The 576,716-nt window shown below is 39.9% G+C and overlaps 5 protein-coding genes, 1 long non-coding RNA gene and 1 pseudogene across 27 annotated transcripts in view; 4 read left to right on the top strand and 3 right to left on the bottom strand.

The window, feature by feature from the left end:
• Positions 1-3,077: 3,077 nt before the first annotated feature.
• On the top strand, positions 3,078-117,433 carry TUBGCP5 (tubulin gamma complex component 5). Of its 3 annotated transcripts, none has more exons than XM_064570064.1 (23): positions 3,078-3,306; positions 5,652-5,705; positions 5,825-5,933; positions 21,623-21,716; positions 22,112-22,191; positions 22,599-22,734; positions 65,116-65,230; positions 65,993-66,082; positions 71,169-71,262; positions 71,751-71,997; positions 80,508-80,710; positions 81,989-82,104; positions 84,070-84,338; positions 85,284-85,479; positions 86,103-86,291; positions 93,267-93,449; positions 105,012-105,096; positions 105,204-105,324; positions 105,810-105,988; positions 107,254-107,379; positions 107,996-108,084; positions 116,002-116,102; positions 117,047-117,433. In XM_064570064.1, exons 1-23 carry the CDS (start codon positions 3,161-3,163, stop codon positions 117,091-117,093), a joined length of 3,069 nt encoding a protein of 1,022 aa, XP_064426134.1. In that variant the 5' UTR covers positions 3,078-3,160; the 3' UTR covers positions 117,094-117,433. The 3 variants fall into 3 exon arrangements, with proteins under 3 accessions (XP_064426134.1, XP_064426133.1, XP_064426135.1); XM_064570063.1 differs by having other exon boundaries at positions 3,113-3,306; positions 65,113-65,230; XM_064570065.1 differs by lacking the exon at positions 3,078-3,306 and adding an exon at positions 3,333-3,623 and having other exon boundaries at positions 65,113-65,230.
• A 30,515-nt stretch (positions 117,434-147,948) lies between these two features.
• LOC123862290 (glyceraldehyde-3-phosphate dehydrogenase-like) lies at positions 147,949-159,442 on the bottom strand (annotated as a pseudogene).
• On the top strand, positions 159,210-294,755 carry CYFIP1 (cytoplasmic FMR1 interacting protein 1). 5 transcript variants are annotated; one of them, XM_064570050.1, is made up of 33 exons: positions 159,273-159,365; positions 186,316-186,515; positions 187,104-187,148; positions 208,715-208,837; positions 208,913-209,002; positions 210,413-210,490; positions 210,754-210,855; positions 211,748-211,929; positions 214,948-215,044; positions 215,146-215,274; positions 216,445-216,549; positions 219,011-219,102; positions 220,692-220,809; positions 224,138-224,260; positions 225,066-225,191; positions 231,144-231,310; positions 232,569-232,716; positions 233,966-234,119; positions 235,149-235,305; positions 236,751-236,847; positions 238,440-238,516; positions 238,624-238,732; positions 240,109-240,228; positions 242,542-242,741; positions 248,587-248,674; positions 263,216-263,359; positions 266,361-266,451; positions 267,510-267,640; positions 275,474-275,546; positions 276,081-276,175; positions 291,003-291,241; positions 291,717-291,864; positions 293,948-294,755. In XM_064570050.1, the coding sequence occupies exons 4-33, from the start codon at positions 208,721-208,723 to the stop codon at positions 294,110-294,112; spliced, it is 3,762 nt and encodes a 1,253-aa protein (XP_064426120.1). In that variant the 5' UTR covers positions 159,273-159,365; positions 186,316-186,515; positions 187,104-187,148; positions 208,715-208,720; the 3' UTR covers positions 294,113-294,755. The 5 variants fall into 5 exon arrangements, with proteins under 5 accessions (XP_064426121.1, XP_064426118.1, XP_064426122.1 ...); XM_064570049.1 differs by lacking the exon at positions 186,316-186,515 and having other exon boundaries at positions 159,262-159,365; XM_064570051.1 differs by lacking the exons at positions 186,316-186,515; positions 187,104-187,148 and having other exon boundaries at positions 159,210-159,365; positions 219,014-219,102.
• Positions 294,756-296,146: 1,391 nt separating this feature from the next.
• On the bottom strand, positions 296,147-328,987 carry NIPA2 (NIPA magnesium transporter 2). 9 transcript variants are annotated; one of them, XM_064570053.1, is made up of 7 exons: positions 328,699-328,987; positions 327,615-327,743; positions 316,702-316,933; positions 315,194-315,250; positions 309,902-309,992; positions 308,577-308,737; positions 296,147-297,641 (listed from the first exon to the last, which is right to left on the bottom strand). In XM_064570053.1, exons 3-7 carry the CDS (start codon positions 316,838-316,840, stop codon positions 297,010-297,012), a joined length of 1,080 nt encoding a protein of 359 aa, XP_064426123.1. In that variant the 5' UTR covers positions 316,841-316,933; positions 327,615-327,743; positions 328,699-328,987; the 3' UTR covers positions 296,147-297,009. The 9 variants fall into 9 exon arrangements, with proteins under 9 accessions (XP_064426123.1, XP_064426125.1, XP_064426126.1 ...); XM_064570055.1 differs by having other exon boundaries at positions 327,677-327,743; XM_064570056.1 differs by having other exon boundaries at positions 328,752-328,987.
• A 6,129-nt stretch (positions 328,988-335,116) lies between these two features.
• Positions 335,117-412,373, bottom strand: NIPA1 (NIPA magnesium transporter 1). Its single transcript, XM_045899582.3, has 5 exons — positions 412,197-412,373; positions 370,203-370,250; positions 369,104-369,194; positions 343,269-343,429; positions 335,117-340,838 (listed from the first exon to the last, which is right to left on the bottom strand). Exons 1-5 carry the CDS (start codon positions 412,357-412,359, stop codon positions 340,327-340,329), a joined length of 975 nt encoding a protein of 324 aa, XP_045755538.1. The 5' UTR covers positions 412,360-412,373; the 3' UTR covers positions 335,117-340,326.
• Positions 412,374-447,475: 35,102 nt separating this feature from the next.
• HERC2 (HECT and RLD domain containing E3 ubiquitin protein ligase 2) overlaps positions 447,476-576,716 on the top strand; it is a 259,145-nt gene continuing 129,904 nt past the window's right edge. For 4 of the 8 annotated variants that reach the window (XR_010404924.1, XR_010404925.1, XM_064570044.1 and 1 more), the window contains exons 1-35: positions 447,476-447,608; positions 448,237-448,339; positions 460,390-460,504; positions 495,998-496,135; positions 506,883-507,102; positions 510,544-510,644; positions 511,123-511,279; positions 512,874-512,984; positions 513,675-513,846; positions 515,855-516,028; positions 517,500-517,688; positions 518,356-518,507; positions 520,595-520,752; positions 520,842-520,955; positions 529,755-530,006; positions 535,795-535,988; positions 541,300-541,500; positions 545,592-545,820; positions 545,927-546,051; positions 551,345-551,523; positions 557,890-558,074; positions 559,278-559,433; positions 560,128-560,313; positions 565,932-566,102; positions 566,488-566,591; positions 567,607-567,757; positions 570,356-570,570; positions 571,050-571,182; positions 571,283-571,410; positions 571,499-571,694; positions 573,987-574,120; positions 574,677-574,850; positions 574,929-575,065; positions 575,183-575,334; positions 576,104-576,295. Coding sequence is in view for 6 of the 8 variants with exons in the window: in XM_064570044.1 (XP_064426114.1) it covers positions 448,268-448,339; positions 460,390-460,504; positions 495,998-496,135; positions 506,883-507,102; positions 510,544-510,644; positions 511,123-511,279; positions 512,874-512,984; positions 513,675-513,846; positions 515,855-516,028; positions 517,500-517,688; positions 518,356-518,507; positions 520,595-520,752; positions 520,842-520,955; positions 529,755-530,006; positions 535,795-535,988; positions 541,300-541,500; positions 545,592-545,820; positions 545,927-546,051; positions 551,345-551,523; positions 557,890-558,074; positions 559,278-559,433; positions 560,128-560,313; positions 565,932-566,102; positions 566,488-566,591; positions 567,607-567,757; positions 570,356-570,570; positions 571,050-571,182; positions 571,283-571,410; positions 571,499-571,694; positions 573,987-574,120; positions 574,677-574,850; positions 574,929-575,065; positions 575,183-575,334; positions 576,104-576,295 (5,467 nt within the window). In the remaining 2 variants the exon portion in view is untranslated. The other 4 variants (XM_064570045.1, XM_064570043.1, XM_064570047.1 and 1 more) reach the window with 4 other exon arrangements.
• On the top strand, positions 450,822-454,645 carry LOC135361540 (uncharacterized). The gene is made up of 2 exons (XR_010404923.1): positions 450,822-451,933; positions 453,739-454,645. It is a non-coding gene; the product is annotated as an uncharacterized LOC135361540 (long non-coding RNA).

The following is a 576,716-nucleotide window of genomic DNA, read 5'->3' as shown; positions in this document are numbered from 1 at the left end:
AGCTGGGCCATAGGCACCCACTTAAGTTCTCTCTGGCCAGCTTGGATCAATCCCTGTTTGCAAGGGGCATCTGGCAACCATGGCCAGGACCAAGATGCCCTGCTGTGGCCCCCATGTCAGTCACAGGCTGAAGTCCACCTCAAGAGAGGGACATAGAAAAAGTTTCTGGTGGTACAACCTAGACCTCATGAGGCACCCTCTCTGGGCAGCCCTTACTGGCCCAGCCAGTGCCCACATCCTCCAGAGAGGGATAATCAGAGGCCATCCAATGACCACATAGGACCAGGGTGATCCTCAGTGCCCTCTCAGGCTTCCCTGGCAGGCTGTTTCCATCTCAGCCACTGGAAGTGGGTTGAGAAACATTTTTGGGAGGCACCTCTTTACTTTACAGGTACTAGCTCAAGCAGCTTTACAGGTTAACAGGGAGGCCCAAGAGGTCACTCTAGTTCTAGTGTGATCCCACTTGGGAGACTAGAAGCTGAAAGCACATTCTGAAAATGTTTATGCCTCCCTCCAAAGGGGGCAATCACCAGGGCAGGCCTGGGGGTCTTAGAAGGGTACCATGGGCCTGGCTGTGGCCCTGCCTGGGAACTGTTCTTTGGAGTTACCCCCAAAACATTTCTAAGTTTCTCTCTGGCATGGAAAACCCTGGGAAGGCCACCAAGTGCTTGAGAAGGAGCTTTGATGGGTCCTGGTATTAGGAGCTCTACCCAAAAAGTTTCTAACTCCCCCTCCAAAGACCAGGACCAGCCCGCTTAGTACAGGCAGGCCTGGGGAGTACACTCTGCTGGCCACAAGTCCCATATGAGTCCTGACCATTGGCTCTGTCTCCGCAAAACATTTCCAATTTCTTTTCCAGAGGTAGGCACTGCCTCAGGCTGGCTATGGATGAAGAGAAGGGCATTGCATCTCCTCCAAATTTTTAAGTCCCCTTCAGAAGCCAGTACAGACTTGAGTAGGCATGCAGGTCTGTAATAAGAATCCCCAGACTGGCATAGTCCCATGTGTGGCACATTTGACAGAAACACACTTTAAATATTTCTAAGACCCTTCAAGGAAGTGTATGGGGGGAGTACTGGGACAGGGTGGACAAGTAGGGTGAGGATGGCATTTTGGGCCAGGCTGCAGTCATGCATGGAGCCCAGCCTTTGCATGCACTTCCAGAAAATGTATCTAAGTGCCATTCTGGAGGACAGCTCTGATCCAGGTCAGCAAGGGACAAGTGGCAGTGTGCCTGGCTTGTTTGCTGTCCTATCTTCATATGTACTTCCCAAAAATGTTTCCATGTCCACTACATTAGGGGTGACCAGCAAGGGCCAGCCTTAGAGGTCTACAGAAGGTATCTAGAGCCCTGTGGTATTTTGAATGGGGCTCAGTCATCCGGGGCACCTCTGAAAAATTTTTCCAACTCCCTTTCCAGAAAGGAGACATTGGCCCAGGACAACCAGAAAAGCCCAGGAGAGGGGCTCGGTCTTTAAGAGGTCCAAGTCAGGGGCACCTGGGTGGCTCAGTCGTTAAGCGTCTGCCTTTGGCTCAGGTCACGATCCCAGGGTCCTGGGATCGAGCCCCACATCGGGCTCCCTGCTCCGCGGGAAGTCTGCTTCTCCCACTCCCACTCCCCCTGCTTGTGTTCCCTCTCTCGCTGTGTCTCTGTCAAGTAAATAAATAAAGTCTTAAAAAAAAAAAAAAAAAGAGGTCCAAGTCACTGGGAGCAACCTGTGTAAAGTTTTCTAAGGCTCCCTCCAAGAGCCAAGACCGTCTGGACAAGGAAATGGAGGCACATGCAAGTGTGTGTGCATACTTTGATTTTTAGAGATGTACGGTAAGCAATTGGATTATAGATTTGTGGTGCTAAGAAAAATGCAAACTTCTTACACAGATGTGAGAGTTATAAATATAGAGATGATAGGTGAAACTGGAGTAGAAAAGATTCCCCAAGAAGAGTAAAAATCCCCTTCCATAGAACCATTTCTAATACTAAGATTCTCTCCTTGTGAGATTTGTGCAGTCACCGCAGTTTATGTTTCAGGTAGTTGCTATGGTGTCTGAATGGCCCCTCCCAAATTTATATGTTGAAATCTTAATGACCAATGTTTTAGCAGGTTGGGCCTTTGGGAGGTGATCAGGTCATAAGGATGGAGCCCTCATGAATGGGATTAGTGCCCTTATAAAAGAGGCCCCAGTGAGCTCCCTTGCCCCCTTCACCACGTTGAGGACACAACCATAAGTCAGCTCCAGGAAGAGGGCCCTCACCAACCCCATGCTGGCACACTCATCTTGAATTCCAGCCTCCAGAACTGTGAGAAATAAATTTCTGTTGTTTGTAAGCACCTAGCTTGTGGTATTTTGTTTCAATAGCCTAAATGGACTGACAGTGGTGTATCAGCTATCTATTACTACAGTAATGCAATGTAATAAACGACATAAAAACCCAGCAGATCATTAAAAGAAAAAATAGAGGTGTATGTAACAGGTTTCTGGAATGCTTATACACAATATTGAACAGGAAGTCAGTTCAAAGGTACAGTTTTAATTAAGAAAAACAAAGACAATACTCCATCTTCGATCAACAAGGATTATAAAATCGCCTTTGGCTGCTCCCAATCACAGTGAAGCAGCGCTCAGCCTATCTGCCTCTGCCAGACGAGCCTCTTTGCTGACACCTGCTGTAGTGTGGACCATGTAGTGTGACCTGAGTAGACAAAGTGAAACTGAGAGCTCATTAGAGATCACCCTAGAAGGAGAAACTAAAGCTGGGATAAAAATGGACAACTAACTGGTCATGGTACCTGAAAAGGCAGGTGCAAATAGGTACACTGAATGAAAACTAACTGGCTGTTCTCAAAATATCATGTTAAACCACCAACCAAGGTTAGCCAGAGATTATTATTATTAATTATATTATTGTTGTTGTTGTTGTTATTAATAATCTAACGCTTAATTCTTTGAAGACGCTCCTAAACGTAGGGAGCTGAGGCTGGAAAACGCAGCCCAGCCGGAACCTCCTACAAGGACCAGCACAGACACTCAACGCAGCAGAAGCGCGAACTCTCGCGACAGCGTCCTGAGCCTCTCGGAGGCGCAAAGCCTCGGGAGCGTGAACTCTCGCGAGAGCGGACACAACTTCGCGGAGGCGCGTTGCCTTGGGAGTTTCCGCAGAATGTCTCGGCCGACGCTGCCTTGGGGCCACCTGGACCCGCAGCAGGAGCGTGACGTTCGCGAGCTCGTTCGCCATGTGGCGGGCCTTCAGGACGAGGCGGACCCCAACTTCCAGCTCGCCTTGCACTTTGTTTGGTCCAACTTCAGGTGTGGGGCGCGGCTTTCTGGCCGAAGCTAGGGACAGGAAGGGGTCAAGCGGTATCCGGGGCGCGCGGCCGGGTTTCCCCACCCCTAGCAAAGATCTCGCGCGCCCTGCTGCTCCTGCAGCAGCTTGGTGACCTAATGCCCCCTGGATCCCTGTCGCGTGTAACACACGCATACTGAAATAGTGGGTTGTGGGTTGTTGAGGGTCGGCCTTATTCTTAGAAGCGCGCTTCTAGAAAACGGGTCTGTGTCTGTTCTGTTCCTTGTCCCACCCACTGCGCTTAGCACGGTACGCTGCAGATCATTTTTTGAATGGATAGGTAAGTGAAGTTTTAGAGCAGAATAATGGTCACACTCAACACTGTATTCTTACTGATTCCCTATCTCTTCTCGGGCCACTCCAGATTTCTCTTAGCTTGGTTTTTTTTTTTAATTTTTCCAAAACACACAGCATAATACACTGGATAACTTATATGTTGTTTACTGTTTGTCTCCTCCAACCCTATCTCCAGCTAGAATCCACGAGGTTAGGGTTCTTGGTCTGTTTTGTTCGTTTCTTATCCCAACACCTAGAACAGTTCCTGGCACATAGTCCTCAGCCACCCAATAATACAACTTCTAATACAATTTCTCATGTCATTTTTCAAGATTTATCTGGTTTAGATACTTAGGTGAAGTCAGAGCTTTTATTTTTATTTATGGAAGATGTAAATTAGACAGTACTGTCATGATCATTATCTGTAATGGAATTATTACTAAGAGAATGTTCATCAATATTAATATTCTGCCTATTTAATTTCAGTAGAAATCTTCTTTTTTAATAAAGATTTTATTTATTTGTCAGAGAGAGAAAGCACAAGCAGGGAGAGTGGCAGGCAGAGGGAGAAGCAGGCTTCCCCCTGAGCATGGAGCACAATGACGGACTTCATCCCAGAACCCTGGGATCATGACCTGAGCCGAAGGCAGGTGCTTAACTAACTGAGCCACCCAAGCGTCACTTCAGTAGAAATCTTGAATAGTAAACAGTTTCTCAGTATCTGTAATCTTGAATATCAGCCTTAACAATCATACATACAGCGACTACTTGGCTTATAATGAGAACAGTGAGTCTAAAAGCTCACCAAGTTTCTGAAATAATAAACTCAGTTCTTAAGTGTAATATAAATATAACTGTCTGAATAGGTCATATAAGATGGAAATTTAAGTGCTGTATCCCAAATAATTTCTCAATGGCATTAAGTAGATGGACATCATTATAGACTTGGGAGAGACATTAGAATTTATTAGCTCCTTTTACACATTGAGAAACTAAATGATAAAGAGAACTAAATGATAATAGGTTAAAGTAGTGTTCTACTCAGCCATTTACTGGATAGAATTAGATATATTATTTAGTAGTGTAAATTACTTCTTTTAAAAGATTGTTGTCTCTGATACTAAAAAAATGGAAAACAAGAGTTGGTTGAGCTATACTACAATTTTATAATGCTTTACTCCATCAGAAAAATGAACTATTCATGTTTGCTTTTTTTAAAATTGTGGCCATGTTCTAGGCCCTAGAAATTCAGATAAGTGAGGTATAGCTACTATCCTAAAGGGAGACAGACAAAGTTAATTACATATGATGTAGAATAGGAGTTTTTAACCTGAGAGCCTAAAGATAGAATTCAGGTGTTATGAATTTGGACAAGAAAAAAATTACATTAACCTCTAACTAAAAAGTAGCATTTTCTTAAATTATGAATGAAAGCAACAAGCAATATTGGTTTACCTATGACTGTGTCAAAGGTAGAAATCACATAGTTCACATCATAAAGCTGTGGCAGATGTTTCTAAATATTTTTTACTGTTACTTTAATGATAGTTATGGATCCACTGCTAGAACTTGTTATTTAATGCTTAAAAATAAATACGTCTCTTACTATATCAGCAAACTTTAAAAAATACTTCACACCTATATTTCAGTATACTTGGTTTTCTTTGTATCTTATTTTATGATTTAAAAACATTATTTTGAGAAGGGATCCCTAAACTTCACTGGGCTTCACTATGGCATAAAAAGATTAGGAACCCCTGCTATAGAATGTGCAATGCTGGACTTAGTTGCAGGGCATTATGGGAAGATGAAGAAATCAGAGGACAAAGGCTAAGGATGACCTGTGCTTGAGCAGTCTCCAAGACCACTGAGTGGCTGTTTGCCTGGATGGTAGAGGTGATATGAGGAGAAAGTGCACTCCTGGGAATATTATTGCTGAATATAGGGTATCCATAGGGATATGGAGGGCTCTGTGAATAGTCCACTTAGCTATATGACAAGATTCGTAAAAGAATTGCATTTTATCTTTTAGATTTCATCGTTTCTTGGATGTTAACAGCCACAAAGTAGAAAAGACAATAGAAGGGTAAGTTAGTTTTATATATATGTATGTATGTATATATTCAGAAATATATGTATTTACTTGTAGATCTTTTTATTAATGTAAGTTTATAACTATCAGCTTATTTTTTAAATATATTTTAGAATTTATGAAAAATTCATCATTCATTCTGATCTCAGCAAAGCTGCTAGTTGGAAGAGATTAACTGAAGAATTTCTAAATGCATCACTTCTGAGCATAAAGGAAATAAAGGTATGCATTATATTGTGACATCTCCTGAGTATTTTACTGTTTTCAATCTATTATCATCAACTTTTTTCTGTTACTATTTAAACATTCATTCTATTTTATAATTATCTGCTAATTGGAGCAGAACCTTCTGGAAATTGACTTAAACATTGTCATCAAACCCAGTGTGCCTCAAGCTTATGATCAATGAAAAAGCATGTTCTTGTTTAATTGTCTTCTTAGCCGAACCTACTGTGGAAATTGAGATTAGAGATTGGCACAAATAATAGCACTGTCTGGCTATCTTAAAACTTTTTAATGGCTTTTCAGCACTTGCTAATAATAACTACTTATGCAATGCTAACCAAATGCCATGTACTATCCTAAGCACATTCATACTCAGTTGTGGGTCTCTAAGATTACCCCTAGACTTGAAGATTCACTAGAAGGATTCACAGAACTTTAAAACACTGCTATCCTCACTTTTAGGTTTATTATAGTAAAAGGATACGATTATAAAATGAACAAAGGGAAAAGATACATAGGATAAAGTTTAGAAGAAACCAGGTATAAGCTTCCAGGTGTGCCTTCCCAGTGGAGTTGTATGAGGATGCACTTAATTCTCCCAGTGATAATGTATGACAACATGTGCAAAGTGTTGCAAACCAAAGAAGTTCACCTGAGGCTTGGTGTCTAGCATTTTGGTTGGGGGTCAGTCACATGGATGTGCAGTGTCATGTGGCTGACCATAGCTCTTCAGTCTCCAACCTCTCAGAGGTCAAACCAAGGACCTCAGGCATAAGCAAATGCATTCACTGTAAGTCACATTGTTAGCATAAGCTAACTAGTCAAACTGATACTGCATGGCCCAAAGCCTCTGGCATACAGAAACACTCTTCTCAGCAGGATATTCCAAGGGCTCAGAGGTTATCTCAGGAACTAGTCAAGCGCCAGTCCTAAAGACCTTTGAGATGTTCAGAGTTTGGGCAACTCAGGCTTCCTGAGTAAACCCTTTATTGTGCACATATATTAACTCATCCACACAATAAACACTGTGAGGTATTGTATAATTGTTAGGCTTTCCTTTTGTCTACACTGTGGGAAGTGGTAAGGAAGAGCACTTACTATCAATAAACTGTCAATTTAAGGAAAGAAAGGCTATAAAAATATTTCTGGAAGAGAGCTGCGTAGAGCTCTGAATCCATGCCATAATGATTAGAAACACACGTCTGTGTATTATTCCTGTAAGGACCATTTAGAAAGAGAAGGAGGTAAATCTTTTTTAGATCTTTTCTTGATTTATTTTATATAGCTTCTTGGATAGACTTTAGACTTTAGAATTTAATAATTTAGACCCTATGACACCATAATACTAATTTTTAAAAAAATGGCAGGGCACCTGGGTGGCTCAGTCGATTAAGCATCCAACTCTTGATCTCAGCTCAGGTTTTGATCTCAGGGTCATGGGTTCAAGCCCCGCATTGGGCTCCACACTGGCGTGGATTTTTTTAAGATTTTATTTGTTTGAGAAAGAGAGACAGAGCACAAGCTGGGTTAGTGGAAGGGGGAGAGGGACAGGCAGACTGGGATCATGACCCGAGCTGAAGTCAAATGCTTAACCGACTGAGCCACCCAGACACCTCTGGGCTTGGAGCCTTCCTTAAAAAACAAACAAACAAAAAAAACTCCTGTAGCTACTCTGGAAAACAGTGTGGGGGTTCCTAAAAAAAGTTAAAAATAGAATTACCCTATGACCCAGCGCTACTATGTATTTATCCAGAGGATACAAACTGATTTGAAGGGGCATATGCACCCCAATGTTTATAGCAGCAATGTCCACAATACCCAAACTATGGAAAGAGCCCAGATGTCCATTGCTAGATAGATGGATAAAGAAAATGTGGTATATATGCAATGGAATATTACTCAGTCGTCAAAAAAATGAAATCTTGCCATTTGTAACAACGTGGATGGAACTAGAGGGTGCTATGCTAAACGAAATGTCAGTAAAAGACAAATACCATATGATTTCACTCATGTGGAATTTAAGAAACAAAACAGATGAACGTAGGGGAAGAGAAGGAAAAATAAAGTAAGATAAAAACAGAGAGGGAGACAAACCATAAGAAACTCTTAATTATAGGGAACAAACTGAGGGTTGCTGGAGGGGAGCTTGGTGGGGGAATGGGGTAATTGGGTGATGGGCATTAAGGAGGGCACTTGATGTAAGGAGCACTGGGTGTTATATGCAACTGATGATTCACTAAATTCTACCCCTGAAATTAATAGTATACTATATATTAACTTAATTGAATTTAAATAAAAAAATACATAAAAATAAATAATAATAATGGCAAGCATTTTTTTTGTATTTTATTTTATTTTTTTATTTTTTAAGTTTTATTATGTTATGTTAGTCACCATATGATACATCATCAGTTTTTGATGTGGTGATCCACGATCCATTGTTTTCATATAATACCCGGTGCTCCATGCAGTATGTGCCCTTCTTAATACCCATCACTGAGCTAACCAATGCCCCCTCCTCTCTCCCCTCTAAAACCTTATTTGTTTCTCAGAGTCCATAGTCTCTCATGGTTCATCTCTCCCTCCAATTTCCGCCCCCTTCATTTTTCCCTTCCTTCTCCTAATGTCCTCCATGCTATTCCTTATGTTCCACAAATAAGTGAAACCATATGCTAATTGACTTTCTCTGCTTGACTTATTCACTTAGCATAATCTCCTCCAGTCCCATCCATGTGGATGTAAAAGTTGGGTATTCATCCTTTCTGATGGCTGAGTAATATTCCATTGTAGATACGGACCACATCTTCTTTATCCATTCATCTGTTGAAGGGCATCTCGGCTCTTTCCACAGTTTGGCTATTGTGGACATTGCTGCTATGAACATTGGGGTGCATATGGCCCTTCTTTTCACTGCATCTGTGTCTTTGGGGTAAATACCCAGGAGTGCAATTGCTGAGTCATAGGGTAGCTCTATTTTTAAACTTTTGAGGCACCTCCACACTGTTTTCCAAAGTGGCTGTACCAACTTGCATTCCCACCAACAGTGTAAGAGGGTTCCCCTTTCTCCACAACCTCTCCAACATTTGCTGTTTCTTTCCCTGTCCATTTTTGCCATTCTAACTGGTGTAAGATGGTATCTCAATGTGCTTTTGATTTGAATTTCCCTGATGGCTAATGATGATGAACATTTTTTCATGTGTCTGTTAGCCATTTGTATGTCTTCTTCAGAGAAGTGTCTTTTCATATCTTCTGCAATAGCAAGCATTTTTAGAGCACTTGATGCATGTGAGGCTCTCTTAGTCCCATAAAGACTATATTCAGTAGGTATTATTCCTATACTCATTTTGGCAAGGCATGCCTTAATCTCGGTCTCATTTGTACCAATGAAAATACTTGTGTTATACAGAATAATTAAATGAAAGAAACCGTGAGTGTCACTTCTGATTCCTCCTTTGACCTTTTCATTGCCATCCCTGGTCATTTTTCTGTACATTCCCTGAACACAGGGGAACCACATTCCCTTGCTCTACTGTGGCACATCTTATATCCTATATTTTGCTACTCTTCCCCTTCTCTCCTGCCTGAGAAATCTCATCTTTTAATATTAAATTGGAGTGTGGTTTATATAGGTACTGTGTATTTCAGTTGTTTATTATGTTTGTTATTGTTTATTTCCTGATGATGAACATTTTTTCATGTGTCAGCCATTTGTATGTCTTCTTCAGAGAAGTATCTTTTCATATCTTCTGCCCATTTTTTGACTTGATTATTTGTTTTTTGGGTGTTGAGTTTGAGAAGTTCTTTATAGATCTTGGATACCAGCCCTTTATCTGTAGTGTCATTTGCAAATATCTTCTCCCATTCTGTGGGTTGCCTCTTTGTTTTGTTGACTGTTTCCTTTGCTGTGCAGAAGCTTTTTATCTTGATGAAGTCCCAAAAGTTCATGTTTGCTTTTGTTTCACTAGCTTTTGGAGATGTATCTTGAAAGAAGTTGCTGTGGCCGATGTCAAAGAGGTTACCGCCTATGGTCTCCTCTAGGATTTTGATGGATTCCTGTCCCACATTGAGGTCTTTCATCTATTTTGAGTTTATCTTTGTGTATGGTGTTAGAGAATGGTCAAGTTTCATTCTTTTGCATGTGGCTGTCCAGTTTTCCCAGCACCATTTATTGAAGAGACTGTCTTTTTTTCCATTGCATGTTTTTCCTTCTTTGTCGAAGATTATTTGACCATAGAGTTGAGGGTCCATATCTGGGTTCTCTATTCTGTTCCATTGGTCTATAAGACTGTTTTTGTGCCAGTACCATGCTGTCTTGGTGATCACAGCTTTGTAATATAGTTTGAAATCGGGCAACGTGACGCCCCCAGCTTTGTTTTTCTTTTTCAACATTTCCTTGGTGATTCGGGGTCTTTTCTGATTCCATACAAATTTTAGGATTGTTTGTTCCAGCACTTTGAGGGAAAAATGTCATTGGAATTTTGATCGGGATGGCATTGAAGGTATAGATTGCTCTGGGTAGAATAGACATTTTAACAATGTTTATTCTTCCGATCCATGAGCATTGAGTATTTTTCCATCTTTTTGTGTCTTCTTCAATTTCTTTCATCAGCGTTCTGTAGTTCCTAGAGTATAGATCCTTTACCTCTTTGGTTAGGTTTATTCCGAGGTATCTTATGGTTTTTGGTGCTATCGTGAATGGAATCATTTCTCTAATTTCTCTTTCTACAGGTGCGTTGTTAGTGTATAAGAAAGCAACTGATTTCTGTGCATTGATTTTGTATCCTGCTACATTACTGAATTGCTGTATGAGTTCTAGTGATTTGGGTTTTCCACATAAAGTATCACGTCATCTGCGAAAAGAGTTTGACTTCTTCTTTGCCAATTCGAATACCTTTTATTTCTTTTTGTTGTCTGATTGCTGTTGCTAGGACTTCTAGTACTATGTTGAACAATAGTGGCGAGAGTGGGCATCCTTGACGTGTTCCTGATCTTAAGGGAAAGGCTCTCAGCTTTTCCCCATTGAGGATGATATTCGTTGTGGGTTTTTCAGAGATGGATTTTATGAACTTGAGGAATGTTCCCTCTATCCCTATACTCTGGAGAGTTTTAATCAGGAAAGGATGCTGTATTTTGTCAAATGCTTTTTCTGCATCAATTGAGAGAACCATATGGTTCTTGTCTCTCCTCTTATTAATGTGTTCTATCACATTGATTGATTTGAGAATGTTGAACCACCCTTGCACCCGGGGGATAAATCCCACTTGGTCGTGGTGGATGATCCTTTTAATGTATTGTTGGATCCTATTAGCTAGGATTTTGTTGTGGATTTTGGAATCCATATTCATCAGGGATATCGGTCTGAAATTCTCCTTTTTGATGGGGTCTTTGCCTGGTTTGGGGATTAAGGTAATGCTGGCCTCATGAAATGAGTTTGCAAGTTTTCCTTCTTTTTCTGTTTTTTGAAACAGCTTCAGTAGAATAGGTATTATTTCTTTTTTGAATGTTTGGTAGAATTCCCCAGGGAATCCATCAAACCCTGGACTCTTATTTTTTGGGAGGTTTTTGATCACTGCTTCAATCTCGTTACTGGTTATTGGCCTATTCAGGTTGTCAGTTTCTTCCTGTTTCAGTCTTGGGAGTTTATAGGTTCCAGGAAGGCCTCCATTTCATCCAGATGGCTCAGCTTATTGGCCTATAGTTGTTGATAATAATTTCTAGTAATTGTTTCTATTTCCTTGGTGTTAGTCATCATCTCTCCCCTTTCATTCATAATTTTATTAATTTGGATCCTTTCTCTTTTCTTTTGGATAAGTCTGGCCAGTGGTTTATCGATCTTATTCTTTCAAAGAACCAGCTTCTAGTTTTCGTTGATCTGATCTACTGTGTTTCTGGTTTCTAATTCATTGATCTCTGCTCTAATCTTAATTATTTCTCTTCTAATGCGTGGCTTAGGCATCATTTGTTGCTTTTTCTCTAGTTCTTTAAGATGTAGAGTTAGTTGGTGAATTCGGGATTTTTCTGTTTTTTTGAGTGAGGCTTGGATGGCTATGTATTTCCCCCTTAGGAATGCCTTTGCAGTATCCCATAGGTTTTGGACGTTGTGTTTTGGTTCTCATTGGTTTCCATGAATTGTTTAAGTTCTTCTTTGATTTCCTGGTTGACCCAAACATTCTTTTCTGCAGTATTTCTTTTCTAAAGATTTTATTTATTTATTTGACAGAGACACAGCGAGAGAGTGAACATAAGCAGGGGGAGTGGGAGAGGGAGAAGCAGGCTTCCCGCTGAGCAGAGAGCCCAATGTGGTGCTCGATCCCAGGACCCTGGGATCATGACCTGAGCCGAAGGCAGACACTTAACGACTGAGCCACCCAGGCGCCCCTGACCCAGACATTTTTGAGCAGAGTGGTCTTTAGCTTCCAAGTGTTTGAATTTCTGCCAAATTTCTTCTTCTGATTGAGTTCCAGTTTTAAAACATTGTGGTCTGAGAATATGCAGGGAATAATCTCAGTCTTTTGGTATCGGTTGAGACCTGATCTGTGACCCAGTATGTGGTCTATTTTGGAGAAAGTTCCATGTGTGCTCAAGAAGAATGAGTATTCTGTTGTTTTAGGGCGGAATGTTCTGTATATATCTGTGAGGTCCATCTGGTCCAGTGTGTCATTCAAAGCTCTTGTTTCCTTGTTGATTTTCTGCTTAGATGATCTGTCCATTGCTGAGAGTGGAGTATTGAGGTCTCCTACAATTAACATATTGTTACCAATATGACTATTTTGGTTAATAGTTGGCTTATATAGTTGGTTGCTCCCATGTTGGGGGCATTTATGTTTACAATTGTTAGATCTTCTTGTTGGATAGACCCTTTAAGAATGATATAGTGTCCTGGGGCGTCTGGGTGGCTCAGTCGTTAATCGTCTGCCTTCGGCTCAGGTCATGATCCCAGGGTCCTGGGATCGAGTCCCACATTGGGCTCCCTGCTCCACGGGAGGCCTGCTTCTCCCTCTCCCACTCCCCCTGCTTGTGTTCCCTCTCTCGCTATCTCTCTCCCTGTCAAATAAATAAATAAAATCTTTAAAAAAAAAAAAAAGAATGATATAGTGTCCTTCTGTGTCTCTAACTACAGTCTTTATTTTAAAATCTAATTTGTCTGATATAAGAATTGCTACCCCAGCTTTCTTTTGAGGTCCACTGGCATGGAAGATGGATCTCCATCCCTTCACTTTCAGTCTGGATGTATCTTAGGTTCAAAGTGAGTCTCTTGTAGACAGTGTATGGGTAGGTCCTGTCTTTTTATTCAGTCTGCAACCCTGTGATGTTTTATGGGAGCATTTAGGCCATTCACGTTGAGAGTGATTATTAAAAGATATGAATTAATTGTCATGTTGCCTGTGAAGACCTTGTTTTTATAGATTGTCCTTGTAAATTTCTGTTTGTATATCACTCTTGGGGTCTTTCTCCTTTTAAGGAACCCCCCTTAATGTTTCTGCAGGGCCAGCTTAGTGGTCACATATTCTTTCAGTTTCTGCCAGTCTTGGAAGCTCTGCATCTCTCTATCCATTCTAAATGACAGCCTGCCGGATAAAGTATTCCTGGCTGCATGTTCTTCTCGTTTAGTATCCTGAATATGTCTTGCAAGTCCTCTCTGGCTTGCCAGGTCTCTGTGGATAGGTCTGACATTATTCTGATGTTCCTCCCTCTGTACGTAAGGAATCTCTTCCCCCTAATTGCCCTTAAGATGGTTTCCTTGGTTCTAAGATTTGCAAGTTTTACTATTTCATGCCGGGGTGTTGGCCTATTTCCTTCATCTTGGGAGGGGTCCTCTCTGCCTCTAGGACACGAATGTTTGTTTCATTTCCCAGATTAGGGAAGTTCTCAGCTACGATTTGCTCAAATACAACTTCTAGTCCTCTCTCTCTCTCTCCACTCCCTCCAGGATTCCAATAATTCTGACATTGGAACGCTTCATGGTGTCACTTATTTCTCTGATTCCATTTTCATGGATTCTGAGTTGTTTTTCCCTGGCCTCCTCTTTTCCCTTTTTATCTATTAAATTGTCTTCCAGGTCCCTGATTTGTTTTTCTGCCTCACTTACCCTAGCTGTTAGATTATCTAGATTGGATTGGATCTCATTGATAGCATTTTTTTTTTTAAAGATTTTATTTATTTATTTGAGAGAGAGAGACTGAGAGAGAGAGCACATGAGAGGGGGGAGGGTCAGAGGGAGAAGCAGACTCCCTGCCGAGCAGGGAGCCTGATGCGGGACTCGATCCCAGGACTCCAGGATCATGACCTGAGCCGAAGACAGTTGCCCAACCAACTGAGCCACCCAGGCGCCCTCATTGATAGCATTTTTAAGTTCTGCCAATTCAGCTTTCATTTCTGCCCTTAGAGACTCTATGTTGCCATTAATTGATTTCTCCATTCTAGCTATTGTCTTCACAATTGCTAGCCTGAATTCCATCTCCGACATCTTGGTTATATCTGCATCCATTTGTAAATCTGCAGCATAAGTCATAATCTCTGAGTCTCTCCTGTTTTGGGGGTTCCTCCTCCTAGTCATTCTGTTGATGGGTGGTTGAAGGAATGTATAGAGTCCAAATTACCACAACCCAAGCAAGATGCACCTGTTTTCTAGGGACCTTAGGTTGCTGGCCTCTTGTTTTCCCAGCCTGTCTTCTGGAGGAGGGGCCTGCTGCGCTGTTACTCAGCCAACCCTGTTTGGGCAGAGTTGCCCTGCCCCGTTGTGGCGGGGAATGGGCTCAGGGGGAACTGGTTTTTTGGGGCCCTGTTCTCTGGCGACTTTCCCTGGTGGCCCACCGTGTCTCTTCTGAGAGTCAGAGCAGAAGAGACTGTTTCCAACCCTCTGCCTCAGAGCAGAGAGATCCCAGTCTATTCTTCAATGAGCACTCCAGGCCACACTATGTCCGTTCCTGTCTGTGCTGCCATAAACTGCAGTGTCATGGGTTGTGTGCCCCTCGCAGTGCTCCTAGTCCTGCCTCCGGGGGTGGGGGGGCACATCTCTGCCCTTTGTGCTTCTAAAACCGCCAGCACGCGCAACCCCGCCACTCTGGTTTCCATCTAAAGTCCTTTCCCCACCGCTCCCAGTCTGCGAACCTGTGCCCTGTCCCCAGTACGGGAGGCTGTCACTCACTGGCAGTGTAGGATCCCCATGGCCAGGCTCCCTCCCGCTGCCGTTTATCCTCTGATACCTGTCAGCAGAACCCCAGCTCCCTGCTTTGTACCTCGAAACCAACCACCTGCGATCTTCTGTTTATAGAGATCCAGATCTATCTTCTTACATCTCAGGCTGATTTCGTGGGTGGTCAGAGTGTTCTGGTAGATATTCAGCTCAAATCTGGAGACCAGTTGGAATAGGGTCCCCTACTCCTCTGCCATCTTTTCCTAAATCAACTTGCTATTAACATTCTTGTAGAACCTGTGTGTGAACGTAATTCTTCACTCTTTTTTGGACAGATTTCTAGGAGTGTAATTGCTGGTTTATATGGTAAGCTTAGGTTCAACCTTTTGAAAAACTGCCAAATTATTTCCCAAAGTGGCTATATCATTTTATATTCCCCCAAGCAATATATAAGGGTTCCAGTTTCTCTACATCCTTGCCAACACTTGTTTTTGATCTATCTTTTATATTATAGACATCCTAGAGAATATGTGGTAAAACATCATTTTGGTTTTGATTTACATTTCCCTAATGACTAAAGATGTTGAGCATTTTTTCATGTGCTTTTTAGCCATTTATATGTTTTCAGTGATGTCTTTTAAAGTCTTTTCCCATTTTGAAATTGGACTGCTTGTTTTCTTACTGAGTCATTAGAGTTGTTTATTTCTCATACAAGTACTTTATCAGAAGAATGATTTACAAATATTTTCTTCCAGTCTCCAGCCTGTCTTTTCATTTCCATAGTGGTGTTTTTTTAAAGTTAAAAAGTTTTTCATTTTAATGAAGTTCATTTATCTATTTCTTTCTTTTATGACTTGTGCTTTTGGGGTCATATCTTAAGAACTCTTTGCCTAATCCAAAGCTAAAAGACTTTTTTCCTGTCTTTTCTTCTAGCAGTTTAAGCACTTGCATTTCAATCTGTGTTTTATTATGAGTTAATTGTTGTAAATGTTATGAGGAAAGGATCTAAATTAAATTTTTTTTTACCTTCAGCTATTCAATTTTCCCATCACCATTTGTTGAAAAAACTATTCTTTACCTATTGAATTGTCTTGGCAACTTTGTCAAAAACAAATTGGACATAAATATAAGGATTTATTTCTGGACTCTGAATTGTGTCACTAATTTATATGCCTATTCTTACACAAATACCACACTGCATTTATTGTAGCTTTACAGTGAGTTTTAGAATCAGGTAATATAAGTACTGCAACTTTTTTCAAAACCGTTTTGTGTATTCTAGACCCTTTGAATTTCCATGCACATTTTAGGATTAGCTAAATTTCTATAAAAAGCCTTGTCAGATTTTGTCAGGGATTGCATTGAATAAGTAGATCACTTGGGAAGTATTGCTCTCATCGTTTGAATTGTATCCCCAGAAAAGATATGTTCTCAAGTCCTATTTCCTGATATCTGTGAATATGACCTTATTATAGGGTCTTTGACAATGTAAGCAAGTTGAAATGAAGTCAAACTGGCTAATCCAGTGATTGGTATCCTTATAAGACAATAGAAATTTGAACAGAGATACACACAGGGTGAACATGCTATAATGGAGGCAGAGATTGGAGCCATGCATCTGCAAATCAAGGAACCCTTAGGATTTGTGGCAACCACAGAAGCTGGAAGAGGCAAGGAAGGATTCTTCCCTCAAGCTTTCAAATTGAGCATGTCCATGCTGACGGCTTGATCTCAGACTTCTAGCCCCAAGAACTGAAAAAGAATAAATTCCTTTTGTTTTAAGCCATGCAGTTTGTAGAATTTTGTTATGGTGGCCCAAGGAAACTACTACACAGTCTTACCAATATTAAATCTAAATATTAAATAATTAAATCCGTGAGTGTGAACTCTCATTTATTTAGATTATCTTTATTTTTCTCAGCAATTTTATTTTTCCAGGTACAGATATTTCATTTCTAATATTTACTCCTAAATATTTTATTCTATTTGGTGCTATTATGAACGGAATTGTCTTCTTAATTTCATTTGCAGTTTGCTTTTTGCTAACATTTAAAAATATAATTCACTTTTATGTTGATTTTTGTGTAGTTAGCCTTGATAAAGTCATTTATTCTAGTAATTTTCTTCTGGATTCCTTAGTATTTTCTACACTGAGGGTCATGTTATCTCCAAAGATAGTTTGACTTCTTCCTTTCCAGTGTGAAGTGTTTTTGTGCTTTTTGCACTGGCCAGAAGCTTCAATACAGTGCTGAACAGGAGAGTGGACATTTTTTCCTTGTTCCTAGTCTTAGAGGAAAAGCTTCAGTTTTAACTCTTAATTTTGATATTAATTATAGATTTTTCATAGATGCCCTTTATCAGTTTGAAGATGTTCTCTTTTATTCCTAGTCTGTTGAGAGTTTTTATCATGATTAAGTGTTGGATATTGTCAAATCTCTTTCTGTACCTTTGCAATAATCATGGGTTTTTTGTTTTGTATTCTCTGAGGTCTTAACTTGAGCTGCCATTATAAAATACCACAGACTGGGTAGCTTAAAAATACAAATTTATTTTCTCATGGTAGTGGAGTCTGGGAGGACTAAGATTAAGGTGCTGGCTGATTCAGTTGCTGGTTATGACTCTGTCTGGCTCATAGATGGCCACCTTCTCTCTGTGTCTTCACATGGCAGAGCTCTCTGGTATCTCTTCTTATCCCATTGGACCAGGGCTTCACCCTTATGAATTAATAACCTCCTGAAAGCCCCATCTGCAAATACCATCACACTGGGGGTTAGAGTTTCAATACAGGAATTTGAGAGGAACACAAACTTTTAGTTCATAACATATGATATTAAGTCAGCTTTGGGTGTTAATCTAATTTGTGTGTGGACTGAGAAGTACATTCATACTTAAGGCCATTTTCAAGACTGTCCTGGCTTATATTTTGTGTTGGTTGCATGAACTCATGTTCCATCAGCCAAGGATGTATGGCTGGTTTGGGTCCACTCCAGTCCAGCCTAGTCAACCCAAGACATATGGAGAGCTGAAGCAAGCCGTGTGTGGCTGTCGTGCCTCCAGGAATTCCTGATAAACCCTCAACTGTACTGCTTGCTGTCCTGCTGCTCAACACACACAGGACTGCAACCACTGACTCCCCACTTCACTTGCCACTGCATTTGCTGCTTTAACTGACAGCTCTTTGAGTCAAGTGAGACTCTTCCATCAACAGAAGCAAAGCTGCTAGTTTTCTGGTTGAACTACAACTGTGCTAAAGCTAGAAGGAGGAGGAAAATAGCTCTGGGCAATTATGCCACAAACTCACACAGTTCCACCCTGAGATCATTTTCATTAGTAAATGCTTCTCACCGTTTGTATGCCCTTGCTCCATTGAGAGCACTGAAATGGTTGTCTGGCAATTTTGTCCAGCTTTTAGTTACTTTTAGGGGAGAGGCTTTGAAGACCACTTCTTCCATCATGCCAGAAGTGTATCTCTAACCACACTATCTATTATAAATAGTTAGGGATTTATATTATCCATGGGAGTTACTCAGTAAATGACAGTTCACTATTTCCAGGCTCTGAATGATATTTGGCAAAAGAGATTTGGGGTGGTTATTCTTGGAAAAATAAGCAAAGACTGACATATTTATAAAACCCCACTGGAACTATGAATTCTAGTTCTTTGTAGCTTTGAGTTTCAAAGAATGTGAAAGTGGAGTATAAGTTAATCCTTAAATATCCTTTGAGACTCAAGACCACCTCTGATATAATGTACAGCACATGGGATTGCTTCTTTCACATATATATATGTGTGTTCATTGACTTTCTGCAGAGTAACAGGGACCATGCAGGGCCTCAGAAGACAGAGACTAGGGGCATGTGGCTGATGGGTAGCTAGAGTCCAACTCTTTACCTTTATCTCTTATGTAAAGAGATGGCATAAAAAACAAATTAACTTGTATTTTTTTTTTATTTAAAAGATTTTATTTATTTATTTGACAAAGAGAGAGTTAGTGAGAGCAGGAACACAAGCAAGGGAGTGGGAGAGGGAGAAGCAGGCTTCCCGCCGAGCAGGGAGCCTGATGCGGGGCTCGATCCCAGACCCTGGGAGCATGACCTGAGCCGAAGGCAGACGCCCAACGACTGAGCCACCCAGGTGCCCCAAGTTAACTTATATTTTTAAAGTTAAGTAAAATAGTTCATATCTTCTAAATGTAAGTGCCAGAGTCCTAATTCTAAGCAGTCTTCTTTTTCTTTACTACAATTAGTAATTTTGGTGAAAGCATGATATATAGCTGGTTGATAGGCTATGTTTTGACCATTAGTGCTAATTTGTAGTTCAGTGATAACCCAATTAATGAGTTTTCTCAGGGTCAAGCTCCTTTATAGATGTTACTCAAAAATAAACAGTGTATAGGAGTAGGGAAATGGCATCATTCAGGTCCTCCTCCCATGACCAAGAGTTGCTTTTGTGCATCCCTACACTGCTACAGGGCAATAGTTCTAATCCTTGGCAAAGTAGGGAGGTTTGCAAGGGTGCAGTATGTGCCCTTTCCCTGTACACACTTCCTTCCTCTGTCATTGGTAATTTTCACCTTATTCAGGTGCACAAAATAAAAAAAAAAATCTGATGCTAGCAATTCTTACTAAATAATAGATATAGTGGGAGGTGTTTAAGTACTTATATTTTAGACTTTTTATTCCACTTTTCTCTGTGGATTAAAAATTCTTTTCTTTGTTAAAGGAATTTCAGGCATTTCTAAGCAGGTAAGAAATTATCAGAGAAAGGGCAGCTCCTTAAAGTCTTATTAGTGATATATTTCCTGAACATTCCTAGGAAAGTTTAGCAAGTGTTTACTGTGTCCCTGGCATCATACTAGGTGGTAGGAATACAGAATAAACAATACATGATCATCACTGCCCAGATTTTTAATAGTATTTAATTATAATTATGATAAACATTGTGAAGACATATATAAGGTACTACAGATGGTCCCTGACTTACAGTGGTACAAAAGCAATTCATATTCAGTGGAAATTCAGATTTTGGACTTTGATCTTTCCTCAGGTTAGTGATATGCAGTATGATACTCTCTGGGTGACGCTGGTAGCAAGCCACAGCTCCCAGTCAGCCAGGTGTTCATGAGGGTAAACAATCAGTACACTTACAGCCATTTTGTACCTGGACAACCATTCTGTTTTTCACCTTCAGTACAGTATTCAATAAATTGCATGAGATATTCAGCACTTTAATATTAAATAGGCTTTGCCTTAGATGATTTTACCCAACTATAGGCTAATATGGGTGTTCTGAGCATGTTTAACATAGGGTAGGCCAGGGGTGCCTGGCTGGCTCAGTCGGTAGAGCATGGGACTTTTGATCTTGGGGTCCTGAGTCCTTATGTTGGGTGTAGAGATTACTTAAAAAAAAAAAAAAAAAAACAAAACAGGGTAAGCCAAACTATGATGTTCAGTAGGTTAGGTGTATTAAATGCATTTTTGAGTTACAATATTTTCAACTTACAATGGCTTTCTTGGGATGTAACCCCCTTGTAAGTTGTGGAAGACTTGTATAGAACATACAATAGGAAGAACTCACCTGGTTTTTAGGCATTAGAGACTTACCTTCCTTGAATTTAACCCATCTCTTCTTTCCAGTATAGTTTATGACTTGAGCCCATTTGGGGTATTTTTATTTTTTGGTAACTTTTAAACATTTTTTTTTTTTTTTAAGATTTTATTTTTATTTTTTTATTTTAGAGATAGCGCAAGTAGGGGGAGGAGCAGAGCAAGAGGGACAAGCAGACTCTGCAGCGAGTGCGGAGCCAGACACCGGTCCCAATCCCACGACACTGAGATCATGACCTGAGCCGAAATCAAGAATCGGATGCTTAACCAACTAAGCCACCCAGGCACCCCAAATATGGTTTTTTAAATATAATTTGTTTTTTTGTTTTTTTTTTTAACTTAAAGAAAGTTGAAGAATAGTAAGTGAACTCCAGTGTATCCTTTGCTCAGGTTCACTAATCAGTGTTTTTTAATCTGGAATAGTTCCTCAGGCTTTCTTTTTCTTGACCTTGACATTTTTTTTTTAAGATTTTATATATTTATTTGACAGAGACACAGAGAGGGAACACAAGCAGGGGGAGTGGGAGAGGGAGAAGCAGGCTTCCCGCTGAGCAGAGAGCCCGATGCTGGGCTTGATCCCAGGACCCTGGGATCATTACCTGAGCCGAAGGCAGACGCTTATGACTGAGCCACCCAGGCACCCCTTAACCTTGACATTTTTTAAGAGCACAGGCCAGTTATTTGGTAGCTTGTCCTCAGTTTTGGTATTTCTGACAATTCCTCATTATGATTCAGGTAACGCGTTTTTGGCATGTTCCTTACACGTACACATTTGAACTCTAAAAAAGGTTTAGAGATTAGGATTTACTTAGATATAATTCATGTTTTCTCAAACTAGAAAAAATATTGGGGACATAACTGACATGGGGTTATCTTTTCTTAAACTAGTTTTGAAAGCTCTCACCAACCTCAGTGATTCATATCTTCATTTTTTGTTTTAAAGACAGATGCACATTATTCCATACTGTCACTTCTTCTGTGTCTATCTGATTCTCCTTCAAACAGCAATTATGTGGAAACACCAAGAGATGAAGTGGGTACGTTGCCAAATGTTTAATATATAACAAAAGTGAAATTGGTTTTATTGCTTAATTATCAGACATTTTATAAAAAGTTGTAAAAATCTATGAAACTAAAATATTTCTGTTGCTTTGGATACAATTGCAATTACAAATCATTTAAAATTTAAGTTCTGACTTTAAGTTAAACTACTTTCAATTATATAAAGAGAAAAAATCACTTTTGAAGATAAGTTAAATTTTAAAATGTATTAGAATATCAATTTATTGAGTGTTTCAGTATTTTTGAACTTTGTCATTTCCTGAGTGCCTTTTATTTTGAGTTTTGTTAGACTTTTTTCCTACAGTTTTGGGGTTTTTTTCCCCCCACATATTTTTGATAAAGCTGTTGAAATTCTTCTGTTATATTTTAGAAAAGAAAGATGATTTTGACTGGGGAAAATACTTGATGGAAGGTGAAGAAATTGACCTTGGTCCAAATGTAAACACACCAGTAAGTAGCAATAGTTTTGCTATTGAACATATAAATATATGCCAAGTGATACATTATTTTTGTGGTTCCTTTCACCCTAGAGCAATTTAACTAAAACAGGAATACTCTTCACTAAATTAGAGTAGTTTATTATTAAAGGTTTATTAAGATTTTGCACTGAATCAATAGTACTAGGAAGTTGAATGGAATGAATGTAAGTATCCTTTAGGGAGTAGCCTTTCATCTTGGGGGTTTTGCCACCAAAAATAATTCCAGGCTATCATAGTAACTTTCAAGACATTTAGAAAAAAGTGCCATTAGGTGTAGTTTTTGCTTTTTTTTTTTTGAAATTTTCTTAATCATTTCATCTAAATAGCTCCAGTCACCATACACTCTTAAGGATAAGATGTATTTCCCTTTTTAATCAGAACTGGTCTGAAGACAGTGAAGATGAAGATGATCAACAGCCCTTAAGTAGAGAAGACTCTGGGATTCAAGTGGACAGGACACCGTTAGAAGAACAAGATCAAAACAGAAAACTGGGGCCTCGTGTCAGCTGGAAAGGTACTGTGTATTCTCAGATGCATCATTTTCTTGTAGTAGGACAGGCACGTTTTGGGAATCAGTTCTATATTACTGGTAAGCTCTGCCATCTTCATAAATCTTTTTAAACCATTAGTAGATCTGTAGTGTCTAAGAAGTAGCACTACAAAATTAATGTTGAAAAGAGATTTATAGTGAAATTCTGTGTTTTGTTTTGTTTTTATAGTTCTGAGAACTTTACTAGTCCTAAATATTTCAATTTGTTTTTTATTGGAGAAGGGTTGACTTTGCCTAAATTAGTAACAAAATAAAAGGAGAAAAGATCTGTATAATTTAATTTTAAATTGGAATGTTTGAATTTTAGTGAAGAACTGTGAATGGGTACTCTAGAAAGAACTGGAAGCAACCTCAGAGATTAGATTATCTAATCCTACTCCTCATTTTGTAGGTAAGGAAACAAAGTCCTGGTTACATTGGCTTTTCTGTGGTCACGTAGCTGTGACACTAACCCCAGAAGATGCGATATGTAACCAGACCCTATTCACTGTACTTGAACCTTGCTAAATGGACAAAGTATTTAAAGCTGATTTAGCATCCTAATGATTTTCTGGCTTATTTTTTCTTTCCTTTTCTTTTTAATTTTTGTGTCAGACCTTTAGGGCAGAGTGTGGTCATTACTAGTACATGCAGGAACTTTTAATTTGATTTATATCATCTGTTCTGCTATTTCTGATTCTCACTCCCCATTCCTTTTCTCTGCCAGACCAGTTCTAGGCACCTGTTGTAATGTATTTGAGACCTGTGTTCTCACACAGGTCAAGTTCTTATAAAATACATTCTATTGGTTGGTGTATTCTGTTTTAAAGTTATGTACTGGTATTATTCCATGTGCAGACTTTGTTCTATTCCTCTTTCATTTATCTCTGTTTTAAATCTGTCTCTGTCAACTCTGTGTACATCTCTTCTGTTACCTCTAACTTCTGTATAGGTTTCTGCGGTTTGCAGTACCACATTTAAATTACCACTTTCCTGTGGACAGTCCCTGAGCTGCTTTTGCCCCCTCTACCTAGTGCCATGCCCATTATGGACCTGGCCCACAGTCTCCTCTCTACTTGATAAGATCCACCCCTCTGATTTGGGTTGCTTTTGTTTTAATTTGCATTTGTCTGGCTGTTCAGGATAAGTGCTTGTGACTGCTCAGGTCCTTTAGTCTTGCCCCTTCTGTAAAGTACCCATTGATAACCTCTGCTTGTTTTCTTTTGGGTTTCATGATTTCCTTCCCAATGCTATCCTTCAGAGTTCCTTGTATGTCTAGATATTAATTCCTAGGTTTTAGACATTGCAGTTATCATCTAGTCACCTTACTATTAACATTTTTCATGAGATATTTCAAACAGAATCTGTGATTTTTTTCTACTATTTTGTTGTACTCAGACCTGTAAATTTTTTCATGATATGGTTAGCATTTGGGTCTTGATATTTTTCTCTACAAAAACATTCCCTTGTATTTTCCTTCTGTTTGCTTTTTTATAGCTTATGTTTAGGTCTTTAGTGACCACCAGGTCCACTTTATATATGAACTGAGGTTAAAGGGTGTAACTTACCTTTCTCCAATGTCATGAGCCGGTTTTCCCAGAAGCATCTAGTAAATAACCCATTCTATCCACATTGTTCTGTGATTCTACCATTATTATATATCAAGTTTTCATATATACATATATTTATTTCTGAACATTGTGTTCTCTCCCTTCAGTGTAAGTTGCTGAGGAACAATGTTTTTGTTTATATGGCTTTATAATATATCTCAACACACAGAAGGCAAGTTTCCCCATCACCTCCTTTATACCTTTTCAAAACTGGTTTAGCAGCATTATCAACAATAGCCAAACTATGGAGAGAGCCCAAACGTCCAATAAGGAAGATGTGGTAAGCAAGAGACGTAAGATGGTGGAGGAGTAGGAGATCCTAGTTTCCCTCAGGGGATTTTGGTCCCTTAAAATCAGCTAGATGGTTATCAAATCATTCTGAAAACCTGCAAAATAAACCAGAGATCTGAGAAAAGAATTGCTACAATTCTACAAATAGAAAAGTGATCGCTTTTTCCAAGATAGGAGGTGTGGAGACATGAATCTGAGGCATTATATCCCAAGATAAACCACGGGGGCAGAGAGCCTCCATAAGCGGGGAACTGGAAGTCTTATAAGTAGCGGAGCACAAAATTGGAACTTTTAGAAGTTTGCCTGAAAGGCGCTCAGGAGATGAAGCAGGGTAGAATCCCAGGTGAGACAGCACGGTCTTAGGATCCCCAGGGTCACAAAAAGAACAGGGGTGTCTGAGTGTGGCAGAGTTCCCAGGCATTAGAGCAAGGAAGCAGCTTACAAACAGTGAGTCCAGGCGCTGGCTTTCTGCTCGGTGTTGGCATAAACCGCAAACTGCTGTGCAGTTGTGCGACCGTTCTCTGATCAGGGGCCCCAGCAAGAGGCAGAACCCCAGGGAGACCCTCCTCCCTCCCCCTACCAGGAGGAGTGGTATGAGTGCATGCCACAAGAGTCCATAAGTTTGGAAACTCGAATCAGGGTCATGTGCCTGAGATAAAAATGTTGGTCACAGGCTGGGTGAACACAGAGTTCACATGGAAGCCAAGGAGACAAGAGTGACCACTTTTCTTTGACGGCTCACTGAAGAGTGGGAGGCATGAACTTTCAGCTCTGGGTCTAGAGATTGGGGCAATACCATTTTCATCCCCCACATCATTGCAGAATGCCTTTAAGAAGCAAAACAGCACTACATAATGCAATCCGGACCTGGATACACTGAGCCCGGCCCCCTGGCAAGGGCGGTGCAATTCCACCCAGACAAAGACACCAGGGCATCTGCAACAGGCCCCTCTCCCAGAAGACCAGCAGGAATTTCTGGTGAATACCAAGTTTACCGATACTACACTTATGGTTTATATATGTATTTTTCATTTTTGGCTTCCTTTCATTGTATTCAACTAAATTTTTGTGTGTATGTATATATAAGTTTTTCTTCTCTATTTTGGGATCTAGTTTCTTCTACCAAACAGACCAAAATACACCCAGGATCTAGTTTAGTATTCTGCTCAACTTCTTGTCTGATTTTATTCCCATTTTTTTCCCTTTTCTTTTTGTTTTCTATTCTCTTCTGATTAGTGTATATTTTTCTGGCATCATTCCTTAGCCCTTTTTTTTCTTGTGTCTTTTTTAATTTTCATTTTTACACTTACGGTTTATAAGTATTTTTTTCATTTTTGGCTTCCTTTCATTGTATTCAACTACATTTTTGTATATATATGTTTTTCTTTCCCATTTTGGGATCTAGTTTCTTCTACCAAACAGACCAAAATACACCCAGGATCTAGTTTAATATTCTGTTCAACTTCTTGTCTCATTTTATTCCCATTTTTTTCCTTTTCTTTTCTTTTTGGTTTCTATTCTCTACTGATTTGTATACTGTGTATTTTTCTGGTATCATTGTTGCTGTTTTTGTATTTTCCCTCTCTTTATGCTTCTCTGGACATAATGACAAAACGGAAGAACTCATTCCAAAAAAGACGACAAGAGGCAGTTACTCACTCCAGTTATTTAATCAACATGGATATAAGTAAGATGTCAGAACTAGAATTCAAAACAACGAATATAAAAATACCACCTGGGTTTGAAAGCATAGAAGACAGTAGAGAATCCCTTACTGGAGAAATGAAAGAACTAAAATCTAATAAGGTTGAAATCAAAAAGGCTATTACTGAGATGCAATAAAAAAATGGAGGCTCTAACTGCTAGGATTAACGAAGCAGAAGAGGGAGACAGTGATATAGAAGACAAAATGATGGAGAATAAGGAAGCTGAGAAAGAGATAACTACTGGATCACGAGGGGAGGATTCAAGATATCAGCAATACCATAAAGCAAAACAATATTAGAATAATTGGGATCCCAGAGGAAGAGGAGGTGGGGAGGCAGAAGGTTCATCTGAAAAATTATAGCTGAGAAATTCCCGAATCTGGGGAAGGAAATAGGCGTTCAAGTCCAGGAAGCACAGAGAACCACCTTCAAAATCAATGACCTTGACATAATAGTGAAGTTTACAAATTTCAGAAATAAAGAGAAAATCCTGAAAGCGACTCAGGACAAGAGGTTCGTAATCTACAAGGGTAGAAACATAAGGCTGGCAGCAAACCTGGCCACAGAGACCTGACAGAGCAGAAAGGACTGGCATGATAAATTCAGCATGCTATGCAAAAAATATGCAGCCAAGAATACTTGATCCAGCAAAGCTGTCATTCAGAATAGAAGGAGAGAGAAAAAGCTTCCAGAACAAACAGAAACAAAAAGAATTTGTGATCACTAAACGAGCCCTGCAAGAAATACTTAAAGGGATCCTATAAGCATAAAGAGAGCCCAAAAGTAACAAAGACCAGAAAAGAACAGACACTATACAGAAACATTGACATTACAGGTAATACAATGGCACTAAATTCATATTTTTCAACAATTACTCTAAATGTAAATGGACTAAATGCTCCAGTCAAAAGACTCAGGGTAATAGAGTGGATTAAAAAAAAAAAGACCCATCAATATGCTATCTACAAGAGACTCATTTTAGACCCAATGACACCTCCAGATTGAAAGTGAGGGGGTGGAAAACCATTTACCATGCTAATGGAAATCAAAGGAAAGCTGGAGTAGCAATCCTTATATCAGACAAATTAGATTTTTTTTCTTTTTTTTTTATTCTTAGGTTAATCCCCATACATTACATCATTAGTTTCAGATGAAGTGTTCGATGATTCATTGTTTGTGCATAACACCCATGCTCCATGCAGAATGTGCCCTCCTCAATACCCACCACCAGGCTAACCCATCCTCCCACCCCGCTCCCCTCTAGAACCCTCAGTTTGTTTTTCAGAGTCTACCGCTCCAATTTCCCCCGCTTCATTCTTCCGCTCCCAATACCTTCTTCTTTTTTTTTTCTTCACATATATTGCATTATTTGTTTCAGAGGTACAGATCTGAGATTCAACAGTCTTGCACAATTCACAGCGCTTATCAGAGCCCATACCCTCCCCAGTGTCTATCACCCAGTCACCCCATCCCTCCCACCCCACCCCCCACTCCAGCAACCCTCAGTTTGTTTCCTGCAATTAAGAATTCCTCATATCAGTGAGATCATATGATACATGTCTTTCTCTGTTTGACTTATTTCACTCAACATAATATCCTCCAGTTCCATCCACGTCGTTGCAAATGGCAAGATCTCATTCCTTTTGATGGCTGCATAATATTCCATTGTATATATATACCACCTCTTCTTTATCCATTCATCTGTCGATGGACATCTTGGCTCTTTCCACAGTTTGGCTATTGTGGACATTGCTGCTATAAACATCGGGGTGCACGTACCCTTTCGGATCCCTACTTTTGTATCTTTGGGGTAAATACCCAGTAGTGCAATTGCTTGATCATATGGTAGCTCTATTTTCAACTTTTTGAGGAACCTCCATACTGTTTACCAGAGTGGCTGCACCAGCTTGCATTACCACCAACAGTGTAGGAGGGTTCCCCTTTCTCCGCATCCCCGCCAACATCTGTCATTTCCTGACTTGTTAATTTTAGCCATTCTGACTGGTGTGAGGTGCTATCTCATTGAGGTTTTTTTTTTTTAAAGATTTTATTTATTTATTTGAGACAGAGAGAATGAGAGACAGAGAGAATGAAAGAGAGCATGAGAGGGAGGAGGGTCAGAGGGAGAAGCAGACTCCCCGCCGAGCAGGGAGCCCGATGCGGGACTCGATCCCGGGACTCCAGGATCATGACCTGAGCCGAAGGCAGTCGCTTAACCAACTGAGCCACCCAGGCGCCCCTCATTGAGGTTTTGATTTGGATTTCCCTGATGCCGAGCGATATTGAGCACTGTTTCATGTGTCTGTTGGCCATTTGGATGTCTTCTTTGGAAAAATGTCTGTTCATGTCTTCTGCCCATTTCTTGATTGGATTCTTTGTTCTTTGGGTGTTGAGTTTGATGAGTTCTTTATAGATTTTGGATACTAGCCCTTTATCTGATATGTCATTTGCAAATATCTTCTCCCATTCTGTCAGTTGTCTTTTGGTTTTGTTTACTGTTTCCTTGGCTTTGCAAAAGCTTTTTATCTTGATGAAGTCCCAGTAGTTCATTTTTGCCCTTGCTTCCCTTGCCTTTGGCGATGTTTCTAGGAAGAAGTTGCTTCAGCTGAGGTCAAAGAGGTTGCTGCCTGTGTTCTCCTTTAGGATTTTGATGGACTCCTGTCTCACATTGAGGTCTTTCAACCATTTGGAGTCTATTTTTGTGTGTGGTGTAAGGAAATGGTCCAGTTTCATTCTTCTGCATGTGGCTATCCAATTTTCCCAGCACCATTTGTTGAAGAGACTGTCTTTGTTCCATTGGACATTCTTTCCTGCTTTGTCAAAGATTAGTTGACCATAGAGTTGAGGGTCCATTTCTGGGCTCTCTATTCTGTTCCATTGATCTATGTGTCTGTTTTTGTGTCAGTACCATGCTGTCTTGATGATGACAGCTTTGTAATAGACCTGGAAGTCTGGAATTGCGATGCCGCCACCGTTGCCCTTCTTTTTCAACATTCCTCTGGCTATGCGGAGTCTTTTCTGGTTCCATACAAATTTTAGGATTATTTGTTCCATTTCTTTGAAAAAAGTGGATGGTATTTTGATGGGTATGGCATTGAATGTGTAGATTGCTCTAGGTAGCATTGACATCTTCACAATATTTGTTCTTTCAATCCATGAGCATGGAACGTTTTTCCATTTCTTTGTGTCTTCCTCAATTTCTTTCATGAGTATTTTATAGTTTTCTGAGTACAGATCCTTTGTCTCTTTGGTTAGATTTATTCCTAGGAATCTTATGGTTTTGGGTGCAATTGTAAATAGGACCGACTCCTTAATTTCTCTTTCTTCTGTCTTGTTGTTGGTGTATAGGAATGCCACTGACTTCTGTGCATTGATTTTATATCCTGCCACTTGACTGAATTCCTGTAGGAGTTCTAGCAGTTTTGGGGTGGAGTCTTTTGGGTTTTCCACATAAAGTATCATATCATCTGCAAAGAGTGAGAGTTTGACTTCTTCTTTGCCAGTTTGGATGCCTTTGATTTCTTTTTGTTGTCTGATTGCTGTGGCTAGGACTTCCAATACTATGTTGAATAGCAGTGGTGATAGTGGACATCCCTGCCGCGTTCCTGACCTTAGGGGGAAAGCTCTCAGTTTTTCCCTATTGAGAATGATATTCGCTGTAGGTTTTTCATAGATGGTTTTTATGATATTGAGGTATGTACCCTCTATCCCTATACTCTGAAGAGTTTTGATCAAGAAAGGATGCTGTACTTTGTCAAAAGCTTTTTCTGCATCTATTGAGAGGATCATATGATTCTTGTTCTTTCTTTTGTTAATGGATTGTATCACATTGATTGATTTGTGGATGTTGAACCAACCTTGCAGCCCAGGGATAAATCCCACTTGGTCGTGGTGAATAATCCTTTTAATGTACTGCTGGATCCTATTGGCTAGTATTTTGGTGAGAATTTTTGCATCCATGTTCATCAGGGACATTGGTCTGTAATACTCCTTTTTGATGGGGTCTTTGTCTGGTTTTGGGATCAAGGTAATGGTGGCCTCATAAAATGAGTTTGGAAGTTTTCCTTCCATTTCTATTTTTTGGAACAGTTTCAGAAGAATAGGTATTAATTCTTCTTGACATGTTTGGTAGAATTCCCCTGGGAAGCCATCTGGCCCTGGGCCTTTGTTTGTTGGGAGATTTTTGATGACTGCTTCAATTTCCTTAGTGGTTATAGGTCTGTTCAGGTTTTCTATTTCTTCCTGGTTCCGTTTTGGTAGTTGATACATCTCTAAGAATGCATCCATTTCTTCCAGGTTATCTAATTTGCTGGCATAGAGTTGCTCATAATATGTTCTTATAATTGTTTGTATTTCTTTGGTGTTGGTTGTGATCTCTCCTCTTTCATTCATGATTTTGTTGATTTGGGTCATTTCTCTTCTCTTTTTGATAAGTCTGGCCAGGGGTTTATCAATCTTATTAATTCTTTCAACGAACCAATTCCTAGTTTCGTTGATCTGTTCTACTGTTCTTTTGGTTTCTATTTCATTGATTTCTGCTCTGATCTTTATTACTTCTCTTCTCCTGCTGGGTTTAGGCTTTATTTGCTGTTCTTTCTCCAGCTCCTTTAGGTGTAGGGTTAGGTTGTATACTTGAGACCTTTCTTGTTTCTTGAGAAAGGCTTGTATTGCTATCTACTTTCCTCTTAGGACTGCCTTTGCTGCATCCCAAAGATTTTGAATACTTGTGTTTTCATTTTCATTGGTTTCCATGTATTTTTTTAATTGTTCTTTAATTTCCTGGTTGACCCATTCATTCTTCAGTACGATGCTCTTTAGCCTGCATGTATTTGAGTTCTTTCTGACTTTCCTCTTGTGATTGAGTTCTAGTTTCGAAGCATTGTGGTCTGAAAATAGGCAGGGAATGATCCCAATCTTTTGGTACCGGTTGAGACCTGATTTATGACCTAGGATGTGATCTATTCTGGAGAATGTTCCATGGGCACGAGAGAAGAATTTGTATTCCGTTGCTTTAGGGTGGAATGTTCTGAATATGTCTGTGAAGTCCATTTGGTCCAGTGTGTCATTTAAAGTCTTTATTTCCTTGTTGATCTTTTGCTTAGACGATCTGTCCATTTCAGTGAGGGGGGTGTTAAAGTCCCCCACTATTATTGTATTGTTGTCGATGTGTTTCTTTGCTTTTGTTATTAATTGCCTTATATAATTGGCTGCTCCCATGTTAGGGGCATAGATATTTACAATTGTTAGATCTTCTTGTTGGATAGATCCTTTAAGTAGGATATAATGTCCTTCCTCATCTCTTATTACAGTCTTTGGTTTAAAATCTAATTTGTCTGATAGAAGGATTGCCACCCCAGCTTTCTTTTGGTGTCCATTAGCATGGTAAATGGTTTTCCACCCCCTCACTTTCAATCTGGGGGTGTCTTTGGGTCTAAAATGAGTCTCTCGGAGACAGCATATCGATGGGTCTTGTTTTTTAAACCAGTCTGATAGCCTGTGTCTTTTGATTGGGGCATTTAGGCCATTTACATTCAGGGTAACTATTAAAAGATAGGAATTTAGTGCCATTGTATTGCCTGTAAGGTGACTGTTACCATATATTGTCTGTGTTCCTTTCTGGTCTATGTTGCTTTTAGACTCTCTCTTTGCTTAGAGGACCCCTTTCAAGATTTCCTGTAGGGCTGGTTTTGTGTTTGCAAATTCCTTTAGTTTTTGTTTGTCCTGGAAGCTTTTTATCTCTCCTTCAATTTTCAATAACAGCCTAGCTGGATACAGTATTCTTGGCTGCATAGTTTTCTCATGTAGTGCTATGAATATATCCTGCCAGTCCTTCCTGGCCTGCCAGGTCTCTGTGGATAGGTCTGTTGCCAATCTAATGTTTCTACCCTTGTAGGTTGCATATCTCTTCTCCCGAGCTGCTTTCAGGATTTTCTCTTTGTCTCTGAGACTCATAAGTTTTACTATTAGATGTCGGGGTGTTGACCTATTTTTATTGATTATTGAGAGGGGTTCTCTGTGCTTCCTGGATTTTGATGCCTGTTTCCTTCCCCAAATTAGGGAAGTTCTTTGCTATAATTTGCTCCATTATACCTTCTGCCCCTCTCCCTCTTTCTTCTTCTGAGATCCCAATTAGTCTAATGTTGTTTCGTCTTATGGTATCGCTTATCTCTCGAATTCTGCCCTCGTGATCCAGTAGTTGTTTACCTCTCTTTTTCTCAGCTTCTTTATTTTCCATCATTTGGTCTTCTATATTACTGATTCTCTCTTCTGCTTCATTTATTCTAGCAGTTAGCGCCCCCATTTTTTATTGCACCTCATTAATAGCCTTTTTGATTTCTACTTGGTTGGATATTAGTTCTTTTACTTCTCCAGAAAGGGTTTCTCTAATAACTTCCATATTTTTTTCAAGCTCAGCTAGTATCTTCAAAGTGATGATTCGGAACTCTAGATCTGACATCGTACTAATGTCCGTATTGAGTAGGTCCCTGGCAGTCGGTACTACGTCTTGTTCTTTTTGTTGAGGTGATTTTTTCCGTCTTGTCATTTTGTGCAGAGGAGAATAGATTAATGAGAGAACAAAATGCTAGCAGAGTAACAATGTCCCCAGAAAATATACTCTAAACAAATCAGAAAAGACCTGAAGCAGTGGAAAAAGAAATGGAAAGAGAGAAAAAAAGAAAAAGAAGAAAAAGATAAAGATAAAAACAAACAAAAACAAACAAAACAACAACAACAACAAAAAACCAGAATGTGATCAAATATGATCAGGATGGTATATAGATCAGTGCCACACACTAGATTTGGGGTGTATTTTGGTCTTTTAGAAGAAAATGCCTCCCAAAATTTTAAAGAAAGAAAAACTTATATATGTACAAAAATAAGGGTTGATATGATGAAGGGATGGAATATGACTGTAAAGATGGAAATTATAAAAAATTTTATAAAAGGAATTGATAAGAAGTTGTTTGAAAAAGGTAAGAAGAGGATTTGAAAAAAGAAAAAAAAAAGGGAGAGAATGTGATCAGGCAGGGGAATAGAAAACACCATATACTAGAGATTTAGGGTATATTTTAATCTGTTAGAAGAAACTATCTCAAAATTTTAAAGAGAGAACAACTTATATATATATATGCCAAAAATACAGGTAACTACTATGAAGGGACAGAATATGACTCTAAAAATGAAAAATAAAAATGTGTTTTTAAAAAAAGGGATTGATAAGATGTTGGTTGAAAAAGGGAAAAAGAGGGGCGCCTCAGGGGCTCAGTTGGTTAAGCGACTGCCTTCGGCTCAGGTCATGATCCTGGAGTCCCGGGATTGAGTCCCGCGTCGGGCTCCCTGCTCGGCCGGGAGTCTGCTTCTCCCTCGGACCCTCCCCCCTCTCATGTGCTCTCTTTCTCATTCTCTCTCTCTCAAATAAATAAATAAAATCTTTAAAAAAAGAAAAAAAGTTAAAAAAAATTAACTTTGAACGACTAAAGAATCATGGTAAAAAAGCCATGTATTCCATGTGCAGTATTCCCCTAGCGCTGGAGTTCTGCCGTCCTCATTGATCAGTAAACTTGGTCTTGGCTGGCTGTCTCGCTGATCTTCTGAGGAGGGACCTGTTACCATGGTTTCCAAAAGTGTCTGCCGGAGGCGGAATTGCCCCGCCCTTGCCCCCTCCCCGCTAAGTAATCTGCTCGGGTTTGCTCTCCGGGGCTTTTGTTCCCTGCGAGCTTTCCGTATAGCTTTGGAGGCGGAGAGTGAAAATGGCGGCCTCCCAATCTCCGCCCCAGAGGAGCTGAGAACTCGGCCCCGCTCCTCAGTGAGCCCCCAGAGAAAAGCCATCAGTCACTCCTGTCTCCCCGGTCTCCGGCCACACTCCGTGCTCACCCGGCCTGTGACCGCGCGTTTCTATCTCTGGCACCCAATCCCGGGTAGAGTCTCCAAACCCAGCAGATCCCTGCAGTGCACTCCCGTGTGGCTCCTCCCGGGGGAGGAAGGTGAGTCTTCCTGGATCTGCTGCTTGTTGGGTCCCTGCTGGAGGAGCAGTGGCCTGACTGTGCTGCGGATCGGGGTTTATGGCAACCCCGAGCTGAGAGCCTGCGCCTGGGCTCCACCTCTGCAGCCGGCTTCCCTGCTCCGTTATCTGGGAGCTCTGCCACACTCAGGCACCCCCGGTCTTTCTGTGACCCCGAGGGTACTGAGACCACACTGTCCCGGAGGGCTCCACCCCCCGCTTAGCCACTAGAGTGACGTCCCTCGGCGGAGCAGACTTTTTAAAGTTCCGATTTTGTGCTCCGCGGCTCTGTCACTTGCCAGAAGCAGCCGACGGAGGCCCCTCCCCACCGTCTATCCTCCCGAATATCGCCTCGGATTCACTTCTCCGCATGTCCTACCTTCCAGAAAGTGGTCGCTTTTCTGATGAGAGAGTTGTTGCTCTTCTTTTCTTCGATCTCCTGTTGAGTTTGTAGGTGCCCAGAATGGTTTGATCCCTATCCAGCTGAATTCCTGAGAGGAGACGAAATCCAGGTCTCCTACTCCTCTGCCATCTTGCTCCACCTCCTACTAGATTTTTTTTTAATAAAGATTTTATTTATTTATTTATCTGAGAGAATGAGAGACAGAGCATGAGAGGGAAGAGTGTCAGAGGGAGAAGCAGACCCCCCGCCGAGCAGGGAGCCCGATGCGGGACTCGATCCCACGACTCCAGGATCATGACCTGAGCCGAAGGCAGTCTCCCAACCAACTGAGCCACCCAGGCGCCCCAGACAAATTAGATTTTAAATCAAAGAATGTAATAAGAGATGAAGAGGGACAGTGTATCATAATTAAAGGGTCTATCCAATAAGAAGATCTAACAATTGTAAATGTTTATGCTCCTAACATGGGAGCAGCCAATTATATAAACAAATTAGTAACAAAACTAAAGAAACTCATTGAAAATAGTACAGTAATAGGGGACTTTAACACTCCATTCACAGCAAAGGACAGATCATCTAAGCAGAGATCAACAAGGAAACAAGGGCTTTTAATGACACACTGGACCAGATGGACTTCACAGATCTATTCAGAGCATTTCATCCTAAAGTAACAGAATACACATTTTTCTTGAGTGCATATAGGACTTTCTCCTATAACAGGATCACAAATTATGTCTCAGCTGGTACCAAAATATTGGAATTATTCCCTGTATATTTTCAAGCCACTATGCTTTAAAACTTGAATCACAAGGGAAAATTTGGAAGGAACACAAATACATGGAAGTTAAAGAGCATCCTACTGAGGAATGAATGGGTCAACCAGGAAATTAAAGAAGAATTTAAAAATTCATGGAAGCAAATGAAAATGAAAACACGACAGTTCAGAACCTTTGGGATGCAGCAAAGATGGTCCTAAGAGGGAAGTATATAACAATGCAAACCTTTGTTAAGAAATAAGAGAAGTCTCAAATACAGAACCTAATGTTATACCTAAAGTAACTGGAGAAAGTGCAGCAAATAAAGCCTTAATCCAGCAGGAGAAGTAATAAAGATTAGAACAGAAATCAATAATATAGAAAAGAAAAACCCAATATAATAGATCAACAAAACTAGGAGCTGGTTCTTTGAAGGAATTAATATGATCAATAAGTCCCTAGCCAGACTTATCAAAAAGAAAAAGGACCCAAATAAATCATAAATGAAAAAGGAGAGATCAAAACCAACACTGAAAAAAACAAACTGAAAAAAAGAAATAATTATAAGAGAATATTATGAGCAACTATATGGCTACAAATCAGGCAATCTGGAAGAAATGGATGCATTCCTAGAAACATATAAACTACCAAAACCAAAACAGGAAGAAATAGAAAACCTGGACAGACGCATAACCAGCAAAGAACTTGAAGCAGTAATCAAAAATCTCCCAACAAGCAAGAGTCCAGGTCCAGGGGCCTCCCAACAATATTCTACCAATCATTTAAAGAAAGATTAATACCTATTCTAATGGAACAGTTTGAAAAAATAGAAATGGAAGGAAAACTTCCACACTCACTGTATAAGGCCAGCATTACCTTTTCTTTTTTAAGATTTTATTTATTTGAGAGAGAGAGTGTGTGAGAGAGAGCGCGCATGAGCACGGTGAGGAGCAGAGGGAGAGGGAGAAGCAGACTCCCCACTGAGCAGGGAGCCTGATGCGGGGCTCAATCTCGGGACTTTGGGATCATGACATGAGCCAAAGGCAGATGCTTAACGAACTGAGCCACCCAGGTGCCCCAGCATTACCTTGATCCCAAAATCAAAGACCCCACGAAAAAGAATTACAGACCAAATCTCTGATGAAGATGGATGCAAAAATTCTCACCAAGATACTAGCTAGTAGGATCCAACAATACATTAAAAGAATTATTCACCAGGACCAAGTGGAATTTATTCCTGGGCTGCAAGAGTGGTTCAACATCCACAAATCAAGCAGTGTGGTACATCACGTTAATAAAAGAAAGGAGAAGAACCATATGATCCTCTCAATTGATGCAGAAAAAGCATTTGACAAAATACAGCATCTGTTCTTGATAAAAACTGTTCAGTGTAGGGATAGAGGGAACACACCTCAATATCATAAAAGCCATCTACAAAAAGCCCACAGTGGATATCATCCTGAAGGGGGAAAAACAGAACTTTTCCCCTAAGGTCAGGAACACGACAGGGATATCCACTCTCACCATTGTTGTTCAACATAGTACTAGAAGTCCTAGCCTCAGCAGTCAGACAACAAAAAGAAATAAAAGGCATCCAAATCAGCAAAAAAGATGTCAAAGTCTCACACTTCACAGATGACATGACACTCTATGTTTAAAACCCAAAAGACTCCACCCAAAAATTGCTAGCTCTCGTACAGGATTTCAGCCATGTGGCAGGATATAAAATCAATACACAGAAATCAGTTGCATTTCTATACACCAACAATGAAGCAGCAGAAAAAGAAATCAAGGAATCTATCCCATTTACAATTGCACCCAAACCCATAAAATACATAAGAATAAACCTGACCAAAGAGGTAAAGTATCTGTACTCTGAAAACCATAGAACACTTATGAAAGAAATTGAGGAAGACACAAAGAAATGGAATTCTTTCCATGCTCATGGATTGGAAGAACAAACATTGTTGAAATGTCTATGCTACCCAGAGCAATCTACACATTCAGTGCAATCCCTTTAGAAATACCATCAAGGGGCACCTGGGTGGCTCAGTCATTAAGCATCTGCCTTTGACTCGGGTCACGGTCATCAACATTTTTCACAGAACTGGAACAGACAACCCTAAAATTTGTATGGACCCAGAAAAGACCCCGAATAGCCAGAGGAAAGGTGTAAAAGCAAACCAAACTGGTGGCATCACAATTCCAGACCTCAAGCTATATTACAAAGATGTAATCATCAAGACAGTATAGTACTGGCACCAAAACAAACACATAGATCAGTGGAACAGAATAGAGAACCCAGAAATGGACCCTCAACTCTAAGGTCAACTAATCTTCCACAAGTCAGGAAAGAATATCCAGTGGAAAACGGACAGTCTCTTCAACAAATGATACTGGGAAAACTGGAGAGCCATGTGTAGAAGAATGAAACTGGACCACTGTCTTACACCATACACAAAAATAAACTCAAAATGGGTGAAAGACCATTCCTGTGAGACAGGAATGCATCAGAATCCTAGAGGAGAACACAGGCAGCTCTTGACCTTGGCCACAAGAACGTTTTGCTAGACACGTCTTCAAGGGCAAGAGAAACAACAACAATAACAAAAGGAACTATTGGTAGTTCATCAAGAGAAAAAGCTTTGCACAGCAAAGGAAATAGTCAACCAAACCAAAGACAGCCTACAAAATGGAAGAAGATATTTGCAAATGTTTTATCAGATAACAGGCTGGTATCCAATATCTATAAAAAACTTCTCAAACTGATCATCCAAAAAACAAATAATCCAGTCAAGAAATGGGAAGAAGACATGAACAGACATTCTCCAAGGAAGACATACAAATGGCCAACAGACACATGAAAAAGTGCTCCACATCACTTGGCATCAGGGAAATACCAATCAAAACCACAATGAGATACCATCTCACATAGTCAGAATGGCTAAAATGAACAAGTCAGGAAACAGCAAATGTTGACGAGGTTGCAGAGAAAGGGGAACCCTCTTCCACTGCCTGTGGGAATGCAAGCTGATATAGCCACTCTGGAAAACAGTATGGAGGTTTCTCAAAAAGTTAAAAATAAAGCTACCCTAGGACCCAGCAATTGCACTACTGAGTATTTACCCAAAGGATATAAACGTAGTGATCTGAAGGGGCACCTGCACCCCAATGTTCTGGCAGCAATGTACACAATAGCCAGATGGAAAGAGCCCAGGTGTCCATCGACAAATGAATGGGTAAAGAAGATGTGGTATATATACACACACACACAATGGAATACTATTCAGCTATCAAAAAAATGAAATCTTACCATTTGCAATGATGTGGATGGAACTAGAGGGTGTTATGCTAAGGGAAATAAGGCCATCAGAGAAAGACAATCACATGATTTCACTCATATGTGGAATTTAAGATACAAAACAGGATCATAGGGAAAGGGAGGAAAAAATAAAATAAGATGAAATCATAGAGGGAAACAAACCATAAGACACTCTTAGCTAAAGGAAGCAAATTCAGGGTTGCTGGAGGCGAAGTGGGTGGAGGGATGTGGTAACTGGGTGATGAGCATTAAGGAGGGCATGCGATGTAATGAACCTGGGTGTTATATGCAATTGATGAATCACTAAATTCTACCTCTGAAACTAATAATGTACTCTGTTAATTAATTGAATTTTAAAAAGATGTGGCATGCATATATACACACACACGTACACATAATGGAATATTATTTAACCATCAAAAATGAAATCTTACCATTTGCAATAACATGGATGGAGCTAGAGTGTATTATGCTAAGTGAAATAAATCAGAGAAAGACAAATACCATATGATCTCATTCATATGTGGAACTTAAAGAAAACAGATGGACATATGGGAAGGGGGAAAAGAAAAAGGAGAGAGGTAAGCAAGCCATTAGAGACTTTTTTTTTTATGTTCAGTTAGCCAACATATCATTACTTTTTGATGTAGTGTCCAACAATTCATTAGTTGTGTATAACACCTATAAGAGACTCTTTTTTTTTTTTTCCTATAAGAGACTCTTAACAGAGAACAATGTGAAGTTTGATGGAGGGAGGTGGGTAGGGGATGAGCTAGATGGGTGATGGGTATTAAGGAGGGCACTTCTTATGATGAGCACTGGGTGTTTCTTTTCGGTGATGATTCACTGAATTCTAATCCAGAAACCAATATTGCACTGTATGGTAACTATCAAAGTTTAAATTAAAAGAAAGGAAAAAAAATTTGTATACCATTAAATATGCTGATCTACACCTATATTTAAATAATTTAAACATATTGAAACCAAAAAATTGACTTAGCTATTTGTGAACTTTTATTCTTCCATAGACCTTATAGAAGCAGTATAAGTTCTTTTTAAAAATCCAGCTGGAATTTATTGGGATTGCATTGAATTTATATATTTAGCTTGGGGAGATTTGACATTTTTACTATGAAAATATCTACATTCTAATTTTTCATTTTAATAGATTTTGAAATTCTTTTTATAAAGATCATAAGTACTTGTTAATTAATTTTGATAATATGTTTATAATTTTTACTGTGAATGATACCTTTTTTGTTTTATTGCTGGTGTACAAGAACACTGTTAGTTTTTGTAAATTGCTCTTATATATTGCTCTTAGCATTCTTACTAAACTTACATATTAACTATAATAGTTTGTTGATTCCATGGGGCTTTTTTTCCCTCTTTTTTGAGACTGAAGAAAGGAAAGCTGAAGTTTTAAAGGTGTATTTAGAATTTTAAAAAATTCTATTTTCCTCACTGCCCCCCCCCCCCCCAGATTTTAACTGATTATTGGACAGATTAACATGATGCTAATTTTATACTATTTGGGATTGGAAATAAGTTTTTTCATCCTGGGGACAAGTGAAAGTCACATGCTGTTTTTTGAACTGTGATGTTTCATGTATTCATCTATTCATTTAACCAAATTCATTGAGCTCTTGCTGTTCATTAGATGTTGTTGGGCTAAAGATATAAAAACAAAGCATTATTTCTATGAAGAACTCACAGTCTAATGTGGGAAACTATACTGTTAACAGATAAATTGTGATTCAGTGTGGTAAGTGCTATAAATAAAGTGTAATGCTTTAGAGAACCTAAAGGATAGAACAGCTTTATCTGAGAGAGGCAGGAAAGGTTGACTAGAATCAGAACAACTTAGAAGAATTTATATTTGTGGTCTTAAAAGTAATTATTTCTAAAATTTTATTATGCATAAGAAGCTATCTGGAGAAACTGTTTAAAAATACTGATTATAGGGCACTTAACTCAGGGAGTCTGACTTTTAGTAGGTTCAGTTATAAGGCATCTGTATGTTAAATTAGCATTCCAGGGGATTCTGAAATGAGTCATAGATCACACTTTGGAAAACATTGAGATAGATGTTTATGAACATGAATCCTAGTTGAGATCCCAGAACTATTAGATCATTTAACTAAATGATTTTAGATATATTTGAAAGAGGTGTGGTTCTCAAAAGAGTATTTTGATATGTTTATAGCTCTTTACTACTTTTGGCTGAACTCTGTTCTTAAAACTGATTCACATTTAATGCCTGTATATTAAATTTTGGACTCATTTAAAATTTATTATTTGTAGAAGTATCTTAAAAGTTACTGGTTTTTCAGATGAATATAGGGGAAGGGAACGAAAAATAAAATAAGACAAAATCACAGAGGGAGACAAACCATAATTATGAGACTCTTTAACTATAGGAAACAAACAGGATTGCTGGAGGGGAGGTTGGTGAGGGGATGGTGTAAGTGAATGATGGGCATTAAGAAAGGCACTTGATGTAATCATGAGCTTTGGGTGTTTTATGCAACTGATGAGTCACTAAATTCTACCTCTGAAACTAAGAGTACACTATATGTTATTTAATTCATTTTAAATTAGAAAAATAAAGTCACTTTTTTTGGTAATATTTAAATATATTTTGCACCAAAATTCAGTTTCACAGAAAGCCAACAAAATGCAAAGTGATATTTTAAAGAATGAGTTTGGATAGATAATTATTTGCCTCATAGGAGCTGATGAAAATCATTAACAAAAGTTTTTAAACATGTTTACCAACATGTGAAAATGTCAGTAAGCAAATAAATGTAAACAAAAATGCAGTTTTGAATTGCCAAGATTTTTGAAGCACGCAAACCACAAATTAGGTGTTGCCTTGTTCTTCATTTAGTCTTTTTTATTTTCTTTTGATTTTTTTTTTAGTTGAAGTATAGTTGACACAATATTATATTGGTTTCAGGTGTACAGCTAGTGACTTGACATTGTATACATTACAAAATGCTCACCACCAGTAAGTGTAGTTACCATCTGTCACCATACAAAGTTATTACAATATTATTGACTATATTCTCTGTGCTGTAGTCTTCATCCCTGTAACTTATATTATCACTGGAAGTTTGTACCTCTAAATCCCTTCCACTTGTTTTACTTATCCCCCATCCCTCTCCCCTCGGCAACCACCAGTTCTCTGTATTTATGAGTCTATTTCTGTTTTTTGTTTGTTTTGTTTTTTAGATTCCACATATAAGTGAAATCATGATATGTCTTTTTCTATTGACTTACTTCATTTAGCATAAGGTGGACCTAGAGGTCCATCATTGTTGTCATGAATAGTAAGATTTCATTATCTTTTATTGCAGAGTAATAGTTTATTCTCTATATATACCATGTCTTTTTTATCCATTTATCTATTGACGGTCACTTAGCTTGCTTCCATATCTTGGCTGTTGTAAATAACGCTGCAATAAAAAATAGAGGTGTGTATATTTTTTCAAATCAGTGTTTTCATTTTTGGGGGGGCGGTAAATACCCAGAACTGTCTGTGTCGTCTTTAATTTTCTGAGGAAATTCCATACTGTTTTCTACACTACAATTTACATTCCTACTACCTGTGCACAGGGGTTCCCTTTTCCATAGCCTCATCAAAACCTCTTGTTACTTGTTATTGTTACTTGTTATTTCTTGTCTTTTTGATACTAGCTATTCTGCATAGTAAGATTATATCTCATTGTGGTATTGATTTACATTTGTGTGATTTGATTTACATTTGCATTTGATTTACATTTCCTTGATAGTAATGCTCAGCATCTTTTCATGCGTCTGCCATCTGTACTCCTTCTTTGGAGAAATGTCTATTCAGGACCTCTGCCCATTTTTTGATTTGTTAACCCCCATTATTTGGGCATTTTTGGTGTTGGGTTGTATAAGCTCTTTATATATTTTTGGATATTAACCCCTTATTGATTGAATATATCATTTGCACATATCTTCTCCTATTTTGAAGGTTTCCCTTTTATTTTGTTGATGGTTTCCTTCTCTGCAAAAGCTTTTTATTTTGATTTAGTCCCAATAATTTATTTTTTATTTTGTTTCCTTTGCCTTAGGACACATATCTAGAAAATATTACTAAGGCTGATGTCTAAGAGATTACTGCCTATGTTTTGTTTTTGTTTTTGTTTTTGTTTTGTTTTTAGGAGTTTTGTAGTTTCAAGTCTTCCATTAGATCTTTAGTCCATTTTTGGTTTATCTTTGTGATAGTGGTCCAGTTTCATTATTTTGCATGTAGCTGCCCAGGCTTTCCAACTTCATGTCTTTTCCCCATTGTATATTCTTCCCTCCTTTGTCATGGATTAATTGAGCATATAAGCCTGGATTTATTCCTGGTCACTCAGTTCTATTCCATTGATCTATGTGTCTGTTTTTGTGTCGGTACTGTACTGTTTTTGATTATTGTTAACTTTGTAGTATAGTTTGAAATCTGAGATTGTGATACCTCCAGTTTTGTTCTTCTTTCTCAAGGTTACTTTGGCTATTGGGGAATTCTGTGGTTCTATACAAACTTTAGGATTGTTCTAGTTCTATGAAAAATACTCTTGGTATTTTGATGGGGATTGCATTGACTTGGTAGACTGCTTTGGGTAGTATGGACATTTTAACAATATTTTTCCAGGGATGCCTGGTGGCTCAGTCAGTTAAGCTTCTGCCTTCGGCTCAGGTCATGATCCCAGGGTCCTGGGATCAAGTCCCACATCGGGCTTCTTGCTCAACAGTGAGCCTGCTTCTCCCTCTGCCTGCCACTCCCCCTGCTTGTGTGCTCTCTCTCTGACAAATAAATAAATAAAATTAAAAAAACAAAAAAACAAAAAACCACAATATTCTTCCAATCCATGAGCAGGGTATATGTTTCTATTTGTTTCATCTTCAGTTTCTTTCATCAGTATTTTACAGTTTTCAGACTACAGGTGTTTCAATTCATTGGTTAGTTTTATTCCTAAGTATTATTTTTGGCGCAATCATAAATGGGATTGTTTTCTTAATTTTTTTCTCTATAAAACACAACAGTTTTCCTTATATTAATTCTGTAACCTGTAATGTTACTGAATTAATTTGTTCTTTTTTTAATCTTTTTTTAATTTAAATTCAAATAGCCAAGGTATAGACATCATTGGCTTTTGATATACTGTTCAGTGACTCATCAGTATAACACCCAGTGCTCCTCACATCATCTGCCCTCCTTAATGCCCATCACCAAGTTACCACATCCCCCCACCCACCTTCCTTTCTGCAACCCTCCGTTTGATTCCTGGAGTCAAAAGTCTCAAATGGTTTGTCTCCCTCTCTGATTTCTTCCCAGTCAGTTTCCTCCCCACTCCAGTTGTCCCCTGCATTAGTCCTTATGTTCCCCCATATGAGTGAAATTATATGATAATTGTGTTTCTCTGATTAACTTATTTTATTTAGCATACTATCCTCCGGTTCCATACATTTCAATGTAAATGGTAGATAATCATCCTTTTTGATGGCTGAGTAATATTCCATTGTATATATGAACCACATCTTCTTTATTGATTCATCTGTTGAAGAACATCTTGGCTCCTTCCACACTTTGGTTATTGTGGACATTGCTGTTATGAACATTGGGGTGCATGTGCTCCTTCTTTTCACTACATCTCTGTCTTTGGGGTAAATACTTAGTAGTGCAATTTCTGGGTCATAGGGTAGTTCTGTTTTTAACATCCTGAGGAACCTCCATACTGTTTTCCAGAGTGGCTGTACCAGTTTGCATTCCCACCAACAGTGTAAGAGGGTTCCCCTTTCTCCACAACCTCTCCAACATTTGTTGTTTCTTGTCTTGTTAATTTTTGCCATTCTGACTGGTGTAAGGTGGTATCTCATTGTGGTTTGGGTTTGTATTTCTCCGATGCCAAGTGATTTTTTCATGTGTCTGTTGGCTCTTTGGAGAAGTATCTGTTCATGTCTTCTGCCCATTTCTTGACTGGATTATTTGTTTTGGGGGTGCTGAGTTTGAGAAGTTCTTTATAGTTCTTGGATACCAGTGCTTTATCTGTAATGTCATTTGTAAATATCTTCTCCCATTCTATGGGTTGCCTTTTAGTTTTGTTGATTTTTTCCTTTGCTGTGCAGAAGCTTTTTATCTTGATGAAGTCCCAGTAGTTCATTTTTGCCCTTGCTTCCCTTGCCTTTAGAGACGTGTCTTGCAAAAAGTTGCTTTGTCCAAGGTCGAAAAGGTTGCTCCCTGTGTTCTCCTCTAGGATTTTGATGGATTCCTGTCTCACATTTAGATCTTTCATCCATTTTGAGTTTGTCTCTGTGTATGTTGTAAGAGAATGGTCCAGTTTCATTCTACATGTGGCTGTCCAGTTTTCCCAGCACCATTTATTGAGGAGACTCTTTTTTCCATTGGCTATTCTTTCCTGATTTGTTGAAGGTTAGTTGACCATAGAGTTGAGGGTCTATTTCCGGGCTCTTTATTCTGTTCCATTGATCTGTGCTTCTGTTTTGTACCAGTACCATGCTGTCTTAAGGATCACAGTTTTGTAATCTAGCTTGAGGTCAGGCATTGTGATTCCCCCAGGTTTGGTTTCTTTTTCAACATTCCCCTGGCAATTAGGGGTCTTTTCTGGTTCCATACAAATTTTAGGATTATTTGTTCCAGCTCTGTGAAAAATGTCCATGGTATTTTGATAGGGTTTGCATTGAAAGTGTAGATTTCTCTAGGCAGCATAGACATTTTCACAATGTTTATTCTTCCAATCCATGAGCATGGAATGCTTTTCAATCTCTGTGTCTTCCTGGATTTCTCTCATAAGTGTTCTGTAGTTTTTAGAGTACAGATCCTTTACCTCTTTGGTTAGGTTTATTCCCATGTATCTTAATGGGTTTTGGTGCAATTGTAAATGGGATAGATTCCTTAATTTCTCTTTCTTCAGTCACATTGTTAGTGTATAAAAATGCAACTAATTTCTGTGCATTGATTTTGTATCCTGCCATGTTGCTGAATTGCTGTATGAGTTCTAGCAATTTTGGGGTGGAGTCTTTAGGGGTTTCCACATGTCATCTGCAAAGAGAGAGAGTTTGATTTCTTTTTTGCTAATTTGAATGCCTTTTATTTATTTTTGTTGTCTGATTGCTGTTGCTAGGACTTCTAGTACTATGTTGAACAACAGTGGTGAGGGTGGGCATCCCTGTCATGTTCCTAACCTTAAAGGAAAAGGTCTCAGTTTTTCCCCATTGAGAATGATATTCACTGTGGGCTTTTCATAGATGGCTTTTATGATATTGAGATATTTTGCTTCTATCCCTACACTATGGAGAGTTTTATTCAAGAAAGGATGCTGTGTTTTGTTGAATGCTTTCACTGATCAATTGAGAGGATCATATGGTTCTTGTCCTTTCTTTTATTAATGTGATGTATCGTGTTGATTGATTTCCAAATGTTGAACCACCCTTAAAGCCCAGGAATAAATTCCACTTGGTCGTGGTGGATGATCCTTTTAATGTACTGTTGGATCCTGTTGGCTAGTATCTTGGTGAGAATTTTGGCATCCATATTCATTAGGGATATTGGTCTGTAATTCTCTTTTTGATGGGGTCTTTGGTTTTGGGATCAAAGTAATGCTGGCCTCATAGAACAAGTTTGGAAGTTTTCCTTCCATTTCTATTTTTTGAAACAGCTTCAGACGAATAGGTATTATTTCTTCTTTAAAAGTTTGGTAGAATTCCCCTGGGAAGCCATGTGGCCCTGGAATCTTGTTTTTTGAGGTTTTTGATTACTGCTTCAATTTCCTTGCTGGTTATTGGTCTGTTCAGATTGTCTATTTCTTCCTGTTTCAGTCTTGGGAGTTTTTAAGTTTCCAGGAATGCATCCATTTCCTCCAGATTGCTTAATTTGTTGGCATATACTTACTGATAAGTTTCTAACAATTGGGGTGCCTGGGTGGCTCAGTTGTTAAGCGTCTGCCTTCAGCTCAGGTCATGATCCCAGGGTCCTGGGATTGAGCCCCGCATCGGGCTCCCTGCTCCGCGGGAAGCCTGCTTCTCCCTCTCCCACTCCCTCTCCCTGCTTGTGTTCCCTCTCTCGCTGTGTCTCTCTCTGTCAAATAAATAAATAAAATCTTTAAAAAAAAAAATTTCTAACAATTGTTTCTATTTCCTTGGTGTTGGTCATGAACTCTCCTCTTTCAATCATGATTTTATTAATTTGGGTCCTTTCTCTTTTCTTTTGTATAAGTCTGACCAGAGGTTTATTGATCTTATTAATTCTTTCAAAGAACCAGCTTCTAGTTTCTTTGATCTGGTCTGTTTCGTTGATTTCTGCCCTAATCATTATTATTTCTCTTCTCTTACTTGGTTTAGGCTTTATTTGTTTTTCTTTCTCCAGGTCCTTTAGGTGTAAGGTGAACTTGTGCATCTGGGATTTTTCTGATTTTATGAGAGAGACTTGGATGGCTATGTACTTCCCTCTTAGGCCTCCTTTTGCAGTATCCCATAGGTTTTGAACTGATGAGTTTTCATTCTCATTAATTTCAGTGAATTGTTTAAGTTCTTCTTTAATTTCTGGTTGACCCGTTCATTCTTTAGCAGGATGCTCTTTAGCCTCCAGGTGTTTGAGTTCCTTCTAAATTTCTTCTTGTGATTGAGTTCCAGTTTCAAAGCATTGTGGTTTGAAAATATGCATGGGATAATCTCAGTCTTTTCGTATTGGTTGAGACCTGATTTTTGACTCAGTATGTGGTCTTTTCTGTAGAAAATTCCATGTGCACTTTAGAAGAATGTGTATTCTGTTGTTTTAGGATGGAATGTTCTGTATATGTGCATGAAGTCCTATCTGGTCCAGTATGTCATTCAGAGCTCTTGTTTCTTTGTTGATTTTCTGCTTAGATGATCTGTCCAATGCTCTGGGTGGGGTGTTGAAGTCCCCTAGTATTAACATATTATTATTGATATGTTTCTTTACTTTGGTTATTAATTGGTTTATATAATTGGTTGCTCCCACATTGGGGACATAGATATTTACAGTTGTTAGATCTTCTTGTTGGATAGACCCTTTAATTATGACATGGTGTCCCTCTACATCTCTTACTAAAGTCTTTGGTTTGAAAATTTGTCTGATAATGAGGATTACTACTTTAAGGTCCATTGGTGAGGTAAATGGTTCTCCAACCCCTCACTTTCCATCTGAAGGTGTCTTTAGGTTCAAAATGTGTCTCTTGTAGATATATATGGATGGGTCCTGCTTTTTGTCCAGTCTGATACTCTGTCTTTTTCTTGGAGCATTCCGTCCATTTACATTTAGACTAACTATTGAATGATATGTATTTAGTGCCATTGTATTGCCTGTAAGATCCCTGTTTCTGTAGATTGTCTTTGATACTTTCTCGTCTCTGTTACTCTTGGGGTCTCTTTGCTTACGCTATCCCCCTTAATATTTCTTGCAGGGCCGGCCTGGTGGTCACATATTCTTTCAGTTTCTCTCTGTCCTGGGAACTCTTTATCTCTCCTTCCATTATGAATGATAGTCTTGTTGGATAAAGTATTCTTGGCTGCTATTTTTTCTCATTTAGTACCCTGAATATTATCTTGCCAGCCCTTCCTGGCTTGCCAGGTCTCTGTGGACAGGTCTGATGTTATTCTGATGTTCCTCCCTCCATACATAAGAAATCTCTTCCCCCTAGCTGCTCTCAGGGTAGTTTTCCTGGCTCTAAGATTTGCAAGCTTCACTAATACATGTCAATGTTGATCTATTTTTATTGATTTTGGGAGGAGTCCTTTCTGCCTCTTAGATGTGAATGCTTGTTTCCTTCCCCAGATTAGGGAAGTTCTCAACCATGATTTGCTCAAATATACCTTCTAGGCCTCTCTCTCCACCCCGTCTTGGATCCCAATGATCTTGATACTGGTTTTTTTCAATGTATCATTAAATTCTCTAAGTCTCTCTTCATGTGCTATGAGTTTTCGCTCTTTTCTTCAGTTTCCTTCCTTTCCATCAGCCTGTCTTCTAGATCACTTATTCTCTCTTCTGCCTCACTTACCCTATCTTTTAGAGCATCCAATTTAGACTGCATCTCATTGATAGCATTTTAAAATTTGGCCTGATTTAATATCTCATTTCTGCCCTTAGGGAGTATGTATTGTCATGTGTACTTTTTTTCAAGTCTAGCTATTAGCTTTATAATTGCTATCCTGAATTTTGTCTCCGACATCTTGCTTATATCCATATTCATTAGTTCTGTGGCAGAGGATACTGTCTCTGGTTCTTTTCTTTGTTGAGAGTTCCTCCTCCTAGTCATTCTGTCAAGGGATGGTTAAGTGAATGAACAGTGTCCAGAATATCAACCACGACCCAAAATGCACCCTAGAAAAAATTCGAAGTGGTCGGAAGCTACCACAGATACACAAAGCCAAGATGATCCAAAACAATAAAAAAAGGTTGGGGAGAGACTGTAATCTCTCAGGGTGGACAAAGCAGGGTGATCTACCTGTTCTTAATTGATTTTTGGTCTGTGTGTTAAAAGACACTATATTCCAAGATTGCAAAGAAATCAGAATTTATATATATATATCAAGATAGAATTGAATAGAGTGAAGAATGGACCAGTATGGGGCATAAATTTATAAAACATAGATGTGGGGGGAAAAGTTAAAAAGCGTCTTAAAAATATAGGTTGGGAAGTAAGAATCTATTTGAAACGGGAAGAGGGTAGAAAAGGGAAAAAGATAAAGAAGGAAAAGAAAAACTAAAAAGAAATATAAAATTTTAGCCTCAAGTATAAATGAGTTGTGAGGGAACACTTGGAGCTCAGTATATTATTTTCTCTTGGCACTGGAGTTTTACAGTCCTGTGGGAAATAAGCTTGCCATTCACCTGTTCCTTCAGTCTGTCTTCTGGGGGAGGGGCCTGTTGCTCGTCTTCTCTGAGTCTTTGCCTGGGTGGAGTTGCCCCACCCCATGTCAAAGGGATGGGCTTAATGTGAGCTGCCTGTCTGTGTGGTTTTAGTTCCCTGGTGGCTTTCCGCGCCTCTTTCTAGAGTCAGAGCAGATATGGCCGTGCAGGAATCTCTGGCCCAGAGCTGCAAGGTCACGGTCACCTTTCTTCAATAAATCCTCCAGGTCAAACCGTGTCTATTTCTGTGTGTACCAAACTCCACAGACTCGAGCTATTCGCACCCACTACAACTCTCCCAGGGGAGTTCCAGGGAACCATGAGCATCTGTGTGCTTTGTGCCTTTGCAGTTGTGAGCGGCCTTGGGTTTGTGCATGCACTCTCTTTAGCAGCTCCCAGGTCACAGCTGGATGCCGCCCCAGTGTCCTTTCAGGGGCCACACCACCCTTAGAGCTGTTGCCCTGTTGTGGGCACAAGCCATTTCATAGCTCTCCTGGGATATTAAACAGCCCATACCTTCTAGTCCTTTTCAGGGTCCTCAGGCAGAAAGCAGTCTCCCTACTGGCCCGGCTCACAGTTTATGGTGACAGGAGCTGAGAGTCCCTTCTGGGCTCACTGACCATAACCAGTCTCCCTGCTCCACTGCTTGGGCACTCTATCGGTTCAGGCTCCCCCATTCTCAGTCTCCTGGGATCCTGAGACCACAGTGATCCACCTAGAATTCTGCCCTATTCATCCCCTGTGCCCTTTTCAGAAAGGGATGTCACTGGAGCAGATTTACAATTTTGTGCTCTGGTGTTAAATCACTTTCCGGTGGCCAGCTTTTGGAGGCTCCCTCCCTCCTCCGTTTATCTTCTGATATTTCCCCCAGAAGATTCAAGGTTCTGTACCTCCTACCTTGCAAAAAGTGGTTTTTCTGCTTGTAGAGATCCAGATAAGTTGTCTTACATCACAGGTTGAATTCATACGTGTTCAGAATGGTTTGATAGATATTCAGCTAAATTTGAGGGGCCAGATGAAACAAGGTTGGTCCCCTACTCTGCTGCCGTCTTGCCCCTCCATTTATGAGTTCTAATAGTTTTTTTTTGGTGAAGCCTTTAGGGTTTTCCCTATATAGTATCATATCATCTGCAAATAGTGACAGTTTTACTTCTTCCTCACCAATTTGGATGCTTTTAGTTCTTTCTCTTCTGGTTGCTATGGCTAGGACTTCCAGTATTATGTTGAATAAAAGTGGTAAGTCTTGTTCATATCTTAGAGGAAAAGCTTTCAGCTTTTCACCTTTGAGTGGGATGTTATTTGTGAGTTTTTTATATCCAGCCTTTATTATGTTGAGGTATGTTCCGTCTACATCCACTTTATGGAGAATTTTTATCATGAATGGACGTTGAATTTTGTAAAATGCTTTTTCTGCTTTTACTGAGATGATCATATGATTTTTATCCTTCATTTTGTTAATGTGGTGTATCATGTTGATTGATTTGCAAATATGTATCCTTCTTTGCATTTCCAAGAAAAAATGTACTTGATCATGGTGGATGATCCTCGTAATGTGTGTTGAATTTAGCTTGCTAATATTTTGTTGAGGATTTTTGCATCTGTGTTCATCAGAGGATGTTGGCCTGTAATTTTTCTTTGTGGTGTCTTTATCTTGTTTGGTATCAGGGTAATACTGGCCTCATGGAATGAATTTGGAATCATTCTTTTTTTTTTTTTTTCTATTTTGAAATACTTTGAGAAGAATAGTCATTCACTCTTCTTCAAATGTTTGGTAAAATTTACCTGGGAAGTTGTCTGGTACTAGATCTCTGTTTATTGGGAGTTTCTGTATTACTGATTCAATTTTGTTTCTAATAATTAGTCCATTCAGATTTTCTATTTCTTCCTTATTCACTGTTGGAGAACTGTATGTTTCTAGGAATTAATCCATTTGTTCTAGGTTGTCCAATTGGTTGGCATATAGTTTTTCATAATAGTCTCTTATAATCCTTTGTATTTCTGTGATTTTGGTTGTAACTTCTCTTTCATTTCTGATTTTATTAATTTGAATCCTCCCCCACCCCACCTTTTTTTTTTTTTTTTTAATGATGATTCTGGCTGAGGGTTTATCAATTTTTTTTATCTTTTCAAAAACCAGCTCCTAATTTCATTGATCTTTTCTGTTTTTTAGTCTCTATTTCACTTATTTCTGTTGTAATTTTTATTCTACTAACTTTGGGTTTTGTTCTTTTTTTTTTTTTTTTAGTTTTTTTAAATATAAGGCTAGATTGCTTATTTGAGATTTCTCTTTTTTCTTTAGGAAAGCCTGTACCATTATAAACTTCCCTCATAGAACTACTACTTTTATGACATCCCAAAGATTTTGAACTCTTATGTTTCCATTTTCTTTGTCTGCATGTATTTTTTAATTTTCTCCTTGATCTCTTCATTGACCCATTGGTTGTTTAATTGTATGTTGTTTAGCCTGCACATGTTTGCGGGTTTTTTCCAGTTGTTTTCTTATCATTAATTTGTGGTTTCATACCATTGTGCTCAGACAAGATACTTGATGTGATTTCCATCTTAAATTTATTGAGACTTGTTTTGTGTCCTAACATGTGATCTATCCTGGAGAATGTTCCATGTACCCTCAAGAAGAAAGTATATTCTGCTGATTTGGGATGAAATGTTCTATATGCATCTATTAAGTTCATCTGATATGTTGTGTGGTTCAAAGCCAGTTTCCATATTGATTTTCTGTCTGAACGATCTATCCATTGATGTAAATGTGGTGTTAAAGTCCCCTACTATTATTGTATTATTGTCAATTTCTCCCTTTATATCTGTTAATATTTGCTTTATATATTTAGATGCATCAATATGTGTAATTGTTAAATCCTCTTGTTGGATTGATCCCTTTATCATTACATCATGCTCTTTGTCTCTTATTACAGAATTTGTTTAAAAAGTCTGTTTTCTCTCATGTATGTATTGCTGCCCCAGATTTTTTTTTTTCTCTTTTCTTTTTTGTCTTACATTTGCGTGGAGTATCTTTTTCATCCTCTCATTTTCAGTAGTCTGTATGTGTCTTAGGATCTGAAGTGAATCTCTTGTAGGCAGCATGTAGATGGGTCTTGTCTTTTTTATCCACTCAGTCATCCTGTGTCCTTTGATTGGAGTATTGATTCCATTTACATTTGAAGTAATTATTGACAGGTATATACAAAATAATATTGCCATTTTGTTAATTGTTTTGTTTGTTTTTGTGGTTCTTTCCTATTCCTTTCCTCTCTTGCTGTCTTCCCTCATGATTGATGACTTTCTTCAGTTTTATGAAACTTGGATTCTTTTCTCTTTTTTGTGTGTGTATATCTTTTATATTTTTTTGGTTTTTAGTTACCATGAGGTTCATATAATATAGGGGCACCTGGGTGGCTCAGTTGGTTAAGCGGCTGCCTTCGGCTCAGGTCATGATCCCAGGATCCTGGGATCAAGCCCTTCATCAGGCTCCTTGCTCCACAGGAAACCTGCTTTTCCCTCTTCCACTCCCCCTTCTTGTGTTCCCTCTCTCGCTGTGTCTTTCTCTGTCAAATAAGTAAATCTTAAAAAAAAACAACAAACTTCATAATATAGGCCAGTTTAGTGATGATGAACTACTTTAACTTTTGTTTTGGAAAATACCTCTCCATCAATTCTGAATGATAATCTTGCTGGGTATAGTTTTTTTGGTTGTAGGTTTTTTTCTTTCAGCACTTGGAACATATATATCATGATACTGTCTTCTTACCTGCCAAGTTTCTGCTGAAGAGTCAGCCGATAGTCTTGTGGGGTTTCCCTTGTACAAAACTAGTTGTTTTTCTCTTGTTGCTTTTAAGAGCCTCTCTTTATCTTTAATTTTTGATGTTTTACTTGTTATATGGCTTGGTGTGGACCTCCTTGGGTTCACGTTTTGTTTTGGGTTCTCTGTGCTTCCTGGACCTGGATGTCCATTTCCTTCCCCAGGTTTGGAAAGTTTTCAACTATTATTTTTTCAAGTTTTTTTGCCCCTTTCCCTCTCTCTTCTCCTTCTGGGATTACTATAATGTAAATGTTAGTATGCTTATTGTCTCAGAGGTACTTTAACCTAATCTTGGTGGGCTTTTTCTTAATTCTTTTTTTTTCCTTTTTGCTGTTCAGCTTGGATACTTTGCAGTATTCTGTATTCTAGATAGCTGCTCCATTCTTATACATCCTCTAATCTGCTCCTGAGTCCTTCTAGTATGTATTTCACTTCAGTTATTGTATTTTTCAACTCTGATTGGCTCTTTTTTATATTGTCTGTCTCTTTGTTGAAGTTCTGAGTTCCTCCACTCTTCTCTCAAGTCCAGTGAAGATCTTTATGATTATTACTTTAAACTCTTTATCAGCTACATTGTATATCTCCGTTTCACTTAGTTCTTTAGTCTTGTTCTCTCATTTATTTTTTTAAAGATTTATTTATTTTAGAGAGTGAGAGAATGGGAAGGGGCAGAGGGAGAAGGAGAGAAGTAGACTCCGCACTGAGCATGGAGCCTGATGCAGGGCTCGAATCTCATGACCTGAGGCAAAATCAAGAGTTGGACGTTTAACTAACTGGACCACCCACAGGGCCCTTGTTCTTTCATTTAGAGCATATTTCTCTGTTTCCTCATTCTGTTTTACTTTCTGTGTTTCTGTGAATTAGATGGAATAGCTAAATCTCCCAGTCTTAAAGGTATGGCCATGTATAGGAATATCCCCTGCATAGACTGTATGCCTGGCAACTTAGGCTGGCTGGCTGGAGCTGTAGCCGGTACAGGCTGGGGGTGTGGGGGCACTCTGCATCGGGGCACCCTGACGGACAGGTCGAACAGCCACAAACTGGGCTGCTCCATGTAGTGGGTGCCGTGTCAGAAAAGCTGGTGCTGGAGCAGGCACTGGCCAGGGTGTCCCCGGGGTGCTCCACATCAGGGCCATTTTGGCAAGAGGGCTAGAGCTGTAGTTAATGCAGGCTAGAGTTGTACTATTACTTACCACACTGGGATAGCGTTATTGGGAGACTAGAGCTGGAATGGGTACAGGCAGAGGTACCACCTTCGGTATGCAGCTGGAGTTGGTGTGGGCTAGGCGCACAGGTCACCAAGGCAACAGGCCACCTGGAGCACCCAGACTCTGCTCCCCTCTGTATATCAAGATGGAGAAAGAACATAAACAATGATGTTCACCAGCACCTCTGATCTGGAGAGAGTTCTAGCTATTATGTTTGCTGGACACTCTAGGGTAGTAAAAGGGTTTCCACCACTTCTAGTCTAGTAGCCCTTTAATCTGTAGCTTTTTTCTGTGACCTAGGGTGGGCATATCTTCTACTGGTCCCTCAGTACTATCTCTCCCCACTGCATTTCACAGCATCGGGGGTCAGATTCCTCTCATTACTATGTTTCTGTCCCTCCTACCCTCTCTCTGTGGTCCCGCTATCTTTTATTGTGCAGAAGCTGTTCAATCAGCCCTGTTCTTTAGGAGGAATTACTCCATTTATAGGTATACATTTGGTGTGTTTGTGGGAGGAGGGGAGTTCAGAGTCTTCCTACACCGCCGTCTTGGGCACCTCTCCCATTAGTTTTTTTATATAGATGATCATTACCGTCTACAAACAGCTTTGTCTCCTGTCAATTCTTTTATCTTGTATTTTCTTTGTGACACTTTAATGGTGTCTGTTCTAGCCAGGCCTCTAGTCTGCAGAGGAAGCATCAGCAGTGAGAGCAGTTTTCCTAGAGTAGGTCTCAGTCTAAGAGGGTTGCACCTGAAATTCCTCCATTGAGTGTGATGGGTTTTGGTATAGGTTCTGGGTATGTGGCCTTTATCAAAGTAGGACAGTTTCCTTCTATTCCTGTTTTTCTAGGAGTCTTTAATCATAAATATTGAACTGTATCAAATGTTCTTCTTTATCTGTGAGATAATCCTATATATAATTTTTCTCTTTTGTTCTATTTCTACATAGATAGATTTTGTGATAGTGAATCGTCCTTGAATTCCTGAGCTAAATTCCCATAATGATTCTTTTATTTTTTACATTTTTTTAAATAAGCTCTATGCCCAATGTGGGGCTCAGTTGAACTCAAGACCCTGAGATCAAGAGTCACATGATCCACCAACTGAGCCCTAGGTGCACCTGGGTTAGCTATTTTTTAATTTAGGATTTTTCATTTTTATTCTTTGATGAACTTTTTATATGTCTTTCATCTGGTTTTAGAAGCAAGATTATATTAGCCTTATAATCTGAATAAGAGATTCTAATTCTTTAAAGCTTAGTACCAGTCCTGAGGGTTTGGGGTTTCTTGAGAACATCTTTGGTTACCATTTCAATTTTTTTCATGATTATTAAACTATTTGAATATACTGTTTGTGTCTTCTTATTCATGAGGTCATTTAATTTTTTTATTTATTTTTTATTTAAAAAAATTTTTTTAAATTTTATTATGTTATGTTAGTCACCATACAATACATCATTCGTTTTTGATGTGGTGATCCACGATCCATTGTTTTCATATAACACCCAGTGCTCCATGCAGTACGTCCCCTCCTTAATACCCATCACTGGGCTAATCAATCCCCCCTCCCCTCTCCCCTCTAAAACTCTGTTTGTCATTTAAAATGGAGTAATTTTTTTTCTTTATACCCAATGATATTTAATTAAATTTTGTATGTACATTTCTATACATATATTCTAAAGAGCCTTTTTCTTGAATTTTTCTTTTTTTATTTAAATTTTGTTACTTAACATACAGTGCAATATTGGTTTCTGGAGTAGAATTCAGTGATTCATCACTTTTATACATCAGCCAGTGCTCATCACAAGTGCTCTCTTTAATACCCATCCCCCATCTAGCCCATCCCCCAGCCATCTCACTCCATCAACCCTGTTTGTCTCTGTCGTTAAGAGTCTCTTACGACTTGTTTTCCTCTCCTTTTTTTTCCTTTTCTCCCTTCACATATGTTCATCTGTTTTCTGCCTTAAATCCCACATATGAGTGAGATCATATGGTATTTGTCTTTCTCTGACTTACTTAACTTAGCATAATACACACCAGCTCCATCCACCTGTTGCTAATGGCAAGATTTCATTCTTTTTTATTTATTATGTTATGTTAATCACCATACATTACATCATAAGTTTTTGATGTAGTGTTCCATGATTCATTGTTTGCGTATAACACCCAGTGCTCTATTCAGTACATGCCCTCTTTAATGCCCAACACCAGGCTAACAAGATTTCATTCTTTTTGATGGCTGAATAATATTCTGTTGTTCATATATACCATATCTTCTTTATCCATCAATTAATTAACATTTGGGTTCTCTCCATAGTTTGGCTATTGTTGATAATGTGTCGTATCCCCTTTGAATCTGTATTTTTCTATACCTTGGGTAAATACCTAGTAGTGCAATTGCTACATCATAGGGTAGTTCTATTTTTAACTTTTCTTTTTCTTATTCTTTTTCTTTTTCTTTTATATACATTGCATTTTATTTTTTTAATTATGTTATGTTAATCACCATACATCATTAGTTTTTGATGTAGTGTTCCATGAATCACTGTTTGCGTATAACACCCCGTGCTCCATGCAGAACGTGCCCTATTTAATACCCATCACCAGGATAACCCATCCCCCCAACCCCCTCTCCTCTAGAACCCTCACTTTGATATTCAGAGTCCATAGTCTCTCATGGTTCGTCTCCCCCTCCGAATTCCCCCCCTTCATTCTTCCCCTCCTGCTATCTTCTTTTTTTTTTTTTTTTTAACATATAATGTCTTATTTGTTTCAGAGGTACAGGTCTGTGATTCAACAGCCTTACACAATTCACAGTGCTCACCATAACCCATACCCTCCCCAGTGTTTATCACCCAGCCACCCCATCCCTCCTACCCCCCACCACTCCAGTAACCCTCCATTTCTTTTCTGAGATTAAGAACTCTTCATATCAGTGAGGTCATATGATACATGTCTTTCTCTGATTGACTTATTTCGCTCAGCATAATACCCTCCAGTTCCATCCACATCATTGCAAATGGCAAGATTGCATTCCTTTTGATGGCTGAATAATATTCCATTGTATATATATACCACATCTTATTCACTCATCTGTAGATGGACATCTTGGCTCTTTCCATAGTTTGGCTATTGTGGACATTGCTGCTATAAACATTGGGGTGCACGTACCCCTTCGGATACCTACATTTGTATCTGTGGGGTAAATACCCAGTAGTGTAATTGCTAGGTTGTAGCGTAGCTCTATTTTCAACTTTTTGAGGAACCTCCATACTGTTTTCCAGAGTGGCTGCACCAACTTACATTCCCACCAATAGTGTAGGAGGGTTCCCCTTTCTCCACATCCCCGCCAACATCTGTTGTTTCCTGACTTGTTAATTTTAGCCATTCTGACTGGTGTGAGGTGGTATCTCTTTGAGGTTTCGATTTCGATTTCCCTGATGCTGAGCGATGTTGAGCACTTTTTCATGTGTCGGCCATTTGGATGTCTTCTTTGGAAAAATTTCTGTTCATGTCTTCTGCCCATTTCTTGATTGGATCTTTTGTTCTTTGGGCGTTGAGTTTAATAAGGTCTTTATAGATTTTGGATACTGGCCCTTTATCTGGTATGTCATTTGCAAACACCTTATCCCATTCTCTCGGTTGTCTTTTGGTTTTGATGACTGTTTCTTTTGCTGTGCAAAAGATTTTTATCTTGATGAAGTCGCAATAGTTCATTTTTGCTCTTGCTTCCCTTGCCTTTGGTGATGTTTCTAGGAAGAAGTTGCTTTGACTGAGGTCGAAGAGGTTGCTGCCCGTGTTCTCCTTTAGGATTTAGATGGACTCCTGTCTCACATTGAGGTCTTTCAACCATTTTGAGTCTAGTTTTGTATGTGGTGTAAGGAAATGGTCCCGTTTCATTCTTCTGCATGTGGCTATCCAATTTTCCCAACACCATTTATTGAAGAGACTGTCTTTTTTCCACTGGACATTCTTTCCTGCTCTGTGAAAGATTAGTTGACCATAGAGTTGAGGGTCCATTTCTGGGCTCTCTATTCTGTTCCATTGATCTATGTGTCTGTTTTTGTGCAAGTACCATATAGTCTTGATGATGACAGCTTTGTAATATAGCTTGAAGTCCGGAATTGTGATACCGCCAGCTTTGCTTTTCTTTCTCGACATTCCTCTGGCTATTCAGGGTCTTTTCTGGTTGCATACAAATTTTAGGATTATTTGTTCCATTTCTTTGAAAAAAGTGGATGGTATTTTGATGGGGATTGCATTGACTGTGGAGATTGTTCTAGGTAGCATTGACATCTTCACAATATTTGTTCCTCCAGTCCATGAGCATGGAATGTTTTTCCATTTCCTTGTATCTTCCTCAGTTTCTTTCTGAGTATTTTATAGTTTTCTGAGTACAGATCCTTTGCCTCTTTGGTTAGATTTGGTTAGATTTATCCCTAGGTATCTTATGGTTTTGGGTGCAGTTGTAAATGGGATTGACTCCTTAATTTCTCTTTCTTCTGTCTTATTGTTGGTGTATAGGAATGCCACTGATTTCTGTGCATTGATTTTATATCCTGCCACTTGACTGAATTCCTGTATGAGTTCTAGTAGTTTTGGGGTGGAGTCTTTTGAGTTTTCCACATGGAGTATCATATCATCTGCAAACACTGAGAGTTTGACTTCTTTGCCAATTTGGATGCCTTTTATTTCCTTTTGTTGTCTGATTGCTGTGGCTAGGACTTCTAATACTATGTTGAATAGCAGTGGTGATAGTGGACATCCCTGCTGTGTTCCTGACCTTAGGGGGAAAGCTCTCAGTGTTTTCCCCATTGAGAATGATACTTGCTGTGGGTTTTTCATAGATGGCTTTCATGATATTGAGGTATGTAGCCTCTATGCCTATACTCTGAAGAGTTTTGATCAAGAAAGGATGCTGTACTTTGTCAAATGCTTTTTCTGCATCTGTTGAGAGGATCATATGGTTCTTGTTCTTTCTTTTATTAATGTAGTGTATCACATTGATTGATTGGCGGATGTTGAACCAACCTTGCAGCCCAGGGATAATCCCACTTGGTTGTGGTGAATAATCCTTTTAATGTACTGTTGGATCCTACTGGCTAGTATTTTGGTGAGAATTTTTGCATCCGTGTTCATCAAGGATATTGGTCTATAATTCCTTTTGCTGGAGTCTTTGTCTGGTTTTGGGATCAAGGTAATTGTGGCCCCGTGAAACAAGTTTGGAAGTTTTCCTTCCATTTCTATTTTTGGAAGAGTTTCAGAAGAATAGGTATTAATTGTCCTTGAAATGTTTGCTAGAATTCCCCTGGGAAGCCCTCTGGCCCTGGGGTTTTGTTTGTTGGGAGATTTTTGATTACTGCTTCAGTTTCCTTGCTGGTTATAGGTCTATTCAGGTTTTCTGTTTCGTCCTGGTTCAGTTTTCGTAGTTGATACATCTCTAGGAGTGCATCCATTTCTTCCAGATTATCTAATTTGCTGGCATATGGGTTTTCATAATATGTTCTTATAATTGTATTTCTTTGGTGTTGGTTGTGATCTCTCCTCTTTCAATCATGATTTTATTTATTTGGGTCATTTCTCTTTTCTTTTTGATAAGTCTGACCACTGGTTTATCAATCTTGTTAATTCTTTCAAAGAACCAGCCCCTAGTTTCATTGATCTGTTCTACTGTTCTTTTAGTTTCGATTTCATTGATTTCTGCTCTGATCTTTATTATTTCTCTTCTCCTGCTGGGTTTAGGCTTTATTTGCTGTTCTTTCTCCAGCTCCTTTAGGTGTAGGGTTAGGTTGTGTATTTGAGACCTTTCTTGTTTCTTGAGAAGGGGTTGTAGTGCTATATACTTTCCTCTTAGGACTGCCTTTGCTGTATCCCAAAGATTTTGAACAGTTGTGTTTTTGTTTTCATTTGTTTCCATGAATTTTTAAATTCTTCTTTAATTTCCTGGTTGACCCATTCATTCTTTAGTACGATGTTCTTTAGCCTCCATGTATTTGAGTTCTTTCCAACTTTCCTCTTGTGATTGAGTTTCAAAGCACTATGGTCTGAAAATATGCAGGGAATGATCCCAGTCTTTTGGTACCGGTTGAGACCTGATTTGTGACCCAGGATGTGATCTATTCTGGAGAATGTTCCCTGGGCACTAGAGAAGAATGTGTATTCCATTGCTTTGGGATGGAATGTTCTGATTATATCTGTGACGTACATTTGGTCCAGTGTGTCATTTAAATTCTTTACTTCCTTGTTGATCTTTTTTTTTTTTTTTTAAGATTTAATTTATTTATTTGACAGAGACACAGCGAGAGAGGGAACACAAACAGGGAGAGTGGGAGAGAGAGAAGCAGGCCTCCCGCAGAGCAGGGAGTCCAATGCGGGGCTCGATCCCAGGACCCTGAGATCATGACCAGAACCAAAGGCAGACACTTAACCACTGAGCCACCCAAGCGCCCCTGTTGATCTTTTTCTTAGATGATCTGTCCATTTCAGTGAGGGAGGTGTTCCCTGCTATTATAGTATTGTTGTCAATGTGTTCCTTTGCTTTTGTTATTAATTGGCTTATATAATTGGCTATTCCCATGTTAGGGGCATAGATATTTACAATTGTTAAATCTTCTTGTTGGATAGACCCTTTAAGTAGGATATAGTGTCCATCCTCATCTCTTATTATAGTCTTTGGTTTAAAATCTAATTTGTCTGATAGAAGGATTGCCACCCCAGCTTTCTTTTGGTGTCCATTAGCGTGGAAAATGGTTTTCCACCCCCTCACTTTCAATCTGGGGGTATCTTTGGGTCTGAAATGAGTCTTTTGCAGACAGCATATCGATGGGTCTTCCTTTTTTATCCAATCTGATACCCTGTGTCTTTTGATTGGGGCATTTAGTCCATTTACATTTAGGATAACTATGAATTTAGTGCCATTATATTGCCTGTAAGGTGACTGTTACTGTATATTGTCTGTGTTCCTTTCTGGTCCTTGTTACTTTTAGGCTCTCTCTTTGCTTAGAGGACCCCTTTCAATATTTCTTGTATGGCTGGTTTTGTGATTGCAGATTTCTTTAGTTTTTGTTTGTTCTGAAAGCTTTTTATCTCTCCTTCTATTTTCATTGACAGCCTAGCTGGATATAGTATTCTTGGCTCCATATTTTTCTCATTTAGTGCTCTGAATATATAATACCAGTCCTTTCTGGCCTGCCAGGTGTCTGTGGATAGGTCTTTTGCCAATCTAATGTTTCTGCCATTGAAGATTACAGATCTCTTCTCCTGAGCTGCTTTCAGGATTTTCTCTTTGTCTCTGAGACTCGTAAGTTGTAGTATTGGATGTCGGGGTGTTGACCTATTTTTATTGATTTTGAGAGGGGTTCTCTGTGCCTCTTGGAATTTGATGCTTGTTTCCTTTGCCAAATTAGGGAAGTTCTCTGCTATAATTTGCTCCAATATACCTTCTACCCCTCTCTCTCTTTCTTTTTCTTCTGGGATCCCAATTATTCTAATGTTGTTTCATCTTATGGTATCGCTTATTTCTTGAATTCTGCCCTTGTGATCCAGTAGTTTTTAATCTCTCTTTTTCTCAGCTTCTATATTTTCCATCATTTGGTCTTCTATATCACTGATTCTCTCTTCTGCCTCATTTATCCTAGCAGTTAGAGCCTCCATTTTTTTTTTTTTTATGATTTTATTTATTTATTTGACAGATAGAGAGCACAAGTAGGCAGAGTGGCAGGCAGAGGGAGAGGGAGAAGCAGGCTCTCCACTGAGCAGGGAGCCGGACGTGGGGCTCGATCCCAGGACCCTAGGATCATGACCTGAGCCAAAGGCAGCCACTTAACTGACTGAACCACCCAGGCACCCCTAGAGCTTCCATTTTTTATTTCATCTCATTAATAGCCTTTTTGATCTCGACTTGGTTAGATTTTAATTCTCTTATTTCTCCAGAAAGGGTTTCTCTAATAACTTCCATGCGTTTTTCAAGCCCAGCTAGTATCTTTAAAATCATCATTCTGAACTCTAGTTCTGACATCGTATTAATGTCCTTATTGAGTAGGTACCTGGCAGTCGGTACTGCTCTTTGTTCTTTTTGTTGAAGTGATTTTTTCCATCTTGTCATTTTCTCCAGTGGAGAATAGATGAATGAGAGAACAAAATGCTAACAGGGTAACAATGTCCCCAGAAAATATACTCTAAACAAATCAGAAAAGACCTGAAGGTGGGGCAAAAGAAAGGGAAAGAAAGAAAAAAAAAAAGAAAAAGATAAAAACAAAAACAGAACAAAACAAAACAAAACAATATGATCAAATATGATCAGGCTGGTGCATAGATCAGTGCCACACACTAGGTTTTGGGTGTATTTTGGTCTGTTCGAAGAAAGTGCCTCTCAAAATTTTAAAGAAAGAAAAACTTACATATGTACAAAAATAAGGGTTGATTTGATGAAAGGATGGAATATGACTGTAATGGTGAAAATTATAAAAGACTTTATAAAAGGAATAGATAAGTTGGTTGAAAAATGAAAGAAGAGAATTTAAAAAGAAAAAAGGGAGAGAATGTGATCAGGCAGGAGACTAGAACAAAGCCATTCACTAGAGATTTAGGGTATATTTTGGTCTTAGTAGAAACTGTATCCAAAATTTTAAAGAGAGAACAACTTATATATATATATATATACCAAAAATAAGGTTTACTACTATGAACAGATAGAATATGACTCTAAAAATGAAAAATGAATAAGATTTTTTTTAAAGGATTGATAAAGATGTTGGTTGAAAGAGGGAAAAAGAAAAATTCAAAAAGAATGAAATTAAAATAAAAATTAACTTTGAAAGACTAAAGAATCATGGGAAAAAAGCCGTGAATTCTATGTGCAGTATTCCCCTAGTGCTGGAGTTCTGCCGTTCTCATTGATGGGTAAACTTGGTCTTGGCTGGCTATTCTCGCTGATCTGCTGGGGGAGGGGCCTGTTGCCATGGTTCCCAAATGTCTTTGCTGGGGCCTGAATTGCCCCGCCCTTGCCGGTCAGGGCTAAGTAATCTGCTTGGGTTTGCTCTCGGGAGGTTTTGTTCCCTGCAAACTTTCCCTACAGCTTTGGAGGATGAGAGTGAAAATGGTGGCCTCCCAATCTCCGCCCCGGAGGAGCCGACAACTCGGGGCCCCACTCCTCAGTGAGACCCCAGAGAAAAGCAGTCAGTCATTCCCGTGTCTCCAGTCTCCGGCCGCACTCCGTGCTCACCCGGCCTGAGACCCGAGTGTTTCTATCTCTGGCACCCGACCCCGTGTGGAGTCTCCAATCCCAGCAGAGTCCTCTCTGCGCTTCCTTGCTGCTCCTCCTGGCGTCTCCCTGGATCTGCCACTTGTTGGGTCCCTGCTGGAGGAGCAGTGTCTCAACTATGCCTTGGATCATGGTTTATGGCAACCCTGAGCTGAGAGCCGGGGCCTTGGCTCTGTCTTTGCAGCCGGCTTCCCCTGCTCCGATACCTGGGAGCTTTGCTGCACTCAGGCACCCCCAGTCTTCCTGTGACCCTGAGGTCCTGAGACCACACTGTCCCAGCGAGGTTCCACCCCCCGCTTAGCTACTGGAGCAACGTCCCTCAGCAGAGCTGAATTCTAAAAGTTCCGATTTTGTACTCTGCCGCTCTATCACTTGCCAGAAGTGGCTGACGGAAGCCCTCCCGCCCCCGGCCCGCCGTCTATCCCTCAGAACATCACCTCAGATTCACTTCTCCGCACGCCCTACCTTCCAGAAAGTGGTCACTTTTCTGTTCAGAGAGTTGTTGCTATTCTTTTTTTCGATGTCTTGTTGAGTTCCTAGGTGTTCAGAATGGTTTGATCCCTATCCAGCTGAATTCCTGGGACCAGATGGAATCCAGGTCTCCTACTCCTCCACCGTCTTGCTCTGGTACCCCCTATTTTTAACTTTTTGAGGAACCTCCAAACTGTTCAGAGTGGCTGCACCAGCTTGCATTTCCACCAACAGTGCAAGAGGGTTCCCCATTCTCTGTTTCCTTGCCAACACCTGTTGTTTCTTCTTGTGTTGTTAATTTTACCCCTTTCTGATAGGTGTAAGGTGGTATCTCATTGTGGTTTTGATTTGTACTTTCCTGATGATGATGATGTTGGGTATCTTTTCATGTGTCTGTTAGCCACCTGGGTGTCTTGTTGGAAACATGTCTATTCATGTCTTCTGCCCAATTCTTAACTGTATTACTTGTTTTATGGGTGTTGAGTTTGGTAAGTTAAAGATCCTTTTTCAATTGACTATTTGAATGGAGTCATAAATCCAGAATTGTGGCATAGTTGCTCAAGTGTTTTTTTTTTTTAACTCTCATAATTTAAACTTTTTAAATATCATTCCAGTAGATGAGACAGATGGCCGAAGCTGGCTGGAACAGCATGTGGTTCATCAGTACTGGACAACCAGATCCTCAAGGTTTCCTCATAGTTTACATTTGCACTCCAATTTAGCTGCTTTCTGGTAAGAAGCTAAGTTTTTCATTTAATGTGTTAATAGAAGAAACTTTGATATCTTAATATTTGCTTTTCATTTATGACTTAAGTCAAATACTTTCCTGAAATTTAAGATTTTTTCTAGCAATTCTAATTTAATACATTTTTCAGTTACTTAATTATTTTAAAAATGAGATTATTATTTAATTATAGTCTATTTTTTGATATGTTACTTTCAAAGCTAATGGATTGGTATGAATTAGGTCATGTATTTGATTTGTTTTAATGCACCTACTAAAAAATACAATTACTAGTTTTCTAAAATAATACATAGTTTTAAACACTTGGCTAAGTCAGCAATGAATATAGTAATTGGAATTGTTCTGGGGTGCCTGGGTGGCTCAGTTGGTTAAGCATCTGCCTTTAGCTCAGGTCATGGCTCCAGGATCCTGGGATTCAGCCCCACCTGGGCTCCCTGCTCAGCGGGAAGCCTAATTCTCCCTCTTCCCCCACCTCACCACCCCCTGTTCATGTTTTCTCTCCCTGTCTCTCTCTCTCAAATAAATAAATAAAATCTTTTTTAAAAAATTGGAATTGTTCTGAAAGTACTTCTCTGAGAGTATTACAGTTGACATGTAGAAATGAGTATGGGAGGGCATTTAAAACATGTTAATATATTTGCTTACTGATTACTGGTTTAATTACCACTAAATGCATATATTTTTTAATGCATGTAATTTTACTTCATGAGAAACCTTTTCATTGACATTTGATGTTTGCTGTCTAATAGGGACCAACACTTGTATAGCAGTGACCCATTATATGTTCCAGATGACAGAGTTTTTGTTACTGAGACACAGGTTATTCGGGAAACCTTATGGTAAGTCCTATTAAGCTAATTAATAGTGTAGAAGACTTTGTTACTGAGAAGCAAAATTTTGGTTTTTGAAGGAAAAATATTCATGGTTTCTTCACATGCATACTAGAAAATAGGCCATTAGGTTTAACCCAAAACCGTTTCTAATGGGCACCTAAACATAAATTGGGGGACTAAGAAAACCCAAACTTCAACGTCGATTGTGAAGGTTGTGAGAATTTGATATGTTTACTTCTTTTCCATTTTAAGTCATGTGTATGCTATTTAATTAGATTATACCATTATTTTTTAATTTCTGAGTTCAAAGAAAGGCTTCTAGTATGCTAGGCAGAGTATGTCCTATACCAGAGTGTATATCCAGGCCCTATATCTGGAAACCAGGAATCTACGAATTTAGGTTGTGAAAAAGAAAGAGAATTTAGATTGTGTTCATACAAAAATGAAAATGAGAAATGCAACATGTAGTGCTGGTACTACTAAAATTTCCAGGTTCTGGGCCTCTCTGCCACAAAGGATAATATTGACAATTTTCTTTCTTTCTTTTTTTTTTTAATACTTCCACAACTTTTTTTTTAATTCAATTAGCCAACATATAGTACATACTTAGTTTCAGATGTAGTGTTCAATAATTCACCAGCTGCTGTTTTTTCTCCAGCTTCTTTAGATTTAAGGTTAGCTTATATATTTGAGATATTTCTAATTTTTTGAGAAAGGTTACAATGTCCTCTTAGGACCACCTTTGCTGTATCCCAAAAGTTTTGAACTGTTGTTTTCATTTTCATTTGTTTTTATGAATTTTATGAATTTTTTACATTGTTCTTTAATTTCCTGGCTGACCCGTTCATTCCTTAGTAGGATGCTCTTCAGGTGTTTGCGTTCCTTCCAAATTTCTGCGTGTAATTGAGTTCAGGGTTAAGGCATTGTGGTCTGAAAATACTCAGGGAATAATCCCAAACTTTTGGTATTGGTTGAGACCTGATTTGTGATCCTGTATGTGATCTAGTCTGGAGAATGTTTCATGTGCACTGGAGGAGAATGCATTTTTTGTTGCTTTAGGATGGAATGTTCTGAATATCTCTGTGAAGTCCATCTGGTCCAGTGTGTCATTCAAAGCCCTTGTTTCCTTGTTGATCTCTGCTTAGATGATCTGTCCATTGCTGTAAATGGGGTGTTAAAGTCCCCTGCTATTATTGTGTTATTATTAATGTGTTTCTTTAATTTGGTTATCAGTTGGTTTATATTATTGGCTACTCCCAAGTTAGGAGCATAAATATTTATAATTGTTAGATCTTCTTGTTGAAAAGACCCTTTAAGTATGATATAGTATCCCTCTTTATCCCATACTACAGTCTTTGGTTTAAAGTCTAATTCGTCTGATATAAGGATTGCTACCCCAGCTTTCTTTTGATGCCCATTAACATGGTAAATGGTTCTCCGCCCCGTCACTCTCAATCTGGAGGTCTCTTTAGGTCTAAAATGAGTCTGTTGTTGACAGCATATGGATGGGCCTTGTTTTTTTATCCAATCTGATACCCTGGGTCTTTTGATTAGAGCATTTAGTCCATTTACATTCAGAGTAATTATTGAAAGATGTGTATTTAGTGCCACTGTATTACCTGTAAAGTCCCTGTTTCTTTAGATTGTCTGTTTCTTTCTGGTCTTTGTTACTTTTGGGCTCTCTCTTTGCTTACAGGATCACCCTTAATATTTCTTGCACAGCTGGTTTAGTGGTTTCATAATCTTTCAGTTTCTGTCTGTCGTGGAAGCTCTTTATTATCTCCTTCCATTCTCAATGACAGCCTTCCTGGATAAAGTATTCTTGGCTGTATATTTTTCTCATTTAGCACACTGAATATATCATGCCATTCCTTTTTTGGCCTGCCAGATCTCTGTGGATAGGTCTTTTGCCAGCCTCATGTTTATACCATTGTATGTTAAGAACCTCTTGTCTTGAGCTGCTTTCAGGATTTGCTCTTTCTCTCTGAAATTTGCAAGCTTCTGTATTACATGTTGGCGTGTTAATCTGTTTTTGTTGATTTTGGGAGGGGTCCTCTCTCTCTTGGACTTGAAATGCCTGTTTCTGTCCTCAGAGTAGGAAAGTTCTCACCTGTGATTTCTTCAAATATACCTTCTGTCCCTCTCTTTATTTCTTTTCCCTCAGGGACTCCAGTAATTCTTTTTTGTTGTTTTTTGTTTTTTACCCCTAAAACATCATTTATTGAGTACAAACTGCTGACATATTATTAGCTAAGGGTTTTACAGGCTTTATAAATGTCGTGAAAAAAATAAGAAAAAGTAAAACATTTATTTTTTTTATTATGTTATGTTAGTCACCATACAGTACTTCATTAGTTTCTGATTAGTGTTCCATGATTCATGGAACATATAGCACCCAGTGCTCATTGCAACACGTGCCCTCCTTAATACCCATCACCAGGCTCACCCATCCCCCCACCCCTCTCCCCTCTAAAACCCTCAGATTGTTTCCCGGAGTCCATAGTCTCTCATGGTTTGCCTCCCCCTCTGATCTCCCCCACTTCAGTTTGCCCTTCCTTCCCCTAATGTCTTCCATGCTATTTCATATGTTCCACATTTGGGGACTCCAATAATTCTAATATTGTTTCATTTTATAGCATTGCTGGTTTCTCGATGCCTCCCATCATGGTCCATTAGTTGTTTTTCCTCTTTTCCTTGGCTTCCTTCCTTTCTGTCAACTTGTCTTTTATATCACTTAGCCTTTCTTCTGCCTCATTTACCCTAGCTGTTAGAGCATCCAATTTAGATTGCATTGCAGTTAGAGCATTTTTCAATTCGGACTGCTTAGATTTCATTTCTGCACTAAGAGATTCGCTAGTGTCTTTTTTATGCTATTTTCAAGCCTCGCTAGTAACTTTATAATTGTTATCCTGAATTCCAGCTCTGATATCTTACTTATATCCATATTGATTAGATCTGTAGCAGAGTATTACTTCTAGTTCGTTCTTTTGTTGTGAATTCCCCCGTCTAGTCATTTTGCCCAGAGAAGAATGGATGAATGAATGAATGAACAAAATAAAAAATACCAACCTCAACCCAAGCAAAATACACACTAGACAAATCCCAGGAGGTCAGAAGTCAAAACAGAAGAGAAAAAGAAGGAAAGAGAAAAAAACAGGGCGGAGGAAGAAAGAATATAATCTCCCAGGGTGGACAAGACAGGGTAATCCACTTGGTCCTGAATGTATTTTGGTCTGTGTGTTAGAAGACACTAGATCCCAAAATTGTAAAGAGAATTGTAAAGTTCTTTCTTACAGAGACAACTTATATACATACAAAAATAGAAATGAATACAGTGAGTGGAAGCCAAAATTGAAGAATATATCTAAAAAATATAAATGTAAAAAATGAAAGTTTAAAAAGGCTTAGAAACAAAGAGTTGATAAAATAAGAAACTAGTTGAAGAGGGAAAAAAGAAAAAACAAAATGGAAAATTCTAAACTGAAAGATAAACGAATCATGAGAAAAAACCTCAAATTCTGTATACTATTTTCCCCTACCACTGGAGTTTTACAGTCCTCTTTCATTCATAAACTTGCTTTTCACCTCTTCTTCCAGCTAGTCCTCTGGGGGAGGGGCCTGCTGTACTGATTGTCAGGTATCTTTGCCTGGGCAGAGTTGCATTGCCCCCTTGCCAGAGGGCTGGGCTCAGTGTAAGCTGTTTCTCTGTGGCTTTTGTTCCCAGCAGGCTTTTCATTCCTCTTTAGAGGATGCAAATAAAAATGGCCACACCTCCATCTCCAGCCCCAGAGCTGAAAGATCTCACTGTGTCCCAAACTCTGCAGACTCCTGCTGTGCATACCCACACTGATCTTCCCCGGGAAAGGGAGAGGGTTGCCAGGTCACTGTCCTTTGCAAGGCCCCCACATGGAGAGCAGTCATGAGATCAGGCAGTGGTTCACAGTTTATGGCGAACTGAGCTGAGAGCCCCCTCCCGGGCTCGCTGACTGTAACCGGTTTCCCAGCTCCAATGCTTGGGAACTCTGCCAGCTCAGGTACCCCCATTCTTTCTGTCACCCTGGGGATATTGAGCCCATACTGTCCCACCTACGATTCTGCCCTGCTTCACCACAGCACCTTTCAGGCAGGGACATCTCTCACTGGAGCAGATTTCTAAAAGTTCTGCTTTTTTGCCCTCGGGGGCTATATCACTTTCCAGTAGCCAGCTTTTGGAGGCTCCCTTCCCTGCCGTTTATCTCCCGATAAATCCCCTCAGTTTCACTTCTCCATACTCCTACCTTGCAAAAAGTGGTCGCTTTTTTATTTGTAGAATTCTGGCACTTCTTTTCTTACATCTCAGGTTGAATTCATAGGTGTTTAGAATGATTCTATAGTTATCTAGCTTAATTCAAGGGACCAGATGAAATGAGGTCCCCTCCTCTTCCATCATCTTGCCTCTCCTAGGATTGACATTTTTAAAAATGGAAAGATCTGCTTGGGCCATCACACAGGTGAAGAAATGCTTTGACAAGACTATTTTGACTTCTCTCTAAGATGATATTGAAATATCTTGAGTCTTAAGGTAATCCATTAAAAAGATTGATGCCTTCTGTTTTCTAATTATCTGACGTCTTTGCCCCAACCCCCAGTTCTGAATCTTTCATTAAAATTTCTTAAGCATTGTTTGCAATGAAAAGGATGGAGCTAAGAGTATATTATGCTAAGTAAATAAGTCAGTCAGAGAAAGACAAATACCATATAATTTCATTCATATGTGGAATTTGGGAAACAACAGATGAATGTGTGGGAAGGGAGAAAAAAAGAGAAGGGGGGGAAGGCAAACCATAAGTGACTCATAACTGTAGAGAACAAACAGGGTTGATGGAGGGAGATGGGTGGGGTATAGGCTAATAAGAAAGGCAGTTCTTAATGATGAGCACTGGGTATTGTATGTAAGTAATGAATCACTAAATTCTCCTGAAACCAATATTATACTATATGTTAACTATCTAGAATTTAAATAAAAATATGTAAGAAAAGAATTTTTTAAACATTAGTGTAATGAATATTTTTGTAGACTTAAAGTACATTCATCTTTTTTATTTCATTTCAGGTTACTTTCGGGGGTAAAAAAACTCTTTATATTTCAGTTGATAGATGGGAAGGTAACTGTGAGAAACAGTATTATAGTAACTCATTTGACACATGTAAGTTATTTGTACTTATTGTAGTTAATATTAAATAATAGGATTTATGTAAACTGTGGTTCTGTAACTTTAACACATTTTGCAATATTAAAATTATTAAATATACTTAAGATCCAAAAGGTAAAATTAAATTCTGCATCTTTGCAGTGCTAGAGAATTCTTTAATATTTTTGTTATATTTACATTTAGTTTCAGTTTGTATTTTCTGCTTTTTAATTCTGTCAATTCTGTATTAGGAAGCTGTGTACTATAAATTTTTTGCTTGTAGTACATTTATTTACCTTATATGTGGTTTTAAAAAGTAGAAGCCACAATTCTATATTCTGTAGAAATTAATGCTTACATTGTTTACTTTGAGTATAAAACTTTGTTTTATTTTTCTTATATTAAGCATACTATTTAAAACAGTCATAAATATTTTCGTGAAGGAATATGTATTTGAATGTTCCTAGAAGACTTCAAATGTTTGTGGTTTGCTTCTTTTATAGAGCTGTTTACGATCAGTGCTAGAACAAATAGCAGCATATGGCCAGGTTGTGTTTCGACTCCAGGAGTTCATCGATGAAGTTATGGGGCACAGCTCCGAAGGCATGTTACCTGGAAATGGTTCTCTTCCTAAGAAGTTGACTGAAGCTCCCTTTAGGACATACCAGGCTTTCATGTGGGCCCTATACAAATACTTTATTAGTTTCAAAAAGGAACTTACTGACATTGAGAAGTACATCATCAATAATGGTATTTAAATCTCCTTTCCTTTTACTCATAACACACATAAGTCATATTTTGAATGCCATCTACATTATTAATTGATACAATGTTTATAAATAACATGAAAAATAAGTAATATGCATGATCATTTTAAGTCATTTTAAATTTGTATTTTAAACCATTCATTCTCGGGCGCTTGGGTGGCTCAGTTGGTTAGGCGACTGCCTTCGGCTCAGGTCATGATCCTGGAGTCCCGAGATCGAGTCCCGCATCAGGCTCCCTGCTCGGCAGGGAGTCTGCTTCTCCCTTTGACCCTCCGCCTCTCATGCTCTCTCTCTCTCTCTCATTCTTTCTCTCAAATAAATAAAATCTTAAAAAAAAACAAAAAAAAAACATTCATTCTCCAAAAATCCAAATTGTACAGAAAGTTTACAGTGAAAATTATTCTTCCTGTGCTAGTTCTCCAGCCAAGTACTCTCAGTTCCTCTCCCCAGAGGCAACCAAATCATAAGTTTCTTTTGCATCCTTCCAGAAATAACTTAAACATATGCAAGCAATGCATATTCATATATACATACCTAGAAGTCTGTTTACTTCTCCAAATTATTTTCTAACTTAAATTTTGAGGATTATACCATACAAAAATGTAGAGCTTCCTCCTTCTTTTTTACAAATAGAATATTTAATTCTGTGAATATATCATAGACCAATTCTCTTTGGATGAACATTTAAGTTGTTTCTGATCTTCAATTGCCAACAGTGATATAGTGTACACATGTGCAGCAAGTTATAGCATAAATTCTTTTTTTGTCAATATATATTTTTTTATTTTTTAATTTTTAAAATTTTTTTATTATGTTATGTTAGTCACTGTACAGTACTGCATTAGTTTTTGATGTAGTGTTCCATGATTCATTATTTGCGTATAACACCCAGTGCTCCATGCAGTACGTGCCCTCCTTAATACTCATCACCTGGCTAACCCATCCCCCAACCCCCTCCCCCTAAAACCCTCAGTTTGTTTCTCGGAGTCCATAGTCTCTCATGGTGTGTCTCTCCTGCTGATGCCCTCCTTCAATTTTCCCTTCCTTCTCCTAATGTCCTCCATGCTATTCCTTATATTGCACATACAGGTGAAACCATATGATAATCGACTTTCTCTGCTTGACTTATTTTGCTTAGCATAATCCCCTCCAATTCAATCCATGTCGATGCACATGATGAATATTTATCCTTTCTGATGGCTGAGTAATATTCCATTCTATATATGTACCACATCTTCTTTATCCATTCGTCTGTGGAAGGGCATCTCGGCTCTTTCCACAGTTTGGCTATTCTGGACATTGCTGCTATGAACATTGGGGTGCACGTGCCCCTTCTTTTCACAATATCTGTATCTTTGGGGTAAAAACCCATTAGTGCAATTGCTGAGTCATAGGGTAGCCCTCTTTTTAAATTTTTAAGGAACCTCCATACTGTTTTCCAAAGTGGCTGTACCAGCTTGGATTCCCACCAACAGTGCAAGAGAGTTCCCCTTTCTCCACATCCTCTCCAACATTTCTTGTTTCCTACCTTGTTAATTTTGTCATTCTAACTGGTGTAAGGTGGTATCTCAGTGTGGTTTTGATTTGAATTTCCCTGATGGCTAATGATGTTGAACCTTTTTTCATGTGTCTGTTAGCCATTTGTATGTCTTCTTTGGACAAGTGTCTGTTCATGCCTTCTGCCCATTTTTTGATATGATTATTTTTTTGGGTGTTGAGTTTGAGAAGTTCTTTATAGATCTTGGATACCAGCCCTTTATCTATAGTGTCATTTGCAAATATCTTCTCCCATTCCATGGGAGTAACATTAAGGGTAACCTCTTAGTGTTCTTGACTGTTTCCTTTGCTGTGTAGAAGCTTTTTATCGTGATGAAGTCCCAAAAGTTCATTTTCAATTTTGTTTCCCTTGCCTTTGGAAACGTGTCTTGAAAGAAGTTGCTGTGCCCGATGTCGAAAAGGATACTGCTATGTTCTCCTCTAGGATTTTGATGGATTCCTGTCTCACGTTGAGGTCTTTCATCCATTTACAGTTTATCTTTGTGTATGGTCTAAGAGAATGGTCGGGCTTCATTCTTTTGTATGTAATGGTCCCATTTTCCCAGCACCATTTATTGAAGAGACTGTCTTTTTTCCATTGGGTATTTTTTCTTCCTTTATTGAAGATTAGTTAACCGTGACCATAGAGTTGAGGGTCCATATCTGGAGTCTCTATTCTGTTCCGTTGATCTCTATGTTTTTTGCCAGTACCATGCCGACTTGGTGATCACAGCTTTGTAATATACCTTGAAATCAAGCAACTTGATGCCCCCAGCTTTGGTTTTCTTTTTAAACATTTCCTTGGCAACTCAGGCTCTTTTCTGGTTCCATACAAATGTTAGAATTGTTTCTTCTAGCTCCTTGAAAAATGCCATTGGTATTTTCATTGCAATGGCATTGAAGGTACAGATTGCTCTAGACAGACTACACATTTTTAAAAAAATTTATTCACTTGAGACACAGAAATAGAGAGCCTGAACAGGGGGAGAAGCAGAGGGAGTGGGAGAAGCACACTCCCCGCTGAGCAGTGAGCCCGATGCAGGGCTGGATCCCAGGACCCTAGGATCATGACCTGAGCCGAAGTCAGACACTTAACCATCTGAGCTACCCAGGCACCCCCAGAATACACATTTTAACAATGTTTATTCTTCCGATCCATGAGCATGGAATGCTTTTCTATCTTTTTCTGTCTTCTTTAATTTCTTTCATAAGTGTTCTGTAGTTTCTAGAGTATAGATCTTTTACCTCTTTGGTTAGGTTTATTCCTAGGTATCTTATGGTTTTCGGTGCTATTGTAAATGGAATCGATTCTTTAATATTTCTTTCTGCAGTTACATTGTCAGTGTAGAGGAAAGCAACTGATTTCTGTGCATTGATTTTGTATCCTACCACATTACTGAATTGCTATATGAATTCTAGTATTTGGGGGTGGAGTCTTTTGGATTTTCCATATTAAGTATCATGTCATCTGTGAAGAGAGAGAGTTTGACTTCTTCTTTGCCAATTTGAATACCTTTTATTTCTTTTTGTGGTCTGATTGCTGTTGCTAGGTCTTCCAGTACTATGTTGAACAACAGTGGCCATAGGCATCCTTGTCATGTTCCTGATCTTAAGGGAAAGGCTCTCAGCTTTTCCCCATTGAGGATGATATTCGCTGTGGGCTTTTCGTAGATGGATTTTATGACCTTGAGGAATGTTCCCTCTATCCCTATACTCTGAAGAGTTTTAATCAGGAAAGGATGCTGTATTTTGTCAAATGCTTTTTCTGCATCAATTGAGAGGACCATGTGGTTCTTGTCTCTTCTCTTATTAATGTGTTCTGTCACATTGATTGATTTGAGAATGTTGAACCACCCTTGCATCCCAGGGATAAATCCCACCTGGTCGTGATGGATAATCCTTTTAATGTACTGTTGATCCTATTGGCTACGATCTTGTTGAGAATTTTGGCATCCAAATTCATCAGGAATATTGGCCTGTAATTCTCCTTTTAGATGAGGTCTTTGCCTGATTTGGGGATCAAGGTAATGCTGGCCTCATAGAATGAGTTTGGAAGTTTTCCTTCTGTTTCTATTTTTTGAAGCAGCTTCAGTAGAATATGTGTTATCTCTTCTTTAAATGTTTAGTAGAATTCCCCTGGGAATCTATCAGGCCCTGGACTCTTGTTTTTTGGGAGGTTTTTTGATCACTGCTTCAATTTTGTCACTGGTTATTGGCCTATTCAGGTTGTCAATTTCTTCCTGTTTCAGTCTTGGCAGTTTATAGGTTTCCAGGAAGGTATCCATTTCTTCCAGGTTGCTTAATTTATTGCCATGCAGTTGTTGATAATAATTGTTTCTATTTCCTTGGTGTTAGTCGTGATCTCTCCCCCTTCATTCATAATTTTATTAATTTGGGTCATTTTCCTTTCCTTTTGGATAAGTCTGGCCAGTGATTTATCGACTCATTAATTCTTTCATAGAACCAGCTTCTAGCTTCGTTGATCTGATCTACTGTATTTCTGGTTTCTAATTCATTGATCTCTGCTCTGATCTTAATTATTTCTCTTCTCCTGCTTGGCTTAGGCTTTATTTATTGTTCTTTCTCCAGCTCTTTAAGGTGTAAAGTTAATTTGTGTATTCAGGATTTTTCAATTTTTTTGAGTGAGGCTTGGATGGCTATGTATTTCCCCCTTAGGACTGCCTCTGCAGTATGCCATAGGGTTTCGACCGATGTCTTTTCGTTCTCACTGGTTTCCATGAATTGTTTGAGTTCTTCAGTGTCCTGGTTGATCCAATCATTCTTAAGCCAGATGGTCTTTAGTTCCAAGTGTTTGAATTTCTTCCAAATTTTTTCTTGTGATTGAATTCCAGTTTCAAAGCATTTGTGGTCTGAGAATATGCAGGGGGTAATCTCAGTCCTTTGGTATCAGTTGAGACTTGATTTGTGAGCCAGTATGTGGTCTATTCTGGAGCAAGTTCCATGTGTGCTCAAGAAGAATGAGTATTCTGTTGTTTTAGGGTGGAATGTTCTGTAAATATCTATGAGGTCCATCTGGTCCAATGTATCATTCAAAGCTCTTGTTTCCTTCTTGATTTTCTGCTTAGATGATCTGTCCATTGCTGAGAGAGTATTGAAGTGTCCTACAATTAATGTATTGTTATAATATGACTCTTTATTTTGGTTAATATATATAATATATATAATATTTTGGCTTCTATAGTTGGCTGCTCCCATGTTGGGGGTGTAGATATTTACAATTGTTAGATCTTCTTGTTGGATAGACCCTTTAAGAATGATATAGTGTCCTTCTGTGTCTCTAATTACAGACTTTAGTTTAAAATCTAATTTGTCTGATACGAGAATTGTTACCCCAGCTTTCTTTTGAGGTCTGTTGGCATGAAAAATGGTTCTCTGTCCCCTCACTTTCAGTCTGGATGTATCTTTAGGTTCAAAATGAGTCTCTTGTAGACAGCATATGGATGGGTCATGTCTTTTTATCCAATCTGCAACCCTGTGCCATTTCACGGGAGCATTTAGGGCATTCATGTTGAGAGTGATTATTGAAAGATAGGATTTTATTGTCATCATGTCGTCTGTTAAGACCTTATTGCTATAGATTGTCTCTGTAAATATCTGGTCTGTATTAGTCTTGGCGTCTTTCTTCTTTTATAGAACCCTCCTTAATATTTCTTGCAGGGCCCGCTTGGTGGTCACATATTCTTTCAGTTTCTGCTGGTCTTGGAAGCTCCTTGTCTCTCCAGCCATTCTGAATGACAGCCTGCTGGAGAAAGTATCCTTGGCTGCATGTACTTCTTGATTAGTACCCTGAATATGTCTTGCCAGCCCTTTCTGGCTTGCCAGGTCTCTGTGGACAAGTCTGACGTTACTCTGACATTACACTGATGTTCCTCCCTCTGTATGTAAGAAATCTCTTTCCCCTAGCCGCTTTCAAGATTGTTTCCTTGGATCTAAGATTTGCAAATTGTACAAGTATATGTCGGGCAGTCGTTCTATTCTCATTGATCTTGGGAGGGGTCCTCTCTGCCTCTTGGACACGAATGCTTGTTTCCTTCCCCAGATTAGGGAAATTCTCATCTATGATTTGCTCAAATATATTTTCTAGACCTCTATCTCTCCACCGCCTCAGGGAGCCCAATAATTCTGACATGGAGCGTTTCATTGTGTCATTAATCTCTCTCAGTCTGATCTCTTGGACTTAAACTGTTTTTCCCATGCCTCCTCGGTTTCCTTCTTTTCTGTCATCTTATCCTCTAGCCCACTAATTCATTCTTCTGCCTCGTTTACCCTGGCAGTCAGAGTATCCAGTTTAGACTGCATTTCATTCATAGCATTTTTAAGTTCGGCCTGATTAGGGCGCCTGGGTGGCTCAGTTGGTTAAGCGACTGCCTTCGGCTCAGGTCATGATCCTGGAGTCCCGGGATCGAGTCCCGCATCGGGCTCCGTTTGGCAGGGAGTCTGCTTCTCCCTCTCCCACTCCCCATTTGTGTTCCCTCTCTCGCTGTGTCTTTCTCTGTCAAATAAATAAATAATATCTTAAAAAAAAAAAAAAGTTCGGCCTGATTAGATCTCATTTCTGCACTTAGAGATTCTATATTGTTGCTAATATTTTTCTTAAGCCTAGATATTGACTTCATAATTGTTACTCTGAAGTCAATTTCTGACATCTTGTTTATATCCATATCCATTAGTTCTGTGACAGCGGCCTATAGTCTCTGATCCTTTTCTTCTTTAGGGGTTCCTCCTCTTAGTCATTCTGTTGGGGGCTGGTTGAGGGAATGTATAGAGTCCAAAGTATTAACCATGACCCAAGCAAGATGCACCTGTTTTATAGGGACCTTAGGGTTGTCATCCTCTTGTTCTTCCAGGCTGTCTTCTGGTGGAGGGGCTTGCCGCACTGTTACTCAGACAACCCTGCTTAGGCAGAGTTGCGCTGCCCCCTGTTGGGGGGTAGAAGGGGCCTCAGTGAAAACTGGTTTTGGGGGGATGTTGTTCTCTGGCAGCTTTTCCTGTAGGCTTTCCATGTCTCTTCCAAGAGTCAGAGCAGAAGTGACCACATCCAAACCTCTGTCTAAGAACAGAGAAATCGCAGTCTGACCTTCACTGAGCTCTGCAGGCCACACTGTCTCCGTTTCTGTCTGCACTGCTAAAAACCACAGCCTCTCCAGTTGTGCACCCCACAGCGACACTCCCAGCAGTGGAACCCAGAGCCGGCCTGTTTCTGCCCTTTTTGCTTCTAAAACTTAGGGCCACTGGGGCGCCTGGGTGGCTCAGTCGTTAAACATCTGCCTTCGGCTCAGGTCATGAACTCAGGGTCCTGGGACCGAGCCCCATATTGGGCTCCCTGCTCAGCGGGAAGCCTGCTTCTCCTTTTCCCACTTCCCCTGCTTGTGTTCCTGCTCTCGCTGTGTCTTTCTCTGTCAAATAAATAAAATCTCTAAATAAATAAATAAATAAAACTTCGGGCCACCCCCAGTCCACGTGCAAGCACCCGCAGCTCCTGGATCCTGTATGGGGGCTGCACTAAAGTCCTTTCCCCACCTCTATCAGTCTCCCAAGTCTGTGCCTTGTCCCCAGTGCAGGACGCTTTTGTGCTCGGGTGTTATATCATATTCCCGGCACCAGCTTATGGCGGCTCCCTCCCCCTTCTGTTTATCTTCCGATATCTGCACACAGAATCACAGCTCCCAGCTTCTTACCTCTAGACCGTGGGAGATATTTGTTTGTAGAGATCTAGATTTATATTCTTACATCTCAGGCTGATTTCGTGGGTGGTCAGAATGGTTTGGTAGGTATCCAGCTAAATTCAGGGGACGGTTTGATAAAGGGTGCCCTACCTCTCGCCATCTTTTCCCATCCCTATAGCATAAATTCTTAATGGAATTCCTAGGTTAAAGAGTATGTGATGTCATGTGTGACTTTCATAAATATTGCTACATGGTTCTCCATAGAGAATAGTTGCCAGCAATGTATATGAATACCTGTTTCCTCACACTCTTGCCAACAGTGTGTTATCAACAGTGTGTTATCAAACAGGTATAAAATGGTAACCAGTGTCAGCTTCTGCCTGCCCACTACTTTCATTTTCAACTACTACAAAAAAACAGTACCCAGAAGTCCCGGGTTCCCATCACCCAACTTCCCCCAATAATTCCCACCTTAACATAATTATATTATGTTATCCAAACTAGGAAATTGACATTGGCACAATACATTAATTGATCTGCAGACCTGACATGAGTTTCACCAGTTTTGCAGGTACCTGCTATTTTATGGGGAGAGGAGTAATATCTTCGTGTATAGTTACACTTTATCACATGTGTATATTTGTATATTCACTTCCATCTTCAGGATACAGAGTTCTGCCATCCCCATGAAAAAACTTGTTCTTGCTCCCCTTTGTAGTAACCACCCCCTCACTAATAGAGTAGCCCACTGAAGTCTGTTTTTTATTTGCCGGGTGTAGTTTTAATTTGTTTTCTTTTATAATTGAGGTCAAGTATCTCTATATGTTTAAGAATCACTTTTATTTCCTTTCCCCTTAACTGTCAGTTCTTTTATACATTATTTGTTTTTTGAGCTGTTTTTTCTTTCTTTAGGGAAATTAGCTCCTTATGATAGGAGATTAAAATCCACCACCCTTGGGCGCCTGGGTGGCTCAGTCGTTAAGCGTCTGCCTTCGGCTCAGGTCGTGATCCCGGGGTCCTGGGATCGAGCCCCGCATCGGGCTCCTTGCTCCGTGGGAAGCCTGCTTCTCCCTCTCGCGCTCCCCCTGCTTGTGTTCCCTCTCTCGCTGTGTCTCTCTCTGTCAAATAAATAAAATCTTTAAAAAAAAAAAAAAAAACCCACCACCCTCCAGTTTGCCATGTCTTTCCATAAGTGACTTAGCATTTATATCACATTCTCAATGCAGATATTCTTCCTTGCTAATGACTTTGATTTCTTAATATTTTGCAGACACTACGATAACTCTTGCCATAGTGGTGGACAAGTTGTCACCTCGACTGGCTCAGCTCAAAGTTCTGCATAAAGTATTTAGTACTGGAGTAGCAGAAGTTCCACCTGACACTCGAAATGTCGTTCGGGCATCTCACCTACTCAACACACTGTACAAGGCCATTCTTGAATACGACAATGTTGGAGAAGCCTCTGAGCAGACGGTATGTAAGACCTTTGTCCTAAGTTGTATGACTCCATTCTGTTCAGCCAAAGGAGTGGTAGATAGCCTGTTATAGCTCTTTGTAAAAATAGTGCTTAAATCACACTATGTCCGACAGCTGTTCAGTGTTTTTAAATTAGCTTCTAAATTCAAGGCTACAGGAAACTGGCTTCTTGGCTTTAATCACAGAGATCATGGGGAGGATGCAGCAAGGACAAAGCAAAACATAAAAGCAAGATGTGAAAAATACCTAGCTGACTTCTATAGATATTTGCAGTAACTCTTTTTTCAATAAAAATACAAATCTATTATATAAGGTATCTAGAGTAGTCAAATTCATAGAAACAGAAAATAGAATGGTGCTGCCAGAGACTGGGAAAAGGAGAAAAGGGAAGAAGTTTAATAGGTACGGTTTCAGTTTCGCAGCATAATGCCAGAGATCTGTTTTCACAACAATATAAATATACTTAACACTACTGAATTGTACACTTAAAAATGCTTATTGTTAAAAATGCTTTTGTTTTACTTTTTTTTTTGCCACAATTTAAAAAAGTAACAAGAGACTAGAATCTAGAGACTAGAATCTAGAAAGCTGCATATTTGTTTGGATACACATTTTGGGTGTGTTCCCTAGTTTGTTGATGTAACTTTGTTTTCTCACCATTTTGGTACTGCATTTCAGTATAAAACAGGTTGATTTCTTTCAGCTATGCAGTTTTTTTCCTACTGGGAACTATAGAATGAAATCATTTCCTCATTCTTAATGGACATTTTGCTAATAGCATGCTTTAGATAGGATAGCTGAACCTCAGTTTCAACTATCCAGCTTAGAACTCTTGTCCCTCTTTAACTTTCACTCTCAAGAGAGTCCTTGTATGGACTACAGACAATGTGGTCATCTCATATTTAGGTGAGTTTTCATAAGGATTTTATAGAGTATGTTTTGGGTTTTTAATTTTTTTTGTCAAAAAACAGAAATCCGATCATTTTTTAAAAGGTGTTTCAGAGGGGCGCCTGGGTGGCTCAGTTGGTTAAACATCTCACTTGATTTTGGCTCATGTCATAACCTCAGGGTTGTGAGACCAAGCCCCCCTGTCAGGCTCCATATGCATGGCGCCCTGCTTAATACTCTCTCTCTCTGTACCCCCTGCCTCGTGCACATGCTCTCTCTCTCTCTCTCTTAAAAAAAAAAAAAAAAAGTTTATCAGAAATGTTTAAACCTCATTTTATCCAGAGACAAGGGAGTTCCGAGAATTGACTATGCACACTCTGTCCTCAGGTCTCGCTGCTGTTCTCTCTCTGGGTGGAAACAGTGCGACCCTACCTGCAGATTGTGGATGAGTGGATCGTGCATGGGCACCTCTGTGACTGCGCTAGGGAGTTCATCATCCAGAGGTTGGGTCCCACACACATATTGGGAAATATGGGGCGCTGCTTGTACCTCTTTTCTCTCACAGGAAAATCATGTACTTTTGTTGGTTCAGGTGATACTGAGGGAGACCAGTGTAAGTGACAAAGCTGTGTTTTTACCGTAAACAAGTTATTTTGCATTTTTATAGGGGATATCAGGTACCAAAAAAATATGTTCCAAATTTTATTATGTCAGTTTACAGCTTTTCCTAGCAAATTCTGTTTTTTAAATGGTAGTGTGTTTATGTTTGGCTGGTACTATAAAAGGCACATTGCTTCCCATAAAATGAATTTAGGTGATATCAAATGGCTTCAACTAATTCCCATTATAAATTATCAATAGGATGAAAGATATGAAAATATTATAGAATATTCCTCTAGGGGCGCCTGGGTGGCTCAGTCATTAAGCGTCTGCCTTCGGCTCAGGTCATGATCCCAGGGTCATAGGATCAAGTCCCGCATCGGGCTCCCTGCTCGGCGGGAGGCCTGCTTCTCCCTCTCCCACTCCCCCTGCTTGTGTTCCCTCTCTCTCGCTGTGTCTCTGTCAAATAAATAAATAAAATCTTAAAAAAAAAAAAAAATTCCTCTAATATATTTATTTCTCCAAATTAGCTAGGTTTTTTTTTATTAATGTTCTTAGTATAATATTTAATAAAACAATTAGGGAAAATCATAATTCACTTATTATGATTTCCCCTTCAGTTAACTGATTTTTCTGAACAGAATCATATAAACTGCAACGTAGAACTCTCTTAACTTGGTTTTAAATTATGCAGTCTGTTTAGATGTATGGTTTTTCTGGATAGCTATCCATTTAACTCATCAGAAAGGAGAACATTAAGTCCTTATAGCTCTGAAAAGGTAACCCTGTTTACACAGTGCTCATATTAATTAGCAGGCCTTCTCTAACTTAATCATGTCTGTCGTTATATTGTTTTTCAATGATCTTGCATGATAATTTTTGTGAAAATGGGATTCTGGTTATTCTTAAAGGGTGATGAGTGAGGGGCGCCTTGGTGGCTCAGTCATTAAGCATCTGCCTTCGGCTCAGGTCATGATCCCAGGGTCCTGGGATCGAGCCCCGCATCAGGCTCCACAGGGAGCCTGCTTCTCCCTCTCACGCTCCCCCTGCTTGTGTTCCCTCTCTTGCTGTGTCTCTCTCTGTCAAATAAATAAATAAAATCTTAAAAAAAAAAAAGTGATGAGTGACCATTGTTTCATTGTTAAAAGCAGTTCAGTTAAGAATTTATGTGGAGGGACGCCTGGATGGCTCAGTTGGTTAAGCGTCTGCCTTCGGCTCAGGTCATGATCCCAGGGTCCTGGGATTGAGTCCCGAGTCTGGCTCTCTGCTCAGCAGGGAGACTGCTTCTCCCTCTGCCTGCTGCTCCCCCTGCTTGTGCTTGCTCTCTCTCTGACAAATAAATGAAATCTTAAAAAAAAAAAACTATGTTGAGCGCCACCTGGGTGGCTCAGTCTGTCAAGTGTCCAACTCTTGATTTCAGCTCAGGTCTTGATCTCGGGAACTTGAGTTCAAGCCCCATGTTGGGCTGGACATACTGGATGTGGAGCCTACATTAAAAAAAAATAATCTATATAGAAAAGAAGATGCAGAAGTCTGGAGATTACTTTTATAGGAAATGGCAAATAGGTAAATTTTTATTCTACCTCTAAAGAGAATCAAAGTAATCATATTTTGTTTAATTCCAATTCGAAACTTCCTACTTAGTTAAATTTTACCTGTGCCATTCAGAGTATTTATCCACTTTTCTGTGTTAAACTGAAGTCAAATAAAACCTCTGCCCCATTTTGCCTGAAGATTGCTTCATTTTACTAATAATTGATATTACTGTGTTTTGGAATGTCTGGACAACATGCCTAAGCTAGAACAGATATATATATTGTTCTTACGGTAGAAAAGTTGAAATTTAAAATTCTTTTGAATCTCTATAGAAACAAAAATGTTCCAGCAAATCACAGAGACTTTTGGTATGCAACTTATACACTATACAGCGTATCGGAAAAGACAGAAAATGAAGAAAAAATGAGTGATAATGCTAGTGCAAGTTCTGGCAGTGACCAGGGGCCCTCCAGCAGGCAGCATACCATGGTGTCCTTCCTCAAACCTGTCCTTAAGCAGATAATTATGGCTGGCAAGTCAATGCAGCTGCTGAAGAACCTGCAGTGTGTGGAGAGCACCACATCCCAGGACACAGCCAGAGGTAGCAGGTTCCTTCTTCATGTATCCTTCAGCATTCAGGCAACTGTTCTCTCTTTACTCTTGTCATCCTGAGATAGATAGTAATTATTTTGTAGTTTGAAAATTATCAAAGCCTTTTATTTTTGTGGAAATTATCACCTTGATCAAATTACTGCTCCTGATTGAAAAGATTGTCCTCACTGGAAACTTTTAGCACTGTGTTTCAAAGGTAGTGATAGCAGTGATAATAAGTTCCACATGCTTTTTCCTTTGTCTTGATTCCTTAGAACTAGTCCTTTAAAAAATAATTTCCTGGCATTTCTTAATGCAGTGCAGCATTTAGCTGTTGAGGACCATAAATATAAACCCTGGTAGATAGGAATTTGTTAGTTTAGCAATTCAGACTTGATCATAGACTTTGAGAAAATCTTGATATGATTTATGGCCTTTTTTGATAAAATTTAAGTAATATACTTCAAGTTTTATCAACTGACTAAAAAGACTTGAAAGGTATATATGTGACCTTAATTATTTGTTTGTAAATCACCTTAATGTTACATTACTTTGTGTTATTGTATTTAAATAATACTTTCACTTTGCGGAATATTTCCTTTTTGACTGAATAATAAAATGTAATGAGCTTCCAGGGCCACTATCAGAAGTGTTTTCCCCAGTGAAATGTGGTATCCACTATGGTGATAACTTTTAAGCATCCTGCTTACGGTATTACTCTGTTCAGAAAAAATTAGCTTATACTTTGAATGTTTATGAACTTGACAGTTGTCTAACTGGATATAAAATTATTTAATTGTACTGTACTATAGAAGTAAAGAAACAGGGATAGACTCTCATAGGCCAAAGGAAAAATACCAGGCTATATTAAGATAAAACTACTTAATATTTCTTGATGTTACTTACTATTATTTACCAGAACATAGTTTACTGTACATATTTCTTTATGTTTCAGATGCAGAAAGAAAAAGCTTGTATACCCTGTTTCTGGAATCTGTGCAGTCACGTCTTCGACATGGAGATCCCACTGCACAGGTCCTCACTGAGCAGCAGGTGACCAAAGAGAACCTAATTAAGATGCAGTCCATTGCTGAAAGGCATCTTGAACTGGATGATGTTCATGATCCACTCCTGGCAATTAACTTTGCAAGGTGATACATACCTGCAAGATTTTGGATGATTGAAATAGCAGAATCTGTGCAGTTACTATTTAGTAACCGTTTATTTTTGCCAGGTAGGGCTTTCCACCCTTAAAAATAAAAACCTTTGTAGTTTATCCTTTCTAATGAATGCAAGAAGACATTGCGTTCGATTTGGCCTCCTTGTTTGTTAAAGCCCACAGACTTTCATGTGCTCTATATCCATTGGGAGTTGCCGTTACTCATACAGAAGATATTTCTGAAAGCCTGGGTCATGTGCAGGCATCAGTACATACACACACACACGTGCACGCGCACACACACGCACCCTGCTTAAACTGCATCTTGGCCCTTAGGCACTATGAAGTAAGTCATTAATACCCACACAGCACCATTTGTCTAATGGCCATTATTCACTGCCTGAGGCCCAGTGGCTAAAAAGATCTACTCAGTACTTGACCCTTAAGGCAGAAGTGGCTGAAAAACTTTCATTGAAGGGTATTTTGGGGGGAAGTTTCTCTCTGTAATAGGTGGTAATTTTAAGACTAAATGTAAAAATGGGACTCTGGAGTTTTGATTAAGGGAATTCTATTGACAGCAGTTCATAAAAAGAGACTCACATTTTTATCTTAAAGGTTGTATTTGGAACAGAGTGACTTTCATGAGAAGTTTGCTGGTGGAGATATATGTGTGGATAGATCATCAGAATCTGTGACCTGCCAGACTTTTGAGTTAACACTGAGATCTTGCCTCTATCTTCATATTGATAAGCAATATCTAGAGTGCTGTGGAAACCTCATGCGAACTCTAAAAAAAGATTACAGGTATAAGGGAGTAGTTTAGTTTTGGAAGTACTCAGTAGTTTATTATACGTGAAGAAGAGTTCAAATTATCTTAAACTTGTATTTCAAGTTAATTATTATTTTTTTAATTTTATTATGTTAGTCACCATACAATACATCATCAGTTTTTGATGTGGTGATCCAGCACATTGTTTTCGTATAACACCCAGTGCTCCATGCAGTACGTGCCCTCCTTAATACCCATCACTGGGCTAACCAATCCCTCCTCCCCCCCACCCTCTAAAACCCTGTTTATCAGAGTCCATAGTCTCTCATGGTTCATCTCTCCCTCTGATTCCCCTCCCCCATTTTTCCCTTCCTTCTCTTAGTGTCCTCCATGCTATTCCTTATGTTCCACAAATAAGTGAAACCATATGCTAATTGACTTTCTCTGCTTGACTTATTTCACTTAGCATAATCTCCTCCAGTCCCATCCATGTGGATGTAAAAGTTGGGTATTCATCCTTTCTGATGGCTGAGTAATATTCCATTGTATATGTGGACCACATCTTCTTTATCCATTCATCTGTTGAAGGGCGTCTCGGCTCTTTCCACAGTTTGGCTATTGTGGACATTGCTGCTATGAACATTGGGGTGCATATGACCCTTCTTTTCACTACATCTGTGTCTTTGGGGTAAATGCCCAGGAGTGCAATTGCTGGGTCATAGGGTAGCTCTATTTTTAAATTTTTGAGGCACCTCCACATTATTTTACAAAGTGGCTGACCCAACTTGCATTCCCACCAACAGTGTAAGAGGGTTCCCCTATCTCCACAACCTCTCCAACATTTGTTGTTTCTTGTCTTGTCCATTTTTGCCATTCTAACTGGTGTAAGGTGGTATTTCAATGTGGTTTTAATATGAATTTCCCTGATGGCTAATGATGATGAACATTTTTTCATGTGTCTGCTAGCCATTTGTATGTCTTCTTCAGAGAAGTGTCTTTTCATATCTTCTGCCCACTTTTTGACTTCATTGTTTTTTGGGTTTTGAGTGTGAGAAGTTCTTTATAGATCTTGGATACCAGCCCTTTATCTGTAGTGTCATTTGCAAATATCTTCTCCCATTCTATGGGTTGCCTCTTTGTTTTGTTGACTGTTTCCTTTGCTGTGCAGAAGCTTTTTATCTTGATGAAGTCCCAAAAGTTCATTTTTGCTTTTGTTTCACTAGCTTTTGGAGGTGTATCTTGAAAGAAGTTGCTGTGGCCGATGTCAAAGAGGTTACTACCTATCTCTAAGATTTTGATGGATTCCTCACATTGAGGTCTTTCATCCATTTTGAGTTTATCTTTGTGAATGGTGTTAGAGAATGGTCGAGTTTCATTCTTCTGCATGGGGCTGTCCAATTTTCCCAACACCATTTATTGAAGAGACTGTCTTTTTTTCCATTGCATGTTTTCTCCTGCTTTGTCGAAGATTATTTGACCGTAGAGTTGAGGGTCCATATCTGGGTTCTCTATTCTGTTCCGTTGGTCTATATGTCCATTTTGTGCCAGTACCATGCTGTCTTGGTGATCACAGCTTTGTAATATAGCTTGAAATCGGGAAACGTGACGCCCCCAGCTTTGTTTTTCTTTTTCAACATTTCCTTGGCGATTCGGAGTCTTTTCTGATTCCATACAAATTTTGGGATTGTTTGTTCCAGCACTTTGAGGGAAAAATGTTATTGAAATTTTGATCAGGATAGCATTGAAGGTATAGATTGCTCTGGGTAGCATAGACATTTTAACAATGTTTATTCTTCCGATCCATGAGCATCGAGTATTTTTCCATCTTTTTGTGTCTTCTTCAATTTCTTTCATGAGTGTTTTGTACTTCCTAGAGTATAGATCCTTTACCTCTTTGGTTAGGTTTATTCCGAGATATCTTATGGTTTTTGGTGCTATTGTGAATGGAATCGTTTCTCTAATTTCTCTTTCTACAGGTGCGTTGTTAGTGTATAAGAAAGCAACTGATTTCTGTGCATTGATTTTGTATCCTGCCACATCACTGAATTGCTGTATGAGTTCTAGTGATTTGGGGGTGGAGTCTTTTGGGTTTTCCACATAAAGTATCATGTCATCTGCGAAAAGCGAGAGTTTGACTACTTCTTTGCCAATTTGAATACCTTTTATTTCTTTTTGTTGTCTGATTGCTGTTGCTAGGACTTCTAGTACTATGTTGAACAATAGTGGCGAGAGTTCCTGATCTTAAGGGAAAGGCTCTCAGCATTTCCCCATTGAGGATGATACTCGCTGTGGGTTTTTCATAGATGGATTTTTATGAACTTGAGGAATATTCCCTCTATCCCTATACTCGAGAGTTTTAATCGGCAAAGGATGCTGTATTTTGTCAAATGCTTTTTCTGCATCAACTGAGAGGACCATATGGTTCATCTCCCTCCTCTTATTAATGTGTTCTATCACATTGATTGATATGCGAATGTCGAACCACCCTTGCATCCGGGGGAGAAATCCCACTTGGTCGTGGTGGATGATCCTTTTAATGTATTGTTGGATCCTATTAGCTAGGATTTTGTTGAGGATTTTGCAATCCATATTTATCAGGGATATCAGTCTGAAATTCTCCTTTTTGATGGGGTCCTTGCCTGGTTTGGGGATTAAGGTAATGCTGGCCTCATAGAATGAGTTTGGAGGTTTTCCTTCTGTTTCTATTTTTTGAAACAGCTTCAGTAGAATAGGTATTATTTCTAATTTGAATAATTGGTAGAATTCCCCAGGGAATCCATCAGACCCTGGACTCTTGTTTTTTGGGAGGTTTTTGATCACTGCTTCAATTTCATTACTGGTTATTGGCCTATTCAGGTTGTCAATTTCTTCCTGTTTCAGTCTTGGCAGCTTATAGGTTTCCAGGAAGGCCTCCATTTCAGCCAGATGCTCGGTTTATTGGCATATAGTGGTTGATAATAATTTCTAATAATTGTTTCTCTTTCCTTGGTGTTAGTCATGATCTCTCCCCTTTCATTCATAATTTTATTAATTTGGATCCTTTCTTTTTTCTTTTGGATAAGTCTGGCCAGTGGTTTATCGATCTTACTAATTCTTTAAAAGAACCAATTTCTAGTTTCGTTGATCTGATCTACTGTTTCTGGTTTCTAATTCATGATCTCTGCTTTAATTTTAATTATTTCTCTTCTAATGTGTGGCGTAGGCATCGTTTGTTGCTTTTTCTCGAGTTCTTTAAGGTGTAGAGTTGGTGAATTCGGGATTTTTTGTTTTTTTGAGTGAGGCTTGGATGGCTATGTATTTCCTCTTTAGGACCGCCTTTGCAGTATCCCATAGGTTTTGGACAGATGTGTTTTGTTCTCATTGATTTCCATGAATTGTTTAAGTTCTTTGATTTCCTAGTTGACCCAAACATTCTTAAGCAGAGTGGTCTTTAGCTTCCAAACGTTTGAATTTCTGCCAAATTTTTTCTTGTGATTGAGTTCCAGTTTTAAAGCATTGTGGTCTGAGAATATGCAGGGGGTAATCTCAGTCTTTTGGTATCAGTTGAGACCTGATTTGTGACCCAGGGTGCTTAAGAAGAATGAGTATTCTGTTGTTTTAGGGTGGAATGTTCTGTAAATATCTTGAGGTCCATCTGGTCCAGTGTGTCATTCAAAGCTCTTGTTTCCTTGATTTTCTGCTTAGATGATCTGTCCATTGCTGAGAGTGGTGTATGAGGTCTCCTACAATTAATATATTGTTATCGATATGACTCTTTATTTTGGTTAACAGTTGGATTATATTGATGGCTGTCTCCGTTTTGGGGGCATAGATATTTACAATTGTTAGATCTTCTTGTTGGATAGACCCTTTAAGAATGATATAGTGTCCTTCTGTGTCTCTGTCTACAGTCTTTAGTTTGAAATCTAATTTGTCTCATATAAGAAGTGCTACCCAGCTTTCTTTTAAGGTCCACTGGCATGGAAGATGGATCTCCATCCCTTCACTTTCACTTTCACTTCACTTTCTGGATGTATCCTTAGGTTCAAAATGAGTCTCTTGTAGGCAGCATATAGATGGGTCCTGTCTTTTTATCCAATCTGCAACCCTGTGCCATTTTATGGGAGCATTTAGGCCATTCACGTTGAGAGTGATTATTGAAAGATGTGAATTAATTGTCATCATGTTGCCTGTGAAGACGTTGTTTTTATAGATTGTCCCTATAAATTTCTGTTGTATACCACTCTTGGGGTCTTTCTCCTTTTCTAGAACCCCCCTTAATATGTCTTACAGGGCCAGCTTAGTGGTCACATATTCTTCCAGTTTCTGCTGGTTGTCTCCAGTTTCTGCTGGTTATGGAAGCAGTTCATCTCTCCATCCATTCTAAATGAAAGCCTTGCCGGATAAAGTATTCTTGGCTGCATGTTCTTCTCATTTAGTACCCTGAATATATCTTGCCAGCCCTTTCTGGCTTGCCAGGTCTCTGTGGATAGGTCTGACGTTATTCTGATGTTCCTCCCTCGGTACGTAAGGAATCTCTTCCCCCTAACTGCCCTTAAGATGGTTTCCTTGGTTCTAAGATTTGCAAGTTTTACTATTACATGCTGGGGTGTTGGCTTGTTTCCCTTGATCTTGGGAGGGGTCCTCTCTGCCTCTAGGACATGAATGTTTGTTTCATTCCCCAGATTAGGGAAGTTCTCAGCTACAATTTGCTCAAATACATCTTCTAGTCCTTTCTCTCTCTCCACTCCCTCCGGGATTCCAATTATTCTGACATTGGAACGCTTCATGGGTCACTTATTTCTCTGATTCTATTTTCATGGATTCTGAGTTGTTTTTCCCTCGCCGCCTCTTTTCCTTTTTTATCTAATATATTGTCTTCCAGGTCGCTTATTCGTTCTTCTGCCTCAGTTACCCTAGCTGTTAGAGTATCTAGATTGGATTGGATCTCATTGATAGCATTTTTAAGTTCTGCCAATTCAGCTTTCATTTCTGCCTTTAGAGACTCTATGTTGCCATTAATTGATTTCTTCATTCTAGCCATTGTCTTCACAGTTGCTAGCCTGAATTCCATCTCCGACATCTTGGTTATATCTGCATCCATTTGTAAATCTGCAGCATAAGTCATAATCTCTGAGTCTTTTCTATTTTGGGGTTCCTCTTCCTAGTCATTCTGTTAATGGGTGTTTGAGGGAATGTATCGAGTCCAAGTTCTTGTCAAGAACCCAAGCATGATGCACCTGTTTTCTTGGGACCTTAGGGTTGCTGGCCTCTTGTTTTCCCAGCCTGTCTTCTGGGGGAGAGGCCTGCTGCGCTGTTACTCAGCCAACCCTGTTTGGGCGGAGTTGCCCTGCCCCCCGGTGGCGGAGGATGGGCTCAGCAGGAATCAGTTTTTGGGGCTTTTGTTCTCTGGCGGCTTTCCCTGGCAGCTTTCCATGTCTCTTCCTCAAGTCAGAGCAGAAGAGCCCATTTCCAACCCTCTGCCTCAGAGCAGAGAGATCGAAGTCTGTTCTTCAGTGAGCTCTGCAGGCCACACTGTCTCCGTTTCTGTCAATGCTACTATAAACTGCAGCGTTCTGGGTTGTGCGCCCCTTCACAACGCCCCCAGTTCCGCCTCCAGGTGGGCACATCTCTGCCCTTTGTGCTTCTAAACCCACCAGCCGCTCCCATTTCGCCCACGTGACCCCGCTGCTCTGGGTTTCTGCCCCGGGGGCTGCCCTAAAGTCCTTTCCCCGCTCCTACTGGTCTGCAAGTCTGTGCCCCGTCCCCAGCGATCGAGAGGCTGTTGCTCACCGGCGGTGTAGGATCCCCATGGCCAGGCACCCTTCCGCTGCTGTTTGTCCTCCGATATCTGGCTGCGGAACCACGGCTCCCTACTTCTTACCTTGAAACCAACTGCCTACAATCTTCTGTTTGTAGAGATCCAGATCTTCTTACATCTCAGGCTGGTTTCCTGGGTGCTCAGAGTGGTCTGGTAGATATCCAGCTCAATTCCGGGGACCAGTTGAAATAGGGTCCCCTACTCCGCCATCTTCCCTAGTCCCCCAAGTTAATGATTATTTTTAACAGAGTAGGAAATGGGTATTTGGTAAAGTTTTCTTTTGAGAGAATCAACTAACTATCAATGTTTCACAGTATTATATTGCAAAATTTAATCCTTTGTATCTGAGACTCTGTCCTGAAAGAAATACAGAAAAAGCTTGTTGTACAAAAATACCCATCAGAGGGCACCTGGGTGGCTCAGTTGGTTAAGCGACTGCCTTCGGCTCAGGTCATGATCCTGGAGTCCCTGGATCGAGTCCCGCATCGGGCTCCCTGCTCGGCGGGGAGTCTGCTTCTCTCTCTGGCCTTCCTCCTTCTCATGCTCTCTGTCTCTCATTCTCTCTCTCAAATAAATAAATAAATAAATCTTAAAAAAAAAAAAAATACCCATCAGAAAGTTTGCTGTCAGAGGGAAGAACATGAAATTACTTAGTAATGGATGACTGATTCTTTAAATAATGGCATATCCATGTCATGTATAAATTTTAAAAAGTTCATACAAATTATGTTTATCCAGAGTTTTAAATAACATAAAATGTTCTTAAAGCTTAAATAGCAGGATATATATATATATATATATGGTGCGAACTATTTTTTTTTTTTTTGATGCACAGAAAAAAAGATGGGAAAGAAATACCCCAAATAGTAACAGTAGAAATTCACTATGAATAGCAGGATTTGGACTAACTAGTTTGTTACACTTTGACTTTTCCCATCTTTTACAATGTTATAGAAAAGTAATTTATTTCTTTCTATTAAAGGCAACCATATACTATTTTTGTTATTTTAAAAGTCTTTAAAAGTTGTTAATGTTCCTGTTTTTTAGTAATTATCTTAAAAGTCCTTAAAAGTTGTTAATGTTCCTGCTTTTTAGTAAACGTACAACGTAAACCTATTTCAAAATTAGTAGTGTACAAAAACTGTTACCGATCCAGAATTCTGTCTCATGAGTTTAAGATATTTCTGTCGCTTATTTTCTCTCCATTTAGGTTGGTTGAGTACTTGCAGGCCATGAGAAATTTTTTCTTAATGGAAGGTGGAGATACCATGTACGACTTCTATACATCAATTTTTGATAAAATAAGAGAAAAGGAAACCTGGCAGAATGTGTCTTTTCTTAATGTCCAGCTTCAAGAAGCAGTAGGACAACGTTATCCTGAAGATAGTTCACGGTAAAATATAAGAGGCACCTTTTTATTTTAAAATAATATAAAATAATCCATACGCAACAACTCTTCTATGAATTTTTACATATATTATTTAATTCTCACACTAACCCCATGAGTTATAATAATATTATTTTTCATATTAGAACACGGAGGCAGGAAATAACTGACTTGCCCACTAAGCAAGAGGAGATGATGAGATGGGGCCATATAGGCTGTGGGGGTTTCATGGCCTCCTTCACAGGACTGGAATCAGTGCTAGCCACTGGGTGTGGCACCTCTCTGCTCCACTGGCCTTGCCCTCCAGCCAGCTATGCTGGTCTCCTTACATAGGAGTCTTAGGCGATGTTCTGAGACAGAGCAAAAACCTCAGGGCCTGCTGAGGCCTGAGCTCCAGGCTTCACAGACCTTCACTTCCACTACATGCTGTTGGTCATACCGAGTCACAGGTCAGCCCAGGCTCAGGGGTGGGAAATAGATTCCACCACTTAATGGACAGAGTTGCATCTTTTCAAACTGTTATATCATCCCTGGTGGTCTACTGGTTAGGGTTTGGCTCTCTCAAGCTGTTATGTCAGCTTATCCCCAGCTGTGGAGCTAATCAACCTTGTCTCCGTCAGTCTGCCTGCTGAACATTCAACTCACCCAGGTCTGTGGTTTGGTACTACCAAATCTTTGTGAAGCAGAGACTCATCTTCTACACTGCTTGGCAATCCTTTTATCCTGTTCTGTATCCCTGCTTGGCTCTCTTACTTGGCTCCTTTTCTCGGCTCCCTCAGTGGTCCTTCAAAAATGGTAGTCATAATGTGGGATAAAAGATGGCAGAGGAGTAGGGGACCCAATTTCAACCAGTCCCCTGAATTGAGCTGGATATCTACCAGACCATTCTGAACACCCATGAAATCAGCCTGAGATGTAAGAAGATATATCTGGATCCCTACAAACAGAATATCTCTGGCAGTTGGTCTCAAGGTATGAAGTGGGGAGCCGTGATTCTGCGGGCAGATACCAGAAGATAAACGGAAGGGGGAGGGAGCTGCCATAGCACTGGAGCCAGGAAGGTGTAATAACACGGGCGCAAAAGCCTCCCATGCTGGGGAGACCGGTAGCAGTGGGGAAGGGACTTTAGGGCAGACCCACAGACTGAAACCTGGAGCTTCCGGGGAGCGTGTGCGAACCGGGGGAGGCTGGCGATTTTAGCAGCACAAAGGCAGAGACGTGCCTGGACCTGGAAGCGAGGACCGGGAGTGCTGCAGTGGGGCGTACAACCCAGAACGATGCAGTTTTTTAGCAGCACAGACAGAAACAGAGACGGTGTGGGCTGGAGAGATCAGTGAAGGTCAGACTGTGATCTCTCTGTTCTGAGACAGAAGTCTGTATACGGTTACTTGTGCTCTGACTCTCGGGGGGAGATGCAGAAAGCCACCAGAGAACAATAACCCCCAAAACCTGGTTTTCACTGAGCACATTCCTCCTCCCCCACAGGGGGCAGGGCAACTCTGCCCAACCAGGGTTGCCTGAAGAACAGTGCGGCAAGCCCCTCCCCCAGAAGACAGGCCAGAAAAACAAGAGGACAACAACCCTAAGGTCCCTATAAAACAGGTGCATCTTCCTTGGGTTGTGGTCAATAATGTGGACTCTACATTTCCTCAACTACCCCCCAACAAAATGACTAAGAGGAGGAACCCCCAATGAAGAAAAGGATTAGAGACTAGGCCTCTGACACAGAACTAATGGATATAACCAAGATGTCAGAAATTGACTGTAGAGCAACAATTATGAAGGCAGTATCTAGGCTTCAGAAAAATATTAACAACAATATAGAATCTCTTAAGTGCAGAAATGAAATCTAATCAGACCGAACTTAAAAATGTTACGAATGAAATGCAGTCTAAACTGGATACTCTGACACCAGGGTAAATGAGGCAGAAGAATGAATTAGTGGGCTAGAGGATAAGACGATAAAAAAGAAGGAAACCCAGGAGGCATGGGGAAAACAAAACCCATGGAACCAGAGAGATTAGAGACTCAATGAAACGTTCCAATATCAGAATTATTGGGATCCTTGAGGCGGTGGACACAGAGGTCTTAGAAGGTATATTTGAGCAAATCATAGATGAGAGTTTCCCTAATCTGGAAGGAAACAAGCATTCGTGTCCAAGAGGCAGAGAGGACCCCTCCCAAGATCAATGAGAACAGAACCAACTGCCCAACATATACTTGTACAATTTACAAATCTTAGATCCAAGGAAACAATCTTGAAAGCGGCTAGGGGAAAGAGATTTCTTACGTACAGAGGGAGGAACATCAGTGTAACGTCAGAGTAACGTCAGACCTGTCCACAGAGACCTGGCAAGCCAGAAAGGGCTGGCAAGACATATTCAGGGTACTAATCAAGAAGTACATGCAGCCAAGGATACTTTCTCCAGCAGGCTGTCATTCAGAATGGCTGGAGAGACAAGGAGCTTCCAAGACCAGCAGAAACTGAAAGAATATGTGACCACCAAGCGGGCCCTGCAAGAAATATTAAGGAGGGTTCTATAAAAGAAGAAAGACGCCAAGACTAATACAGACCAGAAATTTACAGAGACAAGGCGCCTGGGTGGCTCAGTTGGTTGAGCGACTGCCTTCGGCTCAGGTCATGATCCTGGAGTCCCGGGATCGAGTCCCGCATCGGGCTCCCTGCTCGGCAGGGAGTCTGCTTCTCCCTCTTCCACTCCCCGTTTGTGTTCCCTCTCTCGCTGTGTCTTTCTCTGTCAAATAAATAAATAAAATCTTTAAAAAAAAAAAAAAGAAATTTACAGAGACAATCTATAGAAACAAGGTCTTAACAGACGACATGATGACAATAAAATCCTATCTTTCAATAATCACTCTCAACATGAATGCCCTAAATGCTCCCGTGAAATGGCACAGGGTTGCAGATTGGATAAAAAGACATGACCCATCCATATGCTGTCTACAAGAGACTCATTTTGAACCTAAAGATACATCCAGACTGAAAGTGAGGGGACAGAGAACCATTTTTCATGCCAACAGACCTCAAAAGAAAGCTGGGGTAACAATTCTCGTATCAGACAAATTAGATTTTAAACTAAAGTCTGTAATTAGAGACACAGAAGGACACTATATCATTCTTAAAGGGTCTATCCAACAAGAAGATCTAACAATTGTAAATATCTACACCCCCAACATGGGAGCAGCCAACTATAGAAGCCAAAATATTATGTATATTATATATATTAACCAAAATAAAGAGTCATATTATAACAATACATTAATTGTAGGACACTTCAATACTCTCTCAGCAATGGACAGATCATCTAAGCAGAAAATCAAGAAGGAAACAAGAGCTTTGAATGATACATTGGACCAGATGGACCTCATAGATATTTACAGAACATTCCACCCTAAAACAACAGAATACTCATTCTTCTTGAGCACACATGGAACTTGCTCCAGAATAGACCACATACTGGCTCACAAATCAAGTCTCAACTGATACCAAAGGACTGAGATTACCCCCTGCATATTCTCAGACCACAAATGCTTTGAAACTGGAATTCAATCACAAGAAAAAATTTGGAAGAAATTCAAACACTTGGAACTAAAGACCATCTGGCTTAAGAATGATTGGATCAACCAGGACACTGAAGAACTCAAACAATTCATGGAAACCAATGAGAACGAAAAGACATCGGTCGAAACCCTGTGGCATACTGCAGAGGCAGTCCTAAGGGGGAAATACATAGCCATCCAAGCCTCACTCAAAAAAATTGAAAAATCCTGAATACACAAATTAACTTTACACCTTAAAGAGCTGGAGAAAGAACAATAAATAAAGCCTAAGCCAAGCAGGAGAAGAGAAATAGTTAAGATCAGAGCAGAGATCAATGAATTAGAAACCAGAAATACAGTAGATCAGATCAACGAAGCTAGAAGCTGGTTCTATGAAAGAATTAATGAGTCGATAAATCACTGGCCAGACTTATCCAAAAGGAAAGGAAAATGACCCAAATTAATAAAATTATGAATGAAGGGGGAGAGATCACGACTAACACCAAGGAAATAGAAACAATTATTATCAACAACTGCATGGCAATAAATTAAGCAACCTGGAAGAAATGGATATCTTCCTGGAAACCTATAAACTGCCAAGACTGAAACAGGAAGAAATTGACAACCTGAATAGGCCAATAACCAGTGACAAAATTGAAGCAGTGATCAAAAAACCTCCCAAAAAACAAGAGTCCAGGGCCTGATAGATTCCCAGGGGAATTCTACTAAACATTTAAAGAAGAGATAACACATATTCTACTGAAGCTGCTTCAAAAAATAGAAACAGAAGGAAAACTTCCAAACTCATTCTATGAGGCCAGCATTACCTTGATCCCCAAATCAGGCAAAGACCTCCTCTAAAAGGAGAATTACAGGCCAATATCCCTGATGAATTTGGATGCCAAAATTCTCAACAAGATCGTAGCCAATAGGATCAACAGTACATTAAAAGGATCATCCACCACGACCAAGTGGGATTTATCCCCGGGATGCAAGGGTGGTTCAACATTCGCAAATCAATCAATGTGATAGAACACATTAATAAGAGGAGGGAGAAGAACCATATGGTCCTCTCAATTGATGCAGAAAAAGCATTTGACAAAATACAGCATCCTTTCCTGATTAAAACTCTTCAGAGTATAGGGATAGAGGGAACATTCCTCAAGGTCATAAAATCCATCTACGAAAAGCCCACAGCGAATATCATCCTCAATGGGGAAAAGCTGAGAGCCTTTCCCTTAAGATCAGGAACATGACAAGGATGCCTATGGCCACTGTTGTTCAACATAGTACTGGAAGACCTAGCAACAGCAATCAGACCACAAAAAGAAATAAAAGGTATTCAAATTGGCAAAGAAGAAGTCAAACTCTCTCTCTTCACAGATGACATGATACTTAATATGGAAAATCCAAAAGACTCCACCCCCAAATACTAGAATTCATATAGCAATTCAGTAATGTGGTAGGATACAAAATCAATGCACAGAAATCAGTTGCTTTCCTCTACACTGACAATGTAACTGCAGAAAGAAATATTAAAGAATCGATTCCATTTACAATAGCACCGAAAACCATAAGATACCTAGGAATAAACCTAACCAAAGAGGTAAAAGATCTATACTCTAGAAACTACAGAACACTTATGAAAGAAATTAAAGAAGACAGAAAAAGATAGAAAAGCATTCCATGCTCATGGATCGGAAGAATAAACATTGTTAAAATGTGTATTCTGTCGAGAGCGATCTATACTTTCAACACCATCGCGATCAAAATACCAATGGCATTTTTCAAAGTGCTGGAACAAACAATCCTAAAATTTGTATGGAACCAGAAAAGCCCGAATCATCAAGGAAATGTTGAAAAAGAAAAATAAAGCTGGGGGCATCACGTTGCCCGATTTCAAGCTATATTACAAAGCTGTGATCACCACGACAGCATGGTACTGGCACAAAAACAGACACATAGGCCAGCGGAACAGAATAGAGACTCCAGATATGGACCATCAACTCTATGATCAACTAATCTTCAACAAAGTAGGAAAAAATATGCAATGGAAAAAAGACAGTCTCTTCAATAAATGGTGCTGGGGAAATTAGCTGTATACAGAAGAATGAAACTAGACCATTCTCTTTCACCATACACAAAGATAAACTCAAAATGGATGAAAGACCTCAGTGTGAGACAGGAATCCATCAAAATCCTAGAGGAGAACATAGGTAGTAACCTTTTCGACATCGGTCATAGCAATTCTTTCAAGACATCTCCAAAGGCAAGGGAAACAAAAACAAAACAACTTTTGGGACTTCAAGGTAAAAATCTTCTTCACGGCAAAGGAAACAGCCAACAAAAGTAAGAGGCAACACGCAGAATTGAAGAAGATATTTGCAAATGACACTACAGATAAAAGGCTGGTATCCAAGATCTATAAAGAACTTCTCAAGCTCAACACCCAAAAAACAAGTCAAAAAATGGACAGAAGACATGAACAGACACTTCTCCAAAGAAGACATACAAATGGCTAACAGACACATGAAAAAAAATGTTCAACATCATCAGCCATCAGGGAAATTCATATCAAAACCACATTGAGATACCACATTACACCAGTTAGAATGGCAAAAATGGACAAGGCAAGAAACAATAAATGTTGGAGAGGTTGTAGAGAAAAGGGAACCCTCTTACACTGTTAGTGGGAATGAAAGTTGGTACACCCACTTTGGAAAACAGTGTGTAGGTTCCTCAAAAAGTTAAAGATAGAGCTACCCTATGACCCAGCAATTACACTACTTGGTATTTACCCCAAAGACACAGATGTAGTGAAAAGAAGGGCCATATGCACCCCAATGTCCATAGCAGCAATCTCCACAATATCCAAACTGGAAGGAGCCCAGATGCCCTTCTACAGACGAATGGATAAAGAAGAGGTGGTCCATATATACAACAGAATATTACTCAGCCATCAGAAAGGATGAATACCCAACATTTGCATCAACATGGATAGGACTGGAGGAGATTATGCTAAGTGAAATAAGCCAAAGAAAGAAAGACAATTATATGGTTTCATTTATTTGTGGAACATGAGGAATAGCATGGAGGACATTAGGAGAAGGAAGGGAAAAATGAAAGGGAGGAAATCGGAGTGGGAGACAAACTATGAGAGACTATGGACTCTGAGAAACAAACTGAGGGTTTTAGCGGGGGAAAGGAGTGGGGGGATGGGTTATCCCAGTGATGGGTATTAAGGAGGGCAGATATTGCAATGAGCACTGGGTATTATTCGAAAACTGAATCATGGAACACTGCATCAACAACTAATGATGTAGTGTATGGTGACTGACATAACATAACTAACAAATCTTTAAAAAAAAATAGTAGTCATAATAATGAACATGATATGCCAGACAAAGCATTCTTTTCCTCACAGCCATGCCAGGTTACCAAGCTACTACTTAGTAGATTATTTTAATTCCTTTGATTTTTATGTCATTCTTTTTTATTACCTTTAATTCCTCCATAAAAACAGAATTTTTATCAATTATGTGATTAGTAAAAGCAGAATAACAGCTGGGTTCTTTCCATAAGAAGAAATTGGTGCCTAGCAACCCCAGGAGGGAGCCAGGGAAAGTTGTTTATCACCACCAGCAGAAATTCATGAATTTGTTATATTTAATGTCACGGTCTATTACGATTTTTCTTTTTTTTATTGCTCAGACTCGCATTTTTACCCAGAGGGTACCACTTCATATGACCCTAGTAATCTCAGAGAGTGTCCTTACTCTCAGGACTACTCAGATGTACAGGCTTGTCCTGTGCACCTCCTGCTTTAGGCTTGTGCACCTTTCCCAGGAGCGCTGGTCCCATGTATTTGGTGACTTAAAAAGCCCTTTATCTGCGTGCCAGAGTATTCATCAGTATTGGATTGTCAGTACTTCTGGGCTTTCTCAGTGGACAGAGAAATGAAATATGTAGGAAGAATAAATCAGAATTTCATATTGATATTTCTAATTTATATTAAAGATTAGTTTTCACTTCTTTGATTTTCCTTTGTATTTCTTCTCTTGAGTACTTATTAACAGACTGACATGACTAATGGTTTTTTTATTCTATAATAAATAGTAGTTCCAGGGGCGCCTGGGTGGCTCAGTTGGTTAAGCGGCTGCCTTCGGCTCAGGTCATGATCCTGGAATCCTGGGATCGAGCCCCATGTTGGGCTCCCTGCTCAGCGGGGAGTCTGCTTCTCCCTCTCCCTCTGCCTGCTTCTCTGCCTACTTGTGCTATCTATCTGTCAAATAAATAAATAAAATCTTTAATAAATAAATAAATAAATAGTAGTTCCAAAGTGACAATAATAGCAACAAGCCCAGAGAGTTTAAATTACTGTTTGTGATTGTTTTCTCTTCCTATACTATCAAATCATCAGAATACTCTATTTCAAAGTCACTTGGAATAATCCTCAATGTGATTATGCCACCAACTTAATATAGGGTCAAGTTCATTTTTTTTAGTTTTCTACTTTTAGGAACTGCTTTTTTTTTCTTGATTCAAGTTTGTTTCTTAATTATATAAACAGCTGTATATTTCTTAAGTTAAAATCAATGGTACAGTGGTACTTCTAGGGAGATCTGTCTTCTGTTCCTGCTCCCTTTCCTTTAGGCAACCGTTGCATGTTGTACAAAAGGTAGCATGCATTGCCTACTCTGGCATTTGGTTTATTTTTCTTATGTTACTAATGTATCTCACACCCACTCCATTTATACGCTAGAGAGCTGGTCCTTACTCCTTTACAGTTGACTGGCTTTCCACTGTATTCTTTCAATCAGTTGTCCTGTTGGTGGGCATTTGGGTTTCTGTTCTTCTGCCATGCATATCTGCAATGACTAACTAGTCTTGTACCTCTCACTTCATATTTTTGCCAGTGTAATTTTGGAATATATTCCTATAATGGGATTGCTGGGTAAAAAGGTAAATGTATGTCTAATTCTGCTAGCTGTTCCCAAATTTCTCTTCATATGGCCTGTATTCTTTCTTTTTTTAAAAGATTTTATTTATTTATTTGAGACAGAATGAGATAGAGCATGAGAGGGAGGAGGGTCAGAGGGAGAAGCAGACTCCTTGCCGAGCAGGGAGCCCGATGCGGGACTCGATCCCGGGACTCCAGGATCATGACCTGAGCTGAAGGCAGTCGCTTAACCGACTGAGCCACCCAGGCACCTGCCTGTATTCTTTCTGATTCCCACCAGCAATGTGTAGAGTGGCTTTCTCCACAGCCTCACCAATGGAATATGTTGTCAGACTTTTGGAATTTTGCCAGTCTGATGAGAAACAGTATCTCAGTATAGTTTTCATTTACATTTTTCTAATTATGAGTGATCTTTATCATCTTTCCATATGTTTATTTTTGAAATTTTTTATTGTGAACTATCCATATATTTTGCCACCATTTCTGTTAGTATCAGGTTATTGGTCTCTTATTCTCCATTTTTAGAAGCTATTTATATTATATACATTTCCCAATTCGACATTTGTTTTTTCATTCTGCTTATGGTATAATTTTTTGTTTTGTCATGTAGATTTTTTTAGTTTTACAATTTATCAATCTTTTACTACTTTTAGATTTTGAGTTAAGAAAGTTTTACTTTTTCCCAGCTTACAAAGAAATTCACCCATCTTTTATCCTAATACTTGAATAGGTATTTTTACATTTAGATATTGATCTATTTGGAACTTATCCAGCTAAAAAAGAAATAGATCTAGTTTTATCTTTTTCCAAATGACTAATTGGTTTCCATCACTTCTTTAAAAAAACAATCCATCTTTCCTGCATTTATTTGACATACCCCTTTATCATTAAGTTTTCATATGTACTTGAGTATCTTTCTAGATTTTCCATTCTATTTCCCTGTTCTGTTTATTCATGTGCTAGTAACATCCTGTTTTAATAATAGGGCTTTCCTGGCTATTCTTGTTTATTTGTCCAAATGTACTTTATTGTCAACTTGTCTAGCTCCACCAAAACAAAAACTTTGATGGTATTTTTATTGAGATTGCATTCTATTCATAGATTAATTCAGGAGAAATGAGCCACCCCCAGGGACCCCTTCTGCTGTGACTTCCATATGTTCTAAGCAGCTCTCTGCCTCCTCAGGCTTTCTGAGTCTGGCCCTCGAGTCTCCCTCTCAATTCCAGCATCAGTGCCAGTGCTGCTCCCCTGCCCTGACCATTATCCCTGCCTTAACAACCCTCCCATATCCCTGCTACTCTTTTTGTAATCTCTCTGTGGGCCTCTTGCTTCCCACCTGCCTTTGGCACAGCTTCTCGCTCTACTGCCTCAGTCAGCACTCCTGCCTCGGACAGTTCCAGTCCCTGTTAATGGCTTCAGTGACCTGTAGATCAGTACCTTTAGCCTAGGTGCCTACATAGCCAGCAGCTTGTAACTACACTCAAATGTCATGTATCCAAAACTGAGCTCATTGTCTCATCCCAAACAATCTTTTGTCTCTTCTAGTTGAGCACCATTGTTCATCCTGGCACCCAAAGGCAGTGTGGCTCATCCTAGATTCCTTCCTCTGTCCTAGCTCCTACACCTCCCTGGTTGTTCAGTTCCGCCTCCTAGATAACGTTTCCCCTTACCTCTCAGTGCTCACCCAAGAGCTCCTCTCTGACACCTCCTGACTGTCTCTGTGTCTCAGCTTCACTCCCTTCCATTGGACCCCGACAGGGCCACCAGAGTGACTACAGTGATATCAGCAACTCCCTCCACCAGTTGTGTTCAGGCTCCTCATAACAGATGGGCTGAGCTCCTTCTCATGAGAGGGCAAGTTTTACTACCTGGTTCATTTCCCAGCCTCAATTCTAGTACGTGTACACATACAGACGCATAATGTTCTCTCTCCTACCACACTTTCCATTTCAGGAATTTGGAATATTTCTGGTTTGCTGAAGAGCTGTACTCTCCCTGCTTCATAGCTTCCTCCAGTTAGGTGCTCTTCCATTTGCATGGCCTGGCAGTGGTCTGCTCTCCTACAAAGTCCTGCTTGGCCTGGATTAGTGCAGCACCTTGTGTCTGCTCTGGGATTTTCTCTGGGCTATGAGCCCCTAGACGGGGAGAAGTGATTGACTTTCTTTCACCTGCTTGGCATGATGACTGACAAATAAGGTATTCAGTAAGTGCCTGCTAAGTATTCAGTGGATGCACATAATTTACAGGCTAAAAAAAAATTCTGACTAATGCCTGTGACATGGAATGAATTGGCTAATTTATAAGTCACACACTGCTTTCCATCTCTGGTTGTAAGGCTGCCTCCCCACCTCTGTGTTACACTTAAACCTTACATGGTCTGCATCCTGGTTTCATCACTTGATGCCTCTGTGATTGTGGGAGAGTTACATCATTTCCCAGTCCACTGACAGGACTACTCTGAGGGTTAAATGAGTAAGGGCAGTTAAGTGTCCATGTGGTGCCTGGTGCAAGAACATTCCCATGCACATTTGTTGCTTTTTTCTATTGAGAGTCACATTCAAACCAGTGTTAAGAAAGAGTGGGTGAAGCAGTGTGTATACACCTTTGCTTTAGAAGCAGACCCCACTGCTATTGATGGACTTGCACACACACTCTCCAGGGCAAAGAGAGCAGTCTCCCTCCACTGCCCTCAGCAGAGGGTCTATCTTCTGAGCCTGTTGCCTGAATTTTATCAGAATTAAGCAGCCAGCCTATTACCATTATATCTTCTTCCCTGGCTTCTACTTTTTTTCTAACTTACTACATATAAGTGTCTCTTTTCTTTCATAGCTAAACCCATTATTTAAAAATTTTACCCTCTTACTTGTAAAACCAAATTCCTATTCTGGAATATATGCTACAAAACCTTTATCGAAATATTTGCATTCCCTTTATGAAATATGTCTTCCTTAAAATATGATGTAAATGTTAAAATGCTAATGGTTTTTTAAAGAGTATTTTTATTTGAGCATAGTATTTTCACAAACTAAAACTGAAATTTCTTTATCTAGTCTGTCTATATCTTATGAAAATGTTGACACAACCAAGAAGAAACTCCCTGTTCATATCTTAGATGGTCTGACCCTGAGCTATAAGGTATGTGCTGATACATTTTTTAAGAACATTGTTTTCTATTAAAATTACGACATGCAAGTAATACGTAGGTTACTTTCTACTCTAATTTTCTATTTTTGTTTTCATAGATCCCATGGCCTGTGGATATTGTTATAAGTTTGGAATGTCAAAAAATTTATAATCAGGTGTTCCTTCTCTTACTGCAAATAAAGTGGGCAAAATATAGTCTGGATGTTTTACTATTTGGTGGTAAGATTTGTTTTCAACAGATAAATTATAATTGAATTTTAGCCCTGAACTAAAGAAGTGGCTGATCTTTGGTCATTTTTATGTATACACAAGTGGCCAAATAACAAGTATTTATAGCAAAAGTTTTACAGTTGTCAAAATTAACTTCCCTGAATGAAATACCAGGGAATTGTACTGCAGTCAGTCTGAAATATAACAGCTTGATGAGGAATTTAGCCAGAATAAATATTCTTAAATTATGCAAAAAAAAAAATTTCATGACAAAGTATTTGGACTTGGCATTTATGTTTTAATGGTGGTGATAAGGGGAACTTTTCACCGCTTTACCTTCCAGAGACACTGAAGGCAGGGTCCCTAATGTGCCTCCTGTAGAGTGACCTTTGCAGGTTGATAACCACATCAGAAGTCCCACCCCTGTACAGTGGCACGGGTGGGATTTGAGTAGATGTTCTTCCCACCGACTCTGCTCTTTCAATCTTATACAGAACTAGCTAATACTGCTGGAAAACCACAACTCAGAGAAGGACTTTTATGTGAACAAGACACAACTGCTCAGTTTGGACCGCAAAAGGAACCAATAAGACAGCAGATTCATCGTATGTTCCTCTTGAGAGTAAAGCTCATGCACTTTGTGAACAGCTTACACAACTACATCATGACCAGGGTTTGTGTCTGGATTACTTCTGATATATTTATAAGAGCCCACAAAATACTTGTAGACTATAAATGTGAAAATAGCACATATAAAATATTTGATCATAAATATTGGCAGTGGGGGGAAATGTTTTTTTAAACATGCCAGAGCACGTGTATCCAGAGACTCCTGTCCCTCCTGTCCAGCAGCCTCTTGGGATGGGCGTACCCAGAGCTCCTCTTCTGGAATTGCCTTCAGAACTTGCAGTATAGACTTTTAAACTTTATCAGTGGTGACAGATCTGTCCCTGGAAAATGGCTTCAAATTTTCATAACAGCCAAAAATCTGCCAGGCTAGTGTGATGTGTAAGGAGGAAGATGCAGCCAGATTATATATTTTTTCTTAGAAACAAGAAGCAACTCATTATGAAGTAAATGAAACTGCTTTTCTTACACATCTTAAAACCAGATCTAGAGGAAGTCTGGAAGAGGAGTTCAGATATTTGAACAATAGCAGTATTCTTGGAAGACAGTACTCATTTGGGATTTAAAATGGTTGCTTTAAAAAAAAAAACTCATTTGTATACAAGTTCTAAAACTCATTTTATTTGGAAGAAGTGAGCCTTTAAAGCCTGTGTTTTAGACATGATGCATATGGCAGTCACAACTTTTTTGTGACTCAGGTAAATTAAATAAAAGTGTTGGTGTCAGTATCCAAACATAGTTACAGAGCCTGTATTCTGTCTGTGGCTTTAATCTCCAGGTCAGTTTTGTGAAAGAAGCCATATGGCAGAGGTGCTTTCTGCTTACAATGCATTGGCTTTCAGAGGCAGCCTTAAACCCTTAATTATTAAGAGTAAATGGTAGGAAGTTAAGTTTTTGCTTGTTTCTTGTTTTCTAGTTAAAGTATGTCTATGCTCCTTTTAAAGAAAGATCATTATAAAAACATTGGAACTTATAAAAACGTATAAGTTCAATTTACCTGGTAATTAAAAAAAAAAAAACAATGCATTTTGTATGTGATTTGATGTACTTGCCCCTCCCCATCAGGAACAGTCTGTTGGTCCAAAGTAAGGCATTCATTTACTGTGCAAATGGATTTCCTAAAGAACTGGTCCCACCATTATTCTAGGATAAGAATGTCAGCCTTTAAAGCAGGTACTTTGTAAATTTTACAGATGTAATTACTGAAGAAAGAATTTGAGAGGAGTAGAAGAGGTTGGTAAAAAGTTTTGTGTCTAGCATTCAAGTCCTCAAAGAAGTCTGCTGATTAAACTTTTCATCTTTCTCTTCAAGATTCTTCACAGTACAGGGCTGGAGTTCCAACATCAAGTCGAGGAAGCCAAAGATTTAGATCAGTTGATTAAGATTCATTACAGATACTTGTCAACCATCCATGATCGATGTTTGCTGAGAGAAAAGGTATGTGAGATGTCATCTGCAGATTTGGCCACTGAAGCAGGAGTGAAGCTGGCCAAGGGAGGTTGTTTCTCTACTTCTAGATTTTATACTTACTAAGCAAAATATTCTATAGGGAATGACCAAATCAAATAAAGTTACAAATTTGTGCCATATTACTAGAAATTATATCTAAGAGAAATAGATGAGAACTATATTATGATCGTCTGCACCCTGTACTGCACTGGGATTCAATTGGAAAATTATGTCTGCAGTTGTGGAATAATAGTGCTTTAGTCAGGAAGTGCATCCAGCTTAGAATATATGGGATTAAGTCGATTTACAGCCATTGGATTACTTCCTCCCTTTTGTTGGTGAATTCAAATAACCATCCTTGGAAATGGTGACTTGCTCTGTTGGTCAGACTTTGCTGCTAATACTCCCTATATCACAGTGCATTAGATGGGTGGCCTGATTCCAAGTGCCCTTATTCACAGCCTAGCACCTTTCCATATATATTGAAGGCTGTCATTGCATTGATGAACTTTTTTGTGACTCAGGTAGATTAAATAAAAGTGTTGGTGTCAGTGTCCAAACATAGTTACAGAGCCTGTATTCTGTCTGTGGCTTTAATCTCCAGGTCAGTTTTGTGAAAGAAGCCATCATGAAGGTATTGAATTTGGCTCTCATGTTTGCAGATGGTTGGCAAGCAGGTCTGGGGGCATGGCAGTAAGTATGTAGCTTGTGGAACCTCTGCATTGTGACCATTTCAGCTTCCCTTTTAAAACTGGCTTTATGAATGACTACTTTTCTGTGAGGGCTCACTGAAGAGTGGGGGGCACAAACTTTCAGCTCTGGGCTAGAGAGTGGGGCGCCGCCATTTTCATCCTCCCCCCCCCATCCCCCCATTGGTACTGAAAGCCATCAGGGAGCAAAACAGCACCACAAAGTGGAATCCAGAGCCACTAACACTGAGCTTAGCCCCCTAACAAGGAAGGTGCAATTTCACCACCACAAGGGCACCAGACACTCAGCGCAACAGGCCCCTCCCCCAGAAGACCAGCAGGAACAACCAACGAGCACCAAATTTACCTATCATACAGAACTGCAAAACTTTGGCTCTTGGGGAAAACAGTATATAGCATTTGCGGTTGTTTTATTATTCTTTGGTCTTTCAGTTTTATTTTTTCTCTATCTTTTCAATTTTTTAAAATTTTTATATATATATATTATATATATATTTGCTTTCTATTCGTTGTATATTTTATATACTTTATTTTATATGTATGTATATACATACACACATATGTTTTCCTTTCTTTCCTATTTTGAAATCTAGTTTCTTTTAACAAGCAGAGCAAAATAAACCCAGAATCTAGTATTTTGTTTCGTTCAGTTCATTGTGGTTTGATTTTTTTATTTTGTCTTGATTTTGTTTTCTTCTGGTTTGTTTTGTTATTTTTTTCTGCTGTTCCTGTTGGTATTGTTGTCTTTTCTCTTTTTTCTATTCTTTTCTGGACATAATGACCAGATGGAGAAATTCACCATGAAAGAAAGAACAGGGGGTAGCACTCAATGCCAGGGATTTAAATATGGATACAACTAAGATGTCTGAACTAGAATTTAAAGTGATTATAAAGATACTGCCTGGGCTTGAAAAAACCACAGAAGACACTACAAAATCCCTTACTGGAGAAATAAAAACTAAAATCTAATCAGGACAAAATAAAAAATGATATTACTGAGTTGCAGTCAAAAATGGAGGCTCTAACGAGGATGAATGAGGCAGGGGAGAGAGTCAGTGATATAGGAGACAAAATGATGGAAAATAAGCTGAAAAGAGAGAAAGACAACTACTGGATCACAAAGGAAGACTGCAAGAAATTAGCGATTCCATAAAGCAAAATAATATCTGGATAATAGGGGTCCCAGAAAATGAAGAGAGAGAGGAGAAGATTTATTTGAACAAATTATAGATGAGAACTTCCCTAATCTGGGGAAGGAAACAAACATTCAAATCCAGAAGCACAGAGAGCCCCACCCTCAAAATCAATAAAAATAGGTCAACCCCTCGACATATAATAGTGAAGCCTGCAAATTTCAGAAATAGAGAATCCTGAAAGCCACTCAGGACAAGAGGTCCTGAACCTCCAAGGGTAGAAACATAAGGCTGGCAGCAAACCTGGCCACAGAGACCTGGCAGTCCAGAAAGGACTGGCATGATATATTGAAGGTGCTAAATGGGAAAAATATGCTGCCAAGAATACTTTATCCAGCAAGTCTGTCATTCAGAATAGAAGGAAAAATAAAGAGTTTCCAGGAAAACAAAAACCAAAGGAATTTTTGAACCAGCCCTGCAAGAAATATTAAAGGGAATCCTTTGAGCAAAGAGAGAGCCCAAAAGTAATGAAGACCAAAAAGTAACAGGCAATCTACAGGAACAGTGACTTTACAAGTAATACAATGACACTAAATTCATATCTTTCAATAATTACTCTGAATGTAAATGGGCTAAATGCTCCAATCAAAAGACAGAAGATATCAGAATGTATTAAGAAAAAAAAAAAAAGACCCATCAATATGCTACTTAAAAGACACTGATTTTAGATCCAGCAACACCTACAGATTGAAAGTGAGGGGGTGGAGAACCATTTATCATGCTAATGGGCATCAAAAAAAGCCAGAGTAGTCATCCCTAGACAAACTAGATTTTAAATCCAAGACTGTAATAAGAGATTAAGAAGGACACTATATCATAATTAAAGGGTCTATCCAACAGGAAGATGGAACAGTTGTAAATATTTATGCCCCTAACATGGGAGCAGCCAAACATATAAACCAATTAATAACAAAATTAAAGAAACACATTGATAATAATATAATAGTACCCCACTCATAGCAATGGGCAGATCATCTAAGCAGAAGATCAACAAGGAAACAAGGACTTTGAAAGACATAATGGACCAATGGACTTCACAGATATATTCAGAGCATTTCATCCTAAAGCAACAGAATACACATTCATCTCAGGTACACATGGAACATTCTCCAGAATAGATCACATACTGGGTCACAAATCAGGTCTCAGCTGGTACCAAAATATAGATTATGCCATGCCTATTTCAGACCACAATGCTTTAAAACTGGAATTCAATCACAAAAGAAAATTTGGAAGGAACACAAACACTTGGAGGTTAAAAGCATCCTACTAAGGAATGAATGGGTCAACCAGGAAATTAAAGAATTTAAAAAACACGTGGAAGGGAATGAAAATGAAAATATGACAGTTCAAAACCCTTGAGATACAGCAAAGCTGATTATAAGAGGGAAGTATATAGCAAGAAGTATATAGCAATACAAGCCTTCCTTGGGAAGCAAGGAAAGTCTCAAATACAGAACTTAACCTTAAACCTAAAAGAGCTGGGAAAAGAACAGCAAATAAAGCCTAAATCCAGCAGGAGATGAGAAATAATAAAGATTAGAGCAGAAATCAATGACCTAGGGAAAAAAAAAAAAAAGAACAGATAATGAAACTAGTAGCTGGTGCTTTGAAATAATTAATAAGATCAATAAACCCCTAGTCAGATTATCAAAAAGAAAAGAGAAAGGACCCAAACAATAAAATCATGAATGAAAGAGGAGAAATCAGAACCAACACCGAAAAAATAGAAACAATTATAAGAGAATATTATGAACAACTATATGGCAACAAATTGGGCCATCTGAAAGAAATGGGTGCATTCCCAGAAACTTGTAAACTACCAAAACTAAAACAGGAAAAATAGAAAACCTGAACAGACCCATAAACAGCAAAGAAATTGAAGCAGTAATCAAAAATCTCCCAACAAACAAGAGTCTGGGGCCAGATGGCCTCCCAGCAGAATTCTACCAAACATTTAAAGAATTAATACCTGTTCTTCTGAAGCTGTTTGAAAGAAATAGAAATAGAAGGAAAACTTCCAAACTCACTCTATGAGGTCAGCATTACCTTGATCCCAAAACCAAAGACCCCACCAAAAACGAGAATTACAGACCAAATCTCTGATGATGATGGATGCAAAACTTCTCACCAAGATACTAGCTAATAGGATCCAACAATACATTAAAAAGATTATTCACCAGGACAAAGTGGGATTTATTCCTGGGCTGCAGGGGTTGTTCAACATCGCAAATCAATCAAGGTGATAGACCACAATAATAAAAGAAAGGACAAGAACCATATGATCCTCTCAATTGATGCAGAAAAAGCATTTGACAAAGTACAACATCCTTTTTTGATAAAACCCCCCAAAAAGTAGGGATAGAGGAGATGGAACATTTCTCAACATACAAAGGACCCATCAAATATCATCCTCAAGGGGGAAAAACTGAGAGCTTTTCCCCTAGGGTCAGGAACACGACAGGGATGTCCATTCTCACCACTCTTCAACATAATACTAGAAATCCTAGCAACAGCAATCAGACAACAAAAAGAAATAAAAAGCATCCAGTCAGCAAAGAAGTCAAACTTTAATTCATTACAGATGACATGATAATCTATGTTGAAAACCTGAAAGACTCCACCCAGAAACCACTAGGACTCATACAGGAATTCAGCAAAGTGGCAGGATATGAAATCAATGTACAGAAGTCAGTTGCATTTCTATACACCAACAATGAGACAGAAGAAAGAGAAATCAAGGAATCCATCCCATTTACAATAGCACCAAAACCATCAGATACCTAGGAATAAACCTAACCAAAGAGGTAAAGGATCTGTACTCTGAAAACTATAGAACACTTATGAAAGAAATGGAAAAACATTCCATGCTCATGGGTTGGAAGGACAAATTTTGTTAAAATTTCTGTGCTACCCAGAGCAATCTACACATTCAGTGCAATCCCTATCAAAATACCACCAGCATTTTTCACAGAGCTGGAACAAACAGTCCTAAAATTCGTATGGAACCTAGGAAAGACTCTGAGTAGCCAAAGGAATGTTGAAAAAGAAAGCCAAAGCTGGAGGCATCACAATTCCGGACTCCACACTGTATTACAGACTGTAATCATCAAGACAGTATGGTACTTGCACAAAAACAGACAAATAGATCAATGGAACAGAACAGAGAACCCAGAAATGTACCCTCAACTGTATGGTCAACTAATCATCAACAAAGCAGGAAAGACTATCCAATGGGAAAAAGACAGTCTCTTCAACAAATGGTGTTGGGAGTATTGGACAGCCACATGCAGAAGAATGAAACTGGACCACTTTCTTACACCATACACAAAAATAAACTCAAAATGGATGAAAGACCTAAATGTGAGACAGGAATCCATTAAAATCCTAGAGGAGAACACAGGCAGCAACCTCTTTGCCCTCAGCCACAGCAACTTCTTGCAAAACACGTCTCCAAAGGCAAGGAAAACAAAAGTAAAAATGAACTATTGGGACTTCATCAAAATACAAAGCTTCTGCACAGCAAAGGAAACAGTCGACAAAACTAAAGGCAGCCTATGGAATGGGAGAAGATATTCACAAATGACATCAGATAAAGAGCTAGTATCCAAACTCTATAAAGAACTTATCAGGACGCCTGGGTGACTGTCAGTTAAGCATCTGCCTTCAGCTCAGATCATGATCCCAGGGTCCTGGGATGGAGTCCCACATCAGGCTCCTTGCTCAGCAGGGAGCCTGCTTCTCCCTCTGCCTGATCCCCCTGCTTGTGCTCTCTCTCTCTTTCCTGACAAATAAATAAAATCTTATTTAAAAAAAAAAGAACTTATCAAACTCAACACCCAAAAAACAATCCAGTCAAGAAATGGGCAGAAGACATGAACAGCCTTTCTCCAAAGAAGACATACAAATCGCCAACAGACAGAGGAAAAAATGCTCAACATCACTCAGCATCAGGGAACTACAAATTAAAACCACAATGAGATACCACCTCACGCCAGGCAGAATGGCTAAAATTAACAACTCAGGAAAGAACAGATACTGGCAAGAATGTGGAGAAAGGGGAACACTCTTACATTGTTGGTGGGAGTGCAAACCGGTGCAGACACTGGAAAACAGTATGGAGGTTCCTCAAAACGTTAAAATAGAGCTACTCTATGACCCAGCAATTGCACCACTACATATTTATCCATAGGGTACAAACATAGTGATTCAAAGGGGCACATGCACCCCAGTGTTTATGGCAGCAGTGTCCACAATAGCCAAAATATGGAAATAGCCCAGATGGCCAATGACATGAATGAGTAAAGAAGATGTGGCATATGTATGTATGTGTTTACACACACGCACACACACACACAGTGGTATATTACTCAGCCATCAAAAAGAATGAAATCTTGCCATTTGCAATGACATGTGGATGGAACTAGAGGGGATTATGCTAAGTGAAATAAGTCAGTCAAAGAAAGACAAATACCATATGATTTCACTCACATGTGGAATTTAAGAAACAAAACAGATGAACATAGGGGAAGGGAAGGAAAATCAAATAAGAGGAAAACAGAGAGGGAGGCAACCCATAAGAAACTCTTAACTATAGGGAACAAACTGAGGGTTGCTGGAGGGGAGGTGGGTTTAGGGATGGGGTAACTGGGTGATGGGCATTAAGGAAAGCACTTGAAGGAGAGCAGTGAGTGTTATATGCAATTGAAGAATTACCAGTTCTACCACAGAAACTAATAATACAGGATATGTTAATTAAATTCAATTTAAATTTAAAAAAATTTTTAACTGGCTTTATTCTCAAAACCCTTTTTTGTAAAGTATATTCTGGGAGCCTTTTTGCATCTTGGCAATATATTACATATCACTTATATTAAGGGAAGAGTTAAAATTTTTCACTTTAATAGGCAGCATTAAAAGTGTGCCATTCTTTTATGAGTTGTAAAACAAGAAGAAATACCTGAAAATTTTAATTGGAACAAGTAAATATTCTTAGATTGCGTTCATGTTTACTTGTATAGGTTTTGTTAATTATGAACACTTTCAAACATACACACAAGTAGAACTGCATAACAAACTCTTGGTGCCCACCCCTATTCATAACTTGCTGAATTATTTTAAGGCAAATTCTGGATGTCTCAGTAGACTGTTGTCCAGAATCATGTAGAAAGACAGATGCTGTGAAGTCAGAGGACAGTTTTGGAGCCAGGAGCTTGCTCTTCATATCTAGAATACCATCCTGTACTGTTAACCTGAAGGTACAGTTTAGTAGTTTGATCTTGTCTTGTTCATAAAATTAATGTAATGCTAATGCCTCTGTTACTTCCCTAAAATAAAAGTGCAAGTCTGATTGACCAGACTGTTAGAATAATAGCTTGTACTTGTCAGTAAGGAGGTGAGAATTCATGATAGTGCTAATCAAAATTAGAATCTTAATCTATGGCTGTATCAGAATACTCTGAATGAAGATACTAAGTGTAGTTTAGAATTCTTAATGGCAGTATGAAAATAAAAGTCTTACTTGCTTTGTTAGGGCTGTCTCAAAGTATGTAAAGCACATTTTTCTTTCAATATCACTGTGAGGTGGAGGAGAAAATAATAACACTGCTGCATATGCTTGCCTAAAATTGAGTTGTTTCAGTTTCTTCAACAAGTAAATTGTGAGAAAAATAACAGGGAGTGAGGAGGACTTCAGAAGCATTATCAGCCATTATAATTTATGGAATTTAATTGATCCTGAATCAGACTTACAGCAGAAGAGTGAAAATTTTCAAAAGCAACATGAATTTTGAACACTGCTTATTTGATAATATTAAAAAATCACTGTTAAATATTTTCAAGCAAATAGTGTTGTGGCTATGTTTTAAAAGGAGTCTTTATCTTTAATATATACACACTGAAATATTTATGACAGAAGGGCTATGATGTCTCAAATTAGCTTCTAAATATGGTGGGGCTGGGCTGTGCACAGGGCCTCATGGCTGTAGATGACTGCTGAAGCTGGATGTGGGTGTGTGAGGGTCCTCTGTGCTCTCTCCTATGTATGTTCCATATTGCCCATAATAAAGTTTTTATTTTTTTAGGATTTTATTTATATATAACTTATTTTATTTAAATTCAATTAGGTAACATATAGTGTATCATTTGTTTTAGATGTAGAGTTCAATAATTCATCAGTTGCATACAACACCCAGTGCTCATTACACAAGTGCCCTCCTTAATGCCCATCACCCAGTTACCCCATCCCCCCACCCATCTCCCCTCCAGCAACCCTCAATTTGTTCCCTATAGTTAAGAGTCTCTTACAATTTGTCTCCCTCTCTGATTTCTTCTTATTTGATTTTTCCCTCTCATTTCTTAATAATTTTAAAATGTAAGGTTTTATATCTTTAATGTATTCTTTGTTTCAAAAAGAAGATATACAAATAAAAAATACAGAAATATGTAGTGGAAAAGGGAACATCCCCAGTCATCCCAGCTTTGGAACTCAGTATCATCCAAAAAGAGCAGTTTTATATCCTAATGACTTTTTCCCTCAAATATTTGGAAAGCTTGTATTTTAAAGTGGGGCAGGAAATTTTATATTTCATAATCTTTAGACTTAGGACATTAAACTGAAGTACATTTGAAATTACTCCAAATATATTTTGTAGCCTACCCATTAACCCTTTATATACTTATTAATTGAAATGTACTTTCTTTCCTAGAATGGAATCTATAGAGAAAATGGAGTCTGATTTTAAAAACTGCCATATGTTTCTTGTAACCGTTTTAAACAAAGCTGTCTGCAGAGGATCCTTTCCCCATTGTGAGTATACCATGTTAAATTATTACAGCTTTTATATTTTCTTGTAGCTAAGTCTACTGTTACTGTTTTGGTACTAATCTCATGAAGAATTAGAATTTTTCACCATTTCAAACCTAGAAAATCCTTCAGCAGTTGTGCCATACTTTGACTTGCTTTTTCAGAATTACAATGTGGTGAGTGAATATCAGATGTAAAACACTGAGACTAAAGATACTGCTTTTTAGTATATGATTTGTTACACCAGTGGATTTCTAGAACTATTATTAAATAAAGCAGATGGCAGAATAGATCTCAGTCATTCTTCACTATTCTTCACTATTATGTGTAGCTTTTGTAAAAGATAAGCATTATTTGGGGGGTTATTTATTTATTTATTTATTTATGCAATTTCAAAAACTCCTGTACCCCTGTACATGTGTAACAGTTCAAAATACCATGTGAGGCAGACAGGTCTGTGGATTGAGTCACAGGGAGAAGATTTTTTTTAAGTGTGCAGGGTTAATCTCTTCCCTTTTTCTGCATATTCTAATTGTGATGTACTAATTAAGAATATCTGAACATTTTAAAAAACACTATGTTAGAAATGTGTTAGAGGAAACATTGACTTATTTGTCCATTTTTGCATTGGATGATTGTTATGCGAATAGGATCCATTCATAGGTTAGAACATAGCATTTTGTTACGAACTGACTCCAGATTCTAAGACATAGGGGACAGCTGTGATTTGTTCAGTGAAATGCCAGATGTTTTGTTTTCAACATTAATCTGAAATACAAAATAAATCCTACTTTTTCAATTTGTATTTAATCAATTATCATTTTTATTTACATTTAAAATAATTAAAAATTGGAAAGTCATTAAATACTTTCAGTTCTGAAATAATTGAAGCCTTATTTTCAAATATTTAAACCTATTTTTTAACCTTATTTTTATTCTTTCCACAGTGGAATCCCTCGCACTGTCACTCATGGCTGGCATGGAACAAAGTTAAATATCTTTAATGTAGTAAATACCCAAGATTTGATCTTTATACATAAATAATTCCACCACATGCAGCTGAGAAACCAGAATCTCTATTTTGGTTCATTTTAAAAACTGTTGTCTACTATCTAGACAAGTACATTTGTAGGTGTTTTCTTTGATATTATTGGATAGTATATAAGGTTATGTATATAAAATTATATCAATAAAGCAAAATGTATATAAGCTGTTTATGCTTATATTTCCTACTGTAAGATACATTTATGGTATTGATACCTTTAAATGTGACATGTCATTTTTGGAAATGCAGTTAGTGGTATTAAAAAGAAAGCATTTTAAATTCTAGTCTCCTTTGCTTGATCATAGAAACTTTTATATAGTTTTTCATTGTTTCTGTTTTTATTTTTTTAGGTCTTATTTAAATGCAAGTAGGTTAACATACACTGTATTATTAATTTCAGGGGTAGAATTTAGTGATTCATCACTTGCATATAACACCCACTGCTCTACTTCAAGTGCTTTCCTTAATGCCCATCACCCAGTTACCCCATCCCTAAACCCACCTCCCCTCCAGCAACCCTCAGTTTGTTCCCTATAGTTAAGAGTTTCTTATGGGTTGCCTCCCTCTCTGTTTTCCTCTTATTTGATTTTCCTTCCCTTCCCCTATGTTCATCTGTTTTGTTTCTTAAATTCCACATGTGAGTGAAATCATATGGTATTTGTCTTTCTTTGACTGACTTATTTCACTTAGCATAATCCCCTCTAGTTCCATCCACATGTCATTGCAAATGGCAAGATTTCATTCTTTTTGATGGCTGAGTAATATACCACTGTGTGTGTGTGTGTGTGTACACACATACATACATACACCACATCTTTACTCATTCATGTCATTGGCCATCTGGGCTATTTCCATATTGTGGCTATTGTGGACATTGCTACCATAAACATTGGGGTGCATGTGCCCCTTCGAATCACTGTGTTTGTACCCTTTGGATAAATACATAGTGGTGCAATTGCTGGGTCATAGAGTAGCTCTATTTTAACTTTTTGAGGAATCTCCATACTGTTTTCCAGTGTCTGCACCGGTTTGCACTCCCAACAACAATGTAAGAGTATTCCCCTTTCTGCACATCCTTGCCAACATTTGTTCTTTCCTGAGTTGTGATTTTTAGGCATTCTAACCAGCTCTTAGTTTCATTGATCTGTTCTACTGGTTTTTGTTGTTGTATATATATATTTTAAAGACTTTATTTGGGGCGCCTGGGTGGCTCAGTTGGTTAAGCGACTGCCTTCGGCTCAGGTCATGATCCTGGAGTCCCGGGATTGAGTCCCGCATCGGGCTCCCTGCTCGGCAGGGAGTCTGCTTCTCCCTCTGACCCTCCTCCCTCTCATGCTCTCTGTCTTTCATTCTCTCTCAAATAAATAAATAAAATCTTAAAAAAAAAAAAAGACTTTATTTATTTGACAGACACAGCGAGAGAGGGAACACAAGCAGGGGGAGTGGGAGAGGGAGAAGCAGACTTCCTGCGGAGCAGGGAGCCCAATGTCGGGCTCGATCCCAGGACCCTGAGATCATGACCTGAGTCAAAGGCAGATGCTTAATGACTGAGCCACCTTTTTTTTTTAGGATTTTATTTTATTTATTTTTTAACATTTATTTATATATTTATTTGAGAGAACACAGTGGGGAGGGGCAGAGAGAGAGGGAGAGAGAGTCTTAAGCAGACTCCTCACTGAGCACAAAGCCCAATGCAGGGCTCAACCTCAAGATCCTGAGATCACGACCTTAACTTAAACCAAGAGTCAGACGCTTAACTGTGTCACCCAGGTGCCCTTATGTATAATTTATTTCTGCTTTATATTATTTTTCTTCTCCTGGCTTTAGGCTTTATTTGCTGTTCCTTTTCTAGCTCCTGAAGGTGTATGGTTAGGTAGTGTTTGAGACTGTTCTTGTTTCTTGAGGTGGGCATGTATTACAATATATTTACCTCTTAGGGCCACCTTTGCTGCATCCCAGAAGTTTTGGACTGTCGTGTTTTCATTCTCATTTGCTTCCATGTATTTTTTTATTTCTTCTTTAATTTCCTAGTTTACCCATTCATTCATTAGTAAGTTCTTTAATCTTCATACATTTGTGGTCTTTCCAAATTTTTTCTTGTGGTTGACTTCAAGTTTCATAATGTTGTGAACTGAAAATATGCATGGTATAATCTTGATTTTTTTATACTTATGGAGTCTTGATTTGTGACCCAGTATGTGATCTATTCTGGAGAATGTTCCATGTGCACTTGAAAAGAATGTGTTTTCCTCTGCTTTAGGATGAAATGTTCTGAATATATCTATTAAGTCCATCTGGTCCAGTGTGTCACTGAAAGCCATTGTTTCCTTGTTGATTTTCTAGATGATATGTCTATTGGTATTAGTGGGGTGTTAAAATCCTCTACTATTTCTGTATTATTATCAATGAGTTTCTTTATGTTTGTTATTAATTGATTTATATATTTGGGAGCACCCAAGTTGGAGCATAAATATTTATAATTATTAGATCTTCTTGTTGGATAGACCCCTTAATTATACTATAGTGCCCTTCTTCATCTCTTATTACAGTCTTTGGTTTAAAATGTAGTCTGTCTGTTATAAGTATGGCTACTCTGGCTTTCTTTTTTTTTTTTTTTAAAGATTTTATTTCTTTCTTAGAGAGCGAGCGAGAGGGAAACAGCACGAGAGGGGAGAGGGTCAGAGGGAGAAGCAGGCTCCCCACTGAGCCGGGAGCCCGATGTGGGACTCGATCCCAGGACCCTGGGATCATGACCTGAGCCAAAGGCAGATGCTTAACCATCTGAGCCACCCAGGCGCCCTACTCTGGCTTTCTTTTGATGGCCATTAGCATGATAAATAGTTCTCCAACCCCTCACTTTCAATGTGCAGGTGTCTTTAGGTCTAAAATGAATCTCTTATAGGCAGCATATAGATGGGTCTTGTTTTTTATTCATTCTGATACTCTATATCTTTTGTTTGGAGCATTTAGCCCATTTTACATTCGGAGTGATTATTGAAAGATACAACTTCAGTGCTGATGGGCAGGGGTGGGAGGGGGGCAGTGGGAGGAATGGTGTTGCCCCGCTCTCTCGACCCCTGAGCAGTGAGTTCGCACCTGCCACTCTTCAGGAAGCTCTCACAAAAGATCAAACAGTCACCTCTCTTGTGTCCCCAGCTTCTGTCAGATCCCTGCCTTCACCCTGCCTGCATCCAAGCTGTCCGCCTGCTAGGTGGTACAGTACTCCTGGGTTTTTCTCAAACATGGGGCTGGGTTTCAAAACTCCAAATTTTAGACATCCCTGAGGGGCAGACCCATGCTGATCCTCTGGGGGAGGGTTTCCCCACGCTTTTGCCATTTGCTGATTTGTCCCAGAAATCAGTTGAATGATAGCTCAGCAGTTTGGAGTTTATGGTAAAGGTCAGCAAAAAGACAGCACCATGGCTTGCTGTCCTTAGCTGGTGTCTTTGTTCCTATGCAAGGGAACAGGGCAACTCAGTGGTGCCCATGAGGTCTTTTGTCCCTGGAGCCGTTGTGCCCCCTCTCCCAAATGTGCTCCAAGCAGGGGAATTGTTTCTCCCTATGTGACCAAGGGGATCATGAGACCACACTGCCTGCTCCTATGCTTCCACCCTCCTTTCCCACCAGAACACCACCAAGCCCACCAGGAACAACCCTGGTGATGGCACGGACCTCCAAAACTTCAGACTTTGTCCTCCACTGCTTATCAATGCTTGCTGTAGTCAACCCCTTTCCTTTTCCCAGGCAATGGTTTTGGGAAGAGTTTTTCTTGTGCAGTATCCTGCAGGCTGATTCACTGTGTGTGTGTGTGTGTCTCTCTCTCTCCACTCTCCATTATCAGGGTTCCCTCCCCATTAAAGCAGCCTCAGTTCTTTTCTCCCCCAAATCAACTCTCCACAGCTCCTACCTTCCATGATGTGGTCGGTTTTGCTTCCTCTTGTGCAGTTTTGCTCTCTCAATCCTCAGATCAATTTCTTAGGTGTTCAAAATGATTTGATACTTATCTAGTTGTGTTCAAGGGATGAGGCAAGCTTAGGGGCCACCCCACTCCTCCACCATCGTAACTCCTCTCTGCAAAGGGGTTTTTAAATTGACTTTTCTTTTAATTTGACATCTGGCTAAAATAAAGGAAATATACAAAGGATAGGGCTTCAGATAATCAAATTGCCATTTAGGATGTATTATAATGAACATGGACATTCCTGTGTCTGATGGTGAAAATGACAAGATATAATTAATTTATTGAAGATAAATATGCCCTTCTTGTTTATGATGTATTTGTTTCTTATTTGTCCTCTTCACTGCACTATGAGATCCTTGGGAACAGGCCTGTATCTGACCATGTTATGGTCAGCATCTGTCATGGGTCAAGGTGTACAGGAAGTGTGCAGTGTTTGTTGAATGAGTGAATACCTAGCACAATGAAAAATGGGTTATCTGTGTCATGAACCTGTACATCCTCATATAAACCAGAATCAGAGCTACATGTTGTATTCTAGCATATGCAAAGAAATGCAATTATGCTCTTATTTTTGTTTGTTTGCTTTTACAAATCAGGTCAGATTCTTTGCATTGAATTAGGACACTATATTCAACTTCATTTTGAATTAAGTTTTCCATTTACTGGATTGTAAATTGACTTTCTCTTTTTATTTTTTTATTTTTTAAACTTTTATTTTTAAGTAATCTGTACACCAAACATGGGGCTCAAACTTAACCCCAAGATCAAGAGTCACATGCTCTACCAACTGAGCCAGACAGGTATCTCTACTTTCTATTTTTAAAGTCAAGTTTATTAAGGTAACACTTGGAGTAAAAGTTAATCTTTTTAGATATGCAGTTCTATGAATCCTAATGTAACCACTACTCCTGTCAAAATAGAGAACAGTTTTATCATCTCCAGAAGTGTCACATACCCCTTTGTGTGAGTCTCCTCCCTTGAGCCCCAGCCCCTGGCAACAACTTAATCTGTTCTCTGTCCTATGATGTTGTCTTTTCCAGAATATCATAAAAAAGAAGTCATATATTATGTAGCCATTTGAGGATGTATTGACCTAACACTGTTTTTGAGATTCATCCACATTGTTAACAACTTTATGTCTTCTCATTGCTGAATAGTAGTTTGTTGTATGAATTGACGCCATTTATTCGTAGACCAAATGATGGACATGTGGATGATCTCTTGCTTTGATCCTTATGAATGGAGCTGCTATAAACATTTGTGTACAGGTTTTTGTGTGAACATAATTTTATTCTTCTTGGGTAAATGCCTGGGGCTGGGATTGCTAGAACATGATAAGTATATGTTTAATATCATAGAAAAACTTTCACCAAAGTGGTTATACCATTCTATATTCCCACCAGCAGCATATGAAAATTCCAGTTGTGCTACATCCATGTCAGATCTTGATATAATCAGTTTCTTGTTTTGCCACATTAATAGGTATGTAAATGGTATGCAATTGGGCTTAATTTTTAAAATATTTTTTTTAGTAATCTTTACACCCAGGGTGGAGCTTGAACTCACAACCCTGAGATTAAGAGTTGGGGGGGTAGATGTCAGAGGAGTAGGGGACCCTATTCCAACCGGTGCCCGGAATTGAGCTGGATATCTACCAGACCAGTCTGAACACCGACAAAATCAGCCTGAGATGTAAGAAGATAGATCTGGATCTCTACAGACTATCACAGGCAGTTGGTTTCAAGGTACAAAGCGGGGAACCATGATTCCACGGGCAGATATCAGCGGATAAATGGAAGGGGGAGGGAGCCTGGCCATTGGGATCCTACACCGCTGGACAGAAACCTGGAGTGGCAGACTGCGCGTGCGAACTTGGGGCAGCTGACGGTTTTAGAAGCACAAAGTGCAGAGATGTGCCCCGACCTGGAGGTGAGGACTGGGAGCGCTGCTGAGGGACACACAACCCACGATGCTGCAGTTTATAGCAGCACAGACAGAAACGGAGATAGTGTGTCCTGGAGAGCTCACTGAAGAACAGACTGCGATCTCTCTGCTCTGGGACAGAGGGTTAGAAATGGTCTCTTCTGCTCTCTCAGATGAGACACAGAAAGCCACCAGGGAAAGCCGCCAGAGAACAAAAGCCCCAAAAAACTGGTTTTCACTGAGCCCATCCCCCCCGCCCCACGGAAGGCAGGAAAACTCTACCTAAATAGGATTGCCTGAGTAACAGAGTGGCAGGCCCCTCACCCAGAATACAGGCTGGGAAAACAAGAGGCCAGCAACCCTTAAGGCCCCTATAAAACAGGGGCATCTTGCTCGGGATGTGGTCAATAATTTGGACTCTATACGTTCCCTTAACCACCCCTCAACAGAATGACTATGAGGAGGAACCCCCAAAATAGGAAAGACTCAGGGACTATGACTTATGCTACAGATTTACAAATGGATTCAGATATAACCAAGATGTCAGAGATGGAATTCAGGCTAGCAATTGTGAAGACAATAGCTAGAATGGAGAAATCAATGGCAATATAGAGTCTCTAAGGGCAGAAATGAAAGCTGAATTGACAGAATTTAAAAATGCTATCAGTGAGATCCAATCTAATCTAGATAATCTAACACCTAGGATAAGTGAGGCAGAAGAATGAATTAGTGACCTAGAACACCAATTAATACACAAAAAGGGAAAAGAGGCCAGGGAAGAACAACTCAGAATCCATGAAAATAGAATCAGAGAAATAAATGACATCATGAAACGTTCCAATGTCAGAATTATTGGAATCACTGAGGGGGTGGAGAGAGAGGAGTAGAAGATATATTGAGCAAATTGTAGCTGAGAACTTCCCTAATCTGGGGAATGAAACACATTCACGTCCTAGAGGCAGAGAGAACCCCTCCCAAGATCAAGGAAAACAGGCCAACACCCTGGCATGTAATAGTAAAACTCGCAAATCTTAGAACTAAGGAAACCATCTTAAGGGCAGTTAGGGGGAAGAGACTCCTTACGTACAGAGGGAGGAACATCAGAATAACGTCAGACCTATCCACAGAGACCTGGCAAGCCAGAAAGGGCTGGCAAGACATATTCAGGGTACTAAATGAGAAGAACATGCAGCCAAAAATACTTTATCCGGCAAGGCTTTCATTTAGAATGAATGGAGAGATGCAGAGCTTCCAAGACCGGCAGAAACTGAAAGAATATGTGACCACTAAGCTAACCCTACAAGAAATATTAAGGGGGGTGTTCTATAAAAGGAGAAAGACCCAAGAGTGATATAGAAATGGACAATCTGTAAAAACGTCTTCACAGGCAACATGATGACAATTAATTCATATCTTTCAATAATCATTCTCAATGTGAATAGCCTAAATTCTCCCATAAAATGGCACAGTGTTGCAGATTGGATAAAAAGACAGGACCCATCCATATGCTGTCTACAAGAGACTCATTTTGAACCTAGAGATACATTCAGACTAAAAGTGAAGTGAGGGACATCCATCTTCCATGCCAACAGACCTCAAAAGAAAGCTGGGGTAGCAATTCTTATATCAGAAAACTAGATTTTAAACTAAAGACTGTAGTTAGAGACACAGAAAGTCACTATATCATTCTTAAAGGGACTATCCAACAGGAGATTTAACAATTGTAAATATCTACACCCCCAACATGGGAGCAGCCATCTACAACTGTTAACCAAAATAAAGAGTCATATTAATAACGATATGTTAATTGTAGGAGATCTCAATACTCCACTCTCAGCAATAGACAGATCATTTAAGCAGAAAATCAATAAAGAAATGAGCGTTGAATGACACACTGGACCAGATGGACCTCATAGATATTTACAGAACATTCCACCCTAAAACAACAGAATATTCATTCTTCTCGAGTGCACACGGAACGTTCTCCAGAATAGACCACATACTGGGTCACAAATCAGGTCTCAACCGATAACAAATGATTAAAATTATTGCCTGCATATTCTCAGACCATAATGCTTTGAAACTGGAACTCAATAACAAGAAAAAATTTGGAAGAAATTCAAACACTTGGAAACTAAAGACCACTCTGCTCAAGAATGTTTGGGTCAACCAGGAAATAAAAGAAGAACTTAAACAATTCATGGATAGCAATGAGAATGAAAACATATCGGTCCAAAATCTATGGGATACTACAAAGGCTGTCCTAAGGGGGGAAAACATAGCCATCCAAGCCTCACTCAAAAAAAATAGAAAATTCCCGAATTTACCAACTAACTTTACACCTTAATGAACTGGAGTAAAAAAACAAATGATGCCGGGGGCGCCTGGGTGGCTCAGTCGTTAAGCGTCTACCTTCAGCTCAGGTCATGATCCCAGGGTCCTGGGTTCAAGCCCCACATCAGGCTCCCTGCTTCATGGGAAGCCTGCTTCTTCTCCCACTCCCCCTAGTTGTCCCTCTCTCACTGTGTCTTTCTCTGTCAAATAAATAAATAAAATCTTAAAAAAAAAAAAAAAGATGCCTAAGCTATGCATTAGAAGAGAAGTAATTAAGATTAGAGCAGAGATCAATGAATTAGAAACCAGAAACACAGTAGATCAGATCAACAAAACTAGAAGCTGATTCTTCGAAAGAATTAATAAGATCGGGGCGCCTGGGTGGCTCAGTTGGTTAAGCGACTGCCTTCGGCTCAGGTCATGATCCTGGAGTCCCTGGATCGAGTCCCGCATCGGGCTCCCTGCTCGGCAAGGAGTCTGCTTCTCCCTCTCCCACTCCCCGTTTGTGTTCCCTCTCTTGCTGTGTCTTTCTCTGCCAAATAAATAAATAAAATCTTAAAAAAAAAAAAAGAATAAGATCAATAAACCACTGGCCAGACTTATCCAAAAGAAAAGAGAAAGGATGCAAATTAACAGAATTATGAATGAAAGGGGGGAGATGATGACTAACACCAAAGAAATAGAAACAATTATTAGAAATTATTATCAAAAACTATATGCCAATAAACTGAGCAACCTGGATGAAATGGGTGCCTTCCTGGAAACTTATAAACTCCCAAGACTGAAACAGGAAGAAACTGATGAATAAGCCAATAACTAGTAACAAGATTGAAGCAGTGATCAAACACCTCCCAAAAAACGAGTCCAGGGCCTGATGGATTCCCTGGGGAATTCTACCAAACATTCAAAGAAGAAATAATACCTATTCTACTGAAGCTGTTTCAAAAAATAGAAACAGAAGATAAGCTTCCAGACTGATTCTATGAGGCCAGCATTACCTTAATCCCCAAACCAGGCAAAGACCCCATCAAAAAGGAGAATTTCAGACCAATATCCCTGATAAATATGGATTGCAAAATCCTCAACAAATCCTAGCTAATAGGATCCAACAATATATTAAGAGGATCATCCACCAGAACCAAGTGGGATTTATCCCTGGGATGCAAGAGTGGTTAAACATTTGCCAATCACTCAATGTCATAGAACACATTAAGAGGAGAGAGAAGAATCATATGGTCCTCTCAATTGATGCAGAAAAAGCATTTGACAAAATACAGCATCCTTTCCTGATTAAAACTCTCCAGAGTATAGGGATAGAGGGAACATTCCTCAAGATCATAAAATCCATCTATGAAAAATGCACAGCAGGGCGCCTGGGTGGCTCAGTCGTTAGGCGTCTGCCTTTGGCTCAGGTCATGATCCCAGGGTCCTGGGATCGAGTCCCACATCGGGCTCCCTGCTCAGCGGGAAACCTGCTTCTCCCTCTCCCACTCCCCCTGCTTGCGTTCCTGCTCTCACCGTCTCTCTCTCTGTCAAATAAATAAAATCTTTAAAAAAAAAAAAGAAAAGAAAAAGAAAAACGCACAGCAAATATCATGCTCAATGGGGAAAAGCTGAGAGCCTTTCCCTTAAGATCAGAAACACATCAAGGATGCCCACTCTCGCCACTAATGTTCAAATAGTACTAGAAGTCCTAGCAACAGCAATCAGACAACAAAAAGAAATAAAAGGTATTCAAATTGGCAAAGAAGAAGTCAAACTCTCTCTCTAGGCAGATAACATGATACTTTATGCAGAAAACCCAAAAGACTCCACCCCAAAATTACTAGAACTCATACAGCAATTCAATAATATGGCAGGATACAAAATCAATGCACAGAAATCAGTTGCTTTCTTATACACTAACAATGCACCTGTAGAAAGAGAAATTAGAGAAACAATTCCATTTACAATAGCACCGAAAACCATAAGATACCTCGGAATAAACCTAACCAAAGAGGTAAAGGATCTATACTCTAGGAACTACAGAACACTCATGAAAGAAATTGAAGAAGACACAAAAAGATGGGAAAACATTCCATGCTCATGGATCGGAAGAATAAACATTGTTAAAATGTCTATGCTACCCAGAGCAATCTATACCTTCAATGTCATCCCGATCAGAGTTCCAATGACATTTTTCAAAGTGCTGGAACTAACAATCCTAAAATTTCTATGGAATCAGAAAAGACCCCGAATCACCAAGGAAATGTTGAAAAATAAAAATAAAGCTAAGGGAATCATGTTGCCCGATTTCAAGCTGTATTACAAAGCAGTGATCACTAAGACAGCATGGTACTGGCACAAAAACAGACATATCCACCAACGAAACAGAATAGAGAGCCCAGATATGGACCCTGAACTCTACGATCAAATAATCTTCGACAAAGCAGGAAAAAATATGCAATGGAAAAAGAATGTCTCTTCAATAATTGGTGCTGGGAAAATTGGACAGTTATATACAGAAGAATGAGACTCGACCATTCTCTAACACCATGCACAAAGATAAACTCAAAATGGATGAAAGACCTCAATGTGAGACAGGAATCCATCGAAATCCCAGTGGAGAACACAGGCAGTCGCCGCTTCAACATCGGCCACAGCAACTTCTTTTAATATACATCTCCAAAGGCAAGGGAAACAAAAGCAAACATGAACTTTTGGGACTTCATCAAGATAAAAAGCTCCTCCACAGCAAAGGAAACAGACAACAAAACAAAGAGGCAACCCACAGAATGGGAGAAAATATTTGCAAATGACACTACAGATAAGGGCTGGTATGCAAGATCTATAAAGAACTTCTCACACTCAACACCCAAAAAACAAATAATCAAGTCAAAAAATGGGCAGAAGACATGGACACTTCTCCAAAGAAGACATACAAATGACTAACAGACACATGAAAAAATATTCATCATCATTAGTCACAGGGAAATTCAAATCAAAACCACACTGAGATAGCACCTTACACCAGTTAGAATGGCAAAAATGGACAGGGAAAGAAACAACAAATGTTGGAGAGGTTGTGGAGAAAGGGGAACCCTCTTACACTGTTGGTGGGAATGCAAGTTGGTACAGCCACTTTGGAAAACAGTGTGGAGGTTCCTCAAAAAATTAAAAATACAGCTACCCCATGACACAGCAATTGCACTCCTGGGTATTTACCCCAAAGACACAGATATAGTGATAAGAAGGGCAATATGCACCCCCATGTTCATAGCGGCAACGTCCGCAATAGCCAAGCTGTGGAAAGAGCCGAGACGCCCTTCAAAACCTGAATGGATAAAGAAGAGGTGGTCCATATATACAATGGAATATTACTCAGCCATCAGAAAGGATGAATACCTAACTTTTACATCAACATGGATGGGACTGGAGGAGATTATGTTAAGTGAAATAAGTCAAGCAGAGAAAGTCAATTATCATATGGTTTCACTTATTTGTGGAACATAAAGAACAGCATGGAGGTCATTGGGAGAGGGAATGGAAAAATGAAATGGGGGAATTGGAGGGGGAGACGAACCATGAGAGACTATGGACTATGGACTCCAAGAAACATACTGAGAGTTTTGGAGGAAAGGGGGGTGGCCATTTGGATGTCTTCTTTGGAAAAATGTCTGTTCATGTCTTCTGCCCATTTCTTGATTGGATCATTTGTTCTTTGGGTGTTTAGTTTGATAAGTTCTTTATAGATTTTGGATCCTAGCCCTTTATCTGATGTGTCATTTGCAAATATCTTCTCCCATTCTGTCGGTTGTCTTTTGGTTTTGTTGACTGTTTCCTTTGCTGTGCAAAAGCTTTTTATCTTAATGAAGTCCCAATAGTTAATTTTTGCCCTTGCTTCCCTTGCCTTTGGCGATGTTTCTAGGAAGAAGTTGCTGCGGCTGAGGTCGAAGAGGTTGCTGCCTGTGTTCTCAAGGATTTTGATGGACTCCTGTCTCACATTTAGGTCTTCATCCATTTTGAGTCTATTTTAGTGTGTGGTGTAAGGAAAATTGTCCAGTTTCATTCTTCTGCATGTGGCTATCCAATTTTCCCAACACCATTTATTGAAGAGACTGTCTTTTTTTCATTGAATATTCTTTCCTGCCTTGTCGAAGATTAGTTGACCATAGAGCTGAAGGTCCATTTCTGAGCTCTCTATTCTGTTCCATTGATCTATGTGTCTGTTTTTGTGCCAGTACAATACATTCTTGATGCTTTGTAATAGAGCTTGAAGTCTGGAATTGTTATGCCCCTGGCTTTGATTTTCTTTTTCAACAATCCACTGGTAATTTGGGGTCTTTTCTGGTCCTATACAAATTTTAGGGTTATTTGATCCCTTTCTGTGAACAAAGTTGATGGTATTTTGATAGGGATTGCATTGAATGTGTAGATAGTTCTAGGTAGCACAGACATTTTTTTTTATTATTACTTTTTTTATTCTTATGTTAATCCCCATACATTACATCATTAGTTCTAGATGAAGTGTTCCATGATTCATTGTTTGTGCATAACACCCAGTGCTCCATGCAGAAAGTGCCCTCCTCAATACCCACCACCAGGCCAACCCATCCTCCCATTCCCCTCCCCTCTAGAACCCTCAGTTTGTTTTTCAGAGTCCATCGTCTCTCATGGTTCGTCCAACCCTCCGATTTCCCCCGCTTCATTCCTCCCCTCCCGCGACCTTCTTCTTCTTCTTCTTCTTTTTTTTCTTAACATATATTGCATTATTTGTCTCAGAGGTACAGATCTGAGATTCAACAGTCTTGCACAATTCACGGCGCTTACCAGAGCACATACCATCCCCAGTGTCTATCACCCAGGCACCCCATCCCTCCCACCCCACCCCCCACTCCAACAACACTCAGTTTGTTTCCTGCGATTAAGAATTCCTCATATCAGTGAGATCATATGATACATGTCTTTCTCTGTTTGACTTATTTCACTCAACATAATACCCTCCAGTTCCATCCACGTCGTTGCAAATGGCAAGATCTCATTCCTTTTGATGGCTGCATAATATTCCATTGTATATATATACCACCTCTTCTTTATCCAGTCATCTGTCGATGGACATCTTGGCTCTTTCCATAGTTTGGCTATTGTGGACATTGCTGCTATAAAAATCGGGATACACGTACCCTTTCGGATCCCTACTTTTGTATCTTTGGGGTAAATACCCAGTAGTGCAATTGCTGGATCGTATGGTAGCTCTATTTTCAACTTTTTGAGGAACCTCCATACAGTTTTCCAGAGTGGCTGCACCAGCTTGCATTCCCACCAACAGTGTAGGAGGGTTCCCCTTTCTCTGCATCCCCGCCAACATCTGTCGTTTCCTGACTTGTTAATTTTAGCCATTCTGACTGGTGTGAGGTGGTATCTCATTGAGGTTTTGATTTGGATTTTCCTGATGCCGAGCGATATTGAGCACTTTTTCATGTGTCTGTTGGCCATTTGGATGTCTTCTTTGGAAAAATGTCTGTTCATGTCTTCTGCCCATTTCTTGATTGGATTATTTGTTCTTTGGGTGTTGAGTTTGATGAGTTCTTTATAGATTTTGGATACTAGCCCTTTATCTGATATGTCATTTGCAAATATCTTCTCCCATTCTGTCGGTTGTCTTTTGGTTTTGTTGACTGTTTCCTTTGCTTTGCAAAAGCTTTTTATCTTGATGAGGTCCCAATAGTTCATTTTTGCCCTTGCTTCCCTTGCCTTTGGCGATGTTTCTAGGAAGAAGTTGCTTCGACTGAGGTCAAAGAGGTTGCTGCCTGTGTTCTCCTTTAGGATTTAGATGGACTCCTGTCTCACATTGAGGTCTTTCAACCATTTGGAGTCTATTTTTGTGTGTGGTGTAAGGAAATGGTCCAGTTTCATTCTTCTGCATGTGGCTATCCAATTTTCCCAATACCATTTGTTGAAGAGACTGTCTTTGTTCCATTGGACATTCTTTCCTGCTTTGTCGAAGATTAGTTTACCATAGAGTTGAGGGTCCATTTCTGGGCTCTCTATTCTGTTCCATTGATCTATGTGTCTGTTTTTGTGCCAGTACCATGCTGTCTTGATGATGACAGCTTTGTAATAGAGCTGGAAGTCCGGAATTGTGATGCCGCCGGCTTTGCTTTTCTTTTTCAACGTTCCTCTGGCTATGCAGGGTCTTTTCTGGTTCCATACAAATTTTAGGATTATTTGTTCCATTTCTTTGAAAAAAGTGGATGGTATTTTGACGGGGATTGCATTGAATGTGTAGATTGCTCTAGGTAGCATTGACATCTTCACAATATTCGTTCTTCCAATCCATGAGCATGGAATGTTTTTCCATTTCTTTGTGTCTTCCTCAATTTCTTTCATGAGTATTTTATAGTTTTCTGAGTACAGATCCTTTGTCTCTTTGGTTAGATTTCTTCCTAGGTATCTTATGGTTTTGGGTGCAATTGTAAATGGAATCGATTCCTTAATTTCTCTTTCTTCTGTCTTGTTGTTGCTGTATATAAATGCCACTGATTTCCCTGCATTGATTTTATATCCTGCCACGTTACTGAATTCCTGTGTGAGTTCTAGCAGTTTTGGGGTGGAGTCTTTTGGGTTTTCCACATAAAGTATCATCTGCAAAGAGTGAGAGTTTGACTTCTTCTTTGTTGATTTGGATGCCTTTGATTTTTTTTTGTTGTCTGATTGCTGTGGCTAGAACATCTAATACTATGTTGAATAGCAATGATGACAGTGGACATCCCTGCCATGTTCCTGTCCTTAGGGGGAAAGCTCTCAGTTTTTCCCCATTGAGAATGATATTCGCTGTGGGTTTTTCTTAGATGGCTTTTATGATATTGAGGTATGTACCCTCTATCCCTACACTCTGGAGAGTTTTGATCAAGAAACGATGCTGTACTTTGTCAAATGCTTTTTCTGCATCTATTGAGAGGATCATATGGTTCTTGTCCTTTCTTTTATTAATGTAGTGTATCATACTGATTGATTTGTGGATATTGAATCAAGCTTACAGCCCAGGGATAAATCCCACTTGGTCGTGGTGAATAATCCTTTTAATGTACTGTTGGATCCTATTGGCTGGTATTTTGGTGAGAATTTTTGCATCCATGTTCATCAGGGATATCGGTCTATAATTCTCCTTTTTGGTGGGATCATTGTCTGGCTTGGGGGTCAAGGTAATGCTGGCCTCATAAAATGAGTTTGGACATTTTCCTTCCATTTCTATTTTTTGGAACAGTTTCAGAAGAATAGTTATTAATTCTTCTTGACATGTTTGGTAGAATTACCCTGGGAAGCCTTCTGGCCCTGGGCTCTTGTTTATTGGGAGATTTTTGATTTCTGCTTCAATTTCCTTACTGGTTATGGGTCTGCTTAGGTTTTCTTTTTCTTCCTGGTTCAGTTTTGGTGTTTATACATATCTAGAAATGCATCCATTTCTTCCAGATTGTCAAATTTGCTGGCAAATCGTTGCTTATAATATGTTCTTATAATTGTTTGTACATCTTTGGTGTTGATTGTGATCTCTCCTCTTTCATTCAAGATTTTATTTATTTGGGTCCTTTCTCTTTTCTTTTTAATAAGTCTGGCCAGACGTTTATCAATCTTATTAATTCTTTCAAAGAACGAGTTCCTAGTTTCATTGATCTGGAATGAATCAGATCTTTTGGTTTCTATTTCATTGATTTCTGCTCTGATCTTTATTATTTGTCTTTTCCTGCTGGGCTTAGGCTTTATTTGCTGTTCTTTCTCCAGCTCCTTTGGGTGTAGGGTTAGGTTGTGTATTTGAGACCTTTCTCGTTTCTCAAGAAAGCCTATCAGATAAAGGGCTAAAGCTATCAGATAAAGGGCTAAAGCTATCAGATAAAGGGCTAGTATCCAAAATCTATAAAGAACTCATCAAACTCAACACCCAAAAACAAAGAATCCGATCAAGAAATGGGCAGAAGACATGAACAGACATTTTTCCAAAGAAGACATCCAAATGGCCAACAGACACCTGAAAAAGTGCTCAACATCGCTTGGCATCAGGGAAATCCAAATCAAAACCTCAATGAGATACCACCTCACACCAGTCAGAATGGCTAAAATTAACAAGTCAGGAAACGACAGATGTTGGCAGGGATGTGGAGAAAGGGCACCCTCCTACACTGTTGGTGGGAATGCAAGCTGGTGCAACCACTCTGGAAAACTGTATGGAGGTTCCTCAAAAAGTTGAAAATAGAGCTACCATACGACCTGGCAATTGCACTACTGGGTATTTACCTCAAAGATACAAATGTAGGGATCCGAAGGGGTATGTGCACCCCAATGTTTTTAGCAGCATTGTCCACAATAGCCAAACTATGGAAAGAGGCAAGATGTCCATCGACAGATGAATGGTGTGGTATATATATACAATGGAATATTATTCAGCCATCAAAAGGAATAAAATCTTGCCATTTGCAATGAAGTGGATGGAACTGGAGGGTATTATGCTGAGCGAAATTAAGTCAATCAGAGAAAGACATGTATCCTATGATCTCACTGATATGAGAAATTCTTAATCTCAGGAAACAAACTGAGGGTTCCTTGAGTGGTGGGGGGTGGGAGGGGTGCAGTGGCTGGGTGATGGACATTGGGGAGGGTATGTGCTATGGTGAGCACTGTGAATTGTGCAAGACTGTTGAATCTCAGACCTGTACCTCTGAAACAAATAATACGTTATATATTTTTTAAAAGAAGAAGAAGATAGCAGGAAGGGAGAAATGAAGGGGGAGAAAATCAGAGGGAGAGGGGAACCATGAGAGACTATGGACTCTGAGAAACAAAATGAGGGTTTTAGAGGGTAAGGGGGCGGAGGGATGGTTTAGACCGGTGATGGGTATTAAGGAGGTCACGTAATGCATGGAGCACTGGGTGTTATATGAAAACAGTGAATCGTGGATCACTACATGAAGAACTAATGATGTATGGTGACTAACATATCATAAATAAAATGAAATAAAATAATATAATATGAAACAGAAGAAGAAAAAGAAGAATGAGTCCTCATTTTATGGCTTCAGCAACTGGATGAAGAGTGGCACCCTTCCATGATATTGTGATAAAGGTGGTTGAGCAGATATGTAGCTTGGGAGGCAGAGGTGAAAACAGTTTTAAAGAATGTTTGAGTTGAGTGCCTGCAAGAGATAAACATACAAGAGTCAGTTTGACAGGGGTCTGGCCAAGGGAAATAGAAGGAAAGGATGCAGAAATTTGTCATAGAACCATTGCAACAAGGAAAATATTTTCTGGATAGAGATTGTCTTTTTCCAAAGTTTTCCACAATAAACACACCTTATCTGCCATTATGGTCTTACACATAGCATTCTTTCTGATCAAGGAACTCGCTTAACAAATAAAATGGGGTGGCCTGGGTGGCTCAGTCATTAAGCGTCTGCCTTCGGCTCAGGTCATGATCCCAGGGTCTTGGGATCAAGCCCCGCATCGGGCTCCCTGCTCTGCGTGAAGCCTGCTTCTCCCTCTCCCATTCCCCCTGCTTGTGTTCCATCTCTTGCTGTGTCTCTCTCTGTCAAATAAATAAATAAAATATTTTTAAAAAAGAACAAATAAAATGTACCAATGAGCCCATGCTCATGTGTTTAACTCGTTCTATCATCATCCTGGAGCAGCTGCCTTGATAGAATTTGCTTAGATTATTTTTAATTCCTTTCATCAACATTTTATAGTTTTCAGTATACAAGTCTTTAACCTCCTTGGTTACATTTACTCCTATGAATTTTATTTTTCTTGATGCTATTGTGAATGGAATTGTTTTCTTCATTTCCTTCCCAGATTGTTCATTGAAAGTATATACAATTGCAATTAATTTTTAGATACTGATCTTGTATCTTGCAACCTTGCTAAACTCATTTACTAGTTCTCTTAGTTTTGTTAGTGGACTCTTTAAGATTTTCTACACACAGAATTATAGTGATAGTTTTTACTTTTTCCTTTCTGATACGGATACTTTTCATTTTTTTTCTAATTGCCCTAGGTAGAGTTTAAGTACAATGTTGAGTAGAAGTGATCTTACAGAGAGAGTATCCAGTCGGTGTGTGGGATGTCCATAGATGCCTTTCATCATATTGAGGAAGTTCACTTCTATTCATAGTTTATTAAATGTTTTTATCATGAAACATTATTGGGTTTGATCAAATGCTTTTTCTGTATCATTGAGTTGATTGTGTGATTTTTCTTATTAATCTATTGATAATGATGTTAATTGATTTTTGTATGTTTAAATAACTGCATTCCTAGGATAAATTCCACTGTACATATGGTACACATATGTACACATTATGGTGTACAATTTGTTTTCTATTTTGTTGGATTCCATTTGCTAGTATTTTGTTGAGGATGTTTACGTGATTTTTAAAAATTATGATCAAGGGGATGCCTGGGTGGCTCAGTTGGTTGTGCATCAGCTTTCAGCTCATGTCATGATCCCGGGGTCCTGTGATTGAGTCCCTCATTGGGCTCCTTGCTCAGCAGGGAGCCTGCTTCTCCCTCTCCCTGCCATTTTCCCTGCTCGTGCTCTCTTTCTCTCTCTGATGAATAAATAAATAAAACCTTTTTAGAGGGGGGGAAAGTTGGCGGAGGTGTAGGGGACCGTATTTCAACTGGTTCCCGGAATTGAGCTGGATATCTACCAGACAACTCTGAGCACCCATGAAACCACCTTAGATGTAAGAAGATCTGGATCTCTACAAACAGAATATCACAGGCGGTTGGTTTTGAGGTACAAAGCAGAGAGCCATGATTCTGTGGGCAGATATCAGAGGATAAATGGCAACGGGAGGGTGCCTGGCCCTGGGGATCCTACACCGCTGGTGAGTGACAGCCTCGCATGCTACAGACGGGCATAGACTCGCAGACCAGTAGCGGCAGGAAAAGGACTTTAGGGCAGCCCCCGGGCTGGAAACCCAGAGCGGCAGGGTTGCGCCTGCGAACTGCAGCCCCCTGGACGGAAACCCAGAGCGGTGGGGTTGTGCGCACACGAACTCGGAGCGGCTGGCAGTTTTAAAGGACAAAGGGCAGAGACGTGCCTGACTTGGAAGCAGAACTTGGAGCGCTGTGGAGGGGCACACAACCCAGGACACTGCAGTTTATAGCAGCACGGACAGAAACAGAGACAGTGTGGCCTGGAGAGCTCACTGAAGAACAGACTGCAATCTCTCTGCTCTGAGGCAGAGGGTTGGAAATGGTCTCTTCTGCTCTGACTCGCAGAAGAGATGCAGAAAGCCGCCAGGGAAAGGTGCCGGAGAACAAATCCCCAAAAACTGATTCCCACTGAGCACATCCCCGCCACAGAGGCGCAGGTCAACTCCGCCCAAACAGGGTTGCCTGAGTAACAGCGTGGCAGGCCCCTCCCCCAGAAGACAGGCTGGGAAAACAAGAGGCCAGCAACCCTTAGGTCCCAAGAAAACATGTGCATCTTGCTTGGGTTCTGGTCAATAATTTGGACTCTATACATTCCCTGAAACACCCATCAACAGAATGACTAGGAGGAGTAGCCCCCAAAACAGAAAAGACTCAGAGATTATGACTTATGCTGCAGATTTACAAATGGATGCAGATATAACCAAGATGTCGGAGATGGAATTCAGGCTAGCAATTGTGAAGACAATGGCTAGAATGGAGAAATCAATTAATGGCAACATAGAGTCTCTAAGGGCAGAAATAAAAGGTGAATTGGCAGAACTTAAAAATGCTATCAATGAGATCTGATCCAATCTAGATAATCTAACAACTAGGGTAACTGAGACAGAGGAGAGAATAAGCGACCTGGAAGACAATATAATAGATAAAAAGGGGAAAGAGGAGGCCAGGGAAAAACAACTCAGAATCCATGAAAATAGAATCAGAGAAATAAGTGACACCATGAAGCGTTCCAATGTCAGAATAATTGGAATCCTGGAGGGAGTGGAGGGAGAGAGGACTAGAAGATGTATTTGAGCAAATTGTAGCTGAGAACTTCCCTAATCTGGGGAATGAAACAAACATTCACGTCCTAGAGGCAGAGAGAACCCCTCCCAAGATCAAGGAAAACAGGCCAACACCCTGGCATGTAATACTAAAACTTGCAAATCTTAGAACCAAGGAAACCATCTTAAGGGCAGTTAGAGGGAAGAAATTCCTTACATACAGAGGGAGGAACATCAGAATAACGTCAGACCTATCCACAGAGACCTGGCAAGCCAGAAAGGGCTGGCAAGACATATTCAGGGTACTAAAGCCAAGAATACTTTATCCAGCAAGGCTTTCATTTAGAATGGGTGGAGAGATTCAGAGCTTCCACGACTGGCAGAAGCTGAAAGAATATGTGACCACTAAGCCGGCCCTGCAAGAAATATTAAGGGGCGTTCTATAAAAGGAGAAAGACCCCAAGGGTGATTTACAACAGAAGTTTACAGGGACAATCTATAAAAACAACGTCTTCACAGGCAACATGACAATTAATTCATATCTTTCAATAATCACTCTCAACATGAATGGCCTAAATGCTCCCATAAAATGGCACAGGGTTGCAGATTGGATAAAAAGAAGGGACCCATCCATACGCTGTCTACAAGAGACTCATTTTGAACCTAAAGATACATCCAGACTGAAAGTAAGGGATGGAGATCCATGTTCCATGCCAGTGGACCTCAAAAGAAAGCTGGGGTAGCAATTCTTATATCAGACAAATTAGATTTTAAACTAAAGTCTGTAATAAGAGACACAGAAGGACACTATATCATTCTTAAAGGGTCTATCAAACAAGAAAATCTAACAATTGTAAATATCTATGCCCCCAACATGGGAGCAGCCATCTATATAAGCCAACTGTTAACCAAAATAAAGAGTCATATTGATAACAATTCGTTAATTGTAGGAGACCTCAATACTCCACTCTCAGCAGTGGACAGATCATCTAAGCAGAAAATCAACAAGGAAACAAGAGCTTTGAATGATACATTGGCCCAGATGGACCCCATAGATATTTACAGAACATTCCACCCTAAAACAACAGAATGCTCATTCTTCTCAAGCACACATGGAACCTTCTCCAGAATAGACCATATACTGGGTCACAAATCAGGTCTCAACCGATACCAAAAGATTGAGATAATTCCCTGCATATTCTCAGACCACAATGCTTTAAAACTGGAACTCAATCACAAGAAAAAAATTGGGCAGAAATTCAAACACTTGGAAGCTAAAGACCACCCTGCTCAAGAATGTTTGGGGCAACCAGGAAGTCAAAGAAGAACTTAAACAAGTCATGGAAATCAATGAGAATGAAAACACAACGGTCCAAAACCTATGGGATACTGCAAAGGCGGTCCTAAGGGGGAAATACATAGCCATCCAAGCCTGACTCAAAAAAATAGAAAAATCCCGAATTCACCAACTAACTCTACACCTTAAAGAACTAGAGAAAAAGCAACAAACGACACCTAAGCCACCCATTAGAAGAGATATAATTAAAATTAGAGCAGAAATCAATGAATTAGAAACTAGAAACACAGTAGATCAGATCAACAAAATGAGAAGTTGGTTCTTTGAAAGAATTAATAAGATTCATAAACCACTGGCCAGACTTATCCAAAAGAAAGGAGAAAGGTCCCAAATTAATAAAATTATGAATGAAGGGGGAGAGATCACGACTAACACCAAGGAAATAGAAACAATTATTAGAAATTATTATCAACAACTATATGTCAATAAACTGAGCATCTGGATGAAATGGAGGCCTTCCTCAAACCTATAAGCTGCCAAGACTGAAACAGGAAGAAATTGACAACCTGAATAGGCCAATAACCAATAACGAGATTGAAGCAATGATCAAAAACCTCCCAAAAAACAAGAGTCCAGGGCCTGATGGATTCCCTGGGGAATTCTACCAAACATTCAAAGAAGAAATAATACCTATTCTACTGAAGCTGTTTCAAAAAATAGAAACAGAAGGAAAACTTCCAAACTCATTCTGAGGCCAGCATTACCTCAATCCCCAAACCAGGCAAAGACCCCATCAAAAAGGAGAATTTCAGACCGATATCCCTGATGAATATGGATTCCAAAATCCTCAACAAAATCCTAGCTAATAGGATCCAACAATACATTAAAAGGATCATCCACCAGAACCCGGGGATTTCTCCCCGGGACGCAAGGGTGGTTCAACATTCACAAATCAATTAATGTGATAGAACACATTAATAAGAGGAGGGAGAAGAACCATATGGTCCTCTCAATTGATGCAGAAAAAGCATTTGACAAAATACAGCATCCTTTCCTGATTAAAACTCTCCAGAGTATAGGGATAGAGGGAACATTCCTCAAGTTCATAAAATCCATCTATGAAAAACCAACAGCGAATATCATCCTCAATGGGGAAAAGCTGAGAGCCTTTCCCTTAAGATCAGAAACACGTCAAGGGTGTCCACTATCACCACTGTTGTTCAACATAGTACTAGAAGTCCTAGCAACAGCAATCAGACAACAAAATATATAAAAGGTATTCAAATTGGCAAAGAAGTAGTCAAACTCTCGCTTTTCACAGATGACACGATACTTTATGTGGAAAACCCAAAAGACTCCACCCCCAAATCACTAGAACTCATACAGCAATTCAGTGATGTGGCAGGATACAAAATCAATGTACAGAAATCAGTTGCTTTCTTATACACTAACAACGCAACTGTAGAAAGAGAAATTAGAGAAACGATTCCATTCACAATAGCACCAAAAACCATAAGATACCTCAGAATAAACCCAACCAAAGAGGTAAAGGATCTATACTCTAGGAACTACAAAACACTCATGAAAGAAATTGAAGAAGACACAAAAAGATGGAAAAATATTCGATGCTCATGGATCGGAAGAATAAACATTGTTAAAATGTCTATGCTACCCAGAGCGATCTATACCTTCAATGCCATCCTGATCAAAATTCCAATGACATTTTTCAAAGTGCTGGAACAAACAATCCTAAAATTTCTATGGAATCAGAAAAGACCCCGAATCACCAAGGAAATGTTGAAAAAGAAAAACAAAGCTGGGGGTATCACGTTGCCCAATTTCAAGCTATAATACAAGGCTGTGATCACCAAGACAGCATGGTACTGCACAAAAACAGACATATAGACCAATGGAATAGAATAGAGAACCCAGATATGGACCCTCAACTCTATGGTCAAATAATCTTTGACAAAGCAGGAAAAAACATGCAATGGAAAAAGACAGTCTCTTCAATAAATTGTGCTGGGAAAATTGGAGAGAACATAGGCATTAACCTCTGTGAAATCTCCCATGGCAACTTCTTTCAAGATACATCTCCAAAAGCTAGTGAAACAAAAGCAAAAATGAACTTTTGGGACGTCATCAAGATAAAAAGCTTCTGCACAGCAAAGGAAACAGTCAACAAAACAAAGAAGCAACCCACAGAATGGGAGAAGATATTTGCAAATGACACTACAGATGGTATCCAAAATCTGTAAAGAACTTCTCACACTCAACACCCAAAAAACAAATAATCAAGTCAAAAAGTGGGCAGAAGAGATGAAAAGACACTTCTCTGAAGAAGACATACAAATGGCTAACAGACACATGAAAAAATGTTCATCATCATTAGCCATCAGGGAAATCCAAATCAAAACCACACTGAGATAGCACCTTACACCAGTTAGAATGGCAAAAATGGACAGGGAAAGAAACAACAAATGTTGGAGAGGTTGTGGAGAAAGGGGAACCCTCTTACACTGTTGGTGGGAATGCAAGTTGGTACCCAACTTTTACATCAACATGGATGGGACTGGAGGAGATTATGCTAAGTGAAATAAGTCAAGCAGAGAAAGTCAATTAGCATATGGTTTCACTTATTTGTGGAACATAAGGAATAACATGGAGAACATTAGGAGAAGGAAGGGAAAAATGGGCGCGGGGAATTGGAGGGAGAGATGAACCATGAGAGACTATGGACCTGAGAAACAAACAGGGTTTTAGAGGGGAGGGGGGAAGGGGAATTGGTTAGCCCAGTGATGGGTATTAAGGAGGGCACGTACTGCATGGAGCACTGGGTGTTATACGAAAACAATGGATCATGGATCACTACATCAAAAACTAATGATGTATTGTATGGTGACTAACATAACATAATAAAATTTAAAAAAAACAACAACCTTTTTTTTAAAAAAAAATTATGATCAGCCTTCATCCACATAGTATGTGTCAGAATTTCATTTCAAGACCGAATATTATTTGATGGTATGTATATACCACATTTTGTTTATCCATTCATCTGTCAATGGATAGTTGGGTTATTTCCACCTTTTGACTATAGTGAATAAAGCTAATACAAACATGGTTTTACAAATATCCCTTTGAGACCCTGTTTTCAATTGATTTGCATATATACCCAGAAGTGAAATTGCTAGATCATATGGTGATTCTATGTTTCATTTTTTGAGGAGCCAGCATACTGTTTTTATAGCATCTGCACCATTTTACATTCCCACCTGTGATGCACAAGGATTCATATTTTTCCACATCCCAACAACAGTGGTTACTTTCTGTTTTTTTTTTTTCCCCCCTGGGGGGAGGGAGGGTGGTTATTTTGTTCCTAGCAGACATCCTAATGGGGCGGAGGTATAATTTCATTGTTGTTTTGATTTGCATTTCCCTAATGATTAGTGATGTTGAGCATCTTTTCCTGTGCTTATTAGGTCTTTGCATATCTTCTTTGGAGAATATTTATTCAAGTCCTTTGCCCATTCTTCAATTCAGCTTGTTTTTAGTTTTTTTATTTAAATTCATTTAGTTTAATTAACATACACTGTATTATTAGTTTCAGAGGTATAATTTAGTGATTCATCAGGTGCATATAACACCCAGTGCTCATTACTTCAAGTGCCCACCTTAATGCCCATCACCCAGTTACTCCATCCCCACATCCATCTCCCCTCCAGCAACCCTCAGTATGTTCCCTATAGTTAAGAGTCTATTATGGATTGTTACCCTCTCTGTTTCATCTTATTTTATTTTTCCTTCCCTTTCCCTGTGTTTATCTATTTTGTTTCCTACATTCCACATATGATCACTGAAAAAGAAAGAATAGGAGGTAGTACTCTCTGCCAGGGATTTAATCAAATGGATTAATGTCTGAACTGGAATTTAAAACAATGATTATAAAGATACTAACTGGGCTTGAAAAAAACATAGAAGACACTAGAGAATCCCTTCCTATAGAAAGAAAAGAACTAAAATCTAATCAGGCTGAAATTAAAACTGATATTACTGAGATACAGTAGAGAGAGTCAGTGATATAGAAGATAAAATGATGGAAAATAAAAAACTGAAAAGAAGAGAGAAAAACAACTACTGGATCACAAAGGGAGACTTCAAGAAATCAGTGATTCCATAAAGCAAGATAATATCCAGATAATAGGAGTCCCAGAAAATGAAGAGAGATGGGGGCAGAAAGTTTATTTGAACAAATTATAGATGAGAACTTCCCTAATCTGGGGAAGGAAACAAGCCTTCAAATCCAGGAAGCAGAGAGAACACCCACCCCTCAAAATCAATAAAAATAGGTCAACCCCTCAACATATAATAGTGAAGCTTGCAAGTTTCAGAAATAAAGAGAAAATCCTGAAGGAAGCTGGGGTCAAGAGGTCCTTAACCTACAAGGATAGACACATAGGGCTGGTGGCAGACCTGTCCACAGAGACCTCGCAGGCCAGAAAGGACTGGAATGATATATTCAATGTACTAAATGAGAAAAATATGCTGCCAAGAATACTTTACCCAGCAAGGCTACCATTCAGACTAGAAGCAGAGATAAAGAGTTTCCAGGAGAAACAAAAACCAAAGGAATTTGTGAACACTAAACCAGCCCTGCAAGAAATAGTAAAGGGAGTCCTTTGAGTGAAGAGAGAGCCCAAAAGAAACATAGACCAGAAAGGAACAGAGACAATCTACAGGAACAGTGACTTTACAGGAAATACAACAGCCCTAAATTCATATCTTTCAATAATTACTCTGAATATAAATGGGCTAAATGCTCCAATCAAAAGATAAAGGTATCAGAATGTATTTTTAAAAAGGCCCATAAATATGCTGTTTAGAAGAGACTTATTTTAGACCCAAAGACACCTCCAGATTGAAAGAGAACTATTTATCATGCTAATGGACATCAAAAGAAGGTGGAATAGCAATCCTTATCTCATATAAATTAGATTTTAAACCAAAGACTGTAATAAGAGATGAAGAAGGGCACTATATCATAATAAAGGGGTCTATCCAACAAGAAGATCTAACAATTGTAAATATTTATGTTCCTAAATTGGGAGCAGCCAATTATATAAACCATAACCAAATTAAAGAAACACACTGATAATAATACAATCATAGGGAAATTTAACAGCTCACTCACAGCAATGGACAGATCATCTAAGCAGAAGATCAACAAGGAAAGAAGGGCTTTGAATAACACAATGGACCAGATGGATGTAACAGTCATATTTAGAGCATTTCATCCTAAAGCAACAGAATACACATTCTTCTCAAGTGCACATGGAATATCCTCCAGAATAGATAACATATTGGGCCACAAATCAGGTCTTCGCCAGTACCAAAAGATTGCAATTATGCCATGCATATTTAAACTACAACACTTTAGAACTTGAACTCAATTACAAGAGAAAATTTGGAAGGAACACAAATACATGGAGGTTAAAGAGCATCCTACTAAGGAATGAATGGGTCAACCAGGAAATTAAAGAAGAATTTAAAAAATAAATGAAAATGAAAACATGACAGTTCAGAACATTTGGGGTGCAGCAATGGTGGTCCATAAGAGGGAAGTACATAACAATATAGGCCTTTCCCAAAAAAACAAGAAATATCTCAAATACACAGTCTAACCTTACATCTAAAGGAGGTGGAAAAAGAATAACAAAGCCAAAATCCAGCAAGAGAAGGCAAATAATAAAGATTAGACCAGAAACCAATGACATGGAAATAAAAAAAAACAACAACAACAGTGGAACAGATCACTGAAAGTAGGAGATCGTTCTTTGAAAGAATTAATGAGACTGATAAACCCCTAGCCAGACTTATCAAAAAGAAAAGAGAAAGTACCCAAATCAATAAAATCATGAATGAAAAACGAGAGATCAGAGCCAAAACCAAAGAAACACAAACAATTATAAGAGAATACTATGAGCAATTATATTGGCAACAAATTAGGTAATCTGGAAGAAATGGATGCATTCCTAGAAACATATAAATTACCAAAACTGACACAGGAAGAAATAGAAAACCTGAACAGACCCATAATAAGCAAAGAAATTGAATAAGTACTCAAAAATCTCCCAACAAACAAGAATCCAGGGACAGATGGCCTCCCAGCAGAATTATAATGAACATTTAAAGAAGAATTAATACCTATTCTTGTGAAACTCTTTCAAAAAATAGAAATGGAAGGAAAACTTCCAAACTCATTCTATGAAGCCAGCATTACCTTGATCCCCAAACCAAAAAGCCTCACCAAAAATGAGAATTATAGACCAAATCTCTGATGAAGATGGATACAAAAATTCTCACCAAGATACTAGCTAATAACATCCAACAGTACCTTAAAAAGATTATTCTCCACGACCAAGTGGGATTTATTCCTATGCTGCAAGGGAGGTTCAACATTCACAAATCAATGTGATACACCACATTAATAAAAGAAAGGACAAGAAACATGCAGAAAAAACATTTGACAAAATACAGCATCTGTTATTAATAAAAACCCTCTGTTGTGTAGGGATAGAAGGAACATACCTCAATACCATAAAATCCATATAAAAAAAATCCACAGTGAATATCATCCTCAAGGGGGAAAAACTGAGAGCTTTTCCCCTAAGGTAAGGAACACGACAGGTATGTCTACTCTCACCACTGGTGTTCAACATAGTACTGGAAGTCCTAGCCTCAGCAATCAGACAACAAAAAGAAACAAAAGGCATCCAATCAGCAAAGAAGTCAGACTTTCACTCTTTGCAGATGACATGATACTCTATGTAGAAAACCCAGAAGGCTCCACCCCAAAATTGCTAGAACCAATACAGGAATTCAGCAAAGTGGCAGGATATAAAATCAACACACAGAAGTCTGTTGCATTTCTATACACCAACAATGAAGCATCAGAAAAAGAAATCAAGGAATCGATCCCATTTGAAATTACACCAAAAACAATGATATCTAGGAATAAACCTAACTAAAGAGATAAAAGATCCATACTCTGAAAACTATAGAACACTTATGAAAGAAATGGAGGAATACACAAATAAATGGTAAAAAAAACATTCCATGATCATGGATTGGAAGAACAAACATTGTTAAAATGTCTATACTACCCAAAGCAATCTATACATTTAATGCAATCCCTATCAAAATACCACCAGCATTTTTCACAGAGCTGGAACAAACAATCCTAAAATTTGTATGGAACCAGAAAAGACTCCAAATAGCCAAAGGAATGTTGAAAAAGAAAACCAAAGCTGGAGGCATCACAATTCTGGACTTCAAGCTGTATTACAAAGCTGTAGTCATCAAGACTGTCTAATACTGGCATAAAAACTGACACATAGATCAATGGAACAGAACAGAGAACCCAGAAATGGAAGCTCAACTATATGGTCAACTAATCTTTGACAAAGCAAGAAAGAATATCCAATGGAAAAAAAAGAGTTTCTTAAACAAATGGTGTTGGGAAAATTGGACAGCCACAGGCAGAAGAATGAAACTGGACCACTTTCTTATACCACACACAAAAATAGACTCAAAAGATGAAAAACCTAAATGTGAGACAGGAATCCATCAAAATTCTCAAGGAGAACACAGGCAGTAACCTCTCTGACCTTGGCTACAGTAACTTCTTTCTAGACATATCTCCAAAGGCAGGAGAAACAAAAGCAAAAATGAATGGGACTTCATCAAAATAAAAAGCTTTTGCACAGCAAAGGAAACAGCCAACAAAACTAAAAGGCAACCTACGGAATGTGAGAATATATTTGCAAATGTCTTGTCAGAAAAAGGGCTAGTATCCAAAATATATAAAGAACTTATCAACCTCAACAAACCAAAAAAACAAAAAAATCCAGTCAAGAAATGTGCAGAAGATATGAAAACACATTTCTCCAAAGAAGACATACAAATGGCTAACAGACACATGAAGAATGTTCAACATCACTCAGCATCAGGGAAATACAAATCAAAACCACAATGAGATACCACCTCACACCAGTCAGAATGGCTAAAATAAAAAACTCAGGAAAGAACAGACATTGGCGAGAATGTGGAGAAAGGGGAATCCCCTTATACTGTTGGTGGGATGAAACTGGTACAGCCACTCTGGAAAACAGTATGGAGGTTCCTCATAACATTAAAAATTGAGCTACCCTATGACCCAGCAATTGCACTACTAGGTATTTATCCAAAGGGTACAAATATAGTGATTCAAAGGGGCACATGCACCCCAATATTTACAGCCACAATGTCCACAATAGCCAAAATATGGAAAGAGCCCAGATGTCCATTGACAGATGACTAGATGTGGTATATATATAAACTGAATATTACTTAGCCATCAAAAGAATGAAATCTTGCCAGTTGAAATAATGTGGATGGAACTAGAGCGTATTATGCTAAGTGAAATACATCAGTCAGAGAAAGACTGATATCAGATGATTTCACTCATATGTGGAATTTAAGAAACAAAACAGATGAACATAGGGGAAGGGAAGGAAAAGTAAAATAAGATAAAAACAGAGAAGGAGGCAAATCATAGGAGACTCTTGTTTAAGAGGACAAACTGGGTTGCTGGAAGGGAGGTGGGTGGGGGAATGGGCTAAATGGGTGCTGGGTTTTAAGGAGGGCATATTTTGGGGTGAGCACTGGGTGTTATATGTGGGTGATGGATCGCTAGATTCTACTCCTGAAATGGGAACTGCATCTTATAAGTTTTGGTATGATGTGTTTTCATTTTCATTTGCTTCAAGATATTTTCTAATTTCTCTTTTTTAAGAAGATCCATTTATTTATTTTAGAGAGAGAGAGAGTACGAGTGGGAGGGGCAGAGGGAGAGGGAGAGAGAATCTCAAACAGACTGATTTCATGACCTGAGCTGAAACCAAGAGTTGGATGCCCAACCAACTGTACCACCCAAGTGCCCCTCTAATTTCTCTTCTGATTTCTTCTTTAACTCATTGGTATTTGAGTGTATTTTTTATTTTCATATATTTGTGGATTTTTCCATTTTCTTTCTGCTATTTTTTTTCAGGGGGAGGGCTCGGTACAGTATACTTTATATTGATGGTACATGACAAGGTAGGGCTCCCCAAACCCCTCCCCTTCTTCAAGGGGTCTGAGATGGAAACTGTGTAGGGCTCGGGAGATTCTCAATGTGTTGGGGGATGAGTTTAGGCCAGGATTCCCAGCAGCTGAGGGTCTCTCTCTTCCTCTTGCTCTCGGTAGGGCAGGTGGTCCAGGGGGCTCTTACTCCTTAGAGGCCATGTGAACCATAAGGCCTACCACCCATTTGCTGTAGCCAAATTCATTGTCATACCAGGAAATGAGCTTGACACAGTGGTCACTGAGAGCAATGCCAGCCCAGGCATTGAAAGTGGAAGAGTGGATGTCACTGTTGAAGTCGCAGGAGATACCCTGGTCTTCAGCGTAGCCCAGGATGCCCTTGATGCTTGCTTCACCACCTTCTTGATGTCATATTTGACAGCTTTTTCCAGGCAGCAGGTCAGATCCATGACTGACACATTGGGAGTGGGGACACAGAAGGCCATGCCATTAAGCTTCCCATTCAGTTCAGGAATGACCTTGCCTATAGCCTTGGCAGTGCCAGTAGAAGCAGGGATGATTTTCTGTACAGGCCCTCAGACATCATGCCACAGCTTCCCAGAGGGTCCATCCATGGTCTTCTGGGTGGTAGTGATGGCATGGACTGTGGTCATGAGTCCCTCCATGATACCAAAGTTGTCATGAATGACCTTGGCCAGAAGGGCCAAATAGTTGGTGGTGCAGGAGGCATTGTGGACAATCTTGAAGAAGTTGTCATACTTATGGTTCACATCCATCACAAACATGGGGACATCAGCAGAAGGGGCAGAGATGATGACCCTTTTGGCCCTACCCTTCAAGTGAGCCCCAGCCTTCTCCATGGTGATGAAGACCCCAGTGGACTCCACCACATAGTCAGCACCAGCATCACCCCATCTGACATTGGCAGGATCTCACTCCTGGAAGATGGAGATGGGCTTTCCTTGACAATAAGTTTTCTATTCTCAGTCTTTTTTTTTTTTTTTTTTCTATTCTCAGTCTTGACCATGCTATTGAATTTGCAGTGGGTGGAGTCATACTGGAACATGAAGACCATGTAGTTGAGGTCAATGAAGGGATCATCAATGGTGACAATATATCCACTTTGCCAGACTTAAAAGCAGCCCTGGTGAACAGGTGTCCAATACGGCCAGATCAGTTTACTTCAACCTTCACCATAATGTGTCAGGGACATGGCTGGCACTGCATCAGAAGATGCCACTATGTGTTGAACAGGGAGGAGCAGAGAGCTCCTTCTGCTGTTGATTTCTAGTTTCATTATAATCAAAAAAGATGTTTTGTATGATTGCAATTTTTAAAAATTTCTGAAGACTTGTTTTGTAGCCTAACATATGGTCTATTCTGGAGAATGTTCCCTATGCACTTAAGAAAAATGTGTATTCTGCTCTTGTTGATTAGTGTTCTGTATATGTCTTTTAGGTTGGATTGATAAAAAAAAAACTTACTACAAAGCTATAGAGATCATAATATACAGTATCATAACAATGTAGTACTGGCATAAAGACAGACATATAGACCAATGAAATAGAATAGAAAGCTCATAAAGAAACCCTCATATAAATGGTCAAATGATTTTTGACCAAATAAGAAAAGAGAATACTTGAACAATATGTCCTTAACATATTAATAATCATTTTTAAAAATCCTATTCTGATAATTCCAACATTCCTGCCATATCTGAGTCTGGTTCTTTTGCTTGCTCTATCTCTTTAAACTGTGTTTTTTGCCTGTGAGTATGCTTGTAATTTTTGTTGAAACACATATATGATGCTACTGGCGTTGCTGGCAGGCTGGCTCCAGGGACCCAGAGGGAGTCTTGCAGGACCAGCCAGGAGGGCTGCGCTTATGGAAATCAAACAGAGCCAGCAGGAGGTGAAAGCAGAGTTTATTGAAGATGTAGAGGGAGTGCAGATACAAACAGAGTGTCTGGGAGACTCAGAAAGGAAAGGAGAGAGTCTCGTCTTTGGAAGGGTTTTTACTGAGGACAGTGGTCTGGTGTCCATGTCCTCTCAGGCATCCAGGAACCAGTTAGAACAAAGATGAGGGCCCAGGTGTTATTCTTTGGAGCCAGGGGTCTTGGCGATGAGATGTCTAGCTCTGGTGATCTGGAATACACATATGATCGCTTTATCCAGTCATTCTCATCTGGTCCTTCCTTAGGTGTTATCTGTTCTAGAGAAATCATTAACTCCTTGTCCAGGACGTATGCTATTTGCATTACAAGGCATATGTCAAGTTGGGTGGAGGTACAGGTCCTAGCAAGAATTGAAGCAGGAAAAGGAGAAAAAGCAGACTTTTATGGAGCCCTTCAGTTTCTCTTTTTTTTTTTTTTAAAGATTTTATTTATTTGACAGAGAGAGACATAGCGAAAGAAGGAACACAAGCAGAGGGAGTGGGGGAGGGAGAAGCAGGCTTCCTGCTGAGCAGGGAGCCTGATGTGGGACCCGATCCCAGGACCCTGGGATCATGACCTGAGCCGAAAGCAGACGCTCAACGACTGAGCCACCCAGGCGCCCTCAGTTTCTCTATCTTACTGGGTAAGAGGATCTGTGGTAAATAGACCTTTATCGGTATGGCATTAAGATGTAGGGGGAGGGTAAACATTCCATAGTTCATAAAATTATGATTAGTTCTCAGTTTTCTAGTGAGGCAGTGCCCTTGGGCTGTGAACTTCACAAGTGTTTCTCAGTTTTCCCCCTCCTTTAGGCAGGACAAGATGGCTAGAGAGGCTGGCATTGAGTATTTCCCTTCATGCAGGTTGGTTATGCTTTGATAAAACCCAGATGAGTTAGGGTTTGTTGAAATAGTTCTTCTAAGGGCAGACTTTGTTAAGAACATGATGCTCTGGCATATTTCAAAATGGTTCTTTTTTCCCTCTCCCTGCTGGAAGCACAAGGCGATTTTTCTCCATTCTTTACTGTGAGAACCTGGTAAAGCTTCAGGAGATAAAAATCACAAAATAGTGGGCACACCCTCTAAGACAGGGTCCCTCCTGGGGTTTTTCCATCTTAGGCTTGTTTACACTGAGCATCCAGCAATTCATAGGTTTCAGCTTAGGTTTCCCTACCCTGATACTGGTTGCTCCAGAGGCTTCTGCTCATGGGTTTCTCTATGGTAAGTTCTGATTCTTTGTATCCACCTGTCTTATCTCTCTGATTTATAAGTTAGCAGTTTGCCCTGTGACCTTACTTCTTTAGTGGATTTCAGAAGAGTTGTTGATTTTCAGTTCCTTTAGCTTTTTACTTGTTAGGACAGAGTGACAACTTTCATGCTCCAGATATGCTAGACCAGAAACTGGATTTCTAGAATTTCTATCTTTGTTGATATTCTCATTTTGTTCATATATCAACATATCAAAATATGTTCATATTTTGTTTTCCTGATTTCCTTTATTTCTCTATATGTGTTCTAATTTAGCTAATTGAATATATTTAAGGCAGTTGTTTCAAAGTCTTTGTCAAGTAAGTCTGAAATCTGGTTCTTTAGGGTGAGTTTCTGGAGATCTATTTTGTTCCTTTGAATGGGTCATGTTTTCCCTGCTTCTTTGTATGTCTTGTGATATTCTGTTGAAAACTGGACATTTGAAAAAAAAACAGGTACCTCTTCCAGTCTTTGCAGACTGATTCCATGCAGGGGAAGACATTCACTAATCATTGCAGAGTGAATGCTTAAGGTCTTTTTTTTTTTTTTTTGGTCATGTATCGTTCTTGGGCCTGTGTGTATGCTTTTTTTTTTTTTCTTTTCTAATTCCCTGTATACATAGCTACTTTTTTAAAACTTTTTTATTGTTATGTTAATCACCATACATTACATCATTAGTTTTTGATGTAGTGTTCCATGATTCATTGTTTGTGCATAACACCCACTGCTCCGTGCAGAATGTGCCCTCCTCAATACCCATCACCCAGGCTAACCCATGCTCCCACCCCCTCCCCTCTAGAACCTTCAGTTTGTTTTTCAGAGTCCATCGTCTCTCATGGTTCAGCTCCCCCTCCAATTTCCCCCCCTTCATTCTTCCCCTCCTACTATCTTCTTCTTCTTTTATTTTCTTAACATATATTGCATTATTTGTTTCAGAGGTACAGATCTGTGATTCAACAGTCTTGCACAATTCACAGTGCTCACTATTACATAGTTGCTTTTTTTTTTTTTTAAAGAGGCTGTTTGTTTTTTTTTTAAAGATTTTATTTATTTATTTGAGACGGAGAGAATGAGAGACAGAGAGCATGAGAGGGAGGAGGGTCAGAGGGAGAAGCAGACTCCCTGCCGAGCAGGGAGCCCGATGTGGGACTCGATCCAGGGACTCCAGGATCATGACCTGAGCCGAAGGCAGTCGCTTAACCAACTGAGCCACCCAGGCGCCCACATAGTTGCTTTTTAAAAGTCTTATTTCCCTAAAAGTCTCATCCTGCTTCTTCTCAGGGCCCTAGATGTTCTGTTGTACTCCTCTGCCCATAATTAATCTTGTGTCCCCAGGTACCCATAAGTCTGAAATCCCCTGCAGCTCTCCACCATGCTCTGGCATCCACCACTGCTTTCATCAGCCTCCAACCTGATATCCAAACTAATCCACCTTTCCTGTCACCACTATGAACCAGGCAAGACAAAAACCAGTCCCCCCATAACCCCCAGACAAGTCAGAACCAATTGCAGACAACTCCCACTTTTTTCCTTTCACCCAAAGGGAGGGACCAGAAATTGAGCGGCTTCCTCCTAAATCTATGCCAGGGAGGGAGTAGGCAAGGGTGATCAAAAATGCCATGAAATTTTTGTTTGGAATGTTTTGAGTGCAATTTTTTCTTGATTGTGTATTTGTTTGTTGCTACAGATTCTTTATTGTTTTTTTTAGAGAGAGAAGGAGTGCAGAGAGATAGTGGGGGAAGGGGCAGAAGGAGAGGGAGAGAGAGAGAATGTTAAGCAGACTCTGAGCCCAGTGTAGAGCCCACGGTGGAGCTGAATCTCATAACCCTGAGATCATTACCTGGGCAGAAATCAAGATTCAGATGCTTAACTGACTGGGCCACCCAGGCAACCCACCCCTTTTTAAAGTAGGCTCCATATTCAGTGTGGAGCCCAAAAGGGACTTGAATTTACTCACGACCCTGAGATCAAGGCCTGAACTGAGATCAAGAGTCAGACACTTAACCTATGGAGCCACCCAGGTGCCCCATGTTGCTGTGGGTTCTTAACTGGTTTATAGAATACTCGCAAAGCTACTTTGGTCAATATGGTGTTTACTTGGTGTTTCTGTGGGAGAACAAGGGCCTAAGGTTTCCTACTCTGCCACCTTGCTCACACCAACAATATATTATCTTTTCTACATGGTAAATTATGTAATAATTTTGAGATTCATCCATTTTGTGATAAAACTTGGATCAGTCATCCTTTCCTTTTTATTAATTAGAAATACTCCATTGTCTGAATATAGCACAATTTGTTTATCCATTTTTCCTAGTTATGCACTTTGAGTTGTATCTAGTTTTTGCTATTATGAATAAAGGTCATAAGAATGTTCATGTACAAGTCTTTGTGTAGCGGTAAATTTTAGAGACCTGTCTAGCAAGAAGTTGCTGCAGCCGAGGTCAAAGAGGTTGCTGCCTGTGTTCTCTTCTAGGATTTTGATGGATTCCTGTCTCACATTTAGGTTTTTCATCTTTTGAGTCTATTATTGTGTATGGTGGAAGAAAATGGTCCAGTTTCATTCTTCCGCATGTGGCTGTCCTATTTTCCCATGAGGCTGTCCTATTTTCCCAACACCATTTGTTGAAGAGACTGTCTTTTTTCCATTGGATATTCTTTCCTGCTTTGTTGAAGATTAGTTGACCATAGTGTTGAGGGCCCATTTCTGGGTTCTCTATTCTGTTCCATTGATCTATGTGTCTGTTTTTGCGCCAGTACCATATTGTCTTGATGATTACAGCTTTGTATTAGAGCTTTTTAAAAAAATTTTATTTTATTATGTTATGTTAATCACCATACAGTACATCATTAGTTGTTGATGTAGTGTTCCATGACTCATTGTTTGCATATAACACCCAGTGCTCCATGCAATACATGCCCTCCTTATTACCCATCACCGGGCTAACCCATCCCCCCACCCCCCCATCCCCTCTAAAACCCTGTTTGTTTCTCAGAGTCCATAGTCTCTCATGGTTTGTCTCCCGCTCCGATTCCCCCCCCTTCATTTTTCCCTTCCTTCTCCTAATGTCCCCCATGCTATTCCTTATGTTCCACAAATAAATGAAACCATATGATAATTGACTTTCTCTGCTTGACTTATTTCACTTAGCATAATCTCCTCCAGTCCCATCTATGTTGATGCAAAAGTTGGGTATTCATCCTTTTGATGGCTGAGTAAAACTCCATTGTATATATGGACTGCATCTTCTTTATCCACTCATCTGTTGAAGGGCATCTCAGCTCTTTCCACAGTTTGGCTATTGTGGACATTGCTGCTATGAACATTGGGGTGCATATGGCCCTTCTTTTCACTACATCTGTGTCTTTGGGGTAAATACCCAGTAGTGCAATTGCTGAGTCATAGGGTAGCTCTATTTTTAATTTCTTGTGGAACCACCACACTGTTTTCCAAAATGGCTGTACCAACTTGCATTCCCACCAACAGCGTAAGAGGGTTCCCCTTTCTCCACAATCTCTCCAACATTTGTTGTTTCCTGTCTTGTCAACTTTTGCCATTCTAACTGGTGTAAGGTGATATCTCAATGTGGTTTTGATTTGAATTTCCCTGATGGCTAATGATGATGAACATTTTTTCACGTGTCTGTTAGCCATTTGTATGTCTTCTTTGGAGAAGCGTCTGTTCATGTCTTCTGCCCATTTCTTGACTAACACTGTCTTTTGATGAGAAGTTTTACAATTTTGATCAAATCAATTTATCATTTTTTTAAAAAAAAATAATGGGCGCCTGGGTGGCTCAGTTGGTTAAGTGACTGCCTTCGGCTCAGGTCATGATCCTGGAGTCCTGGGATCATGTCCCACATCGGGCTCCTGGCTCAGCGGGGAGCCTGCTTCTCCCTCTGACCCTCTCCCCTCTCATGCTGTTTCTCTGTCTCTCTCTCTTTCTCTCAAATAAATAAATAAATATAATCTTTAAAAAAAAATAAAAAAATATTGACTGAAGAGGTTAGTACTTTTTCCGTTTTAAGAAGTTTTTGCTACATCTACTCTAAGATTATGAAATTATTCTTTTATGTTTTCTTCTGGAAGCTTTGTATCTTGGGGTTTCACATTTAGGTCATGATCCATATTGAGTTAATTTTTATAGATGGTGTGTGCAAGGAGAAGCGTCAGGTTTTTTCCACATGGTTATGCAGTTATTTAGCACCATTTTTTAAAAAGACTCCTTTCTATTTCTCCTTTCATTGAATTACTTTGGCACCTTTATGGAGTATCAACTGACCATGCAGGAGTGCTTGTCTTAGTCCATTTGGGCTGCTATAACAGAATACGTAGACTAGGTGGCTTATAAACAACAGAATTTTATTTCACAAAGTTCTGAAGCCTGGGAAGCCCAAGATCAAGGGGATGGCAGATATGGTGTCTGGTAATAGCCTACTTCCTGGCTCATAGACCTGTAATCCCACATAGTGGAAGAGATGAAGGAACTCTTTGGGATCTCTTTTCTAAGGACATGAATCGCATTCATGAAGGCTCCACCCTCATGACCTAATCACTTTTCAAAGGCCCCACCTCCAAAACCAACATAAGTTTCAGCATATGAATTTTGAGGGGCATCTGGCTGGCTCAGTTGGTAGAACATGCAACTCTTGATCTCAGCATTTTGAGTTCGAACCCCACATTGGGTGTAGAAGTTACTTAAAAATTAAAAAAAATATGAATTTGGGGGGACACAATATTCAGTCTATAGCAGGGCTTATTTCTCACTACTCTTTTTCACTAATCTATTTGTACATCCTTATGCCAGACTACACTTTTAATTACTGTGGTTTTATAGAACTGGTATTATTTCTTCCTTGAATGTTTTGTAGAATTCACCAGTGAAGCTAAACAGACTTGGAAATTTTCTTTGAGGGAAGGCTTTAAATTACAGATTCAGTTATTTTCTTCTACCAATATGGAACTATTCAGATTTTCTTTCTTTTTTTACTTTTGTCAGTTTTGGAAAGTCATGTTTCCAAGAAATTTATGTTTCTTCTGAATTGTTAAATTTATTGCCATGAAGTTTTTCATACAATTCTTTAACATCCTTTTATTTGATAAGAAACCATTGGTGTCTCCCTTTTATTTTTTAAGTTGGTAATTTATGTTTTTCTAAAATCAATTTTGCTAGGCTATAACAACTCTATTAATTTTTTTTTTTAAAGTAAGCTCTATGCCCAATGTGGGGCTTGAACCTGTGACCAGACGATTAAGAGTTGCACACTCCACTGACTCAGGTAGCCAAGCTCCCCTCTATAACTTTTTTTAAAGGGCAGCTTTTTTGTTAGGTCATCTGTTTTCTAGTTCATTGACTCTGCCCTTAATTTTATTATTTCTTTCACTCTTATTTTCTTTGGATTTCATTTGCTTTTTTTCCCTAACGTTTTTGAGGTAGAAGTTTAGATAACTGATTTTCAACCTTTCTTGTTTTATAATATATGCATTTCATATATAAACTTTCCCTCTGAGCATTCATTTAGCTGCATCTTGCAAATTTTGATTTTTTAAAATTATTAATTCAACATATTTAAAATTTTCCATTGTGATTTCTTCTTTGATCAAAGGGTTATTTACAGGTGCATATTTTATTTTCTAATATTTGATCATTTACAAAGTTATGCTTTTATTATTGCTTTCTAGTTTAATTCCATGGTGGTCAGAGAAGGTACTATATGATTTCAACCCTTTGAAATCTGTTGAGATCTGTTTTACTTCCTAGCATATGGTATGTTTTGTGAATGTTATGTACGTATCTGAAAACTTTAATTCTTCCCGGTAATACCTTGAGGGTTCAGTATAAAGGTTTTGAACATCTTTTATCAGATACAATGTATTCTGTATTTTGTTTTATGAGGGTACTATTTAGGTCAAATAGATTAAGTGCTTTTTATTTTATTTATTTTTTAAAATATTTATTTAAGTAATTTCTACCCCAAATGTGGGGCTCAAACTCATGACCCCAAGATCAAGAGTCCCATGTTCTTTCAACTGAGCCAGCTAGGCACTCCAGTTAATTGCTTTTTAAGTTTTTCTGTATCATTACTTATTTTTGTGTCTGCCTGTTCTATCAATTACTAAGATTAGGATCTCTAATTATGACTTGTGTACTTCTTCTTTTCTCTTTTTCCCAAGTATTCCACAGCTTATTTGGTGTATACATAGTTAAAAAATTTTTTTCTTAGTGGGTTGATCTGCTTATCTTTATCAAATGTCCCTTTTTCTTTCTTTTCTTTCTTTTTTTTTAAAGATTGATTTATTTGAGAGAGAGAGAGTGCAGGTGGGGAGGTGCAGAGGGAGAGTCTTTTAAGCAAGCTGCTCACTGAGTGCAGAGCCCAATGCAGGGCCACCGCCAAGCCAAGGTGGGGGGACTGGAGGGGGAGCCCTGGGTGGGGGGCTCAATCTCACAACCCTGAGAACAGGACCTTAGCTGAAACCAAGAGTGCAACGCTTAACCTACTGCACCACCCAGGTGCCCCTGTCCCTTTTTATTCCTGGTGACACTTTGTCTTGAAGTATTTGATATTAGTATAGTCACTCCAACTTTCTTATGATTATTATGTAAATGGTATATTGTTTTCCATCTTTTTAATGTCAATCTCTTTGTGTCCTTATAAAGCATCTTTTATTTTTTTAAAGATTTTATTTATTTATATGAGAGAATAAGAGCATGACAAGCAGGGGCAGGGGCAGATGGAGATGGAGAGGGAGAAGCAGACCCCCGCTGAGCAGGGAGTCCGACTGAGGCTCCATCCCAGGACCTGGGGATCACCACCTGAGCTGAAGGCAGATGCTTAACCACTTAACCGACTGAACCACCCAGGTGCCCCTAAAGTATGCCTCTTTAAAATAGCATATATTTGGGATTTGTTTTATTCAATGTGACAATTTATCTTTAATTGGAGTGTTACATTTACATTTAATGTAATTGCTAATATGGTTGGATTTAAGCCCTAACAGCTTGCTATTTGTTACTGCTTATCCTATGTGCTTTTGTTTCTTTGCTGCCTTCTTTGGATTGAGTATATCTCAGCATTCTATTTTATTTCCTCTCGTGGATTTTTAGCTATGGCTCTTATTTTTTATTGTTTTAGGAATTACAATATTTTTAAAATATCACAATACACCTTGAATTTGTATTCTATCACTTCACCTACAGTGTAAAACAAAACAAAACAAAACAAAAACCTTTGGAATCTAACTTTGAGACTCAGTCCTGGGCAGAGAGAAACAGTAATCTGAGTGAAAATGTGTGGACTGGGAACCAGAAAGTCACTCAAAACGCATGTTTTGTAGGAATATCAGGGACTTGCAGGAACTTCTTAAAAAATGTTCTCTGAATATTTAGACAACTGGTAGATTCTGTTCTGGTCAGGATCCATTTGCTGTGACTTTTTGCATTATCCAGAGGACAGATGGGAGTAAGCAAACCTCTTGTGGTTTTCATAGTCTAGTGGCCAGATTAGAATACTTGATGCCCATCATTATTGTTCTCCATTAGAACCAAAATGGGTTAAGGGGAAGTGGGTAGGTGGGGGTCAGTGCGGAGTTTAGGGCAATTTTTCTCCTAAGCATGCTTGTGACAAGCTCAGTCCATTCACTGTTTTCATGTAATTTGTCACTTAACTGGCCTCTCTCAAGATTGTTTTCGGGGACTTGTTCAAATTAAGTTTTCTTCTGTTAGCCATTCCCACAAGTCTGCACGCGGATTTGTCCCCGGCTCAGAGGGAGAAGAGGTTGTACAGAAGTGATCACTGCAGGGGCCCGTCGAAGTGTGTAGCTGCCGCACCCAGTACCCCACCGCCTGCCACGCTCTGGCATGCGCAGCGCAGGTGTGCGCACCTCCTACCTGGCAGCGGAGCCCGTTCGGCGCGCGCTGGGTGCCTCCCCCCACCCCACCCCAAGCCTCTTCGGCAGCCCATCCATCCACAGCCCTGATCCCATGTATCCCCGGAGCAGTGTGCGGATCCCCGCCCCTTTTCCTCCACGGGCCGGGCGGCTCCCACCGGGGGAGTTCCAGAGCAGTGTTCCCCAGCGGTCCCACGCAGAGCTGAGATCACCGGAGCCGGCAGGTGGCCTTCGGAGATCTCCCTAGGAAGCACCTTAGGCGGCCAGAGGAGAGCGCGGACAGGGCCTCTCTGTCGCCTCCTTACAGCGTGCGCTGCCCGGCAGGAGCCGCGGGGAGGTGGAGGGTGCCCGGCGCAAAGGAAGGAGCAGCCAGGGCCGCGGCCCGAGCGCAGAGGGAGGAGCGCCGGGAGGAAGAGGCCGAGCCGGGAGAGCCCCCGCCCCGGGAGGAAGGGGAGGAGGCCGGGTGTTTCCTGGCGCATTCCCGGCCCGCCCGAGTGACTCACTCAGCCAGGAAACTCCCAGGGCCCGCGTGGGACCCCCGGAGCTGCCGCCGCCGTCGTCGACCCAGGTGAGGAAGGCTGCTGCCCCCGGCCAGCCTTGCAAGCCCTGTGGGGTCCGGGCGGCCCTCGGAACCGAGTCGGGCATTGCGGCAGCGGGGCCGCACCCTGGCCTCGCGGGCGTCTAGGACTTGGTTCTCCGCGGCGCGGCCTCCCCGGCGGCGCGGCCTCCCGGGATCGCCCCGGCCCCCGCACGCCAGTTTCCGTGCCTCCGAAACCTCAGCACCAGCGCATCCCGGTCTGTGCGCCCTTGGACACCCTCACATTCCCTGCCCCAAAGCCCTCCGGCCCCTGACCTTCGACCCCGCGCCCCCGGCCCCTGCGCCGGCGTCCGGGATCCCTAGCCCCCGGCACGTGGCAGAGCTCCAGTGGGGAGGGTATATTGGTGTTTTGTAGTTATTGTTGGAAAGTAAGGCGCAGGCAGCCTGGACTAGTACCGTGCGACTAAACCCGAACCAGTTTTTACTTGCTTTGTGCCCCTCTCTGAGGGAAGGAGGGAGACTCTGGCCAAGCGAAACCATTTTGCAGATTCTTGGACAGGAGTTTTGGGCTTTGTTAACGCGCCGGATTAAGTGGGCAGAGCTGTTCCGCACAGCCATACTGAATTGTGTATTTTAAGCCTGAAATGCGTGCGTTTAGTTTGCAGCATGTTGTGGGTGCGAGAAAAATGGTGAGAGTAATTTGGAAATGGGGTTTAAGTAGTGTTTTTTAAGCTGGGAGAGGCGTCCAGACCATGTCCACTCTAGTGTTATGTCTGAAGAGTACAGATAGCAATTGCTTATTAAACCCAGTGTTAGATGATCTGCGCTTCTGTGGGCAACTGAGACTTTGGAGTGCTTCTTTTCTAGTAGTAGAGAGGGTGCTGTGTGCCACACTGGGCAGTTTTTGCCGCTTCGTGAGCCCAGGGGAATTTCTTGGCCTTTTTCTAATATTATTCCTTAAATGATTCGTGATTAAAGCGGCAGTGATACCCGGTGCTGTGTATCAGATTGGTGTGCTTGACACTCCGTCACCAACTCGGAGTAGCTTGGTGATTGTGCCAGAAAATCCTCTCCAGTTCAGTAGCCCGAGGCTGCATTTCTGTGCCTGGACCATTAAAGGGTCCCACCTCTGCTGTCCCTTATCCCTGAATGTCGTAGTGGTTTTCCGTGTGAAGTGTAGATGTGCAGGCACAGAGCTGAAAAGAAATCACTATTATTTAAATGTGGACCACGGCAAGTCTGCATTTGTAGGAATTCAGTAGGAATGTGGTGCTAATGTTTGATTCCCTGCTGCCTTCTTCCTCCGCAGCATCATCTCCGTGCCAGAGGCAAACAGAATTGTGGTGGAAAACATTTCCTGTGTTAACACATATGTTTGTGTGCTGATAGGTCGCCCAAAGAAAAATTTTCTGTTGTTTTATTTTTTTGTATGTGTGTTTATTTGGATTTATTTTTAAACTTGCATATAGTAAAGTTTGCTTTTTGGTGTATGGTTATGAGTTTTGACAAATGCATGGTCATAGGACTCCCATCACAATCAAGATACAGAACAGTTCTGTCACCCACCAGATTCCTTCAGCTGTCTCTTTGTAGGCAACCCCTCCCCCGTTCACAACTCTTGGCAACACCTGAGTTCTCCATTCCTGCATTTTGCTTTTTCCAGAATATGTGGCCTTTGAGTGTGGCTTAGTTCACTTAGCGTGATGCATTTGAGATTAATCTATTTTCTGGTTTGTCCCTGAGGGGTAAAGACATAAAGTTTTGAAAAGTACACATGTAGGATACAACCTCAGAGATTAAAATAATATATTTCTTTAAAGATTTGTCCATTTATTTGAGAGAGAGCACATGAGAGAGCAGTGTATGAGTGGGGGGCGAGGGGCAGAGAGAAAGAATCTCAAGCCTACTCCCCACTCAACCCTGAGCCCCTGGTTGGCTGGATCCCGCCACCGGAGATCACCACCAGAGGGGAAACCAACTGAACCACCCAGGTGCCCCTCAAATAATATTTTTAAGTCATGAGAAAAATTATAAAACGCCCACTTATTTAAAAATAGAAAAGTACAGAACTATATACATTAAACGTGAAATTCCCTCAGTGCTTCTGTGGTACTGTATAGCCTTTTCTTTTTTCTTTTTTTTTTTTTTTTTTAAGATTTTATTTATTTATTCGAGACAGAGAGAATGAGAGACAGAGAGCATGAGAGGGAGGAGGGTCAGAGGGAGAAGCAGACTCCCCGCTGAGCAGGGAATCCGATGCGGGACTCAATCCAGGGACCCTGGGATCATGACCTGAGCCGAAGGCAGTCGTGTATAGCCTTTTCTGTGCATACATGTAGTTTCTGTTTTTTTGTGTTCTTTTGGTAACATAATGAGATTATATATTGCATATATCATCATACCTTTCCACTTAATGACTTTGGTTCATTTAAAGATCTTGGAGATCCTTACATGTTGGCATATACAGTATATAAACACAGATTTTCCTTCATTCTTTTTTTTTAAACATTTTATTTATTTTTTTGAGAGAGAGAGAGTGAGAGAGCTTGCGTATGCATGAACAGGGGGAGGGGCACAGGGAGAGGGAGAAGCAGATTCCCTGATGAGTAGGGGTCCCAGGACCCCAAGATCATGACCTGAGCCAAAGGCAGATGCTTAACCGACTGAGCCACCCAGGCGCCCCTCCTTCATTCTTTTTAATGTCTGTATAGTGTTCCATGGTATGGGTGGATTATAATTTGTTTAATCAGCCTCTTGTTAATTGATACTGTTCTTTCACATTTGTCACCACCACAGTCAGTGCTTTTGTTTATATCTTTGTGCACATACTCAAGCTTACCATTCTGGGACTGAGTTTGGGTTAAAATAATAGCTAACATTTCTTGAATACCTGTGCTCCAGCATTGTTCTAAGCCAGGGTTATTTCTCCTGTAAAGGTCCAGATAGAGAATATTTATGCCTTTTGGGGCCATATGGTCTTTATCACAACTACATCTTTCTACTGTTGTAACATCAAAGCAGCATAGACAATATGTGATGAGAGTGTGGCTGTGTTTTAATAAAACTTTAGTTACAGAAATAGGCAGTGTTGCTAACTCATATTCTGCGTTCTTTACATACTAATTATTCTCACAACTGTCAAAGGTAGGTGCAGTTATTGGATGAGGAAATTGACAAAGAGAAATGAAGTATGTATCCAAGATTATATGCCTGGTAAATAGTAGAGCCAGACTTTGAATCCAGTCATCTTACTCACATACTTCAGGTTAAAAATTAGAAGGAATCTGCCCAAAATACCTTGCCCCAAATGTTAGATCCTAGGACCTCACCCTCACACACTTACTGAATCACCTGTGATTCTTTTATGGAACGTGCTTGCTCATGCACCACTCCAGGAGCACTTGGCTCCCCACTCCCCAGTTGTCCCTCTCACTCTGTGATGTGTTCTGGCTTTTGATTTGTGTTTCACTAGCACCACCTTATAGAGAGGTCAGCTCAGTGCCTGGATGACAGAGACTTAAGCAGGTGAGATAAAGTTGGGTCTTGGTAAGTCTGCTGCTTTGATTGTTGATGTCTGTTTGCTCCAACATGATTATCTGAGGCCAAGTGGGCACATTGCTTGGCCTGCCTTGACTCATTTTCCTTCTTTGGTGACATGGGAAACGTACCTCTTAGATTTTCATGAAGAGCAAATGAGAATATAGGAAAATACTGTAGAAGTGACAGTTACCATTAGTGCTATGTTTTCTGAAGTTTTTATATTAGAAAAATGTATTTTATAAAGGTGACGTTTTAAGTAACTAACCTGTTTAAGCTACTTTTATTGTTTTTGCTACTAAAATTTAGCCAGCTCTTAGCAGTCATGGGATAATATGGATTAATTACATCTACATAATTTAAGAACTTTATTTTAGCCAGTTCAATAAGGACAGAAAAAGAAATAAAAGGCATGCAAGTTGGCAGGGAAAATGAAACTGTCTCTTATTTGCAGATGTGATAATCTATATAGAAAATTCAAGGCATCTATGAAAATGCTATTAGGACTAGTAAGTGAGATTAGCAAGGTCACAAAATACAAAATCAACACACATCAGTCACTCTGTATACTAGCAATGTATGATTAGAGAGTGAAGTTTTAAAATATCATTTTCAGTAGCTTCAAAAAAATCAAATACTTAGATACAAATCTAAAAACACAGGATCTATGTCCTGAAAACGACAAAATGCTGATGAATGAAAACAAATGAGTGAAAAAAATGTAAATAAATGGAGAAGCATGCTATGGTCTGGGGTTGGAACATTCAACATAGTAACGGTGTCAGTTCTCTCCAAGTTGATCTATATATTTAACACAATTCCAGTCAAATATCTCAGCAAAAAAATATTTTAAACAGCTTTATTGAGGTATAATGTACATAATTAACCTACTTTAATCATACAGTGATTTATAGTAGATTTACAGGGTTGTACAGCCATCACCATAATCCAGCTTTAGAACAGTAAGATTCCACATGACTGAATAGGTAATCCCCATTTCTAACCCTACTCTAGCTAATCACTAATTTATTTATTTATTTTCTGTCTTTGGTAGAGTTGCCTTTTCTGACAATTTAACATAAAGGAAAGTATACAATTTGTAGTCTTTATGTGTGGCTTCTTTCACTTAAAATGCCGTTTTTGGAGTTCATTTCTGTTGTAGCATGTATCAGTATTTCATTTCTTTTTGGTATATTGTATTCCATTGTATGGATATATCACCTTTTGTTTATCCATTTGCCAGATGATGAACTATTGGTTGTTTTCATTTTTTGCCTGTTATGAATAATGCTGTTGTAAAGACTCATGTGCAAGTCTTTATATGGGTATATGTTTTATTTTCTTTTAGGTAGAAACCTAACAGTGTTATTGCTGTGTCGTAAGAAAATTTCTGTTTAATTAAAAACAAATTTTTTAAAGATTTCTGTATTTACTTCAGAGAAAGAGGGAGCACACGAGTGGGGGGAGGGGCAGAGGGAGAGAGAGAATCTCAAGCAGACCCCTCGCTGAGTGTGGAGACCGATGCTGGGCTCGATCTCATGACCCATGAGATCATGACCTGAGCTGAAATCAAGAGTTGGACGCTCAACCGACTGAGCCACCCAGGTCCCCTATGTTTAATTTTTTTAAAGAAACCTCCACAGGATGTATAAATAAGAGACAAACTGATTTTAAACTTTATATGAAGGGGGAAATAAACTAGAATAGCTTTAAAAATGTTTAAAAACAAAAATAAATTGGAGGAATCACCCTACCTGATTTTATTTTACTAAGGAAAATGTTAAATAACCTAACATTTACCATATTAACCATTTCAAGTGTACAGTTTAGGAGAATTAAATACATTAAATTGTTGTGCAACCATCACCACTATTCATCTCCGGAATTTTTCATCATCCCAAACTGAAATTCTGTGCCCATTAAACAAAATGTCCACATTCGTATATTTCCCCAGCACCTGGCAACCACCGTTCTACTTTCTATGAACTTGACTATTTCAGATACCTATATAAGTACAGTTGTACAATATATGTCCTTTTGTTTCTGGCTTATTTCATTTAGTATGTCTACAAGGTCATCCATTTGTATCATGTATCAAAACTTAATTCCTTTTAAGGTTGAATAATATTCAATTGTATGTATATACCATATTTTCTTTGTCCATTCATCTGTTGATGGACATTTGGGTTGTTCCCACCTTTTATTATTGTAGAATGCTACTATGAACATGGGTGTACAGATACCTCTTTCAGATCCTGTTTTCAATTCTTTTGGGTATATACCCAGAAGTGGAATTGCTGGATCATATGGTAATTCAATGTTAGTTTTTGGGGTTTTTTTTTTAGGAATTGCCATACTGTTTTCCACAGCAGCTGCACCAGCATTCCCAGCAGTGTACAGGGGTTCCAGTTTCTTCACGTCCTTACCAACACTTTTTTCTGGTTTTTTGGTTTTGATAATAGCCATCCTAATGGGTGTGAAATGGTATCTCATTCTGGTTTTGATTTGCATTTTCCTAATGATTAGAAATGTTGAGCATCTTTGCCTATACTTATTTGTCATTCATATATCTTTGGATAAAGGTCTGCTCAAGTCCTTTGTACATTTTTTAATCATGTTGTTTGTCTTTTTGCTGTTGAGTCCTAGGAATTCTTTATATATTTTAAATATCAGTCTCCCATCAAATATATGATTTGTGGATATTTTCTCCCATTCTGCAAGTTGTCTTTTCACTCATTGACACCATCCTTGGGTGGGTGTGCTAGTTTTTAATTTTCATGTCTAGTTTATTTTTTTCTTTGTTGCCAGTGTTTTGGTGACATATCTAAGAAATTGTTGCCAAATCCAGTGTCATAAGCTTTTCCTACATATTTCCTTCCAAGAGTTTTACAGTTTTAGCTCTTTTGTTTAGCTTGTTTATTTGAGTTAACTTTTGTAGATAGTGTAAGGTAATGGCCCAGTTTAATTCTTTTGCATGCAAATATCCAGTTTTCCCAGCACCATTTGTTAAAAAGACTGTCCTTTTCCCATGCAATGGTCTTGACACCCTTGTTGAAAATCACTGACTATATATGCAAGGGTTTATTTCTGGGCTGTCTATTCTGTCATCAGTCAGTGTGTCAGTCTTTATGCCAGTACCACATTTGACTTCAGTAAGTACCTCCAACTTTGTTGATGTTTTTCAAGATTCTTTTGGCTATTCTGGGTACTTTGCAGTTCCATATTAATTTTGGGGCATGATTTTCTGTTTTTGCAAAAAATACTGTTGGAATTTTGAAAGACATTACATCAAATCTGTAGATGGCTTTAGGCTATGTTGTCATCTTAACAATATTAGGTCTTCCAGTCCAGGGACATGAAATATATTTATTTGTGTCTTCAATTACTTTCAGCAGTGTTTTGTATTTTTAGTGTACAAATCTTTCACCTCTTGGTTAAATCTATGATTAAATATATTTTTCTTTCCTGTTTTAAATTTTATTTTAATTCTGGTATAGTTGGCATCCAGTGTAGTTAGCATACAGTGTTATATTAGTTTTAGGTGTACAATATAGTGATTCAACAATTCTATACATTACTCACTGCTCATCAAGGTAAGTGTACTCTTAATCCCCTTCATCTGTTTCACCCATCCCTCCACCCACCTCTCCTCTGGTAACCATCAGTTTGTTGTCTATAGTTAAGAGTCTGTTTTTTGGTTTGTCTCATTTTTTCTTTCTTAATTTATTTTGTTCCTTAAATTCCACACATGAGTGAAATCATATGCTATTTGTCTTTCTCTGGCTGACATATTTTAGTTAGCATTATAGATCCATCCATGTTGTTGTAAATGGCAAGATTTCATTCTTTTTTTTTTATGGCTGAATAATACTGCATTGTGTATATATATATCTCATCTTCTTTATTCATCTATTGATGAACGCTTGAGTCACTTTCATAATTTGACTATTGAAAATAATGCTGCAATAAATGTAGGGGTGGGTGCGTATATCTTTTCAAAGTAGTGTTTTACTATTCTTTGGGTAAATACCCAGTAGTGAGATTACTGGATCATAGGGTAATTCTATTTTTAACTTGTTGAGGAGCCTCTTTATTGCTTTCCAGATTGGCTGCACCAGTTTGCATGCCTGGCAACAGTGCACAAGGGTTCTTTTTTCTCCACATTCTTAACAACACTTGTTTCTTGTGTTTTTGATTTTAGCCATTCTGACAGGTGTGAGGTGATATCTCATTGTAGTTTTGATTTGCATTTGATTTTCCCAGATGTTGAGTGATGTGTCTGTTGGCCATCTGTACGTCTTCTCTAGAGAAATGTCTGTTCATATCTTCTGATCACCTCTTAATTGAATCATTTGTTTTTTGGGTGTTGAGTTGTATCGGTTCTTTACATATTTGGAATACTAACCCTTTATCAGATATGTCTTTTGCAAATAACTTCTCCCATTCCATAGGTTGCCTTTTAGTTTTGTTCATTGTTACCTTTGCTATGCAGAAGCTTTTTATTTTAATGTAGTTCCAATAGTTTATTTTTGCTTTTATTGCTGTGTCCAATGTCAGAGAAATTACTGCCTGTGCTCTCATCTAGGATTTTGATGGTTTCATGTCTCACATTTGGGTCTTTAATCCACTTTTTTTTTTTTAAAGATTGATTGATTGATTGATTTGTCAGAGAGAGAGAGGGAGAGAGAGCATGAACAGGGGGAGTGGCAGGCAGAGGGAGAAGCAGACTCCCCACTGAGCAAGGAGCCTAATGCAGGACTCGGTCCCAAGACTCTGGGATCATGACCTGAGCTGAAGGCAGATGCTTAACTGACTGAGCCACCCAGGCGTCCTGGTCTTTAATCCATTTTGAGTTTGTTTTTGTGTATGGTACAAGAAAGTGGTCCAGTTTCATTCTTTTGCATGTAGCTAACCAGTTTTCCCCATATTATTTGTTGAAGAGACTGTCTTTTTTCCATTGCATATTCTTTCCTGCTTTGTCGAAAATTCGTTGACCATATAGTTGTGAGTTTACTTCTAGGTTGTCTATTCTGTTCCACTGATCTGTGTGTCTGTATTTGTGCCAGTACCGTACTGTTTTGGTTACTACAGCTTTGTAATATAATGTGAAGACTGGAATAATACTTCCAGTTTTGCTTTTCTTTTTCAAAATTGCTTTGGCTATTTGGTGACTTTTGTGGTCCTGTATAAATTTAAGGTTGTTCTAGTTCTGTGAAAAATGCTGTTGGTGTGTGGATAGGGATTGCATTAAATCTGTCCATTGTTTTGGGTAGTATAGACATTGTAACAATATTTATTCTTCTAATCCATGAGCATGGACTGTCTTTCTATTTCTTTGTGTCATCTTCATTTCTTTCATCAGTGTTTTATAGTTTTTGGAGTACAGGTCTTTTACCTCCTGGGTTAGGTTAATTCTCAGATATCTTATTAATTTTGGTGTAAGTGTAAATGGGATTTTTAAAATTTTCTCTTTCTGCTGTTTCATTATTAGTTGTATAAATGAAACATTTCTGCACATTGATTTTTGTATCCTGGGATTTTACTGAATTTGTTTATGAGTTCTAGTATTTTTTTGATGGAGTCTTCCAATTCTCTATATATAGTATCATATCATCTGCAAATAGTGGAAGTTTTACTGCTTCCTTACCAGTTTGGATGCCTTTTATTTCATTTTGTTGTCTGATTGCTGTGACTAGGACTTCTAGTATTATGTTGGAAAAAAGTGGTGAGAGTGGACATCTTTGTCTTTTTCCTGATCTGGGAAAAGCTCTGTTTTTTCCCATTGAGTATGATGTTCACTGTGGGTTTTTCACAGGCCTTTATTATAAGGCCTTTATTAAGTTGAGATATGTTCCCTCTAACTCTAGGTTTGTTGAGTTTTTATCATGAATGGATGTTGTATTTTGTCAAATGCTTTTTCTGCATTTGTTGAAAGCATTATATGGCTTTTATCCTTTCTCTTATTGATATGATATATCACACTGATTGATTTGCAGATATTGAGCCACCCTTGCCTCCTGGCAAAAATCCTACTTGATCATGGTGAATGATTATTTTTAATGCATAGTTGGTTGATTTGCTAGTATTTTGTTGATGATTTTTATTTTTATTTATTATTTTGGTTTCTGGAGTAGAATTCAGTGATTCATCACTCACATACAACACCCATTGCTCATCACAAGTGCCCTCTTTAATACCCATCACCCATCTAGTTTACCCCACACCCTCCTCTCTCCATCAACCCTCAGTTTGTTCTCTATTGTTAAGAGTCTCTTACGGTTTGTTTCCCTTTCTCCTTTTTTCTTTTCCCCTTCCCATATGTTCATCTGTTTTCTGCCTTAAATTCCACATATGAGTGATCATATGGTATTTGTCTTTCTCTGACTTATTTCACTTAGCATAATATAATCTAGCTCCATCCACATTGTTGCAAATGGCAAGATTTCATTTTTCTTGATGGCTTAATAATATTCCATTGCATATATATTACACCATATCTTCTTTGTCCATTCATCAGTTGATGGACATTTGGGCTCTCTCCATAGTTTGGTTATTGTTGATAATGTTGCTGTAAACATCTGGGTGCATGTACCCCTTTGAATCTGTATTTTTATATCCTTTTGGTAAGTATGTGGTGGTGCAAGTTTTTTATAGGTTTTGGATACTAACCTTTTATCAGATATGTTGTTTGCAGGGGCGCCAGGGTAGCTCAATTGGTTGAGTGTGGATCTTTCATAAATGGCCTTTATGATGTTGAGATATGTTCCATCTATACCTACTTTGTTGAGGGTTCTGATCCAGAAAGGCTGCTGTATTTTGTCAAATGCTTTTTCTGCATTTATTGAGAAGATCATATGGTTCTTATCCTTTCTTTTATTAATGTGGTGTATCACATAGATTGATTTGCAAATATTGAACCAGGCTTACAGCCCAGGAATAAGTCCCACCTGAGTGTGGTGAATAATTCTTCTAAGGTCCTGTTGCATTCTATTTGCTAGTATTTTATTGAGAATTTTTGCATCCAGGTTCATCAGGGATATTGACCTGTAATTCTCCTATTTAGTGAGGTCTTTGCCTTGTTTTGGAATCATTGTAATGCTGGCTTCATAGAATGAGTTTGAAAGTTTTCCTTCCATTTCTATTTTTTACAACTGTTTGAGAAGAATGGGTATTAACTCTTCTTTCAATGTATGGTAGAATTCCCCTAGGAAGCCATCTGGCCCAGGACTTTTGTTTGTTGGGAGATTTTTTATTATTGACTCGATTTCTTTGCTGGTTATGGGTCTGTTCAAATTTTCTATTTCTTCCTGTTTCGGTTTTCATAGTTTGTAAGGTTCTAGGAATTTGTCCATTTCTTTCAGGTTGCCTAGTTTGTTGGCATATAATTTTTCATCATATTCTCTTGTAGTTGTTTGTATTTCTGTGGTGTTGGTTGTGACCTCTTTTCTTTCATTCATGATTTTATCTATTCAGGTCTTTTTTCTTTTTGATAAGTCTGGCCAGGGGTTTATCAATTTTATTAATTCTTTTTAAGAACCACCTCTTAATTTCATTACTCTGTTCTACTGGGGTTTTTTTTTTTTTTTGTTCCTACATCATTTACTTCTGCTCTAATTTTTATTATTTCCTTTCTTCTCCTGGCCTTAGGCTTTATTTGATGTTCTTGTTCTAGCTCCGTTAGGTGTAAGGTAAGGTTGTGTTTGAGACTTACCTCGCTTCTTGAGGTGGGCCTGTATTGCAACTACTTCCCTCTTAAGATTGCCTTTGCTGCATCCCAAAGGTTTTGGACTGTCATGTTTTCATTTTCATTTGCTTCCATGGACTTCTTAATTTCTTCTTAAATTTCCTGTTAACTCATTTGTTCTTCAGGAGATGTTCTTTAACCTTGTGGTTGACTTCAAGTTTCATTGCACTGTGGTCTGATAATATGCTTTCATGATCTGTCTTTTTGTACTGGTCGAGTCCTGATTTATGACCAAGTATGTGGTCAGTTCTGGAGAGTGTTCCATGTGTATTCTGCTCCTTTAGGATGAAATTTTCTGAATATTTCTGTTAAGTCCATCTGGTCCAATGCATCATTCAGAGTCTTCATTTGCTTATTGATCTTCTGCTTAAGTGATCTGTCCATTGCTCTAAGTGGACGTTAAAGTCCCCTACTATCATATTATCAATGAGGTGTTTTTTTTTTTAAGTTTTATTTACTTATTAGAGAGAGAGAAAGAGAGCAGGAAGAGGGGCAGAGGGAGGAGAGAAATCCTCAAGCAGAATCCCTGCTGAGCGCAGAACCAGATGTGTGGCTTGATCCCAGGACTCTGAGGAGATGACCCTTTGAGTCGAAATAAAGAGTCAGTTGCTTAACCAGCTGAACCACCCAGGTGCCCCATCAATGAGTTTCTTTATGTTTGTTATTAATTGATTTATATATTTGGGTGTTCCCAAGTTGGGGGTATAAATATTTACAATTGTTAGATCTTCTTGATGGATAGACCCCTTAATTATGATATAATGTCCTTCATCTCTCGTTACAGTTGTTTGTTTAAATCCTAGTTTTTCTCATTTAAGTATGGCTACTCTGGCTTTCTTTTGACATCCATTAGCATGACAGATGCTTCTCCATTCCTTCACTTTCAGTGTGAAGGTGTCTTTCTGTCTAAAATGAGTCTCTTGAGGCAGCATGTAGATGGATCTTTTTTATCCATTCTGATATCCTATCTCGTTTGATTGGAGCATTTCATCCATTTATATTCAGAGTGATTTTTGAAAGATGTGAATTTAGTGCCATTGTGTTACCTGTAGAGTTGGTGTTTCTGCTCATGTTCTCTGGTCCTTTCTAGTCTTTGTTGCTTTTGGGTTTTTCTCCACTCAAGGAGTCCCTGTTAAAATTTCTTCCAGGGCTGATTTTGTGGTCATGAACTCCTCTAGTTTTTGCTGGGAAACTCTTTATCTCTCCTATTCTGAATGACAGCCTTTGGATAAAGAAATCTTGGCTGCATATTTTTTCCATTCAGCACTTTGAATATTTCCTGCCATTTTTCTCTGACTTGCCATGTTTCTGTGGTCAGATATGCTGTAAGTCTGATCTGTCTTCCCTTGTAGGTTAAGGACTTTTTTACCCTTGTTTCTGCTAGGATTCTTTCCTTGTCTGTGTATTTTGTGAATTTGACTAGTATATACCTTAGCGATGGTTGGCTTTTGTTGAATATAATGGGAGTTCTCTGTGCTTCTTGGATTTTGATGTCTGTGTCCTTCCCCAGGTTAGGGAAGTTTTCAGCTATTTTTCTCTCTCCATTTTCTGGGACTCTATGATATGAATATTATTATGTTTGTTGTTGTTGTTTAGTTTTTTTTTAAGATTTTATTTATTTGAGAGAGAATGAGCGTGCACATAACAGAGCACAAGTGAGGGGAGGGGCAAAGAGAGGGGGAGAAATAGGCTCCCTGCTGAGCAGGGTTGGGGGGCTTGATCCCAGGGTCCTGGGATCATGACCTGAGCCAAAGGCAGATGCTTAACCAACTGAGCCACCCAGGCACCCCAAGGTGGTTGCTTTTCTACATGTAGACTTGCAGTTTTGTTTTCTCAGACCTCTGAATAATTTATTGGGTTTTCAGAATGATTTGATAACAATCTACCTGTGTTCGAGGGACAAGACACACTTAGGGCCCCCCTACTCCTCCAACACTTAACTCTTGATCTGTTGAGGATTTTTGCATCTGTGTTCCAGAGAAATTGTCCTGTAGGGTTTTTTTTTTAGTGGTGTCTTTATCTGCTTTTGGTATCTGCTTTTGGTATCAGGGTAATGCTGGCCTCATGGAATGAATTTGGAAGTTTTCCTTCCTCTTTTGTGTTTTGGAATAGTTTGAGAAGAATAGGTATTAAGTCTTTAAATATTTGGTAGAATTCGCCTGTGAAGCTATCTGTTCCTGGACTTCTCTTTGTTGGTTTTTTGATTACTGATTCAGTTTCATTGCTGGTAATCAGTCTGTTCAAATTTTCTGTTTTTCCTGCTTCAGTTTTGGAAATTATATGTTTCTAGGAATTTATCCATTTCTTCTCAGTTGTCCAGTTTGTTAACATAGTTTTTCATAATATTCTCTTAAAATCATTTGTATTTCCGTGGTGTCAGTTTATTTCTCCTCTTTAATTTGTGATTTTGTTTATTTGAGTCCTCTCTCTGCCTTCCCCCACCCCCCACACCTTTGTTTTTTAATGAGTCTTGCTGGAAGTTTATCAGTTTTATTGATCTTTTCAAAGAACCAGCTCCTGGTTTCATTGATTGTTCTGTTGTGGCTATTTTTGTTTGTTTATCATTTATATTTATTCTAATCTTACTATTTCCTTCTTTCTGCTGGTTTGGGGTTTTGTTTATTGTTCTTTTTCTAGCTCTTCTAGATGTAAGGGCAGGTTATTTGAGATTTTTCTTGCTTCTTGAGGCAGGCCTGTATTGCTATAAACTTCCCTCTTAGAACTGCTTTTGCAGCATCCCTAAGATTTTGGATTGTTGTATTTTCATTTTTATTTGTCTGCAGGTATTTTTTTATTTCCTCTTTGATTTCCTGGTTGACCCATTCGTTGTTTAGTAGCATGTTATTTAACCTCCATATATTTTTGCTCTCCAGATTTTTCTTGTGGTTGATTTCTAATTTTATAGCATTGTGGTCAGAAAAGATGCATGGTATGACTTCAGTCTTTTTGAATTTGTTGAGATTTGTTTTGTGGTGTCATGTGATCTGTTCTGGAGAATGTTCTGTGTGTACTTGAAAAGAATGTGTTTTAGGATGGAATATTCTGAATATATCTGTTAAATCTATTTAGTCCAGAGTGTCAGTCAAAGCCACTGTTTCCTTGTTGATTTTCTGTGTGGATGATCTGTCCATTGATGTAAGCGGGGCATTAAAGTCCCCTACTATTGTTGTATTACTCTTGATTAGTTTATGTTTGTTATTGTTTTATGTATTTGGGTGCTCCCAAGTTGGGGGCATAAATATTACAATTGTTGGATTGTCCCCCTTGTTATTATATAGTGTCCTTCTTCGTCTCTTGTTACAGTCTTTGTGTTTTTTTTTTTTTTTTAAGATTTTATTTATTTGAGAGAAGAGAGCATGAGAGGGGAAGAGGGTCAGAGGGAGAAGCAGACTCCCCACTGAGTGGGGAGCCCGGTGTGGGACTCGATCCTGGGACTCCAGGATCACGACCTGAGCCGAAGGCAGTCGCTTAACCAACTGAGCCACCCAGGCGCCCTACAGTCTTTGTTTTAAAGTCTGTTTTGTGCCATATAAGTGTTGATAATCTGGTTTTCTTTTCACTTTCATTTGTGTGATAAATGCTTTTCCATCTCTTCCCTTTCAGTCTGTATATGTCTTTAGGTTTGAAATGAGTCTCTTGTTGGAACCATATAAATGGGTGTTGCTTTTTTATCCATTCTGTCACTCTTTATCTTTTGATTGAAGCCTTAGTCCATTTACAAAGTAATTATTGATAAGTATGTGTTTATTGCCATTTTGTTACTTGTTTTACACTTGTTTTTGTAGTTCTCTGTTCTTTTCTTCTCTTGCTCTCTTCTTTCATGGTTTGCTGGCTTTCTTTAGCATATACTTAGATTTCTTTCTCTTTATTTTTTACATATCACTTGTTTTTGATTTGTGGTTATCATTAGGTTTATATATGACATCTTAGGCATATGTTAAGTTGATGGTTACTTAAGTTTGAACCCATTCTTTACTCCTCTCCCCCCAACATTTTTATGTATATGGTATCATACTTTATATCCTTTTGTGAATCCCTTACCATCAGTATCATTGTATATATGTATTTAATTTTACTGCCTTTATACTTCCTACTTTTCTTACTCCTACTTATGGTCTTTCCTTTCCACTCAAGAGAGAGTCCCCTTGAACATTTCTTGTAAGGTTGGTTTAGTGGTGATGAATTTCTTTATATTTTGTTTGTCTAGGAAACTATGTCTTCTGTCTTGCAGGATAGAGTGTTCTTGGTTGCAGGTTTTTTCTTTCAGCATTTCAAAACATCATGCTACTCTCTTCTGGCCTGCAATGTTTCTCCTAAAAAATCCACTGATAGCCCTATGGGGTTTTCCTTGTATGTAACTGTCTCCTTTTCTTTTGCTGCATTAAATTTTTTACTTTATCACTACTTTTTGCCATTTTAATTACTGTGTCTGCCTGTGGATCTTCTTGAGTGGTTTTGTTGGTGGCTGTCTGTGCCTCCTGGATGTAGATTTCTGTTTTCTTCACCAGATTTAGGAAGTTTTCAGTATTATTACTTAAAATAAATTTTCTGTTTTGTTTTCTCTTTCTTTTCCTTCTTGGATCCCTATAATGAGAATGTTACTGTGCTTGATGATGTTGCTGAGTTTCCTTAGTCTCTTCTCATTTTTTTATTATTATTTCTCTCTCCGGTTCAGCCTGATTGCAGTTCGTTACTGTGCCCTACAGGTCACTGATCCATTGTTCTGTTTCCTCTAGTCTACTGTTTGTTTCCTCTAGTGTATTTTTAATTTCATTTATTGAGTTCTTCATCTCTGATTGGTTCTTTTTTATGTTTTCTCTTTTTTACAGGTCTCCTTGAAGTCCTCCATGTTTTTCTCAAGTCCACTGAGTATCTTTTCTTTTATTATTATTTTTTTAAGTCCAGTATCTTTATGATCATTACTTTTTAATTCTCTGTAAGGCATATTACTTATCTCTGTTTTGTTTTGGTCTCTTGCCATGATTTTTCTGTTCCTTCATTTGGGACATATTCCTTTGTCTTGTCATTTAGTTGAACTTTCTGTGTCTGTTTCTATGTCTTAGGAAAGCTATATTTCCTGCTCCTGAAAATAATGGCCTTATGAAAAAGAGGTCTTGAAGTGCCTTACAGTGCAATGTCTCCTGTTCACCAGAACCTGGCATTTCAGGAATGTCTTCTATGTGTATTGTGTTTGCCCTATTGTTGTGGCTGAACTGCATTTGCCTTCAGTCCAGTCATGTGCTGTGGCTCTCTTTGCCTGTTGTGGTCAAGTTTTGGTCCTTTTGTTGTTAGTGGGTTAGTCTGGGGCTGTCTTGATCTTGAGATGAGTCAGATCAGGCATTTGCCAAAACTGTAGAAACACTGAACTGAAGGGTGCTTTCCTTGTGTCATCCCCTGAGGATCTTTCATTGTGGGTGGGGCCTGCAGTCAGACCAAATGTCTACCCCCAGCTCACTGCTGGGCTGTTGTCCGACTGGTGTGTGTGGTTATCTTACCCTCTCCCTGGGCAGAGTCATTTTGAAGTGGTGCTGGTCTATATTGGGACTGCTTGTGTACTGCCAGGCTTGTGGCACCTCTTTGGGTGAGCCAAGGGTGAATTGGATGGGGCAGTCCCCAGGAGAATGCAGATGTGGGGCTCCACGGTGCCTGCAAAGTCCGAGCTGGCTCACTGCAGGACCTGCTGCTGCCTGGGAAAACTGCCTAGGCTGGCTAATTTGGTGGGGGTGTGCATGGGGGTGAGGTGTGCTGTAAGCAAGCTAGGTGTAGAGTGTTGGTGCTGCACTGGTTCCTGAAGGTGTCCTTATATCTGTGCTGGGGAGTTGGGGGGTGTAGGGAATGGCACCTACCAGTTCTTTTTTTCCTGGAAAAGTCTCCCAAAGATCCCTGTCCCTCCAGCATATGCTCCAAATTAGTAAACAAATCTCCTTCCTATATACCCCAGGCATTGCAAAATGTTGCTTCTATGCTGTATCTCAGTGGGACTGTTTGTTGTGCTGTCTCTTGAAGGCTGAGGACTAGTTTCCTATCGCCCTCAGGCTCTCAGAGCTGAGCTTCCTGGTTTTTAAAGTTCCTGGTATTAAGCCCCACTGATTGTAAGAACTTGTGAAGTTAGGCCCCTCTGGTTTTCAAAGCTAAATGTTATGGGGATTCGTCTACCCTGTGCTGGTGCATTGTATGGGGGTCTGCTGCTTTCACCTTTCTATGCTCATAGTGTATACCTCCCTCTGGAGGACAGTCCCGTGGGTCCATTTGGCTCTCGACCATTTCTCTGCTCTTTCTACCTTTTCTGTGGCCTCTTCTCTACATTTAGCTGTGGAGAGTCTGTCTGCCAGCCTTCAGATCATTTGCTGGGTTATTCACATTGATGTGGATGTTATCTAGTTGTATCCACTGGATGAGGTAAACTTAGGATCCTCCTACTCCACCATCTTCCCCAGAAGTCCCTTTTAAAATTTTGATGCTATTGTAAATGGAATGTTTTCTTTCTTCTTTCCTTCTTTCTTTCTCTCTCTCTCTCTCTCTTTCTCTCTTTCTTTAGGTTTTATTTATCTGAGAGCGAGCGAGCATGTGTGTGAGAGATCAAGCAAGAGTAGGGGGGAGGAGCAGAGAAGAGGGAGAAGCAGACTACCTGTTGAGCAGGGAGCCCAACCCAGGGTTTGATCCCAGTACCCTGGGATCATGACCTGAGCCGAAGGCAGATGCCCAGCTGAGCCACCCAGGCACCCCTACAATGTTTTCTTAATACATTTTTTGGTTGTTCAGCTGATTTTTATGTGTTGCTTTTGTATCTTGCAATTTTGCTGAACTCATTTATTAGCTCTAATGTTATTTTTTGTGGAATCTCTAGGATGTTGTGCATATAAGATTATATTCTCTGCAGTTTCATGTATTATACAGCTGCGTTGTTAGATGCCTGTGTGTTTATAATTGTTAAATCTTGCTGAGAGATTGGAGCTTTTATCATGTTTTTAGTATTGATTTTTGTCATCAAGTCTATTTTGTCTCATTTTATCTAGTATTAGTAAAGCTACTTTTGCCCACTTTTGGTTTCTCCTTCCATGGTGTATCTTTTTCCATGCATTTAGCTTCACCCTGTTTTTAACTTTGGTCTCTCATAGCATACAATTGGTTCATTTTTAAAAATTCATGGTGTCAATGTCTGCCTTTGGGTTGTCTAGTCCATTTACATTTAGTGTAAATACGTTTATATCTGTCGTTTTGGTATTTGTCTTCCTTATATCTTATATCTGGAGAACCTTTGGCCACAAGTGGGGTCCTTAAGCACAGAAACTCTGCAGGAGCTAGTGGGGAACCTGGGCCATGAGAGGGGTGTAAACATGTAAGCTCTGGCCTAATTTTAGGTTATCTAATAGGATTTCAGAACATTCCAGGGATAAGATTTGCATTTGTATAAATTTTCTGCATTGAAGGCCTCTTAGAACATGGTCTCAAGGAAATAGGGATGTGTTTTTTATCTCTGTTGGTTTGAGCCTGGTGTGCATTTGTGCTGTTCAGCAGAAGCTCATTAAGCATTCATTTAACTGGTTGCTCTCTGCACCCAACTATATCATGACTGCCTCCTCTCTGTGCATGGCTGTGGGGATAGAAATGATGGATCTTAAACGTGGCTTTCATAATTTTTCGTTGTGAATAAGACCAGATGGACAGTGATAACTACTATGATCTAGAAACCAGCATATTTATGATTTGTATTTATATCTCAGATACTCACTCCACTAGCCAAACTTGTTAGATCCAGTTCTTCACTCTCACTTGGGTATGTTTTACTCCACAGTGGAAAAGAACCAATGCTTAGAGAGTACTGAGTTCCCTTGTAGATCCTGATTTTATAGCCAGAATTTTGTGCCCAGAGCTAGTATGATAATTCTTTGTGCCCATGTTGTCTTGGCCAGGACAGTGGGGATGGGCGTTTATTCATCCTAGAAGATAATCTTCAGAAGAAGGAACACCTTGCTCTGAAGAACCTTGTAGCCACAAGTCAGAAGTACTGATGAAGATTTGCATTGTATTTATTTTTATTTTTTATTTAATTTTTTATTGTTATGTTAATCACCATATATTACATCATTAGTTTTCGATGTAGTGTTCCATGATTCATTGTTTGTGCATAACACCCAGTGCTCCATGCAGAACGTGCCCTCTTTAATACCCATCACCAGGCTAACCCATCCTCCCACCCCCCTCCCCTCTAAACCTTCAGTTTGTTTTTCAGAGTCCGTCGTCTCTCATGGTTCGTCTCCTGTTCCGATTTCCCCCCTTCATTCTTCCCCTCCTGTTCTCTTCTTTCTTTTTTTTTTCTTAACATATATTGCGTTATTTGTTTCAGAGGTACAGATCTGTGATTCAACAGTCTTGCACAATTCACAGCACTCACCATAGCACATACCCTCCCCAATGTCTATCACCCAGCCACCCCATCCCTCCCACCCCCCCCCCACTCCAGGAACCCTCAGTTTATTTCCTGAGATTAAGAATTCCTCATATCAGTGAGGTCATATGATACATGTCTTTCTCTCTTTGACTTATTTCGCTCAGCATAACACCCTCCAGTTCCATCCATGTCATTGCAAATGGCGAATACCTATTCCTAGGTATCTTATGGTTTTGGGTGCAATTGTAAATGGGATCGACTCCTTCATTTCTCTTTCTTCTGTCTTGTTGTTGGTGTATAGGAATGCGACTGATTTCTGTGCATTGATTTTATATCCTGCCACTTCCTTTTGATGGCTGCATAATATTCCATTGTATATATATACCACCTCTTCTTTGTCCATTCATCTGTCGATGGACATCTTGGCTCTTTCCACAGTTTGGCTATTGTGGACATTGCTGCTATAAACATCGGGGAGCATGTACCCTTTCGGATCCAACATTTGTATCTTTGGGGTAAATACCCAGTAGTGCAATTGCTGGATCGTATGGTAGCTCTATTTTCAACTTTTTGAGGAACCTCCATACTGTTTTCCAGAGTGGTTGCACCAGCTTGCATTCCCACCAACAGTGTAGGAGGGTTCCCTTTCTCCACATCCCTGCCAACATCTGTCGTTTCCTGACTTGTTAATTTTAGCCATTCTGGCTGGTGTGAGGTGGTATCTCATTGAGGTTTTGATTTGGATTTCCCTGATGCCGAGTGATGTTGAGCACTTTTTCATGTGTTTTTTGGCCATTTGGATGTCTTCTTTGGAAAAATGTCTGTTCATGTGGTCTGCCCATTTTTTGATTGGATTATTTGTTCTTTGGGTGTTGAGTTTGATAAGTTCTTTATAGATTTTGGATACTAGCCCTTTATCTGATATGTCATTTGCAAATATCTTCTCCCATTCTGTTGGTGTCTTTTTTTTTTTTTAAAGATTTTATTTATTTATTTGACAGAGAGAGAGAGATAGCGACAGAGGGAACACAAGCAGGGGGAGTGGGAGAGGGACAAGCAGGCCTCCCGCAGAGCAGGGAGCCTGATGTGGGACTCGATCCCAGGACCCTGGGATCATGACCTGAGCCGAAGGCAGACGCTCAACGACTGAGCCACCCAGGCGCCCTGTCTTTTGGTTTTGTTGACTGTTTCTTTTGCTGTGCAAAGGATTTTTATCTTGATGAAGTCCCAATAGTTCATTTCTGCCCTTGCTTCCCTTGCCTTTGGCAGTGTTTCTAGGAAGAAGTTGCTGTGGCTGAGGTCGAAGAGGTTGCTGCCTGTGTTCTCCTCTAGGATTTTGATGGACTCCTGTCTCACATTGAGGTCTTTCAGCCATTTTGAGTCCATTTTTCTGTGTGGTGTAAGGAAATGGTTCAGTTTCATTCTTCTGCATGTGGCTGTCCAATTTTCCCAACACCATTTATTGAAGATACTTTTTTCCATTGGACATTGTTTCCTGCTTTGTCGAAGACTAGTTGATCATAGAGTTGAGGGTCCATTTCTGGGCTCTCTATTCTGTTCCATTGATCCATGTGTCTGTTTTTGTGCTGGTACCATACTGTCTTGATGATGACAATTTGTAATAGAGCTGGAAGTCTGGAATTGTGATGCCGCCAGCTTTGGTTTTCTTTTCCAACATTCCTCTGGCTATTCGGGTCTTTTCTGGTTCCATACAAATTTTAGGATTATTTGTTCCATTTCTTTGAAAAAAGTGGATGGCATTTTGATGGGGATTGCATTGAATGTGTAGATTGCTCTAGGTAGCATTGACATCTTCACAATATTTGTTCTTCCAATCCATGAGCATGGAACGTTTTTCCATTTCTTTGTGTCTTCCTCAATTTCTTTCATGAGTATTTTATAGTTTTCTGAATAAAGATCCTTTGCCTCTTTGGTTAGATTTACTCCTAGGTATCTTATGGTTTTGGGTGCAATTGTAAATGGGATCGACTCCTTCATTTCTCTTTCTTCTGTCTTGTTGTTGGTGTATAGGAATGCGACTGATTTCTGTGCATTGATTTTATATCCTGCCACTTGACTGAATTCCTGTGTGAGTTCTAGCAGTTTTGGGGTGGAGTCTTTTGGGTTTTCCACATAAAGTATCATATCATCTGCAAAGAGTGAGAGTTTGACTTCTTCTTTGCTGATTGGATGCCTTTGATTTCTTTTTGTTGTCTGATTGCTGTGGCTAGGACTTCTAATACTATGTTGAATAGCAGTGGTGATAGTGGACATCCCTGCCGCGTTCCTGACCTTAGGGGGAAAGCTCTCAGTTTTGCCCATTGAGAATGATATTTGCTGTGGGTTTTTCATAGATGGCTTTTATGATATTGAGGTATGTACTCTCTATCCTTACACTGTGAAGAGTTTTAGCCAAGAAAGGATGCTGTACTTTGTCAAATGTTTTTTCTGCATCTATTGAGAGGATCATATGATTCTTGTTCTTTCTTTTGTTAATGTATTGTATCACGTTAATTGATTTGTGGATATTGAACCAAGTTTACAGCCCAGGGATAAATCCCACTTGGTCGTGGTGAATAATCCTTTTAACGTACTGTTGGATCCTATTCGCTAGTATTTTGGTGAGAATTTTTGCATCCATGTTCATCAAGAATATCGGTCTGTAATTCTCCTTTTGGATGGGGTCTTTGGTTTGGGGATCGAGGTAATGGTGGCCTCATAAAACGAGTTTAGAAGTTCTCCTTCCATTTCTATTTTTTGGAACAGTTTCAGAAGAATAGGTATTAATTCTTCTTGACATGTTTGGTAGAGTTCCCCTGGGAAGCTATTTGGCCTTGGGCTTTTGTTTGTTGGGAGATTTTTGATGACTGCTTCAGTTTCCTTAGTGGTTATAGGTCTGTTCAGGTTTTCTATTTCTTCCTGGTTCAGTTTTGGTAGTTGATATATCTCTAGGAATGCATCCATTTCTTCCAGATTATCTAATTTGCTGGCATAGTGTTGCTCATAGTATGTTCTTACAATTGTTTGTATTTCTTTGGTGTTGGTTGTGATCTCTCCTCTTTCATTCATGATTTTGTTGATTTGGGTCATTTCTCTTCTCTTTTTGTTAAGTCTGGCCAGGGGTTTATCTGTCTTGTTAATTCTTTCAAAGAACCAGCTCCTAGTTTCATTGCTCTGTTCTACTGTTCTTTTGGTTTCTATTTCATTGATTTCTGCTCTGATCTTTATGATTTGTCTTCTCCTGCTGGGTTTAGGCTTTATTTGTTGTTTTTTCTCTAGCTCCTTTAGGTGGAGGGTTAGGTTGTGTATTTGAGACCTTTCTTGTTTCTTGAGAAAGGCTTGTATTGCTATATACTTTCCTCTTAGGACTGTCTTTGCTGCATCCCAAAGATTTTGAACAGTTGTGTTTTCATTTTCATTGGTTTCCATGAATTTTTTAAATTCTTCTTTAATTTCCTGGTTGACCCATTCATTCTTTAGTAGGATGGTCTTTGGCCTCCATGTATTTGAGTTCTTTCCAATTTCCCTCTTGTGATTGAGTTCTAGTTTCAAAGCATTGTGGTCTGAAAATAGGCAGGGAATGATCCCAGTCTTTTGGTACCGGTTGATACCTGATTTGGGACCTAGGATGTGATCAGTTCTGGAGAATGTTCCATGGGCACTAGAGAAGAATGAGTATTTTGTTGCTTTGGGATGAAATGTTCTGAGTATGTTTGTGAAGTCCATTTGGTCCAGTGTGTCATTTAAAGTCTTTATTTCCTTGTTGATCTTTTTCTTAGATGATCTGTCCATTTCAGTGAGGGGGGTGTTAAAGTCCCCCACTATTATTGTATTGTTGTCAATGTGTTTCTTTGCTTTTATCATTAATTGCCTGATATAATTGGCCGCTCCCATGTTAGGGGCATAGATATTTACAATTGTTAGATCTTCTTGTTGGATAGATCCTTTAAGTAGGATATAGTGTCCTTCCTCATCTCTTATTACAGTCTTTGGTTTAAAATCTGATTTGTCTGATAGAAGGATTGCCACCCCAGCTTTCTTTTGATGTCCATTAGCATAGAAAATGGTTTTCCACCCCCTCACTTTCAATCTGGGGGTGTCTTTGGGTCTAAAATGAGTCTCTTGCAGACAGCATATGGATGGGTCTTGTTTTTTAATCCAATCTGATAGCCTGTGTCTTTTGATTGGGGCATTTAGGCCATTTACATTCAGGGTAACTATTGAAAGATAGGAATTTAGTGCCATTTTATTGCCTGTAAGGTGACTGTTACTGTATATTGTCTGTGTTCCTTTCTGGTCTATGTTGTTTTTAGGCTCTCTCTTTGCTTAGAGGATCCCTTTCAATATTTCTTGTAGGGGTGGTTTTGTGTTTGCAAATTCCTTTAGTTTTTCTTTGTCCTGGAAGATTTTTATCTCTCCTTCTATTTTCATTGACAGCCTAGGTGGATATAGTATTCTTGGCTGCATATTTTTCTCGTTTAGTGCTCTGAATATATCCTGCCAGTCCTTTCTGGCCTGCCAGGTCTCTGTGGATAGGTCTGTTGCCAATCTAATGTTTCTACCCTTGTAGGTTACATATCTCTTCTCCCGAAATGCTTTCAGGATTTTCTCTTTGTCTCTGAGACTTGTAAGTTTTACTGTTAGATGTCGGGGTGTTGACCTATTTTTATTGATTTTGAGAGGGGTTCTCTGTGCCTCCTGGATTTTGATACCTGTTTCCTTCCCCCAATTTTTTTTTTTTTTAAGATTTTATTTTTATTTGACAGAGAGAGACACAGCAAGAGAGGGAACAGAAGCAGGGGGAGTGGGAGAGGGAGAAGCAGGCTCCCCGCAAAGCAGGGAGCCCAATGCGGGACTCGATCCCAGGACTCTGGGATCATGACCTGAGCTGAAGGCAGTCGCTTAACCAACTGAGCCACCCAGGTGCCCCTCCTTCCCCAAATTAAGGAAGTTCTCTACTATAATTTGCTCCAATATACCTTCTGCCCCTCTCTCTCTTTCCTCTTCTTCTGGGATCCCAATTATTCTAATGTTGTTTTGTCTTATGGTATCGCTTATCTCTCGAATTCTGCCCTTGTGATCCAGTAGTTGTTTATCTCTCTTTTTCTAAGCTTTATTTTCCATCATTTGGTCTTCTATAGCACTGATTCTCTCTTCTGCCTCATTTATCCTAGCAGTTAGCGCCCCCATTTTTGAATGCACCTCATTAATAGCCTTTTTGATTCCGACTTGGTTCGATTTTAGTTCTTTTATTTCTCCAGAAAGGGTTTCTCTAATGTTTTCCATGCTTTTTTCAAGCCCATCTAGTATCTTTAAAGTCATGATTCTGAACTCTAGATCCGACATTGTACTAATGTCCGTATTGAATAGGTCCCTTGCATTCAGTACTACCTCTTGTTCTTTTTGTTGAGGTGATTTTTTCCATCTTGTCATTTTGGCCAGAGGAGAATAGGTGAATGAGAGAACAAAATGCTAACAGGGTAACAACGTCCCCAGAAAATATACTCTAAACAAATCAGAAAAGACCTGAAGCTGGGGGAAAAGAAAGGGACAGAAAGAAAAAAGAAAAAGATAAAAACAAACAAAAACAGAACAAAACAAAAAAAACCAGAATGTGATCAAATATGATCAGGCTGGTGCATAGATCAGTGCCACATACTAGATTTTGGGTGTATTTTGGTCTGTTAGAAGAAAGTGCCTCCCAAAATTTTAAAGAAAGAAAAACGTACATATGTACAAAAATAAGGGTTGATATGATGAAGGGATGGAATATGACTGTAAAGATGAAAATTATAAAAAATTTTATAAAAGGAATTGATAAGAAGTTGTTTGAGAAAAGAAAGAAGAGGATTTAAAAAAAAAAAGGAGAGAATGTGATCAGGCAGGAGACTAGAACAAAGCCATACACTAGAGATTTAGGGTATATTTTAATCTGTTAGAAGAAACTATCTCAAAATTTTAAAGAGGGAACAACTTATATATATGCCAAAAATACGGGTAACTACTATGAAGGGATAGAATATGACCCTAAAAATGAAAAATAAAAATGTTTTTTAAAAAAGGGATTGATAAGATGTTGGTTGAAAAAGGGAAAAAAAGAAAAATTAAAAAAAGAAAAAAACACAGTTAAAAAAAACAACAACTTTGAAAGACTAAAGAATCCTGGTAAAAAAGCCATGGATTCTACGTGCATTATTCCCCTAGCGCGGGAGTTCAGCCGTCTCCTTGATGGGTAAACTTGGTCTTGGCTGTCTGTTCTCACTGATCTTCTAGGGGAGGGGCCTGTTGCCGTGGTTCCCAAATGTCTTTGCCGGAGGCGGAATTGCCCCGCCCTTGCCTGGTCCCGGCTAAGTGCTCTGCTCAGGTTTGCTCTTGGGAGCTTTTGTTCCCTGTGAGCTTTCCATACAGCTTTGGAGGACAAGAGTGAAAATGGTGGCTTCCCAGTCTCGACACTGGAGGAGCCGAGAACTCGGGGCCCCGCTCCTCAGTGATCTGCCAGAGAAAAGCAGTCAGTCATTCCCATCTCCCTGGTGTCCGGCTGCACTCCATGCTCACCTGGCCTGTGACTGAGCGATTCTATCTCTGGCACCCCACTGGATGTGGAGTTTCCAAACCCAGCAGATCCCTGCAGTGCGCTCCTGCACTGCTCCTCCCGGGAGAGGAAGGGGAGTCTCCCCGGATCTGCCACTTGCTGGGTCCCTGCTGGAGGAGCAGTGGCCCGACTGTGCCCCGGATCACGGTTTATGACAACCCCGAGCTGAAAGCTCGCATCTGGGTGCTGCCTCTGCAGCCGGCCTCCCAGCTCCAATACCTGGGAGCTCTGCCATACTCAGGCACCCCCAGTCTTTCTGTGACCCCGAGGGTCCTGAGACCACACTGTCCCGCGAGGGATCCACCCCTGCTTAGCCACTGGAGCGACGTCCCTTAGCGGAGTCGACTTCTAAAACTTCCGATTTTGTGCTCCATGGCTCTATCACTTGCCAGAAGCGGCTGACGGAGGCCCCTCCCCTGCAGTCTATCTTCCGAATATCGCCTCGGATTCACTTCTCTGCACATCCTCCCTTCCAGAAAGTGGTCGTTTTTCTGTTCAGAGAGTTGCTGCTTTTCTTTTCTTCGATCTCCCGTTGAGTTTGTAGGTGTTCAGAATGGTTTGATCCCTATCCAGCTGAATTCCTGAGAGCAGACAAAATCGAGGTCTCCTACTCCTCCGCCATCTTGCTCCGCCCCCTGCATTGTTTTTAAATCCCTGACCTACTCAAGATATTTATTTTAAATAATTTTCTTTTTTTCCCACAAATCCTGCCTAGAAGGACCAGTCTTCATAAAACCAATGACCTCTAAAACCACCTGGACTCTTGATACCTTGGGGCAAGCTGTCCCCAGAGATCACTGAATAACTTATGTGTGCTAAATCAAGCAAACTTATGCATGAGCATGATAATTTCACACTCTGGAAAGTCAGCCTTGCTGCTGCTCTGGAGACCACACTGATAATGATTTTGTACACGTGAGTTGTATTTTTTTTCTTTGTTTTGATGGACATGGGGATTAGTCAGGATTCTCCAGAGAGACAGAACCTATAGAATGTGTGTGTGTTTGTGTGTGTGTGTATATATATAGAGAGAGAGAGGGAGACACGAATTTATCTTAAGGAGTTGTCTCACAGGATGTGGAGTCTCGCAAGTCTGATTTTACAGTAGGCAGGCTGGAGATGCAGGGAAGAGTTGATGTGGTAGCTTGAGTCCAAAGGCAGGCTGGAGGCAGAATTCCTTCCTCTTTGGAGCACCTCAGTCTTCTTATGTTTTCTTTTATGGCTATCAACTGATTAGATGATGCTGACCAACAGTATGGTGGGTAATCTGCTTTACTCAAAGTCTGCTGATTTAAATGCTAATCATATCTAAAAAATAGCTATATAGCAACATCTAGACTGGCATTTGACAAAAACGGAGTAATACCATAGCATAGCCAAGTTATCACATAAAGTTAACTATCATATTTTTTATTTAATTAATTATATTTAACTTTTAATTTAATTTTTAAAGACTAATTTTCATTTAATTTTTCTTTTGTGTTTTAATAATTTGCCTCTTAGATAATTGCCTCTTCCAGATAAGATTGGCTGAGTGCATACTGCAAGGTAAGCCCATGCAAAGGGTGGACATGGTGGGGTGGCGAGGTCCTTGCCCTCTGAAACTGCCAGCTGAGTAAATGGAGAATCAACACTCCCCCACTGCCCTCCACCAGGAAAAGGGAACACATCCTTTCACATATGTCACTGGCAGACCATGCACACGAGATATGGGAAGCTGTAACCTTCTCCACGTCCATATACAGCACACCCCACACCAGAAATGAACAGAGTAGGGTGAGCCCACTTGGGGATGCATCTGCCAGAATAGCCAAGGACTGGGACAGCTGCCACAGGGGATGTGACTTCCTGTCTCGCACTTCTGTGTGACCCTGTGCTGGGTTTGCTATGTATCATTTATATTCCAGTCACACATTTTGGGCCTACCCCATAGGTTGTGTGGAATTAGTTGTGATTCTGGAAGGGCTTTTGAGAAGCTTTTGGATCTCTCTGTTGTCCAGATTCTGCCACAGGGTCAAGGCAGGAAGGGAGATGTGCTGTATTGTCTGATCTCTAGGTATGACTCAGCCTCGGGGCCCCCCACAGACTGGGGGTAGGGGTAGCCCTGGGCCCTGTGGCCATGCATGCCTTTCCTGCAGACTCTTAAGTGTGAAAGTCTCAAGTTCCCTCTCAATCCTCCCTTTTTACATAGGTCATGTGCATTCCTTCATAGTTAGCCAAGATGATGTATTTGAGAGTGTGCTTAGAAGTCTGTGTGCCTCAAGAGCTTGATTTCATTTAGAGTAATTGGAGAGCATGGCCCCACTAGGCAGCCCTGCCAGTTCTCCTAGAAGCTCTTGTTATCACGTATTAGCCACAGGAGGGCACATGAATGCTGAAAGCCAAGTCACCTCTTCCAAGTTCCTTAGCTGGCCGGCTCACCCGAGATCTGTCCAGGCCATCCATCTTCACACTCTTGCATAGCTCTCCAAGCTTAAGAACTGGTTGGTTCCCGATGATTGTAGCCCCGTGCTGGTTCACAGCCTCTGCCTATTCAGCTGGCAGTTCCCATGAAGGAGTGATGGGGTAGTGCTGTCTCATCCCATAATTCTTTTTTTTTTTTTTGAAGATTTTATTTATTTATTTGAGAGAGAGAATGAGAGAGAGAGAGCATGAGAGGGGGGAGGGTCAGAGGGAGAAGCAGACTCCCTGCCGAGCAGGGAGCCCGATGCAGGACTCAGTCCCGGGACTCCAGGATCATGACCTGAGCCGAAGGCAGTCGCTCAACCAACTGCGCCACCCAGGCACCCTCTCATCCCATAATTCTACCCATAGGCCAAGTCGATGCTTCTAAGTTCCTCATGTTGCTTGAAAACTGAGTTTAAATAAATTATACACACTTACTCAGTATTTCTCCTTTCATCTTTTATCTGCTTTATTAGCTTCTGGAAAAAAAAAAAAAGGTGATTTTGGCAAGCACAGCATTTCACATCCCTGTCATTTTCATTTGCTTGCTCCATCCCTAAAGTGACTCCGAGCATGAGCTCCAGTTGGTGGTTTATAAATATAAGCGGTGTCTATGTCCGAGTTTGGTGGGTAAAGCATAAACTGTGTGCAGTTGATAATAGATAATAGTTTGCAAAGGATGTGACTAAGATGTAGGAGACAGTGTTGTGTGTGCTTGTTGGTTGTGGTGGCCTTTTGCTGGCTGTTTTAGAACTTCCCATGCCTGTAACTTGTAGTGAGGCCAGTTGTTAACTGTAGAGGGTGCGTGGGGCTGCCTGATTTCCCAGGACACCTGATTTCTTCCCATCTCGAGTATCTTTGCAGGAATGAAACCTTGCCAAAGGATTTGTGTGTTAGTCCTTTAGGGCTCTGTAACAAAGTACTACAGATTGGGTGTCTTAAACAACAGAAATTTATTTCTTCATAGTTATGGAGGCTGGAAGTCTAAGATCAAGGTGTCAGCAAGGGTGGTTTATCTTGACAAAGCCTCTCCTTGGCTTGTAGATGATCATCTTCCCTTTATCCTCACATGGCCTTTTCCCTATGTCTGTGTCCTCATCTCTTTTTATAAGGACACTAGCCATATTGCCTTAGGGCCACACTATGACCTCATTTTACCTTAATTAGTCCTGTAAAGATCCACTTTACATGGGGTCTAAGGTACTGGGGATTAGGGCTTCAACATATGGATTTGGGGTGGGGGGAACATTTCAGCCCATAGCAGTTCATTTAGTTAAAACTCAGTGTTAGCAGTGACACTCCTCAATTCCCTGGGCCAGGCCCTCAGTGATGGGGCACCTGTGAGCCCTCAGAGCTGTGGGCTCCCACTGCTCCTTGAGGACACAGGGCAAGAGAGAGGGCTGGGGCCAGGTGAGTAGCTCTTAGAGAGGCTTAATTCCTTGTCCTTGTTAGGTAAAAACACAGTTGTTCACTGTTTTCTTACATCATTTCAAAGGATTATATGGTACACCCCATATGGGAGACCAGTGTCCTGAAACAGTTTCTCAAAGTGTGGGCCAGAGACTCTTAGCGGTGGGGCTCTAGAAACGCAGGTGTCCAGAGCCACCGTACCTCTAAAGAATCGGAGTGAGGTTGGAGATTTGGCATTTGTGCACAGCCTCCCTGGTGATTTTCTACAGTGTTTAGTCAAGGCCAGCTCATACCCCAGCTCCCTGGGGACCCTTGGGGCATTGGGTGGGAGGAGCCCACTCAGGATTTTATGGTTTTCTGAACAAAGTATTCACCTTATGAGCTTTTTAGCAGCCTGAAAATGGCTGTTTGCAAAAACTCTTACCTCTGAAAGACTTTTAAATTACCACAGGAAAAAAAAGATGTGGACAATTAAAACTAAGCTGGAAGGAACTTAAAAGTTTTAAATAGGTGGGAGTGATTGCCAGGCTATCTGCCTGGCCTGAGGACCCTTTGTGTCTGCAGGCAAAGCCCCTAGCTGCTGCCTTATGACCCACAGGGACGAGGGATTTGAAATCTCATATATATGTGTATTAAACTGTTCATTGCTGGCAATTTCAAAATGTACAGAGACACAGAAAATAGTGTTATGAACCCTCAAGAGTAATCTCCATTTGTCTCTGACACCTCCACACATGTACTGTTCTTTTTTTTTTAAAAGATTTTATTTATTTATTTATTTATTTATTTATTTATTTATTTGACAGAGAGAGAGAACACAAGTAGGCAGAGAGGGCAGGCAGAGGGGGAGGGAGAAGCAGGCCTCCCACTGAGCAGGGAGCCCGATGCAGGACTCGATCCCAGGGCCCTGGGATCATGACCTGAGCCGAAGGCAGAGGCTTAATGACTGAGCCACCCAGGCGCCCCCACACATGTACTGTTCTGAAGCAAATCCCAGATGCGGCATTTGCTCTCATTCACAAGTGCTTCAGTACGTATTCCAGGAGGTAGAGTTCTTTTTAAGCACATAAATGGTGTTGGAGTTTTGCTCACTTCTGGGTCAGAAGTGGAAATGGTTTTGCACTTTCAAGATCTTTCACTATTTTCTATAAGCTGTTTTCTTTCAGATCTAAATATCTGGGAAGTATAAAATTATTAAGTAATTGAAGCTCAAAATTTGGAGTGCTATATATTTTTTAAACAAAGTCCAGCACTTTGCAGTGGTCTGAAGCATTTTGATTAAAGTACTAAAATGATCAATCCTGGGGACTGACTTGCCTGGAAGAGACCTTTAAAAAAAAAAAAAAAAGATTTTATTTATTTGAGAGAGCACGCGTGAGAGAGAGAGAGAGTGCGCGCGTGCACCAGCAGGGGGGAGGGGCAGACTGAGGAGAAGCAGACTCCCCACTGAGCAGGGAGCCTGGTGCAGGACTCGATCCCAGGACCCCAGGATCATGACCTGAGCCAAAGGCAGACACTTAACCGACTGAGCCACCCTGGCGCCCTGGAAGAGCCTTTTTAAAGGTCTGCCTGAGGATGTGTGGCTTTCCAGGCCCAGTTGTCCTGGGGTCTATTGGAAGCTTTCTTCTAGGAGTGTAGGACCCTGGGCAAAACCTTTCTCTTTGCAAACACAGGGATTTCCAAGACAGGTTCTGTGGTTGGAAGGATGCATTTTACTCTGAAGTGGATGCAGGTGTGTAAACCTGCTATGGGTTAGGTCATAGCAGTGAGGAGCTATGGAAACACCTCCATTCAAGCACTTATGACAGATCTGTTTTGAACATTTTTAATTCCTTTTTCCTTATGTTCATGAAAAGTTTTTGGGGGGAGTATTCCATTTTTACCCTTTTAAAATAATTTAAAATGTATAAAACATTGTAAAAATTAAAATACAAAGAACATGCACGGAGAAAACTTTTTTTTTAAGATTTTATTTTTTTGAGAGCGAGAGAGAGAGCAAGAAAGAGCATGAGCAGGGGGGAGGATCAGAGAGAGAGGGAGGATAGACTCCCCGCTGAGCAGGGAGCCTGATGTGGGACTCAGTCCCAGGACCTTCCCTGGGATCATGACCTGAGCTGAAGGTGGATGCTTAATCAACTGAGCCACCCAGGTGCCCCCAGAGAAAACTTTTTTCCACCATTTGAGGCCCTTTACCCTGAAACACATCAGTGTATATTTCCTAAGCATAATGATATTCTCTTGTATACTCACAGGACAATTACCAACTTCTGGCCCTTTTATAGGAAGTTTGCTGACCCCTGCCCCAGAGAATTCATTACACATGTATTAATGTGCAAGAATTTTTCTCATAGTTCATGATAACAGAGGCCCTATAACCAGCCTCAGGAGACTATGCGCATAGCTTCTGGTCTGTTTGTTCAGTGGAATAGTATACACCTGTCAAAACACTTCAGAGCAACGATTGTGGATGCATCTTAGTGATATAATAGCAGTGAAAAAAGTCGGACAATTATATTTAGCATGATATACCTTTTATAATGATTAAATTTATTTTTGTAATTTTTAAAAGATTTATTTATTTGAGAGAGAGAGAGAGGTGTGGAGGAGGAGGGGCTGAGAGAGAATCTTAAGTACACAGGGCTTGATCTCATGAACCTGAGCTGAAATCAAGAGTCAGAGGCTTAACTGACTGAGCCACTCAGGCGCCCCTATAATGATTAGATTTAAAAAGTGCCTTTTAAGAATATATATAGATGAGGGGCGGCTGGGTGGCTCAGTCGTTAAGCGTCTGCCTTTGGCTCAGGTCATGGTCCCTGGGTCCTGGGATCGAGTCCCACATCGGCCTCCCTGCTCCGCAGAGAGCCTGCTTCTCCCTCTCCTGCTCCCCCTGCTTGTGTTCCCTCTCTCACTGTGTCTGTCTCTGTCAAATAAATAAATAAAATTTAAAAAAAAAGAATATGTATAGATGAGATGCCACTTGTATAAAAGAAAGTGGGGAATTGATTCCTCCATAGTGTCTGCATGAATCACATGCAGGTCCCCAGCTTTTGTTGTGGATGGTGGTTCACCTGTGGTCATGGCATTGTTAACATAACTAAGTTGAAAGCAGGTCAGGCTCTAAGAATTATTGTGTATACTATGGACTCTGAGAGACAAACAGGGTTTTAGAGGGGAGGGGGGAGGGGGTATTGGTTAGCCCGGTGATGGGTATTAAGGAGGGCACGTACTGCATGGAGCACTGGGTGTTATAAGAAAATAATGGATTGTGGATCACCACATCAAAAACCAATGATATATTGTATGGTGACTAACATAACAATAAAATTAAAAATAAAAATAAATAAATAAATAAAAACAAAAAAAGAATTATTGTGTATTTGAGGTCCAATAAAAAACTGCTACCATTAATAAAAGTTTACTGAACTTTCTGTGGATCTGAACATTACTTTCAAGTTAGTGCTTGGGGATTAACTATTACCTCAAAACTTTTCTCAGATGGGCAGTTTTTGACTTATGGTAGTGGGTCAGCAGTTTGCTGAGATGGGGGCCATGGATTAGAAACTACTTCTTTCTTTGGGCTGGGCTGGCAGAGTTCTTCTGGGTAAATTTAGAAGTGAAAGGGGAAATTCCAATGGGAAAAGGCTGAAAAAGGTCAATAAGATAAACATTTAAAACGAAGTTTCAAAGGAAAATGTGGCATAGAAAGAAAGGCAAGTAGCCTGACCTGGGAAAAATGTTTGCAGCAACTTTCACACTGCTTTAGTCTTTAATTAGTGCTATAGTGAGTGCCTTATACATTGATAAGGAAAATGCCAACATTTTGGAGGACGAAATAAGAGGAAAACAAATCAAACTGGCAAGTCACACAAGGAGGAAGAAAAAACCCAACGGTTACTCTATTGGAATGTATTCAGCCTTAATAACAATAACAGATATGCATATTAAAAGAACATTTAGATATGGTTCCACTTACTGAATTGTAAAAATGAAAATGATCTCTGGATGCTGTGCTGAGGCTCCAGTCTGTTGTCTGTGGGACCCTGTGGGAGGGCATCTCACCTGAATCTACCTGCAGCTTTTTTGTAATTGAGATATAGTTGACATGCAACATTATATGTACAACGTAATGATTTGTTACATACATATACTGCAAAATGATCACCACAATAAGTCTAGGCAATATCCGTCACTTCACATAGTTACAGAATATTTTTTCCTGTGATGAGAACTTTTAAGGTCTACTCTCTTAGGAACCTTCAAATATGCAATACATTATTAACTATAGTTACCATGCTGGTGATTTATTTATTTTATAACTGGAAGTTTGTACCTTTTGACCACCTTTACCTGTGTCATGCATCCCCTAGTCCCTGTTTCTGGCAACTACCAATCTGTTGTGCTATATCTTTGAACTTGTTCTTTTGTTTGCTTTTTTAGATTCTGCACATAAGTGAGATTGTACGGTATTTGTCTTTCTCTGGTTTATTTCGCTCAGCATAATGCCCTCAAGATCCATCCATGTTGTTGAAAATGACAGGATTTCCTTCTTTTTTATGGCTGAATAACATTCCATCGTATATATGTACCACATCTTCATTCATCTGTCAGTGGACACTAAGGTGGCTTCTATGTCTTGGCTATTATGAATGGTGCTGCAGTGAAGATGGGCTGCATATATCTTTTTGAGTCAGTGATTTTTTTTTAATTTTTAATTTTTTAAATTTTTAAAAAATTTTTTAAAGATTTTATTTATTTATTTGAGACAGAGAGAATGAGAGAGACAGAGAGCACATGAGAGGGGGGAGGGTCAGAGGGAGAAGCAGGCTCCCTGCCGAGCAGGGAGCCCGATGCGGGACTCGATGCAGGGACTCCAGGATCATGACCTGAGCCAAAGGCAGTCACTTAACCAACTGAGCCACCCAGGCGCCTGAGTCAGTGATTTTGTTTCCTTTGTTTCCTTCCACTCAGAAGTGGGATTCTTGGATCATCACTTGCAGCATTGGATGTGGATGCTTTGCGAGGAAAATCATCTGAAAACATGTTGACTTTTCTGCCTAGACAATGGTTAACATGAAGGGTCCGAATCCTTGGCAAGCATTTACGAGGCTGTACTGTACATGAGGATAAGACTGCCATCCAGCATGGAGGGTTCTTGGTGATGCAACCTGGGCAGGAAGTATCTAGGTCCACATTTACGGGGACTGAGCTTGAGACAGGCTAGGAGGACAGGCCTCTTCTGGTGCACTCCTGGGGGCCAAAGGCTAGTGTGTTTCCTTCCTAAGTTTCTTCAGTTTCTGGGCAGTGCAGGCGTTTCAGTGATGGTAGAGAAAAAATGCATGAACTCGGTGAAAGAACTGCTCTCTGCTTTTGTCCCATTGAGACTCAGAGCCAGTTGATGGCTTCACTAGCCTGGACAGATTTCCTGCAGTTCTGGAGAGGGCTAGGAGGTAGCCAGCTGTAAGAATCAGGATTTTGGTTTCCAGAAAGCTAGATCTCCTCCTCTGAGTTCCCTCCCAGCTTACAGAGTTGGCATCTCTGTGGGAAAGCCTCCTGCCTATCCCAGGACCCCTTGGGATAACTGCTCCATGGTAACAGTGGGGTCACAGGGCACGGAGAGAGACAGCAGGATGATGTGGATACTTTCAGCCTGAGTGGCTTGAACAGCAATATCCTTGGTAGAAATTGGGGAGTGGAGTGTAGGTAAGGTGGTAGCCAAGGTCAGGGTCTTGACCTCAGGCTAGATGCCATTGAGGAGCTCAGAGGGTACCAGGTGGAGTCTGGCCCAGGGCCACTGCAAGTCTGAAGCCCCTAGAGGTGTGCTTCTGGAGTGGGAGGAGGTTGGGCTGCTACCGGGCTACTCCAGAACCACTGGGGAGCTTTTCAGAATCTGTGCCCAGCTGCACCCAGACACCTAGATGGGGATGTGGGAGGCCAGGGTCCTTGCTGGATCAGGGGAAGGACAAGGAGAGAAGAAAGGGCACATTCAAGTGGTGTGGGGTGCCTGGTGAAGGTTGACCCTGCAACTTCTGTGCCTTTTGGTCATAGTCCTGTGGCTTTCTCTGCCCTCGGAGGAGAACTTAGGAAGCTGGCCTAGCACTTGCAGGTAAGGCCAGGGAGAAGCAGGCCTCACGGGTTTGATCCTCATGAGATATGTTCCTGAGGTGCCCACAGGATCTGGCCCTTCAGAGCATGTCACATGATAAGGGGGGGTGAGTCAGGAATTGAGAAGGCTGAGAACACCCAGCCACAATGATGAACAGTGGTATTCCTCACCAAGCGCTTAACACGGTGCCCAGAGGTCATTGTGATGCTTGGGTCCTGGATGTGGCCCCCGCCCCGAGCACCAGAGACTGCCACAGTGGGGTATATTCTACTAGAAAAGGTATACTCAGCTGGACATATTCTTGTCTTCCTTTGGCGTCTCTTAAACATGCACTGGATTCTTTGTGAAAGATGAAGGACCACCACATTCACATGAGGAAACATCCAGTAATTAATTGGTAGACCATGCTGTCTCTCTGGATCCCAAACCATGGAGGAAAACAACCACCCCGCCATGGAGAGTCTGCCCAATCTGCGTATCTGTCAGACGGCACTATATCAGGTTCTCTGGTGCTCACCTGTGTGCCTGCATTTGGCCGGGGGCCATTTTTAGCATTTCCATTTTCCCAAGGGACTCACATGGGGCCATGAGAGTGGGAGAGCACGGTACAGGCGTGTCAGGCTGGGCCTGGGTGTTAGGGAACTGAGGAAGGGCAGCTGCGGGCTGTGAGGAGGGCCCTTGACTTTACCTCAGGGATTAAGACTTTACTCTGGAATACTGGGCCCATTCTGCCTTTTATTGATTGATTATTTTAGCATCAGAGTAGTTTCTTCATATGAATCCCAGGAGGCGTACCATTATATAAAATAGCTAAAAGCAGGGGTGCTTTCCTTTGGTTTCACAGAACATGGTTTGAAAGCCACAGCTGTAGGTAGCACTGACCAGTGCAGATGTGAGCAGGAGAATAACATGAGCAGAGTCATACTTTGTACAGTTAGAAGAAGTGAAAAAGGAGAGTGGCAGACATGCATGCAGCTTTGGAGTGCTCCAGACTAGAGGGGCTTCTCCAACAGAGTGGGACAGTAGCAGGGAATTGCAGAGGGGGCGAGGGGGCGAGGGGGTGAGGGGGCGAGGGGGCGAGGGTGCTCTGGAGGCTGACAGACAGCTCTTGTCTTGGGGAGACCCCATGGGACTGGAGAGCATGTTCTGGAGGGAGGAGCCCAGAGATACAAGATTCCCAAGCGGACTCCATCTCAGACTTCACCTTATTGTGATTTTCAAGCAAGCCTGATTTTGTTTCTGTCAATGCAGCAGTTCTTTTGAGGTGATTGTGAAAGAGACTAGTGCTGCTTTTGAGAATGAATTTGAAGTTTTTGTGCATTAAAACAGTTGAGTTTCTTCAGCACTCAAGCTCGGCTAGAAAATGATGTTTGGTTTTTCATTAGGAGCTTTTTGCCTGGTGATCACAGCAGCCCCGTCCCCACCCTTCCATCTCCCCCCTTAATCTGGAGAAATAAGTTGGAGTCCATGCTAGTTGGTGATACAGAAAAGCACATTGTTTTATTTTTAATTTTTTTTCTTTCCAAGTTTTTATTTAAATTCCAGTTAACATACTGTGTAAATTTCATTTCAGGTGTACAATTTAGTGATTCAGCGCTTATACACATCACCTGGTGCTCATCAAAAGTGCCCTCCTTAATCCCCATCACCTATTTAACCCATCCCCCCTCCCACCTCCCTTCTAGCAACCCTGTTTGTTCTTTTTAGTTAAGAGACTGTTTCTTGGTTTTCCTCTCTCCCCCTCACCCTGCCCCCATGTGTGTTTGTTTCATTTCCTAAATTCCACATATGAATGAAATCATATGGTATTTGTCTTTCTCTGACTGACTTATTTCACTTAGCATAATACCCTCTAGCTCCATCCACATGTCGTTGCAAATGGCAAGATTTCATTCTTTTTCATGGCTGAATAATATTCCTGTGTGTGTGTGTGTGTGCGCGTGCGCACGCCCATGTGTATACACACACACACACTTCTTTATCCATTCATCAGCCAGTGGACATTTGGACTCTTTCCATAATTTGGCTATTGTAGACGATGCTGCTGTAAACATAGGGATGCACATATCCCTTCAAATTAGTATTTTTGTATCCTTTGGGTAAATACCTAGTAAGGCACATTGTTTTAAAATGTGGGAGAGAAAGGCAAGGTTCAATAAAGTATGCTTCTCTTCCTCACATGATTTATTTTACATGTGAACAGATTGCACAAAAATGTTGGACATTTCTACTTTTCTGGGAACTACCTTTATTTGCATATAGAAGAGGAAGAAAATCAGTGTTCATCTTACACATGTTAGCAGAATCATTTCATAGTTTCTTGTTTGGTTATATTGTGGAGTTTGATGAGCAGAATACTTTGCAATTTCTAAAATAAAAGTTTAGAAATACTGAGAAGACTCCTCTTGGTCATGTTGACTCAGGGTGGAATCACATGCACAGCACTCTCACTGTGGGTGCCCCAGGCAGGATGCTTGAATGGGCACCAGAGTGATCAGTTCTGCATTTTCCTGCCTGTGGTTTCACCGTGTTTTGTAATCTCGGTGTTGAGCTGCCCTGACAGTTTCTATTTTAAACAAAGATTATTCGTTTCAGTGCCTGTGCAGAGCTCCCACTTGTTGGCTCTTGGATAGGATGCACCTTCACTTGGCTTGCGTCTGACGCTGGGCCACACTCCTTGCAGATGCCCCCAGAGGGAGGCTCTGGGTCACAGTCTGTGCTGGACTCTGACCCCATATGTGCATGGTGCTAGTGCTGCCCCCACCTCAGCTCACCCCCGAGTCCCCAGCTTCTGGCCTCTGAGGTGGTGTCCCAGTGCCTTGTTCCTTCCTTGGTGCATCCAGGGCTCGCTATTGCCACACATGCCACGGCCTGCCCCTCAGGGCTTTGGGGTCAATTTTTAGTCCTGTTTGTGAACTGGGTTAGCTGCCGTCGTATCTTACTGATTGTGAGACCCAACCCAGTCTGGTTCCTGGCCCTTGGAAACTTAATATTTATTAATAGGCATGTACCTAGTGTAACAGTTTTAATCTCATTTTTGTTTTTGTGGACAGTAATTTATCTAGGTAAGACTTTGCCTTGGTAAATGTTACAGATCTGTGGAACTTGTGCTGAGTTCCTCTGTGAGTATGTGAGACCTACTGGAGTGAAATGTTTGATTTGCTAAGGATTTAAGGAAGCTGTATTAGAAACAGAAGTAACCAGAATCAGTTTGCTTACTGTTTATGTTCTGAGCTGTTTCTCTTAGTGTTTTTAAGCCATCCTTCTAAATGAGTCACCTCCTCAAGCTGATGTCCATCGTCTCTAGGTTCAACCTTTATTGGCATTTATTCCCTTTTGCTCTTCATTTTTATTCTTTTACCCTGGTAGGTGAATGTCCTTCTTCCAAATACATGCAAATGATTTCACCCAAAAGTGTTTTCAAATGTTTTTTGTTTCCAGAACAGTGCTAGGGGAATGGTGATAGAACAGAAATACAGCTCTATGGTGATAGAAGTTTATTCTCTCATTTCCTAAAACATAAGGCCCCCCTCCGTGGCTGCTTCCTAACACCTGCACTCACCCTTGTAAAACTCTCTTCACTGACCTCTTCGTTTGCCTCTGGTTATCCAAGGGGACACGGTGCCTGGCAATGGGGTGGGTGATTCTGTCCCTGCCCTCGTCGTGGGGCCTCTGAGCCTTGCTCTGCTCATCTGTCAAGGTGTGATGGCCCCACATTGAGGGCGGCTGAGGGGACTTGTTGAGAAGATGTCAGGGTGAATCTGAAGCCAAGGGGCAGACATTGCCAGGTGAGGGAGAAAGGAGGTCAGCAGCTGTGGGGCCTTCAGCATGTCGGGTGGGCACTGCCTTTCCCGCGGGCAGCTGTGAGGCCCTGAAGCCCTGTGTTGGGAACCCCAGCCTCCTGTCTACATGTGGCTGCTTGACCCCCACCTAGGGTCCCCTGATGGTCACCTGTGGTGGCCACCTGAGGTGCATGGGGCATTAACCTTGGGCTCTAGCTCCAGGTGGGAGATGAAAAGGAAGGGATGACCCTGGTTTGTTCTGCTCAGGAGCTGCACTGTCAGCATTGTCGAGGCTGTGTGCGGGGGACTTATGCATCCCAGGGTGGTGGTCTGTGTCACAGTGGGAGAGGGGAGTCTGCAGTTAGATACCTCTTATGGAGGCAAATGCCAGCAAGATTTTGAAGACCCTGCCCTGCACAGACCTGAGCCTCCATTCTGCGTGAGTCTGTTCCTGATAGTGAGCCCCCTGTGGTTGCTTGACTCCCACCTGACATCCCTGTGTCCTGGGAGTGCCTCACCTAAGGGTAGGGAGTATGGGGCATGGGAGGAGGAAGTAGCCTAGCTGGGGTCTCACTGGGCTGAGAGTGTTCTAGCATGTCACAGCACAGCCTTCCCTCCCCTGCTCCCTTCTCTCCAGTTCAAGCTCATGGGCATGTGGTCCACATGCTAAGGTCATGCCATGGACACAGCCTGAGTGAAAGAATAAGCTGGGGAGGTGGGGCACACAGCATAGTGGGCAGGGTTCCCTAGTTCCAACCGCTGACCAGCTCTCACCCACCCGTGATGAAAATGCTGAGTAGCTATCCAGAGCATAGGTATCGCCTGAGCCAAGGGGATCCCTGTGAGTGATTCAGGGGATTCGAACAGTCACTGGAAGAACAACAAAGTACGTTCAATATGTCCTTTGAAATCTTTATTTTAAAAGTTGTTAGATTTACAAAATCAGTTAGTTATTGGTTTGTTAAAATGGCAGTTTTATAATTTGACAAGCTGTAGAGCTTGGAGACAAACTTGAGGGCTGGGAACTACTGCCAATAGAGAGTCAATGGGGAAAAGCCTGACTTGACATTGTTTGATGATGTAAACCAAGGAGAGTGCCTTATTTGCAGTCAGTTTACTGCGAGGGGGTGTGGAGGCTCACACATCAGAAGTGCCTATGCTAGCTCTTTGAGAATGAGGTTCAAGCGGTCCACTGGCCTTTGTTTTACTCCTAGCCATCTGCTTTTTCTGCACTGAGTGTGTATTGTTTCATGATCAAAAAATATCAGCACATGGTGGATTTTAGCAGCCAGTCGGTGCAAAGGCTTAGGGACCCTGTCAGGGCAATTCTCGACTCATTCTTAGTTCTGTGTTGGTTTGCTTGGGCTGCCAGAACAAATACCACAGACCAGGTGGCTTAAGCAACAGAAATGTATTGTCTCATAGTTAATGGAGGCTGAAAGTTTGAGATCAAAGTGTCGGCAGGGTTGGTTCCTTCCTAGGTCTCTCTCCTAGGCTTGCGGATGGCTGCTTTCTCTCTCTGTTCCCACATGCTCTTCCCTTTGTGCTTGTGGTCACAAGCCATCCTGCCGTGACCAGGCCCCAACTGGTGTACGTCTCTGTACATGTTCATGTGAGCTGAATTGGTGAAGCCAGAAATGTGATGGAGTTGTTAAACTGTGAATTCCCACCTGGCAGCACTGGCAGGGTTGAGCACCGTTCCGAATAAGTCATTTCATCATGCTTTTGGGCATTGGCATTGTGGAAGCTGGTTAGGAAGTCTTGTCACTCTTTCAGGTGCATTGGAGGCTCTGCCCCACGGGTCATGCGGTGGCTAGGAAGACGAGGGGCCCTTGTCTTGGGGATGCAACACAGGCTTTGTGGGGGCTGGAAGCAGCGTGGGCAGTGAGCAGGAAAGGGGACCAGCGGCCATGAGGCAGATGTCATCCTGGGAGGAAACCCCAGTGGGCCTGAGGGGACGAGGCAGGAAGGGGTAAGTTTCTGTGGCAAGTGTGGCCAGAGTGGTTGTAGTGAGCATGGACTTCGATTCTAGAGCGGTGGTGGAAGTTAGAGATGGAGAAAAGTAAATGGATTTAAAAGAGATCTTGGAGGTAGAATTGTGAGGTGTCAAAGAACAAGTCAGGACAGAGACTTTGGAGACTTGGACCCAGAGCTGACTATTCCCAACTTTCCTTCATGTGGTTGAGGCAGAGGCCATGCAGAAACGCATTTGTGGAAGATGCACAGGATGGAGAGACATGGGAGTGTTTGTGGGGCCCTGGGATTGTGTGTTTGTGTGTGTGTGCGCGTGTTGATAGCAGCTGCAGGGCTCCACATGGCAGTGTTTGTTGGGGAATGTTTATGACTGAAAGAGATGAAATATGAAAATGTGACAAATGGGAAAGAACAGCAGTGACCTACAGCAGGCCCTTGGCCAGTGGTCCACAGAAAGCTAAAAAGGTGCTGCAGAAAAATGTTCAATAACCTGAACATTATTATGGAAGTTGGAAGAAAAACGCAGCTTATAAAACAGTTTGTATCATATTATCTTCTTTCTGTGAGGGATGGGGAGATTATGGGTTTTTTTTTTCCTTTTCTGTATTTTCGGATTTATGTGCAATAAATATTGCTATTTTTTTTTGCTCTTGATTTTTTAAAATTGTAACATCAAATTCACCATTTTGACCATTTTTAAGTGTACAGTTCAGTGGCATTGAGTGCAAAAACTGATTTTTTCAGTCAGTTGTGCAACCATCGCCACTGTCCTCTCCAGAATTTCTCTCATCTTCCCAAACGGGAACTTTCTACCTATTAAGCACTAATTCCCCATTTCCAACCCCCGGCAACCACCATTCTACTTTATCTCTGTGATTTTGACTACTCTGGGTACCTAACGTAAGTGGAATCACACGTTATTTGTCCTTTAGTGACTGGTTTATTTCACTCGGCATGATGTCCTCAAGGTTCATCCATGTTGTAGCCTGTGTGAAAATTTCCTTCCTTATTAATTATATCTCATTGTGTGTATACCAGACAGATTTTGTTATTTTTATATGAGAAAAGTGTCCTTAAATACTGATTGGGATTAAGTCGAGCATTTTTGTTTTTCCTTGGATGTGACTTAAGTGTGTCACTGACCCTGTCTGTGAGCCTCCTGCACTGCCTCTTCCCCCACTGAGGGTGGCCTCTTGTGGGCAGAGGAGGGGAAAGAGGAAGGGTCCTATGGGTGTTGGGCAGGAGGCCGAGGTGATTGGTCACATGGGCAGTGTGGCTGCCCCAGGTGGTTGGCCTGACCCGTTTTCTCATTGACCAATTGCACGGGTGGTGTGAGGGTATGGAAGGACTGCAGGAGCCCCCAGGCCTCTCCTGGCACAGCGTGGTTTCTGGCCATGCGAAGGGCCAGAAGCGGGACTCAGGGCTGGATATATAGGAGGCATGTCGTTTGGTAGCCTGCTGCCTCAGAAGCCATCACTGGGACTCCCCACGCTGGATCTGCTGGGCAGTGGCCAGGGCGAAGACCAGCCCTTGCTACTCAGTGCTTTGCTATCCTGGGCGTCTTCTTTCATAAGTACGTGGAACAGGAAGTCCTGATGATAGAAGGAAGTTGATGATGGAAATTTTTAAAAGGCCATTTTCCTTGTCTACAAAAGGACCAGATATTTTGAAAAATTATCTGCTACATTTTAAATTTATAGTTAGAAACATACAGAGTGGATCTGTTGTTGAGAGTTTTGTGTAAATGCCGGTTAGGCCCACTAGGTCCCGGTATTCAGTCCACTGTGTTCTGGCTGATTTCCTGTCAAGGACAGAATTGTTGCTGTCACCGGTGCACTTACGGATTTACTTCTCCTTTCAGTCCTGTTGATGTTGGCTTGGTGTAGTCTGAAGCTCCCTCTTATTAGATGCATCCCCATTGAGCATTGTTCTGTCTCCTTGGTGAATGACCTTCTGTCATTACGCAGTCCACCTCGTTATCCCTGGTAGTTTTCTTGCTCTGAAGTTTACTACTCACATGGCCATTCCAGCTTCCTTTGAACTTCTGCTTGCACAGTTTATCTTTTCCCCTTTTACTTTCAACATAAGTCATTATATTTGAGGTGAGTTTCTTGCTGCTGGCATATAGTTAAGTCAGGATTTTTTCATCCTTTCTGACAATCTCTAGCTTTTAGTGTGTTTAGACTTTTTTTTTTTTTAAGTTTCCTCTTCTTCTGGGATCCCAATTATTCTAATATGGGTTCACTTTATGGTATCACTTATCTCTTGAATTCTCCACTCATGATCCAGGTAGTTGCTTATCTCTTTTTCTCAGCTTTTTTATTCTCCATCATTTTGTATTCTATATCGAATTCTCTCTTCTGCCTCATTTATCCTAGCAGCTAGAGCCTCCATTTTTTATTGCACCTCATTAATAGACTTTCTGATTTCGACTTGATTAGATTTTAGTTCTTTTATTTCTCCAGAAAGGGATTCTCTAGTGTCTTCTCTGCTTTTTTCAATTTTTTTAATTGGTTGCTCTAGGGAGAGTATAAAGCACACGCTTAACTTTTCGGTTTACTTCAAATCAGTATTTCACTAGTTCAAGTGGAATATAGAAATCTTACAGCATGTAGGTCCTTTTGCCTCTCCTCTAATGCCAGCTAGTGTCTTTATAATCGTCATTCTGAACTCTAGTTCCGACATCATACTTAATGTCCATACTGATTAGGTTCCTGGCAGTCTTTGCCTCTTGTTCTCTTTTTTGAAGTGAGTTTTTCCGTCTTGTCATTCTTGCAGAAAAGTGTTTGCTTTTCTATTTGTAGAATTGCAGCAATTCTTTTCTTCCAGTTGAGCTCACAGGTGTTCAGAATGATTTGTTAGCTATCTAGCTGAATTCCTGCGACCAGGCAAAACTAAGGTCTCCTACTCCTCTGCCATCTTGGACTATCTTTTTTTTAAAGTTTTATTTATTTCTCTCTTTAGAGAGAGAGAGTGAGCAGGGGGAAGGGCAGAGAGAGAAGGAGAGAGAATCTCAAGCAGACTCCCTGCAGAGCGTGGAGCCTGATCCCACTGAGGCACTCAGGTGCCCCTGTTTAGACTGTTTATGATCAATGTAATTACTGATATGTTTGGATATCACACACACACACACACACACTTTTTTTTTTTTTGTCTTATAAAAAGTAGAAATTTATTTCTCACAGTTCTGGAGGCTTAGAAGTCTGAGATCAGGGTGTTAGGGTCCCAGCATCGTCTTGTCTGGTGAGGGTCTGTAATATTCTGCTTTTTAATAAGAAATATGTATTTGGTCTTTATCTGTTTCTTTTTTTTTTTTTTAAGATTTATTTATTTGACAGAGAGACACAGCGAGACAGGGAACACAAGCAGGGGGAGTGGGAGAGGGAGAAGCAGTCTTCCCACGGAGCAGGGAGCCCGATGCGGGGCTCAATCCTAGGACCCTGGGACCACGACCTGAGCCGAAGGCAGTTGCTTAACGACTGAGCTACCCAGGTGCCCCAGTCTTTATCTGTTTCTGACAGAGCTCCTAAAACCCTTAGTTTCTTAAGTGGTAAGGAGGATATTGATATTCATAACAAACCCCTTTCAACCACACCTGAGTTTATGGTTAATGAGGTGGCTTTTGGAAAGCCCCTTAAGAAGGGGACTGGTTGTCAGGATGTGATTAGAGGGTTGGAACTTTCAATCCCACCTTCCTGACCTTGGAGGTTAAATCCTTTGCCAATGGCCAGTGATTTAATCAGTCATTCATGCTCATGTAAGGAAGCCCACAAGGATAGGGTTCAGAGAATTTCTGGATTGATGAAATATGTGGACATTTGGGAAGAGTGTAGAGCACTCAGAGAGGGCATAGAAGTTCATCACCCTTTCCCCATAATTTGCCTTACACCTGTCTTCCATCTGGCTTTTCCTGAGTTATATCATTTATAATAAACTGGTAATCTAGTAAGTAGAACATTTTCCTGAGTTCTGTGAGCCACTCTGGCAAGTTAATTGAACCCAAGGAGGGGGTCGTGGGAACCTCTGATTTATGGCTGGTTGGTCAGAAGCACAGGTGACTGGGCTTTTGATTGGTATCTGAAGTGGAGAAGGGGGCAGCAGCCTTGTAGGACTGAGTCCTTAACTTGTGGGATCTGATGCTATCTGCAGGTAGATAGTGGCAGAATTAAGCTGAATTGTAGGACACCCAGTTGGCATTCAAGAATTACTTGGTGGTGTGGGGAAAAAAGCCACACATTGGAATTGGTCACAGAATCAGAGGACCCTTTTCTAGGTTGTAGACACCAACTTCTCATTATGTCCTTAAGTAGCAGAAAGAGGATCCCTATTTTTTTCATTGCTCTGCTTCCTTTTCCTGCCTTCTATTAGGTTGTCTGAACATTTTTAGTATTCTATTTTAATTTATTATATATGATCTTTTCATAAGTTATATTGCTTTTCATAGTTTTTTTAATTGGTTGCTCTAGGCGTTATAAAGCACACGCTTAACTTTTCAGTTTACTTCAAATCAGTATTTCACTAGTTCAAGTGGAATATAGAAATCTTACAGTGTGTAGGTCCCTTTGCCTCCCCCTAAGGTTCTCTTACATATTACATTTATAGTCAGCAATACCCTATTAAACAGTGTTTTAATTTTTGCTTTCAACCCCTAAACGTTGGTTTTTTTTTTTTAAGATTTTATTTATTTGACAGAGAGAGACACAGTGAGAGAGGGAACACAAGCAGGGGGAGTGGGAGAAGGAGAAGCAGGCTTCCTGCGGAGCAGGGAGCCTGATGCGGGGCTCGATCCCAGGACCCTGGCGTCATGACCTGAGCCGAAGGCGTATGCTTAACGACTGAGCCACCCAGGCGCCCCAACCCCTAAACATTGTTTAAAGAGCTGTGGAGGAAATAGTCTATTCTCTTTGCTCCCTGTTTAACCTTTGGATTGCTTTTGCTTTGTTCTGTGTCCCAAGTCCTTCTGATTATTACTTCCCTTTATCTAAAAGAACTTTGATTAGCCTGTTGTCTATGAGTACTCTTTGTTTTCCTTCATCTGAGAATATTCCTAATTCACCATCATTCCTGAAAGATATTTCACTTGATGTGGGATTCTGTGTTGACACTTCTTTCAGACTTAAAAAGTGTCATTCTACTTTCTCAGGTCTCCTTGGTTTGTGAGGAGAAGTCCACAGGCATTCAGATTGTTGTTCTGTAGGTAATAAAGCATATTTTCTCCATTTCCAAGATATTTTTCTTTTTTTCTTTACAAGTTAATTTTTTAAAAAAATTTTTGAGTATAGTTGACACACAATGTTACACTGGTTTCAGGTGTACAACTTAGTGATTTGACAAGTTTTTACATTATGCTATGTTCACCGCAAGTATAGCTACCATCTGTCTTGATGTCTTAACAATATCATTGACTATTCCTAATGCTGTGCCTTGTATTCCTGTGACTTACTCATTCAAGATGTTTTTTTTTTTTTTTCTTTGCTTTAGTTTATAACAGTTTGACTATGGTGTGTCTCATATGGATTTCTTTAGGTTTATCCTATTTGGGATCCATTAAGCTTCTTGAATTCATACATGAGAGTTCTGCCAAATGTAGGAGGTTTTTGGCCATTCTTTTTACCCAGTTTCTGCACCCCTTGCACTCTCATGACCATTTCTCTTGTACCAAAGATCCCGTGAGTCTCCTCATTTTTTTCCAACCTTTTTTCTGTTGTTCAGATTAGATAATTTCTATCATTCTGTCTTCAAGTTCACTGAATCTTTCCTTTGCTCTCGAGCTCATGTAGGGAGTTTTAAAAATTTTAGTATGGTATTTTTTAGTTTTAAAATTTCTAGAATTTTTATTTGGTTCCTTATATGGTATCTTTTTTTTCCCTGGCTTTCAATATTTTTCTTTCAGTTTGGGAGTGTTATCATTGTTTGTTAGAGCATTTTCATAGTCATTGCTTTAACTCTAGTACATAATTGTAATGTCTGTGTTCTTTCATTGTCAGTATCTGTTAATCTTTTCCTATAGGAGTTAAGACATTCCTGGTTCTTTGTGTGCTGAGTAGTTTGGGCTGCAGCTGGACATTTTGGATATTATGAAATGGGACTCTGGGTCTTAAGTCCTAGGAAAATGCTGATTTTTTATTTTAGCAGGCAAACCACCTGGTTCAATTTAGGCTGTGGTTCTGACCTGCCTTCTCTGGGATATGATTCAGTGTCATTTCTGTTCTCAGAGCCTCCATAGTGCCATTTGGATCTGTCCCATGAGAGCCGCCTGTGGCCATCTGGGAGCTGGCTGTGGTCTCGGATTGGGGTGTGAAAGGATCAGATTCATACACATACAGCTTGGGGTTGGGCTCAAAGTTCATGAGTGACTTTATGAGCTTTCTCTTCTGAGATTCTTCCTCTCCACACTGTCCCTGGGGCTTTCTGGTGCCCTGGGGTTCCCTTTTGGGTTCTCCAGCCAGTAGCTGGGGGTAACTTGCTCCACCATGCACTTCTACACCCACACCTTGTCTGGCACCCAGTGTTGGGAGGAGCAACCGGGTGCTTCTCCCATTTAGTGTTCTCGCCAGCCTGCCTGCTGCTCTTTCCTTCTCATAGTACGTGTAGCTGCCCCCCGGAGTCCCTTCTGGGTGAGAGCTGCCCCCCGTCCTGTCTGGGGTCAGAGCTTTTTGGTATGTTGCTCTGGGGCCGGAGCTGCTACTCCGTGTATCCCATCCAGGGTCAGAGCAGCATTCAGCAGGAGGCTGGTGTGTGCTGCGTCCTCTCCCCTGGAGCTGGCACAGATGTGTTTAGGTAACACCCACCTCCATTTTTGTGCTTCCCTGTGCTGGCCTCGGAGTTTGTGCTTTCAGTCCCTGTTTCATGTTGGCCCTTGGCCCTCATGTTAGTAGTCCCTACAGGCTGTCCCTGGAGGAAGGGCTCTGACCTTTTCCATCTCTATCGTTAGTGTGTAACCTTGCTTAGAGGAGCCATGTGGGAAGTGTCTGTATGCAGGGAAGTACTGTTGCCCCCTTGGAGGCTGTGCTGGCTTCCTTGGGGCAGACATAGTGTTGAAGAGGACATTCCCTCCTCTGGTCCCATGAGGGGGGTTGTTGGACCCTCCCAGAGAGCCTGCTAGGGACGATGGCTCCAAGGTAGGAAGGGTGACAGGAAGCCAACAGTGTGTGTGGGTGGTCCATGTACCCTACACTGTGACACTCCTGGAGGCCAGGAGAGGCTACATCATGACTCCTTTGCCAGCAAGCCCTAGGAGAGATGCCAGATGCTAGGGATTGGCCATGATCACCTCAGCCATCCCCACTGCCCTCAAGAGAGGGGTCAGGCGAGTGGGGGTCTGATTTCCCCACTTTGGAATGATTGTCAGAGTATCTCCACCCTTCCTCACAGCACAGGTGGCTTTTGTTTTGTTCTAGGCCAAGATGGCGGCCCAGGTGACGCTGGAGGATGCACTGTCCAATGTGGACCTCCTGGAAGAGCTGCCTCTGCCTGACCAGCAGCCCTGCATTGAGCCCCCACCATCCTCACTGCTCTATCAGGTTTGTGCTGGGCGGCAGTGGGGTGCCCTGCCTAAAATGCTGACCTCCACATGATGGTTTTTCTCTTCCTTTCAGCCAAATTTCAACACTAACTTTGAAGACAGAAATGCATTTGTTACCGGTATTGCAAGATATATTGAACAAGCGACTGTCCATTCTAGCATGGTAATTCCTTCTGCAAGTTTTTGTTTTCCTTGGGGGACTAGTACCTATGGTGGCAAATGTACGCTTTTTTGGTGTTATCCTGATACAATATGTAGTAAGGAAAAAGAGAGGAAAGTGGATGAAAATGCCTTATGTTTTTAGAGAAGGCTTTGTTTTTCTTATTATAAAAATAATACACATTCTTTCTGAAAATTGAGCACCTATGGCCCAGAGAAAACCTTTGTCAGCATTTGAACGGAGTCCATTCTCTCTCATTATTTATACCTGGACTCATGCACACAGTTATACACTCAAATGTGATTCAGATTGCGTGAATGAATTGCATTGTTATTAGATATTTTAATGATTTCACAAACTTTTCATATGTCATTAAAATGTGCCAGAGAAAGTAATTTTTAATAGCTGTCTAGTTCCATTTTGTAAACTTCCCTCAATTTAATTATTTTTGCATGTTTATTTAGTTTCCCTTTTTTCTTTGTAATAAAAAATACAGTGATGACTATCATTCCAAACACATCATTATTCCCATTGGCTAGATTTGTAGAAGTGAAGTTACTGGATCAAAAGTTGCAAACATTTTAAAGCATCTTTTTTTTTTTTTTAAGATTTTATTTATTTATTTGAGAGAGAGAATGAGATAGAGAGAGAGAGCATGAGGGAGAGGGTCAGAGGGAGAAGCAGACTCCCTGCCGAGCAGGGAGCCCGATGTGGGACTCGATCCCGGGACTCCAGGATCATGACCTGAGCTGAAGGCAGTCGCTTAACCAACTGAGCCACCCAGGCGCCCCATTTTAAAGCATCTTAAGAACATGATGAAATTGTAGTTGACATTTTTAGAACATCTCTGCACTTTCTACCATTTTTACCAAAGAAAACAATGTGAAAGGAGTAGGCACTAAAGCAGTTTAAAAATGACGGCAGTCTCTTTGCATGGATGCTCTCTCTGGATTTTAAGTACTGCAGAAATACTTCCAGCTTTTCCTCCCCTGTGCTAGGGGTGACAGCTGCCTCAGTCTTACGAGCCCAGAGGCTCTCTGTAGCTTGGTGGTAAGGCCTTGAAGGACCCTGTGTGCATCTGCCCTGTACTGGCCCCTGTTCCCAGCTTCGGGTCTGCACTGCCAGCAGGTTGTTGAGGGGTGAGTGGAGTGAGGCATAGTGAGTGGCTGTGGCAGGTGCCCTGGGCCGTGCTGGCTCCTGTGCAGCCAGCAGAAGCCATGGCAGTGTTTCAGGCGGTCATTATGGCCGCAGTGCTGCATCACCAGCTGTCTCGTGGCATACAGGTCTTGGTACTTGTCTGTCCCTCGAAGTGAGAGTCAGGATAGTCATGCCTCTGGATTTTAGCGACATGGCGTCTCCTTTTTTATGATTGTTTTCCTGCTTGCCTTTGATCTGCCCTGTGTACCCTTGCAGAATGAAATGCTGGAGGAGGGCCAAGAGTATGCGGTCATGCTGTACACCTGGAGGAGCTGCTCTCGGGCCATCCCACAGGTGTCCCCATCCCAGCCAGGCCTCATTCCATCCCTGCTGGCTGTGCCCCCCTAACCCCCCAAACAGACAACACTCCTACCCTTCTGGTTCCCCTACATCTCCCCCAGACCACACCCCCACTCCACCAGCCCTGCCCCCCTCCCCCACCCCACCTCACCCTACCCCACAGCTGGCTGGGACTACCAGCTCTGCCCCAACAACGCCCTGCCCTCTCACTTCTAGCTAACTTGAAGCCTCTTTATGTCATACTTGTTTATTCCTAGGTGAAATGTAACGAGCAGCCTAATAGAGTGGAAATTTATGAGAAAACCGTAGAGGTCCTGGAGCCTGAGGTCACAAAACTGATGAATTTTATGTACTTCCAGGTAAAACAGTGAAATAATCCTAGGAGTTTAATGTAGAGGAGTAGGAATCTGGCCCACTCTCACCTATCACCATGACTTACTAAACAAAGTGCATGGGAATTAAAGCAACCATAACAGCTTCTGAGACAAAAAGGAACAAAGCCTTTGTCAGTCTAAAGCTTTACTGGCCCTTCCAGAATAAATACCTCTTTTGTGTTTCACTTCTCTTGTCTCTTTGAGAGTGAATTTGTATTTCCTCCATGAAGATGGCTGTCAGTTCTAAATGTGTTTGTCATTCTGCCAATTCGTACTTTTGATTCATCTGGTTTTTCAGGTCTTTTCTTTCTCTCAACCTCTCCTGACTGTTTACTTAGTGGTTCTTGCCCTGCCTTGGCTCTTTTGGCCCATTGGTTAGGCAGAGTAGCCACAGGAAGGGGACCTGCTGGTTTTTTAAAGATACATTTTAGAAATGTATGAAGGTTTTAATTATAGATTCCTTTAGCAAAGGGAGAAGATAGAACTTACTAGGAGATGAATTTTTGTTTTATCTTCAAGGTTGTCAAGAGGAACAATTTCCCTACCCTCCCTTTTCACCTCTGAATGCTAAAACATCTGTTTGTAGACCTTCTATTGGAGCATTTTCTCAGTAACTTTGCTTGAATAATCAACAAAATTCTTTTATTTTAGGGATGTAGTTGGTAAAGTGGAAAATTAATGATGATTGTCACAGAGCAAAGGCCTGTGGAAATTACTTTATAGAAACAAGTCTCTTTACCTGAGCTGTAAATGTCCACTCCTTTGGGTGGGTATTTTATTAAAGAGTAACAGTGAATCCAGATAATGTGCTTGAAGCTGGGCATGGAGTTGGCCCACCACTGACAGCGGCCTTTTTGCCCTCTATTCCTCTGCTCAGAGAAATGCCATTGAGCGATTCTGTGGGGAGGTGAGGCGTCTGTGCCACGCGGAGAGGAGGAAGGACTTCGTGTCCGAAGCCTATTTGATTACGCTGGGCAAGTTCATTAACATGTTTGCTGTGCTGGATGAGCTTAAGAACATGAAGTGCAGTGTGAAGAACGACCACTCGGCATATAAAAGGTGAGCTTAGACCTTGTTCCCCTGGGTCCTTGCAGAGAGTGCTCCGGCAGGCAGGGTGGCTCCTGATTAGTTGCATGCTCTGCACATAGTAGGTGTGCATCCCATATGTGCTGAAATAATGCAGCTGGTTGGTAGCGGTTATTTGGCAGCCTTAGGACTGTTTGAATACACACTCCTAGGTATGTGAGGGTAGCTGGCAGATTATGTGTACGGCGATGCATCGAGGTGTGCCCTCATAGGCGTGTGTACATTGTGGTTTCCTGAAGCTAGAGTGGGATTTGGTCATCCTCAAATGTTTGTTGAGGACCTATGGGTGCTCAGCCTGTGTGGGAAGACAGATGTACACGAGTCCCTGTTATAGAGGCTTAGGATCACTGCAAGGCTTTTGGCTCAGTAGGCATCTTGGTGAGGGCACAGGCAGGTTCTAAAGCCTGAGGGCGCCACCTGTGTATGTCATTTCCTGGTTACACATTCTGGAAGGTGCACACCATCACAGCAGTGGGCAGAGCTGGCCTGTGGACTGCCGTGGAGTCACACTGAGCTTCCAGGTCGCTGAGACTAGCCCTCCTCCCGAGCTAGAGAGACCTTCTGGAGAAGAGAATTGGAAAAGGTGGGTGTGGCATGGTAGTGTGCTTCTGGAAAATTGTGAGGGACAAATGGTGGCAGGAAGATGGAGGGTGGTCGGTCAGAGCAAAGCGAACTGTCTTCTAATAGACTTCCTTTAGAAAGTCTGTGCTTGGTACTGTTGAAGGCCTGAGTAGCTAGAATGAGATGCTGACTTCTGTTTCTTCTGCTTGATAGGAATCTTGGCTATGAAATTAAATTTGATGAGATTCTACTTTGCATTGGAATAGGCTGTAGTTATGCTGTATCCGAAATCATACAACTGTTGCCATGTCTTTAAAATAAAATCAACATGGGATATGGTGCCAAACTGAGATTTAAGGATGAGGTAGCAGTGGGAGTTGGGCTAGATCACCCAGGGTTTAAGCTCGATCCATATAAAGTTAAGTATAGGTATTCATCACCTAGAATTAACTCTGCACAGAAGACTTGATCTTCGAACTAGAGAATCCTTGGAGTTGACCTTATTTGATCTGTTTGTGGGATTGCAAGTAAGCTTGACTCTGGGTGAAGCATGGGAGCTTCTGTGGGTAGAGGGTGGAACTGGCCCAGCCCAGGATAGCAGCAGCTTCTTCTGGCTACACAAGTCACTTGCCACATGATTTTGAGCAGCTGTTTCAACCTTTCTGACTTAGGAAAGTAGAGGTGGTAGACAGCATCAGTGGTTTTTAATTTCAAAAAAACTTTTTCTTTTTTTTTCCTTAGTAGCAGCAGCTTTATTCTGAAAGCCCAGTCTATAAAACAGTTTAAAGTTGGGGCTACTCTCTGGAAATCTATGTGTGTGGGGGCCAGTACCCCCCTCCAGGAGCCACCGGGGCTCTCCTGAGCATAGAGAGGGCCTGGAGCACCCCTCTTGCTTTCCAGTGGCTTCTTCCTGTGACCTCTCTTTGGGACCCCCTATCATCTTATCCTCACTTCTCTCAGGCCTTACATACTTACACTCACACTTTTTACTTGCACCCAGTGATAGCTAATAGTATAACCTCTTCTGAATATAAATGCCGAGATAACCCATATGGTTATGATGAGGCTTGAGGAAAATAGAAAATAGTATTTTTGATCCCTTCATTAGTCATAGCAACTACTCAAATCAGTAAAGTAAACATTTTAAAAAAGAATGTTATCATTATCAGGGTTCATGTTAAGTTTAACTATATAATTTTTCAAAAACCTGCAGAAATAACAGTGGCTTAAACAAGGTTGCAGATCACTGCTCTCTCACCTGAAAGTCCTGAGGTAGGTGATCTGCAACTAACGAGGGGATTCCACAGTGTTCACACCAGGGCTTCTGCTGTCTTGCTGCTCTGCTGTCTTCATGTGTTGTCTCATGGTCCAGGATGGTGGCTTGAGCTCCAGCTATCATTTCTGCATTCCAGTCAACAGGGAGGAAGGAGAATAGAAGGGGTCATACTATCTTTTATAAGTAAACTTCTAAGTGCCTTGCAGTGTTTTTCATTATATCTCATGGCTCAACCATCGGTCACGTGGATATGAGGCACATTGCTGTAGCATGGAGATTTGGGGTTTATTTCTAAAGAGGCACAGAGGAAATGACTGTTGGCATAAGTTATCAGTCTTTACCATGAAAATTTTTCTTCATTAAAACCCCCAAGTTTTTAGGTTGCCAGACATGTTCTTATGTGGCCAATTTCCACTAAACTTTTGGGGGGCTGCCCTAGATGTGCAGAATGCTCACACCCACCTTCAAATTACTTTGCAAGACCCAGAGAGAGACTCAGTGTGTACCTTGCAGACCTAAGTGTGTAGGTAATTCTGTGTGTGCTATTCCCTCTCTCCTCACATCTGCCCTGTGAGTAGGGCAGATGGACAGTTGTTATTATAGATGTGAGAAGAGAGGTTCAAGAGAGTTCAGGAGGTTAATCCAAGATCGAGCAGCATATTGGTGGAGGAAACTGGGATTCTGTCTCTAACCTTTGGCACCAAAACTGTGTGGTCTCTGACTTGTGGGAGGCGTGGTGGGCCTAGGGGATTCTTGGCAGAGAACCTAGACAGTGCTGACCATCTTCATTACCATATTGTGGGAGTCACCGAGGGGGAGGCTCTCTTTCTCAGAGTTGGAAACAGGTAGCCGGGGGGAGAGGCCAGCATGCAGGGACCCTCCAGGAAGGCCTGTGGTTGGTACTGCCATATCTCTGAGGAAGTCCGTCAGCTGTGGACAGTGGAGTGGTGAGCTGTCCAGGCTGGCGAAAGAGTGACCTGGAGTCCAGGGTAGACAAGTTTGAGGAGGCTGAAATTATAACTAGCTTCTAAGACTCAAATTTTTACAGATAACTGTCACCAGATAAAGTAATCTGGATTTTCTATGCTCTTTTTTTTTTTTTTTTTAAATCATTAAGCATATTGGTTGTTTAACTCTTTTTTTTGCTTTCAAAGGGCTGCTCAGTTTTTACGGAAAATGGCGGACCCACAGTCCATCCAGGAATCACAAAATCTGTCCATGTTCCTGGCCAACCACAACAAAATCACGCAAGTAAGGCTCATACTCTTGCTGCTCTGGCTGATGGGACGCATTGCTGGGGCCTGGGGCCCTGAGAACAGTCCGTGGCATGGATCTCGCGCTCTGTATTTCAGTCTTTGCAGCAGCAGCTTGAAGTGATTTCTGGCTATGAAGAGCTCCTTGCCGATATCGTGAATCTGTGTGTGGATTACTACGAGAATAGGATGTACCTGACACCCAGTGAGAAACACATGCTTCTCAAAGTACGTGTGTGGGCATGGCCGCTTACATAACCGTGGTGAGAAGAGGCTGTGCTTTGACTATGATCCTTTTGCCAACCTTTTCTTATTCTCATGCTTGCCGTGTGTGTGTGTGTGTGTGTGTGTGTGTACACAGTATCCTCTTTGTGCCCATGCACTACAGGCTCTCAACACATTCCTATGAATGGGTCCCAGGCTTGACCCCAGTGCCAGTTGGGATCATATGCCACCCCCTGGAGAATGTGCTCGTAGGTGAGGAGGTCTGGGGTCGAGGGCTTCTCTCAGCATTAGCTTCTTATAGCAGAGGTTGTATCAGGTTCTACTTGTTAAGTATATGATTCCTAAGAATTAAGAATACTGTGTCTCCATGATTATAGTAGACTTTTTGGTCAAGAACATGGCCATTCACCATATGGGAGGCTTTCTTTTCTTTTTTTTAAGGATTTTACCTATTTATTTGAATGAGAGAGAGGGAGAGCGAGAGAGATCATGAGCAGGGGGAAGGGATGGCGGGAGAAGCAGACTCCCCACTGAGCCAGGACCTCGATGTGGGACTCAATCCCAGGACTCCGGGATCATGACCTGAGCCTAAGGCAGACGCTGAACCAACTGAACCACCCAGGCGCCCTGGGGAGGTTTTCAGTGACATTTCTGACTGGGAAGAGGAGAAGGCAGTTCTGCCATTGCATTTGCTCTACTTTCCACCTTTGGGGAGCATAGCCCTGAAGGACCTTGTGCTAGGTGTCCTGTCGGCCCAAAACCTTCCCTGTAAGAGTGGGCCCAGCCCCAAGAGCTCTTCCAGCAGGAGAGCACCGTGCAGGACGGCACTGTCTAGTGGAGCACTCTGTGACGGTGGAAATAATCTGTCCGTGCCATCTGAGCAGGAGCCTCTGGCCATGAATGTTTATGAAAATCCACATTTAGTATCACATTTGCTTGATGAGAGGTGGAGGTGATATTTGTGCCTGGGGAGGACATTAAAATAGCCACAAGAAATGACACACATAGAAGAAAAACTTCATATGAAGAGATAGCTATTTACTTATAAGGAACTTTTAAAAGTGCTTTTTGAAAGAAGGGTGAACTATCATTTAAATTTTTGAACTGTAGCATTAGAAGTGCTTATGGATAACTTGCAGGTCTGAGCTTTTTGTGCCATTTTGTGATTTTCAGGTCATGGGGTTTGGTCTATACTTGATGGATGGGAGTGTCAGCAACATTTATAAACTTGATGCCAAGAAAAGAATAAATTTATCCAAAATCGATAAGTACTTCAAGGTGAGTTACACCTTTTTAGATAAGCCTTTTTATCAAGTGTATACAGTTTGAATTTTGGGAGGTAAACCTCTGTGACCCACATCTGGAAATGTGGGCATAGGCAGTGGGGATGGGGGACGTCACTGGCTTCCATCTGCCAAGGCGGCTACCCTCCCTCCTGTTCTGCATCAGTTTTGCCTGGGTCTGAACCTTTTGTAAAGGGAATCATGGCTGTGTGTACTCTTGCATCTGGCTGTTTTCACTCATTTGTTAGATTCATCCCTGTGAGATCCCGCAGCTATAGATAGTCCTTAGGTTTTCATTGTGATGTCCATTGTATAATTATACCTCAACTTATTTATCCATTCTGTTGTGATGAACATTAGGTCATTTCTGAGTTTTGGCTGGTATGAACAATGCTGCTTTGATTTAGTGCACAGCTCTGCATGTTTCTGTTGAACATATGTGTATCCAGGGCTAGGATTAGGGGCCATAGGCATATACATTTAGGTACAGCCTGACGATTTCCCACATGGCTGTGCTGATTTGCAGAGCCACCAGCTGTGAGTGAGCCTTCCTGTTGTTCTACATCCTCTTCCTCATCCACATCCTCACCGATACTTAGCACTGTCACTTTCTTAGCACTGTCACTTTCTGGGGGAAGAGCATCCTGAAGGGTGGTACATCATTGTGACATTTTTGGCTGGCATTACCTTGTGTTTTAGTTGATCTTTCCCTGATGACTTTTCACGCTTTTGTGTGTTCTCTTGTGAAGTGTCATTTCAAGCTTCTTGCCTTTTTCCCCCCTGTTGATTTATAGTTCTTTATGTATTCTGGGTACATGTTCTTTGTTGGATACATGTGTTCTAAAATACGTGCATTCTGGGGCACCTGGGTGGCTCAGTTGTTAAGCGTCTGCCTTCGGCTCAGGTCATGATCCCAGGGTTCTGGGATTGAGTCACTCATTGGGCTCCCTGCTTAGCGGAGAGCCTGCTTCTCCCTCTCTCACTTCCCCTGCTTGTGTTCCTGCTCTCGCTGTGTCTCTGTCAAATAAATAAATAATCTTTAAAAAAATAAAATACATGTATTCTGCCCTATGTGGCTCTCCTTTTCACTTTCTTAAAGGTGTCATTAGGTGAACAAAAGTTCTTAATTTTATTGTAGTCTAGTATATCAGTCTTTAATATCCACTTTTTTAAAGATTTATTTATTTTAGAGAGAGCACGTGAGAGCAGGAGGAGGAGCATAGAGAAAGGGAGACAAGCAGACTCCCTGCCGAGTGGGGAACCCAAGGTGGGGCTTGACCCCAGGACCCTAAGATCATGACCTGAGCCAAAATCAAGAGTCAGACATTTAACTGACTGAACCACCCAACACCCCTTTAATATCCACTTTTAGAAATCTTTGTATAGGGCAGGCTTTTGAGAATTTACTTCTTACCTTCCAGAAGCAGCACCATTTCCTTTTCTATCTAGATCTATAGTCCTCCTCGGCCTGGTCTCTATGTATGATGTGAGGAAGGGGGGTTGACACTTTTAGATTTTTTCTTTTCCCCATTATGGGTATCCAGTTGACCTAGTCCATTTATTGCAAAGGCTGTCTTTTCTCCCATCACTGCGCAGTGTTGCCTGGGTCCTAAAGCAGGTGTCTGTATGACTGTGACTCTGTCTTAAGTTCTCTGTCCTGCTCCACTGCTCTCCATTCATGCTCCAGGGCCATACTGTGTTAGTTGCTGTAGCTTTCCAATAGAACAGATCTGCTTATCAGGAAGACTTCAAGTTACGTTCTTCGAAATTGTCTTGGGTGTCATCCCTTTACTGTTCAAAATAAATTGGCTTGCTGATTTCCATATACACACACATATATACACACTACTCATAAACCATTTTTCTTGGAATATTGTTTGGATTCCATAAATCAATTCCATAGATCAATTTAGAGGTCTTGACCATATTTTGTTAGATATATCTTTTAGGGTTTTTTTGATGCTATTGCAAGTTATTTGAGAGAGAGAGAGAAAGAGTGAGTGAGAGAGAAGGGGCAGAGGGAGAAGCAGACTCCCCACTGAGCAGGGAGCCTGACTTGGGGCTTGATCCTGGGACTCTGGGATCATGACCTGAGCCGAAGGCAGCTGCTTAACTGACTGAGCCACCCAGGTACCCCAAATTGTTTCTCTTTAGATTTTCATTTTCTGTTTGTTACTAGTATGTAGAAATGCAAATTGATTTTTTGTGTGTGTGTGTATTTAGCAACAAGGAAGGTTAATTTTAATGTTTGAATTGGTTTTATGAATGTTGGTTCTTAAATTGTATTTTGTCCTTAAAGTGAATATGTAAGTTCCTTACAGTTTTTTTTTTCTAGTAAATGATTTACAGAGTTAGTTTTCAGCCCATAGTAATTACCAGCATTACTCATTCTTGTGATTGTATTTGGTGACTAAACATACATAATGACCTTATTTTTTTTTGTTCTTTGACTATAGCAGCTCCAGGTGGTTCCACTGTTTGGGGACATGCAAATAGAACTGGCAAGATACATCAAGACCAGCGCCCACTATGAGGAAAATAAATCTCGGTAGGAGGAGAGTGAGCTGTCCAGTTGGAACATTCTGCAAGTGTTGTCATTGTGGTTTTATAACACTTATTTATCTAGAGAGAACACCTTTGACATTTTTAACCATCTGGAACCAAATGCCCCATATGGTAGGCCTTGTCACTGCTTACATTTAAATTCATTAAAAAAAAAAGCTATTTTCTTGGTTAGAACATCCACATTTCAAATGTTCAGTAGAGGCTACTGTGTTGGACAGCACAGATACAGAGCTTTTCCGTCATCTCAGAGAGTTCTGTTGGATAGAACGGGGTGAGCTCAAACAAGTGGTGTGCTGGTAAATGCTTAACAACCAGCCCTGCTGGGCAGGGGGGGTGTTTGCATTTATGTCACAGACATTATTAAAACTATCACCTGAGGGCCAAATCTAGCCCAGGGCTGTTTTTGTAAGATCTCAGTGGCTTTGAATGGTTTTTATGTTTTTAAAGGCTTTTTTTTTTCTTTTTTAAAAAAAGAAGACAATGGCTATGTGACAGAGACAGTGTAGTCCCCAAATTCTGAAGTATTTACTTTCAGGCCACATGTGGTATCTGTCATATATTCTTCTTTGCTGTTGTCGTGGTTTTGTTTTTTAAACAATGAAAACGTAAGTACCATTTTGTATGGCTCTGGGGCCGTACAAACACAGGTTGTATTTGGCCTGTGCTGTAGTTTGCTGACCTCTGTGCTAGCTTTTTTTTTTTTTTTTTTTTTAAAGATTTTATTTATTTATTTGAGAGAGAGAATGAGAGACCAAGAGCATGAGAGCGAAGAGGGTCAGAGGGAGAAGCAGACCCCCCAACTGAGCAGGGAGCCCGATGTGGGACTCGATCCCGGGACTCCAGGATCATGACCTGAGCCGAAGGCAGTCGCTCAACCAACTGAGCCACCCAGGCGCCCCTGTGCTAGCTTATTTCTTAATAAATCTGCCATTGAACTTGATATGCCATCCAGTTAGGTGTTGAGTGTGAGGGAGCAGTGGTTGGAGCCCCAAAGCCCATGCTTTCTGCCCGAGAGCTCTAGCAGCTTTGTTAATAAACTTTTTTCCACTAAATTGCCTGTTTGCTGCTGAAATGGTGTGTTATGCACGTAGGTAGTTACTGCAGCACTCTCTAACTTCCAAGTAACGTCAGTTTTCAGTTCCCAGTAAGGATAACTTTTGTTTCTGAGTCTTTGGCGGACTTGTTTCCTACTGTAGCTTCTATTTTCATATGTGAGTGATAAAGATGTGTGTTAAGGGGCCCTTGCGAGGGTGATGCAGTGCCCTAAATCCAGCAACAGCTCTCAGCTTTTTTAAAGTAGTTGGCTGATGAAGGAGAAATTACAATTCCTTTTCTAAAACAGATATGAGAAGGTAGCACGGTGACCGTGGCACAGAGGGATGGGGCTGGCCCGGCTGTTTCTTTGCTAAGAATTCATGTTCTCTCCAAGCCTCTGTGTGCTCGCCAGCATGCAGGACCAGTGGGCCATCCTGTGTGCCTGCTGTGCGTGTGTCCCCGGCCACCCCCCGTGGTGAAGCAGAAATCTTCTGCAGGCACCTCTTCAGGTAACACACATTTCCCCTTCCCTGCCAGATGGACGTGCACGTCGTCCAGCAGCAGCCCGCAGTATAACATCTGCGAGCAGATGATCCAGATCCGGGAGGACCATATGCGCTTCATCTCAGAGCTGGCTCGCTACAGCAACAGCGAGGTAGGTGGGCCTTCAGTGCCCTCCTGTGCCGGTACCTCAGGCCAGGTGTGCGGGAACCTTTGGCTGGATGGGAGGACATGTCCTAGGTGCCCAGAGGAGGGCCTGGAGTTGGGGTAGGAGGAAGCACTGTCCCTCAGCTGTGTTCCCACTTGGCAGCCGGGTTTTCTGTGTCCTTGTTCAGGCTGGTCACACTCTCCCCACCTGCCAGGCACAGCTCCAGCCAGCCCGCCAGTGTGTGGGGTGGACAGGAGTGGGGAGGTCTGAGTGCAGAGAGTGGTGGGAATGTCATGTCTCACATGTGAGCAGGCAGGGCAGCGAGGTCAGGGACGTAGCGATGGTCCATGGTATGCGTGCTACACATAGTCTTAGAGGGACCTGCGGACTTGAGACCACATACACAGGTCTGGTCTTTGAGACTCTGGTCCCTCGGGGTTCTCAGGAGGATCATTAACATTTGGAAGGAACAACTCTGTGTGTTGGCCCCACACGTTGCAGGATGATGAGCTCCCCTGTCCTCCACCCAGCAAACACTAGCCATCGTGTAACCGGAATGACTGGAAGACAAGCCCAGATGGCTCAGAGCACATGCTAGCTCCAAGCAGACCCCTGATGGCCAGCTCCCCCAGGAGGAGGGCTGTCTCAGTGTCTCCCCAGCTGCCAGCACAGCCCACAGGGTAGAGACGGAGGCAGGGGCTGATATAGCTGTAAACCGAATTTCTGGGAAGCTCTCAGACGACATATAGGGTTGATTTCTACCCTTAAAATAGGTGTACCTGACAGCATGTGTGGCTCCTGTCTGTTTTCCCTCTGATGTCTGCTGTAGTGCCTTTTAATAAGAAAAAAGAGATCTATCTTTGAATGCTCTGCTCAGCTTATTTTTAAACAGCTTTATGGAGATTTAATCCACATACCATACAATTCACCCATTTAAAATGTACAATTCAGAGGTTTTTGTTTATTCACTGAATTCTGTAACTACCACTACAGTCCATTACTGGAACATTTTCATTACCCCCAAAAGCAACTCCGTACCCATGTGCTTCTGATCCCTATATAGATTAGAGGTTCCAACCACCCTCTCCTTTGGGTTTCCCATGTGTCTTATAGAGATAAGGGCTCTTTTTACACATGACTGTAATCCCATTATCACACCTAAAAAAAATCAAGTATTCCTAATGTCAGAGTCATTGTTCAGTTTTCTCTGTTGACTCAAAGATGGTTTTATTTTTTCAAGTTGATTTGCCTCAGGATCCAAATGAGTTTTATACACTGTAGTTGGTTGGTATATCTCTTTGAAGATGTGTCCCTTCTCCATCTCTCTTGCTCCCTGTGGGGTCGTATGGCGTGACCTCTGTCCCCTGTGCTTCCTCTACGTGGATGATTAGATCTGAAGGCCTGATCGAACTCTGCTTCCATCCTCTCAGTACAGCTGGCCCTTCACTGCCGTGCTGCAGACTGCTAGAGTGTCTGGCCATCTCTCTCCAGAATGTAGACAGCCATTGTCCACTGCCAAATGTATGAGTTCATTAGGGCTGTGACATGATGGTCTTCTAGTCCTTTCACTCCTTCTCAACTCCTAACAGCTGAGCCTTGCTCTGCAGTATGATTCCTTCAGGAGAGACAGGTCACAGCTGGATTCCGTTGCTACGTGTATCAGTTTTTCAAATAATTGATCCTCTAGCATCATCTAAGGTGGCAAGCTTTTTGGAGTCCCGTTTTGAAGTTAATCTACTTTAGTTTCCATCTTTTTCCCCCTTTCAAGCTGAGAATCCTGTTCTTAATGACTACAGCATATTTTGACTTGATGTCTTAGTATACACTTAGCAGTCTTAAAATAGCAATACTAACACTGCTAATAACAATATAATTATTAGAAACAATATAATTATATATTGTAATATATAACATTACAGTATTATAATGACAATATAATTACTAAAAGTTGTTTTAAGATTTATTTTTTAAGTTAATTTGCCCTTAAATTTTCTCCCTCCAGGGATAGAGATCAAATCATTGGGCTTGCTTTCTCTTTCTTTGCCCCTTCCCTTCCCCTCTCCCTTTCCCTTTCCCCTTCCCCTTCCCCTGCTCCTTCCCTCTTCCCTTCCCTCTTCCCTCTTCCCTTCCTTTAAATCATTGTTTTTCAGAGTCACTTGAAGTGGTTTGTTTTGTGTTGGTCTCAGCCTATAGTGATAGTGATGCCTGAAGGACTCCCCTATCTTCGGCAGCCCCATAGACGTTTCCCTAAGTGGAGCCAATACTGTAGCTGCACATGCCCCTGTGGTTCTTATTATGCTTGCAAGATGTACCTCAGCAATAACCATCAGGGAATTTTGAGAAAAAGAAGGATTATTACTTACACATTCTGGAAGGCACATGGCATGCCTGGAGCCACAAAGTGAAGTGACAGGTAGAGAAGGAGTGTGGATCTGAGACTCTGCCTTTATTGGGGCCCAGGGTGGGGTACCTAGGATTTCATGGGTTTACTCTTTATTGGCAAATTTCAAACATAAGAGCAGGAATTAGGGCACTAAAGTGGGGTCACACAAGTGATAAGTTACTAGGTCACCCAGAGCTTTCTAAGAGGGGAGCTTCATAAATGGAGCTGCCTGGCTCTTTATCTACTTGTATAGCTGGTACTCTGTTTATTTTAGATGGATGTCCTTGAAATGGATGCTTTCATTTGGCATCCAGTGGCAATCAAAAGCTTAATGCCAGGCACTTACACTGTAATCAAAAAAGCTTGTCAGGTACCTGCACTACATTGTTCCTCTGTGCGGTCATGAACCCAATTCTGTACACACTTTAATTCATGCTTTCATCTTGCTTTTGAGTTTTAGGCATTGTTTGTGTCCCATAACTTAATTTTCTGTCATAATTCCATTACATGTTTATGTGGTTCCAAAGTCAGATGTACAAAAGGAGGTATATTCAGAGAAGTCTGCCTTCCTCCCCACCCTGTGCCTTCCTGCCCTTTAGGTAACCATTCTTAAATATAAGTTTTCATTTTTTGATATAAGCAGATGCACATGATGTGCATGTTTTTCTTTATTAGCTAAGTAGACGCCTAACTGTGCACATGGTTCTGTTAACACCACGTCCTAGAGATGCCTCCAGCACCGTCTGCAGAGGTGTTCTCTTCTTTGAGAGCTGCAGAATGTCCACTGTCAGGGCTCTGCTGCGGTAAAGGGTCCTGTGCCCCCATCATTTCATCATTTTACAAATGCACCTTTCCTGTAGATTCCTAGTGGATTTGCTAGGTCCTGGGGAAATGCCTAACTGGTTTTTCTAGATAATGGGGTGACTTCTTGCTGTTCCTGTGGTGCTCTAGGTTGTCACAGGGTCGGGCCGCCAGGAGGCTCAGAAGACAGATGCTGAGTACCGGAAGCTGTTTGACCTGGCCCTGCAGGGCCTGCAGCTGCTGTCACAGTGGAGTGCTCATGTGATGGAAGTGGTAGGCACTCTCTACTTGCTTTTGTCTGCAAATGCCGACATCTGAAAGAACGTCTACCCCTGGTTGGTTAGAAGTGCTTTTCTTCCCAAAATCACCCAAGAAATTGACTAAATGATATTTTTTCTGCATTAACTTTGGTCTTTGGATCAAGAACAAATTGGCTTTTTATCTTTGATCCTAGAAATAAAAATCTCTATCACTATAAATGTTTCTTAGATGGCTCAAAGTACATTTCATTTATGTGTGTTACAAATAAAAAGGGCCTCATCTTTTAAAACATACATACCTTTATGATGATTTTTAATTCTCATTTTTAAAAAATGTTTGCTCTGTGGAGTTCCAGCCATCGGTTTCTTTTGTTTAGCATTAGTAAAATAGTTTCTGATGCCATATGAAGATTTGGATACCTGTAAGTCATAGAAGATTTTTCCTTTTGTTGCTTATTTTGACCAGATAAAAATTGTTAAGTTGGATGAGTATGTGATCATTTGAAAGGCTGATTTTATTTTTTTTTTTAATGAAGAAAATACCTAGTCTTAAGATATTCAACACAATAGATCCAGGACATTTTACCTTATGTATTTCTTAAACCTGAAGTCACATGGCCAGAATGTCTTGCAGTTTTATGGGGATGGACTTGGTGTGTGAGTGTATGTGTGAGCATGCATGCATGTGTGTGATTTTCAGATACAGCTAACATTAGAAGGCTGGCCTGTGGTCGCTTCGGGGATAGTCATGTCAGTATGACCAGAACGTAAGCATTTTGCATTCAGTGTGGATGTCTCCCCCTTTCTGACCACACCAGTATTCATGGAAACTTGTGCACCCAACGGACAAGTACTCCAACAAGGACTGCCCGGACAATGCCGAGGAGTATGAGCGTGCCACCCGCTATAACTACACCAGCGAGGAGAAGTTTGCCCTGGTGGAGGTGCGCTTTGCTTTCTTTTCCTCCACAGCTCTGGCCTCAGACTGCCTTCCCATTCAAAGCAAAGGCAAGAACTTGAGTAAAATTGAATGCACAGTTTCATGTTGTCGCTTCTAACTGAGCCAGCAATGTGGCCTGCCGAAGTTAGTTTTTAAAACACTTCTGCCTCTGCTCTATCTCACCTTTGTTGTGGATCAAGTGACCATTCATGTATGAGTGTGTTTTTCTCCCTGTTCTAATCCATTGGTCAGTTGGTCTGTCCTTGTTCTCATGCCCCTCTTTTTTTTTTTTTTTTAATTTTTTTATTTATTCATTCGAGCCACAGAGATACAGAGAGAGAGAGAGAACATGAGCAGGGGGAGAAGCAGGCTCCCCGCAGAGCAGGGAGCCCGATGCAGGGCTTGATGCGGGGCTCAATCCCAGGACCCTGGGATCGTGACCTGAGCCGAAGGCAGATGCTTAACCATCTGAGCTACCCAGGCGCCCCTCATGCCCCTCTGTCTTACTTACTGTAGCTGGTCTGTGTCTGGTAAAGCAAGCTCTCTGTCTTCAAGAGTTCCTTGGTTATTCTTGCTGTTTGTATTTTCATATCAATTTTAGAATCATTTTTTTCATATCTCACAGTGAAACCTGTTGAAATTTTTTATGGGGATATGAATAAACCTATAGGTCATTTTAGGGAGAATTGATAAATTTAGAATAGTAAGCCTTTTATGAACATGGTCTATCCCTCCATTTATTGAGATTCTCTTTAATTTCTCTTTTATAATCTGTAAAACTCTTACACATCTTATGTTAGCTATATTTCTAGGTATTTGATACTAGATGATAGGTTTAAATTTTTTCTAAATGTTTGTCATTGATATTTAGAATTAAAATTATTTTTTGTATTTTTTCTTATATCTGCCAACCTGTCTAAACTCATTTGTTAATTGTAACAAATTATCCATTGGATTTTCTACCAATATAATAATCATCTGAAAATGATGGCAGTTTTATTTATCCCAACTTTCCATTTTTATTTATTTTTTTAATCACAGTGGATGGAACCCCTACTTGTTAAATAGGCATCCTTGTCTCATTCCTCATCTCAAAGGGAAAGCTTTCAACATTTCACCATATAATGTGTTTGCTGTAGGTTTCTTTTTTTTTTTTAATTTTATTTATTTATTTGAGAGAGAGACAGACCACAAGCAGGGGGAGGGGCAGAAGAGGGAGAGGGAGAAGTAGACTCCCCACTGAGCAGGGACAGCCTGATGCCTGGCTCGATCCCAGGACCCTGGGACCATGACCTGAGCCAAAGGCAGACGTGTCACTGACTGAGCCATCCAGGCGCCCCTCCTGCAGGTTTCTTATAGCCAACCTTCATCAGTAAGGAACTTGCCTTCCATTCTTGTTTACTAAGAGATTTTATTATGAGTTGATATTAATTCTATTAAACACTTTGTATCCACTGAGGTACTTCTGTGACTTTTCTCTTTTATTCCATTAATGTGGTGAATTTACATTGATTGTGAGGGTTTTTTCCCCCCACTTTTTTTTTTTTTTTAAATCAGGTTTGATGTTAAGGTAGCCTTGCATTCCTGGTATAAACTCAACTCAGTCATGACAGATTATCCTCTTTATATATTGTTGGATATAGTTTGCTAGTATTTTGCTTAGGATTTTTATATCAAACTTAATGAGTGAGAGTGTCTTTGCTATCACTTTTTTAAATAAACCTTGTATTGTAAAATATTTTTAGGTTGACAGAAAAATTGCAAAGATGATACAGTGAGTTCCTATATACCCCACACCCATTTTTCTTTATTGTTAACATTTCACATTAGTATTGTTATAATTAATAAACCAGTATTGGTACATTTTATTAACTAAAGTCCATACTTCATTCAGATTTCGTCAGTCTTTCCATTATGTCTTAATTCTGATCTAAGATCCCACATTACATTAAGTCATCATATCTCCTTAGGCTCCTCTGGGTTGTGAGTTTTTCAGACTTCCCTTGTGTTGGATGACCTTGACAGATTTCAGGAGCACTGGTCAGGTATTTTGTAGAATGTTTCTCAGTTGGTATTTATGTGACTTTTTTTCATAATTAGACTGGAGTTACAGGTTTGGGGAAGGAGGACCACAGAGGTGAAGCATCATTTCCATCACATCATGTCAAGGGTACATACTGTCAACAAACTCATCACGGTTGGTGTCGACCTTGCTCACCTGGCCAAGGAAGTATTGTCAGGTTTCTCTATTAGGAAGTTACCCTACACCTTGCCCTCACCCCTGCTTTATCCTTTTCATAGTGTACTTTAGAGAAGGAAGTCACTGCACACAGCCCACACCTGTGTAGTGAGTAACATTACTTTTTTTTTTTTTAAGATTTTATTTATTTATTTGACACAGAGAGAGAGACAGCGAGAGAGGGAACACAAGCAGGGAGAGTGGGAGGGGAGAAGCAGGCTTCCTGCCGAGCGGGGAGCCCGATGTGGGGCTTGATCCCAGGACCCTGGGATCATGACCTGAGCCGAAGGTAGATGCTTAACAACTGAGCCACCCAGGCGCCCCATCATTACTTTTTTATAACCTTCCATTCTAGTTTTCTGGATGCCGGCTTCATAAAACAACTCAGGGGTCTCCCTTCTTTTTTGTATTGTCTGGAGTGGTTTGTGTAAGGTTCATGTTACTTCTTTCAGTGTTTGCTAGCATTTACTGGTGAAGCTTTCCCTTTGTGGGATGGTTTTTGAAACATTCAGTTTCTTTACCATGTACATTTTCTATTTCTATTTGTATCAGTTTTGTTAAGTTGTATTTTCAGGGATGGTAAGTTATATTTTCAGGGAATTTTCAAAGAATCTTTTAAAATTTTCTAATATTTGTCATAAAGTTTTTCATAAATTCTCATCTTTTTTTTTTTCTACACAGTATACAATTCACCTGTTTGAAGTATAAAAATTCAGTGCTTTTTTTTAATATATATATATATATAATCACAGAGTTGTACAATCACAATCAAATTTAGGACTTTTTTGTTATGTCAAAAAGAAACTTCACACCCATTAGCAGTCACCCCCAATTCTCCCCTCCCTTCAGCCCTAGGCAGCCACCAATCTGCTTTGTGACTCTGTAGATTTGCTTATTCTGAACACCTCATATAAATGAAGTCATACAATATGTGGCTGATTGTGATTGGCTTCTTTCACTGAACATCATGTTTTCAAGGTTCATACATGTATGAGTATTTTATTCTTTCCATTGCTGAATCCCATCCCATTGTATGGATGTATCACATTTTATTTATTTTTTAGCTGATTTTTTAGTTTGGGTGTTTCTACCTTTTCACTATTACAAATAATGCTGCTATTAACTTTTGTGTACTAGTTTTTGTATGGATGCATGTTTTCATTTCTTTTCAGGATACATCTAGTAGTAGAATTGCTGGGTCATATGATAACGCTGTTTAACATTTTGAGAAACTACCAGATGGACTTTCCCAAGTGACAGCACTATTTTACATTCCTACCAACAGTGTATGAGGCTTCTACTTTCTCTGAATCCTTGTCAGCACTTGTTATTTTCTGTCATTTGATTCTAGCCATCCTACTACATGTGAAATGTATCTCATTATGATTTTGATTTGCATTTTTGTAACAACTAATGATGCTGAACGTATTTTCATTTGCTTCTTGGCAATTTATATATCTTCTTTGGAGAAATGTTTATTCAGATCCTTTGTCCATTTTTTAATTGGATTATTTATCTTATTGAGTTCTTTATATATTCTAGATAAGAGTTCCTTAGCAGACATATGACTTATATTCTTCCATTCTATGATTGTCTTTTTACTTTCCTAAGGGATCCTTTGAAGCATAAAGTCTTTAATTTTTATAAAGTTCAGTTTACCTATTTTTTTTCTTTTGCTGCTTGTGCTTTTCATATTATATCTAAGAAACCATTTCCCAACCCAAGTCATGAAGATTTACTCTTATGTTTTCTTCTAAGAATTCTATAGTTTTGCCTCTTAAATTTAAATGTGTGATACATTCTGAGTTAATTTTTTAGTATGGTGTGAGGTAGGGGCTATGTTAGAGATTCCTAAAACTGCTCTCAGGCTTGATTTGCTAGAAGGACTCATAGGGCTGAGTAGCTGTTCTACTCAAGGTTATCATTTATTACAGTGAAAGGAGACAGATTTAGATCAGCAAAAGGCACCTGGGTGAAGTCCAGGAGAAACCAGGTACGAACTTCTGGGTACCCCCTACTAGCGCACTTGTGCGGGATGTGCTTCTTTTTCCCAGCAGAGATGGGTGACAACATGTGGAAAGCGTTGCCAACTAGGGAAGCTTACCCAAGATCTTAGCGTCCAGGTTTGTTTGGGGGGTCAGTAGTGTCGGCATGCAACACACCTTTGTGATTGACCTTGGCTACCCAGGTTCCAGACTCCCAGTACAGATATAGGTGTTCACCATCATGACATTGTTGGCGTAGACCGTCTCGTCACGCTGGTACTGCAGTGGCCCAGAGCCTTGGGTGAACACAGACATTCTTTTCAGGCAGATTATTCCCAGGGCTCAGGGCTCAGTTCCTAGGAGTTGGCCATGGGCCAGTCCTGAAAACAGGCCTTTCCTGGGAATCTGGAGGGTTTGATCATCCCAGGCATCACCAGTTAACCCTTTCCTGCACAGGAGACCAATTTCATTGTTTTGCATGTGGGTACTGTTTGTTGAAAAGATAATATTTCCCTGTTGAATTGTTTTCACACACTTGTTGAAAATCAGTTAACTGTAAACATGAAGATTTATTTCTGAACTCTGTTTCTATTCCATTGATCTGTATGTTTGTCCTGTGCTGATACAGTCACGTAATCTCTTAATATCTCTAAACTGTGTGATAATGCCCCCCCTTTTCATTCTTAATGCTCGTGGTTCGTGCCTTGTCTGTGTTTTTCTTGATTAGTCCTGCGGGAAAGTTGTCAAATCTATTATTTATTTACTTATTTTTTTAAACAGCTTTATCTTTGTTGATCACCTTCTATGATTTGCTTGTTTTCTGTTTTGTTAATTTTTACTTGTCAGTATTTATTTCCCTCTAGTTTGGGGGGGCGTGTATTTTCCTATTCTTTTTACAGATTTATGATGAATGTTAGATTATTATTGTCAGACTTTTTGTTTCCTGAGATTTTCCTCTAAAGCTCCAAATTTACTTTTTAGCATAACTTTTCCTATATCCCATAAATTTGAATTTATAGTATTTTCATTTTCATTCAGGTTGATTTGAATTTGAATTCTGTTCGGTTTGAATTTGAATTGGGGCATTTGCTTTTTTTTTCATAGAAATTTCCTTTTTCTTCCCCTCATTGGAGAACCATCCAACCAATCCCTAAAGCAGACAAATAGAATACACGAGTGTGCCTTGAGGGCATTATAGTGTCTGTGATGCTGTCACAGACATGAACTTTAAGCATTTTAGTGTATTTCCTTCCAGACCTTCTCATGCATATTAATTCAGCATGCTGTTACTGTTTAACAGGTGGGATTTGGGCTATAACTTCTTTTTTCTTTTCCAGCTAATAACATATTTGCTTTCATGAATCTGTTTTATTCTTTATCCTTTAAAGTCCTTCACAGGGGGTATGCCCTTATGCATTTGGGAGTGTTCTGAGTGAGTTACCAAACACCCCTGTTAGCTCATGCCAAGCCAAGCAAATCCATTCCTGTCCTCAAGGCGCTCATGGTCTAATGGAGTCAGACCCAGGCACAGGCACAGCTGCTGGATTAGAGCTGAGCTCACTGCTCTTGGGAAGAACTACAGGGCAGCAGCTTCAGAGCAAAAACATGGGAGGCCAGGGAGAGGTGCTGTGCACTAGAAAGAGGCAGCTTCCTGGTGCAACTTGGTGTCACCTAAGAAGGAGCCATCTCCTGTTACTGTCCACCACACTGAAAGTTGTGTGTCCCCCTGCAGGTGATCGCCATGATCAAAGGTCTGCAGGTGCTGATGGGCAGGATGGAGAGTGTGTTCAACCATGCCATCCGGCACACCGTCTATGCTGCACTGCAGGACTTTTCCCAGGTTACTCTCCGGGAGCCACTCAGGCAGGCCATCAAGAAGAAGAAGAACGTCATCCAGAGGTCAGCCTCAGTGTAATACCTCCCTGTGAGCTCAGAGTCCGAAGTTGTAGAATCAGCTTAGGTTTGAACAACTGTATAGTTAGATTTTCATAAATATGCTCAGTGCATCTATCTTCAACCTCCAGATGCCCTTCTGGTGAATTTCCTCTAAATGTAATGTGATGGGTCCAATTACTCACCTGAGCAATGTATAATAAATCGACTACAGAATGTCTGAGCAGTGGGGACGCAGAGATAAGGGTGTGTTTATCTTGGGGCAGGAGAGTGTCTCAAAATCTTTTTGATGATTCTGATCACCAGGCTTGTGGGGACAGGAAGCCCAGCATCACATTGCCCATCTCAAAGTGTGTCGTCTTCAGTATCTTTGCTTCTGTTCCTTTTGGCTTGTCCTACAAATTGGTCAGAGACTAACACAGATATTGCAGAGATCCTGTAGCAATCTTGAGCAGTTTTCTCTTAATATTTAGCCTTTTAAAGTTGTCTTTCAGAGACATCTATGTAAAATGAAGTTTACTGGGGCTCACAAGTATATTGATTTCATTTTTTTGCTTATAAATTATAAATTGATGTGTTTGACACCTGGCTTGGTTTCACTTTTAGCATTAATAAAATGTGATACTGTGAGTCTTCCCATTTTGCTCACGTTTGCCATAATGGGAGGCTCACCACATGGGCAATGTGAAGTATAGTCTAAGAGTAACTCAGGTTTTAGCCAGAACTTTCCCCATGAGGTAATAGGATAGGCACATGGGTACATCTACCAAGTGGTTGCCTGTGGTGGAGGAGGGGTGTCTCCATATGGTGGAGCCCTGTTGGGGATGGGAACATGTTCCAAATGTGTCTGAGACATAGGCCCAGTCCCTACAGTTGTGTTGGTGACATGTTCCTGTTAGAAATCAGGAAATCAGCCAAGGGAGGTTGAGTTTCAGCTCCCTGGGTGGATATTTGTGGTCTGTCCCCTTCCGCCTTTTGCATGACTCAGTGTTCAGGAAATAAAACATCACTTCCAGGTTAATTGATGCAAACTGCAGCTAAGTCAGATCTTCTGGAGCTGGTAATGTCCCCCAGAAAATGATCTATTCAAAATTTCGCTTTGAACTGGTCCATTACCACATCCCCCACTGCCCCCAAAGGAAATCACATGTGAGAGTTGGCTGAACTGAGAGGTATGTGTTAGGTGAGGCGATGCTGTGATTTTTAAAAGTCCTGAGGGTGTCAGCACTCTGTGCCTCACTGATGACTTGGTGGGGCTGTTCAGTGTCCTGCAGGCCATCAGGAAGACCGTGTGCGACTGGGAGACTGGGCATGAGCCCTTCAATGACCCAGCCCTGCGGGGCGAGAAGGACCCCAAGAGCGGCTTCGACATCAAAGTACCCCGGCGTGCTGTAGGACCCTCCAGCACTCAGGTTCTCATCCTCCCTGTTCACCTGCTCCACCTGTTCCCCTGAGTGGGCTAACCCTGAGCTGAGGGTTGGTAAGCAAGGCCAGGAGTAAAATGACATAACCACTGTCTGCTCAAGATGATCAAATATTGCCTGTGCCTTTTCTGCTCCTCTGTTTCCTGCCCAAGTGAATCTGGAGCATTTTGCCAAGACATCCTTGTGATTCTCGGATTTGGTCATTTGCATGCAGAATTTAATTTGACTGCATCGACTCCATTGCAAAAATGTGGGTGAAAGTCTATGTGTCTGTATTTACACTGTGTTTCCTGGTGGGTGTTTAAATGTATGGTTATACTTTTTATGTTGGGACTAAAAATGATCATTTCTGAAGATAAAACTTTTAGAAATTTAAGAATGTAGCTTTTTTGTGTCCCTGGTCTTAAGCCACCACTGCTGTTTTCTCTCCTGGCATGCTCAACCCTCTGCCCCCCAAAAGCAGCTTTCTTCTGACTCTCATACCTGATTTAATATGTCCTTCTGCTTTTCTCTTCCCATTTTGGGACTTAGTATTGTTTACTCATTGTTCTTCTCTTGGGGGCTTTTTATAATCTCTTCTGCCAGTCTTGCAGAGAACTACCAGCAAAGCACATTGTTGGCTTTCTGTGAAACTTCTCAAATATCTGGGAGGAAGGCATTTGGCCCACTTAAGGAGGACACTTGTCCTGGGTCTGTCCAGTGTGCATGCACCCTCCCCACCCTCCATTCCCATGTGTGTCTCCCCACCCCATGATGTGTGTGTCCTGTGACTAACGTCTCTCTCCCACCTCTCCCCCCACATCTGTCCGTGTCTAGCTCTACCTGGTGCGCACCATGGCGGAGTCCTTGAGCTCTGCTGAGCTGCTGAGGCAGCTCAAGTCTTTGGGCATGGAAAGACTCTTGCATGTGGTAAACGCGTTTCTGAGGCAGTCCTACACCTATCCGCCTCTTTTAACCTTTGGTGGTAAGACATCATTTGTTTTTCTTGTTGATGTTTATGGCACGGAGGTGAACTGCTCCGCAACAGATTCTTTCTCCCAGGCAGCACCAACTTGGCTACTTAGATGGGTGCCCAGACCCACTTTGAGGAGCTGGTGTAGTGCGAGGCTTACCGCTCCAGCCTGGCTCTGGTCAGGGCATAGCGGAGTAGTCTTCCTCTTGTGGTTTATCTGAGTTTGGTGTAACTAATGTACCATGTATATTTTCTCCCCCACAAATGTTTCCTTGGATAATGCAGCTTTACATGGTGAGAACCATGCTAGAGTCCCTCATTGCAGACAAAAGTGGTTCCAAGAAAACCTTGAGAAGTAGCCTTGAGGGGCCCACCATATTGGACATAGAAAAATTTCATCGAGAGTCATTCTTCTACACTCACTTGATAAATTTCAGTGGTAAGAGATACTGCTGACCAGCGTCTGGCCCAGCATGTTCTAACACTGCTAACACCGTCTAGAATGCTTCTGCTGACCATCCCCTGCTGTGGTCCCCTCACACACCCAGACGGTGACCTGTGTTGTAACCTTCGTGATATTCCCTCACCTGTCGCTTTAAATGCACAGAGAGCCAGGGGCCCCCTCCATGTGCCGTGGACCTTAGGATGAGGGCCATGGGCCTGTGGCTGGCTGGCTCTATGACTTGAATGCAGTCTTTGTAACCCACATGAGGTCAGAAACACAGACGAATGTAATCTATCATGTGGCTTGAGAACAAGATAGTGATAAGTATCAGAAACAGCCCCCACGAGCAGTGACGTGTGGAAGGTGGCAGTCATCTTGACCAGGGTGCTGGGTGGATACCCTTGTCATTGTGGAGTCCATGTTTACTTTGGTGCTGCAGCAGCTTGCTCAGAGCAGGAAGCCTCTATCTTGGCTGCAGGTGCTGCCGGTTTGGAGTAAATAGCAAGGCTTTTGTTTTTCACTTGTCAAATGATGGACACTTTTTTTTTTCATTTGTTTCTATTTTACATTAGATAAACTTGTACTGAATATGCATGTAATGCTGTATCTTTATCCTAAGTAAAATAAAATAACATGGTTTTTATTTTTCCTTTTAAAAAGGACATTTTTTCCCCCTCCCAATCCCTCAAAGAAGCTCATAGCGTTGACAAGTTTCCATTGGCGGGTGGTGGTGTCCATGCCAGACCAGCAGGGGAAAGATGCTGACTCTGCTCTTTTTGTGAGAGAGAACGTGCACGGTCTACGGTGGCTTTGCTTGCAGCCACATCGTGGATGTCTCATTTCTAGTGTGAGGTGCTGTGTCACCCCCACCCCCCCACCCCCTGCTCACGTCCACTCCCGCATGGCTCGGGGCTGAGATTGAAGGAGCCGGCACCTCGCACATGCCTCTCCTTGTCCTAGATTGTCCTGCTGAGTTTTTTCTGCTTGCAGAAGATTAACATGATATCATTTGAATCCTTCAAGAAACACTCCAGCAGTGCTGTGACCTTTCACAGTTGTGGTTCCGAGAGTTCTTTCTGGAACTGACAATGGGCAGGAGGATCCAGTTCCCTATCGAGATGTCCATGCCCTGGATCCTGACAGACCACATCCTGGAGACCAAGGAGGCATCAATGATGGAGTGAGTACCCTGTGGCCGTGTCTTAGCTCTTTGTGATGACCAGGGTCCTTGGTGGCATTTGGGAGCTGGGAGATGGAGGAGGGGTTGGGCTGTTTTCAGCACTTCATTTGAAGTTGTCATACTTGGGGTAAGACTTCAGAGATTAATACAAGTAATGGGTTTCTTGGCTTTAGACTAAAATCAGGAACTCAGGCAGCAGAAGTCACTAAGTCCACCGTGTCAGGTACTAGTGAGGCCCTGGGGGCTCAGCTAGGGTCAGCAAAAGGAGAGGTGGCCTAGCCTCTCATGTGGCACAGCCTCTGAACCAAATGAATTTGGGAGAGGAAGTATTAATTGAATAGCTTTCTTTTGAGGTCAGAGCTCAAGGCCAGGCTAGGGGGTGGGAGACTTTCAAAATAGGAGGTTCCTGCAGGTGAAGTAATAGGAAAGGGGTATGTCTTGTGAACAGACTGGGGACTGACCCAGCAGGTTCTTCGGCACACAGAGCAAATGTATCGCACCTTGTCTTTGCCTGTGCACATCAGTTCTTGTGTGGTGGTCAGGAGGATGGCTTTCCACTTTCTCTGGAGTGGCCGTAACCTCTGTTCTGCAGCACCAGAGAGGGGATGAGGAGCATGGAGATCTAATGCAGAGGACTTGGCGCGCCTGTGTGTTGTGTCTTTGGAGTTGAGCTTGGCCCCATGGCTTACACAGCCTTCCTGCTGTGAGGTGGAAGCGGCCTTGTACCTCCGAGGGACCTTACCACTGGAGGAGACTGCTGGCTGCTGCCTTTTGTCCAAATACGGGGCTAGGGGAGAGGGGCTTTTGGCCATGCTGGACATGGTCGTGGTCAGCTGTGGGACCCAGGATCTTCATGTTTTTCTTATTAAGTCTGACAGTTCATTCTTAGAAATAAGAAAATAACTTGTTTTGTGGTTATAAAAAATACTGTATTCTGTGGTGGAAAACTTTGAAACATAAATAAGTGAGAAGATGCTGTTACAGGAAGCCTTTGTGGACCCGCCCGGGGCCCTGGGCATGGCCTTAGTAAGTATGTCCCATCCGTGGCATTGTCTGGTTTGGTCCATTAGGGCCCTCGGCAGGAACCCCATTTTGTGTCTGAAGTAAGAGATTGTTTTTCCTCATGTGAGAGGTCAACAATGAATGTTCAGGGGCGCCTGGGTGGCTCAGTCGTTGGGCATCTGCCTTCGGCTTGGGTCATGATCTCAGGGTCCTGGGATCCAGCCCTGCATTGGGCTCCCTGCTCCGCGGGAAGCCTGCTTCTCCCTCTCCCACGCCCCCTGCTGGGGTTCCCTCTCTCGCTGTGTCTCTCTGTGTCAAATAAATAAATAAAATCTTAAAAAACAAAACAAAACAATGAATGTTAAATTTCACCTGGAGTGTGGGATGTGAGAGCCAAGAAGCCCTGTGGGGAAGGCTGGGCTGACCGTTTGCCCCCTCTGCAGGTACGTCCTGTACTCCCTGGACCTGTACAATGACAGCGCACACTATGCCCTCACCAGGTTCAACAAGCAGTTTCTCTACGATGAAATTGAGGCAGAGGTGAGGGCCTAGGCACCTTTAACAAACTTTAATTTCCTTTTTCTCTGAGTATTAGAGGAAGCAAATTTTCTTTATAATACAAGGAGATTTAAACAATAGAATGAAGTTTTGAAATAAACATTTTGGAGTGAACCCTTCTATCTGCATCTACACATGTGATGATTGGGGTCTTACAACGTTAAGATTTGACTGCGTGTCATAAGCACCTCTGTATCCTCACCTGTCTTCTGTTATGAACACAATTTAAACCAACCCCTATTTTATTTCTTTCGTTTTAGCTTTTTATTTTTGCGTATTGGAAGTGATGCTTTGATGAACTTCCTTGCACCTAATTTTTTAGCTACGTTTGATTATTTTTGAGGACAGATTCCTACAAGTGGAACTATTAAATCTGTGTACATGCAGCTAAGGAGATAAATCTTATTTTGTAGCTTAAGATTTAAGAGCATTTAACCTCAACAAATTGCATTGTGCATTGTGTTTTTCCTCCTCCCAGAGACACTAGAAAGTGCTTCTTCAGGGAGATATCATAGGCTTCTGGGCCATGTAGGGTAGGCATGTGGCAGAGACCTGCAGGTCCTGGGGTGGTTCCCCTTTGAGCACATAGTGTCCTTATCAGAGTTCTGGGTGGGGAGGCTAACCCCATTTGCAAGGGAAGATACAGTTTTGGGGCTGGAGTCACAAGGCTGTATCCATCCTGTGTCTCCCTGCCCGACCTCAGTGCCCAGAGCAGCCGGCCATGTTCCAGGGGAGGCCACATGCGGCCCCAGGACACACAGCCCCGTGGCAGGAGCAGAACCCAAATGCAGTGCATATTAACCACTGGGAACACATGTTGAATCGAGACTTTTTCATATTCCTTTGCCTTTAAGAGACAGGGAGCATTTTTCTCCATCAGTAAGAGAGGTTCTGATAGAATTTTCAGTGGCTGTGTAGTAGTCACTCCTGGCCACACCAGGATATATTTAATCTATTGTTTTTGGACAATGAGGTTGTTTCTTGTTTCTCTTTTCTAATAAGAGAGCCTTTGTTAGTTGCCTTGACAAAAGATTTTCTTTTAACTTTATATTCCCAGAACGTATTCATTTTATAACTGGAAGTTTGAACATTTTGACCACTTTCACCCATTTTGCCCATCCCTACCTACCCCTGCCTCTGGAACCACCAGTCTGTTCTCTATGCATTTGTTTTGTTGTTGTTGTTGTTGTTTTTAAGATTCCACATATAAGTGAGATTGTACAGTATTTGTCTTTGACTTACTTCAGTGAGCATAATGCCCTCAGGGTCCATGCATGTAGTTGCAAATGGTAGGATTTCCTTTTTTATGACTGAATGATATTTGTGTGTGTGTGTCACAGTTCTGTATATGTTTATCCATCAGTGGACACTTAGGTTGCTTCCATGTCTTGGCTCTTGTAAATAATGCTCCAGTAAACATGGGGATGCATATATTTTTTCAAGTTAGTATTTTCAGTTTTTTTGGTTAAATACCTAGAAATGGAATTTGGTGAATCAAAAATGTTTTTTTTTTTTAATTGTCTTATTTGATCTTTAGGAAATAAAAATCTAATATATGCTTTCTTTTTCTTCAGGTGAATCTATGCTTTGACCAATTTGTTTATAAGCTGGCAGACCAGATATTTGCATATTATAAAGTTATGGCAGGAAGGTGAGTATATGGTTTATGATTGGGACATGAAATCTTGGTTAACTTGATCTCACATTTCCATTAAAATTCACAGAATATGAGAAATGTCTTCTCTTCTTCCATACTAGTTTGCTTCTTGATAAACGTTTACGATCAGAATGCAAGAATCAGGGGGCAACGATTCATCTCCCGCCATCTAACCGCTATGAGACACTGCTTAAGCAGAGGCATGTGCAGGTGAGTCAGCCCTCTCCAGGGCATGGTGAGGCAGGGAGCCGGCATTGGAATGGTGAGGTTTTCTTAGAGTTCACTGGGTTTTAATAGGTGTCAGTATGTTCTGTGACTGTGGCCACATCCTTATAAAGTGTTGAAATTTTTTTTTTTAAAGATTTTATTTATTTATTCATCAGAGAGAGAGACAATGAGAGAGGGAACACAAGCAGGGGGAGTGGAGAGGGAGAAGCAGGCTTCCTGCCGAGCAGGGAGCCCGATGCGGGGCTCGATCCCAGGACCCTGGGATCATGACCTGAGTTGAAGGCAGACGCTTAACAACTGAGCCACCCAGGCGCCCCGAAGTGTTGATATTTTAAAAACAATTTCTTGTGGATACCCTGAAACCCAAGGGAAGACTTGCAGCACTCTGCACCCCGCCCTGCTCTGGCTCCCAGGGGAAGGCATGGCCCCAGAGAGCTTGGGTTCTCTCCAAGAGCCCAGAAGTTAGAACTTTTTAAAAGAATGAAGGTGAGAAACATTTGTTAGCTGAGTGTTAAAGAGGAGCTTTTTCTTGGCCAGCACAAAGAATAAAAAGCACAGTGCTTATTTTTTGTTTCCTTACAAACTATATATATGTCATAAATTAGGAAAATACAGAAAACTATAAGGAAAATTCCATTTAATTCTCAGATAATCACCATTCATATTTTGAGACATTTCCACCAGGATTTTGTCCATATTTTTGTTACTGAAATGATATTGAGGGACACATATATTGTTAGGACTGAAATAGGGAATAATTTTCTCTTACTCATTGTTGTAACACTGTGGAGGTTAGGCATGCACAGCCTGCTCCGTGGTGGCAGATGGTCCTGAACAGCTTTATGAGGGGCGTCCTCAGTGACAAACCCAGATTCTCCAGGGTGTTTGGTGAAACTTGGGGTTTCTGTCCATGACATAAGTGTAAGTTCAATGCAAAGGATGATAATATGAAAGTCCTTTATGGTTTTGACTTGTAGAAATTTCCACTCCAGGAAAGTAGGGTATTTGATCATGACATCTATATATATTATTTGATCTAAAATGTTTACATTTTGTATATTATTTGTTTGCCTCATCTTTTGGAATTGGATTCTGGGAGAATATATATATTCTATATATATATATATATAATTTTTTTTTTTTTTTAAGATTTTATTTATTTGAGAGAGCGAGAACACGAGCCAGGGGAGGGGCAGAGAAGCAGACTCCCCACTGAGCAGGGAGCCCAACATGGGACTCGATCCCAGGACTCTGGGATCGTGACCTGAGCCGAAGGCAGACGCTTAACCGACTGAGCCACCCAGGCACCCTTGTTTGTTTTTTATTGTTCATTCTTTTTTCCTTTCTCCATCTTCCAGCTCCTAGGCAGATCCATAGACCTTAATCGCCTGATTACTCAGCGTGTCTCAGCAGCCATGTATAAGTCTCTGGAACTGGCTATTGGACGATTTGAAAGTGAAGACCTGACATCAATAGTTGTAAGTGTAAGAACCTTTTGTCAGGTTCAGCAGATTTGTGGAAAACTGATTACAAGGATTGGAGCTAATTTTAATTTTGTCCTTACTGATAAATTGAACCAGTAGTAGGTTCAGTTTTTGCATAGGAATCAAAAGGTATGCACTGATCAAGCATGGCCTATCCTATCGTTTTTTTAGTGTCTGCTCTTAGTAGTCACAATTCTAAATTGGCTTCAAAGAAGTAATCCTAACCTTGAATAAGTTACACCTAACTATGGCAAGAGAATAAAAGAAGGAAAATTTTAAAAATCAAAAAGAACACAGAAAAAGTATTTGAAAGAAAATGATACAGAAGATAAACAATGAAGATCTAACAAACATAGAGCGAACATACATATCATAGAGAAAAACATAGGGAACATACAAATATCATAGAGAAAAACCAAAGCAACAGGGTGGAACAAATATTAAAAGTTGTATTTCAAGAAAACATTGATAGAATTTAAGACATGCTTTTATGAACAATAGTCAAACTATGGAGAGAGCCCAAATGTCCATTGACTGATGAATGGATAAAGAAGATGTGGTCTGAATTCACAATGGAATATTACTCAGCCATCAAAAAAAATATGAAATCTTGTCATTTGCAGTGATGTGGATGGAGCTATAGTATATTATACTAAGTAAAATAAGTCAGAGAAAGACAAATGCCATATGATCTCACTCATATGTGGAATTTAAGGCAGAAAATAGATGAACATATAGGAAGGGGGAAAAGAAAAAAAGGAGAGACGGAAACAAACCATGAGAGACTCAACGATAGAGAACAAACTGAGGGTTAATGGAGGGATGTGGGTGGGGGATAGGCTAGATGGGTGATGGGTGTTAAGGAGGGTACTTGTTAGGATGAGTACTGGGTGTTGTATGCAGGTGATGAATCATTGAATTCTACTCCAGAAGCCAATATTGCACCATATGTTAACCACCTAAAATTTATTTATTTATTTATTTTTAATTTTTTTTTTTTTAAGATTTTATTTATTTATTTGACAGAGAGAAAGATGGTGAGAGAGGGAACACAAGCAGGGGGAGTGGGAGAGGGAGAAGTGGGCTTCCCGCCGATCAGAGAGCCCGATGCAGGGCTCGATCCCAGGACCCTGGGATCATGACCTGAGCTGAAGGCAGATGCTTAATGACTGAGCCACCCAGGTGCCCCAACCACCTAAAATTTAAATGAAAAGAATTTATATATTAAAAAAATTAAGACATGCTATAAAATATATATTAAAAACCTATGGTGTGTGCCTGGAAAACTGGCCCAAAGTGGCCAGTACCAAGGAATAGTGCAGTAAATGTATTAGACTTTAAAGGAAAAGAAAAAATCCTCTGGATATCTGAGCAGAATGATCGGAGAAAGAAAATTTGTCCTCAGAGCTTTGCCCATAGCAATTCATGCCAGAAGCCAAGGAAAGGAAGTATGAATTAAGGATTTTGTGCCAAGCCAAATAGATCTTCCAAAAGTGAAGTCTGCAGACAAGTGGTAGTGAAGATGTAAGAACTCAGGGAAGATTGTTCATTCCTAGAGATGCAGCTTTGGGTAGAACAAGAGAAGCCTCTGAGCGGTGGGCATGAACAGCTCAGGTTTGAGCATCTCCACATAGGATAAGCAGTGCTCCTCATATTCTTCCATAGAATTGTATTATTGACATGGATATCTTACATTCTTTGTCTTCATACTTGATTTTTTAAATCTGGTGTGTAACTCACATGCACAGTGCACCTCAGTTTGGACCAGCCACATTCTCATTGCCTTATGTGGCCACTGGATGCTGCAGTAGGTAGCATAGACCTAGGCATCTTTATGAGCAAACTCTGAAAGCTTGGAAGGCCATCTGCTGACTGCTACATAGCTGTGCTTTTGAATAATGCCAGGCACGTTAGGCTGACTCAGGCTGATGCCTGAGGACCCAGTACTCCAGCAAGGGTGGGGTAGGCTGGGCCCTGTGGGTGGTTGGAGGCCAGTGGGGGGTCAATGCGGAGTGACCTCAGTGGAGAAAGAATGATGGCCCTGTGGGGGTGACCGCAGTAAGGAGGGCTATTTCAAAGCAGTGGAGAGGACATAATGAATTTAGGTGTAAGACGCAAGCTCCTGTGGCCTCCTAGACCCCCACTGTGTGTATTCTTGGCCTAGCACACCAGCCTCACCTCTGTGTGTCCTGCTGTCTTCTCCCCACTCTGCCCTGCCCCCAACCATGGCACAGCCCATGTGGGGAATCAAGGCCACTGTGCTGGGCCCATTTCTGTCCTCACACCCCTGTCTTTGTGGTCCTGTAGGAGTTGGATGGCCTTTTGGAAATCAACCGCATGACCCACAAGCTGCTAAGCAGGTACCTGACACTGGACAGCTTTGATGCCATGTTCCGGGAGGCCAACCACAATGTGTCAGCGCCCTATGGGAGAATCACCCTCCATGTCTTCTGGGAACTCAACTATGACTTCCTGCCCAACTACTGCTACAATGGCTCCACCAACCGGTGAGCGTGCCCCCTCATGGATGGTTCTGGATGCCCTTACCAAAGGGTTCTTGAATGGGATGATCTCAGGGTCTCCACCTTGTCCACTAGGTTGCTGACTCCTCCCCTGTTCCTATCATTTCTCATGTCCAGGTATTCAGACCCTCCCAGTCTCCTCTTTTTGCAAGTGTAGCCCTAGACCAGCCCCTGGGCATGTCTTACAGCTTTGCATGTGGAAACTGCACAGCAGGCTGGGGTTCCTGTCTGGGGCACTTGCTTGTAGCTCAGAGCTTGATCTCATGGTGCATGTGGACACCAGCTACAGGGTCTGTATCACATACACAGTTGTAAGTCTGCCTGATGTTGGGATGTAGTCACTGACTCTACTTTTCATCCATTCTGGGATGTTGGGGTGTATAAAGATCCGTCAGTTAGCCACCTTCTAACCCACCTACCCTTTGCTACTATGTTGAACAGCACAGAGTGCCAGTTAGCTGAGTGGCATGGTTGACAGCAGCAGTTCCATGTGGTTCAGCCTCATGGTATGGCCCAAATCCTGGGACAGGCCTGCCTTGGCCTCTGCCCTGGGCAGCCACCTGTCTGAGGTTTATCCCATGTGCCCTTAGCTCAGCTCCTGCTCCCTGTGAGCACATGCCAGGGACATGTGTGTACGTGTGTGTGTGTGTGTACGTGTGTGTGTGCTTGTGTGTGTTATGAGCACTTTTTAAAAATCATTGTCTTTGGCTTTCCCGCTGGATCTGAGCATCCCATCGTGTATTTGCTGAATTGTTACTGACTTTCAGGCCCAGAGTTTTGTGTCTCAAGGGGGTGATGAACTCTAGAACTGAGGACAGAAGGGAGGCCCTCCTGTAGTCTGACCAGGCTTGCCGTTATCTGTTTAGGACCCCAAGGTTAGATTTCCTTGTGGGGGGGCAGGCCTGTTCCCAGGTGCATGGGGCTATGCCATCAGACTGGCCCCGGGTGGCTGACGCCTGTCCCCAGCAGTGGTGGAGACGTGGCCATGGCTTCCAGAGCCACGGGTGGAGGAGCCCCAGTCAGCCTCCTCCGGTGAAGGGGCTTCTGGGCCTGGCTGGGCACAGTCCACCAGAACCAGACTTTACAGACTGTTCATCCCTGTTTAATTCTTTTAAGATGCCCAGTTTCCTGAAGTAGATATTTTTCAAGTTATTACAGAGTCTGAATTAACTGAAAAAATATTTTTTTACTTACTATAATAATGCATCATAATTATAGAAAAACTAGAAATCATATATACAGATATGAGGAGGAAAATAATTAAGTCCCTAGAGATTTGTCTCATCAAAAAATGGGTCTTCTGCAGTTTTTGCCATCCAGTCAGATATACATGTATATTTTTTTATTTTGCCAAAATGGGTGTTATTAGGAATAGTGTTATATACATAGTCTTATTCCAAGTGATATAGAACAAGAAGGGTCATTCTGTGTTAGGGTATAAATATGCTTTTCTGCCTCTGAAGAAGTCATGGCTGATGCTTGCAGGACCAAAGAGTTGTTTTGGTTGGTCCATTTGCAACCTTTGGAATTAATTTGTTACCTTTCCTTAAATTGTTTTTGCCTTGTCTGGGGTCTCCAAAGGTGACGTACAACAGAACCCCGCTATCAGTGGGCTGAAAAAAGGTGTTACGGTGAGGTCGGAATTGGGCAACACAGGGAGTTGTGATTTTTTTTTTGGTACTGTTTTACATTATAATTTTTTTAATTATCTAGCATTTTGTCGCCGTTTAAGGGATTTCCCAGAGATCTTGCAAAAGGAATAATTAAAGGTGTTCCCGGAGCCTCCTTTATGCCTGCGGCACTTGTGTGTAGAGGAACTCTGGAGTCCATGTAGCACCCACATGCCCTGGTCTTGGTGATGGTTCGGTGGGCCAACCCCTCAGAAGTGACGTGAGCGTCAGAGGAGGGTCAGCATTACATGATGACGAAATGTCAGCATTTGCCATAAACTCTTGTGTTGAATTGCTGTGTTTTCTGAAAGACTTCAGACATCCGAACAAATGTTGGGTGAGGAGTATGGAGTTAGGGAAATGGACCAGATTCTGAGTCCATGCCAGCCAAGGGGGCCCATGTGGGTTCCCTGTTTGGGGCTGATGACAGAGAACACCCCAGCATCCAAGGCTGCCTGGCCTTGGACGCAGGCGGCAGGAGTCTGGTTGTCAAAGATGAAGTTGGCAGGGCTCAGGTCAGGACGTTGGTGCTGTGTAACCCAGTGACCTGCCGAAGGGTAGAAAACCTTCAGGCATGTGCCTTTTATAGGACCCTGGTGGAACTATCTATATGAGGAACATTGAGGCATCCAATATATAACTGAGGAGAGCTGCCAAATGGTACCTTAGCCCCAATTTCCTGACAACACACAACACAGTGTCGAATGCAAATGACAGCAAGCAGAAGGGACAGCACTGGGTGCCTTCGTCTGTTGTGGCATATTTCTCCCATTGGCTCAGGAGGTGCTGTGAACATCCCTGTTTGCAGAGTGAGCACACAGCCCACGGAGGCTGGGAGTGGGCCCCACCTGTGTTGCAAGAGGCTGTTCTGCCCACCAAGGCTCCTGGAGAACTGACCTGGAACCCTGAGAAGACAGACAAAACTGTGCCACCCAGAATTTTAATTCCATACTTGAGGGTTTTCTAAGAGCTGCTTGAGGGAAACCAGAACTTCATTTGTTGCTTGGCATATCTACTGATTTTGCTGCTTATTTTTGATTCGGGATTTTGCCTGGTGGCTCTGGGAAGTGGTTTAGGGTGGCCTGTGACTTAAATTTAACGTGTACAGCTAATCATCGTATGAAAATGCTGTAGCTCTGGAAACAGGCCAACAGCTGGGGTCAGAGTTAAGCCTCAGAGGGAGGAAGGCCACGCGGGAGCAGTGCGTCCTCGGTGCAGCGTACATGAAGCAAAGGGCACTACTTTGTCCCGGCACTGGTGATGTTAACTTCTGCCCCTTTGTTAGGATGGTGGCTACCAGGTTTCTCTACTGTTAGCAGTTAGTGTTATGGTGGCTGAACAATGATGATTCTCAGACTTCATCATTCCATGGATACATAGTAGTTGGCCTTCTGTTGTATGGGTTAACATTTATTTATTTGTTTAGTATAAGTAAGGACTCGGGGATTCTAACTCAGCATTAAAATCTTACTGTCATAATTTGGGTTTTGTGGCTCAAGGTGGCTCCATTTTGGCCGGCAGGAGCCCCTTCTACCTGATTTCTGTGTCCTCTTGGCTGTCCCCATCATTTTGAAGCACTTCCTGCACCTCAAGAAGTTCCAGGTTCATCTTGTACTTCTCGGGCTCTATCCTTGCAACTTGTCGTTTCCACAGGATTCCTTTTACTGGAGAATATTTTAGAACTGGGCTTAATATTTAAAAAGTAAGTCTGGGTGTTAGATATGCTCATTGTTACTGGGATGTCATTGTTTCTAGACCGTTTTGATGTTCAGAGCTAAGAAGTACCTGACTGTGTACTGTATTAGGTTCCTCTAACAAATTATCACTAACCATGGGGCTTCAAACAACAAAAATTTATTTTCTCACAGTTCTGGAGGCTAGATGTCCAAAATCAGGTTGTCAGCAGGGCTGTGCTGGTTCCTCTAAGCCTCTGGGTAGAATCTTCTCTTGCCTCTTCCCAGCTTCTGGTGGTGGCCAGTGATTCTTGGCCTTCCTTAGTGTGCAGCTGTATCGTTCCGATCTCTGCCTCTCCTCTCTAGACATGAGTGTCTCTCCTCTTAGAAGGACATGAGTCATATTGACTCATTAAGGGCCCGCTCTAGTTTAGTATGATCTCATCTTAACTAATTACATCTGCAGTGGCCCTGTTTCTGAATAGGATCACGTTCTGAGGTACTGGTAATTAAGACTTCAAATTATCTTTCTGGGGATACAAACCCATAAAGCTTGCGTATGCACGGCTTCTCTAAGGTTGTCTACATTTTCTGTCCATGAATTCATACTGGTATCTTCGGTTCCAGTTCAGCACTGGGGGGTCTTATTCTTATTTTATCCCTCCCTTTCCATTTTTGTAACTCCCTTCTACACTGAGAATCCTGTTTCATTATTTTTGGTATATTTACTCACTCAGTTCTAGAAAATGCAGAAAATAGTTTCAAAATTACTAATCCTTCCTACCATGAAACACAAGCCTACTAACTGGAATTCAATATTTGTTTCCACTGTTTTTGTCTTTACATTGAGAATATATGTGTACATGTATATATATATGGTATTTAAAAGTTGTTTGGGATAATGGAGTAACAATTAGACAACATTTATGAAAGCACTATTTTCAGACATAATGTTTCCCCAAGGGAAAGGACACCGGGGAGGTGAGCCCTTTGACTTCCCTGCTGTCTGCCTGGAAGCACTTTCTGGGCCTCAGTGCGGAGGAGGGGCATCCCAAGTACAGCCTGGAAGTCTTGTTTGGTGGAAACCGAGGAAGCTGACACAGTTGGAATTGGCAGGGCAGATTTGCAGTATGGAAGAGGGAGCTACATCGTGAAATAGCTCCTGAGACCGACTTAGGGGCCCTTTAGTTTTGCTTGAATATTAAACTGTGTGTGCATCGGGTGGAACTCCGTAAGGATAGACAAAGGGAGGTGTGAGCCGAATAATTCCCAGAGCTGGCACAGAGCTCGGAGCCATTGGAGGCCCTGCCAGCAAGAATGGGAAAGCTCACTTGAATACCCACACATTCGATAGAATTGCCAGAGGACCTGTCTTAGTACTAGCCCTAGGTGCTGACTACTGTGCCTCCCTAATTATGAAAGGTTCCAGCTGACTTGAAAGCAGTTTAACAGCCCGCCCAAAATAACTCAGCACTTTAAAGGATGACAACAAAATCCAGACATTTGATGCTACGGGCCACTGACCTCCCCTCAGATGTGCATGTTCATTTCATGCACTGGTGGTATTTTCCCACTTACATCCCTTCTTATTTATTAAAGTGTAATATGTGTCATTCAAGTTCTTTGAATTTAATAATTAGAAAATCCATATAGTTTTCTTAATGATGCTTCTTTATAAAAGTTTTATATTTTATAAAGCACCTGGGTGGCTCAGTCGGTTTAGCGTCTGCCTTCCGCTTAGGTCATGATTCCACAGTTCTGGGATTGAGCCCCACATCGGGCTCCTGGCTCAGCAGGGAGACTGCTTCTCCTTCTCCTTCTGCCCTCCTCCCTGCTTGTGCTCTGTCTCTGTAAAATGAATAAATAAAATCTTTTTTAAAAGTTTCATATGTTTAGATGAATGCTTCTGATTTGAAAGTATTAGCCAAGTTTGACATGTTTGCTTTAAAAAAGCCAAGCATTTGATTTTCAGTGTCTCCTAACCCATTATCAAGCCAGTCTTGTGGCTCTATGAGTGTGGCTATAAGCACTCAGGTTGCTCATTCTTCCCATTAGCTTGTAACTAGTGATGTGAGTAACTGGACATGACTGCCTGTATCTGCCTTCCCACTCCTGTGCCTCAGGTCACTGCTGCGGCCAGAGGCCCAGCAAGGCCTGAGTGCTTGGTTGTTACCACTTGTCAAAGGACTGAATTAGTCATGAAATGGTCCTGGTGCCAATAAACCAGACTATCTCCCAGAGTTTGGAGATTGCTTACATGCTGGAAGGACCCGGGTGTTCTCACTCTGTTGATGAACTCTGGATACATGTATTATACTTGGGACCATTTATATCTCATGGTATTTGATTTCTTAGAATTTTCCTATGTGATGATTAGATCAGTTAACTGGAAGGAAGATGTAACTGATGGGTAATGGAAAAGTTCTGAATTTTAAAGAACTACCATTAAATTTGTTTTCTTTTTTCTTTTTATCCTTTTTTGTTTAGATTTGTTAGGACAGTATTACCATTTTCTCAAGAATTTCAAAGAGATAAACAGCCTAATGCACAACCCCAGTATTTGCATGGATCAAAGGTAGGCTCTTTTGTGTTTGTGTTGTGACTTTTTAAATTTATAATGAAGCATATTTTCAAGTTTAGTTTAAATCAGGTGAGTGGCAGTGATTGAAATGTATCATGCCATGTGTGAAATGTAATTGTTTTCTTCCATTAGCACCTTTCTGAAAAGGAACGTAGTGTTGGGACAGCCCTCTGGCCATGTGTTGGGTGTCAGGCTAGGCCTGGCCTCATTCCTGGCCCTAAAATAAGTGAGATTGTCAGCAGAGTTAAAGGTTTAAAAATATCAAACAAGGAAAGTGTGTGGAATAGGCTCAGAGGCTCATCTATGGCAGAGGGGCTGGGATATCTTGTCCAGTGGTGATGCCACAAAAGGAGGGGTAAGGTGAGAAGGAGCAAGAGAGTTGATATCCAGAAACCACAGGCAAGCAGGCAAAGGTCACAGAACACCTGCTGTCTAGTAAGGTGAGACAAGTGTCCAGGCTGAGGGTGGCTGGATTTGCAACAATTATTAAAGGCTAGTATTGTTAATATTTAAAGCACTCTTATAGTTTCATAAGAAAAAGATAGCACTCTATAGTAAAAGGAGACAGATGTAATGGGCAGATATTTCCCAAAAATGTAGTAAAAAATAGAAATAGATATCTAGCCTCACCAGTAATTGAAGAAAAATAAAGGAGTGCATGTGGGACTGTATGATTCTAGGGGACCATCTGAAATGTTTATCAATATTTAAATGTTCTCAGGGTACTAAATGAGAAAAATATGCAGCGAAGAATACTTTATCCAGCTCGGCTTGTCATGGAAAATAGAAGGAGAGATAAAAAGCTTCCAGGACAAACAGAAACTAAAGAATTTGCAAACACGAAACCAGCCTTACAAGAAATATTGAGGGGGGTCCTTTAAGCAAAGAGAGCCTAAAAGCAACATAGACCAGAAAGGAACACAGACAATACACAGTTACAGTCACCTTACAGGCAATACAATGGCACTAAATTCATATCTTTCAATAGTTACTCTGAATGTAAATGGGCTAAATGCCCCAATCAAAAGACACAGGCTATCAGATTGGATAAAAAAACAAGGCCCATCGATATGCTGTCTGCAAGAGACTCATTTTAGACGCAAAGATACCCCCAGATTGAAAGTTACGGGGTGGAAAACCATTTTCCATGCTAATGGACATCAAAAGAAAGCTGGGGTGGCAATCCTTATATCAGACAAATTAGATTTTAAACCAAAGACTGTAATAAGAGATGAGGAAGGACACTATATCATACTGAAAGGGTCTATCCAACAAGAAGATCTAACAATTGTAAATATTTATGCCCCTAACATGGGAGCAGCCAATTAGATAAGCCATTTAATAACAAAATCAAAGAAATACATTGACAATAATACAGTAATATTAGGGGACTTTAACACCCCCCTCACTGAAATGGACAGATCATCTAAGCAAAGATCAACAAGGAAATAGACTTTAAATGACACACTGGACCAGATAGACTTCACAGATATATTCAGAACATTCCATCCCAAAGCTATAGAATACACATTCTTCTCTAGTCCCCATGGAACATTCTCCAGAATAGATCACATCCTCGGTCATAAATGAGGTCTCACCCACTACCAGAAGGTTGGGATCATTCCCTGCATTTTTTCAGACCACAATGCTTTGAAACTAGAACTCAATCACAAGAGGAAAGTGGGAAAGAACTCAAATACATGGAGGCTAAAGAGCATCCTACTAAAGAATGAATGGGTCAACCAGGAAATTAAAGAATTAAAAAGATTCATGGAAACAAATGAAAATGAAAACATAACTGTTCAAAATTTTTGGGATGCAGCAAAGTCGTCCTAAGAGGAAAGTATATAGCAATACAAGCCTTTCTCAAGAAACAAGAAAAGTCTCAAATATACAACCTAACCCTCCACCTAAAGGAGCTGGAGAGAAAACAGCAAATAAAGCCTAAACCCAGCAGGAGAAGACAAATAATAAAGATCAGAGCAGAAATCAATGAAATAGAATCCAAAAGAACAGTAGAACAGATCGACAAAACTAGGAGATGGTTCTTTGAAAGAATTAATAAGCTCAATAAACCCCTGGCCAGAATTATCAAAAAGAAAAGAGAAATGACCCAAATAAATAAAGTCATAAATGAAAGAGGAGAAATCACAACCCATACCAAAGAAATACGAACAATTATAAGAACACATTATGAGCAGCTATATGCCAGCAGATGAGACACTCTGGAAGAAATGGATGCGTTCCTAGACACATATAAACTACCAGAACTGAACCAGGAAGAAATAAAAAACCTAAACAGACCCATAACCAGTAAGGAAATTGAAGCAGTAATCAAAAATCTCCCAACAAACAAGAGCCCAGGGCCAGAAGTCTTCCCAGCGGAATTCTACCAAACAGTTCAAGAAGAATTAATACCTATTCTTCTGAAACTGTTCCAAAAAATAGAAATGGAAGGAAAACTTCCAAACTCATTTTATGAGGCCAGCATTACCTTGATCCCAAAACCAGACAAAGACGCCATCAAAAAGGAGAATTACAGACCAATATCCCTGATGAACATGGATGCAAAAATTCTCACCAAAATACTAGCCAATAGGATCCAATGGTACATTGAAAGGATTATTCACTATGACCACGTGGGATTTATTCCTGGGCTGCAAGTTTGGTTCAACATCCACATATCAATCAGTGTGATACAATACATTAATAAAAGGACAAGAACGATATGATCCTCTCAGTAGATGCAGAAAAAGCATTTGACAACATACAACATCCTTTCTTGATTAAAACTCTTCACAGTGTAGGGATAGAAGGTACATACCTCAATATCATAAAAGCCATCTATGAAAAACCCACAGTGAATATTATTCTCAGTGGGGAAAAACAGAGCTTTCCCCCTAAGGTCAGGAACACGGCAGGGATGTCCACTGTCACCACTGCTATTCAACATAGTATTAGAAGTCCTAGCCACAGCAATCAGACAACAAAAAGAAATAAAAGGCATCTGAATCAGCAACAAAGGAGTCAAACTCTCACTGTTTGCAGATGATATGATACTTTATGTGGAAAACCCAAAAGACTCCACCCCGAAACTGCTAGAACTCATACAGGAATTCAGTCAGGTGGCAGGATATAAAATCAATGCACAGAAATCAGTGGCATTCCTATACACCAACAACAAGACAGAAGAAAGAGAAATTAAGGAGTTGATCCCATTTACAATTGCACCCAAAACCATAAGATACCTAGGAATAAATCTAACCAAAGAGGCAAAGGATCTGTACTCAAAAAACAATAGAATACTTATGAAAGAAATTGAGGAAGACACAAAGAAATGGAAAAATGTTCGATGCTCATGGATTGGAAGAACAAATATTGTGAAAATGTCATGCTACCTAGAGCAATCTACACATTCAATGCAATCCCCATCAAAATACTATCAACTTTGTTCACAGAAATGGAGCAAATAATCCTAAAATTTGTATGGAACCAGAAAAGACCCCAAATAGCCAGAGGAATGTTGAAAAAGAAAACCAAAGCTTGTGGCATCACAATTCCGGACTTCAAGCTCTATTACAAAGCTGTAATAATCAATACAATATGGTACTGGCACAAAACAGATGCATAGATCAGTGGAACAGAATAGAGAACTCAGAAGTGAACTCTCAACTCTATGGTCAACTATCTTCGATAAAGCAGGAAACGTCCAATGGAAAGAAGTCTCTTCAACAAATGGTGTTGGGAAAATGCGACAGCCACGTGCAGAAGAATGAAATGGAACCATTTCCTTACACCACACACAAGAATAGACTCAAAATGGTTGAAAGACCTCAGTGTGAGACAGAAGTCCATCACAATCCTTGAGGAGAACACAGGCAGCAACCTCTTTGATCTCAGCTGCAGCAGCTTCTTCCTAGACACATTACCAAAGGCAAGGGAAGCAAGGGCAAAAATGAACTATTGGGACTTCATCAAGATAAAAAGCTTTTGTAGAGCAAAGGAAACAGTCAACAAAACCAAAAGACAACCGACAGAATGGAAGAAGATATTTGCAAATGACATATCAAATAAAGGGCTAGTATCCAAAATCTATAAAGAACTTATCAAACTCAACACCCAAGGAACAAATAATCTAATCAAGAGTTGGGCAGAAGACATGAACAGACATTTCTGCAAAGAAGATATCCAAATGGTCAACAGACACATGAAAAAGTGCTCAACCTCATTCGGCATCAGGGAAGTACAAATCAAAACCACAACGAGCTACCACCTCACACCAGGTAGAATGGCTACAATTAACAAGTCAGGAAAAGACAGATGTTGGCGAGGATGCAGAGAAAAGGGGAACCCTCCTACACTGTTGGTGGGAATGCAAGCTGGTGCAGCCATTCTGGAAAACAGTATGGAGGTTCCTCAAAAAGTTGAAAATAGAGCTACCCTATGATCCACCAATTACACTACTGGGTATTTACCCCAAAGATACAATTGTAGTGATCCGAAGGGGCCCCTGCACCCCAATATTTATAGCAGCAATGTCCACAATATCCAAACTATGGAAAGAGGCCAGATGTCCATCGACAGATAAATGGTTGAAGAAGAGGTGATATATATATAGATATATATATATATAGATATGTCTATATATATCTATATATATCTATATATCTATCTATAGTGGACTAGTATGCAGCCATCAAAAAATGAAATCTTGCCATTTGCAATGACATGCGGATGGAACTAGAGGGTATTATGCTAAGCGAAATAAGGCAATCAGAGAAAGAATTATTATCTCACTGATATGTGGAATTTGAGGAACAAGACAGAGGATCATAGGGAAAGAGAGGAAAAAATGAAATATGAAGAAACCAGAGAGGGAGACAAACCATAAGAGACTCTTCTTTTTTTTTTTTTTTAAGATTTTATTTATTTATTTGACAGAGAGAGACACAGCGAGAGAGGGAACACAAGCAGGGGGAGTGGGAGAAGGAGAAGCAGGCCTCCAGCTGAGCAGGGAGCCCGATGTGGGGCTTGATCCCAGGACCCTGGGATCATGACCTGAGCAGAAGGCAGATGCTTAACGACTGAACCACCCAGACGCCCCAGGAGACTCTTAATCTCAGGAAACAAACTGAGGGCTGCTGGAGTGGAGGGGGGCTGGGAAGGATGGGGTAACTGGGTGATGGACACTGGGGAGGGTATGTGTTTGGTGAGCACTGTGTATTATATCAGATTGATGAATCACAGACCTGTACCCCTGAAACAAGTAATACATTTATATGTTAATAATAAAAGAAAAAATATTTAAATGTTCGCACTTGTAGGAAGCTGGACAGCTAAGGAGTAAATCAGACATGTATAAAGTGAGGTCTGTTATGGGGGTGGTCATACAACATTGTCATAAAAAATATGGTAGCAGCCTAACTGACCATCAAGAATATTACAATATGTTATTGTTCAGTGGAATGCAGTACAGTCGTTAGGAGGGCTGAGTCAGAAACGTTTTCCTTTTCTGAACTCTATGGTCTGTTTGCACTGTTCTCACTAGGGTTTTAGGCTGCTCCCTCCGATGTTGGTGTCAGTCTCTGTCTTCACACGGCCCAGCCTGTGGGCTGTGTAGGGACGTGGGGCATGGCCCGCTTCCCCAGGTACGGACACTAGCCCCTGTGGTCTCAGAGCCTTTAGCACTGAGCAGCTGCTGCTTCATTCTGCTGTGAAGCTCTGAGGGGCTGAGGTTTGGGCAGTATCTTCTCTGTATTTTCTGCACGTTCTTCTCACAGGTGCAGAAATGAGCCTATTAACATAATGACATAAAAGGACCACCTGGGTCCCTGTGGTGGCTCTCAGGATGGTGTCAGCATGTCAGTATTCCCTTATGACTAGTCTTTGAAGAGATGGGCCCTTGGCTCACCCTCCTCCTTTCCTCCAATTTCTCCAGGCTCGTGATGTTATCTTCCCTTCAGCCGCCCACTTCTGTCTTAATCACACCACAACACTTTACAAACTAATGTGTCCATTTAAAATTTTCAGCCTGTCAGCCAAGAAGAAAATGATAGATGTCTTAGTGGGACAAGCCAGAGGGTTAAGTAGGGATACACTTGGGAGGAAGGGGAAACCAGTGTTGGCAGAAATAGAAGCTGCCTGTGTTTTGCAAGGAAATGTGGAATTTCAAGCTGAAATTGATGCTATCTCTGTTTTCTGCATTTGGGCGGCGCCATGCGCTCTGCATGTCCCTGGGAGGGGAGATGAGCATGTCCCTGTGAGAAGGTGGCTCCTAGGATGTTGTAACAGAGCTTTGGTTGGTTTTTGGAGAGGCCTTGCTCTAACAAGATCTGGATGCTGAGAAGGATCCAACCCTGCAGAGGGCCCTGAGGGCCGAGGCTCTGTCATGAGATAGGGGTGGGTGGGGTGTATGGCAGGCAGCTTAGGGCCAAGGTGTGAGGGGGCGGTCAGGAAGCAGACGGAGAATGGTGGCTGGTGGAGAGATGTTACCCTAGTCCAAGCAGGAGGTGGTGCCTTGGACTAAGTAGCGCTGACAGAGATGAAGAGAAGTAGATGCATTCAGGGGATATTTTGGAAGTGGACTTGACTGGACTTGCTGATGACCTGAAGATGGATGGTGAGAGAAAAGGAAGACCCAAAGATCTTTCCTAGGTTTCTGGCAGTTGGTGAGTGGAGGTGTCAGTTTTTGAAGTCAGGGAGGGCTAGATTTAGGGAGGTTAAAGGGAAGAGGCCTTCATCCCTAGGGCGTGTGTCCACTCCTCTTCCCAGGTCTGTTTGTGCCACATGTCACAGACCTTGCTGTGAGTGGGGGAGGATGCTGCCGTGCTGAGTGTTCTGGCAGCAGCCAGGCTGGCTTCACAGTTCACTCAGCGGAGGCAAGGGTTGTGGGAGTTGAGAGGGGGTGGGGGGTGGGTTGGAGGATCACGTTGCCCCCCATTGGTTAGGGTCAGGATTTTCGCTGCTGTATTTTAAGCCTCGTGATGATGACCAGGAGTGAAGAAGACCAGGCATCATTGTTCTGTCTGCTGTGTTGCTGAGACTACCATTTTTTAAAATATTAAGTAATGTTTTTTTTTTCTACAGATAATGAGTTGCAGTCATAGTCTCAGGGGTCACTCAGCAAGTGTTTCCTTTGCATGCGCTGTGACCTGGGCTGTGCCTGGCCTCGGTCAGGGAGGAAGGTTCTTGGTGCAGCAGGATGTGAGTGTAGGCCTTGCTCCAGAGAGGCCTGAAGGTGTTGGCTGGGCACTGGGGTGCAGACAGGCACCAAGAGCCAAGAGCCAGAATCGCCTGATCTGGGCAAGGAAAGGGCACTCCCGCAGGTTTGGGAGTATGACCAGTGAGGCACAGAGGGTAGAGAGGAGGCTGAAGCTGTTGAGGCACAGGCAGGTAGCCTCAGGCACCTGCCCTCTTCCCTCCTCCCACTTGGCCAGAGATTTCTCACCTGCAGAGGAGAACCCCGAGTGGCACTTGCTTCAGAGAAGGGAAGTGGGAGATGAAAGCACCTGGCTCAGTGCTGCCACTGGGAAGCCCCTCAGCTCAGACAGGTGATGCTTATGGTGGGACATGAGGCCCAGGCAGTTAACAGACTCTGCCTCATTCCCACATCCAGGTGACACCCACACTCTGTGGACCCTGAGAGAAACCTGTTCTGTGAGCTGCTGGTTGAGTGAAGCTGGCCACAAGTGTAGACCAGCTTGCCTTTTAATCTCAGGGCAGTCGAGGCCAGGACACACATCAGGAGCCAGGGGGCTGCCACCCCCACATGGCCTACATGAGGACACCTTTTAATGTTCCTAACCCATACTTCCCTAATCCTCTGTTCTTTTTTTTTTTTTTTTAAAGATTTTATTTTTTTATTTGACAGAGACAGAGACAGCGAGAGCAGGAACACAAGCAGGGGGAGTGGGAGAGGGAGAAGCAGGCTTCCCGCTGAGCCGGGAGCCCGATGTAGGACTCGAATCCCAGGACCCTGGGATCATGACCTGAGCCGAAGGCAGTCGCTTAACCAACTGAGCCACCCAGGCGCCCCCCTAATCCTCTGTTCTTTAGAGTGTGAACCTTTCATTTCTGTTGTCTTGCTCACCTTCATTCCTCTCACTACAGATGGCAACTTGAACTTGACCGTGCTAGGACCATGCCCTTGGAAAATGGGCATACACTGTGATTCTGGCTGGTATATGGGTGCAGGCTGCCCACCTCCTCCAACCCTACAAAAAGGCATGAGGTGGACAATTTCTTTTTGAGGGGGTGGGGGGGAGGGGCAGAGGGAGAGAGAGAATCTCAAGCAGACTCTGCACTGAGCACAAAGCCCAGTGTGGGGCTCAGTCTTACCACCCTGAGATCATGACCTGATCCAAAATCAAGAGTCGGATGCTTAACTGACTGAAGCACCCAGGCACTCCAAGGTGGATAGTTTTTTAAAGAATTAGATTAAATAGGGGCACCTGGGTAGCTCAGTCGGTAAAGCGTTTGACTTAGGTTCAGGTCATTATCTCAGGGTCCTAGGATTAAGCCATGTTGTTACAAATGGCAAGATTTCATTCTTTCTCTTTTTATTTAAATTCTAGTTAGTTAACATACAGTGTAATATTAGTTTCATGTGTACAATTTAGTGATTCAACACTTCATACATCACTGTGTGCTCATCACAACAGGGGCCCTGTTTAATCCCCATCGCCTATTTAACCCATCCCACCCCCCCACCACCCCACCACTCCCCCTCCAGTAACCCTCAGTTTGTTCTCTATAGTTAAGGGTCTGTTTTCTGGTTTGCCTCTATTTTTTGCCCCCTGTGTGCATCTGTTTTCTTTCTTTCTTTTTTTTTTTAAAGGAATCAGTCACCCCTTTTATTTCTGTGTCTTTGCTTGAACTGTTCATCTCATCTTTTCTTCTCCTATTCTTGGACTGAGTAATACACCAAGGGATCCCCTGGTTTTCAGTCCAACAGACTCAGAATGATTTACACCACCATCTTTCCTGTGTCTCAGGCTCGTTGAGGACAGAGCCTGGGACTTCTCAGTCTCTATTATCATGGGATCTAATTATACACGTTCGTTCTGCAGGTGAAATTTTAGCTGGAAATGAATGAGAGTTACACGCATCTGTTTTATTTCTTAAATTCCACGCATGAGTGAAACCAAGTGGTGTTTGTCTTTCTCTGACTGATATTTTCGCTTAGCATAATACTCTCTAGCTCCATCCAAGTTGTTGCAAATGGTAAGATTTCATTCTTTTTTTTTGGCTGAGTGATATTCCATTGTGTGTATGTGTGTATATATATGTATATACACACACACCACATCTTCTTTATCCATTCATCATGGACATTTGGGCCCTTTCCCTAGCTTGGCTATTGTGGACATTGCTGCTATAAACATCAGGGTGCATGTGTCCCATCAAATCACTATGTTTGTATCCTTTGGATAAATATCTAGTAATGTAATTGCTAGGTCCTAGGGTAGTTCGATTTTTAACTTTTTGAGGAACCTCCATACTGGTTTCCAGAGTGCGTGCACAGGTTTGCACTCCCACCATCAGTGTAAGAGGGTTCCCCTTTCTCCACTTACTCTCCAACATTTGTTGTTTCCTTTGTTGTTGATTTTAGCCATTCTGACTAACCTCCTCCAACCCTACAAAAAGGCATGAGGTGGACAATTTCTTTTTGAGGGGGTGGGGGGAGGGGCAGAGGGAGAGAGAGAATCCCTGAATCCCTGATGATGAGTAATTTTGAGCATCTTTTTTCTTTTTTTTTAATTTTTAATTGTTATGTTAATCACCACACATTACATCATTAGTCTTTGATGTAGTGTTCCATGATTCATTGTTTGTGCATAACACCCAGTGCTCCATGCAGTACGTGCCCTCTTTAATACCCACCAGCAGGCTAACCCATCCTCCCACCCCCCTCCCCTCTAGAACCCTCAGTTTGTTTTTCAGAGTCCATCGTCTCTCATGGTTCGTCTCCCCCTCCAGTTTCTCCCCCTTCATTCTTCCCTTCCTGCTATCTTCTTCTTTTTTTTTTTCTTAACATATATTGCATTATTTGTTTCAGAGGTATAGATCTGTGATTCAACAGTCTTGCACACTTCACAGCGTTGAGCATCTTTTTATGTGTCTGTAGCCATCTATATGTCTTCTTTGGAAAATTGTCTGTTCATGTCTTCTGCCCATTTTTTAACTGGATTATTTGTTTTTTGGGTGTTGAGTATTATAAGTTCTTTATATATTTTGGATATTAAGCCTTTATCAGGTGTGTTATTTGCACATACCTTCTCCAATTTCAAAGGTGCCTTTTAGTTTTGTTCATTGTTTCCTTTGCTATGCAGAAGCTTTTTGTCTTGATGAAGTCCCAATAGTTTATTTTTGCTTTTGTTTCCCTTGCCTCAGGAGACATATCTAGTAAGAATTTGCTACAACTGAGGTCAAAGAGGTTTCTGCCTGTGTTCTCTAGGATTTTGATGAATTCCTGTTTCACATTGAGGTCTTTCATCCATTTTGAGTTTACTTTTGTGTATGCTGTAAGACAGTGGTCCAGTTTCATTCTTCTGCGTGTGGCTGTCCAGTTTTACCAACACCATTTGTTGAAGAGACTGTCTTTTTTCCATTGAATATTCTTTACTGCTTTGTCGAAGATTAGTTGACGATGTAGTCATCAGTCCATTTCTGGGTTTTCTATTCTGTTCCATTGATCTGCGTTTCTATTTTGTGCCAGTACCATAATGTCTAGATTATAAAGTTTTGTACTGTAACTTGAAGTCCGGAATTGTGATGCCTCCAGCTTTGCTTTTCTTTTTCAAGATTGCTTTGGCTATTTGGGGTCTTTTATGGTTCCATATGTCCATTTGCATGATAAATATTTCTCCATCCCCTCATTTCAATCTGCAGGTATCTTTAGGTCTAAAATGAGTCTCTTGTAAAAAAAATAAAGAAAAAGAAAGAAAAAATTTAAAAGCAAGTAAATAAAATGAGTATCTTATAGGCAGCATAGAGATGGGTCTTGTTTTTTTAATCCATTATAATAGCATGTCTTTCGATTGGAACATTTAGTCCATTTATATTCAGAGTAATTATTGATAGATATGTATTTAGTACCTAGTTTTTACTTGTTTTGTCATTGTTTTTGGAGATTTTTTCCATTCCTTTCTAGTCTTTGTTGCTTTTTGTCTTTCCTTCCCACTCAAAGAGTCTCTTAATATTTCTTGCAGGGCTAGATTGGTGGTTACGAACTCCTTCAGTTTTTGTTTTCTGGGAAACTCTTTTATCTCCTCCTATTGTGAATGCTAGCCTTCCTGGATAGAGTATTCTTGGCTGCAGATTTTTCACACTCATCACATTGAATTTATCATGCCAGTCCCTTCTGGCTTGCCACGTTTCTACAAAGAGTCTGCTGCTAACCTTATGGGTCTTCCTTGTAAGTTAGGGACTTCCTTTGTCTTGCTGCATTTAGGATTTTTTTCTTTATCACTATATTTTGCAAATTTAATTATAATATGACTTGGCCTGCTTTTATTGATTTTGATGCAGCTTCTCTGGTTTTTAAAGCCCAAAGTTACGGGGATTAGTTCTCCCCACGTGAGTTCCCTGGTGCCTGTTTCTCTGCCCTCTTTGGACACGCAGCTCCCTCTTCTTGCGGTCAGCCTCCCTCTGCCTTTCTGACCTTCCTAATATTTCAGATGTAACTTCTTCTCTATGTTTCATCGTGGAGTTTGTTCTTCCAGTCTTCAGATCGCTCTCTGAAGCGATTGACTTGGAGGTGGATGATATCTTGGAGATGGGATGGGGGTGAGCCGAGGGTCCTCCTCCAGCATCTTCCCAAGCTCCTGAGGCCATTAGATATCACTGATGTTTTTCATGGTTTCCTTTTGAAACATTAAAATTTATTATCAAGCAAAAAAACTCACACCAAATCCTAGCATTTAAATGCACATTGTGGTGCTTTAAGGAGGAGTTAGGAAGAGGAAGGTGTATCTAAGCTGATGATCAAAATATGCCCCTTTCGAGTGGGATTGTGGTTGTAGGCAGGGGTTGTAGGCTTGGGCACAGGATGGGCACTTGGCAGGGCTTCCAAGCTGGTCAGTGTTTGGTAATTGTTTAGTCCCAGACTTTGTGTTTTTCGGTTCTAGGACCACCCACACATTTTGCTTGTCCAGAAGGACTCATAGACTCAGTCAGTTGTACTCACAGCTATAGTTCCTTATTGCTGAAGGATACAAAGCAGGACCAGTAAGGGAAAAAGATGCATCAGGTGGTGATCGAACCAGGCACAGGCTACCAAAGATGTCCCTCATGGGGATTGCATGGGACGTGCAGTTTTTCTGCCCAGAGAACAGAAGCCCACTCAATTGCTCATGTCCAAGGCTTTCACTAGGGCTGGGTACATAGGCACATGCCTCCTGTCTTGACTGTTCACAGTTATTAAAACTCCAGAACCCCCAGAAGGAAAGGAGCCCCCATAAATCACTACTTGTACATCCTACGTAAACAAGTTGTATAGCATGGTTAAATGTCCCAGTAGTAGAAAACAACCTTATCAGTTGGTAACATTCCAAGGGCTGAATTCCCAGGAATTGCAAGCAGGCCTCCTGAAGATACTCAAGAGCTGCTGTGCTGATTCTTCTGAATCCCTTTCTGATGTGGTTTTTGGTGTATATAGAGGAAATATTTAAGACAATGATAAAGGGGGCAAGGGGAGGATTCGGGGAACCTAAATGGAGGTGAGGTTGATACACTTCAATCGAAGTGGTAAAATGTTGGTAACAGTGGATTGTGATAACTCATATAATGTATAATATAAGACCTAGAACAACCACTAACACATCTGTGTGAAGAGATACTCTTGAAACTACTATAGGTCAACCACAGTGAAATTCTAGAAAATGTTGAAGTGACCCAGAAGAAGTCAGGAAGCATGAAACAGACCGTACTTAGATATCAATAATTAGATTATGTATAATTACTAAATGTAAATGTACTAAATGTAAGTGGTCTAAATACAGTGAAAATACTGAGGTTTGGCAGAGTGGATTTAAAAAGCATGATTGAACAAGAAGCGTACTTCAAATTAATGATATTGGTACGTTGAAAGTAAAAGGATAGATAAAGATATATTATACAAACATTAATCAGAAGAAAGGAGTGACTGTATTAATATAAGATAAAGTAAGGACGCCTGGGTGGCTCAGTTGGTTAAGCATCTGCCTTCGACTCAGGTCATGATCCCAGGGTCCTGAGATCGAGTCCCGAATCGGGCTCTCTGCTCAGTGGGAAGCCTGCTTCTCCCTCTGCGTGCCGCTCCCCCTGCTTATGCTCTCTCTCTCTCTGACAAATAAATAAATCTTAAAAAAAAAAAAAGAAATCTAAAAAGAAAGTAAACATTTTTAAAAAATAAGATTTTGAAGCAAAGACTATTAATCAGAGACCAAGAGAGACATTATATAATAGGATCAAGCAACCAAGAAAATATGGCAATCCTAAATGTTTGTGTACCAAACAACAGAACTTCAAAATACTTGAAGCAAATACTGACATAAATGAGAGAAATGAACAAGTCCACAATTATATTTGGGGAATTCATCATTCTTCTTAGTCATCAATAAAGTCAGTAGACAGAAAATCAGCAACAATAAAGAACTAAACGGCATCAACCAAAAGGATATTGTTGACGTGTAGAACACTCCACCCAACAACATCAGAACATACATTGTTTTCAAGTGCCCATGGAGCGTTCCCCCCCAGATAGACCATATTCTGGGCCATAAAACAAACCTCAAGAAAATTAAAAGAGTTCTCTGACCATAGTGGACTCAAACTAGAAATCAGTAATAAAAAGATGACAAGAAAATCTCCAAAGACTTGAAATTAATACATTTCTATATGATCCATGGGTCAAGAGGAAGTCTGAAGGGAAATTGTTTTAAAAGACACCTAACTAAATGAAATGCAAATATATCCGAATTTGTGGGATGCCGCTGAAGAAGTGCTGACACGGAAACACACAGTACTGAATGCTTATTAGGGGTCCTCCTGCCTAGTGGGCGCCATGTCCTTAGACAAGCTTGGAGGTCCCCTCCTGCAGGAAACCACCCTGATTACCTTTGTCACCTACTCCCCCTGTGGGGGCTGCTGTCTCCAGCTCCCTTCGTGTCCCTGAGAAGACAGTTTCCCTGCTCCGTCGCTCTCTGTCCTCAGATGTCTCCCCCTGGAGACTGGGAGCAGCTCTGAGGATGTAGCAGTGAGGATGTGCTTGTTTCTCATTCCAGGACCTCAGATGGCTTCTGTGGAACTGGCAGTTTGATAAATCTTTGAAATTTGTTTCTTTTTTCTGTTTTAATAAGCTTGCTTGTCATGTCTTCATGTTGAAGACATAAATACCAGTAAGGGCAAGTCTCACAAATTCTCTGGTGTTCTCCACCTTAAGGGCGCTGTATATTGATTGCATCTTTGGTGCAGCAATTCTTCATCTTGTGTGCACAGTAAGCACGTTGAGAACTCTGGAGATTTCATGAAGCACTTACGTTCTTTATCCCCCAGGCTTTGAACTTGGCGTACTCTAGCATTTATGGCAGCTACCGGAACTTCGTGGGGCCTCCTCACTTCCAGGTCATCTGCCGGCTGCTCGGCTACCAGGGCATTGCAGTGGTCATGGAGGAGCTGCTGAAGGTCGTGAAGAGCCTGGTAGGTTTCCCTCCATGGACCTCCTTTACATGGTGAAGGGTTCTGCACCCAATTGTAATGTGGGGAGGGGCATAAAGGATTCAGACACTCCACTGAGCAATTGGGTACCAGCTGGGTGTCCTTCAGTTCAGCTCAATTCTAGCACTGTTTACCTGGAGGTAGGTAGCATCAGATTCCACAGTTTAAGGGCTTTCACCCACAAGACTGCCCCGTGCCCACTCCCACTCAGTCTCCAGTGTAATTTGTCACCTGTGCCTTTGACCCACTGGCTATAAGTCAGAGGTTTCTACAGCCCCCTCCTTGGGTTCAGTTATCTGCTAGGACAGCTCACAAAACTCAGGAAACCAGTTTACTCACTAGATTACCAGTTTGTTACAAAGGATACAAATCAACAGCCAGATGAAGAGATACATAGCTAGAGGTCCCAAAGAAAGGAGCTTCTGTCTTCATGCAGTTTGGGTCCCCTCACGGGGACCTGTGGAACTGTTCCAGTTCCCCAACTTGTAGACTCCCCAAACCCCACCCTATTAGGTTTTTATGGGGGTTTCACTACATCAGCAGGACTGATTAAATCATTGGCCTTTGGTGACTGAATGAACCTCTAGCCCCTTCCCCGTCCCCAGGAGTCTGGGGGTGGGTCTAAAAGTCCCAAATCTTACCATGGGGTTGGTTCTCCTGGCAACCAGCTCCCATTGGTGGGTGCTTTCCAAAAGTCACCTCATTAACATAACCAGAGACACCTTGAAGGCTCTCTTAGGATAATTTGAAGGGTTTCAGGGGCTCTGTGCCAGGAACAGGTACAAGACTAAATACTAAAAATATGTATTTTTTGTTATAAATCACAGTATCACATGCAGCCTTGAATTCACTGGGGTGGAAAAGCCAGGTCCATGTTATTTTAACTAATTCACAGAAAAAGTTAAGTGCCAAAATACAGATTTCCTTTTAAGAAAATGTGGCCTTTATATCCAAAAGTAGTCTTCCCCACCCCCTTACAGGGCTGATGGTGTGTGCCTTTCCTGGGTACCAGGGGTTAAACTGTGAATAAAGGATTCAGACACTCATCTGTGTAACTTCAGATTGAGGTCAGAAGTTATGTGCAGAAGTCTTTTATTTAAGTCTTTTTGGAAAGAGTAAGTGAGAAAATGATGTTTGTAGGTTATCACAGATTAAGTTTTCTTTTCTTTTTTTTAAGATTTTATGTAAGGGGCGCCTGGGTGGCTTAGTCATTAAGCGTCTGGCTTCGGCTCAGGTCATGATCCCAGGGTCCTAGGATCAAGCCCCACATCTGGCTCCCTGCTCGGCGGGAAGCCTGCTTCTCCCTTTCCCACTCCCCCTGCTGTGTTCCCTCTCTCTCTGTCAAAAAATAAAATCTTAAAAAAAAAAAAGATTTTATTTAAAAAATAAATACCAGAGAGAGAGTGAGCAAGCACACAAGCAGGGAGCGGCAGGCAGAGGGAGAAGCAGGCTTCCCGCTGAACAGGGAGCCCAATGTGGGACTCAATCCCAGGACCCTGGGATCATGACCTGAGCTGAAGGCAGATGCTTAACTGACTGAGCCACCCAGGCATCCCTAGATTTAGTTTTCTTTCTTTCTTTTTTTCTTTTTTTTAAGATTTTATTTATTTGAGAGAGAATGAGAGACAGCACATGAGATGGGGGAGGGTCAGAGGGAGAAGCAGCCTCCCCACCGAGCAAGGAGCCCGATGCAGGACTCGATCCTGGGACTCCAGGATCGTGACCTGAGCCGAAGGCAGTTGCTTAACCAACTGAGCCACCCAGGCGCCCTAGATTTAGTTTTCTATGTGTTATTTCTGTTAACTGAGAAAGAACTTCATAAAATCTTAATCTTTAATCTTTTCCCATTATTTTAGTCATTTTTAAAAAAGGTTTCATTTGTTTATTTGAGAAAGAGAGCATGAGCGGGGGGAGGGACAGAGGCAAAGGGAGAAGCACACTCCTCGCTGAGCAGGGAGCCCGATGTGGGGCTCAATTCCAGGACTCCGGGATCATGACCTGAGCCGAAGGCAGACGCTTAACAGACTGAGCCACCCAGATGCCCCTATTTTAATTGTCTTTCTGTGATTGAGCCTATTTCTTTAAGATTCTTTAGGTCTTTTCCATCCTTAAAGCTGAATTTGTGGCCACATAGTTAAAGTGGCAATCCATCAAGGAGATGGTATGATTATTAACAATGTAAAGCAAAAGCTGACAGAATTCTAAGAAGTTGACAAAATTCTTTTTGGATCAGAAATCAATTAGAATATTGGGGCGCCTGGGTGGCTCAGTTGGTTAAGCGACTGCCTTCGGCTCAGGTCATGATCCCGGAGTCCTGGGATCGAGTCCTGCATCGGGCTCCCAGCTCAGCGGGGAGCCTGCTTCTCTCTCTGACCCTATCCCCTCTCATGCTGTTTCTCTCTCTCTCTCTCTCTCTCTCAAATAAATAAATAAAATCTTAAAAAAAAAAAATTCATTAAAAAAAAAAAAAGAAATCAATTAGAATATATAAAAGTTGGGTCTTTTGACACAGCCATGACTACATGACCCACTTGGTCTCTGTTAGGACCTTCAGCTAAAGCCTCTGCCCCAAAACACATAACTTGGAAGGTGTTAGGTGCATGAGGTGACAGAGTCCAGTGTTGGAGCTGCAGCAGGTCCAACAGAGGAATACAGAAACCACCCCGTGAGGATGTTTGCTTCCCCAGGGCCACTGTGCTCACCAAAGTTGGATGCAACTTGAGCTCCTCGCCCTCCCGTTGTCACATCTCAGACCGTTTGCCTCCTGAGAGAGGAATTGTGTTTTAGAACATGCATTTAAGTCACCCTGGCGGGGGTTGTTTTCGTTCTGTGGATAGGATTTCCTTTCCCAGCCAAAGTGATTTTCAGTCCTGCCCATTGCCATGTGTTTTACTAACAGACTCCTTTTTAGAAGCCCCATGCAGCACTCACAACCTCTGGGACAGTGGCGGCCAGTGGCTGATGCAGCCTCTCTCTCCTGCAGCTGCAAGGCACAATCCTGCAGTACGTGAAGACGCTGATGGAGGTGATGCCCAAGATCTGCCGCCTGCCCCGGCATGAGTATGGCTCTCCTGGTGAGTGCAGCGCCTCCCGGGGCTGCAGGTGTTCAGACTGCAGCCTGGGAAAGCAAGTCAGAATTTACTGATAAGGATAGGATCTGCTTTCCCTAGGTGGGAGGAGGCCGGGAATCCAATCATAGTCTGATTGTTTCCACTAGAACCAACCAGCCAGCCTTCCAGCTGGGAGCAGGTGTGTGGGAAGGTGTGTTGGAATCACCACATTTGAGTGAGGAAGCTGGCAGGGGGAGGCAGCACCCTTTAGTCACCGATGGGTGATGGGCCTCTGAACCCTGTGAGGCCTTGACTCCTGGACAGCACGGGGACCTTGAAGATCACCAACCAGGGAGGGACAGGGAGCTCACCTGCCAGGTCCAGCTGGGACCTGACCTGCTGGGCTGAGGAGTTTGAAACCTGTTAAGTCTCTAACTTTGTTCTTCTTAGAGTTGTTTTGGCTCTTCTAGGTCTTCATGACCACATAAATTCTGGAGTCAGCTTGTGGATTTTTGACTGGGTCAGCATTTGAATGTGTAGATCAAATTAGGGAATTTTAACTTTCTTTCTAGTTTTTGTGCCTGGTCTTTTTGTGCCCTATTGCACTGTGCAGGATCTCTAGGACAGTGATGAAAATGTGTTGTCTTGCTCTGGAGCTCAGGGAGAAAGTATGCAGGTTTTACCACTGAGTATGACATTAGCTGCAGCAGGTGTTTTATAGATGTCCTTTATCAAATTAAGTATGTTCCCTTCTATGCCTGTGAAGGGATACTGAATTTTATCCAAACCTTTTCTGTTTCTGCTGGAGGTGACAGTGTGGTCTTTCTCCTTTATTCTGGTAATGTGGTGCCTCCTCAGAAGATACAGGGTTGGTGGAGAAAGGTTTTGGAGCCAAGGCCCAAGACCCAGGGGATGGACAAACAAGAAAGGTGTTGGGGTCAGGGGACATGTGGCCATCTCCATAGCAGGCCCAGTGGCAGTGTCCGAGGATGTTCCATGGCCAGCACGAGTGTGCCCAGCCGTAGACCCCAGGCTGTGCCTCCAGCCTCCCCAGTCCCCCTGCTCACTCTCTGCTACCGTAGGCATCCTAGAGTTCTTCCACCACCAGCTGAAGGACATTGTTGAGTATGCAGAGCTGAAGACCGTGTGCTTCCAGAACCTGCGGGAAGTGGGCAATGCTGTCCTCTTCTGCCTACTCATCGAGCAAAGCCTGGTGAGTGCTCAGCCCAGCCAAGCCCCAGGCCGTGCAGAGTCATTCACTACAGAAAAAGGCATTTTTTAGAGGCCTGATTTATTAGGGTTATTTAATGGGGGTAAAGCACCATTCTTTTTTTGGGTGTGACTATTTAGACTTTAATTTGTATTTGTTTCCTGTAACTGAAAAACAAAAATGCAATGTAATTCATCATTTAAGAATGTTTTACTGTGTGAGTACCGTGGAGCATTTTATTATGTAGTATCTGCACAAACATATGTGACATATATGTAGGGTATAAAGCACGGCTGCCCAGGAGAGCTGTTTGCGTGATGGAAAGTTCTGTTCCTGAGGCTGTTGAGTACTTGAAGTGTGTTGGAGCACGCTGGGGCAGGGTCTTGTTGAGGCCACAGTGGTGTCCAAGATCTCAGCTCTCTCAGATAAAAAGATTGCAGGGCAAAAAACAAAAAAGTGTGACTGAAGAACCAATTTTTAAGTTTTGTAGAATTTTAATTATTTTATGTTTAAAAAGCTACATATGTCCCATGACTACTGTAGTAGACAGCATAATAAAGTAAATGCTGAAAGCTTACCACTACTGAGAAATTGCCCCAGGGGACACCGGTTCTCTCCACTGATTGCCTTCTTGTGGTGTCATTTAGCCTTCTCTCAGTCCCCTCATGACAACTGAGCATTCTGAATTGGAAAACCTAGTGACTGTAACAGAATCTCTTCTGGCCTTCCTCTGATTTTCTCTCTGTGACTAAGGAGGTAGGCATCTTCGTTTGTTGCTTGCTCTTCCTATTCTGTTAAATCCACCATTGTGTCTTTTACCTATTCTTCTACAGCTTGTTTATAGAAGCTCTTTGTATAACCTTTGTGTGTTACGCACATTGCAAATACTTCTCCCTGTTTGTGGTTTGTCTTTTCACTCTGATAGTGGTGATTTTTTTTATAAACTGATACTCTTAATTTGACTGTAGTCTCTTTTTTGGTATAGTTAGCACTTTTTGTATCTTTTTAAAGAAGTTCCTTCCTACCTAGGGGTCATGAAGATATTCTGTTTTCATATGAAGGTTTTAAGTTTTGCTTTCTATATTTAAGTTCATAATCCTTCCGGAATTGTTTTTTTGTGTGTGAAGTAGGAGTGGATGATGTTTCTTTTTTTCCTCTATGGGGTTGATCGGTTGTCTGTCCCTCCTCCAGTGGCTGAAGGACCCCTCCTTTCTGTGGATGCACTGGTCAGTGTCCAGGCTTTCTGCCATGACCCATTGGTCATATGTCTGTCCACGGCATAACAACACATTCTTATTCATTATAGCTCTAACTTAAGTCTTGCTACCTGACAGGACATGTTCTCTTACTGTATTCTTCTTCAAGGGTATGTAGCATCCTTATATATCTTTGCTCTGCTCTGAAAGTATCAGCTTGTCAAATGTATTGAAAAAGCAAACAGGCATTTCAGTGTTAATTGGTTATGTCTCTAGACCTATTTGAAGAGATCTTTTGCTATGTTGCTTCTTAAAGCAGTCTCCTTTCTTCAGGGCCCTGGGACCTTGGCAGGGGCAAACAGGCATTTCAGTGTTAATTGGTTATGTCTCTAGACCTATTTGAAGAGATCTTTTGCTATGTTGCTTCTTAAAGCAGTCTCCTTTCTTCAGGGCCCTGGGACCTTGGCAGGGGCAAACAGGCATTTCAGTGTTAATTGGTTATGTCTCTAGACCTATTTGAAGAGATCTTTTGCTATGTTGCTTCTTAAAGCAGTCTTCTTTCTTCAGGGCCCTGGGACCTTGGCAGGAGCAGGGTCCCATATGGGCACATGGGACCATGGTGCCCATATGCACTTCAGGGCATGGGATTCAGACTGCCACGCTTCTAGGGGCCGAGCCACTGGATTGGCCACCTTACATCCAATTACAAAAATAAAAAAAATAAGTTAAAAAAAAAAAACATTGTCAGGTAGTCCAAGGTTGGATGTGGATACTCTGAGAGCTCATGGCCTCCCATCGGACCTGCATCTTTTGACTTTCCCCTTTGTTGCTACGTTGCTGGGTCGACCCTTTCCACGTAGTGACAAAGTCAGGGAACCCTAGGCCATCTGCAAGTCAGCATGGACTCTGAGTGAGCAGCCCCTCATGTGCTACCCTCTCCACAGCAGGAGTGACGGCGTGAGGTGGAGGACCCACCAGAATCACAGGCTGCGCTGGGCAGTCCTGCAAAGAGCAGGCAGGCTGGCCGTGGGGCTGGCAAGCAGCTGACATCCAGGGCAGCCTTGCTCTAGGAACGTTAGGGAGAACTGAATCTTCTACTGCAATATCTGTGAAATTTTTTTAAAAAGGTTTATATAGTTTAGAAAGAGCACGTGCGACCAGGGGGTGGGGCAAAAAGAGAGAGAGAGAAGCAGACTCCCTGCTGAGAGCGGAGCCCAACATGGGGCTCCGTCCCATGACCCTGAGATCATGACCTGAGCTGAAACCAACAGTCAGACACTTCACTGACTGAGCTACCCAAGCACCCCGTATTTGAATTTTTTGTTTTATAGATTTTATTTATTTTTTTGCTAGAGAGCACAAGCAGGCAGAGAGGCAGGCAGAGGGAGAGAGAGAGAGAAGCAGGCTCTCTGCTGAGCAGGGAGCCCAGTGTGGGGCTCGATCCCAGGACCCTGGGATCATGACCTGAGCTGAAGGCAGACGCTTAACTGACTGAGCCACCCAGGTATCCCTATTTGTGAATTTTTAGCAACCAGATAAGTTAGGAAGAATTACTTTATTATTTTTTTTAAGATTTTATTTATTTTAGAGGGAGAGCAATAGAGAGAGCATGAGCAGGGTGGAGGGGCAGAGGAGGAGGGAGAAGCAGATTCCCCACTGAGCAGGGAGCCCAACGCAGGGCTTGATCCCAGGACTCCGGGATCATGACGTGAACTGAAGGCAGACACTTAACCAACTGAGCCACCCAGGCGCCCCAGGAAGAATTACTTTAAATCGTAATCTCTTATCATGAATTTTAAATATTTAGTATAGGAAGATTTCCTTCATGTATTGACTTTTCCTGAACACACAACATAAAGTGCAATTCTTCTTGTCTACATGTGTCTAAGTCTGAAAGTGCCTTTCAGTCCCTGGCTTTGGGTTATGGCAGGGAGCCCCAAGTTTTACTGAGGGAGGACTGCCTTATGGAATTGACTTACTTAGTGGCAGGGAATCATTAGAAGGCTGGTTTTTTCTCTGGTTTAGCTGTGCTTTTAGGAAGTAAGATAAACTATCAAAAGCTTTTCTTCACCTATGAAATAGAAGAAGTCAAAGATCCTTGTATGGACATAAAAGAATTATAGAACCATAGGAGTTTGATGCTGGAAGAGCAGAACTCATCTCTCATCAGCTCAAAGGAACAGTCTACACCCATTGTCAGCTCAACAGTTGGACACTTATTGGCTTTTGGATGGAGTGTGATGCTGTATTAGAAACTTAGAAAAAGGGGCGCCTGGGTGGCTCAGTCGGTTAAGCATCTGCCTTCAGCTCAGGTCATGATCCTAGGGTCCTGGGATCGAGCCCCACGTTGGGCTCCTTGCTCAGCGGGGAGCCTGCTTCTCCCTCTCCCTGTACCTGCAGCTCTGCCTACTTGTGTGCTCTCTGTCAAATAAATAAATAATCTTTAAAAAAAAAAAAAAAGGAACTTAGAAAAAGAGAGATCTGAAACCAATGTGATCCTTGCTGCCTTGTTCCTTCAATTATGCCTGTTGCATATCTCTCAAGACAAGCAAATCCCTTGTGAGAGTTGTTCAGCACTCTTAAAGACCTCACCACAATCCAGTAGGAATTGGTGGCTCAACAGTGGAGGGATCCTCTAGGCCTCGGGCCTGGTGAGAGCTGGGTCTCTAGCACCCAGTTGACACAGATCCCCCTCATCTTCTCCCTTCTAAGACTAGGCTTGTGTCTTAGGTATATACTGTTGTGCTTAGCTCCTTTGAGTGGCAAGCACAGTACTGGGCACCTAGGAAAAATGTTATAAAGAGTTGTCAGTTGATTTGAAAGCAAACTTTGACTTATGAATGTATGAATATTTCTGAAACAGTGAATGAAAAGAGCATCACCTGGGGCACCTGGGTGGCTCAGTCGTTGGGCGTCTGCCTTTGGCTCAGGTCATGATCTCAGAGTCCTGGGATCGAGCCCCGCGTCGGGCTCCCTGCTCCGCGGGAAGCCTGCTTCTCCCTCTCCCCCCTGCTTGTGTTCCCTCTCTCGCTGTCTCTCTCTCTCTCTCTCAAATAAATAAATAAAATCTTTGAAAAAAAAAATTAAAAAAAAAAGAAAAGAGCATCATCTACATCTTAGTCAAGTGCAGCAGATTCTGGGGCCTGTGCCTGAGGCATAGTGAACACATGCCTGGCTCTCTTACAGACACAGCAGCCCTGCCCTGTAGGGATGCCTGTCACCACCCCTCCTCACGCCCTCTTCTCACTGTCACCCCTTCACTTCTCCCTTCTCTGGATTCCCTTGTCCGTGCACCTTGTGCAAGTGGTGAGAAGCCAGAATTTCTGTGTTGGGCAGGTCTGCTGCCAGATCAGGCCCCAGACTGGAATTTTGTGGTGTTGCTTTTGTCCTTTTGGAAGTAGGAGGTGCTATTTCCTATAGGTCCATCAATGTGAAACTCTCCAAGGTCGAAGACAACATGGCTATTCTCACTCCCGTCTCAGATGATTATGCCCAAATCCCACCAAACCTAAGGATAGTTTTGAAGACTCCAGACACTGATCTCTTCTTGGTGCTTATTTTGGACTCTCTGAGGAAGGTAGTAATATGTTTTGGTATTTGTGTGGGTTCCCACTATTATAAATGGAGATACTCAGGGTAAATCAGATTGTCACATTAGAAAAGTGGGGTAACTGTGACCCAGCTGCCAGGGCAGCAAGCATGTGGGTGGGACCCCCAAGGGCCTGACCATGCTGCCATGCAGTCAGTAGTGGCCCCAGCAGGCACCAGGATTGGATTCAGTAGCCAAAAATGTTGACCTTACTTATTCTGAATCTGTGCATTGCGTAGATACATTTAACTTTCTGAAGAAGTTTCTTTCATTTTGCTTTTCAAATTCTACTCCCTAAAAACCTAGCCTGGTATAAAAAAGATCACACACACACACAGGAATATTACTCAGCTATCGAAAAGAATGAAATCTGGGATGCCTGGGTGGCTCAGTCGTTAAGCGTCTGCCTTCGGCTAAGGGTCATGATCCTGGGGTCCTGGGATAGAGCCCCACGTCGGGCTCTCTGCTCGGCGGGAAGCCTGCTTCTCCCTCTCCCACTCCCCCTGCTTGTGTTCCCTCTCTCGCTGTGTCTCTCTCTGTCAAATAAATAAATAAAATCTTTAAAAAATAAAAGAATGAAATCTTGCCATTTGCAACGGACATAGATGGAACTAGAGGGTATTATGCTGAGTGAAATAAGTCAGAGAAAGACAAATATCAGATGATTTCACTCATGTGGAATTTAAGAAACAAAACAGATGAATGTAAGGGAAGGGAAGGAAAAATAAAATAAGGCAAAAACAGAGGGAGGCAAACCATAAGGGACTCTTAACTCTAGGAAACAAACAGGTTGCTGGAGGGGAAGTGGGTGGGGGGATGGGGTAACTGGGTGATGGGCATTAAAGAGGGCATGTGATGTAATGAGCACTGGGTGTTATATGCAACTGATGAATCACTAAACTCTACCCCTGAAACTAATAGTACACTGTATGTTAACTAAATTGGATTTATTTATTTATTTATTTATTTATTTATTTATTTATTTATTTATTTTTAAGATTTTATGTATCTGACAGAGAACAAGTGGTGGGGAGGGGCAGAGGAGGAGAGAGACAGAAGCAGACTCCCAGCTGAGCAGGGAGCCTGATGCGGGGCTCAGTCCCAGGACCCTGGGATCATGACCTGAGCCAAAGGCAGATGCTTAACCGACTGAGCCACCCAGGCACCCCTAATTAAATTGGATTTAAATAAAAAATTTTTTAAAACCCAAAAAATCCTAGCCTGGAAAGTTTGATAATGTAGTTGCGGTTTTTTTTGTTTGTTTGTTTGTTCATTTGTTTTGTTTTAGTTTATGGTTGTGTTTAATAAACTCTTTATTTTAGAATAGTGTCAATTGCTTGTTTGTTTTAAATGCTGGTTTTTATAGCTATTCTCAGTTTTTCTGGCTTGGTTTGGGGGCAAAAATTTGAGACCATTGGCAGTAGCACCTGGAAGCAGCACAGCCAGATGAGCCACCCCTCTTGGATGGTTTTGCTGGCCTGCAGGCTCCTTACTGCCTGTGGAGCTCGCGTGTTTGGCTCTGCCCCCAGCATTCCTACTTGGCAGCTGTCGTCCCTTAACCAAGTCTCCCATCCGCCATCCATCAGCCTGACCACTTTCTTGCAGTCAGTCACCTTCCAGCTGCCCCCCTACAACTCTGTTGGTGCAGGCCGGCCATTCACTCCTTTCCATGTTGCTTTTTTCACTCAACAGTAAATATATGCTGGAGATCATTCTACATCAGAAGTGGGGACATTTCTTATCCTTTTTGTAGCTGCATAGTATTCCATTGACATCACCCTCTTTTATGTGTTTGCATAGCACACAGTCATCATCTGACCCTGTCCCTTTTTTTAGTTTGTTCCTCTCTCCTCCCCCAACATCATCTTCACCTAGAGTAGAAGGCCCAGGGGAACAGGTGTTGGGTACCCTGGCCCAGAGGTGGCTTCTACTACATATATTCTGCATGAGGAGCTCATGCTTTGCAGCTGGCCTCAGGAATGGAAGACGATGTGTGGAGGGGTCAGTCTCCCTCTGGAGTGTCCTGGGGGAACAGGCGGCAGCTGACTGGCTACTGCACTAGATTTGTATTATGTGACAGTAGGACCCTCACTTGATAAGGACAGAAAGTCTTCTCTTCCTCTTCTTGGTCTTCGCTTTGCCATCATCTGGGGAGATTCTCAGAAGGGAAAATATCATCAGTTGATATACGTCTTGACTTTCTGAAAACAGTTTTTTTGTTTAGAAATTTGTTTTATTACTGGGGGATTATAAGATTTCAAGATGGATGTAGAGTCGGAGGCATGAGAGAGAGCTCACTGGCATCTTCTGCCTGCCCCACGGTGAACACACTGATCTTCAGGGCCCTTCTCTATAGTTTAAGAGCCCTCAGAGTCTGGAAAAATGCCTTGTTCTTGACCACCTTTGGGTTTGTGGTAAGTTTTTAGGAGTTCTGCAACCTCTGTGATATCAGAGGTAAACTTTCCCTCTACACTGCAATATTCTGGAGAATGGGTCTTCTGTAGGGTTTTTATTACCTCTTTAGAGGTGTTGTGATCCAAAAGGAGGTTCAGAGTGACCGCTCAGAACTTCGTTTGTGTACAAGAGTGACGCTGCCTTTCCTTCTGCATCTAGCGCTGTTCAGAGAGGAATTACCCTTCCTCCTGTCTGTGTAGCAGTGTCTCGTTATAAACTGTGTTATAACTAAGTTACAAACTTCTTAAGAGGCTGGTAGCAATTAGCAGATTCGGGCTGCCAGGCTGGTAAATCCTGGAAAACAAAGGCCATTGTTTTCAATATTCAATACTGGTTTTTACTCATTTCTGTATTTAAATTAATTGAAAGTGAATACAATTTAAATTTGGTTATTCAGGTGTACGAGCCATATGTGGCTGGTAACTATATAAGTGTGTAGCACAGGGAACATTTCCATCATCCCAGAGAGTTCTGCACAGTGCTGCTTAGAGTATTTGTTTTACACTAAATGGCAAAGATACATCTTGTTTTCAGCACGACTTCTCTGTCTCTGTGGTGAGGTAAATGTCCTAATGCAATCTTCTTCTTGTGCTCTAGTCTTTAGAAGAAGTGTGTGACCTATTGCATGCAGCCCCATTTCAGAACATCTTGCCGAGAGTCCACGTGAAAGGTGAGTCTATGTGTCCCTTACCAGGGAGTCCAGACTGCCCTTTGCAGTGGTGACACTTGGTCCTTGTGACCAGAGAACTTAGTGCCAGTTTTGTTTGAGTTTGGTGCCTGTTCAGTCATAACTGGAGGTAATTGGTAATGTAACATGGTTAGATAAATATTGAATAATTGAAGGATTAAAGGCTGAAATGATACGTATTGGATGTGCTTCAAAATAGCTCCTATGCTATTGTTCATAGATGTTGAGTGTCTATGAAACAAGAGTATCATGAGTTGATACTCATGCAGCAGATGGGTACAGAGGGTTTTGTACTATTCTCTGATTTTGATTACATTTGGAATTTTGTGTTTTAAAAAATGAATATTGAACAGAAAATCAATTCTGTCATTTTGAATTAATATTTCAAATAAGCCAGTTCTGTAATGTTCAGAGAGAATCTGTAAGAAATCTTTCATTTGTTTCTTTGACAAAATTAAACTTCAGTATCATTTTTCATGCAGAGGATCAGAAATTAAAATATTTTTTCCACTGCAGAGGGCGAGAGACTTGATGCCAAAATGAAAAGACTAGAATCAAAGTACGCCCCGCTGCATCTTGTCCCTCTGATTGAAAGACTGGGCACCCCTCAGGTAATGCATACTGTGACGGCTGTCACTTGGTATCCACATCAGGCCTGGGGCTGGGGCTTCAGAATACAGGCTGTGGGTGACCCACCCTGAAGGCATCATGAAGTCGGATGGGCCTTCTCAAGCCTCAGTGTCTCCAGTGGGGTTCATAACAGGACCTTGTCACAGGGTGGTTGGGAAGTCTGAATGAGTTAACATGTGCAAAGGACTTAGGACATTACCTAGCACATAAGACATACACAGTAAATGTTACTTGTTTTTCTTATATATCTCTTCATGAAGAAGACTTTTTTCATAGTTTTTTAGTAACAGAAGAAAGTGGGAGTCTCATACAGGAGGCAAGGCGTCAGGGTACAGTTGCATGATTTTATATCAACTTACGCCAGATCAGGGTTTCTCAGTTGCAGCGCTGTCCCCAGTTTGGACCAGATAATTTTTTCTTGTGGAGATTGTCCTGTGAATTGTAGGATGTTTAGCAGTGTTTCTGGTACAGCAGCCTCGTGGAGATACAGCATAGAAGCAGCAGTTTGAAAAACACCCGGGGCAAAGAAAGGGGCAGTAGTTTACTCACCTCAGAGGGTGTCCTGGCGAAACAGGGAGATCCCTGAGAGACTTCGCCAGGAACAAAGGAACAGGTACCATTTCCGTCCCCTAACCCCCAGCATAAACACGTGGCCACCTGCAGTAACCAGCATCGTGCTGACACTCACTACCTGACTGGCTGTCACTGCTGCCCCACCCCCCTGTGCTGGGCTGCCGCAGATCTCACCCTCCAGACAGGTCTGCCTCCCTCCTGCTGAGGACAGGTGCTTCCTGAACCTTGCTAACACTGCCGTACCATGGTCTCCCGCTCCTCACCATTGCAGCTCTGCCCCCCAGTACAGCCTTGGCCGGAGCTCATCTAGGGCAGTGCCATACCCTGGCAGTGTGCAAGCACCTTGACAGGGGCCAGCACCACTTACGAGTTACTCTTTTTTTTTTTTTTTAAAGATTTTATTTATTTATTTGACAGAGACACAGCGAGAGAGGGAACACAAGCAGGGGGAGTGGGAGAGGGAGAAGCAGGCCTCCCGCCGAGCAGGGAGCCTGATGCGGGACTCGATCCTGGGACTCCAGGATCATGACCTGAGCCGAAGGCAGACGCTTAACGACTGAGCCACCCAGGCGCCCCCAAGTTACTCTTAATGTAGAGAGAGGGACAGATAACCACACACACTAGTCAGACAGAGGGCCCAGCAGTGGGCTGGGGGCAGACAACTGGTCTGCCTGCAAGCCCTGCCCACCAACAAAAGCTCAGGGGACAACACAGGGAAAGCACACTTTAGTTTGGTGCTACTGCACCTCTGGCAAATGCCTAGTCTGACTCAACTCAAGCCATAGGTGGCACGAGACTGGCCCACTAACACCACAGGGACCACACATTCCCCACAACAGGCAAAGAGAGCCACTGAAGACAACTAGACTGAAGGAAAAAGCAGCTCAGCCACAACAGCAGGACATGTACAGCACATATAGGAGACACCCCTGAAATGCCAGGTTCTGGTGAATAGGGGACACTACATGGCAGGGTCTTCATAAGGCCACCACTTTCAAGAGCAGGAGACATAGCTGAATTTCCCAGCACATAGAAACAGACACAGAAGAGTTAAAGAAAATGAGGAGAGAGAGGAATATGTCCGAAATGAAAGAACAGTAAAAAAAATCCACAAGAGACCTAAGCAAATGGAGATCAGTAATATGCCTGATAGAAAATTTAGAGTAACCTTATAAAGATACTCGTTGGATTTAAAAAAAGAGTAGAAGACATCAGTGAGGTCCTTAACAACAACAACAAAAAGAATCAATCAGAGATGAAGAACACAATAAATAAAATTAAAAATACACTAGCTGGAATAAATAGTAGGCTAGAAGAAGCGGAAGAATGAATCAGTGACCTGGAGGACAGAGTAATAGAAAGTAGTCAAGCTGAGCAGGTGAGAAAAATCAAATTATGCAAAATGAGACTAGGTGTAGGGAACTCAGCAACATGATCAAGTATAACAACATTTGTATTATAGGGATCCCAAAGAAGAAGGGAGAAAAAAGGGGCAGAAAATTTATTTGAGGAAATAATAGATGAAAACTTCGCAAATCTGGGGAAGGAAACAGAAGTCCAGATCCAGGAGGCACAGAGAGCCACCAACAAAATCAACCCAAGGAGGTCCACACCAAGACACATAGTAATTAAAATGGCAAAAAGTAGTGATAGAGAATTTTAAAAGCAGAAAGAGAAAATTGTTATGTACAAGGGAAACCAAATTAAGCTATCAGATTCTTAGCAGAAACTATGCAGACCAGAAAGGAGTGGCATCTATAGATTCAATATGTTGGAAGGAAAAAATCAGCCAAGAATACCCTATCCAGTAAGGCTATCATTCTGAATAGGAGAGGTAAAAAGTTTCTCACACAAACACAAGTTTAAGGAATTCATGACCACTAAACCAGCCCTACAAGAAATGTTAAAGGGGATTCTGAGTGGAAAGGAAAAACCTTAAGTAAGACTAAGAAAAATAGGAAGCACAAAAGCAGTAAAAACAAACATATCTGTAAAAGTCAAGGAACTTACAAAATAAAAGGATGTCAAGTGTGACACCATATACCTAAAATGTTGGGGGAGAGGAGTAAAGAATGCGTTCAGACTTAAGCGACCATCAACTTAATATAGACTGCTATATGCAGAAGATGTTAAATACAAGCCTGATGGTAACCACAAATCAAAAACCAGTAACAGGCAAAAAATAAAGAGAAATGAATCAAAGTATATCACGAAAGAAAGCCAGCAAACTCTGAGGGAAGAGAGCAAGAGAAGAAAGGTACAGAGATAAACTACAAAAACAACCACAAAACAAGTAACAAATTGGCAATAAATACATACCTATCAATAATTATTTTGAATGTAAATGTATAAATGCTCCCATCAAAAGACATAGGGTGACAGAATAGATAAAAAAACAAGACCCATTTGTATGCTACCTACAAGAGACTCATTTCAGACCTAAAGACACATGCAGATTGAACGTGAGGGGATGGTGAAACATTTATCATGCAAATGGATGTGAAGGTAAGCCAGGGTAGCATTACTTATATTGGACAAAACAGACTTTAAAACAAAGACTATAACAAGGACACTGTATAATCGTAAAGAGAACAATCCAACAGGAAGATAAAACAATTGTAAATAATTATGGATCCAACATGAAAGTACCTAAATACATAAAACAGTTAATAACAAACATAAAGTAGGTGGCAGTAATACAATAATAGTAGGGAACTTTAACACCCCACTTACATCAGTGGACATCATCCAAACAGAAAATCAAAAAGGAAACAGTGGCTTTGAATAACGCACTAGATAGATGTATTCAACATATATTCAGAACATCCATCCTAAAACAGCAGGATACACATTCTTTTCAAGTGCACACAGAACATTCTCCAGAATAGATCATGTATTAGCCCACAAAACAAGTCTCAACAAATTATATAATATGGAAGTTATGCCATACATCTTTTCTGACTACAACACTATGAAACTAGAAGTCAGCCACAAGAGAAAATCTGGAAAGACCACAAATAACATGCTACTAAACAATAAATGGGTCAACCAAGAAATCAAAAAGGAAATAAAAAATTACATGGTAACAAATGAAAATGAAAACACAATTGTTCAAAGTCTTTGGGACGCAACAAAAGTGGTTATAAGAGGGACGTTTGTAGCAATGTAGGCTTACCTCAAGAAGCAAAAACAGTCTCAAACAACCTAACCTTACATCTAAAGGAGCTAGGAAGAACAGCTAACAAAACCCAAAAACCAGCAGAAGGAAGGAAATAATGAATATGAGAGGAGAAATAAATGAGATAGAACCTAAAAAGTATATAATGGAATAGATCAGTGAAACCGGGAGCTGGTTCTTGGAAAAAATCAACAAAATTGATAAACCTTTAGCCTGACTCATTTTAAAAAAGAAGAGAGGGAAGACTCAAAAGCAGAAATGAGAAAGGAGAGGGCGCCTGGGTGGCTCAGTTGTTAAGTGTCTGCCTTCGGCTCGGGTCATGATCTCAGGGTCCTGGAATCGAGTCTCACCTCGGGCTCCCTGCTCGGTGGGAAGCCTGCTTCTTCCTCTCCCATTCCCCCTGCTTGTGTTCCCTCTCTCGCTGTGTGTCTCTCTGTCAAATAAAAAAAAGATTAAAAAAACGAGAGAGGAGAAATCACAACCAACACCACAGAAATACAAACAATTATAAGAGAATATTATGAAAAATTATATGCCAACAAAATGAACAACCAAATAGATAAATTCCTAGAAACATTTAACTTTCCAAACCTGAAGCAGGAAGAAATAGAAAATTTGAACAGACCGATTACCAGCAATGAAATTGAATCAGTAATCAAAAAACCCAACAAACGAAAGTCCAGGAACAGACAGCTTCACAGGTAAATTTTAAGAAACATTTAAAGAAGAGTTAATATCTATTCTTCTGAAACTATTTCAAGAAATAGAAAAAGAAAGAAAACTTCCAAATTTATCCTGTGAGGCTAGCATCAACCTGATACCAAAACTAGATAAAGACACCACAAAAAACGGGAACTACAGGCCAATACCTCTGATGAACATAGATGCAAAAGTCCTCAACAAAATACTAGCAAACCAGATCCAACAAATACATTAGAATTCATTCACAATCAAGTGGGATTCATTCTTGGGATGCAAGGGTGGTTCACTGTCCAGAGATAATCACTGTGATACATTGATAAGAGAAAGGATAAAAACCATATGATCATTGGAGCACCTTGGGTGGCTTAGTCCGTTAAGCATCCAACTCTTGATTTCGGATCAGGTCATGATCTTAGGGTTGTGAGATCAAGCCCCATGTCAGGCTCCATGCCCAGCTTAAGATTCTCTCTCCTTCTCCCTCTGCCCCTCCCTGCCCCCTCTCTCCCTCTCAAAAAAAAAAAAGAAAAAAAACATGATTCTTTCAATAGATGCAGAAAAGGATTTGATAAAGTACAATATCCATTCATGATAAAAACCTTCAACAAGGTAGGTTTAGAGGGAACATACCTTAACATAATACATTATATGAAAAACCCACAGTGAACATCATACTCAATGGTAAAAAACAGAGCTTTTCCCCTAAGGTGAGGAATAAGACAGGATGTCCACTTTCATCACTTTTATTAACATAATTACTGGCAGTCCTAGCCACAGCACTCAGACAGCAAAAAGAAATAAAGGGCATCCAGATTGGTAAGGAAGAAGTAAAACTTTCACTATTTGCAGATGACATGATAACTATATATACAACATGATAACTATATATACAAAACCCTAAAGACCCCACCAAAAAACTACTAGAACTGATAAATGAATTCAATATAGTCCCAGGATACAAAATCAATGTACAGAAATCCATTGCATTCTGTACACTAATGAGAAATTTAGACAACAATCCCATTTACGGTTGTACCAAAAATAGTAAGATATCTAGTAGTAAACTTAACCAAGGAGGTGAAAGACCTGTACTCTGAAAACTATAAAATATTGCTAAAAGAAATTGAAGATGTTACAACCAAATGGATAGGTATTTCATGCTCATGGATTAGGAGAATAAATATTGTTAAATATCCATATTACCCAAAGCAATCTACAGATTTAATGCAATCCCTGTCGGAGTACCAAGACCATTTTTCACAGAACTAGAACAGACAGTCCTAAAATTTGTATGGAACCACAAAAAACCCTGAGTAGCCAAAGCAATCTTGAGAAAGCAAAACCAAGTTGTAGGTGTCACAGTTCTACATTACTAACGTTATGCTGCAGAGCTGTACTAATCAAAACAGTATGTTATTGGCACAAAAATAGTGGTCAGTGGAACAGAATAGAAAGACCAGAGGCAATCCCACAATTATATGGTTAATTAATCTTTGAGAAAGGAGGAAAGAGTATGAAATGGGAAAAAGTATCTTCAAAAGATGATGTTGGGAAAACTTGACAACTACATGCAAATGTAGAGACCTAGGCATGAGACCTCAACCCATAAAAATCCTAGAAGAGAACACAGTAATTTCTCCGATGTTGGCCATAACAACATATTTCTAGATATGTCTCTTGAAGCAAGGAAAACAAAACAAAATTATCTGTTGGGACTTAATCAAAGTAAAAGCTTCCATATAACAGAGGATACAACCAACAAAACCAAAAGACAACCTGTTGAATTGGAAGAGATATTTGCAAGTGACAGCTGATAAAGGGTTAGTATCCAACATATATAACTTATACAACTCAACACCAAAAAACAATCCAATTAAAAATGGGCAGAAGACATGAACAGACATTTTTCCAGATAGCCTATAGACACATGAAAAATGTTCAACATCATTCATCATCAGGGAAATGCAAATCAAAACTACAGTCAGATATCACCTCACACCTGCCAGAATAAAAGCCCAAACACAAGAAACAAGTGTCCCTGAGGATATCGAGGGAAAGGAACACTTGTGCACTGGTGGTGGGGATGCATACCGGTGGATCCACTCTGGAAAACAGTATGAAGGGTCCTCAATAAGTTAAAAATAGAATTATCATATGCTACAGTAATCGTACTACTGGATATTTACCCAAAGAATACAAAACACCAATTTGAAAGGTTATATGCACCCCTGTATTTATTGCAACATTATTTATAAAAGGTAGATTATGGAAACAGCCCACGTGTCCACTGATGAATGGATAAGGAAAATGTGTATATATATGTGTGTGTACACACGCACACACACACATACATACACACAATGGAATGTTATTCAGTCATAAAAAATGAAATCTTGCCATTTGCAACAATATGGATGGAGCTAAAGAGTATAATGCTAAGCGAAATAAGCCAGTCAGAGAAAGACAAATACCATATGATTTCACTCATGTGGAATTTAAGAAACAAAACAAATGGGGGCGGAGCAAGATGGCGGAGGAGTAGGAGACCTGGATTTCGTCTCCTCTCAGGAATTCAGCGGGATAGGGATCAAACCATTCTGAACACCTACAAACTCAACAGGAGATCAAAGAAAAGAATAGCAACAACTCTCTCCTCAGAAAAGCGACCACTTTCTGGAAGGTAGGACGTGCGGAGAAGTGAATCCGAGGCGATATTCGGGAGGATAGACGGTGGGGGAGGGGCCTCCGTCGGCCGCTTCTGGCAAGTGATAGAACCACGGAGCACAAAATCAGAACTTTTAAAAGTCTGCTCTGCTGAGGGATGTCACTCTGGTGGCTAAGCGGGGGGTGGAACCCTCCAGGACAGTGTGGTCTCAGGACCCTTGGGGTCACAGAAAGACCAGGGGTGCCTGAGTGTGGCAGAGCTCCCAGGTAACGGAGCAGGGAAGCCGGCTGCAGAGGCGGAGCCCAGGCGTGGGCTCTCAGCTCGTGGTTGCCATAAACCGTGATCCGTGGCACACTTGGGCCACTGCTCCTCCAGCAGGGACCCAACAAGTGGCAGATCCAGGGAGACACCTTCCTCCCCTGGGAGGAGCCGCGCGGGAGTGCACCGCAGGGTTTGGAGACTCCACCCGGGGTTGGGTGTCAGAGATAGAAACGCGCGGTCACAGGCCGGGTGAGCACAGAGTGCGGCCGGAGACCGGGGAGACGGGAGTGACTGACGGCTTTTCTCTGGGGGCTCACTGAGGAGCGGGGCCCCGAGTTCTCGGCTCCTCTGGGGTAGAGATTGGGAGGCCGCCATTTTCACTCTCCTCCTCCAAAGCTGTACAGGAAGCTCGCAGGGAACAAAAGCTCCGGAGAGCAAACCCGAGCAGATTACTTAGCCGGGAGGGGGCAAGGGCAGGGCAATTCCGCCTCTGGCAAAGACATTTGGAAACCACAGCAACAGGCCCCTCCCCAGAAGATCAGTGAGAACAGCCAGCCAAGACCCAAGTTTACGGATCAATGAGAACGGCAGAACTCCAGCGCTAGGGGAATACTGCACATAGAATTCATGGCTTTTTTACCATGATTCTTTAGTCTTTCAAAGTTAATTTTTTTTAACTGTCTTTTTTTTTTTTTTTTGAATTTTTCTTTTTCCCTTTTTCAACCAACATCTTATCAATCCCTTTTTTTAAAAAACATTTTTACTTTTCATTTTTAGAGTCATATTCTGTCCCTTCATAGTAGTTACCCGTATTTTTGGCATATATATGTAAGTTGTTCTCTCTTTAAAATTTTGAGATAGTTTCTTCTAACAGATTAAAATATACCCTAAATCTCTAGTATATGGTGTTTTCTACTCCCCTGCCTGATCACATTCTCTCCCTTTTTTTTTTCTTTTTTAAAATCCTCTTCTTTCTTTTTTCAAACAACTTCTTATCAATTCCTTTTATAAAATTTTTTATAATTCCCATCTTTACAGTCATATTCCATCCCTTCATCATATCAACCCTTATTTTTGTACATATATAAGTTTTTCTTTCCTTAAAATTTTGGGATGCACTTTCTTCTAAAAGTCCAAAATACACCCGAAATCTAGTGTGTGGCACTGATCTATATACCAGCCTGATCATATTTGATCACATTCTGGTTTTTTTTGTTGTTGTTTTCTTTTGTTTCTTTTTGTTTGTTTTTATCTTTATCTTTTTCTTTTTCTTTTTTTTCTCTCTTTCCATTTCTTTTCCCACTGCTTCAGGTCTTTTCTGATTTGCTTAGAGTATATTTTCTGGGGACGTTGTTACCCTGTTAGCATTTTGTTCTCTCATTCACCTAGTCTCCTCTGGCCAAAATGACAAGACGGAAAAAATCACCTCAACAAAAAGAACAAGAGGTAGTACTGAATGCAAGGGACCTACTCAATACGGACATTAGTAGGATTTCGGATCTAGGGTCCAGAATCATGACTTTAAAGGTACTAGCTGGGCTTGAAAAAGCATGGAAGTTATTAGAGAAACCCTTTCTGGAGAAATAAAAGAACAAAAATCGAACCAAGTCGGAATCAAAAACGCTATTAATGAGGTGCACTCAAAAATGGGGGCGCTAACTGCTAGGATAAATGAGGCAGAAGAGAGAAGTAGTGATATAGAAGACCAAATGATGGAACATAAGCTGAGAAAAAGATAACTACTGGATCATGAGAGCAGAATTTGAGAGATAAGCGATACCATAAGACGAAACAACATTAGAATAATTGGGATCCCAGAAGAAGAAGAAAGAGAGAGGGGGGCAGAAGGTATAATGGAGCAAATTATAGCAGAGAACTTCCCTAATTTGGGGAAGGAAACAGGCATGAAAATCCAGGAAGCACAGAGAACCCCTCTCAAAATCAATAAAAATAGGTCAACACCCCGACATCTAATAGTAAAACTTACGAGTCTCATGGAGAAAATCCTGAAAGCAGCTCGGGAGAAGAGATCTGTAACCCTCAATAGCAGAAACATTAGATTGGCAACAGACCTATCCACAGAGACCTGGCAGGCCAGAAAGGACTGGCAGGATACATTCAGAGCACTAAATGAGAAAAATATGCAGCCAAGAATACTCTATCCAGCTAGGCTGTCATTGAAAATTGAAGGAGAGATAACAGGCTTCCAGGACAAACAAAAACTAAAGGAATTTGCAAACACAAAACCAGCCCTACAAGAAATCTTGAAAGGGGTCCTCTAAGCAAAGAGAGAGCCTAAAAACAACATATACCAGAAAGGAACACAGACAATATACAATAACAGTCACCTTACAGGCAATACAATGGCATAAATTCCTATCTTTCAATAGTTACCCTGAATGTAAATGGCCTAAATGCCCCAATCAAAAGACACAGGCTATCAGACTGGATAAAAAACAAGACCCATCGATACGCTGTCTGTAAGAGACTCATTTTAGAACCAAAGACACCCCCAGATTGAAGGTGAGGGGGTGGAAAACCATTTACCATGCTAATGGACACCAAAAGAAAGCTGGGGTGGCAATCCTTCTATCAGACAAATTAGATTTTTAAGCAAAGACTGTAATAAGAGATGAGGAAGGACATTATATCCTACTTAAAGGGTCTTTCCAACAAGAAGATCTAACAATTGTAAATATCTATGCCCCTAACATGGGAGCAGCCAATTATATAAGGCAATTAATAACAAAAGCAAAGAAACACATTGACAACAATACAATAATAGTGGGGGACTTTAACACCCCCTTCACTGAAATGGACAGATCGTCTAAGCAAAAGATCAACAAGGAAATAAAGACTTTAAATGACACACTGGACCAAATGGACTTCACAGACATATTCAGAACATTCCATCCCAAAGCAATGGAATACACATTCTTCTCTAGTCCCCATGGAACATTCTCCAGAATAGATCACATCCTAGGTCATAAATCAGGTCTCAACCGGTACCAAAAGATTGGGATCATTCCCTGCCTATTTTCAGACCACAATGCTTTGAAACTAGAACTCAATCACAAGAGGAAAGCCGGAAAGAACTCAAATACATGGAGGCTAAAGAGCATCCTACTGAAGAATGAATGGGTCAACCAGGAAATGAAAGAAGAATTAAAAAAATACATGGACACCAGTGAAAATGAAAACACAACTGTTCAAAATCTTTGGGATGCAGCAAAGGCAGTCCTAAGAGGAAAGTATATAGCAATACAAGCCTTTCTCAAGAAACAAGAAAGGTCTCAAGTACACAACCTAACCCTCCACCTAAAGGAGCTGGAGAAAGAACAGCAAATGAAGCCTAAACCCAGCAGGAGAAGAGAAATAATAAAGATCAGAGCAGAAATCAATGAAATAGAAACCAAAAGAACAGTAGAACAGATCAGCGAAACTAGGAGCTGGTTCTTTGAAAGAATTAACAAGATTGATAAACCCCTGGCCAGACTTTTTATCAAAAAGAAAAGAGAAATGACCCAAATCAACAAAATCATGAATGAAAGAGGAGAGATCACAACCAACACCAAAGAAATACAAACAATTATGAGAACATATTATGAGCAACTCTATGCCAGCAAATTAGATAACCTGGAAGAAATGGAGGCATTCCTAGAGATGTATCAACTACCAAAACTGAACCAGGAAGAAATAGAAAACCTGAACAGACCTATAACCACTAAGGAAATTGAAGCAGTCATCAATAATCTCCCAACAAACAAAAGCCCAGGGCCAGATGGCTTCCCAGGGGAATTCTACCAAACATTTCAAGAAGAATTAATACCTATTCTTCTGAAACTGTTCCAAAAAATAGAAATGGAAGGAAAGCTTCCAAACTCATTTTATGAGGCCAGCATTACCTTGATCCCAAAACCAGACAAAGACCCCATCAAAAAGGAGAATTACAGACCAATATCCCTGATGAACATGGATGCAAAAATTCTCACCAAAATACTAGCCAATAGGATCCAACAGTACATTAAAAGGATTATTCACCACGACCAAGTGGGATTCATCCCTGGGATGCAAGGTTGGTTCAACATCCGCAAATCAATCAATGTGATACATTAACAAAAGATAGAACAAGAATCATATGATCCTCTCAATAGATGCAGAAACAGCTTTTGACAAAGTACAGCATCCTTTCTTGATCAAAACTCTTCAGAGTATAGGGATAGAGGGTACATACCTCAATATCATAAAAGCCATCTATGAAAAACCCACAGCGAATATCATTCTCAATGGGGAAAAACTGAGAGCTTTCCCCCTAAGGTCAGGAACGCGGCAGGGATGTCCACTATCACCACTGCTATTCAACATAGTATTGGAAGTCCTAGCCATAGGAATCAGACAACAAAAAGAAATCAAAGGTATCCAAATCGGCAAAGAAGAAGTGAAACGCTCACTCTTTGCAGATGATATGATACTTTATGTGGAAAACCCAAAAGACTCCACCCCAAAACTGCTAGAACTCATACAGGAATTCAGTCAAGTGGCAGGATATAAAATCAATGCACAGAAATCAGTGACATTCCTATATACCCACAACAAGACAGAAGAAAGAGAAATTAAGGAGTTGATCCCATTTACAATTGCACCCAAAACCATAAGATATCTAGGAATAAATCTAACCAAAGAGGCAAAGGATCTGTACTCAGAAAACTATAAAATACTCATGAAAGAAATGGAGGAAGACACAAAGAAATGGAAAAACGTTCCATGCTCATGGATTGGAAGAACAAATATTGTGAAGATGTCAATGCTACCTAGAGCAATCTACACATTCAATGCTATCCCCATCTAAATACCATCCACTTTTTTCAAAGAAATGGAGCAAATAATCCTAAAATTTGTATGGAACCAGAAAAGACCCCGCATAGCCAGAGGAATGTTGATAAAGAAAAGCAAAGCTGGCGGCATCACAATTCCGGACTTCCAGCTCTATTACAAAGCTGTCATCATCAAGACAGCATGGTACTGGCACAAGAACAGACACATTGATCAATGGAACAGAATAGAGAGCCCAGAAATGGACCCTCAACTCTATGGTCAACTCATCTTTGACAAAGCAGGAAAGAATGTCCAATGGAACAAAGACAGTCTCTTCAACAAATGGTGTTGGGAAAATTGGATAGCCACATGCAGAAGAATGAAACTGGACCATTTCCTTACACCACACACAAGAATAGACTCCAAATGGTTGAAAGACCTCAATGTGAGACAGGAGTCCATCCAAATCCTAAAGGAGAACACAGGCAGCAACCTCTTTGACCTGAGCCGAAGCAACTTTTTCCTAGAAACATTGCCAAAGGCAAGGGAAGCAAGGGCAAAAATGAACTATTGGGACTTCATTAAGATAAAAAGCTTTTGGAAAGCAAAGGAAACAGTCAACAAAACCGAAGGCAACCAACAGAATGGGAGAAGATATTTGCAAATGACATATCAGATAAAGGGCTAGTATCCAAAATCTATAAAGAACTCATCAAACTCAACACCCAAATAACAAAGAATCCAATCAAGAAATGGGCATAAGACATGAACAGACATTTTTCCAAAGAAGACATCCAAATGGCCAGCAGACACATGAAAAAGTGCTCAATATCGCTCGGCATCAGGGAAATCCAAATCAAAACCTCAATGAGATACCACCTCACACTAGTCAGAATGGCTATAATTAACAAGTCAGGAAACGACATGTTGGCGGGGGTGTGGAGAACGGGGAAACCTCCTTCACTGTTGGTGGGAATGCAAGCTGGTGCAGCCACTCTGGAAAACAGTATGGAGGTTCCTCAAAAAGTTGAAAATAGAGCTACCATATGATCCAGCAATTGCACTACTGGGTATTTACCCCAACGATACAAAAGTAGGGATCCGAAAGGGTACGTGCACCCCGATGTTTATAGCAGCAATGTCCACAATAGCCAAACTGTGGAAAGAGCCAAGATGTCCATCGACAGATGAATGGATAAAGAAGAGGTGGTATATATATACAATGGAATATTATGCAGCCATCAAGAAGAATGAGATCTTGCCATTTGCAATGACATGGATGGAACTGGAGGGTATTATGTTTAGCGAAATAAGTCAAACAGAGAAAGACATGTATCATATGATCTCACTGATATGGGGAATTCTTAATCGCAGGAAACAAACTGAGGGTTTCTGCAGTGGGGGGTGGGGTGAGGGATGGGGTGACTGGGTGTTAGACATTGGGAATGGTATGTGCTCTGGTAAGCGTTTTGAATTGTCCAAGAGTGTTGAATCTCAGATCTGTACCTCTGAAACAAATAATGCAATATATGTTAAAAAAAAAAAGAAGAAGGTAGCGGGAGGGGAAGAATGAAGCGGGGGAAATCGGAGGGGTAGACGAACCATGAGAGACAATGGACTCTGAAAAACAAACTGAGGGTTCTAGAGGGGAGGGGGGTGGGAGGATGGGTTAGCCTGGTGGTGGGTATTGAGGAGGGCACATTCTGCATGGAGCACTGGGTGTTATGCACAAACAATGAATCATGGAACACTATATCTGAAACTAATGATGTAATGTATGGGGATTAACATAAGAATAAAAAAAAGAAAAAACAAATGAACAAAGGAACAAAAAAAATAGAAAACAGACTCTAACTACAGAGAACAAATGGATGGTTACTAGAGGGGAGGTGGATGGAGTGATGGGTGAAATAGGTGAGAAGTATTTCAAAAAAAGGTATTAAGAGTACACTGTTCTTGATGAGCACTGAGTAATATATGGAATTTTTGGATCACTGTATTGTACACCTGAAACTAATATAACACTGTATGTTAACTATACTGGAATTAAAATTTAAGATAAAATTGGGGTGCCTGGGTGGCTTAGTCGTTAAACGGCTGCCTTCGGCTCAGGTCATGATTCCAGGGTCCTGGGATCAAGCCCCGCGTCGGGTTCCCTGCTCTGCAGGGAGCCTGCTTCTCCCTCTCCCACTCCCCCTGCTTGTGTTCCCTATCTCGCTGTGTCTCTCTCTGTCAAATAAATAAAATCTTTAAAAAAAAAATTGAGAAAATTTTTGAAAAAACATAGTATCCCCTGGCCTCTATCAACTAGATACCACTCACCTAACACCAAGCATTGACAACCAAAAATGTCTCCACACATTGCCATGTGTCCTCTGGAGGCAAAACAGTTAAGAATAGCTGTACTAGACAGTTCTCCTTGACTGAAATATATTTTTAATCTATGAAGACCTATATGTAATAGCTGACATACTTATGTTGTTAATGCTTATTTCTAAAAATCCTCTTCTGCAAATCAAGATAGTTTTCCAGTAAGTCAGAAACAAATCTGGGTAGTTTGGTTTCAGCAGTTCACTGCCCTCCTGCGCTGGCTCATAACATTCTATCCTTTCTGTAGCAAATTGCAATAGCGAGAGAGGGGGACTTGCTGACAAAGGAGCGTCTCTGCTGTGGCCTGTCTATGTTTGAAGTTATCCTGACTCGGATCCGGACCTTTCTGGATGACCCTATCTGGCGTGGGCCTCTGCCCAGCAATGGAGTCATGCATGTGGATGAGTGTGTTGAGTTTCACAGACTGTGGAGTGCCATGCAATTTGTCTACTGTATTCCTGTGGGAACACACGAGTTTACAGTCGAGTAAGTATGTGCTCAGTGGACGGGGAAGTGGGAGCAGAGGAGGCTAACAGAGAAGACTGCATTCCTCTGGAAGTTGACTAGAGGTTTGCTGAGCTGCTTTAAAGCCATTCAAGTGGAGGTTCTTACTTCATGCTCAGGCGGTGACTCAGGGTGAAGTTTCTAGGTGTTCTCTGAACCCATGGAAACTTAGGCAGGTTCGGTATGTGTTTTTCAGGGGTGGGGCAGGTGTCCACAGCTTCCCAAAGTCATCCTTCTTGAAGAGTCCATGATCTAAAAAAAAGGTTAAGAAGCAGTGTGCCAGAGGAACCCAAAAGAGATGTTTACCAAAAAGAAGGACACATCTCCTGCTGCTCAGCATTCCCTTCCTGGCTTGTTTCAAGTGGATTCCTTGGTCATTGACGTCTGGACACAGACTTATAAAAGACTTTATAATTTTTGTTGATTGCCCATTGTACTTGCTGCTTCTTGTTTTTAGGCAGTGCTTTGGCGACGGGCTCCACTGGGCTGGCTGTATGATCATTGTACTTCTTGGGCAACAGCGGCGCTTCGCAGTCCTGGATTTCTGCTACCACCTACTTAAAGTCCAGAAACATGATGGCAAAGATGAGATTATCAAAAATGTGGTATGTGGAAGCTTCACAAAATAATCATACTTTGTACTTATTAAAAGTCCTTTTTTGGGGAATGCTTTTCATCCCAGTACGTAAGGTGACTGACACCAGCTGAAGCTTTCTTTTCATTTCCAAAATGAATCTAAATATACTTGATAAGTAAAGCAGTCAGGCAGTTAAAGTACTAATTGTTCCATGTTCTTTCTCCTTTTAGGGTACTTAGATCTGCTTCATATTATACAGCTTTATAGGATCTGCATTTTCAGATTATTGGCATACTATTCCAGTCTTCTGGCTTCTTTTTTTGTGCCCAAAGTGTGTGTGGTTTGTTTTGTTTGATTTGTTGGTTTGTTTGCTTGTTTTGGCACCTTTAAGATCTTCTTCCCTTTGTCATTTTATGGATTCTTTATAATTGAATTCTAGAAAATACTCAGCCATTATCTTTTCAAGTATTTTAGTCTTTTCTTCCATTCTCTCTATTCTATTTTAGGACTACAGTTACATTCTTGTTAGACATTCTTCTGGTTCCCTTATCCCTTATCCTGTTAGTTTTCTAATTACTTTCCTAATCCACAACAGATTGCCAGACATTTAGTGGTTTAAAACAATACCCATTCTCTCAGTTCTGTCGGTCAGAAATCTGGGTACAGCATGACTCAGTTGGGTCCTCTATCATCTCAAGGCCAAAATTAGTGTATCTGTAGGGCTATGTTCCTTTCTGGAGCCTCTAGAGATGAATCTGCTGGACACAGTCCCTTGCAGTTGGAGGACTAAGGTCCCCATTTCCTTGCTGGCCATTAGCCCACATCTCAAGTCCCTCCCATGCATCCAGTCTTTCAACTTTCCTTTCTGCCATACCTCCTGCCTCCACCTGGAGAAAGTTCTTTTTGCATATGATTAGATTGGGTTCACCTGGAAAATCCAGGGTACTTTCCCTATTTTGAAGTCTATAATCTTAACTACATTTTCAAAGTCTCTTTTGCCATGGAAGGTAACATGTTCATAGGTTCTGGGGATTGGGGCATGGATGTCTTCAAGGGGCCACTCCACCTCCCATGTCTTCATTTTCTTGTCTCTCTGGGCTGTTCCAGGAATACTGTATTATTCTGTTAACTAATTCACTTTAACTCTAATCTACTGTTTTTAGTTTTGAATGATAGGAGTATAACTTGTAATTCTAGTGTCTGAAGCCTCAAAGGTTATCTAAAACTCTGAAATATTTTGTGTTGGGTTTATTTGCCAGCTCTTGTCCAATTGAACTTAATTTAGATTGCTTTTCTTTTCTTTTTTAAAGATTTATTTGAGGGAGAGGGAAACTCAGGGAGATTCCACGCTAAGCGTGGAGCCTGATGTGGGGCTCGATCTCATCACCCTGAGATCACGACCTGAGCTGAAACCAAGAGTCGGACACTCCACCAACTTCACCACCCAGGCACCCCATGGATTGCTTTTCTCCCAAGATTTTTGCTTCTCATCTCCAGGAACTGTTACCAAATTGGGGTCACCTTGGAGGGTCCTGGCTTTGTTGGGAGTTTCTACGTGTAGTCCCACTTGTTTATAGCCTAGGACATCTCTTCCCACTGCTGCTGGTGGCATCTGTCCCTTAGGAAGTCCTGGCTTCTGCTTTACCTCCTGCATAGACAAAACCTGCAATGCTTTTTAAAGTGTCTTCCTGTGTATGTGTGTGTGCACGTGCGTGTGTTCTTTATCCAGTTCTGTTATACCAGCACAGTCTATCAAAGTATGCTGTCCACAAGAACTGGAATCTAAGACTTGGATTACTGGTCTTTCCCCACTGACCATATTATTTTCATCTTTACATTCACAGTTTTTAATACACAGCAGCTTCTTAATACCTGTGTGTTGAATGAATAGTAGGTCTATAACAGGTAAACCTACAGTCAGTAGCATGAGACCAATAGAGAGATGTGTTTAAATGCAAAATATATTCATTGTTCTAATAGGTACATTAAAGAGGTATGTGTGCTAGTAGTTTGCTGTAATTTTTATGAAAAATGTGAAAATCCTGCCATTTTGAAACATGAATAAATGTACATGTTTTAATAGTAAGACATCCTAATTTTAACTGTTGCAGCCATTGAAGAAGATGGTGGAGAGAATTCGCAAGTTCCAGATTCTAAATGATGAGATAATTACTATCTTGGACAAGTACTTGAAGTCTGGCGATGGAGAAAGCACCCCCGTGGAGCATGTTCGCTGCTTTCAGCCTCCTATCCACCAGTCCCTGGCCAGCAGCTGAGGACATGTGTATATTTTTGAAGAGTCCCAGTACTGACTGCATTTAATAACTATAAGGGCATGTTTTTCTTTCCATAAACTATTTAGCGAGATTTTTAGGGACTGTTTTTCAGTATCTCTGTGCGTGTTAAAGGGGGGTACTTTTCAATTTAAAAGCTTAATTTTATAAAATTGACTTATTTTTCTAGACTAAAATTGTATATGCTTTTGGTAATTAGAAAGTTTGAGAATATGGGCTGCTTATTGTTGCCATCATGTTCTTACAGAATTATTTTCCATTTTTCTATGGAATGTTCCAACAGCTAGCTATGTCAGAGTGCTGCTGAGTTCATCCATTTATTCCTTAGCAAAGGATCAGTAATATGTGGGGAAAGATTTATGGACTTAAGAAACTTAATAACCAGCTCATTGTAATAAAATGCACTACCAATTAGAATTAATGATTATTTAGCTTTTGTTTAAGGATTTTTCTGATGGTCTTTTATGAGTAACCTTTTCTAAGTCATTGTTCCCTTCCCTTTTTTGTGTCAACGTTTCAGAAAATAGTAAACTTGATTCCTCTGCTTCTACTAAATCCAGTTGTGACAGAATCTAATTTGTAAGATATGATTTAAAGGTTACAGAAATAAAACTAATAAAACTTATTTGTGTTTATTCAGTGTTGTGACCTACGCCCCGGTTTGGGCAAGGTACTTTACTTATCTGCACAGACCTGGCCCAGGAGATCTGAGTCTAGGCCACCTGTGGCCTTCCAAGAAGGGACAAGATCATGATATGGAGTAACTGCCATATGGCTTTGGAAACAACACTAAAATCCAGCAGCATCATACATGCTACTGAAAATAAAGTCTGTGAACTATTCCATTGTACTCTTTAACCTTAATATGAAATAGAACTGTTCTTTACCAAAAGTTACCTAAAAATATTGCTTTTGGTAATGTGAATAACCCTGGGGCCAGCATTCTGCCACAGACCGAGGGTAGCATCATCTGCTCACTCTATACTGGAGTATAGACTATGAGGAATTAATGATTAATGGCCAAATTTAAGTAATTCATATTACTAAGTTCTCTAAGACTCCATTATAAACCAAATAACATGTAAACATTTATGTACAATTTCAAGTGCTATAAGATGTTGAATTAAGAATGTATTAATCTATGCATTCTGAGTGCCGTATCACACCCATGGGGGTGAAAACTGGTTCTTACTCTATTAGGTGTACAGATCTATAGTACATAAACAGTGTATCATCTGTGACAGTAAGATTACATGGGGGAGGCAATTAGAAAAACAAAGTCTACAAAGGCTCCTTAGAGGATAAAAAAAAAAAATGCTGGGGAAAGGGAATTTATGTCATGAAACTTTGCCCTGATAAAGCCAAGAGAGCTGTGTGGTGGGACATTGGTGCCGTCATAACAGTGAGGCTCCGGCAACCCCCCAGGCAAGGACAGTGAGGCACCAGTGGTGACTGGTTACACAGTAGGGGTCAAGTTGTGTGACCTTGGGCAGGAGCAGCACAGTGGGAACAAGCCCATGTACTTCCTACTACCCAGGTGGAAATGGTATATCTTATTTTTTATTTTTTAACTTTTTAATTTTTTAAAGATTTTATATATATGAGAGAGAGAGAATGAGAGACAGAGAGCATGAGAGAGAGGAGGGTCAGAGGGAGAAGCAGACTCCCTGCCGAGCAGGGAGCCCGATGCAGGACTCGATCCCGGGACTCCAGGATCATGACCTGAGCTGAAGGCAGTCGCTTAACCACCCAGGCGCCCCAATGGTCTACTTTTTAAAGCCCAATTAATTGCTATGATGATTGGTTCTGAAGCTGGATGGAATTCATTATACTAGTCTACCTTTTTTGCATACATTTGAAATTTTCCATAAACATCATCAAACATGGACATTTTTAGACCAAAATACACCGTGACCTGAACAAACTCTAAAGCAAAATAGATAGATAGATACTGGGTACAAATAAACCATATTTTACAAACACCGTGTTTGTTCTAAACATTCAGACTTAGAAAAGAACTGTTCCAATTTGTCTTTTTATTATAACATGAGCTAAATTTAAGAAATTAGTCTTTGGACTTTATTTCCCAGAGTTGTTAGAAGATCTAAATGATAATGTAACTCATTATGAAAATATACTGAAAAGTACAAGAGTTGATGTAAAATGGTAAATCAAGATCCCAGGTATCAAGGGATTAGAGTAAGTGAAGAATGAAACCAGTCAGGCTGCAGCCTGACAGACGCAGATGAGCTGGTTTAGCAAGGTGCCATCAAGGAATACGAAGACCATCAAATGTATGGTGATAAATCACAGTGTGAGAAACATCTCCCAGCGGGCAGCTTCCTACCCTTTTTTGTTTGGTAAATTGTTTTTCATTTAATAACAGGATTCTCTTAAACTAACATCTCAAAATTAAAATAATTCATCAAACAGGAGTCATTTTTATAGGTAAGGTAAATCACAGGATAATGTATTAGGAAAATTTTGTTCCTTTTTAAATCAAAAAGCCTTCAAATGGTCAGGGATTGATGGAGTGGGGATGACAAATGTACATTTCAGATTTTCATCACCAATGAAAAAATAAAGATTTTCATAGACTTAAAACTGTCAGTGCATTTAGATTTCAGTGAAGGAAAAATTTAAAATACCTCTATAATAATACAATGTTAATAGAAATTGGCCAGGTACTGAGGTCATTTTAGTGAGCTACCATCATGTAAATATAAGAAAAGTAATTTCTTGGTCCAAATCTGTGAAACTTTAAAAAAGATTGTCTCCAGAGAACATTTTTGTTGAGAACAATGCTTTTTCAGACCCATTCTGATATTCAAGTTCACTTTATAACACAATTATAGATTAACCTTTTAATTACATTTTTCTTAAAAAGCTGTGAGATTTCCATTTCTTCGGGAGATATTTTCACCGTGTTGTTCAATTCCACAGGTTAAGCCTTCTTCATTATTATTAAGAACTTCATACATGTTAGAGAGATTGCCATTCATTGCTTTTTCGTCTTTTCGAAAAGACACAGGGAGACTTGCTAGACTAAAGCTGACGTCTTTAAAGGCATGCAACAAGAATATTCCCACAATGATTGTAAAGAAGCCACTCAAAGTACCAATGACATCATCAACAGGCATATCTTGCCACTCCTTAAAAAGAATAGCTGAACAAGTTAAAACTGATGTTGTAAAGAATACATAATATATTGGAGTCACAATGGAAGTGTTGAATATATCCAGGGCCCTGTTCAGGTAATTAATCTGTGTGCTCACACAGACTATAAGGCTCAGCAGCAGAATCCAGGCCAGGGGATGTCGCAGCACAGGCTTTCCAGCAAACAGCTCTTTGATAGCAATGCCCAGGCCCTTAACACAGGAGACTGAAAACGCTCCAATTACAGAGCAGATTGTTATGTACACAAGAATGTTTGTCTGTCCATGGCGAGGTCCCACCACGAAGATTAGTATCAATGAGACAATGACCACAAGTGTTGCAAAGACCAGAAAACCTGGAGGAGGCAAAGAAAAGTTGTATTTAGGCCAATGAGTAAGTACTAAAAAAAAACCCTGAGAATCCAGAACAAATATTAACTTGAGAGGAAGGAGAAAAGGTGTGACCTTAAAATACATACTAGCTTTTTTTGCTGCCCCAGCAAAGGTACACTCACAAAAATTTAGTTAGATGTATATACTGGGAGATTACACTATACTTCATATTCATAAACTGTTACATCACTAACATTTTTAACATAGTGTCTTAGCCTCATGGTAATTAGATAATAGAAAACGGAAATTAGCCTGATTTCCAGGCACCTACTCTAGAGTATCTTGCTACTTCCCACCCACTGGAATGCTCCAAGAATGCAAACAATCAAGAACTAGTGGAGAGAAATCATGAGATGACCTTGAATATTCAACAACTTATAGATGCTAAAAAAAAAAAAAAAAACGGCAGTTACAAATCAAGTTTGTCCTAAAAGGAGTACATTTTTAAAATATTTAGAGACAACCACTGGAGTAAATAGCGAATCAGTAAGAGAATCAAAAATACTGTCAGGGTTCTGCCAAATATAGAGAACTGAACCCAGCATAGTAATAATAATAGCTAACAACTATGTAGCACCGCGGCCCAGGCACTTTTCTCAGCAATTTGCACTGATTAACTCATTTAATCCTCACATCCGCCCTATAATATAGATACTATCATCTGCATTTTAAGATGAGGAAACTGAGCCACAAGTCACATGAATTTATTCTTTTCCCTCCTTAAACTCTGCCAATAAAATAAATAGTAATAGGACTTTTTTTAAAGATTTCATTTATTTATTTGACAAAGACACACAGTGAGAGAGGGAACACAAGCGGGGAGTGGGAGAGGGAGAAGCAGGCTTCCCTCGGAGAAGGGAGCCGGACGTGGAGCTGGATCCCAGGACCCTGGGACCACAACCTGAGCCAAAGGCAGATGCTAATGACTGAGCCACCCAGGTGCCCTAGTAATAGGACTCTTAAAGAATCAAACATACAAAAACAAGAACAGGTAAAGGAGATGATAGCAACAATACTATGGAAGCCAGAAAGCAGAAGATAAACTCATAACTCTTACAACACATACAAGAAAGCTGAATCCCACATCAACAATGATGAAAGATGGGAAAGTCAGTTTGCAGCACAGAACACTCCAAAGATACAATGGTAAAGGAGAGACAAAAACTGGAGACCTGGCTGAAAGTCTTTTAAAGAAGCATTAAGATTGCAGAAACCCAGCTAATTCCTGCCACAGCAAACTGGAGGACTCTGGCTAGTGGAGTGTGTAGGTGCCACAGTAACATAGGGGTTTGGGGTAAGGTCTAGGTCTATGACATTTACTCCTCCTTTCCCACTCAACTCCCAGCACTCAGGCAGGAGACATTGCTGGGGATCAGACAAGCCTGATTTCAGAAGGCAACCAAGGATCACCAGGAGAGGAACCAAAACAAACAGAAAAACATAAAGCCTTTGTTTGCTCTCAATGTAGATAGAGGAAAACTTCAGAACAGATAAATCACCATCCCACAAAAACAATAAAAATACTGGGGGTGGAGCAAGATGGCAGAGGAGTAGGAGACCTGGATTTCGTCTGGTCCCAGGAATTCAGCTGGACAAGGATCAAACCATTCCGAACACCTACAAACTTAACAGGAGATTGAAGAAAGGAATAGCAACAACTCTTTGAACAGAAAAGCGACCACTTTCTGGAAGGAAGTGCAGAGAAGTGAATCCGAGGCGATATTCGGGAGAATAGATGGCAGGGGAGGGAGCCTCCGAATGCCACTTCTGGCAAGTAACAGAGCCGTGGAGCACAAAATCGGAACTTTTAGAAGTCGGCTCCGCTGAGGGACATTGCTCCAGTGGCTAAGCGGGGGCTGGAACCTCGCTGGGACACTAAGGTCTCAGGATCCTCGGGGTCACAGAAAGACCAGGGATGCCTGAGTGCAGCAGAGCTCCGAGGTATCAGAGCGGGGAAGCTGGCTGCAGAGACAGAGCCAAGGTGCGGGCTTCTCAGCAGGAGTTGCCATAAACCATGATCCGCGGCACATTCGGGCCACTGCTCCTCCAACAGGGACCCAACAAGTGGCAGATCCGGGGAGACTCCCCTTCCTCCCCCGGGAGGTGCAGCCCGGGAGCGCACCACAGGAATCTGCTTGGTTTGGAGACTCCACACCGGGTCGGGTGTCAGAGATAGAAACGCTTGGCCACAAGCCAGGTGAGCACGGAGTACAGCCGGAGACCAGAGAGATGGGAGTGACTGACTGCTTTTCTCTGGGGGTACACTGAGGAGCGGGACCCCGAGTTCTCGGCTCCTCCGGGGCAGAGACTGGGAGGCTGCCATTTTCACTCTCGGCCTCCAAAGCTGTATGGAAAGCTTTCAGAGAACAAAAACTCCCGAGAGCAAACCCGAGCAGATTACTTAACCCAGACCCGAGAAGGGCGGGGCAATTCCGCCTCCGGCAAGGACATTTGGGAACCAAGGCAACAGGCCCCTCCCCAGAAGATCAGGGAGAACAGCCAGCCAAGACCAAGTTTACCCATCAATGAGAATGGCAGAATTCCAGAGCTAGGGGAATACTGCACATAGAATTCATGGCTTTTTTACCATGATTCCTTACTCTTTCAAAGTTAATTTTTTTTAATATTTTTTTTTTTGAATTTTTCTTTTTCCGTCTTTCAACCAACAACTTAACAATCCCTTTTTTAATAAATATTTTTTATTTTTCATTTTTAAAGTCAAATTCTGTCCCTTCATAGTAGTTAACCTTATTTTTGGTATATATATATATATAAGTTGTTATCTCTTTAAAATTTTGAGATACAGTTTCTTCTAACAGATCAAAACATACCCTAAATCTCTAGTGTATGACTTTGTTCTAGTGTCCTGCCTGATCATATTCTCTCCCTTTTTTTTTTAAATCCTCTTCTTTTTTCAACCAACTTATCAATTTTTTATAAAACCTTTTATAATTTTCATCTTTACAGTCTCCTCATCATATTCACCTTTATTTTTATACATATATAAGTTTTTCTTTCTTTGAAATCTTTGGAGGCACTTTCTCCTAACAGACCAAAATACGCCCAAAATCTACTGTGTGGCACTGATCTATAGAGCAGCATGATCATATTTGATCATATTCTGGTTTTTTTATTTTGTTCTGTTTTTGTTTGTTTTTATCTTTTTCTTCTTTCTTTCTTTCCCTTTCTTTTCCCCTGGTTTCTGGTCTTTTCTGATATGTTTAGTGTATATTTTCTGTGGACATTGTTACCCTGTTAGCATTTTGTTTTCTCATTCATCTATTCTCCTCTGGACAAAATGACAAGATGGAAAAAATCACCTCAAAAAAAGAACAAGAGGCAGTACAAACTGCCAGGGACCTAATCAACACGGACATTAGTAAGATGTCGGAACTAGAATTCAGAATGATGATTTTAAAGATACTAGCTGGGCTTGAAAAAAGCATGGAAAACATTAGAGAAACCCTTTCTGGAGAAATAAAACAACTAAAATCTAACCAAGTCGAAATCAAAGAGGCTATTAATGTGGTGCAATCAAAAATGGAGGCTCTAACTGCTAGGATAAATGAGGCAGAAGAGAGAATCAGTGATATACAAGACAAAATGATAGAAAATACAGAAGCTGAGAAAAAGAGAGATAAACAACTACTGGATCACATGGGCAGAATTCAAGAGATAAGCGATACCATAAGACTAAACAACATTAGAGTAATTGGGATGCCAGAAGAAGAAGAAAGAGAGAGAGGGGCAGAAGGTATACTGGAAAAATTATAGCAGAGAACTTCCCTAATTTGGGGAAGGAAACAGGTATCAAAATCCAGGAAGCACAGAGAACCCCTCTCAAAATCCATGAAAATAGGTCAACACTCCGACATCTAATAGTAAAACTTACAAGTCTCATAGACAGAGAAAATCCTGAAAGCAGCTCGGGAGAAGAGATCTGAAACCCTCAATAGCAGAAACATTAGATTGGCAACAGACCTATCCACAGAGACCTGGCAGGCCAGAAAGGACTGGCAGGATATATTCAGAGCACTAAATGAGAAAAATGTGCACCCAAGAGTACTATATACAGCTAGGCTGTCACTGAAAATTGAAGGAGAGATAGAAAGCTTCTAGGACAAACAAAAACTAAAGGAATCTGCAAACACAAAACCAGCCCTACAAGAAATATTGAAAGGGGTCCTCTAAGCAAAGAGAGAGCTTAAAAGCAACACAGACCAGAAAGGAACAGAGACAATGTATGGTAACAGTCACCTTACAGGCAGTACAATGGCACTAAATTCATAACTTTCAATAATTACCCTGAATGTAAATGGGCTAAACGCCCCAATCAAAAGGCACAGGCTATCAGACTGGATTAAAAAAACAACACCCATCGATATGCTGTCTGCAAGAGACTCATTTTAGACCCAAAGAAACCCCCAGATTGAAAGTGAAGGGGTGGAAAATCATTTACCATGCTAATGGACACCCAAAGAAAGCTGGGGTGGCAATCCTTATATCAGACAAAATTAGATTTTAAACCAAAGACTGTAATGATATGAGCAAGGACACTATTTCCTACTTAAAGGGTCTATCCAACAAGAAGATCTAACAATTGTAAATATCTATGCCCCTAACATGCGAGTGGCCAATTATATAAAGCAATTAAGAACAAAAGCAAAGAAACACATTGACAACAATACAATAATAGTGGGGGACCTTAATACCCCCCTCACTAAAATGGACAAATCATCTAAGCAAAAGATCAACAAGGAAATAGACTTTAAATGACACACTGGACCAGATGGACTTCACAGATATATTCAAAACATTTCATCCCAAAACAGCAGAATACATATTCTTCTCTAGTGCCCATGGAACATTCTCCAGAATAGATCACATCCTAGGTCATAAATCAGGTCTCAACCAGTACCAAAAGATGGGGATCATTCCCTGCCTATTGTCAGACCACAATGCTTTGAAACTGGAACTCAATCACAAGAGGAAAGTCAGAAAGAACTCAAATACATGGAGTCTAAAGAGCATCCTACTGAAGAATGAATGGGTCAACCAGAAAATTAAAGAAGAATTTAAAAAATTCATGGAAACAAATGAAAATGAAAACACAACTGTTCAAAATTTTTGGGATGCAGGAAAGACAGTCCTAAGAGGAAAGTATATAGCAATACAAGCCTTTCTCAAGAAACAAGAAAGGTCTCAAATACACAACCTAACCTTACACCTAAAGGAGCTGGAGAAAGAACAGCAAATGAAGCCTAAACCTAGCAGGAGAAGACAAATAATAAAGATCAGAGCAGAAATCAATGAAATAGAAACCAAAAGAACACATCAACAAAACTAGGAGCTGGTTCCCTGAAAGAATTAACAAGATTGATAAACCCCTGGCCAGACTTATCAAAAAGAAAAATGACCCAAATCAACAAAATCATGAATGAAAGAGGAGAGATCACAACCAACACCAAGAAATACAAATAATTATAAGAACATATTATGAGCAACTCTATGCCAGCAAATTAGATAACCTGGAAGAAATGGATGCATTCCTAGAGCTATATCAACTACCAAAACTGAACCAGGAGAAATAGAAAAGCTGAACAGACCTATAAAAACTAAGGAAATTGAAGCAGTCATCAAAAATCTCCCAACAAACAAAAGCCCAGGTCCAGATGGCTTCCCAGGGGAATTCTACCAAACATTTTAGTAAGAATTAATACCTATTCTTCTGAAACTGTTCCAAAAAATAGAAATGGAAGGAAAACTTCCAAACTTTTCCCTTTTATGTGGCCACCATTACCTTGGTCCCCAAACCAGACAAAGATCCCATCAGAAAGGAGAATTACAGACCAATATCCTTGATGAACATGGATGCAAAAATTCTCACCAAAAAACTAGCCAGTAGGATCCAACAGTACATTAAAAGGATTATTCACCACGACCAAATGGGATTTAGCCATGGGCTGCAAGGTTGATTCAACATCCGCAAATCAATCAATGTGATAAAATACATTAATAAAATAAAGAACAAGAACCATATGATCCTCTCAATAGATGCAGGAAAGGATTTGACAAAGTACAGCATCCTTTCTTGATCAAAACTCTTTTCAGAGCATAGGGATAGAGGGTACATACCTCAATATCATAAAAGCCATCTATGAAAAACCCACAGCAAATATTATTCTCAATAGGGAAAAACTGAGAGCTTTCCCCCTAAAGTCAGGAACATGGCAGGGATGTCCACTATCACCACTGCTATTCAACATAGTATTAGAAGTCCTAGCCACAGCAATCAGACAACAAAAAGAAATCAAAGGCATCCGAATCAGCAAAGCAGCAGCCAAACTCTCACTCTTTGCCGATGATATGATACTTTATGTGGAAAACCCAAAAGACTCCAACCCAAAACTGCTAGAACTCATACAGGAATTCAGTCAAGGGGCAGGATATAAAATCAATGCACAGAAATCAGTGGCATTCCTATACACCAACAAGACAGAAGAAAGAGAAATTAAGGAGTCGATCCCATTTACAATTGCACCCAAAACCATAAGATACCTAGGAATAAATCTAACCAAAGAGGCAAAGAATCTGTACTCAGAAAACTATGAAATACTCATAAAAGAAATTGAGGAAGACACAAAGAAATGGAAAAACGTTCCATGCTCATGGATTGGAAGAACAAATATTGTGAAGATGTCAATGCTACCTAGAGCAATCTACACATTCAATGCAATCCCCATCAAAATACCATCCACTTTTTTCAAAGAAATGGAACAAATAATCCTAAAATTTGTATGGAACCAGAAAAGACCTCGAACAGCAGGAGGAATGTTAAAAAAAAAAAAAAAAGAAAAGTAAAGCTGGCGGCATCACAATTCCAGACTTCAAGCTCTATTACAAAGCTGTCATCATCAAGACAGTATGGTACTGGCTCAAAAACAGACACATAGATCAATGGAACAGAATAGAGAACCCAGAAATGGACCCTCAACTCTGGTCAACTAATCTTCGACAAAGCAGGAAAGAATGTCCAATGGAAAAAAGACAAGTCTCTTCAACAAATGGTGTTGGGAAAATTGGACAGCTACATGCAGAAGTATGAAATGGGACCATTTCCTTACACCACACACAAAAATAGTCTCCAAATGGTTGAAAGACCAAAATGTGAGACAGGAGTCCATCAAAATGCTAAAGGAGAACACAGGCAGCAACCTCTTTGACCTCAGCCGAAGCAACTTCTTCCTAGAAACATCGCCAAAGGCAAGGGAAGCAAGGGCAAAAATGAACTACTGGGACCTCATCAAGATAAAAATCTTTTGCACAGCAAAAGAAACAGTCAACAAAACCAAAAGACAACCGAAAGAATGGGGGAAGATATTTGCAAATGACATATCAGGTAACAGGCTAGTATCCATAATCTATAAAGAACTTCTTAAAACTCAACACCCAAAGAACAAAAGATCTAATCAAGAAATGGGCAGAAGACATGAACAGACATTTTTCCAAAGAAGATATCCAAATGGCCAACAGACATATGAAAAAGTGCTCAACATTGCTGGCATCAGGGAAATCCAAATCAAAACCTCAATGAAATACCACCTCACACCAGTCAGAATGGCTAAAATTAACAAGTCAGGAAACGACAGATGTTGGCGGGGATGTGGAGAAAGGGGAACCCTCCTTCACTGTTGGTGGGAATGCAAGCTGGTGCAGCCACTCTGCAAAACAGTATGGAGGTTCCTCAAAAAGTTGAAAATAGAGCTACCATAGGATCCAGCAATTGCACTACTGGGTATTTACCCCAAAGATAAAAATGTAGGGATCCGAAGGGGTATGTGCACCCCAATGTTTATAGCAGCAATGTCCACAATAGCCAAACTGTGGAAAGAGCTAAGATGTCCATTGACAGATGAATGGATAAAGAAGATGTGATATATATATATACAATGGAATATTACGCAGCCATCAAAAGGAATGAGATCTTGCCATTTCCAACAATGTGGATGGCACTGGAGGGTGTTATGCTGAGCGAAATTAAGTCAATCAGAGAAAGACATGTATCATATGACCTCACTGATATGAGGAATTCTTAATCGCAGGAAACAAACTGAGGGTTTCTGGAGTGGTGGGGGGTGGGAGGGATGGGGTGGCTGGGTGATAGACATCGGGGAGGGTATGTGCTATAGCGAGCACTGTGAATTGTGGAAGACTGTTGAATCACAGATCTGTACCTCTGAAACGAATAATACATTATATGTTAAAAAAAAAAAAAGAAGATAGCAGGAGGGGAAGAATGAAGGGGGGAAATCGGAGGGGGAGATGAACCATGAGGGACGATGGACTCTGAAAAACAAACTGAGGGTTCTAGAGGGGAGGGGTGTGGGAGGATGGGTTCGCCTTGTGATGGGTATTAAAGAGGGCACGCTCCACATGGAGCACTGGGTGTTATACGCAAACAATGAATCATGGAACACTACGTCAAAAACTAATGATGTAATGTATGGTGATTAACGTAACATAATAAAAAAACCCAAAACAATAAAAATACTATTAATAAATCTTCAGAGAGACAATGATGAAATACCAGAGCAAAGCAGCTGGAACTTGAAAGGTGAAAATCTGGAGAAAAGGTCAACACCAGCTCTGCTTTCTCCCTTGTGATGACTACCAGTTCTAGAGCAGGGAATAAGGATGGGCATAAAGACCAGCAGAAAGTGGTGACCTGGAGCTTGTGGAAATTTCAGTAGACTAGGTAAAAATAAAAACTTGGAATTTTGGGCTGCCTAAGCAGCTGGGAGATAGGGGCCAAGATTCCAGAAAGGAAGGAACTGAAGAGAAGTTAAGCGCAAATTTCTGTGTGCAATTCCCCTTAAGGTATTTGTGGGCACAGAAGCTGTACATGCCCAGGTCTGAGAAACCAAATAGATAGCCTGGTGAAAATGCCAGGGACCTGAGTGAAGACACGTGCAGTCTTGGAATGCTGACACAGACACTGCCATTCGAAGTTCACCCAGGTGGAGGGTCCAGGTAAACATCCCAGGCTATCAGTTGAGAGAAAGAGGGTCTATGATTAAGAACACAGGCAAAATGGAAAGAAACCAGCCTCAACAAAGAGTGAAGCAACACTTCAAGTTAAAGTGATCTGCTGTACTCGTATCTGCCCAACAGAAGAAATTTAGATTCCTTCTGAAAGAATAAAACATCACCTAGAGCCTTTACACTTTTTTTTTTTTTTTAAAGATTTTATCCACCCATTTGACAGAGACACAGCGAGAGAGGGAATAAAAGCAGGGGAAGTGGGAGAGGGAGAAGCAGGCTTCCTGCGGAGCATGGAGCCAGATGTGGGGCTCCATCCCGGGACCCTGGGATCATGACCTGAGCCGAAGGCAGATGCTTAACGACTGACCCACCCAGGCGCCCTGAGCCTTTACACTTTTTAATATTCTATATCCGGCATTTGATCGAAACTGCCGAAAGATAAGACTAAATGACTAAAAAGAAAAAACAGAGCCCACAAATAATCCTGATATTGAAGTTTGCAGAAAGACTTTTAAATAACCAAGACTCTGGGGACTTGCTGCACAACACAACACATGTGGTTGACAATAGTGTACTGTACATCTGCAAAATGTTGAGGATGAATTTCACTTTTTTTTTGACATACACACACACAACCAAAAAGCAAAAGCAAGCTCTTGGAAATTAAAAATGTAATAGCAGAAATAAAAACTCAAAAGAAGGGCTGCAAAGACAAAACTGAGGAAATCTCCCAAAAGGCAGAACTAAAAGGAAAAAGCGGTAAAAACGGGGGAAAATATATATATAAGAAAAGTCATTGTATATTTCAGGAGGTCCAATCAACAGAAGAGTAAGAAGAATTTCAGAAAGAGAAAACCAAGAATATCAAAGAACCAATTTGATTTCCTAGAATAAGATATACATTTCCAAATTTAAAAAAATCCATCAAGTACCTAGCAAAATGGATAAAAAGTAGCCCACATCTAGGTTCCTTAGTGGTAAATTTCAGATGATGAGGGCAAAGAGGACATCTTAAAGGTTGCTAAAGACATAATATAGGTCACATATAAAAGATAAAGAATCAACTGTGTTGCAAGTGAGAAGACAATGAGGTCACATGGATTAAAGACATTTTTATATATACAAGGTCTTAAAAAGTCTCATCTCTTCTATGCCTTTCTTGTCTCCTACAATAGTGGCTCCAACCAAAATAAAGGGGCAAACCCAGGATTCAGAGCCAAGAAAAAAAAGAAAGTGAAGGGGATCCTTCAGGATGCTGATGAAGGAAAGTCCACAATGACAAATGTGCTGGCAGCTCAAGATACCAGTCTGGACTAAAGCCACATAAGACTCTGGGAAAATTTCCAGAAAGGTGAAACTGCAGAATACCTAATATGTTTGAAATTACTGAGGGTAGAAGTAAGACCACTGGAGAAGTGTTTCAGGATGGATTGATAAAGTCACAGAAAAGTGATCAAACATGATCATTATCAGTTAAGAAAAAACATAAATCAAACAAGGAAGGAAAAGCAGTTGTATCATATGTCTAAGCTGGGAATAAAAGTTATATAGTGATTATAATGTAATTAAATCATTTAAACAAAACCAGATAGACACAGTAGGTTGCAAATATAATATATCATGCCTAAAGCCAAAGAGAATAGCAGCAGTATAAGCATGTTATTTAGAGACACAGAATTAAAGAACAAAATAAATAAGGCGTTTGGGGCTGGTGGGAGAGGAAAATGACCATTATTTTTCATAATAAGCCATGTAGAACAACGGGCCTCTTTACATGCACATAAAATTTTGGTTAAAATAAAAACTAAATTAAAAAGTGAAATAGTAAGACTGATAAAGCTTTTCTTGTTTCTTACCTGGATCTCCCAGCTTGTGGGACATTTCATTTAAAGTCTCAATTTCCTCTTCTTTTGGAGCATGAATGACCATAACTGTAGATCCTAGAATACTTAGCAAACATCCAATTTTCCCATGAAGATTAAGTCTTTCATTTAGGAAGTATGAAGAAAGAATGGCACTAAAATGGGGAAGGGGTGGAGAACATTAAAATAATCAACCACTTTTCTCATTTTTAAATATCAACACAACAAAGAATTTAAATTATTAAAAAACTAAAACACTGTGAACTTGTAAAGACACTTTGGCTTTCAGACAAGGTAAAGAAAAGGCACACTCAAGCATAAAATTAAACTTTCCAGCAAAACAATGGTTTCTTCATACACTAGTATAGTTACCATATTTCTACCGTAGAAAATCAGTATGAAGTTTACAATAAATGGAGCTGCGGTACAAATTTATAACCTAAGAATCCATGTCCAAACCAATGCTTAAAATTTGCTCAACTTTCATTTATCCGTACCAGTTGATGCATCCTTCCTATGTGTTCATGTAATTCTATTAATTTGCCTATTAAATTATCAAGTTTTAATACTTTATAGCCAGTTTTAACCAAATCTAAAAAATTTATAATGTAAACCTATAAATATGACATAGCATACAGAAAATTAAGGGTGAAAGACAGGTACCACAACATATCTTTATATTCTACGATTATATAGTATCTTGAAAAATTATGTAACTTACATATAATACCAATTTAAACACACACACACTATCTTGGGGGGAAACAAAGATTAAAAAAAACCTATCAATCAATCAACTTTGAGAACAGTAACCAAAACCCAAACTTCAATATGGGCTTAGCTGTTTGGGCTAATCATTAAAATAACAGAAAAAGGACAAGTCTTGGACTGCTCCTTCCAAAGGAGTACCCCAGACCAGTCTTCAGAGGAACATAACCTTGCGCAAATCATTGATTTTCTGTAGGTATAGAAACTGATTTATCACCAACCATCATCTACAAAAGTGTACATGTCTCAAATGATAAGTGTTGTGACAAGTCCAACTTGAAATTTTAAAAAATTGTAATAAAAGTAGAACTATTGCTGGCTCTGAATACAAGCAAGACAAAGCATAGAAGCATTTTCTCCTGCAAATTGACAGCACGCCTATGCACAAAAGTAACCCTTTAAAAGCAAATTACTAAGCAGCTTTAAAAAAAAAAGTTCTCAAGATTGTTTAAATGTAAATTATGCTGAGCATGTGTACTTAGATGGCACCGAATGCTTTATGGACTAATCTACTAACTATTGTTCCTACACACGAAGCATAGCATCCTTACCTTACTAGGACGCTGAGAGCTCCTAATGGAGTCACTAGGGTGGCTGGTGCAAAGGCATATGCAGCAAAGTTGGCCACCTCACCTGCTCCCACTTGGAGATAGACAACAAAAGAAAACTCTCAGAACAAATTACTCAAAACGGAAATGCCACATTTTATTTTCATGTACAGTTGACCCTTGAACTTATTTTTTTAAATATTCTATTTATTTATTTGACAGAGAGAGAAACAGCGAGAGAGGGAACACAAGCAGGGGGAGTGGGAAAGGGAGAAGCAGGCTTCCCGCGGAGCAGGGAGCCCAACGCGGGGCTTGATCCCAGGACCCTAGGATCGTGACCTGAGCCAAAGGCAGACGCTTAATGACTGAGCCACCCAGGCACCCCTTGACCCTTGAACTTAACAGGAGTTTAAACCTGAAGCATCCACTCGTGTGGGTTTTTAACAGCACTGTAAATGTATTTTGTATGATTTTCTTTTCTCTAGTTTATTGTTTGGAATACAGTATATAATACATAAAACATAGAAAGTATGTGTTAATCAACTTTGTTATTGGTTAAGGCTTCTGGTCAATAGTATGCTAATAGTAAAGTTTTTGGGGAGTCAAGAGTTATATGCAGATTTTCAACTGCACAGGGGGTCAGTGCCCATAAGTCCCATGTTGTTGAAGGGTCAAATGTATACATATATTTTTTATATGCTACTTCAATTGTATTTAGTAATTTCTTTATTTTCTCCCATCTACTCATAAGGGTTCTCCTGTAAATTACCAACATTAGAACAGAATCCAAGCCAATTAGAAATAATACAAATCTGTAAATTTTTTTAGAAAAAAAATACAAATCTGTAATTTTAACTGAAGAGGTCCAATTTATGCTTATGTATTTTTTTTTTTAAGATTTTATTTATTTATTTGAGAGAGAGAATGAGAGAGAGAGAGCACATGAGAGGGGGGAGGGTCAGAGGGAGAAGCAGACTCCCTGCTGAGCAGGGAGCCCGATGCGGGACTTGATCCCGGGACTCCAGGATCATGACCTGAGCCGAAGGCAGTCGCTTAACCAACTGAGCCACCCAGGCGCCCTTATGTATATTTTTAAAAAAATTTAAATAAAGGGCACCTGGGTGGCTCAGTCATCAAGTGTCTGCCTTCAGCTCAGGTCATGATCCTAGGGTCCTGGGATCAAGCCCCGCATCGGGCTCCCTGCTCAGTGGGGAGTCTGCTTCTCCCTCTCCCACTCCCCCCACGCTTGTGTTCCTGCTCCCGCTATCTCTCTGTCAAAAAAATAAAAATTCTTTAAAAAAAATTTTAATAAATCCTATCACAACAAACACAAATCAATTAGAAGCAGCTAAAACTCTATGAAAGCACTTCTTCCAAGTCTTTTTCACTAGTTTTTTCTTTTTAAACCCAACTCTTATATTCAAAAGACATCCTTAGGTACCTACAATGTGCCAGATGCTATTCTAGGATCAGGAAATACAACAGTAAGCAAAACAAAAATACTGTTCTCCTGGGCACCTGGGTGGCTCAGCCATTAGGAGTCTGCCTTGTGCTCAGGTCATGATCCCAGTATCCTGGGATGGGAGTCCTGCAACCAGGTTCCCTGCTCAGCGGGAGTCTGCTTCTCCCTCTCCCTCTGCCCCTCCCCTCACTCTCTCTCTCATGCTCTCTCAAATTAATTAAAATCTTTTAAAAAAATAAAAAAACAAAAAAAATACTGTTCTCCTAAAAACTTACATTTTAGTGAGGGAAAATTGGCAAAATACACATGTCAAGTGTTTAACCATGCAGTGTAGAAAGGAATGGAGTGCTGGTGAAGGCAGGCTCATGGTGCCAGGCAAGGGCACTCCAATGGAAAACTTTTGAGCAGTCTGGTATGAAGTGAAGTATTTACTTGTAGCTATCCGGGGGAAGAATATCCCAATCAGGGAGAACAGCAAGTACAAGCCTTTGACAAGACACGCAAGGTCTGGCATGTCTGAACAGCAAGGAAGACAAGGATGGTTCCAGCAGAATGAGCGAGGGGAAGAGCAGCCCTGGAGTCAGAAGTAGCCAGGGCCACATGCTACACAACCTTTGTGAATCATGATACAGATTTCATCTGAATTGAAAAGCCACTGGGAAATCTTATGCAGGGGAAGGATGTGATCTCATAGAAAGATCACTTATGGTTACTGTATTTTCCAAAATGGTTATACCAAATTTCACTTAGCAGAGTATGAGAGCTCCCTTTGTCCCACTTGATACTGTCAGATTTAAAAGTTTGCTAATCTGGGGCGCCTGGGTGGCTCAGTCATTAAGCATCTGCCTTCGGCTCAGGTCATGATCCCAAGGTCCTGATATTGAGCCCCGCATCGGGCTCCCTGCTCTGCAGGAAGCCTACCTCTCCCTCTCCCACTCTCCTTACTTGTGTTCCCTCTCTGGCTCTCTCTGTCAAATAAATAAAGAGAAAGTGAGCGGGGGGGTGGGGGGGGGCAGAGAATCCTGAAGCAGACTCCCCCACATTCTTACTGCTACTTCGCCCACATTCACTCCCTTGCTATTCTTTCCTCTTTAACGTAACCTTCGGGCTTTAATAATCCAGTGCAGTATTTAAAATAAAGCACTCCAAAATTTAGGACCTTAAAACAAAAGCCTTTTTTCTGTTGGTCAAGACTTCATGGTTTCTCATAGTTTCTGTTGGTCAAGACTTCAGAAAAAAGAGATCATTAAGTTCTTCTCACTCAGGGTTTTTTAAGAGGTCTACAGTCAAAGATAGAAGTTGGGGCTGCAGTCATCTGAAGGTTGGACTGGAACTGAAGAACACAACCGAGGTGGCTTAGTCACATGACTGACAAGTTGGTACTGGCTATGGCCTGGGAACCTTCTTCACGCTGCGGGCATGTCCTAACACCACCACACCTGGTTTCCCTCAGAGTAGGCATCCAAGCAATCAAGGTAAAGCCACAATGCCTTTGGTGACTTGGCCTTAAAGTCACACTTCATCACTTTGTTTTTTTATTTATTTATTTTTTTAAAGATTTTATTTATTTTTTTGACAGAGAGAGACACAGTCAGAGAGGGAACACAAGCAGGGGGAGTGGGAGAGGGAGAAGCAGGCTTCCTGCGGAGCAAGGAGCCCGATGCGGGACTCGATCCCAGGACCCTGGGATCATGACCTGAGCCGAAGGCAGACGCTTAACCGACTGAGCCACTCAGGCGCCCCTACTTTGTTTTTTTAAAAGATTTTATTTATTTATTTGACACGGGGGTGGGGGGAGCAAGCACAAGCAGGGGGAGTAGCAGGGAGAGGAAGAAGCAGGCTCCCTGCTGAGAAGGGAGCCCCGATCCCAGGACCCTGGGATCAGGAATGGAGCCGAAGACAGCTGCTAAACCGACTGACTGAGCCACCCAGGTGACCCATCATCACTTCTTTTACATTCTAAGATCATACCAGGCCAACATTAATTCAATGTGAGAGGGGATTATAAGAAGGTGTGAATACCAGGGGATGAGAATCCTTGTGGGCTATCTTGCAGGTGGCCTGTCACATTTCAACAGGCTAGGCTTGGTCTGCCTCATGGTCTTCACATTTACTGTTTCCTCCTGCTTAAAATGTTCCTGCCCCAAATATCCATATGGCTAACTCCCTCACTTTACATCTTTTAATCAAATAATAAGATCTGCTCTGGTCCCCTCTTCTAAAATATAAGGGAACTGTCTTAGCCTCCCATCTAAAATGTAAACCTATCTATCCTTCATGTTACATCCTTTCCCTACTTTATTCCTAGCAAATGTTAGTATTTATCACTAACATACACATTTTAATGTATTTATCTAGTTTATTATTTGCTTCCATCTAGAATGTTAAGTCTCATGTGGGTAAGGATTTTTCTGTTTGAATAGTTTTATCTCCAGCACCCAGAATAACACTTGGCATACCAGAAATGATCAATAAATATTTGTTGAATGAACAGTCAAGTCAGTCTCTTCGTTATTTCAACCACTCTTAAGCTTATAGAGAACATTTACATAATTTAATCCTAGGGGCGCCTGGGTGGCTCAGTCGTTAAGCGTCTGCCTTCGGCTCAGGTCATGATTCCAGGTCCTGGGATCGAGCCCCGCATCGGGCTCCCTGCTCCGCGGGAAGCCTGCTTCTCCCTCTCCCACTCGCCCTGCTTGTGTTCCTGCTCTCGCTATCTCTCTCTCTGTCAAATAAATAAATTAAAAAAAAAAAAAAATTTAATCCTGAATACTTTGAAGGTTTGGTGTCTTAAGAATCATTTTTCTACGTACCTTTTTAAAGGTAATCATCAAAATAAGCATAGACTCTCTTATCAAATGCATACCTTTCCTTTAAAAAAAAAAGATTTTATTTGAGAAAGGGCACAAGTAGGGGGAGTTGGCAGAGGGAGAGGGAGAAGCAGGCTCCCCACTAAGCAGGGAGTCCTACGCTGGGGGTGGAGGTGGGGGGGGGTTGGGTCCACATGATCCCAGGAACCCAGGATCACAACCCCAGCCAAAGGCAGACGCTTAACCAACTGAGCCACCCAGGCTCAAAATTCTAAATTCCAAAATTCCAATTTGGAATGAAAATCAATGAAGGGGGAGGAATTAAAAGGAGGATATTTTACTTTCAAAGTTACCTTTTTTTTTAAAAGATTTTATTTATTTATTCATGAGCGACAGAGAGAGAGAGAGAGAGGCAGAGGGAGAAGCAGGCTCCCCACTGAGCAGGGAGCCCGATGTGGGGCTCGATCCCAGGACCCCAGGATCATGACCTGAGCTGAAGGCAGATGCTTAGCTGACTGAGCCACCTAAGCACCCCTCAAAGTTACCTTCTTAAACTGAGAATTTTAAAAAACACATATATCAGACATATTTTAATCAGACAGGTAAAAGAAAGTCTTCTCATTCAAATTAAATAAACTATTAAACTGCTACATGACTTTTACTGGCTTAAATTTTATATTTTGAGTACTGTTCATTAAAAAAGGATTTATTTAAAATTTTAAAAAGTGCTAGGGGCTCCGTCGGTTAAGCAAACTCTTGACTTTGGCTCAGGTTGTGTGATCTTGGGGTGCTGGGATTGAGCCCAGCATCAGGCTCCGTGCACAGTGGGGAGTTTGCTTCAGGATTCTCTGCCCCTCTCTCTCCCTCACTTTCTCTCTCTCTAGAACAGATAAATCTCAAAAAAAAAAAAAAAAAAAAAAAAATTAAATAACAAAATGTGCTAGTAATATGAGGCTGTATTAGTATATGCAAATACTTTAATATACAACGATAGTATTTCCTTGAAATATTCTATATACATACTTGATAGCAATCCAGCCCACCACAACCATTCTTTAAGATATGCATGGCCACCTTGACCTGTGAATGAAAAAATATTTCACTTTTTTGGAAGATTATCAGACTCTTATAAATTTATGACAACTATTAGCAATGACAGATTTTGAAATACCTCATTTGTTGATTATTACTTTAAATAAAGGTTCCATCATGACTGTATAAGGGAATTTCTAAAATAATCTTTTTATGATTATCTTAGAAAAAGGGACGAGGATCATAATAATGTTAAAATTTTTAGGTTTGCACTATACTGTTCAGTACACTATATTGAAGGAATTAAATCAATCCTTATATTCGGTCTATACTTCATTCTTTTGTTTTGTGAACTCAGCTTCAATAATAGTAAAGAAAATGAACCAGTAAGAAGTAACCCAACTTCAAATAAATTAGTCTGAATGTGGATAAGCCATATAGGTGTGGGTTAGTCCCAGTTATGAGGCAGTAACCTTGGAGAAAGGGGTTTTATATTGACCATACATAAAAAGATTGAGCATTCATCAGTCGAGCTGCTAAGATGCTCATCTTCCTACTTGACTTTCCTCCCCCCAAAATTAATAAAATCAGGAATTAATTGGTACTTAAGCCATTGTCCAAAAGAAAAAGCCAATGCAAATTAACCCTTTGACAAGCATATCTATCATGGACAATGAGAGTAGCTGCCTTAAGACAAGAATGAGGAATATACTTGTTCAAGCAGCATATGCTAATACTTTCTCCTCTGCCCACTAACCTCTAACAGAGGCTACTAGCTCTGGCCATAAAGATGGCACAGGAAGCGGGAGAAAGTGATTTATTATTTTACTGCCAAAGCAGGTCTTCTTATGAGGTCAGAACCAGGTCTAGAACTAAAGCAGAGGCTGAATGATGGAACATGACCAGAACGCAAAATAATGCTGTCATGAATGCACCAAATGAAGTCAGAGTGGGGTTTAATCATATTGAGTATCCCCCAGGGTCTTGTGACTTGTCAGCAGTTTCTGGGGAAATAATCTATACCACCCTTCAGAAAATCACTGAACAGAATACTCTTTAACCACAGTAAGCCTTCTCTTTCCCCCTTCCTGCCAATTTGAGATCATCAGGAAAAATGTCTTAAGGTAAAAGTAAAACTATTATTCTTGACAAAAAATCCTAGCCTTCAGTAACATTCTGATTCTATTCATAAACCCTATTTCCTTCACTGCACACATATCAAAATTTAAAGATAAGGCTGGATGCTAATTGGGCCTTGGTCCCTATTTCCACTTTGATAATAATTGCAGGAGTTAATAGCTTATTTTGACATTGTCTCACTTTTAATTTTTCTCATTACAAAACTGATGTTTGATTCTCTATAAAATTTACAAGGCTTGCATAATTCTAAGTATTGAACATACTAACTAGGAATAAAGATATGGTTGTCTACCATCAAAGAACCCAAGTACACAAGCACACACATATGTCATTTTACAGTCACATAGGGCACAGCCTACCTGCTCTCATGGAGCCTTTCCTGGCAAGTCGCAGAAGACCTTTTTTTTTCAAAATGAAACTCCCGCCAATGAAAATGCTGGAGCTCATAGCCAATCCCAGACCAATGTAAAAGTCATATTTTCCACGCCCCTGGATCATTTCGTTTGTTACTGAAGAAGTTCTTGTGAGTCACATTGATCACCAAACAGAGAAACCACTGGTGCTGGAGGCAGGATTATGCAATCCTCAAATCTAAACAATGCAAAACAAAACAAAATGAGTTTTAACAGAATGATCATGATAGTCCATATGCAATTCAAAATTTCACTCTACTTCTCTTCTTATAAAGGAATATTTTCATTACTACCACTGATAATATATTTACTATTTATAATTTACCACTGATGTAAAATTATATTTCTTATAGTTATGGGAAAAGATGGGATCATGATATAAAGCCATACTTAAAAACCAAACTCACAGAATCAGAAAACAGACTGGTGGCTATCAGAGGCAGGGGTAGAGGGGTGACAAAAATGGGTGATGGGGTAGAAAGGTGACAGAAATGGGTGAAGGTGGCCAAAAGATATAGTTAAAAATAAGTTTGGGGATGTAATGTACAGCATGGTGACTATAGTTAACAGTACTGTATTATATATTTGAAAGTGGCTTAGAGAAATCTTAAAAGTTCTCATCACAAGAAAATAAATTTGTAATGTGTGATGTTAACTGAAATTATTGTGGTGATCATTTTAAAATATATAAATATGTAATCATTATGTTGTTTTCCTTAAGCTAATACAATGTTATATGTCAAGGGCATCTGGGTGGCTCAGTTACTTAAGCGACTGCCTTCTGCTCAGGTCATGATCCCGGAGTCCAGGGATCAAGTCCTGCATCAGGCTCCCTGCTCAGCAGGGTGTCTGCTTCTCCCTCTGACCCTCCCCACTTTCATGCTGTCTCACTCTCTAATAAACTAATAAAAAATCTTTTAAAAAAAAGTTGTATGTCAAGAATAATTGAATAAAACTGAAAGAATAAAAATAAAACTACTTTTATATGCCAATACTAAATTTAAAATTTAAATTGGTTTTGTAAACTCTAGCTTCATATTTTAAATGTTCCGAGTCTTAGATGACAGTCCCTAGCAACAAAACTTTGCTGTTAAGAAAAAAAATTCTACAGAATGAAAATCAGGCATGAAAATATACAAATCTAGTTTAATACATTTACCAATTTCATGTGTCCTTTTTGAATAATCTATACAGAGAAACTCGGAGTTTTCTCATGCATACACTTTCTTCTTAGAAATCTATGTAGACAAACTCCTTCTATCAGCCAGCATTACCCTGATCCCAAAGCCAGGCAAAGACCCCATCAAAAAGAATTACAGACCAATATCCCTGATGAACATGGATGCCAAAATACTCCACAAGATCCTAGCCAATAGGATCCAACAGTACATTAAAAGGATTATTCACCACACCCAGTGGGATTTATTCCTGGGATGCAAGGGTGGTTCAACATTTGCAAATCAATCAATGTGATAGAGCACATTAAAAAAGAACCATTCAATCCTCTCAATTGATGCAGAAAAAGCATTTGACAAAATACAACATCCTTTCCTGATTAAAACTCTTCAGAGTGTAGGGATAGAGGGAACATTTCTCAATATCATAAAAACCATCTATCAAAAGCCCACAGCAACTATCATTCTCAATGGGGAAAAGCTGAAGGCTTTTCCCTTAAGGTCAGGGACATGACAGGGATGCCCACTTTCACCACTATTGTTCAATATACCACTAGAAGTCCTAGCATCAGCAACCAGACAACAAAAAGAAATAAAAGGCATCCAAATTGGCAAAGAAGAAGTCAAACTCTCTCTCTTCCCAGATGACATAATACTTTATGTGGAAAACCCAAAAGACTCCACCCCCAAATTAGTAGAAATTATACAGCAATTCAGTAATGTGGCAGAATACAAAATCAATGCACAGAAATCAGCTGCTTTCTTATACACTAACAATGTAACTGTAGAAAGAGAAATTAAGGAATCGATTCCATTTACAACAGCACCAAAAACCGTAAGATACCTAGGAATAAACCTAACCAAAAGGTAAAAGATCTATACTCTAGGAACTACAGAACACTCATGAAAGAAACTGAAGAAGACACAAAAAGATGGAAAAACATTCCATGCCCACAGATTGGAAGAATAAACATTGTTAAAATGTCTATGCTACCCAGAGCAATCTACACTTTCAATGCCATCCCTAGTAAAATACCATTGGCATTTTTCAAGAAGCTGGAACAAACAATCCTAAAATTTGTATGGAACCAGAAAAGACCCCGAATCGCCAAGGGAATGCTGAAGAAGAAAAACAAAGCTGGGGGCATCACGCTGCCTGACTTCAAGCTATATTACAGAGTTGTGATCACCAAGACAGCATGGTATTGCTACAAAAACAGACACACAGACCAATGGAACAGAATAGAGCCCAGAAATGGACCCTCAACTCTATGGTCAACTCATCTTTGAAAAATCAGGAAAAAATATCCAATGGAAAAAAAGACAGTCTCTTCAATAAGTGGTGCTGGGAAAACTGGACAGCTACATACAGAAGAATGAAACTGAACCATTCTCTTACACCATACACAAAGATAAACTCAAATGGATGAAAGACCTCATTGTGAGACAGGTATCCATCAAAATCCTAGAGGAGAACATAGGCAGTATCCTCTTTGACATCGGCCACAGTAACTTCTTTCAAGACACGTCTCCAAAGGGAAACAAAAGCAAACATGAACTTTTGGGACTTCATCAAGATAAAAAGCTTCTGCACAGCAAAGGAAACAGTCAACAAAACTAAGAGGCAACCCACAGAATGGGAGAAGATATTTGCAAACAACATTACAGATAAAGGGTTGATATCCAAAATCGATAAAGAACTTCTCAAACTCAACACTCAAAAAACAAATAATCCAGTCAAAAAATGAGCAGAAGACATGAACAGACACTTCTCCAAAGAAGACATACAAATGGCTAACAGACATAAGAAAAAATGCCCAACATCATTAGCCATCCGGGAAATTCAAATCAAAACCACATTGAGATAGCACCTTACACCAGTTAGAATGGCAAAAATTAACAAGGCAGGAAACAACAAATGTTGGAGAGGATGTGGAGAAAGGGGAAACCTCTTACACTGTTGGTGGGAATGCAAACTGGTGCAGCCACTCTGGAAAACAGTATGGAGGTTCCTCAAAATGTTAAAAATAGACCTACCCTACAACCCAGCAATTGCACTACTAGGTTTTTACCCCAAAAATACAGATGTAGAGAAAAGGGGCACATGCACCCCAATATTCATAGCAGCAATGTCCACAATAGCCAAACTGTGGAAGGAGCCAAGATGCCCTTCAACAGATGAATAAATAAAGAAGATATGGTACATATATACAATGGAAAATTATTCAGCCATCAGAAAGGATGAATACCCACCATTTGCATCGACATGGATGGAACTGGAGGGGATTATGCTAAGTGAAATAAGTCAAGCAGAGAAAGATAATTATCATATGGTTTCACTCATACGTGGAACATAAGGAATAGCATGGAGGACCATAGGGGAAGGGAGGGAAAACTGAAGGGGGAGAAATCAGAGAGGGAGACAAACCATGAGAGACTATGGACCCTGGGAAACAAACGGAGGGTTTCAGAGGGGAAGGGCGTGTGGTGGCTGGTAGCAGGGTGAGAGGTATTAAGAAGGGCATGGGTCGTGATGAGCACTGGGTGTTATACGCACTATATAAAAAACTAATGATGTACTATACAGTGGCTAACATAATAAATAAAAAATTCTGTTTCACTCATTTAAAAAAAAGAAATCTATGTAGATATAAGCAGATGGTAATTTATTTCTTATTTAGCCTATTTGGGGGTGTGCAGAGAGAAGAGAGCTCTCATATCATTTTGTTAGCAGAGGATGATGATTCTAACAGACAGATGTTTGCCAAGGTACAAGTGTGATACCGGTGGACTTTTCAGAAAACAAGAGGACTACTGACCTAGAAAGCTCAAGCGACAAAACCAGACGGGGAGGCAGAGGCTTACCAAAGACTGCACTTTTTTTTTTCAAATGGCCAACTCATGAACTCTACTGCAAAGTGTAGAAAGCAGAGGTTTCTCTGCAACAAAGTTTATGATTGGTTTTAACTAACTGCCAGCCCAACTTTCTGGTATTTTCAGTACAATTTAACTACTGAGTTCCAGAACTAATCTGCAATTCAGTAGGATCCTCACACATTAACCCGTGCTTACTAGCCAAGTTTTTCTATTCTTCAGGTTATTAGATTCTGGCCTTTAGCAAAAGCAACTTCCTATTCACCTAGCCCCTCAATTACTTTATCCATTTACTCAAACAGTATTTACCAAACAAATGCTGTGTGCACTAAACATTATGCTAAGCTCTATGGATAAAATAGTGATAGCTAAATTTTAGTCTTCAGTGGGGAGACAAAAGACAGTTAAATAATGGGTGATAATGTTCTGTAATAATGGAAAAAGTATTCACACTGAGATGACATTGACAAGGAGGCCAGTGTTTAGATTTGCCCGTTGAGTCCGTTATATGGTTCCTGGAACACTTCATAAGAATAGTCCTTGCCACCCCACTGATTTGGGGCATGGCCCGTGGCTTACTTTGGCCAACAGGAGGTAGGTGTGACAGGAGTGCCAAAAGGCCAGTTCTGAGTCTACATCTAAAGAGGACCTTTATATTTTTGCTTGCCCCTTGGCACCCTTCCATCACATGCAGTGCCAAACACAGTCATCCCTGCTGACCTAAAGACCTGTGAACACAATCATAAATGCTTATTGCTACATGCCACTGGGATAGCTAATTTACATACCTGAACAGGCTTATTATGGGTAAATGTAAAATTCCCATCAGATTTTTGAAAAACCAAAACTTGTTTGCAGAAATGGGGATCACTGGTAAAGATGGGTGGTAGGCACACCCAAGGGTTGATTGTATTATTCTTTCTACTGTATGTGCTATGTATGTTTGGACATTTTCATATTAAGGTTTTTAAAACACACGCTGCAGTGCCCAAGAACTGCAGGGATGTCAGGACAGAACCCACTAACAAGGGGCACCTGGGTGTCTCAGTCCATTGGGTGGCCAACTCCTGGTCTTGACTCAGGTCTGATCTTAGGGTCATGAGTTCAGGCCCTGTGTTGGTGTGGAGCCTACAGGAAGGGAGGGGGGAGGGAGGAAAGAAAGAAAGAAACCACTAACAATCCCAAAAGCAAAGTCACCTCACAATCTAGAACAAGATAATACTGAAACATGGAAAGAAAGTAAGACACTCAAGTCAGGGAGGTACTCTGAGTTTTTGTATCAGTCACATACAATATGGATGAGATTAACTGTCTACTTGACACTTTCCTGTAATTGCTCTCTCTTACAGGTATTTGGAAAAGTAACTCCAATCTTCTTAACGCCAATCCTAAGGCAACAATATGCATTCAGGAAAGTCCCAGGTGGGGAATTTGGAGACTCAGTCCTGCCTCTAGCTGGGTGCACGACCTTGGATGAATCACAACCTTAACATATACACTAACAAAAGAGGCTAAACAATCTATAAAGTTACTACTGATTTTTACATTTAAAATAAAATAAACTATGGTCTCTTTATGTGCCAAACATTGGTAACCTCAAGCCTCAACTTCAGCTTGCCTTTGGAATAATTCTGGACTATGACAATCAGTATGTACAGAGAAATAAACATGCAGGGAAAGGGGGAGGCAGAGAATTTGGGAACAAAATGGTTAGGAGCAAGAATTACTTCTATAGACTATAAAAAGATTATGACAACAACAAGTGTGTTTACAGTGCTCACTCTAAATGACTGGTTTAACAGTGTTTATGACCCAGTCTCCCTCACTAGACTGCCAGCCCCTAGGCTCCTACATGAGTCACCTTTTTAATCCTGTGCACCTAGCTATCTGGCAGTCTCAAAAATTTATTTTAATATATGTTTTCTGGGTTAATACAGATGAATGGAATAATTATAACTGGCCCTAAAAATAAAGTTGCATCATTTAGATCAGCATCCTAAAATATAACAGCTGTTTTACAGCCTATAAAACTTGAAAACTGTAAGAAGTTGTTAAAGTATGCTAGGAAGTGATAGCACTATATACAAGTGAAAATGCAAAGGTAATAGTAACAAAGTCTGGGAAAATGGGAGTAAAGAAACCAAGCTACCAAACACTTCAGCCCACTCTGTATTCCAATGACCATGGGTCACCTAAGATTCTTGAAAGCACCCCTTAATGTAAAATCAACTCCTTTAACCATTATCACCACCAAGCAATGTTCTTAATTATCATGCAAATTCTACTGAGGAAGTGACTACTTAAGAGTTCCCTGGTCTGTAACTCCCCTTTTGAAGGTCTGAAGAAAACAAGCTAAAGTTTAGTCTGAATGTTCTCTTATCAAAAAAATATAACTTTATTAGCTGCAAAAATGATATCCAGAAACAAGTCAGGTTTATCTACAATTCCAATCCCAGTATAATGATAGCCTCACAAACACAAATTTAGACTATACTTAACAGAAACCTGACTTTCAAATACCAAATGTGTAACTATTAATTTAGTAATAGTTACTTATTAACACTTAATAGTAACTTTCACTAAATGCAAATTACATACATGGGGTATAAGGTCTAAAATTAAGACCCAAGCTCCTGGCGGGCCCAGTCAGCAGAGCGTGCCCCTCTTGATCTTAGGGTTGTGAGTTCAAGCCCCACGTTAGGTGTGGAACCTACTTAAAAATAAATAAATCACTCCCTTTAAAAAAATAAAGACCCAATATTATGTGAAGCTTTGACATCTGATAAAACGGGGAGGGCTTTCAATGGCCTAACCGTAAGTTCCCCTCCCCACTCTGCTCCTGGGATAAGGTCCCAAAGCCAAATAACCTTCCCTGGGGTACCCTGGCTAGCTCAGTCAGTAGAGCCTATGACTTGCTCTTCGGGTTGTGAGTTCAAGCCCCACTCTGGGTGTAGAGATTACTTTAAAAAAAGTTCAAATAATCCTTCTTATCATGGAGACCTGGCACAGTTCCTGCTTATCCCTGAGTAGTAGGCTTCACTGCCCTGCCAGACTACAGAATTATTAAAGCAAGCCAATCACATTCTGCTGCAGGAATCAAGGGGCGCACCTCAACCACTTGTTACTCAAAGCCTACATTCCACAGCAACTCCTTCTTCACTCTGCAGCCCCCCACCCCCACCCTCTGTGGCCCTGTGCAGTGTACTGTGTCCTTCTGCCTGGGCTGAGTGTGATTAATAAACCACCATCACTCTCGTGTACCCAGCGTCACGTGCCAAGGGGAGGGAATCCTAGCCCTATGAACAAAGTGAAGAAGAGGTGATTAAAACAATACATTATAATAGAATCTTATTCATTTTATCCTAAAGTCACTGAAAGTTCATTGTTCTTAACTTTATTATGCCTATATATGAATTTTCTCCATATTTATTTTACGTAGAATTTCATGATGCTATTTAAAATTTATTTTCTTCTTCTTATCTATTTATTATAGAAAATTTTGAACACATAAAAGTAGACAGAAAGCCTTTTTTGACAGATTGGTCAATATTATGCATATGGTTTTGGAAAGTTGCAACCCTCCTGCTCCCTTCATTTCCCAACACAGGACCATGGCTCCCTTCAGACAAGTGTCATCACTGCCCAGATACACCACAGCCCTCCCGTCCTCCTACCCAATACTTAAAGCCTGCTCTTCACCCAAGACCAGGTCACACTCCAAGCTGTGCTACAAAGACTTCTTCAATAGCCCAAAGGCATTTCTTTCCTTCGCACTTATTTTTAGTCAGCCTTATAAAATTAAACTCAATTACTGTCCTATCTTTGAAGATAAACTCTTTAAGGTACTTAAAGACAATGACTTTGGTTCTTTGTGCTGGTTTTCCCACAAAATGCACTCATTTATAGTGGCAAATCTGATTTATAAGCCTTTATATAATTAAGGTTATTTGTTCACTCATGGAACTACACCAGTGTGGTGGTGGGCAGATGGGGGGAAGGGAGACAAACAACATAGAATTTGCAAACCCTCAAGTTATAAAGCAGTCTTCACCACTAAACTAAGTAAATTAATTTTCTCATTTGTTTGAAAATAGGACATCAGTGTGAATGTCCTAAAAGGAATGAGTTTGTTTCACTATTCTCAGATCTGCTCCCACTCTGTAACTATCAAGGTCAATCACAGCAGGGAGAGCCTGAAACAGATTATCTTTTATTCTTAAGGATTAACTATGAAGTAGGGCCAGGTTTAAAGCCAGCTAAACAAGAAAACTTGCTAAATTTCACTTCAACTATCTTCCTAAAGGACAAGCTCCAGGTGGTAACCTGCCCATCTTGCCTCTCAGGGGGACACAGGTGGAAGGACCCATCCCACACTCCTCCCCTCCAGGCTGTTGTTATTACTTACATGTGGTCATCTGTTCAATAAACATATACAGGGCAGTTCTAACGTGCCAAACTTTGGAGTTATAAAGATGATCACAAGTCCCTGTCCTCAAGGATTCCACAGCTGAGTGAACTAAAAATTCTGAAAATGACCCATTTTAATTTTAAACACACTTTTAAAGGCTCTTAGAATTTCTAGCTTATTCTAAATTTTTTTTTTAAAGATTTATTTATTTATTTGAGAGAGAGAGAATGAGAGAGAGCAAGCACATGAGGGGGGAGGGTCAGAAGGAGAAGCAGACTCCCCGCTGAGCCGGGAGCCCAATGCGGGACTCGATCCCAGGACTCCAGGATCATGACCTGAGCCGAAGGCAGTCGCTTAACCAACTGAGCCACCCAGGCGCCCCTAGCTTATTCTAAATTTTAATTCTCACAGCTTATTTTACTAATATTTATGAATATTTATGTTAACTTTCATTAAATACAAGTTACGTTGAAAATGAAGTAAATACATCTTAAAATAAAATTCTGAAATTGGCCCATTTTCTTCTAAAACATAGAGAACACATAATTTAAGGAACAGGAAAAATTAGACTAGTATTCTAACATCTATAAGATATACTGAAATTAAGATTAGCTTTGCAAAATGATTAACAGTAGGCTACACAATTACCAAAGTTAGATAATTTTAAAGAATATACCAACAAAAGTACATTTACAGCTTTAAACTTGTCACAGCATTTTTGACATTTCATTTTCACAAAAACTTGAAAGATACGTGGTGAGGGCCCCATGATGAGAAAAGAGGCACAAAGATGTTAAGCAACTTCTCCAGCAGCTGGTAGGTAGCAGGACAGGGCTGGAATCCAGGTCTTCTTATTCTCAGCCTTTTGCCTTTCCCATTGGAGTCTCCATTTAGTCTCAGAGGTGGAACACAAGCAAGTGGCAGCTCCAACCAGGCTCTCAGTGTAGGTCATCATCTTCTTCCCCAATCTGCTCCTCCTTGTATTCTGACCGTGGCTTATCCATCCTCATTACCCAAACTGGATACAAGGGCCAAGAGCGCCAGATGGAGTCTACCTTTGTGAAATACAGCCTTGCAACTCCCAATCCTAATCCAGCTTCAATATATGATGCTGTCACATTGCTCTATAAAACACATTTGTGCCATCTCATTCTCCTGCTACCCCTTGTTTAAAGAAGCTCAAATTTGTAATCTTAAGACCTTTCACTATTTGCTCCAAACCTAACTTTTAAATCTTATTTCCCAATACTTTCACATACCCTGTGTTCCACCCGAAGTCAACACACTCCTGCCATTCTTACTTACTCCTTTTCCTCCATATCTTTGTTTACATTATCCCTTTCATCTTTAAGGAGCCAATTCAAAAGGCACCTCCAAAATGAAGCCCTGCTTGAATTCCACAAGCCAGAGTAATCAATCTTTCTGAATTCCCTGGCCTTTAACCTACACTTCTCTTTGGACACTTTTCTGAAGACTGTATTACAGTTACTTATGTATACGACTTATATCCCCTTCACTGGGGACAGGTGCTTATCTCATTTACTCAACCAACAAACATCTACATGAATACATACTATGCTCTAGTAATGGGGATACAGCAGTGAATAAAACAAACCAAATCACCGCCTTCATGGAGTTTACCTTGTTTGGAGGTAGGGCAAGACAATAAAAATAAGAATATTATATTGGAAGGTGGTAAATGCTATGGTTAAGGGCACTGGGGAGTTGGGTTAGGGGACTTCTATTTTAACTAGGTTGGTTAAGAGGCCTAGTGAGAAGGTAACATTGAGCAAAGGCTTGAAAAAGATAGGAAAAAGAAAAAAGCAGAGAAAAAAATGCAAGGGCAGAGAGGTATGAACTGGTATGCAGTTTTCTAGAAAAAGAAAGGCCACTGTGGCTGACACTGAACAAGGGTAGGTAGGATACCACTGCAGGGTATTTTTACATAAAAGAAATATCCTAAAAGCAAATGTAACTTTTTTATTATTTCTAATAGTAATAGCTACCACTTACTGCACACCTGTGAAGCACTGTTCCAGGTAACTGATACACATTATTTCTAATACACCCAATGGGAAGAAGGTATCATTCTCCCCACCTTACAACCAAAGAAACCAAACCTCCAAGGGGTTAAACCGCATGCAGAGGACCACAGAGAAAGTTACACAGCCTGAAAAGGAACCTAAGTGTCCATTGGACTCTATTTCTTTATGGGCTGCCCACACTGAATGAAAACTTTAGAGCTCTTAATCTTTAATTTCTTAATCTTTACTTCTCCTTTAATTTTTTCCAATCTCTTATTTAGCTAATTATTTTTAAAGGCAGTACTTATAAATACTACAGAACCTAAATCTCCAACCCTAATTTAGCAACATTAGTTATAAATTAAAATTTTAACTTACATGTAAGTTTAATATGGTCTCTCTTATGAAAAAAAGTCTGGAAGCAGTTAGAGATGACTTACTTTCATTTCCTTGTAAATACTCTTTACTCTCATTTAAAGTTTTAAACCCTGGCAGAGTAGCTCCAGCCTGGAAAGAAGAAAATACAGAAGTAGGCAAAAGGACTGCATAGTTACTAACTACTTTCAAAAATTTGGTTACTAGCCTCCATACTCGTTTTACTTACCAACATGAAACCTACTCAACCAAGGACAACATACTGCTTCAAAAGACAGCTTACTGCAATGAAACAAAGACCTCTATTCTCTCATAAAAAAGTACTAACTAGGCACATGGTATATAACTTCTAGAAACAGAACTAAAACATAGTCCTGTATTAAACTGGAAAACCTCGTGAAGAAACTGAACAGACACAAATACAAAACTAAACGTATTGAGAGTTTTGTACAGTTGTAGGGAGAGGAAGACAGGATTAAGGGACTTTATAAAAGTTAGGAAATTGAAACAGTCATGTTCAAAACGTTACGGCCGACTCCTAAGGCTTGTTCAATTGTCAGTATGTCCGCGGTAGTTGAAACAATCTTCTAAAACTCACAACAACAAAACGAAACTATTTGAATGAGCTTAATGAACACGCGCCCGACACAGACAAGCCAGGCTTCTACGGCATTTAATACCAATCCAATTCACGGTGGGATTCCTCGATGCAGAATATGAGGAAAAGCCCTTCCATTTCTGAACACACGTGTCCCCTGAAAGGCCCCTACCAACCCAAGAACCCAAGACCAGCAGAGTAGCCCACAATTAGCCCCTTCGCGCTTGCAGGGGAGGGGAGAGGAGGGGAGGGGAGGGGAGGGGAGGGGAGGGAGGGAAGGAAGGGAGGGAGAGAGAGAGAGAGAGACAGACAGACAGACAGAAAGACAAGAAAGAAAGACAGAAAGAGAAAGACAGACAGAAAGACAGAAAGACAGACAGAAAGACAGACAGAAAGACAGACAGACGAAAGAAAGAAAGAAAGAAAGAAAGAAAGAAAGAAAGAAAGAAAGAAAGAAAGAAAGAAAGAAAAAGAAAGTGGCGACCTCACCCCAGTTGGAGGCCGGCCATGCGGCTTCCCCTCCACTATCTGGCCCTAGTCACCTCCGCTTACACGCCCACACAGGCCGCACGGGCCGCCGCCTCTTGAGCTCGCGCGGCCAGCGCCTTCGTCGCCGTACAGAAGGAGGTGAGGGCATCCGGGTCTGCAGCCGTGAGCGCCGCCTCCTCCATGGGGGAGCGCCAAGGAGAACCTGCCCCGGACGACCTGCGACCCCCGCCGCGGCCGGGACCAAGGGCCGTCGCCGAAAGGCTGGGCGCGGCCGAGTGACGCAAGAGACGGCGCGCGCACGCGCGGTGCAGCGCAGCGAAGGCCCGCTCCCGGTGCGCGTTCCTGTGGATTTCCGGTTTCTTTAACTGGCCCTGGATAGCCGAGAGCAAGAACAGGAGGGTGGAGGGCGGGACAAGGGAGAACTGGAGGCGATATTTTACAAAATAGGTTCGCCGACCAGGTGATCAAAATCAAAGTACCGTGTGCCGCTTTCTTAAAATGCTAATTCCCACATGCGGTTAGTGTGTGAAGCTGCATTTTAAGCCGTGTCGCTAGCGCTCCCCTAGGGAACAAGTGCTCCGAGAGTGCAAGCGGTGGGCTAGAGCTGGGCCTGGAGGCTGGGGGTGGTTCGGGAACACGGAGGGGCGGGGCTCAGTGTAGAGCCCTTTTTAAACCGAAACCTGGAAAGATGCGTTCTTTGGGCGAGTTAGTAGTTTGGTGAAAGCGCGTCTGCAGACACTTGGAGCAGAGACGTATTTTTCATGAGATACGTGGGAAACCTACTGTTAGGCTATCCCGGCTTGGCTTCTCCAATGGAGAACTTCCCTAGCATCCAGCATCATGATTTTCTCTGAAGATTTATTTTAGAGACAGCGCCCAAGCATGCCCGGCGGGCAGAGGGATAGGGAAAGAGAAAATCTCAAGCCTATTCCCACTAAACCGGGAGCCCGTCTTGGGGCTTAGTTTCAGGATCCTGAGATCATGACCTGAGCGGAAATCAAGAGTTGGAGGCTCAACCAACTGAGCCACCCAGGCACCCCTGTTTCTGTCCATTTTAGAGAAAACCAGGGTGCCTGGGAGGCTCAGTCAGTTAGGCTTCAGACTCTTGATTTCAGCTCAAGTCATGATCTCAGGGTTCTGGGATCCTTCGCACTCAGCTGGGAGTCTGCTTGAGAATTCTCTCCCTCTCCCTCTACCACTCCTGCAGCTGACTTGCTCTCTCTAAAAATAAATAAATCTTAAAAAAAATAATAAAATGGACAAAGAGGGCTCATTTCTAGGAAGTGGGAGGTGGGTGGGAGGGAGGAGGCGAGGAACAAGCCAGATCAGATGAGGCCTGTTAATAATATCTTGGTTACAGGTGCCAAGGTCCTTTGGGTATGTTGTTCCAGTTTCTGAATAATACAAAAACACTAGTATTGGAAATGTAAATCATGTTGGGTGGGAATATTTTTTAGGTGAATGCTTGTTGAACCAGAAAATACCAAATATAATTTGCTTTTTTCAAACTAATTGGATTAGCTACCAGCCTCTGGTTTCATTTTAGGTGACTATGCAGCTACTTATTTATTTATTGCAGCTACTAATTTAAAAGCTTTTAATCTTCTGTGGGCTTGGTAACTAGCCAACCTTGCATTTAGAACTGGCTCAGAGGACTTTTTTTGCTTAATTCTTTGGTCTCAGCCAAGTTCTAGATTACATAGTCAAATAAGGAATTTGGATTAAATATTGAAAGATGGTTGGCATGTTGGTCTCTGATATAGTAGATTGATGAAAAATGGCTCCAATTCTCTACCCATCCACGTGCCCACACATTTTGCAGAGTGACTTTGCAGCTCCACTCCAACCCAATTCTGCCTTGGCCTTGGGACTGTTTTTGGCCAAGAAAATATGGTGGTTCCCAGACTAAATTATGCTAAGAAACCTGGACTAGTGTGCTGGAGAAGGAGACCAAATGGAACAGACCACTTGGAAAGCTACCCAGATGAACCATACTATGTCCAGACACCAGAGATTGAGCCAACAACAGACCTATTTGATTGGTTGAGGTCCACAAACGTGCACTGTTGATCCACAGACATATGAAAAAGACTAAATGATTGTTGTTCTAAGTCACCAGTTTTGATAGAGATGGTATGTAGCAATAACTAACAACTGCCACCAGATACCTGTAGGAGGCAGATGATTATAATGAAAGTAGTTGTTAGTTTGTATGAACAAGAATGCTGGGGTGCCTGGGTGGCTCAGTCATTAAGTGTCTGCCTTTGGCTCAGGTCATGATCCCAGGGTCCTGGGATCGAGCCCCGCATTGGGCTCCCTGCTCCGCGGAAAGCCTTCTTCTCCCTCTCCTACTCCCCCTGCTTGTGTTCCCTCTCTCTCTGTATCTCTCTCTGTCAAAAAAATAAAATCCTTAAAAAAAAAAAAGAATGCTTAGAAATGGGGTGCCTGGGTGGCTGAGTCGGCTAAACATCTGCCTGTGGCTCAGGTCATGATCTCAGGGTTCTGGGATCGAGCCCCATGTCAGGCTTTCTGCTCATCAGGGAGCCTGCTTCTCCCTCTCCCTCTGCCTGCCTCTCTCTCTCTCTAATAGATAGAATCTTAAAAAAAAAATGCTTAGAAATTATGTTAACCTAAGGAATTTGCTTGCAGGTCTTTTCTGCCAGTATTCTAATCATCCCAGCAAAGCCCTGCCTCATCTAATCAGCTTTCTCTCTTTGTTGTAGCTCACAGACTCCTCTCACATTTATTTGGACTTCCCACCTGACACTTAAAAGCCACATTACACAGTGCATTGTTTTTATAAGTGTATATAATATACCTGCTAACATTATGCAGGCTCCTTAAATGTCCAGACCACTTCTCCAGCACATGATGTTGCACAACTTATATAATGTGTTAAAGTATTGATCATAGATATTTTTAAATTTTTAAAAATCCATTTCCTTTTCATATACTGCTGGTGGGATTATAAAACAGTGCAACTTCCTTGGAAAACAGTTTGGCAGTTCCTTAAAAAGTTAAACATATTATCAACCATATGACCCAGCTTTTCTACTCCTAGATATTTACCCAAGAGAAATGGAAAGCATATATCCCTTAAAAGACTTATAAATGAACATTCAATAGCAGCTTTATTTGTAATGTCCAAAAAAACGGAAACAACTCAAATGTTCAATAACAAAGCAACTGTGGATAAAAGCAAACTGTGGTATATCCATATAATAGAATATCACTGAACAATAAAAGGGAATGAACTATTGATACATGCTATAACATGGCTAATTCTCAAAATAATTTTGGTAAGTGAAAGAAGCCAGACCAAAAGTATATAATAAATAATTATGTTTATATAAAATTCTAGGAAATGGAAGGTAATATATAGCAGCAGAAAGTAGATGGTTGGCTGGGAGTAGAGGGGACAATAAGGGCAGAGAGATTACAATGGGGCATAAAGAAACTTTGAGGTGATGGATATGTTCACTGTTTTACTCATGGGGATGCTTTCATCCTATAACATCATACGACATACATCAAAACCTACCAAATGTGTATTTTATATATGTGCAGTTTAGAGTATGTTGATTATACTTCAATAAAGCTGTGAGAATCTTTGTTATAGAAGTATAAGCAAGACTTCAATAAACAGTATTTTTAAAAATCATGTATTAGTAAATCAAATAGTTTCTCATGTATAAATTGTTCTCTAGTTGCTCGTCTGTGTTTTTGTTTTGTTACCACAGAGGCCAGCCAGAAGCATGAGAACAGCAAAACAGATGATTATTTTTTCTTTAGCTCAACTCCCTATCACTAAATTTGCCTTTTGTCCTTACAAAGTGAATAGTGGCATTCTCCAGCATTTTATTTATTTTTTTAAAGTTTTTATTCAAATTCCAGTTAGTTAACATACAGTGTAATATTTTCAGGTGTACAATACAGTGATTCAACACTTCTATACATCACTGTGTGCTGATCACACCATGGGCCCTCCTTAATCCCTATCACCTATTTAACCCACCCCCCCCCCACTTCCCCTCTGGTATCTCTAGCATTTTAAAAGGTTAGTATTATATAAATATTTTCCAATTAATATTATTAAGTTTACTCAAGACCACAGATGACTTACAAATGTAGTAGGGCATTTTCCAAAACATTTGTCAGAAGGAGAGGAGAGTGCTCTGAAAAAGACAGTAATAGCTTGAAGCAAATTTAGGTAGAACACCAGGATATTCATTAAAAGCCAGGAGATGGCTTTTAATAATTGCCTCATTTGATAAGATGGTGAGTGGATATGGTAGGCAGAATAATGCCCCACCCCCCAAGATGTCCACAGACCTAACCTTCAGAACATGTGACTATGTTACCTTACAGGCAAAAGGAACTTTGCAGGTGTCATTAAATTCAGGGTCTTGAGATGGGGAGATAGTCCTTCATGTCTAAGTGGGTCCAAAATAATCACAAGGGTCTTTGTAAGAAGGCAGAAGTGTCAGAGTCAGAGAATGAGATAGGACAACGGAAGAAGGGTCAGAGAGATACAACATTGCTGGCTTTGAAGATGGAGAAAGGAGAATGAACCAAAGAATGTGCAAGGCCTCTACTGAAAAAGGCAGAGAACAGATTCTCACCTAGAGCCTCCAGGAGGAATATAATCCTGCCCACACCCTGATTTTAGCCCAGTTAAATTTGTGTTGGATTTCTGACCTCTGGAACTGTAAGATAATAAATTTGTGTTGTTTTAAGCCAAAAAGTTGGTGGTAATTTGTTGGAGCAGCAATAGAAAACCAACACAGTGAATAAGCACACCAAATTAGAGTAAGGAGGACACTGAGATCCCCCAAACATCATCATTAAAAATAAAAGGAATCCATTTTATAGACAGGCAACCATAGTTTGAATTCTCCTCCATTTTCTGTTCCTTTATCTGTTATTTTATATGGATTTGTTGTGTTACTTCATTGGCATCCCTCCTATCCTGCTTGCCATGGTGCAATTCCAATCCCAACTTGCAAATTTCCTCAGCAGGAATTAGTCCTTTCCTTCTCTTCTGAACTGCTAATACAGATAGAAGAATCTTTTTGTTTCTTGACAGTGCCTCAGCTCTCCAACACAAAAAACCTTTATGAAACTACCACGTGAGGTTGGAAATATGGTGTACCAGTGTGATTACCATTACAACAAAGATGCCAAAAATGTCATGCCTCAGGGTCATCAGGCAGGGACATGACTTAGCAACAGAGGAACTAGAGCATAAGCTCTTCGGAGGGCAGGGAGCATGCCTGATTTTATATAACCCTCAGAACTAGGTGCAGAGCTAGTAGCTACTACTGTGCTTGGCTAGACTAAGCTAGAACTAACAGTTCTTTGCTAGTAACCAACCAGGGCAAGTTTTTGTAGAATTTGGCACTTATACAACTTCACAACCCCAAAAGCCTGTGTGGAAAGGGGTATCCATAGAAACATTTGGTGGTTTTTAAAAATGTTTGTTCCTAATTTCTGTATAGTTATACTTTGATCAAAATGTAAGTAATTAGGGGTGCCTGGCTGGCTCAGCTGGTGGTGCATGCAACTCTTGTTCTTGGGGTTGTAAGGTGGAGCCCCATGTTGGGTATAGAGATTACTTAAAAATAAAATCTGTTTTTTAAAATGTGAGTAATTAAATCCTTTTGGAGCTGACATGAGACTCCATCTCATGACCCTGAGATCATGACCTGAGCCAAAATCAAGAGCTGGACACTTAACAGACTGAGCCACCCAGGCGTCCAGTATTTCTTCATTTAATAAAGTGACTTACAGGACACTAATAAACATTAATGACAAGATTTCCGATGACCCTTGTAGTTTTAAAATGTGTTATGATTTTGTAATTTTCCATGTGCTTAAAATATAATAAAATGTTATGTTCTACAGCCCCCCAAACATGTAAAAGGTATTAACCTGTTAAAATATAGCTTGTTTTCTTTAATAACCCTCATTTCATTGTATCAGAAAAGTAATCACTAGGGCGCCTGGGTGGCTCAGTTGGTTAAGTGACTGCCTTCGGCTCAGGTCATGATCCTGGAGTCCTGGGATCGAGTCCCGCATCGGGCTCCCTGCTCGGCAGGGAGTCTGCTTTGCCCTCTGACCCTATCCCCTCTCATGTGTTCTCCCTCATTCTCTCTCTCTCAAATAAATAAATAAAATCTTTAAAAAAAAAAAAAAAAGAAAAGAAAAGTAATCACTAGATGATAAATGCCTTCACATATCATGGATTTGCTCCCTAAGATATACACAGGTAGACATTTTCTATATCATGATGGGGACCTGGGCTATTTGTTTCTACAAAGAAAATGGGAAACATTTAGTTGAGGAATTCATTAGGATGAGCTGGAACCTGAGACTATATGAACATTTCAAGTAGTGGGTAAAAAAAAAGCAACGAGTGTTCAGCTAGAAATAAGTTATTTTATTTTAAAACACATACAGATTAATAAATATTATTGGAAAACTTAATAAATAGCCTTTTATATTTACATAAGGCAATTACAACATGCTATGACTACTTCTATAAAGCAAAATATAAGCAAGTTTTAGCCATTACAAATGTGTGTATGTATGCTAATTGGAAGCTCCCCTGATACATTTACAGGAAAAAACTTATGCAATCAATCAACATGTTACATTTTTTTATCTAGTCATCATCTCCTTCATGATTATATTCCATTTTACAAGAAAGAAACATTTATCATTTAAAAAGGCAAAAACACTCAGGAATGCTACTGGAAAACAGTACCCTTAAATTATTCCAAAGTGCAAAAACACTGACATGGGGGTGGGGGTCAAATTATTATATTCTGACAAATAAAAGAATAGTCTGAACTTTTCAACGTGACCTTTTGGCACTAGTGGTTTGGGAGCTCCTGACATTTACCTGGTGTCAGGTAGTTCATGGTCAGGGTTGAGCTGCTTGGAAGCAAGAAGTTCAGCATCATTCATTACAAATCTAACACAACAGAATCAGTCTGGTTCACAGGTCATCGAATCTTCTGCAGAATTCAGAAAATCTCATCACACCATCAGAATGTGATCTTTCAGTGCAGCTTTTTAAAGTCCCTGTTTAATTTCCATATTTTATAATAGAATATATAAAACCCTTCCTTTTAAAACAAAAAAAGGAAAATTAAAGCTTCATGGAATCGTGCAAACTTTACACCCAGCACTTCCTTTGCTTACTCAGTGCTTGAAGCTGCATGTCAGTAGCACAGAGCAGACAGGATGCCCAGTGCAAGCTGAGCCTCTACTGCATCACTTCAGAGCAATCCTGCACAGAACACTCTTGTCTGAGGCTATCAGCACACGCTAAAAGTGTGAGCGCTCTAAAACAGGTGATTTGGAGAACCATCTCACCCCTTTAGAGGTAGAGAAACTGAGGCACTGAAAGGTTAAGTGACTCACCTATAGTTGCACAATTCAAGGAAAAATAGAGAAAAGAACAAATAAATCCTTCTCCCTGGCTCATGCTCTAGGCCCTAGACTATGCTTTTTATCATATTGGGTACATTTGAAATAGATTTATTTACATGATCATTGTTCTATTATCAACTTTTTACTAGACAACGTTTTTTGATGTAACATAAAGTTACATTTTCTTAAAATATAATTCTCTTGTTGCATTTAATAGCATGTGAGAAACGTGTATGAAAATAAACAAGTAGTGATACTGGGCCAAATTCTCGTTCTCATTCCTATAATTCTTAATCTTTTCAAGTATATGACGGAGGTATAAGAATCTGGCCAGATGTGAAAAATCACCTAAAAGCTAAAGGACAGAGCCTTAAAATTCATCACTAGTACAACTATGAGGTGGAAGTGAGGAATACAGAAAATTGAGGTATTTTATATGATAAACTGTTCTATGGTGTGACTGGTGTGCAACTTGATCTTTTCTCTTTCCAACTCAAGTTAACAGACCTCTAGCTATGAATATGAGTAAAACATATGAAAAACTAACACGGACATGTCCTTGGGAAGAAGGTCGATGCTAAGTTGTTAATGTTACATTTTTGGTCCCTGAGAAGGCGGAACACTAAGATTCCATCTAATCCTGCTTGATGGGTGAACTACTTCCTTGTTGTCAAACACAGTGAGAAGGATAACTCCTTCAGACCACTGGAACCAATCAGACAGTTGTGAACAGATCTAAACTAAAGCATTTTTCTCTTTCTGGTTTCCTACTCGGTACAAGAGACCTAAATCAGGATCAAGTAGGCATCAGAAAAGACAATGGGCATGGCTCTGTAGACAATCGGAACACTTTTTCTGCTCTTCTAGATTAGCTGAGCAGCTTGGAAAAGAGAGGTATCATCTCCCAACAAGAACTAGGCAGCTCATCAACACCTTGGTCTCCGTGGACCAAAGTGCTTGTCCACACCTGGGAGACACTGCATCTCAGTGCCTTACAAATGTCTAGGAACTAGCTTCTAGAAGTAAGCACAGTATTTACAAAGAGAGGAGCTGTCAAGGAAGAAGGAATATGAGGGGTGACTGCACATGTTAATAGTGTTCTGATAGAATATCAGAATGAAACCCAAAGAAAAAGAACAAAAACTAACCTACTACAGCTGGAATGAACTTCTGGAAATAAAATTGAGTATAACAAATTGGCTTGAAAAGTAGTAATTGAAAGAATATTTCTTATTGCTGAACCAAGAGAAGCAAAGTATATTTCACTAACATTCTAATATGAAAATACCATAGTGACATTTGACTGAAGAACCAGTTGTGGGCAGTTCTTGCTCCAGGTGTGGCAAGAAGCAGACTGTCCTTCCTCTCCAAAACCTTCTCTACAGACATGGAGTGGTCCTCCAGAACAGCAAAATGCCCAGGGTGGTCTCAGTGCTAGGCCCCAAGGAGCAAAACAAGAAAGCAATCTTTTTAAATGTAAAGATTCAGATGAGAAAATGAAGCATTGACCAAGTAGTGGAGGAGACAAATGGCTTATTTAAGTATCTATCCAGAGTAAATTTGCAAATTGTGATCAGAAACATAAGATTTTAGAGGAGGTTTGAAAACGGACAGTAGGTATTTTTTTCTTAATTCATCAGAGATAAAACCCAAGGAATAGTATAATAATGAAAATGTTTCATACGTATTTACTTTTGGAGAGACCAGTGAGACCCATTCCCATTCTAGGCCCTCCCCTAAAACTCTCACTTTGAGGCTTTTTCCTTTGCAATTCCAAACAAATTATGAAAACATGAATTTGTAAAATAATAATAATAATACTATTAAATCAAGTTATATGCTCTATGTCAAACATGAAAATTAGGTTATTAGACTGCTGGTCATGTCAATTATTTTGAGGCTAGAGTCACACACTTGAAATAAAATCATAAGAACTTCATTTACTGGAAGGAAAGCTGTGCATCCTACCAAAATAATCTGCTAAACCTGGGAGAGTCTAACTGTTCCAGACCGAGTCACCCTGAAGAGGAGACCAGCTATCACTACTTTCAGATTTTGTTTTACTCTAAAAAATCATAGGGGTAATCATCCAGAAAATATCACCTCTGAATATCCATGGTATAATTGTGGATTAAAATATAATGAGGAACACTAATAAATGAATTTAAACTAAGCTTCACCTGTTAAGTTATAACAAAATAAACAAGATAATTTCCATAAGACATACATGAACTTTCTCAGTATACTTGTGTTACCACATGTATTCTTTTAATATCTCAAACTCCTCATCTAGGAAACTATTTTTATGCCTAAAAGTATACTGATACAACTACATGATATTTTCGAAAGTTCAGTTCAATAAATTAAGGCTTGCAGTCCTAAAAAGACCAGATTTAAAAAAAACACAAAACTTTCAAGAGCTGATAAAAAGAGTGAGGGACTTTCTGAATATTTATTAACTATCAATGATTATTAAGATTTAAAAAATTTTAAAACAATTTTGTTGCTGCTCTTAGTTCACTAATCCCTGACAGCCCACAATCATCAGATGTACTTTTAAATCATAAAGGTGTTCTTCACTCTATGTTAAACTATCCTCATTTTATTTAGCTTCTTTGTTCAACACTCTAGGGAACAATTTCTTTGGTCTTTAGAAATGTTCTTTTTGCCTGAAAAAATATTTTTTCCCTTAGTGAGTAACTTCAATTGGGTATTATTAAATTTGATATTCTAGTTCACCAAATCTACCTTACCCAATCCCATCTTCCAACTTGACACAGTTCCCTATTTAGATAAAACACTGCACATGAAGTACATGATACCTTAATGAAATAATTTGCATCACTTTGTGCTTTGCTCCCATTTAATATACATAGAAAGTTACTATAAACAGACGAATGATCTCTTTGATCCAATTACTGGCATAATTAGTGGCTATTTTGCATTTCAAAAGCTTAATGAGAGGTTGGGTGAGGAATTGTAAGGGTGCTCTGCCATCTCAAACAATAAGGAGATGGATATGTTAATTGTTTTCATTTTTGCTAGAAATTCTTTTGAAAACTTACTGTATGTGTTCCAATTTGCAGAAACTAGCCTGAGCTTGACTGTGTCCTTTAACCTGTTCCTGTATTATAGGGAACTTGATATATGTGCTATTAAACATTTACTCTCTCATCTAACAGCGTTATTATCAAATTAAATAATTTATTTCTTCTGAATGGCCACAATGCTCACTGAAAGAGAACATGGATATATTTGATCCTGGGTCCCAGGTACACAGACTGAATGCAAATAAAATACCTTATGCTACTTAAGTCAATTGTCTTTAATTGGATAATAACTACATGCTAAAGGGTCAATTTGCTCTTATGTGTCTTTTGCCCTGACTTTCTTCCAACAAATGAATATACTGTTATTTCTAAATGCTTTACACATTTATATTTTGAATAGTGAAATATTAAAGTATAATCAAAGAGTTATTCTAATCTAAGAGAACATACACATAGTAATCATCAAATTAAGTGAAGAGTTCAAGTGATAAAGGCACTGAAATTGATTTGAGCTACTGAAAGTCATCCTATAAATGGAACTCTGCATCATGTCCACCTATTCTCTCTCTATTTTCAATTAAAATGTCTTGGAGTAGGGGGTGGGAGAGTCAGCTCATTAGAGGATTAAAAACAATTAAATGTATATACTTCTTATTTGGATGACGTACCTGAATGTTATACATGCTTAATGCAAAATAACACAAGTGCAGACACATTTACTGTATAGTCAGACTTCAAGACAACAATTTCTCCCATTTCCAAAGTAATCTTCTAAGTAAGAATATCTGCTCCCCTGCAAAGACTAATCAGAAAGAGCCCATCTTTATTTTCTATTAAATAATGTTAAAATATTTTAAAGGAAAGAGTATTCATGAAAGCTTCCAGGTTAATGGCAATGAAAATGAGATTCCTCTCATCAGAGAGAGATGATGCCCAGACAACGATTTAGCAACTTCATACTGTAAAGGGCTGGGCCCTCACCCTGGTGCTGAGTGATGCTCCCCACTGTCCACCAGACCACCCATTAATATGCAAGCAACTTTAATACCATTGATTAGGGTCTCTTCTACTTCACATCAAATTAGGGCCAGAAACCACATCCATTTCCCATTCCTTGAGCCACCCAACCCCCTGTTGCATCCTAGTCTGTTTTCATATTAGATTTGTTCATCTCCCCAAGGTTGAAATTGAACTCTTTGAACACCTGTATAAGGACAATCCCAACAGAGACAGTGGTGAACCCACAGGCCATACCCAAGAAGTCTACCAGGCCCACGTTGCTCCATTCCCGAAAGAGGATGGCCGAGGCTAGCAGGACAAGGGTGGTGAACACGACGTAGTAGATGGCCCCGAACACAGAGGAGTCGAAGCACTCAAGCGCTTTGTTGATGTATCTGAACTGGACGATGATGCTGCAACCGAGCACAGCCAGGAGCACCAGGCACAGGCAGAGGGCCCGCTGACTGGATGGGTTGTTGTGGAAGATGTCTTGGGCTGCCAGCCCGATGCCCTTGGTGGAAGGCACGGTGAAACTCCCTAGCAAGGAGCAGATACTGATGTAGACCATGATGTTGGTGGGCCCATGGGCCGGTGCAATCCAAAAGATGAGCAGCAGCAGCATAAGGAGCACGATACACAAATAGCCCACAAACACTGGAAAACAGATTATTTTCTTTTTTTAGAGTCAATTTAACAAAACCTAGGCAGACAGTGCTCTTGTGTGTGTGGCCAGAGTGGGAGGTTTCTTAAGGAACATGTGAGAATGCTGTAGGGGTATTCGTGGCTGTTGCGGGGATCAAGGGCTGCATACAGTAGGCAAAGGCCATGGGCCCTAGGATGTGGAGAGAGTTTCACACAATTAAAATCATCCCATTCTCCTCACAACTTCTGAATGTCTCCTTGGGCTTCTAAGGGAAAAACATGTTTATAATTACCACAGCTTAGTACCCAGTTTATATACAAAACAAAGTAATTTTTGCACATATTTAAGAAGCACTGCATTTTTCAGAACTTCATCAAGAGTTATTCTCCATTTCAGAGGATCCCACTGCTGATGGCAATATCCCCTGAGTGTTTCAGTTAATAGCATGACACCCCATGTGTTTGCAGCTGCCAGTGTCTCAGCAACTCCACATGCAGTGGGGTCTGCTGGCTTTAGTGTCTTCTACAGTCGTACCTGAGCATTCTATTTTATTATAAAGGACCAACCTGCTATTTGTCCTTCATATTACAGTTAGGGCATCATATTGAAAATTTGCTTTGAAATTACATGTACAAGGAAGTTGTAATTTCCAATTCAATCTGAGATTGTAAAGGAGGTGCTAGAAGCTGGGCCTGATGGGGCTAGGAACGGCATGGCCATGCACCAGGCAGGCTGTGGGAGTCCCCTGTTCCCCAAAGGTAAGAAAAAGGAACTATGGAGCCCTGTTCTGGGGGAGGATTCAGGAAGATGACCATAAAATTTCTTCTGAGGCGATTATTTGACAAAAAATTCATTCTGGTTTTTTACATTTAGAAAAACATTTTTAAAAACTAGAAACCTCTTTAACTTAATACATTAAGTGGATAGAATAATATCAATTTATATTCCAGATTAAAACAAAGTTTTTCATGTTAAAAACAAAAATCTTTTTGCTAGCATTATATCGTCATGCCAAATTGTTATGGTAGAATTCAAATTAGACATGTTTTTTTGTAAAAGTTAGGACCTGAATATACTAGTAACATCCAGATTTATCAAAAATAAGAGGCGTTGGGGCACTTGGGTGGCTCAGTCGGTTAAGCGTCTGACTCTTGATTTCAGCTCAGGTCATGATCTCAGGGTTGTGAGATCGAGCCCCAAGTAGGGCTTCATGCTCAGTGGGGAATCTGCTTGAGATTCTCTCTCTCTCCTTCTCCCTTCACGGCCCCCACTCAAAAAAAAAAAAAAAAAAAAAAAAGGAAGATACATTGTTCTGAAAATTACATAAAGTAAATCCTTCAGGACATTCATATCCAGTTTTCTGATTTTTTTTTTCATGTGTTTGTACTCTTATTTCTCACAGTTTTGGAAATATTTTGGCTTTTACAGGATGAAGTAAATAGAACAATACTAAGTATTTAGGGATAAAAAATTACAGAGAAATAGTCTTGGCTAATTTCATTATAGATCCCTTTTCAAATTTTACAGATATTTCTGCTGCAATGTCAGTCACAGCCAACTGAGAGCTATAAAAGAATGGTCAGATTTTTTTGTGGCCCAGAGATGTCTGTATTTGGGATATTCGTGTGGATGCAGTTTTGTGCTGGTACCTGGCTAAAATTGTTGGTAAGCAACATTAAGATGGTCTACTGGGAGTAATTTAGAAGAATCTATACTTTAGGCTGGTATAATTATGTAGACTGTTTTTTTTATAGCATTTGTCAAAAAATATATAGTATGTCAAAAATACGTAGAAAAAATATAGAGAGATTTCTGTGGGAGATCCAAAGATAAATCAAACTGGATCTCAGCTCTCAGCTTCACATCAGAGGGAAGTGCAGAGACTTGGACACACAGTGGTCCTGAGGCAAGGACAGCCCAGAGCAGACCCCAGCAGGACTAACACCAAGAAGCAGTCACAGCAGGAATGCAGGAAGGAGGTGGGGTACGAATACTGGGAGGTGGGGAGAGGTGAGAGGCTGTGGGAGGAGACATGTTGGGGGGTGGTCATGGGAGGCAGGGAACGGGAAGGCCACAGTAAGCAGGGGTTGGGTGGGTGTGGAAGGGAGGTTGGAACGGATGAGACTGTTGTGGAGGGGGCCAGATGATGAAGGCACCCATGCACCAGGTCCCTAAGGTCCAGGAGAAAGCAGAAGAGGTCCAGAACCCCAGGGATGGGGGATGCAATGTCTGGAAAGCAAGGACCATGAGGCCTCTTCCCACACCTGGGGCAGCAGGAGTGAGGGATGCTATAGCCAGCAGGGCACAGCGATGGCCACTCATAGGCAAAGTCAAACACAGGGTCTAGGAGAACAGACCATGGGTAAGCCAACTCCACCCTATACCTGGAAGGATCATACTGACAGGCAAGCTTTCTTGCAGCTTTGTTAGAAAGGAGTTACCTGGGTTAGTCAGCTTCTCTTCCAGCTCAGCTTGCGTGGTCACACTCTCAGATTTTGGGGAGTGGATAATCAGCACAACAGAACCTGCACAGCTTAGCAGACACCCCAACTTGCCCAAGATGTTGAGCTTTTCCTTCAGAAGATAAGAAGCTAAAATGGACCTTTGTTTAAAAAAAAAAAAAGAGAGAGAGAGAAATCATTAAAATTTAAACCATATATTTGACCTGTTTGTACTAATTGTACTTGTTTTGGAAAAGTCGTATTTTCTTGATAGCCATATTTATTTTTAATTTAGTTTTTAACAGGAGAAAAGATTAGGAATTTATTGAAATTGTTACTTAAACACAAAGGATTTTAATACCAATTCCATGCAGTCAGTATATAGTTAATGACTCTTAACTCATACTGCTATATATTATTTCAATAGATATGAAATATACCAGAATAGAAAAATAAGTTTATCATTCATAAAAATGAAGTTTTATGATTAAATAAAAATACTGCTTCCTTATTTTTAAAAGCAAACAATTGGGGTGCCTGGGGCTCAGTCAGTTGAGCGTCCAACTCTTGGTTTTGACTCAGGTCATGATCTCAGGGTCATGAGATCAAGCCCCGCCTCAGGCTCCCCATTCGGTGCAGAGTCTAGTTGAGATTCTCTGTCCCTCTGCTCCTCCCCCTGCTCTTGGTCTCTCTCTCTTAAATAAAATCTTTTTAAAAATAAATAAATAAAAGAAAACAAACTATGTTAAGTGGGAAAGTAGATATGAAAACTTAAAATAATTACAAGTAATTCATGATGAAAACACTTAAGTTAAAATAAATTGAGAAAATGCACAAAGAGGGTAAAATCAAAATGCTAATAGTAATTGCATTATGGTAGGAGTATGGGTCATTGATTATTTTTCTCTTCTATAATACCCCCAAACTTTTTTTGGAGAGAGAGGGATGAGGGGGAGGGAGGGAGGGAGAGGGAGAGGGAGGGAGGGACGGAGGGAGGGACGGAGGGAGGGACGGAGGGAAAAAGAGAGAGAGAGAGAATCTTAAGCAGGCTCCACACCCAGTACAGAGCCCAACTCGGGGCTTGATCTCACAATGCTGAGATCATGACCTGAGCCAAAACCAAGAGTTGGACACTTGACTGACTGAGCCACCGAGGCGCCCCAATACCCCAAACTTTTAAAATGTGGTCACATTACTTTTACAATGCAAAAAAAAAAAAGTATTCCTTTTAAGACTTCTATAATCTTAAGGTTCTTAATATGTTTCTTATTTCCCTATGTAACATCAGTATACAATCTGAATTGGAAAACCTAGGCTTTTAGTAATCATGGGACTAGTAACTGCCACTTTGTTGTTGTCTATGCCAAAGGCACTCAGGGAACACAAATATCCATCAGGAGGGCACACTAGATATACGGGATTTCCTTCTTAATCCTCATTTTATAGATAAAGAGACAGCCTCAGAAAGGATAAGCACTGAACCCAAAGCCACAAAGCTAAGAGGAGGTGAAATCATGGTGATGACAAACCAAAAAGCCAAAGCTCCATCTTTTCCCTTATACCACTTTGTGTCTTAATCTCTAGACAGCCTGGTCCTCAAGGAAACCTTGGCAATGTACTTGGAGAAATAATCAACATCACCAAAACAACAAAAGATATTAGAATACACAACTGGGTGTTAATTTGAGGGGTTACACATAGCTGCAAACTGGTGGAAACCAGAGGACTGGGAGGCTCTCAGAGCAAGAGGTGAGCCTGGGATGACGGGCAGGCTATGCCAAAGTGGTCAGCGGCCGCCATGGGTGAAAGAAGAGAGGCAAGAATGTTGAAAAAGAAAACAAAGCTGGAGGCATCACAAATCCAGACTTCAAGCTGTATTACAAAGCTATAATCATAAAAACAGTATGGTACTGGCACAAAAACAGACACACAGATCAAAGGAACAGAATAGAAAACCCAGAAATGGACCCTCAACTCTATGGTCAACTAATCTTCGACAAAGCAGGAAAGAATACCCAATGGAGTAAAGACAGTCTCTTCAACAAATGGTGCTGGGAAAATTAGACAGCCACAGACAGGAGAATGAAACTGGACCACTGTCTTACAGCATACACAAAAATAAACTCAAAATGGATGAAAGAATAAATGTGAGACAAGCATCCATCAAAATCCTAGAGGAGAGCAGCATCGTTTTGCTAGGTACGTCTTCAAAGGCAAGGGAAGCAAGGGCAAAAATGAACTATTGGGACTACATCAAGATAAAAAGCTTTTGCAGCAAAGGAAACTTCAGTCAACAAAATGGAACCTATGAAATGGGACAACTTCTCAAACTCAACACCCAAAAATCAAATAATCCAGTCAAAAATGGGCAGAAGACATGAAAAGACACTTCTCCAAAGAAGACATACAAATGGCTAACAGACACATGAAAAAATGTTCAACATCATTAGCCATCAGGGAAATTCAAATCAAAACCACAATGAGATACCACCTTACACCAGTTAGAATGGCAAAAATTAACAAGGCAGGAAACAATAAATGTTGGAAAGGATGTAGAGAAAGGGGAACCCTCTTACACTGTTGGTTTGAATGCAAACTGGTGCAGCCATTCTGGAAAACAGTATGGAAGTTCCTCAAAAAGTTAAAAATAGAGCTACCCTACCACGCAGCAATTGCACTACTAGATATTTATCCAAAGGATACAAACATAGTGTTCGATGGGGCACATGCACCCCAATGTTTATAGCAACAATGTCTACAATTGCCAAAATATGGGAAGAGCCCAGATGTCCATCAATAGATGATTGGATAAAGAAGATGTGGTGTATCTATACATATACACTGAAATCTTGCCATTTGCAATAACGTGGTTGGAACTAGAAGGTATGCTAAGCAAAATAAGTCAGAGAAAGACAAATATCAGATGACTTCACTCATATGTGGAATATAAGAAACAGAACAGGTGAACATAGAGGAAGGAAAGGAAAAATAAAATAAGAGAAAATCAGAGAGGTACCATAAGAGACTCTTAACTATAGAAAACAAACTGAGAGTTGCTGGAGGGGAGGCAGGTAGAAGGATGGGGTAACTGGGTGATGGGGATTAAAGAGGGCACTTGTCGTAATGAGCACTGGGTGTTATATGCAACTGATGAATCACTGAACTCTACCTCTGAAACTAATAATACACTATATGTTATTTAATTGATTTTAAATTTTTTAAAAAGACAAGAATACTAAATGTTGGTAAGGAGAAAGGGGAACCCTCATGCACTGTTGGTGGACTGTAAATTGGTGCAGCCACTATGTAAAACAGTATGGAGGTTCCTCAAAAAATCAGAAGTAGAACTATCATATGATCCAATAATTCCACTCCTGGGCATTCACCCAAATAAAATGAAAACACTAATTCAAAAAGATACGTGAACTTCAATGTTTTCTGCAGAATTATTTTTAACAGTCAAGATACAGCAGGAAACTAAGTCCTTATGGATAGATGAATGGATAAAGAAGGAATGGTAGGTGTGTGTGTGTACACATGCGCGCGTGCGCACACACACAATAGAATATTATCCAGTCATAAGAAGAACAAAATCTTGCCATTTGTGACAACATGGATGGACCCAAGAGTACTATGCCGAGTGAAAAAGTCAAAGAAAGAAAAATACTGTATGATGTCATTTATATGTGGAATCTAAATCACAAAATGAACAAACAACAAAGCACACAAAACCCTGAAGGCTCATAAATACAGAGAACAATCTGGTGGTTGCCAGAGGGGCAGAGGTATGGGGAGATGGGTGAAATAGGTGAAGGGGATTAGGAAGTATAAACTTCCAGTTATAAAATAAACCAGGGGGTTGAAAAGTAGAGCATAGAAAATACGGTCAATAAGACTGTAATAACTGTATGGTGACAGATGGTAACTACATTTATTGTGATAAGCACGGTGTAATTTATAGAAATGTTGAATCATTTATGTTGTATACTTGAAACTAATATAACATTGCAGGTCAATTTTAATTTAAAAAAATTCTTGGGACGCCTGGGTGGCTCAGTCGGTTAAGCACCTGCCTTCAGCTCAGGTCATGATCCCAGGGTCCTGGGATTGAGCCCCATTTTGGGCTCCTTGTTCAACGGGGAGCCTGCTTCTCCCTCTGCCTGCCACTCCCCCTGCTTGTGCTCTCTCTCTCTGACAAATAAGTAAATAATCTTAAAAAAAATTCTTGTAGCTTTCAGTGTACAGATAACCTACTTGATTAAATTGATTCCTCAGCATTTTATTGATGTTACTGTCAACAGAATTGTTTTGTTTCTCAGGTATTTCATTGTTAATGTAGAGAAACACAACTGATTTCTATATCCTGAAATTTTACTGATTTTTTTTTTAATCTGTTCTAAGAGTGTTTTGGTGGAGTCTTTAGGATTTTCTATATATAAGATCATGTCGTGTACAAAGACAATTTTAATTCTTATTTTCTGATTCGGATGCCTTTTCTTTCTTTTTCTTGCTTAAGTCCACTGACTAGGACTTCTACTACTATGTTTAATAGGAGTGGTGAGAGTGGACACACTTGTCTTTTCCTGATCTTAGAGGAAAGTTTTCAAACACTCACTGCTGATTATGTTAGCTGTGAGCTTGTCATCTATGACCCTTATTATGTTGAGGTATGTGACCTCTATACCCAGTTTGTTAAGAGCATTTTATCATGAGAGGATGTTGACTTTGATCAAGATTTTTTGCATCTACTGAGAAGACCATTTAATTTTGATCTTTCATTGTATTAATGTGGTATATGACATGTATTAGTATTCCTATGAACCATGCTTGCATCCCACAAATAAATCCAACCTGATGATGATGTATGATCCTTTTAATATACTATTAAATTTGGCTTGCTAATATTTTGCTGAGAATTTTTGTTGATGAATTGAGGATAGATTCATCAGGGATATTGGTAGTTAGTTTTCTTTTCTTGTAGTGTCTTTACCTGGCTTTGGTATCAGGATAATGCTGGTTCATAAAATGAGCTTTGGAGTGTTTTCTCCTTTTCAATTTTTTAGAAGTGTTTGAAAAGGATTGGCATTAATTCTTCTTTAAACATTTGGTAGAATTCACCCATGAAGCCATCTATCTGGTCCTGAGCTTTTCTTTATTGGGAGATTTTTTTATTATTGATTCCATCTCCTTACTATTGGTTTATTCTGATTTTCTTTTTTTTTTTTTTTAAGATTTTTTATTTATTTATTTGACAGAGAGAGAGAGACAGCGAGAGAGGGCACACAAGCAGGGGAAGTGGGAGACGGAGAATCAGGCTTCCCGCTGAGCAGAGAGCCCGATGCGGGGCTTGATACCAGGATCCTGGGATCATGACCCAAGCTGAAGGCAGACGCTTAACGACTGAGCCACACAGGCGCCCTGATTTTCTATTTCTTCATGATTCAATCTTTGGTAGGTTGTATATTTCTAGGAATTTATCCATTTCTTCTAGGCTGTTCAATTTATTGCCATGTAATTGTTCATAGTAGTGCTTTATGATCCTTTGTATTTCTGTGGAATGAGTTGTAATGCCTCCTCTTTCATTCCTAGTTTTGAGACTTCTTTCCTTTTTCTCAATCTAACTAAAGCCATGTCCATCTTATCTTTTTAAAAAGCTGCTCCTAGTTTCATTAATCTTTTCCATTGTATTTCTGGTCTCTATTTCTGATCTTTCTCATTTCCTACCTTTTGTCTATACTGGATTTAGTTTGTTCTTTTTCTTCATTCCTTGAGGTATAAAGTTAGGTTTAGGTCATTTTTTCTTAAAACAGGCATTTATCGCTATAAACTTCCCTTTTAGAATTGCTTTTGCAGCATCCCGTAAGTTTTAATACATTGAATTTCCATTTTCATTTGTTTCAAGATCATTTCCCTTTAGATTTCTTCTTTGACCCTTGATTGTTTAGGTGTTGTTTCATATTCACAAATTTGTAAATTTTCCTGCTTCTTTCCAGTTACTGATTTCGAATTCAATACCATTATGGTCAGATACTTGGTATGATCTCAACCTTCTTAAATTTGCTAAGACTTCTTCAGTGACCTATAATTTTATCTATCCTGAGGAATGTTTCATGTGCACTCAAGAAGAATGCATACTCTACTATTGTTGGATAGAATGTTCTGTGTATGTCTCTTAGGTCCATTTGGTCTAAAGTATGTTTCAAGTCTCATGTTTCCTTTTTCATTTTCTGCCTGAATGATCTATCCATTACTGAAAGTTCGACATTGAAGACCCCTACCATTACTGTATTGCTGTCTTTTCCCCACCATATCTGTTAGTATCTGCTTAATATACTTAGGTGCTCTGATGCTTATGATTGTTATATCTTCTTGATGGACTTATGATTAGGTCTTTGTCCTTTATTAGCATATTTCACTTAAAGTCTATTTTGTCCTTTGTCCTTTATTACCATATTTCACATAAATTCTATTTTGTCTAAGTACAGCTATCCCTGCTCCCTTTTGGTTTCTACTTGCTTAGAATAGATTTTAACATCACTTTGCTTTGAGCCTATGTATGTCCTTAAAGATGAATTGAGTTTGGGGAGGAGCAAGATGGCGGAGGAGTAGAAGACCTAAATTTCGTCTGGTCCCAGGAATTCAACTAGATAGGGATCAAACCATTCTGAACACCTACAAACTCAACAGGAGATCGAAGAAAAGAATAGCAACAACTCTCTGAACAGAAAAGCGACCACTTTCTGGAAGGTAGGACGCGTGGAGAAGTGAATACGAGGTGGTATTCAGGAGGATAGATGGCGGGGGAGGGGGCCTCCGTCTGCCGCTTCTGGCAAGTGATAGAGCTGCGGAGCACAAAATCGGAACTTTTAGAAGTCTGTTCCACTGAGGGATATTGCTCCAGTGGCTAAGCAGGGGGTGGAATCCTCGCTGGGACAGTGTGGTCTCAGAACCATCGGGGTCACAGAAAGACCGGGGGTGCCTGAGTGTGGCAGAGCTCTCAGGTATCGGAGCGGGGAAGCTGGCTGCGGAGATGGAGCCGAGGCGCGGGCCCTCAGCTCAGGATTGCCATAAACCATGATCCGCGGCACAGTTGGGCCACTGCTCCTCCAGCAGGGACCCAACAAGCGGCAGATTCAGGGAGACTTACCTTCCTCCCGCGGGAGGAGCGGCGCGGAAGCGCACCGCAGGGATCTGCTGGGTTTGGAGACTCCACACGGGGTCATGTGCCACGGGTAGAAAGGCTCAGTCACAGGCCGGGTGAGCACGGAATGCAGCCGGAGACCGGGGACACAGCAGTGATTAACTGCTTTTCCCTGGGGGCTCACTGAGGGGTGGGGCCCTGAGTTCTTGGATCCTCCAGGGCAGAGACTGGGAAGCCACCATTTTCACTCTGGTCCTCCAAAGCTGTACGGAAGGCATGCAGGGAACAAAAGTTCCCGAGAGCAAACCAAGCACATTACTTAGCCCAGCCCGGGCAAGGGTGGGGCAATTCAGCCTCAGCAAAGACATTTGGGAACCACAGCAACAGGCCCCTCCCCCAGAAGATCAGCAAGAACAGCCAGCCAAGACCAAGTTTACCGATCAATGAGAATGGCAGAACTCCAGCACTAGGGGAATACTGCATATAGAATCCATGGCTTTTTCCCCATGATCCTTCAGTCTTTCAGAGTTAATTTTTTTAATTTTCTTTTTTTCTCTTTGAATTTTTCTTTTTCCCATTTTCAATCAACATCGTACCAATCCCTTTTTAAAAAATCTTTTTTATTTTTCATTTTTAGACTCATATTCTATCCCTTCATAGTAGTTAACCTTATTTTTGGTATATATATATATATATATATATAAGTTGTTCTCTCTTTAAAATTTTGGGACACAATTTCTTCTAACAGACCAAAATATACCCTAAATCTCTAGTGTATGGCTTTGTTCTAGTTTCCTGCCTGATCACATTCTCTCCCCCCACCTTTTTAAAAAATCTTCTTCTTTCTTTTTTCAACCAACATGTTATCAATTCCCTTTATAAAATCTTTCATAATTTTCATCTTTACAGTCACAGTCCATCCCTTCATTGTATTTACCCTTATTTTTGTACATATATAAACTTTTCTTTATTTAAAATTTGGGGAGGCACTTTCTTCTAACAGACCAAAATATGCCCAAAATCTAGTGTGTGGCACTGATCTATGCACCAGCCTGATCATATTTGATCATACTCTGTTTTTTTGTTTGTTTGTTTTTATCTATTTCTTTTACTTTTTTCTTTCTTTCCCTTTCTTTTCCCCCGGTTTCAGGTCTCTTCTGATTTGTTTAGTATATATTTGTCTGGAGTCATTGTTACCCTGTTCGCATTTTGTTCTCTCATTCATCTATTCACCTCTGGGCAAAATGACAAGACAGAAAAAAATCATCTCAAAAAAAAAGAACAAGAGGCACTACCGACTGCCAGGTACCTAATCAATACAGACATTAGTAAGATGACAGAACTAGGGTTCAGAATGACAATTTTAAAGATACTAGCAGGGCTTGAAGAAAGCATGGACAATATTAGAGAAATCTTTCTGGAGAAATAAAAGAACTAAAACCTAACCCAGTTGAAATCAAAAAGGCTATTAATGAGGTGCAATAAAAAATGGAGGCTCTAACTGCTAGGATAAATGAGGCAGAAGAGAGAAGTAGTGATATAGAAGACCAAATGATGGAAAATAGAGAAGTGGAGAAAAAGAGAGATAAACAACTACTGGATCACGAGGGCAGAATTCGAGAGATAAGAGATACCATAAGATGAAACAACATTAGAATAATTGGGATCCCAGAAGAAGAAGAAAGAGAGAGAGGGGCAGAAGGTATAATGGAGCAAATTATAGCAGAGAACTTCGCTAATTGGGGGAAGGAAACAGGCATCAAAATCCAGGAGGCACAGAGAACGCCTCTCAAAATCAATAAAAATAGGTCAACACCCCAATATCTAATAGTAAAACTTATGAATCTCAGAGACAAAGAGAAAATCCTGAAAGCAGCTTGGGAGATGAGATCTGTAACCTACAATGGTAGAAATATTAGATTGGCAACAGACCTATCCACAGAGACATGGCAGGTGAGAAAAGACTGGCATGATATATTCAGAGCACTAAATGAGAAAAATATGCAGCCAAAAATACTATATCCAGCTAGGCTGTCATTGAAAATAGAAGGAGAGATAAAAAGCTTCCAGGACAAGCAACAAAAACTAAAGGAATCTGCAAACACGAAACCAGCCCTACAAGAAATATTGAAAGGGGTCCTCTAAGCAAAGAGAGACCCTAAAAGCAACATAGACCAGAAAGGAACACAGACAATATACAGTAACAGTCACCTTACAGGCAATACAATGGCACTAAATTCCTATCTTTCAATAGTTACCCTGAATGTAAATGGGCTAAATGCCCCAATCAAAAGACACAGGCTATCAGATTGGATAAAAAAAACAAGACCCATCCATATCCTGTCTGCAAGAGACTCATTTTAGACCCAAAGACACCTCCATACTGAAAGTGAGGGGGTAGAAAACCATTTACCACGCTAATGGACACCAAAAGAAAGCTGGGTGGCAATCCTTATATAAGACAAATTAGATTTTAAACCAAAGACTGTAATAAGAGAGAGGAAGGATACTATATCCTACTTAAAGGGTCTATCCAACAAGATCTAACAACTGTAAATATCTATGCCCCTAACATGGGAGCAGCCAATTTTATAAGCCAATTAGTAACAAAAGCAAAGAAACACATCGACAACAATACAGCAATAGTGGGGGACTTTAACACTCCCCCACTGAAATGGACAAATCATCTAAGCAAAAGATCAACAAGGAAATAAAGACTTTAAATGACACACTGGACCAAATGGACTTCACACATATATTCAGAACATTTCATCCCAAAGCAACAGAATACACATTCTTCTCTAGTGCCCATGGAACATTCTCCAGAATAGATCACATCCTAGGTCTCAACCAGTACCAAAAGATTGGGATCATTCCCTGCATATTTTCAGACCACAATGGTTTCAAACTAGAATTCAATCACAAGAGGGAAGTTGGAAAGAACTCAAATACATGGAGGCTGAAGACCATCCTACTAAAGAATGAATGGGTCAACAACCAGGAAATTAAAGAAGAATTAAAAAAATTCATGGAAACCAATGAAAATGAAAACACAACTGTTCAAAATCTTTGGATGCAGCAAAGGCAGTCCTAAGAGGAAAGTATATAGCAATACAAGCCTTTCTCAAGAAACAAGAAAGGTCTCAAGTACACAACCTAACCCTCCACCTAAAGGAGCTGGAGAAAGAACAGCAAATAAAGCCTAAACCCAGCAGGAGAAGAGAAATAATAAAGATCAGAGCAGAAATCAATGAAATAGAAAGCACAAAGAACAGTAGAACAGATCAACGAAACTAGGAGCTGGTTCTTTGAAAGAATTAACAAGTTGATAAACCCCTGGCCAGACTTATCAAAAAGAAAAGAGAAATGACCCAAATAAATAAAATCACGAATGAAAGAGGAGAGGTCACAACCAACACCAAAGAAATGCAAACAATTATAAGAACATATTATGAGCAAATATATGCCAGCAAATTAGATAATCTGGAAGAAATGGATGCATTCCTAGAGATGTATCAACTACCAAAACTGAACCAGGAAGAAATAGAAAACGTGAATAGATCTATAACACTAAGGAAATTGAAGCAGTCATCAAAAATCTCCCAATAAACAAAAGCCCAGGGCCAGATGGCTTCCCAGGGGAATTCTACCAAACATTTCAAGAAGAATTACTACCTATTCTTCTTTTTTTTTTTTTTTTTAAGATTTTATTTATTTGACAGAGAGAAAGACAGCCAGAGAGGGAACACAAGCAGGGGGAGTGGGAGAGGGAGAAGCAGGCTTCCCACGGAGCAGGGAGCCTGATGTGGGGCTCGATCCCAGGACCCTGGGATCATGACCTGAGCCGAAGGCAGATGCTCAACGACTGAGCCACCCGGGCCCCCACTACCTATTCTTCTGAAACTGTTCCAAAAAATAGAAATGGAAGGAAACCTTCCAAACTCGTTTTATGAGGCCACCATTACCTTGATCCCAAAACCAGACAAAGACCCCATCAAAAAGGAGAATTACAGACCAAAATCCTTGATGAACATGGATGCAAAAATTCTCACCAAAATACTAGCCAATAGGATCCAACAGTACATTAAAAGGATTATTCACCACGACCAAGTGGGATTTAGCCGTGGGCTGCAAGGTTGGTTCAACATCCGCAAATCAATCAATGTGATACAATACATTAATAAAAGAAAGAACAAGAACCATATGATCCTCTCAATAGATGCAGAAAAAGCATTTGACAAAGTACAGCATCCTTTCTTGATCAAAAGTCTTCAGAGTATAGACATAGAGGGTACATACCTCAATATCATAAAAGCCATCTATGAAAAACCCACAGCGAATATTATTCTCAATGGGGAAAAACTGAGAGCTTCCCCCTAAGGTCAGGAAAACTGCAGGGATGTCCACTATCATCACTGCTATTCAACATAGTACTAGAAGCCCTAGCCACAACAATCAGACAACAAAAAGAAATAAAAGGCATCCGAATCAGCGAAGAAGAAGTCAAACTCTCACTCTTTGCAGATGATATGATACTTTATGTGGAAAACCCAAAAGACTCCACCTGAAACTGCTAGAACTCATACAGGAATTCAGTAAAATGGCAGGATATAAAATCAATGCACAGAAATCAGTGGCATTCCTATACACCAACAGACAGAAGAAAGAGAAATTAAGGAGTCGCTCCCATTCACAATTGCACCCAAAACCATAAGATACCTAGGAATAAATCTAACCAAAGAGGCAAAGAATCTGTACTCAGAAAAATACTCATGAAAGAAATTGAGGAAGACACAAAGAAATGGAAAAACGTTCCATGCTCATGGATTGGAAGAACAACTATTGTGAAGATGTCAATGCTACCTAGAGCAATCTACACATTTAATGCAATCCCTATCAAAATGCCATCCACTTTTTTCAAAGAAATGGAGCAAATAATCCTAAAATTTGTATGGAACCAGAAAAGACCCTGAATAGCCAGAGGAATATTGAAAAAGAAAAGCAAAGCTGGTGGCATCACAATTCCAGACTTCAAGCTCTATCACACAGCTGTCATCATCAAGACAGTGTGGTACTGGCACAAAAACAGACACACAGATCAATGGAACAGAATAGAGAGCCCAGAAATGGACCCTCAACTCTATGGTCAACTCATCTTTGACAAAGCAGGAAAGAATGTCCAATAGAAAAAAGACAAGTCTCTTCAACAAATGGTGTTGGGAAAATTGGACAGCCACATGCAGAAGAATGAATCTGGACCATTTCCTTATACCACACACAAAAATAGACTCCAAATGGTTGAAAGACCTAAATGTGAGACAGGAGTCCATCGAAATCCTAATGGAGAACACAGGCAGCAACCTCTTGGACCTCAGCCACAGCAACTTCTTCCTAAAAACATTGCCAAAGGCAAAGGAAGCAAGGGTAAAAATGAACTATTGGGACTTCATCAAGATAAAAAGTTTTTGCACAGAAAAAGAAACAGTCAACAAAACCAAAAGACAACTGACAGAATGGGAGAACATATTTGCAAATGACATATCAGATAAAGGGCTAGTATCCAAAATCTATAAGGAACTGATCAAACTCAACACCCAAAGAACAAATGATCCAATCAAGAAATGGGCAGAAGACATGAACAGACATTTTTCCAAAGAAGTTTCCATTTTCCAAATGGCCAAAAGACACATGAAACAGTGCTCAACATTGCTCGGCATCAGGGAAATCCAAATAAAAACCTCAATGAAATACCACCTCACATCAGCCAGAATAGCTAAAATTAACAAGTCAGGAAACGACAAATGTTGGCGGGGATGCAGAGAAAGTGGAACCCTCCTACACTGTTGGTGGGAATGCAAGCTGGTGCAGCCACTCTGCAAAACAGTATGGAGGTTCCTCACAAAGTTGAAAATAGAGCTACCATGCGACCCAGCAATTGCACTACTGGGTATTTACCCAAAGATACAAATGTAGGGATCCGAAGGGGTATGTGCACCCCAATGTTTATAGCAGCAATGTCCTCAACAGCCAAACTATGGAAAGAGCCAAGATGTCCATCGACAGATGAATGGATAAAGAAGATGTGGTGTGTGTGTGTGTGTGTGTGTGTGTGTGTGTATATATATATATATATATATATATATATATATATATATAAATGGAATATTATACAGCCATCAAAAGGAATGGAATCTTGCCATTTGCAATGACATGGATGGCACTGGAGGGTGCTATGCCGAGCGAAATAAGTCAATCAGAGAAAGACATGTATCATATGACCTCACTGATATGAGGAATTCTTAATCTCAGGAAACAAACTGAGGGTTACTGGAGTTGTGGGGGGTGGGAGGGATGGGGTGGCTGGGTGATAGACATTGGGGAGGTATGTGCTATAGTGAGTGCTGTGAATTGTGCAAGACTGTTGAATCACAGATCTGTACCTCTGAAACAAATAATACATTATATGTTAAAAAAAAAAAAAGAAGATAGCAGGAGGGGAAGAATGAAGGGAGGGAAATCGGAGGGGGAGACGACCCATGAGAGACTATGGGCTCTGAGAAACAAACTGAGGGTTCTAGAGGGGAGGGGGGTGGAAGGATGGGTATGGGTGATGGGTATTAAAGAGGGCACGTATTGAATGGAGCACTGGGTGTTATACGAAAATAATGAATCATGGAACACTACATCAAAAACTGATGTTGTAATGTATGGTGTTTAACATAACATAATAAAATTTTTAAAAAAGATGAATTGAGGGCGCCTGGGTGGCTCAGTCGTTAAGTGTCTGCCTTCGGCTCAGGTCATGATCCCAGGGTCCTGAGGTCAAGTCCTGTGCATCGGGCTCCCTGCTCTGCGGAGAGCCTGCTTCTCCCTCTCCCCCTGCTTGTGTTCCCTCTCTCGCTGTGTCTCTCTCTGTCAAATAAATAAATAAAATCTTTAAAAAAAAAAAAGATGAATTGAGTTTATTGTAGGCAGTATATCATAGGGTCCTGTTTTTTTATCCATCCAGCTGGTCTATGTCTTTTGATTGGAAAATTCACACCACTTGCATTTAGATAAGTCCTCACTTACTAATGTCATCTAATTAATTGTTTTCTGGCTGTTTTGTAGTTCCCTTGTTCCTTTCTCCAACTTTTTCTACCTTCCTTTGTGAACTGATGATTTGCTGTAGTGATATACTTTGATTCCCTTGTCTTTATGGTTTATGAATCCACTGTAGGCTTTCACTTCGTGTTTACCATGAGGCATGCAGAAAACACTTTATGCCTCTAACAGTCTATTTTATAATGATAGCAATTTGACTTTAATCCCATACAAAAACTCTACCTTTTTACTACCTGCCTTTTGTTTTTGCTTTTACAACTTTTTATATTGTGTATCAACTAACAAATTATTGTATCTATAATTATTTTTAATAGTTTTGTCCTTTAACCAGTACACTGGAGTTAGTATTAACACACCACCATATTACAGTAGTAGAATATTCTGAATCTGACTATCTACTTACCTTCACCAGTGTCTTATATATTTTCATGTTACTAATTAGCACCCTTTCATTTCAGGTTGAAGAACTTTCAGCATTTCTTGTAAGGCAGGTCTAGTGGTGATGAACTCCTTTAACTGTTGTTCATCAGGGAAAGACTTTATCTCTTTTTTGAAAAACTAATGATCAAAACTAATGATCAAAAATACATCAAAAACTAATGATGTATTGTATGGTGACTAATATAATAAAATAAAATTTAAAAAAATTCCAGTATAGTTAACATACAGTGTTATATTAGCTTCAGGTGTAGAATAAAGTTGTTCAACAATTCCATCACCCAATGCTCATCACAAGTACACTCCTTAATATCCACCACCTATTTAATCCATCCCCTCATCCACATCCCCTCTATGGAAAAACGGATCAACTCTATGCAAAAGAATGAAACTAGACAACTTTCTTATACCATACACAAAAATAAACTCAAAACGGATTAAAGACCTAAATGTGTAACTTGAAACCATAAAAATCCTAGAAGAGAGCACAGGAGACAATATTTCTGACATTGGCCGTAGCAACATTTTTCTAGATATGTCTCCTGAGACAAGCGAAACAAAAGCAAAAATAAACTATTGGTATCCAAATAAAAAGCTTCTGCATAGTCTATATCTCTTTTTAATTTTGAAGGAAACTTTGCTGGGTAAAGTATTCTTGCTATACGGTTTCTTTTTTTCATTTTTCTAAAAGATTTTATTTATTTATTTAACAGAGAGAGACACAGCGAGAGAGGGAACACAAGCAGGGGGAGTAGGAGAGGGAGAAGCAGGCTTCTCCGCAAAGGAGGGAGCCCGATGCCGGGCTCAATCCCAGGACCCTGGGATCATGACCTGAGCCAAAGGCAGACGCTTAACAACTGAGCCACCCAGGCGCCCCAACAGTTTCTTTTTTTCAACACTTTGAATATACCTCTCATTATCTCCTGGCTTACAAGGTCTTTTGTAAGAAATCTGCTGATAGTATGGTAGTTTCCTTGTGAGAGAGAATTTTTTTTTCTCTTGCTGTTTTTATTTTTTCTTTTTCTCTTTTTAAAAAGATTTTATTTATTTATTTGAGAGAGGAGTGAGAGAGAGATCACAAGCAGGAGAGGGAGAGGGAGAAGCAGATTCCTCTGCGGAGCAGGGAGCCCAACATGGGGCTTGATCCCAGGACCCTGGGATCATGACCTAAGCTGAAGGCAGATGCTTAACCAACTGAGCCACCCAAGAACCCCTCTCTTGCTGGTTTTAAAATACTCTTTTCATTTTTTATATTAGACAGTTTTATTATAATATGTCTTGGAGAAGATCACTTTGGATTGAAATTTTGGGGTGACCTATGAGTTTTACAAACCTGGATGTCCAAATCTCTCCCCAGGTTTAGGAAGTTCTCAACCAGTATTTATTTAAATAAGCTTTCTAACCCCTTTCTCCCTCTCTTTTTCCAATAATGGCACACTGTTTCCATGAAGGTGCCTTAGTCCCATAGTCTTTCTTCATTCTTTTTGCTTTCTGCTCCTCTGATTAGATGATTTCAATTGATCTATCTTCTAGCTAACTAATTCTTTCTTCTGATTGGTCAAAGGTGCTGTTGAAGTTCTTTATTGAATTCTTCAGTACATCAGCTGTATTCTTCAGTTCCAAAATTTGTTTGGATCTTTTTTAGGTTGTCTCTTTTGAACTTCTCATTTTGTTCTTGTGTTATTTTCCAGATGTCTTTAAATTGTTTATATGTGTTCTCTTAGCATCTTTAAGGGAATTATTTCTGAATTCTTGGTTAAGCAATTTCTGGATCTCCATTTCTTTGGGGCCAGTAACCAGAGGTTTACCGTGTTTGTTTAGAGGAGTCATATTTCCCTGATTCTGCATGATCCCTGTAGCCTTGTATAGGTGTCTGTGCATTTGAAAATGCTGTCACCTCTTCCAGACTTTAGGGACTGATATCAGTAAAGGAAGACTTTTACTTGTGGATAACAGCACACTGGAGCATGCTGTGACTTTGGGTTTAGTGTCGCAGGGTACCAAGAATGGGTGTGTGTGGCAGCACCACATTTGGTGAGGTGTAATGTCTCTTCAGCTCAGGCTGCGAGGTCCTCCACATTGACAACTATGTGTTTCTTGGCAAGAACTGTGAGGGGTTTGAAGTGGCTGCTAGGGCTACTGGTGTCCTCAGCAGTGCCTTCAGGTCCAATGAATAGGGATAAGGGCAGGCAGTGGTGATGGCCAGAGCTGGTGTGCACATGGCTGGCTACAGGGGCCAGCTGCATGTGCCTATGTAGTCGTAGAGTCCAGTTGCAGACACATACATAGTGCTCAGGACTAAGATAGGCAGTAAAGGCCAGGGCCAACTACAAGCTCATTGGTAGCTGCAAGGGCCCTGGCTGTTAGTGTGGCTGCACATTCTTTCCTTGGGTGTGTGTACTACAGTGTAGGCCAGTCATAGGGGTCAGGCTGGAGGTGTGCAGGTGCAAAGGTGGAGGAGCTAGCTTCAGGTGAACATGGTGGTGCAGGGCAGTGACAGATGATAAGGCCTAATCAGGCCAACAGGCTGCTGCAGAGACTCTAATTATCAGCATATTCTATCAGTAGTACCCCTGCCTGCATGCACAATGAAGTGGAGGTTGGGGACAGATTTCAGGCTTACAGTATGGAAGGGCACAAATGGACAGGCTAGCCCCAAACTCACACATGGCACCCTACAGTATGGAAGGGCATAGCTGGAAAGGCTAACCCTGAACACACACTCGGTCAGCTGTAGGAGTCTAGGCTGATGTCTTTTTTTTTTTTTTTAGGCTGATGTCTGGTACTCACACAGCTACAGAGTTCTGGAATGGATGCTCACATGGTTCCTGGGAGCTGGCAAGAGTGGGGTGGGAATTGGAACGAGGAGGATTTTGATGGCTAGTATCACGAATATGAATACCTCTGGGGCATAAGCTGATGAAATTTCCAGGTGTCTGTGGCAACTGTGCTGGCCATTCGCTTCTTCAGTGGCAAAATCTGCTGGGTTTATCTGCAGAGCAGGTGCGTGAGTCACAATCACTCTCACCGCATGGCTGCTATTGGTATCCCTTTTCTTTCCTGTTCCTCCTAGCCACCTCTTTCTGTCAACTTTTGCAGTGTGGGTGAACTGAAACTAAAGCAGAACCTTGGGGCAATGTCCTGAAAGGTTGGGAAAGCTGGTTGCTCACCCTGCGCCTCCTTTCCTGGCATGGAAAACACTTTCTGGTTGACAAGTTCCCTCCTGGTGCTGTGCAACGTCAGCTTGGGGGAAGGAATGATGCAGGTAAAATGAAGTTGTCTTCTTTCTGTTCTTTTGTGGTTATTCTCAGGTTTTTTGTTCCACAATGTTGCTAAAGTTTCTTACGCAGACTCCAGACCTCTCCCAGAACTGTTTCTCTTCATGGATAACTGTCCAATCATTGATCTTTGTGAGGGGATAGAGAGTGGATTCCCACACATCACCATTTTGATGACATTATGTTTTTTTCCTGGCTTTTCACTTCCTTGACGGCATTCTTTAAAGCACAAAAGTTTTAAATTTATATAATGCCCAATTTATCTATTTTTCTTTTGTTGCTTGTGTTTTAGGTGTCAAATCTAGGGAAACACTGCCTAATCCAATGTCACAAAAATATATACCTTTTCTTCAAGAGTTTTATAGTTTAAGCTTTTAAATTTAGGTACTCGATCCCTTTTGAGTTCATTTTTTATATATAGTGTGAGGTAGGAGTATAACTTCATTTATTTGCATTTGGATACCCAGTTGGATCAACACCACTTATTGAAAAGACTGTTCTTTCCTTATTGAATTCTTTAACCATTGGTAAAAATCTGTTGACTATAAATGTTAGGGTTTATTTCTGGAATCTCAATTTTATTTTATTGATATATATGTCTATCCTTAACTCAGTACCACATTGTTCTGATTACTGTAGTTCTATAAAATGTTTTGAAATCAAGAAGTGTGAGTCCTCCAACTGTGTATTTATTTATCATGACTCTGGGCTATTCTGGGTCTCTTGCATTTCTATATGAATTTTAAGATCGGGTTGTCAATTTCAAATGATTCTGATAGAGATTGCTCTGAATCTGTAGATGAGTTAGTATCATCATCTTAACAATATTAATTCTTGTTAATATGTGAATATGGATATGTGAATATGGACCATTTATTTAGGATTAATTTCTTTCAAAAATGTTTTTATAGTTTCAGAGTATGAGTTTTATGCTTCTTTTTAAAAATATATTCTTAAGTATTTTGTTTGTTTTGGTACTATTTTATAATTGAATTGTTTTCTTAATTTCATTTTTGGTATGCTCACTGCTACTGTATACAGATACAATTGATTTTTGTATATTGATCTTATATCCAGTATACTTGCTGAACTTATTAGTTCTGATAGTTTCTTAGCAGTTCCATAGAATTTTCCATATACAAGATCATGTCAGCTCTGCTAACAGAGATAGTTTGACTTCTTCCTTTCCAATCAAGATGGCTTTTAATTCATTCGCATTCATTTAATTTGCCTGCCTAACTATATTGGCTGGAGCCTTTGGTACAATGCTGAATATAAGTGGCAAAAGTAGATGTCTTGTTCCTCATCTTCGGGGGAAATCATCCAGTCCTAAACCATTAAGTATGATGTTAGCTGGGGGATTTTCATAGAGATACTTTGCCAGATTAGGAAGTTACCCTTTATTTCTAGGATTTTTTAAAGTAGGCTCCATGCCCAGTGTGGAACCCAATGCAGGGCTTGAACTCACGACCCTGAGATCAAGACCTGAGCTGAGATGCAGAGATGGATGCTTAACCAACTGAGCTACACAGGTGCCCTTCTATTTCTAGCATATTGATTTGTTTTCATCGTGAAGGGGTGTTGAATTTTATAAAATGATTTTTATGTGTCTACTGAAATATGTTTAACCTTTATTCTATTGATGAGGGGTATTAACTTACTCTGATGCTAAATCTACCTTGCATTCTTGAGATAAATCCCGCTTGGTCATGGTGTATAATCCTTTTTATCTATTGAATTCAGTTGGCTAGTATTTTGTTGAGGATTGCTTCATCTATATTAATAAGAAAACTGATTTGTAGTTTTCCTTTCCAGTGATTTCTTTGGTTTTGTTACAAGATAATATTACCTCATAGAGTGAGTTGGGAAGAGTTCCCATCTCTCCTACTTTTTGGAAGAGTTTGTGAAGAATTCTATTAATTCTTCTTTAAACGTTTGAAAGAATTCATCAGTGAAACCACCTCTACCTCAACTCTCTTTGTTGGAAGTTTTTGTTTTTGTTTTTGTTTTGCTAGTTCAATCTCTTTACTTGCTGTAAATCTATTCAGATTTTCTATTCTTAAAATATTTTCAGTAGTTTGAGTCTTTCTAGGAATATGACCATTTCGTCTAAGCGATCTAATTTGTTGGCATACTGTTATTCATCTTATTTGCTTATAATTCTAATTTCTGTAGAGTTGGTGGCAATATCCCCCTTTTGTTCTTGATTTTAGTAATTTCAGTCTTCTCTGTCAATCTAACTGAAGGGTTATCAATTTTGTTGACCTTTTCAAAGGACAATCTTTGGGTTTTTCTGCTTTTCACTATTTATTTCTAGTCTCTATTTCATTTATTTACTCTAATCTTTATTATTTCCTTCCTTCTACTTCCTTTGGGTTTAGTTGGCCCTCTTAGATTGTTGATTTAAGATCTTTCCTTTTTTTTTTTTTAATGCAGGCATTTACAGATATAAATTTCCCTCTGGGTATTGATTTAGCTGAGTCATGTGAGCTTTGGTGTGTTGTCTCCCCACTTTTATTCATCTCAAAGTATTTTCCAATTTCCCTTGTAAGTTCTTTTTTGACCCATTGGTCATTTAGTAGTAAGTTGTTTAATTTCCACATATTTATAAATTTCACAAATTTCACTGGTTTTGCTTTCTGATTTCATTATAGTTAGAGAAAGTACTTTGTATGGTTTCAATCCTTTCACATTTATTGATTTTTTTTTTTTTTTTTTTTTATGGCCTAGCATATGGCCTATCCAGGAAAATGTTCCATATACACTTGGGAAGAATTCTACTGCTGTTGGGTGGAGTGTTCTACAGATGTCTATTTTGTCTAGTTGGCTTATGCTGTCATTCAAGTCTTCTATCTCCTTCTTGATCTTTTGCCTAGTTTTTCTATCCATTATTGAAAGTATTTGGATATTTCTATCCATTATTGAAAGTTGTAACTATTATTGTTGAATTATCTGTTACTCTTTATTCTTTTCAGGTATGTTTCTTATATTTTGAAGCCCTGTTTTTAGGTGCATATTTGTTTATAATTGTTATGTCTTCCTGATGGATTGACCCTTTTGTCATTATAAGATGTCTCTATCAGTAATAATATTTTTTGTTTTACAATTTATTTTGTCTGATATGTAGCCTCTCCAACTTTCTTATGGTATTGTTTGCATAATATATTTCTTTTCCTTCCTTTTATTTTCAATTCATTTATATCTTTGAATCTAAAGTGTGTTGTGTAGACAGCATACAGTTGGATCATTATACAGCCTGACAATCTCTGCCTTTAAAAAAAAATTTATTTATTTCAGAGAGAGAAAGTGAGAGAGAGAGAGAGAGAGAGAGAGCAGGGGGAGGAACAGAGGGAGAGGGAGAGAGAGAATCCCAAGCAGACTCCGCACTGAATGCAGTCTGATGCCGGGCTCAATCCCACCCCTGAGATCATGACCTGAGCCAAAATCAAGAGTCGGACTGAGACACCCAGGTGTCCCTAATTTCTGCCTTTTTACTGGATTGTTTTATCCACTGACATTAAATATTTTTAATGATATCATTATTTGTGTGTTTGCCATTTTACTTTTTATTTTCTACATTTTGTTCCCAATTCTTCACTTACTGCCTTCTCTTACATTAAGTGAATTTTTCCAGTGTAACAGTTTAGTTCCTTATTGGTTTTTTCCACCATATTTTTTTGTTATTTTTTAGTGGTTTCTCTAGGGCTCATCAGAATACATTTCAAATTGATACTAAATTAACCCATGAGACACAATGTTACTCCTCTATAGCTCAATTTCTAGTTCCTTCTTTTTGCACTATTTTTTTGGTGCTATTTGGGTCTTTTACAAGCCCAATAATACATGATTCTAATTATTACTTTATAAAATTTTGTATCTATTTTTAAAAAGCTGAGAAAAGAAAGGAGAACACATATATATTTATAGTTTGTTATATTGAGCAGGTATCCTTTCTAACATTCTTTTTACTTTTGAAATATTTATTAAATAAACGTATTTATTACATTGTATCTGGTTGCTTATGAGCATTTTATTGAAAATGAGGGTTAATATTAGTGGAATAAATGTGTTTTCTTATGAACAAATTGTCAGTTTTGACTTTTGTCATTTTATCTACTGGGATTTTCATATTATTCTGACTAATTTAAGAAATTATGTCATAGCTTTAATTACTGTCATATTTGATTTAATCTTTTTCACAAATTATTTTTTTACTGTAGTAAGTTAAACTTCATTGTTATTACTTCAAACTTCAGAAATTTCTTATCCTTTTAAGATCTAAAAGGCATTCGTTGTTTCAAGTTGTAAAAATAAAAATATTTTTCTTATACATAGGCCACAAACCATGGAAACATAGCTAAACTTTTTTTTCCTCCTCTTACGGATTAAACCTCCATAGTACATACCCTGGGTTATGTTAGGGATGCAGGCTTATTCAGTGAAAATCAGAGACAGAAAATGTCTACAGCTATATGCAACAGATAATTGGGCACATTAACTTATTGGGCTTTCCATAGCTTTACACAGAACACTGAACCCTCCATTACTGAGCAGGACAACATACTTCAATATATCACTTCAGTCACGCACTGGAATAGTATCAATAAACCGTTCAATGTTGTATTTGCCTCTATTTCCACATTTGATGGCCATCCCCTGTATATAATACTTAATTCACTTAGATCATATTTTGACGGTGCTATGATTTAAATTGACGATCCTACAAATTACGTACCAGTTTTCCCAACACTATTTATTTAAAGAAAAAAAATCTCTTTAGACTAGAGACATGACAATTAACTGCAGCACCCAACACTAAACTGGATCTTGTACTAGAAGGAAAAATGATGGTACAAAGGAAAAATAATGGCATAAGTGGTATAAATAAAGGTATAAAGGATAATGGCATAAAATAGGCATATAATGGATCAATTAACAAAACTGGAATACAGAAGGCATATTAGATACATGTACTAAAATGTTAAATTTATTGAAATTGATCATTGTACTGTGGTTATTAAAAGTATTTGTAGGGGCGCCTGGGTGGCTCAGTTGGTTGAGCGACTGCCTTCGGCTCAGGTCATGATCCTGGAGTCCCACATCGGGTTCCCTGCTCGGCAGGGAGTCTGCCTCTCCCTCTGACCCGCCTCCCTCTCATGCTCTCTGTCTCTCATTCTCTCTCTCTCAAATAAATAAATAAAATCTTTAAAAAAATAAAAATAAAAAATAAAAGTATTTGTAGTGTTAGAAAACACAAATTGATATATTTAAGGGTGAAGAGTCATGACAGATGTAGTCTCAAAGGATAAAAAACAAAGGAACAAAAAAACCAAAGGAAACACCACATTTATGGTTCTCAACTGGGGGTGATTTGCCCCCTCCCAGGACATTTGTAATGTCTGGACACATTTTTGGGGGGTACTCCTGGCATCTGGCTGGTGGAGTCCAGGGATGCTAACACCCCACAATGCAAATATCAGCCCTCACAAAAAAAAATGATCTGGCCTCAAATGTCAACAGTGTTGAGGTTGAGAAACCGAAATACAGAGAAAGCAAATAATGGAGGAAGTGGGGTAAAATATTAACAGTAGGTGTGCATAGGTGAGGGGTATATGGGTGTTGTTGTGATTATTCTTTTTTTTTTTTAAATTTTCATTTAAACTCCAGCTAGTTAATATATAGTATAATATTAGTTTCAGGTGTACAATATAGTGTTTCAACACTTACATACTACAGCCAGTGCTCATCACAACATGTGCACTCCTTAATCTCCATCACCCATTTAACCCATCCCCTGTTTTGATTATTCTTAATCTTGTAACTTTTCTGTAATTTGGAAATTACTTCCAAATAAAAAGTATTTTTAAACTTCTTTTAAAAGTACTATGCTGTGATGATTACTTTATCATATACTGAATCATTACAGAGAAAAGTGGACCTATTTTGGGGCTTCCTAATCTATTTCTAGTCTATTCTATTTCTCTTCTCTATTTCTAGTCTGTCTCCTGAAGACTTGCAGCAGTGAACACTTCTGGTGAGGTGACTTAATTGTCAAAGCCGTGAGAATAGTTCTTTGGAACTTAACTAGGCAAAATATTTTAATATATCCATATTAAATGTGCAATGTGCAAAGACCCCAGGGTCAGATTATTTATTTGCCTGGTGTTTTTTAAGGAGAACAGATCAAAGAGTGAGGCTAGGCTCTGGGAAGCTACAGCAGTGATTCCCTGAAGTGAGTACTCCTCATGCAATCCAAGCTCTTCAGAGCCATCCAAACACAAAGCGACATCAAGCTACATGTGATATTAGTCTTTTGTTTGGATAAGAACAACATTCTACAAACACATTTTCAAACGTTAGCCTGTAGAAAACATTTGTGCTTTTTAGGCTACAGGATCTTAAAGCCAAATTGACTTTATTTTTTTTTAAGATTTTATTTATTTGTCAGAGAGAGAGAGAGCACAAGCAGGGGGAGCGGCAGGCAGAGCAGGCAGAGTAGGCAGAGGGAAAAGCAGACTTCCCACTGAGCAAGGAGTCTGGGACCCTGGGATCATGACCTGAGCCAAAGGCAGCCGCTTAACCGACTGGGCCACCTAGGTGCCCCTAGCCTAACTGACTTTAAAGTACAATTTAAATATAGCCATCATAGGGTGCCTGGGTGGCTCAGTTGGTTGAGCGACTGCCTTCAGCTCAGGTCATGATCCTGGAGTCCTGGGATCGAGTCCCGCATCGGGCTCCCTGCTCGGCGGGGAGCCTGCTTCTCCCTCTGACCCTCCCCCCTCTCATGTGCTCTCTGTCTCTCTCATTCTCTCTGTCTCTCTCATTCTCTCTGTCTCAAATAAATAAATAAAATCTTTAAATATATCCATCATAGACACACTTCTCTGAAAGGATCTGGGAATCTGTCTAAAATACAGCAGAATACCACTATACAAATGAGTTAGAAACTTGGATTTTATTTCTCTTCTATTATATGTTTCTTAATTTCTTCAAAGTAAAACAGAATATAAATATGTTCATGGGAGGATAAATATGTTCATGTGTTGAGCTATTCAATAAACGTCTCATAAAATCATTTTTGTAGGTAAGCCAAATGTAATACAAAGAAAGACTCCACTTGAAATGCATGGTGGCTGACAGCATTCAAGTCCCCAATCCTACTTTGCCCTTTGTCCCAGATAAGAAAGCCTGCTAATACCCTCAGACCTTAGTGTCCTCAGGCCCTTGGCAATTGGAGAAATTTCAAACCACGCAAGACCCTGCTGAGTGTGGGAACCTCCACCGACTCACTTTCTAACTACAATAAAACCCAAAGCCCCACCTTCCTCCTATCCCTCCCAACCACACAGAAACCCTTCTCCTACGCATGGAGATTCATCTGCTGTTAACTGTTATGAGTTATAAATTCTATTTTATATCCATTGGTGCCCATGTGTCATTTGTCCCACCTCCAAAATTTCCCAGGGTGGAGTGGGAGAATTGTTCAGTGTCTGGTAGGGGATGCTAGACACACAAATAAAACACCAATTGACTAGTTTTGCTTAATGATTTCTCAGAATCACTTGCCAAGGCACCAGGAAGACTCTAGTTTCTAGGAAGTCTTCCAGGGCAAAGACCAGGAGAAAGACAGAATCACATTCACTAACATCCATGCATAAGTTAGGGTCTGAAATATACTAAAGCAAATTTCTAAGAGAAGGGTTAATAATTCAAAAAAATAATTTGAAGGATAAAATTAAACCATAGAGTAGAATACTGAAGACCTACCTTCAGTTATAATTTTGCTATTATTTGAACAGAAACATTTAAAATGTAGTTTCTTTAAAAATCTAAACTACACATTAAAAACCAAAACACGGAATCCCAGTTCTCACCCAAATGGCACTCCAAGGGCACCCAGTGGAGTCACCAGGACTGTGGGGACCGCAGTGTAAGCCAGGAAGTTTCCAATCTGGCCAACAGCCACTGTCAAGAGAATCACAAGGATACCACTTGCAATTACAGCTCTCTTTTAGCAATGATCACAGAGTTTAATTTGGCAAGGCTCTGCTCTGAAAGGGCTATTTCTTTTCATTACTGGTGAGGAAGTAAATATGGGGCATCACTTGCATAATTAAGGGTCCTGAAGGCAGAGGACAGCAGGCCCCAGAGCATCACGACCCAACGGGTCAGGAGTAGTTTCAGCCCTCTGTGGAAATTCCCAAACTAAATGGCAGTGACTGACAGTGGGTGCAACAAAGTATATCTCCACTCTCTCCTTCACACATCCTCCTTTTAAGACTGATCACGTAGAATTTCCTGTTGTCCCAATGGGCTGGAATCTACTCCAGTATAGAATACTGGGCCACAGTGACATGCTGCTCATACACCAGCTGGAGAAACTACTGCCTGCACGGGACTGCACCCAGAGCTAGACCAAGACAGAGCTTAACAATGAGCTCTTCAGTGAAAGGAAACAACATCCGCTAGACAACATCTCACCTCGAAGACAATGTGTGACAAGTAAACCTCATAATATTTCTGGATTATTTAATACAATTTTTCTTTATATATTTAGGGTTCCGAACTCCAATTTTATTATTTATTTTTACATGATAGCACATAACCTCTGCATATGACCTCTTTTATACAATAGCACATGATCCTGTACTGAAGGCTAAGTGAAGAAACTCTCCTTTGTAAAACCAATTATGTTCAACAAAACATGAAATTTCACCAAATTCAACAGCATGACTACAGATGAGTAAGCAGGAGCTGTTTTAATTTCTTTGGGCCCAGGACAGTCTGAGCTGGACTATATTCAGAGCTAACTGCAGGCAGTAGGAACCTCTATCTCCCCCACCAATGCCTCCTGCCCTGGTCCTCATCCCAAAGAACGGAGCCACACTCATTCCACCTCCTCCAGTTCTGCCAGAAAATGACTGATCTTAAGAAAGAAAGCACACCAAGCTTTTCACCACACTGGGTACTTACTTGCAATTGTGCCTGCCCACCACACAATGTCTGTTAAATAGGAGGTACCTATGAAAGAGTGAGATAAAAATGTGAGAAAAGTACAAACCAAGAGGTTTACAAACTATATACTTAAAAAGGAGTTTTTAAATGAAAATAAAATTGAGAAGAATAATGAACGCCATACGGTTTATTCACCCCTTAAAGAATTGTTAAGTTAGTCTATAAATAGCAGCATGAGAAACCACTAAAAGTGGCAAATACAGATATTTTTTGCAATAAACACAAGCTGACCCAAACAAGTGAAACCTTTATAAAAAACTACTTTTGGCTCACCATGCAACCCATAGACACAAATATTCTTTGGCATGAAGTTTTACGTTGAAGTCCAGTTCTCTCATGCATTTACTGCAACCCATTTATGTGATAATTTATGAGCACAGGGTTCAATGACTACTGGTGCTTAAGCAGGTTACACAATTTTTATAAATTAGAACCTTTATGATATGACTCTTTTTTCAACCATTTGGGCAGCAGACTTTTTCACTCACTCAGGGATTTGACATTTTACACAGTCTCCTATATTCTCTTAGGTTACCCTCATATATCCCCAAGCATAGCCAGACAGAAACATGAACAGATGCCCAGGCCTCCCTATCAGATGGGTCCCTCTTCCTGCCTGTATGACAGGAACCTTCAGCAAGATAGTCTCCCAACCTTTCATACACATAGTTGTACTAATTCGGATATGTCAAAATGCTAGTCTGACAGGTTTCTTCACTTCAGATTTAGGTACCAAATTCTAGATTTTAGCCATTCTAACAGGTGTGAGGTGATATCTTATTGTAGTTTTGATTTGTATTTCCTTGATGATGAGTGATGTTGAGCATCTTTCCATGTGTCTGCTGGCCACCACTATGTCTTCTTTTGAAAAATGTCTATGTAGGTCCTCTACCCATTTTTCAACCATATTGTTTGGTATTTTTGGGGTTGAGTTGTATAAGTTCTTTATATACTTCTTTTTAAATTTTATTTTATTATGTTACGTTAGTCACCATACATCATTAGTTTTTGATGTAGTGATCTACAATTCATTGTTTTTGTATAACACCCAGTGCTCCATGCAGTATGTGCCCTCCTTAATACCCACCACTGGGCCAACCCATCCCCCGACCCCCCTCCGCTCCAAAACTGTCAGTCTGTTTCTTGGAGTCCATAGTCTCTCATGGTTCGTCTCACCCTCCGATTTCCCCCACTTCATTTTTCCCTTCCCTCTCCCAATGACCTCCATGCTATTCCTTATGTTCCACAAATAAGTGAAACCATATGATAATTGACTTTCTCTGCTTGACTTATTTCACATAGTATAATCTCCTCAAGTCCCATCCATGTTGATTTAAAGGATTTTTTTTTTTTAAGATTTTATTTAGTCATTTGACAGAGAGAGACACAGCAAGAGAGGGAACACAAGCGGAGGTGGGGGTGGGAGAAGGAGAAGCAGGCTTCCCGCTGAGCAGAGAGCCTGATGCAGGGCTTGATCCCAGGACCCTGGGATCATGACCTGAGCCGAAGGCAGACGATTAATAACTAAGCCACCCAGGCACCCCCATGTTGATGTAAAAGCTGGGTATTCATCCTTTCCGATGGCTGAATAATATTCCATTGTATATATGGACCACATCTTTATCCATTCATCTGTTGAAGGGCATCTCGGCTCTTTCCACAGTTTGGCTATTGCGGACATTGCTGCTATGAACATTGGGGTGCATATGGCCCTTCTTTTCACTACATCTGTTGGGCAATTGCTGGGTCAAAGGGTAGCTCTGTTATTAATTTTTTGAGGCACCTCCACACTGTTTTCTAAAGTGGCTGTACCAATTTGCATTCCCACCAACAGCGTAAGAGGGTTCCCCTTTCTCCACAACCTCTCCAACATTTCTTGTTTCTAGCCTTGTTGAGTTTTGCCATTCTAACTGGTGTAAGGTGCTATCTCAATGTGATTTTGATTTGAATTTCCCTGATGGTTAATGATGAACATTTTTCATGTGTCTGTTAGCCATTTGTATGTCTTCTTTGGAGAAGTGTCTGTTTCTCTCTTCTGCCCATTTTTTGACTGGATTATTTGTTTTTTGGGTGTTGAGTTTGAGAAGTTCTTTATAGATCTTGGAAATCAGCGCTTTGCCTGTAGTGTCATTTGCATATATCTTCTCCCATTCTGTGGATTGCCTATTTTGTTGACTGGTTCTTTGCTCTGCAGAAGCTTTTAATCTTGATTAAGTCCAAAAAGTTCATGTTTGCTTTTGTTTCTCTTGCCTTTGGAGATGTATCTTAAAAGAAGTTGTGTGACTGATGTCGAAGAGGTTACTGCCTATGTTCTCCTCTGTCTCACATTGAGGTCTTTCATCCATTTTGAGTTTATCTTTGTGTATGGGGTAAGAGAATGGTCGAGTTTCATTCTTCTGTATATAGCTGTCCAATTTTCCCAGTACCATTTATTGAAGAGACTGTCTTTTTTCCATTGCATATTCTTTCCTGCTTTGTCGAAGATTATTTGACCATAGAGTTGAGGGTCCATATCTAGGGTCTCTATTCTGTTCCATTGGTCTATATGTCTGCTTTTGTGCCAGTACCTTGCTGTCTTGGTAATCACCGCTTTGTAATACAGCTTGAAATCGGGCAACATGATGCCCCCAGCTTTTTCTTTTTCAACATTTCCTTGGCAATTTGGGTTCTTTTCTGATTCCATACAAATTTTAGGATTGTTTGTTCCAGCACTTTGAAAAATGTCATTGTAATTTTGATTCGGGATGGCATTGAAAGTATAGATTGCTCTGGGCAGCACAGACATTTTAACAATGTTTATTCTTCCGATCCATGAGCATGCAATGTTTTTAATTTTTGGTCTTCAATTTCTTTCATAAGTGTTCTGTAGTTCCTAGAGTATAGATCCTTTACCTCTTTGGTTAGGTTTATTCCAAGGTATCTTATGGTTTTGGTGCTATTGTAAATGGAATCGATTCTCTAATTTCTCCTTCTACGGTTGCATTGTTAGTGTATAAGAAAGCAACTGATGTCTGTGTATTGATTTTGTATCCTGCCACATTACTGAATTGCTGTATGAGTTCTACTAATTTGGGGGTGGAGTCTTTTGGGTTTTCCACATAAAGTATCGGGTCATCTGCAAAGAAAGAGTTTGAATTCTTCTTTGCCAATTCGGATACCTCTTATTTCTTTTTGTTATCTGATTGCTGTTGCTAGGACATCTAGTACTATGTTGACCAATAGTGGCAAAAGTGGGCATTGTTGACGTGTTCCTGATCTTAAGAGAAAGTCTCTTATCTTTTCCCCATTGAGAATGATATTTGCTGTGGGTTTTTCATAGATGGACTTTATGAAATAGAGGAATGTTCCCTCATCTCTATACTCTGAAGAGTTTAATCAGAAAAGGAGTTTCTGTCAAATGCTTTTTCTGCATCAATTGAGTGGACCATACGGTTCTTCCCTCTCCTCTTATTAATGTGTTCTATCACACTGATTGATTTGAGAATGTTGAACCACCCTTGCATCTCAAGGATAAATCCCACTTGGAAGTGGATGATCCTTTTAATGTTATTGTTGGATCCTATTAGCTAGGATTTCGTTGAGAATTCTGGAATCCATATTCATCAGGGATATCGGTCTGAAATTCTCCTTTTTGATGGGGTCTTTGCCTGGTTTGGGGATTAAGGTAATTCTGGCCTCATAGAATGAGTCTGGAAGCTTTCATTCTCTATTTTTTGAAACAGCTTCAGGAGAATAGGTATTTCTTCTCTGAATGTTTGGTAGAATTCCCCAGGGAATCCATCAGGCCCTGGACTCTTGTTTTGGGGGAGGTTTTAGATCACTGCTTCCATCTCGTTACTGGTTACTGGTCTATTCAGGTTGTCAATTTCTTCCTGTTTCAGTCTTGGCAGCTTATAGGTTTCCAGGACAGCATCTATTTCTTCCAGGTTGCTTAATTTATTGGCATACAGCTGTTGATAATAATTTCTAATAATTGTTTCTATTTCCTTGGTGTTAGTTGTGATCTCTCCCCTTTCATTCATAATTTTATTAATTTGGGTCCTTTCTCTTTTCTTTTGGATAAGTCTGGTCAGTGCTTTATCGATCTTATTCTTTCAAAGGAACAGCTTCTAGTTTCTTCATTGATCTGATCTACTGTGTTTCTGGTTTCTAATTCATTGATTTCTGCTCTAATCTTAATTATTTCTCTTCTAATGCGTGGCTTAGGAATCATTTGTTGATTTTACTCTAGTTCTTTAAGGTGTAAAGTTAGTTGGTGAATTTGGGATTTTTCTATTTTTTTGAGTGAGGCTTGGATGGCTATGTATTTCCCTCTTAGGACCGCCTTTGCAGTATCCCATAGGTTTTGGACCGATGTGTTTTCGTTCTCATTGGTTTCCATGAATTGTTTAAGTTCTTCTTTGATTTCCTGGTTGACCCAAACATTCTTGAGCTGAGTGGTCATTAGCTTCCAAGTGTTTGAATTTCTTCCAAATTTTTTGTGATTGAGTTCCTGTTTTAAAGCATTGTGGTCTGAGAATATGCAGGGAATAATTTCAGTCTTTTGGTATCAGTTGAGACCTGATTTGTGACCCACTAGGTGGTCTATTCTGGAGAAAGTTCCACGTGTGCTTGAGAAGAATGAGTATTCTGTTGTTTTAGGGTGGAATGTTCTGTATATAGCTATGAGGTCCATCTGGTCCAGTGTATCATTCAAAGTTCATTTCTTTGTTGATTTTCTGCTTAGATGATCTGTCTATTGCTGAGAGTGGAGTATTGAGGTCTCCTACAATTAATGTATTATTATTAATATGATTCTTTATTTTGGTTAAGAGTTGGCTTATGTAGATGGCTGCTCCCATGTTGGGGGCATAGATATTTACAATTGTTAGATGTTCTTGTTGGATAGACCCTTTAAGAATGATATAGTGTCACAATACACAAGCTTCCCCCTTCAAAAAAAAAAAAAAAACGAATGATATAGTGTCCTTCTGTGTCTCTAACTACAGTCTTTAGCTTAAAATCTTGGGGCACCTGTGTGGCTCAGTCGTTGGGCGTCTGCTCTCGGCATGGGTCATGATCCCGGGGTCCTGGGATCAGGACCCGCATTGGGCTCCCTGGTTGGTGGGAAGCCTGCTTCGCTCTCTCCCACTCCCCCTGCTTGTGTTCCCTCTCTCGCTGGGTCTCTCTCTGTCAAATTAAAAAAAAAAATCTTTAAAATCTAATTTATCTGATGTAAGAATTGCTACCCCAGCTTTCTCTTGAGGTCTGTTGGCATGGAAGATGGATCTCCATCCCTCCACTTTCAGTCTGCATATATCTTTAGGTTCAAAATGAGTCTCTTGTAGGCAGCATATGGATGGGTCCTGTCTTTTTATCCAATCTGCAACCCTGTGCCCTTTCACGGGAGCATTTATGGCATTCACGTTGAGAGTGATTATTGAAAGATATGATTTTATTGTCATCATGTTGCCTGTGAAGACCTTGCTTCTATAGATTGTCTCTGTAAATTTCTGTTCTATATCACTCCTGGGGTCTTTCTCCTTTTATAGAGCCCCCTTAATATTTCTTGCAGGGCCAGCTTAGGGGTCACAGTTTCTGCCAGTCTTGGAAGCTCTGCATCTCTGCATTCATTCTAAATGACAGTCTTGCTGGATAAAGTTTCTTGGCTGTATGTTCTTCTTGTTTAGTACCCTGAACATGTCTTGCCAGCCCTTTCTGACGTGCCAGGTCTCTGTGGATAGGTCTGACACTATTCTGATGTTCCTCCCTCTGTACATAAGGAATTTCTTCCCCCTAACTGCCCTTAAAATGGTTTACTTGATTCTAAGCTTTGCGAGTTTTACTATTACATGCTGGGGCATTGGTCTGTCTTCCTTGATATTGGGAGGCATCCTCTCTGCCTTTAGGACACGAATGTTTGTTTCATTCCCCAGATTAGGGAAGTTCTCAGCTACGATTTGCTCAAATATATCTTCTAGTCCTCTCTCTCCACCCCCTCTCAGGGATCCCAATAATTCTGACATTGGAACATTGCATGGTGTCACTTATTTCTCTGATTCTATTTTCATGGATTTTGAGTTGTTTTTCCCTGGCCTCCTCTTTTCCCTTTTTGTGTATTAATTGGTCTTCTAGGTCACTAATTTGTTCTTCTGCCTCGCTTACCCTAGCTGTTAGATTATCTAGATTAGATGGGATCTCACTGATAGCATTTTTAAGTTCTGCCAATTCAGCTTTCATTTCTGCCCTTAGAGACTCTATGTTGCCATTAATTGATTTCTCCATTCTAGCTATTGTCTTCACAATTGCTACCCTGAATTTCATTTCTGACATCTTGGTTATATCTGTATCCATTTGTAAATCTGTGGCAGAAGTCACAGTCTCTGAGTCTTTCCAATTTTGGGGGTTCTTCCTCCTAGTCATTCTGTTGAGGGGTGGTTGAGGGAATGTACAGAGCCTAAATTATTGACCACAACCCAAGCAAGATGCACCTGTTTTATAGGGACCTTAGGGTTGTCAGCTTCTTGTTCTTCCAGCCTGCCTTCTGGGGGAGGGGCCTGCCGCACTGTTACTCAGGCAACCCTTTTTGGGCAGAGTTGTCCTGCCCCCTGTGGGGGGGGGATGGGCTCAGTGAAAACCGGTCTTTGGCGGGCTTTTGTTCTCTGGCAGCTTTCCGTGTCTCTTCAGAGAGTCGGAGCAGAAGAGACTTTCCAACCCTCTGCCTCAGAGCAGACAGATCACAGTCTGTTCTTCAATGAGCTCTCCAGGCCACACTATCTCCGTTTCTGTCTGTGCTGCTATAAACTGCAGCGTCCTGGGTTGTGCGCCCCTTAGCAGTCCTCCCAGTCCTCGCCTCCAGGTTGGGGCACGTCTCTGCCCTTTGTGCTAAAACTGCCAGCCACCCCCAGTTCACACGTGGGGCCCCGCCGCTCTGGTTTCAGTCCAGGGGGCTGCCCTAAAGTCCTTTCCCCGTCACTACCAGACTGCGAGTCTGTGTCCGGTCCCCAGCACAGGAGGCTTTTGCGCTCCTGTGTTATTTCACCTTCCCGGCGCCAGCACTTATGGCAGCTCCCTCCCCCTTCCGTTTATTTTCAGATATGTGCCCATGGAATCATGGTTCCCACTTCATACCTTGAAACCAACCACGTGCGATATTGTCTTTGTAGAAATCCAGATCTATCTTCTTACATCTCAGGCTGATTTCATGAGTGTTCAGAATAATCTGGTAGATATCCAGCTCAATTCCAGGGACTGGTTGTAATAGGGTCCCCTACTCCTCTGCAATCTTTTCCTGAACCCCACTTTTATATACTTTGGATATTAACCCTTATCAGATATATCATTTGCAAATATGTTCTCCTATTAAGTGGTTGATGATATTATAATAGCAATATAACTGGGACAGATGGTAGCTATACTTATGATGTACATAGCATAATGTATAAACTTGTCAAATCACTAAGTTGTACACCTGAAACAAATGTAACATTCTGTGTCAACTATGCTCAAATAAAAAAAGTAACCCTGTAGTTACTTTTGTAGGGAAATTATTTTTTAAAAAATCAAGTACCTAAACCTAATTGGACATTTTAATTCTTAGTAATTTAGTATAATAAACACAAGAATTCAGCCTGCTTCATGAAGGAACAGAGCTATAGATATTACAATAAGTTCTTAAACAAAAATAAAATTGGGCTAATAAGTAATGACAGAGTAGGAAGAATGGTGAGTTAGAGTATTACTATTTGTCAACAGCACAATAAAAACCAATTTAAGCAAGAATCATCAATGGATACTAAAACAAGTAGATAAAAGTTTGTTGAGGAATATAGTATTGCCACATACTCTCCATTAATCAGCTCTACCAGTGTCTCATTAATTTTGAAGAGAAAAACTTATCTTTACAGTACTCTGTAGAACCTGATTGACATCACCTTAACCAAGTGGTCAAAGTCAAAATCATCAGCAATGGGACAAACCAACATTCCCATGCCTCCTGAGAAGATGCACTGAGAAGGATACAACATCACATCTGTGGTATTCCTGCCAAAATGCATCACTTGAATATAATCATAAGGAAACTGTGAAACAGGCTATGAATTTGCTGGCTTCCACTCTTCCAAAAAGGCAAGGTCCTAAAGACAAAGAAAGGCTAAAGGACTGTTGCAGGTAAAAGAAAACTAAGAAGGCATGGTGACTCAACACACAAGATGCTAAATGGAAAAAAAAGGTTGCTATAAAGGACAGTATTGGCACAACTGGCAAAATCTGAATTTGGACTGTTGTAAATAAAACACTTCCCAAACCCCTTCTCTTTCTGCAGGAGACTGTGACTCAAGGTTCACTTTCTAGCTCTAGGAAGCTGATAGCTATGTGGCCAGAGGAAAGCACCTAGAAATGACTTCTTATGGACAAATGGCACCTGACTAGAAGCCTGGTGAACACCTGGTAGAGATCCTATCACTTGGACTCCCCTGAGTGCAATATCTCTGGGAACAAGCATGTCTGGTGGGGCTTGGGAGTGCTGCCTCTGTGACTTTAACAGGGCTCTTAAGGCACGGCTGCTGTAGCAATGCCCGCTGCAGCTCTACATCCAGGCCCCTGAGACATGGTCTGCCTCTGCTGCCAACCTCCAGCAGGAAAGGGCATGACACTGGCTAGGACTCCTTTCCTGTGTCCCTCCGCGTGTGTCTGAGGCAAATGTGGACCACGTTGCCCTATAAGTAGGAAAGTACATCTGAGTCTAAGAAAGCCGCCTCCCAGTAAACACTGTAGAATAGTTATCAGCTATTAATACAGAATCCATGTTGAATTTCCTGAATGTGCTAATCACACTGTGTCTATTTAAGAGAATTTCCTGGTACATGCATGCTGAATTTTTAAATTTTTAAAAAATTTTTATTTTAAGTAGGCTCCACACCCAATGTGGGGCTTGAACACATGACCTTGAGATCAAGAGTCACATGCTCTATCAACTGGGCCAGGCAGGCACCCCTGCATGCTGAATTTTAAGGATGCAAGTTCATTAATATTTCTTGCAGGACTGGCTTGGTGGCTGACTGAACATAATGAAAAAAAAAAAAGAAGAAGTTGAAGGATGCAAGTTCATAAAGTCCACTTCCAGAATGCTGATGTGAGCAGCCCCGTGGATCAGTTGCCCAGTGAAACAACAATAACTGGAGAATAAAATATTAAAAATATTTTTCAAGTCTCTGAAATTGTTTTTTTTTAAAGATTTTATTTATTTATTTGAGAGAGAGAGAATGAGAGAGAGAGAGAGAGCACATGAGAGGGGGGAGGGTCAGAGGGAGAAGCAGACTCCCTGCTGAGCAGGTAGCCCGATGCGGGACTTGATCCCGGGACTCCAGGATCATGACCTGAGCTGAAGGCAGTTGCTTAACCAACAGCCACCCAGGTGCCCCTAAGTCTCTGAAATTGTTCTAAGAGCATATAGCAAATGAAGAAACATGTAATGAAGAAAAATCTACTAAATCTCAGTGAGAAAAGTGTGAGTCCTTTGCACATTAGACCCGCTCCTTCTCTCCCCCACTGCAATTCAGCTTCACAGAAGCTCTACTCCAGACTGGTGACAAAGAAAATGGGGTCCCCTCTCCCCTTAGTTCTCCATCACCAGGAAGAGCAGTCCTTCAGCATTTCTCCCCCTCCCCCAAGTTGAAGAGGCTAAATATCTTGTTAGTACATCCAAGAGTTTGGGGGCTTCTTTCCCCAATCCAGCCCCTACCCAGAGGCTCTACTCCTGGCAGGACAGGCCCTGATCGTCCTGTTCCAAGCTTGAAGGTAGAGTACAGGTTTCATTCCTGGAGAAGCCAGCAAGATCAGAGGCTACCAACCATTCCCAATAACTAGTCTCAACTAATATACCTGCTTGGAGTCAACTGGACAAGACTGTGAGGCAATTTATGCACCAGAACATTGTCAAAGTAACAGACTAATCATCCAGCAATTAGTAGAGCCTAACAGCTGGATGTAATACCCAATGAGACAGATAAGAGAAAAATCAGGGAGTGAAACAGTCAAAGATAGCCCTGCTAGTCATCCCAAATAAAGATGTACATAGTCAAGATTGTAAACTCTGAGGTGGGCCATTACAGGCTTCACACTGCAAGGGAAATAGACTTTACCGAAATCCTCCACCCAGGTCACTAAACAAATAAACAAGCAAACAATAATCCACAGAGAGGGGGAGGGGAATCAGATTCCAGAGTTGTTACCATATATTACCTAAAATGCCCGGATAACAACAAAATTCATGAGACAACAAAAACAAAACAAACAGCCCAATTCAAAAACGGCCAAAAGACTTGAATAGACACTTCTCCAAAAAAGATACACAAATGGCTAATAAGCACATGAACAGATGCTCAACATCACTGATCATTAGGGAAACACAAAAATCAAATCCCTCTCACTTCACACCCATTAAGGTGACTACTAAAAAAAAAAAAAAAGTGTTGGTGAGGATGTGGAGAAATTGGAAACCTTGTGCATTGATGTTAAGAATGGAAAATGGTGCAGCCACAGTGGAAAACAGAATGGTGGTTCCTCAAAGAGTTATATATAGGATCACCACATGGTCCAGCAATTCCACTTCTGGGTATATATCCAAAAGAACTGAAAGCAGGGACTTGAACATATATTTATTTGTACACCATGTTCATACCAACTTTATTCACAATAGACAAAAGGTGGAAACAACCCAAGTGTCCTTCAATAGATGAATGGACAAATGGATAGACAAAATAAAATGGACATGGTGCTTTTCGTTATACATGAAACAGTAGTAAGCAGCACAAGAAAAATGGTTATTCAGCTTTAAAAAGGAATGAAATTCTGATACATGCTGTATCATAGATGAATCTGGGAGACAGTAATGCCAAGTGAAATAAGCCAGTCAAAATATGACAAGTATTTTATGAGTGCACGTACATGAGGTACATAGAGTAATCACATTCATAGAGATAAAATGTAGAACAGTGATTACCAGGGGCTGGGAGTGGGAACGGGAGTTATTGTTAAATGGGTACAGTGTTTTATAAAGGGATTATGAAGAAGTTCTAGAGATGAGTAGTGATGACATTTAACACAACATAAATATACTTAACACTACTGAGTTGTACAATTAAAAATGGTTAAAATAGTAAATTTTATGGCATGCATATTTTACCACAACAAAAAAATAGCTGGAGGAAAAGAGGCCTGAAAATGTTAAGCCCCTATCATCTTGAGGTATGAACTGACTGATTTAAGAGCTTCCAACATCCTGAGTCATAAACCAGAATGACCATGGCAGGAGTGCCTGGAGCCTTCATACTATCTGCAGTCCATCTTACACTGATACTATTGCCATTTAGTGGTCCTTGAGCCCTATACCATTGGGGTCTCTTATAACTTAGGTGCTATTCAACTTCAGGAGGAGCAGTTGCTGGATGAGGGCCCATCTCCAATCAAATCACTGCAGGCTGTGCTTCTTGATGTGAAAATCGTGTCTTTCAAAATTTCTTTTTGGTGTTCAAATGTACAAAGAAGATGGTTATAAGGAGCATTTTGCAGAGATTCTATGTGTGTTCTTCATAGTCTGTCTTCATCTTTTTCCTCGTAGGTCTCTCAAGAGTTAAATAGTATCCAGAAGAAGCAAAGCAAGTTTTTCTGCTTATTCGGCATGTTGGGAATGAGGAACATTTTATGTTCATGGGTAAGCTATTGTTTATTGATGTCATGATTGTAGAAAAAATACTCCTGTTCCTTTTGTTACATATGAAACAGAGGCAAAGAATACAAGATAAACTATAATTAACTGCTTGAATGATGTTGGTTTCTATTGTATTAGGTGTAAAAGTTGAGAGAAAAAAAGTGCTGGGGAGATGACTTATCATGTAATAAAAATAAGAATCAAAACAAACAAACAAACAAACCCCAAAACCAAGACATGCAAAAAAGCCAGAAAAATGTGACCTATATGTATGTGTGTATATATATATACACACACACACACACACACATATTATACACACAAGGAAAGTGCAGGCAACAAAAACTGCCTGCAAGAAGGCCTAGACATTAGACTTAACAAAAATTTCAAATCATCCATTAAAAATACATTCAAACTGGAATTAAAATAAAAACTTTATATGTTCAAATAACTAAAGAAACTATGCTTAAAGAAGTAAAGGAACAACTTACCAAATAGAGAATATAAGGAATGATTTTTCTAAAAACCCAAACTGAAATTCTGGAGTTGAAAAGTACAATAACTAGAATGAAAAAAGAAATCAATACCACATTTCAATATTCCTGGCAGAACAATCAGTGAATTTGAAGACAGATTGATAAAGATCATACATCCTGAAAAGAAAAAAAGAAAAAAGAAAAATGAACAGAGGGGCGCCTGGGTGGCTCAGTCATTGAGCGTCTGCCTTCGGCTCAGGTCATGACCCCAGGGTTCTGGGATCGAGCCCCGCACTGGGCTCTCTGATCAGGGGGAGGCCCACTTCTCCCTCTCCCACTCCTCCTGCTTGTGTTCCCTCTCTCGCTGGGTCTCTGTCAAATAAATAAATAATCTTAAAAGAAAGAAAGAAAAATGAACAGAATCTTAGAGAAAGGTGACACCATTACACACTTCAACAGAGTCATAATGTTACTACTAGATGGAGAGAAAAGAGAAGTAGTAGAAAAAATACTCAAGAAAAAAGGGGCTGGAATTTACCAAATGTGATGAAAATCCAAAAAGCTCAACAAACTCGAGAGTTCCACGCACACGTCACATGTTGCTAAGAGTGCTCAAAGATAAAGAGAAAAAATTTTAAAAAGCAATAGAAAAATGATAATATGCAAGAGAATCTCAGTAAGATTAACAACAGATATCTCAGCAAATTTTAATTAAAATTAAAATTTAAAATGTTTAGTTACAAAACGGAAATTTGTTCTCCTTTCTCACCTTAACTGATTTGAAAAGCTATGGGATAAATATGCATATAACTGTGTTGTTGGATCTATAACATAGAACTGTAATATATTTGACAATAACAACACAAAGGATGTGGGTGTGAGTAGTTTTATGATTCACATAAAGTAAGTGTACATGGTAAGAGTAAGAACATGGTAATTGATACTCTGAATGCCATAAAAATAAAGAAAATAAGGAATGATAAATAGGCAGGTTAACATAGAACTCTATAAATCTATATTCGCTTTTCTTTGTAAGCTTTTTAAAAAATTTTTATTTAAATTTAAATTAACATATAGTGTATTATTACATTCAGAGACAGAATTTAGTGATTCATCAGTTGCATATAATACCCAGTGCTCATTATACCAAGTGCCCGCCTTAATGCCCATCACCCAGTTACCCCAACCCCACACCCACCTCCCTTCCAGCAATGCTGTTTGTTGCCTATAGTTAAGAGTTTCTTATGGTTTGTCTCCATCTCTGATTTTGTCTTTTATTTATCCTTCCCTTCCCCTATGTTCATCTGTTTTGTTTCTTAAAAGTCACATATGAGTGAAATCATCTGCTATTTGTCTTTCTCTGACTGACTTATTCTGCTTAGCATACTATCCTCTAGTTCCATCCATGTCATTGCAAATGGCAAGATTTCATTATTTTTGATGACTGAGTAACATTCCATTGTGTATATATATACACCACTTCTTTCTCCATTCATCTCTCGATGGATATCTGGGTTCTTTCCATAGTTTGCCTATTGTGGACACTACTGCTATAAACATTGGGATGCATGTGCCCTGTTGAATCAGTTTGTAAACTCTGAATAAATACCTAGTAGTACAATTGCTGGGTCCTAGGGTAGTTCTATTTTTAACTTTTTGAGGAACCTCCATACTGTTTTCCAGAGTGGCTGCACCAGTTTGCATTCCCACCAACAGCGTAAGAGGGTTCCCCTTTCTTCACATCCTCACCAACATCTGTTGTTTCCTGAGTTGTTAATTTTAGCCATTCTGACTGGTGTGACATGGTATCTCATTGGAGTTTTAATCTGTATTTCCCTGATGCTGAGTGATGTTGAGCATTTTTCATGTGTCTGTTAGCCATTTGTATGTGTTCTTTGGAGAAATGTCTGTTCATGTTTTCTGCCCATTTCTTCACTGGATTTTCTGGTTTTTTGGGTGTTGAGATTGATACGTTCTTTATAGATTCTGAATACCAGCCCTTTTTCTAAGACATTTGCAAATATCTTCTCCCATTCCATAAGTTGCCTTTTAGTTTTCTCAACTGTTTCCTTTGCTGTGCAAAAGCTTTTTATCTTGATGAAGCCCCAATAGTTCATTTTTACTTTTGTTTCTCTTGCCTTTGGAGATGTGTCTAGAAAGAAGTTGCTGTGGCCAAGGTCAGAGAGGTTACCGCCTGTGTTCTCCTAGAGGATTTTGATGGGATTCCTGTCTCACATTTAGGTCTTTCATCTATTTTGAGTTTATTTTTGTGTATGCTGTAAGACAGTGGTCCAGTTTCATTCTTCTGCCTGTAGCTGTCCAATTTTCCCAATACCATTTGTTGAAGAGACTGTTTTTTTCCCATTGGATAGTCTTTCTTGCTTTCTCAAAGTTGTGGGTCCATTTCCAGGTTTTCTAATCTGTTCCATTGATCTATGTGCCTGTTTTTGTGCCACTACCATGCTGTTTTTATGACTACAGCTTTGTAATACAGCTTGAAATCTGGAATTGTGATGCCACCAGCTTTGGTAGTCTTTTTCAACATTCCTCTGGCTATTTGGGGTCCCTTCTGGTTCTATACACATTTTAGGATTGTTTGTTCCAGCTCTGTGAAAAATGGTTATGGTGTTTTGATAGGGATTGCATTGAATGTGCAGATTGCTTTTGGATAGCATAGACATTTTAACAAAATATTTGTTCTTCCAATCCATTAGCATGGAATGTTTTTCAATTTCTTTGTATCTTTCTCAATTTCTTTCATAAGCATTCTATAGTTTTCAGAGTACAGATCCTTTACCTCTTTGGTTAGGTTTATTCCTAGGTATCTCATGATTTTTGGTGCAATTGTAAATGGGATTGATTCCTTGATTTCTCTTTCTTCTGTCTCATTGTTAGTGTATAGAAATGCAACTGATTTCTGTGCATTGATTTTATACCCTGTGACTTTGCTAAATTCCTGTATGAGTTCTAGCAATTTTGGGGTGGAGTCCTTTGGGTTTTCTACAATGAGTATCTGTGAAGAGTGAAAGTTTGACTTCTTTACTGATTCAGATACCTTTTATTCCCTTTTGTTTTCTGATTGCTGAGGTAGAACTTCCAGTACTATGGTGAACAACAGTGGTGAGAGTGGACATTCCTGTCATGTTCCTGACCTTAGGGGAAAAGCTCTCAATTTTTCCCCATTGCAGATGATATTCACTGTGGGTCTTCTGTCATGGCTTTTATGATACTGAGGTATATTCCCACTATCACTATATGGTGGATGGTTTTTATCAATAAAGAATGCTGTATTTTGTCAAATGCTTTTTCTGCATCTACTGAGAGGATCATAAGGTCCTTATCCTTTCTTTTATTAACATGGAGTAACACGCTGAATGATTTCTGGGTGTTGAACCACCACTGCAGCCCAGGAATAAATCCTACTCCATCACCGTAAATAATCCTTTAAATGTACTGTTGGATGCTATTAGCTAGTATCTTGGTGAGAATTTTTGCATCCATGTACATCAGGGATATTGGTCTGTAATTCTCCTTTTTAGTGGGGTCTTTGTCTGGTTTGGGGATCAAGCTAAAGCTGGCAACATGAGTTTGAAGTTTTCCTTCCATTTCTATTTTTTGGAACAGTTTCAGAAACTAGGCATTACTTCTTTAAATATTTGGTAGAATAACTTTAGGAAGCAATCTGGCCCTGGACTCCTGTTTGTTGGGAGATTTCTTATTACTGCTTCAATTTCTTTGCTGGTTATGGGCCTGTTCAGGTTTTCTATTTCTTCCTGTTTCCATTTTGGTAGTTCATGTTTCTTTTTTTTTTTTTTTTAAGATTTTATTTATTTATTTGACAGAGACACAGTGAAAGAGGGAGAATAAACAGAGGGAGTGGGAGAGGGAGAAGCCGGCTGCCCACCGAGCAGGGAGCCTGATGCGGGGCTCGACCCCAGGACCCTGGGACCATGACCTGAGCCGAAGGCAGACGCCTAACAACTGAGCCACCCAGGCGCCGCTGGTAGTTTATGTTTCTAGGAATGCATCCATTTCTTCCAGATTGCCTAATGTTGGCATATAATTGCTCATAATACTCATAATACTCTCTTCTAATTGTTTGTATTCCTTTGGTGTTGGTTGTGATCTCTTCTCTTTCATTTATGATTTTATTTATTCTTTATTATTTTTGATAAGTCTGGCTATTAGTTTATCAATCTTATTAAATCTTTCAATCTTTCGTTGACCTGTTCTACTGTTTTTTTAATATTTATATCATTGATTTCTGTTCTAATCTTTATTATTTCCTTCCTCCTGCTGGATTTAGGCTTTATTTGCTGTTCTTTTTCCAGCTCCCTCAGGTGTAAGATTAGGTTATATATTTGAGACTTTTCTTGCTTCTTGAGGAAAGCCTGTACTGCTATATACTTCCCGCTTAGGACTGCCTTTGGTGCATCCCAAAGATTTTGAACTGTCGTGTTTTCATTTTCATTTGTTTCCATGTATTTTTTTAATTCTTCTTTAATTTCCTGGTTGACCCATTCATTCCTTAGTAGGATGTTCTTTAACCTCCAAATATTTGGGGTCCTTCCAAATTTCTTCCTGTGGTTGGCTTCAAGTTTCATAGCATTGTGGTCTGAAAATATGCATCATATGATCTCAATCTTTTTGTACCAGTTGAGACCTGATTTGTGACCCAGTATGTGCTCAATTCTGGAGAATGTTCCATATGCACTTGAGAAGAAAGCTGCTTTAGGATGAAATGTTCTGAATATATTGGTAAAATCCATCTGGTCCAGTGTGTCATTCAAAGCCCCCTTTTCCCTGTTGATCTGCTTAGATGATCTGTTCATTGCTGTAAGTGGGGTGTTAAATTCCCCTACTTTTATTGTATTATCATCAATGAGTTTCTTTAAGTTTGTTATTAAATGATATGTATATTTGGCTGCTTCCAAGTTAGGGGCATAAATATTTAAATTGTTAGATCTTCTTGTTGGATAGACCCCATTCTTATGATATAGTGTCCTTCTTCATCTCTTATTATAGTCTTTGGTTTAAAATCTAGTTGTCTGATATAAGGATTTCTACTCCTTTTCTTTAGACATCCATTAGCTTGTTTTTTTAATCTATTCTGATACCTGATATCTTTTGATTGATACATTTAGTCCATTTACATTCAGAGTAATTATTGAAAGATATGAATTTAGTGCCATTGTAAATTGTAGTACCACCTGTAAATTCACTGTTTCTGTAGATTATTTCTCTTCCTCTCTAGTCTGTTACTTTTGGGCTCTCTCTTCGCTCAGAGGATACCCTTTAATATTTCCTGCAGAGCTTGTTTAGTGTTCACAAATTCCTTTAGTTTCTGTCTTTCCTGGAAAATCTCTCTCTATTCTGAATGACAGCCTTGCTGGATGATGTATCTTTGGCTACATATCTTTCCCATTTACACATTGAATATATCATGCCAATCCTTTCTGGCCTGCCAGGTCCCTGTGGATAAGTCTGCTGCCAACCTTATATGTCCACCCTTTAGGTTAAGGACCTCTTGTCCCAAGCTGATTTCAGGATTTTCTCTTTGTCTCTGAAATTTGCAAGCTTCACTATTATATGTTAAAGTGTTGACCTATTTTTATTGATTTTGAGGGGAGTTCTCTGTGCCTCCTGGACTTGAATGCCTGTTTCCTTCCCCAGATGAGGGAAGTTCTCAGCTATAATTTGTTCAAATAAACTTTCCACCCCTTTTTTCCACTCTTCATCTTCTGGGACTCGTATAATATGGATATTATTTTGCTTTATGGAATCACTTAGTTCCCTAAGTCTACCTTCATGATCTAATAGCTTTCTTTCCCTCTTCTTTTTTTTTTTTTTAAAGATTTTATTTATTTGACAGAGAGAGACCCAGCGAGAAAGGGAACACAAACAGGGGGAGTGGGAGAGGGAGAAGCAGGCTTCCCGCTGAGCAGAGAGCCCGATGCGGGGCTCGATCCCAGTACCCTGGGATCATGACCTGAGCCCAAGGCAGATGCTTAACGACTGAGCCACCCAGGCACCCTTCTTCCCTCTTCTTCTCAACTTCCCTGTTTTCCATCATTTTATGTTCTATATCATTGATTAGCTCCACTGTTCCATTCACTCTCATTTTTATGGCCTTCACCTGGGATTGCCTCTATGTAATAGCATTTTTCATTTTGGCTTGACCAGATTTTAGTTCTTTTATCTCTACAGTAAGAGATTCTCTAGTGTCATGTATGCTTTTTTCTTTTTTTTTTTTTTAAAGATTTTATTTATTTGAGAGAGAGAGAATGAGAGACAGAGAGCATGAGAGGGAGGAGGGTCAGAAGGAGAAGCAGACTCCCTGCCGAGCAGGGAGCCCAATGCGGGACTCGATCCTGGGACTCCAGGATCATGACCTGAGCCGAAGGCAGTCACTTAACCAACTGAGCCACCCAGGCACCCATGTATGCTTTTTTCATGCTTTTCTCTCTGTGTCAAATAAGTAAAATCTTTAAAAATAAATTAATTAATAAATTAATTAATTCTAGTGTAGACATCTTACTTATATCCATATTGATTAAGTCCCTGCCAGTGAGTACTATCTCCTGTTCTTTCTTTTGGGGTAAGTTTCTCCATCTAATTTTTTTCCAGAAAAGAAAAGAAGAAAGAAAAAGAAAACAACAACAATAACAAAAAAACGTAGCTCCTGGGTGTGTTCTGGTCTGCTTGTTAAAAGAAACTAGATCCTAAAATAAGAAATATATATGTATATTATATATATTATATATTACATATGAATAAATATGTATATATATATTACAGTGAAAGGAAACAAAAAATTAAAAATGTGTAACATATATATAAAATTTAAAATTAAAAAGAATAAACAAGAATTGAGAAAATAAGATAACTGAAAAAATAATACTGAAAGACTAAAGAATAAAAATACAAAGAATGCCAAGATCTGAAGGTTTGCAGCCCTCTATGATCAGTAAAATTGGTGACAGCGAGTTGTTTGTGCTGGTTTTCTGGGGGAGGGGTCTGTTGCACTGATTGTCAGGTGGACTTGCCCTAGTGGAAATGCTTTTCCAGGGCACAGGGAGGCCGGGCTTGTTGTAAGCAGCTCCAGACTCTACTATGTGGTGCTGTTTTGCTCCCTGAAGGCTTTCAGCACTGAAGGGAAGGATGAATACAGCTGTGCTGTCTCTCTAGCCCCAGAGCTGAAAATTCATGCACCCCCCTTCAGTAAGCCCTCGCAGAAAAGCAATCAGTCACTCTGCCTCCCCTGATGCCATCAGAACTCTGCTTACCCAGCCTGTGATCCAGTGTTTTTATCTCAGGCATGCCACTGAGTTTCAAAACTCCAAATTTTAGGGACTCCCACAGAATGGACCTGCATTGTTACCCCCGGGGGAGGGAGGGAAGCCTCTCCACACTCTTGCCCTTTGCTGGACCCCTCCCAGAAAACGGCCCTACAACCACAGAGCAGTTTGCAGTTTATGCCAATACAGAGCAGAAAGCCAGCACCTAGACACGCTGTTCTCAGCTAGCTTCCATGCTCCTATGCCTGGGAACTCTGTCAAACTCAGGCACCACCCATTCTTCTTGTGACCCCAGGGATCCTGAGACCACGCTGTCATACCTGGGATTCCACCTCACTCACTACCTAAACACCTTTAAGCCAGGCACATGCCCCAGGATAGTAGACTTATTTTGCACTCTGCTGTTTATAATACTTTGTAGTAGCCTCCTTAAGCAGGCTCCTTCTCCGCTGACATATCCTAAGCTATATCACACTGGATTCAAGTCTCCATACCTCCTACCTTCCAAATGGCGGTCACTTTTCTACTTGCAGGATTTGTTTTCTCAGATCTCTAATTGATTTCTTGGGTGTTCAGAAATATTTGATAACTATCTAGTTGTAGTTGAGGGACAAGACAAACTTAAGGTCCCCTACTCCTCCGCCATCTTAACTCCTCTCTCTGTTGTATTTCTATACACTAATAACGAACTAGCAGAAAGAGAAATTAAGGAAATAATCCCATTTACAACTGCATCATAAAGAATATCTAAGAGTAAATTTAACCAAGGAGGTGAAAGACCTGCACTGTGAAAACTATGACACGCTGGAAGAAACTGAAGATGACAATACAAATAGAAAGTTATACCCTGCCCATGGATTGGAAAAATTAATATTGTTAAAATGTGCATACTCTAAACAATCTATAGATTCAATATAATCTCTATCAAAAATATTAATGGCATTTTTCACAGAAATATTACAAAGGATCTTAAAATTTGTATGGAACCACAAAAGACCCCAAACAGCCAAAGTGTTCTCAAGAAAGAGCAAAACTGGAGGTATCATGCTACCTGATTTCAAACTATACTACAAAGCTATAGTAGTCAATACAGTACAGTACTGGTGTGCAGGCACACACATACAAATACAGACACATAGATGAGCAGAATAGAGGGCAAGTTATAAACCCATGCTTACGTGGGCAATCTACAACAAAGGAGACAAGAGTATACAATGGAGAAAAAAGTCTCTTCAATAACTGGTGTTGAGAAAACTGGTCAGCTATATGTAAAAGAATGTAACTAGACCACTTTCTTACACCATATACAAAGGTTAACTCAAAATGGGTTAAAGGCCTAAATGTAAGACCTGAAACCATAAAACTACTAAAAGAAAACATATGCAGTAATTTTGTGGACATCAGACTCCACAATATTTTTCTGGATATATCTCCTCAGGCAACAGAAACATAAGAAAAAATAAACTATTGGGACTATATCAAACTAAAAAGCTTTTGCACAGCAAAGGAAACTATCAACAAAACAAAAAGGCAACATGATGAATGGGAGAAGATATTTACAAATGACATACCTGGTAAGGGATTAACATCCAAAATATATGAAGAACTCACACAACTCAACACCAAAAAACCCCCAATCTGATTTAAAAATGCACAGAGCACCTGAACAGATACTTCTCCAAAGAAGACATACAGATGGCCAACAGACACATGAAAAGATGCTCAACATCCCTAATCATCAAGGAAATGCAAATCTAAACCACAATGAGATATCATCTCACATCTGCCAGAACAGCTATTATCAAAAAGCCAGAAATAACAAGTGTCAGTAAAAATATAGGTAAAGGGAACCCTCATGCACTGCTTGTGGGAATATAAACTGGTGCAGCCACCAGGAAGAACTGTATGAAGCTTCCTCAAAAAATTAAAAACAGAGCTATCATATGATTCAATAACTCCACGGCTAGGTATTTACCTAAAGAAAACAAAAATACTAATTTCAAAAGCTATATACACCCATGTTTACTGCAGCATTATTTACCATAACCAAATTATGGAAGCAACTAAAGTGCCCACTGACAGATGAATGGATGAAAATGCGGGGTGTGTATGTGGGGGGGTGTAGATAGATACAGATATAGATATATAGATATATACCTACATACAGTGGAATATTACTCAGTCATAAGAATGAAATCTTGCTATTTGTGACGACATGGATAGACCAGAGGGTATTATGCCAAATCAATTAAGTAGGACAAAGAAAGACAAATATAGTGTGATCTCACTTACATGTGGAATCTAAATAACAAAACAAACGAACAAAGAAAATAAAATAGAAGCAGACTCATAAAAAGAAAGAACTATTGCCAGACAGAAGTGTGGGGGGATGGGCAAAACAGGTGAAGAGGATTAAGAAGTACAAACTTCCAGTTATAAGTCATGGGGATATAAAGAACAGCACAGGGAATCCAGTCAGTTACACTTTTAATAACTTTGTGTGATGACAGATGGTAACTAGACTTGTCATGATCATTTTGTAATGTATGTCAATGTCAAATCACTACGTTGTACATCTGAAACTAATATAATGTTGAATGTCATCCTCAATAAAATAGTTCAATAAAAAAATATATATAGTGAAAAATGACTAAAGGAATTAATAAAACGTTATAATAGAAAATTTCACTTTATGCAAATAAAACAATAAATGAGTACACAAACAGAAAGTACATGAGACAATTACAACAAAGAGTAAATGGCATACATAAATCCAAATGTAATAATTAAAATATTAAACATTGGTGGTTTATAGTGTCATTCAAGTCTATTCCTTATTGATCTTCTGCCTATTTTTCTACAGAAAACAGTATAACTGACTAAATACATTTTTAAAAGTAGGGTACTGAAGTCTCCAACTACTACTACTTAATTTTCTATTATTTTATTATGTTAGTTTTGTTTAATGTATTTTGAGACTCTGTTGTTAGGTACATATTGATTTATAATCATTACATCATCCTGATAGATGGACCATTTCATTGTTATAAAATGTCCTTTGTTTCCAATAACAATTTTTGTCTTAAAAATCTATTTTGTTTCACATTAGTATAATCACCCCAGTTCTCTTTTGTGTATAAGTAAATATTCATTAATTTAAAAAATTGTAAATGTGTATCATTCTACAACATCTTAAAGCTCATTTTTATGGCAGATGAACATAATAATCTACTCAATAACTTTTTAAAGTTCTGTATATGATATAAAAATATTTTAGGGCCTTTAAAATCAAGGAATCACTCACAATCTTTCCTAGTGGGGAAACACAGAATGTTGGGGACAGGGAACATCAACTCCTTTTACTGTAATGAATATAGTTTGGTCATCAGTGCTTATGGAGTCAGGGATTGCTGCCACAGCAGTAGCTGGAGTGTGAATGACACTCCTGAAGTGAAAACTGGTCCAAGGATGCCAGTGGCCAATGCAATGAGACCCTCTTTCACTGCTACATTTCCCAGCACCATTGACCACTATACAGCACATGCATTTGGAGGTTTGAAAAAAAAAAGTGTTACTAAAATGGGGAGAAACCTGGGATACCAGGTACCAAGGGATGGGGAAATGACAAGCTTCTGGTCACCCTTTTGTCAAAGGGTACAAATCAGCTCCAAATCTTTTAGTCCTTCCACTCACACACCCCAGGAAGAGCTTGTATTTGCTGAAATCCAAAAGCTGTTTAGATCACCCTCACATTTTAAGCCATTAGGCAAAATTTTTCTGCTTCCATGGATATTAATAAGTCAGATTTTCTATCTGGATACCTGTCCCACACCCCTTACTACAGACCAATATGAAGCTCCTCCAGGTGGTCCCCAAAGACCTCAAACCAGTAGCATCCCTTGTGCTCTGCCTTGAAGGAGGTCCATGGCTCTGCTTACCTATCCACCTGTGCACAGCCTCCTCACTGAGCTGGCTACCTCAGTTTCCTTCCTCCTTCTGCAGCCATGAGCTCCTGGGTGCTTGCATTCCATAACAGCCCTTAGTCCCTGTCAATGAATAGATATTTTTCTCTTATGTTCTAAGCCCAGTTGGTTTCCACAGTTTCATCTTCAAACATCACTGTACCTAAAGATCCTAAAGTCATTCACCAGATAACCTTGGGAGGCACTCATTCAAGCCTACACCCACACTCCTTTTCCCAGCTGATGCCCAGGATACTTCAAGTCCTCTGGGCTCAGCAAGAACAGAGAGCCACAGAATTGTAGAACATTGGGAGGATTTTCTGTTTGTCTGTTTGACTACACTCATGTGTCCTCTACCCTTCACTCCTTAGGTATGGGCTGCAGGAGGTACCAATACCTAAGCTGTACGGGTTTTTGTCTCATATTGGAAAACTTGGGTACTAACTGGGGGCTGAATGGCTGTTTATGACAGTTGAACTATAAAACAAAGAAATGCTGTGCAAATACAAAAGAGACTTGTCAGGATGATAACATCAATTGGCAGGGACACTGTCCAACCATGGACTTGTGGCTTTTAAAACCTTCCATTTAGTTATGTAAGTGCATCAGAAATATCCTTAAGATATGACCTTATAGCACAAAATTAGAGATAGCCATCTAGTTTATTTACCTTCTGGATTATACCACAGAAAAACTCCTTCAATTCCTATGTGCTCCTACAGCAACAACAGAAGTTGCTGCAAACAGCAAAGCTAGAGTCCATCACTATGTCCTTTACTAATTAAGTAATGCCTTGACTTCAAAAAATGTGTAAAAATATGCCACAGTTTTCAGAGTTCTTTAAAAAGGACTAAGAATAAAGAAATTTTCTTCCCAAACACCAACATACTTAGATGAGTGTATTAATTAAAATCAATCTGAGCACTAGTATTCACTGATTTATACATGGATTTAGTACTTGAAGTCCTTTTGTACATCAATTATTAAATATGTAGAACTTATTTTCCTAAAGAAATAGTTGGGCAGTCTTGAAAAAGAAACAAAGTTGTAGGACTTATACCATCTGACTTTAAGATTTACTATAAAACTACATAATCAAGACAGTGTGGTACTGGCATAAGGATAGACAGATACAATGAAACAGAACAGAGTTCTGAAAGAGACCTACACATGTACAGTCAAATCACAGACTGAAGCAGCAGTATAATTCAATGGGGAAGTCTCTTTAATAAATGGTGCTGCATCAACTGGATATTGGTAGGGAAAATACTGAACCTTGATTCATGCCTCACCTATGCACAAAAGTTAACTCAAGATAGTTTACAGACCTAAAGGTAAAAGATAAAGCTATAAACTACTAGAGGAAAGCACAGGAGGATACCACCATGGCTGAGGAGAAACAAAGATTTCTTAGGCAAAAATCAAATCAAAAAGCACCAATGACACAGAAGAAACAAAAAAAGTTACAGAGGTTGGAAGATGGTGGCAGAGTAGGACCCTAGGTTCCCCTCATCCCACGAATACAACTAGATAACTATCCCATCATCCTAAATACCCCCAGAAATTGACCTAAAGACTGGGAGAATAAACTCCACACTAAATGTAGAGAAGACGCCACATCACTGAAAAGAAGTGCAGAGACATGGTTTGGGAGAGAAACCGTGGCTACTGTGGTGGAGAGAAAACCACAGTCATGGAGAAGGGTGAGAGACAGGCTAGCATATAGGGGAGCCCTCAGGGAAAACAAATCCCCATAGCAATTGGCTTGGAAAGCAAGAGGGGCCAAATTTCTTGAGTTCTGGCAACCAGCCAGGCTTAAAACCTGGTTTTAAAGTCATCAGACTTGGCCAGGATAGAGACCAGAGGGCATCCTGCTGGTCTTAGAGAGAAGGCAGGCAACAACCCCTGGACATACAGTGTGGAAACAAGCAATCTGAAGAGCACCTAGGGCACACAGTGGGAAGATTATTCACTCCTTTCAGAGCTCGTCCTGGAAAGACAGTGTTCACAGAGAGACCCCTCCAAGAACAAAGCAACTGGCTGGTGCCATTTCCCTCCTCTGCCTCTCATAAGCACAGGACTACCTGCAGGAACCAGCATGAAATTACCTAACGTGCTTACACCAAGCCCCACCCCCGACACACACACTCTGGTGGAACCACCCCTCTCAGTCACCCTTGCCTCAGTCCCAGCACAGCAGGTCCCCACCCCCAGAAGACCAGCCCAAACCCCTGCCTCCAGTGTGCCTCCACGACCTGGGAGGTTTTGCAGAGCCTCGGTTTAGGTGATGGTGGTGACAGGTCTCATTTCACAAACAGACCACAGCACACCTAATGAAAATGTGCCACATTCAGGCCAGGGTCCCAACACTGCCCACAAAAGGCAAAGACAGCCTCTGCAGATGACTGGCCCAAATGATAAAGCAGCTAGGACAAAACAGCAGAACACATACAGCACACACTGGAGATACTCCTGGAAGTGCCAGGCGCTGGGCGACAGAGGACACCACACTGCAGGGCACTACATGGTCTAGTCTTCATAAGATCACTACTTTCAAGACCAGGGATGCAGAGACTCAGACAAAATGAGAAGACAGAGAAATTTATCCCAAATGAAAGAACAGGACAAGTCATGGCCAGAGATCTAAATAAAACAGACATAAGTAACTAGCCTGATAAAAGAATTTAAAATAATGATCGTAAGGATACTCACTGGACTTGAGCAAAGAGTGGAAGACATGAGTGAGACCCTTAACACAGAAATAAGGCATAACATAGCAGACTATGAAATAAGTCAGGTTGAGAAAGACAAATACTATTTGATCTCAAGGATATGTGGAATTTAAGAAAGAAAACAGATGAACATATTGGAAGGGGGAAAAGAAAAGTCATAAGTGACTCTTAATGACAGGGAACAAACTGAGGGTTGATGGAGGGAGGTGGGTGGGGGATGGGCCCGATAGGTGATGGGTATTAAAGAGGGCACTTGTTGTGATGAGCACTGGGTGTTCAATGATGAATCACTGAATTCTACTCCAGAAACCAATACTGCACTATGTGTTAACTAACAAAATTTAAATTAAAAAAAAAAATTGAAAAAAGATAACATAGCAGAGATAAAGGGCTCAATAAACGAAATGAGAAACAAGCTTAACGGAATGAATTAGTGACCTAGGAGACAGAGTAATGGAAATTAATCAGCTGAAAAAAAAGAAAGAAAAAAGAATTATGCAAAATGAGAATAGACTTAGGGAACTCTGACTCCATCAAATGTAATAACATTTGTATTACGTCAATCCCAGAAAAAGAGAGAAAAAAGGGAGCAGAAAATGTAATTGAAGAAATAATAGCTGAAAACTTTCCTAATCTGGGGAAAGAAACAAATATCCAGATCCAGGAGGCACAGAGAAACACCTACAAAATCAACAAAAGCAGATCCACACCAAGACATATTGTAATTAAATTGGTAAAATATAATGAAAAAGAAAAACATTTTAAGTGTAAAACAAAAGACAATAACTTACATGGGAAAACCCATAAAGCTAGCAGGGGATTCTTCAGCAAAAACTTTGCAAGCCAGAAGAGAGTTGCATAATATATTCAAAGTGATGAATGGGGAAAATCTGCAGCCAAGAATAGTCTATCCAGCAAGGCTATCATTCACAATAAAGGAGGGATAAAGATTTTCCCATACAAACAAAAACTAAAGGAGTTTGTGATCATTAAACCAGCTCCACAAGAAAAATTAAAGGGGACTCTGACTGGAAAGGAGAGACCAAAAGTGAAAGTATAGAGATAGAAAACATAAAAGCAGTAAAAATGAATGTTTCTGTAAAAAATCAAAGAACTCACACAAACAAAGATATATAATAACAAATAGCTAAAACATGGGGAGGAGAAGAGTAAAGATAGGTTCAAACTTAAACGACCATCAACTTAATATACACTGCTATAAGCACAAGAGGTTATATACAAACCTAAAGGTAACCATATATCAAAAGCCATTAACAAACAGGCAAAGAATAAACAGAAAGAAAATATATCACTAAAAAAATCAGCAAACCTTGAAAGAGAACAAGAGATCAGAGAAAATCTTCAGAAACAACCATAAAACAAATAATAAAACAACAAATATATATCTATCAATAATTACTTTCAATGTAAATGAACTAAATGCTTCAATCAAAGACATAGGGTGATATAATGGATAAAAAAACAACACCCATCTATATGGGAGAGAGACTCATTTCAGATGTAAAGACACCTGCTGACTGAAAGTGAAGGGATGGAGAAATATCTATCATGCAAATGGATGTCAAAAGAAAATGTGCAAAGAATACTTATATTGGACAAAATAGACTTTAAAACAAAGGCTGTAACAAGAGACAAAGAAGGACACTACAGAATACTAAAGACAATCCAACAAGAATATACAACAATTGTAAATATTTATGCACTTCACACGGGAGCACCCAAATATATAAAACAGTCAATAACAAACATAAAGGAACTAATTAATAATAATACAATAATAGTAGGGGACTTTAACATCCCACTTACATCAATAGACAGAGAAAGAGAAAATCTAAAGAGAAAAATCAAGGAAAAAATGGTTTGAATGACATACTGGAAGGTTTGGATTTAACAGATATATTCAGAATACTGCATCCTAAAACAGAACACACATTCTTTTCAAATGCACATGGAACATTCTCTAGAATAAATCACATATTAGCCAACAAAACAAACTGTGACAAATTCAAGAAGATCAAAGTCATACCATGCATCTTTTCTGACCACAATGCTATGAAACTAGAAGTCAACCACAAGAAAAAATTTGGAAACACCAAAGATACATGGGGTTAAATAACATGCTACTAAACAATGAAAGGGTTAGACAGGAAATCAAAGAAGAAATAAAAAAGTACATGGAAACAAATGAAAATGATAACACAACAGTCCAATACCTTTGAGATGCAGCAAGCGGTTCTAAGAGGGGAAGTTTATAGCAATACAGGCCTACCTTAAGAAACAAGAAAAATCTCAAAAAAACAACCTAACCTTTCTAGCACCTAACAGAGCTAAAAAAAGAATGACAACCAAAACCTAAAACCAACAGAAGGCAGGAAATAATAAAGATTAGGGCAGAAATAAATGATACAGAAACTAAATATATATATATATACAACAGATCAATGAAAACAATAGAAAGATGATTGAACTGGTTCTTTGAATATATCAATAGAACTGATAAACCTCTAGCTAGACTTACCAAGAAAAAGACAAAGACTAAAAAAATACTATCAAAAATGAGAGAGGAGAAATAACAACCAACACCACAGAAATACAATCATAAGAAAATATTATGAAAAACTATATGCCAACAGATTAGACAACCTAGAAGAAAAGGATAAATTCCTAGGAACATATAAACTACAAAAACTGCAACAGGAAGAAACAGAAAATTTGAACCGACTGATAATCAGGAAAGAAATCAAACCATTAATCAAAAATGTCCCAGCGGGGAACCTGGGTGGCTCAGCTGTTAAGCGTCTGCCTTCAGCTCAGGTCATGATCCTGGAGTCCCTGGATCGAGTCCCGCATCAGGCTCCCTGCTCGGCAGGGAGTCTGCTTCTCCCTCTGACCCTCCCCCCTCTCATGTGCTTGCTCTCTCTCATTCTCTCTCTCTCAAATAAATAAATAAAATCTTAAAAAAAAAAAAGAAATTGAAGATGACACAAAGAAATGGAAAAACATTCCACATTCATGGATTAGAAGAACAAATAGTGTTAAAATGCTTATAATACCCAAAGCAATCTATACATTTCATGCAATCCCTACCCAAATACCAACAGTATTTTTCAGAGCTAGAACAAACAATCCTAAAATTTGTATGGAACCACAAAAGACCCCAAATAGCCAAAGCAATCTTGAAGGAGAAATGTAAAGCTGGAGGCATCACAATTCTGGACTTCAAGTTATATTACAAAACTGTAATATAATCAAAACAATACGGTACTGGCACAAAAAAGACACATAGATCAACGGAATAGAAAACCCAGAAATGAACCCCCAATTATATGGTCAATCTTCGTTTAACAAAGCAGGAAGGAACATCCAATGAAAAAAAGACTGTCTCTTCAACAAATGGTGTTGGGAATACTAGACAGCAACATGCAAAAGAATGAAAATGGACCACTTTCTTACACCATACACACACAAAAAACTGAAAATGGATTAGAGACTTAAATGTGAGACGTAAAATCAAAAAAATCCTAAAAGAGAACACAAGAAGTATACTCTCTGACATCGGCCACAGCAACTTCTTTCTGGACTTGTCTTCTGTGGCAAGGGAAACAAAAGCAAAAATAAACTACTGAGATTCATCAAAATAAAAAGCTTGTGCACAGCAAACAATCAACAAAACTAAAAGGCAACCTACAGAATGGGAAAAGATTTTTGTAAATGACATATCTGATAAAAGGTTAGCATCCACAATATATAAAGAACTTATAAAACTTGGGCACCTGGCTGGCTCAGTTGGTGGAGCATGTGACTCTTGATCTTGGGGTCATGGGTTCAAGCCCCACGTTGGGTGCAGATATTACTTAAAAATAAAATCTTAAAGGGCGCCTGGGTGGCTCAGTTGGTTGAGCGACTGCCTTCGGCTCAGGTCATGATCCTGGAGTCCTGGGATCGAGTCCCGCATCGGGCTCCCTGCTCGGCAGGGAGTCTGCTTCTCCCTCTGACCCTCCTCCCTCTCATGTACTCTCTCTCTCATTCTCGCTCTCTCAAAAATAAATAAATCTTTAAAAAAAAAATAAAAAAAAATAAAATCTTAAAAAAAAAAAAAAGAACTACTAAAACTCAATACCCAGAAAACAAATAATCTAATTTAAAAATGGGCATGGGGCACCTGGGTGGCTCAGTCATTAAGGGTCTGCCTTCAGCTCAGGTCATGATCCCAGGATCCTGGGATCGAGCCCCACATTGGGCTCCCTGCTCTGCAGGAAGCCTGCTTCTCCCTCCCCCACTTCCCCTGCTTGTGTTCCCTCTCGCTGTGTCTCTCTCTGTCAAATAAATAAATAAAAATCTTTAAAAAATAATAATAAAAATAAAAAATAAAAATGGGCAGAAGACATGAACAGACATTTCTCCAAAGACATACAGATTGCCAACAGACACAAGAAAAAGATGTTCATTATCACTTACATCAGAGAAATGTAAATCAAAACGACAATAAGATATCACCTCACACCTGTCAGAATGGCTAAAACCAACAACACAAGAAACAGGTTTTGGTGAGGATGTGGAGAAAAAGGAACACTTGTGTACGTTGGTGGCAATGCAAATTGGTGCAGCCACTATAGGAAACAGTATGGAGGTTCTTCAAAAAGTTAAAAATAGAGCTACCCTATGACCCAGCAATTGCACTACCAGGTATTTACCCAAAGAATACAAAAACACTAGTTCAAAGAGTACATGCATCCCTATGTGTACAGCAGCATTATTTGCAATAGCCAAGATATGGAAGCAGCCCAAATGTCCATCAACAGATGAGTAAAGAAGATGTGGTATATATATACAATGGAATATTATTTAGCCATTAAAAAGAATGAAATCTTGCCATTGGCAACAACATGGATAGAGCTAGAGATTATAGTGCTAAGTGAAATAAGCCAGTCAGAGAAAGATAAATACCATATGATGTCACTCATATGTAGAATTTAAGAAACAAAACAAGCAAAGGCAGGGGGAAGGAGAGACAAATCAAGAAACAGGACTCTTTTTTTTTTCCTTTTTTTTATTATGTTATGTTAATCACCATATATTACATCATTAGTTTCTGATGTAGTGTGCCATGATTCATTGTTTGCGTATAACACCCAGCACTCCATGCAGTACATACCCTCTTTAATACCCATCACCAGGCTAACCCATCCTCCCACCCCCCTCCCTTCTAGAACCCTCAGTTTGTTTCTCAGAGTCCACAGTCTCTTATGATTCATCTCCCCCTCCAATTTCCCCCCCTTCATTTTACCCTTCCTGCTTTTTTTTTTTAACATATAATGTATTATTCGTTTCAGAGGTACAGATCTGTGATTCGACAGTCTTGCACAATTCACAGTGCTCACCATAGCACGTACCCTCCCCAGTGTCTATCATGCAGCCACCCCATCCCTCCCACCCCCCACCACTCCAGTAACCCTCAGTTTGTTTCCTGAGATTAAGAATTCCTCGTATCAGTGAGGTCATATGATACATGTCTTTCTCTGATTGACTTATTTCGCTCAGCATAACACCCTCCAGTTCCATCCACATCATTGCAAATGGCAAGATCTCATTCCTTTTGATGGCTGCATAATATTCCATTGTATGTATGTGTATATATATATATATACCACATCTTCTTTATCCATTCATCTGTCAATGGACATCTGGGCTCTTTCCATAGTTTGGCTATTGTGGACATTGCTGCTATAAACATTGGGGTGCACGTACCCCTTCGGATCCCTACATTTGTATCTTTGGGGTAAATACCCAGTAGTGCAATTGCTGGGTCGTACCGTAGCTCTATAGAAACAGGACTCTTAATTACAGAGATCAAACTGATGGTTATTTAGAGGGGAGTAGGGTGGGGATAGGTTAAATAGGTGATGGGGATTAAGGAGTGCACTTGTGATGAGCACCAGGTGATTTATGGAATTGTTCAATCACTACATTGTACACCTGAAACTAATATAACACTGTATGTTAATGAATTAAAATTTAAAAAAAAACAAAAAAAAGTTACACTTTATCAACATTTAAATTTTCTGTTCTTCCAAATGCACCATTAAAAAAATGAAAAGGCAAGCCACAGAGAAAGATCTGCAATTCCTATATCTGACGAAGGACTTGTATCTAGAATATATATACAATAAATAATAAAAAGATACAACCCAATAAAACATAGGCAAAACTCTTTAAAAGACACCTCACTGAAGAGCATATACAAATGGCGAATAAACTCATTAAAAGATACTCAATACTGGGGCACCTGGGTGGTGCAATCGGTTAAGCAACCCACTCTTGTTTTCAGCTCAGGTCATGATCTCAGGGTTGTGGGATTGAGCCCCATGTCAGGCTCCACACTCAGCGTGGAATCTGCTTGAGATTCCCTCTCCCTCTGCCCCTCCAGCTTGTGTGCACGTGCACTCTCTCTCTCAAATAAATCTTAAAGAAAAAAAAAAGGATACTGGGTATCATATGGTATTAGGGAAATGCAAATCAAGGTCATGAGATACCACTACACACTCGCCAGAAAGGCTAAAATTAAACAGGTGATGACATGAAATGTTGAAGAGACTGTGGAACACCTGAAACCCTCATACACTGTTAATGAGAATGTAAAATGGTACAATTATAGTGGGAAAATGTTTAGTAGTTTCTTAAAATTTAATTATATATCTAGTCCATGATCCAACACTATTACTCCAAGGTATTTACTGGAAAGAAATGAAAACATTATGTTTTAAAATGAATTATATTGTCACTGCACCTTTATTCAAATAGTAAAAATTTGGAAACAACCAAAATGTTCATCACAGGAGAATGAATAAGCAAATTATGGTATATTCAAACAATGGAACACTATTCAGCAATATAAGAAATGTACTACTGATACACACACGATGATGAATCTTCAAACCACGCTGAGCAAAAAAAAAGTAGACGTAAGAAAATACATACTGTATGAATCCACTTATATGAAGTTCAAGAATAGGCAAAGCTAATTCACTCTATGCAGATAGGTATCAGAAGAGTGGGCACTCTGGTGTGGGGAGGATAGAATGAAAAAGGACATGAGGGAACTTTCTAGGGTTATGGCAATAATCAATTTCCTTTACTGGGGTGTCGGTTACACAAGTATATTTATTTGTCAAAACTCATCAAACTGTACCCTTATGATTTGTGCAATTTACTCTATGTAATTATACTCCAATATTTTTTAAAAGAAATAGTTTATAAACAATATTTAAACTTCTAGGTTAGCCCACACAATGTTGACCATAATGCATTAACTTCTGTGATAAAGTTTCTCTGTTTCTTCAGAAAATGACATTCTGTGTTTCAGAAGGAAAATGAATATGGTATATATTAACACATTCTCCTTTCTCATCCTACTCCCTCCAGGAAGCTCAGTGCAACAGTTGTATTCTATTTCCTTACTCTGCCCATCTATTTACTAGAACCATCAGGTACACAGTCCTTAGTGAATACAAAGACTTAAAAAGACTCCCAAGGCATGGTTTCTGCCCTGAAGAGCATCCAGTTTCTCCTTGCCATAATTGCAGAGCTTTTTCTCCCAGTTTTTTCCTCACAGAGATGGAGGCTGCCCCGGACACACCCTGAAGGCAGAAAAGCCAAGGTGGTTGATTCCTGCTTTCATGACAGGTAGATGTCAGATATCTATACCTGTACTCGTGTGCTCTACTGATGTGAACAGAACAATCTAGGATAATGAGCTCTCATTCATGACTACTAGAATGGAACTATAAGAGATAAGCCAAAATTGTCGGAAAATGAATTTTGGGCATACATGTTTGTATTTCCACTACATTTAAATATGAGCATGATGGGGCGCCTGGGTGGCTCAGTCGTTAAGCGTCTGCCTTCGGCTCAGGTCATGATGTCAGGATCCTGGGATAGAGCCCCGCATCACATTGCATCGGGCTCCCTGCTCCACGGGAAGCCTGCTTCTCCCTCTCCCACTCCCCCTGCTTGTGTTCCCTCTCTCGCTATGTCTCTCTCTGTCAAATAAATAAATAAAATCTTTATTTTGAAAAAATATAAATAAATAAATAAATAAATAAATAAATATGAGCATGCCTCTCAAGCACTGCTGGTGGGAATGGAATAGCTACACACACACACTGCACTGCTGGTGGGAATTGGCTACACACACACACACACACACACGTATAAATATATACAGTCTGTAAAAACATCACTTTTAAAATTCTATTGCAAGGGAGCTACCCAAAGGAAATAACCCACAAAGATTTACATGCAAGGATATTCAATATAACATACTACATTAACAAAGAAACTAGAAATACCCATGTCCTCACAAAAGGAGAATGGTAACATTTATGCAGCCACTGAATATTTTTTCAAAGAATATTTAACAACATGAGATGAATTCATGACAGATGGAGCATAACCACAGGATATAAACTGACACACACAGCATAGACTCACGTATGTTCTGTCCCATTTTTAAAAGTATATGTGATGGGCATTAAGGAGGGCACGTGATGTGATGAGCACTTGGTGTTATAGGCAAAGGATGAATTACTAAAAACTACATTTGAAACTATGTTGGCTAATTGAATTTAAATTTTTAAAGAAGTACATGAAGAGCTGTACTATATAAGAGCAATATATGGGCCAAAACTGGATCCTGATTCTAAAAGATAAAGTGAGGGAAACTTGAGATAACCACAGAATATTAAACACTGACCATGAGAATTATTAAAGAACGATTGTTAATTTTTAGGTACAATAAATATATTATGGTTTTATTTAACGAAGAGATATGTACTGAAATATCTAGATGAGATAGTATTCTGCCTGAAATTTGGGTAAAAAATTCCACTGGGGTGGGGGTGAAGGGATGGCACTTGAGGTATAGATGAAATAAGATTGGCCAAACTGATGATTGTTGAAGCTAAGTGATAGGTACCATGGGGGTCTATTACACTATTTTTTCTATGTATGTGTTTGACATTTTCCATAATAAAAAGTGGGTTTTTTTAAAGATTTTAAGGATACATATTTTTGGAATATCTGATGGGTGGTGTTTATTACTTTATACCCTAGATCAGTGTTAGATATATTTTGTATGTACAATTTTTTCATGAAAATTCTATTTTGAAAGATAAGTATCAAAAGTGACTAGGAAGAGGGGCACCTCGGTGGCTCAGTCAGTTAAGCGTCTGCCTTCAACTCAGGTCATGATCCCAACGTCCTGGGATCAGCCCCACATCGGGCTCCTTGCTCAGTAGGGAGCCTGCTTCTCCCTCTCCCTACTGCTCCCCCTGCTTGTGCTCTCTCTCTGCCAAATGAATGAATAAAATCTTTAAAGAAAAAAAAGAAAATGATTAGGAAGAAATACACCCTAAATATAACAGCAGTTATCTCAAGTTGAGGAAGTGATACTTTTTATTTTCCTATTCATAGTTTTATGTACTTCCCAGATTTAAAACAATGGCCAAAAACTCTACAGTCAGGAAGATGTTTTAAAGAACATGACATGCCCACGTTCTGGGAATTCATGACACACTCTGCTGAATAATTACATCATCCCAAAGAGCTCTGACTGGGCATGAACAAGCAAGGCAAACCCTCTGCCTGCCTACTGTCCCCTGGGTCGAGGGCACTGCCTTTCAGGCTGTTCCAGGCAATGTCTAGGTGCCAGTTCAAAGTCACAAGTTCCTGGCCCAGAAGTATTAGGGAGTTTGGGCTTAGGGAGTGTGGGATTGTGCATATTACTTTTTGAAAAGTGGTATTTCAGTTTGTATCCAAATTCCAGTTAGTTAACATACAATGTAATATTAGTCTCAGGTGTACAATGTAACACTTCCATACATCACCTGGTGCTCATCACAAGTGACCTCTTCAATCCCCATCACCTATTTAATGTGAAGAATGGTCTTTTCTAGTCCCTCATAGTTAAAAAAAAATTTTTAAAGGATCGTTTCCTCATCAAGGACTTAATTAAAAGATTGAAAATATAAATAGCATTATATTTTATACTATATCTATAAATATTTTTGAAGAAAACATATACTCTGTCCAACAGCAGTCCAATAAGACCAAGGGGTATTTTACTTATATCATATGAAAATGAGAATCGATTATATATCTTTTTTTTTTTTAAAGATTTTATTTATTTATTTGAGAGAGAATGAGATAGAGAGAGAGCATGAGAGGGGGAGGGTCAGAGGGAGAAGCAGACTCCCCGCTGAGCGGGGAGCCCGATGCGGGACTCGATCCCAGGACCCTGGGATCATGACCTGAGCCGAAGGCAGTCGCTTAACCAACTGAGCCACCCAGGCGCCCGAGAATCGATTATATTTCTAAGATTTTACTTATTTATTTAGAGAGAGAGAGTGCACGAGCAGAGCGAGGGGCAGAGGGAGAGAGAGAATCCCAAGCAGACTCTGTGCTGAACGCCCATCCGGGACTTGATCCCACAACCCTGAGAGATGACCCAAGCCAAAATCAAGAGTTGGACGCTTAACTGACTGAGCTACCCAGGCTCCCCGAGAATAAATTATTTGCCCTAATGTCTTCAGGTATTATCCACATTTATAAAGCTCAGTATCAGATTACCAAATAAACTGTGAATCCCCTCAAGAGAAAAGTCTTATCCTCTGCAGGTGAACTTGTCTATCTTCCCCCTTACCTTTCCTACAGGGACCAGGGTAAAATAGATGATCTTCATAATCAGCATGAGCTGGGTTCAAATCCTGACACCAGCAGTCCCATATCAGGTGCATGCCTCAACTTCTTCTTCTGTATCACACCTCAGGGGATCCATGCCCTCATACATTCCCCTCCCACCCTGAACCTGGACTGGCCCTGAGTAGGCCAATAAAATGTGGCTGACGTAGCACTGCAAGACTTCTCAGATCAGGCCACAAATATCTATGCAGCTTCCACCATGGTCCTGGGAGGTTTGGTCTAGGAGAAACTACCCACCATGTAAGGGGTCTGACTTCCCTTAGATCACCACAGTGTAAGGAAGCCCAAGGTGGCAACATGTGAAGAGACTACATGGAGAGATGGAGGAAGGGAAAAAAGGAGAAGGGACAGAATGAGAGAGGGGGGCTCAGGAAGCTGACAGATACATGAGTCTGGGATACCATGGGTCTTCTATAAGCCTCCTTTATCTTCTCTTCTTATGGTAACAGTATCAGTTAAACCAGGTACAGGCTGCAGAGCTACTCTCCCACTATTCTCACCATGTTCCTTACCGATGATCTCTCCTCAGGACTAGACAGAGATCAGACAGGTGTAGATGTTCAGATCTAGCAGTAACTCTGGCCTCCTTTACTTAGTAGGGCCACAGATAAATGAGGTTAGCTTTAAGTAACTTGAAGAACGCTCTGAAATATAAGGTTCAGTTTTACCCTCTTCACGCAACAGTTACTCCTGACCAGTTAGATAGCATTACTGAGTGTCCACCACATGCGTCCCAAGTGGACAGGAGCTGTGCCCTTCCTTGACAAGCCAAGATCCAGGGGGAACACAGACAAGTAAACAGGACATCATCCCATGGGCTTCAGGGGCAGAAGGGTGTTGAGGACTAGTACTGAGGAAACACATGGGAGAGGCAACTGACCCCATCTGGCAAGGTCAGGAGGGTTCACAAAAGCAGTGGAAATTAACCACAGACCAAAGGGCTACAGGGATGAAGATAACATGTGCCTGTCTTGTCTCTGGGTGTAGAGGCACATGTGCCGAACACGTGTGTCTGGAGATGGCTGGAGAGGCAAGGAGAAAGCACACAAATATCCCACAGCCAGGAAAAATGCGCCCTTCAGATACGATGTACAGAAAGGCTTGGGGCAGCAGGTGGAACGCCTGAATTACTGGTTTCCACTCTCACAAGACAATTCACTCACCTTCTGAGTGTCTTAACAGTGGGACTATACCTTTAGGCTGTACTCCTCAGCAAGGAGACTATGAAATCTGAAAAGGATTTTTTTATTATGGTAAAATATACGTAACATTAAATTTACCATTTTAAACATTTTTAAGTGTGTGATTCTACGACATTAAGTACAGTCACATTGTTGTGCAACCATTACCACCACTGATCTCCAGAACTTTTTCATCTTCCCAAACAGAAACACTGTACCCATTAAACACTAACTCTCCATTCCCTGCTTCCTGGGGTCCTGCAACCTCCATCCTACTTTCTTTGTCTGTGAATTTGACTAGGTACCTCATATGAGTGAAATCATAAAGTGTTTGTCCTTTTCTGACTGGCTTATTTCACTTAGCATATTGTCCTCAAGGTTGATCTATGTTGTAGCATGTGTCAGAATTAACATCTTTTTAAGGCTAAATAACATTCCCTTGAATGTATATGCCACAATTTGTTTATCCATTCATCTGTCAATGGATATTTGGGTTGTTTCCACCTTTTGTCTATGCTACGTCCTTAGGTTCCTGCTATAAACATGGGTGTACAAATATTTGTTCAAGACACTGCTTTCACTTCTTTTGGGTCTATACCCAGAAGTGGGTTGCTGGATCATATAGTAATTCTATGTTTAATTTTTTGAGGACTCGCCATACTGTTTTTCATAGCAATTGCACCATTTTACATTCCCATGAACAGTGTACAAGAGTTCCAATTTCTCCACATCCTCACCAATACTTGTGATTTTATGTTTCGTTTTTTTTGTTTTTACAATAGCCATTCTAATGAGTAGGAGATGACATCTCCTGGTTTTGATGAAAGGGATTTTAAAAAGATCAGCTGGTTCATCCTGGTCTAGGGCGTTCTACATACAGTAACTTACTATGCAATTCTCCAAAGCCTGCAGCAAATTCAAACACATGACTCTCCTGAGATTGTTTCCACAAAGCCTGCTCGAGGGCAGGATACCACCCTCATGTCATCAGACTCCCTGGGCATCCTCACCTATGTGCACAAAAATTCTAAAAGTTGTAACTGGTTTCCACAAATGCTTTCACACCCAATGATTACCTTGTTTCTCTAAGTTCTGCTTTAACTGGGTTCTAACACTAGAAATGATCTGTGTGCCCTCTTCCCTCTTCCCATGCAGAGTCCTTCAAAGGCTCCCCAGGAGTCAGGCAGTCCACCATGAGCTTGTGTTATGGAGAATGCTCCTGGACTATCTGGGTACTCCATTCACTGGGAAGGCCCTTTCAAAAGTTCATGAAAGTTTGTAACAGAGGAAGCCTTGCCCCAAAATCCCCAGTAGAAGGGCTGAGACCAGAACTTACCTCTCCTGAAGCTAAAACTCCAAAGAAATGCTCTCATGTGGCAATTCGTTTAAAGTTGAAACTTTCAGGGGGCGCCTGGGTGGCTCAGTCTGCCTTTGGCTCAGGTCATTATCCCAGGGTCTGGAATGGAGCCCCACATTGGGCTCTCTGCTCAGCGGGGAGTCTGCTTCTCCCTCACCCTCTCCCTCACCCTCTGCCTGCCGCTCCCCCTGCTGTGCATTCTCTCTGTCAAATAAATAAATAAAATCTTTAAAAAAAAAAAAAAAAGGAAACTTTCAGTGAGACAGGTTTTTATAGTGTAAGAAACTGACCAGTCTCCTTTAATGCAAGAACCTGACTTCCTAGTTCTTAGCTACCTCTTTCCTCCTATCTCCTCCATTTCAGGCATTTCATAATAGTCAACTCTGCTGCTTGTTAGCAGAGGTGGGAAAAGATTTTAGGGAGAGTAGAGTCTAAAACTGCATATCCTCAATACCTACAACAGTGCCTGGCACATAATAAGAGCTTCATGAATATCTGTTGAACAAATCAAAACTAAATTTATCAAAACAAATGTATATGTCTGTCTTCTATCACTATGAGCAACCCAACTAACTTGAATCTGTGGCAGTGGGTGGTAAGTGGGAAAGTATGAAATTAGCAAATATCACATTTTCACTTTTATTAATTTAAAGGCATAGTATGTAGTTATAAATAACAGTATCAATCATGGCTGGGTTTTTTTCTGGTTGATTTATTTCTTATTTTCTTATTCACTAATTCCCTCAAACACATAAGCTGAGCTAAAACACTAAAGTGTTAACTTTAGTTTTACTCAATAACTTTTTTATTAACTAAAGTCTGTATTAAGGTTTCCTTAGATTTTCCCTAATATTGTCATGTGTCCTTAGACTCCTGTGACAGTCTCTCAGACTTTACAACCTCAGCAAAGGACTGGTCAGACATTTTGCAGGCTGTTCCTCAATTCATGTTTGTCTGATGTTTTTCTCATGGTGAGACTGGGGTTGTTTTTGGAAGGAGCATCACAGAGGTGGAGTTCTCCTCCCACACATTTTACCCATGGGCACATGTGTTGTTTATTTTTGAGTCACAGCAAACACTTCACACTGATAGGTGCTCCCTGAAAACTACCACTGCCAGACGTGTCTTCACATCTGCATCCTAAGGAAGTCATACTTGCTTTTATTTAGATTTTATGTAAACTTCAGTGTTTTCACTTCAAAGTTTAATTCTTTAAATGAATATCCATGATTTTATATTTTCATTTGAGATTACAGGCCCCTTTATCTCTTTCCTGAAGGGACTCCTGGCTCACCATCCAGGACACTCTGAGAAAGTTTCACCTGTGTTCTGGAATCAGAACTATTAAATAAGTTTATTTATTCTCAAACCCATGACCTGGTGGTCTCATTTTCCCCAGAGAACTCTTAACACCATTCTTATGAAAATACAGCTAACAACCACAAGATTCCCTGTCCTTCTGGAAGCAGCATTTCTTTTCAGTTTCAAAGCATGTTACATCTTGCATTCAGTAAACTGTCTCAGATCTCTCTTAAAACAAAGGGACGCTGGCAAAGAACTATGCTACATCTCTCACTTTCCACATTACTAAGGAGTGGGGTTTGGTGGTGTATCTACCAAGGGAATACTAAGTTGGTCCATTTTTTGCTTTTAAAAAAAAATCTGCCCTTCGCTTTCTTCACATTAAGGATCACTTGTAATCAGATGGCTCAAGTCTAAACCAGGGTGGCTCAATCAAGGTCTCCAGGAACAGAAGCTCAAGAAAAGTACAGACCTCGTGCTTGACCCTGAGAGTGAGCGCCTCCTTGACCCACCTGTCCCGCCCTGGCCTGCCTAGTGCACAGTTCTTATTTCTGCACTGGCGTGGCCACTGCAGCGTGACGGGGGGGCGCAAATGAGCCGGTCTTGCTCTCCCAAGTGCACTCGAGGCTGGGGCCACAGCCGAGGCGAAAGGGCTGTCGCTCCTTCTGGGCAAGTACTGCGCTTCGACCATTTCGGGGATACTATAAACGGGAAGGTTTCCCCAGCAGCGGATGGGTGCGGGTGACAGGGACGCCTGGGCTCCAACCGGAGGGCAGGTTAGTAGTAGGCTGCGCGGCTGCAGAGGGAGTGGGAGGGTCTGGGAAGGAAGACGGAAGACAGCTAGAGAAACCCTATCAAACTGAACAAGGCCTCTCCAGCCGCTAGGGAGGGAGAAAAAGGTGGGGGAGACACAACTACCAGGGCGGGCAAAACAGGGCAGCGGCTGTTACGCTTCTGGGGCGCAGGGCCGCGACCGTGCCTGCGCTTCAGGTGGGCGAAGAGCCTCCCGCCCGCGCAGCCCGCCCCCCCGAGGTGCTCCGCCTTCTGCCTGGGCCCGGCCCTGAGCGGCGACCCAAACACCCCCCAACATGCGGCCGCTCCCCTTTCCACCGCCCGGCGGCTGTTCCCTCCACCCCCACCCCCGACCCAGAGCACAGCCCGCGCGGCCCGCCCTACCTCGCCGCTTGGCGCGCACGATGCCCTTTTTTTGAAGCACGAACGTGGACCCATTCACCAGGCTCGACACGACGGCCACGCCCAGGCCGAGCGACACGGCGGCGGGGCTCGGGCTGCGCGCCCCCTCCCCGGCCGCCGCCGCTGCCGCCGCTGCAGTCCCCATGCCGCCCGCGCCCGCCCTCCGCGCCTGCGCCTGCGCGCCGCGCGCGCCCGGGCCGGAGGTGGGGGTTGGGGGGTGGACCCGCGGATCCGCGGGACCGGGACAGAGTGGAGGGTGGGGTTGGGATCTGAGCATCCGCGGGGCAGCGACGGAGTGGGGGGTGGGGAGGATTCCGAGTTCCGCCGAGGCGGAAAAAAGGACGAGGGGAACTTGGGCTCCGCGACAAGTTTGCGGTGGGGGAACTCTGGGCTAGGCGAGTGGGGGTGAAGCCCGGGTTCCGCGGACTCGGGAGATGGAGGATGGATCCGGGGCTCCGGGAGGATAGTGAGAGTGGAAAGGAGAAGAGTGACAGTGAGGAAGGAATTGAGAGAGGGGAGTGGTAAGAGGGGCGGTGTTGAGGAAAGGGAAAAGGCGGTGGGTGGGTGGGTGGAGGTAGGGTTCCCAGATTTGGCAAATGAAAATAGAGGAATCCCACTAACTTTTATCTCAGATAAATAATTTTTTAGTATGGGTCCCATGCAATACTTGGGACCAGAAGGGGACCAGCAGGACGCAGCCTGCTGGGATCACGATCCCCACAAAGCCTCAAGGCGGAGGCCAACGGGGAATCTCTGGTAGGGCCTGAAATCTGGACGACTCAGCTGTAGACACTCAAACGGGACCGCTGACTGGGGTGAAGTCAAGTTGCCGCCACAATGGAGCAGTGAGCTTGTAACCGTACTGTCTAATTTCCTAATTTATTTTCAATAAAATATATCAAAATTAGGGAACGAGAAAATAGTTACTTAAAAATTCCACAATCCCACAACCCTAGCCTAATTATTATTTAGGTGTTTTCCCTTAGGATACATACTTTTACGTATTTCCAATTACAATATACAAAATATCCATTTTATTTAATGTCATAATCAGTTTCCGTGTTGCCACATAATTATTATTTTAATGACAGTATAATTTCCAATAAAGTTAATTACCGTAATTTGTCCAACTATTTAGCAATTGTTGGTTGTTTGGCTACCAGGTTTTTTTCTATTATAAATGATGCTGTAATAAACATCTTCATAAATTTTGAAACTAGGTTAAAGTGTATAAATCTATATCTACAGCATTATTAGTTTGTGGAGCAATATGAAATCTTATACTATTCTGTATGAAAACTTTCATGCTGAATGAATCTAGCCCACTGTTTATTCTTTTTTCTTGTAACATACAGTTGACTCTTGAACAACCCTGGTTTGAACTGCTTGGGTCCACTTATACTCATGTTTTTTACAATATAGTACTATAAATGTATTTTTCCTTCCTTATGATTTTCTTGATGTTTTCTGTAACTTACTTTATTGTAAGACTACAGTATATAATACATATAACTTATAAAATATGTGTTAATCTTCTGTTTATGTTATTGGTAAGGCTTCTGGTCAACAATAGGTTATTAGTAGTGCTTAAGTTTTTAGGGAATCAAAAGGTATACACGGATTTTCCTGTGCAGGGAAAGAGTTGGTGCCCTTAACCCCCACATTGTTCAAGGGTCAGTTGTATATAACATAAAACTTGCCATTTTAACCATTTTTTAATGTACAGTTCACTGGCATTAATTATGTTGACGATGTTGTGCAACCCTCACCACTGTCTATTTCTAAAACTTTTCCATCATCTGAAACAGAAACTCTGTATCCATTAAGCAGTCATCCCCATTTCTCCTTCCCCCTACTCCTTGGTAATTTATAATCTACTTTCAGTCTCTATGAATTTGCACATTTTAGATCTTTTGTTTAAATGGAATTATACAATATTTGTCCTTCTGTGGCTGGCTTATTTCACTTAGCTTGGTTTTCACTTGGTTCTAAGGTTCATCCATATTGTAGCATGTGTCAGAACTTGATTCCTTTTTATAGCTGAGTATTATTCCATTGTATGTATATACAACATTTTGTTTATCTGTTATTTGTTGATGGACGCTTGGGTTGTTCCCACCTTTCAACTTTTGTGAATGATATTGCAAAGACCATGGGCATGAAAGTATCTGTTTGAGTACCTGACTTAAAATATTTTGGGTATAGTGTACCTAAGAGTGGAATTGCTGAGTCATACAGTAATTCTATGTTTAGGTTTTTGAGGAACTGCCAAACTTTATCATAGTCTCTGCACCATTTTACATTCCTACCAGCAATATATAAGGGTTCCAATTTCTTCACATTCTCACCAATACTTGGCATTTTCCAGTTGTCTTTTTTTTAATAGCTATCCTAGTAGGTGTAAAGGGGTTGCTTTTTCTTTTTAAATATACCTGTGAGCATAAGTGGTATTTCCTGAGATAAGCAATAACTTCTATTATAAATCCCAGCAGAAGCAAGCAAATGAAAGCAGCAGCAACAGCATTGCCAACATAATCATAATTATTTACTTTTCTAATAATGTCAGTATTATTTAATATATATATATGTATTTATGTATATTTTAAATAATGCCTTCAGAGCTTTTGGCAAAAAAAGTCATGCTCGTTAAAAAAACAACTCAGTGAATTCAGTAAGTGCCAGAGAATATAAAACCTCACCCCAAATTCCATCACCCTAAAATAACTATTATTACCATTAAGAACTCCCCTCCAAACATTTTTCCAGATAAGTATATGAGTAAAAGGATCGATGTTATCAAATGGGAAGGCACATATGGTATTTTAATTTAAAAGAGAAAACTATATATTACTTGGATTTAACATTTTAAAAGCTAGAATAAAAATGAAGCTGAGATAAGTACTATTCTACCACAATAGACTCTAGTTCCTAAAAGATGCCTCTAAAATTGAGGTCAGTGAAAAACATTGAGATGGGAGTTATTATGTTTCTCTTAACTCTTAACTTTTAAAACAGTATCACTTGACTCCTTGCAATGACAAATGAGGAAATCAGCTCACTTACCAGCTCCTTATGATTTTTTTTTTACTTTGTCAAGGTATATAACATTTAGAGACTACACTGTGTTAATAATTCTATATTTGTACAATCTTATATATATACTTAACTGGGTTCATTATTCACATCATCCTTCAACCAATTTTTTCTATCTTTCAATTCACTAGAAAATTTTCACTGAACATATATTAAAAATAAACAACCATGGATGCTATAATCTTTGAGTTCTTTTGTTATGGGATGTTTGCCTGAACCACAAAATGGACAAATATAATATTTTCAAACTGTACTTTCTTTCCCTAAAACATTGTAGGCATTGTCTCATCTTCTGGCATTAAATGTTATGTTAAGAGTCTGAAGTCACATTGAACACAAATGGGGTTAATGTTAAAAAATGTTAATGTTAAAAAATGATTGTTAATTTTGTTGGGTGTGCTAATGAAATTGTGGTTGTATTAATATCTTTATTACAGACAACTACTGAAGTATTTATATGTGAAATGATTATGTTGGGGATTTGCTTTTTAAAATTTCATAAGGAAATAAAATGAGTGTGTAAGCATATGTGTAAATGGATTTATCAAGCAAATGACACCTGTTACCACCTCCAGGCAAGGACGAGTCCTGCTGCATGGAGGATAGCAAAATAGGGTATGGATACCTGCCACCAAGAGCAGTAGTCACAAGATATCTACTCACTCCATGGTTTATAAATGCCGGGGTCACCAAGAGAGACATGATTCACATAGGCACTGGATAGACCAACACTTAACTCTCACACAGAAGAACCAGAGCAAGATCAGCTTCAACAATGGGTTTTAGTCTGTCATGGTCACCAGGTTCCAGCCTGTGGCCAATGCAGGGCAATGGTGTGTATTCACCCCTCTTTTGCTACAAGCTAAGGACCCCATTCCTTCCCTGCTGGGAATGGATATAGTAGTGGGGTTGGTCAAGTGCCATATGATGCACAAGCTTAAGCAGAACAAAGGAGTACACAGAATCTGAAGCAGGGAAAGGTATTGCCACACAAGGTGATAAACCCAGCATAAACTGCCAAGGCTCTATATGTCTTGAAAAAGAAGTATTCTAGGCCCTACATCCATTCTCATGCAGCTAAGCAGGGGTCAGAAGACTGCACACATGTGATTGCCTTTCCCATCAAGATTAAAAGAGTAAAAACACTAGAAAGTTGCTAATTAAGTTGGGTGACAAGTAAAAGTATATGAGGATTGCATGCTATTCTCTCTTTATGTGTTTGTAAACATTCTTTTTTTCTTTTTAAGTAGGTTCCATGCCCAGCATGGAGGCTAATGTGGGGCCTGAACTCACAACCCTGAGATCAAAACCTGAGCTTAAATCAAGAGTCAGATGCTCGGGCGCCTGGGTGGCGGCTCAGTTGGTTAAGCGACTGCCTTCAGCTCAGGTCATGATCCCAGAGTCCTGGGATTGAGTCCCGCATCGGGCTCCCTGCTCGGCAGGAAGCCTGCTTCTCCCTCTCCCACTCCCCCTGCTTGTGTTCCCTCTCTCGCTGTGTCTCTCTCTGTCAAATAAATAAATAAAAAAAATCTTTAAAAAAAAAAAAAAGAGTCAGATGCTCAACTGACTGAGCCACCCAGGCATCCCTGCAAATATTCTTAATAGAAGTATTTGTGGGTTTTTTTTTTTTTTAACTCTGAAGTCAGACTGATTTTCAAAAATATTTTTTTATTTCTGTGTTTGAGAAGAGTTCAAATACAAATAAGGAGTCAGGAAAGATTGAATAATCTGTTTTTTTCCTTCATTATAAAATATTTCAAATGCATATCAAAGTGCAGAGAATAACACTTTAAAAAAGCCATGTACTCATCCCTTCAAATCGATCTAATCCTAATATTTTAATGTATTTGGCTCAAATTTTTAAAGGAAAATTTATATAATAGCAAAGGCTCTCTTTTATTCCATCTCTCTTTCTTCTGCCTGGCATCTGCAGAATTAGTTATCCTTGAAGCTCAATAACTCATTTAAGATATATCACAGTATTGACCAATCTGTACCATTTCTCCTAGGACAAAGTGTATCCTTTCTTTTGTAGATTGTTTTTCCTTCTTTCAGCAATTTTCTTTTTTTAAAAAATATTTTATGTATTTATTTGAGGGGCAGAGAGAGAGAGAGAGCGCGAGCACGAGTGGGGGGAGGGGCAGAGGAGGAGGGAGAAGCAGGTTCCCCATTGAGCAGGGAGCGCAAGGTGGGGCTTGATCCCAGGACCCCGAGATCATGTCCTGAGCTGAAGGCAGACGCTAACAGACTGAGCTACCCAGGGGCCCCCAGCAATTTTCTACCACTGTGTTTTTAAATATCCCCAAGATACCCCTCCCCTTCTTATGTTCTGTAAGGTGAGTTCTCTATTTTAAGAACACCAGTTATCCTTATGTTGGATAGTCTTTTGTTACGCTTGTTTTCTTCTTAACTCTCTTGATATTTATCCTCTATGTCTATAACCACTAATAAAATATTGGTGATATTCTATTTGTTTCATTAGCTCTGAAATTTTATTTTTCACCAAATCTGTTGTTGTGTACAGCTTGGTCTACCCATATCTATATATCTATATCTATATCTATATCTATCATCTCCCCTGCCCAGATCAAAATATAGCAGATATCTAGGACCCCAGAATTTCCTTCTTGAAAACTTCCAAACTCATTCTATGAGGCCAGCATTACCTTGATCACAAAACCAGACAAAGACCCCACCATTATAATTGGAAAATTACAGACCAATATCTCTGATGAACATGGATGCCAAAATTCTCACCAAGATACTAGTCAATAGCATGAACAGTACATTCAAAGGATTCTTCACCAACACAAAGTGGGATTTACTTCTGGGCTGCAAGCGTGGTTAGACATCTGCAAATCAATCAATGTGATACATCACATTAACAAAAGAAAGGACAAGAGCCATATGATCCTCTCATTTGATGCAGAAAAAACATTTGACAAAAATACAGCATCCTTTCTTGATTAAAACTTTGCAGTGTAGGGAGAGAAGGAACATATCTCAATATCATAAAAGCCATATTACAAAGACCCCACAGTGAATATCATTGTCAATAGGGAAAAACTGACAGCCTTCCTAAGGTCAGGAACATGACAGGGATGTTCACTCTCACCACTCCTGTTCAACATAGTACTGGAAGTCCTAGTCTCAGCAATCAGACAACAAAAAGAAATAAAAGGCATTCAAATTATCAAAGAGGTCAAACTCTCACTCTTCACAGATGACATGATACTCTATGTGGAAAACACAAAAGACTCCACCCCAAAATTGCTAGAACTCATACAGGAATTCAGCTAAGTGGCAGAATATAAAATCAAACACAGAAATAAGTTGCATTTCTATACACTAACAATGAGACGGAAGAAGAGAAATTAAGGAATCGATCCCATTTGCAAGTGTACCAAAACCATAAGATAGCTAGGAATAAACCTAACCAAAGAGGTAAAGGATCTGTACTCTGAAAACTATAGAACACTTATGACAGAAATTGAGGAAGACACAAAGAAATGGAGAAACATTTCATGCTCATGGATTGGAAGAACAAATATTGTTAAAATGTCTATTCAATCCACTCTCTATTGAAATACCATCAACATTTTTTACAGGGCTAGAACACACAATCCTAAAATTTGTATGGAACCAGAAAAGCCCCCAAATAGCCAGAGGAATGTTGAAAAAGAAAACCAAAGCTGGTGGCATCACAGTTTCAGACTTCAAGCTCTATTACAAAGCTGTCATCATCAAGACCATGTGGTACTGGCACATAGATCAATGGAACAGAATAGAAAACCCAGAAATGGGCCCTCCACTCTATGGTCAACTAATCTCCCTGACAAAGCAGGAAAGAATATCCGATGGAAAAAAAGACAGTCTCTTCAACAAATGGTGTTGGGAAAATTGGACAGCCACAGGCAGAAGAATGAAACTGGACCACTGTCTTACAGCATACACAAAAATAAACGCAAAATGGATGAAAGACCTAAATGTGAGACAGGAATCCATCAAAAATCCTTGAGGAGAACACAGGCAACAATCTCTTTGACCTTGGCCACAGCAACTTCTTGTTAGACACGTATCCAAAGGCAAAGCAAGCAAGGGCAAAAATGAACTATTGGGACTTCATCAAGATAAAAAGCTTTTGCACAGCAAAGGAAACAGTCCACAAAACCAAAGGACAACCTACAGAATGGGAGAAGGTATTTGCAAATGTCTTATCAGATAAAGGGCTAGTATCCAAGATCTATAAAGAACTTATCAAACTCAACACCCAGGGAGCGCCTGGGTGGCTCAGTTGTTAAGCAGCTGCCTTCCACTCAGGTCATGATCCTGGGGTCCTGGGATCGAGCCCCTCATCAGGCTCCCTGCTCAGCGGGAAGCCTGCTTCTCCCTCTCCCACTCCCCCTGCTTGTGTTCCCTCTCTTGCTGTGTCTCTCTGTGTCAAATAAATAAATAAAATCTTTAAAAAAAACAAAAACAAAAACAAAAACTCAACACCCAAAAAACAAAGAATCCAGTCAAGAAATGGGCAGAAGACATGAACAGACATTTCTCCAAAGAAGACCTACAAATGGCCAATAGATACATGAAAAAGTACTTCACATCCCTTGGAATCAGGGAAATACATATCAAAAGCATAATGAGATACCACCTCACGTCAGTCAGAATGGCAAAAATTAACAAGTCAGGAAACAACAAATGTTGGAAAGGATGTGGAGAAAAGGGAACCCTCATAAAATGCTGGTGGGAATGCAAACTGGTGGAGCCACTCTGGAAAACAGTATGGAAGTTCCTCACAAAATTAAAAATAGAGCTACCCTAGGACCCAGGAATTGGACTACTAGGTAGTTACCTCAAAGATACAAATGTAGTGATCCGAAGGGGCACCTGCACCCCAATGTTTATAGCAGCAATGTCCACGATAGCCAAACTATGGAAAGAGCCCAGATGTCCATCGACAGATGGATGGATAAAGAAGATGTGGTATATATATATACAATGGAATATTACTCTGTCATCAAAAAATGAAATCTTACCATTTGCAATGATATGGATGGAACATACTAGAGGGTAGAATGGTAATCGAAATAAGTCAATCAGAGAAAGACAATTACTCGATGTCACTCCTATGTGTGACATTTAAAACAAAACAGAGGATCATAGGCGAAGAGAGGGAAAAATAAGACGAAATCAGAGGGAGACAAATCATAAAAGACTCTTGACTATAGGAAACAGACTGAGGGTTGCTGGAGGGAAGGTAGGGTGGGATGGGGTAATTGAGTGATGGGCATTAAGGAGGGCATGTGATGTAATGATCACCAGATGTTATATGCGACTGATGAATCACTGAATTCTACCTCTGAAACTAATAATACACTATGTGTATTAACACTATTAACTATTAACACTATATGTTAATAAATTGAATTGAAATAAAATAAAATTTTAAAAAAGAAAATAAAAGAAGTTCCTTCCTGATCTATACCCTTCCTCAAGAAAATCACTACTCTGACTTCAATAATTATTATTTAGTTTTGCCTTCTTGAACTTCACAAGTGAAATATAGTACATTCTCTCTTATAGCTGGTTTCTTTCACTCAACCTAATATGTGAGATCCATCCATGTTGTTGAATGTTCCAGTACTTTATTCTTTTTGTGTGTGGGGGTCGTATTCCATTAGGTGAATATAACACAATTTATCTGGGCACCTGGATGGCTCAGTCAGCTAAGCGTCTGCCTTCGTTTCAGGTCATGATCCCAGGGTCCTGGGACTGAGTCCCGCATGGAGCCCCGCAGCCCCACGTCAAATCAAGCTCAGCGGGGAGCCTGCTTCTCCCTCTCCCTCATGTATTCTATATATATAGATGTGTAGGGGAAAGTTTCTGAAATCTATCTGATCTTGAGAAGGAAAAAGTGGGTTTGGACCTCTTTACCTGTATACATCCAGGATGGCCACCCAACCCATCTGAGTGGGTATAGTGATAATATTTGATTTAACTATTCCCAGTAAGACAGGAAAATAAAACAAGAAAGAAGCTTGGTTAAGTCTCATTATGCAAATATCAGGCATTATATATTACTATATATTTCCATCCATTGGTCCCTCTGCCTGCCGCTCCCCCTGCTTGTGCTCTCTCTCTCTCAAATAAATAAATAAAATATGAAAAAAAAACCCACAATTTATCCTTTCTCTTGTTGATGGACATTTAGGTTGTATCCATTTGGGGATTATTATGAATGAAAATGGCTATGCACATTCTTGTATAAGAACATATGCACTCATTTCTCTTGTGTACATACCTAAGAGTGGAATTTCAGAAGGTAGGCATATGTTTAGCCTTAATAGAAAACACCAAAAAGTTTTCCAATGTGATTATACCACTCTATACTCCCATCAGCATTGTTTGACCATTCTGGTACCATCACACCTTTCTGATACTCACATTTAATCTCTTAACTTTCAGCAGAGATAAAATAATGGAAAGATCCAGAATAGTATGCATATTCAGGAGGAACACTCAGTAAAGCATTGATTTCGTTCACCTAATTCTGATACTGAAAACCATAATGTGGCCAGAATGGGGAAAGAAGCCTGGCAGAACCCTCCCAACGAAGTGCCCGTTGCTTCAGTGAGCTATATGCCCCATACCCTCAAGTCCCAGGAGGATGAGAAGGGATTGAGAAGTTTCCTTCTGGGGGATGCCTGAGTGGCTCAGTCAGTTAAGCAACTGCCTTCGGCTCAGGTCATGATCCCAGGGTCCTGGGATCCAGTCCCACATTGGGCTCCCTGCTGAGCAGGGAGCCTGCTTCTCCCTCTGCCTGCCGCTCCCCCTGCTTTGTGCTCTCTCTCTCTGACAAATAAATGAATAAAATCTTTTTTAAAAATGCTATAATAAAAAAAAAAAGAAGTTTCCTTCTGGGTATGCTATTTCCTCTGGTCTTTTTCACCCTTGGGCCTCTGAGACAGAAAGAGGGAGAGAGAGAGAATGAGAGAGAGAGAGGGTGGAGAGAGAGCGAGCTCTGACACCCAGTGATCAGAGAGTAGTGTCTCCTGCCTCACCCTGTGTGAGGGGCTGGTCCTTTGGCTCCTGCTTCAGGAATTCTGAAATCTGTAGGTCCTTGGTATGTTCATTTATTAAACATGGTTTAAAGTAAAGTCTCCCAGCTCTGTTGGATGGGTCCCCATGAGGGGAGCCAGGACCAACAAGGGGTCCTTTCTTGAAGGAAGCAGCCCTCTGGTCAGAGTCTTTGGGCCTCCAGGTCTTATAATGCTCCCCCAAAAAAGCTTTCTGGGCATGTGGTAGAGGCAAGTGGCCTTGAGAAGGCAGTGTTTGTCCCCATCCTAAAGAACACTCATACAAGTTTGAAAGGAGGGCTTGGGGTTGTGCCATTCTGAGCTGAGTCAGCTAGATATGAGCAGGGCTGAATGGAGCAGAGGGAGGTCCAGCAGCTCTGACCTTGAAAGAAACAAAGCCCTCCCAGGTGCTGGCTTAGGTGAGCCTTGGGCACCTACTCCATAATTTCTAACAATACCCAGAAATACCAGCCCATAAACCAGCTAGTGAGTAATATATTTCTAGAGCTAAAAAAGACCTTGGGAAGATCTGTTCTAAATCAACACATGCATTATATACAAACTGGAGGCTCCTAGGGGCTAGCAGCAGCCTGTTTGGAGGTCGTGGCAAGTACATTAGATTTTAAGGGCAATGGGAGTCATGGGGTGTGGACTTTAAGGTTTTAGGAACAGAAAGATGAATATATTTTAGAGTGATATGGGTAAACTGAAAATAAGGTTTTGAGGTAGAACCATTAAAAATTTTTTTGGGGAAAAATCTCTCACCTCCAAAACTCTCTCAGCATTTCTGCAGAGGTAACTATCTAGGTGAGGAGAAAAAAGAATTCTTTGGGAGGAATGACCATGCATAGTTATCACTTATTTTTGTCTTTATATTTTGTTTATTATAAAATATAACATATTTGGAAAAGTACATAAAACAAATGCACAGTGGAACAAAGTATTATAAAATCAATTCCCAGGTAACCACCAACCAGGCCAAGACTTATGTGGTTGGCAGCAGCCCAGAAGAACCTGACTGCTTCTGTCTCACAGCCACCTCCTCCCAAACTAGAGGGAATGACTCTCTTGCTTTTCTTTAGAGCTTTACATCCCAAGGGTAGGTCAAGGGTTGGAAAACTATGGCCTGCCAAATCTGGAACCCAGTCTGTTTTTAAATTAAGTTTTGATGGAATATAATCACACCCATTCTGTTATGCATTGTGCTGTTTATAACTACTTTCCGGCTACAAGAGCAGAGTTGAGTAGTTGCTGCAGAGACCCAGATGGCTGGCTAAGCCTAAAATATTTCTTATCTGACTCTTCAGAAAAAAAATGGGGCTCCCAGGTGTAGTTTGTGATCTACCAAACCTGCAGTTTACTGCCCCCTGGTGTAGTGAGGGCTCTACCAATTTTCCCCCAGCTGCTGAGAGGATTGGCTGCCTGGAATTCACTGTTGCCCACTTCTCTGGCAGTCGGTGGGGGAAAACCCGGCGACAGTCTCTTGGTGCAACCCTCAGTCAACTGATGCTATTATAAATGTAATTGTCTTTTAATTTCATTTTTAAATGGTTTATAGCTAATGTATAGAAATGCAATTGATTATTAAATATCAGTCTTATATCCTGCAACCGTGCTGAAATTGTTTCTTACTTCTTACCTCTAATAAATTTTTAGTAGACTCCTTAAGGTTTTCTGTGTAGAGCTCATGTCATCTGCAAAAAATTTTTACTTCTTCCTCTTCCATCAAGTTGACTTTCATTCTCTTTTATGTCTAATTATGCTACCTAGAACCTCATGCTAGATTTGTTGAATAGTTGCAGCAAGAGCAGACATCCTTATCTTATTCTTGATCTTAGGGGGAAATCTTTCAGTCTTTCAGTGTTAACTATGATGTTTGCAAATTTTTTGTAGATGCCCTTTGTCAGATTGAGGAAGTTCCCTTATATTTCTAACTTGAGGGATTTTTTAAAAAATCATGAATGGGGGCGCCTGGGTGGCTCAGTTGGTTAAGCGACTGCCTTCGGCTCAGGTCATGATCCTGGAGTCCCTGGATTGAATCCCGCATCAGGCTCCCTGCTCGGCAGGGAGTCTGCTTCTCCCTCCGACCCTCCCCCCTTTCATGCTCTCTCTCTCTCTCTCAGTCTCTCTCTCTCAAATAAATAAATAAAATCTAAAAAAAAAAATCATGAATGGATGTTAGATTTTGTCAAATTCTTTTTCTGAGTCTATTGAGATGATTATGTGTTTCCTTCTTTTCTGAGTAATATGATGCTTTACGTAGATTGGTTATCATATGTTGAAACACCCAAATCCCACTTACTCACGATGTGCTTTATCTGGATTTGGCTTGCTGGTATTTTGTTGAGAATTTTTGCATCTACATTTATAAGGGATATTGGTTTGTAGTTTTTTGTGATGTCTTTGTCTGATTTTGGTATTGGGATTATACTGAACTCATAGAATGAGTTGGGAAATGTTCCTTCTTCTATTTTTTGAAAGATTTGTGAAGAGTTGGTGTTAATTTTTCAAATGTTTGGTAGAATTCACCAATGAAGCCATCTGGTTCTGAGCTTATCTCTGTGGGAAGTTTTTTGAATGTTAATCCATATCTTTACTTTCTTTTTTTAAAAATTTTATTATGTTATGTTAGTCACCATACAATACATCATTAGTTTTTGATGTGGTGATCCACGATCCATTGTTTTTGTATAATACCCAGTGCTCCATGCAGTACGTGCCCTCCTTAATACCTGTCACCGGGCTAACCAATCCCCCCTCCCCCCTCCACTCTAAAGCCCTGTTTGTTTCTCAGAGTCGATAGTCTCTCATGGTTCATCTCTCCCTCCAATTCCCACCCCCCTCATTTTTCCCTTCCTTCTCCTAGTGTCCTCCATGCTATTCCTTATGTTCCACAAATAAGTGAAACCATATGCTAATTGACTTTCTCTGCTTGACTTATTTCACTTAGCATAATCTCCTCCAGTCCCATCCATGTGGATGTAAAAGTTGGGTATTCATCCTTTCTGATGGCTGAGTAACATTCCATTGTAGATATGGACCACATCTTCTTTATCCATTCATCTGTTGAAGGGCATCTCGGCTCTTTCCACAGTTTGGCTGTTGCGGACATTGCTGCTATGAACATTGGGGTGCATATGGCACTTCTTTTCACTACATCTGTGTCTTTGGGGTAAATACCCAGTAGTGCAATTCCTGGGTCATAGGGTAGCTCTATTTTTAAATTTTTGAGGCACCTCCACACTGTTTTCCAAAGTGGCTGTCCCAACTTGCATTCCCACCAACAGCGTAAGAGGGTTCCCCTTTCTCCACAACCTCTCCAACATTTGTTGTTTCTTTCCCTGTCCATTTTTGCCATTCTAACTGGTGTAAGGTGCTATCTCACTGTGGTTTTGATTTGAATTTCCCTGATGGCTAATGATGATGAACATTTTTTCATGTGTCTGTTAGCCATTTGCATGTCTTCTTCAGAGAAGTGTCTGTTCATATCTTCTGCCCACTTTTTGACTTGATTATTTGTTTTTTGGGTGTTGAGTTTGAGAAGTTCTTTATAGATCTTGGATACCAGCCCTTTATCTGTAGTGTCATTTGCAAAAAAATTCTCCCATTCTGTGGGTTGCCTCTTAGTTTTGTTGACTGTTTCCTCTGCTGTGCAGAAGCTTTTTATCTTGATGAAGTCCCAAAAGTTCATGCTTGCTTTTGTTTCACTAGCTTTGGGAGATGTATCTTGAAAGAAGTTGCTGTGGCCGATGTCAAAGATCCTATGTTCTCCTCTAGGATTTTGATGGATTCCTGTCTCACATTGAGGTCTTTCATCCGCTTGAGTTTATCTTTGTGAATGGTGTTAGAGAATGGTCGAGTTTCATTCTTCTGCCTGTGGCTGTCCAATTTTCCCAGCACCATTTATTGAAGAGACTGTCTTTTTTCCATTGCATGTTTTTTCCTGCTTTGTCAAAGATTATTTGACCATAGAGTTGAGGGTCCATATCTGGGTTCTCTATTCTGTTCCATTGGTCTGTATGTCTGTTTTTGTGCCAGTATCATGCTGTCTTGGTGATCACCGCTTTGTAATATAGCTTGAAATCGGGCAACGTGACGCCCCCAGCTTTGTTTTTCTTTTTCAACATTTCCTTGGCGATTCGGGGTCTTTTCTGATTCCATACAAATTTTAGGATTGTTTGTTCCAGCACTTTGAGGGAAAAATGTCATTGGAATTTTGATCGGGATGGCATTGAAGGTATAGATTGCTCTGGGTAGCATAGACATTTTAACAATGTTTATTCTTCCGATCCATGAGCATGGAATATTTTTCCATCTTTTTGTGTCTTCTTCAATTTCTTTCATGAGTGTTCTGTAGTTCCTAGAGTATAGATCCTTTACCTCTTTGGTTAGGTTTATTCTGAGGTATCTTATGGTTTTTGGTGCTATTGTGAATGGAATCGTTTCTCTAATTTCTCTTTCTACAGTTGCGTTGTTACTGTATAAGAAAGCAACTGATGTCTGTGCATTGATTTTGTATCCTGCCACATTACTGAATTGCTGTATGAGTTCTAGTGATTTGGGGGTGGAGTCTTTTGGGTTTTCCGCGTAAAGTATCATGTTGTCTGCGAAAAGAGAGAGTTTGACTTCTTCTTTGCCAATTTGAATACCTTTTATTTCTTTTTGTTGTCTGATTGCTGTTGCTCGGAATTCTAGTACTATGTTGAACAGTAGTGGCAAGAGTGGGCATTCTTGACATGTTCCTGATCTTAAGGGAAAGGCTCTCAGCTTTTCCCCATTGAGGGTGATATTTGCTGTGGGTTTTTCATAGATGGATTTTATGAACTTGAGGAATGTTACCTCTATCCCTATACTCTGAAGAGTTTTAATCAGGAAAGGATGCTGTATTTTGTCAAATGCTTTTTCTGCATCAATTGAGAGGACCATATGGTTCTTGTCTCTCCTCTTATTAATGTGTTCTATCACATTGATTGATTTGAGAATGTTGAACCACCCTTGCATCCCAAGGATAAATCCCACTGGGTCATGGTGGATGATCCTTTTAATGTATTGTTGGATCCTATTAGCTAGGATTTTGTTGAGGATTTTGGAATCCATATTCATCAGGAATATCGGTCTGAAATTCTCCTTTTTGATGGGGTCTTTGCCTGGTTTGGGGATTAAGGTAATGCTGGCCTCATAGAATGAGTTTGGAAGTTTTCCTTCTGTTTCTACTTTGTGAAACAGCTTCAGTAGAATAGGTATTCTTTCTTTTCTGAATGTTTGGTAGCATTCTCCAGGGAATCCATCAGGCCCTGGACTCTTGTTTTTGGGGAGGTTTTTGATCACTGCTTCAATCTCGTTACTGGTTATTGGCCTATTCAGGTTGTCAATTTCTTCCTGCTTCAGTCTTGGGAGTTTATAGGTTTCCAGGAAGGCCTCCATTTCATCCAGATTGCTCAGTTTATTGGCATATAGTTGTTGATAATAATTTCTAGTAATTGTTTCTATTTCCTTGGTGTTAGTCATGATCTCTCCCCTTTCATTCATAATTTTATTAATTTGGGCCCTTTCTCTTTTCTTTTGGATAAGTCTGGCCAGTGGTTTATCGATCTTATTAATTCTTTCAAAGAACCAACTTCTAGTATGTTGATCTGATCTACTGTGTTTCTGGTTTCTAATTCATTGATCTCTACTTTAATTTTAATTATTTCTCTTCTAATGCATGGCTTAGGCATCGTTTGTTGCTTTTTCTCTAGTTCTTTAAGGTGTAGAGTTAGTTGGTGAATTCGGGATTTTTCTATTTTTTTGAGTGAGGCTTGGATGGCTATGTATTTCCCCCTTAGGACCGCCTTTGCAGTATCCCATAGGTTTTGGACCGATGTGTTTTCATTCTCATTGATTTCCATGAATTGTTTAAGTTCTTCTTTGATTTCCTGGTTGACCCAAACATTCTTGAGCAGAGTGGTCTTTAGCTTCCAAGTGTTTGAATTTGTGCCAAATTTTTTCTTGTGATTGAGTTCCTGTTTTAAAGCATTGTGGTCTGAGAATATGCAGGGAATAATTTCAGTCTTTTGGTATCAGTTGAGACCTGATTTGTGACCCACTGTGTGGTCTATTCTGGAGAAAGTTCCATGTGCGCTCAAGAAGAATGAGTATTCTGTTGTTTTAGGGTGGAATGTTCTGTAAATATCTATGAGGTCCATCTGATCCAGTGTATCATTCAAAGCTCTTGTTTCCTTGTAGATTTTCTGCTTAGATGATCTGTCTGTTGCTGAGAGTGGAGTATTGAGGTCTCCTACAATTAACGTATTATCAATATGACTCTTTATTTTGGTTAAGAGTTGGCTTATGTAGATGGCTGCTCCCATATTGGGGGTTTAGATATTTACAATTGTTAGATCTTCTTGTTGGATAGACCCTTTAAGAATGATATAGTGTCCTTCTGTGTCTCTAACTACAGACTTTAGTTTAAAATCTAATTTGTCTGATATAAGAATTGCTACCCCAGCTTTCTTTTGAGGTCCGCTGGCATGGAAGATGGATCTCCATCCCTTCACTTTCAATCTGGATCTATCTTTAGGTTCAAAATGAGTCTCTTGTAGGCAGCGTATGGATGGGTCCTGTCTTTTTATCCAATCTGCAACTCTGTGCCATTTTATGGGAGCATTTAGGCCATTCACGTTGAGAGTGATTATTGAAAGATATGAATTAATTGTCATCATGTTGCCTGTGAAGACATTGTTTTTATAGATTGTCCCTGTAAATTTCTGTTGTATATCACTCTTGGGGTCTTTTTCCTTTTATAGAACCCCCTTTAATATTTCTTGCAGGGCTGGCTTAGTGGTCACATATTCTTTCAGTTTCTGCCAGTCGTGGAAGCTCCGCATCTCTCCATCCATTCTAAATGAAAGCCTTGCCGGATAAAGTATTCTTGGCTGCATGTTCTTCTCATTTAGTACCCTGAATATGTCTTGCCAGGCCTTTCTGGCTTTCTAGGTCTCTGTGGATAAGTCTGACATTATTCGGATGTTCCTCCCTCTGTACGTAAGGCATCTCTTCCTCCTAACTGCCCTTAAGATGGTTTCCTTGGTTCTAAGATTTACAAGTTTTACTATTACATGCTGGGGTGTTGGCCTGTTTTCCTTGATCTTGGGAGGGGTCCTCTCTGCCTCTAGGACGCGAATGTTTGTTTCATTCCCCGGATTAGGGATGTTTTCAGCTACAATTTGCTCAAATACATCTTCTAGTCCTCTCTCTCTCTCCACTCCCTCCGGGATTCCAATTATTCTGACATTGGAACGCTTCATGGTGTCACTTATTTCTCTGATTCTATTTTCGTGGATTTTGAGTTGTTTTCCCTGGCCTCCTCTTTTCCCTTTTTATCTATTATATTGTCTTCCAGGTCACTTATTCGTTCTTCTGCCTTGCTTACCCTAGCTGTTAGAGTATCTAGATTGGATTGGATCTCATTGATAGCATTTTTAAGTTCTGCCAATTCAGCTTTCATTTCTGCCCTTAGAGACTCTATGTTGCCATTAATTGATTTCTCCATTCTAGCTATTGTCTTCACAATTGCTAGCCTGAATTCCATCTCCGACATCTTGGTTATATCTGCATCCATTTGTAAATCTGCAGCATGAGTCATAATCTCTGAGTCTTTTCTATTTTGGGGGCTCCTCTTCCTAGTCATTCTGTTGATGGGTGTTTGAGGGAGTGTAAGAGTCCAAATTATTGACCAGAACCCAAGTAAGATGCACCTGTTTTCTTGGGACCTTTGGGTTGCTGGCCTCTTGTTTTCCCAGCCTGTCTTCTGGGGGAGGGGCCTGCCACCCTGTTGCTCAGGCAACCCTGTTTGGGCGGAGTTGCCCTGCCCCCCTGTGGCGGGGGATGGGCTCAGCGAAAATCAGTTTTTGGGGCTTTTGTTCTCTGGCGGCTTTCCCTGGCGGGTTTCCGCGTCTCTTCTGTGAGTCAGAGCAGAAGAGACTGTTTCCAACCCTCTGCCTCAGAGCAGAGAGATCACAGTCTGTTCTTCAGTGAGCTCTCCAGGCCACACTGTCTCCGTTTCTGTCCGTGCTGCTATAAACTGCAGCGGCCTGGGTTGTGTGCCCCTCCTCAGCGCCCCCAGTCCTGCTCCAGGTTGGGGCATGTTTCTGCCCTTTGTGCTTCTAAAACTGCCAGCCGCTCCCAGTTTGCCCACGTCACCCTGCCGCTCCAGGTTTCCGCCCCAGGGGCTGCCCTAAAGTCCTTTCCCCGCAGCTACCGGTCTGCGAGTTTTTGCCCTGTCCCCAGCGCACAAGGCTGTTGCTCACCAGCGGTGTAGGATCCCCACAGCTAGGCACACTCCCACTGCCATTTGTCCTCCGATATCTGCCCGTGGAATCACGGCTCCCCGCTTCGTACCTCGAAACCAACCGTCTGCGATATTCTGTTTGTAGACATCCAGATCTTCTTACATCTCAGGCTGGTTTTGTGGGTGCTCAGAGTGGTCTGGTAGATATCCAGCTCAATTCTGGGGACCAGTTGAAATAGGGTCCCCTACTGCTCTGCCATCTTTCCCTGTCCCCCCATATCTTTACTTTTTATAGGTCTATTCAGATTTTCTACATCTTCTCAAGTCAGTTTTGGTGTTTTTGTCTTTCTAGGAATTTCTCCATTCCATCTAGGTTATCTAATTTGTTGATAGATAATTGTTCGTAGTATTCCTTTATCATCTCTTATTTCTGTAAAGTTGGCAAATAATATCCCCAGATATTTTCCTGATTTTAGTAAGTTGAGTCATCTCCCTTTTTTTGTTGGTCTGACAAAAGGCTTGCCAATTTTGTTGATTCTTTCAAAGACCAAATTTTTGGTTTTGTGACTTTTTCTATTAATTTTCTATTCTCTAACTTATTTCCACTCTAATCTTTATTATTCATTCCTTCTGCTTGCTTTGGGTTTAGTTTGGTCTTCTTCAGTTTGCTCTTCTAGTTTTTAAGTTGGAAGCTTAGATTATTTATTTGAAGTCTTTCTTCTTTTTTAAATGTAGGCATTCACAGCTATAAATTTCCCTGTAAGCATTCCTTTTTCTGAATGCCATAAATTTTGGTATTTTGTGTTTTCATTTTCATTCATCTCAAATGTATTTTATAATTTCCCTTCTGGTTTCTTCTTTGACTCATTTTTTACAAGTATATTTTTAAATTTCCACATATTTTTGACTTACCAATTTCTTTCTATTAATTTATAACTTCAATAGAATTGAAATTATTATGTTTAATTTCAATCTTTTTCACTTTATTGGTGCTTGTTTAATGACCTAACATATGGTCTGTCCAGGGGAATGTGCCATGTACACCAGGGAGGAATATCTGTTCTGCTATTGTTGTTGGATGGAATGTTCAGTAGATGTCTGTTAAGTCTATTTGGTTATAGTGTTGTTCAAGTCTTCTACTTCCTTGTTGATTCTCTGCCTAGTTGTTCTATCCATTATTGAAAGTGGTGTATTGATGTCTCCAACAATTAATTTGAATTATCTATTTTTTCTTTCAATTCTATTCATTTCTGCTTTATATATTTTGATGGTCTCTTATTACATAATGTTTATAACTACTATATCTTTTTACTATGGTGAACATTTTATTAGTATGTAAAGTCCTTCTTTATCTCTTGAAAGCTTTTTTGATTTAAAGTTTATTTTGTCTGATATTAGTATGGTCACTTCAGCTCTTTTTGGTTACTATTTGCATGGTATATCTTTTTGCATCCTTTTACTTGCAACCCATTTTTGTCTTTGAATCTAAAGTGTGTCTTTTACTGATAATATATTGCTGGATCATGTGGGCTGGGTTTTTTTTTCCTTTTTAAATCCATTCAGCTAGTGTCTGCCTTTAGATTGAAGAGTTTAATCTGTTTATATTTAGTGTAATTACTGATAAGGTAGGAGTTATGTCTTTAATTTTGCTATTTTTTGATATGTCTTATGTCCTTTTTGTTATTCTATTCCTCAGTTATTGCCATTTTGTGTTAAATATTTTCTAGTGTGCTGTTATAATTCCCTTGTTATTTCTTTTACCATATAATTTTCAGTTATTTTTTTAGTTGATACCTTGGGCGTCACAGTTAGCTTTTGCTCTTTTAATCCCTTAGGTTTCAGTAAGGGCAATTATTCCCATGACATAAAGGCCTTGTTTCCTCTATTTGTTGAATGCCAAGTTATAGGTTCTGAGTATGAGCAAGTATTCCTAGGGTACCAAATCTTATCTCCTTTTCTTGCTATTTCTTGTTTCTGGGATCTGATTATTGGCAACTCTTCACTGGACAACAAGGCCTTATCTACTTTTTTGTTAGAACCAATTTTTCCAGATTCTAAGGAAAAGCAATTTCTGTCACAACACCATGGGCTTGTACCTTAGCTTCTTGGATCCAAGTTCTATAGTTTTTTTTTTTTCCTTCCAAATTTTTATTTAAATTCTAGTTAGTTAACAAATACTGTAATACTGAAAAAAAGGCAAATAGTGTAATATTGATTTCAGGAGTAGAATTTAGTGATTCATCACTTACATGTAACACTCAGTGCTCATCATAACAAGTGCCCTCCTTGATAACCACCACCCATTTAGCCCATCCCCCACCCACTTCCCTCCATCAATCCTCAGTTTGTTCTCTATCATTAAGAGTCTCTATGGTTTGCTTTCCTCTCTCTCTCTCTTTCTTTTTTTTTTCCCTTCCCATATGTTCATCTGTTTTGTTTCCTAAATTCCACACATGAGTGAAATCATATGGTATTTGTCTTTTTCTGACTGACTTATTTCACGTAGCATAATATACTCCAGGTCCATCCATGTCATTGTAAATGGCAAGATTTCATTTTCTTTGATGATTAATATTCCATCTTTACCCATTCATCAGTCAATGGACACCTGGGCTCTTTCCATAGTTTGGCTATTATTGATAATGCTACTATAAACATTGAGGTACATGTACCCCTTTGCAAGTTCTGTAGGTTTTGAATATGAGCAACAACTGTGTCTTATTATGGGCTGCTGGAACAAAAAAATCCTCTGCTTGTATAAACTGAATGGCTTATAGATGACAGAAATTTATTCCTCATAGTTCTAGAGGCTAGAAGTTGAAGACCAAGGTACTGGCAGATTCAGTGTCTGGTGAGGGCCCATTTCCTCATAGTTGGCTGTCTTTTCACTGTACCATCACATGGTAGAAGAGGCAAGGGAGCTCTGTGGGGCATCTTTTATTAGAGTACTAATCTCATTCATGAGGGCTCCAACCTCACAACCTAAGCATCTCCCAAATGCTCCATCTCCTAATACCATCACACTGGGTAATGGGAATACTTGCTCATACTCAGAACCTGTAACTTGGGATTCAGCACACAGAGAAAAGAAGGCCTTTATGCTTTGAGAGTAATTGCTCTTACTAAAAACCTAGAGATTGAATTAATTTCAACATATGAATTTTGGGGAGACATCAATATTTAGTCTTACAGCAAACATGGAGGGTTTTCTTTTTGCCCCCCCCCTTTTTTAACTCTTTTACTTTTCTTGCAAATTTCTGTGTCTAGGATCCAATTCTGGACAAGTATTCCTTTGGCAAGAAAGCCTTATCTTCTCTTTGTGTTAGATCCAGAATGTGTAGGTTCTGAGGATGGGCAACTATACTCAGGACATCAAGACATTAAATCTTCTGTTTGGTAGAAAACTAATATATATGTTGTGAGAATGGGCAACTATTTCTAATTGCTCTGGCCTTTCCCTCACTGCTTCATCATTCAAAGGTCCCTAGAATATGAATAAGTGGAACAACTCCTGGGAGCAGCAGACCTTGCCCTTTTTACTTTTTTTTACATCTCAGATCTCTAGGTTCCAAGTATGGGCAACAACTCCCACTACAATTGAACTTGTTCCCTCTTTGTTGGCTTATACATCTCTAGTTTCTGAATATGTGCACCTCTTTCAAGAGTTCCAAAACATCTCTCCGCAGTTTGTTAGATCTCAAATTGGTAGGATTCAATTATGGATACTAACACCTCAGGGTACTAAGACCTCATTTCCTCTAACTGTTAGACACAAGGAAGGCTAACTAGTTTCAGGGCACCAAGGCCTTGTCCCTTCTACTTGTTATATAACAGTTCTTTCTGTTCCAAGTATGACTAACTCCTTGTCTCCTCTGCTTGTTGGATCCCATGTCTTGATTCTGAATATGGGAAATGGCTTCCAGGTCAGCAAGGCCACTGTTGGATTAAACACCTCTAGTTTTCCAATATGTATACCTACTTCCAGGGCTTTAAAGCTTGTTTCCACTGCTTGTTAAGTCCCAGATGTGTAGTGTAAGTGCCTGACATTTAGCTTTTTTTCTTTTTATTGAAAGTGACTGACATTAAGCCTTCAACTACTAAGGCATCCATTTCGAAGATATACATCTTAAATAAACATATTGCCAGCTATGTGACACAGTACTAGCTACACAACTAGATAAAGAGCCAGGATGCCCTACTCATGAAGTTCCCCTTTTAGAAAGCTCATAGTGACCTACATAACTGAATGATTGAGTGACCCTACCTTTCTTTTCCCATGCTTTAGTTCCTGCTCTTACGTTTTAAATAGTGAACTTGTGAAACCCTAGGCACCCCACCTTCAGTCCCAATAAAATCAGTACCCAGGTCTGCTTTCTCTCTCTCTCTCTACCTGTGACCTCTCTATAAAATCCTGGGCATGCAGTGTACCCTCCAGGACCTAGGAGTAATAAACCTTGTTTTTACAAATTTGCCCGATTGTTGTTGCTGAAGTGTTTTGCAATCATAATAAAAACCACAAGGGTCTGTCCAGCCACAACATTGGCTACAGTTGGAGACATGTCTGTGGGGGCTACCACAAGTAGTATGGGCCCATGTGAGTGCCCCAAGCATTCCTAGCTGACAGTATCACTTTATTATAGCTGAGACCAACACAAAACAAAATGTCTAGGATTCAAGTATGAGAACATACTTCCTAGGCACCCAGACCTTATACTATATACTTGTTGGATCCAAAGTCTCTAGGTTCAAAGTATAGACAAGTACTTTCAGGGTAGCTACTGTGTCTATACCAAGTATAGACAGCGACTCACAGGCTGACCTCCTCTCTTGTTGGTACCAAAGTCTAGGTTCACAGCAGAGGTACAAACCCCAGTATGCAAAGACCTGGTCTCTTCTGCTTGTTGGATCTTAGGCCTATGGGTTAAAAATATTGGCCATAATTTGAGACTAAGGTATTCTGTGTTTTTGTATAGCAGGGTTTTAGGTTCCTAATAGGGGTTATTACTTCTAGCTTAACAAGCCCTATTCTATTCTGTTTGTTGGATCTCTGGTGTCTAGGAACCAATCTGAGCAATAAGGCCTGTGTCTTTTGTGTAGCATCCCAGGTCTCTATTCAAGTTTGGGAAAATACTCCCAGGACACCAAGACCTGGTCAAATCTCTTTGTTAAAAATAAGCTTCTAGCTTCTGAGTATGAGCCACTAATCTCCAACATTAAAACTTTAAAAAAAACCTGCTTATTAGATTAGTAAGAGAAACCATGTCCAAGGCATGAAAGTATGTTTTCTTTTCCTTATTTGGATCCTAGGTCTCTAAGTTCTGGGTACAGGCAGTGACTTTAAGCACATCATGCCTTTTCTCCTCAGTTTATGGGATTCTAGGTAACTATGTCCTGAACATGGGCAACTACACTCAGGGCATCAGGATCTCACCTCCTTTGCTTGATAGATTCTGGATATCTATGTTCTGAGTATGGACACATATTCTCAGGGTGCCAAGGCCACATTTCCTCGCTTGTTGGAATCCTGGTCTCTAAGTTCAGATTATGAGAAACTATTCCCACAACAGCAGAAAGTTGCCTCCTTTGCTATTTGTTTTCCAGGTCTCTAAGTCTTGAGTACATATATCTTCTAAGGCACAGAATCTTGTCTCCTTGCTTTATGGTTCCAGTTTTCTAGGAAGCAGCAGAACTATTCCCAAGGCACAAAATTCTTGTGTTCCCCCAATTGTTGGATTCCAGGTATCTGTGTTTTGTTGGGGCAACTTCTTTCCTGGCAACAAAGTCTCACATGTTTTTCTTCTTGGACTCCAGGTCTTTAGATTGCAAAAACTGTTACATGCTCTTAGGGCACTAGATCTATTTTCCTCTGCTTGTCGGATATCATATCTTTAAATTCTGATTACGAGCAAATAATGTCTAGACACAGAGGCATAGGTTCCTCTGTTTGTTGGAGTCTAAATATCTAGGATCCTAGAATGAGCAACAACACCAAGGGCACCCATGACTTTGTCTTTTCTCCTTAACAGACTTTAGATCTCAATGATCTGAGCATAAGCAACTGTTCCCAAGGCACAAAGCCTCTGGCTCCTCTGCTTGAAGGAATTCAGGACTCTAGGTTCAGATTATTATTATTTTTTAAAGATTTTATTTATTTATTTATTTATTTATTTATTTATTTATTTACATTTGAGAGAGAGAGAGAGAGCATATGAGAGAGAGCAAGAGCGAGAGTGAGCATGAGCAGGGGGCGGGAGAAGGATAGAGGGAGATGCAGACTCCCCACTGAGCAGGGAGCCCCATGTGGGACTCGATCCCAGGACCTTGAGATCATGACCTGAGCCGAGGGCAGATGCTCAACTGACTGAGCCACCCAGTGCCCGCCAGGTTCAGATTATGAGCAACTATTCCCAGGGCTCCAAAAACTATATCCTCTATGTGTTCTCTAATTTCTTCTTCCTACGTATGAGAACCTACTCCTAAGACATCAAAGCCTTGTCTCTTCTTCTTGATGGATCTCATTTCTATGATTCAGAAAACTCTTTTAAGGGCATCAAGCTATCTCCTTTGTTTGTCACACTCTGGATCTCTGAGCTGAGTACGGACAGTTACTCCCAGGGTACCAAGGCCTTGTGTCCTCTCCTTGTTGGATTTTAGGTCCATATGTTTTCAATAATGGCAACTCCTCCCCAGGCAAGAAAGTCTCACATATTCTGTTTTGTGGGTCTCAGGTCTCTAGAATCTGAGAGTTGGCAAGTACACCTAAGACACAAAGTTTTCTTCTCTGCTTGTTAGATCTCAGGTTCTGATTATGGGAAAATATCCCAGCACTAAGGCATTGACCCCCCTGCCTTTTGGATTCCTAGTATATATTCTAGGGGTTGACCACTATTTGTAGGGCTCTGAATCTTTGTCTCCATTGCTTGTTTGATTTTATGAGCTGAGGTTCCAAGTATGGGCACCTATTTTCAGGGCACTGAGACCTTGTCTCCTCTGGTTATTGGATCAAAGTCTTTCTGCCCAGGGACTTAAGGCTTTGTCTCCTCTGCCTGATAGACACCAGTCCCCAGGTTCTGATATGGTCTAATACCCCCAGGCACAAAGGCCATCTGTTGGTTAGATCTCAGGTCCTTGTTCCAACTATGGATAACTGTTATCAGGGCATTATAGCTGTTTCTACTGCTTGTTTGAATCAAGTTATTCAGGTTCAGATTATAAGGATCCTATATGTCTAGGTTCCATATAGGGTTACCTACCCCTAGGGTTTCAAGGTCCTGTCTCTTCTGCTTGTTGCATCCCTGGCCTCTAAGTTCTGGGAATGAGCTTCTACTCCATGGGCAACAAGGCCATGTTTCCTCTCCTTGGTAGATTTCAGACATCTAGGTTCTGAGTATGGCTAACTTCTCCAGGGTACACAGCCTTGTCTCCTTGGCTTGTTGGTCCTAGACTTAGGCTCCCAGCATAAGCAATTATTCTCTGTGTTCCAAATCTTATCAGATCTGGGTTCCCAGGTATCTATATTTCAAATATGGGCAACTACTTTTATGTCACAAACACTTTCTCACTCTATCATTGCTTTAGCTCTCATTTCTATTTGCATTTGATCCTAGAAATATTCTTGAGATTTTTGAACTTGGCTATATTTAGCATGTAATATCATTTCCATTATGTCTAGGTGTTTTTAGTGGTAGGGTTTTCTTTTCCTCAGAAAAGCTATTCCATCATATTTCCAACAATCAAATTTTGCTAAGTAACTAAAATAAATGTTTACACTCCAATTTTTTGTTCTGAAGTTTTATTTATTTTTAAGAATATAATTTTATCTTTGTATGTTTAGAGAATTAGAAAACACAGACAAGCATAACTAAGAGAATAATAACATCATTTCCCACTGCCCAAAGTTTATCATTATTAATCCCTTAGAATATACATTTCCAGAGCTTTTTCTATGCATGCACACACATACATATACTCTTTGTTAAGATGTTTCCATCCTATACGTTCTGTTTTGCAACTTGTTTTCTCCCCATCAGTGATATCTGCGTATTCAATATCAGTATATATTCACATAATTTAAAATCCAGATTTTATTCAGATTTCTCCCATCATCCTCCAAACAGCCTTGACATACAAATTGTCAAAAGTATCCAAGCCAGGATTCTGCATTTATATTTGGTCTCTTAAATTGCTTAACTATCTCTTAATTCTCTTTTTATCTGAGAACTTTTATTCATACCATTGACTTGTAGATGAGACTAGGTCAGATTCTTTTCTTTTGTTGAATTTAACATGTTCCTCTACTTCCTATTTTTTTAAAGATTTTATTTATTTATATGACAGAGAGAGACAACAAGAACACAAGCAGGGGGAGTGGGAGAGGGAGAAGCAGGCTTCCCGCTGAGCAGGGAGCCTGCTGAGGGGCTCGATCCCAGGACCCTGGGACCATGACCTGAGCCAAAGGCAGATGCTTAATGACTTGAGCCACCCAGGCGCCCCTATTTCCAATGTTTTTAATAACTCAAAGGTAATAAGAGCCTAAAGATTTGGCTTAATGAAAACACTTTTTTAAAAACTAGAATGTATCATGGTGATATTGTGCATTTAATATTGTGTCAGAAGACTCAAAATATCTAGTTAACTCTTCATAAGTGGTACTAAGAGTGGCCACTGAATTAGGGTGATGTCAGGACAATTAAGGTTTTCCCCTTGTGACAAGGAAACCATCTGGCTGGTGTTGCTGTAGGAATGCCCAGTTCCTCTTTAACCATTTACCTAATGCTTTAGCAGGAGGTGCCTGAGTCAATGTTATTAGAATTTACCAAACAATGAATGATTCCTTAAGTATGTCATTATGTCTATATTTACTATCTGGCTTGTTCTGGAAAGCATATCATCAGAATAGGTAGGGATATGCTGCAATAACAAACAACTCTTGAATCCTGATGACTAAAAATAAAGTTTAGTTCTTGGTCAAGCTTTATGTTAAATATGGGTTGGTGGTGAGACTTCAGCTCTCATCAACACTGAGGGACTTAGGATGATGGAAGCTCAAATTCAACACCTATTCCCATGATTGTCATGAAGAAGAGAATGCTAGAAGGTTTCACATTAGCAACTTACTGTTCCAGCTTGGAAATGACACACATCACTTCTAGCCACAACCACTGATACTACCTCACTTCAAGGGGAAATACAATCTTCTCGTGTGCCTGGAAAGGAAGGAGAGCTATCGTTGGTACTACTACTGACTGATTATTGAATAAATTACTTTTTGCCTGACACCTGCCATACATTGTCTCCAACTGGCTGAACATACCAGGAGGTAAGTAGTGATATCCCTACTCCATAGACAAAGAAAGTGAGGTTAAAAGATTTTTACGAGGTCACATAGGATATATCAAACTCAGAATTCAAATCCAGGTCTTTGTGACTCTACAGCTCACAGAGGAAACTTTTGGTGGGATAGTGGGATGAAAATATCTTCTTCTGAGACTAAATAACTTGCCAAAACTCACATAGCTAGTAAGTGCAGAAACAAGATTTTACATAGGCAGTCTGATTGCAAGGATTTTCCTCTTAATCATTGCAAACCTGATCACTCAGGTCTGGCTTTGCCTTAGCCTTTAATAAGAGAGATAAAGAAATTTTAACAGATATGTTATAAGTGCTTACCCAGCTCATACATTTTATTCAAACCTATAGCTTCTGCTGAAGGACTGGGTCCAAGTAAGTGTTTTGTAACACATGACTCTCTTCCTGGCTCTGGTAACTGACCCAAAGATGGACACTTCCTCGAGAGAGAGGGAATAGCCCTGGGAATAGCCAAAGAGATTTCTCCTCTCTTGGGAATCAGGAGTTGGGGTATGGGGTCAGGCAGATAGTGGTGGGCCTTTGAGCCATGTACAAACAGATGACAGCCAGAAAAATTTCTAAGGAAAGATCATTCCAAGTAGAGAGAATAGCAAATGCAAAGGCCCTGAGACAGGAACATGTTTGGCATGTTGGAGAAGTAGGAAGAAGACCAATGTATTTGAAGTGAATTGGGTGAAGAGGAAAGTAGAAGTAAGAACAGAGAAGGAGCCAGGAGTAGATCAGGCAGGCCTCACCTTGGATATAATTTAAAGTATGATGAGAAGTCAGTGGAGGGTTTTGGTCAGTAAGAGAGATAATCTGAAACATATTTGAAAAGTATCATATTGGTTGCTTGGTGGAGAATGGATGATAAAGCACAGTTATGGAAGCAGGGGGTGCAGTTAGAAGGCTCTTGCATAGGTCCAGTTGAAAAATGAAGGTGTTTTGGTTCACGTTATTGTAGAGGTGATGGGAAGTGGTCTAATTCAAGATAGAGCCAATAGGGTTTATTCTTGGATTGGATCTTGGAGGTGAAAGAAAGAAAGGAGTCAAGGGTGATTACAAAGTTTTTGGTGGTCTATTTACTGAGAGGAATAGGGCATGTGAAGGGGAATTCTACATTCGGCTTTGGACCTATAAAATTTGAGGTACATATTATTCTTCCAAGTGGGTCTCGGATGTAGGACTATGGAATTTAGAACTGGAGATCTATATATCTTATGTCCTCAATTCTGAGATACACATTTTCTGTATATCATTATCTCTGAAATCAGGATACATCCCATTATCATTGGTTGTCAGACAAGCGGCAGTTGTGACTTAGTTATGACATTTTCTTTTGACACCATTTAGTAAGATAAAGAAAATAATGGCATCAGTGCATCTTGGATTTAATGAAAGATGTCAAACTCCGGAGTTATTAGCATACTGAAAGCCATCGATTAGATGACATTACCTGGGAGTGTTGATAAAGAAGAGAGCTGAGGAATAAGCTTGGGTCATTCCAATATAGCAAGGTCAGGAAAATAAGAAGCCTGATGAGGGATTTCCATCACATAGGAGGAAACTGGGAAAATGTGAAGAATATGTTTCAATTATGAAGTTGTGAGCAACTGTGAACATACTACTGGGAGTGTACATATGGTGAGAACTGATGACTTACGTGAAATTTGGCCAACTGATGGTCATTAGTAACCTCTGCAAGAGAATTCCAGTAAAGTGGTAGGAACAAAGCCTGACTGTTGTGCTTTAAGTAAGAGTAAGGTGAAGTAGAGGTAGAAAGTGAGACCATTTGAAAAGGAATTTTGCTATTTAAAAAAATCAGAGAAATAGGATGACTTCTGGAAGGATACATGGAATTCAAAGGAACATGTTTAAAACTAGGATCCTGGGCATATTTGTAAGTTGATAGAACAGATGCAGCAGAGAAGGAGTCATTCATGGAAGGGCGGAGGGGAGGTGAAGCAAGGACTGGACTAATACCTGAGTGGCATCATTGATAGGTGAGTGGGTGGATCCAGAGCACTAGTAGGGAGATTGTCTACCCATAAGATATGGGAAGCTTTATCCATAGTAATAGAAGGGAAGGGGAAAACTGCAGACAGTTATGGTGGCAATTTTCATGGTGAGAACACTTTCATCAGTTAAGGTATTCCTGGCTGTGATAATATCTGCTTGTTAATTACTTCTAACCTCAATAAGTCTGGGGGTGGATGGACACAAGACTGGGTCAATGGTGCATGTATAATTTCCAGGACCTCCTTCCATCCTTCCACTTTGTTGCCCCCCTACCCCCAGCTGGCTGGCTTTTCTTTCTTAGGCCTGTTGTATCCTTGGTACCAGATGGCTGTGTGGCACCCGGGGAAGGGAAAGTAGATATGGAGTAGATATGCAGTTGTGTGTCTCAGGGGTTCAGCCACATACTAAGTGAGTGGAGTGGATTCACCCAGCATTGAGGTTTGCCAGGATAGTACAATGGAGAGAAAGAGGAATAAGTGATTAGAGATTACGGGCAGGCCATATGCTGGGCTGCAAAACCAAACTTGGCAAAAAAGGAAAGTGAGGATGTGAGACAAGACTTCTAGAGGGGTTGAAGTTTGTTTGCATAATTACTAGAGGAAGTGAACTAGAAAGATAAGATGCAGTGATCAAAGAGTCAGAGGCTCACAGTTGTGATCCTCAAGGTGATTTCATGAATGGAACAGACCATGGTGGTGAGTGGTTCAGGTGGAGCAGGAAGCAGGATGGTTAAAAGTAAGGCCATGAAGAACTGAGAGGCAGGGGCACTGACTGGGTGACTCCTGTGGTAGCAAAGGTCCTGAGAATGGGCCAGTGGTAGCAGTGGTAAAAAGGTCATCAGTGGAGTGCTTAAATCTTCAGTGGACATGGAAAGTGATGGATAGTACCATGGGTTATTGCAATCAGGATCAGAGAGTGGTAAATCTGATGTCAAGTGTTTCAAAGAAGTTCAGTTTTGTTTTAAGTGAAATGGGAGGAATAATGGTCTAAAAGTGGCAGGGATCCACTTCATGTCCTAAGACGTATGCATATGGAAGAATAAAAAGCCACTGCTTGGGGCGCCTGGTGGCTCAGTTGGTTAAGCAACTGCCTTCGGCTCAGGTCATGATCCTGGAGTCCCAGGATCGAGTCCCGCATCGGGCTCCCTGCTTGGCAGGGAGTCTGCTTCTCCCTCTGACCCTCCTCCTTCTCATGCTCTCTGTCTCTCATTCTCTCTCTCTCAAATAAATAAATAAAATCTTTAAAAAAAAAAAAAGCCACTGCTTTCCACAGGAGACTACAGATTTTTCATAGAACAGTAACATGATAAGAATATGCCTGTAAACAGTCAACAAAACTAAAATGCAACTTACCAAATTGGAGAAGATATTTGCAAATGACATTACAGATAAAGGGCTAGTATCCAAGATCTATAAAGAATTTATCAAACTCAACACCCAAAAAACAAAGAATCCAGTCAAGAAACGGGCAGAAGACACGAACAGACATTTCTCTAAAGAAGACTTACAAATGGCCAACAGACACATGAAAAAATGCTCCACATCCTTTGGCATCAGGGAAATACAAATCAAAACTGTAATGAGATAACACCTCACACCAGTCAGAATGGCTAAAATTAACAAGATGGGAAACAACAAATGTTGGTGAGCATGTGGAGAAAGGGGAAATCTCTTACACAGTTGGTGGTAATGCAAGCTGGTACAGCCACTCTGGAAAACAGTATGTGGTTCCTCAAAAAGTTAAAAATAGAGCTACCTTAGGACCCAGCAATTGGACTACTAGGTATTTACCCCAAAGATACAAATGTAGTGATCCGAAGGGGCACCTGCACACCAATGTTTATAGCAGCAATGTCCACAATAGCCAAACTATGGAAAGAGCCCAGATGTCCATCAACAGATGAATGGGTAAAGATGTGCTATATATATATACATACACACAATGGAATATTACTCAGCCATCAGAAAGGATGAATACTTAACCATTTAACAATACATAACATGGATGGAACTGGAGGGTATGATGCGGAGTGAAATAAGTCAAACAGAGAAAGACAATTATCATATGGTTTCACTCATAGGTGTAATATAAGAAACAGCACAGAGGATCATAGGGGCAGGGAAGGAAAACTAAATGGGAAATCATCAGAGAGGGAGACAAACCATGAGAAACTCTTTTTTTTTTTTTAAAGATTTTATTTATTTGAGAAAGAGTGCACGCAGCAGGGGGAGGGGCAGAGGGAGAAAGAGAGAGAGGGAGAAGCAGACTTCCCACTGAGCAGGGAGCCCGATGCGGGGCTCGATCCCAGGACCCTGAGATCATGACCTGAGCCGAAGGCAGGCGCCTAACAACTGAGCCACCCAGGTGCCCCCATGAGAGACTCTTAACTATAGGAAACAAACTGAGGATTGCTAGAGGAGAGGTGGGTGAGGAGATGGGATAATTGGGTGATGGGCACTAAGGAGGGCACGTGATGTGATGAGCACTCGGTGTTATATGTAACTGATAAATTATTGAACACTACATCTGAAACTAATGATGTACTATATGTTGGTTAATTGAATTTAAATAAAAAATTTAAAAAAAGAATATGCCTGTAAGTTCCACAGGGTTCAGGGGTGGGTGTTAAGGAATAGATGAGAAATAGGGACCTAAAGATAAAGATAAGAGTGGGGATAAGAAATAAGATTAGGAATATACAAAACTAAATTTACTCATGCTTTCTGGGTTGTTGTTGCCAGTGCTTTTGGTGCCATATTTAAGAAATCATTGCTAAATCCAATGTCATAAAGCTTGCCCTCCATGTATTCTTCTAAGAGTTTTATACTTGTAGGTCTTATGTTTAAGTTTGATCCATTTTGAGTTAATTTTTATATATGGTTAAAGGTAAGCATCCAACTTCATTTTGCATGTGGAAATTCAGCTTTCCAAGCACCATTTATTGAAAAGACCACCCTTTCACCATTATATGGTGTTGGCACCCTTGGAAGAAATCAATTGACCAGATATATGAGTGTTTATTTCTGGGTTCTGGGTCTTATTCCATTGATCTACATGCTTATCCTTATGGAAGTACCACACTATTTTGTTTACCATAGTTTTGTAGTAAGTTTTATTATCAGAAAGTGTGAGTCCTCCAACTTTGTTCTTTTTCAAGACTGTTTTGGCTTGTATGTAGGTTTTTATAGATGTTCATTAGCAGGTTGAGGAGTTCCCTTCTCTTACTAGTTTGCTCAGAGTTTTTATGAGATGTTGATTTTTGTCAAAAGCATTTTCTGCGTCTATTGAGATGATCTCATGGTGAATTACATTTAGCTTTGAATGTTAAACCAATCTTGAATTCTTGGGATAAACCCCAGTTATGATGTATTATCCTTTCTAATGTTGCTGGAATCCATTTGCAGAAACTTGGCTAAGAATTTTTATATATAATGTTCATGAAAGATATCAGGGTAATGTTGTGGTTATATAATGAAAATTTTCACTCCTCTTCAATTTTCTGGGAGAGTTTATATAGAATTGGTGCTCTTTCTTTATTAAATATCTGGTAGAACCAGAATCTACCACAGAAACAATCCGGGCCTGGGGGTTTCTTTTTTGGAAGGTTTTTAACTGTGAATTCAAATTTTAAAGTAGGTATAGTCCTGTTCAGGTTATGTATTTTATTTGGTAGTGTACAACTTTTGTGGAATTAGTCCATTTCATATAAATTATCAAATTTGCATGTGCAGAATTTTCCTAGTATTATCTTACTCTCCTTTTGAAGATTTTATTTTTAAGTAATCTCTACATCCAGCTAGGGATGAAACTTACAACCCTGAGATGAAGAATCACATGCTCTACTGACCTAGCCAGCCAGGTGCCCCTCCCTTACTCTCTTTTTGAAGTCTGTGGGGTCTTTAGTGATATCTTCTCTGGTATTCCAGATATTGGTAACCTGTGTGTTTTCTCTCTTTCTCTCTCTCTTTTTTCTTTTTTTTTGGCAGGCTTATCAGATACCTTTTATCTTTTTTTTTTTTTTAAAGGATGTATTTATTTTAGAGAGAGAGAGAGAGAGAGCAGGGCGAGGCACAGAGGAAGAGAGAGAGAGACTCTTAAGCCGATTCCCTGCTGAGTGGGGAGCCTGATGTGGGGGTTCTATCTCTGGACCCTGAAATCTTGACCTGAGCCAAAATCAATAGTGGGATGTTTAACCACTGAGCTACCCAGGCGCCCTCTCCCTTTTATCTTTTCAAAGCACCAGCTTTTAGTTTCAATGTTTTTCTCTGTTGTTTTTCCATTTCTCTTTATTTCTGTTCCTGTCTTATTTCCTCCCTCTTGCTTTAGATTTATTACTTTTCTTTTTCTAGTTTCTTGAAATGGAAGCTTACATCCTTGATTTTAGACCTTTCTTTTCTAAGAAAAGCAGTTAATGTTATAAAATTTCACGTTCATCACTGTTTCAGTTGCATCCCATAAATCGTTGTATTTTTATTCAGTTCAAATAGTTCTATTTCCCTTGAGATTTCTTCTTTGACCTGTGGATTAACTAGAAGTGTACTGCTTAATTTCCAAGTGTTTGGAGATAGTCCTGCTATTTTTTTTTTTTTACTTTTGAGCGTGGAGCCCAAGGCGGGGTTTGAACTCACCACCCTGAGTTCAAGACCTGAGCCAAGATCAAGAGGCTTCATCCACTGAGCCACCCAGGCGCCCCCTGTTATCTTTTACTGATTTGTAGTTTAATTCCATTATGGTCAGAGAATATACTTTGTATGACTTCAATTGTTTAGAATTTCTTAAGATTTGTTTTATGATGGTACTAAAAGTTCTGATTTCCTGGGCGCCTGGGTGGCTCAGTTGGTTGAGCGACTGCCTTCGGCTCAGGTCATGATCCCAAGGTCCTGGGATCGAGTCCCGCATCGGGCTCCCTGCTCTGCGGGGAGCCTGCTTCTCCCTCTCCCACTCCCCCTGCTTGTGTTCCCTCTCTCGCTGTGCCTCTCTGTCAAATAAATAAATAAAATCTTTAAAAAAAAAAAAAAAGTTCTGATTTCCTTCTCCAAGTCCCCTGCTACCAGCCGCTCCATGAATTCAGGCTAGGATTGCAGCTGCTTTCAGTGCAGACAGGAGGCTCTAGCCGACTGGAGCCAACCTCGAGTCTCTTCTCCCCTGTACGTGTGCCCCTGGCACACACCCGAGCCACTCCGTGCTGAAGCACCTCAGTCACCTCACGTTCCACCCTGCCCGCAGGTTTTTCGCCAGCGCTGTGCGGAACCCGGGACTGGAGTGCCTGCATGAGGCGGAAATCCCGCCTCCCGGCGCCTGCGGTTGGCCCCGACCGCAAGGGGTGAACCCCAAGGAGGAAGATGAGCAGGATTGAACGAAGCAGGGGAGTAGGGAGGAAGGGCGAGAGGGCTCCTCTTCCCCATTGGCTGGTCCAGCGAGTAGCCTCGCTGTGATTGGCTGGTCCGTGGGGGCGGTAGTCCCGAGTCGGCCCGCCTCTCCGGTCGCGAGAGATACCGGGATCACCAGCGCCGGCGGAGCCAGCGGTGGCTTGGAGGCTGTGTCCGCACGCCGCCGGAGTGAGGCGGCGGGGCCTTTGCGCGTCAGGTCCTCATCCCCGGGGGCAGCGAGGGCGGCCAGCCGCTAGGGCAGTGCGGGTCGGAACCCAGGGCACGGTCGGGCTGGGGCGCGGCGGGCGTTGGCGCGGCCGCCGGACCTGGGCCTGCGCGGACCGCCCGTGGCGCGCGTCTCGGACTGTCTTTCCATTTCAAAGTGATTATTGTTTTGGATTTTTCCGCAGACGTGACTTTTGATTAGTTTGTTTCACGCACCAGTACTGGTATAGGTTAAAGTGGTAGATGCATGCCACTGTCATTTGTCGTTGAAATGTGGGCTTCCTGTCGTCTGTGTGTTTACCTTTTGGATTTAAGGGAAGGGGATGACATTGTGATTTGGTCTCTTGTGACCGTCCATTCTCAAGGTCTCGCAGACGTAGTACAGAAACCAGGCGAATCCTGTGTGTGGCTCTTAACCTGTATTGGAAGTAGGCTTTTTCTTCCATCCTCCTCCCTGTCTCTCTCCATCTTTCTCTTCCTTTCTCCCCCTCTCCCTCCCCTCCCCCACCTGTTCTCCTCTCCCATCTTTCTGTTCTTTTTGCCGCATTAAACCTTGCGGGAGGGTCTTGGTACAATTCTGAAAAGCTTTAGGTCTTCCAACATTTATGTTCTACTTGCAGGACTGACAACTGGGAGGAAACTGGAGGAAAGATGCCCTCTGATTCTTTCTGCTTGGCTGCCCAGACTCGACTTGACTCCAAATGGTTGAAAACAGATATACAGGTGGGGTTTTGACATGCTTTTTTCTTGGTGTGTTCCTGCCTCCATATTTAAATTTCTGGTTACGGCTTTATATAGGATAAGTACGAGGATGCAGATCGGATCTTGCCTATTAGAGAAGCAGGTTTATTTCCTATAATTTAAAATGCACCTTTATTGTATCAGTTTTTATAGATTGTGGCTACATTTTAGTTGCAGTTATGTGTAAGTGCAAGAAACTTGAGATCTGTTTATGCAAACATTTTTTCTATTATTATTTTTAAGAGGTCTGTAGTATTCTTAACCTTGTTGACTGTTTCGTGATAGTTTTGAGATGTTCAGTTAATGAGGGGAAGAAGTGACATGTAGTAATTTATTATGTCCTGCAGAAACTCACTCATTTTATGGGACCCTGTGTTTTTGTTTCTGGGGAGACAAGAGTTCAGTTGAGCTGTTTGTTTTTGTGACTGGTCTTTTAAGAGGAGTGCTCAGGTTTTCACATAAAGAATGCGTGGAAACAAAATGTTGGCCTTAGACTCTAATGTTTTAATAATGTAATTATAAGCTTGTTCAGAAATTATCAAATAAATAATAGCAGTAATCTTTCTATAGACTTTTTTTTTTTTTTACCCCAAGTTAGTTTTCTTTGTAAATCGTTTGGAAAAACTACTTTTGTAACTCCATATTAACAGCAAAAAGAAGTGTCTGAAATATTTTGTAGTATATATGGCTTTTTTTCTCTTTCCTGAGGTTAACCATTTTAAGTATTTCTCAAGTAATCTCCGGTTTTCAATACAATCTTACATAGTGCATCACAGTTTATCAAGAGTCATATATTCTATAAGCACTTGATCATAGATACTTGTAGTGAAGTATTATAATCTCTCTTTATTTATTTATTTAAAGTGTTGAGTCCCAGTAGGTGTAAGAGCCAAGTGCTTAGAACTGTGTTGTGGATTTTGGGACAGTTATTAATGGGGTAATGTTAGATTAAAGCACACAGAATTGGGCCAAGAATTGGCATAGTAGTGACTCTTTTGGTTTGTTTTTTGTTTAAACATTGCTTTTTATTTAGCAATTACTGTTTGTTTTCCTTTGTCATTTTTTTTTTTTAAAGCGTGGTAGGGGGAGGTGAGATGAGTAATTTCTTATTTCTGAAATCTTGAGATTTAGGCAAACTGATTTTAAGACTTCATTTTTTTATTAGTGTTTGTTTTATTAGAACTTGTTGAAGTAAAGAACTTTATGAAGTTTTTCTTTTTAATCATAATTGAATAACTGCATAATATGAGTTTTAGCATCATGATCTAAAACCAGTTTAATGCTGAGTTGAGTGCCTATGATGAGTCAGGCAGATGTACATAAAAAGAAACACCACTTACACCTTAGAGTTATTTTACCTTTGATTTACTTAGTGTAATATATAGTGCTTAGCCCTTCTTAGACATTTCAAATATTAGTCAGAAGTCCTCCAAACTCATCCTAGGAATATATGAAGAGACGTAGGTTTTGGAGAGTGCCCCAGAGGGAAAATGTGTTGTGGGTATTGAAGCTACTTAATATCATGAAAAAAGTGATCGCTGACCTTGGTTTTATATAGTTTCTCCAGCATTGCTTATTAAATGTGAGGAGCAAATGTCGTTTTACCCTAACAAATGACTTAGACTTAGTTTCACTCTTTGGAATCCTTCCTATAGACACACATTGCAGATGCAAGCCTTATACTGACAGCTTTTACCCTTACCCTATTGGGATGTCTCTCCCAACTGGAGTGGGAAGTGTCCCATTCCTTAGGTAGGGTTTTTGTATTGGGAACAGAATTGACACCTCGTTAATTAATATTATGTGGGGTAGAAACATGTTTCTTAGCCATAGAATTTAGCAAATCTATTTTCTGTGGCTATTTTTGTTTGAAATGCCTGTGAAGGTTTTAGTGACTTTAGAAAGGAAATATTTTTGGAGGCAGTGAAAACTTTTAATATGTGTATATTATAAAGAACACAGGCACTAATCCTAGACTTTCTTGTTCATAGGTGTTTAGGCCTACGATGTGTCAGGCCTATGATGTTGCAACAAGCTGCCTTTAATAGAGTGCCAGTTATATGACAGGCATATATGTGGTTTTTACATATATAATGCTTTTTACTTTTCTTTCTTTTTTTAAATATTTTTTTATTTTTTAAAGATTTATTTATTTGAGAGAGCGAGAATGAGAGAGAGAGAGTACATGAGAGGGGGGAGGGTTAGAGGGAGAAGCAGGCTCCTTGCTGAGCAGGGAGCCCGATGCAGGACTTGATCCAGGGACTCCAGGATCATGACCTGAGCCGAAGGCAGTCCCTTAACCAACTGAGCCACCCAGGCGCCCCTCTTTTTTTTTTTAAAGATTTTATTTATCTGACAGAGACAGCAAAAGAGGGAACACAAGCAGGGGGAGTGGGAGAGGAAGAAGCAGGCTCCCTGCTGTGCGATGCGGGGGGGGGGGGGGGGGGGGCTTGATCCCAGGACCCTGGGATCATGACCTGAGCTGAAGGCAGACACTTAACGCCTGAGCGCCCCCGGCGCCCTGCTTTTTACTTTTTCAACACTCTTTTCTGATTGTTGTGTGGAGTACCTTGAATTGCCATTTCCTTTGCAACTCTCTTGAAGAGGCAATAAAATATAGAGCTAAGAGATGTTAGCTACATAATCAGTACCATTCTTATATTTAAAGTAAAAGTCCTGTCTGATATGATTGGTTGTTTCTCAATGAAGCAAAAAGTCAGTTAAGCAAAGGACCTATAAAAAAATGATACCTTAAAAGCTTTTTATTCTTAAATCATATATGCACATTTATTTGCTAGTTTTGATGTAAGGCTAGGGGTGTGTCTTTGAGCATGGCTCCAAGAATGGTGTTATCTTTTTCTTGCATAATCTGTACTCAGATGAATCTCCTACAGTTTCTATTTTTGGATTCTTTGAAGTGGAGCATGAAATTAGATATGTATGATGCAATTTTTTTTAACTTTTTATTTTGAAATAATTTATAGACTCACAGGAAGTTGCAAAGAAAGTAGAGAGGTCACGGTATACTCTTCACCCAGATTCCCCCATTGGTTACATCTTATGTAACTATAGTATACTATCAAAACCAGGAAATTGACATTGGAACAATGTGTGCATAGTTCTGTGCCGATTGTGTAATCACACCGCAAAGATCTCCTTCCTCTTGCCCCTCTATAGGTCACACCATCCTTTCCCCACCATCTCTGACCCTGGCAATCACTAATCTGTTTTCCATCTCTTTAATTTTGTCATTTTGAGAATGTCATATGATATGTGATCTTTTAAGACTGGTTTTGTTCACAGTATAATGCCCTTGAGGTCCATCAAAGTTGTTGAGTATATTAATAATTAAACTCAAATAATTTATTTGTCTCTTCTTCTAATCAATTTAGAATGAGTAAAGATAAAAGTTAAAATTTAAAATTAAACTTAAAATTATTAAATGTATATATTGTTACTTTATGCTTAGAATATCAGTAGATTAAAGAACATAAATGTGATCATCTTGGTAAATTCTATTCTCAGGTTTTCCAGTTGACAGATGAGATGTAGAAATAAAAGAATTTTGTAATACAGGTAACTTAATATTCATAATGACATCTTCTGATTACTTTTTTGTCTGTAGGATAGGTAGCATAGCTCACTTTTTTATTCATGATTTTGGTTATTTGTATTTTCTCTATTTTGGATTAGTCTTGCCAGGGCTTTAAACATTTTGTTAGTCTTTTTTAAAAACTAACTTCTGGTTTTTAGAAAAGACTAATAATATTTATAAGGGAAAGATAAATATGAGGTTACCATCAGATCTGATAAGATTTTTTTGTAGAAGAAGATTCCGTAACATATTTATGGCTCCCAAGAAAAGAAAATGGGAGGCAAGGATGTTATGTTCTACCAAAACTGACTTTTCAAGCAAAAGGACACAACTTTATCAATGAACAAACACTGTTCCCATGAGCTCTTCTTGAGGAAGTGAGCAGAGAAGGATCTTTAGATGACCGAATGACTGTAGATTGACGTGAAGAGTGATGGTGGTCATTGCACCTACAGTTATGTGTGGAACCTAGAGTAAATGAGTTATAAAAGGGAGAAAACATACTATATAATAGAATTCTGCTTAGACATGGTACATTATAGTATAACTGTTACACATTGTCTAACCTATTAATTCTACGCATTGAGGTTTTCACTTTAGATGTTGTATTTTTCATCTCTAGGTGTTCCATATGGGTCCTTTTCATATCTTCTGTTTCACTTGTCATCAGTTTCATATTTTCCTATTTGTGAGCATCTGGACGTATCTATAATAGAGTTTTTAATGTTCTTGTCTGCTAATTCCATCATCTCTGTCACATCTGGATTTATTTCTATTGATTGCTTCTGTCATTTCCATTGATTGATTGCTTTGGTCATGGGGTGTGTTTGCATGTCAGGTAATTTTTTATTGAATGCTGGACAATATTATGTTGTTCTGTGCTGGATTTTGTTTTCTTTCTTTAAAGAGCATTAGTTTTGTCTGGCATTCATGTAAGTTTGTTGGAATCAATTTAATTTTTTCAAAGCTTGATCCTCAGGTTTGTTCAGGCTGATCTAATACAACCTCTAGTCATGTACTAATTTATCTGCCTTACTAAGGCAGTATCCTTCTTAGGACTCTTCCAAGTGTTTGGTGTGATAGGAGGTCTTTTTCATTTTGGTTGGTGGAAACACAAGCTTTTCTCAGACTGGGAATCATGGGGATTCTGCCTTTTTCTTTCTAGTGCTTCTTTCCCCAGCCTTTGTAGTTTTCTTAACCCATGCCCAATTCAGTATTCAGCCCAAGACTCAAGGGGTCCCATCTGCCCATCTTTAGAGTTCACTCTTTCTCTGCAGATCCCCCTTCACCTGTATTCTTGTCATTTTAACCTCTTATAGCTGATCTGTCTCCTCAACTCAGCAAGACCTCTGGGCTCTATTTGGGTTCCCCTTTCCTGTGCTGCATCCTGGAAGCTGCTTCTAGGCAGTCAGCTTGGGCAATTGTAGGGCTTCATTTGTTGCCCTTCTTAGGGATCATAGCTCTGGGCTGTTTGATATATTTTGTTTGATTTTCTAGTTGATTATAGTGGAGAGGTAACTCCTAAAGAAGTTAATCTTTCATAGGCAGAAGAAGCACAGGCCTTCTTAATCTGCTTTTAATCTCATTCAGCATTCTTAATTATAGATAATGTATTTTTTGGTTCTAAAATTTCCATGGTTTTGTTTAAATGAATTTTATTGAGGTATAGTTATACTTAGTAAGATGCACCTATTTTAAATGTTTCGTTTCAAGTGCTTTGGTATTTTGTTTACCTACTATGTTCTAGTTTCCTTGACTGTGTCTCCCTTTCCCCATGCTCATCCAGCATGCCCATGGATGACCCTTCCACTTCAGTCTTGGATGTCATGTCACACAACAGGCTGTTCATTATGGCTTCCCAGCTGTCTACCATGGAGCCAATGATATAGTCTACAAGGTGCTGAGAGAGCAGGAGTTAGCTCCCCATAGACTGAACATCCACCTCTTGGCAAGGACAGATAAGGGAACTGGTGTTTTAATTCCTTTTCTTTTTATTCCCTCCTTGGACTGTTCCATGATTTCTTCTTATAAAACTTGTATAAGAGTCCCACATGCCTAGTGAATGTGCCTAGTGGACAATCTGCTGTTGTCTCCTGTTCACTGTGAAGTATGGGCCAGTGCAGTAACATAGGAGTCAGCAAACTTTTTCTGTAAAGAGCAGGATAGTAAATATTTCTGTGAGCCATATGTTCTTTGTAACAACTACTTAACTCTGCCATTGTCATGCTACAGACAATACATAAACAACTGTGTCTGGGTTCCAATAAAGCTTTATAGATACTGAAGTTTGAATGTCATTATTTTCATGTGTCACAAAGTATTTTCCTTGATTATTTTTCAACCATTGAAAAATGCAACAACCATTCTTAGCTCAGGGGCCATATTAAATCAGGTGGTGGGCCAGATTTGGCCTGTGGGCTAGGCTTTAGTTTGCTTACCCATGTGGTAACATGTTGTATCTTGTGCTTCATGTGTTCCCTTGTCCCCCTTCCCCTGCCTCCCACTGCCCTGGGCTGGCATCTGCCAAATAAATCCATTGCTCAGGCTCTCCCTTTTAGGACAGAGTCTGTGTCTATATTTCTGTTTTCTGCATCCACTCTTGATTTGTTTCTGTTGTTTTCTATATATTTTTTTCATTTTTCTGTCACATCATCTTGCTTTATCCATTATTATTTTAGTTTGAGTTTCAGATACTATATTTGAAAAATTATTGTGATCATTTGAGGCTCTGGGTAACGATTTCCCCTCTGGAGAGGATCTACCAATCACACAGCACTAGCAGTCCCAGGTCACTGCAGCACAGTTGGGGGCTGAAATGATTCAAAATAGGGCTCCTTCCCTAGGAAGGCCATCTGCTTCTTCCTGATCACTACGTACTTCTGGTGTGTGTGGCCCTTTGAAGTTTCATTCAAAGCATGGCGTGTTTAACAGGCCCTCCCCCCATGAGGACCCTGACTCAAGCCTGTCTCTCAGCAGCTCTGCTCAGTTCTTGGTCTTAGCCCTGCTCACAGAATTGGCAGGTGCCTCTCAGGAAGGCAGCCTTAGGTTCTTTGGGCTGTACTCCTCTCTTGGGTCTCAGGCTTGTTATTCCTGACTGCCCGATGTCTTAAAACAGAGGTACTTTATGTTTCTGTCTCACCTCCCCAGTTGCTTAAAGAAACCTTTTCTTAAAATTTTTTTGGAGTCGATATGTTGTCCTGTGTTTAACAGGTGCTTAGTAAGTATTTTTCTGCAAGGCTAGGAAAAAAAGCCAGATACCTTTACTTTAGTATCTGCAAGTATTTGAACAGATTACATAACAGGCATATTTTAAAGATAAGTAAAATAAACATTTTCTAACCTATAAGTCATTTAAGCATTCTGAATTAGTCATTTATTTTTTTAAGAGATTTTATTTTGAAGTAATTTCTACATCCAACATGGGGCTTGAACTCAATTACAACCCCAAGATCAAGTGTTGCACACTCTACTGACTGAGCCAGCCAGGCATCCCCTGAAGTAGTCATTTTAATAGATACTTTAAGGGTTGGCTTGCCCAATCCTCTTTAGTGTTCAAGTGTCAGTAGCATCAATATGGGGGACTCAGTGGTTCTCCCAGGCCTCTTCCCTGCATGTGTGGGTGCATGTTGTGGTGTTGCTGAGAGGAGAACAAGCTTCGGAGTTAGGCCTTTTCCCAAATCCCACTTCTCATAGCCTCAGGGTTGTGTGATCCTGGTCAATAATTGAGTTTTAGTTTACTGTTCCTTAGAACTGAGCCTGTTAATACCCCTCTTACTGTCTGCTTTTCAGGGTGAAAATGACTTTATCTGCTATGTCATTTTAGAGGTATAAAGTAAGAGTGTGAGAACAAATTGGAAAAGGAACCTAAGACCAAGTAAACTAATTAGAAGCATCTGGATTCTGTCTAAAAACAGTTAAAATTTAAAACTTGTATCATCACCCATTGGGTACTTTTTAATGGAAGTTAGCTATTTATGAAGACAAGCTAATAGACAGTTGTACAGATACTCTTAAAATGACAGATTGGTAGTTTTTATTTCCTGTACAGGCTGTTCTTACAATGCTGTGATTATTTTTGATTTCCTGGCTTTCTCTTTGGGATTCTGTGCTTTCCTTCCATTGCCCTGGAATGCTTTCCTCTAGGCTTCCTCTTTGCCTTCCACAGCCTAGCTCTTTCATGTCCTCCTCCAGGGAAGCTTGCTTTGTTGCCTTAGTAATGTTCCTCTTTCCTCAAATCCTTTAAGATGCCCAGACCATTGTGCTTTAAATGGTGGTTACTCGGGTCCATGGTTCATTTACATCTTTGTGTCGTCAGTTGTCCAGATACCCAGTCTCCACCTTCCACACAGCTTCTGCCCTGCTTTTCTACCTTCTGACGTGGTAGTAACAATTCTTGTTTCCACATAAACTGGGCTTCTTCCTTGGCTTATTCTTTAATTCATGTTTGTTTTCCTTTTTTATAGCTCTAAACACCAATGTTATTCAACCTGGACTGCATCCAGAAACACTGATGCAGTCACCTTGTGGGTAATCCCAATGTGCTGTCAGGGTTGAGGATGTTGTTACTCTCTTTGGGCATTGGCATTTCCTCCAGGTTGTGGTCTATATTTCATTTACTGATGACTCCCATCAGGAGTCATCAGTAAACATATAGAGATTTGAATCTCTAGTCCTGACACTCTGTTAAGACTTTCAATGACAAACATATAGAGATTTGAATCTCTAGTCCTGACACTCTGTTAAGATCTGGATTTGTATTTGTGTATGTGTGTGTGTATGTATGTATGTACATATATGGCTGTGCATATGACTGTACGCATGTGTGTGTGGGGAGAGGATCTCCATGCTCATGTTCATAGTTAGTGGAAATCTCAGTGGTTAATACCGAGCTAGTTCTCTTTCATCTGTTTCTGTTCCCTACCTCCTTTTCACTTTTCACATCTGATCTGTCTCATTTGATCTGAAATGCCTTAAGTACTTTCCTCATCTTGGCTTAGGCTGTCACTGTTTTTTGGGGAGACTCTTGATGTAGGCTCCTAAATTATTTTCTGTTTCTAGTTTCTTCCTCTGTCTCCATCCGTTGCACTGATACTGAGTTATGCCTTAAGTTATGATCATTTATTCCCTGGCCCACCTAAAGATGGCGTGTAACTGCTGGAGCACAGCACACATGGGACTGTTTAGTCTGGCTCCTGTTTGCCTCCCATGCTTATGTGGTTGTGTGGGAGCTGGACTGAACCCTAGCAGTATTAGCCCTCTTCTTACCTGGATGAGCAAATGAGCCAAGCTTTTCCATTCCCTCATTAAAACGTAAGGGGTGCTGAATGTTTGTGGCTCACTCTTTACTTTTCCCCCGCTGGTTGATACTTTTATCAAGAATCATGTTTTAGTTTTAAGTATGTTTATGGCAGTTATCTTGTTAGTGAGGTCAACAAATAAAATATGAGTGCTGAAAGAAAGCTGTTGCTTCTATGAAACTAAGTTGGATGCTGAAATGGTTTTCTGTTGCTATGTTACAAGTTACTAGCTGTAAATTTAGCAGCTTAAAACGATTCATGTTTATTCTCTTTCCCAGTTTCTGTGGGTCAGGAGTCTGGCCAATGCTTAGCTGGGTCCTCTGCTTTGGGTCTAACAGGCTGCATGCAGTCAGGGTGTTGGCCATGCTGTGCTCTCATCTGGGATCTCATTGGAGTGCTCTTTGGCAGAATTTAGTTCCTTGCAGTTGGGGAACTGAGTCATGGGCTCCTTGATGCTGTCCCTCTGCATAGGTGGCTCATGGCAGCTGCCCTCTCCGTGACTGCAGAGAATGTCTCTTCTGGATGGCCCCATACTCTGAAGGGCTTTCACCTGATTAAGTAAGGCCCGAGGATAATCTTCCTTATGATAACTAGAAATCAACAGTTGTGGGACTTTAATTATATATGAGAAGTTCCTTCACCTTTGCCATAGATGGAAACAAAACCTGGTCGCAGGTGTGATGTCCCATCTTATTCATGGGTCCTACTCACACTCAGAGGGCATTACACAGGATATGTGTGCAGCAAGAGATGAGGATTTGAAGACTGTCTTAGAGTTTTGCTTGCTACACATGCTTTGGATAAAAGTGAGATGCTAGGGCGCCTGGGTGGCTCAGTCCGTTAAGCCTCTGCCTTTGGCTCAGGTCATGATCCCAGGATGCTGGGATCGAGTCCCACATCGGGCTCCCTGCTCGGCAGGAAGCCTGCTTCTCCCTCTCCCCCTGCTTGTGTTCCTGCTCTCGCTATCTCTCTCTCTGTCAAATAAATAAATAAAATCTTAAAAAAAAAAAAAAGTGAGATGCTAAAAAATACTTGAACAGGTTAGGTAAAAGAGAACTGTAAAGGATTAGGGAAAATGTCTTGAAAGTCGGGGCACCTGGGTGGCTCAGATGGTTAAGCGTCTGCCTTTGGCTCAGGTCATGATCTCAGGGTCCTGGGATCGAGTCCCGCATCGGGCTCCCTGCTCCTTGGGAGCCTGCTTCTCCCTCTGCCTCTCTCTCTCTCTCTCTCTCATGAATAAATAAATAAAATCTTTAAAAAAAAAAAATGTCTTGAAAGTCTAGAAGAATTCTATACTGAGATTGCTCACAGAGTGCCCTTTAATTCTTGCTACATTTATTTATTTATTTATTTAAGATTTATTTATTTATTTGAGAGAGTGAGAATCAGAGAGAGAGAGAGTACATGAGAGGGGGGAGGGTTAGAGGGAGAAGCAGGCTCCTCGCCGAGCAGGGAGCCTGATGCGGGACTCGATCCAGGGACCCCAGGATCATGACCTGAGCCGAAGGCAGTAGCTTAACCAACTGAGCCACCCAGGCACCCTAATTCTTGCTACATTTAAAGAAATGGAGGGGCACCTGGGTGGCTCAGTAGGTTAAATGTCTGCCTTCGGCTCAGGTCATGATTCTGGGGTCCTGGGATTGAGTGAAGCGTCAGGCTTCCTACTTAGCAGGGAGTCTGCCTCTCCCTCTCCCTCCCCCAGCTCATGCTCGCATGCTCTTTCTTTCTCTCTCAAATAAATAAATAAAATCTTTTTTTAAAAAAGTAAAGAAATGGAGACTGGAAATAGTGGATGCCTCATAAGGGTGGTGCCTGCTTGAATGATGACAAGTAACAAGTTAGTGGACTTGTAAATAAAGAAAAGGTGCTGGCCTTTTGTTAAAATATGGCCAAACAGATGTGCCCATTTTAGTGTAAAGTGTTTTGTGTTTCTGGTAAGAGGGCTTCTGTTGTCCCTGCAGTTTCAGAATGGATGCCTTCTCTGGGTGTCTATTGTGCCCCTGCCCTCATTGGCTTCTTCCTCTGGGAAGCCTTTTTTGTCTCATAAGTACTGACAAGTGAGAGCATTTTTGTTTTTTTTTCTTTGAATATCACTGTGGACTTGTGTTTTTATTTACTTTTGCAGTCCACTGTAGTTATGTATTTCGATGCTCAAAATTGTTTTAAATTTGGCCAGTAGAGTCCCCATAAGGCCTTACACAGCTTTTTTGGGGTACAAACACAAAATATTCCAGGCTCATTTTATTGGTCCTGGACCTGGAATCAGCCTTTTTTCTCTCCAAGAGCCCCGGTTTTGTTTATGGGAAGTGAGACTTAAAAATTGATGTCTGGGTGCTGGGAGTACTCATTGCTCTCAGAATGTCTGTCATTCATTCTAGCTCCTTCCCAAGCAGATGTATTCAAATATAAATTTGTATTGAGATTTCCAATTCAATTTGTTCTTAAAAATATCCTTGCTATTTATCTCTTTCACACTTAAAACCTTTGTTGCTAGTAACACTAACATAACTGTTGTAAACATGTTTTATTTTATTAACATTGCTGTATCATACAATATATATGAGATAGTTTTAAGATTTTAATATCAATACTATGATTATCAGTAAAACCAATGAGTAAAGTTTAGGATATTTTTCCTTTAGAGTATATTTGACTAAAGATGTATAATTGAAAAGGCCCCTGAAATACTTTCCTTTGTGATAAACATAGGTTAATTTGCTTTTTACCAGTTGTAGATTTTTCTTTTTTATGATTTAATTTTAATTTTTGAAGATGAAAATCATTTATATGTTTAGAAGTAAAAATATATAAAGTTTACTCAAAATCTTGCTTTCATTCATCTGTACTGCCATGTTCCCTTGTCACAGGTGTCTCTCCATAGGTAATCATTATTATTCGTTTTTGGTTTATCTTTCCAGAGCACATGTGCATGTCTTTTTTCTTGTATCTTATGCAGAAGTTAACATTGTTTATATACTGTTATGCACTGTGCCTTTTTCACTTAACTATATTTTTTGGGATGATTTTTATTAAATGTTGACTGAATAAATGAGAGGAAGTGAGTTTTTTTTAATCATATCATTCTTTAAGAATTGCATTGTATGATCATTCTGTAAGTTTATGTTATTTATCATTACCAGCTTGCATTCACAAGAGATGGGCTCTGTGGCTTGTGGAATGAAATGGTTAAAGATGGAGAAATTGTATATACGGGGACAGAATTAAACCAGAATGGAGAGCTTCCTCCTAGAAAAGGTAAGGACCTCTTACTAGTAGTTTTCATTTTGTAAAGACCTTTATAAATCATATTTTATAGAAATTTTGGAATGTGCAATAGGAATAGGAGTGTTTAAGCGTAACTCTTTGAAATTTTGTTTTCACTTTGGAGATTGTTGTCTGCATTGTAGTTAACATTATGAGCTACCTGGATTTCATTGCTCTTTGTGAATGAAGGTCTTTTCATTGCAAGCTATCTTGCTGTGGTGTCCTTCCCAGTTAATATTTCTTCTTTTAAGTTTTGTAATATATCTTGCCTTGGATAACTATAAATAGTGGTTATTGTAAGATTGAGTGAAACAATTATTCCTGAAATTTTTCCTATATCACTCTCCTGTGGCAACATATAAAACACTTTTTGGAAGCCTTTGGCCTGTGGACTGGACTTGGCCCCTTATTTTATTTAATCTTGTATTTTTCACAGGGAAATACCAGTAAATACTCTTGTTTAGGCCTGTTGTTATGAAAAGTCAACAAGACTTTCAATGACAATTCAGTTGCTCTTGATTTTGGCCATGAATCAGAAACTGTTGAGCCTTTGAAAAGAAATGGATGCCTGTATCCACCCCAGACCTGTAGAATCTGAAAAGCCCCTCTTGAGATCTGTTGAAGTTTGTTGGTCCCGCTATTTGAAAGTCATCAAGGTGGATAAAAAATTACTTTAGAAAGTGGTTCTTCTTCTCCTTGTAGAATGGAGATAGTATCCATTTGAAAATACACTGGAAAACATTAATATATTTTTTTGGTTATAACATCTAGTAGAGTTTCCTCTTTTTTCCCTGATATTTCATTGGTAAAATTTCCATACACCCAGAACAACTGAAATATCTACATAGTGATCAGCTGCAAACCCATCCCCCAGATCCTACCACAAGTGTTTCTTTTCACTTGTTTATCTCAGGGCTTCCTGGATCTCTTCTGTCCATTGGTGCATCTTACCCAGCTCCCTCAGACATATCATTTACTTGATTGAGTTCAGTTTAGTTTTTTGTCTTTAAGTAATATGTATGCATATATTTTAAGTTTACTGTTCCACAAGTTTTGATAAATGTAACCTGTATAACCTAAACTTCTCTCAACATTACATCTCACTCAGAAAGTTCCTTTGGGCCCCTTCCTGGCCCATCCCTGACCCCATTTTCCAGAGGCAACCACTGGTCTGATCTTTCTTTACTGTTAATTAGTTTTGCCTGTTCTAGAACTTCATGTAAATGGAATCATGTAGTAGTGTCCTCTTTTGTGTCTGGCCTTTTTCACTCGGTAATGTTTTAGTAATTTCAGTGGTTCATTATGTATGTTTTAAAAAGTTTTCCATCACTTCTTCCCAGTTATCCAGTATTTGTTAATGAATTAAACAGTGTTTCCCAAAATGTTTTTCATGAAACACTAGTTCTGAAAGATGCTCTGAGAAAAACTATTTAAATGGAAAAATTCAAAGTGTATTTCTTACTATATTTGATGAGTATTTTTTCTTCTTTTGAAAATCATGTGGTTAGAAAGCAAAGCATGATTTCTTTTTTTTTTTTTTTTAAGATTTTTGTTTATTTACTTAGAGAGAGAGAGCACGAGACGGGGGAGGGTCAGAGGGAGAAACAGACTCCCCACTGAGCAGGGAGCCTGATGCGGGACTCGATCCTGGGACTCCAGGATCATGACCTGAGCTGAAGGCAGTCGCTTAACCAACTGAGCCACCCAGGCACCTGCAAAGCATAATTTCTTTTTATGTAGGTCCCATCTGAATAGTTTTTTGGGGTCATTTTTTGGGCATTCAATAAGTTTCTATTTTTGGTGTGGCATGATATGTGCTTTTTATTGTTAGAAAATACTTTTTTCGGGGCACCTGGGTGGCTCAGTCGTTAAGCGTCTGCCTTCAGCTCAGGTCATGGTCCCAAGGTCCTGGGATCAAGCCCCACATCAGGCTTCCTGCCGAAGAAAGGAAGGAAGGAAGGAAGCCTGCTTCTCCCTCTCCCACTCCCCCTGCTTGTGTTCCCTCTCTCACTGTGTCTCTCTGTCAAATAAATAAATAAAAATTAAAAAAAAAAAAAAAAAAGAAAATACTTTTTTCATAGGTGGGTTTTTATATACCAAATTCCATTTAGAAGACTATGTACATTATATGTTGGTGGTATTGTAGTTAATTGTGAGGAAAGTACAGATGAGAGTAGAAGTTCCTTAGATACACAGTTTTCTTTGCTGTATTTTCAGAGATTACTTTCTTTGGGAAAGGATTGGTTTCTTCCACAAACAACCATCCTAGGATGGGTTTTTATTGTTGTTAAGCTCAATCCTTTAGCGGCTTATTTCTGGGAAATAGTGGCTTCTAATAATTTCTGCTTCCCCCGAGATAAGCTTTCTTATTTTCTTTTGTAATCGCATGTAGAGTTTACTGGCCCTGCTGATGAGGAAAGAAAGCTGCCTTTCTTTTTTAGTAGTACAGTAGTATGGTTTTGTGTTTATTTTTGGGGGCCTGCCGCACAAAAAAACAGACAGGATTATAGTCGTATACTTTTTCAAGTGAATGTTTCTCTTAACAGCCCATTTAGGGGCGCCTGGGTGGCTCAGTTGGTTAAGCATCTGCCTTTGGCTCAGGTCATGATCCCAGAGTCCTGGGATCGAGCCCTGCCATCAGGCTCCCTGCTCAGTGGGAAGCCTGCTTCTCGCTCTCTCCCCTGCTCGGGCTCTATCTCTTGCTATCTTTCTCTCTCTCTCAAATAAATAAAATCTTTCTTTAAAAAAAACCACCCCATTTAAGGTTGTTTGTATTATTATTTTGAGGGAAGGTACAGAGAGGAATATAGTATATAAAAAAAGGAAAGCCAAAGAAGGTACTAAAAGATACGCTAAGCTTATTTTTTATTTTTGCCTAGGGCTGACCTTGTATGAAGAATTTAAGCATGAGCTGTTTCATTTATTATAAACCTTTTCAGTCTATGCAGATAGTAGAAATAATATTACCCAGTACTTTGCTTAGCTGTTACATCTTTTCTTGAAAGTATTTTCTCATTATTTCCTTTAATCCTCAACTCTACCAAGAGACAGAAGCCACAGTTTGCACAAATAACAGGAGCAGAGCTGGAAATTGAAGCCAGGCCTCTTGAGAAAGTTTCATTGCTATTTCTGTTGTACTACAAATGTAATTTACTGACATCAGGATCAATGTTTTATAGTTCTGTGGAGCTTATGACTTCATATCGTATAAAAGTGTGGTAATTGTTTTGAAGTTTTTGTATGTGTGTGGTGTCTAGTCTGTACTCTTTATGTGTTTTAATTTTAAGAGTTTAGAGAGAAGTTTTTGATTTTTTTTTTTTTTTCTTTCTGGAACATGAATGTTTCCATTATATTCTGTGCTGACTGGCAGCTTTCCTGCTGGTTTTATAGCTTTTCTTTGGAGGTTGTAAAAAAGCATTAAATGTGGACTTTCTCCCACAATAAGTCATGATTATTTGGGCAAAAAAAGGCATCCATATACCAGGGTGTGTAACAGAGGACAAAGACCCTGTGATGTCACCCACATGCAGGGTGGGAGCATTTTAGGCATGGAGTGTTGGTAGAAGTTTGAGCAATAGTTACAGAGACCTGGTCTGGGCTTGAGGGACAGTGGGGTTTGGGGTCATACAAGAGAAGTGGGCACTGGCCTCCAAGTGGAGAACTGTGGAAAGCAGAACTGGGAGTGGGTGTGCAGGGGTGACAGGGAGCAGTGAACAGTGAGCAGGGAGCAGGAAGCAGCAGAATGGGTTGTGCCAGACTGGAGTGAAATGTACTCTTTCACGTGCCCTATGGCATTTAAATCCTGGGAAGTATGTCTCTTCGTGCAGTGGACACATTCCCCAGGTGACATGTTTATACCCTGAAGTTTGAAAGCCACTGCACGGAGGGCCACGAATATTAGGAAAATTAATCAAGACTCTGTCCTGCAGTGGGAACTCAAAGAATTAAATCTTGAATCCCTAGCCCAAGGGTTCTCAACCTTTGTCGTTCATTAGAATCACCTGGAGGGCTTGGTTAGACACCCATGCTGTCGCCACCTCCAGAGTCTGATTCCTTAGACTTGTGATGGGGCCTGGGAATTTGCATTTCTAACACATTTCCAAGTCCTGCTGATGAGGCTTCCTTTTCAAAGACTGTGTCATGTTGTTTATACCGGCACCGTCTATTGCATTGGGAGTTAGAGATGTAGAGGAAAGGAAAAAAGCCTCCTCATGAGGCTTTCCTTATTTTAGGAAATAAGACTATTAAAAAAACCCAACCATATTCCAAAGCAAATTAGATTTCCCTCATAATTTTATTCTGTCCTCCATAATTCTTGTTGCTTTGGATCTTGAGTCCTTGATGGAAGGCTTAATCCACCTCTGGGAGTCTGCCTGGTGTGTATTGGAAGGGGTGATGTCAGCTTCTGCTGGAGTCTGTTCCCTACAGGGTTGGTAGTTCCGCTGAGGCTCTGTGTTTGTTCTTGTTTGTTAAAGACCCATTTTTGGCCTTCAACTTTGGAAGGAAGCAGATAAGACATAAAGCTCTGGTTAATTAATTATACTTTGCAACAGTATCAGAATGGACAAAACTAAAATTCTTGACAGGGTGGGCTTCATGGCTGTGTGTGAGGATTTGGTTATTGTCTACCTTGGGGCTTAGAACATAGCGAGGGCAGTGAGGTATGGTTGCATCTCTAGGGCCTCTCACCGTCCTGGGAACTGTAGAGTGTATGTTTACATAACATTCTACTTGTATGAAATTAATCTAGGCACCTTACTTTTCTCTTTTTGATTTGCTAGCTCTTCCCATATTATGGGCCTAGAGCATAGGGAAACTTTAATGGTAGTGGTGAGCTAATAAAGAAATAAGGAACATCCCAACTCTACCTAATTTTATGATCAGCCTTCCTCCTGCTTGTGAGCATTTCATCATGAGTTCCGTGATGTGGGAGCCCATGTTTGTTATTCTGGTGATCTGGAAAGTGCCAAAGACCATTTGGATGTAAAAACACCTTGATGATTTTTTAGTTCAAAATTTAGAGTCTGATCCTGGGAAGATGGTATCAAACAGCTTCCAGGGGAGGCTGACCTGGGCTTGAAAGAGAGTGGCTATACTGTGACTTTTCCAGGCTGGCATGGAAAAGTGGTTACAGAGAGGAAGCCCAGTCTGGTAGTAAAAGGCTCACAGTTTTGTTTACTGATCAACTTTGTGAATTCTGACACATTTTTGCAGGTTTTGTAAACCAAGGCAGATAAAGTTCACTTTCCCTGGAATCTTGTACATTTTACTGTATCTGCTCACTTGGCCCTTACCATATTCTTTCATGTTCTGGTATAACTAGGTATTTTTCTTTGAGACAAAAATGCTCTTTTCCTTGGGCGCCTGGGTGGCTCAGTTGGTTAAGCGACTGCCTTCGGCTCAGGTCATGATCCTGGAGTCCCTGGATCGAGTCCCGCATCAGGCTCCCTGCTCGGCAGGGAGCCTGCTTCTGCCTCTGGCCCTCCCCCCTCTCATGTGCTCTCTCTCATTCTCTCTCTCTCAAATAAATAAGTAAAATCTTTAAAAAAAAATGCTCTTTTCCTTGATAGTAACATTCATCATCTTGCATATATATTTATATTTCTCTGCCACATTCTTTCTGGTTTAATCTCAATCATCCATATTACTTACAACTTTTGTCCAAATTAAGTAACTTCTAATTCAGATAGTGTTTTTTTCTGACATCAAATACATGTTTCCACACCAGTTCTGTAATTCTCTTACACCAACTGTGTGTCTAGCAATTCAGTTCAATTCCGACAATTATTAGAGTTAGTACAGGCCCTATGAATTAAGGTCTCAGTCCTATAAGACTGCCTTCACTTTAGATGCCAAGTGGGATTTCCAGACTTCTCACACTTTTGCCTCGCTGACTACAAATTCAGGGGTTCTGTGACTCCCTTCAGATTCAATAATTCTCTAGAACTAGTCACAGAATGCACTTTACTTATGTTTATTGGGCTATTATAAAGGATACAACTCAGGAACAGGCAAATGGAAAAGATGCATAGAGCAAGGAATAGGGGAAGGGGCTTAGAGCTTCTCTGCCCTCTCTTGGTCCCCCTACTCCCTCAGCACATCTGAGTGTCCACCAACCTGGAAACTCCCCAGTCTTATAGTTTAAGAGTTTCTATAATTTAATCTCCAGCCTGCCTCCCCTCTTGGAGGTCAGGAGGTAGGGCTGACAGCTCTTACTGTCTAATCACTGGTCCTTTCGGTGACCAGCCCACACTGAGGTTATCTAGTGGCCCTACCCCGAGCCAGCTCATTAGTATAAACTCTGGTGTGGTGGAAAGGGGTTTGTTAAGAATAACAAAAGACATGCCTATCCTCGGTAAATTCCAAGGGTTTTAGGAGCTCTGAGACCAAATATATATTTTTATTATACCACAGATAAGAAAAGTGGGAAGTAGGTGTTAGAGCATTTTCGCAGAGCTCTGGAGTCCACCTTATGAGAACCCCCCCAATTTTGCATATTTAATGAGCAAAAAGAACATGCTCATTAAGAGTGGCAAAGTTGGGGGTGCTTGGGTGACTCAGTCGGTTAAGTGGCTCTCTCTTGATTTTGGCTCAGGTCATGATCTCAGGGTCCTGGGATCGAACCCCACATCAGGCTCAGTGCCAGGCCAGGAGTCTGCTTGAGGATTCTGTCTCCCTCTCCCCCTTTTCCCGCTCGTGTGCTCTCTTTCACTCTTTCAAATAAATAAATAAATCTTTAAAAAAAAAAAGTTGCAAAGTTGTTTTTGCATCCTGCCATTGTAGTAGCAATCTGAGAGAAAAATATGTGTGCTTGTATTTATTAACCTGTGCTTGGTGGCGGATGACCTAGAATTCTTTCTTGGCATTTGTTCAGGGGTTCACAGATTAGCTATTGATTAAATCAATTTCATATTGGGACAAGTGTCTTTAATGAAAGACTTGAATATTGTTTTTAAGCTAATACACTACAGAACAACATAAATTTTGTTGATATAAAAAAGTTTGTCAGAATTTTATATTAATTCAATTAGAGTGAGTCTATAATCTTACATTTTCACAATCTTAAAAATGTGGAAGTCATGTCAGGTTACCTAATGAGTAAAACTTGCATAGGAGATTTAGAAAAAGTCAGATTAACTAGACCCTCCTTAAGACAACAAACCCAAGGTTTAGGAAACTTATATGCTCTGTTGTATGCCACTGTGGTAGCACATGAGGGAATGGAATTAGAGCGGTTTTTGGGCAGAATTGTCCAGTCAGTCTGATTTCTGCAGGGGTGCACCTTGATGATGTGAATTTGAATTCTATGTGTAAAGGTGCTTCTAATTTAGCAGTTTCTAAGAGATCTTTTTCTTTTCCTCAGCTTTATTGAAATATAATTGATAAATTGTGTAAGTTTAAGGTGTACAGTGTGATGATTTGAATGCCCACATACATCGTGAAAGAATTACCCCAATAAAGGTTACTTAACACCTCAGTCACATAATTACTGTATTTTTGTGTGTGGTGAGGACATTTAAGCTTTATTCTCTTGGCAACTTTCAAGTATACAAAACTTTTTTGTTAACCATTGTCACTATGGTATACATTAGATCCCCAGAACTGATTCCTATTGTAACTGCAAGTTTGTGCCCTTTGACTAACAACATCTCCTCATTTACCCCATTCCTGCAGCCCCTGGCCACCACCAATCTATTCCCTATGAGTTCGGATTTTCTAGATTCTACATATAAGTGGATCATACAGTGCTTGTCTTTCTCTGACTTACTTCACTTAGCGTAATGTTCTAATCATCCACTGTTGTAAGTGGCAGGATTTCCTTTTTTATGGCTGAGATAATATTCCATTGTGTGTGTGTGTGTGCGCACGCATTTGTGCGCGTGTGCACGCACACACACGCACACATACACCACATCTTTATCCATTCATCTGTTGACACACTCTTAGGTTGTTTCCATTTCTTGGCTATTGTGAATAATGCTGCAATGAAATATGGGGATAGAGATATCTGTTTAAATTAGTTCATGTCCTTCAGATATACACCCAGGAGTGGGATTGCTGGATCATATGGTAGTTCTGTTTTTAGTTTTTTTGAGGAACTTTGATGCTGTTTTCCACAGTGGCTGTACCAATTTACGTTCCCACCAATGGTGCACAATGTTTTCATTTTTGAGAGATATATTTTTTTTTCCTCCTTAAAATGCTGGCTACTATTTAAAGTATCAGAAGTTTCTTTCTTTGTTTTCTGGGGATTCTTGATTTCCATTTTATTAGATTATATAAGCCTTTATTATTTCTTTTAAATGAATCAGAATAGGAGTACCACTAGATTTAAAAGACTTCATGGTTAATAATTCCTTGCAGAGGTAAGAAAATATACATACACAGTGAAGGGTACTTACAGTGGTATTTGATATCAAGGGTCTGTTTGGCTATATAGGGTTTTCCATTGAATGAATCTGAAATATTTTTAATTGTCCAAAGTTCCACCATAATCTCATCCACCCCATACAAATCTGGTCAGCTTATTGGTGTCTGGCCTTGCAGTTGGCTGTGAGGTGGTGAGGTACACAGACCCTGGGGCCTGCAGTGGGGTGATGCTGCCCTTACCAGCCGAGGGCTCTGGGTGAGATATATGCTCTGTGCACTATCTGGGTGGTAAGAAATGCATTTCAACAAGCTTAAGATGCCTCAACAGTAAGATGTGCTATTATTTATCACCAGGAGAGAATTCACTGCTTATGAATTTGATGTATCCCATTTGGCATGCTGACTTTTGGGAAAGGTGCATCTCGGGATTGGTGAAACACACACCTACTTCATGGGGTTGAAGTTGACTATTGAGTTGATTTATGGTGTGCACAGAACAGTACCTGGCTCCCAGTCGGTGCTACTTAATAGTTTGTGATTCTCATAGTGGTGTTTAAGTGCAGGCAGAAGTGTCAGTGTCCTGTCTGTTCATCAGTTCTCTTGTCCCTGTGAGTCCCCTGTGCTGAGTCTAGGGTGAATGATGTCCATATTCCCGTGTTAAATAAGTCAGTTTGTGAAGGGACATGTCTGCCTGAGAGACTGAAACTCCTGTTTTTGATTAGAGGAGGTGCAGCAAGAATGAATTCAAATCTCTTATATCACATATTTATTTCTAAGTTCAGTGTTAGATTTTTATCTTATTAAAAATATTGATGCTGGGGCGCCTGGGTGGCTCAGTTGGTTAAGCGACTGCCTTCGGCTCAGGTCATGATCCTGGAGTCCCAGGATCGAGTCCCGCATCGGGCTCCCTGCTCAGCGGGGAGCCTGCTTCTCCCTCTCCCACTCCCCCTGCTTGTGTTTCCTCTCTCGCTGTCTCTCTCTCTCTGTGTCAATTAAATAAATGAATAAAATCTTTAAAAAAAAAAAAATTGATGCTGATGCCCAGATTATAGCATTCAAAAGCTTAGACAGAATTTTCAGTAAAGAGTGAGTTCCTTCCCAATCTTGTTCTCCAGACACCTGAGCTTTTTTTCCCTTCTTAGCAATATTATTACTAGTTTTAGAATGTTTCCAGAGATGATATATGGACATATAAGTACATATATGAAACATACCCTTCATTTTAAGTAAAAATTAAAGTCTTCCAGGATATGAGGTATACCAGAATTTAGGGGAAATGTACAAAAATGTATCATAGAGTTTAACCCTCAGTCTCTGTCTTGATTTTAGTTTATCTTTCTTTGAAATCAGTAGATTTACTCCTCCTGAGTCCATCTGCATTGAGTCAAGGAGAGATGAGTGAGTGGGTGAGAAGCACAATCCAGACTGCAGGGGCCCCATGGACTGTGGGTGGGCTGCCTGGGGCCATGGATCATCCTGGGCAGTGCTGTGTAATTGCACCTTCTTCTTTGTTCCCCATGTCAGCCATTCAGATCCTTCTCCACACTGCAGTCTTTGGAACTTCTTTGAAAAGCACTCTCCTTCTGGGAGATGCGGTGAATTGTGCAGCATGTGGGTCATTCATTCATTTGCTCATTGATTCACAGCCTCCTCATTGTTGGGGTCCTCCTCTGTCAGTGAGGGTGATTGTAGGTGCTAGGATGTGGTGGTGAATGAGCCAGGTATGGCCCTTGCTTTCCTTTCCTGGAGCTTACATTCTAAGTGGGACAACCAATAAAACAGTGTCAGCAGAAAGAAAAGAGATATGAAGAAAACAGAACAGGGAGATTCAAGAAGCTTCCAGGGAAGGTCCCTTAGATCACATACCAAGGCCCTGTGTCTTGTTCACATCCCCTCACCCTGCTGTGCCTTGACATTGATGTCTCACCCTGCCTGTAACAACTTTGTAATGGCCATAACCTGTGAGGACAGGCTTTGCTTTTTTCACCATGGTACCCCCAGCACCAAGCAGAGTACTGGCACCCAGGAGGGATCCAATAAGTAATTTGTGTTGTGAGTTAGTGTGTACTCTCAGCTTCAGGCCAACTAGGGGCGTGCCAGTTCCCTGGAGGAGGATGGGACGCCGAGGATAAGTGCCCTTTTATGTGTCATTCAGGTGGATACTTTAAGCCTTTTTTACTCTTATCCATCCTACTGAGTATTCTTCCTTAATTTTATTTCTCTGTCTTTTAAAATCCCATTATTGATTTGATGGATCACTTTTTCTCTTTCACTTGAGAATTAAGTTTTCCTGTCAATTGAACACACACATCTTTGTATTTAATCTGCTGCCAAACCTTTATTTTTATTTTTTTTTATTTTAAAGATTTTATTTATTTATTTGAGACAGAGAGAATGAGAGAGACAGAGAGCACATGAGAGGGGGGAGGGTCAGAGGGAGAAGCAGGCTCCCTGCTGAGCAGGGAGCCCGATGTGGGACTCGATCCCGGGACTCCGGGATCATGACCTGAGCCGAAGGCAGTCGCTTAACCAACTGAGCCACCCAGGCGCCCTGCTGCCAAACCTTTAAATTGTTTGTTATTGTATTACGTTACATGTATTACGTTACATGTATTACGTTACTAATAATGAGATAGACATAATAAATATTGTACTGTATCTTTATAATGCAGTAGAGTATCAAGGGAAATTTGAATGGCCACTTCTGTGTTTGTGTTCTGTTAGAAAGTTTTCATAGCTAAAATCTCTTAAAATTGTACTTCTTAAAAGAAAAAAATTTCAGTGTCATACAAAAACATATACAATATCTCTTTTTTAACTAGTATTTGATTAATTGGGACTCTTAGTGCGATAGTTATGTATCAGCTTCACTGGGCCATGGTGCCCAGATATTTGGTCAAATATTATTCTGGATATTTCTGTGAAGGTGTGTTTTAGATGAGATTCACATTTAAATCCATGGACTTGGAGTAAAGCAGATTACTCTCCATAATGTGGGTGGGCTTTATCCAGTCAATTGAAGAGCCTGAATAGAAAAAAGACTGACCTCCTCCAACAAGAAGGAATTCTGCCTCCAGATTGCCTTTGGATTCAAACTGTAACATAACTGTTGCCTGGGTCATGAGCCTGCCAGTCTGCCCTGTGGATTTTGGACTTGGACTTCTATAATTGTTTGAGCCAATTCCTTAAAATAAATGCCTTCTCTCTCCATCTCTCCCTTTCTCTCTCTCTCCCTACACATTCTTTTGGTTCTCTTTCTGTGTAGAACACTGACTAATATGCTTAGTTACCCATAGTTTTCTCCTACAATCCATTTTTGAGAAGCAAATGATAGTGAACAAGCTTTCTTAAAGGTAGTGATTAAGGTAAAAACAAAACATAAGTGAACCTTCTTGAACATTGAAATGCTGGTCTTCCTGATTGTGGCCCAGGGTTGTTAGAGGTATGCCTCTTCTGCCTGCCCTGGGGGAGCCACACAGAAGAGGTGTCTCCTACCTCTAGGCTGCTGCTGCCCCTGGGCCCCAAGCCTTCACCCCTTGGCACTCCTTCTGTAGGTCCTAGACACAGTGATTTGAATGGAAATCACTTTGGATGGTTTGTAAAAAGCTCCTCACTGTAACTGGACAGGAATGTCTTAAAGTCCTGAGGTCATCTAGTCCTACTTCCATTTTCAGGGACCAGGTGGCAGAGCTCTCTCCCATCAGTGGCCCCTCAGGGTATATTGCTCTGGGTTCTTAGGAAGGTCAACTTCCCCACTTTCCCCTTCTCCCCAGCTTTCCGTGATTTGTTTGGGCAGTTTGTGTTCTGTTTATTCTCTCTCTCTAAACTTTGAACCCTGCATCCATAAAAAGGAGAGCAAATACTGAAACTAATTGATGTTGTCTCTGAACTGGTCATGCTAATTCTTCTTCTTACTTTAATTATTTTTCATTATTATTTTCTGTTGTTTTCTTAACCTCCAGTGATGTCATCCTGCCTTTGCTGTTGTAAATGTTCTCATTTATGCTCCTGAGAATAAAATGTTACGTGCGCTTAATGATGCTTCCTGTCAGTTTCCTGGTGACTGTCAAACAAAGCTTTTCAACCTGGACAAGAGATTACATGACCAGTATATCAACTTTAAAATGAGAATTTTTATTCTTATTTGTAAAATTTGTAGAATGGTGTAGAGCAGGGGTTGGCAAAGTTTCTGTAAAGGGTCAGGTAGCAAATATTTTAAGCCTTGTGGACCATAACTATGTGGTAACATGGGACCCTACAGTTGTGCCAAAAGCATCCATAGATAAAACTAAGCAAATGGATGTGGCAGTGTGCCAATAAAACTTTATTAACAGACACTAAAATGTGAAGTTCATATAATGTTCATAGTACAAACTATTATTATTCTTTTGATTATTTTTCAATCATTTAAAAACATAAAATCTTTGCTTTTGGGTCAAACACAAACCGTTGGAGTTGGCCCCTGGCTCTATTCCCCCGGTAGAATAGGGCCTAGCAGTTAGAGCCAGCAATGTGTTCTACCCCAGCTCTGTTTCTCTGGCTAGGACCTTCTCTGTGAAGCACAGTTTCTACATCTGTGAACGAGAGGCAGCAAAGCCTGCCTCCTTGAAAGGTTGTAAAGATTAAAAAGTATAATGTTGTTTGGCTAGGTACTCTTAACGTAGTCTTATCTAGTTCACATCAGCTTATTTTCATTTTCCATTAGCTGCTCACCCCTTAATGTCCTACTTTGGGATATGATTTTTGAATTAAATATATCTTGTTTTAATTTAATGTAATTTAATTATTTATTTGAGAGAGAGAGAGTGCGGGTGCACGAGCAGGGGGGAGGAGCAGAGGCAGAGGAAGAAACAGACTCCCCGCTGAGCAGGGAGCCTGATGGAGGAAGCCATCCCAGGACCCTGGGATTGTGACCTGAGCCGAAGGCAGATGCTTAATTGACTAAGCCGCCCAGGTGCCCATATATCTTGTTTCTTTTTTTTAAAGATTTTATTTATTTGACAGAGAGAAACACAGCGAGAGAGGGAACACAAGCAGAGGGAGGGGGAGAGGGAGAAGCAGGCTTCCCGCCGAGCAGAGAGCCCGATGCGGGGCTCGATCCCAGGACCCTGGGACCATGACCTGAGCCGAAGGCAGACGCTTAATGACTGAGCCACCCAGGTGCCCCCATATATCTTGTTTCTTAAGATTCTACTTTGTTGTCACACTTTCTATGTTATTAGGTTAAAATAAGGGGCTAAATAATCAGACTTACTTAAATTTATGTTTAGTTTCTCTGGTCAAGGTAGACAATTATCTACTGCAGATGCAAACTCGTTCTCCCCTCATTCTTGATACATTTCCTCATGTCTTACTGGCCCAAGGCCATATTTTGCTCCAGTTTTCAGGACCTAGCTCTTTGCCTGAAAATGCTGCTTCCAGACTCTCTTCCAGCTGTCCTCCCTGCTCCTTGATACTTGACTCAGGACCCTTGCCAAACCCAGATTTGTACTGATTAGTTATGTATGTGATATGTCTTTTCCAGAGGTTCTTTAGGGCTATAGAAGGTATTTTTTTTTTTTTTGTATAAAAGTGTTTACCATGGTGCTTTGATGTGCTGTGTGGTAAATAACATGTTTATTGAACTTAATTGAAATTTTACTGTAATTTTAGGGAAAACCATTTAAAGAGCTTTTATTTTTAAAATTAATATGGTACAATTTATTCCTTCTAGGTGTTCAGTTCAATGAATTTTAACACATATATAGATTCAGGTAACCATCACTGTGATCATGATTCAGAACAGTTTCATCATCCTTAGAAAACACTCTTCTTTTGCTCCTTGTGTCACATATTCCCCCAACACCTGATCCTTGGCAACCACTCATCTGTTGTCCATCGCTGTGGTTTTACCATTTTGAGAACTGTCATATAAATGGATTGATACATATGTAACATTTTATTTTTTTATTTTTAATATTTTCAATTTTTTTCAAATTTTATATTTTTTAATTTAAATTCAACTAAGTAACATATAGTTTATTTTTAGTTTCAGAAGTAGAGTTCAGTGATGATCAGTCTTATATCATACCTAGTGGTCATTACATCCCGGGCCCTCCTTATTGTTCCTCACTCAGTTACCCATAACATTCCCCTCTCTCCTCCCGTCCAGCAACCCGCAGTTTGTTTCCTATAGTTAAGAGTCTCTTTTGGTTGGGGTGCCTGGGTGGCTCAGTTGGTTAAGTGTCTGCCTTTGGCTCAGGTCATGATCCCAAGGTCCTGGGGTCGAGCCCTGCATCGGGCTTCCTGCTCAGTGGAGAACCTGTTTCTCCCTCTTCCTCTGCAGCTCCCCCTGCTTGTACTCACTTACTCTTGCTCTGGCTCTATCTCAAATAAATAAATAAAATCTTAAAAAAAAATATTAAAAAAAAAGTCTCTTACGGTTTTCCCCCCTCTCTGATTTTGTCTTGTTTTATTTTTCCCTCCCTTCCCCTATGATGCTCTGTTTTGTTTCTTAAATTCCACATATGAATGAAATCATATGATAATTGTCTTTCTCTGATTAACTTATTTGCTTAGCATAATACCCTCTAGTTCCATCCACATCATTGCGAAGTGGCAAGATTCCTTTTTTTTTTTTTTTTGATGGCTGAGTTATATTCCATTGCATATATATACCACATCTTTTTATCCATTCATCTATTGATGGACATCTTGGCTCTTTCCATAGTTTGGCTATTGTGGACATTGCTGCTATGAACATTGGGGTGCAGGGGCCCCTTCGGATCACTGCATTTGTATCTTTGGGTAAATATCTAGTATTGCAATTGCTGGGTCCTAGGGTAGCTCCATTTTTAACTTTTTGAGGAATCTCCATACTGTTTTTCAGAGTGGCTTTACCAGCTTCCATTCCCACCATTGTAAGAAGGTTCCCCTTTCTCCGCATCCTCGCCAACATTTGTTGTTTCCTGAGTTGTTAATTTTAGCCATTTTGACTGGTGTAAGGTGGTATCTCATTGAGGTTTTGATTTGGATTTCCCTGATGCTGAGTGATGATCATTTTTTTCATGTATCTGTTGGCCATTTGTATGTCTTCTTTAGAGAAATGTCTGTTCATGTCTTCTGCCCATTTCTTGATTGGATTATTTGTCCTTTGGGTGTTGAGTTGGATAAATTCTTTATAGATCTTGGATACTAGCCCTTTATCTGCAAATATTTTCTCCCATTCTGTCGATGTCTTTTGGTTTTGTCAACTGTTTTCTTTGCTGTGCAGAAGCTTTTTATCTTGATTAAGTCCCAATAGTTAATTTTTGCCTTTGTTTCCCTTGCCATTGAAGACATGTCTAGCAAGAAGTTGCTGTGGCTGAGGTCACAGAGGTTGTTGCCTGTGCTCTCCTCTAGGATTTTGAAGGATTCCTGTCTTACATTTAGGTCTTTGATCCATTTTGAGTCTATTTTTGTGAATGGTGAAAGGAAATGGTCCACTTTCATTCTTCGCCTGTGGCTGTTCTGTTTTCCCAACACCATTTGTTGAAGAAACTGTCTTTTTTCCATAGGATATTCTTTCCTGCTTTGTCAGGGAGATTAGTTGACCATAGAGTTGAGGGTCCATTTCTGGGTTTTCTATTCTGTTCTATGTGTCTGTTTTTGTGCCAGTACCATACTGTCTTCATGATGACAGCTTTGTAATAGAGCTTGAAGTCTGGAATTGTGATGCCACCAGCTTTGGTTTTCTTTTTAAACTTTCTTTTGGCTATTCGGGGTCTTTTCTGGTAACATACAGATTTTAGGATTCCTTGTTCCAGTTCTGAAAAATGTTGATGGTATTTTGATAGGAATTGCATTGAGTGTGTAGATTGCTCTAGGTAGCATAGATATTTTAACCATATTTGTTCTTCCAATCCATGAGCATGAAATGTTTTTCCATTTCTTTGTGTCTTCCTTAATTTCTTTCATGAGTGTTCTATAGTTTTCAGAGTGCAGATCCTTTACCTCTTTTGTTAGGTTTATTTTTGGTGCAATTATAAATGGGATCGGTTCCTTAATTTCTCTCTTCTGTCTCATTGTTAGTGTATAGAAATGCAACTGATTTGTGTGCATTGATATTATATCCTGCCACTTTGCTGAATTCCTGTATGGGATCTAGCAATTTTTGGGGTGGAGTCTTTTGTGTTTTCCACATAGAGTATCATGTCATCTGTGAAGAGTGAGAGTTTGACTTCTTTGCTGATTTGGATGTCCTTATTTATTTATTTTTTGTTGTCTGATTGAAGTGGCTAGGACTTCCAGTACTATGTTGAATAACAGTGGTGAGAGTGGACATCCCTGTTGTGTTTCTCATCTTAGGGGGAAAAGCTCTCAGCTTTTCCTCATTGAGAATGATATTTGCTGTGGGCTCTTTGTAAATGGCTTTTATGATATTGAGGTATGTTCCTTCTATCCCTACACTGCAGAGAGTTTTAATCGAGAAAGGATGCTGTATTTTGTCAAATGCTTTTTCTGCATCAGCTGAGAGAATCATATGGTTCTTGTCCTTTCTTTTATTAATATTGTGTATCACCTTGACTGATTTGTGAATGTTGAACCACCCTTGCAGCCCAGGAATAAATGCCACTTGGTCATGGTGAATGATCCTTTTAATGTACTGTTGGATCGATCCTATTGGCTAGTATCTTGGTGAGAATTTTTACATCCATGTTCATCAGGGATATTGGTGTGTAATTGTCCTTTTTGGTGGGGTCTTTGTCTGGTTTTGGGATCATGGTAATGCTGGCCTCATAGAAAGAATTTGGAAGTTTTCCTTCCATTTCTATTTTTTGAATCAGCTTCAGAAGAATAGGTATTAATTGTTTGTTAAAAGTTTAATAGAATTCTGCTGGGAGGTCTTTTGGCCCTTGACCCTTGTTTGTTGGGAGATTTTTGATAACTGCTTCAGTTTCCTTGCTGGTTATGGGTCTGTTCAGGTTTTCTGTTTTCTTCCTGTTCCAGTTTTGGTAGTTTATACATTTCTAGGAATGCATCCATTTCTTTCAGGTTGCCTAATTTGTTGGCATATAGTTGCTCATAATATGTTCCTATAATTGTTTGTATTTCTTTGGTGTTGGTTGTGATCTCTCCTTTTTCATTCATGATTTTATTTATTTGGGTCCTTTCTGTTTTCTTTTTGATAAGTCTGGCCAGGAGTTTATCGATCTTACTAATTCTTTTAAAGATCCAGCTTCTAGTTTTACTGATTTGTTCTACTGTTCTTCTGGTTTCTACTCCATTAATTTCTGCTCTAATCTTTATTTTCTCTTGTCCTGCTGGGTTTAGGTTTTACTTGCTATTCTTTCTCCAGCTCCTTTAGGTGTAAAGTTAGATTGTATATTTGAGACCTTTCTTGTTTCTTTTTTTTTAGTTTAATTTAATTTTAGTATGTTAGTCACCATACAGTACATCATTAGTTTTTGATGTAGTGTTCCATGATTCATTGTTTTCATATAACACCCAGTGCTCCATGCAATATGTGCCTTTCTTAATACCCATCACTGGGCTAACCCATCCCCTACCCCCCACCCCTCTAAAATCCTCAGTTTGTTTCTCGGAGTCCATATTCTCTCATGGTTCATCTCCCCCTCCGATTTCTCCCCCTTCATTTTTCCCTTCCTTCTCCTAATGTCCTCCATGCTATTCCTTATGTTCCACAAATACGTGAAACCATATGATAATTGACTTTCTCTGCTTGACTTATTTTACTTAGCATAGTCTCCTCCAGTCCCATGCGTGTTGACGTAAAAGTTGGGTATTCATCCTTTCTGATGGCTGAGTAATATTCCATTGTAGATATGGACCACATCTTCTTTTTTTTTAATTATTATGTTATGTTAATCACCATACATTACATCATTAGTTTTTGATACAGTGTTCCATGATTCATTGTTTGCGTATAACACCCGGTGCTCCATGCAGTACGTGCCCTCTTTAATACCCATCACCAGGCTAACCCATCCTCCCACCCCTCCCCTCTAGAACCTTCAGTTTGTTTTTCAGAGTCCACCGTCTCTCATGGTTCATCTCCCCCTCCAGTTCCCCCCTTCATTCTTCCCCTCCTGCTATCTTCTTCTTCTTCTTCTTCTTTTTTTAACATATAATGTATTATTTGTTTCAGAGGTACAGGTTTGTGATTCAACAGTCTTGCACAATTCACAGCGCTCACCATAGCGCATACACTCCCCATTGTCTATCACCCAGCCACCCCATCCCTCCCACACCCCACCACTCCAGTAACCCTCAGGTGGTTTCCTGAGATTAAGAATTCCTCATATCACTGAGGTCATATGATACATGTCTTTCTCTGATTGACTTATTTCGTTCAGCATAACACCCTCCAGTTCCATCCACGTTGTTGCAAATGGCTAGATCTCATTCCTTTTGATGGCTGCATAATATTCCATTGTGTATATATCTCTCTCTATATATATCTATATACATATATATATAGATATATATATAGATATATACCACATCTTCTTTATCCATTCATCTGTCAATGGACATCTTGGCTCTTTCGAACTCTCGTGGACATTGCTGCTATAAACATCGGGGTGCACATACCCCTTCGGATCCCTACATTTGTATCTTTGGGGTAAATACCCAGTAGTGCAATTGCTGGATCCTATGGTAGCTCTATTTTTAACTTTTTGAGGAACCTCCATACTGTTTTCCAGAGTGGCTGCACCAGCTTGCATTCCCACCAACAGTGGAGGAGGGTTCCCCTTTCTCCGCATCCCCGCCAACATCTGTCGTTTCCTGACTTGTTAATTTAGCCATTCTGACTGGTGTGAGGTGATTTCTCATTGAGATTTTGATTTTGATTTCCCTGATGCCGAGCAATGTTGAGCACTTTTTCATGTGTCTGTTGGCCATTTGGATGTCTTCTTTGGAAAAATTTGGACCACATCTTCTTTATCCATTCATCTGTTGAAGGGCATCTTGGCTCTTTCCACAGTTTGGCTATTGCAGACATTGCTGCTATGAACATTGGAGTACATATGGCCCTTCTTTTCACTACATCTGTGTCTTTGGGGTAAATACCCAGTAGTGCAATTGCTGGGTCAAAGGGTAGCTCTGTTTTTAATTTTTTGAGGCACCTCCACACTGTTTTCCAAAGTGGCTGTACCAACTTGCATTCCCACCAACAGTGGAAGAGGGTTCCCCTTTCTCCACAACCTCTCCAACATTTGTTGTTTCTTTCCCTGTCCATTTTTGCCATTCTAACTGGTGTAAGGTGATGAATTTCCCTGATGGTTAATGATGAACATTTTTTCATGTGTCTATTAGGCATTTGTATGTCTTCTTTGGAGAAGTGTCTGTTCATGTCTTCTGCTCATTTTTTGACTGGATTATTTGTTTTTTGGGTTTTGAGTTTGAGAAGTTCTTTATAGATCTTGGATACCAGCCCTTTATTTGTAGTGTCATTTGCAAATATCTTCTCCCGTTCTGTGGGTTACCTCTTTGTTTTGCTGACTGTTTACTTCGCTGTGCAGAAGCTTTTTGTCTTGATGAAGTCCCAAAAGTTCGTTTTGCTTTTGTTTCACTAGCCTAGCCTTTGGAGATGTATCTTGCTGTGGCCAATGTTGAAGAGGTTACTGCCTATGTTCTCCTCTAGGATTTTGATGGATTCCTGTCTCACATTGAGGTCTTTCATCCATTTTGGGTTTATCTTTGTGTATGGTGTTAGAGAATGGTCGCGTTTCATTCTTCTGTATATAGCTGTCCAATTTTCCCAGTACCAATCATTGAAGAGACTATCTTTCTTCCATTGCATATTTTTTCCTGCTTTGTCTAAGATTATTTGACCATAGAGTTGAGGGTCCATATTAGGGCTCTCTATTTTGTTCCATTGGTCTATATGTCTGTTTTTGTGCCAGTATCATGCTGTCTGGTGATCACTGCTTTGTAATATAGCTTGAAATCGGGCAACGTGATGCCCCCAGCTTTGTTTCTCTTTTTCAACATTTCCATGGCAATTTGGGGTCTTTTCTGATTCCATACAAATTTTAGGGTTGTTTGTTCTAGCACTTTGAAAAATGTCATTGGAATTTTGATTGGGATGGCATTGAAGGTATAGGTAGCTCTGGGCAGCATAGACATTTTAACAATGTTTATTCTTCCGATCCATGAGCATGGAATATTTTTCCATCTTTTTGTGTCTTCTTCAATTTCTTTCATGAGTGTTCTGTAGTTCCTAGAGTATAGATCTTTTACCTCTGGTTAGGTTTATTCCTAGGTATTTTATGGTTTTTGGTGCTATTGTGAATGGAATCGTTTCTCTAATTTCTCCTTCTGCAGTTGCATTGTTAGTGTATAAGAAAGCAACTGATTTCTGTGTATTGATTTTGTATCCTGCCACATTACTGAATTGCTGTATGAGTTCTGGTAATTTGGGGGTGGAGTCTTTTGGATTTTCCATGTAAAGTATCATGTTGTCTGCGAAAAGAGAGAGTTTGACTTCTTCTTTGCCAATTTGAATACCTTTTATTTCTTTTTGTTGTCTGATTGCTGTTGCTAGGACTTCTAGTACTATGTTGAACAATAGTGGTGAGAGTGGGCATCCTTGTCATGTTCCTGATCTTAGGAGAAAGGCTCTCAGCTTTTCCCCATTAAGGATGATATTCGCTGTGGGTTTTTCATAGAAGGATTTTATGAAATAGAGGAATGTTCCCTCTATCCCTAGACTCTGAAGCATTTTAATCAGGAAAGGATGCTGTATTTTGTCAAATGCTTTTTCTGCATCCATTGAGAGGACCATATGGTTCTTCTCTCTCCTCTTAATGTGTTCTTTCACATTATTGATTTGCGAATGTTGAACCACCTTTGCATCCTGGGGATAAATCCTACTTGGTCATGGTGGATGATCCTTTTAATGTATTGTTGGATCCTATTAGCTAGGATTTTGTTGAGGATTTTGTAATCCATATTCATCAGGGATATTGATCTGTAATTCTCCTTTTTGACGGGGTCTTTGCCTGGTTTGGGGATCAAGGTAATGCTGGCCTCATAGAATGAGTCTGCAAGCTTTCCTTCTATTTCTGTTTTTTGAAACAGCTTCAGGAGAATAGGTTTTTCTTCTCTGAATGTTTGGTAGCATTCTCCAGGGAATCCATCAGGCCCTGGACTTGTTTTTTGGGAGGTTTTTGAACACTGTTCCATCTCGTTACTGGTTATTGGTCTTCTCCTGTTTTAGTCTTGGGAGTTTCCAGGTTTCCAGGAATGCATCTATTTCTTCCAGGTTGCCTAATTTATTGGCTTATAGTTGCTGATAATATTTTCTAATAATTGTTTTATTTCCTTGGTGTTAGTCGTGATCTCTCCCCTTTCATTCATAATTTTATTAATTTGGGTCCTTTCTCTTTTCTTTTGGATAAGTCTGGCCAGTGGTTTATTGATCTTATTATATTAATTCTTTCAGAGAACCAGCTTCTAGTTTCGTTGATCTGATCCACTGTGTTTCTGGTTTCTAGTTCATTGATCTGTGCTCTAATCTTAATTATTTCTCTTCTAATATGTGGCTTAGGCATCGTTTATTGGTTTTTCTCTAGTTCTTTAAGGTGTAAAGTTAGTTGGTGAATTCGGGATTTTTCTGTTTTTTTGAGTGAGGCTTGGATGGCTATGTATTTCCCTCTTAGGACCACCTTTGCAGTATCCCACAGGTTTTGGACCTATATGTTTTTGTACTCATTGGTTTCCATGAATTGTTTAAGTTCTTTGATTTCCTGGTTGACCCAAACATTCTTGAGTAGAGTGGTCTTTAGCTTCCAAGTGTTTGAATTTCTTCCAATTTTTTTCCTGTGATTGAGTTCCAGTTTTAAAGCATTATGGTCTGAGGGGCTCCTGGGGGGCTCAGTCGTTAAGTGTCTGCCTTCACCTCAGGTCATGATCTCAGGGTCGTGGGATCGAGCCCTGCATCCGGCTCCCTGCTCAACAGGAAGCCTGCTTCTCCCTCTCCCACTCCTCCTGCTTGTGTTCCCTCTTTTGCTGTGTCTTTCTCTGTCAAATAAATAATAAAATCTTTAAGCAAAAATAAAACATTATGGTCTGAGAACATGCATGGAATAATCTCAATCTTTTGGTATCGATTGAGACCTGATATGTGACCAGTGTGTGGTCTATTCTGGAGAAAGTTCTGTGTGTGCTCAAGAAGAATGAGTATTCTGTTGTTTTGGGGTTGAATGTCCTGTATATATCTGTGAGGTCCATCTGGTTCATTGTGTCATTCAAAGCTCTTGTTTTTTTGTTGATTTTCTCTTAGATGATCTGTCTGTTGCTGGGAGTGGAGTATTGATGTCTTCTACAATTAACGTATTATCAGTATGACTCTTTATTTTGCTTAACAGTTGGCTTATGTAGATGGCTGCTCCCATGTTGGGGGCGTTGATATTTACAATTGTTAAATCTTCTTGTTGGATAAACCGTTTAAGAATGATATAGTGTCCTTCTGTGTCTCTAACTACAGTCTTTAGTTTAAAATCTAATTTGTCTGATATAAGAATTGTTACCCCAGCTTTTTTGAAGTCCGTTGGCATGGAAGATGGATCTCCATCCCTTCACTTTCAGTCTGGATGTATCTTTAGGTTCAAAATGAATATCTTGTAGAAAGCATATGTATGGGTCCTGTCTTTTTATCCAATCTGCTACCCTGTGCCGTTTTACGGGAGCATTTAGGCCATTCATGTTGAGAGTGATTATTGAAAGATATGGGGCGCCTGGGTGGCTCAGTTGGTTAAGCGACTGCCTTCGGCTCAGGTCATGATCCTGGAGTCCCTGGATCGAGTCCCACATCGGGCTCCCTGCTCGGCGGGGAGTCTGCTTCTCCCTCTGACCCTCCCCCCTCTCATGTGCTCTCTCTCATTCTCTCTCTCTCTCTCAAATAAATAAATAAAATCTTAAAAAAAAAAGATAGGAATTTATTGTCATGTTGCCTGTGAAGACATTGTTTTTATAGATTGTCTCTGTAAATTTCTGTTTTATATCACTCTTAAGGTGTTTCTCCTTCTGTAGAACCCCCCCTTAATATTTCTTTCTTTTTTTTTTTTATGATTTTATTTATTTATTTGACAGAGAGAGACAGCGAGCGAGGGAACAGAAGCACGGGGTGTGGCAGAGGGAGAAGCAGGCTTCCTGCAGAGCAGGGAGCCCGATGCGGGGCTTGATCCCAGGACCCTGGGATCATGACCTGAGCTGAAGGCAGACACTTAACGACTGAGCCACCCAGGCGCCCTGCCCCCTTAATATTTCTTGCAGGGCCTTCTTAGTGTTCACATATTCTTTCAGTTTCTGCAGGTCTTGGAAGCTCTGTATCTCTCCATCCATTCTAAATGACAGGTTGCCGGATAAAGTATTCTTGGCTGTATGTTCTTCTCATTTAGTACCCTGAATATGTCTTGCCAGGCCATTCTGGCTTTCCAGGTCTCTGTGGATAAGTCTGACGTTATTCCGATGTTCCTCCCTCTGTACATAAGGAATCTCTTTCTCTTAACTGTCCTTAAGATGGTTTCCTTGTTTCTAAGATTTGCGAGTTTTACTATTACATCCCGGGGCATTGGTCTGTCTTCCTTGATCTTGGGAGGCGTCCTCTTTGCCTTTAGGACACGAATGTTTGTTTCATTCCCCAGATTAGGGAAGTTCTCAGCTATGATTTGCTTAAGTATATCTTCTAGTCCTTTCTCTCTCTCCACCCACTCAGGTGTCCTGGTAATTCTGACATTGGAATGCTTTTTTGCGTCACTTATTTCTGTAATTCTGTTTTCATGGATTATAAGCTGTTTTTCCCAGGCCTCCTGTTTTTCCTATCAATTGTTCTTCTAGATCACTAATTTGTTTTTCTTTCTCTTTTACCGTAGCTGTTAGAGTATCTAGATTAGATTGGATCTCACTGATAGCATTTTTAAGTTCTGCCAATTCAGCTTTCATTTCTGCCCTTAAAGACTATGTTGCCATCAATTGATTTCTCCATTCTAGCTATTGTCTTCACAGTTGCATCCCTGAATTTCATTTCCGACATCTTGGTTATATCTGTATCCATTTGTAAATCTGTGGCAGAAATCACAGTCTCTGAGTCTTTCCTGTTTTGGGTGTTCCTCCTCCTAGTCATTCTGTTGAGGGGTGGTTGAGGGAATATACAGAGTCTAAATTATTGACCACAATCCAAGTAAGATTCACCTGTTTTATAGGAACCTTAGGGTTTTCGGCCCCTTGTTTTCCCAGTCTGTCTTCTGGGGAAGGGGCCTGCTGTGCTGTTACTAAGCCAACCCTGTTTGGGCAGAGTTGCCCTGCCCCCTGTGGTGGGGGATGGGCTCAGTGGGGCTTTTGTTCTCTGGCGGCTTTCCCTGGTGGCTTTCCGCATCTCTTCCGAGAGTCAGAGCAAAAGAGACTTTCCAACCCTCTGCCTCAGAGTAGAGAGATCGCAGTCTATTCTTCAGTGAGCTCTCCAGGCCATAGTATCTCCGTTTCTGTCTCTGCTGGTATAAGCTGGAACGTCTTGGGTTGTGCACCCTTCAGCAGCGCTCCCAGTCCTCGCCTCCAGGTTGGGACACATCTCTGCCTTTTGTGCTTCTAAATTTGCCAGCCGTCCCCAGTTCACACGTGTGGCCCTGCCGGTCCAGATTCCATTGGGAGTGGGGGGGCTGCCCTAACGTCCTCTCCCCGTCTCTACCAGTCTGTGAGTCTGTGCCCTGTCCCTAGCCCCAGAGGCTTTCCCGCACTGGCAGTGCAGGATCCCTATGGTTCCCTCCCTCTTCCGTTTATCTTCCTATATCTGCCCGCGGAATCATGGCTCCCCGCTTAGTACCTCGAAACCAACCGCCTGCGATATTCTCTTCTTAGAGATCCAGATCTATCTTCTTACATCTCAGGCTGATCTCGTGGGTGTTCAGAGTGGTCTGGTAGATATCTAGCTCAATTCCTGGGCCCGGTTGGAATAGGGTCCCCTACTCCTCCACCATCTTTTCTCTTGTAACTGAGACCTTTCTTGTTTTTTGAGAAAGGCTTGTATTGCTATATACTTCTAAGACTGCCTTTGCTGTATCCCAAAGGTTTTGAACATTTGTGTTTTCATTTTCATTTGTTTCCATGAATTTTTAAAATTCTTCTTTAATTTCTTGGTTGACCCCTTCATTCTTTATTAGGATGCTCTTTAACCTCCATGTTTCTGTGTTCCTTCCAAACTTCCTCTTGTGACTGAGTCAGATTTCAAAGTATTGTCATCTGAAAATATGCAAGGAATAATCACAGTATTTTGGTACCAGTTGAGACTTGGTTTGTGACCCAATATGTGATCTATTCTGGAGAATGTTCCACATGCACTGAAGAGGAATGTGTCTTCTGTTGCTTTAGGATGAAATTCTCTGCGTATATCAGTGAAATCCATCTGGTCCAGTGTGTCATTCAAAGCCCTTGTTTCCTTGTTGATCTGCTTAGATCATCTTTCCATCTCTGTGAGTGGGATGTTAAAGTCCCCTACTGTTCTTGTATTATTATCAATGTGTTTCTTCAGTTTTGTTATTAATTAGTTTATATAATTGGCTGTTCCCAAATTAGGGGTATAAATATTTACAGTTGTTAGATCTTGTTGGATGGACCCTTTAATAATGATAAAGTGTTCTTCCTCATCTTCTATTACAGTCTTTGGTTTAAAATCTAATTTGTCTGATATAAGATTGCTACTCCAGCTTTCTTCTGATGTCTGTTAGCATGATAAATGATTTTACATCCCCCTCACTTTCAATTTAGATGTGTCTTTGGGCCTAAAATGAATCTCTTATAGACTGCATATCGATGGGTCTTGCTTTTTTATCCAATCTGTTACCCTTTGTCTTTTGATTGGGGCATTTAAAACATTTACATTCAGAGTAACAGTTGAAGGGTATGAATTTAGTGCCATTGTATTATATATAAAGTCACTGTTTCTATATATTGTCTCCGTTCCTTTCTGGTCTATGCTACTTTTGAGCTCACTCTTGGATTAATGGATCTCCTCTAATATTTCTTGCAGGGCTGGCTTAGTGTTCACAGATTCCTTTAGTTTCTGTTTGTCCTGAAAGCTCTTTATCTCTCCTTGTATTATGAATGACGGCCTTGCTGGATAAAGTATTTTTGGTGTGTATTTTCCCCATTTACACATTGAATGTATCATGCCAGCCCTTTCTGGCCTGTCAGGTTTCTGTGGATAGGTCTGCTGCCAGTCTTATGATTCTACCCTATTAGGTTAAGGGCCTCTTGTCCCAAGCTGCTTTCATGATTTTCTCTTTGTCTCTGAAATTTGCAAGCTTCACTATTATATGTTGAGTTGTTGACCTATTTTTATTGATTTTGAGGATGGTTCTCTCTGCCTCCTGGACTTGAATGCCTGTTTCCTTCCCCAGATTCAGGAAGTTCTCATGTGTAATTTGCTCAAATATACCTGCTGCTCCTCTCTCTTTGTTTTCTCTTTTTCTGGGACCCAAATTATTTTAATATTGTTTCGCTTTATGGTTCACTTATCTCTTGAATTATCCCCTTATGATCCACTAGTTGTTTCTCTCTGAACTGTTTTATTCTCCATCATTTTGTCTTCTGTATCCCTAATTCTCTCTTCTGCCTCATTTATCCTAGCAGTTAGAGCCTCCATTTTTGATTGCATCTCATTAATAGCCTTTTTGATTTCAGCGTGATTAGATTTTAGTTCTTTTATTTTTCCAGGAAGGGATCCTCTAGTGTCTTATGCCCTTTTTTCATGTCCAGCTAGTATCTTTATAATTGGTATTCTGAACCCTAGTTCTGTCATCTTACTTCTATTCATTCTGATTAGGTCCCTAGCAGTCAGTATGGCCTCTTGTTCTCTTTTTTTGAGGTGATTTTTTTCTGTCTTATCATTCTGTTCAGGGAAGAATAGATGAAGGAGATATCAAAATACTGAAATAGCAACAACGACCCCAGAGAATTATACACTAAACAAATTGTAAGAGACCAGAAATCAACACAAAAAAATAATAAAAGGGAATATAATCAGATAGCTGAACAAAATAGAGCAATACACTAGATCTTGTGTGTATTTTGGTCTGTTTGTTGGAAAACTCGATCCCAGAATTGTAAAGAAAGAATAACTTATTAAATACAGTGAAAGGATAGAATGTAACTGTAAAACAAAAATTCAAAAAGACTTAAAAAAGATGGAATGTAGTCAGACACGTGAACAGAACAGAGCAATTACACTAGCTTCTAGGTATATTTTGGTCTGTTTGTTAGAAAAAACTACATCCTTAAATTGTAAAGAAAAATACATATATATACAGGAGTAAAATTAAATACAATGAAAGGATAGAATGTTATTGTAAAAATGAAAATTAAGAAAGTCTTAGAAGAGTTGATAAGAAATCAGTTGAAAAGATTAAAAAAGAAGAAAAATGGAAAGAATAAGGTATCATCAGAAAAAACCGTGAATTCTACATACTCTTTTCCTGTAGAACTGGAGTTTTGCAGTTCTGTGTGTAATTGGTAAACTTGGTCTTAGCCAGATTTTCTTGCTGATCTTCTGGGGGAGGGACCTGTTGCGCTGATTCTCAGGTGTCTTTTCTGGGGCAGAATTGCACCCCTCTTGTCAGGGGGCCTGGCTCAGTATAAGTGGCTCCAGATTGCTCCATGTGGCTTTTGTTCCCTGAAAGCTTTCCCCACCACTTTAAAGGATGAAAATAAAAATGGCAGCACCCCATCTCCAGGAGCTGAAAGATTTCAGCCCCCACTCTTCAATGCGCCCTCGCGAAAAGCAGTCAGTCACTTTTGTCTCCATGGTTTCCCTTCTCACTCTGTGTTCACCCAGTTTGTGACAGTGTTTTTATCACAGGTACTGGCCTCTGGTTTGAGTCTCCAAACTTTTGCAGATTCCTCCTCCCAGGGGAATGAGGAGGGTCTTACCTTGGTTCTGCTACTTGCTGGGCCCTTGCTCAGAGAGTGGTCGCCCAACCGTGCTGCAGTTCGGGGTTTATGGCAACAGTGAGCCAAAAGCCCACTCCTGGGCTCCCTGATTACAGCTAGCTTCCCTACTCTGATGCTTGGGAACTCTGCCACACTCAGGTCCCCTGTTCTTTCTGTGACCCTGGGGATCCTGAGACCACACTGTCCTAGGATATTGTACTTTGCTACCTGAGCACCTTTCAGGCAGGGATGTCTCCCAATCCAACTTCTGTAAATTCTGGTTTTTGCGCTCCACTGCTATATCACTTTCCTGTAGCTGGCTTGTAGAAGCTCCCTCCCCACGTGGTTTATCTTCTGATTTATCACATCAGATTGACTTCTCTGCACCTCCTGCCTTGTAAAAAGTGGTCACTTTCCTATTTGTAGAATTACAGCAATTGTTTTCTTAGATGTCCAGTTGAGTTCACAGGTGTTCAGGATGATAGCTATCTAGCTGAATTCCAGGGTTCAGACGAAACTAAGGTCCCCTACTCCTCCAGCATCTTCCTCTGAAATCCCTATTATATAACATTTTAAAGTTGGCTTCATTTACTCACTAGTTGTATCTTTAAGATTCATCCATGTTGTTGTATGTATCAACAGTTCTTTTTTTTTTTTTAATTTTATTATGTTAGTCACCATACAGTACATCATTGGTTTTTGATGTGGTATCCACGGTCCATTGTTTTCATATAACACCCAGTGCTCCATGCAGTACGTGCCCTCTCCTTAATACCTATCACCGGGCTAACCAATCCCCCCTCCCCTCTAAAATCAACCATTCTTTTTATTACTGAGTACTATCCCATAATTTGAATGTATCACAGTGTATTTATCCATTCACCTACTAAAGGACATTTTGGTTGTTACCATTTCTTTGGTAATTATAATAATGGTGCTATGAACATTTCTGTACAAATTTTTCATGAATATGGTTTCCATTTCTCTAGGATAAATACCTAGTAGTGTGATTGTTGGACCAAGTAGATGCAGGTTTCATTTCATACAGAACTGCCAAATTGTTTTCCAAAGTGGCTTTATCATTTTGCCTTCCCTCCAGCACTGTGTGTTAGTCCCTGTTGCTCTGTATCCTCGTCAGCCCTTGGTATTATCAGTACTTTTAATTTTAGCTATTCTTATAATTATGTAGTGTGAGCTCATCATGGTTTTAGTTTGCATTTCCTTAATGGCAAATGACGTTGAATACCCTTTCATGTGCTTATTTTTCATCCTTATATCCTGTTTGGTGAAGTTTCTGTCTACATCTTTTTATTAATTGGTGAATTAGGTTGTTTTCTTTTTGTTCAGTTTTGAGAACTTTTTATGGTTTGTATTTTCATTGCAGGTCCTTTCTTGGATACATGATTTATAAATATTTTCTCTCAGTCTAGTACCTCATTTTTTATTCTCTTAATGTGTATTTTATAATTTTTTTCTTTTATGGATTGTGCTTTTGATCTCATGTCTAAGAATTTTTTTGCCTAGTGTCGGGTAACAAAGATTTTCTTCTATAATTTCTTCTAAGAGTTTTATAGTTTTTCATTTTATTATTAGATCTTTGGTCCATTTTGAGTTCACTTTTGTATAAAGTGTAAGGTTGGGGTTGAAGCTATTTTTTATTTTTGCATATGGACATCCAGTTTTTCTAATACTATCCTTTCCCATTGAATTGGTTTTGTATTTTGTCAAAATGAATTGACTCATTTTGTATGTGATTATTCCTGGACTTTCCAGTCTGTTTCATTGATATGTGTCTATTCCTTTATTAATGGCACCAAAAAAAAAAAAAAAAGTCAGCTTATCTCATATCTGCAAAAAATCTTGCTGGTTTTCTTTTTTTAAGATTTTTTATTTATTTGACAGAGACAGCCAGAGAGGGAACACAAGCAGGGGGAGTGGGAGAGGGAGAAGCAGGCTTCCCGCTGAGCAGGAGCTTGATGCAGGGCTGGATCCCAGGACTCTAGGATCATGACCTGAGCCGAAGGCAGACGCTTAACAACTGAGCCACCCAGGTGCCCCTTGCTGGGTTTTTGATTGGTATTGTGCTAAATCTATAGATCAGTTTGGGGGGAGTTAACATCGTTACTATGTTTTGTTTTTCATTTCATAAACATAGTATATCTCCATTTATTTAGGTAGTGTTTTATTTCTTTCATCAGGATTTTGTACTTTACAACATACATTTCCTAAGTGTGCTATATTTTTGTTAGTGTATACCTAAGTATTTACTTCTTTTGGAGCTATTATAAATGTTTGAAAATTTTTTTGGTTTCCAACTGTACATTGATATTACATGGTATAACTTCTACATTCTATCTGTTATGTAGAAAACAGTATGTAGATGATACTATTTATTACATTTTTGTGTATTGACTTTGTCTTCTATGATCTTGCTAAGCTCACTAGGCAGTGTTTTTTTTTGTTTTTTGTTTTTTTTGTAGATTTCTTGGGATTTTCTTGAAGACAATCATGTAGTTTGTGAAGAGGAACAGTTTTTATCTTTTCTTGTCTTACTGCCTTAACTAGGACTTGCAGTATAGTATCAAATAGGGGTGAAGAGAAATGGACATCTTTACCTTATTCCTTATCTACATCAGTAGTATCAAGTGATTCTTTTTTAAAAAAATTTTTTAATTAACATATAATGTATTATTTGTTTCAGGGGTACAGGTCTGTGATTCATCAGTCTTACACAATTCACAGCACTTACCATAGCACATACCCTCCCCAGTGTCTATCACCCAGCCACCCTATCCCTCCCAGCCCCCTCCACTCCAGCAACCCTAAGTTTGTTTCCTGAGATTAAGTCTCTTATGGTTTGTCTCCCTCTCTGGTTTCATCTTGTTTCATTTTTCCCTCCCTTCCCCTATGATCCTCTGTTGTGTTTCTCAAATTAAGTGATTCTTATTTCTGTGGGGGATTACACTGATTGATTTACAAATACTGAACCAGCATTGTATTCCTGGGATAAACTCCTCTTGGTTATAGTGTATTATTCTTTATTGCTGGATTCAGTTTACTAATATTCTGTTGAGAATTTTGCATGTATGTTCATGAAGGATACTTATTTATAGCTGTATTTTAGTATGATTGACCTTGAACAGCATGAGTTTGAACTGTGCCTGTCTGCTTCTATGCAGATAATTTACAGTACTGTAAATGTATTTTCTCTTCCTTATGGTTTTCCTAACATTTTCTTTTCTGTACCTTACTTTATTGTAAGGATACAATATATAATACATATACAAAACGTGTGTTTATTGGCTGTTTATGTTATCAGTAAGACTTCTGGTCAATAGTAGGCTATATTTGTAATTAAGTTTTTGGGGAGTCCAAAGTTATATGTGGATTTTCAACAGGCAGGGAGTTGGCACCCCAACCCCCTTGTTGTTCAAGGGTCAGCTGTACTCTTGTCTGTCTAGTTTCGGTGTTAGAGTAATACTGGTTTTGTTAAATAAGTTGGGAAATGTTCCTCCTCCCATTTTCTGGAAGAGATTGTGTAGAATTGGTATAAATTTCTTCTGTAAATATTTAGTAGAATTCTCCATTGAAACCTTCTAGGTCTTGAGGTTTCTATTTTGAAATTTAAATTCTGAAGTAAATTTCTTGAATAGTTATCATACTATTTAGCTTACCCAGTTCTTGGGTGAGTTTCGGCAGTTTGTGGTTTTTGAGGAATTGGTCTGTATCAACTAACTTGTTGAATTTATGGGTTTAGATTTGATGTAGTAGTCTCTTATCCTTTTAAGATCTGCACAGGTTGTAGAGATAGCCCTCTTTCATTCCTGATATTTGTTAATTACTGTCTTTTTTTCCCCCCAGTAGTCTTGTGCAAGGTTTATCAATTTTATTGATCTTTTCAACAAATCAGCTCTTAGTTTCATTGATTTGTTTTCTGTTTTTCTGTTTTCAATTTTATTGATTTCTGCTCTTCATTATTCCCCTTTCTGCTTGCTTTTGGTTTATTTTGCTTTTCTCTTTCTAGTTTCTTAAGGTAGAAGTTTAGATTGTTGACTTCAGACCTTTTTTTCTTTGCTAACATAAGCTTTTAATAACACAGATCTCCCTGTAACACTATTTTAACTGCACCCCACAGATTGTGATGTATTTTCATTTAATTAAAAGTATTTATTTATTTATTTAATATTTAATTACATTTCCATTGAGACCTGTGCATTACTTTGAAATGTGTTGTTTAATTTCCAAGTCTTTTGACATTGTCTAGTTATCTTTCTGTTATTATTGATTTCTGGTTTAATGGCATATGGAGAGGACACATGCTTAATGTGGTTGATTTCAACTCATTTAAATTTGTTAAGATTTGGTTTATGACATAAGATGTGGTCTGACTCGGTGAATAGTCAGTATCTACTTCACAGTTCTATAGGCTACAGGTCTGAAATCAAGGTGTCATTTTTTTTTAGAATGATATTCTGGGGGCGCCTGGGTGGCTCAGTTGTTAAGTGTCTGCCTTCGGCTCAGGTCATGATCCCAGGGTCCTGGGATTGAGCCTCGTGTCGGGCTCCCTGCTCAGCAGCGGGGAGCCTGCTTCTCCCTCTCCCACTGCTTGTGTTCCCTCTCTCGCGATCTCTCTGTCAAATAAATAAAATCTTAAAAAAAAATGATATTCTGCTGTAGTTGGGTGGCTCAATGTGTAAAATGTTGATTGCATCCTTTTGGTTGATGATCATGAAGTTCAGTTCTTTATTCTTGCTGGTTTTCTTTCTACTTGTTCTGGTACTGAGAGGGTAGTGTTGATATCTCTAATATAATTGTGGATTTGTCTGTCTGTCTTTTTCAGTTCTCATTTTGTGTTTTGAGGCCCTATTTTTGACTTCATACACATGTAAGATTGTTATGTTTTCTTGGTGAATTTACCCCTTTATTATTATGTGTTTTTCTGTTTATCTCTGGTAATTTTCTTTGCTGTGGAGTTTGTCTCATTAATATAGCCATTTCAACTTTCTTTGATTAGTGTTTCTTGGTATGTATTTTCCCCACCCATTTACTTTTAATTGCTTTGTATCATTATATATTAAATGAGTTTTTTAAAGATGGCATATGATTGGGTCATTTTTTTTTTTTTTAATCAAGCTTGTGGGATGCTGCTTCCATGACCCAAAGCATAGTGGGGAGCTGGGTGTGGAGGGTTACAGGCTCAGGGTCTTTGGGAGCCTCTGTTTTCAGGAAAGCTCAGTATATGGCTAGAATTTTCCACTCTAATGATGTATAGTGCAGGGCTGGGAAGGGCATTTTCTTGCATCTGAAGCCTGTGGGCAACATGTCATCATAGGTGGTCCAGAGACTCCAGGGGGCATGAGAGGAAGTTCCTAAAGCCTCTTCGGTGAAGACATCTCTGAGGGTGCTAAGGAGGAGTATTTGTATTAGTTTCCTAGGGCTGCTGTAACCGAGTACTACAGGCTGGGAAGCTTAAACAACAGAAACATATTGTCTCACAGTTCTGTAGGCTACAGGTCTGAAATCAAGGTGTCAGCAGGGTTTTATCCTTTTGAGGGTTATGAGAAAAGGCTGTGTTCCAAGCCTCTCTCCTTGGCTTCTAGATGGCTGCCTTCTCCTTATGTCTTCACATTGTCTTTCCTCTGTGTATATCTGTGTTCACATTTCCTCTTTTTGTAAGGACACCAGTCATACTGGATTAGGGCCCACCCTAATGACTTCTTAATTAGATCATCCAAAAAGACCCTATTAGCAAATAAGGTCACACTCATAGGTACTGGAGGTTAGGACTTGAACATGTTACAAAAAAAAAAAAAAAAAAAAAAAATCCGTATTTAAAGCCCAGTTGGATATTTCTGTAAATAAGAGAGGTGCTCTTAGTCATAGCTTTGGCAGGAGGTTGAAAGAATGGGACACATGAAGTGTATCAGTGGCAAAGGTCCTTTCTTCAGCTTCAGGAACTGAGGGTTGAGTTAATTATGCTTCATGGTTCCTGGCACACCATTTTCAAATCCATCTTTTAAAATGTTTTCCTTTCTAATATGTTTGTATCATCATGAAACATTTTAGTGTTAATGTGCATGCATTTTTAGTTTGTATAAATGGAATGTGTGGTTCCTTAGCCTGAGTTTGTTCCCTTTGCCATTTAGTACTGTATTTTTAAGTCGTATTCATAGTGCATTGGACTGCTGTGGGTTTCTGTCCTCTGCATCCTCCTAATTGTGGGCCTGTATGGGAGTTCTGTAAGCATAGCCCCTGGAAGGGATTAGAGGACCTTGCATGTAATTCAGAGGCACTTGATAACTCCAGTCTGGTTGTGTGGGGTCTACCCCTTTGGCCAGCTGTGCCTGAAGATTTATGTCCCCAGCTCCACATTTTCACTGACACTTGACATTAATTATCAAACAGATCATCGAAAGCTTATTTTCTGGCATGTGTTGTTCTAGGCACTTGGGATTTATCAGTGAACAAAACCAGATGAAATGGGAAAAAAAAATCCTGTCTTGGAGCTTATATTTTAGCTTTTTAGCAATTGCCAATTTGGTGAATGTAGAGTAATATTTCATTATTTTAATTTATATTTTTCTAAACAGAATTTGAGTATCTCTTCATAGCATTAGTCATTTGGGAGTCCTTCTGTTTGATATCTGATATTTCTCTTATAAATTGCAGGAGTTTCTTGATATTGTTACTTGTTGGTTTCAGTTATTTTTAGATACTTCTTACTGTTTGTAATATGATATAATCTTTCACAGATTTAGATGTATATTTCTATTTATTTATCATTTAGAAAACAATTCATTTAGTAAGGGCCTGGACACAGCAATTGGGAATCACTGGATAAAAGCAGTTCACATGAAATTCAACTAGGTAGTATCAAAGACTAAGTTTATTAGTTGTGAAATGTAGTAGGAAATTGATGAAATACTTTAGGAGACCTGCTTCAAAGAAGAATTTGAATGATATATTGATTTCTTTATTAAAAGGGTTACTAGACCATTCATTACTTCATAACTCACAGTGTACCTTTTGTGGTGATGATTCTTATTAATTTTCTTTTAATCATCAAGTAAGTATTCAACTAATGATGTATATTGTAACTTAACCTTTCCATTTCTGGGAGGGACTTTGCAAAGAGGATGTTACAAGTGGATGTTTCATTTTGAAAAGGAATTTATAGAATTTTTTTTTTTAATTTTGATTTTCCAGATGATGGTGTTGATACTCAAAGTGGAACAAAGAAAGACGATCTGAATGACAAAGAGAAAAAAGATGAAGAAGAAACTCCTGCACCTGCATGTAGGGCCAAATCAATCCTAGAGAGCTGGGTATGGGGCAAGCAACCAGGTATTACGAACTGAGATTCTAGTACTTTGGAAAACTTGATCTGGCACTTCTTTTTAGATACCATAGATGGATTTTTTTGTTGTTGTTATGGAATTCTTAAAAATTTACCTTAAAATTTTTTCCTATTATGGTAAACTCTGCATAACATACAATTTACTGTTTTAACCATTTTTATGTATACAGTTCAGGGACATTAAACATGTTCACATTGTTTTGTAATCACCACCACCATCCATTTCCAGAACCTTTTCATCTTCCCAAACTGAAACTCTGTACTTATTAAATGGTAACTCCTTTTTCTTCTCTACTCTTAACCCCTGGAGACTATAATTTTACTTTCTGTCTTTAGGATTTTGACTAGTCTAGTTACCTGGTGTAAGTGCAGTCATATAGTATTTGTCCTTTTATGTCTGGCTTATTTCATTATTTAGCATAATGTCTTCAAGGCTCATCCATGTTGTAGTATGTGTCAGAATTTCCTTCCTTTTAAAGGCTGACTAGTATTCCATTATATGTATATATTGCATTTTGTTTATCCATTCATCCATGGATGGGCATTTATGTTGCTTCCACCTTTTAGCTATTTTGAATAATGCTGCTATGAGTGTAAGTATACATAAATTCTGCTTTCAGTAATTTGTGTATATACCCAAGTTCTGCTTTCAACTATTTGTGTATGTACCAAGGAATAGAATTGCTGGATCATGTGGTAGTTCTCTGTTTAATTTTTTGAGGACCTGGCAAACTTTTCCACAGTGGCTACACCATTTTATATCCCTACCAGCAACGTATGAGTGATTCTGTTTCTTTGTGTCCTCCTCATCATTTGGTGTTGTCACTTTTTTAAAAATTTTAGCCATTTTGTTAGGTGTGTGGTGATACCTCATTGTGGTTTTAATTTGGAGTATCCTGTGGCTTTTTACTATCTTTGACTCTTCGGCGGAATACCTGTTCATGTCTTTTGCCCTTTTTCTAGTTAGATTTTTCTTTTTCTTTATACTGTTGTGTTTTTGGAGTTCTGCATATATTCCCGATACTAGTCCTTTGTCTTATATATGGTTTACAAATAATTTCTCTCAGTTCATAGCTTATCTTTTTATCCTCTCAACAGTGTCTTAAGTGCAGCAAAAGTTTTAAAATTTTGATAAAATTCAGTGTGGATTTTGCTTCTTCCTCCTCCTCCTTTTTCTTCTTCGTCCTCCCCTTCCTCTGCTTCCTCCTCCTCCTCCTCTTTGCTTAGCCTACAAGCCTGAAGATTTTCCCCTATGTTTTTTCCTAAAAGTTTTGTAGTTTTATGTTTTATGTATATGTTCCTGTTCCATTTGAGTTAAATTTTGTGTGCAATGTGAGGTTTAGGTCAAGCTTTTTTTTTTGCTTATGATAACTAATTGCTCTAGCACCATTTTCTTGAAAAGGCTAACTTTCTACCATTGAATTGCTTCTGCGCCTTTGTCAAGAATAAGTTGGGTATACTTGTGTGGTCTATTTCTTGTTTGTCTTTTCTGTTCTACTAATCCATGTTTATTACTGTAGCTAAGAGTAAGTCTTGAAATCAGATAGACTGGTTCTTCGCACTTTCTTCTACTTTTTTTATATTCTAGCAATTCTAGGTCCTTTGCCTTTCCATATAAATTGTTAAATTAAAAAAATTGTTAAATAACTTTTGGATAATTTAGTACCCATGTGTTCATTGCTAGTATATAGAAATACAATTTATTTCTATATGTTTATCTTGTGTCCTGCAACCTTGCTGAATTGACTAGGAAATTTTTTTGGATTTTCTACATAGACAATCAGTTTATTTCTCCCTTTTCAATCTATGTGCCTTCTGTTACATTTTTTTGCCTTATTGTTCTGGCTGAAACTTCTTTACTATGTTTTATAAGAGTGGTGAGAATAACCTTACTTTATTCCTGATCTTAGGGGAAAACATTCAGTCTTTTCATTGTTAAGTATAATGTTAGTGTAAGTTTTTGTAGATGCTTTTTATAATGGTGAGGAAGTTCCTATCTATTCCAGTTTCCTGAGAGGTTTTATCACGAATGAGTGTTGAACTTTGTCAAATGCTTTTTCTGCATCACTTGATTTGTCATGTGATTTTTTTTTTTTTTCCATTTAGTTTATTAGTATGAAGGATCTGATTTTTGACTGTTAAACCAGCTTTGCAATCCTGGAATAAACACCACTTGGTGGTGATGTATAATTCTTTTTAAATATTGCTTAATTCTACTTACTAATATTTTGATAAGAATTTTGTGCCTGTATTCATGAGAACAATATTCTGTAATTTTTTTTTTTTTGTATTTTTTCTGTTTGGTTTTGATATCATGCTAATACTAGTCTCTTAAAATTAATTGTGAGGTATTTCCTTTTCTGTTTTCCAGAAGAGATTGTTTAGAATCTATGTTAACTCTGTTCTAATATTTGGTGATATTCTCCAGTGAAGCAATCTGGACCTTGTGATTTCCTTTTTGGGATTCTTAAAATTATGAATTCAGTTTTCTTAATAGTTGTATGGCAATTTACATGATCTGTTTCATATTTGCTGAGTTGGGGTAGTTTGTATTTTTTTAGAAATCAGTCCATTTTGTCTAAGGTGTCTAATTTATATGTGTAGAGTTATTCCCTAGTTATTTCTAATTATATGTAGATCCTATTTCGTTCTTGATATTGGTAATTTATGTTTATTCTCTTTTTGTGTTTTGTCAGTCCTGCTTAGAGGCATGGTAGTTCTGTTGATCTTTTGAAAGAACCAGTTCTTTGTCTTACTGATTTTTCTCTATTGTTTTTTCCATTTTCATTCTCATTGTTTCTGCTCTTAATTATTTCCATCTTTCTGCTTGCTTTTTGGTTTATTTTGCTAGTTTTTTCCTAGGTTGCTGAGATTGGAACTTATATTTATTGATTTGAAAGTTTTCTACTTTTCAAATTACCCATTTAGTACTATGCATTTCTCTCATGATTGGTTTAGCTTTTTTCCTCACACATTGTGATGTATTCTATTTGTATTTTAATTCAGGTCAGTATATTTTTTATTTCCCTCCCTCTTTGACCCGTGGATTTTTAAGAGTGTGTTGTTTCGTTCCCAAGTTTGGCCATTTTCCCAGTATTTTTCTGTTACTGATTTCTAGTTTCTTTCCATTGTTTTGGAGAACATACTGTGTGTGATTTCAGTTCTTTTAAATTTGTTGAGGTTTCTTCTGTGCCCAGGATATGATCTGTTTTGATATTTGTTGTGAATAATTGTTTATTCTGCTGTTGGCTAGAGTATTCTAAATATTGATTAGATCCTGTTGGTTATGGTGTTGTTGTGTTCTTTTATATCCTTGCTGACTTTGTCTCCTTGTTTTGTCAGCTGTTGAGAGAAATGTTGAGGTCTCCAACTCTAAGACTATATAAATAGTTTTTTTTTTGGTCACATCTTTTGCAGTTTGGTGCATGCACATTTAGAATTGTTATGTCTTATTGGTGGATTGACCATTTTTTTATTTTTTAATGTTGCTCTATATTCCTGATAATTATCTTTGCTCTGAAATCTACTTTATTTGACATTAATATACCCATTCTTGCTTTCTTTTGATTACTGTTTTCATGCTTTTTGTTTTTTCTGTCCATTTACTTTATTTTTTAGATTTTTAAAATTTATTTATTTGAAAGAGAAAATGAGATAGAGAGAGCATGAGAGGGGGGAGCATCAGAGGGAGAAGCAGACTCCCTGCTGAGCTGGGAGCCCAATGCGGGACTCGATCCCGGGACTCCAGGATCATGACCTGAGCCGAAGGCAACCGCTTAACCAACTGAGCCACCCAGGCGCCCTACTTTTTTTGTTTTTAAGTAGGCTCCACACCCAGCATGGAGCCCAACACAAAGCATGACCTTGATCTCATGATGCTGAGATCAAGAGTCAGATGCTTAACTGACTGAGCCACCCAGGCACCCCTCTATGCATTTACTTTTAATTTGCCTATTTGAAGTCAATTTCTCGTAGATAGCATATTGTTGGGTCATATGTTTTAGTCCACTCTACCAATGTCTGTCTTTTAATTGGTATATTTAGATTTTTTGCATTGAATTTCATGTAAGTATTGATAAATTAGAGTTTAAGACTGCTGTTTTATGTTTTCTGTTTGCTCTGTTTTTTCATTTTTGTTTTGTTTTGTTTATACTACCTCCCTGTGGTTTACTTGACCATTTTTTAGAATTCCATTTTGATTTATCTATAGTGTTTTTGAGTTTATTTTTTGTGTAGCCTTTTTAGTGATTTGTCTAATACATTATATATACATAACTAAGCACAGTTTCCTGGTTGTGTCACTTAACCAGTTTGGTTGACATATAGAAACCTTACTTCCCTCTATGTCCCTTTATCCTTTTCTGCTTATATGATTGCCTTAAATATTTTTGTTGCATGTATTTATAACTACACTTAGCAATATTATAATCTTTGGTTAAAGCTTCAGACATAATTTAGAAAAGTCAAGAGATGAAGAAAAGCTTATTGTATTTACCCCTGTGTTATTTACAGTGTTCTTCCTTCCTGAGCTCCACGGTTTTCCTTTTATTGTTGCTGTTCTGTGTAGAGAACTTCCTTTAGCCATTCTTTTAGTGTAGGTCTGCTGATGACGTATTTTTTAAGTTTTCCTTCATTTGAGAATGTTTGATTTTCCTTTAATTCCTAAAGGACATTTTTGCTAGATTTAGGGTTCTAGGTTGATGATTCTTTTTTTCATCACTTCAAAAATATTTTGTTGCTTTCAGCTGTCCTCCATGGTGTCTGATGAAAAATTTGCTGTTACATGAATTGTTACTCTACCATAGTTAAAGTGTTTTTCTCTGGCTGCTTTTAAGATATTTTCTTTGTCTTTAGTTTAATTATGATGTGTCTTTGTGTGGATTTCTTTGGGTTCATCCTGTTTGGATTTGCTCACCTTCTTGGATTTGTAGATTTACATCTTACTGAATTTGGGAAGTTTTCAGCCTTCTTAGAATACTTTTTCAACCCCACCCCCTTCTTTAACAACCCAAAGTTCAATGAGAAGAATGTTAGATCTTTTGTTACATTCCCACAGGTCCTGTGACTGCTCATTTTTCCTTTTTTTTAAAATGAGGTATATAACATCTTAGTTTCAGGTGTGCAATATATTGATTTGATATTTATATATATAGCAGAATGATCACCACAGTAGTCCAGTTACAATCAGTCACCATATATAGTTAAAAAAATTTCATTTTCTGATGAGAACCTTTAAGATCCACTCTTCTAGCAACTTTCAAATATGCAGTACAGTATTATTAACTATAATCACTATGTTGAACATTATACCTCTATGGCTTAGTCATGTTATAACTGAAAATTTGTACCCTTTGATCCCCTCATCCATTTCGCCTACTCCCTCAACCACCGCGCCCCTTGCTTCAGGCAACCACCAGTCTATTCTCTGTATCCATGAGCTTGGTTCTATTTGTTGGTTTTATTTTGTTTTTTAGATTCCACATAGAAGTGAGATCATATAGTATTTATCTTTTTTAAAAAAAGATTTTATTTATTTATTTGAGAGAGAAAGAGTGAGCATGAGCAGGGGAAGGGGCAGAGGGACAAGCAAACTTGGGACTTGATCCCAGGACCCTGAGATCATGACCTGAGCCAAAGTCAGTTGCTTAACCCAGACACTTAACTGACTGAGCCACCCAGGCACCCCTATAGTATTTATCTTTTTATGTCTGACTTATTACAGTTAGCATAATGCCCTCAAAGTTCATATCTATGTTGTTACAAATGGCAGAATTTCTTTTTTTTTAATGTCTGAATAATATTACATTGTGTATATATACCATATTTTCTTTACCCATTCATCCGTCAGTGGACATTTAGGTTGTTTCTATTTCTTGGCTATTGTAAATAATGCTGAAAATGGGGGTGCATATATATTTTCAAATTAGTGCTTTTGTTTTCTTCAGATAAATACCCAGAAGTAGAATTTCTGAATCATATGGTAATTCTATTTTAAATTTTTTGAGAAGCTTTCTTACTGTTTTCCATAGTGGCTGTACCAATTAAATTCCCAACAGTGCACAAGTGTTCCCTTTTTTCTACATCTTAACCAGCACTTGTTATTTCTTGTCTTTTTATACTAGCCATTCTAAAGAGGTGAGGTTATATCTAATTATTGTTTTGACTTGCATTTACTTAATAAATGTTGTTGAGTACCTTTTCATATACCTGTTGTCCATCTGTATGTCTTCTTTGAAAACTGTATATTTAGATCCTCTTCTCATTTTTAATTGGATTTTTTTTTGCTATTGAGTTGTAGGAATTTTTTTTAATGTATTTTGGATATAAACCCTGATCCTAATATTTATATGGAACCACAAAAGACCAAATAGCCAAAGCAATCTTGAGAAAAAAAAGAACAAAGCTAGAGGCATCACACTCCCTAATTTCAAACTATATTACTATGTTATGGTAATCAAAACAGTATGGCACTGGCATAAAAACAAACACATGGAACAGAATGGAGACTCCAGAAATAAACCCACACACATATGGTCAATTAATTTACGACAAAGGAGCCAAGAATATACAGTGGGGAAAGGATAGTCTCTTCAGTAAATCGTATTAGGAAAACTGGACAGGCACATGCAGAAGAATGAAACTGGACAACTGTCCTACACCACACACAAAAATTAACTCGTATTTCTGTGAAAAATGCCACTGAAATTTTGATAGGGATTTTGAATCCGTAGATTGCTTTGAGTAGTGTGGACATATTAACAAGCAGACTCCCCACTGAGCAGGGAGCCCTATGTGGGACTCAGTTCCAGGACCCCGGGATCATGACCTGAGCCAAAGGCAGATGCTTAATCGACTGAGCCACCCAGGTGGGGAGGTTATCATCACTGAATAAATCTTCTTTTCAAATTTTGTTTCTTTCTCAGTCTTGGAAAGTTGTATGTTTCTAGGAATTTGTCCATTTCTTCTGGGTTGTGCAGTTTGTTGGTGTATAATTATTCATAGTAGTTTCTTATGATCTTTTGTATTTCTGTAGTATCAGTTGTAACATCTCTTCTTTCATTTCTGATTTTATTTGAGTTCTCTCTTTTTATCCTTGGTGACTTTAGCTACCTGTTTGTCAGTTTTGTTTATCTTTCAAAGAACCAGCTCTTGGTTTCATTGATATTTTCTATTGTCTTTTTATTACCTATTTCATTATTCTCTGATCTTTGTTTTTTTCCTTCCTTCTACTAACTTTATCCTTCATGTGTTCTTTTTGTAGTTCTTTGAGGTATAAAGTCAGATTATTTGAGATGTATCTTGTTTCTTGATATAGGCATTTATCACAATGACCTTCTGTTTTAGAACTGCTTTTGCTGTATCCCATAAGTTTTGGTATACTGTATTTTTCTTCTCATTTGTCTCAAGGTATTTTCTGATTTCTCTTGATTTCTTGGTTGACCCATTGGTTGCCAAGTAGCATGTTATTTAATTTCCAAAGTATTTGTGAATTTTCAAGTTTTCTTGTCATTGATTTCTAGTTTCATACCATTGTGGTTAGAAAAGGTGCTTGATGTGATTTCAGTCTTCTTAAATTTACTAAGACTTTTCCTGTGGTCTAAAATATGATCTATCCTGGAGAATTTCCATGTTGACATGAGAAGAAAGTATATTCTGTTGTTTTTGCTGTATATATCTGTTAAGTCCATCTGGTCTGATACATAGTTTAAGGTGATATTTCCTTATTGATTTGATGAAAGTAGAATATTAAAGTCCCCTGCTGTTACTCTACTGATGTTTTTTTCTCCCTTCAGGTTTGTTGAGATGTGCTTTATATATTTATTTGTTCCTATGTTGGGTGCATAAATATTTATAAATGTTATATCTTCTGTTGGGTGGACTTTTTTTTTTTTTTATCATTTTTTATCATTATGTAATGCTTTTTTTTTTTTTTTTTTAAGATTTTTTATTTATTTGACAGAGACACAGTGAGAGAGGGAACACAAGCAGGGGGAGTGGGAGAGGGAGAAGCAGGCTTCGCGCTGAGCAGGGAGCCCGATGTGGGGCTTGATCCCAGGACCCTGGGTTAATGACCTGAGCCGAAGGCAGATGCTTAACGACTGAACCACCCAGGCGCCCCTTCTTTGGCTTTTATACAGTCTTTATTTTAAGTCTGTTTTGTCTGTTACAAGTATAGCCACGCCCACTTTGCTTTGGTTGTCATTTGCTTGGAATATCTTTTCTCAGACTTCACTTTCAGTCTGTTTGTGTCCTTATGTCTGAAGTTGAATCTCTTGTAGCAGCGTATAGATCTTGCTTTTTTTTTTTTAATCTATTCAACCATTCCATGTCTTTTAATTGGAGAATTTTCTGTATTTGCATGTACACTGATTATTGATAGGTATGTGCTTATTGCCATTTTTGTTAATTGTTTTCTGGCTGTTTTGTAGTTCCTTTTTTCTCCTCTTGCTTTCCTCCTTTGTGGTTTGATGGCTTTCTTTATTGTTATGCTTAGATTTCTTTATCATTATCTTTTATGCTATAGGTTTTTGTTTTATGGTTAGCATGAGGCTTACATATTTATAAGTATTTTAAGTTGATAACAACATAAGTTTGAAAAGCATTCTAAAGCCCTAAATATTTACCCTCATCCCCGTGCTTTATGTTTTGATGTCATAATTTACACCTTTTTGTCTTGTGTATCTCTTAGTTATTGTAGTTGTAGTTATTTTTACTAATCTTGTCTTTTAACCTTTATGCCAGTTTTGTAAGTGATTAATCACTTACCTTTACTGTATATTTATCTTTCCAGTGAGATTTGTACTTTCATATGTTTTCTTGTTACTATTTCCCTTTCTTTTCCAGAAAAAGGGTTCTCATCCAGACCTTCTTGATGGACAACCAAAAAACTGGCAGTTGGTGTTTATCTTTGCCCCTCAAGGCTCAGGGATTAGCAGCTTTATAGATAAGGGCAGTCCTGATCGTAAACCTACTGCGTTTGCACGAAACAGTGCAGTTTGTCTATCCCTGCCTGCTTTAAGTCCTAGTGCTCACTTCTCTTCCTTAGTAATAAATGCTGTTTGTGGCATTCCCCCCCCCCCCCCCGAATAGCCCACTTTCATCTGCATTAAAAACCTGTGCAGGCATGTATTCTTTTTCCTCAGTGACTTTCTGAATGGCATCTGGGATCTTGTCTACTTCCTCTCGATTGGCAGAAGCTGCTTTTCCTGTTGACTTTTTTTAAGCCAAATCTCTTTCTGAAATTACCAAACGAACTTACTGGCATTAAATTCTCCAGCTTTTGATCTTCATCTTCCTTTTGCTTTAGGTTGTCATCATATAATGACTTTGCTTTTTCTCAAATCACATTAGAGTCTCTATAGGTATTCCTTTCTCATAGCAATCCTGCACCCGCATAAAAGCTGCATTTTCAATACTATATAAAAAGGTATTTTGCAGAAAGTACAGTGTTTTTGTGTCTGCTGGTGTGACTGCTGTGTCAACTTCATGAATTTCCTCTTCTTTTTTTAACATTGGTTCTTATACCGGATTCATTTATCTTAAAATGGCAGGCAACCACAGCTGCAGACCTCCATCTATAGTATTTATCAAACAATTCAACCTTTTCTTGTAATGTCATGACTTTTCTCTGCTTCTTGGGAACATGTCTGGCATCATTAGTGGCACTGTGTATGGCTCCCATGGTGTTATTCAAGGTTATGAGAACTACTAGAGGTCACTTTTTACTGTAGTACACAGTTTATTGGAGACAACTGCTCATGTGGAGATGATTAGCATCTAGTGGTGTTTTAAGCGGATACTTGCAACACTTGAGCTCACTGCAATAGCAACAGGAGTGGTTATGAAATTTTAAGAGTAGTACATTACATTAAGTATGTACTGTGGTTAATTTTATGCTGTTATGATTTAATACTGCATCTTTAGGTTTGTTTACATTTTTTCAACCTTTTAGGGGCTGTAAGTATTTTTGGGTGTGTTTATAAATTTTAAATTTATAATAGGTTTGTGTATATTTTATGGTAGTAAATGATAGAGTAGTAGTTACATATATTTTGTACATTCATGACATACCTAACTTTTAATTTTTTTTTATATTTCTAGTCTTTGTGATTTTCTTGTGAGTTTTTTCAAATTGTTGCAAATCCAAAAAATTTTCCAATATATTTATTGAAAAATTTGTGTGTATAAGTGGACCTGTGTAGCTTGACTGTGTTGTTTAAGGGTCAGCTGTAATTATCTTTCTCGAAAATATTCCAATAAATGTATTACCTTTCATGAATCATGTATGCTGGACAATTTTATTGAAACATTTTTATTTTGAGTTTGGTTATATAACATGAATATAATGGATAGAGTTTTTCTGTGTGTAGGAAATGTGCTGCTGAAAGGTATTGACTTTATAGTTTTGTGTTAAAAGCTTTAATACAGTGTTTCAGAGAGGCAGCACACCGTGGTGGCTAAGAGTGGTCTGTCTCATGTGCCATAATTCTCTGGGTCACCTTGAGCAAATTCTGTGTGCCTCAGTTTCCTGCTTCTTAAAATCCATGTACAATATTACCTCTTGATGGTGACTATGAGAATTACCCAATATGTGTAAGATGCTTAAAACCATTTATTGGCGCATATTAAGTACTCAGGTGTTACATATTATTGCTATTATCCATTTTATCAACATTGTAACAAACTATAGGCAAGATATGGAGAGTTTGGGTGTTCTCTTCTCTTGTTTTGTAGATGTGAATGAACTGAAGGAATGTCTTTCTGTGCTGGTTAAAGAGCAGCAAGCTCTGGCCATGCAGTCAGCCACTACTACCCTTTCAGCCTTGAGACTCAAGCAGAGGCTGGTCATCTTGGAACGGTACTTCATTGCCTTGAATAGAACTGTTTTCCAGGAGAATGTCAAAGTTAAGTGGAAAAGCAGCAGCGTTTCTTTGCCTCCTGTGGACAAAAAGAGGTAATAATATAATGAAGAAGAAATCCTGATACCAGCTAAATATAAAATGCAGGCTGTTTTGTTTTAGAAAGTTTAAGTACAACTTGCAATATAGTCCTGTTTTTTATCTTACGATATTTTGTTCTTGCTTTCCCTTTTTGTATGTTTCATATAATCTGGAGAATGGCTTTGCTAATTTTCTCAGATTAACAGACTATGCTTCATAATCTGTGCCATTATTTAAAAACCCTTTTCTGTCAGTAGCTGTGGAAGCCAGTGAAGGTGTAGATAAGCATGTCTAGATTTTTGAAAATGGGGTCTGAATATTATGTTCTTTTCGTTTTGTTTTATTTTGCTACTGGATAGGGAATAGTCAGATCATGATATTTAGTGCCTAGTGCCTAGCTAGTTTAGATGCTTATTTTTTCTTCCTAATGTGATTTTCTTATTCTTTTATTATAAGAGATTCTTTCAGGCATATCATTTTTAATGTATTGGTATACATCAGCAGATTTTCTGAAACATTAACTAGAATGCTTAAGGCTTGTATAGAGTTTTAGTAGCTGTCTACCAGTTTTATTCTCAGAAGACTTGACTAAAAGATTTCTAGGTATAACTCATATTTTATGTAGCAAGAAGAGTTTTTTTTTTAAAGATTTTATTTATTTATTTGACAGAGCGAGACATAGCGAGAGAGGGAACACAAGCAGGGGGAGTGGGAGAGGGAGAAGCAGACTTCCCGCTGAGCAGGGAGCCCAATGTGGGGCTCGATCCCAGGACCCTGGGATTATGACCTGGGCCAAAGGCAGACGCTTAACGACTGAGCCACCCAGGCACCCCAAGAAGAGTTGGTTTTATCTGAATATAATACTGACTTTTATTCCCTATAGAGCATGGAACGTCCAGGGGCAGAAAGAAGCAGGGGGGCAAAAAACCTTATTATCTTGCTACTTGGAGATAAGAAGTGCTAAATTTAGCATAGTTCATGTTTTTTTTTTTTTCCTTTTTAAATCTAGTTGAAATCATATTACATGTCCTATATTTGATAGTAGTTTTAAGATCGATTAAACGAAGTGACAGAGGATTTCTACCCATGTGGTGATAGCAAGCAGCATGGTCCTTTCTTTCCTTCTTGACTGGAGTGGTCCTTTGTGGTGATTATTGATCAGAGAGGGGTTTTGCATATGGGGGTCGTAGATTCTAAGCCTCTCTAAGCACTCCTGTGTGTTTGTTGAATGAGACTGAATTCTCTAAGATGCAGAAGTGGATGAGACCCCAACTGATTTTCTCTGTGCTTTTTCCTTTGTGGTGACATAAGTGTTAATGGGTTAATTGGAATCTGCCTTTCACTAAATCAAACAAGTTCCTAAAATTAAAAAAAAATATGTATTTTGAGATAATTGTGGGTTCACATGTAGTTGTAAGAAATAGTACAGATTCCTTATACCCTTCACTTACTTTCCCTCAGTGGTAGCCACTTGCAAAACTGTGGTATACTATCACAATGAGGATATAGACTTTGATACAGATTACCTCTCTCAGTCAGATTTCCTTAGTTTTACATGTTCTCAACTCTGTGTGTGCATGCATGTATGTATGTGTTTCCATACGATTTTATCAGAGGTGTGGATTTTTATTACCACTGCCACAGTTAGAGTATAACACAAGGAGTCTTTTTATACCACACTCACCCTTTCCCCTCCCCTCTGCCTTATCCTCTGGCAGCCCCTAATCTGTTCTTCATGTCTATTATGTAACCTTGGCTTTTTTCAATCAGCGTTATCTCCTTGAGATTTTTCCAAGTAGTTGCATGTATCATCATTGCATAGTAGAATTCTGTGACATGGATGAACCTCATTTTGTTTGACCATTCATCAATTGAAGGTCATCTCAGTTATTTACAATTTTTGAGTATTATGAATAAAGCTGCTATGAGTATTTGTGGACAGGTTTTTGTGTGAACCTGTTTCATTTCTCTGTAATAAATGCCCTGGAGTTCAGTTCTTATGTCTTATGTTTAGGTTTGTAGGACATTGCTATACTCTTTCCAGAATAGCTGTACAATTTTACAGTCTCATCAGCTGTGTATCAGTGGTTTAGTTTCTCCACATCCTTGTTAGCATTTGGTGTTGTTACTTCTTTGTTTCAGCTATTCTGTTAAAGGTGGCAATATCTTCTAAATTTTTGTAGATTTCTTTTCCTCATTTCTCAACTTACTGGATAGTGGTGGGTTTTACCAACTAGCAGTGGGGTTGGATCGTTGACTGGTGTGGATGGGCGTGGGTCCAAGCTATTTGTTGTTTTTTTTTTTTCCTTGAGTATCTGTAAAATAGAGAGTGACTTACTGAAGATTTAGCAATTCTTACACTGTACAGATTTAGAACTGTTGGGCTCTTTCTCTAGGTTATGACTGCTTGAGAGGAACCCCAGTTTCATGTTTCTCCTGAAGCATTTTTCTGGTGAGGGCTCCTCCTACCTCATCTGAATAGACTCAGCATGTGTGCTTTCTGTCTTAAAGACCACTATATTTCTCATTCAGAAATAAAGTTTAAATTTCCTTATTCCTGTCTCCTAGGCACTCAGTCCCCTTATTAGAGGCAGTCACTAATTAAGCTCCCCTCCTAAAGCTCAGGATTCATAGATATATGCATACTAGCTGCCTCTGTGGGGTCCCCATGTTCTTTACTGCTAATTTTACTTGATGTTTTATCTTGGGACAATCATTCCATATCATTATCCATTTTTAATAGCATTTCCCCCTGATTGTGAAAGCAAACTTTAGTAAGTTTGAAGAATACGGTATATAGTAGAAATACTCAACAGTGTAAAGTTGAAAATAAAATTACTTGCTAGTCATGATGGAGTTTGTATTGTACACTTTTTATATTCTAGGTTTTTTTTTAAGAATGATATTTATGATATGCCATTTGTATAACTTCTTTAAACATGCATATTTGTTAACTTTATAAGTAGTAAAAACCTTAAAAGACACATGAGAATGATAAGTACTAAATTCAGGAGAGGATAAGCTCAGCAGGATGGGTGCAGTCTCAGGCATTTGTCGTATTGTTCTCTGTGTGTTCCTCAGCCCCCTCACCTGCCTTTTCTTTACTACATGACCTTTAACCTCCCATTTATGTATTTATCTGTTTATTTTCTGTTTACCATGTGTCTCTCCCTGACTCGTAAGATCAGCTCCCAGAGATTATTTTGTGAACATATCTACAGGTCATTTAAAATTCTTTCTAAATGTCTTTTTCTTAAAGAGAAAACTTCTTTACAAAGGACATTTGATAAAAGTTTTTATATATGAAAAAGTCACACATCGTCATCCTGCTATTTAAAGAAATCTATTGATCATATTTTTTTGTACAAATCCTTCCATGTTACTTACTTTATTTTAGTATTTGCACATTTCTCTGACTGACCAGTTATCACAACTCCCATGTGTGTTGTCCACAGTTCCCGGCCCACAGGCAAAGGAGTGGAAGGACTTGCGAGAGTTGGATCCCGAGCAGCTCTCTCCTTTGCCTTTGCCTTCTTACGCAGGGCCTGGCGGTCAGGTATGTGGGCCCAGAGTGTTCCCTTTCCCCACATCGGAAGACTTGGATTGTCTTCTCAGTTCTGCCACCACATGCCCTTGGCCGATCCCATATGCTCTCTGTGCCTCATTTTTCTTGTTTGTAGAATGAGAGGCTTCAGTCTGTTTGATTTTTCAGGACTGTTCTCTTAAAAAAAAAAAGAAAGAAAAAAAAAGTGTATATGTGCATATATTCCAGGTAAACCACTGCAGTGTGCATCAATGCTGATTTATTTTCTAGAACAAGAAGTTAGAATTGCACATGGGAGAGTCATAAAATAAAGAACTGACTTTGAGTTCTTGGAGTATCTCGTTGAGAGGAAAGTGAGGGATTAAAAACGTGACAGTGGCATCCTCTCATATGGTGGGGTAGGAGGTCCCTCTGGGAAAGTGGGGAGGGCTTTACTTGTCAGTGCTGCCTGAGGATTGGGTGGCCTCCTCTGATGCGTGTGTGTGCCCAGGGGAGGATGCGGATCTCTGCAGCGAGCTGTTACAGGAGTCCCTGGATGCCTTGAGAGCCCTGCCTGAGGCTTCACTCTTTGATGAGAGCACGGTGTCCTCTGTGTGGCTGGAGGTGGTAGAGAGAGCAACCAGGTTCCTCAGGTCTGTTGTGACAGGGTGAGTTCTTTCTTTTCACATCTTAATACATGAATGGTTCTAACATGCTTCAAAGTCTCGTCTCATCTTCTTCTCTTTAGAGCAGAAGGTTTGTCATATGTGTTTCCAGCCCATCCTCAGCTCTGTGATTCTAGATCCTGGATTTTAGGTTTTCAAATATTTGCTTTTGATATTCTGATTAGACCCAGGAAGCTATCATATTGAATCAGGTAGAAAATGAAAGATGCTTTTGTAATGTATTTTTTTTTAGGTATTTTATGATTTGGGAATTAGTCATTCATAAAGTGTTTGAGCACCTATTGTGGGCCTCTCAGTGAGAATGTGGATGCTACCATTCTGAGTGAGTGGTGTTGTCTTAATAGACAATGTGGGATTAAACAACTACTCAAGATCAAACCTGTGTGTATTCATGTTAGTGTAAAAAAATTTTTAAATGTGAATCATTTTTCGGTAAGGAAAGCCATGAACTCTGATCTTGGGTGCTATGTATTTTTTAAGAGTTTTTAAATTTAAAGAAAATGTACGTATTCAAGACATAATTCAGCAGCAAGGACATAATTAAAGGAAAAGTGAGTGTTTTCTCATTCTTTTCGCCAGAGGTCACTGCTGTGCCCCTTCCAGTATGCAGGGATACCTGTGGTCTCTATGCTAACAGGCTGTGAGTTCAGCTCCCTAGAATGCTGATGAAGGCATTGCAACAAGGTTTAGGACTGGGAGCCCTGAAAATAGGCTTGGAATTACAGTTGATCCTTGAACAATATTAGGGGGTTGGGGGTGCCAGTCCCCACACAGGTGAAAATCCACATATAACATTTGACTCCCCCCAAACTAATAGCATACTGTGGATTGGAAGCCTGACTGGTAACCTGAATAGTGGATTAACACATATTTTATGTTATATCTTTTATTTACTGTATTCTTATTATACTACCTACCTTTTTCTTAAAATTTTTGTATTTCTAGGCTACATGGTTCATCTGTGAGTTTTTTCAAATTATGGCAAGTCTCCAAAAAATTTTTTTCTCTCTCTCTCTCTCTATATATATATTGAAAAAATCTGTATAAGTGAACTTGTGCAGTTCAAACTCGTTCAGAGGTCAACTGTAATTTCAAAATTCAACTGTAATGGTGATGTCAGAAGGTCCTCCCTTCCCCATCTTGGGTTAAGAAGACTTGTTATTTATTATTGGGGAAAAGTTAAAATATTTCTTTGGTCAGAGATAAAAATAAGCATAACATTTTGCATATATTTGCCACGTGGTTTTAGAAGTTGATGTTTCTCCACTTCCATAGAGGGATGTGGATATTCCATGTCATTGAAAGTGGAAACATACCTAAACATTTTTCTACTCATGATTTGAATAATGATAAAAATAATTTTATGCTATGGAAACTGGAATATGTTTTCTAATGTAGTCATCTTAGAGTATCTGAATTAATTCTTTCAATAAGAAAATATCTTTACAAATTAATTGTATGCTTTAAAATCTCTTATTAAATTTGAGTAGTCAGTCTCAGAAACTTGATTCTAAATATTAAAAATATACATGCTGTCTTTAAACTCTAATGTTACTTTGTTCTGCTTTCATTTCAGGGATGTTCATGGAACACCTGGTACCAAAGGGCCGGGAAGCATTCCCCTGCAGGACCAGCACCTGGCCCTCGCCATCCTGTTAGAGCTGGCTGTGCAGAGAGGCACGCTGAGGTGAGGGATGCCTCAGGCTGGGAGCATTTCAGGGAAATGTCTCTGTATCTGAACATCTGTTTCATTTTATGGCATTTCATTGAATCATTTGTGATTGTAGAAAACATGTGGTGTTCTTCTATAATCAAGAACCATATCCCAGGACTTTCTCTTCTTTTAAAACTGGGTACACGTAGGTTTCTTCACTTCCTTTTTTTTATGTTCAACTTTCTAGTAGTCTAGGAGCTGTTCTTTTTTTTTTTTTCTTTTAATTCTCCTCAAATAATGATTTTTATTCCATTAATTAAGGTCCTAGGAGTTCCCTTTAGAAAGTGCTGTTTGAGGGGTGCCTGGGTGGCTTAGTTGGCTAAGCGTCTGACTCTTAATTTTGGCTTAGGTCTTGATCTCAGGGTCATGAGTTCAAGCCCTGGGTTGGGCTCCAAGCTGGGTGTGGAGGCTACTTTAAAAAAAGAAAAGTGCTGTTTGAGTTTCTTAACTGGTTTTATATGTGGATATCTTGTGCTAAAATCTTGGCATTGATTCAGTGATTTTACTGCCAAGAATTATTTTCATGGTATTATTTTAATGGTATCCTTTCGAATATGAAGTATTTCTTCTATTTAATTAGCTAACCTGCTTTTATTTTTGGCAGACCATGGCAATAAAAGCTAATCTGTTTTTGCTAGAGAATAAAGATATTTTCTCTTTCAGCCAAATGTTATCTGCCATCCTGTTGTTGCTTCAACTGTGGGACAGTGGGACCCAGGAAACTGACAATGAACGGTCCGCCCAGGGCACCAGCGCCCCCCTTCTCCCTTTGTTGCAAAGATTCCAGAGCATCATCTGCAGTAAAGATGCCCCTCATACAGATGGTGACACTCACGTAAGTATCGTAACAAGATTTTGCATTTAAGTAGCTGTCTTGATTCAGTTATCCTAAAAGACTTAGACTTTTGGGGTGCCTGGGTGGCTCAGTCGTTAAGCGTCTGCCTTCAGCTCAGGTCATGATCCCAGGGTCCTGGGATTGAGCCCCGTTTCGGGCTTCCTGCTCAGCGGGAAGCCTGCTTCTCCCTCTCCCACTCTGCCTGTTTGTGTTCTCTCTCTCGCTGTCTCTATCAAATAAATAAATAAAATCTTAAAAAAAAAAAAAGTTAGACTTTTATAAACAAGCCCAGAGTGCATATCTGTGACAGTAGTTGTCTCTAGGGGAGAGAGTGAGTCAGATGTGGGACAGGTGTAGGGATGTCATGGAGTGAGTTTCAGTTGATGTGGTAGAATATCATGGGAGCACGAAACCTGTGTGTGTGTGTTCTGGATTGTGTGTACTTAGTAGGAAGAATGTATTTCTTGACATGTATCAACTTGTACTTTTAGAGAGATTCCTCTGCTGCTCTTTGACCATGCAGTTTTCTTTCTGCTGAACTGGAGCCATTGAGCCCTTCATGTTTGTGGGTTTAGTGCTTGTGTGTTTCTAGCAGCCTAGAAACTTGCTTTGGCTGCGCTTTGGCTGTAATGGGGAGTGAGTTTAAGATGCTGTGGAAGATATAAAGAAGACGTGCTCATCTCCATGAAGGAGTTAGTAAGAGGCATGAAAATGGGTAAAAATTCTGACAGTTGAAATTTCAGGAACAAAATGTGAGTCAAGCAGGTCCTTATGGGCACTTGCAATGATAATGTGGAGAGGCAGCGCAAGGGTTTGAGGCTCAGTTGGTGTGGGATGGAGTGTGTGTCTGGTTCAGAGGATGTGCTTTACCATGAGGTCGTGTAGTAGCCTAGTGGTTAACGTTCATTTGTTTTGACCCTGCCTAGAGAAGTCAGGTAAATCTTTCTCCTCCATGTTCCTCCATATGCCATTTATGGAGAAGACCTCAGATCGGTGAGTGCCAGCTGCATTGCAGCACAGAGCTAAGTCTGACATGCACCCTTTTTTTTAAGATTTATTTATTTGTGAGAGAGAGAGTGCGTGTGCAGGGTGGGAGGGGCAGAGGGAGAGGGAGGGAGAGAGTCTCAAGCAGACTTCCCACTGAGCATGGAGTCCAACGGGGGGGGCTCAATCTCACAACGCCAAGATCATGACCTGAGCTGAAATCAATATTTGGACCCTTAACTGACTGAGTTACTCAGGTGCCCCTGACATGCACACTTTTAAATACATATTAGAAAAAGAGCATTGAAAATAGTGGCTTACTTTCTTGGCCCTTCCTATGTGCGGGGCATTGTGTGGAGCATGTCACCTAAGTCATCACTGTGTTTAGTCCTAGAACAGCGAGGCTGGTGGCAGAGGAGGGCCTGCCTGGGTCCTGGGTGTGAATTTGTGGGACTGCTTCTTTTTAGAAGAGTTTGATCTTGTAGGTCTTTTCTGGAAAGGCAGCTATTCCATTATAAAGTTAATTTTTCTATCACTTGGCAGTCTTTAATGGGAATAAGGCTATTCTGCCTTTAGAAAAGAATGAAATTTGTTACTTAATGTGCAGGTAATACTAGGTTTTCTCCAGGATGGGTGGCATTTAGGTTAAAATAAGTGGTTTTGGTTTTCAGTTTACAAAGCCAGTTTGAGGTGCAGTGCTGTGTTCCTAGGAAGCTTGCTCTGTATTCTGAGGGCTGCTGGAGGGGTGAGTCTGCAGGGTGGCTGGGCCATGTCATTGACCTGTGTGGAGTATGCACATGGAAATGTGCAGGCACCACTGTGTGTAGTTTTACAGCAAGTGTGTAAACATGTGGATGTGTGGTGTCACTGGATCAGCAGCACTTCTTATTTGATGGCCAAAAGGAGTAGGTTTACAGATAATGCATAACTGTGACTACCAAAATATAAAGAGTGGTTAAGGGCTAATTATGTTACTTTAATTTTTCCTCTGTTCTTAAGAAGCCTGTTTACTTTTCTTCTATAGCTTTTGTCTGGTCCTTTGAGCCCCAATGAGAGTTTCCTGAGGTACCTTACTCTTCCACAAGACAATGAACTTGCCATTGACTTAAGACAAACTGCGGTTGTTGTCATGGCCCATTTAGACCGCCTGGCTACTCCCTGTATGCCACCTCTGTGTAGCTCACCAACGTCTCATAAGGTATGTGAGATAGCAGTGTTTGTTCTTTGTATGTTCTACAGTTAGTTGCACTCCTAGATTCTCACTCTGTGCCAATATGGAGACACTTTCTCTGGTATTGGGGGTGGAGCTGGTTACAGCTTTAATACACTTTAAAGTGTTGTCAGTGGTCAGAGCGAGTGATGAGCAAGCTGAGGTGCACAGGACTTTAGGACCCCATCCAGCATCCCAGGTTCCAGATTCAGGAGATGTGTCCCCAGAGAGCTCTCCTTTATCCGAACAACCTCATGCTGTCCTGCCTTCCTCAGGGAGGTTCCAGCGCTTTTTCTGTATAATAGGAGCTTAGGCCATGGGCTGTCTTGATGCTGCTCAGAGCAGTGATAACGCTAATCTACATGTGTGAAGAGCCTGCCAGTGCAGGCCCCCTGAGGACTTCACACACACAGTTGCATCTGGCATCACAACACTGTCCCACTGTATTGATGAGAAGATTGCCATTTGGAGTGGCAGTGAATTTTGCCAGGGTCACACAGAATAATCCTGGATTTGAATCCAGGTTTTTCTAACTTTTTATTTTTAACATGATTTATATTTATTTCATTTTACCATCTTTTTTTTTTTTCCAAATAAGTATATTCACATGGTTCAAAGGTCAAAATTAAGTGCAAAGGCACCGTTACTTTCTCCTCCCCGTCCCCTCATCCGCCTGGTTTTGCACCTGCTGCTTTTCACTTTTCTAGTCTCTTACATATCCTTTCAAGATCTCTGGTATTAGCATTAGTGGTAGCATGTCGTAGCTTGTTTTTTTCACTACACAGTATGTACTGAGGAGCTTTCTCTATTAATAAACAGAACTTCTTTCTTTATTTTAAAGCAACTCAGTATTCCATATATGGATCTATCATGATTTTTTTTTTTATCATGATTTTTTTGATGGACACTGTGTTGCCAGAAGTTTGCTACTCAAGTACTGCTGCAGTGACTAGCCTTGTACGTTTGTTCTGTTTGCACGTATGCATGCGCCAGTGATTGACCTGATTCGAGTGGACACATTAGCTGATTATCACAAAATTGCTCACATACAACTTGATCCTTCTCACCCATACCAACAGTAGGATACTTGTCTCCCAGCCTCTTGCTTAGGCTTTCAGGTTTCTTCCTGTTACTACAAAAATGGTAACCTGATACAATCTGAGCATTTTAAAATATGTTTAATGTCTACTTATATTACTTTTTAATGGTTTCTGTTAAAATGAAATGCTGTGGAAGAATAATAACCTGTTCAGTTACTTCATCTTACCTGTTAACTGAGGTAATATGGAATGTTATGACTTATTTTGATGTTTTAGATCAGCTCCTTTCTTTACATGCTTTGTTTTTATCCTATGGTATCTCAGTGTTACTCTTAGCATAAATTTTTCTTTCTTTTGAGTAAGAAAGAAATATTCTTGCCACCGTAAATAAGATGTTTACTTACCTTGTTATCTTACAGGGATCATTGCAAGAAGTCATAGGATGGGGGTTAATAGGATGGAAATACTATGCCAATGTGATTGGTCCAATTCAGTGTGAAGGACTTGCCAACCTGGGGGTCACGCAGATCGCCTGTGCAGAAAAGCGCTTCCTGATCTTGTCGAGGAATGGCCGCGTGTATACGCAGGCCTACAACAGTGACACGCTGGTGGGTGTTTTGGGGCCCAGATCACTTCCCTTGGTGGGCACTTTTCTACTACAGGTGCTACAGAATTCTAGTCTTTATTTCTGAAGATTTAGAAGCACCTGTTCATTGTATTTTATTAGTCTTACTTAATAATCTTAAATAATTAAGATCATTATTGTCAAAATTTGGGGGCAGAATTTCTTAGTTAAGATCAGGAGCTCCTTACAGTAACATGCATTGCCCATCATGATTCCCATTTGTAAACTAATTTTCCACGTGTAAACTCAGTATATTTTGGGGGCCAGATAGTAACAGATAAGGGAATTGGGCCTTGTGGGGTGTTTTTGACCTTGAGTTGTGAATTTCCATTGTTTGGAAGTGGCCTAGTCACATCACAGAGCACTTGGAGGCTGCCCACTCTTCTGTTGGTAGTGGGCAGGGCGTCTGGACGATTGGATGGCAGCCTCCAGAAGCTCATGTTCTTTCAGTTCTAGGAGAGTTTGTTAAAATGAGATGCATAATTGAGAAGAGTCATGCTGTTTTGTGTTTTAGTGCTTGTGTGTTTCTAGCAGCCTAGAAACTTGCTTTGGCTGTGCACTCCTCCATGTTCCTCCATATGCCATTGGTCATGCTGTTTTCATTGTCCTTGGACTGCTTACTAATTTTCTTCCTATTTTTACCCTTTTAGGCCCCACAGCTGGTCCAGGGTCTTGCCTCCAGAAACATTGTGAAGATTGCTGCCCATTCTGATGGTCACCACTACCTGGCTCTGGCAGCCACGGGAGAGGTGTACTCCTGGGGTTGTGGGGATGGTGGTCGACTGGGCCACGGGGATACTGTGTACGTATGGTCGATTCTTAAAATTGACATGCTTTCCCTTTGAGTTGCTGTATCCAAAATAGGATGAAAAGAAAAGTGTGGCTGGTTATTTTATAGCTACTCTGACATGTAGGGCTGGGGTGGAGAAGGCTATCAGGATATGTCAGCCCCTGGGTAATGCTATGGGAGTTCTGCCCATAGCACAGAGGATGATGTCAGTTGCCCTTCCTGTTCTTCTCTCCCAGATTCAAAGCTTCCAGCTTTTGCTGTTCCTATTTTAACTACATATACCAATACCCCACACTGTGGAGTTTCCTAAAGCAAATCCCATTGAAACAATCCTTTGTTTCTTCATACACAAACAGTTCAACATGTCTCTAAGAGATAATATCCTCCTTTCCTTAAGCCATTCCATTTTCATAGGTACAAAATTAAATAATTTAATGTCCTATTTTGTGGAAGCTTTTGATTATTGTGAGAGACCAGGAATAAAACAAAATGGTTGTTCTAAATGCAAGGTTGTAAAAATGGAGAGTTCCCACAGCTGCCACAGAGTGGAAGGAACCCTTTTATATGTTGCTGGCTTAAGTGGGGAGCCTGGTAGAGAAAAACTTGGCCCTAGATTAAAATTGAAGATGCACCCCCACTTCAAGAGGGTTAGAGGCATGAACAGAGTTGAGAGGAGTCTGGCCCCTTCTCACTGTGGTGGGATGGAGATGGACATCCCTGGGTAGAGTCTCAAACCGTGAAAAAAGCTGAGCAATGTGTATGGTGTGTTAGCATTCAGCAGAAATATTCCAAACTTGACAGTACTGTAAGGGATTCAGACAAATGTGGTAAAATGATTGTGAGAAACAAAGGATTGCTAATTATAGAATTTAGAATTGTTATTCTCAGACTAAAGGAGGTGAGGTGGGTGGGGCACATAGGACTTGAAAGGATGGAGATACAGGCTGGGCACTTTAGTTTTTTCCTTCTTTTATGTTATTTGTAATTTGTACTAAATTACAAAAAACTAGTATATACTCAGTTGAGATTAAGTGCTAGATGCTAGATTAAATAACTTGTCCATTGCTCGAGAAATTGAGGGAAGGAAAAGAGATCAGTGAAGATGGTAGGAGTTGGAGGGAAACTTGGGGGTTGAAACTTGAGCTGAAGAGGGAGGGATAAGTGGTATCAGAGTAGGGTTGTTCAGCTTTCCCTGTGCCTATATGTGCCCATGCTTTTGTGTGCATTTATTTATTTTGCAGAATAGTGGGTCACAAAGTCAGTAAACCATGTCTTTGGAGAGGGTAGAGTTGGGTGTTACCAATCATAGTATACATATTCTGGATTATAAGCATAGGGCGTTTTGCTAGTTTTGAAAGTGAAGAGCCATCTACTAAGATTGCTCCCTAATTAATCCTTACTGCCTTCTATTTTCATTTGTAAAATATAGTTTGGAGTGTGATTAGTAAACCTTGCTCCTTCATTCCTTCCTTATTTATTTAACAAATGTGTAAATTTTAACCACTGGTATGAGGTCTACAAATCCATTTGTTTTAAGAGTACAATTTGATGAGTTTCAGCAAATGCATGCAGTTGGGGAACCACCACAACTGAGAGAACATTTCTGATGCCCCTGCTACTTTCTTTGGACCCCTTTACAGTCAGACCCTGCTCTCTACTTCCAGTTCCTGATCTGCCCTCTATCACTATGTGGTATTTTGTTCCTGGCTCTTTCACTTAGCAGAGTTCCTGAGCTTCAGCCAACTTGTTGCGTGTGTCAGTAGTTGCTTTGTCCCTGTTGCTGAGTGGTCTGTCTGTGGATGGGTCACTGTTTTGGACCACTATGAACAAAGTTGCTCTAGACTTGATTTTACGAGTCTTTAACAAACCTGTTTTGATATTTCTGCTGGATGCCATGCTTGGCATCAGGTGCCCAATAAACGATCAATCATGGAAGTGTTGGGTGTTTGAATTCTGTGTTCCTTTATTATTTCATAAGGCGCCTGAAAAGCCAAACTGTCTTGGCACTCTGATAGTTGATTCAGATGGTTATTTTCTTTGCTAACACTAATAGGACATGCGTTGAAGGACATTCACATTTGTTTCCTTTCTCTCCACAGGCCTTTGGAAGAGCCTAAGGTGATATCTGCTTTCTCTGGAAAACAGGCTGGGAAGCATGTGGTGCACATCGCGTGTGGAAGCACATATAGTGCGGCCATCACTGCCGAGGGGGAGCTATATACGTGGGGCCGAGGGAACTACGGCCGACTAGGCCACGGTACATTTGCTCTGAGCCAGCTTGAGCATGCAGTGGGAGGTTGCCTCTTTTGAGGATCTTACAATAACGATTGTCCTATCTGTTTGAAGGCTCCAGTGAAGATGAGGCCATTCCAATGCTGGTAGCTGGGCTTAAAGGATTGAAGGTCATTGATGTGGCATGCGGGAGCGGGGATGCTCAAACCCTGGCCGTGACAGAGAATGGTACGCAGTGCTTATGCTGCCCGAGCAGGTCCTCAGGATGAGGAGTGCTGCTTTCCTTGAGGGAGTGAGTGCACCTCATGTGGCTGCCCCTTTGTCCATCTTTAAGTGGTGTGCACCTTAGGGTCCATGGCAGAGGTTAAGAAGTTACAGGACTTCTAACATCTTTTACCCGCATCCAGAGAGCTAGTTAACAGCTATATCCTCCCTATTTGGGCATTTCATTTTTTAATAAAAAAATGAGTTACAGTGGAATAATTGACATTCTGAATTGTTTCTAGTTATTATATATTTCCTCATGTTCAGCTACCTTTGATTCTCTGTGGTAACTTAGAACACTGCTTAGTCTATGTGGATTCTAGTATAATGCTACATTGTTGGCTTGTTTTTAATTGTACTTTTGTATTTGTGTTCATTACTGAGATTGTACTCATTTTGCTTTTCCTTTGAAGGGTACATTTAGCAGGTTTGATGGTTAGAATCTTACTGATTTTTAAAAACTATTTGTTAATATTGTGAGGGTCTGTCTTCAAAATTGTGGGGATCTGTCAGAATCAGCTGGGGAGCCTCTCTGTCTGCCCTCCTGCAGAAGTTGAATGGCACATTGGGAACTGACTTAATTCTGGGGATTACTTTCTTTTTTTAAAAAATTATTTATTTATTAGTTTCAGAGGTAGAACTTAGTGATTCATCCGTTGCATATAACATGCAGAGCTCGTTACATCAAGTGCCCTCCTTAATGCCCATCACCCAGTTACTCCTTCCCGCCCCCGCCAGCAACCCTCAGTTTGTTTCCTCTAGTTAAGAGTCTTTTATGGTTTGTCTCCATCTCTGACTTCCTCTTATTTTTTCTTGTATTCATCTGTTTTGTTTTTTAAATTCTGCATATGAGGGAAATAATCTGATATTTATCCTTCTCTGACTGACTTATTTTGCATAGCATAATACCCTCAAGTTGCATCCACATCATTGCAAATGGCAAGATTTTATTCTCTTTGATGGCAGAGTAATATTCCATTGCATATATATACCACATCTTCTTTATCCATTCATCTCTCGATGGACATATGGGCTCTTTCCATAGTTTGGCTATTGTGGACGTTGCTGCTATAAACATTGGGGTGCATGTGCCCCTTCCAATGACTATGTTTGTATTCTCTGGATAAATACCTAATAGTGTGATTGCTGGATTGTAGGGTAACTCTATTTTTAACTTTTTGAGGAACCTCCATACTGTTTTCCAGAGTGGCTGTACCAGGTTGCATTCCCACAGGCAACGTAAAAGGGTTCCCCTTTTTCTGCATCCTCAACAACATCTGTTTTTTCCTGAGTTGTTAATTTTAGCCATTCTGACTGGTGTGAGGTGGTATCTCATTATGGTTTTGATCTGTATTTCCCTGATGCAAGTGATATTAAGTGTTTTTTCATGTGTCTGTTGGCCATTTGTCTGTCTTCTTTGGAGAAATGTTTGTTCATATCTTCTGCCCATTTCTTGGTTGGATTATTTGTTCTTTGGGTGTTGAGTTTGATAAGTTACAGATTTTGGATACTAGTCCTTTATCTGATAAGACATTTGCAAATATCTTCTCTGATTCTGTAGGTTGCCTTTTAGTTTTGTCAGCTGTTTCCTTTGCTGTGCAAAAGCTTTTTATCCTGATGAAGTCTCAATAGTTCATTTTTGCTTTTGTTTGTCTTGCCTTTGGACCCGTGTCTAACAAAAACTTGCTGAGGCCAAGGCCAAAGACGTTGCTGCCTGTGTTCTCTAGGATTTTGATAGATTTCTGTCTCACATTTAGGTCTTTCATCCATTTTGAGCTTATTTTTGAAACTGGACAGTGGTCCAGTTTCATTCTTCTGCATGTGGCTAATTTTCCCAACACCATTTGTTGAAGAGATTGACTTTTTCCATTGGATATTCTTTCCTGCTTTGTCAGAGATTAGTTGACCATGGAATTGAGGGTCCAATTCTGGGTTTTCTATTCTGTTTCACTGATTTATGTGTCTGTTTTTGTGTCAGTACAATATTGTTTTGATGATTACAGCTTTGTAATACAGCTTGAAGTCTGGATTTGTAATGCCTCCAGCTTTGGTTTTCTTTTTCAACGTTCCTTTGGCTATTTGGGGTCTTTTCTGGTTCCATACAAGGTTTAGGATTATTTGTTCCAGCTCTGTGAAATATGCTGATGATAGTGTTTTGATAAGGATGGCATTAAATGTGTAGATTGCTTTTAGATAGCATGGACATTTTAACCATATTTGTTCTTCCAATCCATGAGCATGAAATGTTTCTCCATTTCTTTGCATCTTCCTCAGTTTCTTTCATGAGTGTTCTATAGGTTTCAGAGTACAGATCCTTTACCTCTTTGGTTAGGCTTATTCCTAGGTATGTTATGGTTTTTGGTGCAATTGTAAATGGGATTGAGTCCTTGATTTCTCTTTCTTCTGGTTCATTGTTAGTGTATAGAAATGCAACTGACTTCTGTGCATTGATTTTATATCCTGCCACTTTGCTGAATTTCTTTATCAGTTCTAGCAGTTTTTGGGTGGAGTCTTTTGTGTTTTCTACATAGAGTATCACGTCATCTGTGAAGAGTGAGAGTTTGACTTCTTTGCTGATTTGGATGCCTTTTATTTCTTTTTGTTGTCTGATTGCTGTGGCTAGGACTTCCAGTACTATGTTGAACAGGAGTGGTGAGAATAGCCTTTTGATGTATTGTTGGATCCTATTAGCTAGTATCTTGTTGAAAATTTTTGCATCCATGTTAATCAGGGATATTGGTCCATAATTCTCCTTTTTGGTGGGGTCTTTGGTTTTGGGATCAAGGTAATGCCAGCCTCATATAATGAGTTTAGAAGTTTTCTTTCCATTTCTATTTTTTAATCAGCTTCAGAAGACTAGGTATTAATTCTTCTTTAAATGATTGGTAGAATTCTGTTGTGAGGCCACCTGGACCTGGACTCCTGTTTGTTGGGAGATTTTTGATTACTGCTTCAGTTTCTTTCCTGGTTACAGATGTGTTCAGGTTTTCTATTTCTTCCTGTTTCAGTTTTGGTTTTTATGTTTGGGAGTGCATCCATTTCTTCCAGATTGCCAAATTTGTTGGCATATAGTTGCTCTTGATATGCTCTTACAATTATATTTCTTTGGTGTTAGTTGTGATCTCTCCTCTTTCATTTATGATTTTATTATTTGGGTCCTTTCTCTTATTGACATATCTGGCTAGGGGTTTATCGATCTTACTAGTTCTTTCAAAGAACCAGCTCCTAGTTTCATTGATTTCTTCTGCTGTTTTTGATTTATATTTCATTGATTTCTGCTCTAAGCTTATTATTTTTCTTCTCCTGCTGGATTTAGGCTTTATTTGCTGTTCTTTTTCCAGCTCCTTTAGGGTAACGTTAGATTGTGTGTATGAGACTTTTCTTGAAAAAGGCTTGTATTGCTATATACTTCCCTCTTAGGACTGCCTTTGTTGCATCCCAAAGTATGTGAACTGTTGTGTTTTCATTTTCATTTGCTTCCATGTATTTTTTTTATTGTTTTTTAGTTTCCTGGTTGTCCCATTCATTCTTTAGTAGGATGCTCTTTAACCTCCATGTATCTGTGTTCCTTCCAAATTTCCTCTTGTTATTGAGTTCAAGTTTTAAAAGCATGTGGTCTGAAAATATTCATGGTATAATCTAAGTCTTCTGGTTCAGTTGAGACCTTATTTGTGATAACAGTATGTGATCTCTTCTGCAGAATGTTCCATGTGCACTCTAGAGGAATGTGTATTCTGTTGCTTTAGGATGAAATGTTCTGAATATTTCTGTTAAGTCCATTCGGTCCAGTGTGTCATTCAAAGCCCTTGTTTCCTTGTTGATCTTCTGCTTAGATGATCTTTCCATCTCTGTGAGTGGGGCGTTAAGTCCCTTACTATTACTGTATTATTATCAAAGTGTTTCTTTAATTTTGTTATTACTCGGTTTATATATTTGCCTGCTCCCAAATTAGGGGTATAAATATTTACAATTGTTAAGTCTTCTTGTTGCATAGACCCTTTTATTATGAATCAGTGTCCTTCCTCATCTCTTATTACAGTCTTTGGTTTAAAATCTAGTTTGTATGATATAAGGATGGCTACTCCAGCTTTCTTTTGATGTTCATTAGCATGGTAAATGATTTTATACCCCCTTACTTTCAATTTGGATGTGTCTTTGGGTTTAAAATGAGTCTTTTATAGACAGCATATTGATGGGTCTTGTTTTTTTAATCCATTCTGATACCTTATGTCTTTTGATCGGAGCAATTACTCTATTTACATTCAGAGTAATTACTGAAGGATATGAATTTAGTGCCATTGTATTACCTGTAAAGTTGCTGTTTCTGTATATTGTCTCTGTTCCTTTCTGGCCTTTGTTACTTTTGGGTTCTCTCTTCGCTCAAAGGATCCCCTTTAATATTTCTTGTAGGGCTGGTTTAGTTTTCACAAATTCCTTTTGTTTCTGTTTGTCCTGGAAACTCTTCATCTGTCCTTGTATTCTGAATGACAGCCTTGCTGGATAAAGTATTCTTGGCTGCATATTTTTCCCATTTAGCATGCACATTGAATATATCATGTCAGTCCTTTCTGGCCTGCCAGGTCTCTGTGGACAGGTCTGCTGCCAGCCTGATGTGTCTACCTTTGTAGGTTCAGGACCTCTTGTCCTGAGCTGCTTCTATAATTTTCTCTTTGTCTCTGAAATTTGCTAGCTTCACTATTATATGTTGAGGTGTTGACCTATTTTTATTGATCTTGAGCGGGTTTTCTGGGCCTCCTGGACTTGAATGCCTGTTTCCTTCCCCAAATTAGGGAAGTACTCAGCTATAATTTGTCCAAATGAACGTTCTTCCCCCCTGCCCCCATCTTCTGGGGCCCCCTATTATCTGGATATTATTTTGCTTTATAGTGTTTGAGTTCTTGAAATTTCCCTTCATGGTCCTGTAGTTGTTTTTCTCCCCCCTTCTCAGGTTCCTTATTTTGCATCATTTTTTCTTCTATCTCACTGACTCGCCCTTCTGCCTTCCTTATCCTCACTTTGGAGCCTCCGTTTGTGACTGTATCTCAGTAATAGCATTTTTAATTTCGGCCTCATTAGATTTTAATTTTTTATTTATACAGGGATTCTCTACTGTTTTCTATGCTTTTTTCAAGCCTAGCCAGTATCTTTATAATCGTTTTAAATTCTAGTTCAGACATCTTACTTATATCTGATATTGATTAAATCCCTGGCAGGGATTATTACCTCCTCTTCTTTCTTTTGGGGTGAGTGTCTCCATTTCGTCATTATGTTGAGAAAAGAATGGAAGAAAATGAGAGATTAGACAAAAATAACAACAGAAAAAAACAAAACAAACCAGAAGAAAACAAAAACAAAACAAAATAAGAAAAAAATCAAACAAGAAGTAAAACAGAATGAAACAATAAACTAGATCCTGGGTGTATTTTGGTCTGTTTGTTAAGAGAAACTATATCCCAAAATAGCAAAGAAAGATAATTTTATATATATATATAGAAAAATAAAATAAAATACAATGAAAGTAAACCAAAAATTATATATATACAAATATTTATATATATATGTAAAACATGTATAAAAATAAAAATTACCCATTCATCTGTTGAAAGGCGATGGATAAAGAAGATGTGGTCCATATATACAATGGAATATTACTCAGCCATCAGAAAGGATGAATACCCACCATTTGCATCAACATGGATGGGCCTGGAGGAGATTATGCTAAGTGAAATAAGTTAAGCGCAGAGAAAGACAATTATCATATGGTTCCACTCATATGTGGAACATAAGGAATAGCATGGAAGACATTAGGGGAAGGAAGGGAAAACTGAAGGGTGGGAAATCAGAGAGGGAGATGAACCATGAGAGACTGTGGACTCCAGGAAACAATGTGAGGGTTTCAGAGGGGCAGGGGTGGTTGGGGTAGCCTGGTGATGGGTATTAAGGAGGGCACGTGCTATAATGAGCACTGGGTGTTATACACAAATAATGAATCATGGAACAGTATATCAAAAACTAATGATACACTGTATGGTGACTAACATAATAAAGAAAAAAAATTAAGAAAGAATAAAAGAATTGAAAAAATAAGAAAATTAGGTGAATGAAAATAAAACTGGAAGACTAAAGAATAGAAAAAACCCCACGAATGCTATATACTGTATTCCCCAAGAGCTGAAGTTTTGCAGTTCTCTATCATCTGTAAACTTGGTGCTCTCCAGTTGTTCCTGCTGGTCTTTTGGTGGAGGGGTCTGTTGATCAATTCTCAGGTGCCCTTGCCGTGGTGGATCTGTGCTTCCCTTGCCAGGGTGCTGGGCTCAGTGTATGTGGCTCTGGATTGCAGTGTGTGGCGCTGATTTGCTCCTTGAAGGCTTTCAGCACTGATGGCGGGATGAAAATAGTGGTGCCTGGATCTTTATCCCTGGAGCTGAAAGTTGGTGTCCCTCACTCTTAAGTGAGTCCTCAAAGAAAAGCAGTCAATCACTCTGTCTTCCTGTTTTTTGTCCGAACTCTGTGTTCACTTAGCCTGTGACTGACTGTTTTTATCTCAGGCATGTGCTGGAGTTTCGGGTCTCTGCAAACTTTTATGGACTCCTGAGATGTGGATCCATGCTGTTCCTTCTGGGAGTTTGTGGGGCATCTCGCTGAGCTTCTGCCTTTTGCCTAGACCCTGCCCGTAGAGCGGTTGTGCAACCATGCAGCAGTTCTCAGTTTACAGTTTATAGCAACACAGAGCCGAAAGCTGGCACCTAGACTTGCTGTTTTCATTCGGCTTCCCCACTCGAATGCCTGGGAACTCTGCCGCACTCAGCCACTCCCATTCTTCTTGTGGCCTCCGGGATCCTGAGACCATGCTGTCCCACCTGGGATTCCACCCTGCTTTGCCACCTGAGCACTTTTAATCCAGTGATGTCCCCCACTGTAGCAGACTCATAAAAGTTCTAATTTTGCATCCTTCTGCTTATAATACTTTACAGTAGCCTCCTTAAACAGGCAGTTCTCTCTGCAGTTTCCTCAGATACATCACGCTGGATACCAAGTCTCGGCACCTCCTACCTTCCAAAAAGTGATTGCTTTTCTATTTTAGAATTGCAGCATTTCTTTTCTCAGATCTCCTCTTTTCACAGGTGTTCAGAATGATTTGGTAACTATCTAGCTGAATTCCAGGGACCAGACAAACTTAGGGTCCCCTACTCCTCTGCCATCTTAGCTCCCCTCCCTGGGGATTTCTTTAGTGAGAGGAGAAAGAATATTTCAGGCATCTTCATGTCCACATAGGCCCCCCCTCCCCTGAAGGGATAGACATAGAGGCATCTTACTTCTGCTACTGTAAGTCTTGGAGAAAAGATGGGTCTCATCAGTCATCTTAAAGTTCTCATCTTCTGGCATGAAGCTTTCAGTTTGACATCTTGTTTTTAAGTGTCCATTGTTGAGTGATTAATAGATTTTATAAACCTCTTAGCCAGAAAGTCTTTTCTTGAATAAGTCATATTAGGGTTTGTTCTTGAATTCTTTGTGTGAAACTGCTACGAAGGTAAAGCTGTTTGAAGTTTTGACTAAATTGCTGTGATTGGAAACTATGCATGCTATTTACCTCACATTAGTATTTGGTCATATAGGGAAATGTCCCTGCTACATACTGTGTTTTTTGAGACGATTGGTATGGTAGAAGCATCCTGACCTGTAAGATCTGGTTCTGGGGTAACAGGGTCACTGAAAACATTGGAGAAAGTGGGAATTGCCAGCTGGGCTATGTGAACAACAGGCATTTGGCAAGGCATATAAGTGTATACACATTCTTTATACACATTCTTTGATGTTTGTGTATGGGTTTGCTGCATTGAGCATTGGTGTGTTTATGTCATTGACCACCCACTAGTGTATCATCTACAATTTTCGATCAGGGATTGGCTGTTTTCACAAATAGAATATTTGAATGCCACCTTGCTTACGTATTGTCTGTGGCTGCTTTCCTGTGACAGGGGAATACTTGGATAGTTGTGACAGAGACCACATTGCCCACAAAGCCTAAAAATACTTACCATCTGGACTTTAACAGAAAGTTTGTTGATCTCTAGTTCAGATTATTTAAAATAGAATGGGAACTTAGTCACTTATGGAGCAATCTCATTTCTTCTTTTACATTTCTTCTCATTTCTTTTCTCATCCTCTATAGGTTTTACCAGGTATTTTTTTTCAATAATTCACATTTATTGCATTTTTGCAAAGTTTTTAGCTTAGTTATCAGAGTAAAAAGAATCCAACCACATTTTTGTAATTTGTTTTATCCCTTTATGTAATATTTAACTAGATTATACTAACAAATATTATTGGAAATAGATGCTGTCATGCAGTTAATTTGTGGTGAACATGACAGGAACAGTATGCAGACAGACCTGAGAGACAGTGGTCAGAGAGCTGCAATGTCTTGTGGTGGGCCAAGTTATGGTATTTTATGGAGGCAGTGGAGTTTTTGTTCTGTGTTCACTACTTGGTTGAACTGAACCCAGTCGTTGAGCCCAAACTAGTACGGATCAGGACTTTATTATTCTTTTAGCTAAAACAAAAAGAAAATCTGGCTATCCTTTTTTTAATTGTTTCTGTATCAACCTGAAGTATAAACTAGATTTCATTTGGCCAGTATAGTGTTAACTAAATATATTAATGGTGTAGGTTTGTTATGGGTTATATTGAGTATTTGAGCCATTTAAAAGTTGCATTAAGATGTACAGTTATTTTTACTTAAATATATTTGTGTTGTTTTAGGTCAGGTGTGGTCTTGGGGAGATGGTGACTATGGGAAATTGGGCAGAGGTGGTAGTGATGGCTGCAAAACACCAAAGCTTATTGAGAAGCTTCAAGACTTGGATGTCGTGAAGGTTCGATGTGGAAGCCAGTTTTCTATTGCTTTGACGAAAGATGGCCAAGTTTATTCATGGGGAAAAGGTGACAACCAGAGACTTGGGCATGGAACAGAAGAACATGTTCGTTATCCCAAACTCTTGGAAGGCTTGCAAGGTGAGTGCAAAATGTAAACTTTTAAAACTCTTTGAAGCTTTTTCTTCAGTAATCTTTTAAAGATTGCAGGGTTTTTTTTTTTACCTAATATTTCATGAATGACTTATCATTAGAAGGCTTTTACTCACATTTTCATAGGTATAGATAATAATGGAAAGTAGGTTGTCTTTATTAAAAAACGGTATAGGGCACCTGGGTGGCTCAGTTGGTTAATCGTCTGCCTTCGGTTCAGGTCATGATCCTGGGGTCCTGGGATCAAGTCTCACATTGGGCTCCCTGCTCTGCAGAGAGCCTGCTTCTCCCCCTCTCCTCTGCCTCTCTCTCTCTGTCTCTCCTGAATAAATAAATAAAATCTTTAAAAAAAAAATGGTGTAGAATTATTCTCACCAGATTTCATTTGAAACTCATTCAATTTTACTAATATTGGTAAGTCCTTTTTGTGGCAGGCATCTATTCATCATTAAGTAAGCTGACCTTAGTGAGATGAACTTCTATTGGTGAGGTTACCGATACTTACAGTGTAGACATTGCTAAGATGACAGATATGCATGGTGCTGTGGGAATGTAGTGGGAGATAGGATTGGGTCCTTTGGGAGTGTTCTCACTTGAACTTATCCTTGATGGGTAAATCCTGCTTGTTTGATTTCAAGGGCATCCAGCATGCATTCTAGATAGAATGGGAGCCAAGGCATGTAGATGTGCTTTGCAGATGCCTTCTGAAGTATGGGAGAGGTTGATGATAGGTCTATCAGGTGGCCTGTAGTGTTAAAGGGGGTGGGCAGGCTGTTTTTTAAAGTAGACTGTAAGTATTTTAGGTTTGAGTACCATACATTGTATGTCTCAACTACTCTTTTCTGCTGTTGTAGTCCAAAAGGAGCCATAGACAATATGTAAATAAATGGGCCTGGCTGTGTGATAGTACAGCTTTATTCACAAAAACAGTCCTTGGCCTGTGTTTGCATGAGGGATGAAGTTTGTTGAATCCCTGAGCTAGATTCTACTTTATGTTTTTGCTTTTTTGTCAAGGGAGTTTGGAATTGAGACTTTTACATGGGACTTGCTTGTTTCTTTCCCCATCATTATTATTTTAAAACATATTAATACCTTGAGGTGCCTGGGTGGCTCAGTTGGTTAAGCGTCTGACTCTTGGTTTTGGCTCAGGACGTGATCTCAGGGTCATGAGATGGAGCCCCGCATTAAGCTCTGTGCTTGGCATGGAGTCTGCTTGAGATTCTCTCTCTCCCTCTCCTCCTCTCCCTGCTCATGCATGCATGTGCTTTCTCCCTCTCTCTCTAAAAATAAATAAATCAATAAAATCTTTAAAACATATTAATACCTGATGACAAGAAGGTATTATGGTATTTATTATTTTCTAAGTTTCTGAGGTAAGTTGTGGGGTAATACAGTTGGTTGTATGTTATGGAGCTGTGTTTGAATTTTGTTAGCCTTCTTGTTTATATATTTTTTTCACTTAGTAAAGGAAATCAGCTACATTTATTAGATACAGAGATAGCTTACTGTGAAAGCATTTAAATGATTGATGGTACAGTCATTTTGGCCATCACTATGTCAACGTCTCATAGGCTCAAGATAGAATTGTTCTCCTTACTCGGGTAGAATTTTGTAGCTGAATTATTTTTTACGTTGACATTACTGAAAATATCCCTTGTGTTGGTCATGTTAGATTTACTATTAAGCAAAAATACAATACTTTAATACTATTTAAATAGGAAAAATGTATTTGTATCATTTCACTTTGGAGAAAAAGGTGTTGTTTTAGAAAACTTCCTTAATTAAGATAGCCCACAATCTGGGCTATAAAGCACACGTTAACATATTTAAAAGAAGAGAGATCAAACTATGTCCTCAGACTGCAAGGGAATTAAACTAAAAATTGTAACAGAAAGATAGTTGGGAAATCCCCAAATGCATGGAGATTAAACAACAAACTTCCAAATAACACATGGTCAAACAAAAAATCTTAAGAGAAATTTTAAAATATTTTGAACTGAATGACTATGAGAACAACTTACCAAAATTTGTGGGATGCAGTGAAAGCAGTGCTTAGAAGGAAATTAGAAGGCATATGTTAGAAAAGAAGAAAAATCTAAAGTAAGTAATCTTTGTGTGCAGGAAAGAAAACCATTAATAAAATGTAAAGGTGGGGTGCCTGGGTGGCTCAGTTGGTTAAGCGTCTGACTCTTGATATTGGCTCAGGTCATGATCTTAAAGTTGTGAGATTGAGTCCCACATTGGGCTCTGTGCAGGGCATGGAGCCTCATTAAGATTCTCTCTCTCCCTCCCTCTCTCCCTCTGCCCCCCCCCAACCCCCGGCACACTCACTCTCTCCCTCTCAAAAAAAAAAAACAGCAAAAAAACCCCCACTAAAATGTAAAGGCAACCTATAGAATATAGAATGGGAGAAAATATTTGTAAATCATATATCTGATAAGGGGTTAATATCCAAAATATATAAAGGATTCTTAAAATTTAGTAGCAAAACAAACAAAAAGTATACCCCATAACCAATTTGATTAAAAATTAGGCAGAGTATCTGAGTAGACATTTTTCCAAAGATGAGTTATAGATGGCCAGCAGGTACATGAAAAAGGTGTGTGCTCAATATCATTAATCATCAGGGAAATGCAAATCAAAACCACAGGTGAGAGAACACTTCATACCTGTTTGAATGGCTGTTATCAAAAAGACAAGAAATACAAGTGTTGATGAGGATGTGGAGAAAAAGAAACCCTTGTGCAGTGTTGATGGGAATGTGAATTGGTACAGCCACTGTGGAAAACAGTAAGGAGGCTTTACAAAAAAGAACTACCATATGGACCCACAATTCCACTTCTGGGTGTTTATCTGAAGGAAGTAAATATGTGAACTTAAAAAGGTATCTGCATCCTCATGTTCATTGCAGCATTATTCACAATAACCAAGACATGGAAACAACCTAAGTGTCCCATTGGTAGATGAGTAGATAAAGAAAATGTAGTATATACATATGATGGAATATTATTCAGCCATAAAAAAGAAGGTAATTCTTCCGTTTGTGTTAACATGGATGGACCTTGAGGGCATTATGCTAAATAAATAGGTCAGATAGAGACAGACAAACACTGTATAATCCTACTTATTTGTGGAATCTAAAAAAAAAAAACACCCCAAAACTCTCCCAAAACCCCCACCAAACTCATAGATGCAGAGAATAGATTGGTGGTTGCCAGAGGTGGGGGTTGTTGGGAGTGGGTAAAGTGGGTGAAGGTGGTCGAAAAGTACAAATTTCTAGTTGTGAAATAAGTCCTGCGGTTATAATATACAGCATGGTGACTGTAGCTGTTAACACTTTATTGTGTATTTGAAAGTTGCCAAGAGAACAGATCTTAAAAGCTCTCATCACAAGAAAAAAAAATCTGTAATTATGTGTGGTTATGGATGTTAAAAAAATATCCATAGTCTAAGTTTCTACCTTAGGAAACTAGATATAGGAGAGCATATTGAATCCAAAATAAGAAGAAGGAAAGAAATAATGAGAATTAGAGAAGAAACCAATGAAATTGAAAACAGAAAATCAGTAGAGAAGATCAAAGAAACCAAAAGCTGGTTCTTTGAAAAGATTAAAAAAATCAGTATACTTTAACTAGGCTAAGAAAAAAGGAAAACAGGACACAAATTACTAATACCAGAAATGAAAGAGAAGACACCACTACAGATCCTATTAACATTGTAAAGATGATAAAGGAATACTAAGAACAAGTCTGTGCCTGCAAATTTGGTAACTTCGATGAAATGAACCATTTCTTTAAAAGACAGTTTGTCAAAATTTATACAAGAAGAAATAGACAAACTGAATAGGCTTATATCTCTTAAAGAAATTAAGTCAATAATTAATAACTTTCCAAAACAGAAAACATGAGGCCCAGATGGGTTTACTGGTGAATTCTACCAAACATTTAAGGAAGAAATTATACCAATTCTCTGTGATCTCTTTCAGAGGATGGAAGCAAAGGTCATACTTCTTAATTCATTCTATGAGGCCAGCATTACCCTAATACCAAAGCCAGACAAAAATATTATTAGAAAAGAAAATTACAGACCAACATCTCTCATGAATATAGATGCAAAAATCCTCAACAAAATATCAGCAAATCAAATTCAACAATATATAGAAAGAATTAAACATCACCACCAAGTTGAATTTATTCTACATATGCAATGTTGGCTAGTTAACCATTCAAAAAACCAATTAATGTAATCCCTCAAATCAACAGAGTAACAAGAAAAATCACATGATCATATTAATCGATGCAGAAAAAGCATTTGATAAAATCCAGTACCCATTCATGATAAAAACTTTCCGCAAACTAGGAATGGAGAGAACTTCATTAACTTGATAAAGAAAATCTATAAAAGTCCTATAGCTAACATCATACTTAATGGTGAGAAACTTGAAGCTTTCCCACTAAGATAAAGTGCAAGGAAAAGATGTCTCATCTCACCATTTCTTTTCAAAATCATACTGGAAGTTCTAGCTAATGCAACAAAACAGCAAAAGGATATTAAAGGTGTACGGATTGAGAAGGAAGAAATAAAACTATCTTTGTTCACAGATGACATGAATGTTTATGTAGAAAATCTGAAAGGATCAACAAGGGCTGTAAGTAATAAATGATTATAGCAAAGTTGTAGGATACAAAGTTAAAATACCAAAGTCACTTGGTATATACCTTAGTTCCTATATACCAGCAACTAAGAAATGGAATTTGAAATAAAAACAAAATACCATTTACAATAGTATTAAAAAAGTGAAATACATAGGTATAACTCTTAACAAAATAAGTACAAGACCTATGTGAGTAAAATTACAAAAGTGATGAATGAAATCAAAGGAGAACTAATAAATTGAGAGATATTCTGTGTTCATGGGTAGGAAGAATGAATACTGTCATTTCTTTCTATCTTAATCTATACGTTTAATACAAGACAAACTGATTCTAAATTTTATGTGGAGAGGCAAAAGACCTAGAATAGCTAACACAGTATTGAAGGAAAAGGGCAGGTTGAAGGACTGACACTACCCAACTTCAAGACTTAATATAAAGCCACAGTAACCAAGAAAGTATGACATTGACTAAAGTATAGAAAATAGATCATTGGAACAAAATAGCTGAGAAATAGACCCACATAAGTATAGTTAATTGATCTTTGACAAGGGAGCCAAGGCAGTACAATGAAGCAAAGGTAGCTTTTTCAACGGTTTTGGAACAAGTAGACATTCACATGCCAAAAAAAAAAAAAAGAATAATTGATAATGGGCGAGGCTATGCATGTGTTGGGGTGGGGAGTATAAGGGAAATCTCTGTGCCTTTTCCTCAATTTTGCTGTGAACCTAAAAATATTCTAAAAATAGAAAGTCTCATTGAGGCAAAAAGAATATACTTTGCGTGATTATACTTGGGACAGGAGAATATGATTTAATTAATTAAAATACACTTGTCTCTTTCTGAATGAAAATATGAATAAGGAGAAAAAAGTAGCTTTTTCCATACTAAGGTAAGGAAAAGATCCTTTTCATACCTTGGTATTATTTAATTTTCAGGCTATAGGTCTTAATAAATTATAGCTAGTAAAACGGGTTTTAATAACATACATGAAGCAGAGGAATTATGCATAATATTAAAGCAATGAATTATCCTTTAGAAGTTGACATTAAATACCTCCTGACCTGAATGACCTAAGCAGAAGTCAGGTGTGAAGCTGTATTGTATCCACTCTTTCCTCCTAGGGAAGAAGGTAATTGATGTGGCTGCAGGCTCCACCCACTGCCTGGCTCTGACTGAGGACAGCGAGGTCCATAGCTGGGGGAGCAACGACCAGTGCCAGCACTTTGACACCTTGCGTGTGACCAAGCCAGAACCCGCTGCACTGCCAGGACTGGATACCAAACACATAGTTGGAATTGCCTGTGGACCTGCTCAGGTACTGAGTAGATAGGTTGGTTAGGTATTTTGTGGAATTTTGGCTTCCTGTCTTCATTGCTAGTATGTAGAAATACCATTGACTTGTGTTTGTGGTCCTTGTATCCTGTAGTTGTAGTCAGTATGTTGAAGAGTGGTGAGAGGGCACATCCTTGTTCCTGATCGTAGCGGGAAAGCATTTTTCTAGTCTTTCACCATTAGCTAGAATGTTAACGGTAGGATTTTTTTAGTAGATGCTTTATCAGATTAAGGAAGTTTCCTTTAACTCCTACTTTTTTGAAAGTTTTTTCTAATACTGAATAGATGCTAAATTTTCTCAAATGCTTTTTTTCTTCTCAAATGATATGATCATGTAGTTTTTGTTCTTTAGTCTGTTTATATGGTAGAATATGTTAATTATTTTTCAAATATTGACCAGACCTTGCATTACTGAATAAACCCCACTTGGTTATGGTGTATTATTCTTCCTTATATATTGCTTTATTTGATTTGCTAATTACATTGTTGAGGATTTTTCTGCTGATGGTCATCAGAGATAATTGGCTTGTGGGTTTGTTTTTTTTTGTGGTTTTATACTGTATGTCTATCTTTTATCAGGGTAAAACTGGCCTCATAAAAAGTGTTGACAAGTGTTCCTTTCTCTTTTGTTTTCTAGAAGGGATTGTGTAGAATTAGTGTTATTTCTTTTTTAAATGTTTTTTTGTGAATCCATCTAAGCCAGGAGATTTCTTTCTCAAATAAAAAATTATTTCTTTAAGAGATAACAGAACTATTTAGAGTTTTTTTTTCTTGAGTGGATTTTCCTGGTTTGTAACACTCAAGGAGTTGTTCCATTTCGTCTAAGTTGTCTGATTTTTGTGTATAAAGTTTTCCTTAGTATTCATTTACTAATCTTTCAAAGTCTTTGGGATCTGCAGTAATATTGGTAATTTTCTTCTTTTATTCTTTTGCCAGTTTCACCTAGAGGTTTATCCATTTTATTGATCTTTTTAAAGAACTAGATTTTAATTTCATTAATTTTCCCCTTGTTTTTTGCTTTCTATTTCATTGGTTTATTCTCTTGTCTTTGTTATTTTTTTCCCCCTTCAGCTTGCTTTGGGTTCATTTTGCTCTTTTTTTAGTTTCTTCAGGAGGAAGCTTAGGTTAATTTTAGACCCTTCTTCTTTTGTAATATTTAAGCACTCGCTGCTATAAATTTCCCTCTAAGCAGTGCTTTAATTGCACCCACACATTCTGATGTATTTTCATTTTTGTTCAGTTCAAAATACTCTCTAATTTCTCTCGAGAATTGCTTTGTGACCTGTGGATTATTGTGTCATTTAATTTCAAAGTGGTTGAAGATTGTTCTGTTACCATTCTGTTACTGATTTCTAGTTTAATTTTATTGTGGTTAGAGAACAGACTATATGATTTTAGTTCTTCTAGATTTGTTCAGATTTATTTTAGGTCTCAGGATATATTCTCTTATTAAGTGAATGTTCAGTGTGTTTGTTTGAAAAGAGTTGTGTATTTTATTGTTGATGTATTTTGCTGTTGTTGGGTGAAGTGTTCTATAAATGTCAATTAAATCCAGTTTGTTGATGGTATTATTCTTTTCTACATCCTTGCTGATTTTCTGTCTGCTTGTTCTGTTTCTTTCTGGGAGGGTGTTGGTATATCCTAGTATAATTATGTATTTCTCCATGTCTTTTTTCAGTTCTATCAGTTTTCTTTTAATATCAATGCTTTTGGTCATTAAAAAATTATGGTTGACTGAACAGTGGCATTAAGTATGTTCATGAGATTGTATAACTATCACTGCTATCAGTCTCCAGAACTTTTTCATCATCCTAAACAGAAACTGTATCCATTAAACAATTACTCTCCATTTCTCCTCCCCATGGTCCCTAGTAACTTCAAATTTACTTTCTGTGAATTTGCCTATTCAAGATACCTCTTATAAATGGAATCATATAATATTTGACCTTTTGTGTCTGGCTTGTTTCATTTAACATAAGGTTTTCAAGGTTGATCCATTTGTAGCATGTTTCAGGATTTTATTCTTTCTAAAGAATTAATAATATTCCATTTATATGTATATCCCACATTTTGTTCATATATTCCTCCTTCGATGAACACATGAGTTATTTGTACTTTTGGCTGTTGTGAATAATACTGCTATGAATATTAGTGTACAAATGTCTATTTGAGTCCCTACTTTCAGTGTTTTTGAGTATATATCTAGAAGTAGAATCACTGGATCATATGGTAATTATGGGGAATTTGAAGAACTGTCAAACTGTTTTCCACAGCAGCTGCATGGTTTTTACATTCCCACCAGATAGACACAAGGCTTTCGATTTCTCCACATTTTTGTTCATACTGGTTATTTTCTGCTTTTGTTTGTTTGTTTGAAGCCATTCTAGTGGGTGCAAAGTGGTATTGGACTGTGGTTTTGATTTGCACTTCCCATAGAAAAGCTGTTGAGCATCTTTTCATGTGCTTATTGACCATTTGTATATCTTCTTTGGAGAAATGTCTGTTAGGTCCTTTGCCCCTTTTGAATTGTGTTTTTTTTTCCTTCCCTTATTGAGGAGTTCTTGATATATTGTGGACATTAATCCCGTGGCAGGTAATATGATTTACAACTATTTTTTTCCCATTCTGTGCTTGTCTTTTCATTCTGTTGATAAGTGTCCTTTGATGCACACAAGTTTTAATTTTGAGTAAGTCCACTTTATTTTTTCATATGTTGCCTATGCTTCTGGTGTTATATATATCCAAGAAATCCATTGTCATGTAGATTTTATCCAGTGTTTTCTTCTAATAGCTTTAGTTTTAGCTTTTATGTTTTGGTCTTTGATCCATTCTGGGTTACTTTTTGTTTATGGTGTAAGGTAAGGATCCAGTTTGATTGTTTTGCAGTTTTCCCAGCACCATTTGTAGAAGAGCTTGTTCTTTCCCCATTGAATGGTCTTGGTACTTGTCAAAAATCATATTACTATACAGACAAGAGCTTATTTCTGGGCTCTCCATTCTGTTTAATTGGTCTGTATGCCAGTATTTTATTGGTACTTTATGCTACTACCATACTGTTTTGATTACTGTAGCTTTGTAGTAAGTTTTGAATTAGGAATTTTGAGTCTTCTAATTTTCTTCTCTGTTTCAAGATTATTTTGTTTATTTGGGGTCACTTGAGATTCCATATAAATTTTAGGATGGGTCTGTCAGTTTTTTATATATTTTGAAGCTCTTTTTTTTTTTTTTTTTTAAGATGTGTACAGATTTAGGTTTGCCTTTAGGTTTGTCATCTTGGTGAATTGACCTTTCTATTATTATGCAGTTTTCCCCCTTATCCTTGTTGTTCTTTGCACTGAAGTCTCTTTTCTCTGATTTTAATGTAGGTACTTTACTTTTCGTTTAATTAATGTTTGCATACTGTAATTTTTCCATCCTTTTGCTTGAAAATTATTTTTAAATTGAAATAAGATATATTCATGGGAATTTGCCAATATCATAGGTCTTGTTTACTGTAGCTATATAAGAAGTTTATATTCTAGTTCCTTTGCCTTACCATATAATGTTTAGAGTAGTCTTGTCTATATTGGCAAAAATATCTTGCTTGGACTTTAATAGGAATTGTGTTCAACCTCTTATCAGTTTGTGGAGAATTGGCAGTTTTGCTATATATAGTCTTCCAGTCAGTGAAAATGGTATGTCTAAGCATTTACTTACATCTTCTTTGATTTCATTTATCAGCGTCTTCAGTGTATAAGTCCTATACATGTTTTTTTTTAGATTTACATCTTTTACTTTTAACCTGCCTATCTCATTATGTATAGAGTGAGTTTCTTGTATAGGTGCATTTTTTAAAAAAAATTCTTGAGCCAATCTGTCTTTTAATTGGTATACTGACTGTAATTTTTGACATATATAGATTTAGGTCTTCTATTTTGTTGTTTGGCTTTTGTTTGTTTTCTATTATTTGTTCCTCTGTTGTGCTTTTCCTGCCTCTTTTGGAGTATATGAACTTTTTTTAGTATTCTACTTATTTTGAATTTGACTTTATTTTTTTATATAGTTTTTTTTTAGTGGTTGCTGTAGGATTTATCATATACATACTTAACTCTTTGCAGTCTACTAGAATCAATATTTTACCATTTTAATTGGAATGTAGAAACCTGTTTAATTTTCAAGTACTTGGAGATTTTTCTAGTTATTTTCTTCTAGTTTTTATTGATGTCTACTTTCTGTTGTTGATTTCTAGCTTAATTTTATTATGTTCAGAGAAAATATGATTTCAATTCTTTTAGATAATTATTTTATGATTAAATATTCTAAATATGACTGTATTCTGTTATTGCCAAGTGTTCTATAAATGTCAATTTGTTCTAGTTCATTGATGGTTTTGTTCATTTCTTCTAATTTTTACTGATTTTCTGTCTCTGGTCTGTGTTATTAGGAGGGTAGTTTTGCTATCTTCAACTATGTTTTTGGATTTATCTATTTCTTCTTTTACTTCTATCAGTTTTTACGGCCATGTGTTAGATGCATATTGTTCAACATTGTTCTATCTTCTTGGTGAATTGACCCATTTATCATATATAGTGTCTCTCTTTAGCCCTAGTAATTTCCTTCCTCTGAAGTTTGCTTTGTCTGATATTAATATAGCCGTTTTCTATCCCTTTACTTAGCCTTTTTTAATCTTTCTATTTAAGGTAGATTTCTTGTTGATACCATATAGTTAGGTTTTGATTTTCATATATCCTGACAACTTCTACTTTTTGTTTGTATGGTTAGACCATTTAAATATAACGTAATTATTTATAAGTTGGATTTATTTCTAACATTGTTTTTGGCTTGCTCTCTTTTTTTCCTTTATCTTTTCCTGACTTCTTTTGGGTTATTTGAATAACTTTTAGTATTCCATTTTAACTTACTGTCTCTTTGTGTAGTTTTTTAGTTGTTGCTCTACAGATAAATATACCTAATCTTTTATTATTTACTTACAGTTACTTGTAGCTGTTCAAGTGGATTATGATCCTCACTGCCTGATTAATGTGTATCAATAATTTTGAGAGTGAAAAGATTTTAAACTTATCTTTTTATTTGTGGTACAATGAGATTGGGTCCTAAAATGAGAAAGAAAATTGGAAACTGATAGTGTATGAACTAGACAACCATGAAAATATATGTGCATTTGGGACAGTTAGAGTGATGAATAAGTAATAATTTAAGGCATCTTTGTAATTCATAATGGTGACTCTCTCCTGTGAAACAGTCCAAGAGCTGAGTGTGTAGATTCATTTTAGGTTCTTATGATTTGTCCATAGAGTTTTGCTTGGTCGTCTTGTTCTGAGTGGTCCATTGGCCTCCGTGTCCCATTTGTGGTAGACATCTGCTCAATGACTTTTGAGCAGCTGGACCTCCTATTGCGGCAAGTGAGTGAGGGGATGGATGGCACTGCGGACTGGCCCCCACCTCAAGAGAAAGAGTGCATGGCTGTGGCAACGCTGAATCTTCTACGACTTCAGGTATTAATGATTTCCTTTCCTCTCCCTCCCTTTGTAAGTGTCTTAGGTATTTGTAATAATGTTTATGTATATTGTTAAATGAACTGCTAATGAAAATTTTCAAGTATTTAAAGTATTTAGATTACTTAGATTAGGTTATTTAGGTTATGATGGAGTGTAATTTGTATGAGGTTTAAAAAAATCAGTCTAGTTATCTTAAATTTATCCTGGAAGTCATTCTTTGCATGCAGGTAAGTGTGTGTATGGATTGTGTTATTTCTGCGATAATCAGCTTGTTTGTATTCATCATGGAGTCAATCTTGAATTTACTGTTCTTCTGTGTGGAGAAACAACTGGGTGAGGCAATAGCTCATTGAGAGACCAGCTGGGATGTGCTAGCCAATCTCTCCTCTGGAGTGTGAAAGTTCAACTCAGTAAGTGTGGGCTCCCTCGAGTAGTACTTTTGTCACAGGGAAGGTTAAGGTTAAAAGTCAAAATAAGAAAAGCTAAAAAAATATTTTTCATTTCTTCCTTTCTTGCATTCATTCATTTATTCATTCATTCTTCTTTCTTCTTTCTGTAAAACTATAGCTGAAATCTTTGGTCATCCTATTTCTCTTGGTAATAAAATCCTATGACTGAATGTCAAGAGACTGTTTTTTCTTAACAAAGTAATTTTTCTCTTTATAATACAAGGATTTCTATGTAGCCAGTCATGTCCCCCTCTGCTCTCTCCCCATTTTTGCCTTGGTTTCTAAAAAGCACATAGATGAATGTAATGTTTAGTTACATTAATCAAATTAACAGAAGTTTGGAGAGTACTTCTATTCCCTAAAGTCTTCTGTAGGAGCTCATTTATTAGGCCCACTGTGGTCCCCTTCATGAATCTACCCAGTTGTTTGTTGCTTCCCTGGTTTGTAGCAATGTTGCTGTCTGGTCAGTGCTATGGACTGACCTTTTGGCCCATATTTGCCTGGTGCCATAGTTTTTCTGTTGCTTTATTCCATCTTTCTAGGTCCTTATGCTTTAGTTGTATCATTTTAAAAATTCACTTACAAAGCTTGATTCTTAAAAAGCATCCAATTTGAGAATCTTTATTCATTAGGTGAATTTAATTTTTTTACGGTTATTGTGATTGCTAATGTATTTGAATTTAGGTTTTCTGATTAGTTTTGTGTAAGTTTATTCTTAATTTTCTTCTTTCTTTCTTTCTTTTTTTTTTTTTTAAAGATTTTATTTATGTATTTGAGAGAGAGAATGAGAGAGAGCACATGAGAAGGGGGAGGGCCAGAGGGAGAAGCAGACTCCCTGCTAAGCAGGGAGCCTGATGCGGGACTCGATCCAGGGACTCCAGGATCATGACCTGAGCTGAAGGCAGTCGCTTAACCAACTGAGCCACCCAGGCGCCCGTTTTTCTTATTTCTTGATAAAATTTCCAAAACAGTTTTTTCTTTTCAGATACCTTTAATTGTTCCTAAGCTTTTCAATTTGATTTCTGGACATTAATCATGTTACAGAAAAATTAAGTATTTCTTAATTCCACAAAGTGTTAATTAACTTAACCAGTACTTCTCTTCCTGAAAAACATAGGGGTTATAGGATGCATTAAACCTATACTCCCCTTTCCACTTTGTGTGTTTAAATTGTCAGGCAGTTTATTATTACACTGGATCTAAGACACACTGATTTGTGGTGTGTGTGTGTGTGTGTGCCCCTAGAAAAAAAATGCTCCCAATTGCGATATGTAAGATACATTTCTGATTTAAGACATGAAAAGAAATTTTCCTTCAATTGATTATTATCATCATAATCATCATTTTTTAAGAGACCATACTTACTTTGATATGGTCTTTTCTTTTTTTAAACCAATTTGTTTTGTCTTTGTTGCTTACATCCTCTCCTGCCTGGGTACCTCCTGCATAAGTTTCTTCATCAAGGTCTGTGAGTTACAAAGTCTGAAAACTCTCTTGAATGCTTTTTAAGATAAATTAACAGGGTAGGGTTTAGCTTTTTAGGTTATTTTATCAGCAGTTTGAAGATGTCCTTCTGATTTTTATTGTTGCTGATGAGAATTGTTACTTTGGTGCAGTTGTTTTCTTTGTAACTAATTTGGGCTAACTTTTGTAACTAAAAGGCTAACTTTTTGGTAGCCTTTCAGATTTTTTTTGTTTTATAATTTTAACATATTATGTCTAGGTGAGGATTTATTTTTGTATGTATAACTTGAGGTTATGATTCTCATTAAATTTGAGATTACATATTTTTGTTAAGTTTTGAAAAATATTCAGTATTTACCATTGAAATTGCTCTCTTTTTTATCTACTTTTCCCTTGGAGAACTCTTTCTCTATGCTGAACTTTTCTTGTCTTCCCAAGTATCACAACTTCTTTGATATTTTTAAATCTTTTTATCTTTTATAATGTTCACTTTCTGTCTTTACATTCTGCCTTCTGGTTTTTCATTCAGTGCTCTCTTTTAGTTTCCAAATCTTTTAGCTGAATGTTCCATATTTTTGAGTTATCCATTTATTTAATAAATACTTGTATGATCGCAGTATTATACATATAATTGATTAAATCCATGTGCCACCCATCAGAGAGGTAGGACCTCTCTGAATAAATAAAATGCAATTTGAGCTATTATTTAATCTTTAATAATCTTTAATAAGTTTTGAAATTCTTGTAGCTTTTTTTCTCATTTTTAGAATTTATATTTGGGTCTTTTTCAAGGCTTTCATTTTGTTCATTATAGTCTTACCTTCTGGGTTTTGTGCCTTGATCTCTAAGAACATTTACCTTTTTTTTTTTTTTAAAGATTTTATTTATTTATTTGAGAGGGTGGGGGAAGGATAGAGAGACTCCCAAGCAGACTCCATGCTGAGCACAGAGCCTGACACAGGGCTCGATCCCACAACCCCAAGATTAGGGCCTGAGCTGAAACCAAAAGTTGGATGCTTAACTGACTGCACCACCCAGGTACCCCAGAACATTTACTCTTTTTATGGACTCATTCCAATGTTTATATTGCTGCCTACTCTAGGGGCATGAGTTCTGCCTCTTATAAGAGCTTTGTCTTTGATTCTCCCTTGTGACCTAGTGTGGCTTGTCCTTTCTGACTGTACCACCACTTTCAGGGGAGATCTTGCTAGGGGTATCTCTTTGCCTTTGGCTATGGTGATGTCCCTAGAGGGCAGTTTTATGTTTGTGTCTCTGAAGTGTCATGTGTTTCTCAGGCTTTAGATGTTTTGGTGTTCAATTCTTGATTCGTGATATCTATACCTAGTTGGTTGGTATGAATTTGATTTTACATCTGCTCACAGGGTGGGCAGGTCTCTGATTTCTTGTGGGGTCTCTTTCTACCAAAAGCCTTCGTGGGTATTGTTGCCTTCAAGTGCTGGCTGGTGATAGATGGGTGATCTTCAGTGGCTCAGTGGGCTGCCATGAGCAGTTTGGATCTCATGCCCAAAGGCCTTGATCTGCCATCAGAGCCCAGAACCTGTTAGCTCCTGCTATGTGTGTCTCTTTGAGTTCTGCTTTGGCTCTTGAGTTTCCTTGGTACTCTCAGCTTGATTATATAATCTTTTAACAGTTTTTTGGTTGTATTATATTCACTCTTTCTCTGTGTTTGGTACAGATGGTTGGGGGTGGGGTAGAGGTTACTGTTTAACCTCTCTGTTGATCTTGAGGTCTTCCATATATGTATTTAAAGTGGGTTTAAAAAATTCCTCTTTTTTTTTTTTTTTTTAAAGATTTTATGTATTTATTTGACAGAGAGATAGAGAGCACAAGTAGGCAGAGTGGCAGGCAGAGGGAGAGGGAGAAGTGGGAGCTCAATGCGGGGCTCATCCTGGGATAATGACCTGAGCCGAAGGCAGATACTTAACCAACTGAGCCACCCAGGCACCCCTAAAAAATTCCTCTTAAAAATACCTTACCATCAATTCTCATCTGGTATGGGTAAAATTTTTTAGTCTGGTTAAAAAAATTCATGTATTAGAACTTTTCCTTTATTATTTAAATAAAATGCAATTTGAGGTATTATTTAATCTTTAATAAGTTTGAAATCCACTTGTTTTTAGGGCTTCTAAATTAAAATTGTTTTTCTTCTTTCAGTTACATGCTGCCATTAGTCACCAAGTTGACCCAGAATTCCTTGGTTTAGGTCTGGGCAGCGTCCTCCTCAACAGCCTGAAACAGACCGTGGTGGCCCTGGCCAGCAGTGCGGGCGTCCTAAGCACTGTGCAGGCAGCTGCCCAGGCTGTGCTGCAGAGCGGGTGGTCCGTGCTTCTGCCCACCGCTGAGGAGAGGGCCCGGGCACTCTCTGCTCTCCTGCCCTGTGCAGGTGGGCTTGGGTGAGGAGCAGGGCTGGAGATGGGTTGGGCGCACGAGAGGGTGCCAAGAGGCGTTGGTGCTTACCTCACATTGGCAAAAGTGCTTTCCCTTTCCAGTTTCAGGCAATGAAGTTAACATAAGTCCAGGTCGTCGATTCATGATTGATCTTCTGGTGGGCAGCTTGATGGCTGATGGAGGCTTAGAGTCGGCCTTAAATGCAGCCATTACTGCAGAAATCCAGGTATGTTTCTAGGAGTGTGTATGTGAATTGACAAAGGCAATTTTTACCTGGCAGTGAGCTGAGATTGAAACACTGTACTCATGTGAAGAAATAGTAGCCTATTGCCAGAATTGAAAAACTGAAACATAAAACTTTTAGTAACATCCAAATATTTTCTATAATTAACGCTTTTTTTATCTTACTAGTTAAAAAAATTTATTGCGATACTAAGTATGATAAAATGTATCCACTTTTGTCTATTTAAATGAATATGACAGATACCCTAATCATATTACGAATCAATTCCATCACCCTAGAAAGTGCCACTGTGCCTCTTTGCACTTAAAGTTGGGGCTCCCCTGCCTCCCTCAGATTAAATTAGTTTTGCCAGTTCTGAATGTCATATATGTGGAATCATGTGCTATTTTATGTCTGCTTTATTTTGCCTTGATAATTTTCAAACTCACTGCTTTTACCATTGAGTATTTCATTGTATGATTACGGCACTATTTGTTTATCCATTCTCCTGTTAATAGACATTTGATTATTTTTGATTGTCTAAAGCTGCTTTGATCATGCTGTGTATAGTTCTTTAGTGAACACGTGTTTTTCTCTTGGGTAAATACTTTGAATTGTAATTTGCTAGGTCTTATGGAGAGTGTTTTTATAGTTTCCCGAAGTGGCTATGCCATTTAATTTGAACCAGCCTATGTGAGAGTTCTAGCTCTTTCTTGACCTCACCAACATGAGTCATGTCATTCTTCATAAATTTAGCTATTCTGGGTGGTGGAGTGTGGTTTTTAATTTGCATGTACTTAATGATCATTCATAGCTTCTTTTGTTGCTTTCATAGTTACAGTAGTTTTTTATTTAAAAACTCACACTGATGAAATGAGATGAAGTTAAGTATATTAAAAGCAAAATAAGCCAATCAGAAAAAGACAATTATCATATGATCTCACTCATATGTGGAATTTAAGAAACAAAACAGAGGATCATAGGGGAAGAGAGGAAAAAATAAAATAAGACGAAATCAGAGAGGGAGACAAACCATAAGAGACTCTTAATCATAGGACATAAACTGAGGGTTGCTGGAGGCGGGGTTGAGGGGTGGGGTAACTGGGTGATGGACATCAAGGAGGGCACAGGATGTAATGAACACTGGGTATTATAAGACTGATGAATCACTGACCTCTACCTCTGAAACCGATAATACATTATATGTTATTAATTGAATTTAAATAAAAAAAATCTTTGAAAACATACCTAAATACTTTGATTAAATTGAAAAAAAATAGAAGAAATCGTATATATAATGTTAGGAACAATGACAGTTCTTTGTGTAGCTGTTATTTTCCAGGTACTGTGCTGTGTACTTTACTTTCATTTTCTCTTTTAACTTTGTCAACTTTGTTGAGTGGAAAAAGTGGTTTAAATTTTTATTTTACAGTTGTGAACATAAGTACCATAGAACTATAGTGATTTGCTAAGGTGTCAAGACTAGTGAATGGCAGGTTTGCTGACTCCAAGCCTCTTCCTTTTCTTCCTCTTCTCCACAAAGCTCCATGTGACACCTTGCCTGATGGGAGCAGTGATAGTGAACAGGCAGAGGCAGTCCACATGTGGGTCAGACAGTAACCTTGACATGACCCAAGCAGTATTTTTAGAACCTATTATTTATTTATTAGTTTCAGAGGTAGAGTTCAGTGATTCATCAGTTGCATATAACACCCACTGCTCATTACATTAAGTGCCCTCCTTAATGCCCATCACCCAGTTATCCTTTCCTCTCACCCATTGCCCCTCAAGATGTTTCTCCAAGAAGACATACTGATGGCCACCAGACACATGAAAAAATGCTCAACATCATTCAGCATCAGTAAAATACAAATCAAAACCACAATGAGACACCACCTCACACCAGTCAGAATAGCTAAAATTAACAACTTAGGAAACAAGAGATGTTGGTGAAGATGTGGAGAAAGGGGAACCCTCTTACACTGTTGTTAGGAATGCAAACTGGTGCAGCCTCTCTGGAAAACAGGATGGTGGTTCCTCAAAAAGTTAAAAAATAGAGCTACCCTACAACCTAGCAATTACACTACTAGGTATTTATCCAAAGGATACAAACATAGTGACTTGAAGGGGCACATGCACCCCAGTGTTTATAGCAGCAATGTCCACAATAGCCAAACTATGAAAAGAGCCAAGATGTCCATCGACAGATGAATGGATAAAGAAGATGTGGTGTATATATACAATGGAATATTACTCAGCCATCAAAAAGAATGAAATCTTGCTACTTGCAATGATGTGGATGGAACTAGAGGGTATTTTGCTAAGTGAAATAAGTCGTCAGAGAGGGACAAATACTATATGATTTCACTCGTATGCGGAATTTAAGAAACAAAACAAGTGAACATAGGGGAAGGGAAGGAAAAATAAGATGAAAATTGAGAGGGAGGCAAATCAGAAGTGACGCTGAACTCTAGAACCTATTAATTTATTTAGCAAATGTTCATTCTTCATTTCCTTTTGGAGAGAAGGAGGGACCTTTGGGGGGGGGTGTTGGAGGGAAACTGTTAACAGGGAGTAGAGAGGCTACAGAGATACATAGATTGTGATCTATATAATTAAGGTGCATAAAACAAGATAACTAATGCCCATTTATTTTAAAATTGTTATGAAGCTACAAAAAGGCATAAACAAAAATCTCATCATTTAGGAATTAATATACCAGTATCCATTGTTAATAGTTTTGGTGTATAGTCTTCCAGATTTTTATTTATTTTTATTTTTTTATTTTTTTAAAAGATTTATTTATTTATTTGACAGAGAGAGCACAAGCAGAGAGAACAGCAGAGGGAGAGGGAGAAGCAGGCCCCTGGCTGAGCAGGGAGCCCGATGCAGGGCTCGATCCCAGGACCCTGGGATCATGACCTGAGCCGAAGGCATCCACTTAACCGACTGAACCACTTAGGGGCCCTGTCTTCCATATTTTTAAAGATGCAGTTGTTTACTAATGATATTGTTTATGGTGCTAGAATTAGTCTCAATGATATATCAATTTGTGTCTTTTTTACTTATCAAGTTGCCATGTTTTCTGTGTTGAATATTTTATTATGTCCATTTGTTCTGTTGCTTTGGGGAAGTCTGTCATATAGAAAGGGAATTCCTTCTTATTCCTTTTTTTTTTTTTTTTAACAGCCCATTATTGACAATTTAAGTTCTAGATATTTTTACTACTATATATTTTTATAGATTATAAGTCATTGAGTATAAGAATGATAATTAGGAGGGACGCCTGGGTGGCTCAGTCGTTAAGCGTCTGCCTTCGGCTCGGGTCATGATCCCAGAGTCCTGGGATCGAGCCCCGCATCAGGCTCCCTGATCAGTGGGAGGCCTGCTTCTCCCTCTCCCACTCCCCCTGCTTGTGTTCCCTCTCTCGCTGTCTCTCTCTCTATCAAATAAATAAATAAAATCTTTAAAAAAAAATGATAATTAGGAAAAGGTTCTAGAAATGAAATTGTGCTGGGTCAAAAGCATGCACTTTTTTTTTTTTTTAAGACTTTATTTATTTATTTGACAGAGCACAAGCAGGGGAGTGGCAGGCAGAGGGAGAGAGAGAAGCAGGTTCCCCACTGAGCAGGGAGCCTGATGTGGGGCTTGATCCCAGGACCCTGGGATTATGACCTGAGCCAAAGGCAGATGCTTAACTGACTGAGCCACCCAGGCGCCCCAAGCATGCACATTTTTGACCTTTCTGATTTATGTTGCCTTCTTATCCTTAAGGGTGGGTAGCCCAGTTCCAATCCCACCACTAAGATTGGGTCTTCCTCCCCATACTACTCAGGACTGGGAAGGACTATTGGTGTTTAGACTGTTCTGGCTTTTGTCGTTAGAAAATAAAGCCCAGAAAGAAAGAACTTTTTGGCTTTTTCACAGTAAATTTGGTCACTAGAGCAATGCTTGGTACATAGTAAGTCCTCATGAATATTGGTTGTATTTGACTGGTAAAGATACCTCCTATTTTTGTTTTTTGCTTTTTTGTTTCCTTTTTTTAAATAATAGCTTTATTGAGATCTAATTCACATACTGTAAAATTCACTCTTTTAAAAAGTGTATAATTCAGTGTTTTTTTTTGTATATTCACAGAGTTGTGCAACCGTCATCACCACTATCTAATTTCAGAACATTTTCATTACTCCGAAAAGAAACTCTGTGCCCCTTAGCAGTCACCCCCTATTCCCTATTCCTCCTAGCCATTGACAGCTACTAATGTACTTTCTGTCTCTGAAAGATTTTCTGGCTCTGGACTTTTCATATAAATTGATTTATACAATATGTGACCTTTTATGTCTGGCTTCTTTTTACTTAGTCTAGTGTTTTCAAAGTTTATTTATGTTGTACTTCATTTTTTAAAATTGCTAAATAATATTCCATTGTATGGGTGTAGCACATTTTGTTTATACATTCATCAGCTGATGGACATTTAGTTGTCTCTACTTTTAAGTTATTATGAAAATGCTGTTATAAACATTTGTGTATAGGTTTTTGTGTGGACATATTTTTTTTTCTTGTAGGTGTATGCCTAGGAATGGAGGTGTTGAGTTTTATGTTAACTCTATGTTTAGTGTTTCGAAGAATGGCCACATTTTTTTTCTTAAGTGGCTGTGCCATTTTACATCCCCAGTAGGAATGTATGAGGGTTCTAGTTTTTCACATCCTTGACAATGCTTGCTACTCTCCCAACTTTTCTATTATAGCCATCCTAACAGGTGTGAATTTCCTTGATGACTAATAATGTGGAGCATCTTTTCATGTGCTTAGTAGACGTTTATATATCTTCTTTGAAGAAACGTCTGTTCAAATCCTTTGCTTATTTTAAATTGGTTTATTTATCTTTTAATTGTTGAGTTGTAAGAATTCTTTCTGTATTCTGAACACATGTTTCATCGGGAATATATCTTCTCATTCTTGGGTTCTTGCTTCATGTTTGCAAAACAGACTGTGCATGTATGGGGCAGATTGCATTGGGTATTTTTGAGATCAGGAGTAAAAATTTTAGGGACTTCCCAGAAGGAAGCTGGAGACCATCAGCAATGGCAGCCTGGACATTGGATTTATAAGACAAGTAGTCTGTTTAGAAACTGAGCACCTGAGTAATGGGATTTCAGACAGGTGGGCGTGGGCCAGTGTCATCAGGTGGTTTATGAGTTAGTGCAAAGAGGCTGGGGATCAGAGCTCAGCCCAGGGTGCCTTCACACTTGCTCCTAAGATAACTGGTAACCAGTTTCTGTTTTATGAATTACAGGATATAGAAGCCAAAAAAGAAGCACAGAAGGAAAAAGAAATTGATGAACAAGAAGCCAATGCCTCAACATTTCACAGAAGTAGGACTCCATTGGATAAAGATCTTATTAATACAGGGATCTATGAATCTTCTGGAAAACAGTGTTTGCCTTTGGTTCAGCTCATACAACAGCTTCTTAGGTAAATAGTATTAGATATATTTTAATAGGAGGATTATTGGTTTTCACTAAGGTCTGAAAAATGTTTTCGGGTATTGAGGAAATACTCTGAAAGTTACCTTGAATAAGTTTTGGGGTAAAGAGCAGACATTTGTGTTTTTTTTTTAGTTTTTATTTTAATTCCAGTTAGTTTACAGTGTTATATTAGTTCCAGGTGTACAATGTAGTAATTCAGCAGCTTTGTAAACTACCCTGTGCTCATCACAAGTACACTCCTTAATTTCCATCACCTGTTTAACCCATCCCCCCCATCCACCCTCCCCGCCCCCGTTCCCTCTGGTAACCATCAGTTTGTTCTCTAATTAAGAGTCTGTTCCTGGGGCGCCTGGGTGGCTCAGTTGGTTAAGCGACTGACTTCAGCTCAGGTCATGATCCCGGAGTCCTGGGATCGAGTCCCGCATCGGGCTCCCGGCTCGGCGGGGAGCCTGCTTCTCCCTCTGACCCTCTCCGCTTTCATGCTGTTTCTCTCTCTCTCTCTCAAGTAAATGAATAAATAAAATCTTTAAAAAAAAAAAAGTCTGTTCCTTGGTTTGTCTCTCTTTTTTTTCCTCCCCGTTCTGCTCATTTGTCTTGTTTCTTAAATTCTACGTATGAGTGAGATCATATGGTATTTGTCTTTTTCTCTCTGACTTATTTTCCTTTGCATTGTACTTTCTAGCTCCATACATGTCATTGCAAATGGCAAGATTTCATTTTTTTTTTATGGCTGAATCAATATTGCTTTGTGTGTATACACACACACACACACACACCACATCATCTTTATCTATTCATCATTGATGGACACTTGAGCTGCTTCCATAATTTGGCTATTGTAAATAATGCTGCTGTAAACATAGTGGTGCCTATATCCCTTTGAATTAGTGTTTTTGTATTCTTTGGGTAAATACCCAGTTGTATGATTGCTAGATCATAAGGTAGTTCTATTTTTAACTTTTTGAGGAACCTCCATACTGTTTTAAGAGCAGACTTTTTTTTTTTTTACAATGGGGAAAAAAAGTCTTTATTGATCATCCTATCATACTTCTCTACCACATAAATGTGCGTTTACATTGAAATTTAATTTAAAAATTTTTATTTTATTTTTATTTTTTTATTGTTATGTTAATCCCCATACATTACATCATTAGTTTTAGATGTAGTGTTCCATGATTCATTGTTTGTGCATAACACCCAGTGCTCCATGCAGAACGTGCCCTCCTCAATACCCATCACCAGGCTAACCCATCCTCCCATCCCCCTCCCCTCTAGAACCATCAGTTTGTTTTTCAGAGTCCATCATCTCTCATGGTTCATCTACCCTTCCGATTTCCCCCCCTTCATTCTTCCCCTCCTGCTATCTTCTTCTTCTTTTTTTTTTTTTAAGATTTTATTTATTTATTTGACAGAGAGAGACACAGTGAGAGAGGGAACACAAGCAGGGGTGTGGGAGAGGGAGAAGCAGGCTTCCCGTGGAGCAGGGAGCTCGATGTGGGGCTCGATCCCAGGACCCTGGGATCATGACCTGAGCTGAAGGCAGACGCTTAATGACTGAGCCACCCAGGCGCCCCTCTTTTTTTTTTTTTCTTAACATATATTGCATTATTTGTTTCAGAGGTACAGATCTGAGATTCAACAGTCTTGCACAATTCACAGCGCTTACCACAGCACATACCCTCCCCAGTATCTATCACCCAGTCACCCCATCCCTCCCACCCCACCCCACACTCCAGCAACCCTCAGTTTGTTTCCTGAGATTAAGAATTCCTCATATCAGTGAGGTCATATTTAAGAGCAGACTTTTAACAGATGAGAGGTTGGAGTGTGTGAAGTAGAACTAGAGAATCTAAAGGTTTTCACACAAGAGAAAATTGGAGTGTATGAGATAAACAGGAAAAGATTCTTATTCTCATTAGTAAGCAGTAGATAGAAAAGAAAATCATTGTGGTAGAGTTATTTCTTTTAAAACTCATATCATTGCCTCATTGTGTATATCATGGATTAATGTGTATTACTTTCTAAGACAACTTTTAATTTAAAAGCTGAAATAAATGGTGAGCATTATTTCTGAAGGCCCTATTGGGAGTAAATAAGAATTAATTAGAATCAGAATATAAACATAGAAACCTTGGGCTGAGGTGATCATACACTGTTTGGTGAAACATGTCAACCAGTGTTTCAGTGTCATTCAAATAAAAAAGACCAAAAAAGCAAGGTGATTTCTGAAAGGCAGCTGTTAGACAATGGAAAATTGTTGTCCTTCTATTTAACAAAACTGTTTTATGTAAACTTGGCTCCTGGTTTGTTTCATTTTCTACACATAGAGAAAGTAGAGCCCTGGAGTGTTGGCTCAGGCAGCTAAGTCCAGAGAGCAGGGGGTTCTGCATGCATGTCTAGAAGAGTGGCATGTCTAGGAGAGTGGCGGGTGGTATGCTGCTGGTGTGGGGGCAGCCTGCTTTCCATATGGATGCACCAGAATTTACTGGATGCACAGTGAAGTTTTAAGAGGAAGTTTTAGAGCTAGTTCTTTACATAGATTGTAGTAAAGGCTAATTAAAAGAACTTTTTCCCGTTTTTTTAATTTAACCTGATTGTTTCCTTTGATCAATATCTCATACATTCTGATCTTGAGTACAACAAATTGAAAATGAATTAACTCAGTGTAGTTGGTGGTAGTGGAAAGAGCTTGGGATTTGTTCCTAGAAAATTTCAGTTGTGACTGCTTGTGTAAAATTGGCAAGTGAAACTGTCTTTGGTGTGGGAGAGTAATAATAGCAGTGTTTACAGAGTTAATTAAGGATCAAATGAGAAAATGAATGTTGAGTGCTGTGTAATTAAAAGGTTAAGTTCTGTGCAGAAGTTTTAAAGCATAAAGCATGTATTTTGAGAAGCACTTTTTTGAGTTCTTGAATGTCCCACCCTTGGCTGAGGAGGCTGTGTCTGGTCCCCTGGTATCTCTGGCAGAGAGTGAGTGCTGGGTTCGCTGACCTCGGCCCATGGTAGGTTGCTCAGACTGTTTGTTTCCTTGGTGTGGAGAGACCTGTCTGTTTTACCCACCTGTGCCTGTTGCTGTACAGACTGATGGTCACTTGCCACATTTGCTGATTAGCACTTGAAATGTGCTAATGCTGCAACATTGAATTTTTATTTGTTATTAATTAAAATTCAGTTATTTTAATTGAATTCTTAATTATTACTTATTTATTAAAATTCAAATTAAAAAACTTAGACCCGATTCAGCTGTGTGAAAACTTTTAAGTATGTTTGAAATAACTTGGCCAATGAATTTAATTTTTCAGTTGTGCATTTTATGAGTCAAGTTCAGATCAGGTATTTTCAATGAAAATTTAGTTATATGAATTGAGATGTGCTGAATGTATAAAGTACACAATGGCTTTTGAAGACTGGCTGTGAGAAACCTAATAAAAAATATTTCAGGGGTGCCTGGGTGGCTCAGTCATTAAGCGTCTGCCTTCGGCTCAGGTCATGATCCCAGGGTCCTGGGATCGAGCCCCGCATTGGGGTCTGTGCTTCGCGGGAAGCCTGCTTCTCCCTCTTCCACTCCCCCTGCTTATGTTCCCTCTCTCTCTGTGTCTCTCTCTGTCGAATAAATAAATAAAATCTTTAAAAAAAAAAAATTTCAATAGTTTTTTTTTTGGAGTTCAGATTTTATGTTGAAATAATATTTTCAATATATTGGGATAAATACATTACTAATACTGGTTTTTGGTTTCTTTTTATCTTTACTAATGTGAATGGCAGAACTTTTTATTTATTTATTAATTATTTTTTATTTTTTATTATTATGTTTTTAACTAGGTTCCACGCCCAACGTGGAGCCCAACACAGGGCTTGAATTCATGACCCTGAGATCAATACCTGAGCTGAGATCCAGAGTCAGATGCTTAACTGACCGAGCCACCCAGGTGCCCCTGGCAGAACCTTTTAAATAACATATGTGGCTACCTTTTAAATAACATATGTGGCAGCACTTTGTAGACCATCCTTATAGTTTTTCTTCTGAACCTTTGGCATGCAAGGAGGAGTTGGCTCCCCAGCAGTTTTATAATAAAGATGTACCTGGTTAAAAAACACAAAACAAAAACTGAGCATGGAAATAAACCTTAGAAAAGTTTTGGAAAATAGAGACAGGAAGATGCATCAACACCTTTCTTACTAACACAGTGCCTATAATCCAGGCTTTTTTCTTTCATAAGTGTAGATAATGTGCCTCTCCCACCGTAGAGGGAGACTTTGACATTTAATTTTCTTTCTTTTTTTTTTTTTTTAAGATTTTATTTATTTGACAGAGAGATAGCGAGAGCAGGAACACAGGCAGGGGGAATGGGAGAGAGAGAAGCAGGCTTCCCACTGAGCAGGGAGCCAGATGTGGGGCTCGATCCCAGGACCCTGGGATCATGACCTGAGCCGAAGGCAGACGCTTAAAGACTGAACCACCCAGCACCCCGACATTTAATTTAATTTTCTTACCTTAAGTGTGACTGAAGGTAGCTCAGTGTGTTGACTTAGCTGATGCAGTTGTTGAAAAGTAGTCTAAAGATGGAAGAGATTATAGAGACATTTTGTGTACTTTATTCCTTGGAAAGCAGGTTGAAGAAATTGCAGCTTGCCAAGAATAAGCCATGAAACAGATTTCAGAGTAACTCTTTAATCTTATGCTGACAAGGAGCCACAGAAAAACATTTATATTTGAAAATTGAGAGCTATGAAGATTTTTTTAATTAGTGAACTCTATCAGAATTACACATTATGATTATGGTTCTGAATTTTTTTATTAAGGAAATAAGTTAAAATTTTTATTATATTAGTCTCTTTTGCTTCTTGTATAGGATAAAACCCAGATTCTAGACCTATTTTTTCTACTGTGGTTATCAAGGCAGGGTATCAGGTGGTAGAAGAAAGATGAGGTTGACTAGAGGCAAGACCCAGTGAGCACCTACCTTCTTTTGTGTGGCCAGGGAGTGGGCCTGTGCACCAGCCAAGGTCTTCTTGCTCCTCTTAGTGACTCTTTGGATGTATATTGGAGTTCTGTTGGGACTCCTAATGTTTCTTGTTCCTGTCCTTCCTCACCGTGCTGTTAGTTCCAGGAATTTATCATGGGGGCAGGTGCAGTTGACAGAGGTTTTCCACAAACTGGCTGTCACATTAGAAATCAAAGGAGTGGGGCAGAACACCTGTCTGTGGTGTGGTGTTATGCAGAGATCCCAGACTCACCTGCTCAGTGGCAGTGCCAGGTGTCAGCCAGCAAGTCCTCACCCTCCTGGCTGGGATGGGGTTGGTGTGATGGAGCTACTTTGACAGCAGCCCAGAAGGAGGCTGTGCTTTGGTTCCTTTCCTCCACTAACCCACTTTCTTCTGTTCTTAGTACCAGGGATCAGGCCTGGTTCAGCTGGTGCTGGGACTGTCTCTGGGTGGCAGGGTGTTATCTGGTGTTCCATGTCCCCTCTAATCTGCCTTCACACTCATACCAAACTTACCTTCCTCAAACACAAATAGGATGTATTCCCCTTTGGAACCTTTAGTGCCTCAGCATTGTGGGATCTAGTCTCAGCAGCCTGCTACTCTATCACCTGGAGTGTCCATTCTCCTTCCTTCTCTTGTCTTGACTCTCTGCCCTTGTTCCTTTGCAAGCTGCTCATGGAACCAGAACATTTTACTACTGTTCTAATTGTACCTTTTGGAACTCACATTTCTTCCTTTTTCACCCTATTAACTGATAGGTTTGTGTCTCGAGTCAGATCCCACAGTTGGAATTGGAGCCTTTGTTCCTTTCCTTCCTGCCATATTCTTCAAGCATCTGTTACCCTGACCTGTTCTGTTCGTACCCACCTTGGTCTTCCTTCCTGTACTTTGAGAGTCCTGGGTACCCCCTACCTTGCCCACCTAGGTACTTACCTGAATAGGTCTCAAGGCAGATTTGTGAGGCAGATGCAGAAATGATGAGTGAATCTTGTCTTTAAGAAGAGTGTCACATATATGTGTGAAATGCAGCTTTGGACAAAAATAATGACACAGTTGTTTTTTCCTCAAAGGTCTGTACAGGAGTTTTCTATCATTTTGGACCATTCCACACAGCTCTTAGGAACACATTTGTAAAACAAAGGGCATCATTATATCTTTTGTAAATTCTGTGCTTCTCTACTCTGTTTTGACTGAGGTTGTATTTATTGCAGACACACGTGACACATATTTGGGGAAGGAAGCCAGCTGCAGATCACCTGGGTGTATGATCTATATTTCTGATTTTAGTTTATGTCATGATTTCTTAATACCTTTTTTTAAACAGACATAACTTCTTTAATTTTGCAATCCTCTTTCCCCTGCATAGAAACATTGCTTCTCAGACAGTAGCCAGATTGAAAGATGTTGCCCGTCGGATCTCATCATGTCTAGACTTTGAGCAACATAGTCGTGAAAGAACTGCTTCATTGGATTTGTTGCTGCGCTTTCAGCGCCTACTTATCAGTAAACTTTATCCAGGAGAAAGTATTGGTCAGACCTCAGATATTTCTAGTAAGTTGATTAAAATTTAAATGCCTTGTGTATATTTGGCTTTCTAATTTAGGCTTTTTGACATGCCTATTCTACATTCCCAGATGTGTAGTTTTTTTACTATTAAATCTTATACCAATTTGGAGGGACTTCATTTTGTATCCACTTTTTTTTTGATGAATATTAGACTTACCAGTATTTTTTTTCATTGTCTTAATATTTAAGTTATTTGGGCATCAAAAATAGTATTCTTTATGTTCAGGTTAGTTTTATAGAAGATTTATCAAACTTACTGTACGTATCTCTAATGGAGTATTAGATACTGACATAGTGTGGGAACCAAGTAGTGACATAGTATTTGTATGTCACACTGGAAAGCTAGGTAGGTGTAATGTGTGGAATGAATCATCATTGGAGGAAGTTACAGCACTGGTTTATTAGCTGCTGGACATGGGACTGAGTTTCCTGGGGGCTATAGGTTGCTCATCTATGGAACTGGAATAACATCTCAGGGTGCCTTTGAGGATTAAAATAGGATGATATGTAAGCGTTCAGCTCTGTGCATGACATAGAGTAGAGTACTTTCCATAAGCTTCAAAGGTAGTGGGTGGCTCTCCATAAGTTGGCTTTCTCTGTCGAGGATGGAAAGGTCTGCTGCTTTTGTTAATATTTTTATAGATAGTATATTCTAAAATATCTTAGTTCCTGAAAGAGTTAGGCATTTGTGGATGATAGAAAATTTCAGGATGAAATAGGTGAACTTAGAGTCTGAAAGAGGTGCCCATCTCAAAGACATAAAGTCCCAAGAACTGAAAAGTCATTAAGAACCATGTAGGAAGAAAAGTTAAAGATTTTATGAGATTGAAAAATGCCTAACTTTGTTCATTAGGAGTAATTTACAAGTGTTAAGACTTGAAATTTGGTAGCATTTGTGTGTATTGGATATAAGATTTTAAAACTCTATAAATTATGACTTTAGTATTTATACACCCAAAGTTTCTGGGTATTATGTCATACAGTGTATAAAAATTGACAACTAAATTCACTGTTTTCTCAGACTATGGGATATAAAAAGAGCCAGGGATTAAGGGTTAATAGCTTCTGTTTGACATAATTACTATAGGTAAAAGATGTATAGATGAGGGTGGAATAGTGAATCAATGCAGTTTATTTACAAAGTAAATTTTAATGGTAAAAATGAACATTTTTATATCTTTCTTCGAGGTCCTGAGCTTATGGGTGTCGGTTCCTTACTGAAGAAGTACACAGCCCTTTTGTGCACACACATTGGCGACATACTGCCTGTGGCAGCCAGCATTGCTTCCACCAGCTGGCGGCACTTTGCAGAGGTGGCCTGCATTGTGGAAGGGGACTTCACTGGTACCTTTTTTATATCCTACCTTCAGACATGTATTTATATTTGGAGATTGATGAGGCTTAAAATTTATCCTTTCCTGATAAACCTGCAGGCCTTTGCCCCATACATTTTCTAGTCCTGTTGGCCTTTCTCTTTTTGTTTTTTCACTTGCTGACAATTCTGTTGTTAAGCAACCTGGTGCAGGAGTTGTGTCATTATAAATGTAATTGGTGATTTAGAGTCATACCACCATTATTACCATTTCAATAATGAGGTTATTAGTAATTGTCTAGTTTTATTTCAGCAGCATAAAAATTAGTTGCTCCTTTCAGGACCTTAATAAAATTCCTTTGTTGCTTAATATGTTTTCAAGTTAATTCTGTGACAGTAGAGCATTATTATTGAGTGCTTTTTTTCTGATAGTAAACTTAGTTTTCTGGAAACAGTTTTCTGAATAAAAGACTCTAGTTAATACTTCTATTGAAATACAGTGTTTTTGAAAAGCATTCTTGTAACTCAGAGGGTTTTGTTTGATACCTTTATCTGTTCTTTCAAGATGAAAGATAAAAATAATCCTGTAGAAATATGCTAAGACAAGCATTCTTTATTTTGTGATTTATCAGAATTTAAACATAGAATGAGCTTACAAAGTGGCTTAATAGGATATACGCTTTTATTTCAATCTTAATGCTTTTTTTCCTTTCTTTTAAAATGTAGGTGTTCTTCTTCCAGAACTAGTAGTTTCTATAGTGCTTCTGCTCAGTAAAAATGCTGGTCTCATGCAGGAGGCTGGAGCTGTCCCTCTGCTGGGTGGATTGTTAGAACATCTGGATCGGTTCAACCACCTGGCACCGGGAAAGGAAAGGGATGACCATGAAGAGTTAGCCTGGCCTGGCATCATGGGTATGGCATCTTAACTTATAGAACTTCCATTCAGGAAAGTTTTATCTTAATCTAGCCTATTCTTGCCTTTTTATTTGAAAGAATACTTCACAAAGAGAGACCAATTATTTGCCATTTTCACTGATGGTAGTATAAGTAGAAAATGAAGATAATCCAAATCAGAAGAGATTTAAATTATATGTAAGAAAGATTCCCTTTCTTTCTGGTGTCTCCAGAAGTTACTGTTGAAATAATTAAATATGGTCCAGCTTTGGAGGCAGACATCAAAATGGGATGACTTTCTAAACCTATTTCTATCTGACATTACTGAGTTATGGAATTCCCATAGTCAGCTGAGCACTTCCCTATAGGTACGGTCTATAGTGCTTACCAAATTGGAGTGGAACCTGTCTTCTCAAAGTATCTAGCTTTGACATTTTTGAATCTAAGTCTACATTACCATGTTATATAGGTTTCTGACTTCCTGGACTCATAGAATTAAATTGAAGTTGGGGTTCAACTTTTATTTTATAGGAAAGCTCAAGCAAGGTGGGCTTTTTCTTCTCCCATTGTAAACTGTCATCTTGTACCATAGGAGCTTCAAATAAGAAGTAACAACTGTGCTGAAGAAAATAACATTAGGATATCGAGCATAGTTTTTAATTTTTTATATCACTAATATTTTTAGCACCATTCTTCTACTTTTGTGAATTTAAATGTTACTTTTGTCTCTGTTTTCAGTATGGTTGAGGGCATTTAATCTGATTAGCAGTTCAAACTCATTTAAAAACCTTTTTTTTTAAATTGTGAAATATAACACATACTCAGAAGTACAGAAAATAGCTCTGTGATTGGTCATAGAGAAAATCATTTATCAACCATCCAGATGAAGAAATGGAATGTTGGCAGGACCATCCTAAACACTGCCTCTTGTCTCCGGAAAGATTCCCCTCTCTGGTCTTGTGTGGTTGCTGCTCCTCTGCTTCTCTTGATCATTTTATCAGACAGGCATGTACCCCTTAACAATTTAGTTGTTTAAACATTCTTAGGTCTGTTTCTTGGTGGTTTGTAGGGTATGCTTTAGTATGGAATGCCATAGGTTTCCATAGTGATTGTGTTGATTTTCATCTCTATTAAGTCTGAGAGTTCTCACTGTTCATCTCTGTTCCAAGAAGTCAGATGTCATTTTTTTCGTAGGCGATTTGTCCATAGGGTCATCGTACCAGCACTTTTGGGTGAAAAGACTGTCCTTGGTCACTCTTTGGGAGTACAGCTTCTGTCTAAATAAGTTGACTGTCTCTGCCTGTGTCTGTTTCTGATCCTGCAGCCTCCCCCTGTGACTTCTGCACTTGGTAGCACCCTCAAGTGCATTGTTGAATGGAAATGGTGATTGTGGGCAGTCTTGTCTTGTTCTTAGTAGCAGAAGAAAAGCTTTCCAAATTTCACATATGAAGTATGAAGTTTTTTTTGTTTTTTTTTAAGATTTTATTTATTTATTTGACAGAGAGAGAGATAGCGAGAGCAGGAACACAAGCAGGGGCAGTGGGAGAGGGAGAAGCAGGCTTCCTGCCGAGCAGGGAGCCCGATGTGGGACTCGATCCCAGAACCCTGGGATCATGACTTGAGCCAAAGGCAGACGCTTAACGACTGAGCCACCCAGGCGCCCAGTATGAAGTTTCTTAAGGGTTTTCTTTGTAGAAACCTTTAAATATTAAGGATGTTCTCTTTTATTCTGCTTTGCATAGAGGTTTTAATTGTGAGTGGATATTAGATTTCATCAAATGGTTTTTTGCATCTCACTGATCATATAATTTTTCCTCTTTTTTCTATTAATGTGTGAATTACTGATTTTCAAAAGTTAAATCAGCCTTCCATTTTTGGAATAAAATTACCTAGGTTATATTTATTGTTCATATTAATATACATTGCTGGCCTTGTTTTTTTTTTCCCCCCAACAGTTTGCATCTGTGTTTGTGAATTGTAATTTTCTTTTAATGCCCTGTAGGTTGCTGATAATCACCGCCCCTCCACTAACAAAGAAGCTGTTGTTTATGAACATGGCAGCTTCCCACGCAACCTCTTTTAATTTCTGTTTTGATCTGTCAATTAAGAATGTTAGCTAGTTGGGAGAAACTGTCTGATGGATTCAATAGTACAAAAATATAACATTCAAAGTTTTGATAAGGCAGGTTGTGTTATTCTCTTAGAGTTAGAGAATGTTCTTCGCTCTTCTTTTTTGAGAAATGTATGTATAAGATTGGTGGAATTTGCCAGATAATCATCTTGAACTGTAGTGTTCTTTGTGAAAAATTTCTTTTGATTTGGGGGTTGTAAGGTAGAGTGGAAACCCAACTTTTTTTTTTTTTTTTTTACCTATGGGAGAATATACATAACATAAAATTTATCATTTTAACCATTTTTAAGTTTTCAGTTCTAAGGCATGAGGTACATTCACATTATTGTGCAACCATCACCACCATCCAGCTTCAAAATGTTTTCATCTTCCCTCAACTGAAACTCTGTACCCATTAAACACTAACTCCCATTCTCCACTCCCCCTCAGCCCTTGACAACCACCATTCAGCTTTCTGTTTCTATGAATTTGATTACTCTAGGTAAGTCATATAAGTGCAGTCATACAGTATTTGTTCTTTGGTAATGGGTTTATTTTACTCAGCATGTCTTCAAGGTTCATCCATGTTGTAGCATATGTTAGAATTTCCTTCCTTCTTAAAGCTGAATAATATTTCATAATATTTCAAATGAAATGGTTTATCCAGTCATTTGTTGATGGACACTTGGGTTGTTTCCACCTTTTGGCTGCTGTGACTAATGCTGCTATGAACATGGGTGTGCCAATGTCTGTCTGAATCCCTGCTTTCACTTCTTTTGGGTATGTAGCCAAAAGTGGAATTGCCGAGTCATATGGTAATTCTATCTTTAACTTTTTGAGGAACCCCACCATAATGTTTTCCGTAGTGGCTGTTCCATTTTACATTCCCATGAGCAAGGTACAAGGAAGGGTTCTAATTTTTCACGTCCTTGCCAATACTTTTTTTGGTTTTGTTGGTAATAGCCATCCTAATGTGATGAAGTGGTGTTACACTGTAGTTTTGTTGTGATTTTCCTTAATGGTTAGTGATTGTATTTTTTTTATATTTGTATATCTTTGGAGAAATGTCTATTCGAGTGTTTTTCCTATTTTTGAATCAGGTTTTGTTGTTGTTATTGTTGAGTCGTAGGAGTTTGTTATAGTTTGTTGTATATTTTGGATATATATGATTTGCACCTATTTTCTCCTATGTGTGGATTGCCTTTTCATTTTGTCGATAGTGTCCTGTGATGAAGTCCAATTTACCTATTTTTTCTTTTGTTGCCTATGCTTTCGGTGTTTTGTCCAAGACATCATTGCCAAATCCTATGTACTGAAAGTTTTCTCCTGTTTTTTTTTTCTAAGCGTTCGATATTTTATAGTTTTAGCTCTTTATTTAACTCTTTGATCTATTTTGAGTTAATTTTTGTGTATAGTGTAAGGTAAGGGTCCAACTTGATTTGTTTGCAGTTGGGTATTCAGTTTTCCTAGCACCATTTGTGAAAAAGATTGTCCTCCTTTCCCCATTGAATGGTTGTGGCACTCTTGTCTGAAATCATTTGACCATATATGTGAGGATTTATGTCTGAGCTCTGTATTCTTTTTTTTTTTTTTAAGATTTTTATTTATTTATCTGACAGAGAGAGAGAGAGAGAGAACAAGTAGGCAGAGAGACAGGCAGAGGGAGAGGGAGAAGCACGCTCCCCGCTGAGCAGGGAGCCCGATGCGGGGCTCGATCCCAGGACCCTGGGATCATGACCTGAGCCGAAGGCAGACGCTTAACCGGCTGAGCCACCCAGGCTCCCCTGAGCTCTGTATTCTATTCCATTGATCTAAATGTCTGTCTTTATGCTGGAGCCACACTAGTCTTTATTATTTCTTCTTTTTTAGGGTTTAATCTGATATTTTTCTAACTTTTAGAGAAATGTTTATTAGCATAGTGATGTTTTTGTAGTGTTTATTATGAAAACACAGATAAAAGTAGGGAGAATAGGATAATGAACTTGGATTTACAAATATTCACATTACCAGCCTCTCCTACACTTATCTTACTGATTGAATGAATGAATGAATGATTCATTTTAAAGCCTATCTCTTTAAAACATTTTGACAGATATTACCTGTTAATGATCAGAACTTTTTTGGTAATGAAACCATAATGTCATTTTTCTGTCCAAAATTAACAATGATTCCTTAATGTAACATGTAGTCCATGTTAAATTTTCTTGGATTATCTAAAAATGCCTTTTTATTGGTGTTTTTTTGTTTTTGTTTTTGTTTTTTTTTTTAGAATCATAAAACATGTTTTAGAAACATAAAACATAACGTTTTAGAAACATAAAACATAAACATGTTTTGCATGTTACAGTTGGATGATACGCTTCCAGTCTCTTTTTCCTTTAATAGTATATCTTTAGGCCCTTCTCTCCTCTTTGGTCATACTATTTATTTGTCAAGAAAGCAGGGCATTTGTTCTGGAGAATTTCACATTTTCTGAATTTGGTTGATTGCTCTCTCCAGCTGGTTATATATATATATATAGGGTTAATGAGATTTGGATGCAGATTTGGATTCAGTTTTGGTTAGAGTGTGTCTGAGGTCATGCTGTGTGCTTCTTGTTTCATTGCTTCTGAGGCCTGTGATTCAGGGTGACCCCACCTTCAGTTCTGTTCACATGGACCAGGGAGTTCATATACAGTCTGTCCTCTATAATATCCTCTAGTAACCTTGCCCTCAGCTGTTTGGTTAGCATGAGGTACAATTTGCACAGCTAGGACATGATCCTAGCTTGATTCCCCTCCTCAATCACTTCCATTTATCATTTTTCAAATATTGAGTTGGTGTCTTAGTACTTCTAAAGGTGACCAATGAGATGTCCTCCCTCCTTCCTGCCTCCTTCCCTCCCTTCATCTTTTCTCTTTCCTTGCCTTGCCTTTTGCTTTTTTTGCCTTTTGCCTTTCCATTCCTTTCCTTTCCTTTCCTTCATATCATTATGAACTCATAAAATTTTATTGATTTGATATTTACTAACTTTTTAGCTTTTCCTTTTTCCTACTGTATATATTTAAAAGTATAAATGCCCTCAAACATATATTTAACTATGTAAATTTTGACTATAGTATTTTCATTGTATTTTTTTTCCATAGTTATTTTTTTCTGGGAATTTTAGATGACTTATATTTCATAGTTTTCAAATATGTAGAGAATTTTTATTTTGTTTTTGTTACCTATATGTAATTTAACTGCATTATAGTCAGTGTATATGCTCTGTAGCTTTATTTCTTTAAAATTTTTAAGATTTGCTTTATTGCCTGATCAGATTTGCTATTCATGCTACTCAGGTGATTTTTTTTGTTTTTGTTTTATAACTCATTCCATATCTTTATTGAATTTTTGTTTGTGATATTAGTTATAGCGAGAGGTATGTTAATCTCCCATTATGATTATGGATTTATCTATTTCCCTTTGTAGTTCTTTTGCACGATTTGTTGTAGTTGTTTCATCTATTGATCTATTGATTCATTGATTTTGGTTTCTGTATATACAGAGTCATTTTTTACAGGTCAGAACTGTAGAAATAATGAGGAGGTGACACAGATACGCAAAGCTGATTTGGAGAACCACAATAAAGATGGAGGCTTCTGGACGGTGATTGATGGGAAAGTGTATGATATAAAGGACTTCCAGACACAGTCATTAACAGGAAATAGTATTCTTGGTAAGGCCTCACTTTCTACTTCATGGTTAAAAGTTGTGGCATGTGCCATTTTGAGCAGAGCATTTGGCTTTTAAGTGATTAGTTGAGTATTGTTCCAGCCCTCACACATTTTAATCTGCTGGTAACTTTGATGTCTGTCCTATCAGTGTTCAAGCACATTTGAAGAATTTCTCATCATTATGCATTTTGTGTGTGTGTTTGTTTCAGCACTTGTTGGTGGAACTTGTTTCAAGTCTAAGTTGGCCCAGGCAGCTCTGGGAGAGGGTGAAAGATCATTATACTTTGGTAACCCTCACGCCTGATCTATTTCCTACTTGACATTTCTACTATAGGTGTCTAGGCAAATTGCACTGAAGTAATGTTGCTTTTTTCTTTTTTGTTTTAGCTCAGTTTGCAGGGGAAGACCCAGTGGTAGCTTTGGAAGCTGCTTTGCAGTTTGAAGACACTCGGGAATCGATGCATGCCTTCTGTGTTGGCCAGTATCTGGAGGTGAGGCTGTGTGCAGTAGGCATCATGGTGGACATCAGGGGAAACCCTCTCTGTATATTTGTGATAGGTGGTTCTTGCCCTGAAGTACTGATAGCTGGGCTTTTTGGTAGGGGTGGATGTCATTAAGTGACACATGTGAAGATCCTTTAGAGATTTTTTTATAAATGAATTTAGTTATTCATGTTAAGATTTATGAAGGACTGATCTTGAAAAATTATTTCAAAAATTGTTATTTGTAAGAAATGTGGACACATTTCCAATGAAAATGTCTTTATATTTTCATTGTAAGCTTATGTAGAAATTTGAAATGGCTTGAGATACATTTTTTAGGAAGAACTATCTAGTAGCATAATACTTTAGAATAGAAATATGTCCTACATATGCATGAGCTTTGGAATTTATATATTGGGATTGGTTTTCCAGGTATGGATCCAGAAGTAATAAAATTTATGAAGTGCCATATGGGTAGTACTTAAAGCATTCATGAAGGGGGAAGATTGACTTTGCTTGTAAATTATCATCTAATATGACTGGCAAAGTTTATTTTCATTTGAGCTCTTTTCTAATTGGGTTTCCTTTTTGTTAGCATAATCTACTTTCCACTTAAGTGGTCACAGTTCACTCCTCACAGCAATCCTTGTCGTATTTTTGTCTTTTTTGGGGTTATTTATGCATGTAACAATTCAGTATATTTTCTGAAGTATTGTTATACAGTCACTCTGGAAACTTCTATTTGATTTTGTAAGGAATTCTCTACCTGACTTGTTTATTGAGCTTTGGTTTTACCACCAGTAGACCTGTGTGTTTACTGTCTGCTTTGTAGGGTGTGCATGGTTATTTTGGTAGCAGCATGAGCTCACTATAATAGGATGTAGAAAGAGGGTGTCCAGAGCACCTGCTTCTCTTCGTGATGGAACTTTGTTGTGTTTAGGGATATAAGCTGTTGCTCTTTTTGGTTTTATGTTTTTAATTAACCCTATTTTCTCAGACTGATGATGAAATTTATCTTTCCAAGCCTGACCAAGAAGTTGTTACCATACCAGATCTGGGAAGTCTCTCTTCGCCTCTGATAGATACAGAGAGGAATCTGGGCCTGCTTCTCGGATTACATGCTTCCTATTTAGCTATGAGCACACCGCTGTCTCCGGTTGAGATTGAATGTGCCAGTAAGAAAAGTTTTGCTTTCTGCTAACAGATTAGCAAGTTTTTATTTTATTTTATTTTATTTTACTTTATTTTATTTGATTTTATCTTAAAGATTTTATTTATTTATTTGACAGAGAGAGAGACGGTGAGAGAGGGAACACAAGCAGGGGGAGTGGGAAAGGGAGAAGCAGAAGCAGGTTTCCCACAGAGCAGGGGGCCCAGTGCGGGGCTCGATCCCAGGACCCCTGAATCATGACCCGAGCTGAAGGCAGGTGCTTAATGACTGATTGCGCCCCTAGCAAGTTATTTTAGCTGAGACATAAGTGCCATTTAGAATGGGAGAAGAATCAATGCAGTTGTTGGTGAGTAAAAATAAGGATAGTGAGACTAAGAGATTAAGCCAATTAAATAGAAATAGATGTAGTGGCTTTTACTTGCTCTCATGACCCATGGCAGCAGAGGAAGCTAACAGGTGCATAGGAAGATCAATCCTGTGCGTGCTCTTACTTTTGCCTCCTGTGACAGATGGGTTCAACCTGGCTGTCGTCTCTATGTGACATGGATTGGGTTTCTGTTGGGAATAGCATTTTGTTTGAGGATTGTGTTTTTACTAGACTCAAATACATTTTGGATCGCTTCTCGGCCTTTTGGCTAAGATCAAGTGTAGACTCAAATACATTTTGGGATTTCAACCTTTTTAATCACCGAAAGTTATAAAATTTCTCCGTATAAGATGGATTAAAGTTCTGTTTGTGTATTTGTATATTTCTCTGTCCATCTGTCTACCAACCATCCAGCAAGGATCTATTGAGTAAGTACTTATGAGTTACCTTGCTGGGTGCTCGATGCATTAGGTGTGGAATTAGCCACATCTCTGCCTTTAGGTGCTTTTTGTGATGATGAGCCAGATGTTATAATAGATCAGTATGCAGGGTGATAGAGGATAAAATGGAGACATTTATAAGTGGTTCTGATGGGGAGGCTGGGTGTGTGAAACACATGTGTGTGAGGGGCATTCTTGAAAAAAGTAGGGTTTCCAGTTGCTCATGTATGTGCACTGTCAGGGGAGAAGGCTGGTGGGCAAGGATGGCCATGGTACCTGCTCAGCCCAGCCTTCTGGAGCAAGCCGTTGGTCTGCATGCTGGACATTTTGCTGTCTACAGAGTCTCTAAGTGGGAGAGGATGGGGGTTGGACTCATCCTCTCCCTCAAAGGGGAGTGGGGAAGATAGGCTTCTTCTAAATCAGCAAGGAGGGTGGGAAATTAGAAGAGTCAGAGCAGAGGAGAGCAGAAGGTGCTATGGGCCCTAGTGGAGGGGGCCTAATCTACTCTAGGGCATCAAAAGCCACCTTTAGAGCAGTATCTTTGAGAGATTAGAGAGAGTTCTAAATGTAGAGAACCAGGGAAGGTCATGATCAGATTTGTGTTCTAGAATTAATGTGACACTTTAGAGAATGCTCCTGAATGCTCTAACATCTAAATTTCCAGTAAAAGAATGTTGAGTACATCCCAGATTTGATTGCTTGGATTTCAGAGGACTATTCTGGTAACACAAGTCATTGAAAAAAATTTGTAGCAATGTACAAACTGACTCTTCATTTTTTTGGTGCACCTTTACTCTAGTTATCATAGCAGTTAGAATGAGCATTTACATTTGCACTGAGGAATTGCATGTTCTCGAGGGTCTGGCCATGCCTCACATGGGTCTCCTTTATAGTCCACTGGATATCCAGTCTCCCAAGGATCTGTCTCTTACTAAGATCCCATGTTATATGTCTAGTAGTCACTCATTTTTATTACTGGATTAATGCTCTAGGGAATTTTTCTTTGTAGATCCCTTCTCATGTGCTGTTTTCCTACCTGGATGTTCAGTATTTTTGTCTTTATCTAGATCTCAGTTCAACTGTCACTTCCACAGCAAATCCTTTACTGAATCTTCAAATAGTGGAGGTCTTGCTGCTATACCCACTGTAGTACTTTGTAGCATACAGTTATCCCAATTCAAGTTGAATTTACTTTTACTTGTGTAAATGTTGCCCAGATGATGCTCTCCCTGTTAGAATGCAAAACCCCAGTCTTCACACAGTATCTGTGGAATCTGTCAGCTCTATGCTTGACCAGGTACCTAAGTAAATGTTGGACTGAAACTATTATCTTGCGTTCTGACACCATGCTTAAGATGTAGGAAAGAACCAGAAGTGTAGGGGCGCCTGGGTGATTAAGGCAGTTAAGCGACTGCCTTCAGCTCAGGTCATGACCCCAGGGTCCTGGGATGGAGCCCCTCATCGGGCTCCCTGCTCAGCAGGAAGCCTGCTTCTCCCTCTCCCACTCCCCCTGCTTGTGTTCCCTCTCTCGCTGTCTCTCTCTGTCAAATAAATAAATAAAAATCTTTAAAAAAAAAAAAAAAGAACCAGAAGTGTTACCTGTTTTCCTGTAGATGTAGGAATTATAAGCCAGCCTCTGTAAATATGTTAGATGTGACTCTTTAATATGAATGATGCTAAATTTCTCCTTGTAAATTAGCTCTTCGGTTCTTTATCTTTTATTTCAATATTTATTTCTGAAAAAATATTCAGTGCACTCAAGTTTCTTCCTAATATTTGCATATGCACTTTCTAGAGTGGCTTCAGTCATCCATCTTCTCTGGAGGCCTGCAGACCAGCCAGATCCACTATAGCTACAATGAGGAGAAAGATGAGGACCATTGTAGCTCTCCTGGGGGCACTCCTGCCAGCAAGTCCCGACTCTGCTCCCACAGACGGGCCCTGGGCGACCATTCCCAGGCATTCCTGCAAGCTATTGCTGATAATAACATCCAGGATCACAATGTGAAGGTGAGTGAGGCCTTCCCACACTTAGTGTCCTTTGGTTTACCTTAGGACTTTGATGTGTGAACACCTTCATGTTCTTTGATTGGCTTAGTACAGACTTTATTTACATATTATTTGTGGGGCTGGTTTTGAGGTAAGAGACTGGTTCGGTGCAATATGCCAGTGATGTTTTAGAAGCATTGGTGATTGCAAGTGCATTAGAAATGTGGCATGTAGGGTGCCTGGGTGGCTCAGTTGGTTAAGCGACTGCCTTCGGCTCAGGTCATGATCCTGGAGTCCCTGGATTGAGTCCCGCATCAGGCTCCCTGCTCGGCAGGGAGTCTGCTTCTCCCTCTGACCCTCCCCCCTCTCATGTGCTTTCTCTCTCAAATAAATAAATAAAAAATCTTAAAAAAAAAAAAAAAGAAATGTGGCATGTAGTTTGGAATTCATGGTGGCATTTCATGTGGCTCTGAATTTACCTCCAGCTGTTTCTGTTACAGGACTTTCTGTGTCAAATAGAAAGGTACTGTAGGCAGTGCCACTTGACCACACCAATCACATTTCCTCCTGAACATCCTGTGGAAGAGGTTGGCCGCTTACTGTTATGTTGCCTTTTAAAGCATGAAGATTTAGGTAGGAAACTTGATATTTTAGCTATACTATTATATTTTTTGACTGACATGCAATATGCATTCATTCTTACCCTGCCCTCTTTTTAAAATGTCTTTTACAGGTCACGTGGCATTATCTTTAGTTCATGCAGGAACACTTGGTATTGAGCAAGTAAAGCACAGAACATTGCCTAAATCAGTAGTGGATGTTTGTAGAGTTGTCTACCAGGCAAAATGTTCACTCATTAAGGTAAGTACATTTTTATTCTTTTTCTTATGTGCTTTGCAGACAGTTGGTAAAATATTTGTTAATTGTCTTTTCATATTTAACTTTGTAGACACATCAAGAACAGGGTCGTTCTTACAAGGAAGTCTGTGCTCCAGTCATCGAACGTTTGAGATTCCTCTTTAATGAACTAAGACCTGCAGTTTGTAATGATCTCTCTATAATGTCCAAGTTTAAACTGTTAAGTTCTTTGCCCCGTTGGAGGAGGATAGTTCAGAAGATAATTCGAGAACGAAGGAAAAAGAGAGGTAAGAACGTAAAAGGTAGAAAAGTGCTGTCAAAGTGTGTGCTTTGCCCCCATATAATTGAGTCTGTGATTTGAGTGAAGCTGTTCACTTACGATTAAATATACAGATCCTCCTTATTTTTCCAAGACATCAGATAATGATGCAACTTTGAGATTGAGGGTGTTACGATTTGGTAACTAGTAAGTGGATACTGAAAAAGGTAAACACTATACTCTTTATTAAATTGATGGGGAAAAGGAAGTATTTTTTTTTATCACTTGTCCTGGTAAATGAGATGTATGGAAACATTTAATTTTGCAGTTAATCTTGCCATTCTTGTAAAGAAATGTTTTTCTTTGGAAATACTGAGTATTCTGATACATGAGGAATTGTTAAAAAGTAGCTAGAAGAGTTACTAATATTTTTAGGAAGCAGCTAAACAGTTGCTGGGATATTACGGAAAAGACTTTTTGCATTAAATAACCAGAATTTGAGTATAAGTACATAAAAGACTTTGGAATTTGGTTAATTGTGATTATAAACATGTTTACAGAAATTTCTGATTATATTCTTATGAATTATACTGATTTATTCACAAATCAGCTTATTAAACAATATTAATTACTGATTTTTTTTTTAATTACTGAATTTTGGATGGACATTATGAGCAATGATGTAAGGAAAGATTAAGTTGTGTTAGAAGCTCTCCTGAATTGATTGTTCTTGAGCAAACTCTTAAGCAACAACAATTTGCCTAAATCCTAGAGATGTTCTAGGTCAGGAAATCATGGTAGGAATGCTTCTGAGATCCTCACAGCAGAGGCAAAGGCTTGGGAGACCGCCATCTCAGCTTGAGGGAGAATGATGTCCTCACCACCCAGCCATCACCTCCACAGAATCTGAGCCCACATTGTCACCTCTTAAAGTTTCTTGTTTGGGGTTTAAATATTTAGTTGTGTGAAGTTTGAAGCTTTTTTTTTTTTTTTAAAGAAAATTAAGCAACTTACAAATGATTAATATTACTGGTGCTGTGTTAAGGTCACCAAGAGCACCTGATGATTCACTGGTATGGCTCCATAGGACTCAGAAGAGCTGTTATACTCAGAGTTATAGTTTATTATTATGAAAGGATACAAGTTAGAATTAGTAAAAGGAAAGGTGCATTGAGGGAAATCCAAAGCTTCCAGTGGAGCTGCACAGAGCCATGCTTAGTCCTCTTAGCAGTGAGAGACAACATGTGTGAAGGGCTGTCAGCCAGGGATGCTCACCTGCATGGTTGCTCTCAGTTACTCAAGACTCCAGCCTCCACAGTGGAAACAGGTGAGAACCATAAGTCCCATTGTGGGCATAAATTATCTGGTCAAACTGGGAAACATGGCCCCAGACCTCAGGCATACAGAAACACTCTTCTCAGGCAGAACATGCCAAGGACTCAGAGCTCAGTTCACAGGCGTTGGCCAAGTGCTGCAGGAACAGTTTTTCTTGGGAATTTGCAGGGTTTGGGCAACCCAGACCTGCTGTGTTAGTGTTTTACTGCCCAGGTGTTATTAATTATGTTGCTTATTATATTATATGCTGAGAAGAAATAGACTAAAAATCTTGAAAGGGAGCAAAAATATGGAAGCAACAGTGCATATCACATTGCAAATTCAATAGAAATTTCCCTAATTAAAGAGACTAACATAGTAAAAGGCATCCAGTTAATTCACTTGCACAATGGTGACAGATTAATTGAACTGGTCCAGAGTGGGCAAGCTGTGGTCTGGGGACAAATGCAGCCTGCTGCTTGCTGTCTTCTGCCGCTGTCTGCTGTCTACTGCTAAGACCAGTTTTGCATTTTAAGACTGTTTTTTAAAAAATCAAAAGAATAATATGTTGGACACACGGAAATTATATGAAGTTTAAATTCAAGCAACCATAAATAAAGTTAGCTGCTTTTCATTCTGCAACAACAGAATTGAGTATTTGCAATAGACTGAATAGCCGGCAAAGACTAAAATAGTCACCATCTGGCCCTTTAAGAAAATGTTTGCTGACTCCTGGGCTTCCCTTTCTGTAGGATCTGCTGCATCATAGCACTCTCACTGCCTTTCTGTCATGATGTGAAGTGGCAGAGTGTTATTACTGAATATCATGTGAAAATAATCATGATGGTTTTTACTTTTTGTAGCTTAAGCATTTCAGTTGACAGTGATACTTACATATTTGAATAAAATATTCAGGTCCTTTGCCGTCATGCATATTTAATATATCTTAATTTAAAATTATGTTTAAGTAAATGATTTTTATAATGAATGATAATTTTAATCATAGTTCCTAAGAAGCCAGAATCTACTGATGATGAAGAAAAAATTGGAAATGAAGAGAGTGATTTAGAAGAAGCATGCATTTTGCCTCACAGTCCTATAAATGTGGACAAAAGACCCATTACAATTAAATCACCTAAGGTGAAGTATTTTCTGTGATTTTGAGGCTGGCTGAATAGAAACAAAGCACATAGCAAAGGAACCCATAGTATTGTCACTTTGTCCTTGATTATAGGATAGAGAGTGTAGTGGGCTACTGAAAGTATGGGTGACATTCCAAGTCACACTTAACGCACTTGATTTATGGTGTCCTGGTCAGATTGTTAGCTGGAAAAGTGTTCCCTTTTATGTTTAGTGGTACATTGTATCATTATTCATTTCCCATTCATTCATTGAATATATGTATACTTTGCTCCAGAAACTGTCCTGGTGTCTTAGGCTATTAATGTGGATGATAATTTAACTTTGTATGCCATGTTTGTCTGTTCCAAGGTACATAAGTATAAGAGATTATAAATTCATTTATAAGCCTATTTATGGCATAGCTATTTTTGCCATAAATTATTCACTAAACTTAAAGTATTGTACCAATTTCAACATATTTGCATTTATTTATATTTTATTTGAATAAGTGTTTTAGAGTGCATATTAATATCAATAAGGTAAACTAATGGTGAAAATGGTTTTCCTTTGTCAGGATAAATGGCAGCCACTGTTGAGTACGGTTACAGGTGTTCACAAATACAAATGGTTGAAGCAGAATGTTCAGGGTCTTTATCCACAGTCTGCACTCCTCAGCACAATTGCTGAATTTGCCCTTAAGGAAGAGCCAGTGGATGTGGAAAAAATGAGAAAGTGCCTATTAAAACAGGTAAAATTTGCTAAGAACGTTCTTCTCTGCATAGGATAATATACACAACACTTAACTGTATGCATTCATATTTTGCAGTTGGAGAGAGCAGAGGTTCGTCTGGAAGGGATAGATACAATTTTAAAACTGGCAACCAAAAATTTCTTACTTCCATCTGTACAGTATGCTATGTTCTGTGGATGGCAAAGACTTATTCCTGAGGGGATTGATAAAGGGTAAAACTTCATAACATTTGTTTCTTAATTAGGGAAACTGTGGCAACAAAGCATTATTCTATTGAGGTTGAAAGTCTGGCAGTATTCTAAGTAATATTCTTCAACTTTGTTTAAAAGGGAACCTCTTACAGATTGTTTAAAGGATGTTGATTTGATCCCACCTTTTAATCGGATGCTACTGGAAGTAACTTTTGGCAAGCTGTATGCTTGGGCTGTTCAGAATATTCGAAATGTTTTGATGGATGCAAATGCCAAATTTAAAGAGCTTGGTGAGTTAAAAAAAAATGTTTAAAAGGCTGTATTAAGATCGCTGTTGAAGTAATGTCAGTGATCACATTAGCATTATTTTATAGTTTGGCTCTTAATTATATGTTGTAGAAACTTGCAAATGCTGATTTTTGCTCTTTGAGAAGACTTTAATAACTTTGTACATTAGAATAATCTTTAAAAAAAATTTTTATTTAAGTTCAATTTAGTTAATATATAGTATATATAATATATAGTATATTCGTTTCAGGGGTACATTAGAATAATATTTTAAGCTGCTTTAAGCTTTAAGCTTTCTCAAATTTTAAACAAAACTTTCAAAATTCAGCAGAAGACACAATTTTGTAGTATTGTGATATTAAGCTTTTACATTTTAACATTTTCATGTGTATCATTGATACCATATGCCCTAAATTATATATCCTATATTAATACTTAATTTCTTGGATAGTTTGAGTACCTGCAGAGAAATGCTAGGATTGGTCTTGTGGAAGAGAAGTGAAATATGACTGCTGTATTTGAAATGAAATGAGTAAGCCATCAGGGACATTTAGAGGAGCAGTGTGATAAGTTTTGCAGACAATTGGAAATGGCTATATGTGGATTGATAGTGGTAGGATTATTGCGAAGTAATGCACAGCTGCCTGATGTCCATACACTTTGGAAACCCCCTGAAAAAGAGAAATTTTTAAAAATTGCTACTGCTTTTTGCATCATGTATGTTTTTATATCTACACACAAGAAATTTATGTGGGTGCCAATGCTTTTTAGGTATCCAGCCTGTCCCCCTACAAACCATTACCAATGAGAATCCTTCAGGACCAAGCCTGGGGACGACCCCACAAGCTCGCTTTCTCCTGGTCATGCTCAGTATGCTCACCCTGCAGCATGGTGCAAACAACCTGAACCTCCTGCTGAACTCCGGCACACTCGCCCTCACACAGACAGCACTTCGGCTTATTGGTAGGTTGGCACTGCCTTAAGTCATTCATGAAAATGTCAGGATTTTGCCTTCATGTCTTCTTTCTCTCTCTTTGTGAACTTTTTTTTAATTGTAAAATACAAATAACATAAAATTTACCTTTTTAACAACTTTATCATTCAGTAGCATTAAGCACATCCATAATGTTGTACAAACATTACTACTATCTAGTTCCCTAACTTTTTTGTCACTCCAAATGGAAAGCCATACCCATTTAGTGGTTGATTCCTGATTTCCCACTCACCCAGCTTTTGGCAACAACAAATCTGCTTTTTATCTCTGGATTTTCCTGTTCTGGATATTTCATATAAATGAAATACAATTTTTAGCCTTTTGTATCTGGCTTATTTCACTTAGCATGTATCAGTACTTCATTCCTTTTTATGGCTAAAAAACATTATA

Source organism: Mirounga angustirostris, unplaced genomic scaffold (genome assembly GCF_029215605.1).
Source record: "Mirounga angustirostris isolate CCGP_5_RB_7025 unplaced genomic scaffold, mMirAng1.0.hap1 SCAF_9, whole genome shotgun sequence".
NCBI classification, from domain to species: Eukaryota; Metazoa; Chordata; class Mammalia; order Carnivora; family Phocidae; genus Mirounga; species Mirounga angustirostris.
This window is presented reverse-complemented; position numbering and strand designations above follow the sequence as displayed.

Coding starts and splice junctions, on each gene's coding strand:
- TUBGCP5 (XM_064570063.1), top strand. CDS start 3,161: ATGTCTCGGCCGACGCTGCCTTGGGGCCACCTGGACCCGCAGCAGGAG. Junction 21,717..22,111: donor AACACCAAGAGATGAAGTGG/GTACGTTGCCAA, acceptor GTTATATTTTAG/AAAAGAAAGATGATTTTGAC. Junction 86,292..93,266: donor ACTCTAAAAAAAGATTACAG/GTATAAGGGAGT, acceptor CTCTCCATTTAG/GTTGGTTGAGTACTTGCAGG.
- CYFIP1 (XM_064570048.1), top strand. CDS start 208,721: ATGGCGGCCCAGGTGACGCTGGAGGATGCACTGTCCAATGTGGACCTC. Junction 225,192..231,143: donor AGAAGTTTGCCCTGGTGGAG/GTGCGCTTTGCT, acceptor GTCCCCCTGCAG/GTGATCGCCATGATCAAAGG. Junction 242,742..248,586: donor TACAATGGCTCCACCAACCG/GTGAGCGTGCCC, acceptor TTTTTTGTTTAG/ATTTGTTAGGACAGTATTAC.
- NIPA2 (XM_064570053.1), bottom strand. CDS start 316,840: ATGATCCAGGGGCGTGGAAAATATGACTTTTACATTGGTCTGGGATTG. Junction 309,993..315,193: donor GTGGGCTGGATTGCTATCAA/GTATGTATATAG, acceptor TCTATCTCCAAG/TGGGAGCAGGTGAGGTGGCC. Junction 308,738..309,901: donor GCTCTCAGCGTCCTAGTAAG/GTAAGGATGCTA, acceptor TCCCCATTTTAG/TGCCATTCTTTCTTCATACT.
- NIPA1 (XM_045899582.3), bottom strand. CDS start 412,359: ATGGGGACTGCAGCGGCGGCAGCGGCGGCGGCCGGGGAGGGGGCGCGC. Junction 369,195..370,202: donor GTGGGCAGGCACAATTGCAA/GTAAGTACCCAG, acceptor TTCTCTTGACAG/TGGCTGTTGGCCAGATTGGA. Junction 343,430..369,103: donor GCCCTTGGAGTGCCATTTGG/GTGAGAACTGGG, acceptor TTTTAAACAAAG/GTCCATTTTAGCTTCTTATC.